Source organism: Tribolium castaneum, chromosome 11, assembly GCF_031307605.1.
Source record: "Tribolium castaneum strain GA2 chromosome 11, icTriCast1.1, whole genome shotgun sequence".
NCBI lineage: Eukaryota > Metazoa > Arthropoda > Insecta > Coleoptera > Tenebrionidae > Tribolium > Tribolium castaneum.
Window position 1 is genome coordinate 2,507,427 of NC_087404.1, and position 573,768 is coordinate 3,081,194.

Here is a 573,768-nt window from a genome sequence, read left to right on the forward strand (position 1 = left end):
ACCTCTGGAACCTCTGTATCTTTCAAACGAAGAACAAAAGACATATTTTTTGCATTTTTGTCATCTCCATTACTGTTAGCACTAGCACAATTCCGCTGGGGAGTGAGTTGTGGACTTTGCTGTGTTTTGTGAAATTTTGGCAATATTATTCCAAAATATATTTTACTTCTTGTAGTAATAATGTTTTCTTTATTAACATACATTATAAAAACACAATACAAATTTATATTAATTTTTAATTTGGGATAAATATAAATGGACTTCTGGCTATAATATTCCAAAACTCTAAATATGAAAAGAAGAAATACACCAGACTCTACTCAATCAGACGAGTGTGTGTGTGTGTTCCGAGGAGTCTTTAAAGAAACTGTGGGCGATTATGCGGGGAGAAGGGCAGCAAAGTTCTTTTTAATATTTAAAAGTATGATTCTACTTTGGTTTCGCGATTTGCGTGTCATCCAAGGGAGTGCTATAATAATGACTCTAAAAACCTGGTTAGTTTAGTTGGAGAGTGTTTCTCTTTTAAAACCTAACATTTATAATCTTATTTTTGAGAGCTTAAATTAGCGATTCTATAGAAAAAAAATGCGTTTGCTAAAGCAGCTGGAACATGTTTTGTTTAGTCTAGGATGAATAAGCCATTTTTTTTCTTGTAAAAAAAGTTGTCATTTAATATTTGTGTAAAAGTCTTAAACATTTAAAAATTTTATTAAACAAAGTACATCGATGTGAAAAAGTCCATTATTGTCCTTTAAATTGTAGCGGTTATCTACGTTCTAAATTTTCCGGCTGGAAATTCTGGAATTCCGGAGGTGTTTCGGAGTCACTAGTGTAGAGCGTGCAGGAAAGACTCTACATTGGTGATCCCGACTGCAGTGGCCACGAATCGACTACAGTGGTAACGACGCCCGACGACGCCAAGTCCTCGTCGGTCAGCAGGACCAGCAATGCCTAGAACATCAGCGGGTGGTGAAAATTGCTAGTGATTATTGCGGTGTTTTCGGACAATGCTTTCAGTGGGCGCCCTCAGGAAGTGCTTCTAAGAATACTTGTAGACTCAGCATTAACATGATTCATGAGTGGTGTCCGAAGTAGCTCTTCTCGATACCTGTTCAGCTTCAACTATGTCCACGGTGAAGAGCAAGCAGCTCACGGTTAATCTTAACATGGCAGCAACCACTACGACTGCATCAACCACCACGTCGAAAGGTATACAACAATTGTCTTTACCTCATGTTGTTAGAATAGCAATCAAAGTAGCACCCTTTTGCCATGATGATCCAGCTTTATTGTTCGCACATTTGGAATGCCAGCTAACCTTGGATGGTGTCACTAACGATGCAACAAAGTACAATTATGTTGTTACTAAGACTACAAGTAAGCACAAGTCCTCTGGGATATAATGGCAACTTTTCCTCCCGAAGATAATTTCCTCACCATCAAGAAGGAACTCATCCAACGACTCACCGATTTTGTGCATGTAGTGTTACGTGGTTTGGACTTTTGTTACGTGTACAAAGATGACATTCTTGTAGCTTCAAGAAACAAAGAAGGCCATGTAGTGCTTCTTAGAAAACTTTTTAACAGACTAAATGAGTTCGGTGTTTCAGTCATGTTTCAAAGTGTGTTTTTAGAAAACCAGAATTTCGTTTCCTTGGACATATTGTCTCTTTATCCACTTCTGAAAAGGTCGCAGCAACTAGAAACTTCAAACAACAAAGCCACTTCTTGTTCCACCTCAGTTCTTGGGATTAATAAACTTCTATCGAAGTTTCATTCCTAGAGCTGCCAGCATATAAGCTCTTCTGCACAATTGTCATGGAAAAGACGCCAAGCGTAATAGCCCAATCCACTGGACGTCAGACATAGAAAACTGCAAAAATAGTCTTTGCGAAGTAGCTCAAACAATATGCATCGGCTGCTGAACGCTAAACTTTCGCTTGTGACAGACGCATTCAACACTGCCATAGGTATTTGACTTCAATAGTTGGTCCACAATAGTTGTCAACCTCTGACATTTTTTCCCAAAAAACTGTCTTAATGAAACTCATTATAACGCGTACAAAAGAGAATTTTATAAGCTATTTAAGCCACTATCAGTCATTTTAGTCATATACTTGAGAGACGTCACTTTTTCATTTTGAATCATCATAAACCAATAACGCATGCATTTAACAAAAGCTGGAGAAATGTCCACTTCGTCAATTTTGGTATCTTGGTTTCTTCGGGCAATTTTGACCGATATTCGTTACACGTTGGGAAGTGCTGACGCTCGATGTCTATCTCTTCTGCTGTAAACTTTCAAGAATTACGTGTCCCCAGGAAAGTGACAACGAGCTTAAGTCATTTCTGGAGACATCCTTATCTTCAAGTTTACGTCTTCAAAAAGTTCCCGTTCCAGGAACTGACATATAGCTTTGCTGCGACACATCTCTTTTGACTCCAAGACCAATTGTCACCGAACCCTTCCGTCGGACGGTTTTTGATTTGCTTCTTGACTCAACATGCGGCATGATTGCAAGAAATGGACCTAAACTTGCGTCAAGTGTCATGTGGATATAGTGGGTCCGCAGCCTCCTTCAAATGGTTTCCGCTACTGCTTCGTTTGCGTTTTACTCGCTAGGCAAAAGCTTTTCTAATGAAAAGAATCGACACTAACACTGTCGTTCAAACAGTTTTCTCTTGATGGATTGCTAAATTTGGCACTCCCCAGAGAATAACAATTGACCGAGGGTGACAATTTAAATCGGATTTTTCCGACGCTTAAATTTATTTTGTGATACAATTCATCTTTACACCTCTGCATATCATTATTGCGCTAACGAGATGGTCGAACGCTTTCACTAGCAGTTAAAAGCAGCAATCACATGTCACGAAAAAACTTGAACCGAAGCACTGCCAATAGTTCTTCTTGGTTTTCGGGCAGGTGGAAGAGATGATCTCCAAGCCACTGCAGGAGAACTGGTGTACGGTGAAAATCTTTTTACCTGGACAATTTCTTACTCCAAATTTTTCAAGATCGGATGATTCACCTACAGCTAGCCAGCACGGTGCTAAACGTATTTTCACCATCAAAAAATTAGAAACGTGCAGTTACGTTTTTTTTCGAAATGACGTTGTTAGGTCACCACTGCAGCCAGTACACAACCAGAAAATGGTCCGTCTACTGATCAAGGGACGTGAAAAAAGTGAATAAAGTGTCCTAGTCGCAAGTTAATGAAAACCACAGTGTTGTGAGGTGTTCGTTCCCGTGAACAGTGTTCCGCGAATTACCCCAACCCTATATTGTCAGTTTACCAAGCTAGGATTTGAATAGTGAGGCTGCTCTTCGATGACAATATCATGTCCGTAAGTGAAGTGTTCCTGTGAAACCCTATTCCAATCTTGTCAGATGTTCCAAACCAGGATTCAGCTCTCCGCTGACAAGATCCTTTCCAAAAATTTTCACCACACCGAGTGAAAAGTGTGTTAAGTAGACAACGCGAAACAAACAAAATCCAATCGACCAAACGTGGCGTTTGTAACAACAGCGAGAGAATATCAACCTTTTAGATCGGGCAATTAAACAAATAATTGCCGAGATCGAAGAATCCCAACCAAGAAGCAGGTATGAGTTACTGCTATGGATGATGACCACCCAGTGGAGTTCAATGGAGTTCAATGTAAGAACTGCACGAAGAATTAATGGTCTACCAGTACGGCCCAGATTCGTATTTTACTGACCACGTTTTCTGGGTGGTAGAAGCCAAATACGAAAACGCCATAATGAATCTGGAAACCAAAATTTCAGAAACAGCTCTAGTGATACCAAACGAAAAATTTCAATTGAAACAGATCTACGAGGACTACGACATTTCGCAAACGAACACAACAGCTCCATTGACTACAGGTATTCCAGAATTTCATTTGCAACAATTGTGCGACAAATACGAACTTACACAAATAAACACAACATCAGTCCTGATCGACAATGAAATTTTCACCGCCTGGCAAAGTCAGATGCTAGATGATCCGACAGTTGATCAACCAGGGCCGATAGACTTAATTTTGGAAGCAGAAGAAGTGGGACACATTCTTCAATCGAGTCTTCAAAAAATTGAAAACATGCCGGTCGAGGAATGAACTTTGGTCAGATTGTGTCAGTTCACCAACCCTCAGTAAAATCTCCAAAAAACATTAGTTTAATAAATCCATACGAAGAGGATTTATCAAAACTTCCCAAATTGGCTATCCAAGAAATTACATCGTCCAGTCTTCGACTAATGACTCAAACAGTTGACATAGGTCGAAAACTACGTCATGTAAACAGTGAAGAATCAAATTTCATAACAATGGAAATAGTAATGTTGACTCAGCTCGACACACTAACCGAGAAAATAGCCGCGGTCAACGACAAAAGAGAACACGATCCAAGTTTAGGCAGAAACAAACTACAGCCAGATCGGAAATTGAAGATTTCGACAATAACCAAATTACTACTTGCAATTTGGTTTCCCAGCTTTTCCCCAGGACATTTCGCCGCGGCAACATATATGAACTAATCCCATATGCTCATGTAACCAAATTTCCTGCAGAGGCCAGAGGCACACCACAAAACGTAAAACCTGCAGGAAAATACTCCACCAAACCCTGATCACGAGTGTGATCATAACACCAGTTCTTAGGTACCAAACCAATTCACTCTTCGCTCGAGTTTCGCCAGAATGTTTAATCTCAATTAAACATTTTTTTTTTTCAAATTCAAATTGACCATATGAGGCAATATTTAGGTCAGCAATTTTGCCAATACTGCAAGTTGTGGTCGACGACTTCTAGCGGGATTACAAACCTCATTTCCTGACGTGGAAATTTCTGTGTCCAAAATTGGGCAATTGATGCAATTTGCAGTCGTTGACGCTCCGAGCAACGACTATCAAAGTGCTGAGTTGCTGACTAAATTCCAAATGTATATATTGAAATAAGTGAAATTCGACCATTATTATATGAAACTTCGTCAAAGAAAATAATAACGTGTAGTATCTCCATCCCTTGCTAGATCTACAGCATTTTAAAGCTGAGAAAAATAAAATATCCCTAAATCCTCACTTCTTTCTCTGCGCCTGCTTCGTGCTTAATCTCATTCAGCTTGAAGATAGCCCGTACTTGAGTACGGAGTACGCGTTTCAGAATCACGTCACTCACAGATAATTAACATATCAAACAAACTTATCCTAAGTGAAATTCGACCATTATTATATGAAACTTCGTCGAAGAAAATAATAACGTGTAGTATCTCCATCCCTTGCATTTTAAAGCTTAGAAAAATAAAATATCCCTAAATCCTCACTTCTTTCTCTGCGCCTGCTTCGTGCTTAATCTCATTCAGCTTGAAGATAGCTCGAATTTGTTGCTATTGATAAAGGGGATATTTGGATAAACTGAGAGAGGAAAAGAACCCAAAAAAGGGCATTTTTGGTCGGGATTATTTTCTTTAAAGGGGCTTCATATAATTAGGATCGAATTAGGTGTACACTATAACATTACAAGTTAGGCGATTAGTAGTGTGGAGCTGACCTTGTACTTGATACATGTAATTATCTTTTTCTTTTAAAACTATTTTACTATCATCTTGAAAATCTATTTCTAAGTATTTAATCAATTTTTGTTCTATGGCAGTTTTAATATTTGTGTTTCTTGCGCTAAATGGACATTTAATTTCAACAATAGCATTTGAACCCACTAACCCATCTGGTGTTGCACCTAAAAATTTTTTTTCTTTATCAACAAAAAAACCGCATGAATCTACCTTTATACCTGTGATCTGTTCACACTTCAAACTTCTCCTTTGCCTTCTTTTCATTATCAATTCCCCACTGTAGTGGTTCGGGTAATTTTTTAAATTTAGATAATCCCACACGATACAAGATATCTTTTACAGCATTCGCTGTATTAGTCGTACATTTCATATTAATAATTCTTCCGAAATTACTAGCCGTTAATCTATTATTTCTTTCTTCATCCCACTGCTCATTATTACGTTGACCAATTGTTAACAAAGGAATTTTTAAAATATCGCAAGCAGCCAAATCATTCAAGAACTCATTTTTTATTTTGTCATATGTTTCTGTTGGCATGTCTATTATGTCATTAGTCGCACCATAATCCGAATCTGCACTTTGAATACGAATTTTTCTTTTAATTAATTTTGTAGCTTGAAGTTCTTTGGTTTTTAATAAGCGATTTGAAAATTTTGTGGTGTAAATGCCACTATTCCCTGATATTTTCTCTATAATTTTAAATACAAATTTGTTTTTGTTATTTACATTTACGACTGCCGCAAAGCATCTTCCATGATAAGAACCGCGTTCTGAAAAATTTATTCTTTTACCCTCAACAAGTTTGTTAACTACTCAATTAAATGACTCAACAGAATTATTATCGACATCATACAATAGACTTAAAGATAAATTTGCAACTCGTTTTAATGCCTGCATGAACAACTCAAACAAGGAACTATTTTTAAAGTCAGAATATGCAACTGCATTTGTTATTTGACCAACTGTTTTACAAAAATACGTAGCGCACTTTGAATGATTACCAAAAATATGTGCAGGTTCATTTAAAATATCATTTTTCAGGTTTTCTGCTTTTTGATCGAAAGTACAGTTTTCGTTTTTTTTGTATTTTATCGCTGAAACAATTGCGATTCTAAATTTCAAATAATTGTTGCGCAAAAAAGTTTTTATATTTATGTCAGAACGAGGAGTTTTAGCGATTTCTCTAATTTTAGTACAAAAATTTCGTAGTATATGATTTCGGCATTCAATTTTTTTAATAAAATAATTAGGCCCGTATGGTCTTGCATTACGAATTTTTTTGTAGACGCTACTATCACCATCTCCTATGAGGTTTTTAAATCTTACGTTATGCATGTCTACTGATTTTTTAAATCCATCCAAAATAATTGCTGCTTCCATTGAAGTTGAAGTGTTTTTCCAATTTTTAAAACATTTATGAGGGGGCGTCGTTTGGTTTTTTTTCTTATAATACATACATTTTTTACAATTTTTATTTTTAACTCCCACGTATAAAATTTTTTTAGTCCTTGCACCGACTATTGTTGCAACACCAGAAGATGCGTTGTAATTTGGTTTGTAGGAACGTTTAGACCACGCACCATCTACTACAACTGTAATGTAAGGTACTCCATCTTTATCAATCTCACCGGCTTTGCAGCTACATCTTCGCAAGCTAGTTATAGAAAAATTGTATAAATTTAATAAAAAAACGAGAAATAATTCCTAAATTCTAAAATAATACATAATTATAAAAGTATCATTTATTTTACTAGGCGTAACGTAAACAAATTATATCCCTAAGACTGGATCTGACAATCTCTCGATACGTTATTTGTACTATAATTATTACTGGGTATAGTTATAAATTTTTACAACAATGTATTTTTCAGAATTTATTACCTGGATAAAATTATCAGACGAAAAAGCGGGTTTAAAGAAGTTTTCATCATTTTAATGAGATATTCCTAGTAACTTTTTTAAAGTTAAATTGTTTTCTGAAAGAACAATAATGTTTCACCAATTAATTTTTTTATTTTATATTTTTTCAATGCAAGTGATCCAATTAGAAATGCACATGACACATAATATAGCGAACAGAATTCGGTTAATTAAAACATAAAACCCAATAAATAAATGGTGTATTGGTGTATTATTTTTTACAAAACTATGCTAGTATTTTATTATTCTTTAGTATCAAATTTTTTTAAGAAAATAAAAAACGTATTGTTCACTGTATGTTGCTTGAATCTCTGAAATAAGAGAAACAATCGTGGGCGATAGTGGAATTCAGTTTGTTTACATTATTTGCATTTTATGAGAAGGGGCAAGACACCCCGAGGCGAAGGTCGGATGCCTATCCGATGATTGACACCTGTCACTGAAAACAGGTCTAAAAAAAGTATGCAACTTGTAGTACACCAATTCTCAACAATCGCTTCGGTACCCTGAAGCCTTAAGGTAAGTTCGTTTGATCTATTAATTATATTTCAGCCTTGTCTCGAAAATAATAACATATCGATATTTAAAACATCAGCAAAAAATTTATTATACACATTTTTTCTAAGACACGAACAATAAGTGCAAATGGGGGAAAAGCATCAAAATGTAAAGTTTCTCAATTCAATGTAAATGTATCTACGGCATAAACATCTGGGTCTCAAAGCTACGAGACAAAGGTTTTGCATTTAGCGTTATTTCTTGACGTAAAAAGGTCGATTTCTATTTTGGAAAAAAAAGGACAAAATTTTCTCGAATGCGGAATCATTCAATTCTGATTCTGCCTCGGGAGCAACGTGTCAAGACTCGCGATCAGCTTCTTTATTTTTTAAGGAACTAATCTAGGAGGCAAAAATGAATATTTTTCGAGCCTCAAACCATATTTCGCGGGTGAGTGCATTTAGGTCTGGAAACTGTATGCTTCCTATTCGATTTATGTAGGCTATAGCAGTGGTGTTGTCAATACGGCAAAGAATATTGCAATTTAGATTTTGTGTGGCAGAATATTTAACTCCAAAAAAAGCAGCAAGAAGTTTGAGATAGTTAATGTACCTTTGTTTGTCTTCCGAATTTTAAAAACCATGAGTTTTCGGTTCGCCACATCACACTCCACAACCTGTCGTAGAAGCGTCCAAAAATATATCTAACTTAAATACCCGCGGTCTTACAGAATTTGAAGCAGAGATATTCGTAAGCCACCATTTGAACTCTATAGACAATGATTTTGGATTAAGCATTATTGTATCATAATAATAATTTGGTATAAAGCCAACCATATTGAATGGCAGGACATGTGTCAGTTAAAATATTTATCAATGTAGCAAAAGCACGAATTTTGTTTTTTTTTATTCCGTTGAACCTGTTCAAAAACATAGAGATTTTTTCTTGCTTCTCTCCCGGAAGAGAAATAGTCATTAACCGAATTGTACATACACCCCAAATATTTACCAAGATTCGATTTTTCCCATTTGATTATGAAACCCAGCTGAGAAAGCAGCTGAAAAGTTCTATGGACATTTCTAAGTGTTACCCACAAGCAAAAAATTATCTAAATATATTAATGAGAAAAAACCTTCTTCTCTAAGATGAGCTACAACAGGTTTTATTAATTTTGTAAACACATAAGGAGTGCAACTAGCTCCAATAGGCATACAATTGAATTGGTACAGAACATTGCTAATTCTAAAACGTAAAAATTTTCTTTCGGATTTGTTGATAGAATTTAGAATATAGACATCTTTCAAATCGATTGTAGCAAAAAAACAACCCTGCTTAATAAGGTTATAAGCCTGATAACTGTTCTATAATCTTCAAGCTTAAAATGTCTTGTACTCAAAAAGCTATTGACGGATTGTAAATTTAAAATCATACGTTTTGAACCATTCGGTTTCGGAACTAGAAAAACGTTTGAGATAAATTGGTCTTTATGATAAGCAACCTTGCTAATAGCTTTCATGGAAAGTAATTTTGAGACAGATTCTTGTAATTTGCTTAACTCAAACGATGATCAGTGTGGCGTTCTTGGAAAAACACGTTGAAATGTCCTTCTAATAAAATTAAATTTATAACATATTATCCATGCTAAATTCTGTTTATCAGATGTTATGAGGCGCCACATATGACCATAGCAACTTAACCTACCTACTGGGTTATCGTTTTCACGTGATATGGTTTCTGTTGGATCTCTCTCCTCTGAGGATGAGTTTGAGATTGACGCGATGATCTCGTATTGTTCCGGATTTGCTTAAAGGTCCGTCCGAACTTGTTGGCTGCGTCCATCCAGTCTGGTCTCTTGGGTTCCTTGAAGGGATGGACGTTGGAAGTTTTCCTGCTTGGGTGTCGTGAAGCTTATTTTCTTTGAATTAGCAACTGGCTTTGGTTTTAGTTCTTTTCCTGACATTTCAATCGATTTTGTGGCTTGGGCACGTGCTCTTAAGTCTTTTCCAACGAGCCAGCCATCGTCGAGTAGAGTAGATTTTAGCTCTTTATTATTTTAGTTTCAGAATGGTACTTTTGAGGAACACTGATAAACCATTTAAACATCTGTCAAATCAGTTGTCATTTAAGTTTAGGTTTAATTGAATATAGGCTATAACGTTTTTGTAATAAAACGCTAATTATCTTCACTAATAAAGCTAAAAAGCCAATTAGTAAAATTTCGAACGATAACATTTCATTAAAATAATTTGTTTTCTCAGTTTGAACTTGTTTATCAGTTACAAAAACTTCCAAAAAGACATTATGTCAAATTAGTAATTTTAAAAATTGACAACAAAGTAAAATTTTTAAATAAGTATTCGTAGTTCTCATAGCAATTAAACTCAAACAAAAATGCAATTATTGGAAACACAAACTGTAATATTACAGAATAGTACTTTTGGGTAACACTGATAAACCATTAAAACATTTGTGAAAACAGTTGTAAAAAGGAAAATAAATTTAAAAAATCCAATTCAGAGAAACACGTACAGTGCAATTGGTTTTTTATATTTATCAATGTAGTTAAAACATAATGTTTAGTTGCTAACATTACATTTACATAAGGCTAAAGTAACTCCAATTTTTTAAAACCAAAAAAGATATGATCAAAGAAAAATTCATTTTCAAGTGTTATTTATTTTCGTAGGGATATTTATTCTCATATTACCACCACTATATCTACTCGTCGATCTTTTTTCTACAAATATATTCATCATGAGCTCTATTTTCCTTAAATTAAGCATTCATATTATATTCATCTTTTTAGTCGTCATAATTGTTTTTTTTTTTATAAATTTTCTATTTCTGCATTCTGTTTTACTGTTACAGTTTAATACTGACAATTAAGGCGACACAATTGGATTTTTTATTATTTTTATCTTTTCTTAATATGTTCTGTTTTGTGTCCTACATTAGCATCTGTTATCTAAAAAAAATACCTAAAACTAAATGTAAGTTGATAGACGACAAGGAAATGCAGAAAAATGGTGTTTCATCTTTCAGATCAAACGTGATAGAACGCCACTCTCAGATAACACCTTGATGTTCTGATAAGGATATAGTCCAGCCAAGACAAATCTTCTTGCTTAAATTCCATTTTGATATTTTAACAAAATTAAGAAATAAATGTTTTTGTTTATTATAAACATTTGGAAAAAATACAAGTCTTTTTATTTAGATCTCATTATGCACTTATTCAGTAATTTTTTTCTCCTAGTTCCTTAAAATTCTACTTTTTGTGGAATTGTTGAAATACTTGTTATTATACTTTTGTGCAATAAAGTAAAATATTCTGTTTTTAATTAGAAATATACTTATTCAGAGTTTTAAATAGTAGTTGGTTGTGGAATAACTTTTATGTTTTAATGAACTGCAATAAAGATGACCCTATAATTTTGCTTATATTTTTACCATAGATGGGAGTTGTGTGTTTGATTACGCTTTTTTATTAAATTAAAATTCATAGACTGGGAACATAAAATAAATTTATTCCTAATTTATGAAGGAGAGAACCAAACTCGAAGTCGCTCCCCAAGAAATTTATTGTTTGAGAAATTGTCAGAAATTGTGACAATTGTGACAATTGTTTCGGGGTAACTACCCCATCATCAGCCAACTACAAGATACAAACCGAAAATTATCGGGGAAGGGACAAGACCATGACTTACCTAACACAGATATTTTCAATAAACAAATAAAAGAACTTTATTTGTCCATGGATTACATGGATTTGTTAATAACGTTACAAGCGTGCTGTCATGGCGGCGAAAATGAAGCAAATGGCGGACAGGTGACAGAATTTACAGTGGACCAAACAAAATTCACAGCGGACCAGACCAAAGTGACGAAACTCACAGTGGACCAAATAAAACAAGAAAACAAAACCAAACAAACAATTTTATTTAATTATTTTTGGAGCACCGGCTGGAGGTTGTCCTGTCAGTCAAGACGAACCTCCAGCTAGGCTTACAATTAAGAGCCAGACCCAAAAAAGGACGGTGTACCCGCGGGTACCAAAAATAACTGTGAGTCTGACTGAATTTAAACTTACGAATACTAATATTTTAATTAGGATGAATTTAAACTTAGAAAAGCTACAAAATTTTTTTTTTTTAAATTTGCAAAAACTACTAATAAAATGGACCCTTACCCTGAGCTTTAATTACCATTACAGACGGAAGTTAAGACCGGTACAGTTCAAAATCTCCAAGACCTCTAGGAAGTTTAGTTTTGAGCTCTTGTTACACCTGTGAAGGATCTTAAACAGGGCCGGATTGAGCGAGTGCTTGTTCTCTAGGATATGATTGGCAAAAGTTGAGGGGGTGGTCACGATGTCCGTATCCGAATATTTATCAATATACTTAACGTGTTCCCTGAGTCGAGCCGAGAACTCTCTACCTGTCTGTCTGACGTAGGCAGCGTTGCATGAACCACACCTTATCTTGTATACACCCGAGGATGACATTGGGGGTAATCTGTCTTTGGTAAGAGACATGCAGGACAAGAGCCCCCCACTGCACTTGAAGGAAACGTCTAGCCCCTCGCTCTTTAGGATCTTGGCTATGCTCAGCGAGACTTTGCCTACATATTTGACGACGAATCTACGAATCCCGAGTTGCGGAGGACAGTCTGAGGGGGTAAGGGGGAGGGAGTGGACTGACGGGATGGAAATCGGTTCTCGCGTAACAGATGCACTCAGGTGCAACCTGTTGAAAAATTTCATGAAGATTCTCTTTATCAGTGGGAGTCGAAACCTGTTGTTTACCGCTATCTGTTTGATTATGTTCCACTCTCTATCAAAGGACTCAGGGCTGAGGGGAATCCTAAACAATCTGTATATCAGTGAATTGAATGCGGCAATCTTGGATTTCGGGGGGTGGTTCGACTCAAATGGAATAACCGAGTCCGTGCAAGTGGGTTTCCTATAGATCTCGAACGATAACTTGTCAGACCTGATCACTAGCAGATCTAGGAAGGGTAGACTGTTGTTCTTCTCGACCTCGAGTGTGAATTTAATGTTGGGGTGGAGGCCATTGATGAAATTCAAGAAAACATCCAGATCAGCCCTAGAGCCCTTGAAGAGAGCCAGAACGTCGTCGACGTATCGGTACCAGAATATGATCTTGTCACTCTCCTGGCGTGCAAATATCTGTTTCTCTAATTTAGTCATAAAGATCTCTGCTAGGAGGGGCGAGAGGGAGGAACCCATGGCCAGACCCGAATCCTGAGCGTAGAAATCGGAGTCGAAGAGGAAGAAGTTCTGATCTAGTACTAATTCGGTTAGAGAGAACAGGTTTAGCGCATGGGAAACTGGGATACCCGAGTCAAAGAGCAGATCTTTTACGATTGAAAGGCACTCCTTGGACGGTATCGATGGAAACAGGTTGGTGACATCGAAAGAGACCAGAAAGGAATCCGGGGGTGGTTCGAGATTCCTCAGTTTGTCCGTCAGGTCTCCTGAATTGATAATGGAGTAGGAATTGTCGAAGGGGACGATGTTCCTCAGTGTGGTGTTCAACCAGTGTGCCAGTCTGTAGACGGGAGAATTTATAAAAGAAACGACCCGTCTGATGGGACATTCGGGCTTGTGGATCTTAGGTAGGCCGTACAAACGGGGAATCCTAGGGTTCATCGGAATCAAATTGAAGGTGGAGCAATTGAAATATTTGAGGGTCTCAAGGCAATCGTTGACTGTTGATTTTGCCAATTTCATAAAAGATTTCATGCAGTTTCTAGGTAGTTTAGAAAAAGAGCCTGTGTCCAGGAACTCGTGCACTTTGTGCTTGTAATTTGCCCGGTCCAGGACGACCACGGCGTTACCTTTATCAGCCTTGGAGATGATGAGATTGTTCTGAGCGCTTATCATCTTTGAGATCTTTCTTAAAATGCGAGAGTCCTCAGAAGGAGGGCTCTGGGTGGAGGCAACACCATCATCAATCTTGTTAAGTGCGGAAATGAGCTGAGGTGTTAACTTATCCACACTCTCTTTTGGTAGTCTGTTTAAGATGACTTGACAGTCTACTGCTAATTCTTGGATATCTCTATAGGAGGTATTAGAGAAAGGAATGTATTTAAGGCCTTTCTCTAGAAATTGTAATTCATTCCTTGTGAAATTGTGTGAGGATAAATTAACAACTCTGTCGTGAAATTTGTGGTCAGAGAACTTCTTACAGTAAATCTTATCTCTTTGCGGAATCTGTCTAGACTCTAAACTCGCCAACTTACTTCCTAATCTAATAAAATCTACTTGTCCTATCCTTGATATGTTGTCTCGAAGTGTTTGGTCCAGGATGTCAAACTCCAGTGGATGTAGGGTAGAGTTTAATTTGAAGAAGCAGTACCTCAGCTGCCAGTTGATGGAGTTGAGAGAGGTGTAGTGGGGTCTCACCTCTTCCTTGAGCCACGTTGAGCAGGCGGTCTTTAGGGCTGTCGTGGCCGAGCGTGAGTGGGAGGAAATCTTGATCTGGACAAACCTGGAACCAATTGGCGATGGAGACACTGTTGGATGAACCAAATTTTCAGCAGGGTCTTCTTTCGGCGTATCAAGAGATCTTCATAGTCACCCCCCAAGAAATTTATTTATAAAACAGGGACAATTGTTTCGGGGTAACTACCCCATCATCAGCCAACTACAAGATACAAACCGAAAATTATCGGGGAAGGGACAAGACCATGACTTACCTAACACAGATATTTTCTATAAACAAATAGAAGAACTTTATTTGTCCATGGATTACATTATGTCCATGGATTAAATTTATTCCTGTTTAAAAGTATAAGTTTGTATCTTTTGCGAATCCTTGCTGTGTTGCCAAGTTTCGGAGCCAATAAAGTACTATAGATGCAATGACGTTAGAATTGTATAGATGAAGCGTTGCGAGATCAAGTGGGTTTGGTCAATTTCTCATTGCGTTGCATTGGCATTACGTACAAAATTGAAAAAAAAAAACGCTTTATACACAACGAATGATTTATTAATTCATGTATTATTGGTAGATGTTAATAGTACAAATAGAACTAAGCACTTCTAGCTTTAAAAAAATATTTAAATAAAACAAAAACGTGAATTCTAATTTAAAATTTTATTATTGCGGCATAAACAGTTTAAAGATTACAACAAGGAGAAAAAAAGCAAAGTAAACGGCTTTCATTGATTTCTTTGGTTTCATTGATGACATATTTTTGTGGTGCAACCGAATCGTAAAAAAAGTTTTTAAAATTAAATTTACAAGTTGCAGCAAATGATTGTTCAGAGGATCTTGATCCAAAATGTGGTCATTCAGTTTAAAAAATAATTCACAAAATTTTAGTTGTTTTTTTTGTTAAAAAATAACGTTTGTTAAAATAACGTTTCCTGATGAGATCATCTCATAATTTCTGAATACATTTTCGGCAGCTCTGCAGATTAAAAAAACATCTGCAGAGGGTTTACTCAAACCCTCCTTATTTCTCCTGTTCAAAAATTTATAACAGATCTAATTGCCTTCCAATGCAGAGCAGCATATTTGACAATTAATCTTCTTTTTCAATTTGCGAACAATAAACCCAGATATGTATCCAATAATGTCCGAAATGTACAATGATTGGTCGACCACATTAATAATGTCGTCACATGCATCATCAATGTAATCGTGAACTTCATGTAAGTTATCAATAACAGACGTTATTTGTCTTTGTTTATTTGACGAAATGTTCAAAATATAAGTTTCGTCTTGTTGCAAACAATTTGCCGTTGCTTTTGATGATATTTCGGTCTGGATCAAAAGCCTTTTATAAGCTACTTGATGGAGATATGTTAAACACGGGAGCGTGTTTTTATCTAGTGATGGGTAACACCATTTGAGTAAAAATAAAATTATTTTTAGTGTCACATAAAATTTAAAAAAAGACCTGATTTGTTTCAACCGTCCCCATCCCAGGAATGGTTGGAACAGTGATCGGGGTCAGTTGAAACACATGTGAATAATACAAAAAATAATATTATAACATTAGTTATTTATTATTTATTTTAATTTTAGGAATAATTATGGCGCCTTTTAAAGATCCAATATTTAAAGGTATAAATAACTAACAGTATTTCAAACATTAAGAAAAAATTGCACTTCGACTAGAAAAATTATACTTAGTTTGAAATTCTAATTTTGGAATCACTCAGAGTCACAATTGTAGCAAACATAGCTAAAACTACCTTCTCTGCACTTTTCGTGAGCCCACAGTTATCAATTTATGCACTGTATTCATTTTTCTCCAAGTCAGCTCTCTGAATATTGCGACATACAAACAAGGCAGTACTACTCCTCCTCTTCTGATGATGATTCCTGTTTTTTATTAGTTTCGTTCAAATAATGTTTTTTAACTTGCTTAGGATTGATCCGTTTCAATTTGTTTTAATGTTCTTTTCTTATCTCTTCCTTCCCTGGTGTATCAGTGTTTATTATAGATCTCTTGGTTTTCTGCTTTCTGTTGCTTTTTCTCGAGGGACCTTTCGGTAATGGTTGTATTGTTTCTGGTGAAAATATAAGTGGAGCATTAGAGGAGGCTATATATATTCAGATCGAGTTGTCAGCGGAATACTTTGTTGAGCACTTGTAGAGAGAGGGTTTTGATGAAATTTGCTGAATACTAATACTGCTGTGACGTTTGAGTGTTGTAGTCAAAGTCTTCAGAACTACAGAAACATTTTCTTGATCAATTTGTGGAACTGGTGAACTCTGTCGAATATTCATAGCCTGTTGTTGAATGACAAAAGCTTCATGTACATTAGAGGGCTCCTCTGACTCTATTGGTGGTTTGATTATTAATGGCGTTTCTTCATCGGGTGTGACAATGTTACAAACCGGAACAAATTCTGCTTTTGTTGTATTTTCGGGGTTTGGCCTATCTGTCAAATCGATCTCAATAAACAAATTTCTATTATAAGGGTAAATGCCAGATTTACGAAAACCAGCTTCAATGTTTGTTTGTGTAAGAGCAAGCGGCGTAGCAGATGCTACAATCTCTAGAATGTCATAAATTGACATTGTCTTTCCTGGATGGTTCTTCATTCATGCATTACAGATTGAATTTACAGCTTTTTTCAAAAGGCCGAATGCAGATCGATTAAGTGGTTGGGAGTCTGTGAAAACAGTGGGGAGGAAAAGAGAGTAAAATGCTGCCGTTTTTTTTGCAAAAGTCCAGTGCATTAGTATGATTGTGTGAAGAATGGTTGTCGACTACAAGTAACACTTTAAGTGAAGGAGACACATTTGCATGTTTTTTGATGTGTTCCAAGAAACGAATATATAAATCATCTTGCACCCATCCAAACGGTTTTGCAGTTCCATCAGATCCTGCTGATCCGTCACTGATAAAATGATCTTGAATGATCTTGGTAACGTACTCGCGGGAAGACGAAGAATGGATGAATTACAATCCCGATTGCATTAACCGCAAATGCTACTGTGACTAAAGTACCCCTTTCTCCTGAAGTTACTGAACTTACTTGACGAGTACCCCGCCTAGCTACCACTCTGTCTGGTTTCTGTACTGTAGTTATGCCTTTTTCATCAGTATTTCAGATGCTCAAACTTATGACGGTCCATGACTGTAGTCAAATTGTCATAGAAGGCATCAACGTTGCTTTTGTTGAAGCTAGTCGCCCTTGACAGACTTGTAACTTGCGCTGCGCATATAGAAAGTTTACGGTTTCTTCTCGTAAACATCCGAAACCATTCTGCACCCGCCATCCTGTTGTCATCCCAAGTTCGAGGTCGTGATAAGTTATACTTGATAGTTCGTAAGCTAATTTTCTTACATTCTTGCTAGATAAACCGAAATATATATCAGCACATCGAATCAAATATTTTGAAAGTTCTTTCTCTTGCTCTTCAATAAAGACTCGGTTGTGTGCTTTGTACCCCATGTCAGGATTTTCTTCGGTGCCTGATGCATTTCGCTTTCGTATATATCTTAATAGCGAACAATGATTTACGCCGTACTTCTCAACCCATTTTCGCAAAGAATTTCTTGGTTTTACTTCCTTATACGCGTCTTTGTACCTCTATAAGTTAACCTACCTCCTTGAAGTCTTTCTTGCACCTACCCCCGGCATCTAGAAAACAAGAAAATTAAATAAATGTATTGTACCAACTGCACCCAGAAAAAATGTTTCAAACGCCCCCAGTCCCCCCACAGGTACAAATCAGTCTATAGTAACTGACAACAACAATTTCGTATTAAAAGTAATTATGCTGCTCTATTCTTCAGGCTTCATTTCAAACCCAAAGTGGCAGAATTAAAAATTGCAGCATTTATAGCAGAACACTCTTCAAGTAATACAATTGATCATCTTGGCAGCTTAATAAAACAACAAACTTAAAGCTCCGTATTATTAAAGGACATAAAACTACATCATACAAAGTGTAATGCTTTGATAAAAGATCTTTTGTCACCTTGTTTTTTTAAAGATTTGCTAGATGATGTCGGCAATAGCCCATATTCTGTCATTATTGATAAAAGCACATCCGTTGATATGAAAAAGTTATTATTATGTTACCACATTTTACAAATCATTAGAAATTAAAGTTGGTGATTCTATAACCATGGCTACTGAATTTAAAAATCACTTGGAGTTAGGTCGTCATAATTCTTTTAGTGCAATATTGAATACCACAGTTAAAAAACTGGTTGTGGTAAAATGCATTTGTCTATGACAAATTCAAAAATAAATTATTAGGTACAAGATGGCTGGCAAGATATGAAGCGATCGTGAAGATTTTGGATCAATGGGATGCTCTGAAATTGCATATTTTTTCAGCAAGAACAAACGAACGCTGCTACATTGCTAAGCAACTATATGGATTGTTGAGTTCTACATCCAATCAGTTATATATATATTTTTAAGTTATATTTGAAGCCTCTCATCAGTTTAAACCAACTGTTATTCTCTTTTTTATTTGTATCTTTAACTATTGATTGTCCCTAGACAATTGGCTAAAGTTGCTTAGAACAATTTATCAACGTTCAAATTTTACGAATACGTTATGGGTGCAAATACCATCAACTTTAGATATTATTTTACAGAAAATTCCAGATTTGTGACTGCAAATAAACTTACAACAATTAAGGACCGATATCGCAATTTTTTTATCGTTTTATGTGAAGAACTCCAAAAGAGAATTCTAGAAAATATAAATGTGCTACAGAAAATGAGTTTATGTCTTCACAACAAGCTACATCACAAATAAGACCTGACATTACGGAACTATGTGTAGCATTTAAACACATTTGTGAAAATATTGATTCAACTATTAATGAATGGAACTGTTTGCCGCAAAAAGTGTGGTCCAAACTAGACTCATCTGAGGAATTTTGGGTAGAGGTTTCCAAAGATAAAAATTCAGCAGGAGAACAACGGTTCCCCATATTTGAAAATTAGCTCTATCACTATTAAGTATGCCTTTTTCCAACGCAACAGTGGAAAGATATTTTTCTGTTGTCAATATTATTAAAAAATAATAAGTTGCGAAACAGAATACATGTAAGAACAGCAGTGTTATCATGAGAATTCGATTTAGTTTGAAAAGTGATGGTTGTGTCAATTTTGTTCCTACAAAATATATGTTACTAAAGTTTAGTTCAGAAATATACGATAATAAAGATTCAGAAGATAATAAAGCTTTGGAAGCATTTTTAGATGAGTTTTGTTTTTTATAATTTTAGATTTTTATGTTATAAATACAAGTTGAAAAGTTTATTTTGTTTTTTATAACATATATTTTCTTGTCACTGAATGTGGTTAAGTATTTTTGTGTTTTGCTATTTTTATTTTTATATTGCAAGGTTAATAAAAACTATTAAAATTATTGGGGATTTTTTAAAAAAGCCTGTGTTTTGGAGATATCTTAGAATTAGCACGGGGAAATATTGCCGGAAACATCTAGCAAACCTGAATCACACTGCCTTTTTTATTTTATTACTTCTCACCAGTTTGTACTACGAGGTAGTTGTTAGAACAGCTAGAAAAACAATCAAGTGGTGTACGTGATTATCTGTTTTTCAAAAACAGGTCGGGAACATCCACGTCCATGGAAAGCGATATTATCCTAGTATGGCAGTTTTGAGTTTTACAATTTGTATTTATTTTTTAATTTGAGTTTCAAAATGGTCTGAGCAGTTTTCCCACACCAAAACGAATAAATTTATTTGGGATGCAGTCATTTAAAAAAATTTTAAGTTTTAAAATAAAAGAATTTAATTAACTAAAAATAATAGAGATATATAAATAATATATAAATAATTGATATAAATGCCAATCATGAAAACTACATTTGGTGCTTAACTGAGTTATTTAACAATTTGATTTATTAAGGTGACACACAGGGATTTGAAGCATCTTACAGAATAACTGAATTTAAAGTTAAACAATAATTACAGCTTCAGTTGATTAGAGAAATTTACAAGGTACAGGTAAAAATCTGAACAAAAGTTACAAGTTGATTATTGGATTGATTTTGCTTGTATTAACAGCGTTACAAAGTCAAGACGTTTATTTAACAATTAAAATGAAATAATTAATTAAAGTTTTTTTGGAGGAAAGTGTTATCAATAGTGATATGACATCGGTAATCTTTTGAAAATAGCCAAAGGTTAAAAACAGGTTAGAAGGGACACAAACCATAACTCCAATTACTCAAATAGGCGGCTTGAGTTCACGTAATTTAGATAAGATGTTCGACAAACGTGTTAATCTTTATACAAACTGTTTTCTTATAAAGTTTAAGTTCATCTCGGTCAATTAACTAATAAATCTTACAACTAATAATGGATTACTGATCTTCCGTAGAAATTGTAAGTTAACAACTGAAATAACATGTCATTAATCATTTTGTTGGGACAAACGGATTTAAGAAAAATAACACTTACAGATCATTTTCCAAAAGGGAACTGGTAGCTTCCAATATCACAAGTCCTAACACCTAAACAGTAAAACTTCACAAATTGTGAAGTGATTTTATTCACTTGACATTAACGACTTCACATTTAGAAGTAATAATTCGGAATCATTTCTTACTGTTTTTCGCTCAGCATTTATAATTTTGATCCTCTTTGATATCAATTTATTATTAATTTGTGACTCTGTTTTCCGGATCTAGCGTAATTCCATGAATTAGCCATAACCTTTTGCGTTATTTTGGTAAAATTATCTATCTTTATATTTCATAATTTAACGTGTCAAGACATGGTTTGGATTTACTTAGTGTTAGCTGTTTGTTTTTAGCAACAATATTTGTCATTGGAATAGCCAAAGTTTCAGTTCTTTCATCTAAATGCCTGGCAACCTCTTTTCTATGTTTTAAATGCAGAAACCATAGTGGTAGAGTGTCCCAGAAACTTGCAAGTAGTTTTAATGACCATCCATGGGTGCGATGTATAGTAATTGCATTGATGACAACTTAAAGTAATTACCTGAATACTTTCCAGATCATATTTTTTCACTTTATTTGTAAGGTGGTGTCGGCCAGTTTTTTAATTTCCTTGGCGGTGATAACACTGAAACTCCTTGTGATTCAACAGGTTGACCCAACGCTTTACGTTAAAATATTGAAAAATGGCTATCCTTTCAAAGCCAAATAGCAAAGCTTGCTGAGCTTCACAGATTTCTTGAGGTTTATAAAGGCCTCCGGTTTCCAAGATTTGTATAGAATTGAAAGAAAAATGTCCTTCTGTGTCCACGGTTAGAGTTACAGGTGAAATTTTAACGCCAATGTGGGGACTGAAGCTTGTCCAATGATTAGTAATGTTGTACAATGGCGGTACAAGAATGTGCTACATTCGATTTGTTCTGCATAACGTTGAAGAATTCTTGTCACTGGTGACATGAAAAGGTCTCGTTATCCACCTTAACAGGCACCCTAGGTTTGCAAAATGTATAAGACTTCCCCTGCGACCTTCCCAATGAATCCAAGTTGTCCTTTTACCAACGTGCTGGAGATAAAGGTGCCAACACTAATCGATTCTTCAAGATTTCTCGTCTAAGAAGACATCTTCGATGGATGGTGTAGGCATAGGCACGATTAATTGAAGTCTTCAGAGGTTGTTCCATGTAGAGGAATTTCGAATTGATATAAACTGATAAATCGATGTTCTCAGTGGTAACTTGTTGTTTCCAATTTCGTGAAATGAGTTCCGGTTCGGTTTCTGTTACTAACTTTTTAGGATGTTCAGTTTGCCAAACGCGCATTCCACACACCGCATCGGGTTTCATTAGTAATAATGCAAATACCTTGTCACTTCCACCACTAAATAGCTTGTTGCTTGAGGATCGTTCACTTGACGAATTATATGTCTTTTTCCGCAAAATATCACTGAATATTTATCACAGTCCGGTTAAGCTACTGGATTCCAGACAATTTCTCCAACTACAGCGTCGATACGGTATCTTGTTAGGAATGAACAAGTAACTCCTCCCCTCAGACTTATTTCATCTTGATCCAGCTTCAAGTTAGCTTCATAGTCTTGAACTGTTACTTTTACCGAAGCTGTAACAACCACGTCGTCCCAAGTTATTCCATTGTCAGTGTAACTAGTTCCAGTACATTTTTCATTCATGCTAACACTTCCGGCTATTGTTCCACCGTTGGTGCTATTGAGTGCTAATCCTAAGAAGATATGTCCGTAGAATCTTCGATTTCTTGATGTTCATGAACGCTAAGGCATCCACCTCGACCTATCTTATGGAGGTATGTGTATAAGGCTCGAGAAACCATGCTGGAATGACTAAACATTCCACAGTGCATGATTTAACGGGTTACTTCCATTAGACAAATTTTTACGTGAATCTTCTCAAATTGGTTTTTCTGGATTACTTGTATGTCCTTGGGTTCAGAATTGTAATTAAGGGTAGGATCTGGACATGGAAATACGTCGTTCAGTGACACAACAGTAATGTTAGTAGACGGAGTTTGTTCTTCCCATAATACAGCGCACCAAGACGAGTATGAGCGGTAAGTCTGCAATAGAAATTCTTCAATTACCTTCTGAGAGGGTTTGAGTTCTGTCTTATCTAGATTCTAATCGATATTTAAGTTACGTAGACTAATTTCAAGATTTCAATTGTTGTATGTTAAATGGCACTTCGCAGAACCCAAGGGTATTCTGTAACATCTCCCCTACTTCAGGTGTGGTGAGGGTTTTGTTAATCTTCAAGGTCCTCTGCATAGTCCCTTGCATCCTCATACTCGTCCTCAGAAGTTAATTCATCTTGGTGCCCAAAATCATACTCTCCATCCCATTCGAGGTCTGTTATGGAAGATGTTTCTGTTTGTTGACTTGAAGACATGATTCTGCTTCTGAATAGTCTGCAGCTTGGAGTAGCCTTTTTTATTCGTGCCATGAGTTCTTCGGGATAATGACTGTTAAGATTGTATCGTACATTAAAAAGAAAGGTGATTCATTTGTCGCATCATGTATTCTAATTCGATAGGCCATTAGAACGTAATGTAACATCTCATCTCAATTACTTTCTTCTTCTGTGACGTAATGAGAAAGCATTGTTTTCAAGACGTGATGCATCCTTTCGGTAAGGACTTGTTTGAATCTTTTCTATTTGAAGCTTTAGACAAACCTCAGTGAATAAGTCGGATTCAAATTGTGTCCCACAATCTGTTGGAAGAATTCTAGGTGTTCCATGTCGTAAAATCACGTTTTTGACGGAAGCCGACGGTTTCTGCTTTCATGTCTTTAACTGGAATACATTCGGGATATTTGGTTAGATAATCCATGCAGGTTAAAATGTATTTGTTTCCATTGCTGATCACATTGAGTGGTTCCACGATGTCCATTGAGGTAAGTCCAATGTACAAGTTGGTACAGGCATTTCCACCGCAGGTATCGGGTGATTTTTCCTGATGTTGCATGAATCATAACCTTCACAATATTTCCTCACAGCTTCTGCATACCCTTCCACAAGAATTCACGCTTGAGTAATTCAGTTGCTTTGGTGCGCCCACTATGGGCCATAAAAGGAGAATTATGGTACCCTTGAAGGATTATGCTTTGCATTGTTTTGGGCACCAGTAATTTATCATGTCGCTCTCTATCCAATCGCTCTTTGTTGCATAATCCATTAGGAGATTGGTAGTATCATTTCTCTTGCAACAAGGATTGAATGTCCTTATCTTCGCTTTGAGCCTTCTTGATATCCTCCAGAAAATAGATAATGGTAGTACAATCCTGTTGTATGGCTTGAATCGACATTTTCTCTTTCGGGTATTCTATGCGGGTAAAAGCATCCACATGATGTTTTCCAGGACGGTATTGAACTTCAAAGTCAAACTCGGTTAAGGACATGGCCCATTTTGCTAAGCGTGAGCTAGGTTCTTTTATGGTCAAAAGGTATTTTAAAGGTCGATGATTCGTAATTATAATAAATCGACTACCTGTCAAATAACAACGTAAGTATTTGGCAGCCCAGACAATAGCCAATGTCTCCCGTTCAATCGTGCTGTACCTGGTTTCCGCGTCCATCAAACTTTTGCTAGCACAACTGATTGGATGTTCGATTTTGTATTTCTGATAGCAATTCCCGATGCATCTGTTGCTAAAATAAAAGGCTGTCAAAAATCAGGATACTTGAGTACCGGTAGCGTGATTAGGGCTTGCTTAAGATTATTAAAAGCTTCATCATGTTTTTGATTCTCTAATATTTAGTGTCCTACTTGACTAATTCTGTTAAAGGTTTGGCTTTAGTCGCAAAATTATGGATGAATCTTCTGTAAAAACCACAAAGGCATAAGAAAGCACGAACTTCCTTTTAATTCTTAGGAATTGGGCATTGTTCAACAGCTTTTATTTTCTCTAGGTCTGTTTATCTCCTTTCTGCAGAAATTATGTGGCCCAAGTGTTTGGCTTCTTTTAGCATGAAATTGCATTTAGTCGGCTTAAACTTTAGATTGGTTTTTCGCATTCTATCGAATACATTCCTTGATCTTCCAAGATGTTCCGTATAATCTCATGAGCCGAATACTATATCGTCATCTAGGTAAACCAGACGTTCCAGACCGACCATCCTCGAGAATGTCGAGTACATGAGCCTCTGCCATGTACTGGTGGCATTTTGTAGCCCCATTGCCATCCTTTTAAATTTGTAATATCCTGTGGGGGTGCTAAATGCACTGCTTTCTCTATCATTGGGGTGAAGTTCAACTTGAAAATAACCACTTGCCATGTCCATGTTGGAAAATAGACATGAGTCGGTTAATTGACAAAAATATGTTGTAAGAGGAAAAAGTCCGGTTTTGTAACTTTGTTCAGTTCCTTATAGTCGATACAAAGTCTGAATTCGGAGTCCTCTCCTGGGTGTCGTTTTTTCTCAATTAAAATTACCGGAGCCGACCAAGGTGACGTGCTTTTTGATTAATATCATTGTCCAGCAAATTTTGGATTTCCTTATACAAAATGTCCTTTCTTTGATAAGGTACTCTGTAAGGTCTTATCGCAATTGGGGGTACATTTTCTATAATAATTCTGTTTTACTTCCGGGGTACTGGTTAATCGTTGATCTGGTACACGAAATATATCCGCTATTAAATCTTCAAATTTTTGTTGCCACAAGTTTATGTCGTGATGAGGGTAGTTTTACGTTTTCAGAAGTTCTTCCATTTTTGCAGAATGAACGGTGAGTTTCCTCGTGGTGACTTCTTTCTTTTCTTCACACAGGACCTCTTCCACGGTGTATGCTAATTCAATTACTTCACCTTTTTGTATTTTAATGGAAGCATGATAAGGATTCAATAGTTGGACATTTTTTTTAATTTCTTGTAAGAGCGCGAGCTGTTAATATTTCATGTCGTTGTTTCTCGTAAGGTTCAATAATGATTAAATCTGATACTAAAGGTTCGTCTATGTATAGGTTTAACACATAGCGCGCGACATCGTGCCGGAACTAATATTTCGGTTATTGATCGTATTCTGGTCGTATTGTCAAATGCATGGTTTGAGTTCATTTATACTTTACTTTTTAGGGAATGCAGTTCATCTTTTATCACATTTAGATCCAGGGTGGTAAAAGATAGATTTTTTCCTGCGGATGTATGTTCATTATCTTCATCTAAACTTCTATTGATACCAATTTCATTTTATTGCAACACTCAAATTCAAATCAAATTCTATCCGGATAGCTTCTTCATTACTTCTCTCTTCACTTGTACCAACAAGATTATCCTCCGGTCCGTTATGCTGCTCCTTGCGGTTTACAGTGGTCCGGGGGTCCTTTGGTACATTTAAATAAATCGAATCGTATTTCTTCATTTGTGTCAGCGAGATTATCCTTCAGATCGTTAAGCTGTTCCTTAAGGTTCACAGTGTTCCGAGGGACATCAAAATCGGTGACCTCTTCACGGTCCATCAAATTCTTATTTACTTCACGGTTCATCAAATTCTTATTTACTTCACGAAAGTTAGTCATCTCATCCGAGTGCTCCAAGCCGGCAAATTCATCCTTTCGTTTATCTGCGGGATTATCTAAATCAATCGTACGTATTTGATCTTAAGTTTCTAAAGGTATTCTGTACCCCAGAATTTCGACCATCTTTTCTGATCATCAAATGTTTACTTTGAATTTATGTAAAAAGTCCCGTCCTATTAAAATTGAACTTTTGAATCGTATTGCATTTTCTACCACGATGAATTTGTGTCTAATCACAACAGTGGCGCACTCAGATTTTTTTTTGGGGGGGGGGAAATTTTATGTTTTAAAAATATAATGATAAAAATATATGTATTTCAAATTAAAACAACTACATTGTTACATATAAAAAACACAAATTCATATAAAAATAAAAAACATACATTAAAAAAATATATTCACAGAATGATGTTTACTCGTCTTTCGTAAACTCAAAATATCTTACACTTCATCACAGGTTACTTCAATATCACGATGGATGTATAACGAAGCTAAGCCATTTAATCTATTTTGTCCTGTATTGTTGCGTAAATAAGATTTTAAATACTTAAGGGAAGAAACAGATTTTTTAGCAGTACTCGTTGTAACAGGAAGCGTCGCAATTATTTGTAAAAGTTTTTTAACATTAGGAAACAATACTGCATTATATTCATTATATAAATCCATAACTGAAGATGGTAAAGGTATGGTGGTGTTTTCAAATTTCCTATTCCATAATTCAAATTCTGCCTTCAAAATTGTTTCAAAAACGAATGGAGCGCGAAAAATTCTTGAAAATGTTGTTGAATTTTTTCCGAAGATGGAATTAAACTTTGAAAATCCTGTAGTTTTTCCTTGTGTTTTGTAAATCTTTCTTCTAAGTTTGAAATTACTGAATCTAAAAGAGGGATGAAAATTGAAATTCTTTAAAAAATTCTGGCGAATAAAATGGTACATTGGTTCGATGTGTTTGTCTTGAAACTAATCTGGGTACCACAATTGGTATGTTGAAAATTTCGTGTAAATGATATTGGACTATTTTAAAAAAAAATTCAAAATGAGTTTCTGCGTCTTTTCGTAATAATTTTAAAGAATTAATGGTTTGTTCAACAAAGTCAATAGCTGATCGAAGATCCAAACTGGAAGTTTGCAGTAACTTACTTAAAGGAAGAGTATACGAAAATATAGTTTTAAGGCAGTGAAGAGAAATTAAGAATTGTAGAGTTTTATTACTGTTACGCTTTTTCGAAGTTAATTTATGTTTTGCAAACTCAAAATTTTACTAAGTTTCGCTGTAATTTTAATTGTTTTCGCGATCCACGAATTTTATGTTATTGTGTCCGTTTGGTTACGGCACCTAAAAAGGAACGGACGCATTAGATTGTCTTATCTTAATTACCATGATAGATACGTTACGAGTTTAGCTGTAAAATTCCATATTTTTCTGTCACGGGCTAAATAGCCCTTGTCTTTTTGTGACGTAATTATTTTTCAAAATCCAATGTAAAGAGGCTAAATTATACGCATTCTCACGGTTAAAATCGGGAAAATTCCATTTCAATTAATATTGCGTACGAATTAGTGCAGAAAAATGCTGAAATAGATCACCATTTAGTGCAAAACCTTGTTAAGCTAATTGCTTAAAGACGTATTATAAACCTTCTCACCCCTCTCGAAGGATGACCATGACACGTGTATGAGCACGTCAAACAGAAGATAAGTCAGATTTGCATAATGTGATCATGTCACATGGCTGTGCTAATAAATAGGCGAAGCCGCGAATCTCCATATTGACTTGATCAGTTAATTTGTTCGCAATCAGTCGCATCATTTTGAGATTAGTCAAGTTGTCAGTGGAGATAACTCTTAGCTACCTCTTAGTGTCCAGAAATTGTCAAAAGTTGATCCGTTCATGGAAAATCATCCGTTGTGAGAATCAATCTCTGGGTACAATCACGCTGGACAATTTATTTTGATAAACTGTTTCATTGTTAATTCAAGACCTCATTGCATTGATTAGTATGATTTTGCTGGTTAAAATTCAGGAATGTTAATTAAACTCCGTAAGTTTATTAAGTTTTGTAAATCATATAATCAATAAATTTCTCATATGTATTTTGTTAACCATTTAGTTTCCATTAATATATTCATTTTCAAGTTATTTGAGTATTCATTGTGGACTGCACGTCTCTCCTATAATTGGGTGATCTCACAAGTTAAGGCTGAGGATCTTATAAATAAATGTAATAAAAGATAAGGGCAATCACGTGATACTGCCCCCCTTCCCCTACTGTCTTTGCGTTCTTAAAAGTGTCTTCATTTTTAATTTTAGTTCAGTTCCACCAGTTGATTTGAAAAGAACAAATAATAGGTAAGTACCATCTTATTTTGACTGACAGTGGAGGTGATAGTTTTTGCCTTTTGTTGCATGATATGTTAATATTTCTTTTTGTTTTCGTTTTTTAGCGGCTTTTGAGAAAATCATCACTGATTTATCATTAATTAACTATTTTGTCTCTTTTAGTAATTTGATTTATTTATTTTATGAATTTTTGACCAAAACTTCATTAACTGCCAATAACCAAAATGTCTATTTTGTGTTAATGTTTCTTTCTATTAATGTTGTTTCAAACCTATATCCCATTGGAATTCATAGTAGAATTTCCCAACAGCGCATTTGCATTTTTTTTTAATGAAATGGAGCACAAATTGAGAGTTTCTGATGGGTTTTCTTAGCTCAAAGGGTTTCGCTGGCATTTAGTTTAATACAGAATTCACGAATTTCAAGTTACACCTACCAACTTTCTGTTAACATTGAGAAATATTTTCCAGTTAGCTATATTAGCCATATGCAGGTGTCCCGCAACGTAATGCATTGCAAATACTGAGCATTCAAATTAAATAAACCCATCATAAGTATATTTAATTTTTTTTTTTTTTTAAATTCTTGTGGAATTATTAACCCCCAAAGTTGCCCCAAAAATACAGTTTATAATTTTTATCTCTAATAATATTTATCCAATTTTTATAAAATTTGACATACAGGTTGTCCGAAAAGTCGCGCACCTTATTGAAGGGGAGTAATTGGGTAATCCCCCAGAGTACCGAAAAAATGTTTAAAAAAATTCCACATGCTTTGTTTTTACATGAGAGCCTAAACAAATTATGAAAAAAGGCAACATTGCTCAAAGGTACACGTAAAAACTGAAATTAAAAATTATAATTAAAGTGTTGGATACCATTAAAAGGTGTTAATCACATTTAATTTCTGGGGTTTAAAAACATGGTTACGCCGTTGTAGTATTGTTGTTAGTCGGATTAGTTCGCCCATCATCGTAATTTTTATTTTTGTTCTTGAGAGAGAGTGCGGAGAACAGCTTTATTTATTGTAAGATATTTTAATCAATTAAAACTACGAATAAACAATGCATTAAAAATTATAACAAATGCTCAGGCATGCACCGTTTGTAATGTTTCTGGAGTGATCGTAGCACTAGCGGCGTGAATTCGGTTCACCAACTCCTCACGAGTTCTTCTTCTAAACTGTTTCTGTTGCAATTACTGTTTTCGTACTTCTTGGTTGACCAAGTTCTTTTGGTAAAAGATCAACCAGTTGATCGCATTCTTTGGTCCAGTCAATGAAAAGAGTTTTCGTCTGGATGACTTCGGTTTGGGTATCGTCATACTGTCGAACGGCTTCACTTGCATTTCCTGCGTATTCACCAAACAACAAATACAAGTCACAATATTCATTGTAGGAAAACGTTTTAATCCTTCACTGACACTTTTTGAAACTGAAAAACCACCACCGCTGACAAACGAATCAAAAATTTTAATGACATTATAAGCAATCAGCGTTACCATGGTTTCAGCTGAACAACAATGGTCTGTGCCAAGTGTTGCCAGATTTATCTTCATTATTGACTCAAAAATTTTGTTAACATTTCTAAAGGAATTTAGAAAGGTTTCTTCAGTTTTTATGTTACTTATTCCTTTTATGCTATATCATTTATACGACAAATGAATTTGGATCCGAAATAATAGTGCAAACACCTTCATTCTTGGCAAAGAATTTTTACTTTTTGCTTCATTATTCTTCAACAACAAAATACTTAGATACTTAAATAAAAATTCTTGAAGAAAGTATACACTTTTTGAGAAAATGAGATAAGAGTATTTAACTCGTCTGATCATAATTCATAACACACTCATGTACAAATTAGCAATTTCCTAACACCCTGTGTATTAATATATATTGCACCGCTGCTATAACAATCGTAATTGTAACTTGTATATGTGCTTGTATATAATTTATTTTATTTTCACGGAATGTACTATTCCAAATCTTGAAGAGAACTTGTCGTTTATTGATTAGTCCCACTAACTGGCAATTCCGACTTAGTATCTGGCAATTCTGACTTATTAACTGGCAATTCCGACTTAGTATCTCGCAATTCCGACTTAGTATCTCGCAATTCCGACTTAGTATCTGGCAATTCTGACTTACTAACTGGCAATTCCGACTTAGTATCTCGCAATTCCGACTTACTAACTGGCAATTCCGACTTAGTATCTCGCAATTCCGACTTACTAACTGGCAATTTAGTCTAAAAAATTTTTTTTGTGTGACCCTTCAGCGCTTTCGTACGCTTCACAACCCGTGATGTCATGATGACTTAATATTAATATTTATTAGGCATTCTTCCAAATTTTTGGGCATAGGTATAAAATAAACAAAATAAAATTAACAAAATTTCGGGACGAGTCCATTGAGATGAACCGCAATTATTACCTAGCACTGCAGCAAACGTTTCTTTTATTGGAATATACATTTATTTTTACTAGAATCTTGTTGACATTTGGTTTAGATTATAACCAAAAATTTGCATATTTTTCCAAAGGATAGCCACTGTGAAAGATAGATAATACACTGCTTGCTCTAAAAAATCATTAATTTATTAGAGATAACTTTTAACTATTTGTCTAAAATTAATTTTTTTTTGGATTTCCGAAAACAAACTGTTGTAATCTTTAGTTTAAAAAAATAAAAAACCTTATTAACAAATATTTTTTTGATTTATGGGCCTATAGGTGACTCTAAAAGCGTAGATGCTTTCATGTCCTGAAAACCCCATTCATTAATTTTGAAGCGTTTGTGAGTTATCTTTTATAAACTCAACTAATTTTTAGTTGGAAATGATGGTTGGAACCTGTACTACACATGAGCGACCTCCCAATGCCAGGTGATTGCATCCAAAAACTCATATCTTGCATCCACTTTCCGCGTTCGCAAAAATGTACGTACAGACCTTCGACCATATATCGTATAGACTCGCCATACAGCGAGTTTGTAGGCAGGTTGTTTGAAGCCAACATCTAAAGGCGAGATGAGTGAGGGACAAGAGGAAGCTTACTCCATGTTCAATGGCAGCTCGTAGTGAAGAAGCAAACAATTGAAAAAACATTAAAAGATTCAGAAACAATTTATGTATTCGAGTTTAAAAAATGCCTCACTTAAAATACTTTTAATTCTATCTTATGACATGTCCTCATAGTTATACTATTCAAAAATATTCAGTATCAAAACGGAAAATTAGAATGCCACAGGTGGGTTTCCATATTTAGGTTAACACGGGTAGTTTCTTACTTTCAGATGACATTACCGATGAATAAGCCCTTGTGGATAATCTTCTCTTGTATATTTCGACGCAAGAACCAAATTGTACCCATTCACAGGCAAATCTAAGTCCAAAATTTACAATTTCTCCTTTTAATCACAATCGTAAAGCACGAAGTTTGACGAATATTAACGAAACACTTGGAAATATTTTGAATGAAGCCATCAGAGAAGGGGTACCTAAGGGTCAAATTCGCGTACCAACTCTCATTTTCCCTAGCCCCACCTGCACTTGCTGGCTTCAAAACAAATCTCTCCTTGCTCAGCCTGTATAATATATGGTCGAAAATCTACCCTTCGTTTTCGGCGAAAGCGCTACCTAACCTTAAGAGAACGAACTAACTCGACAATAGCGGAAAATTTAAACAAGACATTTTATTTATTTTCCACATTTAAAAGATTATATAAGTTAAATGTTTCTGTACCCATGCACACTGTTACGTGACATTTTAATAAAAAAATCATCTATAACAATTGCAATAGCACAAAAACATCGCTTAATAAAATGAAACACAATCCTTCCAATAAAAATTTATTTAGAAAAAAATAATAACATCATCTATAACAATTGCAATAGCACAAAAACATCGCTTAATAAAATGAAACACAATCCTTCCAATAAAAATTTATTTAGAAAAAAATAATAACGTGCTGGAATGCATAGGCAAAGTTAATTCAACTCGAATTGTCTTTTATAAACATACTCAAATGTAGTAATGTATGTAAATACATTGAACAAATATTCACACTGATCCAGAAAAACTGAGCATGTTGGCGTCGGATTGAATTATTGAACTGTTAAATGGAAGCGTACTCCATAGATATCCTTCAAAAATTAAATTTAGATTGCTAACAGACACAATATTTCTGGATCAGTCTGTATAAATACATCACTATTGTTGGTTTAATTACTTTTATACACACTCTTCAGAAAAGCAAAACAAATACTAAAATTTTGTTGGTAACGTTTGACATCAATTTTATTTTTGAATTCCTAATGTTAAATTTTACAATTTACAGATGAACAAACTCGCGGATAAGTTAGTTGCGTTGTTGTTCAACAACTTACTTTTCGAAATTTATTCACGGTTATAAAGATATCGAACGATTGCAAAAGCGGCTAACATATTTAATGGTTTGATGTTAAAGTTCTTGATAAGTTTTGAAAAAAATCAAATTTATTGGGTCCAACACTTTATTAGAGAAAACATAGAAGTCACTGAAGTCTTCAGAGTAGTCTTTAGATGCTGCATTTTCGTCTTCTTCTCAAACATTGAAAACTAAATTACATTTTTGTTCAATAACATATTAATATATATTTAATTTAATATACATATTTTGAATTAATTTTTTAATAAACTGTATGCATTGAGTTCAAATGTTCATCCTATCATATCTTTTGAGTCATCTTCAAATGCTGAATTGTGGTCTTCAATTGGAAAGCTCGAGGAAAAAATATGTTTTTCTTTCTTATATTGCCCACTTTGTTTAGTTGGGAGATGCTTTACACACACTGTTTCCATATAAATATTTATGGTATACTAATGTTTAATTATGTAGTGTCATGTAGACACTATATTTTAAAAGCTAGTAACTCGCCAACGATTAGGCGAGCTCGAGGAAGAGGGAAAAACTTAATGCAGTCTTTTTTGGGTTTTTTGCTTATATCTACAAATCTGCTACTTCTATCAATGTTTATTTTTTTACCAAAATTAGAGCCCATAAAATTTTCTACAAAGTAGTTATTTGCATTTTTCTTGTAAGACTAACCACAAGCGAGGTATAGGTTTGAAAACAATTAATCATTTAAAAAATTGTTTGATCAAAGAAACAATAAATAAAGTAAATTTATTGGATCCAACGCTTTATTAGAGAAGAAAGGAGGAGACATAGAAGTAACTGATGTTTTTAGAGTCGTCTTTAGATGCTGCATTTTCGTTTTCGTCTCAAACATTTACAACTGAATTACATTTTTGTTCAGTAACATATTAATATATAATTAATTTAAGATACATATTTTGAATAAATCTTTTAATAAACTGTATGCATTGAGTCCAAAAGTTTATCCTATCATATCTTCTGAGTCATCTTCAGATGTTGGATTGTGGTCCTTAAATGGAAAGCCCGAGAAAAGAAAGTATTTTTATTCTTATTTTGCCCACTTTATTTAGTTGGGATATGCTTTACACAGACTGTTGCCATATAAATATTTAAGGTATACTAATGTTTAATTATGTTGTGTCATGTAAACACTAAACTTCAAAAGCTAGTAACTCACTTACGGTTAGGCGAGCTTGTGAAAGAGGGAAGAAGATAAAGCAGTCTTTTTTGGTTCTTTGCTTATATCTCGAAAAATGTTACTTCTCTCAATTTTTATCTTTTTACTAAAATTAAAGCTCATAAAATTTTCTACAAAATAGTTATTTGCGTTTTTCTTGTAGGACTAACCATAAGCGAGATATGTTTGAAAATAATTAATAACTTAAAAAAATTTGCGTCAAAAGAAAATGTCTTGTGATTTAAAAAACTGACAATACACAAAATTTATTGGATCCAAGACTTTATTAGAGGAGAAAGGAGGAGACATAGAAGTCACTGAAGTCTTCAAAGTCGTCTATAGATGCTGCATTTTCGTCTTCGTCTCAAACATTAAAAACTGAATTACATTTTTGTTCAGTAACATATTTATATATAATTAATTTAATATACATATTTTGAATAAATCTTTTAATAAACTGAATCCATTGAGTCCAACAGTTCATCCTATCATATCTTCTGAGTCATTTTCAGATGTTGAATTGTGGTCTTCAACTGGAAAGCCCGAGGGAAAAAAGTATTTTTCTTTCTTATTTCGCCCACTTTGTTTAGTAGGGAGATGCTTTACACACACTGTTGCCATATAAATATTTATGGTATACTAATGTTTAATTATATACTGTCATGTAGACACTAAACTTCAAAAGCTAGTAACTCGCTTACGGTTAGGCGAGCTTGAGGAAGAAGGAAGAAGTTTAAGCTGTCTCTTTTTGCTTTTTTGCTTGTATCTCGAAAACTGTTTTTTCTATCAATTTTTATCTTTTTACCAAAATTAAAACTCAAAAAAGTCGATATTTGCACTTTTTTTCTTGCAATAACCATCAGCGAGTTTTAGGATTGAAAATAATTAATCATTTAAAAAAGATGTGTCATAAAAAAACATCTTGTGGTTTGAAAAACTGACAATAAACTAAATTTATTGGGTCTAACACTTTATTAGAGAAGAAAGGAGGAGACATGGAAGTCACTGAAGTCTTCAGAGTCGTCTTTAGATGCTGCATTTTCATCTTCGTCTTAAACATTGAAAACTGAATTACATTTTGTTCAGTAAAATATTAATATACAATTGATTTGTTACGTGAAACAGACACCGCATACCTGTTCCAAAATAACAGTTCCAGTATTTCCGTACCATCTCTAGTTACAACTAGCACCTCTTCGGTGGTGAGAGTTCTGATACACCCTGTATGTTACATCTCCGCATAAATGGGCTTGACATAACTTAAAAATTGATTAATTAGAATCAAAAGGGCAAAATCAATCATTTCATGTAAACACCGATTTCAGTGAAGAACTACTGAAGACACTCTATGATCCAAAATCTTGGCCCAAGAACATCATTATCAAACAATTCCGATTTTTGCGACAAAAAACTGTAGTCTTCAAAAAATATAACCCTTAACCACCGCACGTGTCCTAAAAAAAATCAACCCTGTAGAAGCAGATTTAAAAGTTTTTTATACGAGCATCCAATCATTAAATTTAGGCAAGGCCGATAAAATTTTAATAGGTGCATCTACAACTAACTATAATTTTATTTGTTTAACTGAAATTTGATCCCGGTCGGATGCACTTTGTTTAATAAATTTTCTTAATTATAATCTGGTGAGTAGCTTTTATCGTAGTGAACCAAATGGTGGTGGTACTGCAATATGGTGTAACTCTTATATGGATTGTAACTGTTTTGTTTAACAGTGTTTAATTGTGCGTCAATTTTGCTTGTATGTGAACTGTTCATCCAAACAGAGAGATTTAGCGTTAGCACCCCAAGTCAAACCGACCAACTTTAATAAAATGTTGTTTCTTGTTTTCAGTTTTTGTCTTAATTTTTCAAGATGAAACTTGTAGGTGGGCGAACAGTCAAGAGAGACACCAAGGTAGACTGGATGAAAGTTATGTTTAAGTGGTATTCCATTTAATGAGACGTTCAATTTCCTTTCTTTTTGAGAGTTTGATAAATGGAAGCAGGAAACTTTTGATTTTGATGACTTTACACATAGACGCCACTGTTTAAAGTAATCACACAAAACAGAAGCATCTTGGGAAAGTTGTTCCTCTAATCGATGAAATTCTTTTTGTTGAAAAGTCAGTGCGATATCATCAGCATAAACAAACTTTCTTGAAAAGGTTTCAGGGAGGTCACTCGTATATACATTGAAGAGTAATGGAGATAATACGGCTCCCTGAGGAAGACCATTGTTGAGAGTTTTGATTTTGCTTGATTTTTCACCAACAAAAACTCTAAACTTTCTGTTTGTTAACATGCTCTCAATAAGACTGACAATCCGGTTGCAAGGCACAACTTTATAAAGTTTATGTATTGAACCATCCTTCCAAACTGTATCATATGCAGCATTGAGATCCAAATGAACAACACCAGTTTTCAAGCATTTCTCGAAACCAGATTCAATGTGGGTCGTTAAAGCTAAGACTTAGTCACAGCAACTTCTTTGTGGTCGAAACCCAGCTTGTTTAGAGGGAAGAATATCTTCAATAAGAGGAGAGATGCGCTGATAAATCATCTTCTCCAAAATTTTGTAACATACATTCAGCAAAGAAATGAGCCGATAACTGGATGCTTCTTGTGGAGGATTTCCCTTTTATAAAATGGCGATCACCTTAGTCTTTTTAAACTCTAAGGACAAACGGGGTGAAAAAAAATCATTAAAAAGAAAGGTAAGCCATTTCAGAGCAAAACTTCCGAGATTTTTGATGAATTCTGGGTAGATTCCATTAAAACCAGCCGACTTCTTGCTTTTAGTCGATGATATGACTGCTTTCAATTCATCTATGTTGAAACATCTCGACAGTTCTTTTGAAACTTTTATTTTTTTTCAAAGAGACTTTGAGGTTTGCGGAGTTAGTTGGGTAACTTCTGCCCAAACCAACCTGATAATGTTAACATGTTATAGATCATCTAATGGAAATTTAAAATCGTTTTTTTTCAACTAGCAATAGTTTTAGAATTTATTTACAAACCTAAAAGTTCTCTTCTAATATAAATATAAATAAATGAATTATTAAATTTATTGTCGTCATTTGGCTTAAGGTAATTGGTTACGATACCCACAAAAGTCTCCTCTACTACAAGCTCTTTAATTGATCATTTTTACACTAATATTGACTTTACAAAAACTACTGTCGTAGAAGGCAATGTCATTTCAGATCATAGATCTATGAATATATCAATCACAGTTAGGGGAAATTCTTCAAAATTTAAACATTATCAGAACAAAATTATTAATTTGGAAAATCAGTTGAAAACTACCCTAGTAAGTCATAAATTCGTTCAATAACAAGAGTAAAAGTAACAATAATAAAATAACTCTAAAAGTAGAAAATACTTGAAAACTTATGGAAGCTGCTCAAATAATGCAGGATTAGATTCCCAATACTCAGTATAAAAATAATAATGTTTCGTTGTCAAAAACTCTGATTCTGTTCTCATATAACAAAAACGAAGTACTTTTGTTATTTAACAAATTAAAGTATAAAAAAACTTCAAGATCTGACCATATACCCGTGTTTTTACTGAAAAATGTTGCTCATGCCATAGTATCTCCAATAATACATTTAATTCACCACTCATTTGTAAAAGGTATTTCTCCCAGTATATTAAAATCTACTCGAGTAATTACTGCACTTAAAAAAGTCCAATAACTATAGCCCAATAACTATTACTTCAGCTTTTTCAAAAATCTTTGGATATGCTATGTTAAATAGATTAGAGTCATTTATTACAAAGTTCCAGGGCAGACAGGTAGAAAATCATGACCAGGGTCCTAGAACATAAAGGATACATGATGAAAGAAATTCGAGAAAAAACGAACCCACCCTTTAAAACAAAATCTGAATTTTCGGAGCATCTATTAAATAATCAACATTTTTACAATTTTAACAACTTTGAAGTGTTACACATATGCAACAAAAGCCGCAAACCCAACAATCTAGAAATATTGGAAATTTACAAACATCTTTCCCTTCACAACTCCACTTGCGTGAATGAACAAACCAATTTTAACAAACCCTTATTAAATAATTTCTTCAATATGTCATAACTCGACAATTTACTTTTCAACATGTTCCAAATCTCGTTATAATTATTCTAGTTTTGCAAAATTGTTTTTTCCAAATTTTGATATTTTACAGATCCCTCTTTTAACTTTTTACTTTCTTCGTTAGAGAGCGGAGTTTCATTGAACAATTTTTAAGTCATTCATTTTGTAGTTTCTTTTACATTTTACTTTTCAACTCGGCAAGATTTAACCTTCTTTCTTTTTGGAAAAAAAAAATAATAATTTGTAACATTTTTATTGTTTTGTTCCTAAAAAACACGTAAATGTAAATTCTTACGTAGTTTTATCCTGTGTTTTTAAAATGTTTTGGTGAGTACTCTTATCAACCACAATATTAGTTACACAACAACCCTCTTTTTTCATGTATAGACTGCTGATGATGGTATAAATAAATACCGAAACTAGTCCAATTCCTTCTTTTTATTTCCACTTTGGTTAGGCTTCGACTTTAAGTTATCCATTTATTCATTTTGAAAAAAAGATTTACATATTGATTATAAAGAAACATAAGAAGAAAAGTATAGAAGAAATTCATCAATTGAACCACATAACTTTTAAAAATTGAGGCAAGAAAATTTATTGACAACTGAGTTTTTGGCCTCCCTGCTAGTTTGTTTATGAGGAGTCATTTCACCTGACTGCAATGAGAGCGATCGCCGTCGAAAACGAATGATAATTAAGTACAAAAACTGACCGGTTATCCGAAATAACATGAAGCCTGTCCATTCTGGGTAACTGAAAGTTCTGATAATACGGGGGTTAATTATTGTATTTCTTAATTCACCATATTGAAGTACCCAAATTAACAATTAATTACAAATTGTTACAAACTCTTATTAGCAATTTATAGTATGTACGTATTTAAGTAACGCATTAAGACAAATTGCATTTGTCTCAACACTCTCTATTCCTGGCCGCAATATCTCTCTACCTTTTCATAAGTAAAACATCACTTGTAGTTGCATTGGGCTCTTTATTCCCTACTTTCCATTCATCGATTCAAACCCTCGCGAAAAGTTTACATGAAGAGACCCCACACATTTTTATACATAATGTTATTTCTTATATAAGAAACACATGTGTTTTTAATATATAAGTTATTTTTTCCCAAAAATGTAGTCAATTCTTATTAGGCATCGCTCTAGAGAGCTCGTGCATTAATTGAATATAAATTAATTAACAAAAGTTTGTGTCCTTCAAACTTAATTGGCGGTGCGTACAGGATACCCAAGCGAAGATTTCATCTGAGAAGATCGGCTTCTTTCAAGAGTTTATTTATTGGGTACAAAAACACCTGAAAGTGATATACTATAAGTCCACTGACCATCCGATCCACTTCGCGGAAGACATCCACCCGAGGCCATCCAAATGTTGCGGTTCTCCTTAAGTCCTTTCATATTTTATAATATAGTTGAAAAACAGTTAATTAATTTATTAAAGAAGAAGAAAAAGTCTTAACTGCGGAAAAAGCAGATTCTACTACTAAAGTAAATTTAATAATTTCGATCGATTTACGAAAAAACGAAGTCAAAATTTCAAATCCAATTTTAAATAAGGAAGCTACTGTAAACGTAAACATGACAATTAGTCAAACCGAAATGGCAGTGGCAAAAGATGTTGCCAAATTATCCGGAGGATCAAAACATATTGACCATTTTATAAAACTAGTAGAAAGTTATTTGGCTTACTTAAAGAGACTAGAGGAAGGCTGCTTCCTAACCGGAAATGGTATACAGTGTAATATTACAACCTAAAGGCGCGCATGTGTAAAACGAGATGAGCATAAAATTATACGCCGTTAAAAATATGTGGACTAAAATAGTGAATAAGTAAAAACGGAATCGACTAAAATGGTTCATTTATAAAAAACTTATAAACTAAACGTTGCATTGTTAAAAACGAAAATCTCTGAAAACGAAAAAAATCGAAATTTCGGTTAAGTCGATAACCTGCTTTATCTTCATGCTTTATCTCTGTTTTATTTAGTTCAACTACAACCTTACAGATGTAGCCATTGTGCTGTCGAAATAGTAAAAAACAACTCTTCGAACGTATATCATATAGACTGGGCAAGGTGAGATGCGTTTTGAAGCCAACATGTGCAGGTGGGGCAAGGGGAAATGAGGTTTGGAACGCGAATTTCACCCTTAGGTACCCCATCTCTGATTGGTTCATTCAAAATATTTTCAAGTGTTTCGTTAATACTCGTCAAACTTCGGGGTTCACCATTGAGATTAAAGGAAAAAATTTAAAATTTTGGGTTTAAATTTACTTGTTAACGTAACAGTTAACCTAAATATGGAAACACACCAGTGGCTTCGTAACGTATTCTGATTTTCCGCTTTGATACTGAATATTTTTGAATATTTAAATTCTGAGCGCATGTCATAAGGTGGAATTAGAAGTATTTTAACCAAGGCATTTTTTTAAACTTGTATACATAAATTATTTTTGAAACTTGGAATGTTTTTTCAATTGTTTACATGTTGGCTTTAAACAACCTACATAGAAACTCGCTTAACGGCGAGTCTATACGATATATGGTCGAAGAAACAACTCAAATTGACAGCTATCATATAATCAAAATTGTGACCATACTGAGGCTATATCTCTGCGGTCGCTTTACCTACTGCTTTGAGTTATATGTAGAAATATTATATTGAGACTAACTGTAGTAATTTATACTTTCAATGAGAGGTCTAATAATTAATAACTACTTTACAATTTAATCAATTTTAATTTAAAAAATAATTCGGTCAAATGCGACATTGGCCTTTTTACACAGGCTGTTCGCGAAGTTAAGGCGTTTATTTTAAGTGGTGCTAGTATGGATTGATCTTAAGGATTTTAGCCCAAAACACCTTAGTAAAATGTTGATGATAAAAAAGATACAACTTCTTTAATTTTCGAAACCGTCCCTGTTCGGATCAAAAAAATTAAAGGGACGAGTCGAATTGGTTCCTCTCTAATTATAGTCGACTTGGTGAATTGGTTCCCGTCGGTCAGGTAGGTCAGATAAACGGATTAAAGTATTATAACTCTAGAGCCAAAACTATTATTCTAACTATTATTATATCTAAGTTAGCTCAAACTTTTTCCCAGAGCACTTAGAATCCAATCTGTGAGAATTAATCTTTAATGCCCAATGTAATTGAGAAAAAGGAAATGCAATGACAAACGTAAATTAGTGGGTAAACTGAGGACAGTCAGAGCAAAATGAACTTATTTGCAGAACAATTTACAAAATTTTCAGAGAGCTTTGAGTTTAAATAACATTCTCCTATTCTTATAACCAGTTAGCCACAAATAAATAAAATTTGTTGTTGGATATCCAACAAAGAAAATTATTATTTGATCATTTTTACCAGCTTTAAATCTAAAATATAAACATATTTGTGACTTAAACCTTTCTACCTACCTTCTCATGCGGTAGACAATTTGATCATCACCTTTTACAGAATTATAATTACAAAGATTAACGTGAACCAATTCGACCACGACCAAAGAAAATTTTTAAAATTTGCTGTTAATTTCACATTTATCTAGAATAAAGCTGTACTGATTTTTGTTTAAAATGTTTTTTTAACGATTGAAACTCTCTGAAATACTTATACAGGCTGTCCCAACGATGCGAAAAAGCTCCATAACTTGTTTATTATTAAAGATATTGACTTTTTTAGATTACAGCTGTGTTTTCCTTGCATGTTTTTAAAATATAGTCATGTAGCTAAGATATGGGTCATGTGTGGGTATATTTTGCGAGAATACTGTAGAAGATTAGCAGCATAGCTTTGGTGAGACAAAAGTGGCTTAAAACGTTACTTGTCGGGGTGCATGGGGACTTGAGACCTTCACACCGACGAGCGGAAATTTGCAAAGTAAATCTCCCATAGCGCCCGCCGACAGAGGTAAACCGGCATAAGCCAAAACAGCTACTCCTTGGGCAAATATCCCGCCAGGCGCTGAATTACAAAACTGCCCAAGTATCGATGTATAAAAGAAGCACAACAACATCCCATCGGAAAGCTGCAGTTCGGTGACAGCTGTAGACCGGTTTGCAGCTGCAACCACTGGTTTATTAACCCAACTTTGGCATAATGTGGCGCTAACTTTTTTTTGGAAATCAAGCGCCAATATGCGCAATGTATTTTTTGACTAGGTGTCTACGTAATTGTTCCTTGTGTTCACAGTTTTTGTGCGTTAATTTGTTTCAACATGACTTGGTAATGTGATGACTCGGTTTTTTAAACTTTCAAATTCAAATCTCGCGGGAAACGTCAACACGAATGTCAAGTAAGTGTAAGTGGAGTGTGCGCAGAAGAATCGCAAGCTCCGATGAGCTATGACAGAACGAGAAGAACGTAGATTATAGATATTTATAGTGGCTATAGATTGGCGACTCTGCCGTCCCCACCACAAATTGTACATTCTAGTTACTGGTAATGTCACGTAAGCGCTAGTTGTATCGCTTGGAGAGAGATTCAAACCCACCCAGTATTAGACAATTCTAATATCAAATATATTTGATGGACAAAAACACAGTTTCACACACAACACACGGAACTTGGAGTTTTACATATCGCATTTTAACCTGAGGAATTCCACAAGGCGATCAGCCTCAGTTTGAAAAGGATCTTGTAAAATTCGAAATTTGGTGTGTCGGTTGTAAAAAGTTGCTTTTGTTCATCCACGTGCATGACGCATGTGTTCAACAGGCACAAGTTCTGCGACTGAAGATACAACGAAGTATCGAAGGGTGCGACAAATTTAGTAGTTTCAATGATTCTGTGTCCCATCACAACCAGAGACACACCATTTTGACAGTACTCAAGTGTGAACCGTTGGAGACACATGCGCAAACAACAAATTTTTTAAATGATTGAGACAATAAGATATTTTATCTTTCATGATTGCTTGACAGCGCTTCGGTAATGTTACCACTAACTAACATCTCTACTCCCGGCTATTTTTAAAGAGTGAACACCCCCTGGACAAGAAGATGACAATGGCTGCTCGACACCAGCGGTCGTTTTTAGTTAGTGTTTAAAATTATGTCTTGTAAAGTTATTTCACTTGTAAAATAGATCCTTATCCTAAAATAATGATCTTCAAATAGTTAGACGAATTTATTCTACAAAAAGCTACTGTAGAAAGTTAGAATTAAGTAACCAGATTCGGGATTCGCCCATGCTTTGTCCTGTTGTTCAATTGAGATGTAATTCGTGAGTCCAAGAAATCAACTGTTGAGAGTTAGTAGAATGGCAAAGTAATTAGTTGAGCTTTTACTTGCCTGAATTTTGATTGGAAATTGTTACCGTTAGCTCATGTTTAGAGAAAATTGTAACTGTAACTTTATGGGGGTTGTTCAGTCTGAAGGGCGCCCTGTAGCAGGGTAGATTAGAAAATAGATGTAGGGGTTTTGGTGCATGTTAAATTTGTAAAAGGGTTCTATGATTATTTTGTGAATCTTTGAAGATGACGATATTATTTCCGTTATCAGCGGAAACAGAAGGACGTATAATGTAAATGCTATTTTTTATTATTTTTATTATTAGTATTCTTTTTTCTTTTAGATTTTGTTCATAAGTTAAGTTATTCATCTCTTCATCCTTTACTGATGTTTAAGTGTGATCAATGTTGTAAAGAATTTACAAGCAAATCCAGTTTAAATTGTCATTTAGGACGTTCTTGTAGTCTTCTTTGTACAGCTAAATTATCCGCCCAGGGAAAAAATATTTAAAAAGGACATACTCATATTAAAGAACCACAAAAAGATTCTACTCTTTTGAAACCTCCAAACGAAGCGAAAGTTAAAATTTTAATTAGCATAATTCGATAAGTTTCAAAACAATGAACAGTTTACCGAAATCAAATGACTTAAATTCTGCTGTAAAAAGGTTACAATAACTGTTAGAAGACATCATTTTCGATATTAGTCACTCCCAAGTTTCTGATGCTAATGAATTGAATCTCCAGCATCGTTTTGAGACGGCAATTACCATTTGTAAACGCTTACTCTCAAACAGTGTTGAAATCAACATGTTATGTTAGTTACTGCAAGAATGTGGAATGGATGGATTTATCGATGAACTAGTACCATACCTACCGCAAGAATTGGAACTGTTGTCGATATTTGAAATTTTGATTTTAGGGCTTTATAGCTCTGATTGCGCGCATGAGCGAGATGATATACGCTTTTACGTTAACTGCTAGCACGCCTTGTATTTAGTATAACATCTTAATAAATATTAAAAATCCAGGGAAATTTATTATAATTTCCCACAACTTCAGAAGTGGGATAGAAAAGTGGATTCGGTGATGTTAGTAGTGAAGCAGAAAAGTGAATGCTAGATTTTGAATAACCACGAGGTGCTACGATGGTTTTGCTCGTCGTCTATTGTTAATTGTGAAGTAAAAACTAAAAAACACCTGAAAAATGAACGGACAAGTTACCGTAGCAGTTACCGTAAGAGCTATGCAAAATTAGCGAGACTATAGCGTCAGACAAAATGATATTATTAACCTTATACCCGAGTTTGCAAGAACCGAAGGATAAGATGTGTTGTTGTGGCTAAATCGTATTCGTGCTGTTCGGAGGAATTATGGTCCGAATCATAATGAGTTATTGTTGGCTGCGATTAGCAAACTCTCAGGATTTGCAAAGAAATGGTTCGATTCGAGGCCAGAACATTTGGATTTAACTCTTAAAGAATTGATGGACAAAATGATTTCAACTTTTGGAAACAGGGAAGACAGATTGAGTTGTATGAAGAGATTTGAAGCGACAAAGTGGAGAAGAACGAGAAATTTTTGGAATATTACCAAGACAAACTTCTGTTGGGTAATCAGTTGCAGTTGAGCGAGCAAGAAATTTTGAAGTACATGATTGATGGTCTGGATAATTGCATACTCCAAACGCAGGCAAAGATGGCAAGATTTACTTCTTTGTCCGAGTTCAGGAAATGATGAATGAAATTTCGGGTAGTGAGAGACAGGCAGGTGCAAATTTGGGTGGTAGCTCTGGTTCCTCAAGAACATCTGGAAGGCAATTCACAACTCAAACGAAAGCGTCATCAGCAGTAGGCGTCAGTGGTGGCAGTCATAGGATGATGTTGGGGGCACATGTGCGTTGTTTCAATTGCAATATTACAGGGCACAAAGCTAGTGAATGCCACAGACCAAGAAGAGAGCCTGGAACATGTTTCGAATGTGAACGAGGAGATCATAGTGAACGAGACTGTCCAGTTGCAGCAAATAGGAAGCGTACCACCGTACAGGCGCAAGCAGATTCCACCACCAACGTCATTGACTCATTATCGATAGCGCCCTATACTATCTTGATCCACGTTACAACCAAAGACGAGTATGATACAATTTGTAATTACCATTTAAATTGTCTTGTTGACACGGGAAGCCCTATTAGTTTAACGGATCCAAATTGACTATCCTTGGCATATTTAATACTGTAATTATTGTAAATTGCGTTCCTATAAAATTTTACGTAGTGCCTGACAATACCATGACTTTTAGCGTCATGCTTGGTAGAGAATTTCTTTCTTTTGAGAATTTAAAAATTTCATTCGCTAAAACAGTTCAAATTACCGTAAGAGCTATGCAAAATTAGCGAGACTATAGCGTCAGACAAAATGATATTATTAACCTTATACCCGAGTTTGCAAGAACCGAAGGATAAGATGTGTTGTTGTGGCTAAATCGTATTCGTGCTGTTCGGAGGAATTATGGTCCGAATCATAATGAGTTATTGTTGGCTGCGATTAGCAAACTCTCAGGATTTGCAAAGAAATGGTTCGATTCGAGGCCAGAACATTTGGATTTAACTCTTAAAGAATTGATGGACAAAATGATTTCAACTTTTGGAAACAGGGAAGACAGATTGAGTTGTATGAAGAGATTTGAAGCGACAAAGTGGAGAAGAACGAGAAATTTTTGGAATATTACCAAGACAAACTTCTGTTGGGTAATCAGTTGCAGTTGAGCGAGCAAGAAATTTTGAAGTACATGATTGATGGTCTGGATAATTGCATACTCCAAACGCAGGCAAAGATGGCAAGATTTACTTCTTTGTCCGAGTTCAGGAAATGATGAATGAAATTTCGGGTAGTGAGAGACAGGCAGGTGCAAATTTGGGTGGTAGCTCTGGTTCCTCAAGAACATCTGGAAGGCAATTCACAACTCAAACGAAAGCGTCATCAGCAGTAGGCGTCAGTGGTGGCAGTCATAGGATGATGTTGGGGGCACATGTGCGTTGTTTCAATTGCAATATTACAGGGCACAAAGCTAGTGAATGCCACAGACCAAGAAGAGAGCCTGGAACATGTTTCGAATGTGAACGAGGAGATCATAGTGAACGAGACTGTCCAGTTGCAGCAAATAGGAAGCGTACCACCGTACAGGCGCAAGCAGATTCCACCACCAACGTCATTGACTCATTATCGATAGCGCCCTATACTATCTTGATCCACGTTACAACCAAAGACGAGTATGATACAATTTGTAATTACCATTTAAATTGTCTTGTTGACACGGGAAGCCCTATTAGTTTAACGGATCCAAATTGACTATCCTTGGCATATTTAATACTGTAATTATTGTAAATTGCGTTCCTATAAAATTTTACGTAGTGCCTGACAATACCATGACTTTTAGCGTCATGCTTGGTAGAGAATTTCTTTCTTTTGAGAATTTAAAAATTTCATTCGCTAAAACAGTTCAAATTGATTGTGTTGAGAATCGTGAGCAATCTTCTGAATAAACAACTTTTCATAAAATACTCCATATCTTTATTGACAATGACTCAAAAGAGCCTAAATTTGATTTGAATGTCAATTCATGCTTACCCTTACATATTAAATTGAAACTCAATGAAGCCTGTATCAGATTTTGAAATGAATATCATACTCAAAAATGACCAACCTATTGCGTTTTGACCTCAACGATTATCTTTTTTTAAAAAGAAAAAGCTTTGCGTCATTTTGAACGACCTTGAGAGAGACGGTGTAATTCGCCCTAGTAAATCACCTTATTATAGCCCGATAGGTCTAGTACGTAAAAAGAATGGAGAAATTAGGCTTTGCATGGATTATCGAGAACTCAATAAAATAACTGTGCGCAACAACTATCCTACTCCTCTGATTGATGATCATTTGGATATGTTGAAAAATAAAAGTATATTAGTTGCCTTGATGTAAAAAATGGTTTCCATCATGTCCGCATGGCTCCATCCTCTATAAAGTATACATCTTTTGTTACGCCCTTGAGCCAGTACGAGTTTTTGAAGATGCCATTCGGTCTTACTAATGCCCACACGTTTTTCAAAGATATATTCATAAGGTTTTTTCGGATTTGATTAATAGTCATAAGGTTCTTGTATATCTTGACGACATAATAATAGCAACCGAGGATTTGGACGAATATCTTTTGATTCTGCGTGAGGTTTTTGATCTTGCTGCTACACATAAATTGGAATTTCGGTTAGATAAATGCATATTCTTGAACAACGAAACTATTTACTTAGGATATTTAATAAACGAAAAGGGTATCCGACCAAACCCAGAAAACGTTAAAGCGATGGTTGAATATCCAATACCTCGAAATCTTAAAGAATTACATAGGTTTGTCGGACTTGCAAGTTATTTTCGGCGTTTTATTTCCCAGTTTTCTACTATAGCTAAAGCTCTGTATGACTTACTCCGGAAAAATGCTGTCTTTCAATTTGATGCAGACGCTTTAAACGCTTTAGAAACTTTGAAATCCAAATTAATTTCGGCTCCCGTATTAGCTATCTATTCTCCTTCAGCCGAAACAGAATTACATTGTGATGCGTGTGCTCATGGGTTTAAAGCAGTACTCACCCAACATCAGGGTTCAGGAAAGTTTCATACAATTTTCTATTTTAGTCAGCGGACAACTGATACCGAATCGCGTTACCATAGCTTTGAGTTAGAATTCTTAGCCGCAGTTTATGCTATTCGTTGATTTCATCTTTATCTTTTTGGTATTCCCTTTAAACTTATAACTGACTGTAACAGTTTTTCGATTAACTTTAAGTAAAAAGGATGTAAACCCCCGAATTTCGCGTTGGGTATTGTTTTTAGAGAATTATAATTACCAAGTTGTTCATCGATCCGCAGATAAAATGGCTCATGTGGATGCCTTAAGTCGTTGAAAAAGTATACTTATCCTGGATGAGAACTTGTTCGAACAAAACCTTTCGATCGCGCAAAATCTTGATGAGAACATTGCTAAACTCAAGTCAGAATTAGAAACACGTGAAGACCCTAAGTTTGAATTACGCAACGGTTTGGTATATAGGAAGCATAAAGATAAGGTGCTGTTCTATGTGCCGAAACTAATGGAAAACTAAGTCATATTTAATTGTCATGACCAGTTGGGCCATGTAGGTGTTGACAAAACGTATAAGTACTTTTCTCGAGTATATTGGTTTCCGTCTGCTAAAGAAAAGATCACTATTTATATTAAGAACTGTATAAAGTGTATTACTTATTCTCCGAAGTTTGGAAAAGTCAAAGGTATTTTGCACAATATACCTAAAGGTGACAACCCGTTCGTAACGATTCATATAGATTACTACGGTCCTTTAGAAAAGACTTTATCTGGCAAGAAATATATCTTCGAAGTGGTAGATGGCTTTACTAAATTCGTTAAGTTATACGCTGTTAAATCTACGAATGCGAGTGAATCAATAAAATGTTTAAAAAACTATTTCCAATTTTATTGTCAACCCCTTCGCATTGTTTCAGACAGAGGTTCTGTTTTACGTCTAAAGATTTTCAGAGTTTTGTAAACAAGTATGATATTGTACACGTAAAGGTAGCTCGATTTTGACCTCAATCTTATAGTCAAATTGAAGGGAAAAATCGTGATATAACGCCTATTTTAGCTAAGTTAAATTTACTAAAAAATAAATGGGACACATTTCATCCTCAAGTCGAGTTTACTTTGAATAATACGTTCAGTCGTTCGGTAGGAGACACTCCTTCTGTTTTATTTTTGGTGTTAATCAAACTGACTTTTATGGTCCTCTTCAGTCTTATTTTGAATCACAGAATGAGTTAGACAGAACCATTGAAGGCATTAGAGCTGATGCGATACTTTAAAATAGTAACGTTCAAGAATCCAGTAAGATTGCTTATGATCGGAAACACATACCCCCAAAGAAATATACCATTGGTGATTTCGTTGTTATCAAAATTATTGATGTTACTCCTGGAACGAATAAGAAACTTTTGCCAAAATTCCGAAATCCTTATCAAGTAAAGAAAGTTTTGGGTAATGACAGGTATCTAGTTACTGATGTTGAAGATTTTCAATTACCTCAAATTCCTTTTGAAGGCATTTGTAGTCCTGAGCATACGAGACCTTGGCTTAGAGACTATAATTAGTCATAACATTAATTATTGATGTTATTTGAGAATTTTTGTTCCTTTTTTTGTTGTTTGTTTTCAGATTAATGTGTTTAAAATGTTTTTTAGTTCGTTAGCGAGTTTACTTATTAGCGTGATATTGACATTGCCTATGTTTGCCATGTTTATGGAAGGTTTTATAAATAGTTATGCTTTTATGTCATCATTTATGAATTATGTCCGATTATGTTCTTGTTATGTCTTATGTCGGGATTGATTTACTCTTGAATTTCTTTTTGATTATTGTTTTATGATCAGTTATGTTATTATGTGAACTCTTATGGTTATTATGTGTACCATTTAAGTTATGAGCTTATTATGTTAACTGATGCGATGATCGAGGACGATCATCCCGTCAGGACGGCCGAGTTGTTGTCGATATTTGAAATTTTGATTTTCGCGCTTTATTGCTCTGATTGCGCGCATGAGCGAGATGATATCCGCTTTTACGTTAACTGCTCGCACGCCTTGTATTTCGTATTTCATCTTAATAAATATTGAAAATCCAGGGAGATTTATTAAAATTTCCCACAAAACAAAAATTAGTTCTTATGGATACACAAGATGATTCAAATGTATTTTAAATTATAACTTTTAAATAAATAATATTTGTTCTTGAACTGTTTTATTTAAGTATTGTTATTGTTGGTTGCCTACTCAAAAACCGCAAGGGGCGGCACCATCTAGATGTCATTGTTTTTTCTGAAAAAAAAATTATCACACCTTATTTCTATTTTTCTAATAAAACCATTTAGCGTAGCAAAAGGTACTTAGATAAACACTAGAACGTTTTTGTTTTATTTTCTATTCTCTTAATAATCCATTTATAATTGCATAACTCACTACATCATGTACTTAGAACTGTACACTTCATGTATTCAGAACTGTAAACTTTAAAAAACATTTATTCGAAATTGCATATATAATCCACATTATTCAAAAACATATGATCTTACAAAACCAATAGATTATCTTTTTTATTTCGATGCTAACAATTTATATGGTTGAGCTTTAAGTCAAAAGTTACCTATTGGAAATTTTCATTGGCTATCAACAAATGAAATCAATGAAATTTTCACTGAACCTCAAAAATTAAATACTGATGATAACAAAGGATTTATTTTAGAAGTTGACTTATATTACGATAAAAATATATGTGATGAACATGATGATTTTCCTTTTTGTCCTAAACAACGAATTTCAAATTTAATGTGTACGTTATATAATAAACAAAATTACGTTATACATTTTAAAAATTTGTTTCAGTGTATAAAATATGGTTTACAAATTAAAAAAATTCATCGAATTTTAACATTTGACCAAGAAGCATGGTTAAAACCTTATGTTGAATTTAATACAAAATTGCGTATGGCTGCTAAAAATAAATTAGAGAAAGGATTTTTTAAACTTTTACTAAATTCTATCTTTAGAAAAACATTAGAATCAGACCGGAAAAAACGTAAAATTGTATTAGTAAAAAATTGGAAACAAGCCTAAAAATACATTCTAAAACCAGAATTTAAAAACGTTAAAATATTAAATAAAAATTTGGCATTAAATTAAATAAAACCGAAATCAAAATGAAAAGGTCAATCTACAAAAGATTTACTGTTTTAGAATTATCGAAAGATATTATGTACGATTTTCATTATGATTTCATTAATAAGCAAATAAAAAATGACTTTCAATCTTAATACTGATACTGATACTGATACTTATAGTTTTATTTATAAAATGATATGCGAAAAAGAAATTATTTGCTTTATGATTTATTACGAGATTTAGCAAATTCAATATTTGATACTGGTGATTGTGATAAAAATAATATTTGGAACATTTCTCTTGTAAATAAAAAATTAATAAAATATGAATTGAGTGGTAAAATTCTCACAGAGTTTATCACTCTAAGACCGAAAGTTTACGATTGTAAATAGCCTAAAATTAAAAGAATTAAAAAAAGTGCAGTCATTATAGAAAGTAACTAAAAAAAAATTAAACATCCAAAATTATGTCCAGTACTGATTTAGTAGATAATATTGATAATTTTAGTTATAGGATTACTAATACTAGAAAAATAGAATTTAAAGATATATATAAATGTATATTTATATATATAATAATACAGTATATTATGTTAATTTTAATAGTATAAGATCAATTAATCATAAACTATTTTCTGTAAATATAAATATGTTAGGATTAAATGCATTAGATAATTAGAGATATATTTTAGATGATCTAATTAGCACCCACGCTTGAAGCATTATTCAGTACCCTAACCACTTTTAAGTTTTTGTAACATTTAGTATTTTTTTCAAATACTAATAAAATATTTTTTGCTCTATTTTCTATTTTATTTTATTTCGAACGTAGTAGGTGTTTACTTAGATAAAGACTAACGTTCTCAACAACCCCCCCACTCGATCACTTTATGCATACCAAACAGTATAAAAGTCAACGTGCTTTTCTTGAACGGTATCATTTCTTTGTGTTAAAGGTATTCTTTAAAATTTAAAATTTAAAATGGAAAGAGTACGTAAACCTTCGATCTTCGATTTTCCAGGTATGTTTAATCATATTTTGTAGTTTAGTTAAAAATTATTTTTTGTGTTTTATAATTAAGAAGACATTGTTGTGTGTCCATACAACGCAAACCATAAAGTACTATGGTTTAGATCGAGCGGCACATATATAATTGCCATTAAGCTAAAAAAAAAAAAAGAAGAAAAAAGACCAAATCATCCCTCTCAACCCCCCACACAAAACCGTTCGGCTTGACAAAAAAACATTCTTAATAATATAAAATATTATTTTATAAATACATGATATGCTGCATGCTATGGATTTTTTCTGAAAAAAATACACCTTACTTCTGTTCTTCTATTAAAACCATTTAGCATAGTAGAAGGTACTTAGATATACACTAAAGCGTTTTTCAATTTTAAATAACAAGTTTTCAAAATTGTATATTTCAAAAATCAATCATGTATTCAAAATTTCATAACCCCAAAAAGCAAAATTTTACAATCTTGAGTAGTTGTATTTTTGATTGCATATTCAAAAATCTCGCGGAGCGCATGCGAAGTACTGCCATCTAAGAGGGGGTTGGAAGACTGCCGACGGCAGCGCTTTCAGGCGGGATTGGCTGATAGCTTGGGGAGACTACAGCGCCATCTAACATGTGGTAGAACTTTTAAAATTGTGACGTTACCGGCACTTATATAGCTTGCAATGATTCCCTTAGTACTTTAACTATAATACGCCGACGTTTAAATTTTTTTCTTGCTGGTTTGTGAAGTTCTTTTACTGTATCCATCTTAATGGATATTAGTAGTTAAATAGTGCTAATTGTGGTACACTAATGACAAATTATTAGAAATATTAAGCTAAATTTCAGTTTTTTAATGTTTACAACATTTACAAGGTCGTAATTAGAGCTAAGAAAATATTCGCTTAACACCACTAAAATACGCATGCAAACATGCACAAAAACTGTCAAAATATGCACTAAAAATATAATGTTATGCATCTTCATATGCATAAACGCATTTATCACATAACAATATAAACACTCTTTATATACCGGGTAAATCAAAAATACGTGTGTTAATTATATCACGTAATAATACTCATTAAATGCAATAACTTTTCGTAGTATGTACTAAAAGTTTACCGCTTGTTTCCAGAAAAAGCAAACAATGTTGGTATATGAAGAATATGTTTTTGGTTGTCTGAGGCAATAAAAATTCGTATTTTTCAAAAATTTCACAGAAATAAGATAATTAAATGCGCCAAATTCAAATTCCAGGACCAAAAGGATAAGATTGTGGATAAGAATTTTTTATGTTAGAAGATGCATAATTTTCGACTTAATTTAGTAATCATTAAACTTAAAATTTAAAATTTCGCGAAATAATACGTTTCTGATTGATAAAATCATAAATAATATATAGTTTTTTACCCAATGTAACGATTGCTTTTATATGTATAATTTTTGATGAAAGTATCTCTTTTTTGAAAAATCACTAAGAAAATTAAATTTTAGCTCAAATAGTTAGTTCATGCCCTTCCAAAAACTAATAGATTAAAACTAATTTATTGCTTCAAGGAAATATATAAAATAAAAATAAAAAAATATAAATATGCGTATGGTGGTAATGCCATCACCCAATTGCCAGAGTTTTCAGGTCGCATCTACAGCCTCTGACCTGACCTAACGAGTAATTACGAGTAATTACCTAACTAGTAATGACCGAAACCGACGGCTTAACGTCTCCTCCGAAAGACGAGTTAGTTACGATGTTTTGTCATTACATTATTCGGTTACCTATCCAAGGAATGACCTGGGTCAGTGCTGCTTAACTTCATAGATGAATTATAATCTATGAAATCAGCTAACCCATGCATCCAGTTAAACTATATAACTATATAAAATGTAAAAGTATTGTCACAACGGCGCCTCCACCATATGTCACAGGGTGGAATTAAAAGGCATGTGGGTGTTTTGTATAAAAGGTTTATTTACACAATGACTAGATTGGCAAAATGTACTTACATCTTAGGAGAGATAATTTTAAGGGCACAGGTCACACTTAGCAAACAAACACTCGACGACAAAATGACAAACCCGATTTCCGCGTATCACTCGACTCTACTCGACTCCATAATATTCCGCGTTTTTATTATGCTTCGAGAAGCTGACTCGACAGTATTGATGATATTTCCGTGTTACACTTATGAAACACATCGCAACCCAGATCTCTTTTCGAAACATAATTTTTGTTACGGAATATTAGGTAATGACAAAACTAACCCGATTTCCGCGTATGTGACATATGCCCGGCCCTACGAGTTTTTCGCCCCGACAAACACTTTATAATTCTAACTTACAAACTACCCTAACCAAATATTACATTCTAACAACCTTCCGCACCAACGCCTCACTGTCAAAATGTTCACGTCGTTACTGTCTTTGGATTTTCACACTTGTCCAGTTTTTTTCGACATCACTGTCACTAGTTTCACTCAGAGAAAGGTTTCAGAGCCTCATGAACTTTGTTGGCGATGCTTGCCACGACTGATCTGGATTGCTTAGGATCCCCTTGACTTTGTCTTGGATCCAGTTCCGAGACCACCTGGTCCAATTTTGTAAAATCTTCACACATTTCTGCAGCTTTCGTTCTGCCTGAAGACGAGAGACTTGTAGGGACCATTTCGTTCACACCTAGGTGAACAGGTTCATTGCTGACTTTGCCCCTCTCCCTTGGTTCCCCTCCTTGCTTTCTGGAAGAACTTGCTTCCCAACTTGACAAGAGCTTTACATGTGGCCACTTTTCAACCGATCGACTCCGAAATGCGCTCTCTCCACCTCCTCCAGACTACTCCTAGGACAGGACAAAGGTCTCCCTCTAGAGATAGATAGAGATTTGGCTCGTCTTCCAGTTGGACGTTCTCTTCTCGTGGGCGTTGGGCAAAAAAAAACACAACACAAAATTTAATTCCAAAAAAAACTTAAAATTTACACATAAATATTTTGAAATTTGAGCCGACTGGCTTTACATCACACTATTTACTACGTTGTGCTGACAAGAATGAATTTTCGCGACCTTCATTCTTGCAGCACCGACCTTGACTGGGATGTGGCTGTTTACATATTTTTGCTGACAGCCACATAACCAATAAACTTGACTCAACTAAACGAGATCCCGGCGCGATTTTCCAATTTTTTGTTTTTTACTCTAATATTTTCTCAAGATTTTACAAATAATTAAAATATACTTACGTGTTTTTTCTTTGTTTCCTTTTCCCTAACACATGGTTTCATCTCCTCTTTCTCTTTAACATCGAGCATATGTTTACTTTCACTTTTCTACTGAAAAATAATTAACTGACTTTAAATTTCACTATTTACGTTAACTCTCTTTAGAACTACAAAAATTTTTTCGCACTACGCCTGTCAACGTAGCACGGAATACCTCTTGCCCTTATTTCAGCACCTCCTGTGCTTTTTCATCGTGACTTCTCCGCCACGGACTCAAGTCGGCCACTTAGGCCCACACTTGTGGTCTCCTTTCCACAAGTTTTCCCTCTAGACACCCCATGTGCCTTTTTCTTTCTTCTCTCTTCAGCACCTCCTGTGCTCTTCGTGGTCCTCTCGCCACGGCTTACTCCTCAGCCACTTAGGCCCTCTTTTAGCAGCACCTCCTGCGCCACTCTTCGTGGTCTCTTTACCACGGAATCCTCCTCGGCCACTTAGGCCCTCAGCAGCACACTTTGTGCCACTCTTCGTGGTCTCCCTACCACGGAATTCTCCTCTAGGCAACGTATACCAACACCTGCGGCCTCCTCACCACAAGTCCCTATTTGGACACCTCCTGTGTCCTAATTCACGGGCAACTTCAATTTTCGTAGTTCTTCCGCCTGATCTCTTCCTATCTTCGAATTCAACCATGCTCTTCACAATTTTTAATTTCCTAAAGTTGTAATCTAAAAGCTTATAATTTTAAAAACACGTAAACACATTTTTTCCCCATAAAAACCTTATCTAACTGATTCCTAATTCTTAGCCTATTTCTCATGTTATACCCTATTACATCCTAACCTAATTACTTATACCTCCTTCTCTACCTCCCAAAAATTTTCTAGGGTCGGAGTCCTCATTACCTTAAGGGCTTCTTCTAAGGTTCTCTTTATCATTGTCTTTTTTCTTACTTTCTTACCACGAACATCTGTTTGATTTGCCGACTCATCAGTTTCGCTACTTTGACTCGATTACAAATGCTATGATTGAACTACTCTCGTCAGCAGTTTTATCGTTAAATTGCCCTAGTTTTTTATTGTTACATTCCCCAAAATTTTTACTAAACTACCCTTTTCGCTGTTCCTTTCCGACCCCGACCCGAACTTTTGAATTTACACCCACATACTTCTAATCTCAACCCCTTCACCCGTTTTACTGGCTTGCATCACTAAGAAATCCATCAGGGACAAATATGAAGATTTGTCCCTACAAGAACTTAAGGGCGCCTCCACCATATGTCACAACGGCGCCTCCACCATATGTCACAACGGCGCCTCCACCATATGTCACAGGGTGGGATTAAAAGGCATGTGGGTGTTTTGTATAAAAGGTTTATTTACACAATGACTAGATTGGCAAAATGTACTTACATCTTAGGAGCGATAATTTTAAGGGCACAGGTCACACTTAGCAAACAAACACTCGACGACAAAATGACAAACCCGATTTCCGCGTATCACTCGACTCTACTTGACTCCCTAATATTCCGCGTTTTTATTATGCTTCGAGAAGCTGACTCGACAGTATTGATGATATTTCCGTGTTACACTTATGAAACACATCGCAACCCAGACCTCTTTTCGAAACATAATTTTTGTTACGGAATATTAGATAATGACAAAACTAACCCGATTTCCGCGTATGTGACATTATTTTACATTTACATCATCCTTGTAGAGTATGTAGAAATAAGAAACACATCACTAATGAAAGACACTTTATTCACTACAATTCAGGAACTATAAGTTCTATAACCAGTGGCGGCTCGTGCCGTGATTCGCAAAGTAGGCGGTATTGATAAAGTCACTAATTAGGTATTTACTAATATGATATCAACTACCAAATTTCCACACCACCCCGAGTTGGGGTATTGCCGAGGCTCGTTATCATTTTTTTAGTGAGTGATTCGCCAGTGGCCGTATACTCACTTAATAGATTCCAATAATATACTCAAGAAAACAAAAATTAACTTTAATTATACAATGACAAATTCTTTCTATTTACGATCATAAGACAATAATACAATAATACAATAATACAAAATCAACATAGAAAACAGTAAAACACAAAAATCTTCCAAAATTAGTAGAAAACGGAGAAGACACGAAATTGATTTTTGTATATTAAATTAATTTGTCTGTTCTTGTTTCCACAAAAAATTGTTATGATTTCATCATAAAAAATCTCTTTTTTGTAATAGTCGCAAAGCAATTCTTTTTTTATGGAAGCAAGGCAAGTGAGTTCTTGCTTCGCTAATGTAACTGTTTCATCGATCAAGTATGAGAGCAGACTTCTATTTTTCCTAACATCCTCATTACACAGTTTGACAGAAAATGCACCATGGGCTTCTAACGCATCTTCAATTGTTAGAAATTTTTTTGCAAGACGTTTCAAACTTAAACTGTTTTGCAAATGATCTTTGGAAGCCTCATGTTTTTGACAATATTTTTTAAATCAGAGTATCCTTTGCAAAACCATGTATTGTGCTGAAAATTTGTTAAAAGTAAACAATACCAACAGAATAACTTATTTTTGAAAATACTACCGTACAACCATTTATAATTTTCGGACCAAGTGCATTTCAATGATCGTGAAAACGATTGTCCACGTGTTTTGTCACTTAACGAAATTGGAAGTATAAGTAAAGGGCGTCCCATAACGTTCCTCATTTCGGCGCTGAGAAAAAGACATTTCTAGGAAACCACAAAATAAATCATATGGCAAAATATTATAAATCCAAATAAAAAAAATTTTACATAGCAGCTTCGACTACCTGCTTCCCTAAAAACAGGAAAACAGGAAAAGAGTGCGAAATGCATTAATTTAAGAAAATCAAATTATTGGGGTGTGAGATTCTCCGACGACAATAGCAGGCGGCCGCCTATATAAGTCTATGGTATCCATATGCGATAGGCATCTTGCCTACCCGGAGGAGCCGCCACTGTCTATAACTGAACTGTCTACAAATGAGTTCTAAAACAAACTATCTGACAATTTTACAATACGACTATTTATTTATAATTACAATTACGATGATAAGATACCCGAACATTTTTTTAACTGTGTGGTGGTTCTTTAGTTTTACGAGAGATGCCACTGCAGATTTCTACTTACAATTATAGCATTTCTATTTGTAAATAAATAGTCGTATTGTAAAGTATTGTAAAGTTGTCAGATAGTTAATAAAACTCGTATGTAGACAGTTCCGTTTTAGAACTTATAGTTCCTGAATTGTAGTGTGGTGAATAAAGTGTACTTCATTAATAAAGTGTTTCATATTCCTACACACTCTACATTGGTGACCCCGACTGCAGTGGCCACGCACCGATGGCAGCAGCGACGACGACTTCGACGCTTCGACGACGCGATCTGCGCACCAAAGACTTCGACGTTCAGTAGCATCAGCAGTTTCAACAACGCCGCTTTAGCAGCAACGATGCCTAGAAGAAAAATGGTGAGTGGAAAAGTGCTTGTGATCAGTGCCTCGCCTCCGGAGAAGTGGATAGTGCTCCTCGTAAGCGCCCACAGAAAGTAATTCAATGCTCGTGGACTCAGCACCCCTGTTGATGGCATCCCAAGGAGTTCTCGCACGCAGACCATTGGTGCTTCTTCAACCTCACCGGATTCTACGATGAACGGTATCTCAAGATGCTCTTATCCTTGATACCTCTTCACCTGCGCTGAACGGTATCCCAAAGAGCTCTTTGCACTCGGATTCTTGATACCACTTCAACATAGCCACCTCATAGTACTTCTCAACGCATCACTGCATGGCAACCTTTACACTCACGAGTAACCATCACTACCATCATGTCTAGCGTTGCAAGTAGTATGCAACAATCATTTTCACCTGACGTTAACATTCTGTCACTAATGCCATGATGCTGTCACTATCGGTACTGCAAAATTATGTCGTCGCTAACTTGGATAAGCACTCACAAATCGTCTGAGACTAAATGCAACTTTTTCTACAAATTCAAAGCAAGGACCACCGGATCTGTTTAGTCATTAACCAGACTAGTTATCTCCGGTAGTCATCTTCAGAATTTCCAAAACCAACAATTCAAAAACTAATCATGCTCTAATTGTACCGTCTCTGCTCGCTTCACCGTACCTGTGCTCACTTCACCGTTCTTGCTCGCTTCAACGGTACTGGAAGGGAGGTGATGTGGCAGAGCATTTCTATTTGTAAATAAATAGTCGTAGTGTAAAGTTGCCAGATAGTCAGATAGACAGTTCAGTTATAAAACTTATTGTTCCTGAATTGTAGTGTGGTTAATAAAATGTGCTTCATTAGTGAAGTGTTTCCTAATCCTACACACTCTACTGCATTTTTGGAAACTTTTTAAAAACTTATGTTACCCTTTGTGATAACCCAAAAGGCCCCCACCTTCTTTTCATCAGCCTTGTCTAGAGAGGGGTAAAATTACACAAGAATTCAAATAAAAAAATACCAAATACAAAATGGTCGACGGTTGTGATCGTCATCAAAAGAAGGAACCTACGTTGTGTTTTACAAAAAAGGCGGACCGGATCGTTGTAATAGGCTTGTGTAGGGATTTGACTTGAGAGAGTACAATAAAACACCTGTGGGGAGGAAAACATTGTTTAATTCATGCAGTTGATCAAAATATTCAAAAATCAAAATAAAATATAAATGATTCAAACAATTAAATTAAACACACAAACAAAAAACTATTGACCAACTGAACACAAACAAATTAAACAACTAAGCAATAATGTGCTAGTAGCCCGCATAATTGGCATAACAGCAAGCCGTCGAAAAATAAAAAAACAATAAGCAAGTAGCACGCGCAATGGCATTACTATCGCTGATAAATTAATAAAACAATAAAAATGTAAAATAAGATGATGTGATTCAACTGCAGAAAGAACCGGATAAAAGCTCTTTAAACCGTATACATACACAATAATAACTCTTTTCATAACTTCAATTACAATACAAATTGACAAAAGATAACATAAATACAATAAAAACAGTTGAAACATGAAACACATGGTTGTGGAATGAAGTCTGGATCCCCTCTCATTGACCCGTCATCTCCAAAGGTCACAAAATAACCATAGAACCCTTTGACAAATTTAACATGTACCAAAACATCTACTTCTACTTTCTAATCAACCCTCCTACAGGGCGACCACCAGACTGAACAATCCTCATCAATTTACAGTTACAATTTACTCTATTTACTCTGAGTTAACGGTAACAATTTCTAAGCAAAATTCAGGCAAGCAAAAGCTCAACTAATTATTTTATAATTCTACTAACTCACAACAGTAGATTGCTTGGACTCACAAATTACAACAGGAGAAAGCATGAGCGTTCAGCAATGGCGTCCTGCACGAACAAAGGCCGAAGCTGATTACTTAACCCTAGCTCTCTACAACACCTTTTTCTGACGTAGACTTGTCTAATTATGTGAGGATCGTTATTTTACAGTTAGCGTGTATTTTAGAAGTGAAATAACTTTAGAAGACTTAATTTTAAACACTAACTAACTAAAAACGACCGCTGGTGTCGAGCAGCCATTGTCGTCTTCATGTTGTTCTGTCTACTAGCGGCTAGCCCCTGCCGGTCTACAAATGTTCGCTCAGTCGAAATGTTGCGAGCGAGGTCGGAACAGTACGAACGGAGACCATAACGGACTTCTCATTTCAGCTGGGCATATTGGAATAGTGGTTTTTATGGAAATATGTTGCGCGTGGCTGGGGCTTCGCCCCAGTTAACTAAAAGGAAACAAACCCCACGACCAATTAAACTCGAAAACGTGGAACTCGAAACGTGGAATAGTGTTTATGTTTATGAACTGTACGCCACCCTAGCTCCATAAAAAAACACTATTCCACGTTTCGAGTTCCACGTTTTCGAGTTTAATTGGTCGTGGGGTTTGTTTCCTTTTAGTTAACTGGGGCGAAGCCCCAGCCACGCGCAACATATTTCCATAAAAACCACTATTCCAATATGCCCAGCTGAAATGAGAAGTCCGTTATGGTCTCCGTTCGTACTGTTCCGACCTCGCTCGCAACATTTCGACTGAGCGAACATTTGTAGACCGGCAGGGGCTAGCCGCTAGTGTTCTGTCTTAGGCAATCGGAGCTTGCGATTATTCTGTGCACACTCCACTTACACACACATGACATTCATGTTGACATTTCCCGCGTGATTTGAATTTGAAAGTTTGAAAATCCGAGTCATCAAACCGTATTTTTTTTTAGGATTTTTAGTATTATGACCATAAAAAAGCAATTTTTATCGAGTGACGTAGTAGGTCAAGCTACTCCCATTTCAAAGCACGCATGCGCACTCACTGTAAACGCATACGACTATTTCGACAAATGTCGAACTTCCTCAACGATTGAATGATTAAAAAAGGCCTGGACGCTGGTTTTCATGATTTATATAAACTGATTGAGGTTAATTTTTGTATTTCGTATGTTTGCTTATTGTCATCGCATAATTGCTTGCACACACCACTAAAAACAAGCTAAATGGTATATGAACATGGACATAACCTAAGTTTTGATCTGCCCCTGTTTTTGCGCTTGGATAGTGTATACGCCAGGGTGGTGAAACCTAAATGCACCAAGCCAAGTATAGGCGCCAAATTCAAAATCGATTGTAGTTCGGCTTGCCATCGCAGATGTCGCACACACGTATAGTCAATTTTAGCGAAGCTACCTATAATATCGGCAGAAATTAACAGTGGACCTGTGACAGTTGCCATGTGGTTGCCATTGTGCAAATCGCCATTTTGTGCTTGGTTTGTTTGATGTTCGCCTTCGGCTTTGTTTTATGTGAAATTAGTACTGTTTTGTGGTTTTTTTCGTGTGTGTGCTTTTTTGAACTTTTTTATTGTGAGAATATAAATAATTTGATGGATCAATCATTAGTTTATAGTTATCGTATCGTGTATATTGACTAGCGATAATAAATTTTTATTACAAGTTTATTGTCTTTATTTATTCTCATATTTTATTTTTCGTATTCTTTGTAAATATTCAGCAACAATAGTTGTCTAACATCAGAAAGTGTTATTAGCAACTATTGTTGTGAATATTTACAAACAATACGAAAAATGCAATCAAACTTTAAAAGAAAAGTAACTACGGGCAATTCAAATCGCCCGCGATAACACTTAGTACGCGCTGGCAACAATAGATGTGCTAGTGACACTTTCGCTCTATCGGGACATGGACAGATGCGTTTCTGTAAAACCTATTATTCTGTGGTATACGCGTTATTAGGCGCGCGCACGTGACGTCACTAACCAAGGTTGGAGGAAAAACATTGGAACACGTGTTAACTGTGCTACTGTGTTGTACGGAGTTATACGCTGTGGTTATACGTGTTTTGTTCTAAAGTTTGAAGTATTATGGAGTTATCTGAATACGCACAAAGTTTAGAAACAATTGTTAGAAATCGATACATCGATAAGATTAATGTTATTGGGGTAGATCCATATTTAATTCATCCCCAAACTTGTTCTCAAGATGTGGAGAATTTTCCCAAAATAGAATTCCCTGACATCGTTATGTACTTAGTGGATTCAAAAAGGGCTTATACTAAGCAACAATTAAAAGGATACAAGGGATTGGATGCATATAAATATGCTACTTGTGGCTGGGTTAAACAGGTGGCTGTGAAGGTCTTTGGGTCTTATGTCGTAGTCTTGGGAAAGGTAAATCTGATCATTATTGTATATCGGTTATTTAAGCATTATTTGAATTTAGGTACTTCATTCCCAACGATTAAATGAACCTATGTTGCAACCATGGATTATTGCTGAAAAAGAGGGCAATATATGCTCTGCCCATTGCACGTGCATCGCAGGTTTGGGGGAGGTATGTACTCACGTTGGGGCCCTTCTTTTTACTGTGGAATTAAACGTCCGGGATTTGGAAGAGACTACAGTAACAGGAAAGAAGGCCTATTGGATGCCTCCTTCAGGAAAACCTGCTCAACCACAAAGAGTCTCAAATATAGATTTTTCGGTACCAAAAAAAAGATTGCCCCGGGACGAACCACTCACTGTTCGTGATAAAGGTCAAGAAAACATTCCATCATTATCCCGAACAGAGAGACAAGATCTTTTAAATTTATTTGCGTCCACTTCGCAAGGATCCGCAGCGCATTTAATTACTAATCCATTTGCCCAAAGTAAAAAAGAAGAGAGGGACCAAATAAAGAAGCATTAGATTACAACTTTATTCAGTGAAGATCACATTCATAAAAGCTTAAGTGAGCTGCAGGAATTAGGTAAGTTTAAATGGACTTTGTAATTCATTACATTGAGTATTTACGTGTTTCAGGTGCCTCTTTGGATTTTTCTATACCAGTTGCTGATTGTAAGGAGATTCACAATACGACTAAAGAACAAGCGAAGTGTAAAGATTGGTTTTGCTATAGAGCTGGAAGGATTACAGCGTCCAAATTCAAACGTTGCTGCCGAACAAATATCGCGAATCCCTCTTTATCTTTACTCAAGTCTGTGTGTTATCCAATGACATACAGTTTTAAAACAAGAGCAGTGGATTATGGATGCACCTACGAAAGACGTGCAATTCAAGATTTTATAAATGAAATGTCGAAAACCCATGAAAACGTTTGTTACGAAAAAATGGGATTTTTTATAAGCCCTAAGTGGCCGTGTTTTGGAGCATCGCCAGATGGTATTATTGAATGTAACTGTTGTGGGATTTTATTATTAGAAGTAAAGTACCCATACTGTGCTAAAGATAATGGTGAAAAATTAGAACAAAAAAGTTTTTTTACAGTTAAACGGTAATGAGTTGCATCTTAAAGACGATCACAGCTACTACTACCAAATTCAGATGCAGTTAGCTTTGACACAGGAACAGAAATGTTACTTGGTAGTATGGAGCCCCAAAAATATGATTTATACCTGTGTATATTTCAATGATAACTTCTGGACTCAAGAAAGTGCTAAAGCACAACAGTTTTTTTACAAGTGTGTATTACCTGAAGTCTTAGGTAAATATTTTACAAGAAGTAGGACTGAAGAGGAAGTCTCAACCCAAGTCTCAACAGCTGCAGAAACCGACTGGGATGTTTCAACTGAACCTTCAACAAGTAAAGCGACTTCCATTGATGCAGTTTTATATTGCATATGCCAAGAAAAAGATGACCAAAAAACGCCTATGATAGCATGCGAATCAGGTGTATGCTCAATTGAGTGGTACCACTTAGCTTGTGTTGGACTAGAGAGTGTACCAGATGAAGTGTGGATTTGTGACAGGTGTAAAAAATAAATTTTGTTATATTTTTAGTGTTTTATTCAACAAAAATTTAAAAAATTATCCAGATAAAAATGAACAAAAAAACAACAAATAAAAATAAATAAAGAAAATTCTAATCAAGAGGTACTATTGGAGGACACATATTAATAAAAGCAGAACACACAACTATCATATCTATTAAAGAACCTTGCTCACCCTCTTTTTTAAGTATAAATATAGGAAATGTACCATTGAAAATTGTGTACTTGCCTTTGAGTAAACCAATAATTTTTTCTACGTGTACACGTACGCTTGCTAGTTTCCGAGTTTTTTCAATATTTATTGGAGCAAGTTGTTTTTTCCCCCATACAAATGCTGGCATTTCTACTTGGGCGCAATAAAGATTTACATCATCCTGAATTTTATCAAATCCTTTATCAGCGAGTACTAAGTCTCCAGGAATAAGTTTGTCCAAAAAACCCGAATCGTCAGTAACAAACTTATCACTAGCACGTCCTCCATATGCATTTGAAATAAAAATTATGCAGCCTTGTGGCGCAACACCAATCAAAAAATTGATTGTGTGGTGGTGCTTGTACTGCGACCAGGTTTTTGCTGCAGTATCAGGACTTGATGACTGCTCAATAAATACTTCAAATGCATCAATAATTACAGTGGTTTTTAGACCAAATATATTTTTAAATGATGTGGGCATATTTAAGTGTAGTTCGTCCCTTGATGGGACTTTGAAACTTTTAAGTCGGCAATATAAAATGTTTATAGTTCTTTCAAACGTTCTTGACGCCGTTGTTCTGTGACATTGAAAAAGTTTTCCTAAAAAGGTGAACTGTAAATTGAAACGTAGTGCAAGCTCCAACTGTTCATAGGAAGGTTTAACATGCTCGATGTTTTCAATTTCTGGTACTACAGTTGGAGAACTAGTTGTAGCAGCAGCTTCCTCTTTCTACAAATCAAGATGGCACAGGTAAAATGTGTTTAGAAAAAAAAGAAGAAATCTGCGAATTCTAAATGGAAAAAAATCCAGATTCTGGAATACCTACTACACTACAAAAAAAGCAAAATAAAGCAAAAATAAAAATTAATTCTTGTCGGTTGCCACAAAGCAAAAAAAAAGAAATACCTGTACTTCTCTAGCTTTACAACGCTGATACCTTTCTAATTTTTTTTTGCCAGTAACGTTGTAACCCATGTTTTTCGATGGAACCCAGTCAGGATGAGTGGTATCCTTCAAAGCTGCTGGTTTTCCTAAAAAAGAATGTGACAATTCAAAATATAAATGCTAATTTAATACCAGAGTGGAAATGACGTGAACAAATACGTCCATATTTAATTTTCGTATCCGTTAGATCTTCTCTTCTTAAAGCTTTGATCCACATTTCTCTACGTCGTTGTGACAAGGCGCAGAGCTTTTTCCCTGGCGTAAATATAGAAGGTATCCTACAAATGTAATAAGTACATACTAACGTTAATACTTAATAATAATAATTAATACACAAAACACAGGAATAGTAAATCACCAAAACACTGACCAAAATATTTACCTGAAAAAACGTATATTAACATGTGTTTCCATATTTAGGTTAACACGTGTATTTGCTTACTTACGGATGATTACTGATGAATAAGCCCTTGTGGATAATCTTCTCTTGTATATTTCGACGCAAGAACCAAATTTTACCCATTCTTAGGTATATCTAAGTCCAAAATTTACAATTTCTCCCTTTAATCACAATCGTAAAGCACGAAGTTTGACATATATTAACGAAATTCTTCGAAATATTTTGAATGAAGCAATCAGAGAAGGGGTACCTAAGGGTCAAATTCGCGTACCAAGTCTCATTTTCCCTAGCCCCACCTGCACATGCTGGCTTCAAAACAAATCTCTCCTTGCCCAGTCTATATAATATATGGCCGAAAGTCTACCCCTCGTTTTCGGCGAAGGCGCTACCTAACCTTTAGAGAACGAACTAACTCGACAATAGCGGAAAATTCAAACAAGACATTTTATTAATTTTCCAAATTTAAAAGATTATAAGATTATATAAGTTAAATGTTTCTGTACCCATGCACGCTGTTACGAGACATTTTAATAAAAAATCATCTATAACAATTGCAATAGCACAAAAACATCGCTTAATAAAATGAAACAAAGTCCTTCCAATAAAAATTTATTTAGATAAAATAATAAAGTGCTGGAATGCATAGGCAAAGTTAATTCAACTCGAATTGTCTTTTATGAACATACTCAGATGTAGTAATGTATGTAAATACTGTCACAAAATGGGTCAACCTCCTAGTATTCCGTAATTAGTTGAGTTTCGACAGGTCGGTTTTGCTGGTGGTGAATTCCATAAAGAGTGGTGACCGCCGTTGTTTAGGCCCGTGACAATACATTGAACAAATATTCACACTGATCCAGAAAAACTGAGCATGTTGGCGTCGGATTGAATTATTGAACTCTTAAATGGAAGCGTATTCCATTGATATTCTTCAAAATTTAAATTCAGATCGCTAACAGACACAATATTTCTGGATCAGTCTGTATAAATACATCACTTTTGTTGGTTTTATTACTTTTCTACACACTCTTCAGAAAAGCAAAACAAATATTATAATTTTGTTGGTAACGTTTGACGTCAGTCCAATTTTTGAATTCCTAATGTTAAATTTTACAATTTACAGATGAACAAACTCGCGATAAGTTAGTTGAGTTGTTGTTCAACAACGTATTTTTCGAAATTTATTCACGGTTATAAAGATATCAAACGATTGCAAAAGCGGCTAACATGTATAATGGTTTGATGTTAAAGTTCTTGATAAGTTTTGAAATTTTTTAAAAGTAATCTTGATTGCATCATTGTTATTAGTAAATTACTCAAACACAAGAGAAATATAGTTTATCTTGCATGAAACATTACTTAACTTGTAGAATACATTTTTCCGCTGTTTCTATTATGCTGCGTTCAAGAATTACATTTTTTACCTTAAAGAGCTCTCTAATCTTTCTTTTAATTCCGAGCGGGCAAACAGATGTAAATCTCTATGCGTACTCGAAGCTAGCAAAGCATACTCGGGTCGCTCTATTTTGGTAAAGAGGGCTCTCAGAATTCAGATTTATCTCAGAATTCATCAGATTTGTTGCTTGTTTGGAGTCGTTGTGACGTGAGTGACTTGACATGACAACCCCCAAAAATGCAAATTACAAATTTGTTTCATTAGTGTGATAATTATTATTAATTTTTTAATATATTTAAAGCAATAATTAGCCCCAATGAGATAGTTTTCAGACTCTTTTATTTTTTATCTCGTTTTCTCGCTTTAAATAAAGAAGTCATCCGCTTTTATCCAAAATAGTGCATAAATTAGCAAGAAGCCGTCTAAAATCAACTGATTTCAAGACAGTGGTTGTTTGATTTAGTGGTTTCAGCCAGTCTAAAACTAATAAAAAAATTCTGCAGTAAGTTTTGTCATTGTAGTGCAAAAAATAGTCCAAAATTACACTGGAGAAAAAAAAGAGCTAGAAATTTTGATAAAATTGATATTTCAAAATTGATGCCAAATTCTTGTAGTTTCAAAAATTCAGCCATTTAGACAGCAATTTTGTTGAACTTAGAATAGTCGATTTTGATCGTATACAAAGTATTCAAGCTTTATCTACTTTAGAAGCTAAAAACTTTCTAATGTAGGCCTTAAAAGAAATACAAAGTATTTCATTATATATACATATATACATATAAACATCTGGCATGGCCAGTTCTAAGTCTGTTTAATTTCACTCAGACCCACCTTGGTTGATCCATTCCAGGTACCCTTTTTGATGGATCTTTTATTAAATCTTTATTGAACAGTTGGATATTAGACCATATACTCAGCCACTCATTAATGATGAAAAGGTTTTCGATGTTAAACGTTTCAATCCAAAAAAATTTTCTAGATTTTTATCGATTTTTGGGGGCAATCAGGTCAGACCATATTGGATACTGTTGGGGACGTCTTCTATATTTGTTCCACAGTTTCTTGACTGCAGGTGGAGCAATGTTAGACAATACTGGAAGCCATTCGTTGGGGGTTGATTTCAAAGTGCCAGTTAATGTGCGTCAATTTTGTTTGTATGTGAACTGTTCATCCAAACAGCACTACAATATACTGCCGTTGAAAATGCTAATGCAAGAGCCGTAACACGATGAGTTTTAGCATTAGCACCCCAAGTCTAACCCGCCAACTTTAATAAAATGTTATTTCTTATTTTCAGTTTTTGGTATTCCATTTAATGAGACATTCAATTTCCTTTCTTTTTGAGAGTTTGATAAATGGAAGCAGAAAACTTCTGTTTTTGATAAATTTACACATAGACGCCACTGTTTGAAGTAATCACATAAAACAGAAGCATCTTGGGAAAGTTGTTCCTCTAATCGATGGTATTCTTTATGTTGAAAAGTCAGTGCGATATCATCAGCATAAACAAACTTTCTTGAATAGGTTTGTTTGTAAGGCACAACTTTATAAAGTTTATGTATTAAACCATCCTTCTAAACTGTATCATATGCAGCAGTGAAATTTAAAAGAACAACACCAGTTTTCAAGTGTTTCTCGAAACTAGATTCAATGTGGGTCGCTAAAGCTAAGACTTGGTCACAGCAACTTCTTTGTGGTCGAAAACCAGCTTGTTCAAAGGAAGAATATCTTCAATAAGAGGAGAAATGTGCTGATAAATCATCTCCTCCAAAATCTTGTAACATACACTCAGCAAAGAAATGGGCCGATAACTGGATGCTTCTTGTAGAGGTTATTCCTTTTTAAAAATTGCGTTCACCTTATTCTTTTTAAACTCTAAGGGCAAACGGGCTGAAATAAAAATATCATTAAAAAGAAAGGTAAGCTATTTCAGTGCAAAACTTCCGAGATATTCGATGAATTCTGGGTAGAATCCATCAAAACCAGCCGACTTCTTGCTTTTAGTCGATGATATGGCTGCTTTCAATTCATCTACGTTGAAACATCTCGACAGTTCTTCTAAAACTTTTATTTTCTTTCTCTGTTTTTGAACCCTTGGTTTCATCTCCTTCTTTGCTTTTTTTTCTAGCTTAACGGAGTTTGACACGTTTACTAGTCGGCTAGCTACAGCATTCGGACTGATAGCAAAATCTATTTTAGGTTGTGTAATGTTCGAAGATCCAAGTTTTTGCAACAGCTTCCAACTACTGCGACTACTGTGTGTGAAATTTAAATCTTCCATTAAGTTGTTCCATTTTTCTTTACTCGCCTTATTAAACGAATTTAATACAGCATCGGCATTTTCTGGGTTAGGATTAGAAGCGTATGCATTGTAAAAGCTCTTTGTTTCATCACTCCAACAAGGAACATAGTTCCTTCTGAATCTACGAGAAATGAATTTTTTAGCAGCATTCTTGATGGCTCCATCAAATCTGTGGTAATTGATTGAAGTTGGTGGAATCCAACGAAGTTCACCATCCACTTGTTTAGCAAACTCATTCCATTTTGCTTTTTGAAAATTCCATTCAGGTTTTTGAAGAGAAAGAAATTGTTTTATCTCATTGCCAATCTTAACAATAACAGGACGATGTTGGCTATGAGGAAAACCAGATAGTACATCTCGTGATGCTTGTAATGGTACTTCATTGTTCATTGTAAACAATGTAATCGGGATTGTACTCCTTCTTCCATCAGGCAGAATAGAAATTTTTCCTAGTTTTGCCGTCAAAAACCAAATGAAGTTTATTTAGTTCCATCCATGAAACAAGAGCAAGGCCATTCCTGTCGTTCTCCGCATAACCCCAAAAATTGTGATGACCATTGAAATCGCCCATGTAAATAGCTGGATGATAATTTAGCACCAGATTTTCAGGCCATTGGTCATTAGGGGGTTTATAAATGTTAATAATAAAAATCTCAGCAATTTTCACAGTGAGAAGAAAGATGTTGTTTTCCTGTGTCGTGGCGATGGACTGATAGTCTTCGAAATTCGATTTAACAAAGGTTGCACAACCGTAAGAAGCACTGTTGATGGAATCCACCAAGGTGTAACCAGGAATTTGTACACGAGAAAAAAGTCCATTTCTGACGTATGGGATTCTTGAAGAACAATAACGTCTATTCGTTTCTTTAGAGCCATTTTCGACAAGAAATCACACTTATCCTTTAAAATTCCTTCTATATTCAATTGACAGACTGTCAAGTTTTGAGGAAGTTCCAAAATTTCGGAAGAACTTTGAAATCCAAGAGAACCAGACGATGACCGAGAGGAACTTGTAGATCTGGATCGGTCGTCCAAGTGTCGGTAATTTCTGGGTGGCGAAAAACCACCCATAACGGACCAAAATCAGAGAGTACTTGGTTACCGACGTCCGTCAATCAAAGCTTACTTTATCGTTTTTCGTTAGTGCCTAATATTCAAAGTACGGCATTCAATATTGAGGCTATTTTTAAGGTTAAAAAACAAAACAACTTACTAATCGATATCGCTTTAGTTGCTCAAAAATTTGAATATGCAGTTCAAGTTTGTTTGTTGAAAGCAAGCGGAAATTAAATATCGATAGGTATTTCAGTTTTTTTAATGTCATGTTTTAATTCCGTATTCTAATTCCGTGTATCAGTAGATAACGAATGGGGGGACAACACAACACAACCTTTACCTTGAATTTGACCCCGCCCATTTTCCCTCTCTTTCTTTCAAGGCCACTCGTTCTCTCGCTTACTTTTCAAGGCCAACCCCTCCCACTTCCCCCACCACTTCAAGGCCAAGGCATTATTGGACCTTGATGTTTTCAAGGTCAAGGTGATTCATGCTACTCCCCACTTTTGCAAGGCCAACAACTCCTCACTCATTCAAGATGAATCGCGCAATTGTCCTTACTCATTTTCCACCCCAAACTGTATAAAAGTTAATGTGTTGTGTTGTGTAACACAGTTCTTGTGTATATCTACTATAACAAGAAATTCTTTAAAAATGGAACCCATCAGAAAAAGTTCTATTTATAATACTCCTGGTAAGTTTAATATTTTTTTAGTAGTTTAGTTGGAAATAATTTTTTTTCAAAGGATATCATAGTTTGTCCATACGACAAAAACCACATTCTTCTTTGGTTTCGGCTCGAAAGGCACATATGGAAGTGCCATCGGGCCGATAAAAAAAAACAAAGGGCCTTACGTGAAGTGATGATGAAGGAAGAAGAGGAGAACTGGGATCATTTCAATGAGCCCAGCTACCTCGACTTCCTGAAATCTAAAAAAATTCATAATGTCAAAAAACAAAGATCCTCATGTGAAGTGATGATGAAGGAAGAAGAGGAGAACTGGGATCACTTCAATGAGCCCAGCTACCTCGACTTCTTAAAATCTAAAAGGAATCATAATGCCTTAAATTAAAGAAGTAAGTTTTATTGAATCTTTTTCAACAGTAATTTATTGTGAATTTTTTTTAGGGCCGGGGTTCTTTCGTAAAAATAGTGTAGAATAAGTTTAGCAAAGTAGTAGTAGTCGTAGTAAACTGAAAATATTATATTATTGTATAAAAAAAATAAAAGTTGTAAAAAAAAGCTACATGTTTTTATGTACACCTATTTCAACCTACTGATACAAGTAAGTGTGACCTGCAAGCAGAGAGTCGCTCACTGTTTCAAGACCACTCATTCCCTCTTTATCTTTGATGTTTTCATCTCACTTTTTCTCATTATCTCACTTTTTCAAGGCCACAATATTGATGCATTTTCATTCAAGGTTAAAAAGTGGGGGTATAGTTAATATATAGAATTTAGTACAAGTTTGATAGCAGTCAGTACTGATTTAATCCTCCGAGAAATAATAATATAAAAAAGTGCATATATCTGTGTTAATGTCTAAGAGTATTCGCTGCTGGGTCATGGATGTATTGAATCGAATCGCTCGATGCGGACAGAAGCCCATTTTAAAAGCTGGTGAGCTAGAGTTGAACACAAGATTCCGCATACATAATATTAGACGCACAAAGTCTCTGTTCGGAAATTCAGTGCTTGTTGAGTTGGACAATTATGCAGTGTTTCTGCCGAGAAGAATAAGTGATTATTTAACTGAGGAGAAAATTGATGAGTTATTACGAGATCCACGTCCACTATATTTAATATATTTGGGAAAAGAAGATGCTAGAAACCCGACATCTGCACATTGTTTTGAGTTTCAACGTGTTGATGATGAAATATTAGGTGAGTGAACATAATGTAAAATGGAGGATGAAAAGAAATTAAAGAAATGTATATTTCATTTACAGTTAACGAGAGTGCCGAAGAGTAGGATGAAATTATCGGAAAAAGACTTATGTGTGTGAAGTAGTGTGCGTTTTGTGCTAGTGATAGTTTCTTAAAATAAATGAATAAAAATCATGTGTCTAGACGATGGACAATATGAAAAATGTTTATACGAGTGTTTTGATAAAAGACTGTTATCATATAAGAACTGGGTACATTCATACCCATCTCCATGGAGTTTAGCAAAAGCGGGATTGTTTTATATTCAAATATCTGATTGTACCCAGTGTTTTGTTTGTGGAGTAATAATTTCACGATGGGAAAAAAGTGATGATGCGTTTATAGAGCATAAAAAACATTCTCCAAAATGTGGATATGTGAAATTGCTTTCCACAGACAAAACTACAATTCAAAAATTCAAATTAGTTACTAAAAATAGCATTGTTGTAGTTTTATTTTTTATAGTATTTGTATTCATGTATTATTTATGTGCGTCTTCTTATGCATAGGTAATGTGATGCAGACTTGTTAACCTTGATCAGTGTCGGGCGCGCGCCAAAGGCGAGGTAAACTAAAGGTTTCAAGAGACGTCTTGATTTAATTAGTTTATAATTAAATAAGTGGTAGAATAATATGGAGGATTTATAATAGATTTAAGGATATTTAATGTACTACCTATAATATTGATGAAATAAAGTGTTTTAATTGATTCCTTTTAGTTTATTTTATTAAAAAAAAAAAATTCATAATAATAATTATCTATGTAATATCCGATGAATTAATCCAAGAGTTATGAGTTTTATCCATTCCACTCCACTTGACGAATAAACGGTTACCTTTCTTTCGTAAAACTTTCTCAACGAGATATACATTCGGATATTTAACTTTTTGTAATTCTTCAGTGTAGAAACCTCCTCGTACTGTTTCTCCAGAAACATCTTGTAGCAAATAAGTTCTAGGATTAGTATTTTGAATCTTCGAAACTGTAAATACTTCATTACTCCAATTTGGGGTGTACCCTTTCTTAAAAAGATGTCGATGTTTACTAATTCGAACAAAATCACCAACTTGAAATTTGGGTTTATAAATGTCCATTGTTTTAAGATGACTATAAACTTGATCCAAAACTTTGCGTTCGTTTTTCTTATTTATTGAAATCGGTTTTAAACCAGTAGTCCCATGTCTGGTATTATTGTATTTTTTTATTATGTCAGGTAAAATGTTTATCCAGTTGTAGTGACCTTGCACCGAAAATTCTTTATACATCATTCCCTTGATTGTTCGATTCACGCGCTCGACAACACTACTTTTTAAATTCGAATAAGAACTGTAGTGATTAATTTTGTATTTATTCATTAATTGTTGAAAATGTTTATTGTAAAACTCCTTTCCCAGATCTGTTTGAATGTTTTTAGGAACGTTACGTCGAGTTTTTAAAATTTCACTCATTGCATTTACAACACTTAAAGCCGACTTATTCTTTAATGGAACAGCCCATACAAATTTAGAAAAAACATTGATAACCATTAAGATATACTTAAAGCCTTTATTGACGCGTGAATATGGTATCATTTCAACCAGATCGAGTTGCAATAAATCATTTAAACCTTTCACTATCACACGTCGTCTTTTAAAGTTCACTCTCGCCGGTGCATGTAGTTCATTAACAACTTGACGCTTAATATTTAAATCACTACGCTTCATGGTGGATTGGTACTTTTAAAACTATTTCTATATATATCGGTTTAGCTTCTAATGTTTTGGGTCCATATTTAAATGATAGTTTGTCACCTTCACGTAAAATTTGACCAATTAAATTCGTAGTTTGTTTCGAATTAATTAATGCAATCCACCCGCTCGATGGATTACCATTTACAGACGTAATCGTTGCTTCTTTTAATGGGAAAATATAATTCGTACCAATATTAAATAATACAAAAAGTTTTTTAGCTGGATCCAGTGTCCCAAAGAGTGAGATTGTGGTATATGAGAAAGATTTGACACGTTGTAAAGTTGTCCGAATTCTGTGTTCACTAATGTGTTCACCAAATTTATCTAATGTCATATTCTTGTCTATTGAATGAATAAAGTATGTAGAAATACTAACTACAAAATATAATGTGTTTGCAATATATACAAGTCGACTCTAAATTATTAACGAATTATTTTCGATTCACGCAATTCTGTTATGATGCGATTGATTTCATTCATATGATTATTATTACCAGCTACTGTCGATGATAATAAAAGACGTAGTCTATTTACGAGTGTGTTGGGATTTTTGTAGGGAACAAATTCTAAATTTTTATCTGTTAAAGCCAATGTGCGAAGAATACTACCACCCTTAACTCTTTTCGATATTGGTTGGATACTACTTGTCGGAGTTGATTGTTCTTGACCTTGAGCCTGCAATCGTTGTATTGCAGGTATGTTGCGAAGTCGCGGATACTGTTTACGTGCTGGTGGTACGAGAATTGAAAGACTACTACTGCGGCTTCGTTGCTGGACAGGAGTCGATTGACCTTGATCTGCATCAAGGCTTTCTTCAGTATCACTGTAAAATGGCGGCGACTGAGATGCACGGTGTTCCTGAAGCGGTTGTGGCTGTCTCGAGAAATGTCGAATAATTGTTTTATATTTGTTCCCTACATTACCCAGAATTTGTGCATTTGGTTTATAGTTTTTTCTGTCTGCATTGGTTCGAATGACAATATTTCGATAAGTTTCTAAATCTGATTGAGTATAATTAGTTGGATTTTTTTTAAATAATAATTCATACAATCCAGGTGTATCAGGATAAGCTACATTTTGAACGATTACATGATCGTCTTTGAAATCAATTTCAGAATTGCCAATAAAAAATTTATTTGCCTCGGTTCCATGTCTCACACCATATTGATGATCAAATTTGTTTTCTGTGTCAATAATCATATCTTCAATGTACTGTCGAGGTAAACCGGTCCATTGTTTAAGAAAATGGCGAAATGCATCGGTTTTTGACAAATTTATTAATGTTTCTTGCAACTTTCCAATGGTCACATTCCTGAGTGATTCTCCCTCCTCTCTGGGTGTGCTAGCAGCCGCATGTTGTCGCATTAAACTGAATCGTGGATCGAGCGATGTAGTACTACGGCTTGTAGTCGTTGACTCAAAAAGTCGCTTCGCCTCCGGTTGCTTGATCTCATGATGAATTGATATTTTTTCCTGTTTTGGGACAACTTCGCGTTCATGTTTAATTTCAGAAATTAAACTTTTTATTGGATCAGTTAGAGGTTGAATATGGGTTGCGAAACGTCTTTGCGAACTTGCAATGTGTAAAGATAATGATCGTACTTTTTGTTTAACGTGTCGTCTTGCCTTATCCAGCTCTAAAGCTAAACGTTTATCCATGTCGATCGTCGACTAATAAATAAATCTTTGACAAACATTTACATTTATATTTTAATGAACTGATCAAAACCGTTGCGATAACGCCCATTGTCTTGTTCAGCATCCTTATCAATAGTAACAAATCCATACGGTTTTTGCCAACACTGTGAACACATTTTCTGAAAGGTTTCAAATGACATATCTGTACCAACGTGATCATTAAAAATATGTTTTAAATTTAATACATCCTGAGGAAAGATAATTATGAAATTAGCATTATCACGAATTAATTGTTTCTGAATGGAAGAATACGTTTGGCTAATAAATATACAATCGATATTATAATGCCTACCAAAGCAAAAATAATCACGTATTATATTTTGGTTACAAGTGACTACATCATGAAATATTATTATGGAATAGGGTTTGATTTCTTTAGGAGGAGGAATTTCGGCACCATCTTCATATTCATAGTAACCGACTTTATCGAGAGGTGCCAGAACCGATTTTAAAAATTGATATTTTGGTTGTTGTAGGGTTTTTGAAAATAAGTAAATGTCTGTGAAGCGTAATCCATTTGGATGGAGCAAGAGACTTAATATCACATTTGTTTTTCCACATCCAGAACGTCCAACCACTAGTCCTCTTTTTACACTATTATTGAATAAAGTATTATGTTTAGGAAACTGTTGATAGGGTACACAAACTGAATAGTCGTGGTTAGAAATTTTTAATAAATCTTTTTGTTGCACAAGTTTCATTGTTGACTTACAGAATACAAATAAAAATACTTTACACATTACATCAATTATAAATACATAATAATAATAATAATAATAATAAATACGTAGTATAAATAAATGGTTACATATCGTTACATATCTACAATAAGGTAAAATTCAATCAGTGGGTTCCACATATTTTTGCAATTCTCTAATTAGAGAATCTAAATTTCGATCTCTATCAATATCGTAATGTCCCCAGGCTAATGTATCAATTGAATTACCTAAAATGTATCGTTTATCATCGAAATTAGACAGTGCTATTTTATTCCTTAATTCGGTATACATATTATGTAAATAAGATTTGAAAACGTTCATAACACAGAAAACTGATGAAGATGAAGGATTTGTTGCAATTGCCCGATATTGTAACAGTGTTAGAGATTTATCAATTACATGTTTACTTACACCTTTAGCCTTTTTAATTAAATTATTCACTGTTTGCACACAATATGCTTTGGCACCGGTGCCATAAAGAAGTACAATTGGTACACCAGCATACTCATCTTTCATTTTACCGATAATAGACACAGTTTTAGGAATATCATGAATATTATTCTCGGGATAATTTGAAGTATCAAACCGATCGATATTCTGTTTAATATCATTATATACGTTTTCCGTATAAATTTCTAAAATTAATGAATCCGTATCCGTATACAAAAGCTGTACATTATTTCCATATTTAACTTTAAGGAAATTATAAAAAAAGTCATACATTAAAGTTTTTGAAATTTCCAATATACTGAATCCTACATAAATAGGTTTATCATACGTTACTTGAACTTTATTCATTTCTATTGCAACTAAATTTTCAGTAAAAATAGAACAATTTTTAAATTGTGGTTTGGCTATCCATGTCTCTGCTCCATACTTGTGACCGTTTTTTTTCCAATGTGTAGCCAGTTTAATATCTACCCGATTATCGACATTTTCCATGGTTTTTCCATACACGCTATTATTCATGAGTTTAAATAAATCTTTTTCAAACTTATTTTTAGTCTGATTTCGTAATTTCGTATTTAAATCAATATATGGTTTGAGCCATGACGATTGATTGAATTTTAGTACTCTATGAATTTTTGTCAATTCTAGTCCATTTTGTAGAGCTTGTTTTAAATTTCGATAGTGTATTATGTAGTTTGTTTTAGCACATAGATTTGGAATGAGTTTCGCACATTTTCCGTTTGGTGGAATTAAATTTTCAGGTAGAAATGGCATATCATTATGAGAGTTGTGTAAATGATAAGGATAAGAGATATCTACTTCAAGGACATAACCTTCAGGTGTGGTATCAGTCAAATCCATAATACTAAGTAAATTAATTTCGTCTTGCGTTAACCAAGTAAATCCACCTAAAGGGAGTACTTCACTCATAGCCCAACCATAGAGATTTGTTGCATCGAGATATAAAATGTATGATGTCGGTTTCGAAGGGTCATAATTTGGAAGAAATTTATTATTTGCTTGAGCCGCTCGTTTAACACATGTACTAACTCCCCCACAAATCCCTTTTTTGAAAAAATGCAACATATCTATATCAGTCAATAATTCTAATTTTACATGGGTAAATTTAAGCATAGCATTCCAACTAAGAGATGGTGCTGTCACGTAATGTGCTGGATCAAGTTCATAATGCTTAAGGCACATGTTTCGAAAATTCTCAAAGACATCAGCTAATAGTAAAATATCACTTTTTAAATAGAGATCAGAATATTCGCCTAGAGTCTGACAATGGAATGTATTCCATACGGTATTAGCTCGTTGATAATCATCTTCAGAAATATGCTCATCGCGAAGTTTATCGTAAAAATCAATTTTTTGTGGTAATTCCATGAGATCTAATTTAGAAAAATCATCGATAAATGAATATGGAAAAACCACTTTCTGTCTAATTAACTGAAATTTTCTGTCAACGGGAAAGTATCGTTTTACTTCCATACATTGAGCATCATCCAAGGCTGCTGCCAGTTTTTCTAATGAACATGCCAAAAACTGAAAACTATCTATAAAACGCAAGTGTAAGTGCTCCTTGACTATTCGATTGTTTGAATTTAGATATTCGCCTACACAAATTTTTTTCGAAAATGTAATATATTTCTCTTTAGTTTTACCAAGGATATTAATTTCACTTTCTTCAAGGGCCAACTCTTTAATGAATAAGTGACTATCATAATTTGTTAAATTATGAAATACTATCGGAATAAAATTTGGAATTTGAAAATTCAAGTTACAATTACTGTGCGCGGCGGATCTATAACGACCCGTTAAATGACAGTGATCTTTTACTTTAATATCATTCTGTTGAAAAGGTTTTTGACAAATATGACAATCCGTTGCTGTAAGATAATCAAACTCTTCTTGAATAGTTAATGGAAGCATTGGTTGTACAATACTTAAATACTTTTTATAAATCTCTATCAAATCTATTTCTAATGCTGTAATAAAGTCAACCACAGATGACTGTCCTCGAAAACTTTGGAATTTAGATAATTGATCGTTATATGAACATTTAATGTAATATGCACATGAATATGGTTGATGGAGAAAAGTTTTTATCGAAAATGATTGATTTGGATTTGGTGCAACTGTACTCATAGGTTTCAATAAACATTCGAAATCAGCATAAACAATAAATGGGATAGTCATTTTATGATGATAATTTTGAAATTCTAATACATTAGCGGGAACATTATAACCAAATCTATTTGTTATTAATTCATTATTTGGGATTCTAGCATAAAGTTTTCCACAATCAGTCGAAGAATGTCTATCTAATAAAGCTTGGGTTGTGAAATATTGTAGACATCCATCACAGAAAAATTTTGAATGATGATGTTTTGAGAGTTGGGAAGATACTAAACGTGGCAAATTAGTTATTGTACAGTAATGTTGATTACCATCGTTATCACTCAACAATAATAAATTTATATGTACCGGTTTCTTAAAGTTTGTAAAATATAATGGTCCCACAATTTCAAATTTTACCTTATTGTTTACATAAAGTAATTCAAGTCCGTAAACATTAATAGAGACATTATTTTGACTTTCAAATTTTGCAATACTATCCAGTTTTACAGGAAATTCAATACCTTGGAAATTAAAAAGTGTCGACCAATGTGGATATGAACTGGGTAAATGTTCTGGTCCCATAGGTAGACACACTGCTGCTACGACACTCCAACCAAAACAATGAATATCCTGATTTTGAACATTAACTATTGCCCTCTTCATTTTCACGCTTGGCGGTAGTGGGATATACGATGAAGCTTTCAATGGATTGTAATAGTTTACATTTAATTCTAAATGTAAGATTTTCACAAGTGTCCAGCCTAAAATAAAGAAGCAAAAAAATAATTGTATTATAAAGATTTTTACAATATATAACTACCTGAATCTCGTTCCAAAAAATCCATCATTTTTTGACTAATAACTTCTTGAAAGTCATGCAACATATTCCTAATATTCGTGCCTAAAGTGACAATTCTGTTAGTAGTATTGAAAGATTTTACATCAAATATATTTTTTGACTCAATGGTATACAATCCAAATAATTCCAAATTAATTTTGATTGTACTAAATTTTTCAATTTGTGAAACAATAAGTCCAAGTAATTTATTGTGAATTTTATCCATAAATTCATTTAAATCGATATAATCGCCCTCATCACAAATCCTATATGAAGCGATGCGTGATTTAAATGCACTGCTGAGTGCAAACACCCCATCCTCCAAGGGAGTACTTTGACAATTATTTCTATGCTGTCTACTTCTCTCATGAGCCGTAATAAGCTTTGGAGCAATTTCTTGATTACATGTAACGCACATATAATTGTTGCTAGCTAGAAAAGAAAAATAATTGAAAATAGAGTACCTATTAGTTAAAACTTAACAGTTGAATGACATATTTTCTGTTTTTTGGCGGCCGGTCCTCCATTTTCCTGTTTTTTGACCACTTGACAATAGAGCTTTTCGTGGCGTAGTCGTGATTGACGGGTTGTAAATTGTTTATTACAGTTTTCACAGTGATGCATTTTCTTATGAAAATATGAAATAATAAATTAAACAGGTTACTAATAAAGTTTAATTATAAATTTGCTGCCTTCTGTTACTATCTTTGAAAGACTTTTATTTATACTATATAAATATATATTTTTTTTGTGTTCAAAGATAGGTATCCAGCAAGACCTCGAGGAGGAGCAGCATGCTTGCCATCGTGTTGTAGGTAGTATGATGTTAAAATTTGGAAAATCGCGTCCGAATTAAATGTACTTGATATGAGTGTAGGACGGAAATAGGATTTATTAATATTAATTATTAATATTAACATCATTAATATTAATATTATAATTATTAGTAATTAATATTAATGGGGACTTTCGCGCACGTCTACGAGGCTTTCTAGGGCGCCGACTCCTCCTTGATCGTGAGTGAGGGGGAGTGGGTGGAATGATGTTGTCGTCGTCGTCATTGTCTTCGTTTTCGACATCAACGTCTCCACCCTCCACCCTATTCTCAACTCTATTATTTATTTGCCCTAGAATGGGTGACAATTGAGAGGGTTGAATGATGTCATTTTCAACATCCATCTCTTCACCCTGCCTCCTCTCTTCAACCCACGGCTCTGCCAGTGCGTCAATGACATTTTGAGTAATAATACTCATCGGATCGAACGTTGCAGGAGGCTGAGGGAGTGGTGGTGTGATGATGTTAAGTTCCACATCAACCTCGGATCCAGATGGTTGTTGTATGTCATTGACACCCTGTGATAATATCATGGGTGACGGTGGTGGTGATGGTGACCGAATGATGTTATTTTCGGCCTCTACCACCACCAATCTCTCTGGCAGAACATCATTTTCCTCAATAATCGGTGAATTGGGTTGAAGGGGATGTTCAACGTTACCATTGATAACGTTTTCCACCTCAACCCAAGGCTCCGATAAAGCGTCAATGATGTCCTGCGATATTATCATAGGGGGTTGAGTTAATACCGCGGGTGCCGCTTCAGGAGATGTTGGTGTAACGGGGTGGGTAAACACTGGCTCAACGAAAGGGCTTTGTGGTGGTAGTGGTGGACTGGGAGAGATTGGGGGTTCTTCCACCACCACCATATCATTATCAAATACATTTAACTCATCGGTAACCGAATTATTGATGGGACAAGTTCCTTCATCCACAACCGGATTGGACGCCGCCTCGTCTTCGTTAATAAACTGGTCTATTAAGGTCAACGAGATGTCGTCCGAATAATCATTTTCAATACCATGTTGAGCCAGGTATTGCGTGAATGGTAAAGAAAACGATAATTCACTATCAGGTAGTGATGAAGGAGTAACCATAGAATCATCATCCTCATCAACGATTTGAACAATGTTAGCAACAGCGTGATTAGCTAATTGCTTCTCTTTCACACTTAACTGACTACATTCAATCACATCCTCTTCAAGACAATCTTCCCTCAAAGATTGACTTAAAGACGACTTGGCAAATTGTTCAAATTGTGTCTCATCATTTTTGATTAATTTTGAATTAGCAGGTCTAATAATTACATCAGAAACGATATTGATTCTAGGTTTATCCCTATTAAAACCACTACGGTTTTGATAGGGATTTGCAACTTTTCCCTTCAATACTTTAAATAATAACTTGGATGACTGGTTACTTACAGTTGTCCTAGTTGAGGGACCGGGACACTGAGAACACTCGTCACCATGAGAACACGGTTTAAAATGAGCAAAAAAATTTGAACACATTATTTCGTACACAGACTACCTGTACAACACAGAATGAATTTCTGCATGCACTCCTTGCAATTTTATAAATTGTTGAAAGCTCCCGTCAAGGTCAACTTCTTACTGCAACTACATTGGTGTATTCCATCAAGGTTAACATATAGACACAAAAAATGTAAAAAGAAGACCTATGTAGACAGGATGGAGTGTAACCGCCTGTTTCAAGGACATCGTTAACCTGTTTAATTTATTGAACAAATGAGAAAAACCACTCATATCCACTGCAATAATCAATTCTTTTTTATAAATGAAATGAATTTTTTCGGTGGTGTATAAGGATTATTGAAAGTGTAAGGGAGTGGTAAATATTATGAAAAAAATACAAATGTTTATAAATTTATAACATTTATTTATAAATACTACAATTAATTAATTCAATTAATATTCCATTTCATTACAAAAAATATTTTTTGAAGAGTTTGTATTTTCAAAGTTGCTTCTCGATGATTGTTGATAATCATTATTAGTATTATGGGATAAAGATGAATCAAAATAATTCCCATTTCCGCAATCAAAACTCCTCCAAGAATATTCACGATGTGGAAGACATCTTCGTAAATGTCGTCGAAGATGTTTTACTTTCAGGCGATGTCCTGGATTATTACGACACGTTATCCAACTCTCTTGATCCATGATTACTAATAGACTGATGAGTTGAGATTATTTACACAATGTTTTGTACACTTTTAACGAAATGTTTGTTTTAAAAAAAATACGTTATGTAGACTGCAATATGCGTTATCGTTTAGATGGTACATGCATTTAACTTTATCGGCGTGTAATGTTGGTTGTTGTGGAAATTCAATAACTTGTTTATGTGTATATTTTTTCAAAAATTCGGCTTTTTCTTTTCCTTTTACGTAAATTTTGTCAACATCCTTCAACACATTGTTTATAACTTGTACGTGCTTCCAATATGGAATATGTCCCATATTCCAGTCAATACAATGATAATTCTTCATTAACCATTTTACTTGTTTTTCATCTTGAGGATTCAAAAGTTGTGAAGGGAAAGGGGGTTGAAAAACATAGTGTGCGAGTTTGTCTCCTCTTAAAGCAGCCAGTTCTTTAACTATAAACTTTTTTCCAATTTTGTAACCTTGAACGTCTATAATCACTTCGTTCTCCATTACTATTAATATTAATTTAGACTTGTTTTACAGATTTTGTCAACGGTGTATATGTAAAGGCTCGGTCACTAATGACTAATGCATATGCAGTGGTTCCCTCACTTATACCGGTGTCTGTATCAAATTCAATTCTCAGTGCAATAGACTGTGTTTGTAAACCAGTTTTTTGCATCGAACAATCAATTATGATTAGTGGATAACTGTCGAATAACTGTGTAGGTGTAATGTGTGTTTCTTTTTTATCTGTATAATAGTATCGGGATCTAAAGTTTGTAAACATTTCATATAATATACCGAAATGGTGTTTTTTATATGAAATATTTAAATTTTCATACGGATATCGTTCATTATTTAGAAATACTCTCATATTGGTTATATCGCCTCTATCAAATTTACTCATATTTTTATCAAGTTGTCCTTCTCTATTGCTTTGAAGGCCAAAGAGAATATAACGAGGTGTTTCAAATTTTGTAGAGATTTTCACAGGCCAACTACACTTTGTAGTATTTGGAAAGAGTGGCAGCGAATGAAGTTCCCAGCTTCTGTACGGTACTGCAATTTCTTTATCTTTTTCAATGGTTTTTGTCAATTTAACCTCTTCCTTTAAACCGGGCACAATATGTGGAACTAGCCATGCAATTTTATCAATTACAACTCGTGCTTTCTCATTTGTTGCACAAATTAATGCATTGACATCACTATTACTACGAATTAATATTAACTCTTGCGGTATGTTTAGCATTATATTTTTATAATCTTCTGCAAATCCTAATAGTCGATTTAATGGGATACATGCTTGAAAATATCCATCTATAGGTTTAGTGGCTTCTTCATTTAGATCCCAACCAGACATTGTTAATTTCAGACTTTCACTTTGATTTAATGATGCCAGATTTTTCATAGTTGTTGTAATACCTGGCTTTGTGTTTGTATCTACAGTTACTCCACTTACTTCATACCGTATTTCACTAAACAAAAAAGCGACACCATTATTTACAAACTTGGTTTCTGTTGCTGGTACAGTTTTATTGGTTGTAGCGTCGGTTTTAACCAATTGTCCCTCAATTAAAATTAAACTATCACATGGTAGTGTACACAAATCTTCTTGTAAAGGAATTCGAATTTCATCCGTGTTTTCATATCTGGCTGTATATGCCTCATGACTTTGAAATTTGTAACCTACCACACCTTCATCCCACTCAATACCCTTCTCAATATCGAACATTTTTTATGTGTATAATTCAAATCCTAATGATTTTAGAAACAGTTTATTTTTATTACTTAATTGTTGCACGTTTCGTTTCGTACTAACTGTTTTTCTACACTTTTGTTGCTTTTTATATGAGTCAGTTCTAAAACTAATACCCATTTTCTTCTTTCTTCTGCAAATGTAATCCAACTGTTACAGTCTCTTGTTGAAAATTGACCAACTTTTCATCTTGATCTATTATTTTAAGTGTAATATTTCTGATAGTTTTAACACTAATGGGTAGATAAATCACATGATCTGGTGACTGTACTATTTTAAATCCAGGTGGAACGTTTGGAAAAAATTGATAAATTATGTGTACAGGTTCTCCATTTTTAAAACTTCCAATTGTAATATTACATTCAATCATAATCGAATTAAGTTTCATTATGTCTGCAATATTATCCAAATCTTTTCCAATATTTTTTGGAACTATTTGACTATTAAATCCCAACACTGGTCCGATAGTATTTGGTTTGGTAAAGTCAACATCTTTTGTTGCTTTGATATGTGTATGTAATGTATTATTGTTTGCAGTAATAGATAAGAGGTCATTACTGAATTGTTTTTCAATTACATGTTGTAAATAGTTGTTTATATCGGTTAATTGATAACAACCGGTCGGTATTTTAAATTCGACATCCCCGAAAAAGAATTTATTATTTTCTTCATCAATATTCGGTATACTGTTGTAGACTTCAAAATTTGTAACACCCAGTTCATAGACACCATCACTAACATCAATCGGTGGATTAAAGTCAGCACTTAGTATCGCTGATTTTCCTGTTAATACAAACAGCATCTTTGATTCGACTAAACTTATAATTTGCAAGTGTGTCTATATAAAAACTTTAAACATAATTGTCCACAATTATATGAACCCATTTTCTGATATCCATCATAATTGTATGTAATGTTATTACCATCATTATCACTTTTGAAATAATTTATAATCTCTGTTGGAGGTTTTAAATTGCCCATACTATCAAAGTATAATATATTATTTTTATTTTTTACATATGCTGTCCAATGAGTTCCACTATTTTTTTCTTCATCTAAATTTATAATTCCTGTTTCATTTTTATGTATAATTTTCGGTAATTTATTACGCATATATACACCTCTAAAATTTGGAATTTGTAATAGTCGAGCAAACTTTATTATTTCAATATTAGTGAGGGCGTGACGTGGTAATTTTACTGGGAGTTTTTTTTCTGATACCATTTATATGGACCAATGTAAAGACCTTTCCCTTTAGTTTTTCCTACACCTTTACCGCTACTCATTTCCATTGCTTTATTATGCCGCATAGTTTCCTCCAACATTTTTTTATCTACCGAAGCTTTATTTACAGCAGTCGCTATCCCTGCAGCTCCTCCTCCTAAAGCGCCTAGAGCACCTAATAGTGGTAATAGGAATGGTAAAAAACCACCATATTTAGGAGCAACTAGAACTCGTTGTTTTTTTGTCTTCTTTTTTTTACCCTTTTTACTTTTAGCTCCCATTCCGAATTTTACTTTGCCTTTCATTATACCAGCAATTGCTAATGCAGCTGCTTTTTTCCCAAACGATGCGTCTTTTGCTTTTAAACGTTCAACTGCTTTACTTAATAATAACTTATCTGCTTCGTGTCGTTTTTGCAAATTAGTTTCGTTGGCGTACGATATATCGTGTTCTTTACAAGCCTGATCTAATTTATTTCTACCACTATGTCCAAGTGCAATTCGTTCTTGTGATTTGGTTCCAGGACCACAAAACTGATAACCCGGTATATGTAATTCAATGGGTAATTTATTTATTAATTTATTTATTAGACCCCAACCTCTCTTTGTCAGAGTTGAATTAATACTATGTTGAGAATCACAAGTCTGTTTATTATATAACTTCATTTATTTACTTTTATCCATACAGCAAAAGAATAATCTAGATACTAATTTAATCTAAGGTTACAAGTTGTTTATATCTAATTTCTACTCTTATTAACTAACATTCTATACCACTATCACAGCTACTTGATGAGTCGTCAGAATCATAGTCATCAGAATCATAAAACATCATTTGTCGCTCTCTACTAAAATACCACATTTTAACAGTCATTCTGTTTATTAAATTATTTCCACACAACTGAGAATTCTGTCCTATTACTGTATTACACCAAAAACACTTGTAGTTTAACACTGAAGTCACATGTAGATGACAAATGTGAAATCTCACTGCCATAAGCTTCACACATCTCAAACAAAAGAATTTTCTGTTACCACAGTCCTTTGGAGATAGGCAAAAGAGCATGTAGCAGTAAGGATCTGAAAACATTTAAAACTTAATTTCTACAAGTACATACAATCTCATATTACATACCATTGTCAACTTCCATTATGCTGATTTAAGTTAGTGGTATATAGCTATAATTTTTTGGGCATTTTCCGGATCCACTTGGCTAGCTGTGTAACACGGAGTTTTACACTTATGACAAAGGAAACCATATTTTCTAAGTAACTCTTTAAATTCTTCTTCATTACACGTAATATCAATACTTAAAGAATTATTCCACCCATCTGGATTAATAATAGAAATGTCCTTAGTGCTGCACTGTTCACACACAACCACTCTATTAAAGAAACGTTCCCAACCACCTTCCAAAGATATGTGTCCTAACTGGTTGTGGAAACACGTTTCTTCCACTATTATGACACCTTCACAAGTAAAACGATACCACATTTTTTTTACTACTTTAATATTGAGAAATACTTATTAGATACTGTTTTTGAATTTGTATTGAATTCTATATATATTAGCTGCAGTGACCTTGAATGTTAAGTAAAGAGGGAAGTTGTTGGCCTTGCAAAAGTGGGGAGTAGCATGAATCACCTTGACCTTGAAAACATCAAGGTCCAATAATGCCTTGGCCTTGAAGTGGTGGGGAAAGTGGGAGGGGTTGGCCTTGAAAAGTAAGCAAGAGAACGAGTGGCCTTGAAAGAAAGAGAGGGAAAATGGGCGGGGTCAAATTCAAGGTCAAGGTTGTGTTGTGTTGTCCCCCCATTCGTTATCTACTTGTATCAAAAATATGGGAAAGTCCTTATACAGCGTTTTATTAGTGCTGCTTTTCTTTATTTGCTTAAATGAGGTGTCGATTAAAGTTTTTTATATCAAGTTATTAATATTGCTTTTTTTTCTAAAGTTAACCAGTTTACAAGTTTACAATAAATATGAAACTTTTTGGCATAAATCAGTTTGCTCAATCAGATCTGATTACACAGTTTGATTTAATAAAATATTAATTTTTTTGACATTACTCAATTAGCTTTGTCAGACCAGAATTTTTCAAAAATTACAATTTCTAAGACGAGGGTTGTGGTAAGCTTAAAGGGTGATTTTGCAAAAAAAATTGATTAGGTTGTTTGATTTAATAAAAAAATTTAAAAAAGTATGCATTAGTAAATTTGATTTGTCTGATCGGAATTTTTCAAAAAATGACAATTTTTAAGACGAGGGATTGGCTAGCTCAAAAAGTGATTTTACAAGAGACTCTAATTAGGCAATTAATTTAATAAAAAATAAAAATTTTTTTGGCCTAACTCAATTTGCTTTGTCAGATCGGAATTCCTTAAAAATTGGCTATTTTTAAGACCTGGGTTGTGGCTAGCTTAAAGAAAGATTTTGAAAAAGAATCTGATTAGGCAGTTTAATTTAATAACATATAAGAAACTTTTTGGCTCAGTTTGCTTTGTTAGGTCGGAATTTATCAAAAATAGTATATTTTTTTAGATTACTTAGAAGGTTGTTGTTATGAAAAGATTTGCCCCCAAGTATAATAGCTTTGTGCTTACAAGTTCTCTTCTTTGAAAATCACGAACTAGCCGAGTAATTGTTCGTAAATTTCTTGCATCATTAAATTTTCTTGCACAAATATTTCATATAAAATTTCCACTACGTAAGGAACCTGTAGCTGAGATATGTGACTGTTTTCGCGGATATAATTTTAAATACTCGTGATATCGACATTATCCGATATTTTGTGCAAAGAAAATCACTTACTATCTTTAAACTATTCTCCCTTTGATAACTCAAAATCAAATTAATTTTTGTCCTCTTTGGTGTAGGTGACATTTTTTGAAGCTGCGCTTTTTTTAGTTCTTCCCCTTAATAAATGTAATACAAAATATAAGTTTTAGTTTTTTTAATATCTAGTACCTTTTGAAATTTACATATTTTTTAACTGTTGACACATACTAATAAAAAATCTTTTTATAAAGTTTTTTAAAATTACATAATTAAACTAAATAACAATATTTGCATAGTTATTATGTTTGCCTTCGTGGATATCCTGCAAAGCACCATAAATCCATTGCATATATATTCCGACTTTTGTAAAAACGGTATAATGTTTGGGATCACAAAACGAAGTTCCAGAGCGCCGTGGGCTGACACTTACAATTCCTTGAATGGTATATTTATGTGAGTTGTTTTTTTTAGAAAAAACTAGACCTCCTCCGCTATCTCCGTTACAAACTCCAGTGCCTAAAATAATAAACAAATAAAAGAAAACAAACGCATAACAAATTAAACTTGTATTAGTTTTTACTTTTACTTATCTTATCGCAACACGCAGTCAGTGCAGTCTTAATTAAATCTTTTTACCCAAAGTAACAATTGATATTTACGAGTTAATATGACACGAAACTCAAAAACCACAAGCAGTAGTGATCAGTTAGTGAGTTTCGCCGAAATCAAGCGTGTGATAAGTGAGATTATCTAAGGTGAAACTACGGCCCTAAAAAATCGAATAGACGGCATTGACTACCATTAACAAGGAATTGACAGAAACAATTAAAAATTATCATAGTGGAAATGTTTGTTGGAAGATGTCGAAGATTTGGAATTGTCAGTTGATGAGCTGAACACCAAAGTAACAGAAAGTTTTCAGGAAAGAATTCATGACAAAAACCAACCTTGTCGCTGTAAAAGGTACTGTGATGATCGCGGTATTTAAAATTTTATTTTATTAACCAGCGCAAAATATTCCGTTTAGTTCTTTGGCAATATTAATTCAACTTCATCTCAAAAGTTTTCAATAAATTTTAATTTAACTTATTTATTCCTTTGTTAGCATTAAAATGTTTAGAAAATTATCGTTCCCACGAAACTTTTCAAGAACTGTTAAAAACGTTATAAATCGCCAAATTGGGTGGTCGAAAGGCCATGTGTTTTAACAAGTGGATATGCAAAGATATGGGGGTTGGCGACGGCCTGGCTCTGCACCACAGTCGCCCAGCTAATCCAATGATTTTCTCACAAAAGCGTAAGTAATTTACTTTTGTTTAAAATAGCCAAAATTTATTGATAAACCTAAAATTAAACCCAATATTTTGTTTAGAAATTAACTAGTCACATTTCAAAAAGAAAGGAATTTATGAGCCAATTTAAGACACGTTGATGATCAGTAAACAACTCGAGAAAGAATCAAAATTTCATCTTATTCAAAATTCCCGTAACGTTTCGTACCATAATGTTGAGTCTTTATGCAGTGTACTTCAGTCATCGAATAAAATTGAATAATTCATTTTATTCGGCGTAATTGTTAACAAATTATTGCAAAACTCCAAGAACGAATTGGTCGATTGAAATTCATGTCTGTTAACTAGATTAGTATAGCCAAAACGACGCTGGTCAAGTGCCTCTTGAATAGGGGGTGTTGACAAATTTGTGGCGGGTTTTTGGGTTTTTCAGTTTGTATTTATGTTTCTATTTTGAGTTCCAAAAGGCCTGAGCAGTTTTTCCACTACAGAGCGAATAAATTTATTTGAACGTAGGATTTACGGCTATGTTGCGAAAACAGTCATGTTTAGGAATAGGAATGCAGTCAATTGAAGACACTGTTAATTTCTAAATAAAAGAATATAATATATAAAAGAAAATATCTAAGGTTACAAGTGATCAAAATGACAATTTAGTTAATACCTTCAGTCGGTGACGAACAGAAGCATTTAAATACACTGATTTATAAGGGTCATACACAGGGATTATACAGGATAATTGCATAACTGCATGGATTAACATTTGTTGCAAAGTTATGGTAATTATTTAACAAATAAAAAGAAGCAATTAATTAAAGTTTCTCTGGAGGAGAGTGGTATCAGTAGTGTCACAATTTTTCGGTAATCTCTTGAGAATAGTCAAAGGTTAAAATAGGTCGAAAAGAGCACAAATCATAAATTCAATTAATTTTGAAGGCGGCCTGATATCACGTAATTTAGATAAGATGTTCGAAAAGCGTGTCAATCTTTACACAGTCTATTTACTTACAAAAATTTGAGTTCACCCCGGTCATTTGTCTAATAAATCTTAAAGTTATTAGTTGGAGATTGATCTTCGTTCACAATTGTATGTTAATAACCGAAATAATAGGTGATTAATCATTTTGTTGAAACAATCGGATTTAAGAAAAATAACACTTATAGCTCATTTTCCCGGAGGAACTGGTAGTACCAATTTCACAAGTCTCAACACCCAGAAGTAAAACTTCACGTATAGTGATTTTATTCACTTGAGATTAGCGACTATGCATTGAGAAGTAATAAGTCTGAATCATTGGTGACTTGTTTTGTTGGTCAGCTTTTATATCCGATTTGTGTCCAGCTTTTGTTATCAATTTATTAATTTATGACTCTGTTTTCCGGATTTAACAAAATTCCATGAACTAGCCCTAACCTCTTGTGATATTTTAGTGAAATTATCCACGATGACGAGCGACTTTCTTTGTTTTATGTAATAATTTTGGAATTTTTCTTAATGTGTTTAAATTTTATCAGTAATTTATAGTTTTGTTTTTTTTTTCTGGTAATTGCTCCCTTTTTTAATCTAATTGACGTAAATATGGAACAATTGCGACATTTGTATATTGCCTAATTTTGAAATAAACAAGGGCCTTTTGGCCCGTCACAACCACTCCCCCCTCAAAACAAAAACATGGGTTCTTAAATAACCCATGGCTTTTCCTTAACTTATTCTAAACATCCTTCTTTTCCTATTGGAACCGTTACTAATGTGATTGATTAACTCTGATATAAAAACAATTATTCTAGTCAAATAGCAAACTGTAGGATGGCTCGGGTTTACAAGGGTTGATACGTTCGGACAAACTATTCGCGTACGCGGTCACTTTTATACACACTCACTTCTTTGCACTCACCAATGTTTGCGTAGTGAACTTCTTCAACAATCTTGGGTAGTCTTTTTACACATCGGCAACGGTGGTGAAAGTGTTTTGGTGGAAGCTGTAGTTTGGCTAATATATCAATGGCTTCTATCGCTTTCTCTGGAGTGAAGTGGGGTAGCAGAGTGAACACGGCTTTTGGTGGAGAATGCGGTACCTCGTATGGTACGTCCACTCTGGTTGGAGTTGTTTCGTTTGGTGGGTCCTCTGGATCAGGTGCTATACTGGAGCAACGATGATACGTAGAACCCTGATTTTGGTTTTGGTCATTGTGTGTCTTCCCTTGTTGTGAGTTTTTAACCATATGGCCCAATAGAAGACAACACAGCAGGAATACTAATGCAGTAAACGTGAGAAGAACTGGAAGAATCCAAGGTACTGTATGAACAGGGTATTTCAAGAAGCTAGTGAATGAGGTGTCTGAAACCTCTGGACAGGGTTGATTATAGAGAATAGTTTGCGTATAATCCACTGTAATGGATTGAGGACTTCTTCTCACTGCCTGGATCTCGTATTCGTTTCCACATTTGAAAGCGAGTGGTATGGGGAAATCTTGCGTAACCACAATGCCCCATCTCTTAGATTCAGTTTCCCTCCAAGTAACATCCCATGAGCCTGGCAAAGGGTGTGGCTCTTGTGTGGCAATGGTTAAGTTGATTAACCAAGGGTGGTCCGCAATAGGTTGGATCACTGGATACCAATTCTCATGTTGGTTTTGGTAACCCTTTGAGTGTGGTGTCCCATGGGTTCTAATTCCATGACGCTTCCCTTGATATAAGTGATTATTTAACTTAAACCCGATTTATGTTTCAACCAACTCTATTATTTTCTAATTAATTATGACTACGACCCACTACATGAAATTCAGAAAAAAATATATATATCCCATATTAATTATGATTGTTATCAATACTTTCCAACTTAATATTTAAGAGTAATATTTTCCATTATTTGACTAAAAATCAAATTTGATTATTATTATTAGTAATTTTTATTATCAGTTAATATTGTTATTATCTTTATATTTATGTATTTTTTTTTTTTTAATGATATCACTACTACTATTATAAGAACGTGATTAATTTGCTTTCAAACCTACGTTTTCTTCGGTGGTTCCGAAGGATTATCCTTAAAACTTACGTTCCGGGATGAACTCGCATTTAATTCAGGATAAATATTTCGCGAATGTAACGCGTCGAGGCATGGTTCGGATTTACTTAAAGTTGGTGGTTCATTCTCAGCAACAATATTTGTTAATGGAATAGTCGAAGTTTCAATTCTTTCATCTAAATGCCTGGCAACCTCCTTTCTATGCTTCAAGTGAAGAAACCATAGTGTTAGACTGTCCCAGAAACTTGCGAGTAGTTTAAATGACCATCCATGTGTTCGATGTATAGCAATAGCCTTGATGACTACTTCAAGTAACCACTTGAATATTCTCCAGATCATATAAAGTCCAATCATTCCGCTAGTGATGTTCCCTATCCAACTAAACCATCCCCACATTTTTTGTAAGGTGGTTTCGGCCAGTTTTTCAATTTCATCGGCTGTGAACATTGATAACACTGAGACTCCTTGTGATTCGATGGGTTGACCTAAGGCCTTGCGTGCTAAAATATTTGAAATCGCTGTTCGTTCAAAGCCAAATAGCATAGCTTGTTGAGCTTCACGAATCTCTTGAGGTGTATACAGGCCTCCAGTCCCCAAGCTTTGAATGGAGTTGAAAGGAAGATGTCCTTCTGTATCCACGGTTAGAGTTACAGGTGAAATTCCAACGCCAGGGTGGGGACTGAAGCTTGTCCAACGATTATTAATGTTGTACAATGGTGGTACTAGAGTGCTACATTCGATTTGTTCTGCATAACGTTGACGAATTCTTGTCACTGGTGACATAAAATAGGTCTCGTTATCCACCTTAACAGGCAGTTCCATGTAACAACCCTTTTCTCTTCGGATTTCTACCACCCTAGGTACACATTGCAAAATGTATAAGACTTCCCCCGCGACCTTTTCAATAAATCCAAGTTGTCCTTTCACCAACGTGGTGACTACATTTGGAGATAAAGGTGCCAACACCAATCGATTTTTTAAGATTTCTCGTCTAAGAAGGCATCTTCGATGGATGGTGTAGGCATAGGCACGGTCAATTGAAGTCTTCAGTGATTGTTCCATGTAGAGGAATTTCGAATTGATATAAGCTGTTAAATCGATGTTTTCGGTGGTCACTTGTTGTTTCCAATTTCGTGAAATGAGTTCCGGTTCGGTTTCTGTTAATCATAATTTAGGATGTTCAGTTTGCCAAACGCGCATTCCACACACCGCATCGGGTTTCATGAGTGATAATGCAAATACTTTATCGCCCTGTTCCACCACTAAGTAGCTTGTGGCTTGAGGGTCGTTCACCTGACAAATTATGTGTCCCCTTCCGCAAAATATCACTGAATATTTATCACAGTCTGGTAACGCTACTGGATTCCAGACAGTTTCTCCAATGACAGCGTCGATACAGTATCCCGTCAGGAATGAACAAGTAACTCCTCCTCGCAAACTTATTTTGTCCTGATCCAGCTTCAAGTTGGCCTCATAGTCTTGAACAGTTATTTTTACCGAAGCCGTAACGACCACGTCGTCCCAAGTTATTCCATTGTCGGTGTAACTAGTTCCAGTACATTTTCCATTCATGCTAACACCTCCGGCTATTGTAATTGTTCCTCCACTGGTACTATTAGGTGTTAACCCTGAGAAGACATGTCCATAGAATCCGCGATATTCTTGATGTTTATGGATGCCAAGACAGCCATCTAGTCCTGTCTTATGGAGATAGGTGTATAAGCCGCGTGAAACCATGCTGGAGTGACTAAACATTCCACAGTGCATGATTAGACGAGTTACTTCCATTAGACAAGTTTTCACGTGTATTTTTTCAAATTGATTTTTCAGGATTACTTGTATGGACTTGGGTTTAGAATTGTAACTAAGGGTGGGATCTGGGCACGGAGATACGTCGTTTAGTGACACAACAGTGATGTTAGTAGATGCATTTTGACAATCATATGCGATGAGGGAGTTCGTTTTTCCCATAATACAGCCCACCAAGACGAGAATGAGCGGTAAATCTGCAATAGAAATTCTTCCGTTATCTTCTGAGAGGGTTTGAGTTCTATCTTATCTAGATTCTAATCGAAATCTAAGTTGCGTAGGCTAATTTTAAATATTTTTATTGCTCAATATATTATATGGCTCTTCGCAAAACCCAAGAGTGTTCTGGAACATTTCCTCTACTTCTGGTGTGGTGAGGGTTTTCATGATTTACAAAGTTCCCTGGATAGTCTATTGCATCTTTATACTCATCCTCAGAGGTTAATTCATCCTGGTGTCCGTAGTCGAACTGTCCATCCCATTCAAGATCAGTTATGGTAGAAGTTCCTGTAACCTGGCTTGAAGAGGTGGTTGGGTTATCCCCGTCTTCCTCTCTGAAAGGATACCACGTTCCTAGATGGTAGTGGTTAGGTACTTCTGGGGGGTCGGGCTGATCTTCATTATCGCTTGATTCGGGTTTTGTATCTTGAATTGGTGTTTCTTCCTGTTGATTCCTCTGAAGTTCCTGTTGATTTGTCTTCCATGGTTTTATACGATCAGCGTGTACTAGAAGTTCTTTTCCTCCTCCTACTTCCTTGATCTTATAATTAACTGCGCCTGTTTGAGCGATGATTCTAAATGGTCCCGTCCACTTGGGGTAGAATTTCGAAGCTAATTTCTTGCCTTTTACTGCAGGTGTGTATAGGTAGACTCGATCACCAATTTGGAAATCTCGGAGTTTATGGTTTCTGTTTAAACGATCCCGTCGTTTGAAATTTATTGCTTCTGAATAATCTGCAGCTTGGAGTAGAGCCTTTTTTATTCGTGCCATGAGTTCTTCGGGATAGTGACTGTCAAGATTGTATCTAACGCGATCGGGTTTAATGAGAGTGTAGAATGGGAGTTCCATATCCCTACCGAACATTAGAAAGAAAGGTGATTCATTTGTTGCATCATGTATTCTATTTCGATAGGCCATAAGAACGTAAGGTAACATCTCGTCCCAATCACTTTCTTCTTCTGTGACGTAATGAGAAAGCATTGTTTTTAAAACGTGATGCATCCTTTCGATCACACCGTTAGTTGAAGGACGGTAAGGACTTGTTTGAATTTTCTCTATTTGAAGTTTCAGACAAACCTCAGTGAATAAGTCGGATACAAATTGTGTCCCACAATCTGTTAGAAGAATTCTAGGTTTTCCATGCCGTAAAATCACGTTATTGATGAAAGCTCTATCGAGGTTTCTGCTTTCATGTCCTTTATTGGCATGCATTCGGGATACCTGGTTAGGTAATCCATGCAAGTTAAAATGTATTTGTTTCCACTACTGGTCACATTAAGTGGTCCCACGATATCCATTGAGACAAGTCCAAATGTACAAGTGGGTACAGGCATTGTTTGCATTTCCGCTGCTGGTATCGGGTGATTTTTCCTGATGTTACATAAATCACAACCTTCACAATATTTTCTCACGGCTTCTGTCATACCCTTCCAATAGAACTCTCGCTTGAGTAATTCAGTTGTTTTGGTGCGTCCACCATGGGCCATAAAAGGCGAATCATGGTACAATTGAAGGATTCTTCTTTGCATTGTTTTGGGCACCAATAATTTATCATGTCGCTCTCCATCCAGTCGTTCCTTGTAGCATAATCCATTAGGAGATTGGTAGTATCCCTCTTGTAGTAACAAGGATTGAATGTCCTTATCCTCGCTTTGGGCTTTCTTGATCTCTTCCAGGTTATAGATAATTGGAGTACAATCCTGTTGTATGGCTTGAATCGATATTTCCTCTTGCGGGTATTCTATGCGGGTAAAAGCATCAACATGATGTTGTTTTCCTGGACGGTATTGAACTTCAAAGTCGAACTCGGTTAAGGACATAGCCCATTTAGCTAAGCGTGAACTAGGTTCTTTTATTGTTAAAAGGTATTTTAAAGGTCGATGGTCCGTAATTATAGTAAATCGAGCACCTGTCAAATAACAACGGAAGTATTTGACAGCCCAAACAATGGCCAATGCCTCCCGTTAAATCGTGCTGTACCTGGTTTCCGCGTCCTTCAAGCTTCTGCTTGCATAACAAATTGGATGTTCGATTTCGTATTTTTGCGATAAAATTGCACTGATAGCAATTCCCGACGCATCTGTTGCTAAAATGAAAGGCCGTCGAAAATCAGGATACTTGAGTACTGGTGGCGTGAGTAAGGCTTGCTTAAGGCTATTAAACGCTTCATCCTGTTCTTGCTTCCACTGATATTTAGTGTCCTTCTTGACTAATTCTGTTAAAGGTTTGGCTTTAGCTGCAAAATTATGGATGAATTTTCTGTAAAAACCAGTCCTAAGAAGGCACGAACTTTCTTTTGATTCTTAGGAATTGGGTATTGTTCGACAGCTTTTGTTTTCTCTGGGTCTCTTTTTACTCCTTCGGCAGAAATTATGTGGCCCAAGTATTTGGCTTCTTTAAGCATGAAATTACATTTAGTCGGCTTAAACTTTAAATTGGTTTTTCTTTCAAATACATTCCTTAATCGTTTAAGATGTTCCGTACAATCCCATGAGCTAAATACTATAACGTCATCCAGGTAAACCAGACATTCCAGACCGACCATTCCCGAGAATGTCGTGTACATGAGCCTCTGCCATGTACTGGGCGCATTTCGTAGCCCCATCGCCATTCTTTTAAATTCGTAATGTCCTGTGGGAGTGCTGAATGCACTGATTTCTCTGTCATCGGGGTGAAGTTCACCTTGAAAATAACCACTTGCCATGTCCATTATGGAAAATAGACACGAGTCGGTTAATTGATCAATAGTATGTTGCAATAGTGGTAGAGGGAAAAAATCAGGTTTTGTAACTTTATTTAGTTCCCTATAGTCGATGCAAAGTCTGAATTCTGATTCCTCTCCTGGGTGACGTTTTTTCTCCACTAAAATTACCGGAGCTGACCAAGGCGACGTGCTTTCTTGAATAATATCATTGTCCAGCAAGTTTTGGATTTCCTTATCCAAAATGTCCTTTCTATGATAAGGTACTCTCTAAGGTCTTTTCGCAATTGGAGGTACATCTTCTGTAATAATTCCATGTTTTACTTCCGTGGTACTGGTAAATCGTTGATCTGGTACACGAAATATATCATAATATTCCGCTATTAATTCTTCAAATTTTTGTCGCCACAAGTTTGTGTCGTGACGAGGGTAGTTTAACGTCTTCAAAAGTTCTTCCACTTCTGCAGAATCAACGGTGAGTTTCCTGGTGATGACTTCTTCCTTTTCTTCATCAGGGTTTTTTCCACGGTATATGCCAATCCAATTACCTCACCTTTTTGCATTATAATGGGAACATGGTTGAACATTTATTTCTTTTCGATTTCTGATGAGAGCGCGAGCTGTTAATATTTTGTGTGTTTGCTTCGCGTGGGGTTCAATGATGATTACGTCTGATTCCAAGGGTTTGTCAAGTAAGCCTACACATAGTGCGCGACTTCGAGCCGGCACTAATATTTTGGTCAATAATCGAACTCTGGTCGTATTGTCAAGTGCATGGTCTGAATTTATTTCTTTTCTACTTTTTACGGATTTTAGTTCATCTTTTATCACGTTTGGGCCCAGGGTGGTAAAAGATAGACTTTTTCCTGCGGATGTATGTTCATTATCTTCATCTATAACCGTCTTTATACTCAATTCATCTTGTTCCAACTTCCTATCAAATTCTATCCGGATAGCTTCGTCATTACTTTTCACGTCACTTGTACCAACAAGATTATCCTCCGGTCCGTTAAGCTGCTCCTTGCGGTTTACAGTGGTCCGAGGGTCTTTTGGTGCATTAAAATCAAATAGAATTTCTTCATCTGTGTCAGCGAGATTATCCTCCAGATCGTTATGCTGCTCCTTGCGGTTTACAGTGTTCTGAGGGTCTCCTGAGACATCATAATCGGTGACCTCTTCATGGTCCACCCAATCCTTATTTACTTCAAGGTTCATTGAATTCTTACTTACATCTCGAAAATTATTCATATTGGCGCCAACGTTAGTCATCACATCCGCGTGCTCCAAGCCGGCAAATTTTTCTTTTCGTTTATCTGCGTGATTATCTAAATCAATCATGCGTATTTGATCTTCCGTTTCTAAAGGTATCCTGTACCCTAGAATTTCGACCATCTTTTCTGACCAGCAAATGTTTACTTTAAATTCATGTAAAAAGTCCAACCCTATTAAAATTGAACCCTTGAATCGTATTGCATTTTCTACCACGATGAATTTGTGTCTAATCACAACATCATAATCTATGTGTATGTCTAAGTCAATTTGTCCTTTATTTGTTATAATCGCTCCCTGTACGTCCTTAAGTATGAAATTATTTCCGGTAATTGTTTTAAGTTGATCCGGGGTCAAAACAGAATATTTGACCAGCGAGATATCTGACCCAGTGTCGATAAGAGCTTTTGACTCGCGTTCATTAATGATAAGAGAGATGGAGTTGTGTTTGGAAATCTTGATGTTGCAAATACGGGGTTGAGAGGTATTACTATCGGGTTTTAATTCCTGGTGCGGGCCGCACCGTGCGATTGGGGCACGGCCCTGTTCCAGTTTAAAGGCGCGTTCCTATTTTCGTTGCGACCCTGCCCTCTTGCCGTATTTTGTTGGCGATTACGCGAAAAACAATCCCGACTGTAATGACCCGGTTTCCCACAGGTAAAACATACGCGACATTGCGATTTAAAGTGTCCCCTAGCTCCGCAACCGAAGCATGTGATTTGTCGATATTGTTGGGATTGATAAGAGCGCCTCTGAACCTGCTGTTGACCGTGACCGGATTCCGTTTTTTTTTCAGCAACTATCCCTCGTTGCATTGTTTTCTTTTTCAGCCGGTCTTCAATTTGCTCCTCGAGTAGGGCTTTTTCGACCGCCTCTTCGAAAGCGTCGGGGTTAGATGACATTACTCGTTGTTGTACTGGCATTGCCAATCCCTCCAAGAATTGCTGTAAACATTCGGCTTGCAGATAGGTACCTGGCCCATCGATCCCTTGCTTGATCTCCGGTGCGTTTAATTGTCCCTGCTCCCAACATCTGCAGACGTTCAGCGAATTTGGTAACAGTTTCGCCAACTCGCTGTTTGCATTTGCGAAATTGATGCAGTGCGTCCATGGCTGAGATTTTTGTCTCGAAGCGATGAATCAACGCAGCTTTTAATCGATTCCAAGTGCAATCGATGCCTCGTAGTTCTTCATTCCACTCGACCATGCGTCGAGCTGGTCCTTGCAATTTCAGACGAGCCACCTTGACCGTTTGCAATTCTGTCCACCCCACTAACTCTGCAGTATCCTCCACAAAACTGATAAAGGTTTTTACCGACCCTTCACCTGAATATGTGGGTATCAAATGAGATGCGGCCGCTGCTGACCCTAATAGTCCCCCAGCCCTACCGTCGCCTCCCTGACGATTGAATTCTGGTTGAGTATTTTCACCTTCACGATGATGGTCGTCATCATTGTGAATCGAAGGTTGTGAACCGGACATTTCGTCTTTGTGAATGAACGCAACTCTACCGGATTAATATATATATATATATATATATATATATATATATATATATATATATATATATATATATATATATATTTTTTAAGTTAATTTATATTTTGCAACTCAGAATTTTCTAAATTTCACAGTAATTTTATTTGTTTTCTCAATCCACGAATAAATTATTGTGTCCGTTTGGATACGGCACCTACAAAGGAACGGATATATTAGATTGTCTTATCTTAATTACAACGATGGATTCGTTACGAGTTCAGCTGTAAAATTCCATATTTTTCAGGCGTTTTTAATTTGATTTAAACCTGTGGACTATAGAATTATTGGGAATTTTCACAATTTTTATCCTCCAGACAATTATTTTAGTGTCTGATGTAGATATTTCAATAAAAGATATGGGACAATCACGTGACACTACCCTTCCTCCTTTCGACTCTGTGTTCTTAAAAAGCGTCTTCAGTTTTAATTTAGTTCAGTTCCACCAGTCGTTTTATAAAGAACTAATAATGGGTAAGTACCATCTTATTTTGACTGATAGTGCAGGTGATAGTTTGTGCCTTTTGTTGCATAATATATTAATATTTATTTTTATTTTTGATTTTAACTGCTTTTGAAAAAAATATTTACTGATTTTATCATTAATTAACTATTTTGTTTCTTTTAGTAGTTTGATTTAATTATTTTATGAATCTCCTGACCAAAACTTAATTGATTTCCAATAACCATAATGCCTGGATTTAATCGCAATACGGCCTATTTTGTGTTAATGTTTCTCCTTATTGTTCTAGCACAACCCGCAGGTTACTATGGTGATTATGACATGAATTTAGTTCATGACTATGCTGGGCTAGCCGATGACACGGTTGATGATATCCTAAGTAGAATCCCTGCGGGGACCTTTGACATCGTAACCCGGATACATATCCACTGGTGGCCGGCATCACTCCCACCGAGTCAGGCCTTCCTGGATTTTTTCGTTGAGGGAGATCTGGCCGTTGGTGTAGATTATGACCTTAGTGGCCTTATTACATTATTTGTATGGAATTGTCTTCCACAATAATTGTTCACATATATGTATATATATATATATATATATATATATATATATATATATATATATATTTATTTTAGTAAATAATTAGAACAATTTAATTGTGTATGATTTAGTAATCCATCCTGCAACTAATTAGTGTATTGTCAGTTTTTCAAATCACAAAAAATTTTCTTTTATAACGCATTTTTTTAAATTCTTCATTATTTTCAAACATATCGCGCTTTTGGTTAGTCCTACAAAAATGTAAATAACAATTTTATAGAAAATTTTATGATCTTTAATTTTGGTATAGAAATAATAGAAGTAATAATATTTGAGATATAAGCAAAAAACCATAAAAAAACTGCTTTAACCTCTTCCCCCTCTTTGAGCTCGCCCTCCATTCTCGAAAACTTTTGATATACGTCTACCCAAGTGAAAAGGAATGTTTAAAAAAACTCCAACTCTAGAAAATTTTTCCACCAATTTGTCTAATTTGACTGGAGTAATAATCATATTAATAACAATAACAATAATAATAATAATAATAATAATAATAATAATAATAATAATAATAATAATAATAATAATAATAATAATAATAATAATAATAATAATAATAATAATAATAATAATAATAATAATAATAATAGTAATAATAATAATCATAATAATAATAGTACTAAATTTGCTTATAAGCAGGCGCTTAATTTTTCTAAGCTACAATAGCTTCTTATGTGTTTTATGAGTGTTTTTTTATTTATAAGCAAAGGTTCGTGTGTGAACAGATATTCTCGGTAAACCGATTGAGAAAAGTCGGTAAATGAAAATAAACATTATTGATAAAATTATGTTTGAAGATTTAATTAAGGTTACTGATTGTTTTTTTGGTTTTTTGCTTATATCTCGAGAACTGTTACTCCTATCAATTTTTATCTTTTACAAAAATTAAAGCTGATAATTTTTTTACAAAATAGTAATTTGCATTTTTCTTGTAAGACTAACCATTAGCGAGTTATAGGGTTGGATATAAATAATCTTTAAAAAAAATGTGCTTCAAAAGAAAATGTTTGGAAAACTGAAAATAAACTAATTTCAACAACACATTATTAGAGAAGAAAGGAATCACTTAAAAATGACCCAGAAAATATGATAGGATGAACTGTTAAACTCAAGGCATACAGTTTATTAAAGATTTATTCAAATCATTGATAGAAGTAACAGTTTTAGAGATATAAGCAAAGAACCAAAAAAAGACTGCTTTAACATTTTTCCTCTTTCTCGAGCTCGCCTAACCGTAAGCGAGTTACTAGCTTTTGAAGTTTAGTGTCTATATGACACAACATAATTAAACATTAGTATACCATAAATATTTATATGGCAACAGTGTGTGTAAGGCATCTCCCAACTAAACAAAGTGGGCGAAATAAGAAAGAAAAATACTTTTTTCCCTCTTTCCAGTTGAAGACCACAATTCAACCTCTGAAAATGACTCAGAAGATATAATAGAATGAACTGTTGGACTCAATGGATACTGTTATACATGTGTATGTTGTATTGTACATAATAAAGTTTAGTCTTTAGCTGACTCTCGTGTAGCACAGACGTGCCTCGATCCTCACCCCACTCTCCAGCATAACATGGCGCAGTCAGAAACTCGTAACAGTTACAAATAGAGGAAAAAAAATCAAGAAATAATATAATCAAAAAATGGAGCCCAGCAAGTTATCACCGCTTCAATTAACCGGCAATCATTCTGAAAACTGGAAAAGGTGGATACAAAAATTTGAAATTTATTCCACAGCCACCGAATTGAAAAAAAAAGAAGAAAAAGTCCAATGTGCACAACTTCTTTATTCGTTGGGTGAAGAATGTATAGAAATATATAACTCATTTGAATTTACTGAAGAAGAAAGGGACAAATTCGCAATTTTAAAACAGAAGTTTGAAGATTACTTCGTTCCGAAGAAGAACTTAACGTATTGCAGATACAAATTCTTCTCAGCGAGGCAAGGCAATGAAACAATCGAACAATTTGTAACTGACTTGAAAAATAAAGCAAAGGAATGTGAACTAGGAAATTTACAAGATGACTTAATCAAGACAATGCTCATTACTGGAATAAGGGATGAATCAGTAAGGGAAAAATTACTGGAAAAGGACGGGACATCGTTAACGTTGGACAAAGCCGTCGAATGCTGCATACAAACCGAAGCTGCCAGGAAACAATTAAATGAAATGAAAGGTGAAGCAGGAGAAAATCGAAGTCAAAATTATCGGAATTTGGATTTAGAAGTCATCCAGTACCGCAATGGACGCAACGGTCAAAATGCTTCCACGAAATCAGCGTCGTGCTCATCGAAACAAGGTCATTCCAGGAACTATACAGGAAACGGTCGAGACGTGATATACAAACAAAAAACTGTGCAGTCGGGTAAGGTAATAAATAATTGTTCGCGTTGTGGTCGTAGTCACAATATTAATGCATGTCCAGCTTATGGAAAAATTTGCTCCTTTTGTAAAAATAAAAATCATTTTGCAAACATGTGTAAATTAAATAAGGACAGAAATAAAAAGAAAATTCAACAAATTAATAAATATGAAGAAGATGATGATACACAATACTTTTTTGTTGAAACAATAAATTGTAAAAACAATTGTTCCAATAATTCTAATGTAATCAACTTAAAAATTAACAACAAATTCATTAAATGTAAAATTGATAGTGGTGCAGAAGCAAATATTATTTCACTAAATACATTAAAACATCTTAATTTTAAGTTAAACAGGATTGAAAACACCAAGGATGTATTAGTAACTTATACCAAGGAAAAATTATCGATTTTGGGAAAATGTAAATTATGCTTGGAATTTCGCAAACAAAAATTTCAGGTTGACTTTTATGTAGAACAAACAAATAGTAATAAAACTATAATAGGTTTTAGCACAGCTATTGCAACTGGTATCTTACAACTTAATAAAGAAATTGATAATATCAATGTAAATCAACAAGATGAAAACAGTAAGTACAAAAACTTAGTCTCTAAATATGACACTGCTTTCAAAGGTATCGATAAAATAAATAAACCTTATCATTTTGATTTAATTGAAAATGCAAAACCTGTTATTTGTCCTATCAGAAATGTACCATTTGCTTTAAGAGATAAATTTAAAACATGTCTAGAAGAACTAGAGCAAGCTCAAATAATTAAAAAAGTTGAAGGTTCTTCTGAATGGGTAAACTCGTATGTATTAGTCAAAAAACAAGATGGTTCCTTAAGAGTGTGCTTAGATCCTCAAAATTTAAATAAAGTAATAAAAAATCATAAATATAAAATTCCAAATATTGACGAAATTACAAATAAATTAAATGGGTCAAAAATTTATTCCACTTTAGATGCTGCTAGTGGGTTTTGGAATATTCCGTTAGATGAAACGTCCAGTAAGTTATGTACGTTTGGAACGCCATATGGAAGATACAGATTTTTACGCATGCCTATGGGTATCAAAGTAGCGAGTGAGGTTTTTCAAGAATATTTTAGTGAAATATTCAATATTCCAGGTGTAGAGGTATATGTAGACGATATTTTAATTTATGCAAAAAATAAAACTGAACATGACAAAATTCTTGAACAAGTATTTCAGATTGCAAAAGAAAAAAATATTAAATTTAATTTAAGCAAATGCAGATTTGGTCTTAATGAAATAAAGTATTTAGGTCATAAATTTAGTGCTGCAGGTATTTCAGTTGATGAAGAAAAAATTGACGCAATAAAAAATATGCCTTCACCTACTTGCAAAAAAGACATTGAGCGATTTTTAGGCCTAGTTACATATGTAGGTAAATTTATAAATAACTTGTCAGAAAAAACTTATCATTTAAGAAAATTACTGAAACAAGACGTTTGTTTTGAATGGGAACAAGAACAACAAGAAGCATTTAATAATTTAAAATCAATTATAGTAAGTAAACCTTGTTTACAATTTTTTGATCCTAAAAAAGAAATCACTATCTCAGTGGATGCTTCTCAGAATGGCTTAGGAGCTGTTCTTTTGCAAGATAACAAACCTTGTGCGTTCGCTTCAAGAGCAATGACTGAAACGCAAAAAAGATATGCCCAAATTGAGAAAGAGCTTTTAGCTATTCACTTTGGAGTAAATAAGTTTTATCAATATATTTTCGGTAGAGAATTTAATGTTGAAACAGACCATAAACCACTAATATCTATATTTAAAAAATCCCTAAATGACTGTCCAGCAAGATTACAACAAATGAGATTGTCTCTTCAAAAATTTGACTTAAGCTTGAAATACAAACCGGGCAAAGACCTGATAGTAGCAGATACTTTGTCGAGGGCTACTTTACCTCAAAAATATGAAGATAATTTAAATTTAGAATTACAAATTTGTATTGTAGAACAAAATTTGGTCATAAATGATGAAAATTTAAACAGATTAATAATTGAAAGCAAACGAGACGAAGATTTCCAAAAAATTAGACACTATTTAAATAACGGTTGGCCTTTATCAATTAATAAAGTTCCTTCTGAAATTAAACCATACTACAAGGAAAGAGCAGAAATCACTCAAGGTAACAATGAATTGATTTATAAAGGACGAAAAGTAATCATACCCAAATCACTACGTCCTAAAATTTTAAACGACTTACATGTAGGACATTTAGGTATCAAAAAATGCATACAAAAAGCGAGATTTTGTATTTATTGGCCAGGAATAACAACTAATATTGAAAATTATATATCCAAATGCGAAATGTGCAATAAGTATTCAAATTCTAATAAAAATGAACCAATGTTACCTCATAAAATTATAAAACAACCATGGCAAAAATTAGGAATGGATTTATTTGAAATATATGGACAAACATATTTAATCGTGGTTGATTACTATTCCAAGTATCCTGAAGTTATTAACCTAAACAAAAATTTAACTTCTAAAAATATCATACATAAATTAAAATCAATATTTTCACGTCATGGAATACCCAAAATTGTAATGGCAGATAGTGGAACACAATTAATAAGTAATGAAATAAAAAAATTTGCTAAAGAATGGAATTTTACTTTAATAGCTGCTTCTCCTAAAAATCAAAGGTCGAATGGCCAGAGTGAACGAACTATACAAACTGTTAAAAACATAATTAAAAAAACAACTGAAATGGGAGAAGACATGTATTTAGCTCTTTTAGCTCTTCGCAATACACCTATTTACGACATTTATACTCCATCACAATTACTAATGTCTAGATATTTACGTGATCAACTACCCATCAGCAATCACAATTTAAAACCAAAAATTATTAACACTAAAATATTTCATAAAAAGATTGACAATAAACAAAAAATAAGTAAAATTAATTTTGATAAAAGGGGAGTAAAACAGTTTCCACAATTTTACAATAATGAAGTTGTAAGGTATCAGGAAGTACCAAAAAGCTGTTGGAAACTAGGTAGAATTGTAGAGCGACTTAGGGATCGTACTTATAGGATTCAAAAGGACAATGGAAGATGCATTATTAGAAATCGCAGGTACATTAAGAAAACTAGAGAAAACACAGACGATTTCATGCATTCTCTTGAGTCCAATAATGATTGTAAAAATACTCTTTCTTCGACTTTTGTTTATAATATAGATTTAGATGGAAGTGATAAAAGCAATAGTGAACCTTGTGAGGTTGACAACCAAGAAATAAACAGTGAAGTACCAAATCAAAGTGAATTAGTGCCTGTCGAGATTCAAAGTGAAAATAACAAAACCAGTGAACTCACACAAAGGGAGGAAAGTGCTAGTAATAAGAGTTTAGAAGATAAGTTAGCAGTAAGTAGCGTTAAAAACTTAGAAAGTAGTTTAGAGATTAGTAAGGAAAACAACAAAGACAATAAAATTAAAACTACAAAATCAGGACGGAAATCGAAACGTCCGAAAAGGTTAAAGGATTTTGTATCTAGTTAAAGGGAAGGATGTTATACATGTGTATGTTGTATTGTACATAATAAAGTTTAGTCTTTAGCTGACTCTCGTGTAGCACAGACGTGCCTCGATCCTCACCCCACTCTCCAGCATAACAGATACAGTTTATTAAAAGATTTATTCAAAATATGTATATTAAATTAATTATATATTAATATGTTACTGAACAAAAATGTAATTCAGTTTTCAATGTTTAAGACGACGACGAAAATGCAGCATCTAAGACGACTCTGAAGACTTTAGTGACTGACTTTCATGTCTCCCCCTTTCTTTTCTAATAAAGTGTTAGACCCAATAAATCTAGTTTATTGTCAGTTTTTAAACCACAAGACATTTTTTTTGCACATTCTATGCTCAACCGAGTTATCAACTTTCACGCTCGAACGGATACTGGTGTCGTCATATCGCGAGCCGTCAACTGTTACTTGTTCCCAGACTTCCAAAAATTGTTTTTGTTACTGTTACTCGACGTTCTCTGCGTATATTCGCATGGTCCTGGTTTCGATTTTGGGCTTGGGCTCGGGCTCGGTACTCTCCTTCAACTACGCATACTTAGATGTTTCATTATTTAGTATGGAATTACACTATTAATGTTTTGGAAATGCGGCTTCTTATTTTTATCGTAAATTATGGTTAAAGAAATTAAACAGGAATCAAAAATGAATACAAAACAAAATTAAACATAATGTAATTTTACAATGAAAAATAATAGAATAATAGTTTAACTTGGTAAATTAAATATAGGTAAGAAAATTCGAAAATTATTTTAAATGTTATTTTGATTGGCCTGATTATTTTTTTGTTTGCTTGTAAGTAGGTAGATTTAAGCGTATTAATTAATTATTTGTAAAATTAAAAAAATTCAATAAATTTAAACATCTAAAATCGGTTTCGTTCTCTCTAATCAAAAGATTAAAATTGTCATCTCACAAATTTTTAAACTCATTTATTTTTAATGAGTAATGTGTAAAGAAGTGCTCCTTTGATATAAATCAACTGCAATTTACCTATTCCATTTGTATTGTTGTGAGGAACAACATTCGACTTCAAGTCTTGTGATGCGTCATAATTTGAGTTCCTATGAGTTCCACCGTACGCTACAGAACCAAGCCAGACAGAGTAATTGTTATCGGTATCGGCACCAGTTTCATTTTACATTCAACGCGACTTGCATTGGAACAGGAACAGGTATTTGGAACAGATATCAGTCGGTAACAGGAACAGTTCGGAACTGTTCCGCAAAAACGTTGTTCCGTACCATCTTACCATCTCTAGTGGTAACAGCAATAGAGGTGGAAAAAATGCAAAAAAAGTGGGTCTTTTATTCTTAGTTTGGGAGATAAAGAGGTCTCAAAATGACCAATCCCAGAAGCTCTTTCCCAGGTGTACTGCATACAGTAGATGCGTTACTAAGAAATAAAAAATAATTTAAGAGTCCACTTTTATTGTCCGTTCTACCTATTTTTGTTTTCCTAGCAATGTGTTTTGGGTATTTTCAAACGATCTTATCTCCCAAACGCAGAGTTAGAATTTTTTTGTAAAGGTACTTTAGCTTCAAAATTGCCTAAATTATACGCACATTTCCGGTGGGGAGTGAGTTCTGATTCAAATTGTATAAAGCCATAATTTTCGTTGAGGTGCTCTTAGAGCTGATTCATTGTCCTCAGATTTCGAGTTTTTTTCATTAGTACTGTAGTGGGACCGTGATTGATGATGGTTAATCGATGTTTAAATGATTTACAACTTATTTAATTTATTTATTTAATTAATCTTGAATTTTACTTTTGAGTTTTTTTTTAAATGATTTGGCTCGTCTAGTTAATTGATCCGCTACACGATCATTTCACTTACCTACGTTGTGTTGTTTTGATGTACGAAGTCACTCTTATAGTGATATCGCAATTTGATCTTAATTCTTATCTGAGTTCAGGATTTATCCGTAACGCAAGTCCGGATTCAAAGTAGTGTCTAAACGCCTGGGAGAAGAGATTTAAACCACAAGTTTTCTCCAAAGTTATTTATTACAAGAAGAAGGAATATTCCGTTGTATGGATTACAATAATCAATGGTTATGAAAGTTTGATCAAATTTGGCCAATTGTTTATGGGTGTATGTGTTATACAGTCTTCAAAATATATTAGAATTGTAACCACAATTCGTTTTGTATTAAATTTAAAATAGTTTTGTAGTCGTTGAGTGATACGAAAAGTTTTTCTTGATAACTCTTTGATATTAACCTGAATTAACTTAATTCAGTAATATTCAGCAAATTTAACCTATGTTTCAGACGATATTGTTCGAACTTATATGATCCGGGCAACTGACAGCGCGTTTCTAAACTACTTGTACCAGAGTCGGATTATAACATGCTCGCGGAAAGTTTGATAAGTGCATCGCTTTTTACGCCCTAGTGCCGAAATACCGTCTCCGGTAAAAGTCAGGTGATCAACACCTAGGACAAATTCCGAACAAAACCCGGACACACAAGCTTTTACAAATCAATCTGAATAAATGTAGAAGTAATTTCTTTCTAAAGTTTTCCGTCCACGAGCTTTGACAAAGACTTGTGCAGAACTTTGCCATGTCGCGATATCAGTTTATTACAGATAATCACGGATGATTATGTCTGCTCGATCGTCCGTAGTAGCCTGCAAGTACGTGGAAGTACTGGCCGTTGGGACGGGAATTACAACGTCCATTCTAAGTACAACGGGCGGACACTACGACCTGCCACCGCATCTTAGACTTTGTTAAAGTTGGGGAAGAGCGTCCCCGAGGACTACGACTCTTCCCATGATGATGGCCAACTCACGAGCCTGTAATTTCTGATCTGGACGCAAAAGAAAAACCTTCTTTTGCTTTATCGCCTAACACGTCACGACAGAGAAATCGTTCTACTCTAACCCTATCTTTAACTAGCAACAACATTCTACTACGTAAGGTTTTGGCATATGAAATTTAAACTATTTGTATACAACAGTTTGAAAAGCATCGTGAGTTTTGGTTTTTAGTTTTTGGTTGTTGTTTAATATTTGTTGGATGCCGTTTCACTCAAATTTGTTGTTACAACATGATGACTAACTTCTAATATTGTAACTTAAATGAGTGATATTCAAAAGGGAACTAGAATTAGTTGTTGCGAGGTGGTTTTAAGTAAAATACCATTTTTCATAAATTTGAATAATTTATGTGTGAAGCACGAAATTTTGATAACGCGTTTATCGCCTAAATTTTGGAGAACAAATAATTTGTGGTCACTAGAATTTTATGAGATGAATGACAATGATCACTATAACGAAATGACTTTGAAGGAACTCAAAATAATATTATAAAATTAATTGAATAAAACTAATTAACCCTTTAGAGGCCTTACCTAGAAATTTTAATCCTCCTAACGCAGGATGTTAGCTGCTTCCCAGGTGTTGTAGTTCGCAGCACTACCTAATCGGACGAACACTAAACTTGTCTCGTTTTTAACTTACTCACCAATCACTAACGCTATCACTTAATTCAAGAATTTAAATTAATTTAATTTAAAATTACGATTAAATGCACTTAGTACAATTTAGACGCACTAAAAGGCAAACGAAGATGTTATTAAATTTATAAAAATTTAAAGGACAACACGACAATCGACTACCTCGAAAGACCGTCAAAAATTCAATCTCTCCCAAAGTCAAGGGCTCATCTTGCGTAAGCTACACTAACTCGCTTACCCCCTACCCTTGTTAAATAGTTTCCACATATGCGAAATTTTGCAAATTTGACTCTTATGATGTCTTGGCATTTGATCAAACCTTGTTTAACTTTCTAAAGATTATTATTAATTAACAGCTGGGGTGTTTTCCGATTAACAATTTCATTATAATTAAACATTAAATTTGGTAATTGTCGATCTGAACTGAATACAATACAAGAACGCTATGGAATTTCCCCAAATATCCTAAAAGAGAAATTAAACTCCAAAATTGGTTGTTGTCAGTTCTGAAGTTGTTTTTGGGAACACAATGAAATGAATTTTGTGTAACAACAAATTTTGTTTGTTTAAATAACACAGAAAATATAGGGAAGAACCCCGTGAGGAAACTGTAATTTTGGTCGTACTACCCCTTGTTAGATGTCGCCCCCAGTACTACACCGGTACTATTTTAACATTTCCGCGTTTTTCTCCAACTTCCTTAGGGATTTTCCTGTCTACTTTCCTCTTAGGATTATGTTAGTAACGGGCAGCAATCGTGTCATGCAATTTTTTTTGCTTACAATAATTTAATTAAATAGAATGATTTATACATCCGAATTTCGACGGCTGCGCCTTAAATATTAGGGTTAAATTTTACATCAAAATGTTCAGAAAAATTACACGTGTTTTTCTAAACTACTGGTTTCGTGATCTGATTTTGATTTAACAAAGAAATCGTTAATTACGCTGTAATTTCTTATAAGGAATGCACATGTGTGCTTGTAATTTGATATTCTTTTAAAAGCTCTGTTCTGTAACGAATTTGTGACGGGCCAAAAGGCCCTTGTTTATTTCAAAATTAGGCAATACACAAATGTCGCAATTGTTCCATATTTACGTCAATTAGATTAAAAAAGGGAGCAATTACCAGAAAAAAAAAACAAAACTATAAATTACTGATAAAATTTAAACACATTAAGAAAAATTCCAAAATTATTACATAAAACAAAGAAAGTCGCTCGTCATCGTGGATAATTTCACTAAAATATCACAAGAGGTTAGGGCTAGTTCATGGAATTTTGTTAAATCCGGAAAACAGAGTCATAAATTAATAAATTGATAACAAAAGCTGGACACAAATCGGATATAAAAGCTGACCAACAAAACAAGTCACCAATGATTCAGACTTATTACTTCTCAATGCATAGTCGCTAATCTCAAGTGAATAAAATCACTATACGTGAAGTTTTACTTCTGGGTGTTGAGACTTGTGAAATTGGTACTACCAGTTCCTCCGGGAAAATGAGCTATAAGTGTTATTTTTCTTAAATCCGATTGTTTCAACAAAATGATTAATCACCTATTATTTCGGTTATTAACATACAATTGTGAACGAAGATCAATCTCCAACTAATAACTTTAAGATTTATTAGACAAATGACCGGGGTGAACTCAAATTTTTGTAAGTAAATAGACCGTGTAAAGATTGACACGCTTTTCGAACATCTTATCTAAATTACGTGATATCAGGCCGCCTTCAAAATTAATTGAATTTATGATTTGTGCTCTTTTCGACCTATTTTAACCTTTGACTATTCTCAAGAGATTACCGAAAAATTGTGACACTACTGATACCACTCTCCTCCAGAAAAACTTTAATTAATTGCTTCTTTTTATTTGTTAAATAATTACCATAACTGCAACAAATGTTAATCCATGCAGTTATGCAATTATCCTGTATAATCCCTGTGTATGACCCTTATAAATCAGTGTATTTAAATGCTTCTGTTCGTCACCGACTGAAGGTATTAACTAAATTGTCATTTTGATCACTTGTAACCTTAGATATTTTCTTTTATACATTATATTCTTTTATTTAGAAATTAACAGTGTCTTCAATTGACTGCATTCCTATTCCTGAACATGACTGTTTCCGCAACATAGCCGGAAATCCTACGTTCAAATAAATTTATTCGCTCTGTAGTGGAAAAACTGCTCAGGCCTTTTGGAACTCAAAATAGAAACATAAATACAAACTGAAAAACCCAAAAACCCGCCACAGACGAATTGGCGCAGTCAGTAGGATTCACAGTTATGTTTGGGAGAATTTTTCAAAAATAAAGAAAATTCTTACATGAAAATTTTGTGGAAAAAGAAATAATTGAAAAACATGTTTGTCGTCAAAAATTTAAAAATGACCAAGGAGATCAGAGGTTGAGTCGAATCTCAGATAAGAGAGTGATGAGTAATTATCTCATTTGGCGCTTTGGAAACTCTGTATTAATGCGTTATCCTTATCACCATCGAAATATTTTTTCAAAGATTCTTTTATAAAATAATAATGACTTAATTGCGTCTTTATTTTGAAAAACGACTATTTATAAAGAGAAAAGAAAACTTGGGTGTGGGAAAATAAAGTGAATAATTCTTATTTTTTAAAGTTAACTTTTTAAAAGAAAGGTTTCATTTCAATTTCACGTACTTAATAATTTGGCAATTAATAATAGAATAAGTCAGGCTCAGATCATAAATTAAAACCTAGTCATGTAGACTCTGAATTTCTCCATTTAAAAAAAAATACTTTAGAGATAAGACAATTAGTTGCAGGATGGATTACTAAATCATACACAATTAAATTGTTCTAATTATTTACTAAAATAAATATATATTTATATTTATTATATATATATATATATATATTATTAATTGCCAAATTATTAAGTACGTGAAATTGAAATGAAACTCTTCTTTTAAAAAGTTAACTTTAAAAAATAAGAATTATTAATTTATTTTCCCACACCCAAGTTTTCTTTTCTCTTTATAAATAGTCGTTTTTCAAAATAAAGACGCAATTAAGTCATTATTATTTTATAAAAGAATCTTTGAAAAAAAATTTCGATGGTGATAAGGATAACGCATTAATACAAAGTTTCCAAAGCGCCAAATGAGATAATTACTCATCACTCTCTTATCTGAGATTCGACTCAACCTCTGATCTCCTTGGTCATTTTTAAATTTTTGACGACAAACATGTTTTTCAATTATTTCTTTTTCCACAAAATTTTCATGTAAGAATTTTCTTTATTTTTGAAAAATTCTCCCAAACATAACTGTGAATCCTACTGACTGCGCCAATTCGTCTGTGGCGGGTTTCTGGGTTTTTCAGTTTGTATTTATGTTTCTATTTTGAGTTCCAAAAGGCCTGAGCAGTTTTTCCACTACAGAGCGAATAAATTTATTTGAACGTAAGATTTCCGGCTATGTTGCGGAAACAGTCATGTTCAGGAATAGGAATGCAGTCAATTGAAGACACTGTTAATTTCTAAATAAAAGAATATAATGTATAAAAGAAAATATCTAAGGTTACAAGTGATCAAAATGACAATTTAGTTAATACCTCCAGTCGGTGACGAACAGAAGCATTTAAATACACTGATTTATAAGGGTCATACACAGGGATTATACAGGATAATTGCATAACTGCATGGATTAACATTTGTTGCAGTTATGGTAATTATTTAACAAATAAAAAGAAGCAATTAATTAAAGTTTTTCTGGAGGAGAGTGGTATCAGTAGTGTCACAATTTTTCGGTAATCTCTTGAGAATAGTCAAAGGTTAAAATAGGTCGAAAAGAGCACAAATCATAAATTCAATTAATTTTGAAGGCGGCCTGATATCACGTAATTTAGATAAGATGTTCGAAAAGCGTGTCAATCTTTACACGGTCTATTTACTTACAAAAATTTGAGTTCACCCCGGTCATTTGTCTAATAAATCTTAAAGTTATTAGTTGGAGATTGATCTTCGTTCACAATTGTATGTTAATAACCGAAATAATAGGTGATTAATCATTTTGTTGAAACAATCGGATTTAAGAAAAATAACACTTACAGCTCATTTTCCCGGAGGAACTGGTAGTACCAATTTCACAAGTCTCAACACCCAGAAGTAAAACTTCACGAATCGTCACGTATAGTGATTTTATTCACTTGAGATTAGCGACTATGCATTCAGAAGTAATAAGTCTGAATCATTGGTGACTTGTTTTGTTGGATTTGTGTCCAGCTTTTGTTATCAATTTATTAATTTATGACTCTGTTTTCCGGATTTAACAAAATTCCATGAACTAGCCCTAACCTCTTGTGATATTTTAGTGAAATTATCCACGATGACGAGCGACTTTCTTTGTTTTATGTAATAATTTTGGAATTTTTCTTAATGTGTTTAAATTTTATCAGTAATTTATAGTTTTGTTTTTTTTTCTGGTAATTGCTCCCTTTTTTAATCTAATTGACGTAAATATGGAAGAATTGCGACATTTGTGTATTGCCTAATTTTGAAATAAACAAGGGCCTTTTGGCCCGTCACAAATTCGTTACAGAACAGAGCTTTTAAAAGAATATCAAATTACAAGCACACATGTGCATTCCTTATAAGAAATTGCAGCGTAATTAACGATTTCTTTGTTAAATCAAAATCAGATCACGAAACCAGTAGTTTAGAAAAACACGTGTAATTTTTCTGAACATTTTGATGTAAAATTTAACCCTAATATTTAAGGCGCAGCCGTCGAAATTCAGATGTATAAATCATTCTATTTAATTAAATTATTGTAAGCAAAAAAAATTGCATGACACGATTGCTGCCCGTTACTAACATAATCCTAAGAGGAAAGTAGACAGGAAAATCCCTAAGGAAATTGGAGAAAAACGCGGAAATGTTAAAATAGTACCGGTGTAGTACTGGGGGCGACATCTAACAAGGGGTAGTACGACCAAAATTACAGTTTCCTCACGGGGTTCTTCCCTATATTTTCTGTGTTATTTAAACAAACAAAATTTGTTGTTACACAAAATTCATTTCATTGTGTTCCCAAAAACAACTTCAGAACTGACAACAACCAATTTTGGAGTTTAATTTCTCTTTTAGGATATTTGGGGAAATTCCATAGCGTTCTTGTATTGTATTCAGTTCAGATCGACAATTACCAAATTTAATGTTTAATTATAATGAAATTGTTAATCGGAAAACACCCCAGCTGTTAATTAATAATAATCTTTAGAAAGTTAAACAAGGTTTGATCAAATGCCAAGACATCATAAGAGTCAAATTTGCAAAATTTCGCATATGTGGAAACTATTTAACAAGGGTAGGGGGTAAGCGAGTTAGTGTAGCTTATGCAAGATGAGCCCTTGACTTTGGGAGAGATTGGATTTTTGACGGTCTTTCGAGGTAGTCGATTGTCGTGTTGTCCTTTAAATTTTTATAAATTTAATAACATCTTCGTTTGCCTTTTAGTGCGTCTAAATTGTACTAAGTGCATTTAATCGTAATTTTAAATTAAATTAATTTAAATTCTTGAATTAAGTGATAGCGTTAGTGATTGGTGAGTAAGTTAAAAACGAGACAAGTTTAGTGTTCGTCCGATTAGGTAGTGCTGCGAACTACAACACCTGGGAAGCAGCTAACATCCTGCGTTAGGAGGATTAAAATTTCTAGGTAAGCCCTCTAAAGGGTTAATTAGTTTTATTCAATTAATTTTATAATATTATTTTGAGTTCCTTCAAAGTCATTTCGTAATAGTGATCATTGTCATTCATCTCATAAAATTCTAGTGACCACAAATTATTTGTTCTCCAAAATTTAGGCGATAAACGCGTTATCAAAATTTCGTGCTTCACACGTAAATTATTCAAATTTATGAAAAATGGTATTTTACTTAAAACCACCTCGCAACAACTAATTCTAGTTCCCTTTTGAATATCACTCATTTAAGTTACAATATTAGAAGTTAGTCATCATGTTGTTACAACAAATTTGAGTGAAACGGCATCCAACAAATATTAAACAACAACCAAAAACTAAAAACCAAAACTCACGATGCTTTTCAAACTGTTGTATACAAATAGTTTAAATTTCATATGCCAAAACCTTACGAAGTAGAATGTTGTTGCTAGTTAAAGATAGGGTTAGAGTAGAACGATTTCTCTGTCGTGACGTGTTAGGCGATAAAGCAAAAGAAGGTTTTTCTTTTGCGTCCAGATCAGAAATTACAGGCTCGTGAGTTGGCCATCATCATGGGAAGAGTCGTAGTCCTCAGGGACGCTCTTCCCCAACTTTAACAAGGTCTAAGATGCGGTGGCAGGTCGTAGTGTCCGCCCGTTGTACTTAGAATGGACGTTGTAATTCCCGTCCCAACGGCCAGTACTTCCACGTACTTGCAGGCTACTACGGACGATCGAGCAGACATAATCATCCGTGATTATCTGTAATAAACTGATATCGCGACATGGCAAAGTTCTGCACAAGTCTTTGTCAAAGCTCGTGGACGGAAAACTTTAGAAAGAAATTACTTCTACATTTATTCAGATTGATTTGTAAAAGCTTGTGTGTCCGGGTTTTGTTCGGAATTTGTCCTAGGTGTTGATCACCTGACTTTTACCGGAGACGGTATTTCGGCACTAGGGCGTAAAAAGCGATGCACTTATCAAACTATCCGCGAGCATGTTATAATCCGACTCTGGTACAAGTAGTTTAGAAACGCGCTGTCAGTTGCCTGGATCATATAAGTTCGAACAATATCGTCTGAAACATAGGTTAAATTTGCTGAATATTACTGAATTAAGTTAATTCAGGTTAATATCAAAGAGTTATCAAGAAAAACTTTTCGTATCACTCAACGACTACAAAACTATTTTAAATTTAATACAAAACGAATTGTGGTTACAATTCTAATATATTTTGAAGACTGTATAACACATACACCCATAAACAATTGGCCAAATTTGATCAAACTTTCATAACCATTGATTATTGTAATCCATACAACGGAATATTCCTTCTTCTTGTAATAAATAACTTTGGAGAAAACTTGTGGTTTAAATCTCTTCTCCCAGGCGTTTTGACACTACTTTGAATCCGGACTTGCGTTACGGATAAATCCTGAACTCAGATAAGAATTAAGATCAAATTGCGATATCACTATAAGAGTGACTTCGTACATCAAAACAACACAACGTAGGTAAGTGAAATGATCGTGTAGCGGATCAATTAACTAGACGAGCCAAATTATTTAAAAAAAAACTCAAAAGTAAAATTCAAGATTAATTAAATAAATAAATTAAATAAGTTGTAAATCATTTAAACATCGATTAACCATCATCAATCACGGTCCCACTACAGTACTAATGAAAAAAACTCGAAATCTGAGGACAATGAATCAGCTCTAAAAGCACCTCAACGAAAATTATGGCTTTATACAATTTGAATCAGAACTCACTCCCCACCGGAAATGTGCGTATAATTTAGGCAATTTTGAAGCTAAAGTACCTTTACAAAAAAATTCTAACTCTGCGTTTGGGAGATAAGATCGTTTGAAAATACCCAAAACACATTGCTAGGAAAACAAAAATAGGTAGAACGGACAATAAAAGTGGACTCTTAAATTATTTTTTATTTCTTAGTAACGCATCTACTGTATGCAGTACACCTGGGAAAGAGCTTCTGGGATTGGTCATTTTGAGACCTCTTTATCTCCCAAACTAAGAATAAAAGACCCACTTTTTTTGCATTTTTTCCACCTCTATTGCTGTTACCACTAGAGATGGTAAGATGGTACGGAACAACGTTTTTGCGGAACAGTTCCGAACTGTTCCTGTTACCGACTGATATCTGTTCCAAATACCTGTTCCTGTTCCAATGCAAGTCGCGTTGAATGTAAAATGAAACTGGTGCCGATACCGATAACAATTACTCTGTCTGGCTTGGTTCTGTAGCGTACGGTGGAACTCATAGGAACTCAAATTATGACGCATCACAAGACTTGAAGTCGAATGTTGTTCCTCACAACAATACAAATGGAATAGGTAAATTGCAGTTGATTTATATCAAAGGAGCACTTCTTTACACATTACTCATTAAAAATAAATGAGTTTAAAAATTTGTGAGATGACAATTTTAATCTTTTGATTAGAGAGAACGAAACCGATTTTAGATGTTTAAATTTATTGAATTTTTTTAATTTTACAAATAATTAATTAATACGCTTAAATCTACCTACTTACAAGCAAACAAAAAAATAATCAGGCCAATCAAAATAACATTTAAAATAATTTTCGAATTTTCTTACCTATATTTAATTTACCAAGTTAAACTATTATTCTATTATTTTTCATTGTAAAATTACATTATGTTTAATTTTGTTTTGTATTCATTTTTGATTCCTGTTTAATTTCTTTAACCATAATTTACGATAAAAATAAGAAGCCGCATTTCCAAAACATTAATAGTGTAATTCCATACTAAATAATGAAACATCTAAGTATGCGTAGTTGAAGGAGAGTACCGAGCCCGAGCCCAAGCCCAAAATCGAAACCAGGACCATGCGAATATACGCAGAGAACGTCGAGTAACAGTAACAAAAACAATTTTTGGAAGTCTGGGAACAAGTAACAGTTGACGGCTCGCGATATGACGACACCAGTATCCGTTCCAGCGTGAAAGTTGATAACTCGGTTGAGCATAGAATGTGCAAAAAAAAATGTCTTGTGGTTTAAAAACTGACAATAAACTAGATTTATTGGGTCTAACACTTTATTAGAAAAGAAAGGGGGAGACATGAAAGTCAGTCACTAAAGTCTTCAGAGTCGTCTTAGATGCTGCATTTTCGTCGTCGTCTTAAACATTGAAAACTGAATTACATTTTTGTTCAGTAACATATTAATATATAATTAATTTAATATACATATTTTGAATAAATCTTTTAATAAACTGTATCCATTGAGTCCAACAGTTCATTCTATTATATCTTCTGAGTCATTTTCAGATGTTGAATTGTGGTCTTCAACTGGAAAGAGGGAAAAAAGTATTTTTCTTTCTTATTTCGCCCACTTTGTTTAGTTGGGAGATGCCTTACACACACTGTTGCCATATAAATATTTATGGTATACTAATGTTTAATTATGTTGTGTCATATAGACACTAAACTTCAAAAGCTAGTAACTCGCTTACGGTTAGGCGAGCTCGAGAAAGAGGAAAAATGTTAAAGCAGTCTTTTTTTGGTTCTTTGCTTATATCTCTAAAACTGTTACTTCTATCAATGATTTGAATAAATCTTTAATAAACTGTATGCCTTGAGTTTAACAGTTCATCCTATCATATTTTCTGGGTCATTTTTAAGTGATTCCTTTCTTCTCTAATAATGTGTTGTTGAAATTAGTTTATTTTCAGTTTTCCAAACATTTTCTTTTGAAGCACATTTTTTTTAAAGATTATTTATATCCAACCCTATAACTCGCTAATGGTTAGTCTTACAAGAAAAATGCAAATTACTATTTTGTAAAAAAATTATCAGCTTTAATTTTTGTAAAAGATAAAAATTGATAGGAGTAACAGTTCTCGAGATATAAGCAAAAAACCAAAAAAACAATCAGTAACCTTAATTAAATCTTCAAACATAATTTTATCAATAATGTTTATTTTCATTTACCGACTTTTCTCAATCGGTTTACCGAGAATATCTGTTCACAGACGAACCTTTGCTTATAAATAAAAAAACACACATAAAACACATAAGAAGCTATTGTAGCTTAGAAAAATTAAGCGCCTGCTTATAAGCAAATTTAGTACTATTATTATTATGATTATTATTACTACTATTATTATTATTATTATTATTATTATTATTATTATTATTATTATTGTTATTAATATGATTATTACTCCAGTCAAATTAGACAAATTGGTGGAAAAATTTTCTAGAGTTGGAGTTTTTTTAAACATTCCTTTTCACTTGGGTAGACGTATATCAAAAGTTTTCGAGAATGGAGGGCGAGCTCAAAGAGGGGGAAGAGGTTAAAGCAGTTTTTTATGGTTTTTTGCTTATATCTCAAATATTATTACTTCTATTATTTCTATACCAAAATTAAAGATCATAAAATTTTCTATAAAATTGTTATTTACATTTTTGTAGGACTAACCAAAAGCGAGATATGTTTGAAAATAATGAAGAATTTAAAAAAATGTGTTATAAAAGAAAATTTTTTGTGATTTGAAAAACTGACAATACACTAAGAGGGAATAAGTTAAAGCATTCTTTTTTTGGTTTTTCGCTTATATCTCGAAAACTGTTACTTCTATCAATTTCTATTTTTTTACCAAAATTAAAGCTCATAAAATTTTCTACAAAGTAGTTATTTGCATTTTTCTTGTAAGACTATAACCATAAGCGAGATATAGGTTTGAAAATAATTAATCATTTAAAAAAATTCTTGATAAAAGAAAATGTCTTGTGGTTTAAAAAACTGACAATAAAATAAATTTATTGTGTCCAACGCTTTATTAGAGAAAAAAGGAGGAGACATACAAGTCACTGATGTTTTTAGAGTCGTCTTTAGATGCTGTATTTTCGTCTTCGTCTCAAACATTTGCAACTGAATTACATTTTTGTTCTGTAACATATTAATATCGGGTGATTCAAAAATATGGCATAATTTTAACCACAAATACCCCTCTACAATTAAGAATAGATAGGATAGTATTTACTGACCCACCACAAAAAATTGGAAAATTACAATTTTTCAAAAATTAGTATGGAAAAATGGTTTTTTGAAAATATTTTTGTTACCGCTCATGCGATTATTATGAAATTTTGCATGTCAAGAGACACAAAGACGCTCTTTGATATGGTGTAAATGGAAATCTTGTAAAAGCTAAAGATTTCCGGTGACAAGGGGGCCCTTCCAGTTTTTAGGTGATAACTCAATTTTTCGGCCTATAAACACGTATTTTTGATATCAAAAATCAAAAGCCCAGTTATTTTTTAATAATAAAGGTACTCTTGCTTTATGTCGTCAAACTGTACCGTTCTCTAGTTATTTGGGATTAAACTAAACTCTACACTGCACTGCAGAATAGAAAAGTATAAATTTTGAGCGTACCATTACCTTGGAAACAGTTCACTACGAATGACACAGCTGTCAATGCTGTCACATTTGATGTCAATTTCATTTAATCCAAAGTAAATTTTGATTATTTCTTGATGATAATAGTAAAAGACATGATTATGTGTTGGAAAAAATAATGCTTGAGCTAGCAATAGCCATCCCGGCATCACAACTTGATCTGAGACTACACCACAAGGTTTTCACACTGTAAAACGATTTTCCCCCCAAATTGCTGATTTTATCAATACTTCACTACTTGCATTATAAAACTATAATCCAAATGAAGAATTAAAACGATCAGAGACCAAAACACAACCTCAACTGTAACAAATCACAAAATAAAATCTTATCAACTATTTGTAATGCCATTGTTGCAATTTTTCTTTAATAGGAAGTTAATTTGATCCACAAAAGAATAATGCACGGCTTAATGTTTATTTACATTTTTGAAAATTACAAGAGCTTCGACAACAATGTGCACAAAAGCAACAAATGCCGCCAGCGTGCTAATTGGCGCCAGTGCTATTTTTCATAAGCGCGAATATCAAAGAAAATATGAATGATGAAGTCAATGTTTTTTTATTAAATAACAATAATAACCTGGATCATTTTTTTAACTGACTTACCAGTATGGGGTGATCAGGGCATCATTTCCAAATACTAAAAGAATTTTTTTATTGTTATGACTTTATGATTTGTTTTTCGCGCTTACGAAAAATAGCACAGACGCCAGCTAGCGCGCTAGCGGCATTTGTTGCTTTCAAGCTTATTGTTGTTGAAGTTCTTGTAATTTTTAAAAATGTAAATCAACATTAAACCGTGCGTTATTCTTTACAGGTTTCAACAATCTGTGGATTAAATTAACTGAAAAGATTTTATTTTGTGATTTGTTACAGTTGAGGTTATGTTCTTGGTCTCTGATCGTTTTAATCCTTTATTTGGGTTCTAAATAGTTTTATAATGCAATTATTGAAATGTTGATAAAAACAGCGATTTGGAGGGATAATCGTTTTCTGGTGGCTGGCATCAGATCAAGTTGTGATGCCGGGACAGCTACCTCTAGCTCATGCATTATTTCTTCCAACACATAATCGTGCCTTTAACTATTATTATCAAGAAATAATCAAACTTTACTTTAGATTAAATTAAATTGACATCAAATGTGACAGCAATGACAGCTGTGTCATTCTTAGTCGACAGTTTCCAAGGTAATGGTACGCTCAAAATTTATACTTTTTTATTCTGCACTGCGGTGTAGAGTTTAGTTTAATCCCAAATAACTCGAGAACGGTACATTTTGGCGATATGAAGCAAGAGTTCCTTTTTTATTAAATAATAATTGAGCTTTTGATTTTTGGTATCAAAAATATGTGTTGATAGGCCGAAAAATTGAGTTATCACCTAAAAACTGGAAGGGCCCCCTTGTCACCGGAAATGTATAGCTTTTACAAGATTTCCATTTAGACCACATCAAAGAGCGTCTTTGTGTCTCTTGACATGCGGTAACAAAAATATTTTCAAAAAACCATTTTTCCATACTAATTTTTGAAAAATTGTAATTTTCCAATTTTTTGTGGTGGGTCAGTAAATACTATCCTATCTATTCTTAATTTTAGAGGGGTATTCGTGGTTAAAATTATGCCACATATTTTTGAATCACCCGATATATAATTAATTTAATATACATATTTTGAATAATTTTTTTAATAAACATGCATTGAGTCCAAAAGTTTATCCTATCATATCTTCTGAGTCATCTTCAGATGTTAAATAGTGGTCTTCAAATGGAATGCCCGAGGAAAGAAAGTATTTTTTTTCTTATTTCGCCCACTTTGTTTAGTTGGGAGATGCTTTACACACACTGTTGCCAAATAAATATTTATGGTATACTAATGTTTAATTATGTTGTCATTGGACACTAAACTTCAAAAGCTAGTAACTCACTTACGGTTAGGCGAGCTCGAGAAAGAGGGAAGAAGTTAAAGCAGTCTTTTTTTGGTTCTCTGCTTATATCTCGAAAACTGTTACTTCTATCAATTTTATCTTTTTACCAAAATTAAAGCTCATAAATTTTTCTACAGAATAGTTGTTGCATTTTTCTTGTGGGACTAACCCTAAGCGAGATATAAGTTTAAAAATAATTAATAATTTAAAAAAATGTGCTTCAAAAAAAAATGTCTTGTGATTTAAAAAACTGACAATACACAAAATTTATTGGATCCAACACTTAATTAGAGGAGAAGGGAGGAAACATAGAAGTCACTGAAGTTTTCAAAGTCGTCTTTAGATGCTGCATTTTCGTCTTCGTCTCAAACATTGAAAACTGAATTACATTTTTGTTCAGTAAAATATTAATATATAATTGATTTGTTACGTGGAACAGTCACCGCATACCCGTTCCAAAATAACAGTTCCAGTATTTCCGTACCATCTCTAGTTACCACTAGCACCTCTTCGGTGGAGAGTGAGTTCTTATGCACCCTGTATAGGGCGCTGTCGGGCATCCACAACTGAAGATCATGTCATGTTACGTCTTCGCAAAAATGAGCTTGACATAACTTAAGAGCTGATAAATTCGAATTAAAAGGGCAAAATCAATCATTCCGTGTAAACACCGATATCAGTGAAGAACTACTGAAGACACTCTATGACCCAAAATCTTGGCCCAAGAACATCATTACCAAACAATTCCGATTTTTGCGATAAAAAGCTAGAGTCTTCGAAAAAAATAACCCCTATACCACCGCACATGTCCTAAAAAAATCAACCCTGTAGAAGCAGATTTAAAAGTTTTTTATACTACTTCCTGTTGGATTTCCTTGGCGTGGAAACTAAATAAAACAAAGTTTAAAAAAAAAACGACACACCAAACCTTTATTTAAAAACACAACGCGTTTCAACCACAAAGTGGTCATCCTCAGGTGAGAATATAAACTTTTATATACTAACATACAATCATTAAATCAAGGCAAGACCGATAAAATTTTAATCGGTGCATCTACAACTAACTATAATTTTAATTGTTTAACTGAAATTTGATCCCGGTCGAATGCACTTTGTTTAATAAATTTTCTTAATTATAATCTGTGGAGTAGCTTTTATAGTAGTGAATCAAATGGTGGTGGTACTGCAATATGGTGTAACTTTTATATAGATTGTAACTGTTTTGTAGAGTGTGTAGGAATAATAAAATATTCACCAAACTACAATTCAGGAACAATAAGTTCTATAACTGAACTGTCTATGAGTTCTAAAACCGAACTATCTGACAGCTTTACAGCTTTACAGCTTTACGACTATTTATTTATAAATAGAAATGCTATAGTCGTAAGTAGAAAGCTGCAGTTCCTTAAAGAGACTTTGAGGATTGCGGAGTTAGTTGGGTAACTTCTGCGCAAACCAACCTGATAATGTTAACATATTGTAGATCATCAAATGGAAATTATAATCGTTTTTTTTTCCCAACGAGCAATGGTTTTGGAATTTATTTACAAACCTAAAAGTTCTCCTCTAATATAAATATAAATAAATGAATTATTAAATTTAATGTCGTCATTAGCTTAAGGTAATTGGTCACGATACCCACAAAAGTCTCCTCTACCACAAGCTCTTTAATTGATCATTTTTACACTAATATTAACTTTACAAAAACTACTGTCGTAAAAGACAATGTCATTTCAGATCATAGATCTATAATAAATCAATCAAAGTTAGGGAAACCACGTCTAGTAATGGTTATTCTTATAAGAGGTCCTTTAGCCAGAATAAGGTAGCTCTCTTCAAGGATGCTTCAGGGAATGAGAATTGGGATTCTTTTTGTAATGAATGTAATACAAATAAAAAGTTCGAAATTTCTATGGATCTTTTTCTCTATCACTTTAATTCATGTTTTTCACTGAAAAAAGTGACTACGCGTTCTAATAAAAAATCGTGTAAAATTAGCGAATCTTCATAGAAATTGAACGATTTATTTTTATTAACTCGGGCATATCCACAAGTTGTAGAAGCATACCAATTTAATAAAAAACAACACAAAAATTTAATAAATACTTCAAAATTGAAACATTATCAAAACAAAATTATTAATTTGTTAAAATCAGTTCAAAATTACTTAGCAAGTCATAAATTCGTTCAATAACAGGAGTAAAAGTAACAATAATAAAATAAGTCTAAAAGTAGAAAATACTTGTGTTGAAAACTTATGGAAGCTGCTCAAATAATACAGGATCAAATTTCCAATACTCAGTATAAAAATAATATTGTTTCGTTGTCAAATACTCTGATTCTGTTTCCATTTAATAAAAACGAAGTACTTTTGTTATTTAACAAATTAAAGTATAAAAAAACTGCAAGATCTGACCATATACCCATGTTTTTACTGAAAAATATTGCTCATGCCATAGTATCTCCAGTAACACATTTAATTCACCACTCATTTGTAAAAGGTATTTTTCCCAGTATATTAAAATCTACTCGAGCAATTACTGCACTTAAAAAAGTTGATCCCCAGGAAGTAAATAACTATAGTCCAATAACTATTACTTTATCTTTTTCAAAAATCTTTGGATATGCTATGTTACATAGATTAGAGTCATTTATTACAAAGTTCAACATATTGACAAATTGTCAACATGGTTTCAGACCCAAACATTTGACAATGAATGCAATTGAATCGTTTTACAATAAATTAATGGACTATATCAACAACGGTGAATATTCGTTGGTATATTCTGTAATCTGTCCATTTAATTGTGTAGACCACGATATTCTACCTAATAAGTTATATAACTATGGCATTAGAGAGAATGTAAGCAATTTCATCCTATTTAAGTGACAGATCTTAGTATGTTGTATTTTGCAATTCTAAAGATAGAATAAAATAATCTGTCCGTTCAGAATTATTGCCTATAAAAAGTGGAGTTCCACAAAAAACAATTTTAGGTATTATTTTGTGTGCCCTATATATTTATGATTTACCACGTACTTCAACAGAAGAAAAAGTGGTTATGTATGTTGACGATATTTCTTTACCGTTTTCTGTTAATATGCTAAACTTCCTTGAAAGTGCCCTAGGCACCATTATAAACAATTTAATCGATTTGTTTAGTTCAAAAAACTTACACCTAAACGAAAATAAAACAAATTTTTTACACTTCCAACTTAGGCAAAATAGATTACCTAATTCTACCAAACTCAATTCAAAAGAAATAGTATTTAACGATCAAACACTTTTCTTGGACCTCACCCTTCAGGATAAATTGGATTGGACACAATAATGTGAGTTAATAATTAACAAAGTTCATAAACTTTGTTATCTCGTCCGCCAACTAAGAATATTTTTAACTTCAGATCAATTAATTATGTTTTATTACGCTAATATTTATTCAATATTGTTTTACGGCATTTCCTTTTGAGGAGCGTCTCGTACGTCTGTAGCTGTCTGTAGTTTTTAAAAGTCAAAAGAAAATCATTCGCTGCATATTTGGGGGTTTTCTCTAAACATTCTTATAGGGGTCTATTTATGTAAAATGTAATTTTAATGCTCTCCTAAATTTATATTCTTAATGTTCTATACAAATCTAAAAGTTTATTTATGCAAAACAGTGATATACACCATTACCCCACCTGTAGTCGCTAGAATTTTCAGTTGCCCAAACCTAATACTAAAACTTTTAAAGAAAACCCATTATATATGGGTCAAAAAATCTTCAACATGCTTCCAGTTAGGATTAAACAAGCCAGAAGTTGTGGAGTTTTAGAAAAAATGGTTGTGGAACTGCTCCAGGACCATTGTGCTTATAATGTCAATGAATTTATGTCTTGTTTGTGATACTTATTGTTTATTTTATTTTCTCTTGTTATTTGTTTTGTACAATTTATTTGTATTTTTGGAACGAAATAAATTATTATTATTAAATAAAAAATAGAAAAATATAATTTTTAAACTAGACGAAAAATTTTGCCATACGTGGAAAAAATTGTTGTTTAGACAATTTACATATTGATTATAAAGTAACATAAGAAGAAAAGTATAGAAGAAATCCATGAATTGACCGACATAACTTTTAAAAATTAAGGCAAAAAAATTTACAACACTGAGTTTTTGGCCTTCCTGCTAGTTTGTTTATGGGGAGTCATTTCACCTGACTGCAATGAGAGCGATCGCCGTCGAAAACGAATGACAATTAAGTACAGTATCTGACCGGTTATCCGAAATAACATGAAGCCAGGACATTCTGGGTAACTGAAAGTTCTGATAATACGGGGGTTAATTATTGTATTTCTTAATTCACCATATTAAAGTACCCAAATTAACAATTAATTACTAATTATTACAAATTCTTATTAGCAATTTATTATATGTACGTATTTGAGAAACGCATTAAGACAAATTGCATTTGTCTCAACACTTTGACTCTATTCCTGGCCGCAATATCTCTCTACCTTTTAATAAGTAAAACATCACTTGCAGTTGCATTGGGCTGTTTATTCCCTATTCTCCATTCATCAATTCCAACCCCTGCGGGAAGTTTACATGAAGAAACCCCACACATTTTTATTCATAATGTTATTTATTGTATAAAAAAACACGTGTGGTATTATATCTAAGATAATTTTTCCCAAAAATGTAATCAGTTCTTATTAGGCATCGCTCTAGAGAGCTCGTGCATTAATTAAATAAAATTTTTAATAACAAAAGTTTGTGTTCTTCACACTTAATTGGCGATACGTACAGGATACCCAAGCGAAGATTTCATCTGAGGCCATCAAAGTGTCGCAGCTCTCCTTAAGTCCTTTCATATTTTATAATATATTTGAAAAAACAGTTAACTAATTTGTTGAAGAAAAAGAAAATGAGTTAATTGCGGAATAAGCAGATTCTATTACTAAAATTTAAAAACTTTGATCGATTTACGAAAAAACGAAGTCAAAATTTCAAATCCAATTTTAAATAACGAAACTAACCAGAAATGGTATACAGTGTAATATTGTAACCTAAAGGCGCGCACGTGTAAAACGTGAAGAGCCTCGTAAAATCATACGCCGTTAAAAACTTGTGGACTAAAATAATGAATAAGTAAAAATGAAATCGACTAAAATGGTTCATTTATAAAAAACATATAAACTAAACGTTGCAACGAAAATCTCTGAAAACGAACAAAATCGAAATGTCGGTAAAGTCGATAACCTGCTTTATCTTTATGCTTTATTTCTGCTTTATCTAGTTTAACTACTACCTTACAGATGTCGCCATAGATGCTGTCGAAATACTGAAAAACAATTCTTCGGCCATGTATCATATAGACTAGGCAAGATGAGATGTATTTTGAAGCCAACATGTGCAGGTGGGGCAAGGGGAAATGAGGTATGGTTCGCGAATTTCACCCTTAGGTACCCCATCTCTGATTGGTTCATTCTAAATATTTACAAGTGTTCCGTTAATACTCGTCAAACTTCGGGCTTCACGATTAAGATTAAAGGGAAAAATTGAAAATTTTGGGCTTAAATTTACTTGTGAATGGGTAAAATTTAGTTCTTGCGCCGAAATATACAGGAGAAAGTATCCACAAGGGCTTATTTATCGATACTGTCATCCGTAAGTAAGAAACTACTCGAGTTTACCTAAATATGGAAACACACCAGTGGCGTCGTAACGTATTCTGATTTTCCGCTTTGATACTGAATATTTTTGAATATTATAATTCTGAGCGCATGTCATAAGGTAGAATTAGAAGTATTTTAACTAAGGCATTTTTTAAACTCGTATACATAAATTATTTTTGAAACTTGTAATGTTTTTTCAATTGTTTGCCACTTGACTACGAGCTGCCATTGAACAAGGTGTAAGCTTTCTTCCTCTTGCCCCTCGCTCTTCTTGCCCTTACATGTTGGCTTTAAACAACCTGCCTACAAACTCGCTTAACGTCGAGTCTATACGATATATGGTCGAAGAAACTACTCAAATTGACAACTATCATATAATCAAAATTGTGACCATACTGAGGTTATATCCCTGCGGTCGGTCGCTTTACATACTGCTTTAAGTTAAATGTAGAAATATTCTATTAAGACTAGCTGTAGTAATTTATATTTTCAATGAGAGGTCTAATCATTAATAACTGCTTCACAATTTAGTCAATATTATTTTAAAAAAGAATTCGGTCAAATGCGATATTGGAGTTTTTACATAGGCTGTTCGCGAAGTTGAGGCGATTATTTTAAGAGGTGCTAGTATACATTGATCTTAAGGGTTTTAGCCTAAAACACCTTAGTAAAATGTTGTGATAAAGAAGATACAATAACTTTTTTTTAATTTTGGAAACCGGCCCTGTTCAGATCAAAAAAATCAAAGGAACGAGTCAAATTGGTTCCCAAAATCGGTAATACTCTCTAATTATAAACGAATTGGTTCCAGGGGATGGTCGAATTGGTTCCCATCGGTCAGGTAGGTCAAATAAACGGATTAAAGTATTATAAATCTAGAGCCAGAACTATTTTTTGTTTGATACTTGACACATATCTAAGTTTTCTCAAACTTTTTTCCCAGAGCACTTAGAATCCAATCTGTAAGAATTGAATCTCTAATGGCCAATGTAATTGAGAAAAAGGAAATGCAATGGCAAACGTTAATTAGTAGGTAAACTGAGGACGGTCAGAGCAAAATGAGGTTATTTGCAGAACATTTTACGAAATTTTCCGAGAGCTTTGGGTTTAAAAATTAACATTGTCCTTTTTTTATAACCAGTTGGCCACAAATAAATGAAATTTGTTGTTGGATATCCAACAAAGAAAATAATTATTTGATCATTTCTACCAGATCTAAAATATAAACATATCTGACTTAATCTTTTCTATCTACCTGCTCATGCGGGAGCCAATTCGATAATCAACTTTTACAGAATTATAATAACAAAGATTAACGGGAACCAATTCGAGCACGACCATAGAGAATTTTTAAAATTTGCTGTTCATTTCACATTTTTCTAGAATAAAGCTGTACTGTCTTTGTTGAAAATGTTTTTTAACGATTGAAACTCTTTGAAATACTTATACAGGCTGTCCCAACGATGCGAAAAAGCTCCATAACTTGCTTATTATTAAAGATATTGACCTTTTTAGATTATGGCTCTGTTTTTCTTGGATGTTTTTAAATTATAGTCATGTTGTTAAGATATGGGTCATGTGTGGGTATCTCTTGCGAGAATACTGTAAAAGATTAGCAGCATCAATATGGTGAGACAAAAGTGGCATAAAACGCCACCTGTCGGGGTGCATGGGGACTCGAGACCTTCGCACCGACGGACGGGAATTTACAAAGCAAATCTCCCATAGCGCCCGCCGAGAGAGGTAAACCAGCATAAGCCAAAACAGCTACACCTCGGGCAAATACCCCGCCAGGCGCTGAATTACAAAACTGCCCAAGTCTCGATGTAAAAAGGAAGCTCAACATCATCCCATCGGACAGCTGCAGACCGGTTTGCAGCTATAACCATTGGCTTATTCCTAACTTTGGCTTAATGTGGCGCTAACATTTGTTCTGGAAATTATGCGCCAACATGCGCAATGTATTTTTTGACTAGGTGCCTACGTGATTGTTCCTTGTGTTTACAGTTTTTTTGGGTTAATTTGTTTCAACATGACTTGGTACTGTGATGACTCGGTTTTTTAAACTTTCAAATTCAAATCTCGCGGGAAACGTCAACACGAATGTCAAGTAAGTGTAAGCGGAGTGTGCGCAGAAGAATCGCAAGCTCCGATGGGCTAAGACAGATCAACAAGAACATATATTATAGATAATTATAGTGGCTGGAGATTGGCGACTCTGCCGTCCCCACCACAAATTGTACATTCTAGTTACTGGTAAAGTCACGTAAGTGCTAGTTGTATCGCTTGGAGGGAGATTCAAACCCACCCAGTATTAGACAACTCTAATATCAAATATATTTGATGAACAAAAACACAGTTTTACACACAACACATGAAACTTTGAGTTTTACATGTCGCATTTTATCCTGAGAAATTCCACAAGGTGATCAGCCTCAGTTTGAAAAGTATCTTGTAAAATTCGAAGTTTGGTGTGTCCGTTGTAAAAAGGTGCTTTTGTTCATCCACGTGCGTGACGCATGTGTTCAATAGGCACAAATTCTGCGCCTGAAGATACAATGAAGAATCAAATGATGCGACAAATTTAGTAGTTTCAATGATTCTGTGTCCCATCACAACCAGAGACACACCATTTTGACAGTACTCAAGTGTGAACCGTTGGAGACACATGCGCAAACAACAAATTTTTTAAATGATTGAGACAATAAGATATTTTATCTTTCATGAGTACTTGTCAGCGCTGAGTGAACACACCCTGGACAAGAAGATGACAATGGCTGCTCGACACCAGCGGTCGTTCTTAGTTAGTGTTTAAAATTAAGTCTTGTAAAGTTATTTCATTTGTAAAATAGATCCTAATCCTAGAATAATGATCCTCAAGTAGTTAGACGAATTTATTCTTAAAAAAGCTACTGTAGAAAGCTAGAATTAAGAAACCAGACTCGGGTTTTTGTTCATGCTGGACGCCATTGCTGATCGCCCATGCTTTGTCCTGTTGTTCAATTGAGATGTAATTCGTGAGTCCAAGCAATCTACTGTTGTGAGTTAGTAGTTAAAGTAATTAGTTGAGCTTTTGTTTGCCTGAATTTTGATTAGAAATTGTTACCGTTAGCTCATGTTTAGAGAAAATTGTAAATGTAACTTCATGTAGGTTGTTCAGTCTGGAGAGCGCCCTATAGCAGAGTTGATTAAAAAGTAGAAGTAGGTGTTTTGGTACAGTAAACTGTTTACTGTTTTTATGTTATTGATTGATTGTAATTGATTTTATGAAAAGATTTATCATTATTTGTGGATACGTTTTAGGGGGGTTTTATCCGGTCCTTTCTGCAGTTGAGTCACATATCATTTTATTTAACATTTTTATTGTTTCATTTTTTTTTCATCAGCGGTTTTCATCTACGGTGCGTGCTACATTCTTATTGTTTTTTATTTCTCGTCGGCTTGTAGTTACGCCAATAATGCGGGCTACTTGCACATTATTGTTTTGTTGTTTAATTTATAATTGGCCGATTGTTTCTTGTTTGATTTAATTGTTTGAATTATTGATATTTCATTTTGATTTTTTGAACATTATTATCAACTGCAGGAATTAAACAATGCTTTCCTCTCCACGTGTGTTTTATTGTACTCTCCTAAGTCAAATCCCCTCACAAGCGTATTACAACGATCCGATCCGCCTTTTTTTTTGTAAAACAAAACGTAGGTTCCTCCATTTTGATGACGATCACGACCACCGGCCATGTTGTATTTTATATTTTTTATTTAATTTTTTGTGTAATTTTAGCCCTCTCTAGACATGGCGGACGAAAAGAAGGTGGGGACCCTTTGGGTCATCACAGTAACTTCTGATTTTTGTGTTGATTCTTTGACGTTCTGCATTTATTTAGGTCTCGGTTTAAGACATAAGTGATTACTTACACATCTGAACAATGTACAATCAAAATAAGTAATAACTAAGGTAAGTAGGTAATTTGTTTTGATTTGACCTTGGGTTGTTAGTAAAATAGCAGGACAGAAGCCATCTTTTCTGTTATTCTGTATAATTAATTAATTTAATTATGGAGATTGTTTGGTGAGTAAATTTCTAAATGATTTTCGAGATACATTTAATTAGTAGAAAAATATTTACTATTTACTAGGTATACTTAGCTAAAGTATTACTGGATGTCGAGGGTGATACTAAATATTTAAAAAACAATAATTTAAAATGTTGGCAACTACATACTTAACATTACAAACAAAATATTTTCTCAACGAGTCTGCCTTGCAAACTATTATAGAGAGTTTTTCAAGCATCAGTGAAATCCCAAACACATTGCAGAAAAAATATTTCGATTAGGTTTAAACGTGGCAACAGATTTTATTGCGGATAGTAATCTGTTTCAAATATTTCACAAAACTGGAACTGGGCAAATGAGAACTCCTTTTGATAGATTTTTTTTTAAGAAACATTTTTGTTTCAATGAGCCTCTTTGTATATATCTCGAACCTGAGCCTTAAGATTACAGAAGTCCAAAAATGTATTACGTACCCATTTTAGAAGCAATAAAAATGTTAATGAAAAATTCTCACGTCTATAAACAGTGGTACATGACTAACAATGACCAAAATGTAAATAAAAATGTATTTGAATATATTTCTGATGGACAAGTATTTCGAGAAAACATGTTTTTTAAGAAAAATAATACTGCATTTCGCGTTACTTTATACCAAGATGCGTTTAAAGTGTGCAATCCTCTTGGTTTCCTAAAGAAAATACATAAATTGGTTGGTATTTATATGATAATGGGCAACGCTTCTTCATTTAATCGTTCTCGGGTTGATCTCTAATTGAAAATCTTGTGATTTTAGAAAACGAAGGCATATAAATTAATAATCAAACACAGAGGGTTTTGTTTTGTTTGCACTAAGCTTGAAGTTGTAGAACATTGCGATATTGGTGTGTTTGTTGTAATAAAAAAATTAATGAAAAGGATGTCATATGTATAAAATTCTCAACAATAACTCCACATGAACCTTTACAACACTTCATTACACCAAATGGATCCATATTTTTTTGTTTTAAGTCTTCTCCTTTTAGTAAACTATAAGATATAATTAAGTATGTATAGGAACATTTTTTTGACTATTTTCACATTTTTTTAACATTTTCTCTAGACAGCCTGATAGTTATAAAATTTCCAATTTCTAAATATTTAAAATATGTGTACAAGGTTAGTTCGAGGAGTTACGTAGTCGGATTTGTTGGAAGACAAAACAATATCCCTTACTGAACAGATAGCCAGTCTTCATTTCAATCAAAAAGACGAGATCTTTCAGCCAAAATACAAAATGTAACGATGGGCTTTAAAATTTTGTACATTATTGGTTATTAATTTAATTAATTAATAAGTTAAAAAATAGTTAAATATTTCTATTATTGTTTTTATCTTATTTATGATCCTTTTTGAACCTTGGTTTTTTGATTTATATTTTTGTGAGTTTTTTCTTAACCCAATGGACATGTACCCTTTCTTTATCCTGTTTTTTTATTTTTTAATTAGGTACTCGATATTTACTTTGAACGTGCATAAATATATTTTTTGTTTTCTTTTTTCTATATTTTAAAAATAAGCGTAAACAGAATGAGACTTTTTTATTGTTACAAAGTATGTTAATTTTTTGTTCATCATAAATTTTTTGTTGTAAATTGTAGTACTTACGTATATGTGAATTTTTTTTATTTTGCAGTGTTTATATTATTTTTGTTTCCATCTTATTTTTATTTTTTATTTTATTTTTTTGACTCTATTGTCAGATGATTGACGGATGTCGGTAACCAAGTCTCTCTGATTTTGGTCCGTTATGGGTGGTTTTTGGCTACCCAGAAATTACCGACAATTGAACCCCCAATCCAGATCTACAAGATCGTCTCGGTCATCGTCTGGCTTTCTTGAATTGCGAAGTTCTTCCGAAATTTTGAGACTTATTCAAAATTTGACAGTTTGTCAATTGAATGAAGAAGGAATTTCAAAGGATGAATGTGATCTTTTGTCGAAAATGGCTTTAAGGGAACGAATAGATGTCATAATTCTTCAAGAAACCCATACTTCCTCAGTAATGGACCTTTTTTCCCATGGACATATTCCTGGTTACACCTTCGTGGATTTCATCAACAATGCTTCTTACGGTTGTGCAACATATGTTATATCGAATTTTGAAGCTATCAATCAGTCCATCGCCAAAACACAAGACAACAACATCTTTTTTCGCACTGTCAAAATTGCTGGGATTTTTATTATTAACGTTTATAAACCCCCTAATGACCAATGACCTGAAAATCTGGTGTTGTATTATCATCCAGCTATTTATATTGGTCATTTCAATGGTCATCACAATTTGTAGAGTTATGCGGAGAACGACAGGAATGGCCTTGCTCTTGTTTCATGGATGGAACTAAATAAACTTCATTTGGTTTTTGACGGCAAAACTTGGAAAAGTTTCTATTTAGCCAGATGGAAAAAGGAGTATAATCTCTATTTATGCTTTGTTAAAATGAACAATGAAGTACCATTACAAGCATCACGAGATGTACTATCTGGTTTCCCTCATAGCCAACATCGTTCTGTTATTGCTAAAATTGGCAATGAGATAAAACAATTTCCTTCTTTTCAAAAATCTAGATGGAATTTTCAAAAAGCAAAATGGAATGAGTTTGCTAAACAAGTGGATAGTGATCTTCGTTGGATTCCACCAACTTCAATGAATTACCACAGATTTGTTGTCATCAAAAATGCTGCTAAAAAATCCATTCCTCGAGGATTCAGAAAGAATTATGTTCCCTGTTAGAGTGACGGAGCAAAAGAGCTTTTACAATGCATACGTTTCTAATTCTAATTCAGAAAATGCCGGTGCTGGAGTAATTTCGTTTAATACGCAAGGAAAAAAATGGAACAACTTAATGGAAGATTTAAATTTCATACACTGTAGTCGCAGTTGTTAGAAGCTGTTGCAAAAACTTTGATCTTCAAATAACGCACAAACTAAAGCAGACTCTGCTGTCAGTGAAAATGCTGTAGCTAGCCGTCTAGTAAACGTGAAACTCCGTTAAGCTAGAAAAAAGGGCAAAGAAGGAGATGAAACGAAGAGTTCAAAAACAGAGAAAGAAAATGAAAGTTTCAGAAGAACTGTCGAGATGTTTCAACGTAGATGAATTGAAAGCAGCCATATCATCGACTAAAAGCAAGAAGTCGGCTGGTTTTGATGGAATCTACCCAGAATTTATCAAGAATCTCGGAAGTTTTGCTCTGAAATGGGTTACTGCTTTTTTTAATGAAATTTTTATTTCAGTAAGTTTGTCCTTAGAGTTTAAAAAGACTAAGGTGAACGCAATTTTAAAAAAGGAATAACTTCCACAGGAAGCATCCAGTTCTCGGCCCATTTCTTTGCTGAGTATATGTTACAAAATTTTGGAGATCATTTATCAGCGCATTTCTTCTCTTGCTGAAGATATTCTTCCCTCTGAAACAGCTAGATTTCGACCACAAAGAAGTTGCTGTGACCAAGTCTTAGCTTTAACGACCCACATTGAATCTGTTTCGAGAAACGCTTGAAAACTGGTGTTGTTCTTTTGGATCTCACTGCCGCATGTGATGAATTTCATCGATTAGAGAAACAACTTTCCTAAGATGCTTCTGTTTTGTGTGATTACTTCAAACAGTGGCGTCTATGTGTAAATCCATTAAAAACAGAAGTTTCTTCCTTCCATTTATCAAACTCTCAAAAAGAAAGAAAATTGAATATATCATTAAATGGAATACGACTTAAACATAACTTTCATCCAGCCTAATGTTCAATTTTCATCCAATCCAGTCTAATGTTCCAATATATGTATAATGTATATACATTATTCAGGGTTATTCATATTAATGAGTCAATAAATGAACCTCAAGAAGGACCTATGAAATGATGCCAATTGAGATTATAACTCGTGTCCTATCGAAACTGATAAGAATTTTACAGCCCTGGGAAGTAGGGGTATGGAAAGATGTTTCAGTACCATAACTTTGGAACCATTTGACCAAATATTACAAAACTTGGTAAACTTACTAAAGAGAATATGCCTTTTAATTTGCTAATTACGAAAACCGGATACATCCACCCAGTTTCCGGTTGGAACATTTCCGGGTCACATTTTTCTTAACACTACTTTTTTATTGATTAATTCGACAGATTAATCAATTGCAAATAAAAAAGGTATAGCCTTCTACACCGCTAAAATGCACCATTTAGTACTTATTTTAAATGAAACAGAGGCTTGCACTTGACCAAAATCAAAAAGTATAAATTTTTAGCTGACGATATCCGTAGCAACGAAAGTGCATCTGCACTCAAAGCGCTGTCAAGTCCTGTCAGACACTTGTCAAATTTATCTTTGGACAATTTGGGGCTCTAAATTGAAAATATTTAATAAAAGGGTTTAGTTCAGTCTCTTAATCTAACCTACAAAAATTTTAAACTAATCTGGTAGCATTTTTCATTGATTAATTCACCGAAAATTCACAAAAAAGTCATAGTCGGTACCTGACTATTTGTTCCATTCTGTACGTTTAATACATCAAGTTCCGAATAAAACTCTTAAAAGCCTGGGTGAATCTACTCGCTTGTCTTCCAGGCACTAAATGAACAACACTCAGTTCACTACTAATTTGCATTATTTTGTAATAAAAGCAGCGGTATTTTTGACACTGTTGGTTGTTGGACGATAAGGAGTTGTTTGAATGAAAGCATTGTTTTCAAAATGTGATGCATCCTTTCGATCACACCGTTAGTTGAAGGACGGTAAGGACTTGTTTGAATCTTCTCTATTTGAAGCTTTAGTCAAACCTCAGTGAATAAGTCAGATACAAATTGTGTCCCACAATCTGTTAGAAGAATTCTGGGCGTTCCATGTCGTAAATTCACTTATTGACGAAAGCTCTAGCGACGGTTTCTGCTTTCAGGTTTTTTATTGGAATGCATTCATGATACCTGGTTAGGTAATCCATGCAGGTTAAAATGTATTTGTTTCCACTACAGGTCACATTGAGTGGTCCCACGATGTCCATTGAGACAAGTCCAAATGTACAAGTGGAGAAGGCATTGATTGCATTTCTGCTGCTGGTATCGGGTGATTTTTCCTGATGTTGCATGAATCACAACCTTCACAAAATTTTCTCACAGTTTCTGTCATACCATTCCAATAGAATCCACGCTTGAGTGTTTCAGTTGTTTTGGTGCGCCCACCATGGGCCATAAAAGGAGAATCATGGTACAATTGAAGGATTCTTTTTTGCATTGTTTTGGGCACCAGTAATTTATCATGTCGCTCTCCATTCCATCGTTCTTTGTAGCATAATCCATTAGAAGATTGTTATTATCCTTCTTGTTGTAGCAAGGATTGAATGTCCTTATCTTCGCATTGGGCCTTCTTGATCTCCTCCAGATTATAGATAATGGGAGTACAATCCTGTTGTATGACTTAAATTGTCATTTCCTCTTGCGGGTATTCTATGCGGGTAAAAGCATCCACATGATGTTGTTTTCCTGGACGGTATTGAACTTCAAGGACAAACTCGGTTAAGGACATAGCCCATTTTGCTAAGCGTGAGCTAGGTTCTTTTATGGTCAAAAGGTATTTTAAAAGTCGATAATCCGTAATTATAGTAAATCGGGTACCTGTCAAATAACAACGAAAGTATTTGACAGCCCAGACAATAGCCAATGCCTCCGGTTCAATTGTGCTATACCTGGTTTCCGCGTTCTTCAAGCTTCTGCTTGCATAAGGCATTGGAAATTCGATTTTCAATTGCATTGATGGCAATTCCCGATGCATCTGTTGCTAAAAAAAAAGGCCGTCGAAAATCAGAATACTTGAGTACCGGTGGCGTGATTAAGGGTTGCTTAAGATTATTAAAAGCTTCATCCCGTTCTTAATTCCACTAATATTTAGTGTCCTTCTTGACTGATTCTGTTAAAGGTTTAGCTTTAGTTGCGAAATTATGGATGAATCTTCTGTAAAAACCACAAATTCCTAAGAAGACACGAAATTCCTTTTGATTCTTAGGAATTGGGTATTGTTCAACAGCTTTTGTTTTCACTGGGTCTGTTTTTACTCCTACGGCAGAAATTATGTGGTCCAAGTATTTGGCTTCTTTTAGCATGAAATTGCATTTAGTCGACTTAAACTTTAGATTAGTTTTTCGCATTCTGTCGAATACATTCCTTAATCTTCCAAGATGTTCCGTATAATCCCGTAAACTGAATACTATAACGTCATCTAGGTAAAACCAGACATTCCAGACCGACCATCCCCGAGAATGTCGAGTACATGAGCCTCTGCCATATGCTGGGTGCATTTCGTTGCCATCTTTATAAATTCGTAATGTCCTGTGAGTGCTAAGTGCACTGATTTCTCTATCATCAGGGTGGAATTCAACTTGAAAATAACCACTTGCCATGTCCATAATGGAAAATAGACATGAGACGGTTAATTGATCAATAGTATGTTGCAGTGTTGCAGTAATGGTAAAGGGAAAAAATCGGGTTTTGGAACTTTCTTTAGTTCCCTATTGTCGATATAAAATTTGAATTCTGATTCCTCTCCTGGGTGGCGTTTGTTCTCAATTAAAATCACCGGAGCTGACAAAGGTGGACGAGCTTTCTTGAATAATATCATTGTCCAGCAAGTTTTTAATTTCCTTATCGAAAATGTCCTTTCTATGATAAGGTATTCTGTAAGGTCTTTTCGCAAGTGGGGGTACATTTTCTGTAATTATTCTGTTTTACTTCCGTGGTACTGGTTAATCGTTGATCTGGTACACGAAATATATCATAATATTCCGCTATTACATCTTCAAATTTTTGTTGCCACAAGTTAGTGTCGTGACGAGGGTAGTTTAACGTTTCCAGAAGTTCTTCCACTTTTGCAGAATTAACGGTGAGTTTCCTGGTGGTGACTTCTTTCTTTTCTTCACTCGGGACCTCTTCCACGGTGTATACTAATCCAATTACTTCACCTTTTTGTATTCTAATGGGAGCATGATTAGGATACAATAGTTGAACATTTATTTCTTTTAGATTTTTGGTAAGCGCAAGAGCTGTTAGTATTTCGTGTCGTTGTTTCTCGTCGGGTGCAATTCTAAATTCTAAAGATTCTAAAGGTTCGTCAAGTAAGACTACACATAGCGCGCGACATCGAGCCGGTACTAATATTTAGGCTATTGATAGTATTCTGGTCGCACTGTAAAATGCATGGTCTGAATTTATTTCTCTTTTACTTTTTACGGAATTCAATTAATCTTTTATCACATTTGGATCCAGGGTGGTAAATGATAGACTTTTTCCTGCGGATGTATGTTCATTATCTTCATCTAAGCCTCTATTGATACCAATTTCATTTTTTTGCCGCACTATCAAATTCTATTCGGATAGCTTCTATTTTACTTCTCTCTTCACTTGTACCAACAACATTATCTTCCAGTCCGTTATACTGCTCCTTGCGGTTTACAGTGGTCCGAGAGTCCTTTGGTACATTTAAATCGAATCGTATTTCTTCATTTGTGTCAGTAAGATTATCCTCCAAATCTTTAAGCTGTTCCTTAAGATTCACCGTGTTTCGAGGGTCTCTTGGGACATCAAAATCGGTGACCTCTTCACGGTCCATCAAATTCTTATTTACTTCACGAAAATCATTCATATTGACGCCAAAGTTAGTCATCCCATCCACGTGTTCTAGTCCGGCAAATTCTTCCTTTCGTTTATCAGCGAGATTATCTAGATCAATCAAGCGTGTTTGACCTTCAGTTTCTAAAAATATTCAGTACCCCAGAATTTCGACCATCTTTTCTGACCAGAAAATTTTTACTTTGAATTTATGTAAAAAGTTCAATCCTAATAAAATTGAACCTTTGAATCGTATTGCGCTCTCTATCACGATGAATTTGTGTCTAATCACATCATAATCCAAGTATATGTCCAAGTCAATTTGTCCTTTATTTGTTATAACTGCACGTCCGTAATAATGAAATTATTTCCGGCAATTGTTTTAAGTTGGTCCGAGGTTAAAAGAGAGTATTTGGCCAGCGAGATATCTGACCCGGTGTCGATAACAGCTTTTGATGATAAGAGAGATATAATTGTGTTTGGAAATCTTGATGTTGCAAATACGGGGTTGAGAGGGATTATTGTCGAAATTTAATTCTGTTGTGGGCCGCACCGTGCGATTGGGACACAGCCTTGTTCCCGTTAATAGGTGCGTTCCTATATCCGTTGCGATCCTGCCTTCTTGCCGTATTTTGTTGCCTATTACGCGAAAAACAATCCCGACTGTAATGCCTCAGTTTTCCGCAGGTAAAACATTCGCAGCATTGCGATTTAAGGTGTCTGTGATTTGGTGATTGATAAGAACGCTGCTGAAACTGTTGTTGACCGTGACCTGATTCAGTTCGTTTTTCAGTATCTATCCCTCGTTGCATTGTTTTCTTCTTCAGCCGGTCGTCGATTTGCTCCTCGTGTAAGGCTTTTTCGACCGCCGCTTCGAAAGCATCAGGGCTAGATGACATTACACGTTGTTGTACCGGCATTGCTAATCCCTCCAAGAATTGCTGTAGACATTCGGTTTACAGATTGTGCATGGCAGGCATCTAGCATCTTCAGACGTTCTGCAAATTCGGTAACACTTTCGCCAACTCGCTGTTTGCATTTGCAAAATTGATGCAGCGCGTTCACGACTAAGACTTTTTTCTCGAGGCGGTGAGTCAACGCAGCTTTTAATCAATTCCAAGTGCAATCGATGCCTCCCAGTTCTTCATTCTACTCGACCATGCGTCGAGCTGGTCCTTGCATTTCAGACGAACTACCTTGATCGTTTGTGATTCAGTCCACCCTTCTAATTCTGTAGTATCTTCCACAAAACTGATAAAGGTTTTTACTTTTTTACCTTTTACCACATATTCACCTGAATGAGATGCGGCCGCCGCTGATCCTAGTGGTCTTCCAGCTCTACTGTCACCTCCCTGACGATTGATTTCAGGTCGAGAATTTCCACCTTCACAATGATGGTCGTCAATATCGTGAATCGAAGGAAGTGAACCGGATATTTTGTCTTTGAGAATGAACGCAACCCTACCTGATGGAGATTCTGGCGGCATCGGTGCCCAAAAAATAGAAGGATGGCTGCCGGTGTCGGCTGCCTACGCTTTAGACACCTCTAGATCTCTCAAATACATAACCTCACCGTACAAAAATGATAATTGAAATTGTCAACTAGCTATCATTTTAGATAATAGTTCTTTAAGAAAACATATTTTCTAATATTTTTTGAGAAATGTTATTACCAAAGAGCGATTTGCAAAAATTTTTTGGTGACACTGATGGCATTAAAGCTATTCGAAGTGGTGGTGGAAACACATTATTCAGAAAAAAAAACACTCCAGATAATGTTGAATTAAACAAAGGCTTTTATAAAACAAAGTAAAGTAACACGAATATTCCAAATTAGATTATTCATCATTAAATCGTTGTAAAGAAACTGAAAAGACCTTAGTTCAGTATTGTACGTATTATGATTTAAAGTATTTTGAACCAACACCGTCATGCTACTTGAAATCTTATTTTTTAAAAACATGATTATTTTTTTTGGACAGATAAACGTTTCAATTTTAAGCCAGAAAATTTAGAGTAACTACAATATACAGGATGTATGAAAAATACATGCTTTGATTTTAACAGGCAACAAATAAAACATCTTCTCTATTTGTAATTTTTCAATATCAAATACGAAAATTTTCTTAAAATTTGGAAAAGATAACATACTGAAACGTGTACCCGCCTATAGGTATAAAATAAAAGAGCTGAACTATATTCGTTGTGACCGAAACGTAAAATCTAAACAATTTAAAACAACAATGAAAATTCTTGCTATGAATACAAACTAAGTGTTAAACACTGACCAACTCGTTTGCACAAAAGAACATAGGAAAACCGTAAAAATTATAAATAAATATTTTGAAAACGTTATATAGAAAAGTTGTTGAATTTATTTTTAAAATAACACACGCTAATTTCTGATACACCCTGTATGTATGTTGTACGTACGTGCAGGGTTGCTTTAAAAATAAGAAAAAGAAGCAAAAACAATTTTACTTACATCAGAAGAACAGAATAGTAAATGCGCCTACTGCATCAGTTAAACTAGCAATAAGAATAACTCCTAATTTCTAAAATACAGGCTGACCCAACGATTTACTTACTTTTCATTTTCTAGATCTTAGCTGCGTTTCTGCTGCATGTTTCTAACATACTGCAATAAATATGCAGGTTGATCCAATATTAAAAAAACACTAAAATTATGCTTTTCAAAGCCTTTTCAATCAAAATTTTAATGCATTTTTGGACGTAGCTATTAATACTGATGATTTCACTCTTAACTCATATTGGTTAATTCTCTATAGTTTTTGAAATAATCTAAACTTTTTGACAAAAGCAGGTTTTATTTAAAACTTTATTACACAAAAACGGAGAATCGAAGAAAAGTAGGCTCTTTGTCACTTTAAAGGGAAAAGTTCAAATCTTAATCTGTTCCAGTTGTTGAGCACAATGCAATTAAAATAATACAAAATTTAAAAAATCTGTTAAAAGTTGAATAACTTGAAAAAGTAAAATGGAACACCTTATACATTCAACTTTTATTCTTGAAAAAACAATTAAATCACGGTACCAAAATATTAAAAAAAATGAATAAAAATTCAAAAGACCAAATTCATGAACCCGCAGTAAGTATACATAAAGAAACAAAAGATAAAAAAAGCCGACTCTTGATGCGAAGAAGCAAAAATATAACAAGCATTAGTAAAAACAAAATCAAAGGCAAAAAATCGAAATTCCCCGCCAATGCACATACTAGAAATATAAAAAAATTGAGAAGAATATTTTCGTTCCAGACTAATCCTTTTGTCAACCAGCTTGTCCCTTATTTTTATTTTAATACTTATATCTTGGAAGTTAAGCCTAAACGGGATTGTCTCTATTTATTGGAAACTTTAAAAGACACGTTCATGTAAATCGAGGTTGCACTTCAAAAATTCAATTATCGATACAAACGTTCTTTAATCGACGGTTTAGACTCTGCAATGCGCTTTATAATCGGAAATTTAGACCAAGTGGTTTTAAAAAATAATTTAAAAAGAATTGCAGATTATCATTAAAGGAAGATTACGTCTGCATAAATATTTGGTACAAGCTGAAACTAACTGTCACACGTTCTTTACTTTTTTTTGTTACCCGGTGCATCCGCTTCAGTTTTGGAAATCTAGTACTGGTGGGTAACATGTTGTATTTAAATCCAGTTTCATAGTTTCATCACAATTATATATTTGGTCTTCAACATACACATTTTCTTCAACAAGTCATTCAAATTCTCTTTGAAACTGTGTGAAGTTGACTTATCAATTTTTCGCCGCAAATTTTCAAATTTCTTTTACCCTGTCTTTTCTTTCATCTTCCCAGCCAGCCAGCTATCATTCCGTTGTACCTATTCACCAGATTTCATGCTTTTTCTTTTAACATTAAAATACGCTAAAACGCTATTCTACTGTTTCATTTTATCACAACTTTTCTGCCACTCTGGTACAGTGCTTATTCCTGCGCCATAATTTGCAGCAACTTTTTTTAATAAATCACCTTTATCGAGACGTTTAATTGCTTTCAGTTCTTGGGCAACTATAGCAATTTTTTGTTTACGTTTTTCTATTTTATTATTCATTTTTCAACGACGTACTTAAGACCATAGTATCAAGGAATCAAGTTGATACTGGCAAAATCTCGACTGTGTTCTAACACCTGCAATTTCAGATAATGCGGCGGCAAGTTAAGGTCTTTATCGGATAATACAGCGACGTCGATATTTAACTCCGTTTCGGATAATCCAAGTTTCGTATTACGCGATCCCGGTTAACAGTCTTTAATAGTTGGTTGGTATTATGAAGCGTATATTTCAGTTCAATATTCATGGATAGAATAGATTAGAATAGAATAGAATAATGGGTATTTTTTAGCATTCCCAAAAGTCTATGGCTGAGCAAGCTTACAAGCGAGACTAGAAATAGGGCGAGTCAGTAAACCCCAATCACCCCGAATTGCATATACTTCATGTCTGACTGCAAAAATTAATTTATATTTTATGTAACTAAAACAAAGTTTAAAAATCCGCCACACCAAACGTTTACTTGAAACACAACGCGCTTCAACAATAAAGTGGTCATCGCGAGGTGAGAATATAAACCACACTAATTCTTACAATGTTATGTCTGTGTTTCAAATAAAAGTTTGATATATCGTGTTTTTAAATGTTGTTTTAGTTAATTTCTACGCCGAGAAAATCCAACGATAAATATATTTTATGTAAATAACTTAATTCTGCATTTCGTGTGAAAACTTTGTTCGATGCAGGATGCAAGCTCCTAGTTCACAATGTACTAATCACAAATATTGCTGCCACCGTTAAAAAGCAGTGATAGGCGAAACCTGAGTTAGGTAGGGGTGGAATGAAAAATATGTTTCGATTAAGGAAACGCCTTGTTGTATGTGGTGTTGGATTAATATGGCGTTTTTTGAGGACCTTGAGGTGCGTTTCTAATGTTGGTAAGAACCAATCAGCGCTTTTTAGCACTTTCAGGCACGAGGCGAAGGCTAGAATGAAGGCAAGGCTTTAAACGTGTTTCGACCAATGAAAAGCCTTATGTGTAGTGGAAGATTAATATGAACTCGTTTGAGGTGTATTTTTGATTTTGGGGAACGGCGCTGTTTTATTTCTGTGTAAGCGCGAAATTATGTTAGTTCACTCTTGACCAATGAGATTTCGGGTAATTTCTTCTGCTAGGCTCAAAAGGAAGCGTCTTCCTCTGATCAATGACATTCCTCGAAATTATGATGGTGGAGAGAAAAAAGTGCACTTTACAATTCATTTAATTAGATGTAAAAATGTTTTAAGTTTAAAATAAACTCGCAAAGCGTTATTTCAGTTGCGCCCTGTCGGTTAAAAGTTTTTTTTAAACAAACAAAAATCATAAGATTCATAAAAACATAAAATTATAAATAACAAGTGTTCAATAATTGTTCTGGTCATACCGCCTATGTGTGGCAATTGTCACAAAAAACAATTATCATGACTTGCAATGTGATTTTTATCAAAAACTCCTAAATGCAAAATTAAGATAACATTTAGACAGTTGACAGCAAACCATATGAACTTATCACGCAACCTACGTTCATGCTAGAATGAGAAACCCAAAGCAAACCACGACCAAAACAATTATTGAACACTTGTTGGTTTCTTAAAGAAGACGATTACTAAACGAAACTGTTTAAAGCACGAACGAAAGATAGCGAGTGCCTTTAAGAGTTGATTTTGTTACAATATTTTTTCGTTGACCGTAAACAAATTTTTTTTTGTGGTAATAGTCACCACTGAAAAATATGAATAGCGAATTATAACAAAAAAGTTGCCATTGTGAAAACTGTTACTTTATTGAAAAAAAGTGCATTAATGATGTCTATTAATGCGGCTTTTTTAAGTAAAATAATTCATTAATAACGAAATTAATAAACGTTCAACAAATAAATTAAGTTTGTTAAGTAGAAGTTATTTTTAGAGCATAATTTTTTACCAAAAAAATCAACGTGGTAGGGTTCCATTTGAGAAAAAAATAACTCGAAAACCAAAAAGACTTCAGAAATCGTTATTTATTTAACGATTTTGAGTGCAAGTCGTACGTTTTGTTTCATGAGTGAAAACAAGTCGTTTATCATCCACGAGGTAAAATAAATGAACCGATCTACACGTAAACGAGTTGAATACAATATTTTATTCTTTCATATTGATAAATGTCAAACGTTGTCAAAACTTTCTTACACAAGAGAAAAACCATACACTTTGACCGTGTCGAAGAATAAAATTATTAAAATTAGCACATTGGTACTCTAATAGGTATTCAGATTAAAAGAATAGCACTTTTTTAGTGGTAAATTATTTCTTCTAATTTTTAAAGTACTACTTTTAAACTAGTTCACATAACTAGGGGTAAAAGTAATTAAAAAAAATTATACCGTAATTGTGACTTCATTTCAACAATAAAAACGTCTATTCCTTGGTCAAGGTTAGAATAAATAAGGTTCTTTTAAGTTCTGTAATGCCAAAGAAAATTACTTAAACTATCATTTGTAATATTGTTTTTAAATTTAATATCAGATTTAATTGTTGTTAAAATTGTTTACAGAATTTTAATAGGCTCACTTGAATGCTAATAGACCAATTGATATCTCATTCTTTTAGTTGAATATGCTTACTTTGTCAGTTTATTTTTTATAAGGTATTTTTTGTATCCCAATTTATTTAGAGTTTAATTATTGAAAACAATAAGCATAACACAAACAATTTTGTCTAAAAGAGAATGTTTACAGTTATCTCTATAGCATGTTTACAATACTTAGTAATTTTGTGTGTCTAGAATTAGAAACAGTATCTCTAGTACACCTTAGAAGTACCTTAGAAACTTAGTCCAGATTATTTGCTAAAATAGGAAGTCGATTACAATTTTCCAGAATTTTTCTAATTTTCTTTTGCAAATTCAGGCTGTTACATTGGTTCAATTGGTGGTGATAATAAAACGCTTTTTTTAAGTTATCTATGTAAAGAAATGTACTCAAAAGTGTATTTTAATTTCTTTTAGTTAAATACCTAATATAACAATAATAAACGATAAATTCAGTTCTAGAAATGACAATAAATAAAAAAATACTTTGCAAGTTGCTAAATCGTTTATTCATTTTTAACAATCATTAAATCAATTGGTATTGGGATTTTAAACCGCCTATTGCAACTATGGTACATGTAGACTTATCTATGAAATCAGCTTTCCTATGTACATAATTAAATTCAATTTTAAAGCATTTATGCACAATTCGAGGTCCACCTATATACTTTTTTAGATCCCCACAGTGTTACCATTTTCAGATCTGGTAACTACAAAAGATATACAACTAGGGGTAAATGCGGAAAATGAGATCCGACTAATATTCCGTCCCCTGCACCTCTAGACCCCTCTGATGCCGTAAAACTGGTTTGTTCGTTCCGAGATCCGCCCTCCGGATCTCAGGATCTCGGATTCCACATGCATGTACAAAAAGTGATCTCGAATTCCGCAAAAATACATATGTATTTCTATATATTGTGCAGTAAAAATGTAGTCAAGTAAGCACAGTTAAATATAATGTATTTTTTTTCAACATACAGTTAAAAATATATTTCTCAGTTTTCACAAAGCCCACTATATTTTACTTACTACTACTATATTTTACTATGAGAGGCCCGTTTGTATATATTGAGGAAGTTTTGCGCATTATACGAAGACCGACAGTGTTGTCCATATTTACTCACTAAGTTAAATTACCGCTTGGAGTTTTTTAGTCTCGGACATCCAAATAATAGTAGGAACAATAACTTAACTACCTATTACAGTCTAATTTTTAACATACTTGTATATTACATAGTAATAATGTCTTAGTTGACTTCTGTTTGTATTGTAAGAAATTTTTACCTAATGTAATAAAAACAGAAATGCAAAATATTCTAATTTTTATGAGAATAATAAAGTTTTGAAAGCAATCAATATTTCGACTTTATAAGTTTGCGACTCGTTATAAAAAATACAATTTTTTGGTACACGATGCCTATTATTTTAATTCCTAATTTTGATAAATTATAAAAACTTATTACAAAATGAGCCAAATGTACAAGTTGCTGCATGTTAGATGTTTGAATAGGGGATCTCCAAAATTAAGAGGTTTAGTAAATGACGAGTAATACATTCTCGGATTTGTTTTTTGAGGAAATAATTTTGGTCAAAATCGCATTCCGCTATTGTCTTTTGTTTTCGACTTATAAACAAAAGTTGACATTTTTGCGAAACTTAGGTAAATCATATTCTCCTTATTATAAAAGATACACAAACAATGTAAAAACACTTTTCTACGGAGAATTTAGTAATGTTATCATTTGTTTAGCTGTAATAAAATGGCTGTAAAAATAAAATAAATATGTATTTTTTTAAATAGAAATCATAGTTGGCTATGACATTTTTGAGAGGTTTATTTTTTTCTGATTTTATGTGTCTATTTGTGTAATACATTATTGTTAAATTATCAAAAAAAAACGTTTCGTTTTTTTATAGTTAGCCATGAAAAAACTTTTTTTAATTCAAACTATGAAAAATGTATTGCTCAACAAGTATTTATAAATTAATGACCTTTTAAACACTAATTAATTAAAAATCAGCATAATAAACAATTAATACATCAAATATATGCGATTAAAAAAATATTGGTTTTTAGATTTAAAATGGCAAGCATACATTATCATTCTATTTTCTAATTAAACATGATATGTTAAAAACCAGCAACAATTTATTAATTGTATGACTGCTTGAAAATGAAATTTTATTTAAAAAAAATATAAATCCAAACACAAAATCAAATCCAATCTGCGATTAAAAAATACTAAACATTGTCAACGTCACCTCCATTGTACTTTACTAAATCATAAAAAAGTGTCATCAAATAGTTAGTGACGCATCGATTTCAATTTTCTGCATATTTTTTATGTAATAAAATCGTATATTTGTTTAATTGAAAATACATTTAACAGCTTATTGTAATAATTTTACATTTTTTCCTTTAACAACGGTTTATAAAATGTCTAGATCATTCACACCTTATATGTGAAATAATTTTTCCATGGCCAACTACTTTCAGATATTTTAGATATGTTTTTTATCAAAAGTATATAAATACATCAAACTGTATTTATATTGTTTTCAGTTCAGAAATGAATTTATGATTCCTATTTAAAAAAATACAACTTCATGTTGTTACACTTAAACGAAATGTTAAAAAATTCGCTTAACATTACAAAATTCTCCGTAAAAAATGCCTCTGCAATGTCCTTGTTTCAAATGTATATTTTTTATTATAAGGAAGATAAATTTTTTGTAGAATTTGCTAAAATGACAACTTTTGTTTAAACGTCGAAAACAAAAGACGATGGCGAGATGACCAAGACTATTTTCTCAAAAAAACGCACACGAGAATGAGTTACTGGTTTTTCTCTAAAACTCTTAGTTTCGTAGATCCCCTATTTGGACTTCCAAAATGCAGCACCCTGAATAATATATGAGAGCTCTTTTTTACATCCTAAATGCATAAATAACAATTATTGAATTTGTTTATTTAGTAAACGTAAAAATTTAGATTTTGTATTTCGCCAAAAAAGTTACTTTTTCGTGTCTGCTTCATCTACATTCAAAATAAGTAGCACAGTTGTAAAAGCTAATTTATAAGCCGTTTATTTAGTACACGTGAAAATCTAGATTTTGCATTTCGCCAAAAAAGTTACTTTTCCGTATTTGCTTCATCTACTAGCACAGTTGTAACAGCCAATTTATAAGGCTTTTAATTTTAAAATTTAATTTTAAATTTTAAAAGAAAAATCGTATCGTTCCATTAAAAAAAAATTTTAATGACCTCATGGTGCCGCCATATTGACTGCCACGATTAATCCAATTAGGTCAAATTTAAGATCAATTAAAATGCAAAATCACTTATTTTTGCATTTTTTTTATTTTCGAAAAATAAAAGAAATATGAATATTATACTAAACGATTTACAAATTTTTGGCGTTACTTTGAACTAAGTCTGTCTATAGTCAGCTTAAAGTAACGCATAAAATTTATATGTTTGTTGTTGATCATTTTTCAAAAAAAATTTTGAAGAGATCAATTTCATTTATTTATTTATGACATCATTATTATTATTAAATAATAACCGACATTTTTGTTTACTCTTTTTTAAAGTACTCTCCATTAAGTCTCCGATAAGTATAAAAAGATTAAAAAGTACAATAATACAAGTAAATAATAAAAAAATTATTGAAACCCTTATTAATAATGATAACTAAACTCAAAAAAAATGTCTTTGTGCTTTGCCATGTTGTTTTTAATTAATTGATGCATTTTTTACCTAAAAAATTGCAACTTAAATGAGGCGTTTGGAATATCCCAGAAAACAAACAAAAAATTTGAAAATCTTATATAATGAATTATTTTGCCTAACAAAATTTCTTGTGAGAAAGCATTGCTTTATGGTTAGCAATATCTTGTTAGAAAATTGAGCTTTAACGTTAAATAATAAAGTTAAAAAATAACAGGTTTCTATAAAATGGCCATTTACTTTGACTTTACTTAAATAATACCTACATAGAAACAGAATTACATCAATAAACAACAAATGCAATTAAAAAAAAAACGAATAAAACATAAAAAAAATTATCGACACCTCACTTCAGCAAACAAAGTGATGCAGAATTATAAAGATATCATAGGAACATTAAATCAAATTTTCTAGGTTCAAAACTATATCATCCGTTTTTATACGAAGTTATTTAATTTTTATTGTCTTAAACTAATAAACATGAATTAAGACTAAACAGACGACATTTAGATACTCAAATTTTCTGAGCATCTAAAGCAATTCTAGTAATTAATATGTTATGGGGAAATTGTACTTTAGCATTACATAAGGAAATTATAAATAACTCAAAAAGTTACTGGTTTCAACCAATATAAGAGCCTGAATTTTAAACGCCGTACTTCGTAAATATTTTAGTATTAATTAGAGTTGGGCTTTATTTGGAAACATAGAAACATTATTTTTGTATAAACGTATCTACGAGTATTACATCATCTTAAAAAAATGCAAAAAAGGCACTAAAGGTGTTTTTTCCAATTCTAAAGACACGAAATTATTACAAATTGTAAACATATTGTTAAAAAAAACGTAAACGTCTTCTTATAGACGACACTGTTGCGATTGTTTTTAACAATTAAATAATATGACAAGAAAAATAGATCATTCAAAACAACTAATAGAGTAATCATATTTGTGTAATGGAATAAAATATTAGTTGCACTAGTAGAGTGCCAATGAGCCTAATAAAAAACTTTAAACTTTAAACAAATTTAAAAATATTTAAATTTTATATTAACGTCATTTCAACTTAAATCAAATTTTTAAAACAAATTTGAAATGTAATCATTTAAAATTTTTTTCATGTATACATTTAAAACCAACAAAAAATTGAATACTTTGAAACAGGTTAATGTTTATTTCAAGGACGTCAGATCTAACCTCCTTGGTTTATTTACAAGACAGTACTTTTGAAAATTTTAGCATAATCCCTCTTTGTAATAAAAACAACCTATTCACAATCTTGAATGACATCACCCCCTTTGTGACACTTTAAATGAAAATTATTTTGACCAGGTTTGGCTATATAGCGCACTAAGTGCCATCCATTATAAAGTGATTTTTTAAACAAGCCACTCTTAGAAAATAAACAAAAAATTAGAACTTCCGACGAGGTCATTTATTTTACAAAAAGACACTTTTTTGAGTACTTTTTAAAATTGTAGCACCAATTATTTTGTAATACAAACTAGCTCTTCAAAATGGTATTACTCCTTTTGTTATATATTAAATTAAAGCTCTTTTGACAGGAAATTCGGCTGTATGTTTTTTTAACTATTAGAAAAGTCACTTATGACTAAAATTCTAAATGTTGTTTTAAGTGATGGATTTGCCAAAATAATGCAAGAGCTTTGTAAACTTAAAAAAGACATAATTATAATTTAGGAAAACACGAAAATATAAAACACAAATTAAAGCACACTACGCTTGAAGCAACTTTTCCGAAAAATGCAAAAATTTGAGAAAATAACAATTAATTAACAATTAACAATTAATTATTGAATTTAAATTTAATAATCAACTTATTAGTGAATAACCTCTTCTATTATCAAGTAACTTTGCAGCATGTAACTTTATAAAAAAAACAAATTAAAAAAATTACTGTCAAATTTATGGTCAAGATAACTTACACTTAAGGTGTCGCAAAAAAAGGAATTTTATCTAAAAATTTGATTTAGTTGTGTGTATTACAAAGAGGGTTAGCGCTTCATCTTTTAAAAGTACAGTTAAAATTGTTCCTTCAAAAATAAAAATTAACCCGCATTGGTATTTTTTAATTTTTTGTTTATTTTCTGAGATATCCAGGTTGACCCATATTTGTAAAAAGCACCCTGTATTGGAAAAACTCTTAATGCATTGTGCTCTTTTGCTACATTGGTGGGCTTTGGATACTGAACTAAAGATCTTGGGGTAGTTAACATCGAGCATTTGCGAGTCTGGATGCATTTTGCTTATCCACCTATCCGTTCTAATACTTAAATTAATATCGTAAGGCATTTAGTAATGTGCTATGCGCGTTTTTCACGTTGACGGGCTTCGGATACTGCGTTAAACGTCTTGGAGTGGTTACCATTCGCAGAACATCTACAGTTAATATACATTAACGACCGTGCGCCCCCTATACGGCAAACCTTCGAACTAAACGTGTATGTTTTGAGGTATTAACCGACTTTACGAAGCCAAGTCGAAAATGCGCCACACGTGTCTGTGGATGATACTTATGCTGTTCTTTAATAAGTTGATTATTTATTTAAATTCAATAATGTTGTGCTTAGTCCATAGAACAACTGTAGTTTTTAAGTACTGCCATTTTTAGTCACATACTTTAATTGTTGTTGTTTTCTCAAATTTGTGTATTTTTTCGGAAAAGTTGCTTGAACAGTAGAGTCTGTTTTACTTTGTGTTTTATATTTTTGTATTTTGCTAAATTACAATTAAATATGTCGTTTTTAGATTTTAAGAATTTTTGCATTATTTTGATCAATCCATCACTTCTAGCAGCATTCACAATTTTTAGTCATAAGTGACTTTTATAATACCTTGTACAAGTTGACGTACATAAAAATATTCAATACTACAAAAAAAACACACAACCGAATTTCCTGTCAAAATAACTTTAATTTGAGATGTAACAAAAGGACTAATACTATCTTGAATAGATTGTTTGTATAACAAAAATTTTGTATTACAAAAAAGATTGTTGCTACAATTTTAAAAATTACTTATAAAAACTGCCCTTTTGTAAAATAATTGACTTTGTTGGAAGTTCTAATTTTTTGTTTATTTTCAAGATATCTAGAGAGGCATGTTTAAAACAACACTCCCTAATGGAAGACACTTAGTGCGCTATATAGCCAAACTTGGTCAAAATAATTTCATTCGAAGTATCACAAAAGGGGAGATGTCATTCAAAATTGTGAAGAGGTTATTTGTATTACAAAAAAGGTTTATGCTAAAATTTTCAAAAGTACACGGAAAAATGCTCCCTTGTAAATAAAAATTGACCTGCATAAAATTTTAAATTTTTTAATTGGTTTCATACATGAAAAATGTTTCTGTAATAACTTGAGTCTCAAGACGAATTGTTTATTCGAAGTTGTTCGTACATCAGCCAGTTGTAGACTGATCCTCGTCACTTGACGCGCCTGCGCTGTTCTCGTACTACACCCCCACACTTAGCGTATTACCCAATTGATAATAATATATAGTACTTGCCTAACAATAATTAATTGTTAAGAGCGTGTAATACAGGTTACAGTCGTTTATATAATTACTTACATGTTTTATTTGTCCTGTTTATAACTACTACTGACAAACTCCGCCAGCCACGCTGGTTTCTTTGCCTGTCTATTGGGTCTCGCCTTTTTCCGATTTGGCTTGAGGAGTGATGCGTCTAAACTAGTGGTCTCCGTCGTGTCGCCCCCAAGATGAGTTATCCTATTCTGAGGTGATACGTTCGCTAACTTACTGTTGAAGCTACAACTGTCCGTTCTTTCAGTGGTCTTACTGCTAAAATTTCCTTCCCTGTTGGAGGACCCTTGAGCGCGTTTAGTACAAGCGGTGGAGCTTGAAGGCAAAGGCAAATTTATAAAATGATTAAGTTCTTTGTGACGCGATTTATTCGAGTCTATTTCTTTGTTGTTACTCACGATTTTTACAGGCACCTCCTCTTCCGGCACTCCGACAGTCAGCCGCTTCTGCATCTGGTTCGCATGTGTTTTTACTATTTCCCTTCCGTCAATTAAACAATTGTAAACAGATCGTCCTATTCTCTCCTTCACTGTCGCTTTCATCTAATTTTTAAATTGGGATTCTGGTATTTTCTAACGTATACTTCCTCTCCTACTACAAATTCTCGTTTCCATCTTTCAAATTTTTCTTTCTGTCGATTTAAGTATTCTTGAACCCTTTGAATTACTTCATTGGAGTTAATTTTTGGGTTTCCTGCCATCTTGTCATTGGTTTCTCGAATTTGCGACAACCTTTTCCTCGGAGTTCGGTCAAACATTAATTCAAAGGGTGTTTTCTTTGTAACCATGTGCGGGGTCGTGAGATATGAAAATATAAATCTGGAGATCAACGTTAGAACTAATGTTTTAATGTTCTTGGGATCACTTAAACATGGTTTTCAACTTGGATTTGAAAGTTTTCACGGAGTTTTCTTCAGCACCATTACGCATGGCATGATAAGGTGGTATTGACACATGCCCTTGCCATTCTTTAAAAAAGTGTTTTTAAAGAATCACTCACCATTTGTGGGCCATTATCGCTGGCTAGAGTCCTTGGTAACCCAAACCTCGCGAAAACTTCTCTGGGTTCCTTTTCAATTTTGTCTAACGTCATGCTTCGCATATAAAAATCTTCTACCCACTTTGTGTAAAAATCTGTCAAAATAAAATACATATTTCCAATTACTGAGCCTAAGAGATCGATATGAATTCTGTCTCACGGTTTAGAAGCGATTGACCATGGCGTCAGCTCTGTCCTGGTGGATCCTGACTGTTTTCCTGGCATGCCTGGCATGACTTTACTAAAACTTCGATATCGTAATCAATATTTCGCCAATAGACCACAAATCGAGCAATTGACTTCATTCTCGAAGCACCAAAATGTGTTGTATGTAGCTCGCCCAAAACTCGCTTTTGTAGGGACTGTGGAATGCACACTCTGTGGCTCCATAAAATGACTCCCTGTTCTAGTGACAATTCGTGCGTTCTAATTGCAAATGGTTTGACTTCTTTGCCGGGATTTCGAGGCCAATTTTTGGTCTCTATGTAACGTTTTACTTCTTTCAAAATAGAGTCTTTGTCTGTTTTGTGACCAATTTCACTGCAATTAGCGGCCAAGTTTCTATTGTTTCCGTGAAATTGATATAACCTGCCAAGAAAGGGCTTTCATTTGTTTCCAATGGTTTCCGAGACAGAAAATCAGCTACAGGGTTGCTTACTCCTCTTACATATTCAATTATGTAACCAAACATTGATAAAAAGGTTGCCCATCTTTGGAGCCTGTTTGCCGCCATCTGTGGAATATTGTGGTGTTCTCCAAATATCGCAGTCAAGGGTTTATGGTCTGTCCGTGACGTGAATTTATGTCCACAAAGGTAATCATAAAATTTACTTACCGCATAGTAAATTGCTAATGCATCTAACTGTACGGTAGAGTAATTCAGCTCTGCCGGTTTGAGTGTGCGGGACACACAAGTTATTATTTTTCTTTGCCATTGATTTCCTGACTCAATACTCCGCTTATTCCATCCTTGCTGGCGTCTGTAGTGACGATCGTTCTCCTTTCTGGGTCAAAATGGGCAAGAGTGATATCCTATGCTATTCTTGACTTCACTTGACTTCACTTGACTCCGGCGTCTAGTCTAGTTAAACTTGCGCTCATCTTTCAACAGCTGGTACAAAGGGTGTAGTGTTTTCGATATATCTAATTTAGCGTAATAGTTCGCTAAACCTAGTAGGCATCTGAGTTCGGATACATTAGTGGGTCTAGTAGCCTTCGATATTGCTTGTACTTTCTGGTCCAATTTTCTGAGACCCTTCTTGCCTATGCGATGCCCTAGGTATTCAAATTCATTTTTAAAAGAATTTACATTTTTCTATTTTTAAAGTGAAACCGGCCTCTTGTAATCTCTCAAACACTGATCTTAGATTTTCATTATGTTCTTCCTTTGTTTTTCCACTTATTACGATGTCATCAAGAAAATTCACGACTCCACTAATTCCTTGTAGTGTCTGCTCCAATATTTCTTGGAAAATGCTTGTTGCTACCTTAATTCCAAAGAGCATTCTATTGAAGCGAAATAGTCCCTTGGTTATTGTAATCGTTAAAAGGTTAGACGACTCCTCGTCCAGCTCAATTTGGTTATAAGCTGATTTCAAATCGATTTTTGAAAAATATCGAGCTTTGCTTAGCTTCGAGAATACTTCTTCTACTCTTGGTAGGGGATATTGATACGGTTTCAGATACTTGTTTACCATGACTTTGTAATCTCCACCAATGCGAATTGACTGAGGCGCTTTCATTACCGTCACTATTGGGGAGGCCCAATTAGAGTGTGTCACAAGTAAGAGAACTTCTTCATCGACCATTTTTTGCAGTTTCCTGGAGACTGACTAGCGGAATGCCAAAGGAACCGATCTGGGTTTATAACAAACAGGATTGGCATCTTCCGTCAATTCCAAATAAACTTTTGTCTATTTATAGTTACCTATTGACTTATTAAATAATTTCGGGAATTTCGAAATGATTATTTTAATATCAGTACTATTGGAAATGTTATTAATGAATTTAAAATTTACCTGAAAGCTCCGCATCCAGTCTTTACTCACCAAATTGACTCCGCCTCCCCGAACAACAAAGAATTTAGCAGGTTTGGTCTTATTATTAAAAGTTACCGGAATTTGAATATATCCAACAGGTTTAAACACTTCTCCGTTGACCCTCTTAAGACAGTGGTGTCAGTTTGCAATTAGTAATTTGTAAAATGATTTGTATAGGTATGCTCATTCAAGGCTGACACGGAAGATCCGCTACCACACAAACAATTAATACGGACATTACCTAACATTACCGACACTTTAAAATTTTCGTCTACAACCTTATCAAAACCCGTTTAAAATAAATCAAATACATAATGATTGTCATCATTGCCCGAGCTGTCTAAAGGTATTTGTTCCTCGCGATTGTTATGGTCGTTACAATTTAAATTTAACTTCTCATCTGATGGGTATTTGTTTACAAAATTGACATTTTTGTTACGCTGACAATTTTTAGCCGTATGACCGATCCTGTTACATAGCTGACACTTGCTATTTTTGTAGAAGCATTCGCCGCGATATTTGGTTTTAGCTACGCCACAATGTGGACATCTCGGTCCGGTGTTGTTCCACTTGCTATTTGCTCCGTTTTGTAATTGTGAGCTGCTGCCACCGGCTGCTTCGTCCTCGTCGAAACTCCGAAATACTATACTATTCCGGTGATGCGACTGCGCACTTCGCTGACCTCGGTTTTCCTAGTCATCATTGGCTGATGATGAGTACGCTGACGTACTTGATTGATAACGTCTCTGGGCTTCGGCGCGAGATACGAAATGTATTTCGTTGACCATTGTTTATTTTGCGACTGCTATTACTAGTGATCATATTTTTTTATTGGGGCAATATCATTTTTTTTGTAAAATAAATATAAATATGCGTATGGTGGTAATGCTATCACCCAAGTGCCAGAGTTTTCAGGTCGCATCTACAGCCTCTGACCTGACCTAACGACCACTAATAGTGACCGGGACCGATGGCTTAACGTCTCCTCCGAAAGACGAGTTAGTTGCGATGTTTTGGCATTACATTATTCGGTCACCCATCCAAGGAATGACCGGGGTCAGAGCTGCTTAACTTCATAGATTAATTATAATCTATGAAATCAGCTGACCTATGCAACTAACTATTTTTTTTGTAATAGGCTTTTATAACTGGGCTACTTATTTTAAATGTAGACAAAAAAATATAGTGAAATTTATGATTTTGTTTCAAAATAGAATAAACAGGTAACTTAGTATTTCAAAGGAGAACAATTCTGATCCAACTAGATAAGTCATATCGTCTAATTGGTGGGAATTTCATATTTTACTTTAGAGCAATAAAAAAAAACGTATTTACTTCACTTACATTCAACATAAATAGCACAGTTGTAAAGGCCAATTTATAAGGCTTTCAGTTATAAAGAAAAATCATATAAGTCATATCATTGTATTAAAAAAAATTGTAATGACCTTTTTGGTAATTTTTCAAAAAAATCTATGAACAGATCACTTTCATTTATTTATTTATGACGTCATCATTATTATTATTAAATAGCAAATAACATTTTTGTTTATTGTTTTTAAAACTATTTTCCATTATCTTTCCGATAAGTATAAAAAAATTAAAAAGTGAAATAATAAAAAAATAAAAAATAATTAAACTCTTATTAATAATAATAATTACACACAAAAAGCTTTGTCTTTGTTCTATGTGCTTTGCCTTATTGTTTTTTTATTAATTAATGATGCTTTTCTTACCTTAACAAAATTGCAAATTAAATGAGGCTTTTGGAATATCTTAGAAAACAAACAAAGAATTTGAAAATCTTGAATTATGAAAATTATTTTGCCTAACAAAATTTCTTTTGAGAAAGCAATGCTTTATAGTCTGCAACTTATTGTTAGAAATTGAGCTTTAACGTTACATAATAAAGTTAAAACAATGATTTCAAAAATAACAAGTTTTTTGAAAAAAAGTAAAATAACCGTTGATTTTGATTTCTCTTGAATTATACCTACATAGAAACAGAACTACATCAATAAACAAATTTTTTATAGTGGAAATAAGTTAAAAAAATGCAAAAAAAAACGAAAAGAACATAAAAAATTACTGTCACCTCACTTCAGCAAACAAAATAAAGTATAATTATAAAGATGTTATAAGAATAGTAATTCAAATTTTCTAGGTACAAAACTATATCATCAAACTATATCATCCTTTTTTATACGAAATAACCCCGACAAAATAGCTCATCGACAAAAAAGCTTCCGGCAAAATAGCCCAGGACTAGTCTGGCGACAAAACAGCCTACCATTAATATTTAAAAAGGTGATAGTATAAACTGAAATAAAAAATAAGTCTAAATGTTTGCAAAGTATTTAGACAAACGATTAGACCTGGTAGTGTTTCTTGGTATAGTCACAAAAACATTTAAGTCAACATTCACGGCCGGCTGTGAATATTGTCAAATATGTATAAAATACAAAAAAGTGCTTATAGTCTCCCTTATAATTGTTTATCATTTGAATTTAACTTTAAATAATTAAGACATTTAACAAATGTTACTTATAAATTTATTTATAAACTTTTCAAACATTGTGATTAAAAACAATTTTTTAGGTGTCATTATTAAAATTGTAAATTTTAGTTCTTATTTGATTACGAAATAAAATTGAATTTTTATTTAACTAAATTTTATGTGGAATTTTGACTTACTTTTTGCTGTTTGAAAACTATGTAAACGCCAACGACACATTTTATCAAATTATTTTTTTAAATAAAATTAATAAAAGTGTAAAATAGTTAGTAATGATTACTAAAACTCATTAAAATTATAAATTAGGAAATTAGCTATTAATTTTTTATATGCAGAAGTAATTTATAACAACTAATTTTGAGAGAAACTGCGACGTTGGCGGTTAGATAGTTTGGAAACAACTAATAAGAACAACTACAGATTTTTGTCTTTTTTATTTTTAATGTATTTGCTTCCACCATTAAAAATTTAGAGCAATTTTTTTAGTCGGTTTATTGATCGTATAATTTTTTATGTGATAAACGTCCAACTGTGGTTCGAATAAGCCATTTTATTAATGGACTGTTTTGTCGCTAGGCTATTTTGTCGGGGGCTTTTTTGTCGGTGGGCTATTTTGTCGGTAACTCAAAAAGTTATTTTTTAGTTTTAATTATAGTTGGGCCTTATTTGGGAACACTGAAACATTATTTTTGAATAAGCGTATGTATTACATCATTTTAAAAAATGAAAAAAATGCAAAAATTTTAGAAAAATGTAATCGACAGCTCATGGCTTGTAATGAGCACTAAACATATTTTTTCCAGTTCTGGATACATGAGATTATCACAAATAGTAAACATGCCATTAAAAAAATCATAAACGTCTTCTTATAGACGAAGTTTTTACGGTTGTTTTCTCATTAAATAATGATACAAGAAAAAATACTTCATACAAAACAACTAATATAGTAATCATATTTAAGTAATGAAATAAAATATCAGTTGGACTACTAGTGTGCCAATGAGCCTAATAAAAAATTCTAAACTTTAAACAAATTTAACAATCATTACATTTTACATTAACATTATTTCAATTTAATAAAATTTTTAAAACAACTTTTATATGAAATTATTTTGATACTGTAGTACGGGAATGGCGCAGGTGCGCCAAGTAACGAGGACCAGTCTACAACTGGCTACGTACAACTTCGAATAAACGATTTGTCCTGAGACTCAAGTTATTACAGTGAAAAACTAAATGACTGAAAATCTGATAAACTGAAAGACTAAAAAATTAGTAAGTAAAAAACAAATAAATGGCAAAACTGATATTCTAAATAACGTAAATGCAACGTAATAACGTAACGGAAACAAATAATGCGGAACTGGAAATCTAAAATACTGTAAAACTCTAGAATTGATAAACTGCAAAATGAGACTACAAGAAACTGCGATACAGAAACAATGTAGAATTAAACGATTAAAAAGCTGACGAAATGAGGATAATGTTAGTGAAAAAGCGTTGCATTAGTCATTATATAACATGGTTAGGCAAGTGTCAAAGTTCTACGAGTTTCACCAAGATACGGAAGACTGGGAAATCTATTCCGAACGGTTAGAACGGCATTTCGTCGTTAATGCAATACCGGACGAAAATGTTAAAGTGGCTATGCTCCAAAGTTCTGTAAGTTCGAGCATTTACTCGTTATTAAAGAAACTTAGGGGCAGTTTTCAGCATTGTTAAAAACTCAGTTCGGAAGCGTAATAAATATGGCGCGAGCACATAAAGTTTTATCAGTTAACTCAAGGCAAACTTATAGTATCGGCTTGGTACGCCAAGATTCGGGAAGTAGCCGCTAAATGTAACTTCGGTGCGGATCTCACACAAGTGAGTTAGTATTTTAGTACAACTCATCCAGTTAGGTCAAATTTGAGTTGTACTAAAATACTAACTCACCTGTTTTGCATTTTTTTTATTTTTTGAAAAATAAAAGAATTACAAATTTTACGCATCATAGACATTATAACTTTAAAAACTTCTTTTGCGAAATGCAAAATCTAAATTTTTACGTGTACTAAATAAACAAATTCAATAGTAGTTTTTTTAAGCATTTATGGTTTTAATAGCTTTCATTTATTTATCCGTGAATTACGATGAAAAATGAACAATTATGTACATTTAGCTCATTTTGTAATAAATTTTATTGAACACCTTGTCTTGTTCTCATCGAATTTGCACGAATTAGAGTGAGAGGAGTGCTCTCGCAAATTTTTGCACGGGGTCGAAAACGACCCATATAGATATACAAACATACACCAAGATTCGGGGTTGGTTATAGAGATAGCGCTGCGGTCTTATACAAAGTGTGTATATAGGTCGAAAACACCTCAATGCACCTATAGTACTTTATTGGGCTCGAAACTTGACAACACAGCAAGGATTCGCAAACGATATAAACTTCTACTTTTAAACATAACACTGCAAAACCCTCCTTTAAATTTAATACCACTCATATGTTTCTTGTAATATCTATATTTGGTTTGGTTTGGCTAAAATAAGTACGAACATTAATGATTAGCTGTATTACACTAAATTTTTTTTTTTTATATTTAGCCATGAAGATTATTAATTAATTGTTGTGTGTTAGGTGAAATATTATTTTAAATCATCTGAGGTAGAATATTTGATCAATATTTAGTACTTAATATGACAAATAGATTTGAAACTCGCCTCAATTTATTTACTTAAATAGTCGTTACTAAACTTAATTTTATCAATTACATTATTAACTCCGGTATTTGTTTTTAATTATTCAAACTATAACATTTACCGACACTTTATGAAATAAAAAACTTTGTAAACTCAAAACTGCAAACACAATTATTTCCTTTACGCCAATTCAACTCACATTAAAACAAATCAGTGGCTCATTCTTAAACTTATAGAAAATTATTTTTTGCACAACGACATACAGTTATCTTTTTTGTTAATGATATTTTTGCAGAATGTTAAAAAAAAATTATAACTCACCTACCTTTTACTAGAAAAGGCACACCACAGTCATTTTTTTGACCTAGCTAATAATAATATTGAAATGACATAATTCATCAATATTTTCAACGTTTCACTTAGCATTACTTTTAGCAGCACATTAAATTTTAATTCAGTCCTCCACAAACCGGCCCATATATTGTCACTACCTGAATGAAATTAAAAAATAACATTTTATTTAAATGTCATTCCTTACTGGACACTTCTGAATAACGGACTCCTTTTCACAACGAACATTTGTGTTGGAACGTAACAAAACCTGTATTAAAATTTTCCACCTCGCATTAGGTGAGACCTCCTTACAGAGGACAATTAAAAATTCTCCATCGGTGCCTGTTGAACGGTTTTAATAATTACAATCATATGTCTGCTTTTTCTGCAAACAATATATCGCCTTCCGCTATTTTAAATTACAAATTTAACTCTTACAACTCAAAAAAGTCTTATTCGAGTAAATAATTTGATAACACCAAAAATCTGGTAAAACATTACCCATTCCTTAGAAGTGTTAAAAAAAATGCCGAGTCTATACACTGTTATTTAATAGAAAAGCGTAATCAAACACAAAATTACCATCTATGGCAAAAATATTAGCAAAATTATAAAGTCACCTTTATTGCAGTCCATTAAATCATAAAAGTTATTCCACCACCAACTACTATTTAAAACATTGAACAAGTAAATTTCAAATTTAAAAAAAAATATTTTTTATATTAGAAAAATAACAAGGCTCTTATCAATGTTACAACAACGTATATCTATTTTAAAAAGTAGAATTTTATGGAACTAGTAGAAAAAAATTACTGAGTAAGTGCATAATGAGATCTAAATGAAAAGACTTGTATTTTTTTAATGTGTGTAATAAACAAAAATCTTAATTTTTTAATATCGTTAAAATATCAAGATGAAATTTAAGTCAAGAAAATTTGTCTTGGCTTGACGATATCCTTATCAGAACATCAAGATGTTATCTGGGAGTTGCAAATTTCTCGTGCTCCTTTTTCTGTCACCTTTGCTCTGAAAGTTGAAATACTTTTTTTCTGCATTCTTTTGTCATCTACCAATTTACATTTAGTTTTAGGAGTTTTTTTATATAACAAAAACGCTAATGTAGGACACGAGAGAGGACATATTAAAAGAAGATAAAATTTTGAAAAATGAGAAATTCAGCTGTGTCGCCCTAATTGTCGGTATTAAACTTAAAAGTTAAACAGAATGCAGAAATAAAAAATTTATAAAAAAACAATTATGACAACTACTAAGATGAATATAATTTAAATGCTTTTTAGTAAAATAGAGCTCATGATAAATATATTTTTATAAAAGAAATTGACGGGTATATACCGGGTTCGTCAAGTTTTACACTCAGACACTTTACACCTCTTAGAAGAGAGAAAAAATGTATGAAATAAATATATTCCACTGCACTGATATCCAATCTCCCTTGGAAAAAAAAAATTTTTCTATTGATTCATTTGTCCAATAAAAATGAAAAAAACCATTTGACCAAAAAATCGCATTAGCTGTTTTTTACATCAATGGATCGGAAATATGAAGCAAAATTATTCTGCAAAAATTTAACTTGAAAAAAATCATTAGAATTGGATTAACAGCCATTTTGATATTATTCATCGGGAATTTCAGTCTAATTTATGAGGGACAAGATTGAATAGTTATAAATTTCCCTTACAAAAGGACCCACTACCTACCCCAATAACAGTAATGACTGCAGAAATTTTACAACTAGCGGCATGGTCCCATCGGGCGGTTTTAAAGCTAGGACCGGAATAAGCAAACGAACGTGTTAAAAATGTTTTTATTAAAAAATTACATCATATGTTCAAATTGATGTCTTTTGGTCTAATCACAATTGAATTCTTCGTTTATAATTCGCATGAACCCTTGCCGTAAGATTTAAAGATTAACATTCCATTTACAGTAAACAGATAAAATAAATGGTAATCAGGGCCTGAAAAAGTCTTACCAGCTACCTCAATCTTCAGACCCAACAACGCCAAATTTACGACAAATGCAATAAATTTTTAAAAACCACCACCCTGATGGAGACCTTTTGTGGAAGTGATTTACAATTTTACCAAAATTCATGGGAAAAAAGCTGCCCCAATATCAAAGCAGAAATTAAAAATCAACGACACATTTTCTCAAAAATTTAATTAGGCACTTCGATGCACTTCCTCAAATTACACCTATGAACCAAAGATCGTTGACATTAGACTATAGTAACTAAGCGAAAGTGAAAAAACACACCATACAAGTAATCATTTTAAAAATTGGTCAAATCGTTGTTCAATACAATAAAATCACATACGATTTTTTTTAGAATTCTGTATAGATTACAAAGAGGTGAAAAGTGCCTGAGTGTAAAACTAGGCTAACCCATGAGAGTAAATGTGCCGGCGAAACAAAGATAAACACTTAATAGATATTAGTTTATCTAATAATAACTAAAATACTAAATTCTATTCGCAAAATAAAAGTCAATTATGATTATAATTATTAAATTTAGTTTGTTGTCTTGACTTGAAATTATTAATTAACTTACTCTTGTCTTGAAATTTGACAACACCAAGACAAGAAAAAGTACGTTTTCATTGTAGCTGGCTTCTAAAATATATTTTATTTCAGGGTACAGAAATGAATGAATTCAAAAATAGAACTTCTGAAAAGTATTATGTTATTGAATTTTTCTCTAATCATATCTTTTTTAGTTTTAAAATATTGGAGTTAATTTTGTCTTATGTAAATGTAATGTAATATAATATAATATAATATAATATAATATAATATAATATAATATAATATAATATAATATAATATAATATAATATAATATAATATAATATAATATAATATAATATAATGTAATATAAAATAATATAATATAATATAATATAATATAATAAATCAATTAATTTATGGTACTGTACGTGTTTCTGAATTGCATTTTTTTAATTAGAAAACAGAATTCTATTCTGTTTCTAAATTACATTTTGTGCTTTCTACTAATTGCTTTTTTTGTATGAGTTTAATTTCTATAAGAAATGCCAGCATTTATTAAGAATTTTTAATTTACAGTCAGTTATTAAAATCACAATTTTTTAATGCAGACATATTTGTTTAACTACTAAACTAAAAAAATTCAAACTATCAATAACATTTTATTTTTCTGAAATAGTTGCTATTATTTGTTTATTTTTTATGAGAGCAACCAGTTCGTATTTACAATTTTTAATTTTTTGTCAATTTTGAGAGCGTTTTTGTAAGTACTTATTTGGTATTCAAATAAATGTACTTTTTTTTAAAGAAAAGCTATGTCTACTTTGATTTTAACAAATAGGTATTTATCAATCCTTTGCAATATTTATCCACCAAGAATTCGTTTTAAATGTTAACATTGAACACGTTCAAAATAATTAAATATAAATATTAATTGAAATTGGAAGAATATTAATATCTGATTTAATTGTTGGTAAATTTGTTTATAGTTGTTATTAGGCTAACGGAAACGCTAGTATTTTATTCCATTAGTTGAATATAATTACTTTTTGTTAGTTCATTTTTATATGCCATTCGTTGTGTCACTAATTTATTACTTAAAGTATAATTATTAAAAATAGGCGTAGAAGAAACAATTTAGTCTGACATGTTTATCATCTTTAATAATTTCGTGCGTCCAAAATTAGGAAATACATGTTTGGTGCGTCTTGTGAATCTTATCCAAGATTATTCGCTAAAATAAAACGTCGATTTCAATTCTGTTGAATTTTTCTACAATTTTTTTAAATATTAAGTTTTTTATGATTAAGGAGATTACAACAAATGTGTGTATCTAAAAATAATGTTTCAACGTGCCTTTCAAGTTCCTTTCATGTACCTCAGTACCCGTTTTGCGGAGAGCCAGTGAACTTGATCGTGTGCTCAGCTGAATTGGCTCAGCATGCTGACCGCGTAGGCGATACCCGGGCAAGGAACATAAGAGCACCCATGAGTTCGCGGTAAGGAAACATTGCCTCGTTAACACCGGAGCTCGCTTCGAGTTTTGTGCCGACGGAGAGTGGCGATTTGACGGCCTTGCAGTCGGACATCCCAAACTTGTCCAGGATTTCTCGGATGTATCCGCTCTGGCAGATGGAGACCTTGTTTTTCTCCTGTTTGACCTCGATGCCCAAGCAGTACTTGATGCGTCCGAGGTCCTTCACCTGATACTCTTCAGCCAAGTGATTTTTTATCTCGTTGACGCGTTCCAGGTTGTTCGAGACGATGATGATGCCATCTACGTATAGCAGGACGTAGGTGCATCTCCCAGAACGATGATCGACGTATATGCAAGGGTCGGATTCCATTGGTACCAGCCCCACGGTTGTAAAGGTGCAGTTGACATTTGCGTGCAATTGTCGACCAGCTTGACGTAGCCCGTAGAGGGCTTTAACCAATAGGCAAACTTTGTCTCCTGACTTCAGCGCTTTAAGCATTTGCTGAGCTTTTGTGACCAGAGTTTTGTCTCTTTCGGTAGCAACTATCCTCTCCAACAATTCCCTTAATAGAATCGGCGGCTCCATGTACATCTCGGTATCCATCTCACCGTTGAGATATGGCGTGGTGATCTCTAGCTGGGAGATCTGGAGGTTGAATTTGGCTGCCAAAGCCAGTAGGAAGCGTAGCGAGTCCAGTCGCGCCACAGGAATCTGGGAGCAACAACTCTGGCTTTAGGTCGATCTAAACTTCCATCAGGATTAAACTTGTTGCGTAAGACTGTACGGCACAAAATCACATTGCGATTGGCGGGTCTGTCCACCAGCTTCCAGGTGTCGTTCGCCACTAGACACTTGGCTTCCGAGTAGATTGCATCAAACCACTCGCTCTTGTCTTCTCCTTTCAAGGTGTTGTTGTGAGGAATCTCGATGGCCGTCATCGTCACGCACTGGTCGGTTTGATAGAAAGCGTTGTTATCCTCGATTTGGTCATTGTTGTCATCAAAGTTCTCGTCGGCGCTCTCGTCTTCTTCGATTTGATCCTGAGTGAAAGCTTGCTCTTCGGCGTCCGACTCTTCTGAGATGACCGCCTCGTGGTACTGCTTCGACGGTCGACCCCTCTTACTAGTCTTTATGATCCTGGGTCTGTCTGGTCCTCTTTTCGCTACTTGTTTTTCTCGTTGTGACCGCTGTTCTGCATCCTCTGCCTCGTCATTCTCAAAGCCCTAGAAGGGTTCCAAAACTTCCTCATCATCGATTTTGTCGACTGGCTCGTTGATTTAATCAACAATAACTCAAGGTGGATGATTTTGGAATTTCGTGACGCTGGCATCCAACACAAGGTTCAGGTAGGTGCGAATTGTTGGTTCGTCGCCGTCCTTGGGCGACTTCTTGTGTTCTCGAGGAGCATCCTGCTTCCAGATTGGGCCCGGCTTGACTCGATCCGGGAGTTTTGTCTCGGACAAAAACTCTTTTGCCGAATGAGCGAAGGTGCAATAGGTTAGGTTTTTTCCTTGTCCACAATTCGATCGGCGAAACTCCATCTGGCAGCGCTTTCGTTGGACACCGGTTTCTCACGTAGTTCGCGGTCGCAATCGCTAAGGCCCAAAGCGACGGGGGCAAGTTCGCATCGATTTGCATGCATCGCGCGACTTCTACCAACGTGCGATTCTTTCGTTCGGCCACGCCGTTTTGTTGTGGCATGTGTGGCGTTGTCGTGCGAAGAATGATGCCTGGCTCCTTCAGCAGTTTCTCCATCTCCTTGTTTTCGTATTCGCCGTCGGATTGGACTGCCTTGATCTTTCGCTTGAGTTGGTTTTCGACGAAATTTTTGTAGTCTCGGAACTTCTGCACGGCGTCACTCTTCTTCTGGAGGAAGTAAACCATGCAGACTCGGGAATTGTCGTCGATGAGCGTCATGAAATAGCGTGCGCCTCTCATCGACTGTGTTTGCGTTGGTCCACAGAGATCGGTGTGAACCAGCTCGAGGAGTTCCGAGGAATGTGTCTCTCTGACTCCAAACGGGGCGCGCGATATCTTGGCGGAAAAGCAGGTGTCGCACTTGATCTCACTGACGATCGATTTAGTTTTCAGTCCTTTCACGTTCCCGCCTTTTGCCAGCAGTGACAGGTCGCGCAAGTTCAGGTGACCTAATCGGGTATGCCTCTCCTCGACGTCAGATTTTGACTAGTTCGCTTCAGAGACGGTCATCGCGCGTTGTTCACTTTAGCGAAGAAAGAACAAGTTTCCCATGCGTTCGGCGACTAGTTATACATCACCGAAACTGTTTAGAACGATCGCGCACGACTTCTTGAACGTGACCTCGTGACCATGGTCCACGATCTTTGAGATCGAAAGGAGGTGGGACCTTAAATTCGGAACGTACAGAGTGTCTTTCAACATCACAACATTGTCCGGGTTGTCTGCTGTTGCGATCCGCACATCACCTTTCCCGCACACTCGCGTCATCGAGTTGTCTGCAAGCTTTAACTGCCCGAGATCATCGCGCACATTGACAAAAAAGTCCTCGTCCTTGCACAAGTGTGACTTGCATCCGGAGTCCAAGCACCAGAGGTTGTTTGCACTTTTTGAATCGAGCACTTTGTCGATGAGAAAACTACAATGAACTTCATCTGGTTAACTTTTGGACGCTTGCTTTTGGCAGCAATCAGTCTCTTTGTGCCCGGTTTTGTGACAGAATCCGCACCTATTTCGGCGTTTCTCGTCCCTTTTCCCCTTTTTGGTGCCGCTACCATCACCTGTGCTGCCACCACCATTTCCACCGTTCGCGCCACTTTTGTTTCCTCGCTGGAACTTATTCTTGCTTGAGGAAGCTTGGCCTTTTACGAACATGGCGGCGCCACTTTTGTTCGTCTTTTCCCGGGCGTAATACTCCTCGTCTCGATGATTTTTATCATCAGAGCTTCAGCGTCGGGTAATTTCTCTCCGTTGATGTCGATCTCCATGGACTTGAGTTTGCCCATGTCGTCGAAAAACTCGGTGAGATGCTTGGAGACGTCGTCGCCATCTTGCATCTTTTGTTGTACGAGGCGTTTAGCAGCGTCGTTTTCCGAGCTGGTCCTTTCGAGTCGTAGATGATGTCCAGCTTGACCCAAACGTCCCGCGAGGTGATGCATACTCGGATTTGGTTCAGCTCCGAGGGATTGATCGCCAAGATGAAATCGGCCCTTGCCTTGCGGTCGTTGGTCCACCAGATTTTGGCTGCGGCTTGCGCTGCTACCAGCGCTTCGCCTTCGCATTCGACCACCGGTTGTTTATCTTCGCCGGAAACGTAGCCCCAGTGATAAAATAACTTTAATTTGATATATAACCAAAGGAGTAATACCATTTTGAAGAGATACTTTGTATTACAAAATAATTGGTGCTACAATTTTACTCAACAAAGGTTCTTTTGTAAAATAAATGACCTTGTCGGAAGTTCTAATTTTTTGCTTATTTTCTAAGATATCTAGAGTGGCTTGTTTAAAAAAAACACTCTCTAACGAACGGCACTTAGTGCGCTTTATGGCCAAACCTGGTCAAAATAATATTCATTTAAAGTATCATATGGGGGTAATGACATTCAAGATTGTGAAGAGGTAGTTTGAATTACGAAAAGGGTTTATGCTAAAATTTCCAAAAGTATACAAAAAAGTGCTTCCGGTTTGACCTTGTTTGACCTGTTTGACATTAACCTATTTCAAAATTTTCAATTTTTTTATTAGTTTTAAATTTATACATGAAAATTTTTTTAAATGATTACATATGAAATTAGTTTTGAAAATTTGATTTAAATTAAAATTATGTTAATATAAAACTTAAATTTTGTTAACTTTGTTTAAAGTTTAAAGTTTTTTATTAGGCTCATAGGCACACTACAAGTCCAACTGATATTTTATTGCATTACATGAATATGTTTACTATATTAGTTGTTTTGTATGATATATTTTTCTCATTAATTATTTGTTAAAAACAATCGTAACGATGTTGTCTATAAGAAGACGTTCACATTTTTTTTCGTGTGTCTAGAATTGGGAAAAATATCTTTAGTGCTCATTACAAACCATGAGATGTCGATTACAATTTTCTAAAATTTTTGCATTTTTTCTAAGATGATGTAATACTCGTAGATATGTTTATACAAAAATAATGTTTCTATGATTCCAAATAAAGCCCAACTGTAATTAAAACTAAAATATTTACGAAGTACGGCGTTTAAAATTCAGGCTGTTATATTGGTTGAAACCAGTAACTTTTTGAGTTACTTTCAATTTTCTTATCTAATGTTAAAGTACAATTTACCCATAACAGATTAATTGCCAGTATTGCTTTAGGTGCTCAGAAAATTTGAAAATCTAAATTTCAACTGTTTAGTCTTAATTCATGTTTAATTGTTGAAGACAAGGAAAATTAAACAATTTCGTATAAAAAAGGATAATTTAGTTTTGTACCCAGAAAACTTGAATTGATATTTCTATGATATCTTGATAATTCGGCTTCACTTTGTTTGCTAAAGTGAGGTGTCGATAATTTTTTTTGTTTTATTCGTTTGTTTTAATTGTATTTTTTAAAATTAATTATATTATAATAAATTTGTTTATTGATGAAATTCTGTTTCTGTGTAGGTATTATTTAAATAAAGTTAAGCTTTAAAGTTTAAACTTTAAACTGCTTTCTCACAAGAAATTTTGTTAGGAAAAATAATTCATAATATGAGATTTTCAAATTTTTTTTTTGTTTTCTGAGATTTTCCAAACGCCTTATTACAGTAGCAATTTTTTTAGGTAGGAAATGAATCATCAATAAATAAAAAACAATTGTGCATAGCACAATGACAATATTTTTGGGTGTAGTTATCATTATTAATAAGTGTTTCAATAACTTTTTTAATTTTTTCTTGTATTATTGTACTTTTTAATCTTTTTATACTTATCGGAAAGGTAATGGAGAGTACTTTAAAAAACAGTAAACAAAAATGTCGGTTGCTATTTAATAATAATGATATCATAAATAAATAAATGAAATTGATCTGTTCAAATTTTTTTTTGGAAAATGACCAACAAAATGACCCAAAAAATGCAAAAACAAGTGATTTAGCATTTTAATTGATCTTAAATTTGACCTAATTGGATTAGTCGTGGCAGTCAATATGGCGGCGCCATGACGTCATTACAATTTTTTTAAATGGAACGATATGATTTTTCTTTTAAAATTAAAAGTTTTATTAATTGGCCTTTAAAAATGTGCTACTTATTTTGAATGTAGATGAAGCAAATACGGAAAAATAACTTTTTTGGCAAATGCAAAATCTAAATTTTCACGTGTACTAAATACACAAATTCAATAATAGTTATTTATGCATTTAGGATGTAAATAAGAGCTCTCATATATTATTCCGTGATTTGCGATAAAGAATAAATCATTATGTACAGGGTGCTGCATTTTGAATGTCCGAATAGGGAATCTGAGAAATTAAGAGGTTTAGAGAAAAACCAGTGACTCATTTTTGGGTGCGTTTTTTGAGAAAATATTCTTGGTAAAAACCGTATCTTGGTCATCTCGCTATCGTCTTTTGTTTTCGACTTATAAACAAAAGGTGACATTTTAGCAAATTCTACAAAAATTCATATCTCCCTTATTATAAAAAATATATATTTGAAACAGACATTACAGAGGCACTTTTTACGGAGAATTTTGTAATGTTATTAGCGATTTTTTTAACTTTTAGTTGGGGTGTAATAACATAAAGTTGTATTTTTTTAAATGGAATCATAGTTGGCTGTGACATTTTAGAAAAATGTATTATTTTCTGAACTGAAAACAATATAAATACAGTTTAATGTTTTTGTATACCTCTGATAAAAAATATATTTAAAATATTTGAAAGTAGTTGGCCATGGAAAAATTATTTCTCATAAAAATAATTTAATTACAATTTATGTACATAAAGAATGTGCAGAAAATTTTAAACGATGTGTCACTGACTATTTGATGCCACTTTTTTATGATTTAGCAAAGTGCAATGGAGGTGACGTTGATAATGTTAAATATTATTTTATCGCAGATTGGATTTGATTTTGGTGTTTGGATTTATATTTTTTTGTAAAATAAAATTTTATTTACAAGCAGTCATACATTTAATAAATTTTTGTTATTTTAACATCTCATGTTTAATTAGAAAATAGGATGATAATGTAAGCTTGCCATTTTAAATCTAAAAACCAACATTCTTTTAAACGCAAAAATTTTATCTAATAATTATTTATTATGCTGTTTTTGAATTAATTAGTGTTTAAAAAAACATTAAATTATAAATGTTGAGTAATACATTTTTCATAATTTGAATTAAATTTCCAAAGTTTTTTCAGGGCCTACTATAAGAAAGCGGAATTTTTTTTTGATAATTTAAACTCTGATTACTATTTAAAAAAATACCAATTTATGTTATTACAGCTAAACAAATGATTAGAAAAACTCGGTAATAACATTGCTAAATTCTCCGTAGAAATGCCTTTATATTGTTTGTGTATCTTTTTTAATAAAGACAATATGATTTGTTTAAGATTTCGCAAAAATGCCAACTTCTGTTTATAAGTCGAAAACAAAAGACGATAGCGAAATGCGGTTTTGACCAAAATTATTTTCTCAAAAAACGAACCCAAGAATGTATCATTCGTCATTTCCTAAACCTCTGAGTTTTGGAGATCTCCTATTCAGACATTTAAAATACAGCACCTTGTACATTTGGCTACTTTTGTAAAAACATTTTATAATTTATCAAAATTAAGAATTAAAATAATAGGCATCGTGTACAAAAAAATTGTATTTTTAGAACGAGTCGCAAACTTACAAAGTCGTAATACTGATTACATTCAAAACTTTATTATTCTCATCAAACTTATAAAATTTTGCAATTCTATTTTTATTACATTAGGTAAAAATTTCTTACAATACAAACAGAAGTCAAATAAGACATTATTACCACGTAATATACAATTATGTTAAAAATTAGACTGTAATAGTTATTTAAGTTATTGTTCCTACTATTATTTGGATGTCCGAGACTAAAAAACTCCAAGCGATAATTTAACTTAGTGAGTAAATTTGGGCAACACTGTCGCGCTTCGTATAATGCGCAAAACCTCCTCAATTTTTACAGACGGGACTCTCATAGTAAGTAAAACATAGTGGGCTTTGTGAAAACTGAGAAATATATTTTTAACTGTTTGTTAAAAAAACTTACCCCTCTGAGGTTGCGCGAAATTGTTTCTAATTTTAGAATGTGTTTGTGCAGAATATACAGCTCTGGGTCCACAGGAAAGCCCGGGCTTCCTGGTGCCTATAGAACATACCGGGCTTGATAAAGATAGATGAGTATGTATATACAGCGTGCTCAAAAACTGGCGCACAAACTCAATGGTGTGTGTTAGAGAAGTGGTTACATATAATGGTAAAAATACTAAAAAAATTCTTTGTATTAAAGTTATTGATAAATAACTAATTTTAGGTAAATGATATGTGCCAACGTTGTCTAACAGTTATGATCGCAACAGAATTTGAGCAACAATAAAAATATCGACCTGCCTCAAAATTTTCTATTTTCTTATTGGTTTAAAATGTAAACATAAATAAAATAATATTAATATTAAATTTAATGGCTGTTACATTTGTTTAAAGTTTAAAGTTTATTAGGCACACTAGTAGTGCAACTGATATTTTAATCCATTACATGAAGATGATAACTACATTAGTTGTTTTGTAAGAAGTATTTCTTTTGTCTTATTATTTATTTGCTGAAAACTACCGTAACAATTTCGTCTACAAGAAGATGATTGTTTACGTCTTTTTTTAAATGGCATATTTACAGTTTGTGATAATTTTGTGTGCCCAGAATTAAGCAAAACATCTCTAATGCTCATTACAAACAATAAGATTTGCATTTTTTGCATTTTTTAAAGATTATATAAAAAACACTTTTACAGTACAATTTATGCATAACAAATTAATTGCCAGTATTGCTTTAGGTACTCAGAAAAATATCTAAACCCCATTTGTTTAGTCTTAATTCAAGTTTATTTGTTGAAAACAAGTAAAAATTCAATAATTTTATCTAAAAAAAATGATATAGCTTTGTATCTAAAAAATATGATATAATATTCCTATAACATTTTTATAATTCTGCTTCATTCTGTTTGCTAAAGTAAGGTGTCGATAATTTTTTTGTTCTTTTCGTTTTTTTTTAAATACATTTTTTGAACTTAATTCCTTTATAATAAATTTGTTTATTTGTGTAATTTTGTTTCTATGTAGTGTTACCGGGAAGACGAAGAAAGAAAAAGTAAAAAAAAATTCGTAAAAAAATGACTTTTCACTTTCCAAAAGAAATTCAGTTGTCAAGTACTTAACAAAATAGGCTACTCGCATCTTGTGAACCATGTAACAGTAGGTATTATGCAAGAAAAGTTTAAATTAACGGCCATTTTACTTTTATGTAGAAACTTGTTATTTTCTAAATCATTTTTTTAATTTGACTTTTTAACGTCAAAGCTCAATTTTATAACAATAACTTGCTAGTTATAAAGCATTGCTTCATCACAGGAAATTTTGTTAGGCAAAATACTCTTCATAATTTAAGATGGTCCAATTTTTTCTTATTTTTCGAAGGTATTCCAAACGCCTCATTTAAGTTGCAATTTTTTAGGTAAGAAAAGCATCATCAATAAATAAAAAACATTAAGGCAAAGCACAAAGACTAAGCTTTTTGTGTGTAGTAATCATTATTAAGTGTTTTAATCGTTTTTTATTTTTTTTTGTATTATTATACTTTTTAATCTTTTTATACTTATCGGAAAGGTAATGGAGAATACTTTTAAAACAGTAAACAAAAATGTCGGTTGCTATTTGATAATAATAATAACAATAATGTCGTAAATAAATAAATGAAATTGATCTGCAAAATATTTTTTTGAAATATGACCAACAACATAAATATAAATTTTATGCGTTACTTTAAGCTCACTCTCGACAGAGTAAGTTTAAAGTAACGCTAAAAATTTGTAAATCCTTTAGTATAAAATTCATATTTCTTTTATTTTTCAAAAATAAAAAGAATTCAAAAAAGATTTAGCATATTGATTGGTCCCAAATTTGACCTAAATATGGTGGTCAATATGGCGGTGCCATAACGTCATTAATATGTATACAAAGCTATGTCATCCTTTTTTATACGAAATTATTTAATTTTCACTTGTTTTCACAAATAAACATGAGTTAAGACTAAACAGATGAAGTTTGGATATTAAAATTGGCGCACCGATAAAACAACCCGCGACAAAATAGCCCACGACTAAATAGCCTGGCGATAAAACAGCCCACCACTAATAGTCAAAAAGGTAATAGTATAGACTAAAATAAAAAAATAAGTATAAATGTTTGCAAAGAATTTAGATAAACGATTAGGCCTAGTAGTGTTTCTTGGTATGTTCACTAAAACATTTAAGCCAACATTCACAGCCGGCTGTGAATATTGTCAAATATGTACAAAATACAAAAAAAGTGCTTACATTCTGCCCTATAATTGTTTATCATTTGAATTTTTAACTTTTAATAATTAAGACATTTTACAAATGTTATTTATGAATTTATTTATAAATGTTTCAAACTTTTCAAACGTTGTGATTAAGAACAATTTTTATAAAAATTGTAAATTTTAGTTTTTATTTTATTACATAATAGAAATGAATTTTCATTCAACTAATTTTTTATCTGTTTATAATTTTGACTTACTTTTTGCTATTTGAAAACTATGTAAACGACAACGACTCATTTTACCAAATTATTTTTTTTAATAAAAGATTAATAAAAATGTAAGATAGTTAGTAATGATTATTAATACTCATTAAAACCATAAATTAGGTAATTAGCTGTTAATTTTTTGAAGTGCATAAATAATTTATAACAACTAATATTAAGAGAAACTGCGACGTTGGCGGTTACATAGTTTAGAAACAACTAATAAGAGCACGTACAAATTTTTGTCTTTTTTATTTTTAATTTATTTGCTGCCACCATCTAAAATTTAGAACAATTTTTTAGTCGGTTTATTGATCGTATAATTTTTTATGCGATGAACGTCCAACTGTGATTGGAATAAGCTATTTTATTAATGGACTGTTTTGTCGCTAGGCTAATTTGTCGTGAGCTATTTTGGCAGTGGCTTTTGTCAGTGGTCTATTTTGTCAGTGAGCTATTTTGTCAGTGGGCCATTTTGTCGGTGGGCTATTTTGTCGGAGCCATTTTGTCGGGGCAATTTTGTCGCGGGTTCTTTTGTCGGGTCACGATTCAAATTTTCTGAACACCTAAAGGAATACTGGTAATTAATCTGTTATGAGTAAATTGTATTTTAACGAGAGATAAGATGATTTCCTCCTCACAATTTTGAATGAGATCACCCACTTTGTGATACTTCAAATAAAAATTATTTTGACCAGGTTTAGCTATAAAGAGCACTAAGTCTTCCATTAGAGAGTGTTTTTTTAAACAAGCCATTCTACATATTTTAAAAAATAAGCAAAAAATTATAAATTCCGACGAAGTCATTTACTTTACAAAAGGACACTTTTTGAGTACTTTTTAAAATTGTAGCACAAATTATTTTGTAATACCCACCACCTCTTCAAAATGGTATTACTCCTTTTGCTATATCTCAAATTAAAGTTATTCTGTTTCTCCAAAAACAAAAATTAACCTGCCTTTAAATTTTTTAACTTTTTGTTTATTTCCTGAGATATCCAGGTTGACTTATTTTTGAAAAAAGCATTCTGTATCGGAAAGCATTTAATGCGTTGTGTTTTTTTGCTACATTGGAGGGTTTCGAATACTGAACAAAATATCTTAGAATAGTTAATATCGAGCATTTGCGAGTCTGGAAGCAATTTGCTTATCCATCCACGCGTTCTAATGCTTAAATTATTATCGGATGGCATTTATTAATGCGCTATGCGCGATTGCCACGTTGACGGGCTTCGGATACTGCACAAAACGTCTTGGGGTGGTTACTGTCCGGAGAACATCTACAGTACATCAGCGACCGTACGCCCCCTCTACCGCAAACCCTCGAACTAAACGTGTATGTTTTGAGGTATAAACCGACTTTACGAAGCCAGGTCGAAAATGATGGTGTTAATGCTGGGGGAACGATTTATACACGTTGTACTTATACAGCCGATCGCTAAGTCGACGAATCGTCTCCGACTCCGATTTTACGTGTTCGCCTCCGATTTCGGAAGCGAGAACATCTTGCCTTGTTCTCATCGAATTTGGTGGGAGGAATGCTCTCGTAAATTTTTGCCCAGAGTCGAAAACGACCCATATACATATACAAACATACACCAAGGTTCGGGGTTGGTTATAGAGATGGAGCAGCGGTCTTATACAAAATGTGTTTATAGGTCGTAATCACCTCCATGCACCTATAGTAATTTATTGGCTCCGAAACTTGGCAACACAGCAAGGAGTCGCAAACGGCACATTTACTTGAACACTTACTTGCGCGCAATTTGAACACTGCTAAAGCTAAACCAAACCGTCCTTTAAATTGAATACCACTCATATGACTGTTTCTTGAAATATCTGTATTTGGTTTGGCAAAATTGGTACAAACATTAATAATTGACTGTACTACACTAAAAATTTTTTTTTTTTAATATTTAGCCATAAGTATTATTAACTAGTTGTGTGCTAAGTAAAAAAAAATTTTAATCTTCTAAAAAAGAATATTTGATCTTTGTTTTTTCAGTATTTTAGTACTTAACATAACAAATAATTTAACATCAACTCAATTTATTTACCTAATTAGTCGTTAATAAACTTAATTTTATCAATTACATTAACTCCGGTATTTGTTTTTTAATTATTCAAAAATTATCATTGATCGACACTTTATTAAATAAAAAACTCTGTAAACTTAAAGCTGCCAACAAAATTTTAATTTTCTTTACGCCAATTCAACTCACATTAAAAGAAATCAATGGCTCATTCTTAAACACATGGACAATTATTTTTGGTAAAATCGCATATCGTTATCGCTATTTATTATTGATATTTTTGCAAAACCTTACGAAAAATATAACCTACCTTTTACTCTAAAAGGCACACCAAAATCACTGTTTGACCTATGTAATAGTTATATCGAATTAAGTTAACATATTAACATAATTATATTATTAGCACAATTGAGATAATTCAGCAATATTTTCATCTTTGTACGTAGCATTACTTTAAACAGCCCATTAAATTTTAATTTATTTTTCCACAAACCGGCCCTAATTTTTTAACTACGTGGATCAAATTGAAATGTTACCTGTTAATGTTATGTTATTGAATTTTTCTTTGATTATATCACTTTTGGTTTTAAAAAACTGGAGTTACTTTTGCCTTTGTTACGTTGGCAACTAAACATGGATAAATAATATAATATAATAAAATATAACATAATATATTATAATGATGATCTAATAAATCAATTGATTTATTGTACTGTGCCTTTCTGAATTGAATTTTTTTAAAATTTTCGTCACAATTCAATTCAATTCTGAATTGAATTTTTTTAAAATTTTCGTCACAATTGTTTCCACAAATGTTTTTGTGGTTTAGCGGTGTTACCCAAAGGTATCATTCTGTTTGTGCTTTCTAATAATTTCATTTTTGTTTGAGTTTAAGTGCTATGAGAACTACAAACATTTATTTAAAATTCTTAATTTGTTGTTGATTTTTAAAATTACTAATTTGACGTACTGTCTTTTTAGGAGTTTTTGTAATCGATAAACCAGTTCAAACTAAAAAAAATTGTTTTATTTAATAAAATGTTATCGTTCGAAATTTTACTAATTGGTTCTTCAGCTTGATTACTGATGATATATTTATTACAAAAACATTATAACCTATTTCAATTATATCTAAATTTAAATGATACATAATACTTGTTTGAATTTTGAACTTCTATCAAAACCATTTTTGACAAATGTTTAAATGATTTGTCGGTGTTATTCAAAAGTACTATTCTGTATCCAAATTATATTTTGTGCTTTCTACTAATTGCTTTTTTTTGTATGAGTTTAATTTCTATGAGAACTACCAGTTTTTATTAAGAATTTTTAATTTGTACTCTATTATTAAAATCACAAATTTTGCATGCAGCCATATCTGTATAACTACTAAACTTAATAATTTTAGTTTAATTTTTATGAGAGCAACCAGTTCCTATTTGCAATTTTTAATTTGTTGTCAATTTTTACAGTTTTTGGATTCACTTATTTGATATTCAGATATATTTTTCCAATTTTTAAACAAAAATTTTTTAAATGATTTATGAAGGAGAGAACCAAACTCGAAGTCGCCCCCCAAGAAATTTATTTATAAAACAGGACAGGGACAATTGTTTCGGGGTCACTACCCCATCATCAGCCAACTAACACAGATATTTTCCATAAACAAATAGAAGAACTTTATTTGTCCATGGATTACTTGGATTTTTAAGAAAAAAATTTTTAAATGTCTAAAAATGTCTAAAAATGTCTAAAAATTGTACCTTTTTCGTGAAAAGATATGTCTTTTTTGATTTTAACAAATAGGTATTTATCAATCCTGTGACGTGGATGCAATAAATACTAAATATTTTTTTTGTTTTTTTATCTATTTGCAGTATTGATTTACCAAGAATTGGTTTTAAATGAACCTGAAACAAGTTTAAAATCATTAAATTTAAAACATGATTGAAATTAAAAGAATATTCACATCCGATTTAATTGTTGATAAATAGGCTCACTGAAACGCTAGTAGTACAATTTATATTTCATTCTATTAGTTGAATATGATTACTCTTTTATTTATTTAAAGTATAATTATTAAAAATTGGCGTAGAAGAAACAACTTAACCGATAAGAGAATGTATCTCTGGTGCATCTTTTGAATCTTACACCAGATGATTCGCTAAAATAGGACGTCGATTACAATTTTCCTGAATTTTTCTTAATTTTTCAAAAATATCTTCAAATATTAATTTTTTATAATTAATGAGATTACAACGAATATATGTATGTACTCAGTCTTGTACCTCATAAATTATATTGAAATTTCCAATGAATAATGTCAAAATGGCTTTTAATCCCACTCTGACGATTTTTTTTTTAAGTCAAATTTTTGCAGAATAATTTTACTTCGTATTTCCGATCCATTGATGTAAAAAAACAGCTAATGTGATTTTTTGGTCAAATGATTTTTTTCTTTTTTATTGGACAAATGAATCAATATAATTTTTTTTTCCTAGCAAGATTGGATATCAGTGCAGTGAAATATATTTATTTCATATTTTTTTCCTCTCTTGTAAGAAATGTAAAGTGTCTGAGTGTAAAACAAGACGAACCCGGTATATAGGTTTTAGTGTAGGGTTTGACTCACAATCACACAATGTGCTTTATTTCATGCTGGATCCGTATTTGACTTGAACACAATCTTTGCTTCGAGGTTTTAAATTTAAATTAAATTAACTAAATTCATTAAATTAAAGTAACTATAATTTAAAGTTAAATGTAAAAAAAATATTTTTTTTTGCTTTTAAATTATTTTTGTGGTTAAATTAAATTCTAAAAATACATTTTTCTTTGTATCATCCACGTCAAAGAATTGACCTATTTACCTATTTACCTATTTGGTAAAATTAAAGTAGACATATCTTTTCTTTAAAAAAATTCCAATTTCTTATACAAATCTATTTAATTTTTACTTATTTTTAACAAGTAAACTAAAACTATCTGCTCACTACGTAAATGACAATTTGATATATTAATTTTGGGTAAATTGTACTTTAGCTTTAGATAAGTAAATTTTAAACAATAACTTTAAAAGTTATACGTTTCAGCCAATATAACAACGTGAATATTGAACGCTGTACTTCGTTAATATTATTAGTCTTAATTATTTTTTGGTCTTATTTCAGCACGTAGAAACATTATTTTTAGATACACATATACGCTGTACCCTCCTTAATCATAAAAAAATAATATTTAAAGAAATTGCAGAAAAATTAAGCAAAATTCAGAAAAGTTGTAAGCGACGTCCTATTTTAGCAAGTAATCTGGAGTAAGATTCATAAAATGACCTAGAGGTATATTTCCTAATTCTGGACACACGAAATTATTAAAGATCGTAAAAATGCCATTGAAACATCCCGTTTTAGACGAAATTGTTTATTATACGCGTATTATTTTCAATAATTATACTTAAAATATCAATTGTACTACTAGCAATGAGCATAATAAAAAACTGTAAACAAATTTCACAACAATTAAATGGGATATTAATATTTTTCTAATATCAATCAAATTTTAAATCTAATTATTTTGAACATGTTCCATGTAAATTTAAGACCAATTCTTGGTGAATAAATATTGCAAATAGATAAATAAACATAAAAATACATTTATTACTATTTGCATCCACGTCAAAGTCTTTATAAATACCTATTTGATAAAATCAAAATAAACATTTTTTTCCATAGATTTTTTTACATTTTAAAACTTTTTAGTTAAAAAATATACCTGTATATAAAATAAATAATTTCAAAAACGCTGTTAAAATTGACAACAAATTAAAAATTGCAAATAGGTTTGCAAATAGAGTTTAGTAGTTTAACAATATGCCTGCATGCCAAATTTGTGATTTTAATAATTAACTACAAATTAAAAATTTTAAATAAATCTGGTAGTTCTCATAGAAATTAAACTCATACAAAAAAAGCAATTAGTAGATAGCACAAAATATAATTCAGATACAGAATGGTACTTTTGAGCAACACCGATAAACCATTTAAAAATTTGTCAAAACAGTTGAATTGCATTTAAATTTAGGTATAATTAAAATAGGCTATAATGTTTTGGTAATAAAACGCTAATTTTCATCATTAATCAAGCTGAAAAACTAATTAGTAAAATTTCGAACGATAACATTTTATTAAATTTTTTTTCTCAGTTTAAACTTGTTTATCGATTAAAAAAACTTTAAATTGTAAATACGTATATATATATACACTATCGGACAAAAAGTAAGGCAACATGTTATTATATGTTATTATTATATATTATAATTAATTATATATATATTATATATTATATATACATATATATATATATATATATATATATATATATATATATATATATATATATATATATATATATATATATACATATATATATATATACTATCGGACAAAAGTAAGGCAACATGTTGAAAAATATACAACTATTGGTATTTTAAATTTTAAGAGTTGGTATTTACCTTCAATTTAATTTTATAATAAATGTTTAAAGATATTCTTATTCGTGTTGAAAATGGATAGCCTATAGGTAATTATTATGACATACTACTAGCTTGAAATATAAAAAAGCCAGATATTAATGCGACAAAAGTAAGGCAACATTGTCAGAAAATATTTTCAACTCAAATTTTATTTGATTCAACATTTACATAACACTACCCAACACTAAAGTTTAAATAAATAGAACGAAAAATTCAATAATTTATGGAATAGCCGTTATTAAGTATATTTTTTTGGCACCGTCTGGGCATTGAAGAAATTAATTTTTGAATAACATTTTCATCCAGATTTGACCACACTTCCTTGATTTTATCTATCAAAGATTGCTTGTTGGGAAATCTTTGTATCCGGATTCGTCGCTCTACCTCTTCCTATAAGTTTTCAATTGGGTTGAGGTCTGGTGATTGAGCAGGCCATTGCAAAACATGAATATTATTATTTTGGAACCACTCACTGACCAATGCAGAAGTGTGTTTGGGGTCGTTATCTTGCTGAAAGATAAAACGAAGAGGCATTTCCCATTCTGCATACATCTTGGAGTATGTCCCTATAGATGAACCGATCCATATTACCCTCAATAAAGCTCAACGGACCCACACTATTCCACGAAAAACACCCCCACAAAAAAACGCTACCATGACCATGTTTAACAGTAGGTGTAACATACTTGGGGTTGAATGGTGTATTGATTGGCAGTCTCACACGTTTCATTCCATCCGAATTAAATAATTTGTATCGAGTTTCGTCATTAAACAGAATTTTCCTCCAATCTTACGGTGTCCAATTCAAATGTTCTCTTGCAAATTGAAGTCTGGCGCGTCTATTTCTTTCGGAAATCAAAGGTTTTTTAGCAGGACGTCTACTAAAAAGCTTTGCTGCAACCAGTCTTCTTTGAATTGTTCGTGTACTAACTCCTACTTCCGGTATTTCCGCTATAATTTTAGATGCAGATTTCCATGGATCGTTTTCCGAAATTCTTTTAATGCGTCTGTCCATGTTTATAGTGGTTTTTTGTGGTCTTCCCGATTTTGGATTATTGTTTAAATGTCCTCTTTCGTTGTAGCGAATTATTATTTTAGACACGCTGTATCTAGGCAGTTGAAATCTTCTTGCAATATCCGCTTGTTTTTCATTGTTTAAGAAAGCATCTATCACTGTTTCTTTCAACTCTTTACCAATTGGTGTACCCGTTTGCATGGCTCTTGTTGCACAAGACGAACTGTTAATATTGGCCTAACAAATTTTTTTGAAAAAAATCTAAATGTTGCCTTACTTTTGTCGTCTTAAAATAATCCTAATATATATATCGATGTAGTCAAAATTAATCTTTAGTTGCCAACATTACATTTACATAAGGCAAAAGTAACGCCAATTTTTTAAAACAAAAAAGATAATCAAAGGAAAAATTAATAATATAATATTTTTTTAATCTTTTGCTAACACAATTTTTAATTTTGAATACATTTTGTGCCCTAAAATTAAATACGTTTTAGAAGCCAGCTACAGTGAAATATACTTTTTCTTGTCTTGGTGTTGACAAACCTCAAGACAAGAGTAAGTTAATTAACAATTTCAAGTCAAAACAACAAGCTAAATTAAATAATTATAATCACAATTAACTTTTATTTTGCAAATCAGATATAGTTTTTCACATATTATTAATTGATCTAATATCTATTAAATGTTTATCTTTGTTTTCGCCGGCACATTTACTCTCATAGTACTACCACTATATCAACCCGTCAATTTTTTTACAAATATACTCATCATAAGCTTTCCTTAAACAAAGCATTTATATTATATTTTTCTTTTTAGTCGTTATAATTGTTTTTTTTTGTAAATTTTTTACATTTTTGCATTCTGTTTAACTGTTAGTTTAATAACGACAAATACGATCAAGATTAAAATTTTATCTTCTTTTAATATCTCCTGTTTTGTGTCCTACATTAGCGTTTGTGTTATCTAAAAAAATACCTAAAACTAAAGGTAAATTAGTAGACGACAAGGGAAAAAAGAAAAGAAAAAATTTGTTTTATCTTTCAGATCAAACGTGATAGAAAAAAGAGCACCAGAAATTTGCAACTTTCAGATAAAATTTTGATGTCCTGATAAGGGTATAGTCAAACTAAGACAAAACATCTTGACTTAATTTTATCTTAATATTTTAACAAAACTAAGAAATTAAGATTTTTGTTTATTATAATCATTTAGAAATAATACAAGTCTCCTAATTTAGATCTCATTATGCACTTACTCAGTAACTTTTTTCCACTAGTTCCATAAAATTATATTTTTGAATATAGCTGAACGTCGTTGTGGCATTGGTGTAATGCTTGTTATTTTACTTATGTAAAAAATATCTACTTTTTTTAATTAGAAATATACTTATTTAGTTTTAAATAGTAGTTGGTCGTGGAGCAACTTTTATGTTTTAATGGACTGCAGTAAGGTGACGTTATAATTTTGCTAATACTATAGATAAGAGTTTTGTGTTTGATTACGCTTTTTTATTAAATAAAAATTTATAGACTGAGAACATAAAATAAATTTATTCTTCTCAACACTTCGTGTTCTGTCTAGTACCTACTATTGGAAATCTAGTATTATAAATTTTTAGTATATCAAGTTATTTACTTGAATAAGACTTTTTTGAATTGTGAGAGTACAATAAGAGTTAAATTTATGATTTGAAAAAGACAGGAAGCGCTCTACTGTTTGCAGAAAATGAAATCATATTTTTGTAATTAGTAAAAGCTTTCAACAGGCACTGATGAGAACAGGTGTCCACTAATGGAAGATGAAATATTTTGATATATGTTTTGTTACGTTCCAATAAAAATTTTCGTTGTGAAGAGGTGTCCGTTATTCGGAAGTGTCCCTTAATTTACGTATCAAACAAAAACGTAAAGAATGAAATGTAACATTTCAATTTTTTCCAGAAAGTCAAAAAATTAAGAGCCGGTTTGTGGAAGACTGAATTAAAATTTAATGGGCTGTTAAAAGTAATGCTAAGTAAAACGTGAAAAATATTCCTGAATTATGTCAATTTTGTAAATAATATAATTATGTTAATATGTCAAGTCAGTTCAATATAACTATTACCAAGGTGAAAAAATAATTTTGGTGTGCCTTTTAAAGTAATAGGTAAGTTATTTTTTTTAAATTCTGTAAAAACATCAATAACAAAAAACGATAAAGGTATGCGGTTTTACAAAAAATAATTTTTTATAAGTTTAAGAATCAGCCATTGATTTCTTTTAATGAGAGTTGAATTGGCGTAAAGAATTTATTAAAAAACCAATACCTGAGTTAATAATGTAATTATAATTAATGTAATTATAATTATTATTATTATTATAATGTAATAATAATTAAAATTAAGTTTATTAACCACTAATTCAGAAATATATGTCATATATAGTACTAAAGTGCTGATAAATATTGATCTTCAGATTAAAAAAATTTTTTTACCTAACATACAACAATTTATTAATAATATTCATGGCTAAATATTAAAAAAATAATTTTAGTGTAATACAGTTAATTATTAATGTTCGTACTCATTTGAGCCAAATGATATGAGTAGTAATAAATTTAAAGGAGGGTTTTGCAGTGTTATGTTCTTCAAATTGCGCACTGGGTGTATATCTGTTTAAAAGTAGAAGTTTATATCGTTTGCGACTCCTTGCTGTGTTGCCAAGTTTCGGAGCCAATAAACTACTATAGATGTATGGAGGAGATTACGACCTATACACCACTTTTTGTATAAGACCGCAGCGCCATCTCTATAACCATTTTTGAACCTTGGTGTATGTTTGAATATGTATATGGGTCGTTTTTGACTCCGGGCAAAAATTTGCGAAAGCACTGCCCCTTTACTTACTATGAGAGTCCCGTTTGAAGTATGTTTGTTAGGATGCCCGACAGTGTTGCCCATATTTACTTACTAAGTTAAATTACCGCTTGGAGTTTTTTAGCTTCGGACATCCAAATAATAGTTGGAACAATAACTTACATACCTACTACAGTCTAATTTTTAATATACTTGTAACTTACGTGGTAATTATGTCTTGTATTGTATTGTATTGTAAAGAATTTTTACCTAATTTAATAAAAATAAAACTGCAAAATTTTATAAGATTTATGAGAATAATAAAATTTTGAATGCAAGTAGTATTAGTACTTTAAAAGTTTGCGACTCGTTATAAAAAAATACAATTTTTTGAGACATGATAACTATCATTTTTATTCTCATTTTTAATAAATCATAAAAATTTATTACAAAATGTTCCAAATATAAATAATTATTTATTTAAAATGTCTATAACGCGTAAAATTTGGAATTCCTTAATTTTTTGTACTTAGTATTTTAATGGAGCTCAAAATTTGACCGAACTGGATCAGTCGTCATACTTTTTTAATGGAGCAATATCAATTTTCTGGTATAATTAGAAAATCTTCTAATAGGCCTTTATAACTGTGCTACTTATTTGAAATGTAGATAAAACGGAAGCGAAAAAAAATTATAGTAAAATTTCTATTTTGTTATTTTTTAAAATAAAATAAAATTGTACAAACAGGTAACTTAGTATTTCAAGAGGTCAATTCTGATCTAACTAGATCAGTCATATCGGCTAATTTCCGGAAATTTTATTTATTTTTCCCTACTTGCTTTATCTACATTCTAAACAAATAGCACAAGTGCAAAAGGCCAATTTATAAGGCTTTTAATTGGTCGTGGTCGAATTGGTTCCCAATAATCTGTATAATTCTGTAAAAGGTGATGGTCGAATTGGTTCCCGGGTGATAGTCGAATTGGCTCCCGCATGAGCAGGTAGGTAAAAAGAATTAAGCCAAATATATGTTAATATTTCAGATTTAAAGCTGGTAGAAATGTTCAAATAATTATTTTCTTGGCACAAAATCCAACAACAAATTTCATTTATTCATGGCTAACTGGTTATTTAAAAGAAAGGAGAATGTAATTTTTAAGCCCAATGCTCTCCTGTAAATTTCGTAAAATGTTTCGTCAAGTAATGACTATTAAGACATCTCACATGATGACGTTGCGTTCGTTAATGTCTATTAATACTATTAAAGCATCAAAATGGAGACAAATTACAAATATAATTTTAAAATTTTTCGACATAGTACCCATTAAGTTCTATGCGCCTTCTCCATCGTTTTGGAAGCACTTGAATACTCGAAGAAATATTTATCCACAGCCTTTAAATTGTTAAAATATGTTTTGTTTTTGAACGTTTTGGAACTTGTAAATTTGTTCATACACTTACAAACGCCATTTCTGTTATCATAATACTTTAATCTGTTTACCTGACCTACCTGACTGACGGGAACCAATTCGACCATCCCCGGGAACCAATTCGACTATAATTAAAGAGGATTACAGAATTTGGGAACCAATTCAACTCGTCCCTTTTAATTATAAAAGAAAAATCATTTCGTTTCATTAAAAAAAAAATTATGACGTTAAGGCGCCTCCATATTGAGTGATTCAATTAGGTCAAATTTGGGACCAATTAAAATGCAAAATCTTTTTTGCATTTCTTTTGTTTCTGAAAAGTAAAAAAATTAATTTTATACTAAAGGATTAACAAATTTTTAGCGTTACTTTAAACTTACTCTGTCTAGAGTGAGCTTAAAGTAACACATAAAATTTTTTCGAAAAATGCACAAATTTGAAAAAATAATAATCAAAGGACGTGACTGAAAACTACAGTTGTCCTATAGACTAAACAAAACATTTTTAAATTTAAATTAAATAATCAACGTATTAATGAACAATCTCTTCTATTATCAAGTAATTTTGCAACATGTAACGTTATAAAAAATAACCAAATTAAAAAGATTTACCCTCAAATTTATAGTAAAAATAACTTATACATAATTTGAGTTAGTTGTTTGTAAAACAAAAAGGCTTAATGCTTCAACTTTTAAAAGTACAGGTAAAGGTGTTCCTCTAAAATTAAAAATTAACCTGCTTTGGTATTTTTAATTTTTTTTAATTTGTTTATTTTCTGAGATATCTAGGATGGACTTATTTTTAGAAAAAACACCCTGTATTGAGAAGCTTCTAATGTGCTGTGCTGCTCCCTGGTTATTTTGCTGGATTATAGATAGTGAACTAAACATCTTGGGGTCGCTAACATCGAGCATTTGCAAGTCTGGAGGCATTTTGCTTATCCACCCACCCGTTCTAATGCTTAAGTTATTATCGGATGGCATTTAATAATGCACCATCGTTGCCACGTTGACGGGCCTCAGATACTGCGCTAAACGTCTTGGGATGGTTACCATCCGGAGAACATCTACAGCACGGGTATGAAACTGGCGTTGCATAAGTGGAAACACGAAAGTATGTGGGCCACCTCCTCGGGTCGGGGAAAGAGGGGTCAAACAGCGGGTGTACAGCGCGTGCTCCAAGCTTCTTTTCCCAAACAGCCAATAAGATTTGTTTGCGCAAGAGCAATTGTGAAAAGTTGAGAAAAATTAACGGTCGTTTTGATTTTTCTAAAGATTGTGTTTCAATTGTTTCTCTCTGTTTTTTCGTAAATAAGGGTCAGAAAAGGAGTTCCAGGGGATGTAAGTAAAAATAAAACTGATTTGTAACTGTATTAATTCAGTTTTGATGTTTTTTTAGAGACGAATAACTTTCTCATGGGGTGAAGTGACGAGCAGGACTTAAATTAAATTAACAAAGTTAAGTAGGTAAGTACAGATACTACACTCCACTTAAATATCTGCTTTTAGGTAATTTGATTGGTGTTCCTCGGGTTGGTTTTTTGTCTTTGCCGTCAGCATATCGTTAGTCATGGATGTTGTTCCTCGAAAGAAGTACTGCTGCAAGTATCCAGGCTGCAACAACTGGTACTACCTCAACACTCCAGAGGGATTTGTCAACAAGCACTTTTTTGTGTTTCCAAAAGACCTTACGCAGCATCAACAATGGAGGAATATTTGCAAGATAAGTTCCAAAAATTCAGATTTTTTTAGAATTTGTGAGGATCATTTTGACGAATCTGCTTTTGTGAATGAGAGGAAAGATCGTCTAAATTTCAGAGCAGTACCACTCGTTCCCACTGAACCATCTGACATTCATTTACTCGAGGATCTGCCACATCCAGATCAACAAAGCAAAATAGATGAAGATCCTTCTTCATCTGCTTTGTCTGAGGAAAATGTAAATGATGTTGGTTCTTTGTCAGTTGAATCACCTTCAACGTCATCTTTTGTAAATTTGGCTCATGATGAATTATGCAGTTCCTCTCATTCGCAAAGTAGTGAAGTAATAAACAATTCAGATTCCACCATTTCGAACAGCAGCTGTTTAGAGAATCATAATGAAACCTCATTTAATGTAAACAAATTCGTGTTTCTGGATAATCAAGGTAGAGACGGTATTCTAACTAAAATTGGCTGTTCTTCCAAAGATATGACACCAGCGAAATGAGCTGATGTACAAAGCTCATCGGAACATTCAGTCGAGGCGCAGATGGACAGACGAGGATAAAGCTTTTGCTTTATCTTTGTACAAGAGAAGTCCGAGATTGTATAAGAATTTGCAAGTCTATTTTCAATTACCCTCTTCCCGCACACTGAAAGCCATTTTAGCTAAGATTCAGTTCGATACTGGTATTAATCCAGGTATTTTGGAACACCTGAAAAATCAGGTCTCAAAAATGAAACGTGCAGATCGTTACTGTTCGTTATTGTTTGATGAGATGTCGGTTTGTCAAGGATTTCATTATGAACGAGCTAAACAGTACATCAGTGGTTACAAGGACATCGGCTCCATGGGTCGCACTAACAAAGCAGCCAACCATGCTCTTGTTTTTATGATCCGAGTATTGAAACTCCAATGGAAACAAGTAATTGCTTATTACTTTACGGCAAATACAGTTAGCGTGAACAATCTAAAGTTTCTTATTGAAGAAATAATTTCACAACTTCAGAACATCGGTATAACGGTAGTCGCTACTGTTTGTGATCAGGGCACTCAAATGTTTCCGCGTTGAATCAGCTTTGTGCCAAACAACATCCCAGGCAAGATTCATATTATTTCTTCATTAATAATCAGCCGATTGTTACAATTTTCGACGTGCCCCATCTTTAAAAAAACACGCAAAATGCATTATTGAAATGCAAAATTCAATTTGCTCCTCACAAATATGCTAAATTCGAACACATTGAATCTGTTTTCAATTTTGACCAACAAAAAACTTTTAAATCGTTGCCCAAATTAAAGAAGGAGTATTTTAATTTCAAAGACTCTTACATGAAAATGACGGTGAAGGTAGCCGCTGCACAGCTTAGCAGCTCTGTGGCTTCGCCTCTTTTGCACCTATTCTGCCGTCTGAAGCCATTCACACGGCTGAATTTGTGCAGAAGGTCGACAACATGTTTGACTCTTTGAACGGGTCAAATTTTGCAATGTCTGGAAATAAGCCATTTCGATGTGCTTTGTCACAAAATTCTCCTCATTTGGAGCTTTGGTCGAAATTGTTGACAGAGTTGGATCAATGGAAACTGATTGACTTACAAAATGGAGCCGATCTAACAAATCGGTATTCATTCGTCAAAGGTTGGCAAACGACGATTAGGTCAGTCCGTTTCCTTTGGAACAATCTGAAAGATGTGGACGGATTTAGTTATTTGAATTTACGGGGACTGAATCAGGACCCTTTGGAAAATCTTTTTTCATCAATTCGTCAGCATGGTTCTGCGAACACCAATCCGACGTGTCATCAGTTCACTGCCGCATTGAAAACGGTCGTAATCAACAAGTTGGTTACACCATCAAATGTCGACAAGAACTGTGAAAACGACACATGTCAACCGTTGGATGACTTGCTAAGTTTGATGAAATTTGCAGATGATTCCTCTGTTTCTCGGAAAGAAGAAGATCTACAAATGGCACAGCATGAACAAGCAATATATTTTAACCCCTCAGAACTTAGTGATCTTCCAGAAGAAGACACAAAAGCTCTAGCCTATGTTGCAGGTTGGGTGTTAAAAAGTATTGATGTTCCTGATTGTGAGCATTGTAGGAGTACGTTGTACTTTGGGGAGATTACCAATCGCCACATTCTTACTTTTTTCCGAGAAAGGGACGACGTCCAACAATTAACATATGCTAGCTATGCCGTAATGTCTTTGGTCCAAAACTTGCGTGACTATTTAAATGAATTTTTAACATCAAGTGGTTTTCAGAGAAATCTGGAAGACACATTTAAAATTTCATTTAAACAACATCTTGATTTTGCAGGAAGTCATTGCACAGAGCATCCTTGCTATGATTTAATTTTAGAAAAAGCCATACCTTTTCTAATTTTTAAATTTTGCAAGGACAGGCAAAGACAGAAAACCATCTCTGACGGACATCGCACCAAGATGAAGAGGCTAAGTTAATTAATTTTGTTGTGATAATTATTTATTAGGTTGTTGTGTTTATTTTGTTTTATAGTTATAGTATTTTCAAAGTGTTTTATTTTTAAAGAATTTATTATTTTGTTGTTTTTTTAGAATATATACTTTTTATTTTCAGGGGTAAATTTTTAGTTTTATTTTATTAATAAATTATTTTATTTATTAGCGGCAAACTGATTTTTATTTTTGTTATATTTTTAAAAATATATTGCATTATTTATTATATAAAATGTTTTTTATTGTAATGTGTGTAGAAATGTCCTTAACAGAATCAAACAGGAATAAGATTTGGTTTTTACAAATTAGATAAATGAATGATTTATTTGATTTGTAAAACCGAATTTCATTCCTGTTTGACTCTAAGTAAATTTAAACATCAATAGAAATTTTTTAAAAGACGCGCCTGTTTTTTCATTTAAATCACCCGCCATTGCTTTAGTTTGCCATTTTTCTGCTTGGAGCCCTAAAAATTTGTTTTCAACCAATAACTAGGGACTTTGCATTTCTTACCTTCCCTATTCTCTGATCTACAGTGTATATACATCAGCGACCGTACGCAAACCCTTGAACTAAACGTGTATGTTTTGAGGTATAAACGACTTTACAAAGCCAAGTCGAAAATGCTACACGTGTCTATGGATGGTACTAATGCTGGAGGAACGATTTATATATGTAAAAATTACGACTTCGGGCATAAGTGTAAGTGGGTGTCGGGCATGATATGCGAGAGATGGGAAGCCAAGCTTCAATCTCTCACCACCGAGGACAACTCCGTCTGGAGAATGTCGAGGGTGCTGAGATCCGACCGAAAACCGCTTCCACCAATCCACAGTGAGAACGGGATCGTCTTCACCGACGAGGAGAATGCAGAAGCGTTCGCGTTGAGCATGAGCAGACAAAGTTTCCCCAGAACCACAGGCCAATCAGCTTGCTGTCGGCTGTGGGAAAGGTCGCAGAACGTCTCATCCGCTCCCGCCTCCTCCAGCTCACCCAGGAGCGGCACATCGTCCCCGATGAACAATTCGGCTTTCGGTCGAATCATTCAACAACTGATCAGCTACTACGAGTCGTAGAGCACGCTTCCATTAGTATCGAGCGCAAGCAAGTTACTGGTGCAGTGTTTCTCGACGTGGCAAAAGCATTCGATGCGGTTTGGCATGATGGGCTTATTTATAAGCTTCATCAGACTGGCATTCCGCTCGCAATGGTTCAAATGATCAGATCGTTTCTCGATGGACGCCGTTTCCAGGTGAGAATCAATAACTCTGTTTCAGATCCCCAGGAGTTGGAAGCCGGAGTCCCTCAGGGCTCCGTTCTTTCACCCCTTCTTTACTCCATTTTCACCCACGACATCCCAAAAACTGACCGTACGACACTGGCAATATACGCAGATGACACAGCGATTCTCACCAGATCGAAGCAACCCTACATGGCAACCCGCTACTTGCAGGAGTCTGTGGAACGCATCGAAAACTGGTGTCGCAGGTGGCTCATAAACGTCAACCCCGACAAAAGCCGAGCGCTTTTGTTGGCACGACGTAAAGTCAGCCCTGATGGGTTTGTTCGAATGTTCAACGCGGATATTCCCTGGTCTGACCAGGTCAAATATCTCGGGGTCATTCTGGACAAAAAAACTCTCCTTCGGCCCACATCTTGACTACGCACTCGCGAAGGGCAAGATGGCCACGGGAATGCTGAGATCTCTCGTATGTCGGCAGAGCGCGTTATCAATTGACAACAAGCTCTTGTTGTACAAATCAGTGATCCGACCTACCATGACTTATGTCTCTGTGGCTTAGGCGTTCGCGCCCTGTAAGACTCGGATGCATAAGTTACAAACTTTCCAAAACAAATTTCTCCGTCAAGCATTCAACGCCCCGTGGTTTGTTCGCAACAACCAATTGCACCGAGAGGCGAAGATGCCGACGATGGAGGAATTCTTCCGTGAGACCGCGGAGCGAGCCTTTTCGAAGGCGGAAGCCCACCCGAACCCCCTGGTCCAAGAGGCCGTTGACTACGACGAAAACGGTCCATCCAGATGCAAGAGGCCAAGGATGGCTCTCTTGTGATCGAAGATGCCTTCTCACTCAGATCTTCCGAATCTGGTAAGCATCAAATGTCATTGCCACATTTATCTGTGGCAGCTCTTTTCAGATCCCATCAAATGGATCTCTTCGGGGGAATCCCCGGAGCGCCCTCTTCTTTTCTTCTGGTGCCATGCAAACCGGCATGGCTGCCCAGCGTGCGTTCAGGGATGAAGGACCAATGGTTCAGATCCCTAAGGTGACGCGAGGGGTTTTAGTGGGTATTGTCAGCTTGCAAATTTACCGACCGAGTCCCACATAACTAGACCTAGTCTGGTATGCGTAAAAGCATTTCCCCTCTCCAAAAAAAAAGCATGATATGCACCGGAGAATATGTCTTTTTGGACTTGATAAAAGCGGTTAATACGTATTAACGTATACAGGGTGTATCAGAAATACGCGTGTTAATTTTAACACGTATAAAACTCATCAAATACAACAACTTTTCTATATAACATTTTGCAAAATTCGTATTTATAATTTTCACTGTTTTTCTCTTTTCTTTTGTGCAAACGAGCCGGACAGTGTTTAATAATTAATTTGTATTCATAGCAACAATTTTCATTGTTATTTTAAATTGTTTAAATTGTCCGTTTCTATAACAACGAAAATAGTTCTGCTCTCTTATTTTTGTACCCGTAGGCGGGTACACGTTTCAGAATGTTATCTTTTTCCCAATATTACGTAAATTGGCAATTTTTTTATTAAAAATTACAAATAAAAAAATGTTTTATTTGTTGAGCTCTATTAGCTATATTAGCACAAAGCTCTTTGTAAATTTCGTAAAATATTCTGGAATTAAGCTCACTTTGCTCTGACCGTTCTTAGTTTATTAATTTGCGTTTGCAATTGCATTTCCTTTTTCTCGATTACGATTAAAGGTTAAAGATTGAATTAAAGATTGAATTCTCACAGATAGGGTTCTATGTGCTCCAAGAAAAAAGTTTGGGAGAACTTAAATATATGTCAAGTATCAAACAAAAAATGTGGTTTTGGCTCAAAAGTTTCAGTTCTTATTCTGTTTTACATAATTTGCTCTAAATTATCCGTCAATTGTAAATTCTGTGCACCATTATACTATTAATCCATCAAAATGGAGACAGATTACAAAAACAAATTTACCATCTTTCAACTTAGCTAGAAGATTCAGCTATGGATTTTACCTCAATATTCCGTTTTTGAACTTTTAAATTTATTTATACACTTAAAATACCATTCCTGTTATTATAATCTTTAATCCGTTTATCTGACCTACCTGACCGACGGAAACCAATTCGACCATCCTCGGGAACCAATTCGACTATATTTAGAGAGGATTACCGAATTTGGGAACCAATTCGACTCGTCCCGAATTAAATCGAGTGAGGACAAAACACCTCACTAGAAACCAAGAAATATTTGGGACTGTAATCCCAGGTTTTGAAAAGAATCAAACCAGCAGTGTACGAAACATTTCCAAACTCGTGCACGATAAAGTGTCTAGAATTTTTCAGTTGTTGTTCAGTCTCTCAGTCCTTTTTGAAAGAATTAAAGCATCCAATACTACAAGTAAGTCAAAAATATTGTTTTTTAACTTTGTAAGGGAGAGAGATAAATGTGAAATGTCTCTTGCGTGACACTTACGTTTGTGTGAGTTGGAGTAACCAAAATTCATTGGTAGTGCGCATCTGTTTTATATGGACTAACGCTTTTGCATCTGTATCCACATTTTGTTTGTATTGCAAAACAGATGTCTTTCACGAACGAGTTTTTTCTTACAGCATTTTTTATTGACGATAAATTTTTTAATGCAAATCTTAAAAAGCTTAACGTTTTTAAAAGGCATTTAAAAATACTTTATTAAGACTTGAGTTGTTGCATTAATTGGATTTTAATCTTTACCTTCTACAATATCTGCATTTTAAACTTCATAAAAATATCTTATATTTGTCAACAAATCAGGCTCGAAAGACGTAGGTGAGGCACCCTATATGATTTTCATAAAGTGTTTTCTGGAAATGGAAAACGATGACAGTGCAAACGCGGGTATAAAGCTTACATTCAAACTATTTTATCTAGTTGAAAATTTCACTCTATATTACTGTCGAAATGTACAAGAATGTTAGGACAGCTTTCTTAAAAAGTTCTAAATAAAATGACGAGTTACAACGTTTCGTTTGTGTACTAAATTTCATCAGGCTCTTAACTCGTTCAAATTCTTGGAAGCGATATTGACATAGCCAACTGGTGTCAAGACGCGGTGGTGTGTGTATGTGTTGTTATTAATGTCAATTCCATCTTTCAATGTCGAGTTAAAAGAGTTAAATCCGGATAAAGTTTATTGTAAACGAAACGTTGCAACTCGTTGTTTTGTTTAGAATCTTTTAAGAAAGCTGTCCTAACGAAGTTAAATTTTATCCCAATCAATTACTCAAGGACGCCAAAAACTTTCACTTTAACATAGAATGATTTTTTTATGCTTTCCTTGTTCCTCAAGTAAGCAGAACTAGTAGGTACATACATGATTAAGAGGGTATTTTGACCGCGGGAGCGAACTAGCGAGCACCGTAAAACTCTTATTACTTTAAATAGTTACACTTACGAGTAAGATGTCAATTAGCATTTTTTTATTTTATACTGCCGCATATTTATTAATATATATATCTGATACCTTAAATACTGATGTTACAAGTGTAATTGAAAATATCACTTTTTGGCAAGAATCCGTTACGTTTGTGTTTCTTGGGTGGTTTGGAAATAAGTCTTCAAAATCTAGTTATCTAGTGCAAACACAAAAAGGGCAAAAAGACGGCAAATTACAAAATAATTGTTCCACAAGACCTTAAGGTACTTATTCTTAAAAATATCAGTAATTCATTTTTAAACGTGAATTCACGCAAGACTGGTTTTATGTAAATAGTTTTTTATTATATTATTCGTTTATTGATATTATTAAAAAAAACTATATGGCCGCAATAGTATACCATAACACGAACTTAATCAGACGGACATTAATGAATTACATACCATTTTGCCATCCTGCACAAAATGAAGTGAAGGTGATATATTTCTTGAAGTCTCTTTTCTGTTTTTTAATACACTCAGTGCTATTTATAATAGGTAGATAAGTACCTCTAAGTTCATTGCTAAATGTATAATTTTCTGTAACGCCCATACCTACAATCTTTATAACTTCATAAAAAGTTTGAAACAAAAAAACGATACTTACCAATCCTTGACGATTTTCTACCAGATGTTCTGTAATATCGTTTAAGTTCCAGTCTATGCATACAGATCTTATGAAGGGAGAAAACTGCACAGGAACGCTTAACACCAAAATAGCAATATCTGACCCGTAATTTCCTAATAGGTCTTGATATGCTGGCTGTATCAAAATTTTAGAAATATTTCGAATTTGTGCGTATGGTTCGTTTTTATAGTATTCACTGTATTGCTTGCCGAAGCCAATTTGTAAAATTTGTTTACTAACCTTCCAAACACAGTGTGCCGCTGAAAATACAAGTAGATGAAATATTTAATCTGGTAAATTGCAAAATATTTATAAAATATGTAAAATAGAAAGCATTGAACCAAGCAATATTTGTTTAAACTTTTGTCCTAAGGAGCTAATTTATGAACACAAAAATATTATAAAAGATTTTTCAAAAATATGCAGTGTTTGCTAAAGTTGAGGCGTTTTTCTTAAGCTGCTATGCATTTTTCTCAAGAAGTTCAGGCTAAATTGTCTTAGTAATATTTAATTCCGTATTAAACGCTTAAACAGACCCAGGGCTATAAAAAGACGTTTATTTCTTTTTAATCATTCGTAGTCAAATATTCTCTTAGTTACAGAAACGGTAAAGGTAGTCATAATTTCGTTGAAGGAGTTATAGGCGGGAGGCATAAATCCTTCATAGCCTACAACCCAGTTTTTAAATCATTCAACCGAGTGAGTTTTTTAAAAAAGAGTCACCCTAAACATTTCAGAAAATAAACAAAAAATTAGGGACACGTTTTAGTATATATTGTAAAAGTTGTAACACCAACCCTTATTGTAATACAATCAGCCCGTTTAAATCTGACCTTTTTATGATTCCTCAAATAAAAGATTTTCTGACAAGAAATCCCCCAGTGTGATTGTTTTTGAGTTTCAATAATTTTTTATAAAGTCACATAGTGCTCAATTTTTTGATAATCCACTATTCAAAAATAGTTCTTTATCACAAAGTCGAGAATTTCTGAGAAATACCATCACTTTCAAATTTTTTAGAAGTTGTTTTTTCCTTTTTATGCATTTTTTGCATATTGTTTTAACTATAGGATTTTTCTAGAACTCTGTTTACATTCACGTGCTTACTTGACTCACAGATCACAGGTTGTCTTAATTGTCTTAATCTGCGCTTGAGTAGTCTAAACTGTCGTTTTTGCGTGCATGCTTCACAATTTTTTTTCTACATAAGCTATTAATTTGATTGTTTTTTAAACGCTAGTTCTTACAATAAGGCACATTGTAAAAATATTTTAATTTGTATATAGGCTATTCCAAAATAAAATAAGTTCTGTTTTTTAAATAACACCATATTTTTGTTACATTTTTGAAATTGTAACTAAATTATCGATATAATGCACTCAGTTTTATATGCTTATCTGTCATAGTTTTTTGACTAACGTCAATTTATTTATGAGAATAGTATCATGCAAAGACCTACAGAGAAATATATAACTTCAGAACCATTTAAAATAATTTAACTATGTTTTTTTCGATCAGTCTTTTAAGCATTAGCGAATCTTTTTCAATGAAGACGAACTCGGAGTCGATATTCCATCGCCTACGCAGTAAAAAAATTTCTGGTATTATTTACACTTAAATAACACTAAGAGTGGTTCCTAGAGAACCACCAGCTAGAGTAATATTTTCTAGTGTAAATGAATTTTTTTGTATATGTACTTTTAACACCTAAGTAAGGTAAACATCTAGTGTAGTAATCATATTATATAAATGTTTTACACACTTAACTGAATGTTTAATGTATTTCCTGAGTGTACAAAGCATTAAATTCTAGTGTGGTTACAGGGTGAAAATGATTTAACATAAAGGCATGTATTGTGGTGACCCAAAAGGCACCTACCTTTTTTTTGTCCGCTTTATCTAAAGAGCGGTAAAATTACATAAAAAATCAAATAAAAATATACAAAATACAAAATGGCGGAAAATGTCATCAAAATGGAGGAGCCTACGTGGTGTAAGGAAAAATATTGGTTCATGTAACTTATACATACAAATTATACGATTTTGAGAATACTTCACAATCTATTGCGTGTTAGGTATATTATATCGAGTGATTAAAAAATACGTGGCATAGTTTTTACCACAGTAAGCCGGAGGATCCTGGCGCCTATTGTTTACCGTTTTCTTCGTGATTTTGTTTTCGGGTCAGTACTAATTTGTTGTAGCCCACCCCAAGACTGAGCTACCGACGAAAAGTGCCATCTGCCGATCGATCAAAAATCGTTTTAAAAATTTTCGTAGCAAAATTAAGGCTTCCGTGTTATTTTCTCCAGATTGCTCAGTATGGAGAATGCAAGCAAGTGGTGTGGCTCCAACTTTGATGCAGAAAACAAAAATGCAATACAGATACTTGTTTGATAGCGTGATCCAGTAGAATCTATATACAAATTCATGTGTAGACTATACGATCAAACGAACTTACCTAAGTGAAGTTTGATCATAATTATACGAATCACAATGATACGAAAAAAAAGTGAGCTTTAATTGATTGGTCCGTTATGGGTGATTTTTCACCACCCAGAAATTACCGACACATGGACGACCGATCCAGATCTACAAGATCCTCTCGGTCATCGTCTGGTTTTCTTAGATTGCGAAGTTCTTCCGAAATTTTGGAACTTCCTCAAAATTTGACAGTTTGTCATTTGAATATAGAAGGAATTTTAAAGAATAAGTGTGATTTCTTGTCGAAAATGAGTCTAAGGGAACAATTAGATGTTATTGTTCTTCAAGAAACCCATACTTCGTTAGAAATGGACCTTTTTTCTCGTGAACAAATTCCTGGCTACACCTTGGTGAATTTCATCATCAGTGTTTCTTACGGTTGTGCAACCTATGTTGAATCGAATTTCGAAGACTACCAGTCCATCGCCAAGACACAGGAAAACAACATCTTTCTTCTCACTGTGAAAATTGCTGTGATTTTTTTATTAACGTTTATTAACTCACTAATGACCAATGGCCTTAAAATCCGGTGCTGAATTATCATCCAGCTATTTACATTGGCGATTTCAATGGTCATCACAATTTGTGGGGTTAAGCGGAAAACGACAGGAATGGCCTTGCTCTTGTTTCACGGATGGAACTACAGAGCGCCCATTTTATCTGTTCCTGCCTGAACATTTTTGAGTAGACAACACAATAAACATGTCGCAGTTAACTTCGTTTTAAGTTTCATTCTTTTTAATTTAACAACAAAGTGGGTAAGAGTAACAGCATAAATGTCATTGTTCATGCATGATGTGTCATCGGTATCATCGTACACATGTTTGAAATTAGTCAAAATCAGTATTAGTATGTTTTCGACATTTCAACCTCCAACACTGAATAATGTTTTTTATCATTGTGTAGCTGGTATCTTATAAATGCATAAAATTACAAACGGCGGAAAAAATCTGTTTCAAGTAAAAGCTGAACGTGATAGGGACGAAATCCGTTTGCCTTTAAAATGTTAAAACGGACCTTTTGCTCAGTTCTCGTTGTCTCGTTGTTCCAATGAACAATGACGTACTATTACAAATAAAACAAAGTTTAAAAATCCCAACACACCAAACCTTTATTTAAAAACACTATGCGTTTCAACCACAAAAGTGGTCATCCTCAGGTGAGAATATAAACTGTTTATATTTATAGTTTATTATTATATTTATAGTTTATATCACCTGAGGATGACCACTTTGTGGTTGAAACGCGTAGTGTTTTTAAATAAGGGTTTGGTGTGGCGGGATTTTTAAACTTTGTTTTATTTATTTTCCACGCCAAGGAAATCCAACAAGAAGTAGTACCATTACAAGCATCACAAGATGAGCTGTTGCAAAAACTTAGATCTTAGAACATTGCACAACCTAAAACAGATTCTGTTATCAGTCCGAATGCTGTAGCTAGCAGTCTAGTAATCGTGTCAAACTCCGTTAAGCTAGAAAAAAGGGCAAAGAAGGAGATGAAACAAAAGGTTCAAAAACAGAGAAAGAAGATGAAAGTCTCAGAAGAACTGTCGAGATGTTTCAACGTAGATGAATTGAAAGCAACCATATCATCGACAAAAAGCAAGAAATCGGCATATTTTGATGGAATCTACCCAGATTTCATCAAAAATCTCGGAAGTTTTGCTTTGAAATGGCTTACTTCTCTTTTTAATAATAGATTTATTTCAGCCCGTTTACCCTTAGAATTTAAAAAGACTAAAGCAATCGCCATTTTGAAAAATGGAAAACGTCCACAAGAAGCATCCAGTTATCGGCCCATTTCTTTGCAGAGTGTATGTTACAAAATTTGGGAGATGATTTATCTGCGCATTTCTCCTCTTATTGAAGATATTCTTCCATCTGAACAATCTAGATTTCGACCACAAAGAAGTTGCTGCGACCAAATCTTAGCTTTTACGTCCAACATTGAATCTGGTTTCGAGAAACGCTTGAAAAGTGATGTTGTTCTTTTGGATCTCACTGCCGCATATGATACAGTTTAGAAGGATTGTTTAATATACAAACTTTATAAAGTTGTGCCTTGGATTGTCAGTCTTATCGAAAGCATGTTAACAAACAAAAAGTTTAAAGTTTTAGTTGGTGAAAAGTCAAGCAAAATCAAAACTCTCAACAATGTTCTTCCTCAGGATGCAGTATTATCTCCATTACTCTTCAACACACACGAGTGACCTCCCTGAAACCTGAAAGTTTGTTAATGCTGATCATATCGCACTGACTTTTTAACATAAAGAATTTCATCGATTAGAGGAACAACTTTCCCAAGATGCTTCTATTTTGTGTGATTACTTCAAACAGGGGAGTCTAGGTGTAAATCCATCAAAAACAGAAGTTTCCTGCTTCCATTTATCAAACTCTCAAAAAGAAAGGAAACTGAACGTCTCATTAAATGGAATACAACTTAAACATAACTTTCATCCAGTCTACCTTGGTGTCTCTCTTGACTGTTCGCTCATACTATAAGTTTAACCTTTAAAAATTAAGACAAAAACAGAAAACAAGAAACAACATTTTATTAAAGTTGGCCGGTTCGACTTGGGGTGCTAATGCTAAAACTCTTCGTGTTACGGTTCTTGCATTAGTTTTTTCAACAGCAGAATATTGCAGTACTGTTTGGATGAACAATACATACAAGCAAAATTGACAATTAAACACTGCTATGCGAGTCATAACTGACACTTTAAAAACAACCCCCACCGAATGTCTAACATTGCTCCACCTGCCCTCAGAAGAAAACTTTCAGTCAAGAAACTGTGGAACAAATATAGAAGACATCCCCAAGAGTATCCAAGATGGTCTAGATCTAGAAAATCTAGAAATCTAGAAAACCTTTTTGGGTTGAAACGTTTAACATCGAAAACTTTTTTATTATTAATTAGTGACGCAATATGTGGTCTAATATCCAAACTTTTCAATAAAAATTTAATAGACAATCCATCAAAATGGGTACCTGGAATAGGTCAACCACGGTGGATCTGGATGAAATTAAACGACTAAGAACTGGCCATTCCAGATGTAAGTCAATGTTGTTTAAATGGAAGGCTACAGAAAATCTGTATTACCAATGTGACCAAGTGGCAGAAACTATTCAACATCTTGTTGAAGATTGCCAAATTACAAGTTTTCAAGGAGGCTTCAATAAAATCCATCAACTGTCGCCAGAAACTAAAACCATGTATATATGTACATATAAAATGAACCTACATATGAAATAAGTAAGCAGTTATAAACGCCTATTAGAAGATCTTCCAATTATACAAAAAAAAAATATTGCTCCATTAAAAAAAATATGTTGACTGATCCAGTTAGGTCAAATTTGAGCTTTATTAAAATACTCAGTCACATGTTTTTGTGTTTTTCTTATTGTTTGAAAAATAAAAGAATTACGAATTTTACGCGTTATAGACATTTTAAATTTGGAAACTTTTTGGCGAAATGCAAAATCTAAATTTTCAGGTGAACTAAATAAACAAATTCAAATATAGTTATTTATGCATTTAAGATGTTAAAAGTTTTCATATACAAGGTTATTCGTATTTATGAGACAATAAATGAACCTCAAAAAGAACCTATAGTGTGATGCCAATTGAGATTATAACTCGTGTCCTATCGAAACTGATAAGAATTTTACAGCTCTGGGAAGCAGGGGTAAGGAAAGACGTTTTTGTACCATAACTTTGGAACCATTTGACCAAATATTATGAAACTTGGTAGAATTACTAAATAGAATAAGCCTTTTAATCTGGTAATTACGAAAACCGGATATATCTACACAGTTTCCGGTTGCAGCATTTCCGGGTCACATTTTGTGTGTTTTTTTAATTTTTTTGCCCTGTTAACACTACTTTTTTATTACTTAAATCGATAGAGTAATCAATTGCGAATAAAAAAGGTGTAACCTTCTACACCGCTAAAATTTACCATTTAATAGTTATTTTAATTTAAACAGAGGCATGCACATGACCAAAATCAAAAAAGTATAAATTTTGAGCAGCAACGAAAGTTCATCTGCACTCAAAGCGCTGTCAAGTCCTGTCAGGCACTTGTCAACTTTAACTTTGAATAATTTGGGGCTCTAAATTGAAAATATTTAACAAATTGGTTTATTTCAGTCTCTTAACCTAACCTACAATAAATTTAAACTATTTTGGTAGCATTTTTAATAGATTAATTAATCGAAAATTCAGAAAAAAGTCATTAGTCGTTACCTGATTATTTGTTCTATTCGGTACGTTTATTACACCAAATTCCGAATAAGGACATTAAGATTCTTAAAAGTACACCCGTACTACGTGGGTGCATCTATTCGCTTGTCTTCCAGACACTACAATGTCGGTAAATGAACCACTCAGTTTACATCATTATTTATAAACATTTGTATTTTTTTATAATATTTACCATTCCCTTACACTTTCAATAATCCTTATACACCACCCAAAAAAATTTATTTCATTTATAAAAAAGAGTTTATTGAAGTGGATATGAGTAACTTTTTTCATTTTCCTTGAAACAGGCGGTTACACTCCATCCTGTTTACATAAGGCTTCTTTTTACATTTTTTGTATCTATATGTTAACCTTGATGGAATACACCAATGTAGTTGCAGTAAGTGCATACAAAGAAGTTGACCTTGACGGGAGCTTTCAACAATTTATAAAATTGCAGGGAGTGCATGCAGAAATTCATTCTGTGTTGTACAGGTAGTCTGTGTACGAAATAATGTGTTCAAATTATTTTGCTAATTTTAAAACGTGTACCCATGGTGATGAGTGTTCTCAGTGTCCCGGTTTCTCAACTAGGACAACTATAAGTAACCAGTCATCAAAGTTATTATTTAAAGTATTGAAGGGAAAAGTTGCAAATCCCTATCAAAAACCGTAGTGGTTTTAATAGGGATAAACCTAGAATCAATATCGTTTCTGATGTAATTATTAGACCTGCTAATTCAAAATTAATCAAAAATGATGAGACACAATTTGAACAATTTACCAAGTCGTCTTTAAGTTAATCTTTGAGGGAAGATTTTCTTGAAGAGGATGTGATTGAATGTAGTCAGTTAAGTGTGAAAGGGAAGCAATTAGCTAATCACGCTGTTGCTAATATTGTTCAAATCGTTGATGAGGATGATGATGATTCTATGGTTATTCCTTCATCACAAAATGATAGTGAATTATCGTTTTCTTTACCATTCACGCAATACCTGGCTCAACATGGTATTGAAAATGATTATTCGGACGATATCTCGTTGACCTTAATAGACCAGTTAATTAACGAAGACGAGGCGGCGTCCAATCCGGTTGTAGATGAAGGAACTTGTCCCATCAATAATTCGGTTACCGACAAGTTAAATGTATTTGATAATGATATGGTGGTGATGGAAGAACCTCCAATCTCTCCCAGTCCAACACCACCACCACAAAGCCACTTCGTTGAGCCAGTGTTTACCCGCCCCGTTACACCAACATCTCCTGAAGCGGCACCCGCGGTAATAACTCAACACCCTTGATGATATCGCAGGACATCATTGACGCTTTATCGGAGCCTTGGGTTGAGGTAGAAAACATCAATGGTAACGTTGAACATCCCCCTCAACCCAATTCACCGATTATTGAGGAAAATGATGTTCTGCCAGAGAGATTGGCGGTTGTAGAGGCCGAAAATAACATCATTCGGTCACCACAACCATCACCACCACCGTCACCTATGATATTATCACAGGCCGTCAATGACATGCAACAACCATCTGGATCCGAGGTTGATGTGGAACTTAACATCATCACACCACCACTCCCTCAGCCTCCTGCAACGTTCGATCCGATGAGTTTTATTACTCAAAATGTCATTGACGCACTGGCAGAGCCGTGGGTTGAAGAGAGGAGGCAGGGTGAAGAGATGTATGTTGAAAATGACATCATTCAACCCTCTCTCAGTTGTCACCCATTCTAGGGCAAATAAATAATAGGGTTCAGAATAGGGTGGAGGGTGGAGACGTTGATGTCGAAAACGAAGACGATGACGACGACGACGACATCATTCCACCCACTCCCCCTCACTCACGATCAAGGAGGCGTCGGCGCCCAAGAAAGCCTCGTAGACGTTCGCGAAAGTCTCCATTAATATTAATTATTATTAATAATAACATTAATATTAATTATTATTAATAATAATATTAATATTAATATTAATAATGTTAATGTTAATAATTAATATTAATAAATCCTATTTCTATCCTACACTCATATCCAGTACATTTAATTCGGACGCGATTTTCCAAATTTTAAGGCAGCAAATTTATAATTAAACTTTATTAGTAACCTGTTTAATTTATTGATTCATATATTCATAAGAAAATGCATCACTGTGAAAACTGTAATAAACAATTTACAACCCGTCAATCACGACTACGCCACAAAAAGCTTTATTGTCAAGTGGTCAAAAAACAGGAAAATGGAGAACCGGCCGCCAAAAAACAGAAAATATGTCATTCAACTGGTAAGTTTTAACTAACAGGTACTCTATTTTCAATTATTTTTCTTTTCTAGCTAGCAACAATTATATGTGCGTTACATGTAATCAAGAAATTGCTCCAAAGCTTATTACGGCCCATAAAAAAAGTAGACAACATAGAAATGATTGGCAAAGTACTCCCTTGGAGGATGGAGTGTTTGCACTCAGCAGTGCATTTATATCACGCATCGCTTCATATAGGATTTGTGATGAGGGCGATTGTATCGATTTAAATGAATTTATGGATAAAATTCACAATAAATTACTTAGAATTATTGTTTCACAAATTGAAAAATTTTGTACAATCAAAATTAATTTGGAATTATTTGGATTGTACACCATTGAGCCAAAACATATATTTGATGTAAAATCTTTCAATACTACTAACAGAATTGTCACTTTAGGCACGACTATTAGGAATATGTTGCATGACTTTCAAGAAGTTATTAGTCAAAAAATGATGAATTTTTTGGAACGAGATTCAGGTAGTTATATATTGTAAAAAATTTTATAATACAATTATTTTTTTGCTTCTTTGTTTTAGGCTGGACACTTCTGAAAATCTTAGATTTAGAATAAAATGTAAACTATTACAATCCATTGAAAGCTTCATCGTATATCCCACTACCACCAAGCGTGAAAATGAAGAGGGCAAAAGTTAATGTTCAAAATCAGGATATTCATTGTTTTGGTTGGAGTGTCGTAGCAGCAGTGTGTCTACCTATGGAACCAGAACATTTACCCAGTTCATATCCACATTGGTCGACACTTTTTAATTTCCAATGTATTGAATTTACTGTAAAATTGGATAGTATTGCAAAATTTGAAAGACAAAATAATGTTTGTATTAATGTTTACGGACTTGAATTACTTTATGTAAACAATAAGGTAAAATTTGAAATTGTGGGACCATTATATTTTACAAACTTTAAGAAACCGGTACACATAAATTTATTATTGTTGAGTGATAACGATGGTAATCAACATTACTATACAATAACTAATTTGCCACGTTTAGTATCTTCCCAACTCTGAAAAAATCATCATTCAAAATTTTTCTGTGATGGATGTCTACAATATTTCCCAACCCAAGCTTTATTAGATAGACATTCTTCGACTGATTGTGGAAAACTTTATGCTAGAATCCCAAATAATGAATTAATAGCAAATCGATTTGGTTATAATGTTCCAGATAATGTATTAGAATTTCAAAATTATCATCATAAAATGACTATCCCATTTATTGTTTATGCTGATTTCGAATGTTTATTGAAACCTATGAGTACAGTTGCACCAAATCCAAATCAATCATTTTCGATAAAAACTTTCCTCCATCAACCATATTAATGTGCATATTACATTAAATGTTTATATAACGATCAATTATCTAAATTCCAAAGTTTTCGAGGACAGTCACCTGTGGTTGACTTTATTACAGCATTAGAAATAGATTTGATAAAGATTTATACAAAGTATTTAAGTATTGTACAACCAATGCTTCCATTAACTATTCAAGAAGAGTTTGATTATCTTACAGCAACGGAATGTCATATTTGTCAAAAATCTTTTTAACAGAATGATATTAAAGTAAAAGATCACTGTCATTTAACGGGTTGTTATAGGTCCGCCGTGCACAGTAATTGTAACTTGAATTTTCAAATTCCAAATTTTATTCCGATAGTATTTCATAATTTAACAAATTATGATAGTCACTTATTCATTAAAGAGTTGGCCCTTGAAGAAAGTGAAATTAATAACCATTTGGTAAAACTAAAGAAAAATTTCGAAAAAAAATTGTGTAGGCGAATATCTAAATTCAAACAATCGAATAGTCAAGGAGCACTTACACTTGCGTTTTATAGATAGTTTTCAGTTTTTGGCATGTTCATTAGAAAAACTGGCAGCAGCCTTGGATGATGCTCAATGTATGGAAGTAAAACGATACTTTCCCTTTGACAGAGAATTTCAGTTAATAAGACAGAAAAGGGTTTTTCCATATTCATTTATCGATGATTTTTTTAAATTAGATCTCAAGGAATTACCACAAAAAATTGATTTTTGCGATAAACTTCGCGATGAGCATATTTCTGAAGATGATTATCAACGAGCTAATACCGTATGGGATACATTCCACTGTCAGACTTTAGGCGAATATTCTGATCTCTATTTAAAAAGTGATATTTTACTATTAGCTGATGTCTTTGAGAATTTTCGAAACATGTGCCTTAAGCATTATGAACTTGATCCAGCACATTACGTGACAGCACCATCTCTTAGTTGGAATGCTATGATTAAATTTATCCATGTAAAATTAGAATTATTGACTGATATAGATATGTTGCATTTTTTCAAAAAAGGGATTCGTAGGGGAGTTAGTACATGTGTTAAACTAGCGGCTCAAGCAAGTAATAAATTTCTTTCAAATTATGACCCTTCGAAACCGACATCATACATTTTATATCTCGATGCAATAAATCTCTATGGTTGGGCTATGAGTGAAGTACTCCCTTTAGGTGGATTTACTTGGTTAACGCAAGACGAAATTAATTCACTTAGTATTATGGATTTGACTGATACCACACCTAAAGGTTATGTCCTTGAAGTAGATTTCTCTTATCCTCATCATTTACACAATTCTCATAATGATATGCCATTTCCACCTGAAAATTTAATTCCACCAAACGGAAAATGTGCTAAACTCATTCCAAATCTATGTGCTAAAATAAACTACATAATACACTATCGAAATTTAATACAAGCCCTACAAAATTGTCTGGAATTGACAAAAATTCATAGAGTACCAAAATTCAATCAATCGTCATGGCTCAAACCATATATTGATTTAAATACGAAATTACGAAATCAGACTAAAAATAAGTTTGAAAAAGAATTATTTAAACTCATGGATAATGAGTATTTTTCCATGGAAAAACCATGGAAAATGTCGATAATCGGGTAGATATTAAACTGGCTACACATTGGAAAAAAAACGGTCACAAGTATGGAGCAGAGACATGGATAGCCAAACCACAATTTAAAAATTGTTCTATTTTTACTGAAAATTTAGTTCCAATCGAAATGAATAAAGTTCAAGTAACATATGATAAACCTATTTATGTAGGATTCAGTATATTGGAAATTTCAGAAAACTTTAATGTATGACTTTTTTTATAATTTCCTTAAAGTTAAGTATGGAAATAATGTACAGCTTTTGTATACAGATACGGATTCATTAATTTTAGATATTTATACGAAAAACGTATATAATGATATTAAACAAAAGATCGATTGGTTTGATATTTCAAATTATCCCGAGTTTGTGTCTGTTATGGGTAAAATGAAAGATGAGTATGCTGGTGTACCAATTGTACTACTTTATGGCACCGGTGCCAAAGCATATTGTGTGCAAACAGTGAATGATGTAATTAAAAAGGCTAAAGGTATAAGTAAACATGTAATTGATAAATCTCTAACACTGTTACAATATCGGGCAATTGCAACAAATCCTTCATCTTCATCAGTTTGTTATGAACGTTTTCAAATCTTATTTACATAATATGTATACCAAACTAAGGAATAAAATGCCACTGTCTAATTTCGATGATAAACGATACATTTTAGGTAATTGATACATTAGTCTGGGGACATTACGATATTGATAGAGATCGAAATTTAGATTCTCTAATTAGGGAATTGCAAAAATATATGGAACCCACTGATTGAATTTTACCTTATTGTAGATATGTAACGATATGTAACCATTTATTTATACCACATATTTATTATTATTATGTATTTATAATTGATGTAATGTGTAAAGTATTTTTATTTGTATTCTTTAAGTCAACAATGAAACTTGTGCAACAAAAAAATTTATTAAAAATTTCTAATCACGACTATTCAGTTTGTGTACCCTATCAACACTTTCTTAAACATGATACTTTATTCAATAATAGTGTAAAAAGAGGACTAGTGGTTGGACGTTCTGGATGTGGAAAAACAAATGTGATATTAAGTCTCTTGCTGCATCCAAATGGATTACGCTTCACAGACATTTACTTATTTTCAAAAACCCTACTGTTGAAACCTCAGGCGATTGCTCAGGTGTAGATGCTTCCTGTTTGCAACCTGCCCTTATTTCTTTGAAAATTGGAAGCTGGTTCAATTGTAGGTTAAAATAAAACAACGACTTCGTCATACTGATCTTAGCGTTCTGACCTAAGACGGCTTTATTTTTTAATTTCGGTTCCACTCGGGAATAACCGAGAATACCCGACACCTACAACAACCAAAATATCAATTTTTAAAATCGGTTCTGGCACCTCTCGATAAAGTTAGTTACTATGAATATGAAGAAATTTCCTAAAGAAATCAAACCCTTTTCCATAATAATATTTGATGATGTAGTAACTTGTAACCAAAATATATTACGTAATTATTTTTGCTTTGGTAGGCATTATAATATCGATTGTATATTTATTAGCCAAACGTATTCTTCTATTCAGAAACAATTAATTCGTTATAATGCTAATTTCATAATTATCTTTCCTCAGGATGTATTAAATTTAAAACATATTTTTAATAATCACGTTGGTACAGATATGTCATTTGAAACCTTTCAGAAAATGTGTTCACAGTGTTAGCAAAAACCGTATGGATTTGTTACTATTGATAAGGATGCTGAACAAGACAATGGGCGTTATCGTAACGGTTTTGATCAGTTCATTAAAATATAAATGTAAATGTTTGTCAAAGATTTATTTATTAGTCGACGATCGACATGGATAAACGTTTAGCTTTAGAGCTGGATAAGGCAAGACGACACGTTAAACAAAAAGTACGATCATTATCTTCACACATTGCAAGTTCGCAAACATTCAACCTCTAACTGATCCAATAAAAAGTTTAATTTCTGAAATTAAACATGAACGCGAAGTTGTCCCAAAACAGGAAAAAATATCAATTCATTATGAGGTCAAGCAACCGGAGGCGAAGCGACTTTTTGAGTCGACTACAAGCCGTAGTACCACATCGCTCAATCCACGATTCAGTTTAATGCGACAACATGCGGCTGCTAGCACACCCAGAGAGGAGGGAGAGTCACTCAGGAACGTGACCATTGGAAAGTTGCAAAAAACATTAATAAATTTGTCAAAGACCGATGCATTTCGCCATTTTCTTAAACAATGGACCGGTTTACCTCGACAGTACATTGAAGATATGATTACTGACACAGAAAACAAATTTGATCATCAAAATGATGTGAGACATGGAACCGAGGTAAATAAATTTTTTATTGGCAATTCTGAAATTGATTTCAAAGACGATCATGCAATCGTTCAAAATGTAGCTTATCCTGATACACCTGGATTGTATGAATTATTATTTAAAAAAAATCCAACTAATTATACTCAATCAAATTTAGAAACTTAACGAAATATTGTCATTCGAACCAATGCAGACAGAAAAAACTATAAACCAAATGCACAAATTCTGGGTAATGTAGGAAACAAATATAATAATAATAATAATAATAATAATAATAATAATAATAAAAATAATATGTAATTGTCTCTCAAGTCGTCAGTCATGAAGCATGCCATGCACCGTCTTATCGGACTCGTCAATATATGAAATTCTACAATTTTGTAGGGAATTTGGAATAATTGAGGTATTCCTCAATACTATAGAAAGCTTTGTCTTGTAGGAAGAATGACAGGCGACTGCGAAATATATTAAAAGACTTAGATTCCTTAATTTTTTGTTCCAAGTTGTTGTACAATTTGATTCCAGCATATGTAGGATCATGTTGACCAATAGCCAACCTAGAATGTGGCAGCTCAATGTGGTTTCTTGTCCTTGTATCGTACGCGTGAATATCGCTTCATATATTAAGAGTGCTTACATGTTGTCGAATAATCAAAAGTAAGTGAAATATATATAAAGATGGGAGGGTCATAATACCAAGTTTTCGAAAGATAGGACGACAGTGAGCTACTGCCTCCGAACTATCCATACATCTTAGAATACGTTTTTGTACTACAAATAGATTATTCAAAAAGCTGCTGGACCCCCAAAAAATAATTCCATAAGTCAATACAGACTGGACAAGCCCAAAATATAACATTTTGAGAATGTCACCAGACACAATGGGCTTTAAATTTCTTATTAAAAAACAAATCCCACTTAACTTATTACACAATTTATTTATATGACTTTCCCATGTTAATTTAGAGTCCAACGTTATCCCAAAAAATCTGCATCTGCATAAATAATTAATTTATTAGATTTTGGATTTGTAATTTGTAAGGTGGTAAATCATTCATAAAAATTAAAAAAAAGAATGGGACCCAAAACCGATCCCTGCGGCACACCCAATTCAACATGCCCTGGTTCGGACATATGATCATTCAGAGCAACAACTTGTCTTCTTTTATGTAAATAAGTTTTAATCCAATTATTTGAAATTCCACGAATACCACAATGGTGCAGCTTTTCTAACAAAATACCGTGATTTACAGAGTCAAAAGCTTTCATCAGATCATAAAAAAGCCCAACTGTTTGTTGCTTATTATTTAATGAATCATATAACGCTGAAACTGTTTCATTTATAGCAGTTATTGTAGATTTACCTTTTCTAAAACCATGCCGACTAGAAAAGATCAAATTTGTACATTCCAAAAACCTTACCAAGCGATCAGAGAATATTCTCTCAAAGATTTTATGAAATTGATTTTGGACTGCAATTGGTCTATAGCATGAGACGTCACTTTTGGAACCTTTATTTTTATATATTGGGACAACTTTTGAAGTTTTTAAAGCTTCAGGAAAAACACCTTTTGAAAGGGACTCATTGATTAAATGGGATAATGGGGAAGATATTAGATCTCTGACAGCAATTAGTAAGGTCCCAGGTATTTCATCATTGCCAGGTGTTTTTTTGTTACATGTTTTATTTATGATTGTAATCACTTCCTCCAGTGATGAAGGTGCCAAATAGAAACTTTTTACAACAGTTGAAGTAGATTTGGAGTAATTTTGTAATAAAACTGACTCACTTCTTTGGGTATATTGGACACCATCAGCAAAATAATCTTTAAAGAAGTTACAGACATCCAACAGTTCACTGATCACTTTATTGTTTTTATCGACTAATTCAATGTTGTTGATTTTAAAATTTTTTCGATGGCTGTTAATTATATTCCAGCTTTCACGCACAAGGTTATCTGAATTAGCCAGTCGGTTGTCATTATATGTGTACTTTCTACACTTTAAAGGCTTAAAATAAATTTGCCAAAGTTCTAAAAATTTTTTATGGTACGCCGGATTGTTAATACTTTTACTTAATTTTGACATGTCACAAAGTTGGTCATGTAATGTTTTGAGAGAATGGGTGTACCATGTTGGTTTGCCTTTTATTTTGCTTTTAATCTTTATCGACTTAATTGGGAAACATTTATCAAAATAATGCAAAAATGTATTGTAACAGTTATTAAACCCTAAGTTAAAGTCTGAAGCGGCAAATGTATCCTGCCAATCTTCGGTCTGAAGACATTCTTTAAAATGAGAAATACTTACATCGCTAAAACACGTTTCTTAATCATATATGGACAATTGTCGTCACAATTGCCTAAGCCTAGTTTAATACTGTCAAAAACAACTAATTGATATGTATGATCTGAATAGAAAATGTCTCCCACATAAGAAGTTATTGCTGAAAGATTTGAAATTATAAAAATAATATAAAACAATTATTCGACATTTCTCGAGACAGCCACTACCGCTTCGGGAACACAGTGGATCTCAGTCGCCGCCATTTTACAGTGATACTGAAGAAAGCCTTGATGCCGATCAAGGTCAATCGACTCCTGTCCAGCAACGAAGCCGCAGTAGTAGTCTTTCAATTCTCGTACCACCAGCACGTAAACAGTATCCGCGACTTCGCAACATACCTGCAATACAACGATTGAAGGCTCAAGGTCATGAACAATCAACTCCGACAAGTAGTATCCAACCAATATCAAAAAGAGTTAAGGGTGGTAGTATTCTTTGCACATTGACTTTAACAGATAAAAATTCAGTGTTTGTTCCCTACAAAAATCCCAACACACTCGTAAATAGTCTACGTCTTTTATTATCATCGACAGTAGCTGGTAATAACTAATAATAATCATATGAATGAAATCAATCGCATCATAACAGAATTGCGTGAATCGAAAATAATTTGTTAATAATTTAGAGACGACTTGTATATATTGCAAACACATTATATTTTATAGTTAGTATTTCTACATACTTTATTCATTCAATAGACAAGAATATGACATTAGATAAATTTGGTGAACACATTAGTGACCACAGAATTCGGACAACTTTACAACGTGTCAAATCTTTCTCATATACCACAATTTCACTCTTTGGGACAGCTAAAAAACTTTTTGTATTATTTAATATTCGTACGAATTATATTTTCCCATTAAAAGAAGCAACGATTATGTCTGTAAATGGTAGTCCATCGAGCGGGTGGATTGCATTAATTAATTCGAAACAAACTACGAATTTAATTGATCAAATTTTACGTGAAGGTGACAAACTATCATTTAATTATGGACCCAAAACATCAGAAGCTAAACCGATGTATACACTATCGGACAAAAGTAAGGCAACATGTTGAAAAATATACAAATATTGGTATTTTAAATTTTAAGAGTTGGTATTTACCTTCAATTTAATTTTATAATAAATGTTTAAAGATATTCTTATTCGTGTTGAAAATGGATAGCCTATGGGTAATTATTATAACATACTACTAGCTTGAAATATAAAAAAGCCAGATATTAATGCGACAAAAGTAATGCAACATTGTCAGAAAATATTTTCAACTCAAATTTTATTTAATTCAACATTTAGATAACACTACCCAACACTAAAGTTTAAATAAATAGAACGAAAAATTCAATAATTTATGGCATAGCCGTTATTAAGTATATTTTTTTGGCACTGTCTGGGCATTGAAGAAATTAATTTTTGAATAACATTTTCATCCAGATTTGACCACACTTCCTTGATTTTATCTATCAAAGATTGCTTGTTGGGAAATCTTTGTATCCGGATTCGTCGCTCTACCTCTTCCTATAAGTTCTCAATTGGGTTGAGGTCTAGTGATTGAGCAGGCCATTGCAAAACATGAATATTATTATTTTGGAACCACTCACTGACCAATGCAGAAGTGTGTTTGGGGTCGTTATCTTGCTGAAAGATAAAACGAAGAGGCATTTCCCATTCTGCATACATCTTGGAGTATGTCCCTATAGATGAACCGATCCATATTACCCTCAATAAAGCTCAACGGACCCACACTATTCCACGAAAAACACCCCCACAGAAAAACGCTACCATGACCATGTTTAACAGTAGGTGTAACATACTTGGGGTTGAATGGTGTATTGATTGGCCGTCTCACACGTTTCATTCCATCCGAATTAAATAATTTGTATCGAGTTTCGTCATTAAACAGAACTTTCCTCCAATCTTGCGCTGTCCAATTCAAATGTTCTCTTACAAATTGAAGTCTGGCGCGTCTATTTCTTTCGGAAATCAAAGGTTTTTTAGCAGGACGTCTACTAAAAAGCTTTGCTGCAACCAGTCTTCTTTGAATTGTTCGTGTACTAACTCCTACTTCCGGTATTTCCGCTATAATTTTAGATGCAGATTGCCATGGATCGTTTTCCGAAATTCTTTTAATGCGTCTGTCCATGTTTATAGTGGTTTTTTGTGGTCTTCCCGATTTTGGATTATTGTTTAAATGTCCTCTTTCGTTGTAGCGAATTATTATTTTAGACACGCTGTATCTAGGCAGTTGAAATCTTCTTGCAATATCCGCTTGTTTTTCATTGTTTAAGAAAGCATCTATCACTGTTTCTTTCAACTCTTTACCAATTGGTGTACCCGTTTGCATGGCTCTTGTTGCACAAGATGAACTGTTAATATTGGCCTAACAAATTTTTTTGAAAAAAATTTAAATGTTGCCTTACTTTTATCGTCTTAAAATAATCCTTTTTTACACTACAAGTCAACAAAGCGGTTTTTTTTAACCTTAATAAATAATTACTTGACATTTATGACAGTAGCTTCCTTTGATTCTTTTAATAATACCATAGTTTGCCCGATCATAATTTATTTACATTAGATAGACATTAATTTCTATATTTTTCAAAATGTTGCCTTACTTTTGTCCGATAGTGTATATTAAAATAGTTTTAAAAGTACCAATCCACCATGAAGCGTTGTGATTTAAATATTAAGCGTCAAGTTGTTAATGAACTACATGCACCGGCGAGAGTGAACTTTAAAAGACGACGTGTGATAGTGAAAGGTTTAAATGATTTATTGCAACTCGATCTGGTTGAAATGATACCATATTCACGCGTCAATAAAGGCTTTAAGTATATCTTAATGGTTATCAATGTTTTTCCTAAATTTGTATGGGCTGTTCCATTAAAGAATAAGTCGGCTATAAGTGTTGTAAATGCAATGAGTGAAATTTTAAAAACTCGACGTAACGTTCCTAAAAACATTCAAACAGATCTGGAAAAGAAGTTTTACAATAAATATTTTCAACAATTAATGATAAATACAAAATTAATCACTAGAGTCCTTATTCGAATTTAAAAAGTAGTGTCGTCGAACGCGTGAATCGAACATTCAAGGGAATGATGTATAAAGAATTTTCGGTGCAAGATCACTACAACTGGATAAACATTTTACCTGACATAATAAAAAAATACAATAATACCGGACATAGGACTACTGGTTTAAGACCGATTTCAATAAATAAGAAAAACGAACGCAAAGTTTTGGATCAAGTTTATAGTCATCTTAAAACAATGGACATTTATAATCCCAAATTTAAAGTTGGTGATTTTGTTCGAATTAGTAAACATCGACATCTTTTCAAGAAAGGGTACACCCCAAATTGGAGTAATGAAGTATTTACAGTTTTGAAGATTCAAAATACTAATCCTAGAACTTATTTGCTACAAGATGTTTCTGGAGAAACAATACGAGGAGGTTTCTACACTGAAGAATTACAAAAAGTTAAATATCCGAATGTATATCTCGTTGAGAAAGTTTTACGAAAGAAAGGTAACCGTTATTCGTCAAGTGGAGTGGAATGGATAAAACTCATAACTCTTGGATTAATTCATCGGATATTACATAGATAATTATTATTATTATTATGAATTGTTTTTTTAATAAAATAAACTATAAGGAATCGATTAAAACACTTTATTTCATCAATATTATAGGTAGTACATTAAATATCCTTAAATCTATTATAAATCCTCCATATTATTCTACCACTTATTTAATTATCAACTAATTAAATCAAGACGCCTCTTGAAACCTTTAGTTTACCTCTCCTTTGGCGCGCGCCCGACACTGACCAAGATTAACAAGTCTACATCACATTTCCTACGCATAAAAAGACGCACATAAATAATTATTGAATACAAATACTATAAAAAATAAAACGACAACAATGCTATTTTTAGTAACTAATTTGAATTTTTGAATTGTAGTTTTGTCTGTGGAAAGCAATTTCACATATCCACATTTTGGAGAATGTTTTTTATGCTCCATAAACGCATCATCACTTTTTTCCCATCGTGAAATTATTACTCCACAAACAAAACACTAGGTACAATCTGATATTTGAATATAAAACAATCCCGCTTTTGCTAAATTCGATGGAGATGGGTATGAATGTACCCACTTCTTATATGATATCAGTCTTTTATCAAAACACTCGTATAAACTTTTTTCATATTGTCCATCGTCTAGACACATGATTTTTATTCATTTATTTTAAGAAACTATCACTAGCACAAAATGCACACTATTTCACACACATAAGTCTTTTTCCGATAATTTCATCCTACTCTTCGGCACTCTCGTTAACTATAAATGAAATATACATTTCTTTAATTTCTTTTCATCCTCCATTTTACATTATGTTCACTCACCTAATATTTCATCATCAACACGTTGAAACTCAAAACAATGTGCAGATGTCGGGTTTCTAGCATCTTCTTTTCCCAAACATATTAAAGATAGTGGACGTGGATCTCGTAATAACTCATCAATTTTCTCCTCAGTCAAATAATCACTAATTCTTCTCGGTAGAAACACTGCATAATTGTCCAACTCAACAAGCACTGAATTTCCGAACAGAGACTTTGTACGTCTAATATTATGTATGCGGAATCTTGTGTTCAACTCTAGCTCACCAGCTTTTAAAATGGGCTTCTGTCCGCATCGAGCGATTCGATTCAATACATCCATGACCCAGCAACGAATACTCTTAGACATTAACATAGATGTATGCACTTTTTTTATATTCTTATTTCTCGGAGGATTAAATCAGAGGAACAGCTAAATATCTTTATGCGCGCATGCGCATTAATTTTGTTTTGCTTGCTGTCGTACGAACTGTCAATTGGCTGTCAACAGTGTCAGCACACTACCAAAATGTTAGTTGCATAGGTCAGCTGATTTCATAGATTATAATTAATCTATGAAGTTAAACAGTTTTGACCTCGGTCATTCCTTGGATGGGTGACCGGATAATGTAATGCCAAAACATCGCAACTAACTCGTCTTTCGGAGGAGACGTTAAGCCGTCGGTCCCGGTCACTACTAGTGGTCGTTAGGTCAGGTCAGAGGCTGTAGATGCGACCTGAAAACTCTGGCACTTGGGTGATGGCATTACCACCATACGCATATTTATTTTTTACCAAAATGTTGTCATGGAACTTGTTTGTTTTTGTTGTTTTTAACGTGTTAACCGTCCATAAAACAAGTCTACTTAATTTTAATTGAAATAACTTCTAAATGGTAATGAGTTTTATTGAAAACAACGAAAGAAGACAGCGATGAAGACAGAAAGAAGAGATTTCAGGGCGACGGAGGAAGAATCAACTACTAGGTATGTTTTGATTTTGTCGTCGGGAAATACGTTTGGGGTGCAATTTTCTTTTTTCTTTGAGAAGAAGGCTCAGGTAAGTGCGCTCCCTGTTTTTTCTTTAAAATCTCCCTTTCCTCTGACAGTTTACCAATTATCTTGTAGTCATTTTCGCAAGTGCAATCCTCAAGCACTGATTCAAAAAGATTTTGACATTCTGCACGCCACAATTCTTTGACTTTAGTTCCGCTACTCCTGTTTTTTTCAGATTGATGAGCAATGCAGATGGCCATTTCCTCATTCAGATCATCAACCTGCTGATCGGCACCGGAATCTAAACACTTGAATTGTGGAATGAATCTTTCCTCGGCAGAATTTGAAGCAGCATTTTGAAGCCTCTTATTTTTGAGAAAGATGGCTACAAGATGAATGTGCTTGCAAAAATGATTGTTGGTGGTGGCGTCTCGACAAGTAGAGGTAAATTTATGGATGCAAGTTTCACACACCACACAGCGAAGAGTTCGACAATTGCACCCTGAATTTACTAGCACTACCTCATAGAAATTAATTTCTCTTTCGGAATGTACTAAAAATTTAGAGTCACTTTCTTGAGCGACGTCATCTAAGCTCATTTGAGTGGCTTTTCGGTGGTTTTTATTTACTAAGAGGTCCTGATAAGTGGCTGTGGGTCTTAACACTGATGCCAATCTGGACCAAGATTTATCAATGATAAGCCTGTCTAAAGCGTCCAAACATGTTTCCAATCGTTGGACCGTTTTCCCACAGAAATTGTATTTCTGTGTATTGTATTTCAATGTTTTGTGCATGGATTCTAAATGCATGTTGGTGTTTATACCAACATGCTTTCGGAAACAGTGAGCCCACGATTTAATCCTTTCTTCACTTTGGAAGTAATATGTTTCCAAATAATTTAAAAACGTCATTTCATTGTTAGTTTTTAAATATTGCACTAATGCTTCCTTAAGCCTCTTAAATTCGCAGACTTCAGTTTCTTTTAACAGGACATTCAAGTCATGTTCAACTTGCTTCCTTATGATTTTATCAAGAATTTTTGTTCTCGTGTGTTGTAGCCAATTTTTTTGACGTGCCACGTGCAAAGTAAACGGTGTGGCAAAGGACCCATAATTTTGTTCCACGCGTTGTAGTACACATACGTGTCGTCCGTCATCATATAATTTGGAACAAGCACTCCAATGATTTTTTTTAATTCCTTTAAAAACACTTCTTGTACAAGGGTATCTTTTCTGTTTGAAATTAAGAAGACTCCTGGGTAACCATTATTCTTATCTAGGATTAATATAGTCGTTAACTCAAAGTTGTACGGATTGGTTCCGTGGGTGCCGTCCATACAGATGATATTTTTTCCATACACTGTCAGCATATGTTGCATTTCATCGTTCATGCATGCAAGCACAAAATCATCTTTTTTAAGGATCTCGTGGTCATCTCCTATCTTTTTATAAAAAAAAACATTTTTCTTTCCCTCCAAGTTCCACTCCGCCACTTTAAGGTCGACTGCCACCAAGTCAGACTTATGTCTTTTTCCGCTAAGACCATTCTTATCTGCTAAGTAGCGAATGTCTTTAACAGTTAAAAGATTAAGTCTGGAACAATCCTGCCCCTCTTCAATAGTTCTTGCTCTATTAATAATAGTATCATAACATACACCCATCCGAATTTGGTTAACTATATATTATTTTTTCAGATAATGGTTGACATCGAAGTTCTGCGTCGTGCCCAACATACGTAGAAGTAAATTTTGCAGTCACTGTTCCAGTGGCGCTGCAAATTTCTGCCTTAATGCGAGAAGGACACACACCATCCACTCTTATGGAGCCAGAAATTTTAGGTGCTCGTACTTTACAAGTACTTTTAAAATCAAAGAAATTGCTCCTGTGGCACTCGAAGTACAATGTTTTGCCAGATGTACTGTTAGTTGACGTCTTCAGATAATAGAAAGATTTTGTCTCTTTCCGTCTTTTCTTTCCAGAAATTAAACGCTTCTCTGTCGGAAAAAGCCAACTGCTTTACATCACATTTTACGGAATGAACGTGGTTTAAGTGCTCCATATAAAACTCAAAGGAGGGAAAAGGACGCAAGAAATGCGGTGTTCCCTTTTATTGAAATTGTCAGACAACTTTTGATATCAAGACAGTCTAAAAAAAATAGTTATGTAAAATTTACCTAGACATTTTCCCAAAAACTGCGCTTGATAAATTACTAAGAAGAAGTTTTTTCTTATGACACTTGACAAAGTTGATTACGTGGGCAAGGGTGGCGGGAAATTCCTGGTGAAAATCAGGGAAGAGGCGGAAATTGGTAGAAGCGCGTACTTTAAATTTGTATCATTTTAATTTCGATTTGTAAAAGTTAAACGAAATGTAAAATAATTTATAACTCAAAATAAAAATTTTCACTTTAGTTATAAAATATAATTATGGTATATGTTAAGTATACGCAGGTATGTATATGAGTACCTATGTGCACGTTAATAACGTGTTATATCTTGTAAAAAATTAGCCCTGATCTAGTTTTTGGCGCTGAGGTCGATTTTATTACAGGTTAACAAATATAAAATTGCTCGTGGAATTGTTACAACTTCTAAACTAATACTAAATGACTTTGCTTTTCTTTTTTTATTTTATGATTTATGAAAGGATATTTGTCTTTAATTATATCATTTCTTATTGTTACATAAATACCGTGAGTTTTTATTTCGCTGAACATAGGCCAACAGTTACTAGCAAGCAAGCAAGCTTTGCGAGTTTATTTGGTTGCCTATATTACAATTACCACAACACGTTGATGCGGTTTTCCACAAATTGAACATAGGGCTATAAATAAATATAAATTTAATTGCGTCAACATAAAACGACATAGATTTATGCCGTTTCAATGAGTTAGAAAAAGATACAAACGTTGCAATGGAAATTATTATCACGAATAAATTTTTATTATACAAGGAAAGCACACGGCTCATTATTTTAAATGAAAAGTACATTATGAGAACAGATTTAAAATTTTAACAAGAAAGTAATTTGAACATTTGAACTAGCCCGCCTAGGAGTAGCATTTGGCAGCATTTTTGACGTGTAATTTGACAGCAAGCAAAACAAAAGCAATGCGCATGCGCGCATAAAGATATTTAGCTGTTCCTTTAAATCAGTACTGACTGCTATCAAACTTGTACTAAATTCTATATATTAACTATACCCCCACTTTTTTAACCTTGAATGAAAATGCACCAAATGTCCTTGAAAAAGTGAGATAATGAGTAAAAGTGAGATGAAAACATCAAAGATAAAGAGGGAATGAGTGGTCTTGAAACAGTGAGCGACTCTCTGCTTGCAGGTCACACTTAATTGTATCAGTAGGTTGAAATAGGTATACATAAAAACATGTAGCTTTTTTTTTACAACTTTTATTTTTTATACATTAATATAATATTTACATTTTACTACGACTACTACTACTTAGCTGAACTAAAATTCACAATAAATTACTGTTAAAAAAGATTCAATAAAACTTACTTCTTTAATTTAAGGCATTATGATTCTTTTTAGTTTTTAGGAAGTCGAAGTAGCTGGGCTCATTGAAATGATCCCAGTTCTCCTCTTCTTTTTTCACCATCACTTCACACGAGGCTTTTTGTTTTTCTTTATCGGCCCGATGACACTTCCAAATGTGCCTTTCGAGCCGAAACCAGAGCAGTACGTGTGTCATATGGACATATTATCACATCCTCTGAAAAAAAATTATTTCCAACTAAACTACTAAAAAATATTAAACTTACCAGGAGTATTATAAATCGAACACTTTCTTGTAACTTCCATTTTTCGAACAATTTCTTGTTATTGTATTACACAAGAACTATGTTACACAACACAACACATTAACTTTTATACAGTTTGGTGTGGAAAATGAGTAAGGACAATTACGCGATTCATCTTGAATGAGTGAGGGATTGTTGGCCTTGCAAAAGTGGGGAGTAGCATGAATGACCTTGACCTTGAAAACGTGGCCACTGTCATCATGCAATTTGCAATTTGCTACCGACAATTTTTGGGAAAGACAAGACGTACTCCTTCACAGGTAATACGGTAATGTTTTCCACCTTTAACACTACAGGGTGCTCAAAAAATGGCGCACCAACTCAATGGAGTGTGGTAAAGAATTGCTTACATATAAAGGTAAAAATAGTAAAAAAATTCTTTGCATTAAAGTTATTGATAAACAACGAATTTTAAATAAATGATATGTGGCAACATTGTCTAACAGTCGTGATCGCAATAAAATTTGATCAACAATAAAAATAAATTATTTTTGAAACGGTTTCCTAGGAAATAACTCCCAGCGTTGGAACATCTACAAACTGTAATTTTTTTCATGAATTTTAATTTTTTAAATTAAAAAAACTGCTAAAGTCTTATGGGAAATTTAAAAATAGTTATTCATCGTTGTGTTAGGGAACGATTACTTAGTGTGAAACATAGAAACATTAAAAAATAATGAAAACTGAAGAAGTTAACAAAATAAGTTTGTAGCTCCAGATTTTTTTAAATATGACTTTAGGAATTTTTTCAAGATTTTTCCCGTGATCTATACATGCTTCTCAACAACGTACCACTGAGTTGGTGCGCCATTTTTTGAGCACCCTGTATAAGAGATAAATGTATCATTGTGATTGTGCTGTCACCTGTCAAGATGATGGCCGACGTTTTGGCTATGAATTTATTACGATTTTGCATTGAAAAAATCCAGTCCTCATCACTGATCAGGTTAACATTGACACCACTAGGAACTGGGCTGCGACTAGTGGCGTCAACAACTGTCATTTGAGAGCCTGGTTTATGAATCACCGAGAAGTCAAATTCTTGAAGACCAACGATCCACCGAGCTATACGTGGACTGAAATCCTTTTTCTGTAGCGCAAGCTTTAAAGAGTTACAGTCTGTTATTAGCGTAAAGGGAGTTCCTAAAAGATATTGACGAAAGCTTAACAGGCTTTTCTTTGTTATCACAGATCTGAACCAAGACTGCAGCTAATCCATGCATTGGGGCACCCATATGGAGTACGGTGCGACTATGCAGATTGAAGGTGGCTAGTAGTGGTTTGGATGTTAAAGTGTTTTTAAGGTTGTTCACAATGTCATCGTGTTCAGGGTTCCATTGAAAATTATGGCGAAATAGTTGTGTATGAGGTTTGGTTTTAAGGGCGTATTTAAGAATAAATTTGCAAACATGAGAAGCAAGACTTAAAAATTAACAAAGTGGAGAGATATTGGAGGGAGTCGGATTATTTTTGACAGCTTCAATTTTGGTGACCGGAAATATGTGCCCAGGAAATAAGCGCACAGAAAAAAGCGCACAAGGAAAAAAGCGCACAAAGAAAAAAGCGCACAAGGAATAAAGCGCACAAAGAAAAAGCGCATAAGGAATAAAGCGTACAATGAAAAAACCGCACAAAGAAAAAAGCGCTCAAAAAAATCACACGGAAAAGTACACACATTAAAAATGCTATCGCCGAATTAACGGTTCAGTTACACTGAAACATCTTATTTTAAAATGCTTGATAATAAAAACTCAAGGTTCTAAACAGCTTTAAGTTTTTCTCGTGTTTTATTTTCTTTATTTATAACGCACTTGTACCATACTTACTAATAGAGGATACGAATTAAGGTCGTCCTTCAATAAAAACTGTGTAAAATTTGTTTGTTACATAATCAGAAAATTTGATAGACGACAGTAATATTGTTAACATTGGTAACGTAAATTATATCGATACTTTGATATGATTTTTTTCAGAGTGAACATAGAGCTATGTTCAGAGTTAAACTAAACTAACTAATAGAAATATGGTTAAAAAAATTAAATAAAGAAGATATTGAGTCGCGAACACCAACCCGGCATACTATACAGGTTGCTCCACATAATTTTAAGAGGCCTACGCCTGTTAAGCGCATTCAACAATAAATAGTCCAATACGAACTCGATTGCAAATTTCGAAAAATTTTATAGTATTCTCTAGTTTGCTCACCCTCTCAAAAAATTGTAAAGTTTATATAATTATAATATATATAATATTATAATATATAATTATAATTATTATTATAATTATAAATGAAACAATGATTAGTTTCACAATTACTATTTATTGATCTCCAAAAATTAGATAAGTAATTAAATATTTATTTTTATGTAGCGTTTTGTGACTTTGGTATCTTTGCTATTTAAGACTTTTTATACATTATAGTAGGTACTTTTACCCGGTACACAGGTGCGCTTTTTTCTACGAGTCTTTTGCGTTTACAATTATAGCAAATAATTTTGCTAATAATAGTTCTAGAAGAAGGCGATGTGGAAGGGGTGCATTTTGGGCGTATTCCCTGCGAACTAGAAGGACTGTCAAACATTTTCAAGTAACTCGGTAGCTGCCCAAGGTTTGTTATATTTGCCGCCTTGACGGCAAATTTAACCTGGAGGATCATGTGTGCCACCCATAATACGGTTAATAATGTCAATACCATTGAAGTTCAGCTGCATATGGGCTATCATGGCTAATTTTTGAAAGATACACTCATGTGATTGCGTAGCAATAACAAATCTCCCGTCAGAATTTTTAGATGCTACTGATTTTGCTGTTCTAACAGATTGTGTTGTATTATTAAAACCAATTGAAACAATAACGGTTGAATTGTCCAGTAGAAAATACTCAACAATGTCAATAATAATTCCACTAATTAGGGGATTACAGTATAGTATAGTAAATATTACACTGAAAACGAAAATCGAAATAACGCTTAAAAACAAAACAGCTTAGTGCACTTGAAACTAATAATGTTTCAGCCAAAGCAACCTTTTCGAATCCACGTTTTAAAATAATTGCATTTGGTACAGAAGATAATGCCAGAACGCCGAAAACTGGGTATGAGAAGAACTGACGGAGTTATTGGCGTTAAATACGGATAATCCAGAAAAGTTAACACTACCAGAAACAAAGTATTAGTTTTAGAATCAGAACAAAATGAAGAAAACAATTGCTCACGTTGGTCTAATTTTGATAAGAAATTATCTGCTATACAAAGCACAATCTCAACAAGAAGTAGTGCGACTTTAATGATCGGACAGAAATGCCTTACTTGCCGAGAAATCACAATCCCTTAGAGTTTTGGGAGAAATATTTTTTACCGAAATTGAACAAATTATATTTAAAATATCTTTGCATACCAGCCACATCATTTCCTCCTACTGAAAGGGTTTTTTCTAAAACAGGACAATTTACAAATATTTGCCGAAACCATTTATTGCTAAAGCATGTGAATAAAATAATATTTTTAAACGGCTACCTTGCTACTTTCTAGGTGCTTGCCTTCCCGTATTTTATTCACATTTGTTAGTTATACTTTTTTAATGATAATATTTTTTGAGTTTAAGCTTGAATATGAATCATGTGATATGATTTTACGGTTTTTTATAATTCTTTCTTTATTTTCGTATTTCGTAAAAAAAATTAATTTGCGAGTAAGACTCTTACCCATGTTTAGTAGACACATGGTAGCGCCGTAACTTTTAGATAATCAGCAGACGTCACGGGGATTACACTTTTGAATTTCATACGTATTTATACGTATGCTTGTGTGACTTGGAGAGGATTATAATTACGGGACAATAAAAATTGGAAAGACATGGTGCCACACTTTAGGGGGGTTCTTGTGTGAGAAAATGTTATTCGAAAATATGCTGTTACTCCTCTGGAGCCAGTTTGGTCCAAATACGTATTAGCTACATAATAGCTTGTAGAGTTTTTGAGTTAGGGGTAATTTTATTTTTGATTGTATTTGTTCGTAATTAAAGTATTAAAGGCAAACCCCACCGCCACCAAAGGCAAAAGAGGCGCCAAAAAGACCGCTCAACAGCGTCAAACGGTGACCTTTGAATTGCAGAGGAACCAGATTGCCACGGCCGTGGCAATGGCAAAGAGCCCGGAAGAGTTGGCTGAAAAACTCTCAGCCTTCGTCGCTCTTCTTTTGAATCGTTGATGGGTGCAAATCAACTGATCCAAAATTCTTTTCAGGTGGCGTTCTGGAACGCCAATGGCCTTCGAGCGGCCCGGGACGAGCTCGAAGAATTCGTCGACAGGCTGCAACTTGACATCGTACTTGTGTGCGAAACAAAGTTGCAACCTCAAACGACGGACCCAAAAATTCGGAGTTTTACTCTCCACAGGGCAGACAGAGGGATCGGCCCAGGAGGAGGAACGTCAATTTTTGTAAGTAACAGAATTAAACATTCTGTTCTAGCAACACCCGATCTTCGCAACATGGAAGCCGTGGGCATCAACGTAGTCACTGCAAATGGGCCCCTGCGCCTGTTTGCATGCTACAACCGACCACAAATTTCAATTCTCGAAGAGGATCTGCAAACACTTTTCGACGGCAACACACCAACGATCGCTGCTTGTGATTTCAACGCCAAGCACATCAACTGGGAAAGCCGCCGTTCGGACAGGAACGGAAAGATTTTCAACGGCTTCACGGATCAACACCTGAACATCTCCGTCTTGACTCCGGTAGAACCCACGTTCTACCGAAACTCGGACGGTGCTGCAGACATCCTTGACGTTGCAATCGTCAAAAACGTCACGCACCAGGTCCGGCTGACGGCAATAAACGACCTTTCTTCGGATCATAACCCCGTCCTGATGCAAATCGGGAATGAGGCAAACGATCCGATTGTATGTCGTTATTCCTCAGTGGATTGGAGGAAGTTCACCAAGCACCTGGTGAACAACTTCGGAACAATCCCACCGAGCAGATCCACAGAAGAAATCGACGAGGCGGTCCAAACCTACGAGACGAAGATCCGGGACGCCATCGCCTCCGCCACCACTGAACGGAGAACTCCGGCCCCAAGACTGGAGATTTCATGGGAAATCAGGGACCTTATTAGGGCAAAAAGGAGAGCCAGACGGATTGCACAACGTACCGGTTTTCCGGTGGACCGTGCAGAAGCCAACCGGCTGAGATGGGAGGTGAGAAAAGCACTTTCTGATTTCAGAAACGAGAGATGGGAAGCCAAGCTTCAATCTCTCACCACCGAGGACAACTCCGTCTGGAGAATGTCGAGAGTGCTGAGATCCGACCGAAAACCGCTTCCACCAATCCACAGTGAGAACGGGATCGTCTTCACCGACGAGGAGAAAGCAGAAGCGTTCGCGTTGAGCATGAGCAGACAATGCTCACTCAACCCCACGAATGCGGACCTGGACCACGTCGAAGAGATCGAGAATCACGTAGAATCTATCGCCACCGAGGAACCAGATAAACTCCTGACCCCGACAACCCCCGAAGAATTTTCCGGAGTGATTCGGAAACTGAAGAAACGGAAGGCATCCGTTTTAAATGCAATGTTCAGTTTCAGATATTTTCCACAGCGTTGGAAAATGGCAACGGTCATTTTCATCCCGAAACCGGGGAAGGACCCAAAGTTTCGCCAGAACCACAGGCCAATCAGCTTGCTGTCGGTTGTGGGAAAGGTCGCAAAACGTCTCATCCGCTTCCGCCTCCTCCAGCTCACCCAGAAGCGGCACATCGTCCCCGATAATCAATTCGGCTTTCGGTCGAATCATTCAACAACTGATCAGCTACTACGAGTCGTAGAGCACGCTTCCATCAGTATCGAGCGCAAGCAAGTTACTGGTGCAGTGTTTCTCGACGTGGCAAAAGCATTTGATGCGGTTTGGCATGATGGGCTTATTTATAAGCTCGCAATGGTTCAAATAATCAGATCGTTTTTCGATGGATGCCGTTTCCAGGTGAGAATCAATAACTCTGTTTCAGATCCCCAGGACCTGGAAGCCGGAGCCCCTCAGGGCTCCGTTCTTTCACCCCTTGTTTACTCCATTTTCACCCACGACATCCAAAAAACTGACCGTACGACACTGGCAATATACGCAGATGACACAGCGATTCTCACCAGATCGAAGCAACCCTACATGGCTACCCGCTACTTGCAGGAGTCTGTGGAACGCATCGAAAACTGGTATCGCAGGTGGCTCATAAACGTCAACCCCGACAAAAGACGAGCGCTTTTGTTGGCACGACGTAGAGTCAGCCCTGATGGGTTTGTTTGAATGTTCAACGCGGATATTCCCTGGTCTGACCAGGTCAAATATCTCGGGATCATTCTGGACAAAAAACTCTTCTTCGGCCCACATCTTGACTACGCACTCGCGAAGGGCAAAGTGGCCACGGGAATGCTGAGATCTCTCGTATGTCGGCGGAGCGCGTTGTCAATTGACAACAAGCTCTTGTTGTACAAATCAGTGATACGACCTACCATGACTTATGCTTCTGTGGCTTGGGCGTTCGCGCCCTGTAAGACTCGGATGCATAAGTTACAAACTTTCCAAAACAAATTTCTCCGTCAAGAGAGGTGAAGATGCCGACGATGGAGGAATTCTTCCGTGAGACCGCCGAGCGAGTCTTTTCGAAGGCGGAAGTCCACCCGAACCCCCTGGTCCGAGAGGCCGTTGACTACGACGAAAACGGTCCATCCAGATGTAAGAAGCCAAGGATGGCTCTCTTGTGATCGAAGATGCCTTCTCACTCAGATTTCCCGAATCTGGTAAGCATCAAATGTCATTGCCACATTTATCTGTCGCAGCTCTTTTCAGATCCCATGAAATGGATCACTTTGGGGGAATCCCCGGAGCGCCCTCTTCTTTTCTTCTGGCGCCATGCAAACCGGCATGACTGCCCAGAGTGCGTTCAGGGATGAAGGACCAATAGTTCCGATCCCTAAGGTGACGCAAGGGGTTTTAGTGGGTATTGTCGGCTTGCACATTTACCGACCGAGTCCCACATAACCAGACCTAGTCTGGTATGCGTAAAAGCATTTCCCCTCTCCAGAAAAAAATCTGGGAACCAATTCGACTCGTTCCCGTGAAACACTTTTATGAATTCGTCGTACGATAATTGAAAAAAAGAAGAATCAATTAACTGTAAATGAAACTGTGATTCATGAAAATTCATACAGTCATTGTTTATCTAATAAGCTCAAAAAATGGTCAGAATTACTAAAACTATTTAACTGTGTATGTTCAGATATTTTCGATTCAGACGATGTAAACAAAACAATAAAAAGGAAAGAAGAACACGAGAAACGTATGCAAGAGGAAAAAGAAAGGCAAGAGAAATTCATTACTTCGGTACAAAATTTACAAACTGGTCAAGAAGATTTTAGAAAAGACGTTAAAAAATTTGTGGTCAGTAAAGTAAGCAAAATGAAGAACGAAGTTCAAGACCTTAGGAAGAAAATAAAAAATAAAATGACAGAATTGAGAGAAATATTAAGAAAAACCACTCCTCCACGCTCTGGAACGTAATCCAACGTACAGAAAATGAAACCCTCAACATTCAATGGCCATACATTGTTGTCGATGTACAGACGACAGTTTGAAACAGCTGCAGAATTCAATAAGGGGTGTGAGGATAAAAAAGCTACTACTTTAGTACTGGCTTTACGAGGACAGGCTCTCCAGTGATTGCAGACTATACCAGAATCAGAACAGAATAAACATTTGGCTATAGTAAAGGTGATAGAAATGCGCTATGGCGATTCTCATATGAAACTAGTCTACCAGTTACAACTGAAGTCAAGACAACATTTTAGTGGAGAAAGTTTGCAAGAATTACATTGAGAGGTTGGTTTATCTAGCTTATCCAACTGCTCCGTCAGAGTTTTGAGATCAATTAGGAACCAGTAGTTTCATCAATGGCATTCGAGATGGAGAACTGCAGCATATTTTACGACTAGGTAGACATCAAACCTGTAGTAGTGCCTTTGTAAACGCCTTTAATATGAGGCAGCTAAAAATGTGTCGCATGTTTCCAATCAACGAGTTCGAGTTGAATCAATAAACGAATTCTCAGTATATAAGAAATTAGAAAAATAATGGAAGAGATATTGAATCAACAAATGTCACAAAGAGAAAGAGGCAGGCGCTATAATTGTGGGCGAATTGGTTACCTAAGGAGGGACTGCTACCAAGGAAAACCTGGAGAAGTTAGAAGAGTCAGAGGATTGGGGAAAACTCCCACCATCGCCGCCTTTGACGCGAAGCTCATTAAGTCAGGTCAAAACGACGCAAATTCGGCTAAACCTACGAAAATGTGAGTCTAGGCAAGTGACGATAGATAGTACCTCGAGTAATGGAGTTTGGAAACTAACAGATACCATCGAATTAAAAAAAAAGTTAAATAAACAAAACGTTGAAAAAAATGATTTTGCAAGAGCAGTTGACCAAGTCAGTCAAGGAAGGAAAAAGTTTTGAGGAAGAAATTACCAGGTTAAAAAAAGTTCAAGCGGAGGCAGTGATCCAAGAGAAGGAATTTGAGGAAATGGCGGTGGCTTTCAAACGAACCGAACGGGAACTAAGTCAAAGAAATTCTCAAACTAAGCTCAATTTGAAAAAGGAGCAGCGAAGTTTCCAAAACAAATTGAACGAAGTTGAGGATTTAGTCGCGAGTTACGAAAATAAATCTGCAAATTTAAGTCGTGAACTCCAGACGAAGCAACGCATCCTTGACCCACATGACCAACATGACGACTTGTATGCTGATAATGAGGTGTTGGGTCAAAATAAAATTTGTGTTGTGAAACGAGTATGTGGTAACTTGGGGTTTATAAATTACAGTATTCAGAATAATTCAGAAATAATGAAGCAAGAAAGTCAAGCTAAGATGGGGCTTTTAGAAGAGTGAGTCAAGAAAGAGAAGAAAAATACGTCTTCTGGCTCACCCGCCAAATCGAAAATTGACGAGTGCTTTAGTCAATTCACCTTATTAAAAACAATGGTTAAACGATTAGATTTGCTGGCTACTTTGGAGTAAAATCTGAAACGGATTAACGATCAAGTTTATAGAATTCAGCGTTATCCAAAATCCAGAATGAAAATGGTAGATCGCCATGGAAGTTTATTTAAGAAGTATATAGAGCGCCCATTTTACCTGTTCCCGCCTTGAATTTTGAAAACAGGCAACCCATTAAACAATTCAAAGTAAATTTTGATTTTTAGAATTATGGTTTTTAGAATTAACGCATAGTTAACAGTGAACAACTACTGTCATTATAATGTTGACTTTCGTTAACTTGTTGCCGTTTAAAAATGTGTTCGAATTTCGTAAAAAGCGACATGATAATGGCATTGAGAGCATTCAATTGAAACTATGAAGCAACAGTTTAATTAATATGTTTACAAAACTCAAAATTAATTTACATAAAACGAAAGACTTTAAGAAGAAAAAATTAAACGTCGTACAGCACTACTTCATAATGAATGATTGATACGCTAACTGATTATCCCCATATCAGCCAGAGACAAATCAAAAGACAAGTAGACAACTAGAATTGAGCAAAGTGTCCGTTTTTAACATTTTAAAGGCAAACGGATTTCATCCCTATCACGTTCAGCTTTTACTTGAAACATATTTTTCTCGCCTATTGCAATTTTGTGCATTTATAAAGTACCAGCTACATAATGATAAAAAACATTATTCAGTGTTGTTTTTACTGATAAAGAAAGACAAAAGACACAGGTTGAACACTTACTACAGACCACAGTTGTTTTGTTATTGCAGATTCTTATTGTATGTTCAAAACATAATGCGTACTTTTGTTAAATTAACCCTTACTTCATTTGATTTTGACTATTTTCAAACATGTGAACGATGACACTGATGACACATCATGCATGAATAATGATATTTATGCTGATACTGTCATCCACTTTGTTGCTAAATTAAAAAGAATGAAACTTAAAGTTAACTTAAAGTTAACTCCAAAATGTTTATTGTGTTGTCTACTAGAAAATTTTCAGGAGGGAACAGGTAAAATGGGTGCTTTGTAATTAGTGTTGTTCGGAACAAACAATTTGTTTCACTGGGGGGCAGTGCAATGTAGTGAACTTAGAAACTAACATGGAATCAAGTTAGTTAATAAATAAGATTGTCAATAAATAGATTTTGAAAATAAACTTGTAACAAATTACAGGAAATCCTTGAGCCCGTACGTTACAATATAAAAGTAATTATAATACAGTAATTAATACGAAGAACTAAAGATACCGGATCGGGATGAATTTGAAACCTAAAAACACGCGTTATAAAAATCTCTCGCAGCGCGATAAAGCAGTAATATCAAGTTTATTTGGTCTCTAGCTCCACATCCACGAACTCCTGCGAATGTTTTTGATTTTGCTTTACTTATTTTGATGTTTTAAATAATTTACTTATCGTGTTAACTAGTGTGTTATAGTAACCAAACTGTGTCGAAGCTTGATTAAATTTTGTAAATTTACTTGACTAAATGTATTTGGGATTATTGCACAAAATAACGAATTATGTTCAAATTGATTCTTGTTATAAGTTTTACGAACACTGCTATGTAAAAGCAGCTGAAATGTATCGTTTTTACGCACAAACAAATTTAATCTATCTAGAGGTCCACCGCTCAACCAAAGAAAACTTAAATCTAATCAATTTATAATTTAACACAAAAAACTCAAAAAGGGAAACGACGTAATTTGGAAAAAAGTTAATCTAAATATAAACGGTTAACGGAAAATTTTTGTAATTGGAATATTTTGGAAAAGGATTGAACGGGTAAAATTAAATAAATGGGGTGATCTCAAAAAGAATGTCACAGATGTGAGCGAGTGCAAAGGCGCTGTGCTAAATAAAAAACTTTCGTGTATATAAATACGAATAGTCGGCCGCCGAACCGATAAGCTTGACCACAGAAAGTAATGCGAGACGCGTGATTTATAATGTTGGGGTAAATGAAATTAATCTGGAGTGCAAGAAATAATTTTTGGGACTGACACCTTGGTAAAGACTGTTGTGGATTGTTTCAAACGGAAAAGAAAAATGGTTAGGTATATTAAAAAAATAAATATAAATATGCGTATGGTGGTTACGCCATCACCCAAGTGCCAGAGTTTTCAGGTCGCATCTACAGCCTCTGACCTGACCTAACGACCACTAGTAGTGACCGGGACCGACGGCTTAACGTCTCCTCCGAAAGACGAGTTAGTTGCGATGTTTTGGCATTACAATATCCGGTCACCCATACAAGGAATGATCAGGGTCAGAGCTGCTTAACTTCATAGATTAATTAAAATCTATGAAATCAGCTAACCTATGCAACTAAAAAAAAAGGTATATTAATCCCTGAATAATAATGATTAATGTGAAACCTTGCGTACCCCAGGAAATTATTTAGTCGTAGTGTGAAAAAGACAGCTAAATAAATTGTTAGAAAATTTGTGTAAATTCGTAGATAATGGACGAGGAACTATTCTCTGATAGTTAAACTTAAACTAAATTCAACCATTAAAATTCTTGGCAATGAGATAAGCGCTAATTGTCATCAAAGAAAAACACAGCGATGTTGTGAAAAAGCCTCATGTACAGAGTGATGCTAAATAAATTGAAAAAGCCTTGAAATTTATTAAAATTAACTAAAAATCGGTGCCGCAGTCATAAAAGCAAAAGGGAGGTTATTGATTGATAAACGATTTTGGTGGAAGTATGGACCCACAAAAAATTTTCGAATATTATGCCTATACCAAAAAAAATAAAAGGTAGTTTTGTAGGTAGGATATTATAGCATTTCTGATGACAAATATTTGTTAGAAATTAAAATTGTGAGAACTAATTTTAAAATTTTGTTCTAGTAACTTCTACTGTTTTGCGATTTATTAGTATAAATAACTTTAATAAATAACTTATATTTCATAATAGAAACAACAAGGATAAATTTCGTTTTAATGAACGTTTGAAAATATCAAATATATATAATATATATAAAAATATATATTATATATAAAAAATAAAAATATATATAAAAATATCACGATCACTTAGGAGATTTTTAGCATGAAATATTGCTGATTTTCGGGAGAAGAACGGAGAAACAAACAAACGCATTATCTTTGGAATTCATGTACGGGTTTTGTTAGAATTTTTGCTTATTGTGTAAAAGGACCAGCCATACGGTAAAAGCTAAAATGCTGAACGGGGATGGTGTTCCACCAGAAAATAATCAAGATCAAAATCGTGCTAAGCAGTCCCAATTGCTGTTGGGAACTGTCACTGTTGCATTGCAATTGATTCCAACATTTGAGGCGGAAGATTCCATCAAAACGTTTTTGGGTTACGTTGAAGATGTTGCCCTTTTGGAACATCTAGGTGATATGCAAAAGGCTAAAATCACGCGCATAAAGCCCCAGGGGGTGGCTCGCCGAATGGTTGAGTGGAATGAGGATTTGCATGATCCTCAATGCACCTGGCAGAAATTGAAGACGGCCCTACTTAATCGCTTCGAGAAAAAGTTGCCGCTGGTCGAGGTTTTATATCAATTTCGCGGATAGAGACAGCGTGTCGGCGAAAGCATCACGCTGAGCGGTTGCAAATACATGGAGCGGCTACATTGAAAAGGTCTACCGATGAACAACATAATGAGTGGACTCGTGAAAAATTGAGGGCTGAATGCCTTGGTCAATTTATGGAGGGATTGTTAAAGCCCATTAAACAGAGGGTTTTGTCAGCCAAACCGGTTGAGTGTGAGGAAGCGGTTAATGCTGCGATAAGAGAGGAACAGATCGAGGCGCGTATAAAGAAACAAACACTGCAGCAAGCGATAACAAATAAGGATAACGATGATAAGAGTATAGAAATGAAACAGGAACTGCCTCGGTTCAAGAAAAATTATAGGTCCAATGTGACAAATGATGCTCAACAACAAAGAGGAGAAGTGAAATGCTACCGATGCAGACGTTAGGAGCATGTGGAAAGTCAATGCAGGGCATGTTTTAAGTGCGGACGTTTGGGAAATTTTAAACGCAATTGCTATGGACGAACCCAAAACAAGCGGGGTAACAATCAGAGCAAGCGTAACGCGGGAGATCCGACCCTCCGCCAGGAAGGCCGTGCCCCAGTCCAATCGGGTGTCGGCCCCAAATTGGAACTAAATAAAAATATTTTCGATTATCAGCTCGAGTGTGTAAAATTAATTTAGGCTCTAAATTAAATTCAGTAATATTAAAGATTGCAGAATTTAATGCAAAAGCGCTAATAGATACGGGATCAGATGTTTCATTAATTAAATGCTCATGTTTAAAATAAGTCAACTTCAATTAAAGGCGCTCCTATCGGTAATGTGGGACAGATATAGCTTGACAAAGCCACGAGGCAGTGGCGGCACGTGGATTTTTTGATAAGCGAGGCTAGCTATAATTCGTGATACCTAGTAAGTAACTTACACCTCCACGCATATTTCCACACCACCTTGATTTTGTTGAGGCACTGCAATGGCGCGTTAGTTTTTATTTAAGTGGATTGTTTGTTAGTAGCCATATCATTTCACGTTTTAACAAAACCAATCAAAAAATATAACAAAAATAAAATTTTTTTAGAAAGTTAATATTAGACTTCCTGTCTGTTTTATTAAAACTTTTGTATCATAATTAAAAACTGTTAAAACCTCTTTTTAGCAAATAATCTTGTGCCACTGCATGTAACACAATCGTTCTCATCGATAGTGGTACTAATGATCCACAGATTATAGATATTTATAATGGCTGTAGATTGGCGACTCTGCCGTCCCCATCACAAATAGTACATTCTAGTTACTGGTAACGTCACTTAAGCGCTAGTTGCATCGCTTGGAGAGAAATTCAAACCCATCCGGTATTAGGCAATTTTGATATAAATATATTTAATGAACGAAAGCACAGTTTTACACCCAACACACGAATCTTTCAGCTTTACATGTCGCATTTCAACCTGAGGATTTCCACATGGTAATCAGCCTCAGTTTGAAAAGGATCTTGTAAAAACTCGAAGTGTGGTGTGTGGGTTGTAAAAATGTGCTTTTGTTCATCCACGAGCGAGACGCATGTATTCAACAGACACAAATTCTGCGCCTGAAGATACAATGAAATATCGAAGGGTTGCGACAAATTTAATAGGTTCATTGATTCTATGTCCCATTGCAACCAGAGACACACCATTTTGACAGTACACAAATGTGAACCGTTGGAGACGCATGCGCAAACAGATTTTCTAAATGATTGAGACAGTAATATATTTTATCTTTCTTGATTGCTTTTCAGCGCTTCGGTGATGTTACCACTAACTAACATCCCTACTCCCGGCTTTTTTTGAAGAGTGAACACCTCCTGGACCTTCGACCATACATCATATAGGCTGGGCAAGGTGATATTAGATTTGAAGCTAACATGTGCAGGAAGGGTAAGTGAAAATGAGGCTTGGTACGCGAATTTGACCCTTAGGTACCCCTTCTCTGATTGGTTCATTCAAAATGTTTCTAAGTGTTTCGTTAATATTCGTCAAACTTCGTGCTTCACGATTGTAATTAAAGGGAAAAATTAAAAATTTTGGGCTAAAATTACTTGTGAATGGGTAAAATTTGGTTCTTGCATCGAAATACACAGGAGAAAGTATTCATCGGTAATGTCATCCGTAAGTAAAAAACTACTCGTGTTAACCTAAATATGGAAACACATCAGTAGCGTCGTAACGTATTCTGATTTTCCGCTTTGATACTGAATATTTTTAAATATAATATCTCTGAGCCCATGTCATAAGGTAGAATTAGAACTATTTTAACTAAGGCATTTTTTTTAACTCGTATACATAAATTATTTCTGAAACTTGTAATTGTTTGCCCCTTCACTACGAGCTGTCATTGAACAAGGAGTAATCTTCCTCTTACCCCTCACTCCTCTCGCCCTTAGATGTTGTCTTCAAACAACCTGCCTACAAACTCGCTTTACGGCGAGTCATATAATAAGGGAGAGGGAGAGGCGAATCTCTCTGTCTACCCCTCGTTTTTACCGAAAGCGTTATCTAGCGGGTAGCAAACGAACTAACTCAACAATAGCGGGAATATCAAACATGACATTTTATTTATTTTCCATATTATTTATTGAGGTTATTAATGTTAAATGTTTTTGTATCTATACACTGTTACGAAACATTTTAATAAAAAAATATCTGCAACAGTTGCAATAGCAGAAAAACATTTAACATCACTTAACAAAATGAAACAAAGTCCTTCCCATCAAAAATTTATTAAAACAAAAATAACGGCCTGGATTGTATAGGCAAAGTTAATTCAACTCGTATTGTTCTTCATGAACATACTTATATGTAGTAATGTAAATTCAATGATCAAATAAATATAAATCCATTATTTGTTCACAGGTTTCATTTCTTTTCTTCACACTATTCAGAAAAGCAAAACAGTTATCAGAATTTTGATAGTCACGTTACGAAATAAACGTTGAAACCACATTACACTCCGAAAATTGAGAATTGGGAGATCTAACGGTCTAGCTAATACAGAATGTTTATAGAAGAATGTGGGGCCCCAGGTGGTTCTGTAATTTGAATTTGCCGCATTAAATTATTTTATTTCTATGAAATTTCTGAAAAGTACTGTGATGATCGCGGTATTTAAAATTTTAAATTATTAACCAGCGCAAAATATTCGGAGTTAGTTTAAACGTTTAGTTTTTTGGCAATATTAATTCAACTTCAATTCAAAAGTTTTCAACAAATTTTAATTTAACTTATTTATTTTTTTGTTAGCATTAAAATGTTTAGAAAATTATCGTTCCCACGAAACTTTCCAAGAACTGTTAAAAACGTTATAAATCGCCAAATTGGGTGGTCGAAAGGCCATGTGTTTTAACAAGTGGATATGCAAAGATATGGGGGTTGGCGACGGCCTGGCTCTGCACCACAGTCGCCCAGCTAATCCAATGATTTTCTCACAAAAGCATAATTAATTTACTTTTGTTTAAAATAGCCAAAATTTATTGATAAACCTAAAATTAAATCCAATATTTTGTTTAGAAATTAACTAGTCACGTTTCAAAAAGAAAGGAATTTATGAGCCAATTTAAGACACGTTGATGATCAGTAAACAACTCGAGAAAGAATCAAAATTTCATCTTATTCAAAATTCCCGTAACATTTCGTACCAAAAAGTTGAGTCTTTATGCAGTGTACTTCAGACACCAAATAAAATTAAATAATTCATTTTATTCGGCGTAATTGTTAACAAATTGTTGCAAAACTCCAAGAACGAATTGGTCGATTGAAATCCACGTCTGTTAACTAGATTAGTATAGCCAAAACGACGCTGGTCAAGTGCCGCTTAAAAAGGGGGTGTTGACAAATTCGTTACAGAACAGAGCTTTTAAAAGAATATCAAATTACAAGCACACATGTGCATTCCTTATAAGAAATTACAGCGTAATTAACGATTTCTTTGTTAAATCAAAATCAGATCACGAAACCAGTAGTTTAGAAAAACACGCGTAATTTTTCTGAACATTTTGATGTAAAATTTAACCCTAATATTTAAGGCGCAGCCGTCGAAATTCGGATGTATAAATCATTCTATTTAATTAAATTATTGTAAGCAAAAAATTTGCATGACACGATTGCTGCCCGTTACTAACATAATCCTAAGAGGAAAGTAGACAGGAAAATCCCTAAGGAAATTGGAGAAAAACGCGGAAATGTTAAAATAGTACCGGTGTAGTACTGAGAGGGATATCTAACAAGGGGTAGTACGACCAAAATTACTGTTTCCTCACGGGGTTCTTCCCTATATTTTCTGTGTTATTTGAACAAACAAAATTTGTTGTTACAAAAAATTCATTTCATTGTGTTCCCAAAAACAACTTCAGACCTGACAACAACCAATTTTGGAGTTTAATTTCTCTTTCAGGATATTTGGGGAAATGCCATAGCGTTCTTGTATTGTATTCAGTTCAGATCGACGATTACCAAATTTAATGTTTAATTATAATGAAATTGTTAATCGGAAAACTGTTAATTAAAAATAATAAAAATAATAATAATAAATAATATTTAGAAAGTTAAACAAGGTTTGATCAAATGCCAAGACATCATAAGAGTCAAATTTGCAAAATTTCGCATATGTGGAAACTACTTAACAAGGGTAGTGGGGTAAGCGAGTTAGTGTAGCTTACGCAAGATGAGCCCTTGACTTTGGAAGGGATTGGATTTTTGACGGTCTTTCAAAGTAGTCGATTGTCGTGTTGTCCTTTAAATTTTTATAAATTTAAAAACATCTTCGTTTGCCTTTTAGTGCGTCTAAATTGTACTAAGTGCATTTAATCGTAATTTTAAATTAAATTAATTTAAATTCTTGAATTAAGTGATAGCGTTAGTGATTAGTGAGTAAGTTAAAAAAATTTAAGTTACAATATTAGAAGTTAGTCATCACGTTGTTACAACAAATTTGAGTGAAACGGCATCCAACAAATATTAAACAACAACCAAAAAACTAAAACCAAAACTCACGATGCTTTTCAAACTGTTGTATACAAATAGTTTAAATTTTATATGCCAAAACCTTACGAAGTAGAATGTTGTTGCAAGTTAAAGATAGGGTTAGAGTAGAACGATTTCTCTGTCGTGACGTGTTAGGCGATAAAGCAAAAGAGAGTTTTTCTTTTGCGTCCAGATCAGAAATTACAGGCTCGTGAGTTGGCCATCTTCATGGGAAGAGTCGTAGTCCCCGGGGACGCTCTTCCCCAACTTTAACAAGGTCTAAGACGCGGTGGCAGGTCGTAGTTTCCGCCCGTTGTACTTAGAATGGACGTTGTAATTCCCGTCCCAACGGCCAGTACTTCCACGTACTTGCAGGCTTGCAGGTCCGTGCAGGCACGGACGATCGAGCAGACATAATCATCCGTGATTATCTGTAATAAACTGATATCGCGGCATGGCAAAGTTCTGCACAAGTCTTTGTCAAAGCTCGTGGACGGAAAACTTTAGAGAGAAATTACTTCTACATTTATTCAGATTGATTTGTAAAAGCTTGTGTGTCCGGATTTTGTTCGGAATTTGTCCTAGGTGTTGATCACCTGACTTTTACCGGAGACGGTACTTCGGCACTAGGGCGTAAAAGCGATGCACTTATCAAACATTCCGCGAGCATGTTATAATCCGACTCTGGTACAAGTAGTTTAGAAACGCGCTGTCAGTTGCCTGGATCATATAAGTTCGAACAATATCCTCTGAAATATAGGTTAAATTTGCTGAATATTACTGAATTATGTTAATTTCAAGTTAATATCAAAGAGTTATCAAGAAAAACTTTTCGTATCACTCAACGACTTCAAAACTATTTTAAATTTAATACAAAACGAATTGTGGTTACAATTCTGATATATTTTGACGACTGTATAACACATACACCCATAAAAAATTGGCCAAATTTGTTCAAACTTTCATAACCATTGATTATTGTAATCCATACAACGGAATAGTCTTTCTTCTTGTAATAAATAACTTTGGAGAAAACTTGTGGTTTAAATCCCTTCCCCCAGGCGTTTTGACACTACTTTGAATCCGGACTTGCGTTACGGATAAATCCTGAACCCTTTCTGATAAGAATTAAGATCAAATTGCGATATCACTATAAGAGTGACTTCGTACATCAAAACAACACAACGTAAGTAAGTGAAATGAAAGTCATAAAGTGTCATTTCCGAGGGGAAAATTGCCGTAAATAAGATACTGCTGTGTTATTAAAATTTCTAGGACTCCAATTTATTTGATCGTTCGATACCCGAGATTGAAGGTTGTCGACATGGAAAACAACAGGAACACCGGAAACGCCGGGGCCCCACCGCAAGAAATGCCGACGTGGTTCGTTCGTTGGTTAAACTCCCAACAACTAAGGAATGTGCCAAACTTCGCGGCGCCATCGACGTCGACAGCGGTTCAAAGACCGCAAGCCGTCCTTCAGGTACGTCCAAATACCAGTGCCGCCGCTGATGTCGATGGCTGGCAAGTCACTCCACTGCCTAGCGACGGGACGACTTTGCCAGAACCCGACCCGGAAATTCCGGTAGCTCCGGAACCAGCCCCTCTTGCGAGCCCTCTTGTGCAAGAGCCGGGAAGTTCGACCACATCAGCGACTTCGGGAGCAGTGATGGCCTCACCACCTATGCCAATCACAACAGACAATGTGGCCGCAATTTCCGGAGTACTCCGGAGCTTGCTGGATCGCCCACTTCCAGCTCCTGAACGATCATCTTTCGTAGGCCTGAAAAGGCAAAATCCGGTGAAATTCTTACGAGCCATTGAAGAATATGGACGTTCTTTCGGACTCGACTCGCAGCGTCTTTTGGGAGTAGCCATGGATTGCTTGAAAGGCAATGCCAAACATTGGACGGGAATATTCCAGAAGAAGTGGCGTGGTTACGAGGACTTTCGACGGGACTTTCTCCGGACCTACTGGTCGGCTAAGCGTCAACGGGACATCAGATTTCAAATCGCTACAGGCCGCTACGACGAAACCAGGGGCACGATGCTGTCGCATTTTGCTTATTACGTCGATATGGCGAACATGTTAACAACACCTTTACCGGAGGAAGTGTTGCTGGATGAATTGCTTCGTCACTTCCCCGAAAGAATACAGTCGTTGTGGGTATTAGAGAAAATCTGTATCACCACGGATGCCGCCGAATTCCTGGCAGCTCAAGAAATTCCGGGACAAAATCCGGGAGAGAAAACCAACAGCGCTCCCAGGGAACGACCCCGCGCAACAGACCACCAGCTGCGTAGCGAGCCAAAGCGCTCGCGGCCAAACATTGACCGCCACGAAGTAACTCGTCCTGCGGTTCCTGCAAATCGTGGAAATGGTTTCCAAAAACGCTCAAGTGACAAACAACAATGGCGCAACAACCAATCCAGCACCAGCAACAACCGTTGGCACAATAACAACGGAAACAGCAGCAACAATCACTGGCGCAAAAACAACCCCAACGACAACCGCAACAACACAAGTTAGAGAGCGGAGGGTGAAACATCACGAAACTCCAAGGATTCGGGAAACGGGGACGGAGTACAGAACGGGCCCTAAGGTACTCCGGTCAGCAACACGGACCACAAAGCGACAGCAGGAACCAACAATTGAGGACGGGAGAGAAACGTAAACGTCCAACTTCGTCATAGTCAACAGAAGGGGAAAACGATGTTCGACCGCGAGCATCCCAGGTTAAGTTAAATGTTTTTTCTATAAATCTGCTGTCGCAGGTAACAACAACAAACAGAGGGTCGTGCCGGAGATTAAGATCCAAATCTCCCAATAACAATCAGTCACCGCGCTTTTGAACACCGGAAGTGAAGTCAGCTGTATTTCCGAAGAAGTTTGGTCCAAGTTGATCGAGACCGGAAACAAACCGCCCACGTTACCGGTTACCTCAATCCATCTTCGTGGAGCCATCGGCCAGCGAAGTTGCCAGGTTGTTATTCAGTGTTACCTGGAACTCAAAATCGACGAACATCTCTACCCCGTCGTGGCGCTTGTCGTCAAAAAGTTTATCAAGCCAACCATTTTGGGAGCAGACTGGCTAAATGAGCAACCCGCGGTCATCGATTGCAATAACAACAAAATCCTATTGAGAAACGGGGAGAAGCACCACAGTTTTCCGTTAAGAAAAACCACGGAGATACCACCGGAACCGGAGGATTATGTGGAAGATCTTGTTGGTCACATCGAAGTCAATCATTCGGCGCCGATCACGACTTGTAACAAAAAGCAACACTTAGAGTCACCCAGTGCCCTACAAGCCAAGGTGGACCCATTAAAAATTCCTGAGGCCGAGAAACGGAAATTAATACACCTGCTGCAAGAGTATAGATGTATCTTTAGCTCGCGTCCAGGGCTAACACACAAATACACTCACGAAATAAAACTACACGACAAGACTCCCTTCTTGAAACGACCGTATCCAGTACCTTTTGCTCTACGTCCTGCCGTCGACGTCACAATTCAGGAAATGTTAGACTTGGGGGTGATAAAACGCGAGGCGTCACCTTACGCAAGCCCAATGACGGTAGTGAAAAAGAAAGATGGAACGGTGAGAATTTGCCTCGACGCTCGAATGATCAATTCCAAAATGATCGCCGATTGTGAGTCACCACCCGCTGCTGACGAATTATTACGTCGATTTCACGGAATTCGCTACATGTCCACCATTGATTTGAGATCGTCGTACTGGCAGATCCCACTTTCGCCAGAAAGCAGACAGTGCACCGCCTTTCTGTACAACGGTCGCAGTTACACATACCAAGTCCTACCTTTTGGGTTAAAAACTGCTGTGGGTTCATTCAGTCGTGCAATGGACGTAGTTTTAGGAACAGAAGTTCGCGAATTCGTCGTGAATTATATCGACGATTTGTTAGTGGTTTCCGAAACGCTAAACGAACATTTGGAACACCTCCGACAAGTTTTCGAAAAATTGAAGCAAGCTAGAATGACGATAAATCTCGAAAAATCCAATTTCATACAAAAGGAAGTGAAATTTCTGGGGCACATTCTCACAATCAACGGTATCAAAGCCGACCCGGAAAAAATCAGCGCCATCCGAAATTTTCCGGTTCCCAGAAAACTAAACACGTTCGAGCCTTCCTGGGACTTTGTAATTTTTATCGAAAATTTTGTGCTCGATACAGTGCAGCCACACAAGACTTAAACAAACTACTTCGAAAGGGTGAAAAATGGAGATGGGGACGAAATAAACAAAAAGCTTTCGATCGTGTGAAAGATCTGTTCCTCGAAGCTGTGTTGTTACATTACCCCGACCTGAATAAAATATTCTACGTCCAAACTGACAGTTCTGGTTACGGATTGGGGGCGGAAATGTATCAAATTCAGGAAGACGGTTCGCGAGGTGTGATCGCTTTTGCAAGTCGCTCTTTGAAAGGACCCGAACTCAACTACACGACTACAGAAAAGGAATTACTCGGCGTCATTTTTGCCTTACACAAATTTCGGATCTACATCCAAGTCACAAAAATCATCATCCGAACCGACCACCAAGCTTTGAAATTTCTGAGCCGTTGTCGTTTGCTCAGTGAACGCCTAACTCGATGGACTTTGATACTAGGACAGTACGACTACGAAATTGAGTAGGTAAAAGGAAAGGATAATGTAGTTGCCGACATCCTGTCACGATACCCGTCCGACGGTGAAGCCAGTTATGAATATCCACGTGAACAACCAATAGTTTCAATGTTTGAAGTCAACAACACACCTGAAATTCTCCAACTAATGTCCGATCTCAAACAACACCAATCAGATGATCCTGTTTTGAGTCAAATAATTACCAACAAACAATCCGGTGCAGCTGCTACAGATGCGAGAACTCAACGGGTTCCAACCGTCCACATCAGGGTCCATTAACGCCAATCCTTTACGACCACATAGGAGACCTAGTTTGCGTCGATTTCTATGGGCCTTTACCAACAGGACGATTGGGGGCATCCTATGTATTTGTGGTCATTGACGTCTTCAGCAAGTTTCTCAAACTTTACCCACTGAGAAAAGCCACTGCCAAAATCGCTGCCAATCGTCTCATAGAGGATTTCTCTGGGTACATCAAACTCAAATGTGTGTTAAGCGACCACGGGACACAATTTATTTCGAACACTTGGCAGAATAGTTTGAGAGCTGCCGACATTCAACCAACGCTCTCGTCGATCCTTCACCCAGAATCGAACCCTAGCGAGCGCGTAATGCGGGAGCTGGGGAGAATTTTCCGAGCGTATTGTAGAGAAAACCACGCCAGTTGGGCCAACCATTTGAGCAACATCGAAGATTGTTTGAATTACGTGCCACTCATTAGAACCAAATTTTCTCCATATGAAATCCTGTACGGCAGAACACCACCAAACCCACTAGATGCAGTCACATCGGGTTTACTGCCTGTACGTCCGCCACTCTCGAGAGAAGAAATTCATGAAAAGGCTCGCGAAAACTTGAGACATCACGCGAACTTACGGCAGAAAAACCAAAAGGGTGAAGTTACCGTACTGAAAATTGAAGATTGGGTCCTACTGAAAAACAAAGTAACTTCCGATACCAGAACCCACCAATTCGCCAAGTTCATGCCTTTGTACAGTGGTCCGTACAAAATAATCGCCAAGCCTTATCCAAACACATACCAAATCGCCGACCCAGTGACGAACGAAATTAAAGGTGTATACAACATGACAAATCTGAAATTCTACCACCGACGAGACGACTAAAATAAAACCTCAAAAAGCTTCATGAGGGCCAATCTCGAGGCGTATCTACCAATTCGAGCGTTTCTGACATTATGTGCGCATCCACCATCTGGTGATTCCACCATTCCGACCACCAACAAGAGGACAGCAAACCTACACGCGGTGTCTTACGCTGCATCTACGAAGCAATGCAAGACAGGGGGCGAATGTGATGATCGCGGTATTTAAAATTTTAAATTATTAACCAGCGCAAAATATTCGGAGTCAGTTTAAACGTTTAGTTCTTTGGCAATATTAATTCAACTTCAATTCAAAAGTTTTCAACAAATTTTAATTTAACTTATTTATTCCTTTGTTAGCATTAAAATGTTTAGAAAATTATCGTTCCTACGAAACTTTCCAAGAACTGTTAAAAACGTTATAAATCGCCAAATTGGGTGGTCGAAAGGCCATGTGCTTTAACAAGTGGATATGCAAAGATATGGGGGTTGGCGACGGTCTGGCTCTGCACCACAGTCGCCCAGCTAATCCAATGATTTTCTCACAAAAGCATAATTAATTTACTTTTGTTTAAAATAGCCAAAATTTATTGATAAACCTAAAATTAAATTCAATATTTTGTTTAGAAATTAACTAGTCACGTTTCAAAAAGAAAGGAATTTATGAGCCAATTTAAGACACGTTGATGATCAGTAAACAACTCGAGAAAGAATCAAAATTTCATCTTATTCAAAATTCCCGTAACGTTTCGTACCAAAAAGTTGAGTTTTTATGCAGTGTACTTCAGTCATCGAATAAAATTGAATAATTTATTTTATTCGGCGTAATTGTTAACAAATTGTTGCAAAACTTCAAGAACGAATTGGTCGATTGAAATTCATGTCTGTTAACTAGATTAGCATAGCCAAAACGACGCTGGTCAAGTGACGCTTGAATAGGGGGTGTTGACAAATTCGTTACAGAACAGAGCTTTTAAAAGAATATCAAATTACAAGCACACATGTGCATTCCTTATAAGAAATTGCAGCGTAATTAACGATTTCTTTGTTAAATCAAAATCAGATCACGAAACCAGTAGTTTAGAAAAACACGCGTAATTTTTCTGAACATTTTGATGTAAAATTTAACCCTAATATTTAAGGCGCAGCCGTCGAAATTCGGATGTATAAATCATTCTATTTAATGAAATTATTGTAAGCAAAAAAATTGCATGACACGATTGCTGCCCGTTACTAACATAATCCTAAGAGGAAAGTAGACAGGAAAATCCCTAAGGAAATTGGAGAAAAACGCGGAAATGTTAAAATGGTACCGGTGTAGTACTTGACCCGGTACTTTCTTAAAATCGTCGCCAGAATCACTTTCATGGACAACATTGCGTACTTATAACCTGAAACAAGCAATTAATTTTGCTCCGTTTGGTCAGGTCGTACCTAAACAATTCCTAGTACCGTAACTGAACGGTATGTAAGTACCAGACGGCCGTTCTTCAAGGACCCGGTCCGGGTCAAATTTTAACGGTTCCGGCCAAAAATCTTCCCTTCTGTGTACCATCATTATGGGTACTATTACGCGCGAACCGGCCGGGAAAGTACGACCAAAATTACAGTTTCCTCACGGGGTTCTTCCCTATATTTTCTGTGTTATTTAAACAAACAAAATTTGTTGTTACACAAAATTCATTTCATTGTGTTCCCAAAAACAACTTCAGACCTGACAACAACCAATTTTGGAGTTTAATTTCTCTTTCAGGATATTTGGGGAAATTCCATAGCGTTCTTGTATTGTATTCAGTTCAGATCGACGATTACCAAATTTAATGTTTAATTATAATGAAATTGTTAATCGGAAAACACCACAGCTGTTAATTAAAAATAATATTTAGAAAGTTAAACAAGGTTTGATCAAATGCCAAGACATCATAAGAGTCAAATTTGCAAAATTTCGCATATGTGGAAACTACTTAACAAGGGTAGTGGGGTAAGCGAGTTAGTGTAGCTTACGCAAGATGAGCCCTTGACTTTGGAAGGGATTGGATTTTTGACGGTCTTTCGAGGTAGTCGATTGTCGTGTTGTCCTTTAAATTTTTATAAATTTAAAAACATCTTCGTTTGCCTTTTAGTGCGTCTAAATTGTACAAAGTGCATTTAATCGTAATTTTAAATTAAATTAATTTAAATTCTTGAATTAAGTGATAGCGTTAGTGATTAGTGAGTAAGTTAAAAACGATACAAAGTTTAGTGTTCGTTCGATTAGGTAGTGCTGCGAACTACAACCCCTGGGAAGCAGCTAACATCCTGCGTTAGGAGGATTAAAATTTCTAGGTAAGCCCTCTAAAGGGTTAACTAGTTTTATTCAATTAATTTTATAATATTATTTTGAGTTCCTTCAAAGTCATTTCGTAATAGTGATCATTGTCATTTATCTCATAAAATTCTAGTAACCACAAATTATTTGTTCTCCAAAATTTCGGCGATAAACGCGTTATCAAAATTTCGTGCTTCACACATAAATTATTCAAATTTATGAAAAATGGTATTTTACTTAAACAACTAATTCTAGTTCCCTTTTTGAATATCACTCATTTAAGTTACAATATTAGAAGTTAGTCATCACGTTGTTACAACAAATTTGAGTGAAACGGCATCCAACAAATATTAAACAACAACCAAAAAACTAAAACCAAAACTCACGATGCTTTTCAAACTGTTGTATACAAATAGTTTAAATTTCATATGCCAAAACTTACGAAGTAGAATGTTGTTGCAAGTTAAAGATAGGGTTAGAGTAGAACGATTTCTCTGTCGTGACGTGTTAGGCGATAAAGCAAAAGAGGGTTTTTCTTTTGCGTCCAGATTAGAAATTACAGGCTCGTGAGTTGGCCATCTTCATGGGAAGAGTCGAAGTCCCCGGGAACGCTCTTCCCCAACTTTAACAAGGTCTAAGACGCGGTGGCAGGTCGTAGTTTCCGCCCGTTGTACTTAGAATGGACGTAATTCCCGTCCCAACGGCCAGTACTTCCACGTACTTGCAGGCTACTACGGACGATCGAGCAGACATAATCATCCGTGATTATCTGTAATAAACTGATATCGCGGCATGGCAAAGTTCTGCACAAGTCTTTGTCAAAGCTCGTGGACGGAAAACTTTAGAGAGAAATTACTTCTACATTTATTCAGATTGATTTGTAAAAGCTTGTGTGTCCGGATTTTGTTCGGAATTTGTCCTAGGTGTTGATCACCTGACTTTTACCGGAGACGGTACTTCGGCACTAGGGCGTAAAAAGCGATGCACTTATCAAACATTCCGCGAGCATGTTATAATCCGACTCTGATACAAGTAGTTTAGAAACGCGCTGTCAGTTGCCTGGATCATATAAGTTCGATCAATATCGTCTGAAATATAGGTTAAATTTGCTGAATATTACTGAATTAAGTTAATTTCAAGTTAATATCAAAGAGTTATCAAGAAAAACTTTTCGTATCACTCAACGACTACAAAACTATTTTAAATTTAATACAAAACGAATTGTGGTTACAATTCTGATATATTTTGACGACTGTATAACACATACATCCATAAAAAATTAGCCAAATTTGATCAAACTTTCATAACCATTGATTATTGTAATCCATACAACGGAATAGTCTTTCATCTTGTAATAAATAACTTTGGAGAAAACTTGTGGTTTAAATCCCTTCCCCCAGGCGTTTTGACACTACTTTGAATCCGGACTTGCATTACGGATAAATCCTGAGCCCTTTCTGATAAGAATTAAGATCAAATTGCGATATCACTATAAGAGTGACTTCGTACATCAAAACAACACAACGTAGGTAAGTGAAATGATCATGTAGCGGATCAATTAACTAGACGAGCCAAATCATTTAAAAAAAAACAAAAGTAAAATTTAAGATTAATTAAATAAATAAATTAAATGAGTTGTAAATCATTTAAACATCGATCAACCATCCTCAATCACGTTCTCACTACAGTACCAATTTTACCTACTACGATCCTACATTGATTTATAGACAGATTATGTAATTTCTAGTTTCAGTGGAAGATCTAATCATTAATAACTATTTTACTATTTTGTCAGTCTTATTTAAATAAATAATTTGTTACAATGCGACTTTGGCGTTTTTATAGTGTTGAAACGGCTAATAAAAGTAACAGTTATTTGATAAACAACCATTTTTCAACAGATTGTATAACCAAAATTTAACAGATCACAACTACCATGTAATCATTTGAATTTATAATTAGAGTAGGCTTTAATATTGTTTGCCTTGTGTGTAAAGTTTGATTATTGAAAATTTGGAACAGTAATATTTAATTAACACATTTTTTGATTTTAATTTCTGTCTTTCTTTAGAAAACAAAAAGTTTTGTGAATTTTCTCTGTCGAAAATACTCGTATTTTTTATAGTCCTATCTAGCTGTTCGTAAGGGCCTGTCCGCGACTTTTGACGCACCCGATATATTATCCTTTGCAACCACAACTTCTAATCTTGTAAAATTGTTTACACAACCAAAACCAACCATTCCTGATTCAATTCACTTTATTTGAAATCTGATTTATAATAAAACCATTTTTTAATCATCATTTTCAAAGAAACTAGCTTTGTAATTTGACTGCTGACAATATGAAAAATTCTACAGACTGATCCAGAAAAGGCAAGGATTTGTTAGCAACAGATTTAAAAGTATTTTTGCTCGTAATTTCCAACACTGCACCTGAATTCGACTTTTCGTGACGTACAACCCCACAGATTGTTGGGTTATTGTTTACTGCTAACTGACAGCGTATCTACTCGTATACTTTAAAATTTAGATTCAGTATTGCAACGAATACAGTATTTCTGGATCAGTCGTAAAAGACTACTCGAACCTTCGGTTATCAAGTGCAAAAAAATATTTACTTATCGCAAAATGTTCAAGAGGTGTGGTGTTTTGAATGAACATCTGTAAATAACAAATTTGACAAAAAAATTAATATGATAAATATTATCAATAAAGATATACAATTTATTCAGTTTGAAGAAGCGAATTTGAAAATGCATCAAAATAGATGCTAACCATTTATAATTTCAAATGTGGCGCCAATTTTTGGTAGTTCCGGATGTTTAAAAATTTGGAAATAATTTAGTTGAATCAGGAATAGTCGATTTGGGTTGTATACAACATTGCAACAAGTCTACCTGCATTACAAGTTGTGTTTATAGAGGATAATACATAATTATCAACAAAATTGTAAGGCAAGGTTAAAAAATGTGATAATCTTAGATGAGAAATAAAGTTAATTTAAACCGAATCCAGTATTTTACCAAAAAAAAATCAATAAAATGTTGTGGCAATAGACGCAAAAACACTGAACAGCGCAATATGTACATATTGTACTTTCCATAGGGGGCGAGAGGAGAGGTTAAGGGATGCAAAAGGACTACCGCTGCTTTCGGAAATATCGGTTTTCTCATTGTTGAGGTTTCAGGAATAAAAATCCAAAGTCAGATCTCGGTCCTCACATTTTGCATACTCAACTCCTTACAGCGCCTGCACTAAGAAGATTTATTAAAATTTTCGAGACATCAAACCATATCAGACTGACAACACGAAATAATAATATAACGTAAAACATCCCTTTTTATATGACATTATTTTATTTTTACGTGTTTTTAATAAATAAACTAGAATTGGATAAACACTATGCAAATAACATTTTTATATTCAAATTTTCTGAGTAACTGAAGCGATATCGACTAGGTAAAGTTAAACGTTAACGTTAGTTATTAAAGAAACTATAAACGATAACTCAAAAAGGTGCCTGTTTCAACAATTACAACAGCCTGAATGTTGAACGCCGTTCTTCCTTAATATTTTTAGTTTTAATTATTTTTTGGTCTTATTTGTGCACGAAAGAACATTATTTTTAAAAATACATATTCGTTGTAACCTCCTTAATCATAAATATGATATTTAAAGGAATTACAATAAAAAAATTAAAATTTGGCAAAATTGTAATCGACATCTCAATTTTGCAAATAATGTGGAGTAAGATTCATAAGATTTATTTGGCACTTTTCCTAATTCTGGACACACGAAGTTACCAAAAATTGTAAATATGCCATTGAAATAACTGTAAACATCACGTTTTAGACGAAATTGTTTATTCTACGCTAATGGTTTTCAATAATTAAATGTTAATTAAATAATGACTCAACAAATGCTTCATAAAAAACGAACAGTAATTATGTTATGTTATGTTAAACTAATAAAATGAAATATCAATTGGACTACTAGCGTATCAGTAAGGCTATAAACAAATTTAACAATAATTAAATCGGATTTTAATATTCTTTCAATTTTAATCAAATTTTAAATCTAATCAGTTTAAAACTTCTTCTAATAATTTTAAATTAATTTTGACTTTTAAGAATAAAATTCATTTCTAATTGTCTTTTTAAATTTTGAATTTTATCCCGAATGTGTTGTAAGTGATTAAAATTTTTAAATCTGCAAAATTTCCTTCTTGTGATGAATTTAGAGCCCAAATTACAACAAAATATTTACTTTCATTTAATTTTTCAATACCCTCCCTAATTGAATGGGAGTCCTACAGACTGCGCCTAAGCGTCTGTGGTAGGTTTTTCAAGTTTTTTCCGAAAAAGAAAATCATTGATTTTTCAAATTTTTTTGGTCAAGCGGGTTCCACCAACATAGCGATTAAATTTAGTCTGTATCTAAATTCCCGGCACTGTATCCAGTGCAATCCCGGCAGCGTCATGAACATTCAAAGTGACGTCACCAACGACCGGTGCACAAAACTATTTTTTTATGTAAATAATTAATTTTCACTAAAACTTTTGCTGTGAAATCGTTTGCTAAAGTGGCTTCTGTAACTAGTGTTGTTTCATTTTCAAATTTTTTATACTGAATTTAGCCGCCAATAAATCTTGACCTAAATTTATAGGTGAGGCCGATATTATTGTTTGGCCTGTTACATGATGTTGTTGATGACATCACTTTCAATTCAGACTTACACTACGTTTCCAGAACTTCGTAATAATTCAGGGTCTCTCCGAATAATTATGAAACTTTTGTCCAATTTTGAATAGGTATGTCCGACATAATGTAACAGGCCAAGCGATAATCTCGTTCTGAACTTGGATCACGATCCAAGATATATTTACGTTCTAAATTCAATATAAGAATTTGAAATTAAAACAACTTTAGTCACAGCTCCTACTTTAGCAAATGCACGATTTCACAGCAGAATTTTCAGTAAAAATAAATTATTTACATAAAAAAATAGTTTTTCGCTCCGGGTGATAGTGTCGTTCGTCGCTCCCAATGTGCAGAAAACCGAGATTGGAGACAAATCCCGGTCGACGTCGACGTTACGTCCAATGTTTATGACACTGCCAAGATTGGAATGGTGCCTGGATGAATTTAGCGTAAATTTACTTGAATTTATTTAGCGTAAGATACTCAGCCTTAACTTGTGAGATCACCCAATTATAGGAGAGACGTGAAGTCCAAAATAATACTCAAATAACTTTAAAACTAATATATTAAAAAAAGTAAATGGTTAATAGATAACAAATGAGAAATTGACGTTTGTTCACAAATGTTAATTGTTCTTAAATCAACAATATTTCTAAATTACAACGTAACAAGTTTTGAATTAACTGGAAAATAAATACTTGTTCTCATTTACAAAGCAATAATTATGAATTAAGGAAAAATGCATTTGATATTATTTAACCGAATCAGCTGAAATTCATATGACATTATTTTACTAAAGTAACAGAATTCTTTTGACATGATTCAACTGAAATAACAGAATTTATTCTGACATGATTTAACATAGTAACAAAATTTAACTAATTTCCGAAATAATCTGTCCACCGTGATTGTACCAAGAAATTAATCTCTACAATCAACAATGTACAGATTTTATTCTTATTGTGATAAATGATCCACTTTCGGCAATTTCCACTTAACAATATTAATTACGATGTGACGGGCCAAAAGGCCCTTGTTTATTTCAAAATTAGGCAATACCCAAATGTCGCAATTGTTCCATATTTGCGTCAATTAGATTAAAATAGGAGCAATTACCAGAAAAAAACAAAACTACAAATTACTGATAACAATTTAAACACATTAAGAAAATTTACAAAATTATTACATAAAACAAAGATAGTCGCTCGTCATCGTGGATAATTTCACCAAAATATCGCAATAGGTTAGGGCTAGTTCATGGAATTTTGTTAGATCCGGAAAACTGAGTCATAAATTAGCAAATTGATAACAAAAGCTGGTCAAAATTTGGATAGTAAAGCTGACCGACAAAACAAGTCGCCAATAATTCAGACTTATTACTTCTGAATGCATAGTCGCTAATCTCAAGTGAATAAAATCACTATACGTGACGGTTTGTGAAGTGTTACTTCTGGGTGTTGAGACTTGTGAAATTGGTGCTACCAGTTCCTCTTGGAAAATGAGCTGTAAGTGTTATTTTTCTTAAATCCGATTGTTTCAACAAAATGTTTAATTATCTATTATTTCGGTTATTAACATACAATTATGAAAGAAGATCAATCACCAACTAATGACTTTAAGATTTATTAGACAAATGACCGGGATGAACTCAAACTTTGTAAGAAGATAAACCGTGTAAAGATTGACACGCTTTTCAAACATCTTATTTAAATTACGTGATTTCAAGCCGCCTTTAGGATTAATTGAAATTATGGTTTGTGCTCTTTTTAACCTATTTTTACCTTTGTCTATTCTCAAGAGATTACCGAAAATTGTGACACTACTGATACCACTCTCCTCCAGTAAAACTTTAATTAATTGTTTCATTTTTTTTGTTAAATAATTACCATAACAAATGTTAATCCATGCAGAATCAACATAAAGATTAACTCAAAACTTTTGTTCAGATTTCTCTACCTGTATCTTGTAAAGTTTTTCTAATCATTTAAAGCTGTAATTATTGTTTAACCTTAAATTTAATTATTCTGTATAATACTTCAAATCCCTGTGTAAGACCTTTTTGAATCAGTTTATTTAAATGCTTCTGTTCATCACCTATTGAAAGTATTAACTAATTGTCACTTTGTTCACTTGTAACCCTAGATATTTTCTCTTATACATTATACTCTTTTATTTAAAAATTAACAATGTCTTCAATTGACTGCAATCCTATTCTTGAACATAACTGATTTCGCAACATAGCCGGAAATCCTACGTTCAAATAAATTTATTCGCTCTGTAATGGGAAAACTGCTCAGGTCTTTTACAAACTGAAAAACTCAAAAACCCGCCACAACGATTTGTTTATACGAATTGAACAAAATTATAAAATGAATAGAATTAAAACTAATTAGGGGTTCGCAAGTTAGACGCAAAGACCAACCCATGATGACATTTTCTTTATCTCGCGGTTTGCTTAAATCCATCAACACTCTTAATTCAAACACATCCCGGAGCCAAACTTAAGTGATTCAATCTATTCATATTTTAAATGACTAATTTGAGTTGCAATTTAAACCGAACAAAAACCATTTCACAACGCAATAAACGAAACAAAGTATGGCGCGGCATGGTAATTTAGAGCAGCAATGCGGAAACAAAACGGGACGAGTCGAATGAGTTCCCAAATTTGGTAATCCTTTCTAATTATAGTCGAGTTGGTTTCCGGGGATGGTCGAATTGGTTCCCGGTGATGGTCGAATTGGTTCCCGTCGGTCAGGTAGGTTAGATAAACGGTATTATGATAACAGGAATGGCATTTTGAATGTATGAATAAATTCACAGGTTCAAAAACGGAATTTGAGGTAAAATCCATAACCGAATCTCCTCGTTAAATTGAAAAATGTTAAAATTGTTTTTGTAATTTGTCTCCATTTTGATGCTTTAATAGTATAAGAGTGCACAGAATTTAAAATTGATGGGTAATTTAGTGAAAATGATGTAAAACCGAACAGGAACAAGAGCCAAAATGGAATCGAGAAAAAGGAATTGCAATGGCAAATGCAAATTAGTAAACTGAGAACGGTCAGAGCAAAATAGGCTCATTTGCAGAATATTTTACAAAATTTAAAGAAAGCTTTGGGCTTGAAAAGTAACATTCTCCTTTTTTTAAATAACCAGTTTACCAGGAATAAATGAAATTTGTTGTTTGACATCATGGCAGGAAAATAATTATTTGAACATTTCTATTAGCTTTAAATCTAAATTATAAACATATCTTTGACTTAATCCGTTCTATCTACCTGCTCATGCGGGAGCTAATGGGACCTTCACCTCGGAACTAATTCAACCATCGCCTTTTAGAGAATTATACTTACAAAGATTAACGGGAACCAATTCGACCACGACTAACAAAACAGATCAAAACTTACTCATTGTTATGAGTTATTTAAGTATCAATAATGAGTACCACTACCGATGAGAACGATATTGTTACATGCAATGGCATTGTCAAATATTTGCTAAAAAGAGGTGTTAACAGTTTGAATTACGATACAAAAAATAAAAAAAAACAGTCAGGAAGACTGTTCTTATAAAATTAATATAATTAATTCTTACAAGAATTATTTATTGTTGTTATATTTTTTAATTAGTTTTGTTAAAACTTGGGATAATATGGCAACTGGCGAGCGACCCACTTTAATAAAAAATAACGAGCCATTGCAATGCCTCAACAAAACAAGGTGGTGTGGAAATATGCGTGTAAGTGTAAGTTACTAGGTATGATGATTTATAGCTAGCCTCCCTCCCATATCAAAATTCACGAGCCGCCACTGGAGGCAGTAAAAGTGCATCCAACGAAACCTTCGACCATATATCTAATAGACCGGGCAAGGTGAGATTTGTTTTGAAGCCAACATGTGCAAGTGGGGCAAGGGGAAATGAGGCTTCGTACGCAAATTTAACCCTTAGGTATCCCTTTTCTGATTGGTTCATCCAAAATATTTCCAAGTGTTTTGTTAATTTTCGTCAAACTTCGTGCTTCACCATTGTGATTAAAGGGAAAAATTGAGAATTTTGGGCTTAAATTACTTGTGAATGGGTAAAATTTGGTTCTTGCGTCGAAATATACAGGAGAAAATATCCGCAAGGGCTTATTCATCGGTAATGTCATCCGTAAGTAAAAAACTACTCGTGTTAACCTAAATATAGAAACACACCAGTAGCATCGTAACGTATTCTGATTTTCCGCTTTGATACTGAATATTTTTAAATATTATATCTCTGAGCTCATGTCGTAAGGTAGAATTAGAAGTATTTTAATTAAGGCATTTTTTTAAACTCGTATACATAAATTATTTCTGAAACTTGCAATGTTTTTTCAATTGTTTGCTCCTTGACTACGAGCTACGAGCCTTGAACAAGGAGTAAGCTTCCTCTTGCCATTCACTCCTCTCGCCCTTACATGTTGGCTTCAAACAACCTGCCTACAAACTCGCTTTGCGGCGAGTCTATACGTTATATGGTCGAAGAAGGGGTCAAAGAAGACATTGGCTTATTGGTGACAGTGGCTACCCCCTGCAACCGTGGCTTTTGACGCCTATAACCAGGACAGTTAAAGAGACTCCAGAACGACAATATGATGATGCTCTGAAACTAACAAGAACTGCTGTCGAACACTGTATAGTTGTTGTGTGAATGGTTTTGTAAAGGCTTAAGATTGACTAATGATTTTACAGGTACTCTGAAAACGAGATGGAAATGCTTTTTTATAGGTATAATCCATACAAAGTTGGCCCTATTGTAAATGCATGCTGTGTGTTGCATAACATATGTGTGTGTGGAAATATAACACTGGATGACGAGCTAGAACCTCTTGAAGATTAGGAAGATGACCCTGTGCCTCATCACTATTTATTTCCACAAAATGTACTTGTTGAAGGACGAAGACAGCGGCAGGCTATAATAAATTTATATTTTACATAAAATATACTACATATAACAAATATAATTTCTTAAAATTCATTTGTTAGTTTGTTCACAAGTACTGCAACAGTCAGATAAAAAAAATATTTCAAAGGTACAATAAAAAACAAGGCTGTGTAAAAACATACACTTCGGTTTACCTTTTTATTTTTTTTATTGAATAAAATTAGTAAGTTGTAACAATAAGAATGGTGTATTACAACGAAACAAAAGTGATTGTAGGTTAAACGAATTTACACTGATGAAAGTTTTCTGGTCAAATTTAAACAAGAGAAAATGTGAACACCATTTTATATATCTGTAACGAAATGTACAACAACATACCTCATCAATCAATCGAAACAACGAATGTTTGCAGGTTTATACAAACGAAACCATACCCATTAAAATTAATATTTTTTGTGTTCTTGCAATAACAAAAAGTGTACACTGTTTAAACTGTAATTTTATTTTCATTATGCAATTTTGCCATACTAACAATTTTTTTATCAGAGTAATCCTTCGTTTAGTATTCAGTATGTTCGTTGTTTCACAACTGCGTTTTTTACTGTTGATGTTAGTATTCAAAGGAATAAGCTCGGCAGATTCTCAGTCGAAGTAGAAGGTAACGTTTGCATATTCACTTATTCACTAGAAACTCCTCTTCAATATTTGTAAGTGGTTGTGTTTTTGCCTCTCCACCTCCTGTTATAATACATTCAACCCTCAAAGTAGCAGCTTTGGCTTTGACTTTTGACTGCCAACGCGTAAGGGTCACTTCAGCACATTTCTGGCCATAAGCTAGACTATTTGTATTTTGCGAAAGCAGGGAGTTTAGGACTTGCTATGGTTCAAGGTTTTCAAACTCGCCATGTCCCTCTGTCTATATCTTTTATGCTGTTTTACACAATTTTATAACGCCTATGCCTGTTAAAAAACAAGGTTTTTCTTTCTTGTGATTGATAAATTTAGAAACTAAGCGAAAAAATGTATTCTACAAGTTTCATACAAGTTAAACAATATTAAAGCCTACTATTATTATACATTTAAATGATTATATGGTAGTTTTAATCTGTAACTTTCAGTTATAGTTATGTATATCAGATTTGTCGCTTTTTATTTAAAATAATTTTAGCATACCTGTAATTTTCTTGTGTTTGTGTAATTTACTAATTACAATGTTACAATCGAGATTATTTTTAAAAAAAAATTAAAACTTATCAAGAAATTTATCAAATTGTTATAGTACGTGTTAGGGCTGCTTTTACAAATGTCCGTAAGCTTTATAACTGCAAATAAATTTCGAAAAACATGTTGTTGAACAAAAACACTTAAAACATATCTTCATCTTCATCTGAGAATTGTAAAATTTAGCCTTAGGAACCTAAAAATTAGACGATTGTCAAAGGTTACAATCACAATTTTGATATTTTTTTGCTTTTCTGAACAGTCTGTAGACAAGTTATCGAACCAAGAAAACTGATGTATTTATACAGACTGATCCCGAAATACTGTGTCTGTTAACAATCTGAATTTAAAATTTAGTGTACACTTCCAGTTAACAATTCAATAAACATTGTGTATATTTGGACAATGTATTTACATAGATTACTACATCTGAGTATGTTTATAAAGAACAATTTGAGTTAAATTAATTTTGCCTATACATACCATCACGTTATTATTTTTCTTAATACATTTTTATTGGAAAGACTTTGTTTCATTTTATTAAGCGGTGTTAAATGTTTTTGTGCTATTACAAGAGTTGCAGATGCTTTTTTATTAAAATGTCTCGTAACAGTGCATGAGTACAGAAACATTTAACATTTATAATTCTTTAAATTTGAAAAAAAATAAAACGTCCCGTTTGAATTTCCCGCTGTTATCGAGTTAGTTCGTTCTCTCAGGGTTAGGTAACGCTTTCGCGAAAAACGAGGGGTAGACAGAGAGATTCGCTTCTCCCTCTCTCATATTCTATGGTAATAGCGTCAGAGCAAAGCGAGGAAGTTCATCCACGGGAGTGTCGCTTGCATAGAGAAAGAGGAAACATGATTTAAATTTCGCGCTATGTGCTAACCCTGGACTGTCATCAATGTCAACCCGTATAAGGCGTAAAGCACAATTAGCATGCGCAGTTTTGTAAAACGGTTGACAACATTGACGGTTTATTTAAAATAATGTTCTTGTGTGTCATGTGTGGTCGTGAGACTGGCTTTAGTCACAGATCAGCATGTTGTCGTTTAAGTTGGTTCTTGTGTGAAAATCGCGTTTGCCTCATCACGGAACGCAATTATTCCAGAATGGAAAGAAGTCAGAGTGTATATGCCTTCAAATTCCCCCTGTACCTTCGTAAAGTGCACTTTGAATGTTATGTGAGACTGGAAGTGTTTTATAAAACGGAAAAGTAAAGTGCTAGTTTTGTGGACTGTTAAAATTAAGTTGTGCATGAGAAAATTACACAATATGTTTTACTTTAGAATGTATTTTGCACTACTATAATTAATAAAACCGTTTTTTTTAAATAGTGTAAATTTGTTAGTCCCATGTTTAGTGATAATAATTTTACAGGTTGTATATACAAACTTTGGATATATTTATTCAATTTTTGTATAAAACCAGTAATGCAAACTAATAAGGGTACATACATAAAATATGCAATGTTCAAATTGCGCGCCGTTTTTCAATTTCCAATATGGTGGATTTAGTTTCTCACCCGACCCCACGTAGCGCTATCAGCATTAATTTGTTTCCTCAAAATATCACGGCGCTGTCACTTCTTAACCTTTATGTTCTTTGAGTTCATCTCTATCGGGTTATGGAGTTCAGCTGCAGGTGTTTTCGCTGCACTAAACTAATAATACGTTGCTAAATTGCAAAAATAAAAATATTTCTTGCAACAAATTCAACGGTAGCCACGTAACTAGTTTATGTGATCCCGGATACAAAGAACAAGAGGCAGAACGACCGTTTGAAAAATCTGTTCATTTGATGACTCATGATCGAATGAACAATGTGTATTTATAAAACGCAAAGGCTTTTATTCCAGCCGATAACAAATCCACCGAAGCTTTTATTCGTTTGGTCTTTGATGGCGGCAGTAAGCTGACTTATATCAAAGAAAACGTTTCTCGGAAACTTGATCGAAAATTCTTGGTACACATAAATTATTGGTGATACCATTTATGAGCAATAAACGTACAATGCCCAAGTTGTGTAATAAGATATTGTAATTTGTGTAATTTGATTTCGCAATACAAACACCATCTGATAACAATTACGGTTATGGAGGTATCAGAAATTTGTTATGATTCGTTATCTGAACCAGTTGTAAACGATCCATTGATAAATAATTTGGATTAAGCAGACGACTGTCTTTGCTTATAGGAGCAGACCATTACTGTGAAATTGTCACCGGTGAACACATTCGACGTTCCGAAAATTTGACTGCAATTAAGTCTTCGTTGGGATCGACCTTGCAAGGTCCGAATTTAGGTGACAACACCGTTAATTTAAATGAAGTGTCGTCTTTGCACATTACGTTCAAAGAAACCGATATCAAGAAATTGTGGAAATTAGAAACAATAGGCACCCCGGCTGATAGCGATGATTCAAAGAAATTCACAGAAAAAATATCGAAGGCAAAATAATTTTAAAAGAAGATAGCTGCGAAGTCTGTTTACCCTGGAAAGTAACAAATTGAAATGGACAATAATTACAATAGTGCGTTACCACGTATGAAAAACTTAACGACACGGTTAATACAAAATTCGCGTTTACAGGAATATGACGTCGCGGTTCGCAAATACATAGACAATGACGTCGCTGAAATAGTGCCATATTATAGATTATAGATATTTATAGTAGCTGTAGATTGGCGACTCTGCCGTCCCCACCACAAATTGTACATTCAAGTTACTGGTAATGTCACGTAAGCGCTAGTTGTATCGCTTGGAGGGAAATTCAAACCCATCCGGTATTAGACAATTCTAATCAAATATATTTGATAAACAAAAACACAGTTTTACACCCGACACACGAAACTTTGAGTTTTACATGTCGCATTTCAACCTGAGGATTTCCACAAGGTGATCAGCCTCAGTTTGAAAAGGATCTTGTAAAACTCGAAGTTTGGTTCAACAGACACAAATTCTGCGCCTAAAGATACAATGTAGTATTAAAAGGTTGCGACAAATTTAATGGTTTCATTGATTTTGTGTCCCATCACAATCAGAGACACACCATTTTGACAGTACTCAAGTGTGAACCGTTGGAGACACATGCGCAAACAACAAAATTTTTAAATGATTGAGACAGTAATATTTAACAGTAATAGTTAATATTTTTAACTTTCTTGATTGCTTGTCGGCACTTCGGTGATGTTACCACTAACTAACAGCCCTGCTCCCGTTTTTTTTAAAGAGTGAACACCCCTGAATAGTGCTAACCGTGGATCAAAACGAACAGGCATATTATATATGCCCCATCGACCTGTTTATCAAAAAGATACAACGACCTCAAAAGAGCGTGTAGTTATTAATGCGTCATCACATGCAACTGATTATCCTTCGCTAAATATCTTACTGGAAGCTGGTCCAAATTTAGTACCAGACTTGCTCAAAATTTTATTAAACTTTCGTATCGGTAGTTTTGCTGTAACAGCGGATATAGAAAAAGCATTTCTTTAGATTGAATCATCTAAACCTGATCGTAATTATCACAGATTTCTGTGGTATAAATATCCCCATAATCAACTGGAATAGTTTACCACCAATTCAAGACTATAGAATGAAAAAAGTTAGATTTGGTGTAACTATCAGTTAATTTTTTTTGGTAGCTACTGTTAAAAAACATCTTATAACTGTAGCATAATTGCCTTTTTTAACAATTAAATATTTTTAACAAGTAATTTGTGTTATTTATTTCGAACTTATTCTTTCGATAAAATGAACTTTCGGTCGTACCGACGGGGGTGCGCAACCAAGGATTGTATAGACACTAGGATAGCTTATCCCCTATACTGCAACGTTAGCGTACCCCCACCTACATATTTGTAAACGCTGACGTCACTCTTAGACCTAGCCGCTCTCGAACTTGCGCTAACTGTTTTAAAAGACCGTCAATTTTTATAAATTTAATTTCTTTACGTCTACAGAGTCCATGTGCTATTTAATAGATGTAAGTAATCAAATACCCATATTATTTTAAAATAAAAACCTAAAATAATATTAAGTTTCTTTTATTATTTACCTACAAAAATTTCACAGTGAACAATTATGCCGGGAACAAGGTGCATCGTTTTTGGTTGTAATAACAGTTTAGTTATTACCAAAGCAATAGAAAAGGGCGTAATTTACCACAACTTTCCTAAAGAAAAAGATTTAGTTTCAAAAACAATTTTCCAAGAATGGGTACGAAGGTGTAGGAGGGGTGACAAATGGAATCCGAAGACAAGCCAAATTTGTTCGGAACATTTTAGCGTAAATGATTATGAGAGAGATTTACAACATAAGCTATTAGGTAATGTACATTATAAAAATAATTTAAATTTTAAATTAAAAGATCTACCAAAATGGTTAAAAAATTAGGGGTTTCTATTAAAAAAACCTAAAAAAAATTAAATATAGTTGGGAATTAAGTATTGTGTCCAAGTATTTCAAAACAAAATATCTGCATTTTTGATAATATTATTCTATAATTTCGCCATCCACTGTATTAAAACAAGAGTCATATAAATTTATTCTATCCAGGCTTACCACTAAGGAGAAAATTAAAGAAGACAGCCGTTCCGACGATTAATTTACCATCATGTGAAAATCAAAGCAAGGGCGATAAGATACAATCAGAACGCGATGAGAGAATTGAAAAACGACATAGAAGACAAGAAGTTGCACATATTATAAGTACTTGTACAAATGATGACGATGATATTTTCTCAGATATTTCTGCCATTTCTTCATCATCACAAGAGGATTTTGAAGAGCCTGATAGAGAGTCAATACAACAAAAGTATGACCAATTATTGGAAAAGTATAACCGACTTCAAAGTCAGTATCAATCAATGAACAAAAACTAGAGGTGGAAAATAAAGTCAACAAATGACCAATTATCCTATTATAAAAAAAAGTGTTGCGGATTAAGTAAGGTAAAAGTACCAGATGAAATCAACGTGTTAAAACAGTTTTTGACTGAAAATCAAATAGCATTATTATTACGTAAAAAAAGGAAAGTGAACTGGAAGGACGACGAAATAGCTATAGCTTTCACAATTAGGTACTACAGCAAACAGTGCTACTTATATTTGAGGGATAAGCTACACTATCCTTTACCAGCATTATCGTCTTTAAGAAGGTGGGCGTCAAAGATAAACTTATCCCAAGGAATTTTGAAAGATATTTTAATTTTACTCAAACTTGCTGGTGAAAAGATAAGTGCTTTGGAGAAGACTGTAGTTATTGCATTTGATGAAGTTAAAGTAAAAAGCTTATTAGAATACGATGTGGCTGCGGATTAGGTTGTGGGTCCATATAATCAAATGCAAGTGGTAATGGCAAGAAGTTTATTTGGAAAGTGGAAACAACCTATTTACATTGGTTTTGACACAAAGATGACTCCTTCAATATTATTAATCAGCGAATTACACAAAATTTCTTTCTATGTTGTAGCATGCGTTAGCGATTGCGGTGGGGGAAACGTAGGTTTGTGGAAGAATTTAGAAATAGACGAAAATAAAACATTCTTTATTAATCCACAAACCAACAATAATATTTATATGCTGATGCGCCTCACCTTCTTAAATTAAGAAGGAGCCTTTAAACAAGTTGTTCGTACTAACAGATAGTGAAATAAATGTCTCTTACAAAATTTCAGAAAAACATTTAATAGTTGATCCTCAAAAACGGCAAAACGTCAGATTGGCGGCTCAGCTATTATCACATACAGTTGGAAATGCTCTTTTAAGATACAAGCCTGGGCCGGATGTAAAAACCTTTAAAAATACAGGCAATTTTATTTGTGACATTAACAAATGGTTCGACATCTTCAACAGCTACACCAAACTAGGAAGTATTCCTACCAAATGCTCTTATGGTGTACACCTGGCAGAACAAAACAAGCATTTGGATAAAATGCTTCGCACGTTTGAAACAATGCGCCCAATTGGTAAAAGAAAAAACATCTTGCAGAGATTTCAGAAAGGGCTTATTATGTCAATCAGGTCCTTACAACTGTTATTTAATGATATGAAATCACATTTACAAGCGCAATTTATTTGCACCCACAAGTTAAATCAAGACTGCCATGAAAATTTTTTTCTCAAATCAGAAGTAGAGGCCCTAATGAACACCCAAGCCCACTGACTGCTATAGCCAGAATAAGAATGATCACTCTTGGAAAAAATCCCGGAGTCCTTGGAGCACAAACTAACACGGTTGACGCAAATACTGAGGAGCCTGTGGCTGCTTCTGTCATGGAGACAGCAAACATCAAACTGAATTTTTCCGAGAAAAAAGACGAAAACATCCAACCTAGTACTTCTGGTAGTTTTTTTTCTTTCTCAAATGACTCAAAATATTGCAGGCTACTTAGCTAAAAAATATAAGAAACAAATCCTTCTCTAGGCGACTATACGGTTAATACTCAGCCATCAGACCATAGTTATAACTTACCTACTTGGTTTGAACAATTATTTTACGGCGGTCTTGTAAAACCAAAACAAGCTTGGGTTGAAAATATTACGAAGTGGAACAAATTTCTTGAACGTTTCCATAGGAAATTTTTCAAAAAAGGCGGGGGTGTTGTAAAAAAATTAACATTAAAAATTGCAAAAAAAGACAAAATGCCGGTGGAGATTATTAAATCTTTTTTAAAACTAAGAACAATAATTAGGAAAAACTATAACAACATTAAATCGCAGAAAACTAATTTAAAAAGGAAACAATCCTCTGACCCCGGCAAATCTGATTGTCAAAGATCAAAAATGCGAAAACTTATTAAAATTGTTACTTAGCTCATCTATCGTACAGTCGCGGCTCTTGAAAACTAAGACACTTACTTTTGTTTTACATTTTTGGGGTTTAAGAACATTAGTTAAAAATAATAATAAAATTTTTCTTACGCCAAAGTGTCTTAGTTTTCAATGGCCGCAACCGTACTTACGATTATAATAATTGTTTAGTTAGTTTACTTAGTTTGAGTGTAAATCGAGAAAATTTTGGAATATCAACTGTATTTCAGAAAATATAAAATTAATTTCAAAATACAGGGTGCTAAAAAACTGGCGCACCAACTCAGTGGTACGTTGTTGAGAAGCATGTATAGATCACGGGCAAAATCTTGAAAAAATTCCTAAAATCATATTTCAAAAAATCTGGAGCTACAAACTTATTTTGTTAACTTCTTTAGTTTTTATTACTTTTAATGTTTTTATGTTTCGCATTAAGTAATCGTTCCCTAACTAAACGATAAATAATGATTTTTAAATTTCCTATCAGACTTTAATAGTTTTTTTAATTAAAAAAAAATAAAATTTATTAAAAAAATCACAGTTTGTAGATGTGCCAATACTAAGAATTATTTCCTAAGAAACCGCTTCAAAAATAATTAACTTTTACTGTTGATTAAATTATTTGCGATCACGACTGTTAGACAACGTTGCCACATATAATTTATTTAAAATTCGTTATTTATCAATAACTTTATTACGAAGAGTTTTTTACTATTTTTACTTGTATATGTAAACAATTCTCTGCCACACTCCATTGATTTGGTGCGCCGGTTTTTGAGCACCCGGTAGTTATAGTGTAAAATTAGTTTACTTAGTTTGAGTGTAAATCAAGAAAATTTTGGAATATCAACTGTATTTCAGAAAATATAAAATTAATTTTAAAATAGTGTAAATCAGACGCATTGCTTTAGGATTGCTTTATTCTTCGACACTGTCAGAGTTTACGATTTTTCTCCTGTGTAAGGAAGTTTTGACAACTGTCAATATGAAACGTCAGATTATTTTTAAGAGATTTATAGCAATTTTAAGCCTTATTGAGTCTAATTCGAAGAATAAAATGTTGTATCCAACTCGCTTTCATATAAATCGGTTCATTTATTTCACCTCGTGGATGTTAAACGTCTCGTTGGTTGGCATTTGACGTTTAAAAATCCACTCGTGAAATAAAGCGTCCGATTTACACTCAAACTCGTCGAATAAATAACTATTACATCTTTTTATTAGAGAAAATAACTAGAGCTGGTTTGCGGTTTGGTGTTCCGGCAGGTTTAAAGCCTACGTCACGCGTCACGTGATGCTCGCTGACAAGGTCGCGCGTTTGGGCAATCCTACAGTTATATGATCCTTGGTGCGCAACCCTCACTTGTGTTCTGTCAATTGTCGAAACTGGAGAACAAAGGAATCGTGTGTGGTAGCGTGAGGACGCAGAAAAAATTAGGTGAGTTGATCTCACAGAGTATTTATCGTTAATAATTAATCTTAAGGACTATTGATCAGTGCTAGACTTTCTAATTACGTGATAATATGGGTTATAACGCTTTTCAATGTCTCGGTCTTGCCACGTGGTTGTGATGAGAGTGAGGTTAGGCTGGGCTGGCCCTCCGCCCTTCCTATAAACCTCGACTCTGTAAATAGAATTGATGTGACTGGTTGGCTCTCCACCAGGTCTTAGTGATATTTGGCCTTCCAGCCGATTTCTCCGTGGTACTCCGGGAGTAATCATATGGCTTGGCGCAGCACCTCTTGGCTCTCCAGAATGCTGGGGATTGAGCATTGAAAGCGCTTCAGATTAACACTTTTGGTCTATCAATCGCTGATTGGTTAATTAATTAAGTAAATCAAAGTAGTAAAATCAATTTTTGCAAAGCCCGTCTTACACTATTAAATTCTTTATCTAAGTGCTGTTTACTAGTAAATAAAGCTCTCGAATAATAAGTAAATAGTAAAGACAACTTCCTCAACTTTTAAGGTAACATTAATTTAAAAAATCATACAGTAGTTTGTAATATTTTAAACAATTATCGACTATTTATATATTTGAATCTGATGGTTTTTAATATGAAGCAAATGAGAGAAGAATAGTAGGTAAAATGGAAAAAGAAGTATAAAACGGAGAAACTCTTGCGTATTCAACATGTGTTTGTCAATGTTATGTTATCATAGTTATTAATTTTATTATAATTATAATTTATTATAAAGTTTATTCTATTAAAAACAATTTGTTAGTGAAATTAATAAGTTAGAGTTACGCCCTATGATGGCAATTTTTATAGAATTTTATATTAAGGGTGGATTTTACAATCGTCGGATAATTTTATCCTGGGGATAAATTTTGAAAAATACATTGTTGCAACAATTGTAACTATACGAATAAGGAATAACTTATCCGGAGTTTATCTGACAATTGTAAAATCCACCCTAGATTAAAATTGTTTATACATGCCTCATTCGGTATTAAACCTGGTTTTAATGTGATGAAATGAGATTCGTTTACAATATACCCAAATATTATGGCACCGCCTTAGAGTGCTTAGAATTAACACTGGTAATATTAGGACCCCATGATTCATCCCAAATTTGTCTACCTACCGATTTTGCATTAGTTTTTTATTCCAATAAATATTCATCCCTTTGAGGAAATTTTAAAATGAAACACGTATTTCAGGAGTAAATAAAGTAAATTAAGTAAACAGTACTCTAATTTTTATGATAATTTTTATATAGTTTAAAAAATTATACAGTAGTTTGCCATACTTTAAACAATTAACAACTATGTGCATATTTGAATTTGACGGTTTTTAATATGAAGCAAATAAGAGAAGAATAGTAGGTAAAATAGATAGTCCCTTATGGATTCCCCAAATGATTGCTACCTCCCGAAGTGGTCATAAACTATCAAATTTGGCTTATATTTGCAAAGAAAATTCATCCCTTTTGGGAACGACAATAACCAGTACTTTCGAGATATTTCTTAATCATTTCGTGACTAATTTCAAGATCAACTTGACATTTGTCAATGAATTTTAAATGGCAACTTAATGTGAAATTAGTTTAATTCTAGATTAAACTTTAATTTCGCTTTCTGTAAACCGACCGTTAATATTAAAACGAATAATAATTTCATTATGTAAACTTTTACAATTAATTTTATTATTTATTATTACATTGTTTTTATAATAAACGATAAACGATGTTCTTATCAAATACACCCTCGACTTGTTAGTTTTTTACTCAAAATACCTTGCTTTGTAATGTGCAAGAGCCTTTCCATTTTATATTTATCCTCTTTTATTTGTTTGAGATTAAAGCGATGACTTACTCTCAAAATCCGGTTTAATCGCAATAAATTTTTAATTTACGATTAATTTAATTTTGAATAACCAGAACTCATTTTTTGAAAAAAGTTGACATCTTAACTTATACGTCTATTAATAAATAAATTAATAAACGTTGTATTTTGTAAACTGTTAATTTTGAACAAAAACCCAGAATTAAGCAAAACTTTTGTTTTTAATGTTTTTAACTGTATATTCTATAAGACTTTTCAACTAAAAAATTAATTATTTCATTCCTCTTGCTAAACAATTCAAGTGCGATAGCAAAAATTTTTTATATTTTGAACGAAATGTTTATCAATTTTCACAACCCTCCAGCTTTCACCCATCCACTCCCAGTGCCGGAAAACCGACAACTGCCGACAATTGACTCTGCTCTCAATACTATCGGGTCGACCCGACTCTCGCCCGCTTGGCTCTCAAGTTTGTGCCATTACTTCTCGTGCAAGCTGTACAGACAATGAAAAAACCTTCAAGAGAACGTCAATTCAAGTGGACAAATTATTTAAAATTTTGTCTGATAGAAAACTTAAAATTTTTATGCAAACTCATCGCATCCAATAGAAATACATCATTGAACGAGCTTCCTGGTGGGGCGGTTGGTGTGAAGGATGGTCTTAAATTTGCTTTGGGGAAAGCAGTTTTTAAACTCGATGAACTAGAAACAGTGTTAGTAGAAATTGAAGCAACCATAAACGCTAGACCGTTGACCTATATTGATGAAGATCCTGGAAATGTGTCTATTTTGACACCTTTCACACCCTTTCCGGTGAAAATGAAAGAGGGTTATTTTGCTGGCTAGGCTACAGTGGGAAGAGGGTAGGTTTAACTAAGGGAAACAATTAGGCACACACACTCAATTTTTTTATTTATATTTTTAACACAAGAATTTAAATTTAGTAACTCAGCGAAAGGGAAAGGCGCGTTTTCGGATAAAATAGAAAAGCGATTAAAACTAAAACCGGCAATAATAGCTATAATTTTTCATTTACAATATATTCAATAGCGATTTACAAAAGAATGATGTGAGATTGAGGTACTCCGAATTAACTAATTGTAATTAAAATTTGATTTTAAAAACGAATGAATTTAACCGAAGTGAGGGGAAATGTGTCCTTATCTGAATTTTCGATATGGGAGGAATGTTGGTCCAAACAGGTACGTGGTCAGCTTCAAAAAGGTTTTTCAAGCAAAGGGAAACAATTGGCACAGGAACACCTGTGAAATGATGATCACGACGGTTGTGACAATTGGCCCGTCGCGTTGGGCCATTGTAGCACAATGAAACGACGTTTGGTTTGTCTGGCACAACTGTGACACGATAAAACGATAACGACGATTTGGCCGGAGACACCCTTATCAAAAGAGAACGATTCAAATTCCAAAAAGTTGAGTTAGCACACACGTGGTAATCTCAAGTTGTGGTTATAATCCCAAAAATACGATTACACGACGATTGCTCCGAGGTGAGCGATGAAAAACTACAACTCGGAATAGAACTTTATCTCCTGATGACCTTCAAGACGACCTAAACACGAGTAAGCACAATTTGAACAGAAAATAATTGCTAGCGATCAACTATGGTTAGTTGAGGCATGGTTGCGCCGTAACTCTGTGGAGGAGTGGCAGAACCGCCAAGTTGTACGTCACAAGATTACAAACGTGTTGTTTACATCGTGTTTTCTGGTTTTTAATAAAACATAAGGATTTTAACCCAGTGGTGATGACTTTTTTAGTTAATAGAGTTGTTTAGCTTGATAACAGTGCAATGAAAAAAAAAACAAGAACACCACTAGGAGGGGAATTTAATTTTGCAGAACCAATAATAATTTACAGAACAGGGCTTTAAAATAATCCCACCCACTTGAAATTCAACACACATAAACAACTTAATAATAGCTTTCACTTGAGATTACTTTCAATCCTTTTGATTCAACCCTTAGAAACATCCCCCAATTCAATCTTGCAGACCAAAGCTTTAAATCCGACCGACCGACTTGAAATTCAACACACATAAACAACTTAATAATGGCTATCATATGGTAATACTTTTAACCTTTATGATTCAACCCTTAAAAACATCCCCCAACTCTTTACACGCTAGTCACCTCTATTTTAAAATTTTAAATGACATTCTTAATTTTTGGAAAAGAAAGAAAAAGCTTGTCTAAAAAATTGTTGATTTGTTTTTGGATTGGGGGTGGATTTTGAATTTTTTTGTCATTGGGAGCATTTGATTTTAAGCCCATTTGATTTTGACCAAACATTACTTCAATTCATCCCTTAGTTGCTTAGTTTTAGCCACTCCTTTAACATTTTAAATAGCACCTCCTACATTTTGAATTATTATTAAAAAGAAAAAAATATTTTCGATTAAGGGTTGGTATACAAACGTTTTCTCACACAAGAACCTCCCTAAAGAAACCATATCTTTGGAATAGCCTTGTATATTACACTTTTCGTTGTCCCGTAAAGTCACACAAACATACATATAAATACAAAAGTGTAAGCTCGTGACGTATTCGCGCGCCGTCTGCTAATTGGCTAAAAGTTACGGTGCAACCATGTCTCTAACAACCATGACGATCAACAACACCCAGGGAAATGGAAATAAAATGCGCACTCTCGCGGAGACGAGTTGAGCGCCTGCGTGACCTCCCATGACAGGTGACATTTGTCTGATAACCTCTAATTTCAAAAGATAAATGACCAGAAATTGAGCGATGATGCAAGCAATCAAGGCTCCGTAATGTGAATTTAGCTTCGACCATATATCGTGCAGGTTATTTGAAGCCAACATGTAAGGGCGAGAAGAGTGAAGGGCAAGAGGAAGCTTACTCCTTGTTCAATGGCAGCTCGTAGTGAAGGGGTAAAAAAAAATTAAAATACTTCTAATTCTACCTTATGACATGTGGTCAGGGTTATAATATTCAAAAATATTCATTATCAAATCAGAAAATCAGAATACGTTACGACGCCACTGGTGTGTTTTCATATTTAGGTTATGACGAGTATTTTCTTACTTACGGATGACATTACCGGTGAATAAGTCCTTGTGGGGGGTTTTACCCATTCAAAGTTAAATTTAAGCCCAAAATTCAGAAGTTTTTCCTTTAATCACAATCGTGAAGCACGAAGTTTGACGAATATTAAGGAAACACTTGGAAATATTTTGAATGAACCAATCGGAGAAGGGGTACCTAAGGGTCAAATTCGCGTACCAAGCCTCATTTCCCCTTGCCCCACTAGCACATGTTGGCTTCAAAACAAATCTCAATTTGCCTAGTCTATACGATATATGGCCGAAGGTATTTGGAAGTGAAGTCCGCGAGACCTCACATTCTAATGTACATAAACATTCATGTTGCCATATCGGTTATGTTTATTTGTTGGTATGTTACTGCATAGAGAGCTGAAGCGGTAAGGGTGTTCATGGATTTCTGGAATCCGGATATGTGATGCACTAAGTAATAATCCGACAACGCTGCATTTCTAATATCGACAATGAAGGATAATGGCGACCGTCAGCTGGTTTTTATTTTGAAAGTGAAATTAACGAATTATTTCTGCTGAAAGTGACTTTATTTAGATTTGTGAGTACACTCCAGGTGGAATAGAACAATACCACATCTGTCTGTTGCGTGTAAAAAGTTAAATTACTTAAATGTTTATCTAACATTCCACCTGTGAGTCAGTGGCGTGATAATTTGTTTTAGATATCCAATTAGACAAACGAGTCTTTTTATGCAAAAGTGTAACCTACAGTTCGTTAGGTAATTGTTAATTTTGTTTTTGCTATTGTCGATCTCTTTTAAAGGCCGTCTTTACAATATTTTCCATTAAAACAGCCTTTGAACCACTGGCTGCTACTTAAATATGTACGCCAGTACAAAGCCCCCTGCCTATCGTTAATCGGCTTCACAACACGCTGCAGTACAATTGCTGCGATGCTGTCTCCTCTTTATCATACCTCTATGCAATGAAATGAAAGAGTATGAGAAACTGCAAGAAAAGAAGTTACGAAGATGGAGAAATTCACGCTCCGATTCTTCACGCTACTGAAAAATCGTTCAAACTCCTCTTGAACCGCCTTGAAGCCCAAGACGAAAAAAAGAGACGAAGATGATATGCAACATCTCAGTCGAAATATAAATCTAAACCATTGCACACACTCCAGGTTTTTATTGGGTTTTGATGTGAAACCTCTTTACTTGATATTAATTTGGTAAGTAACAGTCCAGTGTCAGCTTTTACCGTGATTCGTAAGATAGGTGATTTCGATGAACAAATTAGCTATTTACAAATATGATATCAGCAAATTTTCACACTACCCTGAGTTGGGTATTGTTGGGGCTCGTTATCATTTTTTTAGTGAATGATTCAGTAGCCCTCTTCTCGTTTTATAATCGAAACAAAAACTTCACCGCAAAATAAATTCAAATAGTAGAAAACAAAAATAAAAAGCTCCCATTTGAAAATAACAAATTTTTTATTCTTACGTTAATGAAACAATAATACATAATATAATAATCAACATTGAAATTAGTAAAATAAAAAAAATCCAAAATTTCTAGAAAGCTGAAAAGACACGAAATTAATTTTTGTATATTACATTAATTCGTCTGTCATTGTTTCCAGAAAAAATTGTTATGATTTCATCATAAAAATTCTCTTTTTTATAATAGCCGCAAAGCAATTCTATTTCGATGCAAGTGAGGACAGTCTATTTTGAGCCATTCCGGCTGAAACTTTTATCCTTTTCAGGCAAGAAAAGTTGCTTTCCACACTCGCTGTAGTGGCCGGAATTGTGACAATTAAAATAAACAATTTACAAACTTCTGAAAATATTTCACTTAATTCATTTTCAGCAAATATATGTAGTATTTCTGGATCTTTTAAATTTTTAAACTGATTGTTATTTTAAGTTACACTTAACTCGTTAATAAATTTTTGTTTATCTAAAATTGAGGAATATTTTATTAACAAAATATCTATTAAATTATGAGGAAAATTTTTAGAAAAACTTTTGAATTTGGAACTGTCCGCCAAAGAAAAATATTTTAAATTCACTAAATCTTTAAATCTAATCTCTAATTGCACTGTAATATAGTGCATTCTTATCTCTATTGGTACGGGATAATTTTGTTTTTTTTTGGTAGGTTTGGTTTTTCAGATGATTACCTAGAATGTGCATTTGTCAAGAAAAATGTAAAATTTTTATGATTTTTCATTTTTTTATTATTAGTGAAGCATTATCGATTTTTTTTGACAACAACTTATATCTACACGCACAAATTATTATATATTTTACTTTCATTAGATTAATTATTCTTAATTTGGCCTCTTATAATTGCCGAAAAATTTGTAGAACTAGTGAAGTCCATGTGGGTCACTTCTTGACCTAAATTTGCCAGTGTAGCCAAAAAATTGTCATGACTTATTGCCATTGCTATACATCTGGTGTGTCAAAAGTCGCGGATAGGTTCTTAAATGCAGCTAGAAAGAGCTATACAAAACACTATTTACATAAAATTGTATTTTCACAAAACCTTTTATTTGGTTGAAATTAAAAACAAAAAGTTAACATTACTATAAATGTTACCAGAAGCCGGTGTAAATTTCGCCACTGCTTACTACGGCACAACTTGATGTTGCGTTGTACCGTAGCAAACAATACTTTTACGATACTCGGACCAAGGTACTATTCGTCCGCACAAATGTACTTAGGAATAACACTAAGTTATGTTCGTTCACAAAAATATGCGGAGGATTAACCGCGGACTTAAAAAAGAACTGCATCAGCAATACTTTATTTGTCCTCCCTTCTTTAAACATCAGTCTATTTATAATCATTAAATTTTGAAATGATTTGTTAATTGTCTTAGCTTTAGATACTGAATTGGGTTCCTGGTAAGGTTCCAAACGTCTTCTACATCGAGTTAAACATGCGCCCCTAATAATCAACCAGTACCCGCTAATAAAATTTACCTGTTAAGACTATCTTTTCAGAAATAAGAGTTCCTCCACAGATAAAGGACCATTTTCCTTTTTCTAAAATAAATAAAACTGCATGCCAAGGGAACGCGATTGAGTTTGCCATCCATCCTTTAACAATGAGGGGAGAAATATCAAGTTCGGCAACACCACAATCTGCAAGAGAAAGTAGTTTTGAATTCAAAAAAGAAACCTGTTAGTTAAAGAAGCATAAGTATTAGGCAGTGCATCCGCTGCCGGCAACGGTGCCCAAAAAATAGAGGAATGGTTGCCGGCGTCGGTTGCCTGCGCAGCAGTGACGCTTTAGATCCGTCAAATGCATAATCTTACAGTAAAAAAATGATAATTGGAATTTGCAACAATGTATCATATTAGGTAATATTTCGATAAAAAATGATGTTCACTAATATTTTTGAGAAATTTTACAAATTAGACAAAAATGTTTAGAGAGTTGGATTTTTTTAAAACGCTTTCTTTAGACGTGCGTAAACAAACGAAGAAGAGGCAGAGGATTGAAGATGAAATTTTTTTGGTTTTTTGCTTGTATCTTGAAAACGATCACTCCTATCAGTTTATGGGGTCCAACACTTCATTAGAGAAGAAAGGGGGAGACATGAAGTTCACTAAAATCATCAGAGTCGTCTTTAGATGCTGCATTGTTGTCTTCATCTTAAACAATAAAAACAGAATAACAGTCTTATTCAGTACAGTATTAATAGATAGATGATTAAATACAGATGTTTTGAATAAAATTTATTATAAATTGAAAGCGTTTAATCCAACATTTCCTGCTATCAAACCTTTTGGTTTGGTATTTTCCTCCCTTGGCTTATTTATTTCCATATAAATACTTATGATATACTAATGTTTAATAAATGCATTGTAATGTAGACATCAAACTTCAGAAGCTAGTAGCTCGCCTACGGTTACTTCTATGAAAAAAATGCATTTGACCATTGTGTAGGAAATTTTATTTGCTTTAATTTTGGTAAAATGAAAATAATTGATAGAAGTGATTGTTTCCGAAATACAGGGTGGACCACGAGTAATAATGAACCTGAAACAAATTTTGAAGCAACCATCAATACATTTCATAGATAACGTGGATAGTAAATCACTTTGTTTAATACTTTAAGCATAGTAAGCACACAGCACTTCAACATTAATTTAAAAAGTCAAACCTAGTATCAGACCTTGCTGAATTTGTAAATGAATTTAGCGAAACTTTTGTGCTAAAATGTTTAACAATAGTTCTCATTAATGGAGAATGTTTGAAAAATGCTTCGTAACTTGCACATTTATACACGTATAATATCAAAATAAATGGACTCTGAGTTTTCAAACACGTTGAAAATAAACTGCGGGAAAAATAGCCTCCAACTAAAAGAAAAAAAAAGAAGAGTAGCAACATCAGCGGAAATGAAGCTACAATTGTTGCAGCTATTGATGAAAATAGATGGATAGGAAGGAGTTCTGTGTATTTTTACGCCTTTTGATTATTTCGTATGGGGAGTGCTTAAGAAAAGGTTTTATAGTATTGTATGTATATAGCGTGTTCGATAATTGGACTGCCATCACTTAAGGAGTGGTAAAGGTAACCACCAAGATTCAAAAGCAAGTGTTAAATTTTTTTGCATCTCGCTTCTTCTTCTTCGAACAATAGTCTTTCAAATTTGTCCAATCAGACCTGAAGCAGGAATTGTGGTTGAAATCAGTAATCCGAGTGATAGTTGCTGTCAATGTGACAAGTTTTATTAATTGACATCAGTGGTGTTCGTTTGTTGGGTTTATTTTAGACAATATAGTTGGGAAAATAGGAAGAATTTACATTTTCAAAAAGCTAGAACTGCAGCAAGATTTCCAGATCGCTATATTCCTTGTTGCTGTGTATTCGCTAATGCTAATCTTGTTCGTTGCATCCGAAAATTTGAAAATTTTAAATTTTTACCAATGACTGTAAACAGAGGTAGATTTGAAGCAGTTAATGCTATTGTCTGGGACAAGCACATTGGAGTGATAGTTGTTGGTCTCACTCTTTGCCGGTGAAATGCGAAAATGTTAGAACGTCATTGCTAAGACGAGTCCGTTTGTGAATATACAGCAAGGTAAGTCACCTTATTAAGCAATTGAGCATTTCTTATAAAAAAATTAAATATAAATTTAAAATTGAAGTAGCTTGTACTTGAAGTTTATTTAATAAGAAATTCGTTTTCATACCGAGATTATTGTATATTTGTACGTCACTGCATATTAACTGAAAGTTGTTGTCAGATTTGACACTTTTTCTTTTTTCGCAAATGGACTACTTGATTATACATCAAAAAGAGTGATAATAAAACATGTTCTCTCATTGGCCGTTTTTAAACTTTCTCTAGTTTTTCACAGCATGATAAAAAGAAAAATGCTCCTGTAAGTTGGCAGTGAAGCGATGGCGATTCATTTACCGAACCGAACACGCTGTATATTATAATGCAGTAATTAATTCGAAGAACTAAAGATACCCGATCGGGATGAAATACGCAATAATGTCATGTTTATTTGGTCTCTAGCTACGTACAGGTAGAGTAGCTTTACAAAATGATACAAAGAAGCAAAAATAATTTAACTTTCATCAAAAGACTGCTTTAGGTGTACCACCTATATAGTTGAACTAACAATAAGAATAATAACACCTAATTTCTCAAATAAATAAGTATTTTAGAGAGTCGTTTAAAAAGTATTTTAAGCTAATAGAATATTTCTTTTGTTCAGAAAAAAGTGAAATTACCAAACACTTCTAAAAATTCACTGCCAGTAGCTATTACGCACACAGGTGCCGTCATCTGGAATGGACTCCGTTGCCGGCAGCTGAGGCACTGCCTAAGTATTAAAGTCTGTTCAACGATTTTTGGAGCATAAACCCATAATCGGTATATAGTAGTAATATATTAATCTCTTACGACGGCCTGACAATAGGACGCTGTAAAGCTTGCTTACCTGCTCGACCAATAAAATTTGTCAAGTTTAGCTAAACTCAACATAAAATGTTTAATAAAAGTAACTAATTAAATATTTTTTATACGGAACACTTATAAACTGTTTATACAAAATTACTTTTAAAATATTGAGTACGGACCATTTCGGAAGAAATCTTGCGGCCGGGGTGCTATAAAGTGTTGTAACTAATATAGTACTATATATATACTATATTATGGAATATTATTATGGAAAATAAAATATATAGTATAAAGTACTATATATAGTAGATATATAGTACTTTATACTATATATTTTATTTTCCAAGATTATACAACCACCATAAACCTCATTACACGTAGTTATGACCATCCATTGTGCAGGTATTAAAACCCACGCACCCTTGCAATAAATCTCTTTTCGAAGAGAGGTTGCTTTCACTGGCCAGATCCGGCTCCGAAACGGCAAATAATTTTCCTATTTCTGAATGTTTTAAAAATTCACTATCAACATAGGTAAATATTAGGTAAAATTTAGGTTAATATGATTATTGAATTTGCAAGCATTTAATATACCAGGGGCCTAAATTAAATTCTTGGTTAATTTAAATTAAATTTATTTTTTGCGGGCTTAAATTATTTCTAATTCCGTCCTGGAACCTATGAGAAGGGTGGCAGGTCAAAATTTGGTTGAATAATTTACGGCTAGGGTTTCATATAGACTAATTTTATGATCACAATATAATCTTACAGGATAAGGACTACTATACTTAATGCAATAGAGCCATATCCTCCAAATATCGTTACATATACCTAAATATGGAATTGGTCGTGACGGTTAATATTTGTAAATAATAAGTAAGTGCACTTAGGACCGAAACTAAACGATTTATTAAGTATTATTTTGCCATCTCCTAAATTTCGCCTTATGAAGAATTTACTTAAGTATCAATATTTGATATTCCCAGTAATGCTAGATCTATTAGGGTCGATCTACAGAAAGCATAAGTAAAATTTAATTCCGAATTAAGCTAATTTAATAATAAAAAATTGCTTTTTAAAATGCATTTTCAAAATAAATGTCAAGTTTATCTCGAATTAAAATTTTATTGCAATTAAACCTGCCCTTGGTTAGTTTTTCAAATGTTTTTTATTCACATTTTGAATTTCTAGCGCCAATGTAATTTAAATCCGTCATACCTGGTTCCATCCATGATTTTTCACCACCGAACAGTAAACAAGAAAACGAAAAAAGGGCAGAAGTTTTTTGAGCATCCACATAACCAGTTATGTATGTTAATTTCCAGGTACATTGTCGATTTTTGAATTACACTTTTCTAAAAGTATTTACGCCAGGCACTGGTCTTCCGTGTTGTTTAAATGCAAGTTTTTCTACAAAAATAGTGTAGCAAAAATATCTGTTTTCTTAAAATTCAACTTAATTCATGTTGATTCAAATTAAATAAAATTCGCGGGATGGTGTACCACTACTTTAACTATCAAAAATTCAAAAAACATCTTTTTACCTAGTTAGTTACGAATAAAAACATTCACAACAGAAGCACTAATTTTTCATTATAGCGCAGACGTAAATGACTCTTACGTTCATTCTTCAGAAATAGTAAGATTGCAAAGCGCTGACGCCGCAAAAGGTTCGCTTACTGAAAGCGCACCAAATTTGCCTTAGCAGACCAATCAGGATGCTAGTATTAAGGGCTTAATTTTAGTTATTACTGAATTGTGGTGCACTTTTGTGAAATGCACTACAAGCTTTGTTTGAATACGTGAAAGATTGAAAATTAGTGTTCGATCTGGATTTACCAAATGTTTTACCTTGACAAAAAGGTATTGCTGGTGTTCTTAGTATAATAATAGTTAATAATAATAATAATCATTTTTACGTAATTGGGACAGCGATGAACAATTTGGGTCGAAGAAACAATCAGTTTATGAAACTGTGGAAGAGTTTATACGGCGGAAGCAGGCATTAGGTACATGGATACTTCCGGAAATCTCCAAATATTGTGTATTTGGGAGAGTTGATTTTAGGATGTGTGGGTTTAGAAAACAGTATATTACTGTTAAAAGAAAAACGTTCGGGAAACGGAAAAGGGATCTTGACCGTTCAAGCTTAGATGATCGAGAACGGCCCTTTTTATCGTCAAGAGTAAACATAGAAACCACCATAACTGACCTCTACTGGGAGAAGGGTTAGCAACAAAGTTCCCAGTGGCGCCCGGGAAAATTATTTTGATCAACAAACATCAAAATTATTATTTCTTCCACACGTTGCTTTTCAATCAGAAACGGATCAACTTTTTAGGTTTGTATAAAAATTAATAACAGACCATTGCTAGCTTTGGTTGCGGCTGGTTTAAACCGTTCCACCATCATGGTCACCCAAACCGTTACTTTTTCGGTGGGTGATTAATTAGGAAAAGAGCAATTTTTTGTAGTCCAGGATCTTCATGAAGAAATAATCATTGTCGATAAGTTTTTAAAGAAAATATTTAGCAGTTATTGATTATTTTCGCGGCGCGTTACACTTTGGTTCTGCAACGCGACACACAGTGTTCTGGCGATAGGGAAATGCATCGAAAGTGAACAGTAAAATAAAGGCCTTAAAACCGGAGGAAGTTACACCTTCGACTATATATCATATAGACTGGGCAAGGTGAGATTTGTTTTGAAGCCAACATGTGCAGGTGGGGCAAGGGGAAATGAGGCTTGGTACGCGAATTTGACCCTTACGTTACCCCTTCTCTAATTGGTTCATTCAAAATATTTCCAAGTATTTCATTAATATTTGTCAAACTTCGTGCTTCACGATTGTGATTAAAGGGAAAAATTGTGAATTTTGGGCTTAAATTTACTTGTGAATAAGTATATAATTTGGTTCTTGTGTCGAAATATACTGGAGAAAGTATCCACAAGGACTTATTCATCGGTAATGTCATCCGTAAGTAAGAAACTACTCGTGTTAACTTAAATATGGAAACACACCAGTGGCGAAGTCTGGAGTATTCTGATTTTCTGCTTTGATACTGAATATTTTTGAATATCATAATTCTGATAGCATGCCATAAGGTAGAATTAGAAGTTTTTTAACTAAGGCATTTTTTTAAACTCGTATACATAAATTATTCCTGAAACATGTAATGTTTTTTCAATTGTTTGCCCCTGGACTACGAGCTGCCATTGAACAAGGAGTAAGCTTCCTCTTGCTCCTCACTCCTCTTGTCCATACATGTTGGCTTCAAACAACCTGCCTACAAACTCGCTTTACGGCGAGTCTATATGGTATATGGTCGAAGAGTTACACACGGTTTTCCGCAACACAAAATTGTGGAACTAAGTCAGCTTCTCTGTGATTTCGCTCCAATATTTAATAAAGATACACCACCTCAACTACGAAACACCATATACGATTGAGAGATAGCACTCCTTTTCGAATTAGACTGTATCATTACTCGGATGAGAAAAAGAAAATTATTCAGGAACGATTGAAACAGATGTTATCAGATGGAATACTTGTCTTTGATTATCATAGTCAAGAAGAAAGATGGCAAACCACAATTTTGTGACGATTATAGAAAATTGAACGCTGCCACCATAGATGAGGCAGCTCCACTTCCGGTGATTTCAGAAACGCTAAGAGATCTTGATCAGGCACGAATGCTTTTCGGATATTGGCAGCTTCCTATGGCTGACGAGTCAAAGCGTTACACTGCATTTTCGTCACAAGACAAGACTTTGTATCAATTTAGGGTGATGGCGTTCAGTCTCAAAAACGCCCCAGCAACATTTCAATTTGATAGCTCAAGAGGTTCTGGCTGATTATCTCCGAAAGTCTGTGTTAGCATGCCTTGACGTTGTAATTACCCACTCCGCAAATTCCCAAGAACACATGACCCATCTTCGATTGGTTTTCGAGCGACTTCTAGCGAATGGTTTACGATGTGCCTCTAAAAAGTGTCAACTTGGGTGTGAAGAAATCGAGGACCTTGGTCACATTGTATCTGCACATGGAAATAGTTCACAAAACGCCATTTGATACGGATTCAAGAAACAAAGTCTCCAAAGAACAAAAAAGTGCTTCGATTATTTTTGGGGCTGTGTAACTGGGTACGAGATTACATTCCGAACTTTGATACTAGAGCTGCGTTTCTTACAGACCTTTTGGCCAATTCCAAGCATTGGTACTGGAGAGAGATTGAAGAGAATGCTTTCAATGATTTGAAGAATTTACTCTCAAACCCAGAGCCATTTCATAGGCCCGACCCCAAACTTCGTTTCATTCTACAAACAGACGTTGGTGGAATTGGAATGGGGCCAGTTGCAAATGCAACAGAATGGCGTATTGTTTTCATTCCGTTGATGTTCTTTTTGATTAGAATCTTTTTTAAACCCTGAGCAATTACTCTAGTTAACATGCTGTTTTCAATGCATCCTTGAAAGTTGTGGAATTTGATGACAACACTTGTCGTTGAAGGGTTCTCTCGAGGGTTTTTTTGCAGCTTGAGGTTTGAGAAAGCATCCTTTTCCTCATCGTCAGGTTGTTGTTTTAGTAGATAATGAATGGGGAGGTAACACAACACAACCTTGACCTTGAGCTTGGTCCCGCCCATTTTCCCTCTCTTGCTTTCAAGACCACACATTCTCTTTCTCTTACACTTTTCAAGGCCAGTTCCTCTCACTTTTCCCCACCACTTCAAGGCCAAGGCATTATTGGACTTCGATGTTTTCAGGCCAAGGCCATTTATGTTAATATCCACTTTTGGAAGGCCAACAACTCCCCTCTTTACTTATCATTCAAGGTCACTGCTAATATATATTTATACATAGAATTCAATAATACAAATTCAAAAACAGTATCTAATAAGAACTCCTCAATATTAAAGCAGTAAAAAAATGTGGTATCGTTTTACTTGTAAAGATGTTATAATAGTAGAAGAAACGTGTTTCCACAATCAGTTAGGACACATATCTTTAGAGGGTCTTCGGGAACGTTTCTTTAATAGAGTAGTTGTGTGTGAACAGTCTTTCTCTTTTTAATAAAAACATATAAAATTCTTTTCCTAAATTCTATAGTTCTAGGAACCCTTATCTCGATAGGTGACTTTTATAATAGTGTGTTATAATAATCTGCGGGATCTTGTACTGGTTGACGTAGATAAAAATATTCAAAGCTAAAAAAACGCACAGCCGAATTTCCTGTCAAAATAACTTTAATGTGAGATATAATAAAAGGAGTAATACCATTTTGAAGAGGTGGTGTGTATTACAAAATAATTGGTGCTACAATTTTAGAAAGTACTCAAAACCTGGTCAAAATACTTTTCTTTTGAAGTATCACAAAGGGGGTGGTGTCATTCAAAATTATTATCATAAAAAAATTATCATTTTTTTGTATAATTGGAAGACCTTCTAATACGCTTTTATAACCGTGCTACTTATTTTAAATGTAGGCAAAAAATATATAGTAAAATTTATATTTTTGTTATTGTTTCAAAATACAATAAAAATGCACAAACAGGTAACTTGGTATTTCAAAGGGGCACAATTCTGATCCAACTAGGTAAGTCATATCGCCTAATTGGTGGGAATTTTATACCTTACTTTAGAGCAATATGAAATTTTTTCCGTATTCACTTCACCTACATTCAACATAAATAGCACATCTGTAAAGGCCAATTTATAAGGTTTTCAATTATAAAAGTAAAATCATATAAATCATATTGTTGTATTAAAAAAAATGTAATGACGTTATGGCACCGCCATATTGACCGCCACGACTGATCCTGTTAGGTCAAATTTGAGATCACTTAAAATGCTAAATCACTTGTTTTTGCATTTTTTTATTTTTGAAAAATAAAAAACATAAATTTTGTACTAAAGGAATTACAAATTTTTGGCGTTACTTTAACCTTACTCTGTTTAAGTGAGCTTAAATTAACGCATAATATTTATATTTTTGTTTTTAGTCATTTTTTAAAAAAATCTGAAAAGATCATTCTCATTTATTTATTTATGAAGTCATCATTATTATTATTAAATAGCAACTAACATTTTTGTTTGTTGTTTTTAAAACTATTTTCCAGTATCTTTCCGATGAGCATAAAAATATTAAAAAGTAAAATAACAAAAAAATAAAAAAACAATTAAACATTTATTAATAATAACAATTACACACATAAAGCTTTGTCTTTGTTCTTTGCGCTTTGCCTTATTGTTTTTTATTAACTGATGATAATTTTCTTACCTAAACAAAATTGCAAATTAAATGAGGCCTTTGGAATATCTTAGAAAACAAACAAAAAATTTGAAAATCTTAAATTATGAAAATTATTTTGCCTAACAAAATTTCTTTTGAGAAAGCAATGCTTTATAGTTTGCAACTTATTGTTAGAAATTGAACTCTAACGTTACATAATAAAGTTAAATTGATATTTTTGTTATTTTTTCAAAATACAATAAAAATTCACAAACAGGTAACTTAGTATTTCAAAGGGGCACAATTCTGACCCAACTAGGTAAGTCATATCGTCTGATTGGTGGGAATTTTATACCGTACTTTAGAGCAATAAAAAAAATTTCCGTATTCACTTCATCTACATTCAACATAAATAGCACAGTTGTAAAAGCCAAGTTAAGGGCTTTCAATTATAAAAGTAAAATCATGTAAATCATATCGTTGTATTAAAAAAAATTGTAATGACGTTATGGCATCACCATATTGACCGCCACGACTGATCCAGTTAGGTCAAATTTGAGATCACTTAAAATGCTAAATCACTTGTTTTTGCATTTTTTTATTTTTGAAAAATAAAAACCATATAAATTTTGTACTAAAGGAATTATAAATTTTTGGCGTTACTTTAACCTTACTTTGCTTAGAGTGAGCTTAAATTAACCCATAAAATTTATATTTTTGTTTGTTGTTTTTAAACCTATTTTCCATTATCTTTCCGATAAGTATAAAAAAATTAAAAAGTAAAATAATAAAAAAATAAAAAAACAATGAAACACTTATTAATAATAACAATTACACACAAAAAGCTTTGTCTTTGTTCTTTGTGCTTTGCCTTATTGTTTTTTTATTAACTGATGATAATTTTCTCACCTAAACAAAATTGCAAATTAAATGTGGCCGTTGGAATATCTTAGAAAACAAACAAAAAATTTGAAAATCTTAAATTATGAAAATTAGTTTGCCTAACAAAATTTCTTTTGAGAAAGCAATGCTTTATAGTTTGCAACTTATTGTTAGAAATTGAGCTTTAACGTTACATAATAAAGTTAAAACAATGAATTCAAAAATAACAAGTTTGTAGAAGAAAGTAAAATAACCGTTGATTTTGATTTTTCTTGAATTATACATACATAGAAACAGAATTACATCAATAAACAAATTTATTATAATGGAAATAATTAAAAAAAATGCAATAAAAAAACGAAAAGAACAAAAAATTATTGACACCTCACTTCAGCAAACAAAATGAAGTAGAATTATAAAGATGTTATAAGAATATTAATTCAAATTTTCTAGGTACAAAACTATATCATCCTTTTTAATACGAAATAGCCTCGACGAAACAGCCTGCTACTAATATTTAAAAAGCTAATAGTATATACTGAAACAAAAAATAAGTATAAATGTTTGCAAAGTATTTAGACAAACGATTAGGCCTGGTAGTGTTACTTGGTGTGTTCACAAAAACATTTAAGTCAACATTCACAGCCGGCTGTAAATATTGTCAAATATGTATAAAATACAAAAAAGTGCTTATAGTCTGCCCTATAAATTGTTTATCATTTGAATGTAACTTTAAATAATTAAGACATTTAACAAATGTTATTTATGTATTTATTTATAAATGTTTCAAACTTTTCAGTCATTGTGATTAAGAACAATTTTTATAAACGTCATTATTAAAATTAAAACGACGCATTTTATGAAATTATTTTTTAAATAGTTAGTAATGATTATTAAAACTCATTAAAACTATAAATTAGGTAATTACCTATTAAATTTTAGAAGTGCATTAATAATTTATAATAACTAATTTTGAGAGAAACTGCGACGTTGGCGGTTACATAGTTTGGAAACAGCTAATAAGAGCAACTACAAATTTTTGTCTTTTTTTATTTTTAATTTATTTGCTGCCACCATTTACAATTTAGAACAATTTTTTTTAGTTGGTTTATTAATCATATAATTTTTTATGCGATGAACGTCCAACTGTGGTTGGAATAAGTTATTTCGTTAGTGGACTGTTTTGTCGTTAGGCTATTTTGTCGTGAGCTATTTTGTCGGTGTTTCGTTGTGTTGTAAAACACAGGACAATTAGCAATTGTGTATTAGAGCTGTAGCTAAAATGTCTCGTGCGAGGGCCAGGTACGTACTGGCTCGTGTCCTGTAAAGGTGGGGAGGCTGTGACACCATGACATATCACAACAGTCGGAGGCTTTTGTCGGTGGGCCATTTTATGATGGTGAGCACTAAAGATATTTTTCCCAATCGTGGACAGACGAAATTATCACAAATTGTAAACATGCCATTAACAACATCATAAACGTCTTCTTATAAACAAAATTTTTACGGTTGTTTTTAACAATTAAATAATGAGACAAGAAAAAATACTTCATACAAAACAACTAATATAGTAATCATATTTAAATAATGACATAAAATATCAGTTGGCATACTTGTGTGCCAATCAGCCTAATAACAAGCTTTAAACTTATTTAAACTTTAACAAATTTAACAATAATTTAATTTTGTATTAAATTTATTTCAATTAAATCAAATTTTTAAAACAACTTTCATATGTAATTACTTTGAAACCTTTTTTTATGTATACATTTAAAACAAATAAAAAAATTGAAAATATTAGGCAGGTCAATTTTTATTTACAAGGGAGCATTTTTTCGTGTACTTTTAAAAATTTTAGCACAAACCCTTTTTGTATACAAACAATCTCTTCACAATTTTAAATAACATCACCCCTTTTGTAATACTTCAAATGAAATTAATTTAACGAGGTTTGGCTTATAGCGCACTAAATGTCTTCCATAAGAGAGTGTTTTTTTAAACAAGCCACTAGATATCTATATTTTATATATCTATATCTATATTAAAATAAACAAAAAATTGGAACTTCCATCAAGGTCAATTACTTTACAAAAGGACAGTTTTTAAAAGTAATTATTAAAATTGTAGCACCAATCCTTTTTGTATACAACAATCTATTCAAGATGGTATTACTCTTATTGTTATATTTCAAATTAAAGTTATTTTGACAGAAAGTTCGCTTGTTTTTTTTTGTAGTTTTGAACATTTTTATGTACGTCAACCAGTGTAAGGTCCAGTAGATTATTATAACAAACTATTATAAAACTCACTTATGACTAAAATTGTGAATGCTATTATAAATTTTGGATTCGCCAAAATAATCAAAAAATTTTTTAAACCTAAAAACTACATACTTAATTGTAATTTAGGAAAATATAAAACACAAATTAAAACAAACTCTGCACTTGAAGCAATTTTTCCGAAAAAATACACAAATTTGAGAAAACAACAACAATTAAAGAATGTGATTGAGAATGGCAGTACTTAAAAACAGTTGGTTTATGGACTAAGCACGACATTATTTAATTTATATAAATAATCAACTTATTAATGAACAACCACTGCTATTATCAAGTAATTTTGGAGGATGTAACATTATAAAAAATAACCCAAATTAAAAATAATTACTGTCAAATTTATGGTCAAAATAACTTACACTTAAGGTGTCACAAAAAATGTGATTGTATTTAAATTTTGAATTAGTTGTTTGTATTATAAGGAGGGTTACTGCTTCATCTTTCAAAAGTACAGGTAAAGGTGTTCCTGTGAAAATAAAAATTAAAGTGCCTTAGTAATTTTAAATTTTATGTTTATTTTCTGAGATATGCGTTGTGCTCTTTTGCTACATTGGTAGGCTTTGGATACTGAACTAAACATCTTGGGGTAGTTAACATCGAGCATTTGCAAATTTGGACGCATTTTGCTTATCCATCCCTCGTTTTAATACTTGAATTCATATCGGATGACATTTAGTAATGCGCTATGAGCGTTTGCCACGTTGACGGGCTTCAGATACTGCGCTAAACGTCTCGGGCTGGTTACCATCCGGAGAACATTCACAGTGTATATACATCAGCGACCATACACCCACTATACGGCAAACCCTCGAAGTAAACGTGTATATTTTGAGGTATAAACCGACTTAACGAAGCCTAGTCGAAAATGCGCCACACGTGTCTGTGGGGTGGTACTAATGATGGGGGAACGATTTATACACGTAAAAATTACGAAGCCCGAAGTCGGGCTTTGTAAGTAGGTGTCGGGCTTGGTATCCACCGGAGAAAATGTCTTTTATATAAGTAAATTAATATATAATTGTTTTAAGTTGGTCCGAGGTTCAAACACAGTATTTAACCAGCGAGATACCTGACGCGATGCCGATAAGAGCTTTTGATTCGCTTTTATTTATTATAAGAGAGATGGAATTGTGTTTGGAAATCTTGATGTTGCAAATACGGGGTTGAGAGAAATTATTGTCGGATTTTAATTTCTGTTGCGGGCCGCACCGTGCGATTGGGGCACGGCCCTGTTCCCGTTTAAAGGCGCATTCCTATTTTCGTAGCAACCTTGCCCTCTTGCCGTATTTTGTTGCTGATTACGCGAAAAACAATCCCAATTGTAATTACCCGGTTTTCCGTAGCTAAAACATACGCGGCATTGCGATTTAAGGTGTTCTCTGGCTTCGCAACCGAAGCACGTCATTTGACGATATTTTTGGGATTGATAAGAGCGCCGTTGAACCTACTGTTGACCGTGACTTGATTCAGTTCTCTCTTCAGCATCTATCTCTCGTTGCATTGTTTTCTTCTTTAGCCGGTCTTCGATTTGCTCCTCGAGTAAGGCTTTTTCGACCGTCTCTTCGAAAGCATCAGGGCTAAATGACATTACACGTTGTTGTACTGGCATTGCTAATCCCTCCATAAATTGCTGTAAACATTCGGTTTGCAGATTGGCTTTGACCCATCTATCTCGCGATTGATCTCCGGTGCGTTTAATTGCCGCTGCTCCTAGCATCTGCAGACGTTCAGAAAATTCGGTAACAGTTTCGCCAACTCGCTGTTTCCATTTGCGAAATTGATCAAATGTCAGCGCGTCCACGGCTGACATTTTTTTCTCGAAGCGGTGAATCAACGCAGCTTTTAATCGATTCCAAGTGCAACCGATGCCTCGCAGTTTTTCATTCCACTCGACCATGCGTCGAGCTGGTCCTTGCAATTTCAAACGAGCTACCTTGACCGTTCGTAATTCAGTCCACCCTCCTAATTCTACAGTATCTTCCACAAAATTGATATAGGTTTTTATCGACCCTTCACCTGAATATGTAGTTATTAAATGAGATGCGGCCGCCGTTGATCTTAGTGGTCCTCCAGCCCTAACGTCATCTCCCTGACAATTGAGTTGATCTTAGTGGTCCTCCAGCCCTAACGTCATCTCCCTGACAATTGAGTTGGTCAAGGATTTCTGCCTTCACGAAGATGGTCGTCATCATCGTGAATCGAAGGTTGTGAACTGGACATTTTGTCTTTGAAAGTGTTTAACCATGGGTTTAAACAGGGTTTTTCTTTAAATTTAAGAATTTTCCAATAGTACTATAAGGTCTCTCTCCGGCAAGTTTTCCAATGTAGGCGTGAGGTAGCGTCCAAGTGTGGTGAAAATTCAAGAAGAAGACGGAAGGTCAGAAAAAAAAAGAAAAATTTTCGCCAGTAACTGAAGGGAAAAACATGGGAGAAGAGATAGATAGGTCAATGAAGAAACAAGATAAATCGTCATCAATGGAAATAGAGAGCTATTTCAAGTACCGGTTGGCTCTGGAAGAAAACGAATGGGACGAAATGGCATTAGGGGAAGCGAGTTATTCACGACTCACAATTCAAGAAATAGTGAAACGCAACAACGAATACAAGGTCAGTGTTGAAAATTTTAGGCAAACACTGAAGGAAATTAAAGAAGTATTATCAGAGCTAGAATTTTTTATTGTATTTGCATTGCCATTTGAAAATCTAGCGTATAAACTAATAGAACATTGATGCAGTCGACAAAGCACGTAGCAAGATTTGTGATTTTGGAATGGCCCCTTGGTGTGAATATCAGAAAATGCTCCAGGAATACAATGAAGCATTCACGCAATTGTTAGAGAAAATAGATCACATAGAAACTCAAATGAAATTAATGATCACAGGAAGTCGTCAAGACGTTCAGTGTGTACCCAAACAGGCCAGTATCCTGAAGAGTGATGAAGACGTATCAATGAAGATAGAAAACGATGATACCGAGGACTTTAGGGGTATCGCTCACATTCAAGAAGTAGAGTAATCAAAAACGGATAAGATTGACACGAAGAAAAGAAAACGAAGCAATAAAAAGGAAAATCGAGAAGGAAGAAAAAGTGATGCCGATCCAGAAAATGAAGCTGAGACTCAAGAAACGAAGAAAGAAGACTGCTCTATTTCATACCAGGTGATGAATAGAGAAGCTGTTGAGCAAGTGCAAGAAGTACCAAAGAGGGCGACGAGAGCACTCTCAAATTTGGTGGTGGTAAATTTGACTACGTCAAAGAGTTTCCAGCCCCTTCCGAGACGCTCAGGTCGAGAAAGGTTAAAGATGAAAAGAAACGGGAGAATTTCAAGAATTCAAGGACATACTCCCAATAACAACTTTTACAGGGTCATGGCTCTTCCAAAGGATTTCCTCTCGTCTACTGTTAGATTAAAACCACGACTAAGGCGAATCATACAAGCAAGTGTCCCCGGTATTCCAGATCAACGTTATCAGTCCCGTAAAATCAAAGAAGTCGACGTCAGGTTCTTGGCACCCTAGTCCATATCGAAGCAAACAACGTCAAGTTCCTCAGTCAAACCGATTACGCTACGTCCCCGCCCCCCCAAGATGTTTAACCATGGGGTTAAACAGGGTTTTTCTTTAAATTTAAGAATTTTCCTTAAAAGTTGTCGCAACGGTTAAGTAACCCATGCGAGCATTTCCGCGGCATCAGCGAATGTCAGCAAAATGACTTAAGTGGGTCACTTGACCAGCGACAACTAAACAATAACAATAATATATTAAAAATTTAAATGGACAAATTACTATTAGAATTAACATTGTTTTAGATACACTGTTTTAGTTTGTAAGTAAATTTTGTATATATTCGAATTATTTTTGTAATAAAATCAGTATGAACTTAATCCCGAGTTCTACTCATTCAGCGAGTGAGCGCAACCCTACTTGATTATTACGCTTTTTCGAAGTTAATTTATGTTTTGCAAACTCAAAATTTTTCTAAATTTCGCAGTAAATTTATTTGTTTTTGCGATAAACGAATTTTATGTTATTGTGTCCGATTGGATACGGCACCTACAAAGGAACGGATGCATTAGATTGTCTTATCTTAGTTACCATGATGGATACGGTTCAGCTGTAAAATTCCATATTGATGATGTAAATATTTCAGTAACAGATGAGGACAATCACGTGATACCAACCTTCCTCCATCCGACTCTGCTTTCTTAAAAAGTGTCTTCATTTTTCATTTTAATTCAGTTCCACCAGTTGATTTGAAAAGAACAAGTAATGGGTAAGTACCATCTTATTTTGCCTGACAGTGCAGATGATAGTTTGTGCTTTTGTTGCATGATATGTTAATATTTATGATTATTTTTGTTTTTAACTGCTTTTGTGAAAATTATCACTGATTTATCATTAATAAACTATTTTGTCTGTTTTAGTAATTTGATTTAATTGTTTTATGAATTTTTGACCAAAACTTAATTCATTTCCAATAACCAAAATGTTTGGAATTAATCGCAATACAGCCTATTTTGTGTTAATGTTTCTTCCTACTGTTTTAGCACAACCCACCGGTTATTTTGGTACAACATGAATTTAGTCCATAATTATGCTGGGCTGGCCGATGACATGGTTGATCGTATCCTGGATTGAATCCCTGCGGGGACTTTTGACCCGCGGGTTATTTCGGAGACTACAACATGGGCTTAGTTAATTAATTAGTTAATTAACTATGCTGAGCTGTCCGATGAAGTGTTAGATCGTATCCTGGATAGAATCTCTGCAGTTCGACTCCGTTAATTGTATTGATATTCACTGGTAATTTCACCTTACTAGACCCACTTTGATTCTTTTATTGTAGGGAACCTGGCCGTTGGGGTGGTTTATACCTTTGGTAGCAACGTTACGATTTTTGTGTGGAATTATTTTACTCTTCCGCAAATGTATATATGTATATATACATATATATTATGCACAAACACATTCTATAATTAGAAATAATTACGTGCAACCGCAGAGGGGAAAGTTTTTTTAACATACAGGTAAAAATATATTTCTCAGTTGTCTCAAAGCCCATTACGTTTTACTTACTGTAAGAGCCCCGTTTGTATATTTTGAGGAGGTTTTGCGCTTTATACAAAGCCCGACAATGTTGCCCATATTTACTCACTAAATTAAATTACTGCTTGGAGTTTTTTAGCATCGGACATCCAAATAATAGTAGAAACAATAATTTACATACCTATTACAGTCTAACTTTTAACATACTTGTATATTACGAGGTAATAATATCTTATTTGACTTCTGTTTGTATTGTAAGAAATTTTTACCTAATGTAATAGAAATAGAATTGCAAAATTTTATAAGTTTCATGAAAATAATAAAGTTTTGAATGCAATCAGTATTACGACTTTGTAAGTTTGCGACCCGCTATAAAAATACAATTTTTTGGTACACGATGCCTATTATTTTGATTCTTAATTTTGATAAATTATAAAAATTTAGTACAAACTGGGCCAAATGTACAAGGTGCTGCATTTTAAATGTCTCAATAGGGGATCTCCGAAACTAAGAGGTTTAGAAAATGACGAGTGTTACACTCTCCAATTCGTTTTATGAGAAAATAATTTTGGTCAAAACCTCATCCCTCTATCGTCTTTTGTTTTCGACTTATAAACAAAAGTTGACATTTTTGCGAAATCTTAAACAATTCATATTGTCCTTTTTATAAAAGATACACAAACAATATAACGGCACTTTTCTAGGAAGAATTTAGAAATGTTATCACCGATTTTTTCTAATTATTTGTTTAGCTGTAATAACTTAATTTGTATTTTTTTAAATAGAAATCATCGTTAGCTATGACATTTTTGAAAAGTTTTTTTTTTAATTTTATGTGTTTATTTGTGTAATACATTATTTTTAAATTATCAAAAAAAACATTTTGCTTTTTTATAGTAGGCCTTTAACAAGCCCAAAAATGCATATTCTTCGGTAGATACCAAGCCCGAAACCTACTTACGAAGTCCGACTTCGGGCCTCGCAATTTTTTCGTGTATAAATCGTTCCCCCAGCATTAGCATCATCCACAGACACGTGTGGCGCATTTTAGACTAGGCTTCGTAAAGTCGGTTTATACCTCAAAAGTTCAAAACACGTTGTGTTCGAGGGTTTGCCGTACAGGGGGCGTACGATTGCTACACTGTAGATGTCCTCCGGATGGTAACCACCCCGAGACGTTTAGCGCAGTATCCGAAGCCCACCAGTGTAGCAAAAAGGCACAACGCATATCTCACAAAATAAACAAAAATTTAAAAATACCAGGACAGGTTCATTTTTATTTTTACAGGAAAGTTGGAGCACTAACCCTCTTTAAAATACAAACAACTAATTCAAAATTCAAATAAAATTACGTTTTTTTGCGACACCTTAAGATTAAGTTATTTTGACCACAAATTTGACAGTAATTATTTGATAATAGCAGTGGTTGTTCATTAACAAATTGATTATTTATTTAAATTCAATAATGTCGTGCGTAGTCCATAGACCAACTGTAGTTTTCAAGTACTGCCATTTTCAGTCACATTCTTTAACTGTTGTTTTCTCATTTGACCTCGTTGAAAGTTTCAATTTTTTGTTTATTTTCCAAGATATCTAGTGGCTTGTTTAAAAAAACACTCTCTAATGGAAGACACTTAGTGCGCTATATAGCCAAACCTGGTCAAATTAATTTCATTTGAAGTATCACAATAGGAGTGATGTTATTTAAAATTGTGAAGAGATTGTTTGTATAAAAAAAGAGTTTATGCTAAAATTTTCAAAAGCACACGACAAAATGTTTTTGGTTTTAAATGTATACATAAAAAAAGGTTTCAAAATAATTACGTATGAAAGTTGTTTTAAAAATTTGATTTAATTGAAATAATATTAATATAAAATTTAATTATTGTTAAATTTGTTTAAAGTTTAAAGCTTTTTATTAGGCTTCTTGACACACTAGTAGTCCAACTGATATTTTATTTCATTACTTAAATATGATTATTATATTAGTTGTTTTGTATGAAATATTTTTTCTTGTCTCATTATTTAATTGTTGAAAAGAACCGTACAAATATCGTCAAAAAGAAGACATTTATGATTTTTTAATGGCATGTTTACAATTTGTGATAATTTCGTGTGTCCAGAATTGAGAAAAATATATTTAGTGCTCACCACATAAATTGGCCCACCGACAAAACAGTCCACCGACAAAAGCCTCCGACTGTTGTGATATGTCATGGTATCACAGCCTCCCCACCTTTACAGGACACAAGCCAGTACGTACCTGGCCCTCGCACGACACATTTTAGCTACAGCTCTAATACACAATTGCTAATTGTCCTGTTTTTTATTACACAACGAAACACCGACAAAATAGCTCACGACAAAATAGCCTAACGACACAACAGTCCACAACGAAATAACTTATTCCAACCACAGTTGGACGTTCATCGCATAAAAAATTATATGATTAGTAAACCGACTAAAAAAATTGTTCTAAATTTTAAATGGTGGCAGCAAATAAATTAAAAATGAAAAAAGTCAAAAATTTGTAGTTGTTCTTATTAGCTGTTTCCAAACTATGTAACCGCCAACGTCGCAGTTTCTCTCAAAATTAGTGGTTATAAATTACTTAATTATTATTATTATTATAAATTATATAAATTATTATTATTATAAATTATTTAATTATTTATTTACAGCCGGCTGTGAATGTTGACTTAAATGTTTTTGTCAACATATCAAGAAACACTACCAGGCCTAATCGTTTGTCTAAATACTTTGCAAACATTTTGACTTATTTTTTTATTTCAGTCTATACTATTAGCTTTTTAAATATTAGTGGTAGGCTGTTTTACCACCAGGCTACTTAGTCGTGGGCTGTTTTGTCGGAGCTATTTCGTATAAAAAAGAATGGTATAGTTTTGTACCTAGAAAATTTGAATTAATATTCTTATAACATTTTTATAATTCTGCTTCATTTTGTTTGCTGAAGTGAGGTGTCAATAATTTTTTATGTTCTTTTGGTTTTTTTATTGCATTTTTTTAATTATTTCCATTATAATAAATTTGTTTATTGATGTAATTCTGTTTCTATGCAGGTATAATTCAAGAAAAATCAAAATCAACGGTTATTTTACTTTCTTCTACAAACTTGTAATTTTTGAAATCATTGTTTTACCTTTATTACGTAACGTTAAAGCTCAATTTCTAATAATAAGTTGCAAACTATAAAGCATTGCTTTCTCAAAAGAAATTTTGTTAGGCAAAATAATTTTTATAATTTAAGATTTTCAAATTTTTTTGTTTGATTTCTAAGATATTCCAAAGGACTTATTTAATTTGCAATTTTGTTTAGGTAAGAAAGTCATCATTAATTAATAAAAAACAATAAGGCCAAGCACAAAGAACAAAGACAAAGCTTTTTGTGAGTAATTGTTATTATTAATAAGTGTTTAATTATTTTTTTATTTTTTTTATTATTTTACTTTTCAATTTTTTTATACTTATCGGAAAGATAATGGAAAAAAGTCTTAAAAACAACAAACAAAAATGTTAGTTGCTATTTAATAATAATAATGATGACGTCCTAAATAAATAAATGAGAGTGATCTCTTTTTGTTATTTTTTGAAAAATAACCAAAAACAAAAATATAAATTTTATGCGTTAATTTAAGTTCACTCTATACAGAGTAAGGTTAAAGTAACGCCAAAAATTTGTAATTCCTTTAGTATAAAATTTATGTTTTTTATTTTTCAAAAATAAAAAAATGCCAAAACAAGTATTTTAAGCATTTTAAGTGATCTCAAATTTGACCTAACGAGATCAGTCGTAAAATTCCCACCAATCAGACGATATGACTTACCTAGTTGGGTCAGAATTGTGCCCCTTTGAAATACTGAATTTTTATCGTATTATGAAAAAATAACAAAAATATCAATTTTACTATATTTTTTGCCTACATTTCAAATAAGTAGCACAGTTAAAAAAGCCTATTAGAAGGTCTGCTCAAATAAAAAATATGATGTCTTATCGAGTTAGGTCAAATTTGAGTTCCATTAAAATACTAGGTCCCCTGTTTTTGCATTTTTTTATTTTTTGAAAAATAAAAGAATTACAAACTGTAGACATTATAACTTTAAAAACTTCTTTGGCGAAATGCAAAATCTAATTTTTTACGTGTACTAAATAAACAAATTCAATAATAGTTTTTTTGTGCATTTGAGGTTTTAAAAGCTTTCATTTATTTATCTGTGAATTACGATGAAGAATGAATAATCATGTACGTTTGGCTCATTTTGTAATAAATTTTTATGATTCATCAAAAGTGAGAAGAAAAATAATTGGCATCGTGAAACAAATTGTATTTTTTTATAACTTACAAAGCCGTAATAGTGATTGCAGTCAAAATTTTATTATTCTTATTAAACTTATAAATTTTTGTAATTTAATTTTTATTACATTGGGTAAAATTTTTTTACAATACAAACAGAAGTCAAATAAGACATTATTACCAAGTAATATACAAGTATGTTAAAAATTAGACTGAAATAGGCATGTAAGTTATTGTTCCTACTATTATTTGGATGTCCGAGGCTAAAAAACTCTAAGCGGTATATTAACTTAGTAAATATGGGCCACACTGTCGGGCTCCGTTTAATGCGCAAAATCTACTCATTATAACGGGACTCTTATAATAAGAAAAACATAGTAGGCTTTGTGAAAACTGAAAAATATATTTTCAACTGTATGTTGACAAAACTTACCCTTTCTGCGGTTTGTGCTTAATATACAGCTCTATGTCCACAGGAAAGCCCGGGCTTCCTGGTGTTCCTGGTATGTATATATGAATTTGAAGTAAATAATTAGAACTAATTGTCTCATCTCAAAAGTGTATCTTTTAAAATGGAGAAATTCAGAATCTACATGGGTAGGTTTTAATTTATGATCGGAGCCTGACTTGTTCTATTATTAATTTCCAAATTATTCAGTACGTGAAATTGAAATGAAACCCTTCTTTTAAAAAGTTAAATTAAAAAAATAAGAAATTTTCGTTTTAATTTCATTTTAATTTTTTATTTTTTTAATGAGATAACTACTCATCGCCCTCTTATCTGAAATTCGACAAGACCTTTGACCTTCCTAGTCATTTTGAAACTTTTGACGTCAAACACATGCTGTGACCTAATTTTGAAATTATTTCCTTTCCACAAGATTTTTACGAAAAAACTTTCCGTTATTTTTTTGAAAACTCTCCCAAACATAACTGGACCTGATCAGTTTTCCCACTACAGAACGAATAAATTTATTTGAGCGTAAGTTTTCCGGCTATGTTGCGGAAACAGTTATCTTCAGAAGAAGGAACGTAGTCAATTAAAGACATTGTTAATTTTAAAATAAAACAATTTAATGAATAAAAGAATTTAATAGATAAAAAAAATATCTAAGGTGTGATGAACAAAAGTGTACAAAAACACAATTACATTCAAAAAGGTTACACACAAGGATTTGAATCATTATACAGAATAATGGAATCTTAAACCGTACCAGAATCACAGCTTCATTTGACAAGCAAAATTTACGAGATACAATTATACATCTGAACAAAAACTACAAGGTAATTTTTGTGTTGATTCTGCTTGCTTTAACGGCGTTACAAAATTATGGTTATTGTTTAACAAATAAAATGAAATAATTAATTAAAGTTTGTCTGGAGTAGAGTGGTATCAATAATGACATATTATTGGTAATCTCTTAAAAATTGCCAAAGGTTAAAAACAGGTTAAAAAGAGCACAAACCATGACTTCAATTAATCATATAGGCGGCTTGACTTCACGTAATTTAGATAAGATGTTCGAAAGACGTGTCAATTTTACACGGTTTGTTTTCTTACAAAGTTTGAGTTCATCCCGGTCATTTGACTAATCTATCTTAATTTTAATTAGTTGATGATTGATCTTTCATAATTGTATGTTAACAACCGAAATAGTAGGTAATTAATCATTTTGTTGAAACAATCGGATTTGAGAAAAATAACACTTACAACTCATATTCTCAGAGGGAACTGGTAACTTCAATTTCCAAAGCCTTAACACCCAGAAGTAAAACTTCACGAACCTTCACGTACAGTGATTTTATTCACTTGAAATTAGGTAGTCTCAATTATTGGCTACTTGTTTTCTCGGTCAGCTTTTATAACCAATTTTGACCATCTTTTGTTATCAATTTACTAATTTATAACTTTGTTTTTCGGATCTAGCAAATTTCCATGAACTAGCCATAACCTATTGCAATATTTTGGTGAAATTATCCACCATGACTAGCAATTCTCTTTGTTTTATGTAATAATTTTGGAATTTTCTTAATGTGTTTAAACTTTTATCAGTAATTTAGATTTTGTTTTTTTCTGGTAATTGCTCCCTTTTTAATATAGTTGACGCAAAATATGGAATAATTGCGACATCTGGGTATTGCCTAATTGTGAAATAAACAAGGATCTTTTGGCCCGTTACACAACTTTGAAAATATAAACTCTTCAAAAAATATTTTTTGTAATGAAACGGAGTATTAATTGAATTATTTAATTAATTAATTATATGTAGTATTTACAAACAAATGTTATAAATTTATAAGCATATGTATTTATAATATTTTTATAATTTTATATATTTTTTATAGTTTAATTTTTATAATTTTTATAATATTTACCACCTCCCTCCCCCTTCAATAGTCCTTATTCATCATCCAAAAATTCATTTTGATTAGAATTGGTTAGTGTAGTGGATAGGACTGATTTTTCCCTATTTTATCTCATTTTTTCATAAATTAAACAGGTTAACGGTGTCTTTGAAACAGGCGGTTGCACTTTATCCTGTCTTTATATGGCTTTCTTTTTATCCTTTTTTTGTGTTTGTATGTTGTCCTCAATGGAATACATCAATGTAGTTGCAGCAAGTGCATTCAAAGAAGTTGACCTTGACGGAAGTTTCCAACAGGTTATAAAATTGCAGTCAGTGCATGCAGAAATTCATTCTGTATTGGTAACCTGTGTTCGCAATAATGTGTTCCAATTATTTTGCCAATTTCAAACCGTTTAAACGAGAGGTTCAAACAAATAAAAATTTATTGCAAATAAACTTTTTGTATTATTTAATATCGGTACGAATTATATTTTTCGATTAAGAAGCAACGATTACTTCTGTGAATGGTAGTTCATCGAGTGGGTGGATTGCATTAATTAATTCGAAACAAACTACGAATTTAATTGGTCAGATTTTACGTGAAGGTGACAAACTATCATTTAAGTATGGACCAAAAACATCAGAAGCTAAATTGTTTTAAAAGTACCAATCTACCATGAAGTGATTTAAATATTAAGCGTCAAGTTGTTAATGAACTACGTGCATCGGCGAGAGTGAACTTTAAAAGAAGGCGTGTGATAGTGAAAAGTTTTTTAAACTTTTTGGACATTCATAAACCCAAATCTAAAGTTGGTGATTTTGTTCGAATTGTATTATAGATATTTTTATTTGGAGCGTTAATTACATTGTCAATAATAATTCAAATCACAAGTCAGGAAGTTCTTTCGTCAGACCGTTCCAGAGGATAGACCAACCAGCTCAGACTTCATTCTGTAATGAAGTAAAAAGGGTTGTTGAGTATTTATGTCAACAACTACAAGATTTAACATTAAATATAAATTAACATTAACTTGAGAATAACTCTTAGTAACCATGTATAACAAGATCTCTCACACTGAACTGTACAAATCGTGCAATTGTCAGCCCGCTAAACTCCACTTGGTTAGCCTCCACGCCGACCTGATCTTGCAGCTCCTTCAATACTCAATCGTGCAATAGGGTGGAATCCACCATCCCTTGATTAGTATTGGATAACCTCTACCAGATTGTGCAATAGGTCAACTTTACAGTCTCCCTAATCTTGGTCTTCGGATGGCAGTCACTACTCTGACTCCATCCGGGACACACCTCATAACATTACAACCAGATCGTGCAATAGATTGGAATCCACCAATCTGACCCTGACCTAATGATAACTTAAGTCTACCAGATTGTGCAATAGGTTGGACGTAACCATCCCTAATCCTAGTTTATGACAACTCGTGATCGGAGTTATGATACATGGTATATCACAGGTTCTAGTTTTACTACATTTCTAATATCGACTACAAATATTCAGTGAGAACCACACTTACCAAATTTACGCCTTCGTTATGCTTTTATTGTAAGGATTGAAGTTCGTATAATTTGCTAATTATATTTTTTATATAGTTACGCACAAACTAATGTGATTCACAAACACAAACACATCATGGGTTAATAAATTTAGTACATGAAATCATGAATCTTAATTTACCAAATTATTTTTATTACAGAATTAATAAACATCAACATCTTTTTAAGAAAGGGTACACCCTTTCTTAGTATTTACAATATTTACTAAGTATTTACAGTTTCGAAGATTCAAAATACTAATCCTAGTACTTATTTACTGCAAGATGATTCTGGAGAAACATTACGAGGCGGTTTCTTCACTAAAGAATTACAAAAAGTTAAATATCCGAATGTGTATTTCGTTGAGAAAGTTTTTCGAAAGAAAGGCGACCGTTTATTCGTCAAGTGGAGTGGAATGGATAAAAGTCATAACTCTTAATATCATCGGATATTCATCGGATATTATATTGACAATTAGTATTATTATTATGTATTGTTTTTTTTTTAATAAAATAAACTAAATGGAATTACTTTAAAAAAATTATTTTATCAATATTATAGGTACTACGTTAAATATCCTTAAATCTATTAATATATTGTGATCTATTATAAATCTCCATTATTATTTTACCTCTACCACTTGTTTAATTCTAAACTAATTAAATCTGTACGTCTCTTGAAACCTTTAGAAATCATTACCTCTTTGGTGCGTGCCCGACACTGATCACGGTTTACAAGTCTGCATCACATTACGTTTACACAAGAAGACGCACATAAATAATACATGAATACAAATACTGTAATCAATAAAACTAGAACAATACTATTTTAGTTACAAATTTAAATTCTTGAGTTGTCGTTTTGTCTGTGGAAAGCAATTTAACATATCCATACTTTGGAGAATGTTTTTTATGCTCCATAAACACATCACCACTTTTTTCCCATCGTGAAATTATTACAAACAAAACACTGAGTACAATCAGATATTTGAATATAAAGCAATCCCGCTTTTGCTAAACTCCTTAGAGATGGGAATTGATGTACCCAGTTTTTACATGATAAAAGTCTTTTATCGAAACACTTGTATAAACTTTACTCACATTGTCCATCGTCTAGACACATGTTTTTTTATTTATTTTAAGAAACTATTACTATCACAAAAATGCAAACAAAAGTTTTTTTCTGATAATTTCATCCTACTTTTCGGCACCTTTATTAACGGTAAATGAAATATACGTTTCTTTCATTTCTTTTCATCTTCCATTTTACGTTATGTTTACTTACTTTATATTTCATCATCAACTCGTTGAAATTCAAAACAGTGTGCAAATGTCGGTTTTACAGCATTTTCTTTTCCCAAATGTATTGAGTATAGTGGAAGTGGATCTTGTAATAATTCATCAATTTTCTCCTCGGTTAAATAATGACTTATTCTTCTCGGTAGATACACTGCATAATTGTCGAACTCAACAAGCACTGAATTTCCGAACAAATACTTTGTCCGTCTAATATTATGTATGCGGAATTTTGTGTTCAACTCTAGCTCACCAAGTTTTAAGATGGGCTCCTGTCTGCATCGAGCGATTCGATTCAATACAACCATGGCCCAACAGTAAAAACTCTTAGCCAATAATACAGATATATGCACTTTTTTATATTCTTATTTCTCGGAGGATTAAATCAGAACTGACTGCTATCAAACTTGTACTAAATTCTATATATTAACTCTACCCCCACTCTTTATCTTTGAATGAAAATGCACCAATATTATGGCCTTGAAAAAGTGAGACAATGAGAAAAAGTGAGATGAAAGCATCAAAGACAAAGAGGGAATGAGTGGTCTTGAAACAGTGAGCGACTCTATCTGCTTGCAGGTTACACTTATACAGTAGGTTGAGACAGGTATACATTAAAACATGAAGCTTTTTTACAACTTTTGAATTGAAATTCAATTGAAAAAGGTCACAATTACGGTCGAGGTTACTGCTTGAAAAGTCATATTGCCGTAGGTGTTGTATGACCGGCGTTGAAGACATTGCTTGTTGCTATTGTAAGAAAAAAACAACACAAATTGCAAACTTTTCAGTCCAACGTAACGCTGCTTTGATTACAAAATAATGCAAATTAGTAATGAACTGAGTGTGGTTCATTTTTGTGTACACAGTAGATCTGAAAGATAAGAGGGTGGATGCTGTGTACACTTTTGATACACTTTTGAGCATCTTAAAATCCAAGCTATCGAATGGAACAATTAACCAGGTAACGATTTATGACTTTTTTTTTAATTTTCGATTAATTAATTAATTGTAAATTTTACCAAATTTATTGTAGGTTATGTAAAGAGGCTGAAGTAAACTCTTTTATTAAATATTATTAATTTAGAGCTCTAAATTGTCCACAAAGTTAAAAGTGACAAGTGCCTGACAATACTTCACAGCGATTCGAGTGCAGATGCAGTTTCGTTGTTACGGATACCGTCTGCTCAATTTAATAACTTTTGTAGTTTGGTCAGGTGCAAGCCTCTGTTTAAATTAAAATAACTATTAAACGGTGCGAAGAAAGTTATTCATTTTTTATTCGTAATTAATTGCTTTAAGTAAAAAAAAACTAATGTTAAGAGGGCAAAAAATTAGAAAATTACAAAAAAATGTGACCCGGAAAAGCTGAAACTATAAAATGTAGTAGGTTTTTGTGAAATGTAGATAGGTACTAAATAAGGCATCTGTTTGTATTAGGTATCGTTGGAGAAGGTTATGATCATAATTCATAAATTATGTTTGAAATTTGGGTCTAATTATTTGCGCTAACTAAAAAATAAATCTTCTGTTACTCACTCGATTTTCTATTGTAAATAAGACTACCTCTGTGGATGTGTTACTTATAAACATTATTGTATCGGACTTGAAATTATCGATTTAGACAGTAATAATTAATTTATTGGTCGCTTTAAAGATTTGAAAAAACCTCTTAAAATGCGTTTTCTAAAAATCCTCACTTTTAGTCAAACTTCCTCTACCTTTATTACAATTTGTAGGTACCCCATCGCAATTCCAAAATGACCGATAAATACGAACAAAAATCTTTTTTACGTTGAACCAAGTTTATCAAAATATGTTCAGTAGTTTTTGAAGTACTGCGGTAGCCATTTACATTGGAACTCTCATAAGACATTTAGCTCCGGACGTCTCTTATAACTGAGAAGACTGAGACCAAGTCTCGATAGCTTTTGATAACAAAAGTAGTGTCGCTTGTAAAGTTTTTCGGTACCTATACAACTTTGTATTTGAAGAAGTTATTTATTTTTTTGTTTTTTTTTTAGCAGGTTGTTCTAAAAAAGCAGTAATATCAAACCAAGGACGTTACAATATAAAGACAGAGCGAACCTATACAGCTTATGCTTCAGATGCTTCAGTCGGCTGCTTTTCAGTACCACATTATGACCCTTTTCAAACTACCCGCCGCATTGGTAACACTACTCATCCTTTTTCAGTGGCGTAGCCAACGCTTAGTAAGTTTGTCATTTCTTCTATATATCTCGAATTTAATTGTGAGTGGTTTCGATTTTTATTGCTGGTATGGTTTTGTGTTATTGTTACATTACGTTTTAATACATACAACATCCAATAAATCATCATCTTTAAAGAAACCTAGGCTAGAGAAACAAAAATCGAAATAATTTTAATTCGCGACTGAAAACGCACATGTTGCACATGTCCTTGGTACCACTTTGTAGTGCATCTTTATTTTTACCTATACGTCTTTTTAGAATAGTGTTTTTGTACAGTCCATTACATTGACAGTGGATGTGTGCATAGAAACAATAAATACAGTGAGTTTTTTGGGGAGGATAGCGTACTTGTTTTTTAGGCAACAAGCTAAATACTGTTTCTATTGGTGTTTTTGAACTGAACGAAAGGCACACTGCAAATTATTTGCTCAATTGCATTAAGAAAGACTGCGATGAGTGGAATATCTCTGAAGAGAAAATTACAGCCGTAGTTAGTGATAATGGAAAAAACATTGTTAAGGATCTAGAATACTTTCTGTGAAAAAGTAAGCCTTGCTTTGATCACACTTTGGATTTAGTTGCATCATTTAGTTGTAAATGATGATGCTGAAATAAATCAATTTATATATGAAGCTAAAGCAATTGTAAGATTTTGCAAACAAAATGTCATTGTTTCTGGTGAATTACGGAAGGCACAAGTGGCTGCTTCATGTAAAACCTACAAGTTGATCCAGTCTGTACCTATCAGATGGAATTCAACATATTATATGTTGGAAAGGTTATTCTGTTTCATTGCTCCCATTCTAATTAAGCACATCAATTCGTCGCCAGTGACCAATGGTATGAAGTTACAAATCATAAAAAAAAATAGAAATTTTGAAACCCTAGTAGCGGTTTCAAAAGAAATTTTAGGAAATAAGTATTTAACAAGTAGTAAAAATTTCTATTGTTAACTGCTTAACGTTCCAATTAAAAAAGTCAAAACCTAGATCAAAACAAGCACTGACATTAAAATAAAATAATCTTAAGGAAATTACCAAGCGATTTGGTGTAGTTGAAAAGGTAAATTTGCTGGCTACATCTATAATTTTAGATTCCAGATTTAAGAAAGTTTATTTAAGTAACGCTATGGTTTGTGCAAATGCCATAAATTTAATTAAAGGCTTGTAAAGATAATTTAGCAATACACCGCCAAAAAAAAAGAAAAATGAGAATACTTCATTATCCTCTGATCATGAGGCTTCTTCTTCGAATAGCCTCTGGACTTTTCATCACAAATTAATTAAACAAGAATAAACGAATTTCCAAGAAAGTTATGGCGATTTCTTCAGAGATTTAAAAGTGTATTTGAATAAAACTACATTTCCCTTAACAAATGACCCATTTTATTTTGGGATCAATCACAACACTTTAACATTTTAAAAAAAGCTACTGTGAATCATTTATCTGTTGTTGGGACATCTTTTCCATGTGAACGTTTATTTTTTAGAGCAGGCAATATCTGCACCACCAAACGCATCATATCTACTAAGTGGAAAAAGCTCTCAAAACCATTATTTTTAAAGTCGTTGTTATTGTCAGATTATAACCATGTAAGCCGTTGTTCGTAAAAAAATATTAAACATGTTAAAATGCATTAAATTTTATTTTATACGTAAAATTGCGAATAAACAGATGTAGCGTGTGTAGGAATAAGAAACACTTCACTAACGAAGGACACTACAATTTTGGAAATATAAGTTCAATAACTGAACTTTCTAAAAAGCTGATCGAACATAGAACTACTGATATAACCTGGGACACACTTAGTCGTAAATAAAAAGATGCACTGCCATCTATCGAGAAAACCTCAAACATAGCTAACCGCTACACAGGTTTTTTTTTCTAAAAGATTATTTTTATTCCAGTACAGTTGTAGCAATCAGGAAAACGAACGGTACGACCATAACGTGTCTGTCTCAGAACTTCTGTTTGAATTTATGTAGATGCCGAACTTGAATATAAGGTAACCAAGTCTTCATTTAGTAAGAAGGCAGGTTTAACTCGATCAGCCGAAAGTGTAACCGGACGTCCTTTGATAAGTAGACGGAATGTTTTCTGGTTTCTCTCCACTACTTGATAAGGACCATTATATACTGGCTGAAGTGGTGGCTTACTAGCGTCATTTCGAAGGAAACATGATTGCACGTTTCAAATTCTTTAAAGGTGAAAATATGTTTAGTACCGTGCCGGCTTGCTGCAGGAGGTTTCAGATTTTCCACCTGATGACGAATCTGATGAATACATTCTGGATCATCCGGTTTTGAAGAGCTTGGAGTAAGAAATTCTAGGTAAACGAAGATTTTCATCGTAGAGCAGTTCTGCGACTGTGGCTTGAAGGTCTTCTCTCCAAACTGTGCAAAAACCAAGAGGAACTATTGCTTCGGTCCAAGTTTCTTGGTGGCATGTGATTACTGCTTTTAATTGCCGGTGTAAACGTTCGACCATCCCATTAGCGCAAGGATGACATTATCACGCCTTGCGTGATTAGGGGTCTGCTCAGGTGGTACAAAAGGCGAATTTACGAAAATAGTTTATTTATACAAAATTAAAGGAGAAATACTTACATTTTTAAAATTAAACACAGTGCAACCACTAACTCTAAAGGGCTCGTTCATACGTCAAAAGGATTCCAAAAGGATGACGATACGCAAGGGTCGCTTAAGCCCCGCACCCAAAGACTGCCTGTCCCGATTACGGGAATAATAATAATTGCAATTTTGTCCTTCTTTTGAGTGTGTCGTAATTTGAATCCAATTGCCGAACCTCTAAACAGCTAACTTGGAAGTTCCAACAATTGCATTACAAAATACTCCTGCTTACTGGTTGTACCACAGATGGAATTTAAACTTCGGAAAAGATCCGATTCAAACTGTATGCTTTGGTCAATTGTTATTCTCTGGGGAGTGCCGAATCTAGCAATCCATCCAGAGAAAAACGTTTGAGCGACAGTATTAGCGTCGATTCTTTCCATTGGAAAAGCTTTTGGCCAGCAAGTCAAACAACCTACACAAGTTAGAGAGTAGCGGAAACCATTTTAAGGGGGCAGTGGACCCACTATACCCACATGAGGTGGGGGACGAATTTCAGATAAAAATACAATATGTCTAAGGAAACGTACTTCTGGTTTTCCAAAAATAAAACATTGATTAAAACACCAAAGTCATTTAAGTCATTTAGTCTGTTAAAAAGCTTTTTGAGATGCGCTAAATGCTCCTCTTCATTGCTTGAAGCAACAAGAATGTCATCTATGTACACGTAACAAAAGTCCAAACCACGTAACACTACTTGCATGAATCGTTGAAACGTTTGTGCTGCGTTACGTAAACCCAAAGACATGTACACGCACGCACTAGATCAATTCTCGAAAACACCGAGCAACCGGCGAGACACTGCGCGAAGTCTTTAATATGCGGTACCGAATATTGATCAGGAACTGTACATGCGTTTAATGCTCGTTAGTCACCACACGGACGCCACGAAGAGTTTTCCTTTGACACCAAATGTAAGAGTGAAGACCAAAAGCTTTTAAAAAGCCAAATCATTCCTTCTTGCAGCATCGCTTGAAATTCCGTTTTAGCAATTTTGAGCTTATCGGGAGCTAGGCGTCGAATGTGATGAACTATTGGATGCTGAGGACGGCTTGAATAAAGTGCACTACGAGGTTGCGTAAGCTTAGGAAATTACGACAGCAATTTGTAGAAAATATTTTTCTCACTCGAGAATACCTTAATAGAACAAGATGGGGAGTTTAAAATTCAGACTTTTGTGTTTGTTAGTTGCATAGGTTAGCTGATTTCATAGATTATAATTAGTCTCGATCGAGCAGTCAAAGTGTGCGGACCTGTCCAAACTTTTACCTGCTCAGATTAGCGACAACCCTTTGCGACTTGCATCCGTTCTGGTTGTACGTTCCACCTTGCGTGAAAAATCGTTTTTCTCAAAACGAACATTTTCAAAGTGAGAAACAGATCGAATCTCACTTACAAAACTGTGCCCACAAAGCACACTCTTGATTCCATCGGAGATCGGATGAAAATCCGAAAACCGAAGAGAGTACCGACCATTCGAATTCCGCTTCCGGGGGAATTTCCAAAGCCTACAGCAACGACGCCCATGCCAACTGAATTGGAACAGCAATTTGTAGAAAATATTTTTCTCACTCGAAATTACCTTGATAGAGCAAAATGGGGAGTTTGGGGCCGCCATTTCTTGAGGCGTAAGGAAAGTGACGTGATCAATAAGCCGTTTGTTTCGAGAATCATCAAACAAGTAAAAGGCTGAGAAACATCTGCTATATTGAAGTATCAAGTAAACTTTCTTCGAAGACGAAAGTCGAGGTCAAAAGTTCTCAAGTCGTAGGAATGAATGGATGAATTATTAGCTGCAAACAGTTTATAGTCCGTCGTAGGTCTCAGTTCATGTACACGCGAGCGCGGATACACGGAGATTGCAGAATTAAAAAAAGAATCCGCTGATCTTCGAAAACAATTATGAAGAAGAGATCGTAGCAAGTCTCCACGACGTAGAAAAATTCAGCAAACGGACATTTGCTTTTATCATGATCGCTTTGGCACAAGAGCTTTGAAGTGTATCCCACCTTGCAAGTTAAAGTCGGAAAACTGAAAAACGGGTCAGCAGCGCCGCTTTTTCCATTGAATTTTGGTCAATCCTACTCTCAGAAACGTAACTGCCACGCAAGGGATATTTCACAATTATCTCTCACCCATACAAAGTTAAAAAACAATATTTTTGACTTACTTTTGGTACTGGATGCTTTAATTCTTTCAAAAAAGACTAAAAGACTGAACAACAACTGAAAAATTTTAGACACTTGAACATTCAAGACTTTGAAAATGTTTCGTACACTGCTGATTCGATTCTCTTCAGAAACTTGAATTACAGCCCCAACTATTGCTTCGTTTCCAGTGACGTGTTTTGTCCTCACTAGATTTAGTTCAGGTCAGGTCAGAAAAAACGGGTCAGTAGGCGGCAACAGGCCCATTTAATTAGCAGCGCCGCCTTTTCGTCGTTGATCGCATAACTAAAGAATCTTTTCTAATAAATACCGGTGCAAAAATGTCATGTTCAAAACAAATGTGCAAGAACTTGAATTACATCCCCAACTATGGCTTCGTTTCCAGTGACGTGTTTTGTCCTCACCCGATTTTGTTCAGGTACGCTTCCTTTGTCTTCAAATTATTGACGATTTTTTGAACTTTAAATTTCATAAATAACATTTCACAAAAAGTCGAACGACACTTTCCATTGGCCAATATCGATTTCTTTTTAACAACACAGAAATTTCAGCCTTTGTTGTTGGTTTTTAAAGTAATTTCACCAAACTGAAACAATTTTACTTTTCTGACAGCACGCACACTTTTGACAGTTTTTTTCAGTGGTACACAAAATGCCGCCTAGAAATGCTTCATCAATTGTTTCAAAAGGTGACTGCCCAAATTGCTATCAAAATTTGGATTAAGTTTTAACAACAAAATTTAATTTTTTTCTTGGACCAGCCTAGCGATTTGGTTAATTTTTTGTGTGGCCATTTATTTTTCGCGGTTTAATGATGCAACGGTGATTTGGCCTAGTTTTAAATAAAAGAAATGTGTTTTAAAATTTCATTTTTTAACTTGAGATCATTTTATGCCCCTAATTGAAAGATCACCTCCTAAAATATGTGCATTCTGAATTTCATAACCATCCGTTGACAAATAACTGAAATATAAAGCTCAAAATTCTTAGCTGAGACACCCAGTATAACCTAGGACACACTTTAGTCGTAAATAAAAACTTGCACTACCATCTATCGGGAAAACTTCAAACGTAGCTAACCGCTACATAGGTTTTTTTCTAAAAGATTATTTTTTTTGGAGTAGTACATTTTAAACAACATTGTAAATATCGATACTTTAGTAACAATACAATACTGATATTGATACATTTACATTTCATCCGGATCAATACTGGATATCGATCTTTTTAAAGTATAGCCCAACACTAAATGCATAGTTTATAGATATTTATAATGGCTGTAGATTGGTGACTCTGCCGTCCCCACCACAAATTGTAAGTTCTAGTTACTGGTAATGTCACGTAAGCGCTAGTTGTGTCGCTTGGAGGGAAATTCAAACCTATCCGGTATTAGACAATTCTAAAATCAAATATAATTGATGAACAAAAACACAGTTTTACGCGCGACACACGAAACTTTGAGTTTTACATGTCGCATTTCAGTCTAAGGATTTCCACAAGGTGACCAGCCTCAGTTTGAAAAGGATCTTGTAAAACTAGAAGTTTGGTGTGTCGGTTGTAAAAATATGCTTTTGTTCATCCAAGTGCGTGACGCATGTATTCAACAGACACAAATTCTGCGCCTGAAGATACAATGAAGTATCGAAAGTTTGCGACAAATTTAGTAGTTTCATTGTCTATTGATCCTGTGTCCCATCACAACCATAGACCTTCGACCATATATCATATAGACTCGCCGTAAAACGAGTTTGTAGGCAGGTTGTTTGAAGCCAACATGTATGGGAGCGAGGAGTGAGGGGCAAACAATTGAAAAAACATTACAACTTTCAGAAATAATTTAAGTTTTCGAGTTTCAAAAAAAAATGCCTTAGTTAAAATACTTCTAATTCTATCTTACGACTTGTCGTCAGAGTATTAATATTCAAAAATATTCAGTATCAAAGCGGAAAATCAGAATACGTTACGACGCCACTGGTGTGTTTCTACATTTAGGTTAACACGTGTATTTTCTTACTTACGGATGACATTACCGAATAAGAAGCCTTTGTGGATACTTTCTCCTGTATATTTCGACGCAAGAACCAGATTTTACCCATTCACAAGTAAATTTAAGCCCAAAATTTACAATTTTTTCCTTTAATCACAATCGTGAAGCACGAAGTTTGACGAATATTAACGAAACACTTGGAAATATTTTGAATGAATCAATCAGAGAAGGGGTACCTAAGGGTCAAATTCGCGTACCAAGCCTCATTTCCCCTTGCCCCACCTGCACAAGTTGGCTTCAAAACAAATCACACCTTGCCCAGTCTATGTGATATATGGTCGAAGCCAGAGACACACCATTTTGACAGTACTCAAGTGTGAACCGTTGGAGACACATGCGCAAACAACAAATTTTTTAAATGATTGAGAGTAATATATTTTATTTTTCTTGATTGCTTGTCAGCGCTTCGGTGATATTACTACTAACTAACATCCCTACTCCCGGCTTTTTTTTGAAGAGTGAACACTCTCGACTAGATGCAAGGTTATGCATTACAGACCCTGCGACCATATGATGGATAGACTGGGCCACTGGGCGTAGTGAGATAATAACACTGAGATTTGTTGTGAAGCCAACATGTACAAGTAGGACAAGGGGAAGTAAAGGCATAGCATATAGGGACGTACTTCTATGTGTATTATTTTTGAAAAATAAAATATATAATTTTACATTAATTTTTTTATATTTATATTTATTTTATAGTTGATGTTTCGCGCAAAGTGAATTAATAGTGCTTATGGGTTTTCTCCAACAATAAATAAATCGCGTAAACGAAAAAGGACAAGAGATGACAACCAACTAAAACTTAATTGCTGAATTTCGTTCAGTTAGTTGTGATTTCTGATGCACAGTGATACCAATTAAAACAATACATGTATTTAAAAATATTTAATTTAAATATGACAACTACTTAAATTCATAATAACATAATGTGCTTACTAGTACTGTACTGTTATAATTCATAAATATCTTTAACTTTTTTTTATTAGTGGATATTCAAGATTAATTAATGATGCACATGCTTGATAAATTTTGCTGGACATGCTGTCTCAGATGTGTGGGAATTAAAGATAAAATGTTATATTTTTTAATTTTTTCTATGGCCTTTTCAACATGTATTCTTGTTTGGGTTATACGTGTCGTCTGTGCAATTTCGGTTTCAGTGAATTGTCTGTGTTAAGAATGATGACAAATTAACATTAACGCCTGATGGCAAAATATCTGAAATTAAAAACCCCTTATCAGCTAATATCATATCCCCTTCAGGATGCTGAAAGCTGATGGCAAACAATTACAATTCTTGTTTCTACTTGGCATCTGCTTTTTAACAATTTTTTTAAACAATGCAATATGTAATATATTTATTCATATATAAAAATTATTAGCTGTAGTTGTATCTGACGTATTAAATCTAACTGCTCTTTTGCTCTCTTTTTTGGCAATTTTTGTGCGTCCCAACCAAAATAATAACATCGAATTTTAATTTTGTCTAAATAGTTAAAGAGAGCATTAAAAACATCACTATTTGTTAATCTCGTGTACATATTATTTTTTGAATCTTTGGATTCAATAAGATCAAAATTAAACGATAACTTTTCTTTAATTTTAGGCATAATTTTTCCACAACCAATAATTATTTGCATACGAGGGCTTAAATAATAGCTTGCTATTAGTATTACTTTCAAACTCTTGATCTGTTTTTGGGTTGGGGGTCGATTTTGAAATTTTTAATCATTGTGAGCCTTTGATTTAAGCCCATTTGATGTAAATAAACTATACTTCAATTTAACTTGCAAAGGTAGAGATCAAAATCAACATTACATATGTTTATGTTTAGGCTTCATCCCCTAGTCGCTAACCACTCCTTTACTATTTTAAATAACGCCTCCTACATTTTGAATCATTATTAGAAAGAAAAAAAATATTAGGAAGAAAGGAAAAACTAATCTAATTGTAGAGAAAACACATAATTATAGACTTGTTTTTGAGTTAGGGGTGGATTTAAAAAGTGGGGGGTACAATGTAAAATTCTAATTAAAGGGGTGATGTAACCTAAAACGAAAATTATGCTAGTTTTAATCTCAGGCCATCCTTCCAAGGCGTATCTATATGTTATTTATTTAGATTAAATTGACTTAAAATCAAAGGCTACTAGGTACTACGAGTAAAAATAAAATTACCTCTATCTCAAAACTCTCTATAAGCCATATTTTAGCTAATAAATCTCGAAGTCTTTTAATATGAACTAAATAGCAATACGTATTTAAACCAAACTGTCTCCAGGGGAGAAACGGCATATTTTTGACTAAGGGTTGTTATACAAACGTTTTCTCAGGCAAAACTTCCCTTAAGTGTTGCACCATATCTTTGGAAAAGCCTCGTATATTACAATTTTCATTGTCCCGTAATTACGGGATTATAATTATAATCTTACCCAAGTCTCACAAAAATGCATATAAATACGTATGAAATTCAAAAGTGTAATCTCATGATGTATTCGCACGCCGTCTGCTGATTGGCTAAAAGTTTGTCTCTAGCTTCTTGTTCGAACAATAGTCTTTCAAATTTACCCAACCAGACCTGAGGCAAGGATTGTGGCTGAAATCAGGAATCCAAGTGCTCTGAGAAACAAAAATGATAGCTACTGTCAATGTGACAAATTTGATTAATTGAAATCAGTGGTGTTCGTTTTTTGGGATTATTTTAGACTTTAGAATTGTAAATTGTAGAAAGAATTTACATTTTCAACAAGCTAGAGTTGCAGTTCGTTTCTACGAAGCAAAATTTCCAGATCGTTACATCAGTTGTCGTTGTCGTTACTTTGTATTCGCTAATCTTGTCCGTCGCATCCGAAAATTTGAAAATTCTGGAATTTAGACCAACGACTGTGGACAGAGATAGATTTACAGCAGTTAATGCTTTCGTCAGAGACAAGCACATTGGAAGTGATAGCTATAGATTCAACTTTTGGCGGATGAAATACGAAATAATTCCTGTTCGAAAATGTTAGAACATCATTGCTAAGGCGAGTCGATTTGTGAATACACAGCAAGATGGACCTGTTTGAGCAATTGAACATTTCTTCCTATACATTAATTCCCACAAATTAAAATAGGTAAAAAAAAATAATATATGTATATGCGTATGATGGTAATGCCATCACCCAAGTGCCAGAGTTTTCAGGTCGCATCTACAGCCTCTGACCTGACCTAACGACCACTAGTAGTGACCGTCCCGGAGGTCTCCGAAAGACGAATTGTTGCGCCCAATCCAAGGAATGACCGGGGTGAGAGCTGCTTAACTTCATAGATTAATTATAATCTATGAAATCACCTGACTTATGCAACTAAGTAAAGTAGGTATTACTTCAAGTTTATTTAACAATAAATTCCTTTTGACATTAAAATTATTGTATAGTTGTACGGCATTGAATTTTAATTAAAAGTTGTTGTCAGATGTGTCTGAACGAATCTGTGAGAAGTTTTTTGTCTCTCTGGTTAACCTTGGCATTCCTACAGGGGCATGAACTCTGTACAAACTTTGGGTTTGGAATGCTTGTGACTGGATTTGGTTGGACACTTGTGCTCTTATTAGTGACAAAAACAATGAAGGTTCAATTTGACCTTTCACAACAAGGTCTGTTTTCCTATGAAGTTTAAGTTCATCCCGGTCATTTAATTAATAAATTTTAAAACTAATAATTGATGATTAATCTTTCGTCAAAATTGTAAGTTAACGATCGAAATAATATGTAATCAAATATTTTGTTGAAACACTTGGATTTAAGAACGGTAACATTTATAGTTCATTAAAAAAAAAGGGTCTCGTAGCTTCAAGTCCACAAGACGTAAAACAAGAAACTGTCACGACTGTGATTAGGTTTCACTTGATATTAGCGTCTTTACATTTAAAAGTAATAAGTCTGAATTATTGGCAGCTAGTTTTCTCGGTCAGCTTTTATAATCAATTTTGACTCTCTTTTGTTATCAAATGGCCGCGTGTTAATAGTTAAATTATAGTTCTGTTTACAGGATCTAGACTATTTCCAAGAACTAGTCAACCTATTGCGATATTTTGGTGAAATCATCCCCGAAAGGAACTATCTTTGTTTTAAGTAATAACTTTGGAAGTAGTTTGGAAGTTTGGAGTAGAAAATGACCAAGGACAATTGTATGGTTCAATTTGACTAACTGGGGATTTGTTGGCCTTGCAAAAGTGAGTGGCGTTGATCTTGAAAACATCAATGTTCATTAATGGCTTGGCCTTGAAGTGGTAGGGGGAGTGGGAGGAGTTGACCTTGAAAAAGTAAGAGCGAGAGAAAGGGAGATAGAGAATGAGTGGCCTTGAAAAAAGATAAGGGAAATGGGCAGGAACAAGCTCAAAATCAAGGTTGTGTTGTGTTACCCTCTTCATTCGTTATTTACTTAAGTCTAAAACAAAAACGATAGCGGAATGCGATTTTGACCAAAATTATTTTCACAAAAGAACTATTGGAGAGTGTGTCACTCCTTAGTTTCGGAGATCTATTATTCAGCCATCCAAAATGTAACACCACAGTCAGATGTATAAAATACAACGAATTTTTATATAATTAGAAATCGCAATTGTCTTTGACACGCGAAAAACGTTGCCAGATCAGGTATGTAAGCATTTTCCACCCTATACTACAGAATTATAATTTATAAAAATAATTGTGTCACGGTACGGTGATGCTACAATGGAAATGTATAATCTTGTCACCGAAATAAACAGGCAAATTTCCAGCTTGATCTCCCGTAAACCAAGCGCACTAAATTGTAGAAAAAATTAAATAACTTCAGTGAGGTTAAAGCAAGTTGCAAAAAGTAAAGCTATTTGTTCAAATCTAAAAACAATGTTGGGCAAACAAATAGAGCCAAGCGATTTGTGCCTAAATAGTGTACTTTACCAAAAAAAAATAATGTGTAGTAAGGATCTCTACTCTCACTCTTTAGAGAGTTTATTATTGTACTATAATGTACAAACCGAAATCTGCACACAAATGACCAGGCTAATCTCAAAAATAAAAACTATTGCATCTTCCTCTCATGCAGGCGTACTAAAAATTACCCAAAATTTTGAATGAAATAGTATAATAGCTTACCAGGTATGCATCGCAACATCTCACGATTCCAAGTACCGTCTGGTTGACAAACCATTTGTTGATTTTGTTTACGTACATTATTTGCTGGGACATAATATGGTTTACACTCGTAATTAACAACGGTACCTGGAGGTAAGGGTACGTCACAGGATATAACGCCTTTATTTGGACCAAAAGGTATTTCACAAATCGCATTAATCCTATCAGTTAAAATCGACGAGCAGAAAACGTTGTCGAATGAATCTGAAAATAAATAGTTATTTATGTTACAAGTGTAGAGGGCGTTTACAAGGGAATCATAACAGTATATACAGAATGTATCAGAGATATTTGTCTTAATTCTAACAGGTAACAGAGCTCGACAAATGAAACATCTTTTCTATTTGTATCTTTTTTATTTAAATTTATTTCAAATTACAAAAATACAAAAGTATAAAAGTAAAAACATAAAAGAATCGAACTATTTTCGGTACGGTAGAAACGGATAATATAACAATTTAAAGCAACAATAAAAATTGTCTTTATGGATGCAAACTAATTATTAAACACTGACCGGCTCGTTTGCATAAAAAAGGAGAAAAACAGTGATAATTATGAATAAGAGTTTTGCAAAATGTTATATTGAAAAGTTGGTGTAGGTATTTCATACATTTTATTCCATGTTAAAAATAACACACATATTTCTGATACACCCTGTATTTGCCATATTGTCGAGATTTATTGGTAAGTTTGGGTTACTCAAAATTACGTAATCCATGAGAAATCTGCATGTGCTATTTTTTGGTATATTAAAATTTGCTACGTTAGCAGTGTTGCCAACCTTGAGTAATGATTTTTCCCGCTTTGCACCTAAGAAATTTCCTTTTTTAGACAAAAATTTCCTCCGAATCAAGAACATTTTTATTACATGGTTTAAACAATTTATAACTAATAGCGTAAATACATAAACATAAAACAACAAACGATAAACAAATAAAAAATTACAAATTACCTACAATTATTTAAAAGGATACATATTTTTTGAGTGCAAGTTTAAATGCTCCTTTTTCACAGAAAAATTTGTGCAATTTAACCCTGCGTGTTGGAGGCTGTTTCGTATTATACTCATGTAACTTAGAGTTTCACTTCCACTTCCAGTTCCGTTTCTTGGTTTTACTATCCGAAACGATAGAAAAAGTTCTTTTGGCAGCGGCATTCGAATGTGGGGGCGTTAAAGTTAAAAGAACCAATTTTCCTAGATTCGGAAAAAGATACTTTTCAATAAAAGCTTTCAAGCTTTCATTCAAGTCATTGAGTGATAACCTGTCCTGCATTTTGTAGGTTGCAGTTATGTAAAAGTTTAAGCAATTCCTTAAAAATGCATTCCTTTCTTCAGGATTTATTTCATTTTTTACGATATTTTTACACTCCAGGCCTACATTAATTTTGTCGAGTGGCAAATGATGGCTCTCTATTAGCAAGTAACAAGTTACGGTTAGAAAGAAGTAAGTTCCTTAGTCATTTTAAATCACCAAAAATGAGCAGTAAATAACTCGAAAAAGAGAGAGAGGAAAAGTAATTTCATTTTATTTAAAATAGAATTTTAATAACATTGTTTATCAAATATTGAGATTTTGTGCAGTGTTCTTCAGTCAGCAAATAAAACTTTGAAATTCATGACATTTTAATAATTATTAACAAATGGTCTTAAAACTTCAAGAATTAATTGATCGGTTGGAATGCATGTTTGTTAAATAGATTAGAAAAGCTAAAACGACGCTGGTCAAGTGTTGCTTTTATCGGGGATGTTGACGAATTCGTTACAGAACAGAGCTTTTAGAAGAATATCAAATTACATGCACACATGTGCATTCCTTTAAAAGAAAGTACAGAGTAATTAATGATATCTTTGCCATATCAAAATCATATTACAAAACCAGTAGTTTAGAAAGACAAGGGAAATTTTTTCTGAACATTTTGATGTAAAATTTAATCCTATATTTACTTCGCAGCGGTCGTAATTCGGATGTATAAATCATTTTATTTAACTAAATTATTGTAAGCAAATATTGCATGACACGATTGCTGCTCCATTACTAATATAATTCTAATAGGAAAGTAGACAAGAAAATCCTTAAGGAAATTCGGAAAAAACGCAAAAATGTTAAAATAGTACCAGTGAAGTACTGGGAGCGACATCTAACGAAGGGTAGTACGACCAAAATTGCATTTTCCTCACGGGGTTCTTCCATATATTTTCTGTATTATTTAAACAAACAAAATTTACTCCATTGAGTTCCGAAAACAACTTCAGACCTAACAACAACCAATTTTGGAGTTTAATTTCTCTTTCAGGATATTTGGGGTAATTCCGTACCGTTATTGTATTGTATTTAGTTTAGATCAACGATTACCGAATTAATGTTTAATAATAATGAAATTGCCAATCGGAAAACACCCCAAATGTTAAACTAACAATAATATTAAGAAAGTTAAACGCGTTTTGACAAAATGCCAAGAGATTATAAGAGTCAAATTTTCATAATTCCGCACATGTGGAAACTACTTAACAAGGGTAGAGGCGTACGCGAGTTACCGTAGCTTACGCAAGAATAGCCCTTGGTTTTGAAGGGGATTTGATTTTTGACTTCCTCCGGAGTGAGTCGATTTCGAGCTGCTTTTAAATTTTTATAAATTTAAGCCTAGTCTTCTAAGTGTCTAAGTGAATTTAATCTTAATTTTTAAATAAATAAATTTAAGTTTTTTTAATTAAGTGCTAGAGTTAAGTGATTAGTGGGATAAGTTTAAACACAAATCTTATTAGTGTTAGTGCGATTAACTCGTGCTGCAAACCGTAACTCCTGAGGAACACCTAACGACGCCTAAGTTGGAGGATTAAATTTTTTTTAGGTAGGCTCTCAAAAGGGTTAATTAATTTTTATTAATTTATTTTTATAATATTAAATCATTTAAGTCATTTCGAAATAGTGATCCTTATCATTCACTTCATAAATTTTCTCGTAACCACAAAGTTATTGATCATCGAAAATTCCGAAATGACCAGTAATTATTTAAATTCCTGTGCTTCGTACTACGTCAGCTATATAAATTTTAAATAAATCGTTTCCAACTTAAAATAACTCGCAACAAACAATTCCATTTTTTTTAATTCAACCATCACACCTTTAAATTACAATATTAAAAGTTCTTTATCTTCTTTGCTTCAAACTTATAAATCTGTTACGACAAATTTGAGTGAAACGGCATCAAACAAATATTCAACCACAAGCAAAATCTAAATCCAAAACCCACGGTGCTATTCAAACTGTTGTACACAGATAATTTAAGGTTGCATACACCCAAATCTTACGAAATAGAAGGATTTGTTGCTACTTAAGTATAGGTTTAGAGTAAAACGATTTCTCTTCCGCAACGCGTTAGCAAAAGAGTGTTTCTCTTTTGTGCAAAGATCTGAAGTTATAGGCTCGTGAGTTGGCCAGCTTCATGGGAAGAGTCGTAGTCCCCGGGGACGCTCTTCCCCAACTTTAACAAGGTCTAAGACACGGTGGCAGGTCGTAGTTTCCACCCGTTCTACTTAGAATGGACGTTGTAATTCCCGTTCCAACGGCAAGTACTTCCACGTACTTGCAGGCTACAGGTTATCTGTAATAAACTGATATCGTGAAATGACAAAGTTCTGAACAAGTCTTTGTCAAAGCTCGTGTACGTGAAACCCATAGAGAGAAATTACTTCTACATTTATTCAGATTGATTTGTAAAAGCTTGTGTGTCTGGGTTGTGTTCGGAATTCCTTCTAGGTGTTGATCACCTGACTTTTACCGGAGACGGAATTTCGGCACTAGGGCGCAAAATTCAATGCGATGCACGTATCAAAGAATCCGCGAGCATGTTATAATCCGTCTTTGTTACAAGTAATTTAGAAACGCGTTGTCAATTGCCTGGATCATATGAGTTCGAACAATATCGTCTGAAACGTAGGTTAATTTGTTTGGCATTATCGAATTAAATTAATTCATGTTAAATATCAAAGTCACAGCATTAAAACTCTTTCGTATCACTCAGCCACTTTGAAACTATTTACTTGGTTAATTCCAAACGAATTGTGGTTACGACACTGAGGTATGTTTTGACGACATTACCATACAAAGACAAATAACAATTGGCCAAATTTGATCAAACTTTCATAACCATTGATATTGTAATGCATTCAACGGAATATTTATTGTTCTTGTAGTAAATAACTTTAGAGGAAACTTGTGGTTTAAATTTCTTCTCCCATGCGTTTTGGCACTACTTTGAATCCGGACTTGTGTTACGGAAAAATTCTGAACCCTTTCGGATAGGAATTAAAATCAAAATCTCTATTAACACTATAGGAGTAAAAGAAACCTTTTGGAAATTAATTATCTAGACGAGCTAAATAATTTCGAGAACCAAAAGAAAAAATTCAAGATTAATTAAAGAAATAAGTTGTAAATAATTTAAATATCAAACAACCATCATTCACGGTCTCACTACAGGACTCTGTAAGGTCTTTTTGCAATTGAAGGTACATTTTCTGTAATTATTCTATACTTCAGTGGTACTGGTTAATCGTTGATCTGGTACACGAAATATATCATAATATTCCGCCATTAAGTCTTCAAATTTCTGTCGCCACAAGTTTGTGTCGTGACGAAGGTAGTTTAACGTTTTCAATAGTTCTTCCACTTCTGCAAAATCAACGGTGAGTTTCCTGGTGGTGACTTCTTTCTTTTCTTCACTCAGGAGCTCTTCCACGGTGTATGCCACTCCAATTACTTCACCTTTCTGTATTTTAATGGGAGCATGATTAGGATTCAATAGTTGAACATTTATCTCTTTTTGATTTCTAGTAAGCGCGTGAGCTGTTAATATTTCATGTCGTTGTCTGTCATGGGGATCAATGATGATTACATCTGATCCTAAAGGTTCGTCAAGTAACCCTACACATAGTGCGCGACATCGAGCCGGTACTGATATTTCGGTCATTGATCGTATTTTAGTCGTATTGTCAAATGGATGGTCTGGATTTATTTCTCTTTTACTTTTTACGGAATTCAGTTCATTTTTTATCACATTTGGATCCAGGGTGGTAAAAGATAGACTTTTTCCTGCGGATGGATATTCATTATCTACCTCTAAACTTCTATTAATACCAATTTCATAACTTCGAAGTTAAAAACAAGTTGGAGATGTTTTGTAATGAAATTCGTAACACATTTGGAGTAAACAAAGAAATTAGTTACGGACGGCGGGAAAGAATTCGATAAACATAAAGATGAAGGGTATTACAAATCGTTTGGGTATTAGACATATTTTGACTCCTCCATATACTCCAAAACGTGATGGTGTATCAGACCGCAAAAATAGGACTTGTAAGGAAGTGGCAAAGTCAGTGTTATAATTGAAAACTAATTTACCAACTTTGTCATGGGTTGAAGCAGTAAAAAGCAGTTGTGTTAAGTAGGACACGACCAACACGAGCTTCGGTGAGTTTGCAAAAAAACTCATGGTGTTAACAATTTTTGAATTGTTGGAACTGAATTTTATGTAGATGTACTTAAAGAAGTGAGACATAAACTCGATAAAAAATCGGTGAAATGCACCACGAAGGTGCAGATGGGTACAGTGTTTATGTACCAGTAAAGAATGATGTTATTATAAGTAGTGACGTGATTTTCAAAAGTGATCCGTTACAAAATTCAGTCGGTGAATGTGAAGTTATTTTAAGTGAGCAAACTGAAAATACTAAACCCGATACAAATCTCATTGTAACAAAAGTGGAAACACTAAAATCAAGTGAAAACATTTATTCGCAATCAAATGATGACTCGTCGGTGTTGTGTTCTTACTTATGGGTTTTACACGTTCATTGCACCTTGTTGCATCCACAACATCAGTAATTAGGCTACCCTCAAAAGTTATCTGTAGACTTTACGTACATAGTGCCGGCCCGAGACAAGTTTTGGGTTAGAGCGCCCCTCTTGCTTGTTCCTAATGTATACCAATTTTGCGGGCAGTAGGCCAATTCCGATAAAATGTTGATTTTCTTCAAGGTTTTTTATAACTATATATAACAAAAATAATTAAAATCAATTAATGAAAAGTCAATGAAACTGATATGGCATTTTTTCCACTGACACCATATAAGATCAAAATCGTATCTTGCGCACTTTTGCACTTGCAAATTTTTTTTTTTAATCTCCTTATATGATAGTGACTGAGCTATATCCTGCTCGAGAGACAACAACGCTAGATCTGAAAGCTTGTCTTTTCCAAGAGAGGACCTAAGGTACGTTTTAATTAGCTTAAGCTTGCTAAAACTTCGTTGGCCATTGGCTACTGTAACCGGAATTGTTACAAAAATCCGGAGAGTAGTCCAAATAGTAGGGAACATATCTTGGCAATTATTTGTTGCCAACATTTGGAGGACAACTTTTGGTTGACCTTTATCAGTATCTAAAAACTTTTTCATACACATGATTTCTCTCAAAAACTCCAAGTGCATAATATGCAAAGTGCGATTGGATAATAAAGCTCATCTTAGAGAAGAAGACGTGCTGCAGTACTTAATCAATGGAATCAAGGACATTTGAATTTAAAGATATTTTAACCATTATGAAAGACATGAAAAATGAATACGGAAAAAATAAATCGATGAATTTCTCAGAAAAGTCACAAGAACCAAAAAACGCACACGTTGCTATGACTGTAACGCCGAGGGACATATCGCAATTAAATGCACTCAGGCAAAGAAACCTCCAGGTTCATGTTTCTGCTGTGGCTCGTCTGACCATTAACTAAAGAGTGGCTCAAAAAACATAAGCCTCAAGTCAGTGTGGTAAAAGCTAAGGTACCTTCTGACTGTACAGTGCAGGTACATTTAAATGTTTTCAAAATTGTTTTTAGTTTCTGCCGATCAAGGTTTAGAGTTTCGGTAAGATAAGTGCTATTTCCTACAAAATCAAATTTGTTATCTTGGTTATTCAGCTAGTTCTGAGGATATTTTTCCAAATCTCGAAAACGCTGAGTGTGTTAAAAAAATTTCCCGTTTGCACAAGTGCGAAGAATCTGCAGAGATTTTTGAGACTAGCCAGCTAGCTTAGTCGTTTTTTTTCATCGTTTTCTTCAAAGCTTTGTACGATTTGATTAGAAAGAATGCTGCTTTTGAATTTGGTAACGATGAGCTAATGGCTTTTAAAACTTTGAAAGATTTTCTTGTGAAGATACCTCTTCTTGCTATTTTCTATTTCTTTTGCTGGAAATAAAACTTAATTGCGATGCCAATTTGAAAGGTTTTAAAGCAATTCTCTTACAGAAACAAGATGATGGCAAGATTAGACCTGTTCCTTAAGTAAACCCATTACCGAAACTGTATCCAAACTTTACAGCTATGAGTTAGAATTGCACGGATCGAGATTTAAGGTTGTTACCGATAGTGACGCGGTCAAAATGGTCCTGAATAAAAAAGACATTAACTCTCGTACTAGTTGGACTACCAAATGGGCTCTAGTTCTTGAAAACTATGATTACACGGTTGAACATCGCGCTGGTAAACAAATGCAGCATGATGACGCACTAAGTGGTTGCACTTCCATAATGATAATTGATAAAAATACATTTGAGCATAACTTTGCTATAGCACAAGATTTTGATCCAGTTTTAAAAGACTTGAAGTCAGAATTGGAAGTAGAAGAGAGTAATGGCCAGAAATGGTTTAATATATCGAAAAGTTGATGAAATTTGTTTTTTTATGTTCCAAGTTCATGGAACAGAATATTTTAACTCAATTATTAATTAACTCATAAATCGAGCATATTGGTTCTCGGATGCTAGAAAAAAAAATTCGTGCTCATATAAAAAATGGTTTAAAGTGACCATGAAAACGGAAAGTTTTCTTTATGATAATCCAAAAGGCGATAAACCGTTTATGACTATACATGTTGACCACTGCGCTCCGTCAGAATAAACTGCTACCGGTAAAAGATTTGTTTTCGAAATTATTGATTGTTTCACCAGGTTTGTTACTCTGTTTGAGGTAAAGTCATCTAAAACTTGTGAAGTGATTTTATCGTTAAAAACATATTTCAGGTTTTACAGTGCATCACTCCGCTTAATGTCAGATAGAGGTTCCTATTTTACGTCTTATGAATTTCAAAAATTTGTAGAATAATATGGTCACCATGGGCATCCATGGGTCTCCCTGAAAGTTAACACAAAATTTTTTCTCAAATAAGTTACATTTCGTTAGCGACAAACATATATTGATTTTTCCAGATTATATTAAGTTTCCTTGATAAAAACCTGAAAACAATGCGATAGTGCGAGACTGACCACTCCAAGCCAATGAGCATTGGTGCCTCAAATCATATTTTCTTGACTTTAGTTAGCGGAAACGCTAGCTCTTACAACATCAAACAAATATCTGTTGAAAAAATCAACAATTAATGTTTAATGATGTACAAAACAATTAAGAAAAATTGACAATATATTAAATTTAAAATCTGACTTCATTTTTATGCTTAACTGAACGTCTTTTATCACCACACAAGAGTTTGTCAGACACTTTTCAATTGCCCTGTATATGAAATGAAAATATTTAATGATATTTTATATTTTGAAAAATGTGTTTTTATGTTTTGATCTTCAAATGTTACATTTATAGTATTATATTCTTCGACACTGTTTTTGTATAAATCGGTTCAGTTATTTCACCTCGTGGATGATAAACCACTCGTCTTGACTCGTGGTTTAATATTCCACTCGTGCAATAAAGCGTCCTATTTACACTCAAACTTGGTAAAAAATAGTATATTAAAAAACAAGTTTCATTGGATCGTTATTAAAGAATGAATTTAGTTTCAAAAACAAGTGGCGTTAGCCACGAGTTTTTTGAAAGAATGATGTCTTATGCTTATGAAACGAGTTTTTTATACTACGTTTTGTAAAATGTGCCTTTTTATGCCATTTTTAAACAAAAATAATTACTTTACATTTTCGGCTTTTTGTAAAGGTTAGTAATGTCTGAGTTTTGTAAATGAAAAATTAATTTAAATTTTTTGTTTTATCCAAATTTTGGATAAAAATTTGTATGGATGATAATGGAGATAATCTTGCATGAACACCTCCTGAAATTTGTGAAACCATCAAGAATGCGGTCCTGAATTTATTTCTAGCGGACCTAAAATTTTCGTAAAATCTTCCATCAAATAAAAACTATTATGACATAGCAGTTGGTGCCGCTGTGTGCTTTGCGTATTGAATTTCAATTCGGTCGGATTATTTTAAAGCTCTGATCTGCAAATTATTATTGGTTCTGCAAAATTGAATTTCTCCTTCTAGTGGTGCTCCTGTTTTGTTTCACTGCACTGTTGTCCAGCTAAACAACACTATTAACTAAAAATTACCAATGGGTTACAATCGATTTTTTTTTATTAAAACATAACAAACTGTGTTGTAATGTTGCTGACGTATTAACGTGGCGGTTCTCCCACTCCACGGAATTATCAAGATTACAAATTATGTGTTCACTGGGAGAGGTTCTTCCGCGCACTTAAAAATAATCGACGTGCGCACAATTTTCTTTTTGATGTTTTGATCTATAAACAGTCGATTATTTTGAGGTCGTTGCGGTTGTTGGCGACATTTTGTTTTAATGTGTTTTAAAGACTTTAGAAAACGATTTAACGTGATTTCTTGGGTGTTTTTGTGATCAAACATCTTAACTTTTATATGGAGCTTTTATTTGAATCTAGTATATAGTGTGAATTGACAGTGTTTCATTTAATGAAGGATGAATCAACAGTAAACGTTACTGAAAGGTGTCTATACAGCAATTGATTGCGATTTCTAGATATTAATATAATCATATTACGCCAAGAAGGATCGCACAAACTTTTCTAATAAGGGATTTTCCGCATGTTTTGGAGATGAAGACCGTCCTTGGAGGTGATAACGGTTCTTAGGATGTAATTGAAAATCCCATGAAGAGGAGTTAAATGTAATGTGCAGTAATTAATATATCATAAAAATAAATAAATTATTTATAGTTGCGAAGCCAGTATTTTGTGAAAACAGGGAGTTTAGGACTTGCTATGGTTCAAGGTTTTCAAATTGGCCATGTCCCTTTATGTCTATATCTTTGATGCTGTTTCACACAATTTTATAACGCCTATTCCTGTTAAAATAATTTTAGCACACTTGTAATTCTCCTGTGTTTGAGTAATTTACAAATAACTATGATGCAATCGTGATTATTTTTTGTTCGGCGGAGGAGGGTGTAGGCGGAGTAAAAAAATTCTCAAGTCGCGCATGTACTCGGTATAAAAAAATCGTTTATCATAAAAATTATTTTGTTATATACAAATTGAAACTACAAACTAAAACAGTAAATATAAAACTATGGTTATCCTAATGTGAAATTTGTAATAAAAAGTTCAAAGTAATTATGAAGTAGTTTGTTTGTCGCTGGCATCCTGAACCAATTCAAGGCATTTTGCTGATTGTGCTGACCGTGCGGAAGTGTTTGCCTGGGTCGGTGGACGATTGCGACAACTGTGCTAGAAAATTTGTAATTTTGTAGAAAAATAGGAAAATTGTTCGTTTGAACACTTTTAAATAATTTCATAACTTATCAAGAACTGTAGCATCAAACTGTTATGTACGTGTTAGGGCCGCTTTTACAAACGTCCGTGTACTTTATAACTGCGAATAACTTTCGAAAAATACGTTGTTGAACAAAACACTTAAAACTTATCGATAGTCTGTTCATCTGAGAATTGTAAATTTAGCCTTAGGGACTTAAAAATTGGACTATTGCCAAAGGTTACAATCAAAATTTTGATATTTTTTGCTTATCTGAACAGTCTGTAGACAAGTAATCGCACCAACAAAACTGATGTATTTATAAAGACTGATCCCGAAATACTGTGTCTGTTAGCAATCTGAGACGATTCGAATTGGTTCCCAAATTCTGTAATCCTCTCTAATTATAGTCAAATTGGTTCCCGGGGATGGTCGAATTGGTTCCCGTCGGTCAGGTAGGTCAGATAAACAGATTGTGATAACAGGAATGACATTTGTAAGTGTATGAATAAATTCACAAGTTCCAAAACTGTAAAAAACAAATCGTATTTTAACAATTTAAAGGCTGTGAATAAATATTTCTTCGAGTGTTCAAGTACTTCCAAAACGATGGAGAAGGCGCATAGAACTTAATGGGTACTATGTCGAAAAATGTTAAAATTATATTTGTAATTAGTCTCCATTTTGATGCTTCAATAGTATTAATACACATATTAACAAACGCAACGTCATCATGTGAAATGTCTTAATAGTCATTACTTGACGAAACATTTTACGAAATTTACAGGAGAGCATTGGGTTTAAAAAATTACATTCTCCTTTTTTTAAATAACCAGTTAAGCATGAATAAATGAAATTTGTTGTTGGATTTTGTGCCAAAAAAAATATTTGAACATTTCTACCAGCTTTAAATCCAAGATATTAACATTTATGGCTTATTCCTTTTTACCTACCTGCTCATGCGGGAGCCAATTGGATCATCACCCGGGAACCAAGTCGACCATCACCATTTACAGAATTCTACTTATGGAGATTGGGAACCAATTCGACCACGACCCACTCAGCATTACTTTTAGCAGCCCATTCAATTTTAATTCAGTGTTCCACAAACTGGCTCTTATTTTTTCACTATCTGAGCAAAATTAAAAAATCACATTTTATTTATTAGATGTCATTCCTTAATAGATACTTTCGAATAACGGACACCTTTTCACAACGAACATTTTTGTTGGAACGAAACAAAGCCTGTATTAAAATTTTCCACCTCCCATTAGGGGAGACCTCTTCACAGCGGACAATTAAAAATTCTCCATCGGTGCCTGTTGTTGAACGGTTTTAATAATTACAAACATATGTCTGCTTTTTCTGCAAACAATGTAGCGCCTTCCGTTTTTTTAAATTACAAATTTAACTCTTATGACTCAAAAAAGTCTTACTCAAGTAAATAATTTAATAATACCAAAAATAAGGGATTTATTTCTCAGTGGTAAAACTAATCATAAACCTGTTAGCTACTCAATACGAGTACCTATATAAACGAGATTTTCAATAGTAGGAACTAGACAGAACACGAAGTGTTAAAAAAAATACACTGACTCTATAAATTTTTATTTAATAGAAAAGCGTAATCAAACACACAACCAACTACAATCTATGGCAAAAATATTAGCAAAATTACAGTCACCGTTATTGCAGTTCATTAAAATATAAAAATTATTCCACGACCAACTACTATTTAAAGCGTTGAATAAGTATATTTCAAATTAAAAAAAATATATTTTTTATATAAGAAAAATAGCAAGGTTTTTAACAATGTTACAACGACGTATATCTACTTTTAAAAGTAGAATTAAAATCTTAATTTTTAAATTTTATTAAAATATCATGATGAAATTTGAGCCAAGACAATTTGTCTTTGCATGACTATGTACTGTGATGATCGCGGTATTTAAAATTTTATTTTATTAACCAGCGCAAAATATTCGGAGTCAGTTTAAACGTTTAGTTCTTTGGCAATATTAATTCAACTTTAATTCAAAAGTTTCAACAAATTTTAATTTAACTTATTTATTCCTTTGTTAACATTAAAATGTTTAGAAAATTATCGTTCCCACGAAACTTTCCAAGAACTGTTAAAAACGTTATAAATCGCCAAATTGGGTGGTCGAAAGGCCATGTGTTTTAACAAGTGGACATGCAAAGATATGGGGGTTGGCGACGGCCTGGCTCTGCACCACAGTCGCCCAGCTAATCCAATGATTTTCTCACAAAAGCATAATTAATTTACTTTTGTTTAAAATAGCCAAAATTTATTGACAAACTTAAAATTAAATCCAATATTTTGTTTAGAAATTAACTAGTCACGTTTCAAAAAGAAAGGAATTTATGAGCCAATTTAAGACACGTTGATGATCAGTAAACAACTCGAGAAAGAATCAAAATTTCATTTAATTCAAAATTCCCGTAACGTTTCGTCTCAAAAAGTTGAGTCTTTATGCAGTGTACTTCAGTCATCGAATAAAATTGAATAATTCATTTTATTCGGCGTAATTGTTAACAAATTGTTGCAAAACTTCAAGAACGAATTGGTCGATTGAAATTCATGTTTGTTAACTAGATTAGCATAGCCAAAACGACGCTGGTCAAGTGCCGCTTGAATAGGGGGTGTTGACAAATTCGTTACAGAACAGAGCTTTTAAAAGAATATCAAATTACAAGCACACATGTGCATTCCTTATAAGAAATTGCAGCGTAATTAACGATTTCTTTGTTAAATCAATATCATATCACGAAACCAGTAGTTTAGAAAAACACGCGTAATTTTTCTGAACATTTTGATCTAAAATTTAACCCTAATATTTAAGGCGCAGCCGTCGAAATTCGGATGTATAAATCATTCTATTTAATGAAATTATTGTAAGCAAAAAAATTGCATGACACGATTGCTGCCCGTTACTAACATAATCCTAAGAGGAAAGTAGACAGGAAAATCCCTAAGGAAATTGGAGAAAAACGCGGAAATGTTAAAATAGTACCGGTGTAGTACTGGGGGCGACATCTAACAAGGGGTAGTACGACCAAAATTACAGTTTCCTCACGGGGTTCTTTCCTATATTTTCTGTGTTATTTAAACAAACAAAATTTGTTGTTACACAAAATTCATTTCATTGTGTTCCAAAAACAACTTCAGACCTGACAACAACCAATTTTGGAGTTTAATTTCTTTTTCAGGATATTTGGGGAAATTCCATAGCGTTCTTGTATTGTATACAGTTCAGATCGACGATTACCAAATTTAATGTTAAATTATAATGAAATTGTTAATCGGAAAACACCCCAGCTGTTAATTAATAATAATACTTAGAAAGTTAAACAAGATTTGATCAAATGCCAAGACATCATAAGAGTCAAATTTGCAAAATTTCGCATATGTGGAAACTACTTAACAAGGGTAGTGGGGTAAGCGAGTTAGTGTAGCTTACGCAAGATTAGCCCTTGACTTTGGGAGGGATTGGATTTTTGACGGTCTTTCGAGGTAGTCGATTGTCGTGTTGTCCTTTAAATTTTTATAAATTTAAAAACATCTCCGTTTGCCTTTTAGTGCGTCTAAATTGTACTAATTGCATTTAATTGTAATTTTAAATGAAATTAATTTAAATTCTTGAATTAAGTGATAGCGTTAGTGATTAGTGAGTAAGTTAAAAACGAGACAAGTTTAGTGTTCGTTCGATTAGGTAGTGCTGCGAACTACAACACCTTGGGAAGCAGCTAACATCCTGCGTTAGGAGGATTAAAATTTCTAGGTAAGCCCTCTAAAGGGTTAATTAGTTTTATTCAATTAATTTTATAATATTATTTTGAGTTTCTTCCAAGTCATTTCGTAATAGTGATCATTGTCATTCATCTCATAAAATTCTAGTGACCACAAATTATTTGTTCTCCAAAATCTAGGCGATAAACGCGTTATCAAAATTTCGTGCTTCACACATAAATTATTCAAATTTATGAAAAATGGTATTTTACTTAAAACCACCTCTCAACAACAAATTCTAGTTCTCTTTTGGATATCACTCATTTAAGTTACAATATTAGAAGTTAGTCATCACGTTGTTACAACAAATTTGAGTGAAAAGGCATCCAACAAATATTAAACAACAACCAAAAACTAAAACCAAAACTCACGATGCTTTTCAAACTGTTGTATACAAATAGTTTAAATTTCATATGCCGAAACCTTACGAAGTAGAATGTTGTTGCTAGTTAAAGATAGGGTTAGAGTAGAACGATTTCTGTATCGTGACGTGTTAGGCGATAAAGCAAAAGAAGATTTTTCTTTTGCGTCCGGATCAGAAATTACAGGCTCGTGAGTTGGCCATCTTCATGGGAAGGGTCGTAGTCCCCGGGGACGCTCTTCCCCAACTTTAACAAGGTCTAAGACGCGGTGGCAGGTCGTAGTTTCCGCCCGTTGTACTTAGAATGGACGTTGTAATTCCCGTCCCAACGGCAAGTACTTCCACGTACTTGCAGGCTACTTCGGACGATCGAGCAGACATAATCATCCGTGATTATCTGTAATAAACTGATATCGCGACATGGCAAAGTTCTGCACAAGTCTTTGTCAAAGCTCGTGGACGGAAAACTTTAGAGAGAAATTACTTCTACATTTATTCAGATTGATTTGTAAAAGCTTGTGTGTCCGGGTTTTGTTCGGAATTTGTCCTAGGTGTTGATCACCTGACTTTTACCGGAGACGGTACTTTGGCACTAGGGCGTAAAGAGCGATGCACGTATCAAACATTCCGCGAGCATGTTATAATCCGACTCTGGTACAAGTAATTTAGAAACGCGCTGTCAGTTGCCTGGATCATATAAGTTCGAACAATATCGTCTGAAACATAGGTTAAATTTGCTGAATATTACTGAATTAAATTAATTCAGGTTAATATCAAAGAGTTATCAAGAAAAACTTTTCGTATTACTCAACGATTACAAAACTATTTTAAATTTAATACAAAACGAATTGTGGTTACGATTCTGATATATTTTGACGACTTTATAACACATACACCCATAAACCATTGGCCAAATTTGATCAAACTTTCATAACCATTGATTATTGTAATCCATACAACGGAATATCTTTTCTTCTTGTAATAAATAACTTTGGAGGAAACTTGTGGTTTAAATCCCTTCTCCCATGCGTTTTGACACTACTTTGAATCCGGACTTGCGTTAAGGATAAATCCTGAACCCTTTTTGATAAAAATCAAATTGCGATATCACTATAAGAGTGACTTCGTACATCAAACCAACACAACGTAGGTAAGTGAAATAATCATGTAGCGGATCAATTAACTAGACGAGCCAAATCATTTAAAAAAAAAACAAAAGTAAAATTCAAGATTAATTAAATAAATAAATTAAATAAGTTGTAAATCATTTAAACATCAATCAACCATCATCAATCACGGTCTCACTACAGTACTTATCAGAACATCAAGATGTTATCTGAGAGTTGCAAATTTCTGGTGCTCCTTGTTCTATCACGTTTGCTCTGAAAGATTAAACTTTTTTTTTCTGCATTCCCTTGTCTACCAACTTACATTTAGTTTTATGTGTTTTTTTAGATAACACAAATGCTATTGTAGGACACAAGACAGGACATATTAAGAAAAGATAAAATTATGAAACATTATGAAAAATTCAACTGTGTCGCCTTAATTGTCGGTATTAAATTTAAAAGTTAAACAGAATGCAGAAATTGAAAATTTACAAAAAAAAAATTATAGACGACTAAGAAGGTGAATAAAATTTAAATGCTTTGTTTAAGTAAAATAAAGCTCATGATGAATATATTTGTATAAAAGAAATTGACTGGTAGATATAGTGGTGGTACTATGAGAGTAAATGTCCCGGCGAAAACAAAGATAAACACTTAATAGATATTAGTTTATCTAATTATATCTAAAATACTAAATTTTATTCGCAAAATAAAAGTCAATTCTGATCATAATTATTAAATTTAGTTTGTTGTCTTGACTTGAACTTATTATTAATTGACTCATTCTTGTCTTGAAATTTGACAATATCAAGACAAGAAAAAGTAGGTTTTCATTGTAGCTGGCTTCTAAAAGATATTTTATTTTAGGATACTTAAATGAATGTTTTCAAAAATAGAACTTCTGAAAAGTATTAATTATTATGTTATTGAATATTTCTTTGATCAAATCTTTTTTGGTTTTAAAAAATTGAGGTTAATTTTGCCTTATGTAAATGCCATGTTGGCAACTAAACATTAATAAATAATATAATATAATACAATATAATATAATGTAATATAATACAATATAATATAATATAATATAATATAATATAATGATAAAATACAAAAACAGTATAGCATATTTTAATTTAAATGATACATAATACTTGTTTAAATTTTGAACTTCTATCAAAACTGTTTTGACAAATGTTTAAATTGTTTATCGGTGTCGCTCAAGACTACTATTTTGTTTCTAAATTACATTTTGTGCTTTCTACTAATTGCTTTTTTTGTATGAGCTTAATTTCTATGAGAAATGCCAGCATTTATTAAGAATTTTTAATTTCTAGTCAGTTATTAAAAGTACAAATTTTGAATGTAGACATATTTGTTTAACTACTAAACTAAAAAAATTAAAACTATCAATAAAATTTTATTTTTCTGAAATAGTTGCCATTTTTTGTTTAATTTTTACGAGAGCAACAGTTCCTATTTGCAAGTTTTAGTTTTTTTGTCAATTTTTACGTCGTTTTTGGAATTACTTATTTGGTATTCAAATAAATGTACCTTTTTTTAAGGAAAAGATATGTAGACTTTGATTTAAACAAATAGGTATTTATCAATCCTTTGACGTGAATGCAATAAGTAATAAATGTATTGTTTTGTTTTTTATCTATTTGCAATATTTATTCACCAAGAATTGGTTTTAAATGTCAACATTGAACACGTTCAAAATAATTAAATATAAAATTTAAATAAAATTTAAAGAATATTAATATCCGATCTAATTGTTGTTAAATTTGTTTATAGTTTTTTATTAGGCTCACGGAAACGCTAGTAGTACAATTGATATTTTATTCTATTAGTTGAATTTGATTACTTTTGTTAGCTCATTTTTATATGGCATTTGTTTTGTCACTAATTTATTACTTAAAGTATAATTATTAAAAACGGCGTAGAAAAAAAAGTTAGTCTGGCATGTTTATCATCTCTAATAATTTCGTGTGTCCAGAATTGGGAAGTACATCTTTGGTGCATCCTGCGAATTTTATCCCAGACTATTCGCTAAAATAGAACGTCGACTACAATTCTCTTGAATTTTTGTGCAATTTCTTTAATTAAATATGAAGTTTTTGTGATTAAGGGGATTACAACAAATATGTGTTTCTAAAAATTATGTTTCTACGTGCTCAATTAAGACCAAAAGATAAATAAGATTAAAAACATTTACGATGTACGGCGTCCAACATTTAGGGTGTTATAGTGGTTGAAACAAATAACTTTCCGAGTTATTGTTTACAATTTACTTATCAAAGGCTAAAATACAATTTACCCATAACAAATTACTAATCGATATCGCTTCAGTGACTCAGAAAATTTAAGTATCAAATTGTCATATGCGTAGTGAGCATTTGCGTTTTAAAAACAAGTGAAAATCAAATAATTTCGTATAAAAAAATTAATTTTTTTTAAAAAAAGATATGTCTAATTTTAATAAATAGATATTTATCAATTCTTGGCGTGGATGCAATAATTAATAATGTATTTTCAGAATTTAATTTAACTACAAAAATAGTTTAAAATTTATTTAGTCCGACTGCACATTTTAAAATCTCAAGGCAAAGATTGTGTTCAAGTCAAATACGAATCCGGCATAAAATAAAGCAAATTGTGTGAAAAAAACAATGGCAACGTCGCCGGAGTTGAGCCCTCCCCTAAAACCTATATATTTTACTCAAAAAAAGTGCGAAAAAGTGCTATGGGTGTAAGGAGTCCAAAGAGTAGCAAATTTATATACGTTTTTTGTATAATTTTAAATTGAAATATCTTTTCCCCTCTAAGTGTGCGCCTGGTAAACGAGTTGCAACTAAGCTATATACACGATTAGTTTCTGTCTCAATCTACGATTTCTGGTTGAGCTGTGGAAGTCTCTATTATAATATATATCAGAAAAAAAAGGCAATAATTTTAATATACATAATACATATATATAATATATGTATATTAAAATTCATCTCCTCGCCCGTTTGTGGACACTTCGTTGGGTATAATAGACCATTAGAGCCAATTCAAGAAACGTGTGTCGGTTAGTAAAATAATTTTCTAATTACTTTTAATTATAACTAAAAACTTTCACTTTTAACTGTACCTTATTATGTCCTCAGTAAATTTTGGACCGAGCACTAGTGGAGGTACGCAACAATATACAGAGTCGTCCACAACTCGACCGCCACTGGAAAAGTGCATATAGTTTACGGTATTCTGAAGAAGAAGTTCTAACTAAGTTCTAGCGTTTATGCGTTTGCACAAAAGGCCTTATTCCGGAGGATTACAAGAACAAAACGGCGAAAATAAACCTTTAACAGGCCGACAAAGTTGTAAAACAATCTTAGGTATAAAACAGTATTAATTTTCATATAATTATACTTATAGCAACCGAAATGGTGTCCCTTCTGGCCATGTGTTTAACGAGACTGAATTGCGACTGTTTAAAGAAACACAGAAATTACAGAAAAAGGTACCGCGACTTTCGAAAGATTTACTAATTATTAGAAACAGTTTGCGGGCTTGAAAGAAGTTGGGACATAATGTGGCGCTTGTTGAAACATATGATTGATCACTTAAATAAATTTTTTGCATTGACAATGCATTGATTAGATTTTTTTTAATTGAACATAGGATTAATAGTGCAATGTGTGTTATGCTATGTTCAGTAAAATTAAAACCTCAGTGTATATTTTTATGTATTAAAGCTCTGTTTGTAACCTGCTATTTTAATTAGTATCTAGAAATATGTAGTACATATTATCAAGTAATTATCATTTTTTTCTAGATATTTGTATTATTTCTTTGCACATTTTTAAATTAATTTGTAATGATTATGGTATGACTTAACAATGAGAAAAAGCATACTTAGACATAAGCATACAAGTGCAACAATTATCAGTTCATAGTAGAATTCAGCAACTGCGCATTTGAATTTGTTTGAAGCACAAATTTAGGGTTTCTGGCAGGTTTTCTAAGCTCAAAGTGAGTCGCTGAGATTTAATTTAATTTGTACTTTATTTTTCACTCCAAAAATACAACTGCGCTGTTGCAATTCTACTATGAACTGAAATGGAATATGCAACATGTGATCGAAGATATACTCAATTAGAGCAAGCCTTGAAAGTAGTGTAACTTTAGCCACATCATATGCTGTGTAAAACCAACATAAGGCAACATGACTTCAAGAGTGCGGCTGTAAATAAACGGCTAGAATCTGTAAATAAATAACGGTTAAAATATGGCTGTAAGTTCTGTAGGCACAACTTCCTCTAACTGAGTATATTTTCGACCTCATGTTATTTGCTGCAAGAACTTTACAACAAGTTTCTATAAATAAATTACATCGTAGTTTGTCTAGGCAAGGCTAATTAAATTAATTAATAAATTACACCTACGCTGAGTGAAGTCAGACACATCAAGATGTAAATTAGTTTTAGTCGTTTCTTAGTGTGTTATTATTATTTATGAATAAGTAGTGCAGGTGTTGTTTATTCCTTTGGATAGTTTGTATTTTTCGTAGGCAATAAATGGACAATAGGAAAGAAAAAATTGGTTTTATATTGATAGTTGTTTTTTTGATAATATTTTGTCTTTTATTATTTATTTGAAAAAACTGACACAATTTAAAGCATGCTTTAAAGACGTATTTGAATGTCCCGCCAATGATTTTAGTTCCACCCCATTTTGTTACGTGGCGCTGCAGTTTGGAACTGCTCTCGGTAAGGGTCGAATCTATTTTATAAATCTCTTATTCTATGAAAAAGTGTGTATTCTATGACATGAGTATCGCCGTCTACGAATCGACGGCGTTTGGCCGTCCCGCGTATTTCCTATTGAATGGATTGTCTGAATATGATTAATCACGCCATTAGTCCGACCCAGTCAAACCAAACATGCTACGACTTCGCCTCCCCCAAGATGTTTAACCATGGGATTACACAGAAGTTTGGAGAAAATTCTAAATTAGATCATAAAAGTTGTCGCAACGGTTGAGTAACACATGCATGCATATCCTCGACATCAGCAATGTGTCTTAACTAGGTCACTTGACCCTTGATAACTAAACAATAACAAAAATGTTCTAAAATTTAAATGGCAAAATTATCGTTGCAATAACATTTGTTTTAGAGTAACTAAGTTGTTTTAGAGTTTTAGTTTGTAAGTAAATTTTGTTAATACATATGCATATTATTTTGTAATCAAATCAGTATTGAACTTAACCCCAAGTTGTTACTCATTCAGATATTTACAAAAAATGTTTAAATTCCTGAAATAGTTATTAAGAAATTTGGAAATAGATATTATAAGCTAAAAACAAAGAACAATTCAATTTTGTAAGAAATAGAAAATTCAAAAACCAGTAAAAAATTCAGTTTTCACTTCAAACTAATGTTAATTACATGAAAAATGTACAAAAAAGATTCCCTTGTAAAGTATTTCATCGAAACAGACGATAATAACGATAGCGACAGAATGAACGAGGGAAGGGAAGAAGATATAACAGAAGACAGTTTATGTGCTAGTGATGATAGTCATACTGATAGTGCTGAAACAAAGTGAGGGTGAAAGCGAATACGAAACAACATCGGAAACAGAAAATATAAAAATGTTATTTCGTCTTGTAGTCGGCAAATCAAGCTACCCCGTATAGTATAATATATACGAGTAATTGTTAAAAAAGTTGGATGTACGGTCATGTTGGTCTAATTACATTTAATAAAGTCCAGTCTCACATTCGTTCTCGTGTGTTATACATCGCCCTAAACCAGTCCTCCCTAGCGTTATATAGGCAGCTTTGGTGCATTAAAGATTCAACTTAACAGAATTTTCAGTTCCAGAAACAGTGATAAATCAAGTATTACAAAAAAATTAAGTAATTACTGTTTTTTGTGCAATCGCTAGTTTGACACTTTAAAAATTTGCAAAGAGTCTCTGATTCATCAGATCCATCGATGCAATCTTTGTGTCCATCGCATCTTTGGTTTTGGTAGATACAGCCGCCTACTTTACATCGGTGAGTAGAAAGTGGACAAGCATTTATTTTCTGACATACGCTTGCTTCGTCTGAATTTTCGTTACAATCTGAGATTCCATCACATAGTTTTTCCAGTGAAATGCATTCTCCTGATGAACATTGATATTCACTATCTCTGAAAATAAATATGAATTAAATTTAAATTTTATAGATTAACATAAAACTTTACTCGCAACTTGAAATTTGTGTATGCCTCCCACATTGACTTTCATCAGATTTATCAATACAGTCAATTACACCATCGCATACTACATTTTTTGAAACACAAGCTCCATAATGACATCGAACGGCATTAAGCGGACATCTAAAACAATTGTGTACAGTACTCCAAGGGAAATAGTGAAGACTGACTAAACCAATATTTCATTGCAACAATACACTTGGGAACAGAAAATGATTAGTGTGCAATAAAATGCAAATTAGGCTTTGTTCTGGTAAAGATGTCTATTGCTCACTTCGTCTCACTTTTCAAAACAGATGTTGCTATGAGCAGATATAGGGCCTTAGCAAGTAAAGAGTATAATAAGTACGAAGTCTGAAATCCATTATTAATTCACCAAAATTTACTTAACTTTCTAAAATTACCAACACTGGTTCTTCTTAAAAATACTAGTTATTAACAAGTTTTGGTACGGGAGAGTTGTTATAGTTTGCAAAATGAGGAGACCTTGGAACAATGACGAGCCGATTGACTTTAATATAGATAACAATGTGATGGATCAAGAAATGGTACCTACTGACGACGAACAACCTCAATTACGAAATTATGGTAAGCAAGTATTTTTTTTACAACTGAACTTGTGTTTTGATCATTTTTTTTAATTACTATTTTTAAGATTCGGCCAATTCAAAACAAATAAAAAGGAGGCATTTGTCCGACGATGCAAAAAGTTTGGTTAAAACTTTATATAAAAATTTATTAGAACGAAAATTTAAAATCCCTCTGAAACTAACGGCCGATCTACTTGAATTACCGTGGGGGGTAATTAAACTATCATTAACTTCATTAACTTCATTGTACGGTTGAATGAACTATTTGAGGCGTTGGGCCAAGTAGACAACGCCTTGCCAAATCGTACAAATTTTACTTCCTATAAGTGGAAGAAAATTTGGGAACCAACTGTGGCCAAAAATTTCAATATCCCGTTAAATGTAAATCGGTTCCAAGAGGCATACTTCAAAGAGAAAAATTTATAGTTGCAGAAAACGCTTACTTCGACGCTTACTTCGAAGCTTTAATCAAGCTAAGTGATGAAATTGAAGGTTCATCACGTAATAAGGTAAAAATTCCAACTCTTAGTGGAAATTACGAAAAGTGGGCGGAGCTTGAAGACACTTTTGGAAAGCTGGTCCATGAAAACAAAATGTTATCGGAAGTGGAAAAAATGCAGTATCTGAAGACACATGTATCAAGTGAAACTGCACTAGTGATTTAGCACTTCCAGATTACAAGTGAGAATTATAAAGCTGCTTGGAAAATTTTAGAGAAAAGGTTCAATAATCGGAGGTTAACAGTGACAAAATTGGTGGACAATATAAGATCTTGGACTTGACACAATTATACCAAGATTCGTCCGAGAAGATCAAGGAGCTGCACGTCACAAACCGTGAGCGCCAGATATCAATCAGTGGGAAAACAAAATCGTGACCGGTCTTGGGAGCAAGTGAATTCGTTCAAATCGTGCTTAGCGGGTTAAAAAAAGGAAACGATGTTTTAATCGCCCAAAACACGGAATGTGGATGGATTACCTCAGGTACGTGCTCTCGAAAATCTCAGGAAAGCATTAGAGCGGTGAGCATGACACTCCGGGAAGATGAAGACCGACAAATAAAGTTTTGGGAGTTAGAAGAAGTAACAAGTAAAAAAAAGTTTGTGAAGAAATCTTCGATAAAACGGTCCAGAGAAGTGGAGAAGGTACACAGTGCAGATTCTATTCAACAGTAACAAAGAGAAGCTAGAAAAGTCGCGTCCTCGTGCGGCAGCAAGGCTGATACAATTAGAGAAACGTCTCTTAAAAGATAAGGATCTTGGCAACAATTACTAGAAATTTATGCAAGAATATCTCGACATGGGACACATGGTAAGGGTACCAGAGTCGCAAGAATTTCAAGGGAAGTACTACATCCCGCATCAAGCGGTTATTCGGGAAGAAAGTACGACTACGAAATTAAGAGTTGTTTTCGACGCATCATGCAAAATATCAAGCGGAGTAAGTTTAAATGACACCATGTATACAGGTTCAAGATTACAGGAAGAACTTTTCGACATCTTATTAAGATGTAGAAGCTCTTCCTTTATCAAGATAAAATTTTGAGAGTTGGCGGAAGATTACAACATTCTCATCTGTCTTACGTAGAAAAACATCCCATAATTCTGCCGTACGATAATCACTTATCGAAGCTCGTAGTTCAAAACGCTCATCAAATCACATTACATGGTGGGAATCAACAGACCTTGGCCCTTGTGAGAAGGAAATTTTGGATAATCAACGGAAGAAAACGGTAATTTTTTTATTAACAAATGTTCCAAATGCGTAAGATATAAGAAACAAACGGCGCAACAATTAATGGGACAACTTCCTGCAGCAAGAGTAACACCGGCATCACCATTCGAACACACAGGCATTGATTACGCCAGTTCAATCCAAGTAAGGGCGTCAAAAGGAAGAGGTTACAAGTCATACAAAGAGTACATTGCTGTTTTCGTTTGTCTAGCCCCAAAATCAGTTCATTTAGAAGAGGACAATGTGCGCACGTCTACAGTGATAACGGTACAACATTTGTAGTAACCAAAAATATTTTGGAAAGTGAAGTGCAAGAGAGATACAAACATCCAAAGTTCAAGATGAAGTTGCAACAATTGGAACACAGTGGTACTTTATTCCGCCGGCTGCACCACACCTTGGGAGAATTTGGGAAGCTGGGGTCAAATTTATGAAATTCCATTTGAAAACAATTATTGGAAATTCGACGCTAATCTACGAGTAATTGACTACCCATTGTATCCATTGTGTCCATTGTATCCATCAACTGACGAAATCGCAGCATTAACTTCGGGATACTTTTTAATTGATAAAGAGTTGGTTTCGCCTACAAGTCAAATCAGCATTGATTACGACGACTACTTATCCGAACGATGGAAACTGGTTCAAAAAATAAAGAGAGATTTTTGGAAAGTTTGGTCATCAAACTATTTGAACAGTCTTCAGCAGCGATACAAATGAAAGACAGATGAGAAGAATTTCAATGTCGGAGAACTGGTTCTAATAAAAGAAGACAACATCAATCCAAGTAAGTGGCCCCTTGCAAAGATCAAAGAAGTTCATCCAGGTGGAGATGGTGTGGTACGAGTTGTCACATTAGAACGTCTAGAGAAAACAACAGACAAAAGAAGTATTCATTGCTTAATTCCTCTTCCACGAGAAAATGAAGAACTAGAACAAAATCAGAAGCCATCAAAAAAATGTGGCAACACCGTTGCGCTCAAAAATAAAGCAAAATTTACATGGAGGGTGTCGATCATAGCTCTGCTGTTCATCACAACACTCACCGATGCAGCAAAACCGCTATTCAAGGTGCAGTACCCAAAACCTGGAATATACATTGAACATCTGGGCGAAGCCAAGATAAACAGAGGAACTTTGAATTGAAGTAAAATTTGAAAAAAATCGCCTTGAAGAAGATGCAAACACCATTCGAAAAGCCGTGCAAGAAACGAATGGATTCTGCAAGAACGGAAACACGTTTGTAGTGCTCTGGTAACACATCATCAAGAAAAAGAAAAGAAGATGGAATGATTGAAAAAAGGACTGGTCAAAACTATCAAAGGTCGTCAGACGAAAGAACTACTGGGTGAATTACTGACATCAGTATTTGGTGTAAACGAAGAAGTTTACAAAAATATTGAAGATCTAGATAAGATCCAACACGAGTTAATAAAAGCTTCTAATCATCAGACCAAGTTCATGCTCCAGGCGTTGTCAAGGTTCAACGAAACCAAGAACAGGGTTACCCAGAAATTAGATCGCTTCAGGAAACAGTTGAACGAGGGATTTAAGGCACTTAAAGAAATGTAGAGGTGGTACCGTAGGATTGACGAAAAGAAGATCAGTATCCAATTGCTAAGTGCATACCGGTTAGCTGAACAATGCATAGACGAATCCATGGACACTGTTGGAAATACATGTCAATAATGGTCAGTTCTACGAGTTCCTCAGTCAGCCCAAGTTGAAAACATTATTAAAGAATTCTACTGAAAGTTGAAGAAAAATCGTACTGGATCTTAGACATTATAAGTGAAATTCTTCTCCATTGACTACAGTATTTTCAAATGACTGAAAAAGAAGTCAAGGACAGCATCAAGTTAGACGCCCATAGCTATGTATGTTCACCGTCCATCATTTATAACATCGACTTAAACCCAAACTGTGTGATCGATGAAATATACAAGAGGTTTGGAGAATGAAACATGTCCAGTTTAAGAAAAAAAGTTGCAGCCGACCATTTGGAAGCAAATGTACACCCCCAACACATGGGCTGTTCATTACCGTAAGAGTGTTGAAGATTACGGTGGTATGTAACGGATAACAAGAAGACATTCCACTCAGTAGAACGGAAATAATCACTATCGCTCAAAGCTGTGACATTTTAACAAAGTAAAATATGCTCACTGCGAGAAGATCAGTCTCGCCAGTTTCTCGCAGCTGGTGGTGGCAAATTTGACCAAGTCAAGAGTGTTAAAAACATATCATTATCTAGAAGATGTCGAATTAGTTCCCGGGGTTGGAAAAAAAAGCACAGAGTTTAGAGAAATAAAAATTAGAAATTGTGAGATTTTTATACATATTTTATTACTAATATCAATATACTATAATTGACAAGTATTTATGGTGAAAGTGAAAAATCGACAAATAATACTAAAACGAAGCCACAAATTATTATTAGTAAATACAAGGTCAGTTATATAATAATAATAATAATAAAAATAATTATAACTATTATTATTATTATTAATTATTATTAAAAGTTAGTAAACCTTGTTGTATTCATATCTACTCTTTCTCATTATTAGATATTGTAAGTATTGTATTCCTGTCTTTTTTTTTTCGTAAGTCATTCCAGAAGTTAAAGTCCCACCCACTTCAAATCGGAGTTTTAACAAAACCAGGGTCTAGCCTTAATTGAAAAGAAAAAATACGGAATTTTCTTTAGTGACAGTGTTATTAATAGTGTTGTAAATGTTTGGAGTTGACATTGGAGAGGGCTATCAACAAATTCGAAGGGCACTAAGAGTCCATGTCTTGGAGGTCGTCACCAACGACGTGATTGAGGTACTGCCGTTTTGAGAGTTGGAAAGTTGAGGCCGAGGCATCGCAAGAGACCGACAATACATTTACAAGAAATGAAGGCTTCTTTGTGGCTTGGTCTCGATTACAATAAATTGGAGCGAGCAACCAGGAATGAGGTAAAGTAATGTCACAAATATTGGCTATTGAGAGCCAAGATAAAGGTAAAAAAGAAAAAGTAAGATCTATAAACTTTAGATTATTTGAAAAACAAAAAAGTATTTGCCGATTTTGACAATGTTAAGGACGATATCATGGAATAGTTGCATTCTGTTGATGAGTTATTAATATTTTTTTAAGCGAAATGTGTAATTTCGTACTTGCTTTTAATATTTAGTAAGTTAAAAGAAAGATTTTCTGAAATCTGATACTGGTTGTGTCTATACAATTATTCATTTAGGACCGTTCTTATGACATGAAATGTTGATTCCCACAGATTTTTGTGTTAATAGACAACGTTTTCAAACGAACAAAATGAATCATAAATTCCGGCTGATTAATCTAGTATTGAGCAGTTCAAAGTTAAGATAAACGGAATAGGTCAAAATTTGTTTAAATAATTCACCATTGGCTTTTCTTTTCAAAAGGATATCAGTTAAAAATGTTACACAGCAGATTAATTTTACGATCACCTTTCAATATTGAAAAATAACACCTACTATGAAATAATTACTATCTTTTCATACCATTTACACCGTAATTTTGATAAAACTTCTGAGAAAATATTCACAGTTTGACTAATCTATTACAAAATTTTAGTTAATCGATAAAATAGATGGATTAGACTTATATTCATCTTGTCTCTTGATGAAATACGTGCATTAATCGTTCGAGGGAAAAAAAGAATAAGTTTTTTAGGTCATGAAAAACAACAAGAAATCTATAGCGGAAAATTTATGACAAGATTGAGGAAGAAACATGCACCATGATAATTTGCTGGAGCTGATCCTCTGATAATGATTGGGAATTTGGACATTGTATGAAATTCTTTAAACTTAAGAATATTTTTGTCCGTTGGTCACTAAGCAGTTGGAATGAGAGAAACATATGGTGGTCACCAATGATCTGTACGCATTATTTGATGTCTTAACAAATAACAGTTTAATTAAAAGGTAAAAGAAAAATACAAAGACGCTTAAACCAGAGGTTTTCATGGTAATGATTATTTTGTCGGGAAATGAGGATGTGTATCAAGAGGACGCAAAACAAATAATAATGAACAACAAAGTCAACCTGTTAAGTCATGCTGGATCCTGGATCGTTTTGTAAAACATAAGTTTGCAAATTTATTGGTGAAATTTTGAGATGTCTTGGTGACTAGAATCTAGAACTTATTAAGTTACTATTTCGATGAGTTTCCAAATTTGAAGCAGTTGATTATTGTTTGGGAGTTCTACAGGACAGTAATTTCTATTCTACTAAATAAGTACCTACATGTGGGTAATTTAAATCTTTGAGTGTTGCGTTCAACAAATTTTTTTTATTTCTTAGAAAGATAAAAAAACAGGTTTAAAAAAAATAGAGATTTAAAATTGGCTATTATGTAAAAATTTTTTGAAGAAAATGATGGAAATTTTCTATAAGGTTGCTTTAAATGTACAATTGCGTCAAAAACCATCTGCAATTGTTGGCCATCGTATGGCTGGAGTGTTTTGACTGATAAAGAATTGTTTCGCAGAATATGTTTGAATCTGATGATTTTTGAAAATGGTTCTACTGTGCCAGAGAGGGTTGGTCTAGGCCTAAGTGCTGACGACTGCTAGCTGCAAGTAGATAGAGATAGCCGGTTCAAAAACCACCTCCACCTCCCTCTACTGCGCATGTGTAAAAATTGAGTCAGACGCAGACGCAAGCGCGTAATCGCAGCTCGCTGGCCTGCGACCAGCTGGTTAGCCGGCCTGCGGCCGACTGACACCATTTGTAATGATGCAAATATATTTATGTAGTATAATAATAATAATAATAATAATAATAATAATAATAATAATAATAATAATAATCGTCGCCATCTTAGAAGTTTGAAAGTCGGCGGCGGTCATTTTTGTTTAATGGTAAATTGGCGTCAAATTTAAATTATTTCAAAATTAATATTTGAAATTAGTCGGCCATGTTTGTTTGTTAAAAAAAAATGGCGCCAAAATTTTAATTTATTTAAAAATTAATGTTGGGGTGTAATGTTGGTTGTCTAACCGTGGTGTAGCTAGCGGTTATGTGACAGATTTTAATTTGTGGTTTTGTTTGAAAAGTCAAATAATGCGTGTTTGTAATGTTGTTTGCCTAACTTGTCTGTTGCGCACCAAGTTTATTTTATTATTTGTTTAAAATATAATGCAAAAAAAAATTGTTGTTGTTCCTTCCATGGGGAGTCGAACCTCAGGTAGATAGAGTAATAGTGCTGTCTATTTTGGAAACCTGAAACAAATTCACATAAGCTATTTGGTTAATGGATAATAATAAAAACAATAAATTATTTCAATTGTTTATTACATTTAAATATAAGTACATACATATTATAATACATAAACATTATAATACAATAACTAAAATACAAATTAAATATTATTCCTGAGTTTGAGGAGGAATATTTTTATGACCCCAAGATAATGTTCTACCTTCAGAATTGTTTAAGATGTAACGTTTTTCATCTTTGAAAGATAAAGCAATTTTTTTCTTTAATTCTGTGTAAATGTTATGAAGCTTCGAACGAAAGATATTTATTTCTTTAATAATTTCAGTGTTTGGAACAGCAACTGCGTTTTGGTAGTCAATTTTATGTAATTCTCTATATTACGCTCTATATTAAATTTAATATCATCATAAATATTTTCACAAAAAATTTCAATTACTAAACTATCAGTATCGGTATACAAAAGCGTTGCTTTGTTACCGTATTTAAGTTTTATGAAATTATAATAAAAATCATAAATAATAGTTTTACTGATATCTAGAATAGTAAAACCTACATACAGAGGTTTATTGTAGAAAATTTTTCGTTCTCTAATTGAATAGCTACAAAATTTGGTGTAAAGATAGATGAATTTTGAAAATTTGGTCGTGCAATTAAACTTTCAGCACCTGGTTTTCTACCTATATTATTCCATGATGTTACCAATTTCACGTTTACTCTTTTATCAATTGATTCCATGGTTTTACCAAAAACTGAATTATTCATTAATTTAAATACATCTTTTTCTAACGCGTTTTTTGATTTGTTACGCATTTCTGTATTTAAATCAATATATGTTTTCAACCATGGTGATTGATTAAAACCTAAAACACGTTGAATATTCATTAATTTTAAACCACCTTGTATAGCTTGTCTTAAATTTCGATAATGTAAAACATAGTGTACTTTATTGTTCAAGGTTGCGCAAAGTTTCTCAGTTTTACTAGAGGGAGGAATAACTTTTTCTGGACAAAATAGTAAATCGTTGTGAAGATTATGTAATTCAGAAGGATATTCTAAATCAACTTCGAATATATAACCTACATCAGCGTTATCTGTCAAATTGAGAATTAGGTTTTCATTGAATTCATTAGGATCATCCGATCGAAAACCGCTATAAGGTAAATATTCAGACATTGCTGCTCCATACAAGTTGGTTGCATCAAGGTACTGTGATGATCGCGGTATTTAAAATTTTATTTTATTAACCAGCGCAAAATATTCGGAGTCAGTTTAAACGTTTAGTTCTTTGGCAATATTAATTCAACTTCAATTCAAAAGTTTCAACAAATTTTAATTAAACTTATTTATTCCTTTGTTAGCATTAAAATGTTTAGAAAATTATCGTTTCCACGAAACTTTCCAAGAACTGTTAAAAACGTTATAAATCTCCAAATTGGGTGGTCGAAAGGCCATGTGTTTTAACAAGTGGATATGCAAAGATATGGGGGTTGGCGACGGCCTGGCTCTGCACCACAGTCGCCCAGCTAATCCAATGATTTTCTCACAAAAGCATAATTAATTTACTTTTGTTTAAAATAGTCAAAATTTATTGATAAACCTAAAATTAAATCCAATATTTTGTTCAGAAATTAACTAGTCACGTTTCAAAAAGAACGGAATTTATGAGCCAATTTAAGACACGTTGATGATCAGTAAACAACTCGAGAAAGAATCAAAATTTCATCTTATTCAAAATTCCCGTAACGTTTCGTACCAAAAAGTTGAGTCTTTATGCAGTGTACTTCAGTCATCGAATAAAATTGAATAATTCATTTTATTCGGCGTAATTGTTAACAAATTGTTGCAAAACTTCAAGAACGAATTGGTCGATTGAAATTCATGTCTGTTAACTAGATTAGTATAGCCAAAACGACGCTGGTCAAGTGCCGCTTGAATAGGGGGTGTTGACAAATTCGTTACAGAACAGAGCTTTTAAAAGAATATCAAATTACAAGCACACATGTGCATTCCTTATTAGAAATTGCAGCGTAATTAACGATTTCTTTGTTAAATCAATATCATATCACGAAACCAGTAGTTTAGAAAAACACGCGTAATTTTTCTGAACATTTTGATGTAAAATTTAACCCTAATATTTAAGGCGCAGCCGTCGAAATTCGGATGTATAAACCATTCTATTGAATTAAATTATTGTCAGCAAAAAATTTGCATGACACGATTGCTGCCCGTTACTAACATAATCCTAAGAGGAAAGTAGACAGGAAAATCCTTAAGGAAACTGGAGAAAAACGCGGAAACGTTAAAATAGTACCGTTGTAGTACTGGGGGCGACATCTAACAAGGGGTAGTACGACCAAAATTACAGTTTCCTCACGGGGTTCTTCCCTATATTTTCTGTGTTATTTAAACAAACAAAATTTGTTGTTACACAAAATTCATTTCATTGTGTTCCCAAAAACAACTTCAGACCTGACAACAACCAATTTTGAAGTTTAACTTCTCTTTCAGGATATTTGGGGAAATTCCATAGCGTTCTTGTATTGTATTCAGTTCAGATCGACGATTACCAAATTTAATGTTTAATTATAATGAAATTGTTAATTGGAAAACACCCCAGCTGTTAATTAATAATAATATTTAGAAAGTTAAACAAGGTTTGATCAAATGCCAAGACATCATAAGAGTCAAATTTGCAAAATTTCGCATATGTGGAAACTACTTTACAAGGGTAGTGGGGTAAGCGAGTTAGTAAAGCTTACGCAAGATGAGCTCTTGACTTTGAGGGGGATTGGATTTTGACGGTCTTTCGAGGTAGTCGATTGTCGTGTTGTCCTGTAAATTTTTATAAATTTAAAAACATCTTCGTTTGCCTTTTAGTGCGTCTAAATTGTACTAAGTGCATTTAATCGTAATTTTAAATTAAATTAATTTAAATTCTTGAATTAAGTGATAGCGTTAGTGATTAGTGAGTAAGTTAAAAACGAGACAAGTTTAGTGTTCATTCGATTAGGTAGTGTTGCGAACTACAACACCCGGGAAGCAGCTAACCCCCTGCCTTAGGAGGATTAAAATTTCTAGGTAGGCCCTCAAAAGGATTAAATTAATTTTTATTCATTTAATATTATAATATTAAATCATTTAAGTCATTTCGAAATAGTGATCATTATCATTCATTTCATAAATTCTCTCGTAACCACCAAGTTATTAAGCATCGGAAATGCCGAAAAGACCAGTAATTATTTAAATTCTTGTGCTTCGTACTACGTCAGCTATATAAATTTTAAATAAATCGTTTTCAACTTAAAATAACTTGCAACAAACAATTTCATATTTTTTCAATTCAACCATCACACCTTTAAATTACAATATTAAAAGTTCTTTATATTCTTTGCTTCTAACTTATAAATCTGTTACGACAAATTTGTGTGAAACGGCATCAAACAAATATTCAACTACAACAAAAGTCTAAATCCAAAACCCACGGTGCTATTCAAACTGTTGTACACAGATAATTTAAGGTTGCATACACCAAAATATTACGAAATAGAAGGATTTGTTGCTAGTTAAGGATAGGTTTAGAGTAGAACGATTTCTCTTCCGCAACGCGTTAGGTGATAAAGCAAAAGAGTGTTTTTCTTTTGCGCCCAGATCAGAAATTACAGGCTCGTGAGTTGGCCATCTTCATGGGAAGAGTCGTAGTCCTCGGGGACGCTCTTCCCCAACTTTAACAAGGTCTAAGACGCGGTGGCAGGTCGTAGTTTCCGCCCGTTGTACTTAGAATGGACGTTGTAATTCCCGTCCCAACGGCAAGTACTTCCACGTACTTGCAGGCTACTACGGACGATCGAGCAGACATAATCATCCGTGGTTATCTGTAATAAACTGATATCGCGAAATGGCAAAGTTCTGGACAAGTCTTTGCCAAAGCTCGTGTACGTGAAACCCGTAAAGAGAAATTACTTCTACATTTATTCAGATTGATTTGTAAAAGCTTGTATGTCCGGGTTTGTTTGGAATTTGTCCTAGGTGTTGATTACCTGACTTTTACCGGAGACGGAGTTTCGGCACTAGGGCGCAAAATTCAATGCGATGCACGTATCAAAGATTCCGCGAGCATGTTATAATCCGCCTTTGGTACAAGTAATTTAGAAACGCGTTGTCAATTGCCTGGATCCTATGAGTTCGAACAATATCATCTGAAACGTAGGTTAATTTATTTGGACAATATCGAATTAAATTAATTCATGTTAAATATTAACGTCATATCATATAAATAAAACTTTTTCGTATCACTCAGCAACTTCGAAACTATTTACTTGGAATTTCAAACGAATTGTGGTTACGACTCTGAGGTATGTTTTGACGACATTACTATACAAACACAAATAACAATTGGCCAAATTTGATCAAACTTTCATAACCATTGATTATTGTAATCCATCCAACGGAATATTCATTCTTCTTGTAATAAATAACTTTGGAGGAAACTTGTGGTTTAAATTTCTTCTTCCATGCGTTTTAACACTACTTTGAATCCGGCCTTGCGTTACGGATAAATCCTGAACCCTTTCTGATAAGAATTAAGATCAAATTGCGATATCACTATAAGAGTGACTTCGTACATTAAAACCACACAACATAGGTTTAACGGATCAATTAACTAGACGAGCCAAATCATTTAAAAAAAAAACAAAAGTAAAATTCAAGATTAATTAAATAAATAAATTAAATAAGTTGTAAATCATTTAAACATCGATCAACCATCATCAATCACGGTCTCACTACAGTACATTATAAAAGAAGTTGGTTTAGAAGGATCATGATTTGATAAAAACTTATTATTTGCTACTGCTTTACGTTTTGAACAATGACAAAGTTCTCCTTTAATAGATTTTCAAACGAAATGTACCATGTCTATATCAGTTAATAATTCGAATTTAATTCCAGTCATTTTTAACATAGCATCCCAGTCTAATGAAGGTGCTGTTAAATAATGAGCTGGATCTAGTTTATAAATTTTGAGACAAACCTTTTGAAATTTTAAAAAATGTTTGTTAGTAGCAAAAAATCAGATTTTAAATAAATGTCGGAATAATCACCTAACGTTTTACAATCAAATAGATTCCAGACTTTCTGTGCTCGCTCATAATCATGTTCACTGATATCAGTTTTATTAAGATTATCATAAAATTGTTGAATCAATGGTAAACTGGTATCATCTAACTTATTAAAACAATCCAAATATGAATATAGAAAAACACCTTTTTGTCTTATCAAATTAAATTGGTTATCGTCCGGAAAGTGTTTCCAAATGGTTAGACATTCATCAGAAGTTAAAGTCTGAGATAATTTATCTAATGAAAAAGAAAGGAAACGAAACAAATGTACGAATCTAAGCGTTATAAAAATATTGTCAACTATATTTGTAGTCGTGTTCATGACCTTATCAACTAATTTTTTTTTTGAAAATGTAATATATTTTTATTTAGTTTGAGTAATGCATTTAATGATGGTTTTTTGTGTGGCTAAAGCTTTAATAAATAAATGACTATCATAATTAGTTAAATTATGACAAAAAACAGGGATATATTTTGGAATCTTATAATTTAAATTACAAATAGAATGTGCAGATCCTAAAAATTCACCTGTTAAGTAACAATGATTACGAACTCTATTACAATTTAGACTTCCGTTATCTGTTTTGAAAGGTTCTTTACATAAATGACAATGGGTAGATATTTGAAAAACCAATTCATCTAATGGGGTCATTTCAAGTGGTACGATGTGTTTGAGGTGATCGTGATAAAGTCTATTTACATCATCTTGCAACCACTTCACAAAAATTTCAGGAGCATCTTTTCCTCGATAAGTCCGATAAAATGATAAATTATCATTATATGCACATTTTATGTAATAACCGAAACTATATGGTTCATGTAAATGTGTAACAATTGTACGGATATTATCGGCTGAATTATCATTGCGTAAAGGTTTTAAAATAGATTCAAAATCGAAATAAAATACAAAAGGAACTTTAAGAGATTTATCAAAATTTTGAAATGTTTATTCATTACCAAGCACTTCTTTACCAAATTTATTTATAATCAGATCAGAAGTTGGTAATGTAGCGACAACTTCATTACAAGCATACTTACGATGTTTAACTAATTTTTGTTCACTCAAAAAAAATAATAGACAATCGTTACATATAAATTTAGCATGATTATGTTTGGAAAGTTGTGAACTTATTAATCGAGAAATGTTGCTTATCAGACAGTAATGTTTGATCATTCTGTTATCGTCTACGATAAGTAATAAATTTACATGAATGTCTCGTTCCTTAGAAGTTAAATACAAGGGACCTATAATATCTGATACCCATTTACCTTTTTCATGATCAAAACGCTGCCCTGTTCCATAGACATTTACACTAATATTATTAAGTGCTTCAAATTTAAAAATATCAGTTAATTTAACCGGAAATGAAATATCTGTAAAATCTAATTCCTCTTCAAACTCACGATAAGCATCAACTCGATGTCGATTAACATCTACTTCAGTTGAATGAAGGTGTGCCAAAACAGACCATTTGAAACATTCATTATCATCATTATGAATATTGATAACCGCTCTCCGCTTCGCTATGTCCTTCGGTAATGGTATATATGTAGATGCACGTAGTGGATTGAATTTGTTAATATTAAGTTCCAAAAACAAAATTTCCATTAAAATCCAACCTAAAATATTTTATACAATAAGATGTTTATAAATAAAATTGGTATTACTTACCACTATCTTTTTCCAAGAATTCACTCATTTTGTTTTTTATGACGCCACATATTTCTTCCAGTTCTACCTTAATATTTGTCGATATTGAAATGATGATATTTTTAGTGTTGAATGATTTGATTTCGATAATGTCTTTAGAAGGTAAAATATATTTAGCAAAAAGTTCTAAATTAATTTTAAGTTGGTTAAATTCTCTCAGTTTTCTAGTTATTAAAGTTATAAGTTTATCTTGATTTTTTTTAAAAAAATTGCACACTTCCAAGTCACCTAGTTGTGAATTTTTCAATCGGTATGAGGTATTTCTTGAATTGAAGGCTACTTGATATTCTTCAACGAAATTATCATCATCATTAATTTTGGCGGAGATGACACTTTTTTATGTTTTATAGAACGTAAATGGTTTAATCTGGATCCTCTGTAGTGACTATTGCATATTTCACAAAACTGATGAAATGAACATGATGGAGCGTTAGTAGTAACTTCTAAAAACAAAAACAAGTTATTATAATAATATAAACAATATTTACAAAAATACCTTGTATAGGTGTTCTAGTTGTCAGGCGGGCTTTTTTAGGAGTCATATCATCCGAATCCATTAAACACAATGATGAATTTGTAATATGACGCTTATAGTTATCAAATCTCGTAAATGACGTTTTACATCCGGGGCAAGTGAGTTTAGATAATTTATCACCTTAAAAATGCCCTTAATTGAAACAATTTCTATAACGTAAAATGTATTTACTTACTATGTTTTTTTACATGACGTGTTAAAGCATCTTTGCGAGTGAACTTGCTATCGCATTGAGAGCACTTAAACATGATTGTTTGATTACTTTCATACACGTACAATAGAAGTAGAAATGAATCAATCGTTGATGCGATATGATTTTATATTCCATCAACTTTGCAACCGGATATTGTGGTTCCTTACATAAAAATTCAAAAAATTCAAAATATAACTGATAAAAATTTAACGTTTTTAAGGAAAAAAAAAACGTTAGACAGGAAATATGATAACAAAAATAATCAGAATGAATATTATTTTTTATTATACATAAAACAAACTACATACTTAAACTAACAAAGTCATACACCTAAATAAATTTTTAATTGCAGTTTTTAAGCCAAACCTAACGCTATGAACATCATAAAAACGATCCAACATGTACTAACAATTCCAAACGTTGCTAAAAAGGTAGGAACATGATTAAAACAATTTTTTATTGAAACTACATCATGATCATTAAGTATAAGTCTCTTCCAATCAGTATCAATATAATTACTATTGGTAAAAAATAGTCTTAATTTAAAATATATTACAGAGTTTGCTGTAGAAACATTTTCATATTTAAATGTTTCTATTGCAGTATTGCTCAAATAACCCAGATTCATCTTCTTCCATTGGTAATCAACATCGTTGAAAAATAAACTTTTCCAGAGAGGAGACCATTTTGTGTTGTTAGGACTTTCACTAGTGAAGACGATGTACATATCTACAACATCTAACGGTTTTTGCACATACAACACATTTTGTATAAGAGTAACAAACAAGATGAGTGATGAGTTCAAAGGAGGCATTACACTTGAAACGCAGTGGGTTGTTGTTGTTGGCTTCCTGTATCATCTAAAATACACGAAACACAATTATTTATTGATGAAGGAGGACCATCAAACTGATCTTCGTCAAAACTGTTATAATAATGTTGTAAACATGGTAGATTCAGCTTTATGTCATGATCTTGTTGATATGTTTCCGGTAATTTATGAAATATATCCATCAACTGGCACGGTCCTAATTTCAGTAGTTCCAGTTTCATTAATAATCGAATATCGCTTATGGTTTTTTCAAAATGCAGCACTTTTTTTATAACAGATTCTACACTCGTTGCCATCTTAAATGGAACTAAATTAGACGTTAAATAATTATATCGTATATATATTTCTTATTTATTACGTAATATCTTTCATTTCAATCCAACTATTCTGATTATCTGGTAAAGCTAACCATTTCACAAATAATTTAGTTCCTTTACGTCGAATCACCTTCTCAACTAAGTAAACGTCAGGATATTGAGTTTTTGATAATTTCCAAATATAAAAAGCTCCTTTGATTGGTTGACCTTCTTTATCTTCTAGTAGAAATGTTACAGGATTGGTTAGATTAATCTTACTGATTTTAAAAAATTTCCGTTGACCAATTGGGTGTGTATCCTTTTTCAAATAACATCTTTTCTTTGCTAATTCTTACGAAATCTCCGACTTTAAATTTTTTTCTGTTTTTATCAACAATCTTTAGATGATCATATGCTGTTATGTCTCCTTGATTCGAAGCGTTTATCTCTGTGGGTTTCCTTCCTGTTGTTTGATGTATTGTAGTATTATAATTTTTGGTTATCTCTTGCAATTTATTTATCCATTTATGTGTCGCAAATAACGTAAAATATCGATAAATTTTTGATTTTAAAGTACGTATAACTCGTTCAGCAATTGCTGCTTTTTTAACGCTGTACGTACTATAGTGATTAATATTATAACGTCTCATCAAATCCTGAAAAGTAATTCCTTTCCTTGATCTGACTGTAAATTCTTTGGTATTCGTTTTTTTTCATTCTTTAGTATTGATTCCATAGCTCTGCTAACCTCATTAGCTGATTTCGATTTCAGTGGTCTGGTCCATAAAAATTTAGAAAAACAGTCAATTACGACTAAAATATATTTAAATCCTTTATTATGATAAGATAAATTTTGCATTTCTGCTAAATCTATTTGCCATAAATCATCCAATCCTTTAATTATAGTACGTCTTCGTTTAAAATTCTTGCGTGCAGGTTTAAATATCTCGTTTACCAATTTTTGCTTTACATCACTAACTTGCTTTTGTCGAACCATTGCTTATTTACAATCTCTACAATCTATCTCTACAATTTCCATGACGATCTGACATTTCACTTGGAGGACACTTGTTTTTATTATGTGGCATGGGTTCTATCTTTGGACCTTCTTCTTCACTATTTTCATATGAATCTGTTACTTTCTTTTTCTTTGATATAGGTACATTCTCAAGTTGACCTGTATCACCTGCTTTAGAACGTTTGGAAATGGTTTCTGGTTTTATCTTAATACTATCCATTCCTTCAAAGCGTTCTTCATGTTTTTTTATTCGTCTGGTTATCTCATTTAAATTATTCATAAATTTTTTCCACTTGTTATCGATTTCATAATTTATACTTAAATATTTGTAATGCAATTCTGATTCAATCGTGTGAGAAATTGTAGCAATTATATTATCAATTTTTCCATCAAGTATTTTGTTCTTAACATTCATGGTTATGTTTAACTGATTAAATTTATCCATCCATATAGCATCTGCTTTATGAACATTATTATTTAAATCCGTTAAAGCAGCTATTACTCCTTCCATCTTTTGGTATATTTGTTTACTTACTAAATCAATATATACCTTATTCGCACAATCTTTGTCTTCTGTTGGATCATTAATGTTACAGATTCTATGATGTTTTAAATCAAGGTCACCATCAGCAGTGAAAACAAAAGGTGATGGTGTAGATTTAAAAAATGCACTTGATGCTGATAACACTTTACGTCCGAATTAACCAGAAAACAACTTAAACCTAATATATTACACCAAATTCCATTAATTCTTCTTCTATTGATAAAATTTCATTCAGATGGGAATTGTTACCCGCTTTTGTCGCTGCATGTAATAATGCTAGACGTGACACTAATTCATTTATGTCATCCCAGTAAACATATTCTACACGTTTATTAGTGAATAATCCTTCACCAGTAAACGGAGATTTAGAAAATGAAGTAAACATTGGTTGCACAATTTGAGTATATTTTACACCTCTATGACCTTTTAGTTGTTTTGTGGGATCATTATTTTTTCTATGTGTATTAGAAATTTCAAGTATTTTTTTGTATGCTGACCGATCCTTTTTTGTAATTTGAGTATATTTATCTTCAGGGTTTTTAAAAAATACTAGTCTTTATAAACCAGGAGTACCAGGAAATGATTCATTATCTAAAATTAAATTACCATTTTGACTGTTTATTAATTCATGTTTACCCATAAATAGTTTATTCTCTTTTGAATTATACGTGGGACCAAATGTCTGATCACTGGTTTTCTCTAAAACTGCTTCTATTGCATTTCTCGCAACTGGAGGATATTGTTCTAAAAATTCATCTAAAATATGTCTGCTATTAATTAAATCATCCACAGTGTCAGATTTGGTTTCTTCATCTTCTTCTTCTTTTATTTCTGGTATTGACTCATATATTTCTTCTGGTTGCCGTAGTGATGTACTAGGTTCATATGTTTCTTCAACTGGTAGTTCAAGTTCTTGTTCTTTTATTTTTTTGGTAGTTGAAGAAATTGTTTCCTTTGCTTTTGAATATGATGTTTTGGTCTTTTGTGTTGTTTTTGTTGTTGTTGCTGTGGTGGTGGAGATTGCTTCTCCAATTTTATTGAAATTTCTTCTAAAGGATTTATAGCAGGCTGAAAAAGTTTTTTAATTGACTCATCCGCTTCACTGCTGTTTAACTTTATGGCTTTATACTTCTTTCGAATTGAATAAGCTGCTTTTAATATATGTCTTTTAAGGTTTTGATCTGGTTTGGTACCCATCATTACCGCTTAATGTTATAAACTAACCGAACAAATGAGATTTATTGTTTATATAACTTCTTATTCTACTGCAATTATAACGGGTCTCAAACTGATATTAACCGATCTCAAACCGATCAGGAACTGCTTTTTAACAGACATTAACCGGTCTGAAACCGATATTAACTGGTCTCTAACCGATACTAACCGCTCTGGAACCGGTATTAACCGATATCGCACCGACACTAACCGCTGTGAAACCGATATTAACCGGTCTGGAAACGTTCTCAAATAGATATCAATCTACACTTGAATAAAATGATCAAACCCTTTTCTATATCGACCCTTATTTAATTCATTATCTTTACATATAACCAAAAAACCATATTGGTTTTTCCAACATTCCTGGCATATTTCACAGAATTGTTCGAATTTCATATCAGCCCCAACATGATCTTCATATACATGTTTTAAATTTAACAGATCTTGTTTTAATATTACCAATAAATTTGCATTATCTCGAATTAAATGTTTCGGTATTTTTGTATATGTTTGACAGAGATAGAAACTATCAATATCTTTATGCCGGCCCATGCAAAAGTAATCCCTTATCTTAGCTTGATTACACATTATGACATCATCAAATTTAAAAATAGAGTTATTTTTTGCATCTTTTGGATCTAGCACGTCTTCATTATGTTCATACTGGTTATATTCCATTCCTTTAATTTTTTGTAGCACATCACTAAGCAGTTTATATTTCGGTTGATATAATGATTTACAATAAATATATATGTTTTCAAATTTCAATCCGTTGGGATCAAACAATAAAGACAATAATATGTTAGTTTTTCCTCCACCAGAATGTCCACAAATTATACAACGATTGATTCGGGTAAAAGTGTACCATTTTATGAGACATTTTATGTTTATTATCAACATTATTATAATCGTGATTTATGGTAGGTAATTGTAATTTTTGCTTTAACACTTTCATTTTCATACTAAATTAAAAACATTTATAAGAGGGTTTATATAGGGAAAAAGTTCAGTTAAATGTTGTCTTTCAAAGGGGAAGGACTATTAAATACTGCAATCAATAAATTACCTTTTGAATTACATTTACCAGGATATCAATATTGCGGACCTGGTACAAAACTTAAGAAACGGTTAGAACGAGGTGATTCTGGAATAAACAAGCATGACAGCTTTTGTAAATCGCACGATATAGCTTACGCTAATTCCAACGATTTAAAAGATAGACATCAAGCGGATCGAATTTTAGAAGATAGTGCATGGTCACGTGTTAAGTCTAAAGACGCTTCATTTGGTGAAAAAGCAAGTGCCTGGTTTGTAACTAACGCAATGAAAGTCAAAAGGAAATTAGGTATGGGAATACAGAGGAAAAAATCGAAAAGGAAGACAAAGAAATCTAGAAAGAAGACACAGAAAAAACAACAACCTTTTCATAAAGCTCTTTTATCAAATTTAGAAAATAAGGGATATGATAATATAAAATCTGCATTATCAGCTGCTCGTATAGCAGTTAGAAAATCTGGAGGTCGTAAGCGTATAAAAATTCCTCGTATTATACCTATAAAAACAGGAAGATTTTTACCATTGTTACCATTAATTTTTGGAGGACTTAGTGCCTTAGGGGCTATGGGCGGAGGTGCTGCTGCTATAACTAAAGCTGTAAATGATGCTAAAGCAGCGAAACAGAAATTAGATGAGAATAAACGTCATAATAAAGTACTGGAAGATATCGCTATCGGTAAGCAGGGAAGTGGTTTATATCTTCGAAAGCAACCACGAGGTTATGGATTGTATTTACGTAAATTTTCAAAAAACTACCAATAAAACTGCCTAATAGGGCACTAACTGATAATGATTTAAGAAGATATGCTAAATTATTAAAACTACCCAAATCTAAAGGCGTTTTTATGAGAGATGAATTAATTCATATGAAACCTGATAAGACAGAATGTGCTATCATTAATTTGGACTCTAAAAAAGGATCCGGAACTCATTGGGTTTGTTATAGAAAAACAAATAAACAGGTTGATTATTTTGATAGTTATGGAAATTTAAAGCCATTTCTAGAATTAGTACGATCTTAGGAAATTGTAATATTTACTTTTTTATCCATATAATTGCGGACATTTATGTTTGATGTTTTTACATAATAAAAGATGAGATAATCATGTATTTTATTCAGTCATGTATAAGACATTCTCCCTAACAGGTGTTGAAAGTACACTGTCTGAACACTATGAGCCACCCATTGACCTTGAAGAAAATTCGAATTATTCTATAGCTTTAATCGGTTCTTATACTAACAATAATATACCAAATACAGAAGAGGGTACAAATAAATTTTATTATTTAGCTCCGAGCACTACTGAAGAAAAAGTGATAACATTTCCGAAAAGTGCTTATGAAATAGCTGCTATAGAAAAATATATACAAATAATTCTTAGTGGACGATCTGCAACTGATGCTCAAAAACAGAATACATTTTCATTGAAGGCTAATGAAAACACATTAAAGTGTGAGATATTTAGTATTTACGACATTAATTTCGCTCACGAAGATAGTATTGGTAAATTGTTAGGTTTTTCTCAAAGGAAACTTAAAGCAAGGCAATTACATGAAAGTGATTTACCTGTTAACATAATTAAAGTTAATACAATACGCATCGAGTGTAATATTGTAAGAGGTTCTTTCTACAAAAACAAAGAATCTCATACTCTTTATGAAACTGCTTTAAGTGTTAGATTTTTGTGGAACTATTAAATCCTATTTATTTACCTATCATTAATAGATCCAATATACCAAACCTAACTATTGATATTGTTGATCTAGACCATCGTCCTATAGATTTTAAACATAAACAATCAATATTCGTCTTGCTCTGAAAAAAGAAGCATAAACAGGGGTTTAGTGTTTCAAAATCAATATAGAAAATCATACAATCCATCAAATTATCAGTCAGTATCTTGTCATCAGTCGACATTATCACATCAGAGCGTGCAGATTCTTAAATCGTTAGGATATAATGTCCGCCAGCAAACTTCAGGTTTACAGTTCACCGGAAATAGACGACAGCATAAGTAAAGAGGAAGAACATACATATAGTCCCCAAGTAAGATCTTTCGATAATGATGAAATCGAAATTATAATTAATCAGAGAGATATTTGGATTTCTCTCTTTGAATCATTTATACAAGTGGACGGTAAGTTCATACCAGATCCTGTACCGGAAACTGGCGGTGGAAATGTAACTTTGACTAATAATGCATCGGCATATTTATTTGAGAATGTAAGCTATGAATTGAATAATGTTGAGTTAGATAGTGTACGTGAAGTCGGAACAGTATCTACAATCAAAACTTTTCTATGGTATGGCAAAGATGAAGTAAGAGCATTAACTCTCGCTGGATGGAATGATCAAGAAAGTCAACAACTGAAGACATTTAATGAAACTGATAATACGTTTTCATTTAGAATCCCTTTGTTAATCTGTTAAATTTACCATTTGATTATCATCGGATAGTTAGCGGTCATCAAAAACTTCGATTAATACGAAGTCGTAACGATGCTAATTGTTTCATTTCTACCGGAACGAGAAAAGCGACACTTAAGATTAACAATATTGAATTAAAAGCAAAACATGTTTATCCAAATAATGAAATTTAACTACATTAGAAGGGATCAACAAAGATCGTGTTATATCGTTACCGTTCATGGTATTCATGAACTTCTATCAGTTCGACAAACTAATAACGACAACTGGAGAGTTAAAACATCTACTCAATTAGAAAAACTAAGATTTATTATCGTTTGCTTTCAAACAAACCGAAAAAATAATCCAAAGTCTGATGTTACTCTATTTGATCATTGTGATGTAAGAAGCGTACGTTTATGGTTGAATTCAAGTGTTTATCCATATGAAACATGAAAACTACAATTTGCTAAAAATAAATATTTAGAAGCATATCAAGCTTACGTTGATTTTTATAAGGAATTTAATGGAAGAGATCGTGCTGAACCTATATTAAGTTATACAGATTATAAAAAAAGACCGATATTTGTATTAGATTGTTCCAAGCAAAACGAAGCAATTCGAAGTTCCACCGTTGATATCAGCTTAGAATTTGAAAGCGATAATAATTTTCCAGCCGATACAAGAGCTTATTGTATTATCATTCATGATAGAATAATGCAGTTCTATCCGTTAACAGGAATAATTAGACAGCAGATATAAGGATGAAAAAAAGTGTTACTATAAGTGATAGTGCTCCGGAAGTACATAATCTAATAGTTTGGTCATATGCTTATCAAGATGCTAGAAAAGGAAACTATTGGATTCAATGCGCTGCAGACAGAGAAAGATTTAAGTTTAGAATTAATCAAATGAAAAATATTTTAAAGAAGATCTTAAATTCTGCTAATCGTGAACAAATTTTTCAGTCTAGATTAAAGTGTTCAACATAAAGGTAGTAGTGATTGATGTTCAAAGATTTTATATACCTGAATTCATCGTTAAAGAATTAACAATATTTGATCGACATCGAACTGGTCACTATTTGTTTAAATCACCGGTGCCGTTTCGTGAACTAAGTGCTGATGTAAAAAAACAAGTGAAATATTTAGAATTAAATCATCATCTATTATGTTACAACAGTGGAATTATCGACTATGAAAATGTTTATAACATACTAGAAGAAAATATTATCGATGATGTTATCGATATTATTTACGTAAAAGGAAGCGTTAAAGAGGATTTTTTAAGACAATTTTTCAATTCAAAGGACTTTTACCCTAGGATCATCAATTTGGAGGAAGCAAACTCTTGTCCAAAAATGCAACTACAATCCGTTATGTATGCATCATTACTTAAAAACTAAAATATGTATCTGTAGTCTTAATAATGTACGGTTTATTTATAATTATGTAATTCAGAATTTACCGAAATAAACGTTTAAAGTTTTAATCTCGTTTCCTTCTCCTACTTCATTAACCTGCCCTCTCCACTCTAGTTAAGATTATAAAAAGTATAAAAGGATCACTTTTGGTGTGTGAAATAATTTTTATTGAAATATCAACTGTCAACACAACCATCATGTCTAGTAAGTAGAAATAATTTTTACATTATTTTATTTTAAATTTTTTCCGAATCAATTGTTTGAAATTTAATTACAACACTTCATCATCAGTCTTAATAAATAAATGTAATCTATTTATTAAATTTCTCTTTCTTTTGTTACAGAACTTCCCGCAGGTTACTATGGGGACTATAACCCAGAATTGGTTGTTAACCACGCTGGGTTAACCGAAGAGGAGGTGGACCACCTCCTCACCAAAATTCCCGCCGGCACCTTCGAGTGGGTTTCCCTTATTAACATCTATCTTCCCCCATCCCTTGGAGGTTATTTTGATATTTTTACCGTGGGGCGCTTGGCCTCCGCGGTAGACACCGATGAGGAGCGAAGCATAATTTACATTTGGGTGTGGGTACATTAAAAACCTCATACATGTTGGATCGTTTTTTATGATGTTCATAGCGTTAGGTTTGGCTTAAAAACTCCAATCAAAAATTTATTTTAGTTTAAGTATGTAGTTTGTTTTATGTATAATAAAAAATAATATTTATTCTGATTATTTTTGTTATCATATTTCCTGTCTAACGTTTTTTTCTTGTAAATTTATGAACTAAAAATTTTATAAATATCCAGTTACATTTGATTATCAATTTATCGTTACAATTATTTTTCCCAAAAAATTTATATCCAATAGTTTAGAAACAATAGATAAATTTCTAATAGTTAAAACACATTTATACATCTTTTATAAAAAAGTGGATTTGTTTAATTGAAATAGGTAAAAATTCATATCCAAAACCTTTTTTAATTACTGGGCGGTTAACATTTTTACCAAAAGATTTTGAAGAATTTACAGTAATTTATCCTAAACCCTCAACAGATGATATAGTAATTATTGTAAAAGCTGAAATTTATATTTTTTTCATTATCTACTTTTAGACTTAAAACTAATTACCCGAAATCTATAAGCGAAGAATATAAAATATCGAGTCCAATTTCGGCAGCGATAACAACTTGCTCAGGAGGTGGTATTTATCTTTTTCTCAGAGATAATACATATATTACATTATCTAGTTGCATCTCTGGATATAATGTTCCAGGTTTAACAAACGAATTATTTGAAGGTGTTTCTAATAAAATAACAGGGACATTTAGATATTTAAACGGAAAACTGTACTTTTTTAATGAAAATGATTACTTTGAATATGATGAGTTTACTAAAAGTGTCATACAAACGGGACCTAAAACTTTATCTATATTTAACATTAATTGTCCGCGAGAACCCATCTTAATTCAATTGAAAAATATGGTAAGTAAGCTGATCTCAATTAATAAATGTAATAGTTAAGGTTTTTAAATTTTTTTATTATTTTTTTAACGACCTTTTTATTAATCTATTTCATATCACCTAATAAAAACCGCTGCTTTTCCTCATTTCAAATTTCCTTTCAGATTTATGTAAGAGGGTTACAGCTTAATTTGCGGTAATTTCATATCCGTTTTATAATAATAACATTGAACTCAATTTTTAACTTGTTTATTTGAATGTGAAGCGTGAATTCTTGCAGTTCCATCTGATTCATGAGTATTAATCTGATAATGACTTTTCGTCTTTATCAACCTAGTTCTTTGTTTTCGTTATGATGTAATACGTTTATTTCTTGCTTAACTGTGTCTCCAAATTTTGTAACAAATTTATTTACGATTTTACCAAACACAATTGCTAATGAAATTTTAACAAATAATTTTTTTTTGCTTAGCCGGTGGCGTAAAATTCGAAGTGAAATAGATAATTTTTGTGACGAGGACGACATGATAACTTACTATAAAAAACTTGAAAAATTTAGTTGGGCTGAATGTTACAATTTTACATGAGGAGGGTTTTATGATAGCGATTTTTTTATCCATTTACTTTGGAATAATAATTGGGGACAATATTACAATAGTACCCGTTTATGTTTAAAATTTAAATGTTATAAAGTTCAAAATTTTAATTCTGTTTTTATCTGTAAAACTTGTTACAACAATTATATAGCTTATTATTATTATAACTCTGATGACTTAAGTAAATTATCTTTTAAAAAGATTATTACACACAATGCAGTCCTGGTTAAAAATTTAACAGATTATACTCGTGAAGAAGATAGTTGGTGTAGTTGGTGTATTCATCAGTGTTTGTTTACAGTAAGTTTATATTACAACTTAATAAAACGTTCTTTCAAAACATCTAATTTAAACATCTAATTTCAGCTTCAGACCTACAAAAGTTGTGCGAAAAAGACGCATCGTAAGTTTACCGAAAATATTGACTTCGGCACAAGTTCTTCATCCACAAATTCTTCCGATTCAGACTACTGAATTCATCTCTAAAACCAACATAAATAATCTTTTTTTTGGGTAAATTTTTTAATTTTTAAATTGGTTTACCACATTTGATTGCTAAAAATGTGTTTAATTTTTTTAGAAAAATTTTTTATCAAACAAAAAGTCCGTTACAAAATTTCTACGATAAGGTAAACCACAAAATTGGTATTACATCATATTTTATTTCATTTTTATTTTTTAGGAAAGCGTGTTATCTGTTAACCGCAAAAATTGGTTATAAAAGTTTCGTTTTTTACACATTTCACCAGTTTTATTAAAACTATCTTTGTGAGAAGTTGTGTGTGCTCCACTGTGTATTTTTGCATTTAAATTTCAAAAGATTCTATAATGGCTGATCAACTATTAAATCTGAATAAAATTGCTGCCTGTGAATATACTAGTATACATATATCAGTGCCAACGAATTGGAAGTGAACAAGAAATATAAAATCATCAATTTAACCAAGGCAAACACACAACATGGGGTTATGATGGTAGCATATCTGGACAACGTCGGTAAAGTTTTTTTACCTAAACGACTAACATCAGTTATGAATGATACCATAATTACGACATTAATGGAAGGACTCGGATCTTATTTGATTTACATGGGACGTAAGCAAGCTAATGGAAATCAGGAACATGATGCCCACATTTTTAATTTCGTATTATTCACGAAGATTAATGTAAAATTTTTGATAAGTGTCATGTTCACCTCTATTTAAAAAACTAATTTATGATTTTTTTCTTTTCAGATTAATTCTACACAGCAACGCCCCGGATGCAAGAACTAGCAAGAACTCACGCTTCATATTTTTAGATGTATTTTATGATAGTTTGTAGAATAGGTATTATAAGTTGTATTGGAATTAAATAAAATATAAATCAATCAATCAAATTATTGTTTATTATTTAGAGTGTATAGAACCCCCATTCTCATAAAACACATAACAAGGAAAAACTTAAGTAATAGCAGTGCAAACGCTTTTTATTATATTTTAAACAAATACTAAAATAAACTTGGTGCGCAACAGACAAGTTAGGCAAACAACATTACAAACACGCATTATTTGACTTTTCAAACAAAACCACAAATTAAAATCTGTCACATAACCGCTAGCTACACCACGGTTAGACAACCAACATTACACCCCAATATTAATTTTTAAATAAATTAAAATTTTGGCGCCATTTTTTTTAACAAACAAACATGGCCGACTAATTTCAAATATTAATTTTGAAATAATTTAAATTTGGCGCCAAGAAAAATGACCGCCGCCGACTCTCAAACTTCTAAGATGGCGACGATTATTATTATTTTTATTATTATTATTATTATTATTTTTTGTTATTATTATTATTATTATTATTATTATACTACATAAATATATTTGCATCATTACAAATGGCGTCAGTCGGCCGCAGGCCGGCTGACCAGCTGGTCGCAGGTCAGCGAGCTGCGATTACGCGCTTGCGTCTGCGTCTGACTCAATTCTTACACATGCGCAGTAGGGGGTGGAGGTGGTTTTTGAACCGGCTATCTCTATCTACTGCTGCAGAATGGTTGTATTGACAAAATAAAGATGGTCGCGACCTGCAGGAGTTTGGTGCCCCTTTTAACTGCGGGAACGATTGAAAGCGACCAGCTATTCTCAGAGAGAATAGAGAGAGAAAGAGGATCCAGAGTTAGAACTGCTGAGATTCAGGTTCAGATCTAAGTCGATTACGCTGTGCTGGTGGATGCAAAGTATTCCCCATTGTGACGAATCAGGAATTATGAGTGGCGCAGTAGATTAGCAGCTGGTGGTAAAAAAAGTAAGTTGTCAGGTAATCAGTGTGTTTGAAGGCAGTGCTGGAAATGTTATGCACAATTTGGCCAAATGTGTTTTAATGTTTTGTGTCCTATTATTTGTTGTTTGTTTTTAGGAAACAGGAATTTCAGCAAATCTGTTGTAAGGGAATGAGAGGGAATAGCATTTAAGTTGCAGAATTCGTTAATGAGAATTGTTCGAATCTGTTGTAGAAATGAGCAGGAATAGCATTTGCGTTGCAGATTTCGTTAATGAGAAGTGTTATGCGAATCTGTTGTAAGGGGCGGGAATAGCATTTACTTTGCAGATTTCGTTAATGAGAGTGATTCGGATCTGTTGTAAGAAAATGAGCAGGAATGGCATTTCTGTTGCAGATTTGAATTAGTAGAGATGCATGTCAAATGTAGTATTAGTAGTGTAGAGTTGTATAGCCTTAGTTTTGCACATCTTTCTGATCACAGAAGTAGTTTGACGTAGTATAAATGCTAATTAAATACTGACTGGTCTAACCGTTATGGACTATTAATGCTTGCCTTACTTGTGTTGGTAAAATTTGCTTATTAAAGAGTTGTAAAAAAAATATTTTATGTATATCTTAACTGACCAAGTGACGGGTCTGGGTTTGAGAAAAAGCGGTGGGATGCTTTTTGGTACCAGATTGAGGTCCAGGTGCAAAAGTTTTTTTTATGTGTCCTAGAATTTGGAATTTTCATTTACCAACAAGGACAACCGACAGCCCTCGCACCACAGGATCTTCGCCGAATCAGGATGGCCGAGTGTTAGCGACACCCGCCAACCCAGACAAGGAAGTAGACGGGACCTGAGGGGTTGAGAAATATTTGGGGGCGGTTGTACCGTTTTGGAAAAAAAACATAAAGTTCAATCGGGATGTTACATTTGACGAAACAAGCTGCTTATCATTATTCCGAATAAACTGATATTTAAGGTCTTTGGCTTTTATCTTACTGATTCTTAGGACGACTCCGAGTACGGGATGACAGACAGTCTTCTAGGAACGGAGTCACAAAGCCGAACTTTTACCGAAGATAGGACCAGTTAGCGCATGGTGCGGCCACGAGAGATAAAATGACAAAAGAGACCTACTGTACTATACTGTAAGTGCCCTGGAGTCGAAACAGTTATGAGTGATAAGTCGTACTTGTACTTACTGTATGATATTTTGCGGAATAAAAGCGATTTTTTAAATTTTTGACTAAATTGCTAGTCGACACGATTGCAATCAACAGATATTCGTATATTAGAAAATAAGTTTCGACGCTTTCCGATAAATAAAAATTCCATTGAATCAGACGCCACGCACTCCCCCGAAAGTAAACCATATCGAATTGCATAGTTGAAGGACCATCATGTCGCGTCGGGGTGGTACTGTGAACCGATTGCGGAGCGTCGAACGACGCGAGGACTCGGACGTTTATCGAGTTTATCTGGAACAATCCAGGTGAAGGTTCGAAGACACTGTCCATACTTTGAATGATGTTTACTCGCGGTTTAAAGATGTTGTCGTGAAACTGTTCCTCAGCCGGTGGACGGTTCGTTGTCGTCAGATATCTTTATCAATTGCTTTTTTTTACTTATCAAAATATTTATTAAGCCTTTAATTAAGCCTTATTAATTCCATTTTTTAGCTCGCATCTTTTCAATGCTTTAATCAGTATTATTTAATTTTATAAATTTTCGCATTTTAGGAACCAATATTGTGCTGCAAGTAAATCGTATATTTGATTCATAGTCGCAAATGACCTAATCGTCATCATCTTTTGAAACCGCATGAATTGATAAGTATAAATAATCGCAGACCGTCATACGTTACTTGATAAATATTTTTGCATAACCGTGTTAATCCTCCCTTCTCAGAGGCCTATTTCAAAACAAGCATTTGCTAAATTACTTAAAAAAATTAAGCCTGCTACGATAAAAAGAATATTTTTTTAAGCATAACACCAAATTTTGAAAAAAACGGTCTATATATAACTTATAAGATATAATATATTATATATTATATATAATATATATATTATATATAATATATATATTATATATTATTATTAAATATATATTAAATATATTTAAAGTTATATAATTACTTTAAAAAATGGAAAATAATTTTAGATTATAACGGACGGATTTATGATTTTGCCTGGGTTGGCAGGAGAAGACGGAGCATCAATTCAAATACATGAAAAGCGCGCCACTGTTGGTACTGTAGTGAGACCGTGATTGATGATGGTTGATCGATGTTTAAATGATTTACAACTTATTTAATTTATTTATTTAACTAATCTTGAATTTTACTTGTGTTTTTTTTTGAAATGATTTGGCTCGTCTAATTAATTGATCCGCTACATGATTATTTTACTTACCTACGTTGTGTTGGTTTGATGTACGAAGTCACTCTTATAGTGATATCGCAATTTGATCTTAACTCTTATCAGAAAGGGTTCAGGATTTATCCGTAACGCAAGTCCGGATTCAAAGTAGTGTCAAAACGCATGGGAGAAGGGATTTAAACCACAAGTTACCTCCAAAGTTATTTATTACAAGAAGAAAGAATATTCCGTTGGATGGATTACAATAATCAATGGTTATGAAAGGTTGATCAAATTTGGCCAATTGTTTATGGGTGTACGTGTTATAAAGTCGTCAAAATATATCAGAATCGTAACCACAATCCGTTTTGTATTAAATTTAAAATAGTTTTGTAGTCGTTGAGTGATACGAAAAGTTTTTCTTGATAACTCTTTGATATTAACCTGAATTAATTTAATTCAGTAATATTCAGCAAATTTGACCTATATTTCAGACGATATTGTTCGAACTTATATGATCCAGGCAACTGACAGCGCGTTTCTAGACTACCTGTACCAGAGTCGGATTATAACATGCTCGCGGAATGTTTGATATGTGCATCGCATTTAAATTTTTTTACGCCCTAGTGCCGAAGTACCGTCTCCGGTAAAAGTCAGGTGATCAACACCTAGGACAAATTCCGAACAAAACCCTGACACACGAGCTTTTACAAATCAATCTGAATAAATGTAGAAGTAATTTGTCTCTAAAGTTTGCCGTCCACGAGCTTTGACAAAGACTTGTCCAGAACTTTGCCATTTCGCGATATCAGTTTATTACAGATAATCACGGATGATTATGTCTGCTCGATCGTCCGTAGTAGCCTGCAAGTACGTGGAAGTACTGGCCGTTGGGACGGGAATTACAACGTCCATAGTACAACGGGCGGAAACTACGACCTGCCACCGCGTCTTAGACCTTGTTAAAGTTGGGGAAGAGCGTCTCCGGGGACTACGACTCTTCCCATGAAGATGGCCAACTCACGAGCCTGTAATTTCTGATCTGGACGCAAAAGAGAAACCTTCTTTTGCTTTATCGCCTAACACGTCACGACAGAGAAATCGTTCTACTCTAAACCTATCCTTAACTAGCAACAAATCCTTCTATTTCGTAATATTTTGGTGTATGCGACCTTAAATTATCTGTGTACAACAGTTTGAATAGCACCGTGGGTTTTGGATTTAGACTTTTGTTGTAGTTGAATATTTGTTTGATGCCGTTTCACTCAAATTTGTCGTAACAGATTTATAAGTTAGAAGCAAAGAATATAAAGAACTTTTAATATTGTAATTTAAAGGTGTGATGGTTGAATTGAAAAAATATGAAATTGTTTGTTGCAAGTTATTTTAAGTTGAAAACGATTTATTTAAAATTTATATAGCTGAGGTAGTACGAAGCACAATAATTTAAATAATTACTGGTCTTTTCGGCATTTCCGATGATTAATAACTTGGTGGTTACGAGAGAATTTATGAAATGAATGATAATGATCACTATTTCGAAATGACTTAAATGATTTAATATTATAATATTAAATGAATAAAAATTAATTAATCCTTTTGAGAGCCTACCTAGAAATTTTAATCCTCCTAACGCAGGGGGTTAGCTGCTTCCCAGGTGTTGTAGTTCGCAGCACTACCTAATCGAACGAACACTAAACTTGTCTCGTTTTTAACTTACTCACTAATCACTAACGCTATCACTTAATTCAAGAATTTAAATTAATTTAATTTAAAATTACGATTAAATGCACTTAGTACAATTTAGACACACTAAAAGGCAAACGAAGATGTTTTTAAATTTATAAAAATTTAAAGGACAACACGACAATCGACTACCTCGAAAGACCGTCAAAAATCCAATCCCCCTAAAAGTCAAGGGCTCATCTTGCGTAAGCTTCACTAACTCGCTTACCCCACTACTCTTGTTAAGTAGTTTCCACATATGCGAAATTTTGCAAATTTGACACTTATGATGTCTTGGCATTTGATCAAACCTTGTTTAATTTTCTAAATATTATTATTAATTAACAGCTGGGGTGTTTTCCGATTAACAATTTCATTATAATTAAACAAAAAATTTGGTAATCGTCGATCTGAATTGAATACAATACAAGAACGCTATGGAATTTCCCCAAATATCCTGAAAGAGAAGTTAAACTCCAAAATTGGTTGTTGTCAGGTCTGAAGTTGTTTTTGGGAACACAATGAAATGAATTTTGTGTAACAACAAATTTTGTTTGTTTAAATAACACAGAAAGTATAGGGAAGAACCCCGTGAGGAAACTGTAATTTTGGTCGTACTACCCCTTGTTAGATGTCGCCCCCAGTACTACACCGGTACTATTTTAACATTTCCGCGTTTTTCTCCAATTTCCTTAGGGATTTTCCTGTCTACTTTCCTCTTAGGATTATGTTAGTAACGGGCAGCAATCGAGTCATGCAAATTTTTTACAATAATTAAATTAAATAGGATGATTTATACATCCGAATTTCGACGGCTGCGCCTTAAATATTAGGGTTAAATTTTACATCAAAATGTTCAGAAAAATTACGCGTGTTTTTCTAAACTACTAGTTTAGTGATCGGATTTTGATTTAACAAAGAAATCGTTAATTACGCTGCAATTTCTTATAAGGAATGCACATGTGTGCTTGTAATTTGATATTCTTTTAAAAGCTCTGTTCTGTAACGAATTTGTCAACACCCCCTATTCAAGCGGCACTTGACCAGCGTCGTTTTGGCTAAGCTAATCTAGTTAACAGACATGAATTTCAATCGACCAATTCGTTCTTGAAGTTTTGCAACAATTTGTTAACAATTAAGCCGAATAAAATGAATTATTCAATTTTATTCGATGACTGAAGTACACTGCATAAAGACTCAACTTTTTGGTACGAAACGTTACGGAAATTTTGAATAAGATGAAATTTTGATTCTTTCTCGAGTTGTTTACTGATCATCATCGTGTCTTAAATTGGCTCATAAATTCCTTTCCTTTTGAAACGTGACTAGTTAATTTCTAAACAAAATATTGGATTTAATTTTAGGTTTATCAATAAATTTTGGCTATTTTAAACAAAAGTAAATTAATTATGTTTTCGTGAGAAAATCATTGGATTAGCTGGGCTACTGTGGTGCAGAGCCAGGCCGTCGCCAACCTCCATATCTTTGCATATCCACTTATTAAAACACATGGCCTTTCGACCACCCAATTTGGCGATTTATAACGATTTTAACAGTTCTTGGAAAGTTTCGTGGGAACGATAATTTTCTAAACATTTTAATGCTAACAAAGGAATAAATAAGTTAAATTAAAATTTGTTGAAAACTTTTGAATTGAAGTTGAATTAATATTACCAAAGAACTAAACTAACTCCGAATATTTTGCGCTGGTTAATAAAATAAAATTTTAAATACCGCGATCATCACATTACCCTAAAAAAGGTTACTAAAATACGGCGTTCTGCGCATGATTCAGTTTAGGCAACCAGTGGCGTACCTACCAGAATATTTAAGGAAGGGGTTGAAATAATAAATCCGTTAAAAACTGTATTTATTGACCCTTAAAATGCACAATTTTTTTATAATTATGCCTAATATACACATCGCTTGTAGATAAGGTTTTACAAGGATGTTTTATACGTATATTGAGGAAAGAATCAACTATGGCTTTAATTAAAAAATCAGTATGTGTGTCACATGTTAATTTAAAAAAAAATTTCTATGAATTTTTCTAATACTTCAATAATTATTTTTTCTTTGTTTACATTAATTTGATTATTTTTGTGGTAAGACCTATAAACAGATTCACTTTTTTTACATATTGTAATTACCTCATCACTGGGGTAACTTAACCCCCCTCTGTTTTTAAAATCCAAAAAACTTCCTACTAAATTTTCTTTTACTCCAAAAAGTGCAGAAATGCAGTCCTCACATTTTAAATTTTTTCCTAATTTGAAAGCCACAAAATCCGCTATATAAACTAAGATTTCATTAACAAAATTAGAAAAGTTAATTCCTTTTATAAAATAATTAGCTTTTGTTATTAGGTTACTTTCCAATTCATTTTCATTTTCTAAATAAAAAGAATTGCTGTCATAAACTAAATTGTCACAATTAATTATTTCAACAGGAGTTTTTTTAGTTGATGAAGAATTTAAAATTGATATTTGTTCCAAAGGAACACAATTTCCTATACCCTTATCCTTCACCTTAGCGTAAACTAACAACTTTTTATACGCCGTTTTAAATTGTCTACAGGTTGGATTATCGTTGCATCCACCTAGTGCACGTACGACACAGCTAAAAAACATTTCCAAGTGATCTTAGCTGCAAAAACTTTAATAGAAGAGCTATTTGAAAAAGTTTTTTATACAGGGTGCTCAAAAACTGGCGCACCAACTCAAAGGTACGTTGTTGAGAAGCAGGTGTAGATCATGGGAAAAATTTTGAAAAAATTCCTAATGTTATATTTTAAAGAATCTGGAACTACAAACTTATTTTGTGAACTTCCTCAATTTTTATTATTTTTTAATGTTTTCATGTTTTGTACCAAGCAATCGTTCCTTAACAAAACGATGAATAATTATTTGAATTTACTATCAGATCTTTGGAGTTTTTTTAATTAAAAAAAATTAAATTCATCAAAAAAATCACAGTTTGTAGATGTGCCAACACTGGGAACTATTTCCTAGGAAACCGTTTTAAAAATAATTTATTATTGTTGATCAAATTCTACTGCGATCACGACTGTTAGGCAACGTTGCCACATATCATTTATTTAAAATTCGTTATTTATCAATAACTTCAATACAAAGAATTTTTTTACTATTTTTACCATTATGTGTAAGCAATTCTCTACCACACTCCATTGAGTTGGTGCGCCGATTTTTGAGCACCCGGTATATTAATTACTGAATCTAATCCCATTTTGAAACCTAAAAAGCCAATTTTTTATTTTGATTTCAGTACAAATTTGTTGTAAATTTTTAATCCCTTACGGGAACACTGGAGCTGTTATTTAGGAACAGGTATGCGGTGACTGTTCCACGGAACTGTTTCGTTATTCTGTAAGTAACAGTTACTGCAATACTTGGAGCGACGCCCGTTCTATGCTTACATGAGTTATCAACTTTCACATTGAACTGTTCCAGAAATTGTTTTTGTTACTGTTACTCGGCGTTCTCTGCGAATATCAGCATGGTCTCAGTCTCAGTTTCGGGCTCGGGCTCGGGCTCGGTACTCTCCCTCAACGATGCATACTTAGAAGTTTTATTATTTAGTATCGAATTACACTGTTAATGTTTTGCAAATGCGGCGTCTTATTTTTATCGTAAATTGTGGTTAAAGAAATTAAATTGAAATCAAAAATGGATATAAAATAAAATTAAATATAATGTAATTTTAGTATAAAAAATAATTGAATAATAACTTGAAGAGAGATCTGTGATCCATTCTCAAAGAGGGGTGGTTCAATGATTTATGAAGGAGAGAACCAAACTCGAAGTCGCCCCCCAAGAAATTTATTTATAAAACAGGGACAATTGTTTCGGGGTAACTACCCCATCATCAGCCAACTAACACAGATATTTTCCATAAACAAATAAAGTTCGTCTATTTGTTTATGGAAAATTTCTGTGTTAGTTGGCTGATGATGGGGTAGTTACCCCGAAACAATTGTTGTTTATGGAAAATAAAGTTCTTCTATTTGTTTATGGAAAATTTCTGTGTTAGTTGGCTGATGATGGGGTACTTACCCCGAAACAATTGTCCCTGTTTTATAAATAAATTTCTTGGGGGGCGACTTCGAGTTTGGTTCTCTCCTTCATAAATTGAATAATAGGTTAATTTGATAAATTAAGTATAGGTAAGAAAATTCGAAAATTGTTTGAAATTTTATTTTGATTGGCTTGATTATTTCATTGTTTGCTTGTAGATAGGTTGATTTAATCGTATTAATTAATTATTTGTAAAATTAAAAAAATACAATAAATTTTAACATCTAAAATCGGTTTCATTCTCTCTAATGGAAAAACTAAAATTGTCATCTCACAAATTTTCAAACTAATTTATTTTTGCCTAATGTGTAAAGAAGTGCTCTCTTGTTATAAATCAATTGCAATTCACTTATTTCATTTGTATTGTTATGAAGAACAACATTCGACCTCAAGTCTTGTGATGCGTCATAATTTGAGTTCCTACGAGTTTCACCGTACGCTACAGAACCAAGCCAGACAAAGTAGTTGTTACCGGTATCGGTAACAATTTCATTTTACATTCAACGTGACTTGCTTTGGAACAGGAACAAGTATTTGGAACAGATATCAGTTCGTAACAGGAACAGTTCGGAACTGTTCCGCAAAAACGTTGTTCCGTAGCATCTCTAGTTTAAATATACACTGACAAATTGTCGTTTAAATGGTTAAATATCAATTGAGTTTTAGGCATGAATTGATTATAAGTTCAGAGAGAGTGAGGACACTCTGGATGTCAGGAAAAGCGTGTTGGAAACGGTGTTTGTGGTCTTGTGTGGATCTGTTCGACCTTGTGATACGGTACTTGAATTTATGGGAAATGTCTAGACCAAAAGGAGCAGGGAGCGGCTCGTGGAGTGATATGAAGTACTAAGGGGGTAGTGGGATGCTATCTTGGGGAGGTGAGAGGAAGACAGCTCCAAAGACAGAGAGAATTAGGCAGTGAAACAGTACTGCCGTGTTAATTACCAAATTGTATAAATCTTGATTTGAGTGTTGTAATTTTATTTAAACTCATCATAATAAAGTTTCTAACAAACAATTTACTTTTGTCAATAAATATTAATTTCTTATATGTTATCTCTTAACTATTTATTCTTTTTTAATTTATTAATCTCAAAGTTATTTAAGTATTATTTCGAATTGCATAGGTTAGCTAATTTCATAAATTATAATTAATCCATGAAGTTAAGCAGCTCTGACCCCGGTCATTCCTTGGATGGGTGACCGCATAATGTAATGCCAAAACATCGCAACTAACTCGTCATTTGGAGGAGACGTTAACCCGTCGGTCCCGGTCACTACTAGTGGTCGTTATGTCAGGTCAGAGGCTGTAGATGCGACCTGAAAACTCTGGCACTTGGGTGATGGCATTACCACCATACGCATATTTATATTTAAACCAGTAATTGGGTGATCTCACAAGTTAAGGCTGAGGATCTTACACTAAATACATTTAATCGCTGATGGTAGAACCCACTCTACCAAAAGGTCATGAAAAGTCAATGATTATATTTTTCGGGAAAACTTAAAATCCCGCCAGACGTAGATATTTATATAGAAGGTAATCTACTTAAAGAAGAGGTCACTGATGTCACAATATACTATAACATAAACAATTCAAATATTATTACATATTTTAAAGTGGACATTCCAAAATTTGTCTCAAATGCAAATACGATGACTATGTTGAATTAATTGAAACCAAATATTTTAATATCCACGTTATCTTGGAAATGCAATGGTGAGTGCTTCAAAAAATTTTCAGGCTCTTTATTACTCGTGGACCGTGTGTATGTTATGAATTTTATTTCAGTAAAAAAACACTCTATAAATACTAGAAAACTAATTAGGGTCCGTAGTTTCTAAAAAATACTTATATTATTTGTTTAGATAAAGTCATTGTCTCATCGGATCCAGTCGGATAATTTTTTTCACTATTACATATTTCATCAATTTTATCATTTGACCATCATTGTAAATAAAATTTATTTTATCTTGACCTGCCGGGCACAAAAAGTGAAGTAAACATATAAAGATTTCACATGAAGTGATCATAATGAGTTAAAAATTTTCATAATAGTAACTGATTTTAAATATACTCATTGTAAAATAAAGCGTTTTGTTTTACGCACGGATTATACCAAAAGGTACATGTCCAGCAAAATAATTATGAATAATGTTTTATACGGGTTTGGGCAAAAGTATGCAACCAAAACGTTTTGTATCCAAACTATGTACCTGTACTTTACAAAAAAAACTAATTAGTACGTCACCAAATACTTTAAAAATGTTTTAAATGTTTCATTTTACAAGAATATTTCTTTTAGTTTTCAACTTGTTTAAAAGAGTTTTTTGTAAATGAGTACCAACTCGGAGATTATTTTGATAAAACATCATAACATCTGATCTGCAGATAATTAGTACATTAGATAAAAAAGTATGTAAGATCGCCTACTTTCCAATCGAAAGCATTTCAAAAACCAAAAACCTTTGATATAGGTGTTAATTACGATTAAAAGAAAATATATCCGAGAAACTGCTTATAATACAGGTAAGAAAACCTTTAATTGTTTTATAGATTCTTTCCTTAATATTTTTATTTGTATTTAGTAACCCATAAAAGCATGAATTCATAATTATCAACACAATAGGTATACACAGAGTGGAATTCTTAACTGAAATAAAATTCACAACTTGAATATAGGCGATTTTTGTAGAAATTGCCTAAACAAGCCATATTCCGTTTTTTCTTGTGCGCCATTTGGTGCATATTGTGATGACCTAAAGGACCCCCACCTTCTTTTTGTCCGCCTTGTCAGGAAAGAGGTAAAATTACACAAAACATTCAAATAAAAAAATGGCTGTAAGTCGTGATCATCATCAAAATGGAGGAACCTACGTTGTGTTTTACAAAAAAGAGGACCGGATCTTTCTAATACGCTTGTATGAGTATTTAACTTAAAAGTGTAATTAAAATAATTTGGTAAATTAAGATTCATGATTTCATGTAATAAATTTATTAATCAATGATGTGTTTGTGTTTGTGAATCACATTAGTTTGTGCGTAACTATATAAAAATTATAATAAACAAATTATACGAACTTCAATCCTGACAATAAAAGAAGAACGAAGGCGTAAATTTGGTGAGTGTGGTTCTCATAGAGTATTTGTAGTCAATATTAGTAATGTAGTAAAACTAGAACGTGTACTATGCCATGTATCATGAACTCCGATCACGTGTTGTCATGAACCAGGATTAGGGATGGTTACGTCCAACCCCTATTGCACAATCTGGTAGAGTTAAGTTATCATTAGGCCAGGATCAAATTGGTGGATTTCAATCTATTGCACGATCTGGTTGTAATGTTATGAGATGTGTCTCGGATGGAGTCAGAGTAGTGACTGCCATCCGAAGACCAGGATTAATCTATTGCACAATCTGGTAGAGGTTATCCAATACTAATCAAGGAATCAAGAAAAACAATAAGCAAGTAGCATGCTCATTGGCATTATTAATTTACTACCGCTGATGAAAAATAAATGAAACAAGAAAAATGTTAAATAAAATCAAATGTTAGCCTATGCAGAAAGGACCGGATAAAACCTTCCACAAACAAATGGTCGTATTCGAATTGGTTCCCAATAATCTCTATAAGTATAATTCTGTAAAAGGTGATGGTCGAATTGGTTCCCGGGTGATGGTCCAATTAGCTCCTGCATAAGGATGTCGACTAATAAGTATGTACCATTTTTTTTTCTACTTATTAAACATTGAGATAAACTCCCGTCGTTAATTATACGTCCCGACCACCTGAGCTACCTCCGACTCACGCTGGGCGTGACATGAGGTGGAGGCGCCGTTGTGAAATTAGTAAATAATTTGTTGTACTGAGACGGGTGGTTATGTCGTTGTGAAACAAGAGGGTAAATAAATCAGGTTTTCGCGAAAACGGGCACAACGGGGTTTATTTAGGGCGAGAGATAAATGTCGAACAGGCCTGTTACTAGGGCGCGGTTGAAGGAAATAGCTAAGAACAAAAATCTCCGTATTGCGATTAGTAGAGACGATTTTTCGCAACTTCATAATAGTACCGAGTTTGAAATTAACGGGCAAAACGACGGTAATCAAGATCGGTCAGTATGTTTTGAGCCTTCGACTTCGAGAATTGATCCGTTACTGGGTATTGCGCATTTAACAAGAGAAGAGGACAAAACAAAAAATCAAAAGGAAGAGCCGGAGAGCGACATCGATCAGGAGGATATGCACAAGTACATCGGACGCTAGCTTTCAAAGTTCGCCTGAAATTGAAAGAATCATGAAAACGACAATTGCAGAGGCAACAACAACGGGAAAAACTGTTGTTGTTTCAAAATTTTTGTCACCCCCTGTATTTAACCCGTGTGGAAGCAACCCCACACAGTACGTAAGAACGTACGAACGGACGGCCGCCGCAAACGGTTGGAGCAATGCTCATAAAATCGTGTATTTCGCTAGTTTCATGGAAGGTGCCGCGACTATTTGAGTAAACCAAAATACGGAAAAGGAGGACAATCGTGCGAAGACCTGGAACGACCTGAAAACCGATTTTCTCAAAGAATTCGGCGGGGAAAACCATGAGCGGGCGATAAAGTTAAAATTTGACGCTCGGGGTCAAGGAGCGGGAGTAGATGTTAAACATTATTACTTCGATCTCATGGCGCTATCAAATGAAGTCAATCCCGATATGCCATTTGAAATGTTTCGAGAGGACGGAATGCATGCTAGTTACTTATTACGTGCTTGGGTGCAGCATCAGAAATATGACAGGGCTGAAAGACGTAGTCCTTAAGGTAAGTAATATTTGGACCAAAAGTCATATTGGAAATGCTGAGGAAGATGTGTCGATCTTCACTCTGAATTCGAAGAACGAGGAAAAAGAAGACGACAATGCGCGCAATGATGAAGCTATAAGAAGACCAAAGTTCGAAAATGCGTATCGAGGCAATAATCGTAATGATGGTAATGCGTCAGGGTCCCGACCTAATTATTACAAATCGGAGAATTATCGGAAATGGGACAATACTAGAACAAGAGACAACAGACCCAGGTGGTACAATTGTAATAAAACAGGGCACTACGCCAGAGCATGCTGGTCAAACCCGCGTAATAACTATCACAAAGGCAAGAAGGAAAACACACGAGAAGATACAACGAAAAATTTCCCAAACTAGGAAAGGCGACCGAACCGGAAATAGACTCCCGAGTCGCCCTCCACAACGAAAATCAGGAAGGAAATTGCAACACAAACATTTTAACGGTTAAGGGCGTAGCCAATCATAGATACGTAGATATAGTACTAGATACAGGGTCGGCAAATAATTTAGTTAGTAAGGAAATAATTGGGAATAATTGTACAAATAGTCGCAACCAGACAGTTATTTTAACGGTAGAAGGGCACTCAGCCCCAACATTAGGGAGTGCATGCGTCAAAGTAGAAATTGGTCATTTTGCTTTGAATTTGCTGGTACAGAAATTACCAGAGTCCAATCTCGCTAATCAAATGTAAATGCATAGTTCATTGCAGTTTGTGCAAAATTTTTACTAATTTTTTGCAGTCATTGCCGAAAACGTCCCAAAATTGCAGCACAAAGTAATGACACCGTGTATAGCAACGTTTTCAACAATATTAACAATTCTGAATTAATAAATTGTTTAGAAGTTATTTTGCCAGAAAGAGAATGTTGTCAACGTGTTTATCAACAATTGTGTGGGGATCCTAAAGAAATTGTTGCTAAGACGTGTAATAACCGTTCATTATGGATGAAGGAAAGGCAATTTCGAGTTACTGGTTCACGGTGTTATCAAATTTTTACGTATAGATGTGATGATTGGAAAAAGAAATCATCGTCTTACTTTTGGCCAAAATCATTTTCTAATAAATAACGTTCTATGTGATCTCCAGCTTTAGCAATTTGGGCATTTAATATAGCTTCTTTTTTGGTAAATTGAGATTTATTACGTAAATAAGGTGGTCGAATTAATTTGATAAAATTTTGTGATGTTATGTCTTCAATAAAATAACCTTTGTCTACCATTATGGCATCTCTACCGCTTTCAAGTAAATTAATTAACTTACTTTGTTCAAAAATTAATTTGTCTGAAGCTCGACCACCATATCCTTTACTCACAAATATTATTAATCCAGAAGTACTTATTCCAGTCATAAGTTTAACTGTATTTTTACCATAATAATTGGAGTACGACATTACTCTACAACATAGACACTTTGGCTGTTGCAGGGGAATTTCCGTGCAGTCCAAGATGACTCTGACATTACCAAACATATCGAAACACTTTGCTACATTACTTTCCGAATTTTCAATACTTGGCCAATATATCGCTGGTTTAAGGACCACTGCTAGTTTTGTAATCATGTCACAAATAATATTCTTACATGATTTACTAGTTATCCTAAAAAAACAAGCCAAAACTACATAGTTTTAATTTCATAAAAGTTAAAATTATTTTTTCTTTTACAGTTAGCCTAGAAGTTCTCGCTGGGGGAAAATATTTGTTTATAAGTTCTACAAGTGAGTAGATAGAGATAGCCGGTTCAAAAACCACCTCCACCTCCCTCTACTGCGCATGTGTGAAAATTGTGTCAGTCAGCCGCAGACGCAAGCGCGTAATCGCAGCTCGCTGGCCTGCGACCAGCTGGTCAGCCGGCCTGCGGCCGACTGACGCCATTTGTGATGATGCAAATATATTTATGTAGTATAATAATAATAATAATAATAATAATCGTCGCCATCTTGGAAGTTTGAAAGTCGGCGGCGGTCATTTTTGTTTAATGGTAAATTGGCGCCAAATTTAAATTATTTCAAAATTAATATTTGAAATTAGTCGGCCATGTTTGTTTGTTAAAAAAAATGGCGCCAAAATTTTAATTTATTTAAAAATTAATATTGGGTGTAATGTTGGTAGCGCCGATGTCGTCACAAATTCCGCCTAAATTCTCACGTTAGATGGCGCCACGGTCTGCAAACTTTTCGCTAGATGGCGCTGCCGTCAGCGCAGCCGTCAATCAAAGATGGCGCTGGCCTCCATTTTTTTTTTTTAAACACACCCCCCGCCCGTTTGCGAATATGCAACCAAGAAAACAAGTAGTAGTAGTAGTAGTAGTAGCTTTTTGGGGTTGTGAAATTTTTGGTTTTTGGGGTTGTGAAATTTTGAATATATGATTTTTGAAATGTGCAATTGTGAATACATGAAGTATATATACAATACATGCTGTATTGAGTTAAGCAAAATATCAGAAAATCATCGCGCTTGTCACTAATAACTAATAAAGGAAAGTCATTATTTTATCGATAAGGAAAAAAAACCTAGTATATGTAGTTTTTTATTTTTGTAATGTTGTTTGCCTAACTTGTCTGTTGCGCACCAAGTTTATTTTGTTATTTGTTTAAAATATAATGCAAAAAAAGTTGTTGTTGTTGTTGTTCCTTCCATGGGGAGTCGAACCTCAGGTAGGTAGAGTGGATAGTGCTGTCTATTTTGGAAACCTGAAACAAATTCACATAAGCTATTTGGTTAATGGATAATAATAAAAACAATAAATTACTTTAATTGTTTATTACATCTAAATATAAGTACATACATACATACATATTATAATACATAAACATTATAATACAATAACTACAATACAAATTAAATATTATTCCTGAGTTTGAGGAAGAATATTTTTATGACCCCAAGATAATGTTCTACCTTCAGAATTGTTTAAGATGTAACGTTTATCATCTTTGAAAGATAAAGCAATTTTTTTCTTTAATTCTGTGTAAATGTTATGAAGCTTCGAACGAAAGATATTCATTTCTTTAATAATTTCAGTGTTTGGAACAGTAACTGCGTTTTGGTAGTCAATTTTATGTAATTCACTTGTAATTACATTGTGTTTAATACCCTTAGCTTTTTTAGATAATTCACCTTCAACATCCACACAATATGCTTTAGCACCTGTTCCTAAAAATTCTGATATTACACGTCCTTTATATTCATCTTTCATCTTCCCGATGACAGAAGACGATACAGGTATTCCATGAATATTTTCTGCTTTATAATTTGAAGTATCAAAACGCTCTATATTAGATTTAATATCATCATAAATATTTTCACAAAAAATTTCAATTACTAAACTATCAGTATCGGTATACAAAAGCGTTGCATTGTTACCGTATTTAAGTTTTATGAAATTATAATAAAAATCATACATAATAGTTTTACTGATATCTAGAATAGTAAAACCTACATACAGAGGTTTATTGTAGAAAACTTTTTCGTTCTCTAATTGAATAGCTACAAAATTTGGTGTAAAGATAGATGAATTTTTAAAATTTGGTCGTGCAATTAAACTTTCAGCACCTGGTTTTCTACCTATATTATTCCATGATGTTACCAATTTCACGTTTACTCTTTTATCAATTGATTCCATGGTTTTACCAAAAACTGAATTATTCATTAATTTAAATACATCTTTTTCTAACGCGTTTTTTGATTTGTTACGCATTTCTGTATTTAAATCAATATATGTTTTCAACCATGGTGATTGATTAAAACTTAAAACACGGTGAATATTAATTAATTTTAAACCACCTTGTATAGCTTGTCTTAAATTTCGATAATGTAAAACATAGTGTACTTTATTGTTCAAGGTTGCGCAAAGTTTCTCAGTTTTACTAGAGGGAGGAATAAATTTTTCAGGACAAAATGGTAAATCGTTGTGAAGATTATGTAATTCAGAAGGATATTCTAAATCAACTTCGAATATATAACCTACATCAGCGTTATCTGTCAAATTGAGAATTAGGTTATCATTGAATTCATTAGGATCTTCCCATCGAAAACCGCTATAAGGTAAATATTCAGACATTGCTGCTCCATACAAGTTGGTTGCATCAAGGTACATTATAAAAGAAGTTGGTTTAGAAGGATCATGATTTGATAAAAACTTATTATTTGCTACTGCTTTACGTTTTGAACATTGACAAAGTCCTCCTCTAATAGATTTTCGAAAGAAATGTACCATGTCTATATCAGTTAACAATTCGAATTTAATTCCAGTCATTTTTAACATAGCATCCCAGCCTAATGAAGGTGCTGTTAAGTAATGAGCTGGATCTAGTTCATAAATTTTGAGACAAACCTTTCTGAAATTTTCAAAAATGTCTGTTAGTAACAAAACATCAGACTTTAAATAAATGTCGGAATAATCACCTAACGTTTTGCAATCAAATAGATTCCAGACTTCCTGTGCTCGCTCATAATCATGTTCACTGATATCAGTTTTATTAAGATTATCATAAAATTGTTGAATCAATGGTAAACTGGTATCATCTAACTTATTAAAACAATCCAAATATGAATATGGAAAAACACCTTTTTGTCTTATCAAATTAAATTGGTTATCGTCCGGAAAGTGTTTCCGAATGGTTAGACATTCATTAGAAGTTAAAGTCTGAGATAATTTATCTAATGAAAAAGAAAGGAAACGGAACGAATCTACGAATCTAAGCGTTATAAAAATATTGTCAACTGTATTTGTAGTCGTGTTCATGACCTTATCAACTAAAATTTTTTTTGAAAATGTAATATACTTTTCTTTAGTTTGAGCAATGCAATTAATGATGGTCTTTTCTGTTGCTAAAGCTTTAATAAATAAATGACTATCATAATTAGTTAAATTATGACAAAAAACAGGGATATATTTTGGAATCTTATAATTTAAATTACAAATAGAATGTGCAGGTCCTAAAAATTCACCTGTTAAGTGACAATGATTACGAACTCTATCACAATTTAGACTTCCGTAATCTGTTTTGAAAGGTTCTTTACATAAATGACAATGGGTAGATATTTGAAAAACCAATTCATCTAACGGAGTCATTTCAAGTGGTACGATATGTTTGAGGTGATCGTGATAAAGTCTATTTACATCATCTTGCAACCATTTCACAAAAATTTTAGGAGCATCTTTTCCTCGATAAGTCCGATAAATTGATAAATTATCATTATATGCACATTTTATGTAATATCCGAAACTATATGGTTCATGTAAATGTGTAACAATTGTACGGATATTATCGGCTGAATTATCATTGCGTAAAGGTTTTAAAATAGATTCAAAATCGAAATAAAATACAAAAGGAACTTTAAGAGATTTATCAAAATTTTGAAATGTTAATTCATTACCAGGCACTTCTTTACCAAATTTATTTATAATCAGATCAGAAGTTGGTAATGTAGTGACAACTTCATTACAAGCATACTTACGATGTTTAACTAATTTTTGTTCACTCGAAAAAAATAATAGACAACCGTTACATATAAATTTAGCATGATTATGTTTGGAAAGTTGTGAACTTATTAATCGAGAAATGTTGCTTATCAGACAGTAATGTTTGATCATTCTTTCATCGTCTACGATAAGTAATAAATTTACATGAATGTCTCGTTTCTTAGAAGTTAAATAAAAGGGACCTATAATATCTGATACCCATTTACCTTTTTCATGATCAAAACGCTGCTCTGTTCCATAGACATTTACACTAATATTATTAAGTGCTTCAAATTTAAAAATATCAGTTAATTTAACCGGAAATGAAATATCTGTAAAATCTAATTCCTCTTCAAACTCACGATAAGCATCAACTCGATGTCGATTAACATTTACTTCAGTTGAATGAAGGTGTGCCAAAACAGACCATTTGAAACATTCATTATCATCATTATGAATATTGATAACCGCTCTCCGCTTCGCTATGTCCTTCGGTAATGGTATATATGTTGATGCACGTAGTGGATTGAATTTGTTGATATTAAGTTCCAAAAACAAAATTTCCATTAAAATCCAACCTAAAAAATTTAATACAATAATATGTTTATAAATAAAATTGATATTACTTACCACTATCTTTTTCCAAGAATTCACTCATTTTGTTTTTTATGACGCCACATATTTCTTCCAGTTCTACCTTAATATTTGTCGATATTGAAATGATGATATTTTTAGTGTTGAATGATTTGATTTCGATAATGTCTTTAGAAGGTAAAATATATTTAGCAAAAAGTTCGAAATTAATTTTAAGTTGGTTAAATTCTCTCAGTTTTCTAGTTATTAAAGTGATAAGTTTATCTTGATTTCTTTCAAAAAAATTGCACACTTCCAAGTCATCTAGTTGTGAATTTTTCAATCGGTATGAGGTAATTCTTGATTTGAAGGCAACTTGATATTCTTCAACGAAATCATCATCATCATTAATTTTGGCGGAGATGACACTTTTATGTTTTAAAGAACGTAAATGGTTTAATCTGGATCCTCTGTAGTGACTATTGCATATTTCACAAAATTGATGAAATGAACATGATGGAGCGTTAGTAGTAACTTCTAAAAACAAAAACAAGTTATAATAATAATAATATAAAGAATATTTACAAAAATACCTTGTAAAGGTGTTCTAGTTGTCAGGCGGGCTTTTTTAGGAGTCATATCATCCGAATCCATTGAACACAATGATGAATTTGTAATATGACGCCTATAGTTATCAAATCTCGTAAATGACGTTTTACATCCGGTGCAAGTGAGTTTAGATAATTTATCACCTTAAAAATGCTCTTAATTAAAACAATTTCTATAACGTAAAATGTATTTACTTACTATGTTTTTTTACATGACGTGTTAAAGCATCTTTGCGAGTAAACTTGTTATCGCATTGAGAGCACTTGAACATGATTACTTTCATACACGGACAGTCGAAGTAGAAATGAATTAATCATTGATGCGATATGATTTTATATTCCATAAACTTTGCAACCGGATATTGTGGTTCCTTACGTAAAAATTCAAAAAATTCAAAATATAACTGATAAAAATTTAACGTTTTTAAGGAAAAAAACGTTAGACAGGAAATATGATAACAAAAATAATCAGAATGAATATTATTTTTTATTAGACATAAAACAAACTACATACTTAAACTAACAAAGTCATACACCTAAATAAATTTTTAATTGCAGTTTTTAAGCCAAACCTAACGCTATGAACATCATAAAAACGATCCAACATGTACAAACAATTCCAAACATTGCTAAAAAGGTAGGAACATGATTAAAACAATTTTTTATTGAAACTACATCATGATCATTAAGTATAAGTCTCTTCCAGTCAGTATCAATATAATTACTATTGGTAAAAACTAGTCTTAATTTAAAATATATTACAGAGTTTGCTATAGAAACATTTTCATATTTAAATATTTCTATTGCAGTATTGCTCAAATAACCCAGATTCATCTTCTTCCATTGGTAATCAACATCGTTGAAAAATAAACTTTTCCAGAGAGGAGACCATCTTGTGTTGTTAGGACTTTCACTAGTGAAGACGATGTACATATCTACAACATCTAACGGTTTTTGCACGTACAACACATTTTGTATAAGAGTAACAAACAAGATGAGTGATGAGTTCAAAAGAGGCATTACACTTGAAACGCAGTGGGTTGTTGTTGTTGTTGTTGTTGTTGTTGTTGTTGTTGTTGTTGTTGTTGTTGGCTTCCTGTATCATCTAAAATACACGAAACACAATTATTTATTGATGAAGGAGGACCATCAAACTGATCTTCGTCAAAACTGTTATAATAATGTTGTAAACATGGTAGATTCAGCTTTATATCATGATCTTGTTGATATGTTTCCGGTAATTTATGAAATATATCCATCAACTGGCACGGTCCTAATTTCAGTAGTTCCAGTTTCATTAGTAATCGAATATCGCTTATGGTTTTTTCAAAATGCAGCACTTTTTTTATAACAGGTTCTACACTCGTTGCCATCTTAAATGGAACTAAATTAGACGTTAAATAATTATATCGTATATATATTTCTTATTTATTAGGTAATATCTTTCATTTCAATCCAACTATTCTGATTATCTGGTAAACCTAACCATTTCACAAATAATTTAGTTCCTTTACGTCGAATCACTTTCTCAACTAAATAGACGTCAGGATATTGAGTTTTTGATAATTCCCAAATATAAAAAGCTCCTTTGATTGGTTGACCTTCTTTATCTTCTAGCAGAAATGTTACAGGATTGGTTAGATTAATCTTACTGATTTTAAAAATTTCCGTTGACCAATTGGGTGTATATCCTTTTTCAAATAACATCTTTTCTTTGCTAATTCTTACGAAATCTCCGACTTTAAATTTTTTTCTGTTTTTATCAACAATCTTTAGATGATCATATGCTGTTATGTCTCCTTGATTCGAAGCGTTTATCTCTGTGGGTTTCCTTCCTGTTGTTCGATGTATTGTAGTATTATAATTTTTGGTTATCTCTTGCAATTTATTTATCCATTTATGTGTCGCAAATAACGTAAAATATCGATAAATTTTGGATTTTAAAGTACGTATAACTCGTTCAGCAATTGCTGCTTTTTTAACGCTGTACGTACTATAGTGATTAATATTATAACGTCTCATCAAATCCTGAAAAGTGGTATTATAAAATTCCTTTCCTTGATCTGACTGTAAATTCTTTGGTATTCGTTCTTTTTCATTCTTCAGTATTGATTCCATAGCTCTGCTAACCTCATTAGCTGATTTCGATTTCAGTGGTCTGGTCCATAAAAATTTAGAAAAACAGTCGATTACGACTAAAATATATTTAAATCCATTATTATGATAAGATAAATTTTGCATTTCTGCTAAATCTACTTGCCATAAATCATCCAATCCTTTAATTATAGTACGTCTTCGTTTAAAATTCCTGCGTGCAGGTTTAAATATCTCGTTTACCAATTTTTGCTTTACATCACTAACTTGCTTTAGTCGAACCATTGCTTATTTACGGTACACTTCTCTACAATTTCCATGACGATCTGACATTTGACCTGGAGGACACTTGTTTTTATTATGAGGCATGGGTTCTATCTTTCACTATTTTCATATGAATCTGTTACTTTCCTTTTCTTTGATATAGGTACATTTTCAAGTTGATCTGTATCACCTGCTTTAGAACGTTTGGAAATGGTTTCTGGTTTTATCTTAATACTATCGATTCCTTCAAAGCGTTCTTCAAGTTTTTTTATTCGTCTGGTTATCTCATTTGAATTATTCATAAATTTTTTCCACTTGTTATCGATTTCATAATTTATACTTAAATGTTTGTTATGCAATTCTGATTCAATCGTGTGAGGAATTGTAGCAATTATATTATCAATTTTTTCATCAAGTATTTTGTACTTAACATTCATGGTTAAGTTTAACTGATTAAATTTATCCATCCATATAGCATCTGCTTTATGAACATTATTATTTAAATCCGTTAAAGCAGCTATTACTCCTTCCATCTTTTGGTATATTTGTTTACTTACTAAATCAATATATACCTTATTCGCACAATCTTTGTCTTCTGTTGGATCATTAATGTTACAGATTCTATGATGTTTTAAATCAAGGTCACCATCAGCAGTGAAAACAAAAGGTGATGGTGTAGATTTAAAAAATGCACTTGATGCTGATAACACTTTACGTCCGAATAGATCAATGGGCATTTCAACACTGAGGATTAACCAGAAAAAAACTTAAGCCTAATATATTACACCACATTCCTTTAATTCTTCTTCTATTGATAAAATTTCATTCAGATGGGAATTGTTACCCGCTTTTGTCGCTGCATGTAATAATGCTAGACGTGACACTAATTCATTTATGTCATCCCAGTAAACATATTCTACACGTTTATTAGTGAATAATCCTTCACCAATAAACGGAGATTTAGGAAATGAAGTAAACATTGGTTGCACAATTTGAGTATATTTTACACCTCTATGACCTTTTAGTTGTTTTGTGGGATCATTATTTTTTCTATGTGTATTAGAAATTTCAAGTATTTTTTTGTATGCTGACCGATCCTCTTTTGTAATTTGAGTGTATTTATCTTCAGGGTTTTTAAAAAATATTAGTCTGTATAAACCAGGAGTACCAGGAAATGATTCATTATCTAAAATTAAATCACCATTTTGACTGATTATTAATTCATGTTTACCCATAAATAGTTTATTCTCTTTTGAATTATATCTAGGACCAAATGTCTGATCACTGGTTTTCTCTAAAGCTGCTTCTATTGCATTTCTCGCAACTGGAGGATATTGTTCTAAAAATTCATCTAAAATATGTCTGCTATTAATTAAATCATCCATAGTGTCAGATTTGGTTTCTTCATCTTCTTCTTTTATTTCTGGTAATGACTCATATATTTCTTCTGGTTGTCGCAGTGATGTACTAGGTTCATATGTTTCTTCAACTGGTAGTTCAAGTTCTTGTTTAATCTTTTCTTTTTTTGGTAGTTTAAGAAATTGTTTCCTTTGCTTTTGAATATGATGTTTTGGTCTTTTGTGTTGTTTTTGTTGTTGTTGCTGTGGTGGTGGAGATTGCTTCTCCAATTTTATTGAAATTTCTTCTAAAGGATTTATAACAGGCTGAAAAAGCTTTTTAATTGACTCATCCGCTTCACTGCTGTTTAACTTTATGGCTTTATACTTCTTTCGAATTGAATCAGCTGCTTTTAATATATGTCTTTTAAGGTTTTGATCTGGTTTGGTACCCATCATTACCGCTTAATGTTATAAACTAACCGAACAAATCAGAATTATTGTTTATATAACTTCTTATTCGACTGCTATTATAACGGGTCTCAAACTGATATTAACCGATCTCAAACCGATCAGGAACTGCTTTTTAACAGACATTAACCGGTCTGAAACCGATATTAACCGGTCTCTATCCGATAATAACCGCTCTGGAACCGGTATTAACCAATATCACACCGATACTAACCGGTCTGAGACCGATATTAACCGGTCTCTAACCGGTATCTAACCGATACTAACCGCTTTGGAACCGGTATTAACCGATATCGCACCGATACTAACCGCTGTGAAACTGATATTAACCGGTCTGGAAACGTTCTCAAATAGATATCACTCTACACTTGAATAAAATGATCAAACCCTTTTCTATATCGACCCTTATTTAATTCATTATCTTTACATATAACCAAAAAACCATATTGGTTTTTCCAACATTCCTGACATATTTCACAGAATTGTTCGAATTTCATATCAGCACCAACATGATCTTCATATACATGTTTTAAATTTAACAGATCTTGTTTTAATATTACCAATAAATTTGCATTATCTCGAATTAAATGTTTCGGTATTTTTGTATATGTTTGACAGAGATAGAAACTATCAATATTTTTATGCCGGCCCATGCAAAAGTAATCCCTTATCTTAGCTTGATTACACATTATGACATCATCAAATATAAAAATAGAGTTATTTTTTGCATCTTTTGGATCTAGCACGTCTTCATTATGTTCATACTGGTTATATTCCATTCCTTTAATTTTTTGTAGCACATCACTAAGCAGTTTATACTTCGGTTGATATAATGATTTACAATAAATATATATGTTTTCAAATTTCAATCCGTTGGGATCAAACAATAAAGACAATAATATGTTAGTTTTTCCTCCACCAGAAGGTCCACAAATTATACAACGTATTGATTCGGGTAAAAGTGTACCATGTCGATGAGACATTTTATGTTTATTATCAACATTATTATAATCATGATTTATGATAGGTAATTGTAATTTTTGCTTTAACACTTTCATTTTCATACTAAATTAAAAACATTTATAAGAAGGTTTATATAGGGAAAAAAGTTCAGTTAAATGTTGTCTTTCAAAGGGGAAGGACTATTAAATACTGCAATCAATAAATTACCTTTTGAATTACATTTACCAGGATATCAATATTGCGGACCTGGTACAAAACTTAAGAAACGGTTAGAACGAGGTGATCCTGGAATAAACAAGCTTGACAGCTTTTGTAAAACGCACGATATAGCTTACGCTAATTCCAACGATTTAAAAGATAGACATCAAGCGGATCGAATTTTAGAAGATAGTGCATGGTCACGTGTTAAGTCTAAAGACGCTTCATTTGGTGAAAAAGCAAGTGCCTGGTTTGTAACTAACGCAATGAAAGTCAAAAGGAAATTAGGTATGGGAATCCAAAGGAAAAAATCGAAAAGGAAGACAAAGAAATCTAGAAAGAGGACACAGAAAAAACAACAACCTTTTCATAAAGCTCTTTTATCAAATTTAGAAAATAAGGGATATGATAATATAAAATCTGCATTATCAGCTGCTCGTATAGCAGTTAGAAAATCTGGAGGTCGTAAGCGTATAAAAATTCCTCGTATTATACCTATAAAAACAGGAGGATTTTTACCATTGTTACCATTAATTTTTGGAGGACTTAGTGCCTTAGGGGCTATGGGCGGAGGTGCTGCTGCTATAACTAAAGCTGTAAATGATGCTAAAGCAGCGAAACAGAAATTAGATGAGAATAAACGTCATAATAAAGTACTGGAAGATATCGCTATCGGGAAGGCGGGAAGTGGTTTATATCTTCGAAAGCAACCACGAGGTTATGGATTGTATTTACGTAAATTTCCAAAAAACTACCAATAAAACTGCCTAATAGGGCACTAACTGATAATGATTTAAGAAGATATGCTAAATTATTAAAACTACCCAAATTTAAAGGCGTTTTTATGAGAGATGAATTAATTCATATGAAACCTGATAAGACAGAATGTGCTATCATTAATTTGGACTCTAAAAAAGGATCCGGAACTCATTGGGTTTGTTATAGAAAAACAAATAAACAGGTTGATTATTTTGATAGTTATGGAAATCTAAAGCCACCTCTAGAATTAGTACGATACTTAGGAAATTGTAATATTTACTTTAATCATGATCGTTATCAATTTTTATCATATAATTGCGGACATTTATGTTTGATGTTTTTACATAATAAAAGATGAGATAATCATGTATTTTATTCAGTCATGTATAAGACATTCTCCCTAACAGGTGTTGAAAGTACGCTGTCTGAACACTATGAGCCACCCATTGACCTTGAAGAAAATTCGAATTATTCTATAGCTTTAATCGGTTTTTATACTAACAATAATATACCAAATATAGAAGAGGGTACAAATAAATTTTATTATTTTGCTCCGAACACTACTGAAGAAAAAGTGATAACATTTCCGAAAGGTGCTTATGAAATAGCTGCTATAGAAAAATATATACAAATTATTCTTAGTGGACGATCTGCAACTGATGCTCAAAAACAGAATACATTTTCATTGAAGGCTAACGAAAACACATTAAAGTGTGAGATATTTAGTATTTACGACATTAATTTCGCTCACGAAGATAGTATTGGTAAATTGTTAGGTTTTTCTAAAAGGAAACTTAAAGCAAGACAATTACATGAAAGTGATTTACCTGTTAACATAATTAAGGTTAATACAATACGTATCGAGTGTAATATTGTAAGAGGTTCTTTCTACAAAAACAAAGAATCTCATACTCTTTATGAAACTGCTTTAAGTGTTAGTCCAGCCGAACAGATTTTTGTGGAACCATTAAATCCTATTTATTTACCTATCATTAATAGATCCAATATACCTAACCTAACTATTGATATTGTTGATCAAGACCATTGTCCTATAGATTTTAACGGTCAAACAATCAATATTCGTCTTGCTCTGAAAAAAGAAGCATAAACATGGGTTTAGTGTTTCAAAATCAATATAAAAAATCATACAATCCATCAAATTATCAGTCAGTATCTTGTCATCAGTCGACATTATCACATCAGAGCGTGCAGATTCTTAAATCGTTAGGATATAATGTCCGCCAGCAAACTTCAGGTTTACAGTTCACCGGAAATAGACGACAGCATAAGTAAAGAGGAAGAACATACATATAGTCCGCAAGTAAGATCTTTCGATAACAATGATGAAATCGAAATTATAATTAATCAGAGAGATATTTGGATTTCTCTCTTTGAATCATTTATACAAGTGGACGGTGAGTTCATACCAGATCCGGTACCGGAAACTGGCGGTGGAAATGTAACCTTGACTAATAATGCAGCAGCATATTTATTTGAGAATGTAAGCTATGAATTGAATAATGTTGAGTTAGATAGTGTACGTGAAGTCGGAACAGTATCTACAATCAAAACTTTTCTATGTTATGGCAAAGATGAAGTAAGAGCATTAACTCTCGCTGGATGGAATGATCAAGAAAGTCAACAACTGAAGACATTTAATGAAACTGATAATACGTTTTCATTTAGAATCCCTTTATCTTATCTGTTAAATTTACCATTTGATTATCATCGGATAGTTAGCGGTCATCAAAAACTTCGATTAATACGAAGTCGTAACGATGCTAATTGTTTCATTTCTACCGGAACGAGAAAAGCGACACTTAAGATTAACAATATTGAATTAAAAGCAAAACATGTTTACCCAAATGATGAAATTAAATTAACTATATTAGAAGGGATCAACAAAGATCGTGTTATATCGTTACCGTTCAGAAAATGGGAAATTCATGAACTTCCATCAGTTCGACAAACTAATAACGACATCTGGAGAGTTAAAACATCTACTCAATTAGAAAGACCAAGATTTATTATCGTTTGCTTTCAAACAAACCGAAAAAATAATCCAAAGTCTGATGTTACTCTATTTGATCATTGTGATGTAAGAAGCGTACGTTTATGGTTGAATTCAAATGTTTATCCATATGAAACATGGAAACTACAATTTGCTAAAAATAAATATTTAGAAGCATATCAAGCTTACGTTGATTTTTATAAGGAATTTAATGGAAAAGATCGTGCTGAACCTATATTAAGCTATACAGATTATACAAAAAGACCGATATTTGTATTAGACTGTTCCAAGCAAAACGAAGCAATTCGAAGTTCCACCATTGATATCAGCTTAGAATTTGAAAGCGATAATAATTTCCCAGCCGATACAAGAGCTTATTGTATTATCATTCATGATAGAATAATGCAGTACTATCCGTTAACAGGAATAATTAGACAACTGATATAAGGATGAAAAAAAGTGTTACTATAAGTGATAGTGCTCCGGAAGTACATAATCTAATAGTTTGGTCATATGCTTATCAAGATGCTAGAAAAGGAAACTATTGGATACAATGCGCTGCAGACAGAGAAAGGTTTAAGTTTAGAATTAATCAAATGAAAAATATTTTAAAGGAGATCTTAAATTCTGCTCATCGTGAACAAATTTTTCAGTCTAGATTTAAGTGTTCAACATGAAGGTAGTAGTGATTGATGTTCAAGGATTTTATATACCTGAATTCATCGTTAAAGAATTAACAATATTTGATGGACATCGAACTGGTCACTATTTGTTTAAATCACCGGTGCCGTTTCGTCAACTAAGTGCAGATGTAAAAAAACAAGTGAAATATTTAGAATTAAATCATCATCTATTACGTTACAACAGTGGAAATATCGACTATGAAAATATTTATAACATACTAGAAGAAAATATTATCGATGATGTTATCGATATTATTTACGTAAAAGGAAGCGTTAAAGAGGATTTTTTAAGACAATTTTTCGATTCAAAGGACTTTTACCCTAGGATCATCAATTTGGAGGAAGCAAACTCTTGTCCAAAATTGCAACCACAACTTCCGTTATGTATGCATCATTACTTAAAAACTAAAATATGTATCTGTAGTCTTAATAATGTACGGTTTATTTATAATTATGTAATTCAGAATTTACCGAAATAAACGTTTAAAGTTTTAATCTCGTTTCCTTCTCCTACTTCATTAACCTGCCCTCTCCACTCTAGTTAAGATTACAAAAAGTATAAAGGGATCAACTTTTAGTGTGTGAAATAATTTTTATTGAAATATCAACAGTCAACACAACCATCATGTCTAGTAAGTAGAAATAATTTTTACATTATTTTATTTTAAATTTTTTCCGAATCAATTGTTTGAAATTTAATTACAACACTTCATCATCAGTCTTAATAAATTAATGTAATCTATTTATTAAATTTCTCTTTCTTTTGTTACAGAACATCCCGCAGGTTACTATGGGGACTATAACCCAGATTTGGTTGTTAACCACGCTGGGTTAACCGAAGAGGAGGTGGACCACCTCCTCACCCAAATTCCCGCGGGCACCTTCGAGTGGGTTTCCCTTATTAACATCTATCTGCGACTGGAACCGCCCCCATCCCTTGGAGGTTATTTTGATATTTTTACCGTGGGGCGCTTGACCGCCGCGATAGACACCGATGAGGAGCGGGGTATAATTGACATTTGGGTATGGGTACATTAAACCTCATACATGTTGGATCGTTTTATGATGTTCATAGCGTTTTTTATGATGTTCATAGCGTTAGGTTTGGCTTAAAAACTGCAATTAAAAATTTATTTAGGTGTATGACTTTTTTAGTTTAAGTATGTAGTTTGTTTTATGTATAATAAAAAATAATATTCATTCTGATTATTTTTGTGATCTTATTTCCTGTCTAACGTTTTTTTCTTGTAAATTTATGAATCAAAAATTTTATAAATATCCAGTTGTATTTGATTATTAATTTATCGTTACAATCATTTTCCCCAAAAAATTTATATCCAATAGTTTACAAACAATATATACATTTCTAATAGTTAAAACACATTTATACATCTTTTATAAAAAAAGTGGATTTGTTTAATTGAAATAGGTAAAAATTCATATCCAAAACCTTAATTAATTACTGGGCGGTTAACATTTTTTACCAAAAGATTTTGAAGAATTTACAACAATTTATCATAAACCCTCAACAGATGATATAGTAATTATTGTAAAAGCTGAAGTTTATATTTTTTTCATTATCTACTTTTAGATTTAAAACTAATTATCCGAAATCTATAAGCGAAGAATTTAAAATATCAAGTCCAATTTCGGCAGCGATAACAACTTACTCAGGTGGTATTTATCTTTTTCTCAGAGATAATACATATATTACATTATCTAGTTGCATCTCTGGATATAATGTTCCTGGTTTAACAAACGAATTATTTGAAGGTGTTCCTAATAAAATAACAAGGACATTTAGATATTTAAACGGAAAGCTGTACTTTTTTAATGAAAATAATTACTTTGAATATGATGAGTTTACTAAGAGTGTCATACAAGCGGGACCTAAAACTTTATCTATATTTAACATTAATTGTCCGCGAGAACCCATCTTAATTCAATTGAAAAAATTATCTTTTAAAAAGATTATTACACACAATGCAGTCCTGGTTGAAAATTTAACAGATTATACTCGTGAAGAAGATAGTTGGTGTAGTTGGTGTATTCATCAGTGTTTGTTTACAGTAAGTTTATATTACAACTTAATAAAACGTTCTTTCTAAACATCTAATTTAAACATCTAATTTCAGCTTCAGACCTACAAAAGTTGTGCCAAAAAGACGCATCGTAAGTTTATCGAAAATATTGACTTCGGCACAAGTTCTTCATCCACAAATTCTTCCGATTCAGACTACTGAATTCTTCTCTAAAACCAACATAAATAATCTTTTTTTGGTAAATTCTTTAATTTTTTAAATTTGTTTACCACATTTGATTGCTAAAAATGTGTTTAATTTTTTAGGAAAATTTTTATCAAATTTTTATCAAACAAAAAGTGCGTCACAAAATTCCTACGATAAGGTAAACCACAAAATTAGTATTAAATCATATTTTATTTCATTTTTATTTTTTAGGAAAGCGTGTTATCTGTTAACCGCAAAAATTGATTATAAAAGTTCCGTTTTTTACACATTTCACCAGTTTTATTAAAACTATCTTTGTGAGAAGTTGTATGTGCTCCGCTGTGTATTTTTGCATTTAAATTTCAAAGGATTCTGTAATGGCTGATCAACTATTAAATCTGAATAAAATTGCTGCCTGTGAATATACTGATACATATGTCAGTGCCAACGATTTGGAAGTGAACAAGAAATATAAAATCATCAATTTAACCAAGGCAAACACACAACATGGGGTTATGATGGTAGCATATCTGGACAACGTCGGTAAAGTTTTTTTACCTAAACGACTAACAGCAGTTATGAATGATACCATAATTACGACACTAATGGAAGGACTCGGATCTTATTTGATTTATATGGGACGTAAGCAAGCTAATGGAAATCAGGAACATGATGCCCACATTTTTAATTTCGAACGTATTGTTCACGAAGATTAATGTAAAATTTTTTGGTAAGTGTCATGTTCACCTCTATTTAAAAAACTAATTTATGATTTTTTTCAGGTTTCCAAAATAGACAGCACTATCCACTCTACCTACCTGAGGTTCGACTCCCCATGGAAGGAACAACAACAACAACAACTTTTTTTGCATTATATTTTAAACAAATAACAAAATAAACTTGGTGCGCAACAGACAAGTTAGGCAAACAACATTACAAAAATAAAAAACTACATATACTAGGTTTTTTTTCCTTATCGATAAAATAATGACTTTCCTTTATTAGTTATTAGTGACAAGCGCGATGATTTTCTGATATTTTGCTTAACTCAATACAGCATGTATTGTATATATACTTCATGTATTCACAATTGCACATTTCAAAAATCATATATTCAAAATTTCACAACCCCAAAAACCAAAAATTTCACAACCCCAAAAAGCTACTACTACTACTACTACTACTTGTTTTCTTGGTTGCATATTCGCAAACGGGCGGGGGGTGTGTTTAAAAAAAAAAAATGGAGGCCAGCGCCATCTTTGATTGACGGCTGCGCTGACGGCAGCGCCATCTAGCGAAAAGTTTGCAGACCGTGGCGCCATCTAACGTGAGAATTTAGGCGGAATTTGTGACGACATCGGCGCTACCAACATTACACCCAATATTAATTTTTAAATAAATTAAAATTTTGGCGCCATTTTTTTTAACAAACAAACATGGCCGACTAATTTCAAATATTAATTTTGAAATAATTTAAATTTGGCGCCAATTTACCATTAAACAAAAATGACCGCCGCCGACTTTCAAACTTCCAAGATGGCGACGATTATTATTATTATTATTATTATTATACTACATAAATATATTTGCATCATCACAAATGGCGTCAGTCGGCCGCAGGCCGGCTGACCAGCTGGTCGCAGGCCAGCGAGCTGCGATTACGCGCTTGCGTCTGCGGCTGACTGACACAATTTTCACACATGCGCAGTAGAGGGAGGTGGAGGTGGTTTTTGAACCGGCTATCTCTATCTACTCAAGTGCTTCTAACACAATTAAATTAACAATTCAAATTTATTTAAACCAGTTAAAGAATTCAATTTTCTTTCATTGTCGATTGCGGAAATAAAAGGAGTAATAATATCACCACTCTTCACTTGTGTACTTTGATCTTGCTTTACAAGAAGTATATGAAAATGAGTGAGTTCTATCAAACCCTCTAAAGCTAACTTTTCTTCAGCAGTTAACAATTCTAAACATAGATTTAAAGAACATTCTACTGCAAAATCTGTACTTTCGTGACAATAATTTTCAAAATTCTTGACTGCCTCATAATTCTGATTTTCAACATTTTTATTCGTTCTTTGTTCCAATCTCTCTAATCTGGCGGCATTCTGACACTTATTAGTCTTCATATCTTCACAACTAGTCTTTGGTAAATTCATATCGGGTGGTTCAAAAATATGTGGCATAATTTTAACCCCTCTACAATTAAGAATAGATAGGATAGTATTTACTGACCCACCACAAAAAATTAGAAAATTACGATTTTTCAAAAATTAGTATGGAAAAATGGTTTTTTGAAAATATTTTTGTTACCGTTAATGCGATTATTATGAAATTTTGCATGTCAAGTGACACAAAGACGCTCTTTGATATGGTGTAAATGGAAATCTTGTAAAAGCTATACATTTCCGGTGACAAGGGGGCCCTTCCAGTTTTTAGGTGTTAACTCAATTTTTCGGCCTATAAACACGTATTTTTGATACTAAAAATCAAAAGCCTCTGATCGTTTTAATTCTTCATTTGGATTATAGTTTTATAATGCAAGTAGTGAAGTATTGATAAAACCAGCAATTTGGAGGGAAAATCGTTTTACAGTGTGAAAACCTTGTGGTGTAGTCTCAGATCAAGTTGTGATGCCGGGATGGCTATTGCTAGCTCATGCATTATTTTTTCCAACACATAATCATGTCTTTTACTATTATCATCAAGAAATAATCAAAATTTACTTTGGATTAAATGAAATTGACATCAAATGTGACAGCAATGACAGCTGTGTCATTCGTAGTGAACTGTTTCCAAGGTAATGGACCGCTCAAAATTTATACTTTTCTATTCTGCAGTGCAGTGTAGAGTTTAGTTTAATCCCAAATAACTAGAGAACGGTACAGTTTGACGACATGAAGCAAGAGTACCTTTTTTATTAAAAAATAATTGGGCTTTTGATTTTTGATATCAAAAATATGTGTTTATAGGCCGAAAAATTGAGTTATCACCTAAAAACTGGAAGGGCCTCCTTGTCACCGGAAATGTATTGCTTTTACAAGATTTCCATTTACACCATATCACAGATATATGCTTTTGTCTTAGAAGCATATGCTGAGTTGTGGTTAGTTTTGTGATTTTCATGAATTTGATGGGATAAAACCGATTTCGTGGCCTGAACACCGTTATTAGTGCCGGAATAGTGCAGGGAAAAAAGGAAGGGGCAGATATAGGGCCCTGAAAGTGTATACAAATTATGTGTTCACTGGGAGGGGTGGGGCAAAGGGGGGAAACGGCTAAAATAGTTCGTGTGCTCCAGCTTAGAGGTCGCGTCAGTTTGCAAAGAAATCTGTAAATTTAAAGAAATCTGTCACACATTTTGCTAAAAGTAAAGAAGGTTCACTTAAAAATAATCGACGTGCGCACACTTCTCTTTTTAATTCTTTGATTTATCAACAGCCGATTATTTTGCTGTCGTTGCGGTTTTTGACGACATTTTGTTTTAATGTGTTTTAAAAACTTCAGAAAACGATTTAACGTGATTTTTGTAATCAAACATCTCTACTTTTATATGGATCTTTTATTTGAATCTAGTGTATAGTGTGAATGACAGTGTTTTATTGAAGGATGAATCAACTTAAGGCAAATTAAGGTAAACGTTATTGAAAGGTGTCTATACAACAATTAATTGCGATTTCTAGATATTAATATAATCATTTTACACTAAGAAGGATCACACAAACTTCTCTAATAAGGGAATTTCTTGATGTTTAGGAGATGAAAACCGTCCTTGGAGATGACAACGGTTCTTGGGATGTAATTGAAAATCCCATGAAGACGAGTTAAATATAATGTGCAGTAATTAATATTGTAGTTGCGAAGCTAGTATTTTGTGAAAGCTGTGATTGCTTAATTTAGAAACTAAGCGAAAAAACGTATTCTACAAGTATCATACAAGTTAATCAATATTAAAGCCTACTATTATTATAAATTTAAATGATTACATGGTAGTTTTAATCAGTTAACTTCCAGTTATAGTTATGTATATCAGATATGTGGCTTTTTATTGAAAATAATTTTAGCACACTTGTAATTCTCTTGTGTTTGAGTAATTTACTAATAACTATGATGCAATCAAGATTACTTTTAAAAAATTTCAAAACTTATCAAGAACTTTGACATCAAACTGTTAAAGTAGGTGTTAGGGCCGCTTTTACAAACGTCCGTAAACCTTATAACCGCGAATAAATTTCGAAAAATAGTTGTTTAAATTTAGCCTTAAGGGACTTAAAAATTGGACTATTGTCAAAGATTACAAGCAAAATTTTGATATTTTTTTGCTTTTCTGAACAGTCTGTAGACAAGTAATCAAACCAACAAAACTGATGTATTTATACAGACTGATCCCGAAATACTGTGTCTGTTAGCAATCTGAATTTAAATTTTAAAGGATACCAATAGTGTACACTTTCAGGTATCAATTCAATAATTTAATCTGATGCCAACATACTCAGTTTCTCTGGATCATTGTGTATATTTAGACAATGTATTTACATATATTATTACATCTGAGTATGTTTATGAAGAACAATTCGAGTTAAATTAATTTTGCCTATACATTCCAGCACGTTATTATTTTTTTAATAAATTTTTATTGGAAAGACTTTGTTTCATTTTATTAAGCGATGTTAAATGTTTTTGTGCTATTGTAACTGTTACAGATGCTTTTTTATTAAAATGTCTCGTAACAGTGCATGAGTACAGAATCATTTAACATTTATAATTCTTTAAATTTGGAAAATAAATAAAACGTCCTGTTTGAATTTCTCGCTATTATTGAATTAGTTCGTTCTCTCAGGGTTAGGTGGCGCTTTCGCGAAAAAACGAGGGGTAGACAGAGAGATTCGCTTCTTCCTCTCTCTTATTCTATGCAGATATACCTCGGCCGGAGTTGCACATATCAGTCACCAGGTGGCGTGTTGGTTAAAGTAAATTGCCAATCGTTGTCGAAAAGCTACCCAAGCAACTTATTCTTGGTACAGAATTTCTTCATCAATCTAGGGCACGGATCAATTTAGTCGATCACAGCATATTGTTACAAAACAACGGTCAAGTTATGAAGTGTAATTTCAATATTAAAAAACCTAGGATCAGCAAATCCTTCGTAACGCAAGAATTCGATTTCATCTTCGTATGCAACGAAAAGGGACTTACATCAAAACACATCGTCTGCATCACAGGAAGGCACATCGAAGGACAACCGAACAACCTCAGAATTAATTTGGTGTCAAAAACAAGACGGCCTATCAGATTATTTAAGGGCATGACAATGGGAGTGTTGAAATTGGTGTCACCGATTACAGTGAATACGACCATCGTACTATTTGCTGACGAAGCCGAAGTTGATACGACATCAACAAATCATGACCTAGACCACGTTCATGACCTAGACCAAGGAAAAGAAACGGAACAGCTATTAAAGAGATACGACAACATTTTTACCAAGTCAATGGATGAAATAGGAAGAACCGATATTTTACAAAGAAATCAAGTTGTCCTCTACCAAACATACATGACATCTTATATATTTAGGGGATGCTCAATATTTCTCAACTCTGGACATGTTTAGTGGATACTGGCAAGTAAATATTAGAGAGTGTGATAAGGAATATACAGCGTTTACGACACCAGGACAGGGATTATACGAGTTCAACGTGTTACCGTTTGGCCTTTGCAATGCACCGGCTACTTTCCAAAATTTAGCTGACGTGGTATTTCAGGGGATGAATTGGGTAGATGTTTCAATTTACCTTGATAATATTATTTTATTCTCTCATTCTTACGAGGAACATTTAGTAAAACTCGAGAAGGTTTTTGAACGCATCATGGAGGCAAATCTTAAACTTAAACCATCGAAATGTTCATTCCTTAAGAAGGAAGTGAAAATGTTAGGACACGTGATCAACAACACAGGCATCGCTCCGGACCAAGAAAAGCTTTTAGCCGTAAAGAATTTTCCGCAACCAACAAATGTTAAAGATGTTCAAAGCTTTTTAGGGCTTTGTAATTATTACCGAAAATTTATTGAGAAATTCGCACAAATTGCAAGACCTTTGCATGAATCAACAAAAAAGGGACAAGATTTTGTGTAGGACACACAAAAGCAAACTGCTTTCGATACATTAAAGGGGAGATTAATTACTGCTCCAGTTTTACAACACTTTAACCCCAACAAACTACAGGAAGGAAAGGATAAAGAAATACAAACTATTTCGTACGTAAGCAGAAGTTTAACGAATGCAGAACTTGAGGGTCTCACTGCTATATGGTGTCTGAGCCATTTACGTCAACCATCGTCACGGACCACCACGCCTTGTGTTGGTTAAAAAGTTTAAAAAACCCGAATGGCCGATTAGCACGTTGGGCACTTAAATTATCGGAGTTTGATCATGAGATTGTTCACAAAAACGGGATTAAACATAAAGACGCTGACTGTCTTTCACGTCACCCAGTCTCTGAGGCTAAGGAATCTGACACAATTGAAGCAGAAGAAATTTTGACATTGATTTTGGAACCAGAAGACGTCCGGAAACACCAAGAAAGCGACCCTGAACTTTAAGAAATGATAAATGTTCTCGAGAATAAATTTGTTAACGCGGTAGCAATCGGCACAGATAAACGAGCAAAAAATTTTCGCTTGATCAACGATGTATTATACGAGATTAACGCAGATGTACAAGGGAACCCATATGTATTGGCAATACCAAGGGTTCTAGTAAAGGAAATTTTGTTCAGGATGCACGGCGAACCCTTGGGAGGCCATTTAGGAACAGCAAAAACCTTGGATTAAACGAAAAAACGCTTTAATTGGACAGGCATGCAGAAAGACTTAGAACGGTTTGTAAAAGGATGCCCGGATTGTCAAGTAAGGAAGTGAGTGCCAGCAAAACCGAAAGCCTGTAGATCTGTTGCAGCCAATACCAGTAGGACTGCCCTTTGAGAAGATTGGAATCGACATATTAGGACCTTTCAGACGGAGTAAAAGCGGAAAAACAGTTATCCCAGTAGCCACTGATTACGCAACAAGGTGAGCCGAAACTCAAGCACTGATCAACGCGAAAGCCGAACATGTTGCGCAATTTATACTTGAACGAATCATTACCAAACATGGGACCCCCAGAGAAATTTTAAGCGACAGGGGAACAAACTTTCGGTCAGAACTTATTAGGGAGTTACTGAGTACAAAGAGGATCGCCAGCAAGTTTACGACAGCCTAACGGAAAGATTAAATAAAACATTAGCAAACATTAGCTATTTTCACCAACACAAACCAGACAGATTGGGATGAATTTCTCCTACATGTGACCTTTGCTTACAATTGTATGCAACAAGACACAACAAAATTCAGCCCCTTTATGTTGGTTTATGGAAGGGAACCTGTTCTCCCTGTAGAGGCTTCACTGGTCCATCCAACAGCGAGCCCCCACGTTACTTCAATCAGGGAAAAAGCCCTAGCAGCCCGCAACCTGGCGGTTACCAACATTGAGAAGAAACAAAAATTCTATAAAGAAAGGTACGGAAAACACAGGCATGTAGAGTACAAACAAGGAGACCAGGTCAAGGTCTTTACCCCGGTAAGGAAATTGGGACGAAGCGAAAAACTGTTATCGAAGTGGTTTGGATCTTATTATATTCAAGAGAAAGTATAGGATGTTGACTATAGAATCAAAAAAAGGACTGGTAAAACTGCGAAAGAGGAGGTAGTGCATGTAAGTAGAATACTACCTTATTATGATCCATGGTCACCCGAGGTAGCACCGACTTCCGACTAGTTTACGGGATTTAATTTAACTTTTATATAATTATTTTTAGCAAAGACATGTTAATATATTCTTTTTAAGGATTGAATTAATTTTTTTTTGAAAAAAATTCTATTGACTAATAGTAGATATTAATTAAGTCTTATTTTAGGTTCATTATTTCGCTTTATTCGGTAATGATGACATGCCAAATGATGAAATGCCAGGCCAGTCAATCGGTAGAGGTGACAGCTGGATCATTCTGGAAACCACTACCAGTTGCTATAACATATGAAGCTAGCCCCCCTTTAACGTATAAGACGGAGTGGTACCACGTCGAGGCCCTGCAAGTCTTACCCATGAGGCATTTAATGCAACCCAAAGTTTGCTCGAGGCGTTCGACGAAGAGTTTAACATTATGGAACAGAAGTGGGCACAAAGGGGAGAGGTATCGAGAAGAAGGCGTGCTCTAGATTTCGTGAGAGAGGGGTTATCATGGTGTTGTGGGGTAGCGACACACCACAAGTTGGACGCTTTGGTGATGGACGAGGCCAAACTCAAAAACCAGCTACGTGCGATGACCAGGGGGTTATCGGACACTCTCGTAAACGTGTCCAAAATGTCACAAGCCTTCGCTACTTATCAAGAAGTAGTGAATGCTGCGTTTGAAAACACGGAAACGAAAATAAAGGAGGTTGAAGATAGCACCAACAAAATAAGAAAGAGAGGATATCGCCACGATTTAATATTAGCAACTCTGTTGCAGTTGGAAACCGAAAGCATGAAGCGAATGGTTCTGATTAATAGAGTGATGAAACAGCATCAAGTTCCTAGTGAAGTTATACCGGTAGAAACATTAACGAGAGACTTGACGAAATTGGAAGAGGAAATAAGATCAACAAGTGAAGGTCTCGCAATTCCAGTGTCCGACGCTTGTCGGTACTACCAATTACCGATTTGCGACTTCTTTTTCTAGGGTATGGCTATTGTGGTGACTGTACGGGTCCCAATCTCGCAACTGAACACCATCTGGAAGTTGCATGAACTCATCACGACGCCGTTTGCCTGGTACAATAACACGTGTAAAATAGAACACGACACTCTATATATTGCTGTGTCTAATACGAATTGATCATTGCGGTAGTTCATATCTTGGCTAGAGACGCAAGATTTATGCTTGTAGCAACTACACCTAATTCGGCTTATGCCTATACAGCTGATACACCAGTATACCAACATATTACATTTGCTGTATTCTGCACGATTCTCATTTTGTTGTTGGTATATCTACTGTACAGGGTGTATTTAATTAAGAAACAACACGGGAAGGGAAGCTGAGTTTTGGATCAAAATCTTGAAAGGGATATTGAGATGGACATCTTAGGTTCACACGAAATTCATCAAGAGGAAATAACTTTAAGAACGGGGCAAAGCGTGAACATAAATGTTACGGCTAGCGAGTAGTTGGACGTCCACAACAATTATTGGGGTGTTATGTGTAGCAGCAATTGGTCACAAAAAATTGTCTGTTATGCAAAATGTCCTAATAAACAATAGTAACCGTAAACACAGAAACAGCGCGTAAACATAGCTCAGTGTGATACGAATGAATGACTCGGAAATTAATTTATTCTTGTCAGCAACGTAGGTTAAGGAACAAACAATGTAGAATTAAGGTCATGATAATATTATTTAAGTTAGATAAATTATTATAATATTATTTAAGTTATTATAATATTATTTAAGTTATTAAATTGTCGTTTTTTTTTTACACGTCCAACACCCACGAGAAGAGCCTCGAAAACCAGGATGGGAAAAAGAACAAAACACGCGCACTGTCGAGAACTAAGAATCAAGCGTATGACCAGGGAATTCTGACGGGGAGACGGGACCATCATAGGATTCCAGCCATGATAGAATCCACGGACTGTCCGAAAACGGTACCCAAGACTGTAATCAGTCACTTGAGGGCGTAATAGTAACCAACTGGTATCTACAAATCGTCACAACCAGCGCCGAAGACCGAGACGTTTCTACCTACCATCTCTCAGGGCAAAGAACGAGAAGCGAGCATTTATAATCCAGAAATGCCAATCTGAAAGTCATTTCCCTGGTCTACCTTGAGGACGGACAGTTTTTCCCTGAACATAGTGATGTGCGTGAGCCGTAACAACAGACCGTATGTGGGATGTTAGGACGGTTGTAGAATTGTAAATGATAGGGTAGTTTTAAGTTTAGATAGTAAAAAATTGTCGGGGCGACAATTTAGAAGGGCCGGGCACATGTCACGCAGCAGTATTTGGCAATAAATAAAATCAAAGGTTAGTCTACTGCAGAAAGGACTGGATAAAACCTTCCACAAACAAATGAATTGGTTCCCAATAATCTCTATAAGTATAATTCTGTAAAAGGTGATGGTCAAATTGGTTCCCGGGTGATGGTCCAATTAGCTCCTGCATGAGCAGGTAGGTAATAAGGATTAAGCCAAATATATTATCACGCGGCAGTATTTGGCAATACGGTTGCTACAATTGAGGAACTGCAGGGTTGGCAGTTTGAGCAACGGTGTTGCAAGTACCACAAAAAACTAGAACACTCTCAGAGGGGAGGAATTGACGAGGGAACCCTGAATTAAAATTACGAGTTAGTCGCGACTCAATTGCAGGCAAAAGTCAACTTACTTTTGCGGGTTCCTCTTCCCTTGAGTAGTGGTGACGTGTGGCCGTGCTGTGTCCGACAAAATCCTGATTCCAATTGTACTTACCAATAAGGATGTCGACTAATAAGTAAGTACCATTTTTTTGTACTTATTAAACATTGAGATAAACCCCCGTCGTTTATTATACGTCCCGACCACCTGAGCTACCCCCGACTCACGCAGGGCGTGACAATATGTTAATATTTTGGACTTAAAGCTGGTAGAAATGTTCAAATAATTATTTTCTTGGCACAAAATCCAACAACAAATTTCCTTTATTCATGGCAAACTGGTTATTTAAAAAAAAGAGAATGTAATTTTTAAACTCAATGCTCTCCTGTAAATTTCGTAAAATGTTTCGTCAAGTAATGACTATTAAGACATCTCACATGATGACGTTGCGTTCGTTAATATGTGTATTAATACTATTGAAGCATCAAAATGGAGACAAATTACAAATATAATTTTAACATTTTTCGTTCGACATAGTACCCATTAAGTTCTATGCGCCTTCTCCATCGTTTTGGAAGTACTTGAATACTCGAAGAAATATTTATCCACAGCCTATAAATTGTTAAAATACGATTTGTTTTTGAACGTTTTGGAACTTGTGAATTTATTCATACACTTACAAATGTCATTCCTGTTATCATAATCTGTTTATCTGACCTACCTGACCGATGGGAACCAATTCGACTCGTCCCAAACAAATATTAACCTATTCATAAAATCAATTACAATAGAAATTGACAAAACATAACAGTTTAAACCTCAAACACATGGTGTTGTGATAATGAAGTTCGGGTCCCCTCAAATTAGTTCTTTATAAGTATAATTCTGTAAAAGGTGATGGTCGAATTGGTTCCGGGGTGAGGCTCCCGTATGAGCAGGTAGATAGAAAGGATTAAGTCAAAGATATGTTTATAATTTCAATTTAATCCTGGTAGAAAAGTTCAAATAATTATTTTCCTGGCACGATATCCAACAACAAATTTCATTTATTCGTGGTTAACTGGTTATATAAAAAAAGAGAATGTTCCCCAAAGCTCTCTTTAAATTTCGTAAAATGTTCTGCAAATAAGCTCATTTTGCTTTGACCTTTCTCAGTTTACTAATTTGCGTTTGCCATTGCATTTCCTTTTTTTCGATTACATTGGGCATTAAAGATTGAATTCTTACAGATAGGGTTCTATGTGCTCCGCGAAAAAGTTTGTGAGAACTTAGATATGTGTCGAATATCAAACAAAAAATTGTGGTTCTGGCTCTAGAGTTCCAGTTCTTATTCGGTTTTACATCATTTGCTCTAAATTATACGTCTATTTTAAATTCTGTGCACTCCTATGCTATTAAACCATCAAAATGGAGACAAATTACAAAAACAATTTTAACATTTTTCAACTTAGTGAGGAGATTTGGCTATGGATTTTACCACAATACTCCGTTTTTGAACTTGTGAATTTATTATACACTTAAAATGCCATTTCTGTTATCAAAATACTTTAATGCGTTTATCTGACCTACCTGACCAACGGGAACCAATTCGACCATCTCCGAGAACCAATTCGACTATAATTAGAGAATCATTACAAATTTCACATTAGGATAACCATTATTTTATATTTACTGTTTTAGTTTGTAGTTTCAATTTGTATATAACAAAATTATTTTTATAATAAACGAGTTTTTTTATATCGAGTACATCCGCGACTTGAGGATTTTTTTTAATCCGCCTACACCCTGCTTCGCCGAACATGGTTCTGCGAGTATCTTAAGGTCTTCTGAGACTTTGAATCGTCGCCATGGAAGTAAAATGTAGTGTTATTAAAAGTAAAAATAATAATAATAATTTACCTCACCGCGCGCGATAAAAAAATTCACCGTGAGTGATCCTGTAGTGTCTGTGTTCAACAGCAGCAATTTAAAAAAAATGGTTCAACTAAAAGTGGTTGACCAGGTTTATCTTTCCAAGAACATGTATCGCACCTCCAGCGAGACATTTCCGCGCTTCCTCAAAAATCAGCGACTGCTAATCAAGGAGCAGAAAATAAGAATGGCTGATTTATTAAAATACCTTTATATAATCGGCATAGAAATGGAAGAAATGTCGATAGTAGTTAAATAGTGCTGGGGGTTTATCTCAATGTTTAATAAATACGACTTAAATACAAAAAAAAGGTAGTACTTACTTATTAGTCGACATCCTTGTTGGTAAGTACAATTGCAATCAGAATTTTGTCTGACACAGCACGGCCACACGTCACCATTACTCAAGGAAAGAGGAACCCGCAAAAGTAAATTGACTTTTTCTGCCAGCCTACCAATCCAGCAATTGCAGCAACCGTATTGCCAAATACTGCTGCGTGACACCTTTATTAAAAATTTGTCGATGTTTACTTATGCATACGTGATCTCCAACAGAAAATTTGTTGTGTGTATTTGCAAGTTTAATATGAGTATAAACCGTCCTTAATCGCGACTTTTCATTGCTTGTTTTAACATTTGCTGGCATAGTATTAATTGTTCTGTGATATTTGTGGTTATATTTGTTGATGAATTTATCTAGAATATTGATCCATTTATAATATTCTTAAAAATTAAATTGTTCCCACATTAATTGCTTCAGCGTTCGGTTGACTCGTTCAACTATAGATGCTTTCATAGAACTAAACGTACTATAACGAATAATCTTAAATTTTTTCATTAAATTCTGAAACATTTTATTGTAAAACGCTTTACCATTGTCAGCCTGTAAGTTTTTTAATAAAAAAATTTTTTGCTACGCACATATTTTTAGCATTTTATGTTTTTTGTTGAACCATCCAAACGTATTTAGAAAAGGTATCAATTACACTAAGATGTGTTTAAATTATTGGTTTCTTTTGGCATATGGAATCATGGTTTATGTAGTTCTTTCACAATATCTATCTTAATGGATGTAGGTGTATAATTATTAATTTTTAATTTATAAACCATTTTTATTAATGTTGTGTAATCGCTTTTTCATTATTGACTATCTGATTTTCAAATGTGATTGGACATTTAATAAATATTTGTGCAAATAAACATTTATGAATACTGTTTTTAGTTTTCGGTACATTTTGCTTTACAGCAAATGATATGTTGGCTCCAAAACGCAATTGATAATATAAAGCTTGTTCTTTTGTAAATAATTTATCATCTATACTTATAAAAACTTCATCGTTGAATGATAATCAACTCTGACAAAACCTATAACAGATTTGTTATTAAAAATGGCATTAGCTTCAAATTTTAATATTATGCTGTAAAATATATATGAGGATGAGAGAATTTCTTTATCACTAAACCTTGAAAGAACGAATTGTGGATTTTTAACTATGTGCGTCATTATTCAATAATACCCTTCGACCATATATCATATAGACTGGGCAAGGTGAGATTTGTTTTGAAGCCAACATGTGCAGGTGGGGCAAGGGGAAATAAGGCTTGGTACGCGAATTTGAGTCTTAGGTACCCCTTCTCTGATTGGTCCATTCAAAATATTTCCAAGTGTTTCGTTAATATTCGTCAAACTTCGTGCTTCACGATTGTGATTAAAGGGAAAAATTGTGAATTTTGGGCTTAAATTTACTTGTGAATGGGTAAAATCTGGTTCTTGCGTCGAAATATACAGGAGAAAGTATTCACAAGGGGTATTCATCGGTAATGTCATCCGTAGGTAAGAAAATACAGGTGTTAACCTAAATCTGGAAACACACCAGTGGCGTCGTAACGTATTCTGATTTTCCGCTTTGATACTGAATATTTTTGAATATTACAACTCTGACGACATGTCATAAGATAGAATTAGAAGTATTTTAACTAAGGCATTTTTTTTGAAACTCGAAAACTTAAATTATTTCTGAAACTTGTAATGTTTTTTCAATTGTTTGCCCCTTGACTACGAGCTGCCATTGAACAAGGAGTGAGCTTCCTCTTGCCCCTCACTCCTCGCACCCATACATGTTGGCTTCAAACAACCTGCCTACAAACTCGCTTTACGGCGAGTCTATATGATATATGGTCGAAGATAATACCAGATTAGGGTGAGACAAACGTGGCGCAGGAAACGCCACCTGTCGGGGTGCATGGGGACTCGAGACCGTCACACCGACGGGCAGGAATTTGCAAAGCAAAGAAACACAACATCATTTATACATCGAGACTTGGGCAGTTTTGTCCAATGATGTGGGGGCGCCGGTATTGGTCATGTAATTCGGCGCCTGGCGGGGTATTTGCCCGAGGAGTAGCTGTTTTGGCTTATGCTGGTTTACCTCTCTCGGCGGGCGCTATGGGAGATTTGCTTTGCAAATTCCCGCCCGTCGGTGTGAAGGTCTCGAGTCCCATGCACCCCGACAGGTGGCGTTTCCTGCCACGTTTGTCTCACCATCGTCGTACGCTAGTCGCTTAAAGACTCTCGAAGCCACATCATCTCATAGTACTGCGCTGCACTGATGAGCCCCAAAAGGGCAAACTGGTCTGCAGCTGTCCAATGGAATGATGTTGTGCTTCTTTTATACAATACCAGATTCACGTAATTCTTCTACAATTGACACTATTTTGTTATTGTGACCCGAATGTCCTGATGTCTGCGAAGCCACTATTAACCAAAGTCTTTCGACTAATTCATTTGGATCATCCCAGTAAACATAATACATAGAATAGGTATTTAATTTTTTTATCATTCCTTTAGCTATAGTAGTTTTTGATCTTTTGGAAGTTTCACCATAAGGTGGATCTGAATGGTATAAGGGGCCGATAATTGTTTTATAGTTATCAGCTCTTGTACCTTGGATTGGAGCTGAAGGTTTAAACTAAACACGAATAGCTTGACTTATATCCAAAATTTCTTTATATGTAATTAAGTCACTTTCTGTATAATTTCTAGGGTTGCTTTTAAATAACAGTTTATAGAGTCCTGGTGTTATTTTAAAAAACTTTTTGTCTACTGTAATGTCTTTGCCTATAAACTCTACATGAGATAAACCAATCCAAAATTTCTCTGCAATGCTGTCGTGTCTTATGCCAGTCCTGTGATCGAATTTTCGTTTCTTATAATAAATCATTCTATTTATGTAATGTCGAGGTACCTCATCAAAAGTTTCCAAATATTCATTACACAAATCTGTTTCAAGCAAACTTGAAATACTTCTTTTACTTTCTTTAACAGAATTTTCAATTAAATCATTTAGTTCCATATCTTCAAAGTTTTCAGGTTCTGCAGTAAAGACTTCTTTATCTTTTTTTTTTCTAAAGTGTTATGTGGTGTATTTTGCATTATTTTATCCATTTCATTAAAATCTAATTTATCATTTTTTAATTACTCTATTCTTGTTTTAAGATTAGAGATTTTACTTGAAAGATCACTTTTATTTTCTGTAGGAAATGTTTGATCAAAAATTTCTCGCTTCTTTTGTTTAGGTTTAAAGTCATGAACAATATTCTTTTCTTGTAACTGATTGGATATTGTTTCAAGTCTTTTTGGTAATTGGAGAAAATGTATTTTCATAAGCAGACTCATCTTGTTTTAACAATGTCATTTTTCGCTTTACTTCTTCTCCATTTTTTATGAATTCCATTAGATTTTCTGTTTTTGTATCATCTAATCTTTTTTTAAGTTCATAATTAATACAATTATTTCTTGATTTAACGAAAACAAAAACTCTAAAACCATCTGTCAACCGTTTGCAAACCGTAAAATAGCGTTTATAAACCGAATTTAAACCGTAATATAACTGCAAAGCTCTTAAGTAAACCGTCTGAAAACCGGTCATAAAGCGTAAAAGCGTTAATAAACCGCTACAAAAACTATGCGATTTGATACTTCGTTTTGTTAATATAGTTTTTCTTACTAAAATTCAGGTTGTATAAAGCAATCAAATCCTTTTCTATAACCTCCATTATTAAAATTGGTTTCTTTATCAATTACTAACAAATTGTATCTATCTTGCCAACATAAATGGCATTTTTTTTTTAAATCTTCAAAAGTCAGATGTAAAACTAACATTGTCTTTATAAATATGAAGTAAATTTAAGTCATTTTGCTTAAATACTATTAAGAAATTTGTATTGTCTTTAATTAGTTGTTTCAGAATTTTGGTACAAGTCTGACAAATAGAATGAGTCAATATTCTTATGTCTGCCCATACTAAAATATTCTCTCATAACATTTTGTTTATCACAAGCTACATTATCAAATATTATTATAGAATTGGGTTTAACTTTTGATAAAGAGGGAATATTATTTTTTAGATCACTAAATGCAAAATAGCTCATTCCTTTTAGAGGTTTTAATAACGCTTCCAAATACTCATATTTTGGTTGAAATAACGATTTTGAAAAATATATATATATATATATATATATACATTTTCAAATCGCAAACCATTAGGTTGTTCAATTAAACTTATCATTGTATTGGTTTTACCACAATAAGACAACGTATAGTTGACGAAAAAAGTGCTCCATGTCGTTTTTTGTTAATAGTTTTAAAATCATTGTTAGGCACTTGTAGCGTTATTGGTTGTTAAACAATTCGCATTTTGTATGAAATTAATAAAGAAAACTTTTTAGAACTATAAATATTATAATCACAACTAGTTATTTTAGTTAAGTTTTATTTGTTAAAACCTAAGTTTTATAGGAGTTTATATATATAGTGCAGTAAAAATGCAAAACCTTAGTCAAGTAAGCACAGTTAAAAAGAGATATAGTGGCTGAGGTGTTCTAAATTCAGTGGTAAACAAGCTACCTATTAAACTACATATTCCTGGATATAATTATTGTGGTCCAGGAACAAATCTTGCGACTTTCAAGACGAGGTAAAGGAGTTAATGCTTTAGATGAAGCTTGCGAAGAGCACGACATCGCTTACAATAAGAATTTAAATTTACATAGTCGACATAGAGCTGACCGTTTTTTGTTAGAGAAAACTAAGCGTAGATTACATTCTTCCAATTTATCTTTGGGAGAAAAAACTGCAGCTTTGGGTGTTGCATCTGCAATGAAAACTAAGTTAACACTTGGAATGGGATAGACAATCAGTAAAAAAATATCAGCGCCCTAAAACGAAATTTAAAAAAAGTAGGAAAGGATTAGGATTTAATGAATTAAGGAAAATTGCCAAAACTACAATTAAAGGAAAAAAGTTTAAAAATAACATTGATGTCATAAAAGCCGCTATAAAATCTGTAAAACTTTCACAGCATTTTGTAGAACCTAATTCAAATTCGTCAAAATCAAGCAATGAAATGACCTAAATTATGAAATTATGTAATTAGGTTGTTGAAGAATAATTGTTTTTGTTAAGTATATTTCTAATTACATTTTGAAACAAGAATAGTTGGGTGTAAAAAGTAAAGAATTTTCTGGCAGGCTTAAAAAGTTTATTAATGTGTTTTTAATTTTAATTTGCGATTAATTTAAGTTTTGCAATGTAAATCCCAACTAAATTTAATTTAAGAGTAAGAGTTAACTAATTACTAATTTGAATTAATAAGTTGCATTCCATTTACAATTACAACATTTCAAATTAATTGAGAATTAATTAATTACTACTAAGTCGCTGCAGACATTATTATTTCTTACGTAATTTTTAATGTTGCTTTGTGCAAAAAATATCAATAAGCAAAAAGTACTCTTAATTAATTAAGCAATAATTAAAAATTCAAATAAACGTATTTTTAGAACTATATCATAAAAAATATTTTTCACACAGTTTTATTAAAACTTTAGAACTTGAAGTCACTTAAGAAATCATAAAACTTCGATTAATTATCATTTTCATATTTTTAATTAGAAGAAAGTCTACAAAAATTCTCAAACAAATCACCTACATGTTAAAATAGTGTAATGAACAGCAAAAATCGATTTCTGAGCAACTATTAATTTCTGAGCTATAGTGAAAAATACTTTTGCTCTATTTACAAAAGGACTTTGTTAAAAAAATTTGCTATAGTATAAACACAAAAAACAAATTGGTAATAATAAAACAATCACAAAATTTTGGGAAAAACTCCAATTAAACATATACGCATAATTCCTATACCCAAAACTGAAAGATTTTTGCCACTTATTCCAATTTTTGCGGCATTGGGTGCTTTAGGATCATTAAGTGGTGGTGCCGCTGCAATAGCGAAAGCAGTAAGTGTTGCTAAAGAAGCTAAAGAACAACTTAAAGAATCCCAAAGACATAATCAAAGTATGGAAGCAATTTCATTAAATAAGTCGGGAAAAGGTTTATTTCTAAAATCCTATAAAAAAGGATACGGTCTTTTTTTAGGACCAAGAAAATCACCGAAAACATTTCTATAGAATTTCCAAAACGCGCTCTAACTAAAGTTAATTTAAAAAAATTTGCACAACTCAATAAAGTTAAAAATTTTAGAGGAGTATTTATGAAAGATTCATTGCATAAGTCAGGTGCAAATGTTAACGAAACGGGTATTATAAACTTAGACGATGAAAAAGGCGAAGGGACTCATTGGACTGCTTACAAAAAAAAGTAATAACAAAGCCCTTTATTTTGATAGCTTTGGTAACACACCACCACCGATAGAATTCGTTAAATATTTAAACAGAAGGATTTAATGTGAAATAGTTTACAATCATGAAAGATTACAACAGTTTAATACAATAATTTGTGGACACTTATGTTTAAAATTTTTGTAAAACTATATTAATTAGAGACATATGCGGATTGTTTTTAGTTTATCATAATTTTTTATATGTGTTTGTATCATGTCTGTTACATTTACTTTAACAGGAACTAGTTCAATACTTTCAAGTAAATGTTATCCACCATTGATATTAGGTGACAGTGAATATGCATTAGATTTAATCAATCTAGAAAAATTTTATTCTATAGCTAACGTTACCAATTCAAATAACAAATTTTATTTTACTTTACAAAATCAAACAAAAGGTTTTACTACAATTCCTGAAGGCTCATATGAAATCGATGAGCTTAATGCTTTTTTAAATTAGGATTTCATAACATATATTAAAGAAAAATCATTAAATACAAATTACTTTATGCAAAAACCTATTTCAATTATAGAAGGAAATAACAATACTTTAAACTGTGAAATTAAATGTAGTCTTTATATTAACTTTTCAAAAAAGGACTCTATTGGCAGTTTGTTAGGTTTTAACAGTAATATACTAAAAGCTAACAAAAAACATATATCGGATAATTCTTGTAAAATATTCAAAGTAAATGCATTATGTGTTGAATGTAATATTGTATGTGGTGCATTTTGTTGTGGTCAAGAAGTACATGTTATTCATGAATTTTTTCCTTGTGTACCTCTTGGCTACAAAATAACAGAAACACCTAATGTGATTTATCTTCCACTCAACACTAAGCAAATCGATGAGATAACAATTAAAATAACTGATCAAGATGGAAATATTGTCAATTTTAGAGAAGAAGTGCTAACAGTAAGGTTGCATTTGCGTAAAATAATTAGCGAATTAGTGCAGCATATATTAATAATAATAATATAAATAAGTCAAAGACCAATAAAATTTGTAGTCAAGTAAACAACGAAAAAGAGTTAACTACAGCAAACCGTTTGTTTAACAGAATAAATTTTCAAATTCTTAATGTTCAAGAGCCACCATTATTTGATACAGCAATTGCCTGAAGAACGTACTCATCCACCTTATGCATCCAGTTCTTTTAACAATATTGATGAAATTAGAATTCCAATACAACAACAGGATATATACACTCTACCATGGTACAGTACATTACATGTTCAAGGAAAAATAAAAGTGTATGGTAAAGATAAAGATGCTCTACCATACTCAAGCGTTGAGTTTGTTAACATGAGAATTTTATTTTTATTTGATGAAATTTAGTATGAAATGTCAAGAGATCCAATAGATACTGTTAGAAATCCAAGAATTGTGTCTGTTTTAAAAGGCTATGCAACATTCAACGAATCACAAAGCAAGGCTCTTCAAAACAGTGGTAGATTTCCCAAAGAAAAGTCTACAATTATTGATGATACTACTAGCAGTTTTGATGTTATAATTCTTCATATGGTTTTGGGTTTGTGTGAAGACTTTAAAAAAGTTTTAGTAAACGCTCGACAAGAGTTAGTACTACGACGCAGTAGTACCGATAATAATGCATTTTTTCTCCAAAATGACATTGACAAGACAATAAATTTGTCTTTAGAATATATATATTATATATCTATGCGTATGGTGGTAATGCCATCACATAAGTGCCAGAGTTTTCAGGTTGCATCTACAGCCTCTGACCTGACCTAACGACCACTAGTAGTAACCAGGACCAACGGCTTAACGTCTCCTCCGAAAGACGAGTTAGTTGCGATGTTTTGGCATTACGTTATCCGATCACCCATCCAAGAATCACCGGGGTCAGGACTGCTTAACTTCATAGATTAATTATAATCTATAAAATCAGCTAATCTATGCAACTAACTATAGCAATAAAGGAACAATTAAGATTATTAGATGTTGTTAAAAGTGCATAAGAATTGTACATTCCTTTACATGAATTACATGAATATCCCGCTTTAACCCAAACACATAAACATGCTTGGGCTATTAAGTCTTCTATAGAAAAACCTCAATATATAATGTGCGCTTTTTAAACAGACAAAAAAAATCAATTAACAAAAAATTGTAGTCCTTTTGATCATTGTCATTTAAGAAATATAAAAGTTTTCCTTAATGATACCCATTATCCATATGACAATTTAAATATAAATTTCAGTAACAACCAGTATGCTCTGTTATAAGAAATGTTTACTAATTTTCAAAATTCATATCTTTTCAAAGAAAGTGAACCTTTTCTTACTCCAAAGGAGTTTAAAGATATTGCACCAATTGTTGTAGTTGATTGCTCCAAACAAAACGAAGAATTAAAAAGAAGTGCTGTAGATATTAGAATTGAATTTGAAACAGATATAAATATACCTGATAAAACAACTGCATATTGTTTAATTTTGGATGGTAGAATAGCTAAATATATACCAATTAAAAGCATAATAAGTTTAGTAAGATAGATTATGAGCATTTTTTATTTGTTTATATTATTATATTGTATATTATATTTTAGTTTGTTATTTAGTTTAGTATAGTTTTTTTTATTTTTTAGTTTTTATTTATTTAGTTTAGTTTTGTTATAATATTAGTACTAAGCAAAGTGTTTGTAGTATCCTAAGACTCTATGTATGGAAAGTAATAAATAAAACAAAAATAAAATTCTTAAAGTGTTTTATTGAATAGGCAATAATAGTGTTAACAGACTTAAAGCTTCTTAATAATCCTGAAGCTGAAGCTTGTTGATGGCCATTTGGTTGAATCTGGACCACAGGTCCAACCAAGCTGAGCTTCTGGATTGTTGTATCCTTTGGATATGTTTGGTTTTACCTATTGCAAAATTTCGAAGTGTTTAGCATTTTCTTCAGGCTTCGAATTATTTTTGTAATAAAATCAGTATGAACTTAACCCCGAGTTCTGCTCATTCATGCTCCTTCGAGCACTTGTGTGAATCAAGTTCTATCTCCAAGCCATAATTTTGGGACAGTGAGGCTGATGTCCAATAGTACTTCATCATCTCTTCATCTCTTCGAAACTACCAAAAGCAGAAAAATGGGAGAAAAAATGGATTCTCTGGCTAAAAATCAACAAGAAATTGGAGAAAAGATGTTGCGACTTCATGAAAACGCAAAAAAGGACTCGTCGTCAAGGAAAGTTGGAGATTATTATCTCAACAAAATGTCGAAACTTAAGGCTTCAGGGTACCGAAGCGATTGTTGAGAATTGGTGTACTACAAGTTGCATACTTTTTTAGACCTGTTTTCAGCGTGAGTTCTTGCTAGTTCTTGCGTCTGCGGTGTTGCCAGTGTAGAATTAATCTGAAAAGAAAAAAATTATAAATTAGTTTTTTTAAATAGAGGTGAACATGACACTTACCAAAAATTTTACATTACTCTTCGTGAATAATACGTTCGAAATTAAAAATATGGGCATCATGTTCCTGATTTCTATTAGCTTGCTTACGTCCCATGTAAATCAAATAAGATCTGAGTCCTTCCATTAATGTCGTAATTATGGTATCATTCATAACTGCTGTTAGTCGTTTAGGTAAAAAAACTTTACCGACGTTGTCCAGATATGCTACCATCATAACCCCATGTTGTGCGTTTGCCTTGGTTAAATTGATGATTTTATATTTCTTGTTCACTTCCAAATCGTTGGCACTGATATATGTATCAGTATATTCACAGGCAGCAATTTTATTCAGATTTCATAGTTGATCAGCCATTATAGAATCCTTTGAAATTTAAATGCAAAAATACACAACGGAGCACACACAACTTCTCACAAAGATAGTTTTAATAAAACTGGTGAAATGTGTAAAAAACGGAACTTTTATAATCAATTTTTGCGGTTAACAGATAACACGCTTTCCTAAAAAATAAAAATGAAATAAAATATGATTTATTAACAATTTTTGTAGTTTACCTTATCGTAGGAATTTTGTAACGGACTTTTGTTTAATAAAAAATGTTTCTAAAAAATTAAACACATTTTTAGCAATCAAATGTGGTAAACAAATTTAAAAATTAAAGAATTTACCAAAAAAGATTATTTATGTTGGTTTTAGAGAAGAATTCAGTAGTCTGAATCGGAAGAATTTGTGGATGAAGAACTTGTGCCGAAGTCAATATTTTCGATAAACTTACAATGCGTTTTTTTGGCACAACTTTTGTAGGTCTGAAGTTGAAATTAGATGTTTAAATTAGATGTTTAGAAAGAACGTTTTATTAAGTTGTAATATAAACTTACTGTAAACAAACACTGATGAATACACCAACTACACCAACTATCTTCTTCACGAGTATAATCTGTTAAATTTTCAACCAGGACTGCATTGTGTGTAATAATCTTTTTAAAAGATAATTTACTTAAGTCATCAGAGTTATGATAATAATAAGCTATATAATTGTTGTAACAAGTTTTACAGATAAAAATAGAATTGAAATTTTGAACTTTATAACATTTAAATTTTAAACATCAACGGGTACTATATAATATTGTTCCCAATTATTATTCCAAAGTAAATGGATAAAAAAATCGCTATCATAAAACCCTCCCCATGTAAAATTGTAACATTCAGCCCAACTAAATTTATCAAGTTTTTTATAGTAAGTTATCATGTCGTCCTCGTCACAAAAATTATCTATTTCACTTCGAATTTTACGCCACCGGCTAAGCAAAAAAAATTTTTTTGTTAAAATTTCATTAGCAATTGGGTTTGGTAAAATCGTAAATAAATTTGTTACAAAATTTGGAGACACAGTTAAGCAAGAAATAAACGTATTACATGATAACGAAAACAAAGAACTAGGTTGATAAAGACGAGAAGTCATTAATACTCATGAATCAGATGGAACTGCAAGAACTCACGCTTCACATTCAAATAAAAAATGTAAAAAATTGAGTTCAATATTATTATTATAAAACGGATATGGAATTACCGCAAATTAAGCTGTAACCCTCTATGATAAGTCTGAAAGGAAACCTGAGATGAGAAAAAGCAGCGGTTTTTATTAAGTGATATGAAATAGATTAATAAAGAGTTCGTTAAAAAGTAAACTAGGAAAAACGCGGTTTCATGGGTGATAAAAAAATTCCATACCTTAATTATTAGATTCATTAATTGAGATCAGCTTACTTATCATATTTTTCAATTGAATTAAGATGTGTTCTCGCGGACAATTAATGTTAAATATAGATAAAGTTTTAGGTCCCGCTTGTGTGACACTGTTAGTAAACTCATCATATTCAAAGTAATTATTTTCATTAAAAAAGTACAGTTTTCCGTTTAAATCTAAATATCCGTGTTATTTTATTAGGAACACCTTCAAATAATTCGTTTGTTAAACCAGGTAATTTTCTTTATATCTGATAGAATTGTTTGAATTGATGTCGTTGTTGTTTAGAGGTTTCAAATACCCAAATTTAGATAAAAAGTTAACAACATCTTGTTCATCACTTGCACTATTATTCATGTTATCAGCAGTAACAATCGATGTTGAAATCAATAGATATAAAATAAGTACACACATGTTGTTTGATTGAAAACTCACATGCTACTGAATTATCTTACCTTATATTGTTCATATGTAATTAAAAAATGAAAAAGACAAATAAAAAAAACATGTTGATGATTCATTATTATTTATTTAGTAGTAGAACCACACACTCAACAGATTATTTTTGAATTTATATCCTATTGTATATGAGCCATATGTTCTTTTTTCATAATCTGAAGGTAAGTTAGGTGGTCCTCTGCTGAGCTGTGTTATGGTTGGGACGTGCCGCAGGTTTTCTGGGAGGACACGTCGAAGGATGTTTATGATTCGTTGTTCGCCTAAATGTATAAAAAAGTTTCAGAAAAAGCTCTTATAAAGAAAAAAAGATTAAAAGCAAGTTTGAGTAAAAACTAAAAAACTCTTATGAAGAAAAAATGTTTAAAAGCAAGTTTGACAAAAAAAATTAAAAAACACTTATAAAGAAAAAATGTTTTAAAAGCAAGATTGAGAAAAAAATTACTTACTTATTTCCATGGTTTGTAGTAAACTAAAGTAACACTGTAACCGGAAACAGTACTTCTTATAATGTTAACTAGAGTGGAGAGGGCAGGTTAATGAAGTAGGAGAAGGAAACGAGATTAAAACTTTAAACGTTTATTTCGGTAAATTCTGAATTACATAATTATAAATAAACCGTACATTATTAAGACTACAGATACATATTTTAGTTTTTAAGTAATGACGCATACATAACGGAAGTTGTGGTTGCAATTTTGGACAAGAGTTTGCTTCCTCGAAATTGATGATCCTAGGGTAAAAGTCCTTTGAATCGAAAAATTGTCTTAAAAAATCCTTTTTAACGTTTCCTTTTACCTAAATAATATCGATAACATTATCGATAATATTTTCTTCTAGTATATTATAAATATTTTCGTAGTCGATAATTCCACTGTTGTAACGTAATAGATGATGATTTGTTTCTAAATATTTCACTTGTTTTTTTACATCAGCACTTAGTTGGCGAAACGGCACCGGTGATTTAAACAAATAGTAACCAGTTCGATGTCCATCAAATATTGTTAATTCTTTAACGATGAATTCAGGTATTTAAAATCCTTGAACATCAATCACTACTACCTTCATGTTGAACACTTAATCTAGACTGAAAAATTTGTTCACGATGAGCAGAATTTAAGATCTTCTTTAAAATATTTTTCATTTGATTAATTCTAAACTTAAACCTTTCTCTGTCTGCGGCACATTGTATCCAATAGTTTCCTTTTCTAGCATCTTGATAAGCATATGACCAAACTATTAGATTATGTACTTCCGGAGCACTATCACTTATAGTAACACTTTTTTTCATCCTTATAACAGTTGTCTAATTATTCCTGTTAACGGATAGTACTGCATTATTCTATCATGAATGATAATACAATAAGCTCTTGTATCGGCTAGGAAATTATTATCGCTTTCAAATTCTAAGCTGATATCAATGGTGGAACTTCGAATTGCTTCGTTTTGCTTGGAACAATCTAATACAAATATCGGTCTTTTTTATAATCTGTGTAGCTTAATATAGGTTCAGCACGATCTTTTTCATTAAATTCCTTATAAAAATCAACGTAAGCTTGATATGCTTCTAAATATTTATTTTTAACAAATTGTAGTTTCCATGTTTCATATGGATAAACATTTGAATTCAACCATAAACGTACGCTTCTTACATCACAATGATCAAATAGAGTAACATCAGACTTTGGATTATTTTTTCGGTTTGTTTGAAAGCAAACGATAATAAATCTTGGTTTTTCTAATTGAGTAGATGTTTTAACTCTCCAGATGTCGTTATTAGTTTGTCGAACTGATGGAAGTTCATGAATTTTCCATTTTCTGAACGGTAACGATATTACACGATCTTTGTTGATCCCTTCTAATATAGTTAATTTAATTTCATCATTTGAATGAACAAGTTTTGCTTTTAATTCAATATTGTTAATCTTAAGTGTCGCTTTTCTCGTTCTGGTAAAAATGAAACAATTAGCATCGTTACGACTTCGTATTAGTCGAAGTTTTTGATGACCGCTAACTATCCGATGATAATCAAATGGTAAATTTAACAAATAAGATAAAGGGATTCTAAATGAAAACGTATTATCAGTTTCATTAAATGTCTTCAGTTGCTGACTTTCTTGATCATTCCATCCAGCGAGAGTTAATGCTCTTACTTCATTTTTGCCATAACATAGAAAAGTTTTGATTGTAGATACTGTTCCGACTTCAGTTGTTGACTTTCTTGATCATTCCATCCAGCGAGAGTTAATGCTCTTACTTCATCTTTGCCATAACATAGAAAAGTTTTGATTGTAGATACTGTTCCGACTTCACGTACACTATCCAACTCAACATTATTCAATTCATAGCTTACATTCTCAAATAAATATGCCGCTGCATTATTAGTCAAGATTACATTTCTACCGCCAGTTTCCGGTACCGGATCTAGTATGAACTCACCGTCCACTTGTATAAATGATTCAAAGAGAGAAATCCAAATATCTCTCTGATTAATTATAATTTCGATTTCATCATTGTTATCGAAAGATCTTACTTGCGGACTATATGTATGTTCTTCCTCTTTACTTATACTGTCGTCTATTTCCGGTGAACTGTAAACCTGAAATTTGCTGGCGGACATTATATCCTAACGATTTAAGAATCTGCACGCTCTGATGTGATAATGTCGACTGATGACAAGATACTGACTGATAATTTGATGGATTGTATGATTTTTTATATTGATTTTGAAACACTAAACCCATGTTTATGCTTCTTTTTTCAGAGCAAGACGAATATTGATTGTTTACCGTTAAAATCTATAGGACCGTTAAAATCTATAGGACGATGGTCTTGATCAACAATATCAATAGTTAGGTTAGGTATATTGGATCTATTAATGATAGGTAAATAAATAGGATTTAATGGTTCCACAAAAATCTGTTCGGCTGGACTAACACTTAAAGCAGTTTCATAAAGAGTATGAGATTCTTTGTTTTTGTAGAAAGAACCTCTTACAATATTACACTCGATGCGTATTGTATTAACTTTAATTATGTTAACAAGTAAATCACTTTCATGTAATTGCCTTGCTTTAAGTTTCCTTTGAGAAAAACCTAACAATTTACCAATACTATCTTCGTGAGCGAAATTAATGTCGTAAATACTAAATATCTCACACTTTAATGTGTTTTCATTAGCCTTCAATGAAAATGTATTCTGTTATTGAGCATCAGTTGCAGATCGTCCACTAAGAATTATTTGTATATATTTTTCAATAGCAGCTATTTCATAAGCACTTTTCGGAAATGTTATCACTTTTTCTTCAGTAGTGCTCGGAGCTAAATAATAAAATTTATTTGTACCCTCTTCTATATTTGGTATATTATTGTTAGTATAAGAACCGATTATAGCTATAGAATAATTCGAATTTTCTTCAAGGTCAATGGGTGGCTCATAGTGTTCAGACAGTGTACTTTCAACACCTGTTAGGGAGAATGTCTTATACATGACTGAATAAAATACATGATTATCTCATCTTTTATTATGTAAAAACATCAAACATAAATGTCCGCAATTATATGGATAAAAATTGATAACAATCATGATTAAAGTAAATATTACAATTTCCTAAGATCGTACTAATTCTAGAGGTGGCTTTAAATTTCCATAACTATCAAAATAATCAACCTGTTTATTTGTTTTTCTATAACAAACCCAATGAGTTCCGGATCCTTTTTTAGAGTCCAAATTAATGATAGCACATTCTGTCTTATCAGGTTTCATATGAATTAATTCATCTCTCATAAAAACGCCTTTAGATTTGGGTAGTTTTAATAATTTAGCATATCTTCTTAAATCATTATCAGTTAGTGCCCTATTAGGCAGTTTTATTGGTAGTTTTTTGAAAATTTACGTAAATACAATCCATAACCTCGTGGTTGCTTTCGAAGATATAAACCACTTCCCTGCTTACCGATAGCGATATCTTCCAGTACTTTATTATGACGTTTATTCTCATCTAATTTCTGTTTCGCTGCTTTAGCATCATTTACAGTTTTAGTTATAGCAGCAGCACCTCCGCCCATAGTCCCTAAGGCACTAAGTCCTCCAAAAATTAATGGTAACAATGGTAAAAATCTTCCTGTTTTTATAGGTATAATACGAGGAATTTTTATACGCTTACGACCTCCAGATTTTCTAACTGCTATACGAGCAGCTGATAATGCAGATTTTATATTATCATATCCCTTATTTTCTAAATTTGATAAAAGAGCTTTATGAAAAGGTTGTTGTTTTTTCTGTGTCTTCTTTCTAGATTTCTTTGTCTTCCTTTTCGATTTTTTCCTCTGTATTCCCATACCTAATTTCCTTTTGACTTTCATTGCGTTAGTTACAAACCAGGCACTTGCTTTTTCACCAAATGAAGCGTCTTTAGACTTAACACGTGACCATGCACTATCTTCTAAAATTCGATCCGCTTGATGTCTATCTTTTAAATCGTTGGAATTAGCGTAAGCTATATCGTGCGATTTACAAAAGCTGTCATGCTTGTTTATTCCAGAATCACCTCGTTCTAACCGTTTCTTAAGTTTTGTACCAGGTCCGCAATATTGATATCCTGGTAAATGTAATTCAAAAGGTAATTTATTGATTGCAGTATTTAATAGTCCTTCCCCTTTGAAAGACAACATTTAACTGAACTTTTTCCCTATATAAACCCTCTTATAAATGTTTTTAATTTAGTATGAAAATGAAAGTGTTAAAGCAAAAATTACAATTACCTACCATAAATCACGATTATAATAATGTTGATAATAAACATAAAATGTCTCATAAAATGGTACACTTTTACCCGAATCAATCGTTGTATAATTTGTGGACATTCTGGTGGAGGAAAAACTAACATATTATTGTCTTTATTGTTTGATCCCAACGGATTGAAATTTGAAAACATATATATTTATTGTAAATCATTATATCAACCGAAATATAAACTGCTTAGTGATGTGCTACAAAAAATTAAAGGAATGGAATATAACCAGTATGAACATAATGAAGACGTGCTAGATCCAAAAGATGTAAAAAATAACTCTATTTTTAAATTTGATGATGTCATAATGTGTAATCAAGCTAAGATAAGGGATTACTTTTGCATGGGCCGGCATAAAGATATTGATAGTTTCTATCTCTGTCAAACATATACAAAAATACCGAAACATTTAATTCGAGATAATGCAAATTTATTGGTAATATTAAAACAAGATCTGTTAAATTTAAAACATGTATATGAAGATCATGTTGGGGCTGATATGAAATTCGAACAATTCTGTGAAATATGCCAGGAATGTTGGAAAAACCAATATGGTTTTTTGGTTATATGTAAAGATAATGAATTAAATAAGGGTCGATATAGAAAAGGGTTTGATCATTTTATTCAAGTGTAGATTGATATCTATTTGAGAACGTTTCCAGACCGGTTAATATCGGTTTCACAGCGGTTAGTGTCGGTGCGATATCGGTTAATACCGGTTCCAGAGCGGTTAGTATCGGTTAGAGACCAGTTAATATCGGTTTCAGACCGGTTAATGTCTGTTAAAAAGCAGTTCCTGATCGGTTTGAGATCGGTTAATATCAGTTTGAGACCCGTTATAATTGCAGTAGAATAAGAAGTTATATAAACAATAAATCTCATTTGTTCGGTTAGTTTATAACATTAAGCGGTAATGATGGGTATCAAACCAGATCAAAACCTTAAAAGACATATATTAAAAGCAGCTTATTCAATTCGAAAGAGGTATAAAGCCATAAAGTTAAACAGCAGTGAAGCGGATGAGTCAATTAAAAAACTTTTTCAGCCTGCTATAAATCCTTTAGAAGAAATTTCAATAAAATTGGAGAAGCAATCTCCACCACCACAGCAACAACAACAAAAACAACACAAAAGACCAAAACATCATATTCAAAAGCAAAGGAAACAATTTCTTCAACTACCAAAAAAAGAAAAGAACAAGAACTTGAACTACCAGTTGAAGAAACATATGAACCTAGTACATCACTACGGCAACCAGAAGAAATATATGAGTCAATACCAGAAATAAAAGAAGAAGAAGATGAAGAAACCAAATCTGACACTGTGGATGATTTAATTAATAGCAGACATATTTTAGATGAATTTTTAGAACAATATCCTCCAGTTGCGAGAAATGCAATAGAAGCAGTTTTAGAGAAAACCAGTGATCAGACATTTGGTCCCACGTATAATTCAAAAGAGAATAAACTATTTATGGGTAAACATGAATTAATAAACAGTCAAAATGGTAATTTAATTTTAGATAATGAATCATTTCCTGGTACTCCTGGTTTATACAGACTAGTATTTTTTAAAAACCCTGAAGATAAATATACTCAAATTACAAAAAAGGATCGGTCAGCATACAAAAAAATACTTGAAATTTCTAATACACATAGAAAAAATAATGATCCCACAAAACAACTAAAAGGTCATAGAGGTGTAAAATATACTCAAATTGTGCAACCAATGTTTACTTCATTTTCTAAATCTCCGTTTACTGGTGAAGGATTATTCACTAATAAACGTGTAGAATATGTTTACTGGGATGACATAAATGAATTAGTGTCACGTCTAGCATTATTACATGCAGCGACAAAAGCGGGTAACAATTCCCATCTGAATGAAATTTTATCAATAGAAGAAGAATTAATGGAATTTGGTGTAATATATTAGGTTTAAGTTTTTTTCTGGTTAATTCGGACGTAAAGTGTTATCAGCATCAAGTGCATTTTTTAAATCTACACCATCACCTTTTGTTTTCACTGCTGATGGTGACCTTGATTTAAAACATCATAGAATCTGTAACATTAATGATCCAACAGAAGACAAAGATTGTGCGAATAAGGTATATATTGATTTAGTAAGTAAACAAATATACCAAAAGATGGAAGGAGTAATAGCTGCTTTAACGGATTTAAATAATAATGTTCATAAAGCAGATGCTATATGGATGGATAAATTTAATCAGTTAAACATAACCATGAATGTTAAGAACAAAATACTTGATGGAAAAATTGATAATATAATTGCTACAATTTCTCACACGATTGAATCAGAATTGCATTACAAATATTTAAGTATAAATTATGAAATCGATAACAAGTGGAAAAAATTTATGAATAATTTAAATGAGATAACCAGACGAATAAAAAAACATGAAGAACGCTTTGAAGGAATGGATAGTATTAAGATAAAACCAGAAACCATTTCCAAACGTTCTAAAGCAGGTGATACAGGTCAACTTGAGAATGTACCTATATCAAAGAAAAAGAAAGTAACAGATTCATATGAAAATAGTGAAGAAGAAGGTCCAAAGATAGAACCCATGCCACATAATAAAAACAAGTGTCCTCCAAGTGAAATGTCAGATCGTCATGGAAATTGTAGAGATAGATTGTAGAGATTGTAAATAAGCAATGGTTCGACAAAAGCAAGTTAGTGATGTAAAGCAAAAATTGGTAAACGAGATATTTAAACCTGCACGCAAGAATTTTAAACGAAGACGTACTATAATTAAAGGATTGGATGATTTATGGCAAATAGATTTAGCAGAAATGCAAAATTTATCTTATCATAATAAAGGATTTAAATATATTTTAGTCGTAATTGACTGTTTTTCTAAATTTTTATGGACCAGACCACTGAAATCGAAATCAGCTAATGAGGTTAGCAGAGCTATGGAATCAATACTAAAGAATGAAAAAAAACGAATACCAAAGAATTTACAGTCAGATCAAGGAAAGGAATTTTATAATACCACTTTTCAGGATTTGATGAGACGTTATAATATTAATCACTATAGTACGTACAGCGTTAAAAAAGCAGCAATTGCTGAACGAGTTATACGTACTTTAAAATCAAAAATTTATCGATATTTTACGTTATTTGCGACACATAAATGGATAAATAAATTGCAAGAGATAACCAAAAATTATAATACTACAATACATTAAACAACAGGAAGGAAACCCACAGAGATAAATGCTTCGAATCAAGGAGACATAACAGCATATGATCATCTAAAGATTGTTGATAAAAACAGAAAAAAATTTAAAGTCGGAGATTTCGTAAGAATTAGCAAAAAAAAGATGTTATTTGAAAAAGGATACACACCCAATTGGTCAACGGAAATATTTTAAAATCAGTAAGATTAATCTAACCAATCCTGTAACATTTCTACTAGAAGATAAAGAAGGTCAACCAATCAAAAGAGCTTTTTATATTTGGAAATTATCAAAAACTCAATATCCTGACGTTTACTTAGTTGAGAAGGTGATTCGACGTAAAGGAACTAAATTATTTGTGAAATGGTTAGGTTTACCAGATAATCAGAATAGTTGGATTGAAATGAAAGATATTACCTAATAAATAAGAAATATATATATATATACGATATAATTATTTAACGTCTAATTTAGTTCCATTTAAGATGGCAACGAGTGTAGAACCTGTTATAAAAAAAGTGCTGCATTTTGAAAAAACCATAAGCGATATTTGATTACTAATGAAACTGGAACTACTGAAATTAGGACCGTGCCAGTTGATGGATATATTTCATAAATTACCGGAAACATATCAACAAGATCATGACATAAAGCTGAATCTACCATGTTTACAACATTATTATAACAGTTTTGACGAAGATCAGTTTGATGGTCTTCCTTCATCAATAAATAATTGTGTTTCGTGTATTTTAGATGATACAGGAAGCCAACAACAACAACAACAACAACAACAACAACCCACTGCGTTTCAAGTGTAATGCCTCTTTTGAACTCATCACTCATCTTGTTTGTTACTCTTATACAAAATGTGTTGTATGTGCAAAAACCGTTAGATGTTGTAGATATGTACATCGTCTTCACTAGTGAAAGTCCTAACAACAAAAGATGGTCTCCTCTCTGGAAAAGTTTATTTTTCAACGATGTTGATTACCAATGGAAGAAGATGAATCTGGGTTATTTGAGCAATACTGCAATAGAAATATTTATATATGAAAATGTTTCTACAGCAAACTCTGTAATATATTTTAAATTAAGACTAGTTTTTACTAATAGTAATTATATTGATACTGATTGGAAGAGACTTATACTTAATGATCATGATGTAGTTTCAACAAAAAATTGTTTTAATCATGTTCCTACCTTTTTAGCAATGTTTGGAATTGTTTGTACATGTTGGATCGTTTTTATGATGTTCATAGCGTTAGGCTTGGATTAAAAACTGCAATTAAAAATTTATTTAGGTGTATGACTTTGTTAGTTTAAGTATGTAGTTTGTTTTATGTATAATAAAAAATAATATTTATTCTGATTATTTTTGTTATCATATTTCCTGTCTAACGTTTTTTTCCTTAAAAACGTTAAATTTTTATCAGTTATATTTTGACTTTTTTGAATTTTTACGTAAAGAACCACAATATCCGGTTGCAAAGTTTATGGAATATAAAATCATATCGCATCAATGATTAATTCATTTCTACTTTTACTGTACGTGTATGAAAGTAATCAACCAATCATGTTCAAGTGCTCTCAATGCGATAACAAGTTTACTCGCAAAGATGATTTAACACGTCATGTAAAAAAACATAGTAAGTAAATACATTTTACGTAATAGAAATTGTTTTAATTAAGAGCATTTTTAAGGTGATAAATTATCTAAACTCACTTGCACCAGACGTAAAACGTCATTTACGAGATTTGATAACTATAAGCGTCATATTACAAATTCATCATTGTGTTCAATGGATTCGGATGATATGACTCCTAAAAAAGCCCGCCTGACAACTAGAACACCTTTACAAGGTATTTTTGTAAATATTGTTTATATTATTATTATAACTTGTTTTTGTTTTTAGAAGTTACTACTAACGCTCCATCATGTTCATTTCATCAGTTTTGTGAAATATGCAATAGTCACTACAGAGGATCCAGATTAAATCATTTACGTTCTTTAAAACATAAAAGTGTCATCTCCGCCAAAATTAATGATGATGATGATTTCGTTGAAGAATATCAAGTTGCCTTCAAATCAAGAATTACCTCATACCGATTGAAAAATTCACAACTAGATGACTTGGAAGTGTGCAATTTTTTTGAAAGAAATCAAGATAAACTTATCACTTTAATAACTAGAAAACTGAGAGAATTTAACCAACTTAAAATTAATTTAGAACTTTTTGCTAAATATATTTTACCTTGTAAAGACATAATCGAAATCAAATCATTCAACACTAAAAATATCATCATTTCAATATCGACAAATATTAAGGTAGAACTGGAAGAAATATGTGGCGTCAAAAAAAACAAAATGAGTAAATTCTTGGAAAAAGATAGTGGTAAGTAATACCAATTTTATATATAAACATATTATTGTATTAAATTTTTTAGGTTGGATTTTAATGGAAATTTTGTTTTTGGAACTTAATATCAACAAATTCAATCCACTACGTGCATCTACAATCAAAAAATCCATCAACTGTCGCCACAAGCTAAAACTTGGTTATCTACTATAAAAGTTTTGTGATTTCTTCTACATACAATGTACTATTGTCCTTTTTTTTGTCATACGAATATATATATATATATATATATATATATATATATATATATATATATATATATATATATATATATATATATATATATATTACAAATATACCATTACCGAAGGACATAGTGAAGCGGAGAGCGGTTATCAATATTCATAATGATGATAATGAATGTTTCAAATGGTCTGTTTTGGCACACCTTCATTCAACTGAAGTAGATGTTAATCGACATCGAGTTGATGGTTATCGTGAGTTTGAAGAGGAATTAAATTTTACAGATATTTCATTTCCGGTTAAATTAACTGATATTGTTAAATTTGAAGCACTTAATAATATTAGTGTAAATGTCTATGGAACAGAGCAGCGTTTTGATCTTGAAAAAGGTAAATGGGTATCAGATATTATAGGTCCCTTTTATTTAACTTCTAAGGAACGAGACATTCATGTAAATTTATTACTTATCGTAGACGATGAAAGAATGATCTAACTAATTATGATAGTCATTTATTTATTAAAGCTTTAGCCACAGAAAAGACCATCATTAATTGCATTGCTCAAACTAAAGAAAAATATATTACATTTTCAAAAAAAATTTAGTTGATAAGGTCATGAACACGACTACAAATACAGTTGACAATATTTTTATAACGCTTAGATTCGTAGATTCGTTCCGTTTCCTTTCTTTTTCATTAGATAAATTATCTCAGACTTTAACTTCTGATGAATGTCTAACTATTTGGAAACACTTTCCGGACGATAACCAATTTAATTTGATAAGACAAAAAGGTGTTTTTCCATATTCATATTTGGATTGTTTTAATAAGTTAGATGATACCAGTTTACCATTGATTCAACAATTTTATGATAATCTTAATAAAACTGATATCAGTGAACATGATTATGAGCGAGCACAGGAAGTCTAGAATCTATTTGATTGCAAAACGTTAGGTGATTCCGACATTTATTTAAAGTCTGATGTTTTGCTACTAACAGACATTTTTGAAAATTTCAGAAAGGTTTGTCTCAAAATTTATGAACTAGATCCAGCTCATTACTTAACAGCACCTTCATTAGGCTGGGATGCTATGTTAAAAATGACTGGAATTAAATTCGAATTGTTAACTGATATAGACATGGTACATTTCTTTCGAAAATCTATTAGAGGAAGACTTTGTCAATGTTCAAAACGTAAAGCAGTAGCAAATAATAAGTTTTTATCAAATCATGATCCTTCTAAACCAACTTCTTCTATAATGTACCTTGATGCAACCAACTTGTATGGAGCAGCAATGTCTGAATATTTACCTTATAGCGGTTTTCGATGGGAAGATCCTAATGAATTCAATGAAAACCTAATTCTCAATTTGACAGATAACGCTGATGTAGGTTATATATTTAAAGTTGATTTAGAATATCCTTCTGAATTACATAATCTTCACAACGATTTACCATTTTGTCCTGAAAAAGGTATTCCTACCTCTAATAAAACTGAGAAACTTTGCGCAACCTTGAACAATAAAGTACACTATGTTTTACATTATCGAAATTTAAGATAAGCTATACAAGGTGGTTTAAAATTAATGAATATTCACCGTGTTTTAAGTTTTAATCAATCACCATGGTTGAAAACATATATTGATTTAAATACAGAAATGCGTAACAAATCAAAAAACTCATTAGAAAAAGATGTATTTAAATTAATGAATAATTCAGTTTTTGGTAAAACCATGGAATCAATTGATAAAAGTGTAAACGTGAAATTGGTAACATCATGGAATAATATAGGTAGAAAACCAGGTGCTGAAAGTTTAATTTCACGACCAAATTTTAAAAATTCATCTATCTTTACACCAAATTTTGTAGCTATTCTATTAGAGAACGAAAAAGTTTTCTACAATAAACCTCTGTATGTAGGTTTTTCTATTCTAGATATCAGTAAAACTATTATGTATGATTTTTATTATAATTTCATAAAACTTAAATAGGGTAACAATGCAACGCTTTTGTATACCGATACTGATAGTATAAAAATTGAAATTTTTTGTGAAAATATTTATGATGATAATAAATCTAATATAGAGCGTTTTGATACTTCAAATTATAAAGCAGAAAATATTCATGGAATACCTGTATCGTCTTCTATCATCGGGAAGATGAAAGATGAATATAAAGGGCGTGTAATATCAGAATTTTTAGGAACAATATGCTAAAGCATATTGTAGGGATGTTGAAGGTGAATTATCTAAAAAAGCTAAGGGTATTAAACACAATATAATTACAAGTGAATTACATAAAATTGACTACCAAAACGCAGTTACTATTCCAAACACTGAAATTATTAAAGAAATGAATATCTTTTGTTCGAAGCTTTATAACATTTACACAGAATTAAAGAAAAAAATTGCTTTATCTTTCAAAGATGAAAAACGTTACATCTTAAACAATTCTGAAGGTAGAACATTATCTTGGGGTCATAAAAATATTCCTCCTCAAACTCAGGAATAATATTTAATTTGTATTTTAGTTATTGTATTATAATGTTTATGTATTATAATATGTATGTACTTATATTTAAATGTAATAAACAATTGAAATAATTTATTGTTTTTATTATTATCCATTAACCAAATAGCTTATGTGAATTTGTTTCAGGTTTCCAAAATAGACAGCACTATCACTCTATCTACCTGAGGTTCGACTCCCCATGGAAGGAACAACAACAATTTTTTTTTGCATTATATTTTAAACAAATAATAAAATAAACTTGGTGCGCAACAGACAAGTTAGGCAAACAACATTACAAACACGCATTATTTGACTTTTCAAACAAAACCACAAATTAAAATCTGTCACATAACCGCTGGCTACACCACGGTTAGAAAACCAACATTACATCCAATATTAATTTTTAAATAAATTAAAATTTTGGCGCCATTTTTTTTAAACAAACAAACATGGCCGACTAATTTCAAATATTAATTTTGAAATTATTTAAATTTGGCGCCAATTTACCATTAAACAAAAATGACCGCCGCCGACTTTCAAACTTCCAAGATGGCGACGATTATTATTATTATTATTATCACTTCATAAATATATTTGTATCATTACAAATGGCGTCAGTCGGCCGCAGGCCGGCTGACCAGCCGGTCGCAGGCCAGCGAGCTGCGATTACGCGGTTGCGTCTGGACACAATTTTCACACATGCGCAGTAGAGGGAGGTGGAGGTGGTTTTTGAACCGGCTATCTCTATCTACTCAGAGTGCTGGTCACTTTCTTGCCCCACAGTGTTTTGTAATAAGTGGTAATTTTTAAACAGTGGTATTTGTAGTTTTTAATTTGTTACTTTGCAGAATATCAATTTTATCTATTTCTTTTTATTTAATTATTTGTTGCGACTGCTGGTTGGTAAGTGTATTTCCTAATTTCTTATTATATCACTTGTAAATAGTTGAAATCTTTGTATATTTAAAATTATGGGTAATAATAGTAAACTAAGTTTTACAAAAAAAAGAAAAAGTCGAAAACAAATAATGCGTAATTTTTGGAAAAAACAACGAAAGGGTTCTAAAACGGAATTTCCAAGTAAATCAAGTCTCGCGGAGTGTAGCTTTTAGTCAATTGAATCAAGTTCCGATGATGATGAAGTATTTGTTATTGAGAAAGATACTAGTCAATAACAAATTTATATTCCAAGCGGTAGAAGGATTGTTGACATAGGTCATTTATTTTCGGAGTTAAAAAACTTAACACATGACATTTATTCTTGCAGTTTTTTCAACGTTGACATAGTACTTGAAGCGCATTTTGGTTTTAAAAGTGTTTTTAAATATAAATGTAGTATGTGTGGAGTAACAGGGACTTTTAGTACGGAAAAAGCAGATAATAACATAAATGAAGCAGCTGTCTGTGGCACAGTAGCAATAGGTGCTGGTTATTCTCAACTAACAGAATTTTGCGCAGCTTTGAACATTCCACAACTTAATAAAAAAACATATATTAAAACCGAAGGAAAAATTTTACATATCGCGGAAAACGTTGCTCTAGACGAAATGTTAGCAGCCGGTCAAAAAGAGCGTGCGTTGGCAATCGAAGCCGGTGAGATTGATAAAGATGGAGTATCTTACATTACAGTTGTAGTAGATGGTGCGTGGTCTAAACGTTCCTACAAATCAAATTACAACGCATCTTCTGGTGTTGCAACAATAGTCGGTGCAAGGACTAAAAAAATTTTATACGTTGGAGTTAAAAATAAAAATTGAAAAAAATGTATGTATTATAAGAAAAAAAACCAAACGACGCCCCCTCATAAATGTTTTAAAAATTGGAAAAACACTTCAACTTCAATGGAAGCAGCAATTATTTTGGATGGATTTAAAAAATCAGTAGACATGCATAACGTAAGATTTAAAAACCTCATAGGAGATGGTGATAGTAGCGTCTACAAAAAAAGACCATACGGGCCTAATTATTTTATTAAAAAAATTGAATGCCGAAATCATATACTACGAAATTTTTGTACTAAAATTAGAGAAATCGCTAAAACTCCTCGTTCTGACATAAATATAAAAACTTTTTTGAAATTTAGAACCGCAATTGTTTCAGCGATAAAATACAGAAAAAACAAAAACTGTACTTTCGATCAAAAAGCAGAAAACCTGAAAAATGATATTTTAAATGGACCTGCACATATTTTTGGTAATCATTCAAAGTGCGCTACGTATTTTTGTAAAACAGTTGGTCAAATAACAAATGCAGTTGCATATTCTGACTTTAAAAATAGTTCCTTGTTTGAGTTGTTCATGCAGGCATTAAAACGAGTTGCAAATTTATCTTCAAGTCTATTGTATGATGTCGATAATAATTCTGTTGAGTCATTTAATTCAGTAGTTAACAAACTTGTTGGGGGTAAAAGAACAAATTTTTCAGAACGCGGTTCTTATCATGGAAGATGCTTTGCGGCAGTCGTAAATGTAAATAACAAAAACAAATTTGTATTTAAAATTATGGAGATAATATCAGGGAATAGTGGCATTTACACCACAAAATTTTCAAATCGCTTATTAAAAACCAAAGAAATTCAAGCTACAAAATTAAATAAAAGAAAAATTCGTATTCAAAGTGCAGATTCGGATTATGGTGCGACTAATGACATAATAGACATGCCAACAGAAACATATGACAAAATAAAAAATGAGTTCTTGAATGATTTGGCTGCTTGCGATATTTTAAAAATTCCTTTGTTAACAATTGGTCAACGTAATAATGAGCAGTGGGATAAAGAAAGAAATAATAGATTAACGGCTAGTAATTTCGAAAGAATTATTAATATGAAATGTACGACCAATACAGCGAATGCTGTAAAAGATATCTTGCATCGTGTGGGATTATCTAAATTTAAAAAATTACCCGAACCACTACAGTGGGGAATTGATAATGATGAGAAAGCAAAGGAGAAGTTTGAACAGATCACAGGTGTAAAAGTAGATTCATGCGGCTTTTTTGTTGATAAAGAAAAAAATTTTTTAGGTGCAACACCAGATGGGTTAGTGGGTTCAAATGCTATTGTTGAAATTAAATGTCTATTTAGCGCAAGAAACACAAATATTAAAACTGCCATAGAACAAAAATTGATTAAATACTTAGAAATAGATTCACAAGATGATAGTAAAATAGTTTTAAAAGAAAAAGATAATTACATGTATCAAGTACAAGGTCAGCTCCACATTACTAATCGCCAAACTTGTTATTTTATAGTGTACACCTCTACAGATTTAAAATATTGTATTATTGAGAAAGACGATAGTAAATATTGGAACGGAAGAATGATAGATTGTCTTGAAAATTTTTATATGAATGCCATGTTACCAGAAATAATTGATTCAAGACATAGTCGCAATTTACCATTACGCACCATAATAAAAAAGGATTTGTAAATAATATTTCAAGTTTAGTTTTAGAGATTAGAGACAATAAAATTATTGTCTTGTGGGTCACCCCAATGGTGGTTACCTCCAGCGGTGCGTCCTAAACCCGTCATAAATCTTCTTCCAGCTGGCTACGCATTCGAAGAAGGATGCATTAAAAGTTGCCTACTTACAATTTAATTTTTGCTTTATATTTAACAATTAAGAACAGTTAACAAAAATCTAAAATATTTCAAGTCTGTATTTTTAAATTTCCTATAAAATGATTTTTTAAATTCTCAATACAATGCACCGTTATCAAAAATTCGTATCAACTTCATTAACAGACATTTTATTTAATAAAAAAATATCTAGGCAATTATTTCAATCAAAAATGACTCTTCGACCTACATTTACATATAAAGAAACACTGCAAATGTCAAGAAACTCTTCAAGTCTAAATTTGCGGCTAAAAACAGTGAAAACAGTTTACACGTAAAACGTATGCGCCAGCTCCCAGAGGGTCTAGAGCCTTAAAGAATATTGGGATCTGGCCATGAAGACGGACGACGCGATTAAAAAACTGGGTGAGATAAACCAGTCTTATTTTAGCCAGAAATATTTTGAATCCATGAGAGGCATGTACGAAGGGGCTAAGGAGTATTTTGAAGAATCTCAGAAGAGGGTTCAGCGGTCAGACAAGGGCGTGCCCGTCGACTCTGAACAAGAAGCCCGAATAGTCGAACAAGAGGCGCGATGAATGAACTATTTGAGGCGTTGGGTCATGTAGGCAACGCTCTAGCAGAGGGCAAATCGTACAAATTTTACGAGTTGCTTCAAGAAAAGTTAAAGAAAATTTGAGATCTAATTGTGGCCAAAAATTTCAATATCCAGTTAAATGAAAAGCGGTTTCAAGAGGCGTACTTCAAAGAGAAAAAATTTGTAGTAGCGGAAAACGCATACTTCAAAGCTTTAATCAAGCTAAGTGATGAATTTGAAGGTTCATCACGTATTAAGGGGGAGAAACGGACCAACATCACGCTTCCGCAGGTAAAAATTCCAACTTTTAGTAGAAATTACGAAAAGTGGGCGGAGTTTGAAGACACTTTTGGGAAGCTGGTCCATGAAAACAAAATGTTATCGGAAGTGGAGAAAATGCAGTATCTGAAGACACATATATCAGGTGAAGTTGCACGAGTGATTCAGCACTTCCATATTACAAGTGACAATTATGAAGCTGCTTGGGAAATTTTGGACAAAAAGTTCAATAATCGGAAGTTAACAGTTTCAAAATTGGTGGACAAGATCTTTGACTTGCCACAATTATACCAAGAATCCTTCGTAAAGATAAAGGAGCTCCACGACACAACAAGTAAGTGTTTAAAAGCAATTAACAATATGGGTATCTCGATAGAGTGGGGTCCACTGCTAACTGGGATATTAATACGAAAATGGGAACCAGAAACGAGGAAACAGTACGAGATGTCTATAAAGAACCCAATGGATGTTCAGGAGTTGGAGAACATTATGGAATTTATGAGGTAGAGATTTTAGTCACTTGAAGCTGTATCTCAAATGAAAAAATCATCGGAGAAAACAACACCAAAAAAAGATTTAAAATCATGCAACTAATGCAAGGGCAATCACAGCATTAACACGTGTCCGAAGGTTAACGGGATGTCTGTCGACGAGCGGAGAAAATTTGCGAAAGAAAAACAATTGTGTTACAATTGTCTCGGTCACAACTTTACAAAAAAATGTTTTAATCCGTCACGCTGTGGAATCTGCAACAAGGCACATTTGACTCTGATGCACAAAGATGTAAGGAAGAAGAAAGTATCTTCGAATAAAATGTTGGGGTTTAAAAATCCTCAGTTCTTCTGGCTACAGCAATGATAAAAGTGAAATCAGCGAGAGAAACTTTCGAATATTTAAGAACATTGGTGGATTCCGGATCTCAAGTCTCATTGATTACCGAAGAAGCTGCAGATTTGTTGTCGTTGCCTCGTGAAAAAGTTCGGTCTGAAATCAATGGATTAGGGGCACGTCAGTCAAATTTATCTAAACAAAAAATTACGGCTCAGTGTGCACCGCAGTTTTCAAGCAAGTTTGTGTTAAACACCGAATTTTTAATACTGCCCAAGCTGACAGATCATGTCAGGTACGTGCTCACGAAAATCTCATGAAAGCATCAGAGTGGTGAGCATGACGCTCCGGGAAGATGAAGACCGACAATTAAACAAGTTTTGGGAGTTAGAAGAAGTGACAAGTGAAAAAAGTGAGAAAAAAATTACGCAAGACGAAGAAGTTTGTGAAAAAACGGTCCAGAAATGTGGAGATGGAAGGTACACAGTGCAGATTCCATTTAACAGTAACAAAGAGAAGCTAGAAAAATGGCGTCCTCGTGCGGCAGCAAGGCTGATACAATCAGAGAAACGTCTCTCAAAAAATGAAGATCTTTGCAACAATTACAAGAAATTTATGCAAGAATATCTCGACATGGAACACATGGTGAGGGTACCAGAGTCGCAAGAATTTCAACGAAAGTACTACATCCCTCATCAAGCGGTTATTCGAGAAGAAAGTACGACTACGAAATTAAGAGTTGTATTCGACGTGTCATGCAAAACATCAAGCGGAGTAAGTTTAAATGACACCATGTACACAAGTCCAAGATTACAGGAAGAACTTTTCGACATCTTATTAAGATGGAGAAGCCATTGAATTGCATTCACGGCCGGTATTGAGAAAATGTATCGACAAATCAAATTGTGTAACGAGGATCAAGAATTTCATCAAATATTGTGGAGATTCAAGGTTTCAGATCCAATTCAAGAATATAAGGTGATAACAGTGACGTACGGGACTGCAGCAGCTCCATACCTAGCGATAAAAACTCTTCAGCAACTGGAGAAAAATAAAGAAAAACAGTTTCCCGCAGCATCTTCAGTGGCCAAAGATGATTTCTACGTTGATGATTTGTTGTCAGGTAGTGATACAGAAGAAGAAACAACCAAGCTACAAGATGAACTCATTCATATGATGAAAAATAGAGAATTTACCCTGAGAAAATGGTACAGTACGCTCATCAAATCACATTACGAAGGGAATCAACAGACCTTGGCTTTTGTGAGAAGGAAATTTTGGATAATCAACCGCAAGAAAGCGGTAAAATTTTTGATTAACAAATGTACTAGATGCATAAGATACAAGGAAAAAACGGCGCAACAATTAATGGGACAACTTCCTGCAGCAAAAGTAACACCGGCATCACCATTCGAACACACAGGCATGGATTACGCCGGCCCAATCCAAGAAATGGCGACAAAAGGAAGAGGTCACAAGTTATACAAAAGGTATATTGCTGTTTTCGTTCATCTAACCACAGAAGCAGTTCATTTAGAAGTAGTCAGCGACATGTCTTCGGAAGCATTCCTTGCAGCATACAGAAACTTCATAGCTAGAAGAGGGCAATGTGCGCACATCTACTGTGATAACGGTACAACATTTGTAGGAACCAAAAATATTTTGGAAAGTGAAGTACAAGAGATGATACAAACATCCAATTTCCAAGATGAAGTTGCAACAATTGGAACACAGTGGCACTTTATTTCGCCTGCTGCGCCACACTGAAGAAATTTGGGAAGCTGTGGTCAAATCTATGAAATACCATTTGAAAAGAATTATTGGAAATTCGACGCTAACCTAGAAATTGACTACTCTGACATCTCAAATCGAAGCTTGCCTGAACTCCCGTCCATTGTATCCATTAACTGACAAAATCGCAGCATTAACTCCGGACATTTTTTAATTGGTAAAGAGTTGGTTTTGTCTACACGTCCAATCAGCACTGATTACAACGACTACTTATCCGAACGATGGAAACTGGTTCAAAAAATGAAGAGAGATTTTTGGAAACTTTGGTCATCAGACTACTTGAACACTCTTCAGCAGCGATACAATTAGAAGACAGATGAAAAGAATCTAAATGTAGGAGAACTGGTTCTAATTAAAGAAGACAACATCAATCCAAGTAAGTGGCCCCTGGCGAAGATCAAAGAAGTTCATCCAGATGAAGATGGTGTGGTACGAGTTGTCACATTAGAACGTTCAAAAAAAATTACAGTCAATGAAGTATTCATCGTTGCTTCCTCTTTCACGAGAAGACGAAGAACTAGAACAGAATCAGAAGACGTCAAAAAAATGTAGCAACACTGTCGCGCTCAAGACTAAAGCAAGATTTACATGGAGGGTGTTGATCATAGCTCTGCTGTTCATCACAAGACTCACCGATGCAGCAAGACCGCTATACAAGGTGCAGTACCCAAAACCTGGAATGTACAACGAACATCTGGGCGAAGCAAAGATAAACAGAGAAACTTTCCGAATTGAAGTAAAATTTGAAAAAAGTCGCCTTGAAGAACATGCAAACACTATTCGAAAAGCGTGCAAGAAATGAATGGATTCTGCAAGAACGCAACAGAGATATCAACAGAAACACGTTGTAGTGCCCTGGTAACACATCTTCAAGAAAAAGAAAAGAAGATGGAATGGTTGAAAAAAGGACTGGTCAAAGCTATCAAAGATGGTCAGAAGTGAAGACAACTGGGTGAATTACTGACATCAGTATTCGGTGTCAACGACGAAGTCTACAAAGATATTGAAGATTTAGATAAGAACCAACACGAGCTAATAAAAGCTTCTAATCATCAGACCAAGTTCATGATCCAAGCGTTTTAAGGTTCAACGAAACCGAGAACAGGGTTACCCAGAAATTAAATCGCTTCAGGGAACAGATGAACGAGGGATTTAAGGCACTTGAGGAAATGCAGAGGTGGTACCGTGGAATTGACGAAAACAAGATCAGTATTGTAATAAAAATAATTTGTTAAATTAAGATTCATGATTTCATGTACTAAATTTATTAACCAATGATGTGTTTGTGTTTGTGAATCACATTAGTTTGTGCGTAACTATATAAAAATTATAATAAACAAATTATATAAACTTCAATTTTGACAAAAGCAGAACGAAGGCGTAAATTTGGTGAGTGTGGTTCTCACAGAGTATTTGTAGTCAATATTAGTAATGTAGTAAAACTACAACGAGTGCTATGCCATGTATCATGATCTCCGATCACGTGTTGTTATAAACCAGGATTAGGGATGGTTACGTCCAACCCCTATTGCGCAATCTGGTAGAGTTGAGTTATCATTAGGCCAGGGTCAGATTGGTGGATTCCAGTCTATTGCACGATCTGGTTGTAATGTTATGAGGTGTGTCCCGGATGGAGTCAGGGTAGTGACTGCCATCCGAAGACCAGGATTAGGTAGACTGTAAAGTTGACCTATTCCACAATCTGGTGGAGGTTATCCAATACTAATTAAGGGATGGTGGATTCCACCCTATTGCACGATTGAGTACTGAAGGAGCTGCAAGATCGGGTCGACGTGGAGGCTAACCAGGTGGGGTTTAGCGGGCTGACCATTGCACGATTTGTAGAGTTCAGTGGGAGAGATCTGGTTATCCATGGTTCCTAAGAGTTATTCTCAAGTTAATGTTAATTTACCATTAATGTTAGGTCTTGTAGTTGTTGACATAAATACTCAACAACCCTTTTTACTTCATTACAGAATGAAGTTTGAGCTGGTTGGTCTATCCGCTGGACCGGCCTGACGAAAGAACTTTCTGACTTGTGATTTCAATTATTATTGAAATGGAATTAACGCCCCAAATAAAAATATCTATATTACAAATTATCAGAAGTGGGATAGACCAACACCAGACACCAGATAAATAGTTGAAGTTCGTATTAGTAGAGATTTCCGTTCTGTTATTATTCTCGTTTAATAATTTTAAAGTGAATTTAAAATTTGAAAAATTAATATTGACAGCGTCATTAAATTATATTTGAGTGATGGACTAAATTTGTTATAAGTGAGATGGAAAGAGTTGGTTCAAAAACAGGTTCAAGTGTATTACATCGGAAAGAGGTGTTTCAAAGCAAAGGTTCAAAGTTTATTGAAAACTATGTTCATTATTATTATCAGAAATTATCAATGTTGAATGAATTAGAAATCTTTGGAAAACGAGATGTTTCGTGTATTATCGGGGGAGTTACAGATGTATTAGTGAGAACTAGTGCTAAAGCAGGCCAGTATGAAAGTCCGGAAATGCTCTTATGTTATCTTAGCAGTTTGATGGAAACGCAAATTTTGGATACAGGATTTCAGCGCAAGTCACAGGAGACAGTTATTTGTTACAATTGTAATAAACCAGGGCATAAATTTAGATACTGTAAAATGCGAAATGAAAATGTTGCATATTAGTTCGTTGTTATTATTGAACGGTGTCAGTCATATTTCGAAAAAAAAAACACACTGATAACACTTTAAATAGAAAATTTTATCAAAATATTTTTGGATGAAGAAATAAAAGACGTCTCGGGACGAGCCGAATTTCAGGATGGCCGAATGTAATAAAAATAATTTGTTAAATTAAGATTCATGATTTCATGTACTAAATTTATTAACCAATGATGTGTTTGTGTTTGTGAATCACATAAGTTTGTAAGTAACTATATAAAAATTATAATAAACAAATTATATGAACTTCAATTCTGACAAAAGCAGAACGAAGGCGTAAATTTGGTGAGTGTGGTTCTCACAGAGTATTTGTAGTCAATATTAGTAATATTGTATTGTATAATATTACTACTAATAATGTATAATATTAGTAGTAAAACTAGAACGAGTACTATGCCATGTATCATGAACTCCGATCACGTGTTGTTATAAACCAGGATTAGGGATGGTTACGTCCAACCCCTATTGCACAATCTGGTAGAATTGAGTTATCATTAGACCAGGGTCAGATTGGTGGATTCCAATCTATTGCACGATCTGGTTGTAATGTTATGAGGTGTGTCCCGGATGGAGTCAGGGTAGTGACTGCCATCCGAAGACCAGGATTAGGGAGACTGTAAAGTTGACCTATTGCACAATCTGGTGGAGGTTATCCAATACTAATCAAGGGATGGTGGATTCCACCCTATTGCACGATTGAGTATTGAAGGAGCTGCAAGATCGGGTCGGCGTGGAGGCCAACCAGGTGGGGTTTAGCGGGCTGACCATTGCACGATTTGTACAGTTCAGTGTGAGAGATCTGGTTATACATGGTTCCTAAGAGTTATTCTCAAGTTAATGTTAATTTACCATTAATGTTAAGTCTTGTAGTTGTTGACATAAATACTCAACAACCCTTTTTACTTCATTACAGACTGAAGTCTGAGCTGGTTGGTCTATCCGCTGGAACGGCCTGACGAAAGAACTTCCTGACTTGTGATTTCAATTATTATTGAAATGTAATTAACGCCCCAAATGAAAATATTTATATTACAGTATCCAGTTGCTAAGTGCATACCGGTTAGCTGAGCAATACATAGACGAATCCATGGACAATTATAAGAAACTGTTGGAAATACACTACGAGTTCCTCACTCCAGCCCAAGTTGAAGACATCATTAAAGAAACATCAGATAAGCTTCCGTCCTACTTGAACATGTTAGCCATAGAGTTAAACAGAATTTTTTGGTAAAATTCTAAATTAGGGCATGAATTTTCCATGAAAGTTGTCGCAACGGTTAAGTAACCCATGCGAGCATTTCCGCGGCATCAGCAATTGTCAACAAAATGACTTAAGTGGGTCATTTGACCAGCGACAACTAAACAATAACAATAATATTTTTAAAATTTAAATGGGCAAATGATTACGTAAACTAACATTGTTTTGTATTCACTGTTTTAGTTTGTAAGTAAATTTTGTATATATTCGAATTATTTTTGTAATAAAATCAGTATGAACTAAACCCCGAGTTCTACTCATTCACATTGTTAGCATGATAATCATAGGTATCAAAAAGGTGAAAATCATTTTTGATGTACTGATATGTGTCATCGACTTTAATTAAATTCATGAATTAAACTGTCAGTATCGGAGTAAAGTAATTTTGCAGAAGTTTGAAATGTTTTAATAATATAGATGTAATGAAAATGATAAAAATTTTTTTTGAAATATCTAAAATACTAAAACCAACATATATAGGTTTATTCAAATAAACTTCTAATTTATTCATTTTAACATTAACAATATTTTCATCAAAAATAATCGAGCTATGAATTTAGGTTTAGAAATTAATGCGCGCAATCCCCAACGTCCACCATCCTATTTCGTTACCAATCGAATATCTCTATGTTTCCTAACGTTCTTCATACATTTACCATAAATAGCATTAATCATTAATTTATCAAAATCTTTTTCAAAATTATTTTTAGACTGTTGTCTAAGTTTTGTATTCAAATCAATACATTGTTTAAGCCGTGGTGATTGTTTAAATTTTTAAATCTTTGTGAACCTTAGTCAATTGCATTCTCAGTTCTAAGTACATTTTTAAATTTCTATAATGAATAATATAGTTCCCCTTTGGAAACCATGTTAAAAGCAGTTTTTTTATTTTAGATGTAGAATTTGGTGGCACCGTATGTTCAGGTGCCAGTGGTAAATCGCTATGCAGATCATGTAGTTAAATAGGATAATCTAAATCACATTCAATTATGTAACCATCTGAAGTATTAGCTGTATTTAATATTTGTTGAATGCTAAAAGTTTCTAAAAACTCAAATTTACCATAGGGCAAATATTCTGAATTATTCAAATTATTTACATCAAAATATATTAAGTACTTGCTGTCTAAATTTTTATTGAAATTTTTTTTCATATATTTATTATTAGCTTTTGCATATCTGTTTGAACACTGTGATACACCATCTCTTATTCCTTTTTTTATAAATAATATTTGATCAATCTATCAATATCCATCATAAATCAATGTAATTATATGGAAGTATACCTTCTTTCGTTAACAACAAGAATTCTTCTTCGGTACTACAAAATAATTTAGTTATAGATTTTTAATTGTTTTGTAAGTTTAATGAAAGTTTTCGTAGAGCTTGAGACATAAAACGAAAGGAATCAACAAATCGTAAAGAAACGTTTGTGCCAGTAACATATTTGTTAAAAGAAATATATTTTTCTTTATTAATAGGAAGTAATTTGAATGTACCTTGAAACTGTGTTGATAGTTCCTTAATTATAAAGTGAACATCATATCCACTTAAGTTATGAAAAACAACAGGAATGTAATGAGCATCCTTGTAATTCAAGTTATAAGTCTGATGTGCAAATCCACGAAACTCTCTAGTTTGATGACTATGATCTCGTACTTTAATTTGATTTGAGTGGAACGTTTGCTTGCAGACGTGACACTTATCATTTGTTGTTGTTGTTGTTGTTGTTGTCATAGGTAAAATTATTTCAAACTGTTCATTACAAAATAGTGAAATTTCATGCAACTCTTTAACAAACCACTGTATGCAATCTTTACCACAATAAATATTAAATTTAGAGAATGAATTGTTAAAAAAGCATTTTAGATAATATGTTATGCTAAATGCAACATGGTTTTGATATATCACCGAATTAGATTTTGTAGAACAATTATTACTGCCCGATGCAGATGGTTTTTCTAAAATACTTTCTAAATCTGCCTATATAACAAATAGAACTTTTTCTTTGTAAGAATGATTTTCGAACTTAAACATTTTTTTGTTTCATCAGGTACTTTGACACAACATTGGTTTGACTTTAGACAATAACGTAAATGGCTGTGAAGTAGATTGTTAATGATGAAAGAATTTAAACATCTTTCACAAACAAAACATTTCTTATTATGATTTCATAATTGTTTAGACAACAAACGCGATAAATTTTTAATCCACACAAAATGATAAAGTAGAGACGCTTTAGAAGAAGAAAATAACAAATTTGGTTTAGTAATAATTGGCAACATTAATAAATTAATAACTTTAGTATCATCATTTTTATAATTTTGTGAACTTAATGAACAAAGCAAAATCTTAGAACCTTCAAAACAATATTGCAAGATTGCAAGTTAATTGCAAGATTGTTAAGTTTTTCAAACTTTTTAATATTTTTAATTGTAATTGGAAATTGTATAATTTTATCATTCATATTTTCATTAATACATTTTTAAAATGAGGATAGGAAGAAATTCTATTAGAGTTTTTTTTGAATGATACAAAGCAGACACAACTGAGCACAAAAAGCAAAAATTATCATTATTTTCAACATTAATTACTGCATGTTTATGTTTAATAAAATTTGGTACAGTAACAAATGTTGAAACACCTACTTTCAATGGATTGAACCTGTTAATGTTTACTTTAAGTCCAATAATTTCATGAAGAGCACATCCAGAATCCTTTTCTGCAAACTCTTCTAATTTATTCATTAATTTATCGGTAACATTTTCTTTGTACCACCGTTTTACGTTGGTTGAAGAGGTTTTTAGTGCAAAAGCTTTTTATATCAATTTCGCCAGTTTTAGGTTTTATAAAATAAGCACAGAAAATGACATTTACTTTTATCATCGATTTTTTTAAGGTTTGACTAATTTTAATTAAAAAACATTTAAAAGCTTTATTGAAAAAAAAAGGATCTTTTATATTTAAAGTTGAAATAAAACCGTTACGAATTCTTCCACTGAAAGCTAATTCAACATCCTCCCAATTTACATTAGAATAATTTCGTTTAAAATTAGTAGTTAAAAGTTTTCCATCTTTTTTCGGAATTAAAGTCTGTTTAAGTCTTTTTAGTTCTAAACGAAAATACTTTAAATATGATAAAGTAGATTCTAAAGAATGAAGTGACTCCTGAATATTTTCCTAATGCAATTTGTTTTTTATTGCTTTATGAACAATTTTGATTGTATTATTTATATGAATTTGAAATGTATTTAACTCATCTATAGTTTTTAATTTTGAATAATATTCTTTTAATACATTTATTTAATACACTTTTAATACCCGTTTGCATAAACTGGTGACGGTTTCCATTGAAGTTTAACAAAAAAGTGAAACGTAGCACATACACAATGATGATATCTAAACAGCGTTTTTATTTATAAAGCGATAAAAAGAGTAAAAAACATCAAAAACAATTGCTTTCCTAATGTAAAAATTAAACGATATATATTTTTCCGAAGCTAACCGGAGTTAATCGAAAACCTTCTTCTTAAAAACTGGTGGGAGTCAAAAAGAAGGCATGTTTGATGAGTCGGCACATTGAAATAAATATAGCAACAAATGCTTTAAGTAAGTATTGTATTTGAATTGGTTTTAAATTCAAATAATCATTACAAATACCATTATGAGCTTCAATTCTAACTCTGTTAATTATTATGGTGAGTAAGATGGTACGTAATAATTTTTGTGTAAAATGTACTTTGTTATAGTTTTTCTTTTTCTTTTTTAGAAATTGTACAGTGCCCGTACAATCCTATCCATAAATGCTTGGTCCATAGGCTTTCAAACCATCTATTCAAGACCCATCATGCAGAATGAATGAAGGATTTAGATCGCCGATGGGAAGAAAGTGCTGTAGGAAGAGAAGAAGAATACAAAAAATCTCTTAACAAACCAAAACTTGTGTTCGCAGATGTTAAAAAACAAGATGACGACGGAAACTGGGATGATGAAGATTATCGTCATACACCAAAATATAGTTGTGTTAATAATAATAGTTTTAAAAAATAAAAATGTTTATTAATATTTTGTCTTTTTTTAAGTTTCTTTAATTAGTGAGCAAAATTACATTGGGGATGAAACTACCTTTAACTCCTTTTAACACATTAAAATACGTTCTAAAAACTCCAAATATACGAAAAAACTCAAGTCAAGTCAAATCAATAAAAACTCATAATAATAATAATAATAATTTAATGTATTTACTTTAATTTACTTTAATGTGACATTGCACACACATTAGCATCCCCTTATTAAAAAAATGAGTCCTGACTTTTCAACCCAGCTATGAGATATACCCTATAAGAACCTACACCTATATGAAATTTTAACCCCCGTTTTTGGTCGGGCGGAAATACATTAATTTTATACTTATTAATACTGAAAATATTTTTATTTCATATTTGGTTTATAACGGCCACATTTAAAATCGCAGTTTTTAATTTTTTTCTTAACAGTACATCTTTTAATATTTTAAAAAAACATTTAAAAACAAAAATTTTTTTTAATAACAGTTACTTATTCATAATAAAAAATGCTGTTTGGTTAAAAGATCAAATTTTTATCTCAAAATTTAGGTTAGGGGTAGTTTTTTTAATGTAATCGAAACCCTATTGAGTTACATATCAAACTTCATCGCATTAACTCACAAATTTAATTATTAACTCAAATTCAAAAAAATTAAACGCTATCCAAAATTCAAAATGAATAATTCCAAATTTTTTTTTTAAACAAATCGATTTTTAATTTTTTGTGCATGTTTTTTTACATAAAACATTTTTTGATAAAACTAATAGTTTTATCTAAATTTTACAATTTTATCATTTAATTGTAATTTGAGATTGTATATATGATTTTGTCAACTTTTAGTTTTTGCCGTTCGATTTATGAGTGTTTTTTGCAACTTTTTTCTTCTATCATTTTAAGCTATTGTGTACCGTTTCAAGATTTGATTTTTCAAAATTTTTCTTATTAATGTAATTTGAGCTGATATTTATGATCATATCATTTTCTAGTTTTTTTCACATGATTTCAATCTATTATACGCAACTTTTTTTTCTATTATTTTCGTTTTTGAGCTAACCTTTTAAATATATTAGGTACTATTTTTCGGTGTGTAAAATAGTACAATAATTTCTTTCAATAATTTTTATTAATAACATTTATAAATAATACATTACTAGAGCTTAATGAAAAATAAAAGTTTTTTCTGTTGAGTAAAAGACAACATGCACCAGACCTTTTTTATTTTTAAATACCTTTGAAATGCCCGTACAGAAATAGTTATTTCAAAAATTATTAAAAGCCAACACAATCAGTTGTCGCCTTTTGACAAGTCTGTTGCATATTTAATATAAAATGTCCACTTTGCTATAGATAATCCAAATCTTGTCAAAACGCCATACCTTAATGCAATTGTGCACCAAAAACACATCTCTAATAAAAACCCAATAAAGTTAAAGATATAACCAATAAAAAAAAGCAATGATAAATAGAAAGTCCGTGTCCAATACACTGAAGTCAATATCTTCATTTAATCCTTTTTCGATGCTGAAAATTCCTTGTTGTTTATTGCCGATTGAAATATTTTTCTCTCTCGGAACCTTTTCATATGTGGGTAATTTCATAATTTGTTTGGTTATAATTTTTGGAAAATAACTACCAATCACCATTTCATAAACTTATATCTGAAAAAACTCAACGTGGGGAGCGATTATATTCATTTGGTTGGTTACTACATATATGAGACTAATCCACGATTTCAGTTGCCTCCCACCTGCACTCATGATTTATTTCTCAAGACGTCTCATCCGTTATGCTTTTAGCTCCACCCACTAGAAGGAGAACTACGAAGAAACTTTTGCTCAAACATTGTGTTAGGGTTTTTTGTAAAGCTTGCACTATTTTTTTTATATAAGTCCAGTTTTTTATCTTTTAATTCATTCATTAGATTTACTTAGTAAATAACCACAAAATAATATAAAAAAATTAAAAATAAGATTATCAAGAAAAATTTACATTCTCTCGAACAAAGTGATCAAGGTATGCAATTTAATTGTTTCTAATAAAAATATTAATAAAATATAATAACAACCTGCTGATCCGATCTTAGAAATACATGATGAAGGAAGTCTGGTAATTGATTAGTGATGTATGTATTTATTTATTTTTATTGTAAAATACCAATTATTATTGTTATTGTTGTCATTTTACTAATAATAAATTTAATTACTTTCAGATTGACTTTAGTGAAATTGAGAAGCAATTTAAGGTGCATGTGGACGAAGACTCATCCGATGCCTTTACCAACCAGCCGCAGTCAAACAGGGAAAAGGGTCAGGGAAAGGGAAAAGGAAAAGGAAAAGGAAAAGGAAAAGGAAAAGGAAAAGGAAAAGGAAAAGGAAAAGGAAAAGGAAAAGGAAAAGGAAAAGGAAAAGGCAAACAACTGTACGAAAAGTGCCCTTCGATGTGTCGTGCCGTGCCGTCATCGCCCTCATCAACATTTTCCCTTATTGATGAGGATGAAACGATGGAGATGACAAAGGACGTGGATAGGATGACCACTGAAGTTCAGTCAAAAATTAGTGAAAAGTATAAAACTGTTATAAAGCACAATATGCTGATTGAAATAAAAATTAGAAAGATTGAAAAGCATATTGCCTTTAAAAATAAATTAGTAGAGTCTAGGAAAAAAAATTTGATGAAATAGAAAAATTATTAAGCATATCTAAAAATTTAAATTTTAAGTTAGAATAAATAAAGTTGTAAAAAAAATTTTATTAATTTTTATTTTATTTTAAAAATATTGTTGATTTAAACAAAAAAATTAAAAGAGAAAAATTGTTTGATTTAATAAAAGGTAAATAAGTATAGATTCAGCACAACCGGATGATAGGTTTTCGATTTCACAAAGTTCACAAATCTTATTGCTGGCATGATAATACTTACTCAGTTTGTCTAATACAACTGGATGCTGTGTCTCCTATGCACCATAGACTCTTGTTGGCAACCTGCTTTATTTTGATTACGTTTCAAAACTATACAAAGTTAATGTTTACTTACTTTTTGTCTTAAAAGTCACTAATTTATTTATAAAATCTTAATCTGCCTTTGATACAGATTTCTCAGTCTGATTTTCGTAATTCGTTATATTTATCTAAATAATTTTAAATAATGGTTGGCTTACCAAAGCAAACACTTTTTATGTTAATTGATTTAGAAAATATTTAATTAAACAACTTTTGCAAAAAATATTGTTAATTTTTCTTAAAATTTACATGAGATAAAACATTCAGATTATGCATAATTAATACTTCCTGAACCTCCAATTAATTCACACCCCCACTCATTCACAAACAAAGCACTTGTGTTTTTGTAATAAAAGGAAATGACATATTAATTTCAATAAAAATTTATTTATTTAATATTCATATTTTAACACTTTGAATTTTTTTATTTAATTCATACATTGCAATTTTATTGACTGTATATGTGACAACAACAATTTTTTTTCTTGTTTGCTACTTTAAGATTTTTAACACATTTCTGTTGATTCTTCATTGTTTCACTTTTATTATTCCACAAAAGCGATATTTGTTGTTTTTCCAACCAATCCTCCACTAACCATAAAAGTCACTTTGCGTTTCTTTAATTCTTTGTTGAGCGTTGCAATAACCTCTTCAGTAAATTTTGTTGTAAATCGTTGTGGTAACGATGTCTTGAATTCGCCTCAATCAACCACAACTTGCTTGCCAAATTGTGAATCTTCTTTACAAAACCGAATTATTGAATATTTTTTATTTACTTCCAGTTGGTTTCGTTTTACAAACGGCACGAAAAAGGTTTCTTCATTAATTGATTGCAAAAAAGAACTCATTTTAAAAATGATATTTTTGTTATTGTTGTTCGTAAAACATTTAAACCACCATAATTAATACCCTCTATACCCTCTTGTTTTATCAAAACACGCCCACTATTGCATAAGTAATATGCAACCAACAAACAAAACAACACTAAGAAATTTTACTATTTTGCAAAGAATGCAAGATTTTTATCTACTACTTAATTTAAACAACTACATAAAATTTATTTTTATGATTTATTTTTTTATTTATAAACTGAACATCTTTTAAAAACATTATTTAATTAAAACACACACAAAATTAAAATTTTAATTTGTTTATTATTTATTTGAATCAAAAACAACAACTTAAATAAAACAATGCATTTTAATAAATAAATTATATTTTTGATGAATCTAGGAAAACACATTAAAAATTAATGTTTATTGAAATAAACTTGAAAACCATTTTAGCTCACACAAATCACATGAATCAAAACGTTGAATCCTGAGTGAACCAGAACCAGCACTATTTATCATTCAAGGTTACGCAAAACACATGAATCAAAACGTTGAATCCTGAGTGAGCCAGAGCCAGCGCTGTTTAACTACTGTCGATTGCAATAGCCAGGTCATCTCGAAGACGTCAGGAAAAGATTCGAGGTGGTCAGCAACATAGATGTACAACTTGAAGTCCATGAAACTCTATTCACGGACCCTTACTTCCAAAAGAACATGTTTCAACATGTTTCATTCCATGAATCAAAAGTATGCTATAATTCAGCATCAGTTAATTGAGAAAAGTAGTAAAACCACAATTTCTACAAATCCCGGTGTCAAGTTTCCAACCGAAACACATTTAAAAGACGAGGCAAAAAGGGTGATTCAACATCTTCCAATTAGTGAGGGCAATTAAAAATCAACATAGGTCGAACTTTTCAATCTCAACATCACGAAACTGATGTCACTCTCCGCGATATTAGATCTGCCAAGATTTCAACATTCTGTGGAAGATTTGAAAAATATCTACAACACCACAAAGGAATGTTTAGAAGCGCTAAACATCTTGGCCATGGACACCCAATCATGGGAACCCATCATTGTCCGCATTATAATTAAAAAAATGGATTTAAGAATGACCAAGCTCCTCAATTCCGCCATCAGCGACCTAAGTCAACGGCAAAACTTGGATATTATGCTTTCATTCATCATGAAGAGAATCCGTACTCTCGCAGAAATGTCGGAATTATCATCAAAATCGACTCGATCTGCCGGTTAAAATTTCATACAACGCGGAAACAATGAAGCCGGCCAAATTGAGGAAAGTACCTCAATTCAAGAGGGAAAATAAATCAACTAGCCCAACGGACATCTTAAGCTTACAAAACCCTTGAATGTTCAAGATAGAAGATTGCTCTCTGTCATACCAAGCGATGAGAAAAGAAACAGTCAAACGAAATAGTTCAAAAATGCAACAGGACCAAAAAACAAAGTTCCTGTGCGTGATGGTGGCAAATTTGACTATGTCAAAAGCCATTACAGCCATCCAACCACCCCAAACAGAGTTGCAGGAAACTTGAAGGTTCAAAATCACCAAGAAAGTCGCTAAACTAAAAATAAAAGCAAAACATCCGCTCCCCAATGGACCACAACTTGGCATCTACAGTGTACCTACTCGTAAGGGTTATAGGTTTCTGGTCACTCCAGCGCGATTTAGGAATCAAAATACAACCGCTTAAAGATCATCAAGACGACGTCGAGTCGTACAAGTCAATGTACCTGAACCACCGAGTTCAGTGCTACCCCAGGGTGCGAACCACATCGACAATTAGTGTGTGGGTGCGCGTGTTCGCAATGATCAAACTATCGGATGTAACGTAGTTATTATCGGGATTAGTGATTTAGTTTTAATTCTTTCATTATTTACATTTAGACAATTTTTTTGCATTGTTTACTGTTTCGATATTTATTGTGGCTCCATAACCTAGGACAACGTGTATGGTATTCGCTTACGATAGGAAAACTACTGTTACCTAGCTTAAGCTTAATAATAATTTTTCTTAGTTCTTGTGGTCGGCAAGATGTTCAGCCGAACATTTTTCTTTTGTAATTCTTTGTATTGTAAAATTCATTACAATTCTCTCGGCCGTTTGTAGTCGCCAAGATGTTCAAACAAACATTTTTCTTGTTTATAAATAACCTGCCTCGCTTTACGGCGAGTCTATACGATATATGGTCGAAGATTCTGATTGGTAGTTATTGTTTGGTTTCAATAGGTAAGATTCGCACCTGCGTGTTTGTTATGACCATAACATATCTGTACTCTGATTCGTTGATTGACGAAAATGGGGGTGCGTAGTTGCATTTCCCTTCATGTAATTCACCATCACCACTCCATCACTATTGTACTTGCTAGTGGTAAACAAGTTATTTTTGAGAGTGCTACGTTTTCGAGTTTAATTTAACATTCGAGGTGTGTTTCCTCTTAGTTAGCTGGGGCGCGACCCCAGCCTTCGGCTACGAACTGTACAGCGCTCTAGCTCCATAAAAACAACTATTCCGTGTTTCGACTTCCGCGTTTTCGAGTTTAATTAGACGTGGGCTATGTTTCCCTATAGTTAACTGCCAGGCGCAACATAGTTTCATAAAAGTCAATATTCCACGTTTCGAGTTCCATGGTTTCGAGTTTAGTTTTTGTGGTGTATGTTTCCTTGAAGCCCGCTGAGGCGAAGCCCCAGCCTACTGGCCAGCAAGGGTAAAGTAAAGTAAAGTGATTTGCTTATATTTGTAAAGTAAAATGCAATAAAAAAAAATTAAAAAAATTAAGTCAAGAACATTCAAGGTCATATTTTTAGAAAAAGAGGCACTTGCACAAACTTTCAAGGTCATATCTGCAAGGCTTTTTAAATCAATATGCAAAAAAAATAAAAAATTCCAGAAATAGCTAAAGTAAACATTTACTAAATGTTTTTATACCTGTGAATGGGTGGTAAAGTTTGTTTCGTACGTCGAAATATACAGGAGAAAATTTCCACAAGGGCTTATTCATCGGTAATGTCATCCGTAAGTAAGAAAATACACATGTTAACCTAATTATGGAAACACACCAGTGACGTCGACAACCTGCCTACAAACTCGATGTAAGACGTGTATCCAATATTTTCGACCATATACCATTTCAGATGGTTTCAGATGATCGTTACATTATCCAAAAAATATTTTTTTTAGATTAGGTGTGATTTATTGTTTTGGTTTTCCAAATACAGTGGTGTCCGGTTATAATAAAGGCAGAAAAATTATTAAAATAAGTTCGTTATTATATCTGTGGTTCGCTATAAAAGGTAAATCAAAAAAGTATCTTTTTAGCAATTATTTTTACTTTACATATGAAATAATACGAAATAAAAAGGCGTGAATATGAATTTTTTGTGTGAATTTTGTAGTTGTGCACATATTTTAGCGAGTGATAGTAGAGTTCAAAAGATGTGATATTAACTCATTATCCGAATGTTTATAGTTTATAGTGTTTATAGTTATAGACATGCCATACAGCGAGTTTGTAGGCAGGCTGTTTGAAGCTTCGACCATATATCATATAGACTGGGCAAGGTGAGATTTGTTTTGAAGCCAACATGTGCAGGTGGGGCAAGGGGAAATGAGGCTTGATACGCGAATTTAACCCCTTCTCTGATTGGTTCATTCAAAATATTTCCAAGTGTTTCGTTAATATTCGTCAAACTTCGTGCTTCACGATTGCGATTAAAGGGAAAAATGGTGAATTTTGGGCTTAAATTTACTTGTGAATGGGTAAAATTCGGTTCTTGCGTCGAAATATATAGGAGAAAGTATCCACAGGGGCTTATTCATTGGTTATGTCATCCGGAAGGAAGAAAATACATGTGTTAACCTAAATATGTGAACACACCAGTGGCGTCGTGACGTATTCTGATTTTCCGCTTTGATACTGAATATTTTTGAATATCACAACTCTGACGACATGTCATAAGATAGAATTAGAAGTACTTTAACTAAGGCATTTTTTTGAATCTCGAAAACTTAAATTATTTCTGAGATTTGTAATGTTTTTTCAATTGTTTGCCCCTTGACTACGAGCTGTCAATGAACAAGGAGTAAGCTTCCTCTTGCCCCTCACTCCTCTCACCATTACATGTTGGCTTCAAACAACCTGCCTACAAACTCGCTTTACGGCGAGTCTATATGATGTATGGTCCAAGGTTTGAAGCCAACATCTAAGGGCGAGAGGAGTGAGTTTGTTCATTGGCAGCTCGTAGTCAAGGAGCAAACAATTGAAAAAAACATTACAAGTTTCAGAAACAATTTATGAATTCGAGATTACACAAAAATTGCCTTAGTTAAAATACTTCTAATTCTATCTTATGACATGTTGTCAAAGCTATAATATTTAAAAATATTCAGTAGTAGATAACGAATGGGGGGACAACACAACACAACTTTGACCTTGAGTTTGACCCCGCCCATTTTCCCTCTCTTTCTTTCAAGGCCACTCGTTCTCTCTCTTACTTTTCAAGGCCAACCCCTCCCACTTCCCCCACCACTTCAAGGCCAAGGCATTATTGGACCTTGATGTTTTCAAGGTCAAGGCCATTCATGCTACTCCCCACTTTTGCAAGGCCAACAACTTCTCTCTTTACTTATCATTCAAGGTCACTGCAGCTAATATATATAAAATTCAATACAAATTCAAAAACAGTATCTAATAAGTATTTCTCAATATTAAAGTAGTAAAAAATGTGGTATCGTTTTACTTGTGAAGGTGTCATAATAGTGGAAGAAACGTGTTTCCACAACCAGTTAGGACACATATCTTTGGAAGGTGGTTGGGAACGTTTCTTTAATAGAGTGGTTGTGTGTGAACAGTGCAGCACTAAGGACATTTCTATTATTAATCCAGATGGGTGGAATTATTCTTTAAGTATTGACATTCCGTGTAATGAAGAAGAATTTAAAGAGTTACTTAGAAAATATGGTTTCCTTTGTCATAAGTGTAAAACTCCGTGTTACACAGCTAGCCAAGTGGATCCGGAAAATGCCCAAAAAATTATAGCTATATACCACTAACTTAAATCAGCATAATGGAAGTTGACAATGGTATGTAATAGGAGATTGTATGTACTTGTAGAAATTAAGTTTTAAATGTTTTCAGATCCTTACTGTTACATGCTCTTTTGCCTATCTCCAAAGGACTGTGGTAACAGAAAATTCTTTTGTTTGAGATGTGTGAAGCTTATGGCAGTGAGATTTCACATTTGTCATCCACATGTGACTTCAGTGTTAAACTACAAGTGTTTTTGGTGTAATACAGTAATAGGACAGAATTCTCAGTTGTGTGGAAATAATTTAATAAACAGAATGACTGTTAAAATGTGGTATTTTAGTAGAGAGCGACAAATGATGTTTTATGATTCTGATGACTATGATTCTGACGACTCATCAAGTAGCTGTGATAGTGGTATAGAATGTTAGTTAATAAGAGTAGAAATTAGATATAAACAACTTGTAACCTTAGATTAAATTAGTATCTAGATTGTTCTTTTGCTGTATGGATAAAAGTAAATAAATGAAGTTATATAATAAACAGACTTGTGATTCTCAACATAGTATTGATTCAACTTTGACAAAAAGAGGTTGGGGTCTAATAAATAAATTAATAAATAAATTACCCATTGAATTACATATACCGGGTTATCAGTTTTGTGGTCCTGGAACCAAATTACAAGAACGAATTGCACTTGGACATAGTGGTAGAAATAAATTAGATCAGGCTTGTAAAGAACACGATATATCGTACGCCAAAGAAACTAATTTGCAAAAACGACACGAAGCAGATAAGTTATTATTAAGTAAAGCCGTTGAACGTTTAAAAGCAAAAGACGCATCGTTTGGAGAAAAAGCAGCTGCATTAGCAATTGCTGGTGTAATGAAAGGCAAAGTAAAATTCGGAATGGGAGCTAAAAGTAAAAAGGTTAAAAAAAAGAAGACAAAAAAACAACGAGTTCTAGTTGCTCCTAAATATGGTGGTTTTTTACCATTCCTATTACCACTATTAGGTGCTCTAGGCGCTTTAGGAGGAGGAGCTGCAGGGATAGCGACTGCTGTAAATAAAGCTTCGGTAGATAAAAAAATGTTAGAGGAAACTATGCGACATAATAAAGCAATGGAAATGAGTAGCGGTAAAGGTGTAGGAAAAACTAAAGGAAAAGGTCTTTACATTGGTCCATATAAATGGTATCAGAAAAAAAACTCCCAGTAAAATTACCACGTCACGCCCTCACTAATATTGAAATAATAAAGTTTGCTCGACTATTACAAATTCCAAATTTTAGAGGTGTATATATGCGTAATAAATTACCGAAAATTATACATAAAAATGAAACAGGAATTATAAATTTAGATGAAGAAAAAAATAGTGGAACTCATTGGACAGCATATGTAAAAAATAAAAATAATATATTATACTTTGATAGTATGGGCAATTTAAAACCTCCAACAGAGATTATCAATTATTTCAAAAGTGATAATGATGGTAATAACATTACATACAATTATGATGGATATCAGAAAATGGGTTCATATAATTGTGGACAATTATGTTTAAAGTTTTTATATAGACACACATGCAAATTATAAGTTTAGTCGAATCAAAGATGCTGTTTGTATTAACAGGAAAATCAGCGATACTAAGTGCTGACTTTAGTCCACCGATTGATGTTAGTGATGGTGTCTATGAACTGGGTGTTACAAATTTTGAAGTCTACAACAGTATACCGAATATTGATGAAGAAAATAATAAATTCTTTTTCGGGGATGTCGAATTTAAAATACCGACCGGTTGTTATCAATTAACCGATATAAACAACTATTTACAACATGTAATTGAAAAACAATTCAGTAATGACCTCTTATCTATTACTGCAAACAATAATACATTACATACACATATCAAAGCAACAAAAGATGTTGACTTTACCAAACCAAATACTATCGGACCAGTGTTGGGATTTAATAGTCAAATAGTTCCAAAAAATATTGGAAAAGATTAGGATAATATTGCAGACATAATGAAACTTAATTTGATTATGATTGAATGTAATATTACAATTGGAAGTTTTAAAAATAGAGAACCTGTACACATAATTTATCAATTTTTTCCAAACGTTCCACCTGGATTTAAAATAGTACAGTCACCAGATCATGTGATTTACCTACCCATTAGTGTTAAAACTATCAGAAATATTACACTTAAAATAATAGATCAAGATGAAAAGTTGGTCAATTTTCAACAAGAGACTGTAACAGTTGGATTACATTTGCAGAAGAAAGAAGAAAATGGGTATTAGTTTTAGAACTGACTCATATAAAAAGCAACAAAAGTGTAGAAAAACAGTTAGTACGAAACGAAACGTGCAACAATTAAGTAATAAAAATAAACTGTTTCTAAAATCATTAGGATTTGAATTATACACATAAAAAATGTTCGATATTGAGATGGGTATTGAGTGGGATAAAGGTGTGGTAGGTTACAAATTTCAAAGTCATGAGGCATATACAGCCAGATATGAAAACACGGATGAAATTCGAATTCCTTTACAAGAAGATTTGTGTACACTACCATGTGATAGTTTAATTTTAATTGAGGGACAATTGGTTAAAACCGACGCTACAACCAATAAAACTGTACCAGCAACAGAAACCAAGTTTGTAAATAATGGTGTCGCTTTTTGTTTAGTGAAATACGGTATGAAGTAAGTGGAGTAACTGTAGATACAAACACAAAGCCAGGTATTACAACAACTATGAAAAATCTGGCATCATTAAATCAAAGTGAAAGTCTGAAATTAACAATGTCTGGTTGGGATCTAAATGAAGAAGCCACTAAACCTATAGATGGATATTTTCAAGCATGTATCCCATTAAATCGACTATTAGGATTTGCAGAAGATTATAAAAATATAATGCTAAACATACCGCAAGAGTTAATATTAATTCGTAGTAATAGTGATGTCAATGCATTAATTTGTGCAACAAATGAGAAAGCACGAGTTGTAATTGATAAAATTGCATGGCTAGTTCCACATATTGTGCCCGGTTTAAAGGAAGAGGTTAAATTGGCAAAAACCATTGAAAAAGATAAAGAAATTGCAGTGCCGTACAGAAGCTGGGAACTTCATTCGCTGCCACTCTTTCCAAATACTACAAAGTGTAGTTGGCCTGTGAAAATCTCTACAAAATTTGAAACACCTCGTTATATTATCTTTGGCCTTCAAAGCAATAGAGAAGGACAACTTGATAAAAATATGAGTAAATTTGATAGAGGCGATATAACCAATATGAGAGTATTTCTAAATAATGAACGATATCCTTATGAAAATTTAAATATTTCATATAAAAAACACCATTTCGGTATATTATATGAAATGTTTACAAACTTTAGATCCCGATACTATTATACAGATAAAAAAGAAACACACATTACACCTACACAGTTTTTCGACAGTTATCCACTAATCATAATTGATTGTTCGATGCAAAAAACTGGTTTACAAACACAGTCCATTGCACTGAGAATTGAATTTGATACAGACACCGGTATAAGTAAGGGAACCACCGCATATGCATTAGTCATTAGTGACCGAGCCTTTACATATACACCGTTGACAAAATCTGTAAAACAAGTCTAAATTAATATTAATAGTAATGGAGAACGAAGTGATTATAGACGTTCAAGGTTACAAAATTGGAAAAAAGTTTATAGTTAAAGAACTGGCTGCTTTAAGAGGAGACAAACTCGCACACTATGTTTTTCAACCCCCTTTCCCTTCACAACTTTTGAATCCTCAAGATGAAAAACAAGTAAAATGGTTAATGAAGAATTATCATTGTATTGACTGGAATATGGGACATATTCCATATTGGAAACACGTACAAGTTATAAACAATGTGTTGAAGGATGTTGACAAAATTTACGTAAAAGGAAGAGAAAAAGCCGAATTTTTGAAAAAATATACACATAAACAAGTTATTGAATTTCCACAACAACCAACATTACACGCCGATAAAGTGAAATGCATGTACCATCTGAACGATAACGCATATTGCAGTCTACATAATGTATTTTTTTTAAAACAAACATTTCGTTAAAAGTGTACAAAACATTGTGTTAATAATCTCAACTCATCAGTCTATTGGTAATCATGGATCAAGAGAGTTGGATAACGTGTCGTAATAATCCAGGACATCGCCTGAAAGTAAAACATCTTCGACGACATTTACGAAGATGTCTTCCACAACGTGAATATTCTTGGAGGAGTTTTGATTGCGGAAATGGGAATTATTTTGATTCATCTTTATCCCATAATACTAATAATGATTATCAACAATCATCGAGAAGCAACTTTGAAAATACAAACTCTTCAAAAAATATTTTTTGTAATGAAATGGAATATTAATTGAATTAATAATTAATTGTAGTATTTATAAATAAATGTTATAAATTTATAAACATTTGTATTTTTTTCATAATATTTACCACTCCCTTACACATTCAATAATCCTTATACACCACCCAAAAAAAATTTATTTCATTTATAAAAAAGAGTTGATTATTGCAGTGGATATAAGTGATTTTTGTCATTTTTCAATAAATTAAACAGGTTAACGATGTCCTTGAAACAGGCGGTTACACTCCATCCTGTCTACATAGGGCTTCTTTTACATTTTTTTGTATCAATATGTTAACCTTGATGGAATACACCAATGTAGTTGCATTAAGTGCATACAAAGAAGTTGACCTTGACGGGAGCTTTCAACAATTTATAAAATTGCAAGGAGTGCATGCAGAAATTCATTCTGTGTTGTACAGGTAGTCTGTGTACGAAATAATGTGTTCAAATTATTTTGCTCATTTTAAACCGTGTTCTCATGGTGACGAGTGTTCTCAGTGTCCCGGTCCCTCAACTAGGACAACTGTAAGTAACCAGTCATCAAAGTTATTATTTAAAGTATTGAAGGGAAAAGTTGCAAATCCCTATCAAAACCGTAGTGGTTTTAATAGGGATAAACCTAGAATCAATATCGTTTCTGATGTAATTATTAGACCTGCTTATTCAAAATTAATCAAAAATGATGAGATACAATTTGAACAATTTGCCAAGTCGTCTTTAAGTCAATCTTTGAGGGAAGATTGTCTTGAAGAGGATGTGATTGAATGTAGTCAGTTAAGTGTGAAAGAGAAGCAATTAGCTAATCACGCTGTTGCTAACATTGTTCAAATCGTTGATGAGGATGATGATTCTATGGTTATTCCTTCATCACAACCTGATAGTGAATTATTGTTTTCTTTACCATTCACGCAATACCTGGCTCAACATGGTATTGAAAATTATTATTCGGACGACATCTCGTTGACCTTAATAGACCAGTTTATTAACGAAGACGAGGCGGCGTCCAATCCGGTTGTAGATGAAGGAACTTGTCCCATCAATAATTCGGTTACCGATGAGTTAAATGTATTTGATAATGATATGGTGGTGGTGGAAGAACCCCCAATCTCTCCCAGTCCACCACTACCACTACAAAGCCCCTTCGTTGAGCCAGTGTTTACCCGCCCCGTTACACCAACATCTCCTGAAGCGGCACCCGCGGTATTAACTCAACCCCCTATGATAATATCGCAGGACATCATTGAAGCTTTATCGGAGCCTTGGGTTGAGGTGGAAAACGTTATCAATGGTAACGTTGAACATCCCCCTCAACCCAATTCACCGATTATTGAGGAAAATGATGTTCTACCAGAGAGATTGGTGGTGGTAGAGGCCGAAAATATTATCATTCGGTCACCACAATCATCACCACCACCGTCACCCATGATATTATCACAGGGCGTCAATGACATACAACAACCATCTGGATCCGAGGTTGATGTGGAACTTAACATCATCACACCACCACTCCCTCAGCCTCCTGCAACGTTCGATCCGATAAGTATTATTACTCAAAATGTCATTGACGCACTGGCAGAGCCGTGGGTTGAAGAGAGGAGGCAGGGTGAAGAGATGGATGTTGAAAATGACATCATTCAATCCTCTCAATTGTCACCCATTCTAGGGCAAATAAATAATAGGGTTCAGAATAGGGTGGAGGGTGGAGACGTTGATTTCGAAAACGAAGACAATGACGACGACGACGGCGACGACATCATTCCACCCACTCCCCCTCACTCACGATCAAGGAGGCGTCGGCGCCCTAGAAAGCCTCGAAGACGTGCGCGAAAGTCCCCATTAATATTAATTATTAATAATTATAATATTAATATTAATATTAATGATGTTAATATTAATAATTAATATTAATAAATCCCATTTCCATCCTACACTCATATCAAGTACATTTAATTCGGACGCGATTTTCCAAATTTTAACATCATACTACCTACAACACGATGGCAAGCATGCTGCTCCTCCTCGAGGTCTTGCTGGATACCTATCTTTAAACACAAAAAATATATATTTATATAGTATAAATAAAAGTCTTTCAAAAATAGTAACATAAGGCAGCAAATTTATAATTAAACTTTATTAGTAACCTGTTTAATTTATTGATTCATATTTTCATAAGAAAATGCATCACTGTGAAAACTGTAATAAACAATTTACAACCCGTCAATCACGACTACGCCACGAAAAGCTCTATTGTCAAGTGGCCAAAAAACAGGAAAATGGAGGACCGGCCGCCAAAAAACAGAAAATATGTCATTCAACTGGTAAGTTTTAACTAATAGGTACTCTATTTTCAATTATTTTTCTTTTCTAGCTAGCAACAATTATATGTGCGTTACATTTAATCAAGAAATTGCTCCAAAGCTTATTACGGCTCATGAGAGAAGTAGACAGCATAGATATAATTGTCAAAGTACTCCCTTGGAGGATGGGGTATTTGCACTCAGCAGTGCATTTAAATCACGCATCGCTTCATATAGGATTTGTGATGAGGGCGATTATATCGATTTAAATGAATTTATGAATAAAATTCACAATAAATTACTTGGACTTATTGTTTCACAAATTGAAAAATTTAGTACAATCAAAATTAATTTGGAATTATTTGGATTGTATACCATTGAGTCAAAAAATATATTTGATGTAAAATCTTTCAATACTACTAACAGAATTGTCATTTTAGGCACGAATATTAGGAATATGTTGCATGACTTTCAAGAAGTTATTAGTCAAAAAATGATGGATTTTTTGGAACGAGATTCAGGTAGTTATATATTGTAAAAATCTTTATAATACAATTATTTTTTTGCTTCTTTATTTTAGGCTGGACACTTGTGAAAATCTTACATTTAGAATTAAATGTAAACTATTACAATCCATTGAAAGCTTCATCGTATATCCCACTACCGCCAAGCGTGAAAATGAAGAGGGCAATAGTTAATGTTCAAAATCAGGATATTCATTGTTTTGGTTGGAGTGTCGTAGCAGCAGTGTGTTTACCTATGGGACCAGAACATTTACCCAGTTCATATCCACATTGGTCGACACTTTTTAATTTCCAAGGTATTGAATTTCCTGTAAAACTGGATAGTATTGCAAAATTTGGAAGTCAAAATAATGTCTCTCTTAATGTTTACGGACTTGAATTACTTTATGTAAACAATAAGGTAAAATTTGAAATTGTGGGACCATTATATTTTACAAACTTTAAGAAACCGGTACACATAAATTTATTATTGTTGAGTGATAACGATGGTAATCAACATTACTGTACAATAACTAATTTGCCACGTTTAGTATCTTCCCAACTCTCAAAACATCATCATTCAAAATTTTTCTGTGATGGATGTCTACAATATTTCACAACCCAAGCTTTATTAGATAGACATTCTTCGACTGATTGTGGAAAACTTTATGCTAGAATCCCAAATAATGAATTAATAACAAATAGATTTGGTTATAATGTTCCCGCTAATGTATTAGAATTTCAAAATTATCATCATAAAATGACTATCCCATTTATTGTTTATGCTGATTTCGAATGTTTATTGAAACCTATGAGTACAGTTGCACCAAATCCAAATCAATCATTTTCGATAAAAACTTTTCTCCATCAACCATATTCATGTGCATATTACATTAAATGTTCATATAACGATCAATTATCTAAATTCCAAAGTTTTCGAGGACAGTCATCTGTGGTTGACTTTATTACAGCATTAGAAATAGATTTGATAGAGATTTATAAAAAGTATTTAAGTATTGTACAACCAATGCTTCCATTAACTATTCAAGAAGAGTTTGATTATCTTACAGCAACGGAATGTCATATTTGTCAAAAACCTTTTCAACAGAATGATATTAAAGTAAAAGATCACTGTCATTTAACGGGTCGTTATAGGTCCGCCGCGCACAGTTATTGTAACTTGAATTTTTAAATTCCAAATTTTATTCCGATAGTATTTCATAATTTAACAAATTATGATAGTCACTTATTCATTAAAGAGTTGGCCCTTGAAGAAAGTGAAATTAATATCCTTGGTAAAACTAAAGAGAAATATATTACATTTTCGAAAAAAATTTGTGTAGGCGAATATCTAAATTCAAACAATCGAATAGTCAAGGAGCACTTACACTTGCGTTTTATAGATAGTTTTCAGTTTTTGGCATGTTCATTAGAAAAAATGGCAGCAACCTTGGATGATGCTCAATGTATGGAAGTAAAACGATACTTTCCCGTTGACAGATAATTTCAGTTAATTAGACAGAAAGGGGTTTTTCCATATTCATTTATCGATGATTTTTCTAAATTAGATCTCACGGAATTACCACAAAAAATTGATTTTTGCGATAAACTTCGCGATGAGCATATTTCTGAAGATGATTATCAACGAGCTAATACCGTATGGGATACATTCCATTGTCAGACTCTAGGCGAATATTCTGATCTCTATTTAAAAAGTGATATTTTACTATTAGCTGATGTCTTTGAGAATTTTCGAAACATGTGCCTTAAGCATTATGAACTTGATCCAGCACATTACGTGAGAGCACCATCTCTTAGTTGGAATGCTATGCTTAAATTTACCCATGTAAAATTAGAATTATTGACTGATATAGATATGTTGCATTTTTTCAAAAAAGGGATTCGTGGGGGAGTTAGTACATGTGTTAAACGAGCGGCTCAAGCAAATAATAAATTTCTTCCAAATTATGACCCTTCGAAACCGACATCATACATTTTATATCTCGATGCAACAAATCTCTATGGTTGGGCTATGAGTGAAGTACTCCCTTTAGGTGGATTTACTTGGTTAACGCAAGACGAAATTAATTCACTTAGTATTATGGATTTGACTGATACCACACCTGAAGGTTATGTCCTTGAAGTAGATATCTCTTATCCTTATCATTTACACAACTCTCATAATGATATGCCATTTCTACCTGAAAATTTAATTCCACCAAACGGAAAATGTGCTAAACTCATTCCAAATCTATGTGCTAAAACAAACTACATAATACACTATCGAAATTTAAAACAAGCCCTACAAAATGGACTGGAATTGACAAAAATTCATAGAGTACTAAAATTCAATCAATCGTCATGGCTCAAACCATATATTGATTTAAATACGAAATTACGAAATCAGACTAAAAATAAGTTTGAAAAAGATTTATTTAAACTCATGAATAATAGTGTGTATGGAAAAACCATGGAGAATGTCGATAATCGGGTAGATATTAAACTGGCTACACATTGGAAAAAAAACGGTCACAAGTATGGAGCAGAGACATGGATAGCCAAACCACAATTTAAAAATTGTTCTATTTTTACTGAAAATTTAGTTGCAATAAAAATGAATAAAGTTCAAGTAACATATGATAAACCTATTTATGTAGGATTCAGTATATTGGAAATTTCAAAAACTTTAATGTATGACTTTTTTTATAATTTTCTTAAAGTTAAGTATGGAAATAATGTACAGCTTTTGTATACGGATACGGATTCATTAATTTTAGAAATTTATACGGAAAACATATATAATGATATTAAACAGAATATCGATCGGTTTGATACTTCAAATTATCCCGAGAATAATATTCATGATATTCCTAAAACTGTGTCTGTTATCGGTAAAATGAAAGATGAGTATGCTGGTGTACCAATTGTACTACTTTATGGCACCGGTGCCAAAGCATATTGTGTGCAAACATTGAATGATGTAATTAAAAAGGCTAAAGGTGTATGTAAACATGTAATTGATAAATCTCTAACACTGTTACAATATCGGGCAATTGCAACAAATCCTTCATCTTCATCAGTTTTCTGTGTTATGAACGTTTTCAAATCTTATTTACATAATATGTATACCGAATTAAGGAATAAAATAGCACTGTCTAATTTCGATGATAAACGAAACATTTTAGGTAATTCAATTGATACATTAGCCTGGGGACATTACGATATTGATAGAGATCGAAATTTAGATTCTCTAATTAGAGAATTGCAAAAATATGTGGAACCCACTGATTGAATTTTACCTTATTGTAGATATGTAACGATATGTAACCATTTATTTATACTACGTATTTATTATTATTATTATTATGTATTTATAATTGATGTAATGTGTAAAGTATTTTTATTTGTATTCTGTAAGTCAACAATGAAACTTGTGCAACAAAAAGATTTATAAAAAATTTCTAACCACGACTATTCAGTTTGTGTACCCTATCAACAGTTTCCTAAACATAATACTTTATTCAATAATAGTGTAAAAAGAGGACTAGTGGTTGGACGTTCTGGATGTGGAAAAACAAATGTGATATTAAGTCTCTTGCTGCATCCAAATGGATTACGCTTCACAGACATTTACTTATTTTCAAAAACCCTACAACAACCAAAATATCAATTTTTAAAATCGGTTCTGGCACCTCTCGATAAAGTCGGTTACTATGAATATGAAGATGGTGCCGAAATTCCTCCTTCTAAAGAAATCAAACCCTATTCCATAATAATATTTGATGATGTAGTCACTTGTAACCAAAATATAATACGTGATTATTTTTGCTTTGGTAGGCATTATAATATCGATTGTATATTTATTAGCCAAACGTATTCTTCCATTCAGAAACAATTAATTCGTGATAATGCTAATTTCATAATTATCTTTCCTCAGGATGTATTAAATTTAAAACATATTTTTAATGATCACGTTGGTACAGATATGTCATTTGAAACCTTTCAGAAAATGTGTTCACAGTGTTGGCAAAAACCGTATGGATTTGTTACTATTGATAAGGATGCTGAACAAGACAATGGGCGTTATCGTAACGGTTTTGATCAGTTCATTAAAATATAAATGTAAATGTTTGTCAAAGATTTATTTATTAGTCGACGGTCGACATGGATAAACGTTTAGCTTTAGAGCTGGATAAGGCAAGACGACACGTTAAACAAAAAGTACGATCATTAACTTCACACATTGCAAGCTCGCAAAGACGTTTCGCAACCCATATTCAACCTCTAACTGATCCAATAAAAAGTTTAATTTCTGAAATTAAACATGAACGCGAAGTTGTCCTAAAACAGGAAAAAATATCAATTCATCATAAGATCAAGCAACCTGAGGCGAAGCGACTTTTTGAGTCAACGACTACAAGCCGTAGTACTACATCGCTCAATCCACGATTCAGTTTAATGCGACAACATGCGGCTGCTAGCACACCCAGAGAGGAGGGAGAATCACTCAGGAACGTGACCATTGGAAAGTTGCAAGAAACATTAATAAATTTGTCAAAAACCGATGCATTTCGCCATTTTCTTAAACAATGGACCGGTTTACCTCGACAGTACATTGAAGATATGATTATTGACACAGAAAACAAATTTGATCATCAATATGGTGTGAGACATGAAACCGAGGCAAATAAATTTTTTATTGGCAATTCTGAAATTGATTTCAAAGACGATCATGTAATCGTTCAAAATGTAGCTTATCCTGATACACCTGGATTGTATGAATTATGAATGCAGACAGAAAAAACTATAAACCAAATGCACAAATTCTGGGGAATGTAGGGAACAAATATAAAACAATTATTCGACATTTCTCGAGACTGCCACTACCGTTTCAGGAACACCGTGCATCTCAGTCGCCGCCATTTTACAGTGATACTGAAGAAAGCCTTGATGCCGATCAAGGTCAATCGACTCCTGTCCAGCAACGAAGCCGCAGTAGTAGTCTTTCAATTCTCGTACCACCAGCACGTAAACAGTATCCGCGACTTCGCAACATACCTGCAATACAACGATTGCAGGCTCAAGGTCATGAACAATCAACTCCGACAAGTAGTATCCAACCAATATCAAAAAGAGTTAAGGGTGGTGGTATTCTTCGCACATTGGCTTTAACAGATAAAAATTTAGAATTTGTTCCCTACAAAAATCCCAACACACTCGTAAATAGACTACGTCTTTTATTATCATCGACAGTAGCTGGTAATAATAATCATATGAATGAAATCAATCGCATCATAACAGAATTGCGTGAATCGAAAATAATTCGTTAATAATTTAGAGACGACTTGTATATATTGCAAACACATTATATTTTATAGTTAGTATTTCTACATACTTTATTCATTCAATAGACAAGAATATGACATTAGATAAATTTGGTGAACACATTAGTGAACACAGAATTCGGACAACTTTACAACGTGTCAAATCTTTCTCATATACCACAATCTCACTCTTTGGGACACTGGATCCAGCTAAAAAACTTTTTGTATTATTTAATATTGGTACGAATTATATTTTCCCATTAAAAGAAGCAACGATTACGTCTGTAAATGGTAGTCCATCGAGCGGGTGGATTGCATTAATTAATTCAAAACAAACTACGAATTTAATTGGTCAAATTTTACGTGAAGGTGACAAACTATCATTTAAATATGGACCCAAAACATCAGAAGCTAAACCGATATATATATATAGAAATAGTTTTAAAAGTACCAATCCACCATGAAGCGTAGTGATTTAAATATTAAGCGTCAAGTTGTTAATGAACTACATGCACCGGCGAGAGTGAACTTTAAAAGACGACGTGTGATAGTGAAAGGTTTAAATGATTTATTGCAACTCGATCTGGTTGAAATGATACTATATTCACGCGTCAATAAAGGCTTTAAGTATATCTTAATGGTTATCAATGTTTTTTCTTAATTTGTATGGGCTGTTCCATTAAAGAATAAGTCGGCTTTATGTGTTGTAAATGCAATGAGTGAAATTTTAAAAACTCGACGTAACGTTCCTAAAAACATTCAAACAGATCTGGGAAAGGAGTTTTACAATAAACATTTTCAACAATTAATGAATAAATACAAAATTAATCACTACAGTTCTTATTCGAATTTAAAAAGTAGTGTCGTCGAGCGCGTGAATCGAACAATCAAGGGAATGATGTATAAAGAATTTTCGGTGCAAGGTCACTACAACTGGATAAACATTTTACCTGACATAATAAAAAAATACAATAATACCAGACATTGGACTACTGGTTTAAAACCGATTTCAATAAATAAGAAAAACGAACGCAAAGTTTTGGATCAAGTTTATAGTCATCTTAAAACAATGGACATTTATAAACCCAAATTTAAAGTTGGTGATTTTGTTCGAATTAGTAAACATCGACATCTTTTTAAGAAAGGGTACACCCCAAATTGGAGTAATGAAGTATTTACAGTTTTGAAGATTCAAAATACTAATCCTAGAACTTATTTGCTACAAGATGTTTCTGGAGAAACAATACGAGGAGGTTTCTACACTGAAGAATTACAAAAAGTTAAATATCCGAATGTATATCTCGTTGAGAAAGTTTTACGAAAGAAAGGTAACCGTTTATTCGTCAAGTGGAGTGGAATGGATAAAACTCATAACTCTTGGATTAATTCATCGGATATTACATAGATAATTATTATTATTATTATTATGAATTGTTTTTTTAATAAAATAAACTAAAAGGAACCAATTAAAACACTTTATTTCATCAATATTATAGGTAGTACATTAAATATCCTTAAATCTATTATAAATCCTCCATATTGTTCTACCACTTATTTAATTATAAACTAATTAAATCAAGACGCCTCTTGAAACCTTTAGTTTACCTTGCCTTTGGCGCGCGCCCGACACTGATCAAGGTTAACAAGTCTGCATCACATTACCTATGCATAAGAAGACGCACATAAATAATACATGAATACAAATACTATAAAAAATAAAACTACAACAATGCTATTTTTAGTAACTAATTTGAATTTTTGAATTGTAGTTTTGTCTGTGGAAAGCAATTTCACATATCCACATTTTGGAGAATGTTTTTTATGCTCCATAAACGCATCATCACTTTTTTCCCATCGTGAAATTATTACTCCACAAACAAAACACTGGGTACAATCAGATATTTGAATATAAAACAATCCCGCTTTTGCTAAACTCCATGGAGATGGGTATGAATGTACCCAGTTCTTATATGATAACAGTCTTTTATCAAAACACTCGTATAAACATTTTTCATATTGTCCATCGTCTAGACACATGATTTTTTTATTCATTTATTTTAAGAAACTATCACTAGCACAAAACGCACACTACTTCACACACATAAGTCTTTTTCCGATAATTTCATCCTACTCTTCGGCACTCTCGTTAACTGTAAATGAAATATACATTTCTTTAATTTCTTTTCATCCTCCATTTTACATTATGTTCACTCACCTAATATTTCATCATCAACACGTTGAAACTCAAAACAATGTGCAGATGTCGGGTTTCTAGCATCTTCTTTTCCCAAATATATTAAATATAGTGGACGTGGATCTCGTAATAACTCATCAATTTTCTCCTCAGTTAAATAATCACTTATTCTTCTCGGCAGAAACACTGCATAATTGTCCAACTCAACAAGCACTGAATTTCCGAACAGAGACTTTGTGCGTCTAATATTATGTATGCGGAATCTTGTGTTCAACTCTAGCTCACCAGCTTTTAAAATGGGCTTCTGTCCGCATCGAGCGATTCGATTCAATACATCCATGACCCAGCAGCGAATACTCTTAGACATTAACACAGATATATGCACTTTTTTTATATTCTTATTTCTCGGAGGATTAAATCAGTACTGACTGCTATCAAACTTGTACTTAATTCTATATATTAACTATACCCCCACTTTTTAACCTTGAATGAAAATGCATCAATATTGTGGCCTTGAAAAAGTAAGATAATGAGAAAAAGTGAGATGAAAACATCAAAGATAAAGAGGGAATGAGTGGTCTTGAAACAGTGAGCGACTCTCTGCTTGCAGGTCACACTTACTTGTATCAGTAGGTTGAAATAGGTGTACATAAAAACATGTAGCTTTTTTTTACAACTTTTATTTTTTTTATACAATAATATAATATTTACAGTTTACTACGACTACTACTACTTTGCTAAACTTATTCTACACTATTTTTACGAAAGAACCCCGGCCCTAAAAAAACTCACAATAAATTACTGTTGAAAAAGATTCAATAAAACTTACTTTTTTAATTTAAGGCATTATGATTCCTTTTAGATTTTAAGAAGTCGAGGTAACTGGGCTCATTGAAATGATCCCAGTTCTCCTCTTCTTCCTTCATCATCACTTCACATACGGCTCTTTCTTTTTCTTTATCGACCCGATGGCACTTCCAAATGTGCCTTTCGAGCCGAAACCAAAGAAGAACGTGGTTTTTGTCGTATGGACAAACTATGATATCCTCTGAAAAAAAATTATTTCCAACTAAACTACTAAAAAAATATTAAACTTACCAGGAGTATTATAATTAGAACTTTTTCTGATGGGTTCCATTCTTAAAGAATTTCTTGTTATAGTAGATATACACAAGAACTGTGTTACACTACACAACACATTAACTTTTATACAGTTTGGGGTGGAAAATGTGTAAGGACAATTGCGCGATTCATCTTGAATGAGTGAGGAGTTGTTAGCCTTGCAAAAGTGGGGAGTAACATGAATGACCTTGACCTTGAAAACATCAAGGTCCAATAATGCCTTGGCCTTGAAGTGGTGGTGGAAGTGGGAGGGGTTGGCCTTGAAAAGTAAGAGAGAGAACGAGTGGCCTTGAAAGAAAGAGAGGGAAAATGGGCGGGGTCAAACTCAAGGTCAAGGTTGTGTTGTGTTGTCCCCCCATTCGTTATCTACTTTCAGTATCAAAACAGAAAATCAGATTTCTTTACGACGCCACTGGTATGTTTCCATAATTAGGTTAACACGTGTATTTTCTTACTTACGGATGACATTACCGATAAATAAGCTCTTGTGGATACTCTTTCCTGTATATTTCGATGCAAGAACCAATTTTTACCCATTCACAGGTAAATTTATGCCCAAAATTCACAATTTTTCCCTTTAATCACAATCGTGAAGCATGAAGTTTGACGAATATTAAGGAAAAACTTGGAAAAAATTTGAATGAACCAATCAGAGAAGAGGTATCTAAGGGTCAAATTCGCGTACCATCCATCATTTCCTACTTGCACATGTTGACTTCACAACAAATCTCAAATCTCAAATCTTCCATCGAAATTTGAATTTGAAAGTTTGAAAAACCGAATTATCACAATATGGTTTTTGTTTATCGGCTGTCATAAATGGACAGCCACCTTTAACATTTTTTTTATTCAGGAATGCAGACGCATGTAACATTGTAACCTTAATGATGAAACAAAAGTGGCATAATGCGCCACCTGTCGGGGTACATGGGGACTTGAGACCATCACACCCACGCGCGGGAATTTGCAAAGCAAATCTCCCATAGCGCCAGCCGAAAGAAGTAATCTAGCATTAGCCAAAACAGCTACTCCTCGGGCAAATACCCCGCTAGGCGCTGAATTACTTGACCAATGCCGGCAATAATGTGCAAGAAAAAACAAAAATCTCCTGTTACAGGATTTTTTAAAAAATCGCTTAAATCCAAGCTGTGTAATTTATTGCATCAAGGACTACACAAAGAGCTAAAAATTAAAAAAAGACTTACATTATTTGTCTACATAAGGTCATTGTCTCATCGGATCCATCTGCACAATTTTTTTTACCATTACATATTTGATCAATATTTATCATTTGTCCATCATTGCAAATAAAATTTATTTTATTCTGACCTGCCGCGCACAAAAAGTGAAGTAAGCATACTAAGGTTGCACACGAAGTGTTCATAATGAGCTAAAAGTTTTCATAATAGTAGCTGGTCTTAAATATACTCATCGTGAAATAAAACGTTTTGTTTTACGCACGGATTATACAAAAAGGTACATGTCCAGAAAAATAATTATGAATAATGTATTATACGGAGCTGGGAAAAGTATGGAACCAAGCGTTTTGTATCCAAACTATGTAACAAGTGTTCAATAATTGTTCTGATCGTGATTTGCTGCGGCGTTTTCGTTCTCGCATGAACCTAGGTTGTGTGATAAGTTCTTATGGTTTGCTGTCAACTGTCTAAATGTTGTTTTATTTTTGCATTTAGGAGATTTTCATAAAAATCACATTGCACATTTTTGTGACAATCGCCACACATAGGCGATCTAACTAGAACAATTATTAAATTCTTGTTACCAGTACTTTACGGAAAAACGAATTAGTACGTCACCAAATACTAAAAATGTTATAAATGTTTCATTTTACAAGAATATTTCTTTTAGTTTTCAACTTGTTCAAAATTGTTTTTTTTTTAAATGAGACCCTACTCAGAGATTTTTTTTGGTAAAACATTATGCGCTACAAATGACCTCTAATTCAATAATATTGTTTGTTCGATACCTCCTTAGAAAGCGACTAGTTTCTATTGCAACTCGTGGTTGCAGATTCCACTTTTGTTATGTAAAGCGACTTTCGCATAATACCATAACAAATAATCTGCAGATAATTAGTGAATTATATATAAACATTTGTAAGATCGCCTACTTTCCAAACGAAATCATTTCAAAAACCAAAAACGGCAGGACGGGCTTTGAAATAAGTGTGAATACTATTAAAAGAAAATATATCCAAGAAGCTGCTTGTTATACAGGTAAGAAAACTTTTAATAGTTTTATAAATTCATTCCTTAATAATTTTATTTGTATTTAGTAACCCACAAAAGCATGTCATAATTAGCAACTCAATAGGTATGTACAGAGTGGAATTTTTAACTGGAATAAAATTCATAACTTGAATGTAGGCGATTTTTGAGTAAATTGCCGAAACAGGCCAGTTTCTGTTTTTTCTTGTGCTGCATTTGGTCCATATGGTTTTTGTTTATCGGCTGTCAGAAATGCACACCACTCTTAACTTTTTTTAATATTAACTGCTAAACTAATAACTAATGGATATTCAAGAATGCAGACATACTTAATGTTGGTAGAGTATTTATTATCTATGTTCCGCCATCTACTTGGGGCTTCTTCACGACAGCAAAATGGTTCTACGTCACGCCCTTGGTCACGCTTCAAGAATGGAATATTTACTGTCCTGAAGAAGCATTAAAAAGGTTAGAAAACGTAGACAATAAATAAAATACCAAAAGTAAATGTGTATCCTTTCCAGTATATCCAATTAGTTATTAACCATAAAACAGACGATGAGAAACTTATGTAACTGTTACATTTCGACTAAACATCTTTTTTTTAAATTCAAATTGACCACATAAGGCAAAATTCAAGTCAAGAATATTGCCAACATGGCAATTTGTGATCGACGACATCTGGCGGTATAACCCATTTCATTTCCAGATGTGGAAATTTTTGTATTCAAAAATGTGTAATTATACAGGGTTATTCATATTTGTGAGACAAAAAGTGAACCTCAAAAAGGACCTATAAAATGATGCTAATTGAGATTATAAGTCGTGTCCTCTCGAAACTGATAAGAATTTTACAGCCCTGGGAACTAGGGGTATGGAAAGGCGTTTTTGCATCATAACTTTGGAATCACTTGACCAAATATTACGAAACTTGGTAGACTTACTAAAGGAAACATGCCTTTTAATCTGGTAATTATGAAAACCGGATACATCCACTCAGTTTCCGGTTGTAGCATTTCCGGATCACATTTTTTGTGTTTTTTTATGTTTTTGCTCTCTTAACACTACTTTTTTATTGCTTAAATCGATAAAGTAATCAATTTCGAATAAAAAAGTTATAAACTTCTACACCGTTAAAATGGACCGTTTAATAGTTATTTTAATTTCAATAGAGGCTTGCACCTGACCAAAATAAAAAAGTATGAATTTTGAGCAAATAATATCTGTAGCAACGAAAGTGCATCTACACTCAAAGCGCTGTCAAGTACTGTTACACACTTGTCAACTTTAACTTTGGATAAATTGGGGCTCTAAATTAAAAATATTTAAAAAACAAAAACCCCATTCATTAAATGAGGTGCAAGTAAAAACAAAAATCACCTGTTACATAATTTTTTATAAAAATCGCTTACATCCAAGTTGTGTAATTTATCGCATCAAGGACATCAAGTTGTCACATTTTATAAACAAAAAAAGTTAATGGTGGCTGTGCATTTTTGGCAGCTGATACACAAAAATCATATCCACCAAATGATGGACAAGAAAAAATAAAAATCAACTTGTTTCGGAAATTTTCACAAAGATCGTCTACAGCTGATTCACGAGTAATAAGCCTAAAAAATGCAACCAACATATTACACTTCGTAGATAATATGAATATTAAAATACTCTTGGTTTTATTAAATTAAATAGTGTCCACACAGCACTTTCACTTTAATTTAAAAAATCTAACTTATTATCAATCCATGTTGTGATTATAATTGAATTTAGTAAAATTTATGAACTAAAATGTTTAGCAATGACTAAGAGGTCCTGGGGTAGGTGTGATTTAACGACGGAAGAAGGTCCCGTTGACTGTATCCATTGAAAAGGTCCTAAAAATGATGTCCTTTAGAAGATGTCCTGATGTCCTAAAGCTGTTCCATCAAGAGAGGTTTTCCGAAGAGCTCCGGAAGGAGACGCAAATGAATCTGTCTGAGTGGCGGCTTGGGCTTATTTATATACTCTTTTGAAGTCATCATTTTCATAACAACGAAACACTTTGTTCATATTTTTATCGATTTATCTCCGCTTATCTCTCATTGATTTATTTTTGGCGGTCCTTTTAAATAAAACACAAACACAAAATAACGTTTATTCAAGGAATTTTTACACCTTTTAAATAACTTATTGTTTAGAAAATACGCTACCCACACGTCTAATACCAAAAAAATATTGAATCTAAAATTTTTGTTACATGCTCCCCTTACTTTTAAAAGAAGAATTTCCCAAGAATTTTTTCAATTTATTAACAAAATAAAACTAAAACTAACAGAAAAAAACAAAACATATAACTAACTAAATGGGTTGAATTTTTGGATGGCTAGTAACTTGATCCATGGAGTCTATTTTCTTTGAATACCAACATTGGTATTCGCTTAATTACTCCAGAGGGACGTAGTGCCTGAAGCTCTCGTATGTCCGTTTCTGGCGTCACCACTGGAATTGGTTTTCTGTTTCTAAGTCTAGTTATAAATTCTAGTTTTCTCTTCTGGAGAGGCTGAGTTAGATGATTATCAAAAATTCTTTTGTTTTCTTTTTGTTGTTGTACGACAACGTTTCTGGGGCAAAATTTCGGTATCGACGGTGCTTGGGTCAGGGGCTCTTGTCTGGGACGCTTCGGATTTGGTACTTGAAGGGATAGTGGTTTTTTCTTTCCATTACACGGGTGCAAGGGACGGGTTGGTTTTATAATGGTGCCGGTGATGGGTGTAGAGGGGAAATCGGGAAGGGATTGGGCTGAAGAATATGTCGCGGACGTCCGCAAACAATTCTACCTCGGTGTTTATTATCTGAATTTTTTCGTTATTGCTAATAACAAATGGTAAATCTTTCTGAAAATGGGTCTGAATAGTTTCAATCGTTATCTCAGGAAATTTCTTCATCCAATCAATTCCTGAAATTAGCTCTCCTTGAAGATTGGGTAAATGAAAGAACTCAAATTCCTACATTTTGTTGTTTACACGATGTGGAATCTTGTATTTATCTATTACTACAACAGTTTTTCCGTTCGCTAGATTAACACTTTTTTCGGTTACGTGTCTCGCTTGAAAATTCTTTTTTGTTTTTTATGATTTGGTTTTCAACAAAAGAAAGTGTAGCCCCGGTGTCTCATATTGCTTGGTGAGCTTCATTTTCTGTTACTACTGGGATTGAGGGACACTTTTCTGTTGTCAATTCATTGATTGTTTTGTCAATCTGAGGTGCCTCTGTTAAATAGCAGAGGTAAATACCTGTTATTGTTTTGTTCAGCGAGTTACGAGAGATGTGTTGATCAAGACAGTTTTTCGCTATGTGAACCGGGTTTTTGACATTTAAGGCAAATGAATGATGTTGGTTCAATTGATAATTTCTTTATTTGCTCTTCAGATGTCTTTTCGTAAGCTCTTTTTGGCGTAAAGGTTTTTTTGTCGTTTTTCATTCATGACTCCGACTTATATTCTTTTATAATCCTCTAGTGCTTTTATTAATTCATTTACGGTTTCGAAATCTCTTTGTTTTATGTTTTGCCTTATCTCGGGAGTAGATAGAGATAGCGGGTTCTGGATCCACCTCTACCTCTCCCTACTGCGCATGTATAAAAAATGTAAGTAGTAGAGTCAGACGCAGGCGCAAGCGGGTAATCGCAGCTCGCTGGCCTGCGAGACCAGTCATTTCAGGAGGTGTTCACTCTTTAAAAAAAGCAGGGAGTAGGGATGTTAGTTAGTGGTATCATCATCGAAGCGCTGACAAACAAACAAGAAAAATAAAATATATTACTGTCTTAATCATTTAAAGAATTTGTTGTTTGCTCTTGTGTCTCCAACGGTACACACTTGAGTACTGTCAAAATGGTGTGTCTCTGGTTGTGATGGGACACAGAATCAATGTACAATAAAACTATTAAATTTGTCGCAAACCTACGATACTTCATTGTATCTTCAGGCGCATAATTGGTGTCTGTTGAACATACGCGGAAATCGGGTTTTTTTTTTTATTACCTAATATTCCGTAACAAAAATTATCTTTCGAAAAGAGGTGTGGGTTGCGATGTGTTTCATAAGTGTAACACGGAAATATTATCAATACTGTCGAGTCAGCTTCTCGAAGCATAATAAAAACGCGGAATATTAGGGAGTCGAGGGGAGTCGAGTGAAGTCCTGTTTAATCGGGTTTGTCATTTTTTGGTCGAGTGTTTGTTTGCTAAGTGTGACCTGTGCCCTCAAATGATCGTCCCTAAGATGTAAGTACATTTCTGCCAATCTAGTCATTGTGTAAATAAACCTTTTATATAAAACACCCACATGCCTTTTAATCCCACCCTGTGACATATGGTGGAGGCGCCCTTAAGTTTTCGGAGGGACAAATCTTCATATTTGTCCCTGATGGATTTCTTAGTGATGCAAGGGATTAAAACGTGTGAAGGGGTTGAGGTTAGAAGTATGTGGGTGTAAATTCAAAAGTTCGGGTCGGGGTCGGAAAGGAACAGCGAAAATGGTAGTTTAGTAAAAATTTTGGGGAATGTAACAATAAAAAACTAGGACAATTTAACGATAAAACTGCTGACGAGAGTAGTTCAGTCATGGCATTTGTAATCGAGTCAAAGTAGCGAAACTGATGAATCGGCAAGTCAGACAGATGTTCGTGGTAAGAAAGTAAGAAAAAAGACAATGATAAAGAGAACCTTAGAAGAAACCCTTAAAGTAATGAAGACTCCGACCCTAGAAAATTTTTGGGAGGTAGAGAAGGAGGTATAAGTAATTAGGTTAGGATGTAATAGGGTATAACATGAGAAATAGACTAAGAATTAGGGATCAGTTAGATAAGGTTTTTATGGGGAAAAAATGTGTTTACGTGTTTTTAAAATTATAAGCTTTTAGATTGCAACTTTAGGAAAATAAAAATTGGGAAGAGCATGCTTGAATTCGAAAATAGGAAGAGATCAGAGAAAATTTTAGGCGGAAGAACTATGAAAATTGGAGTTGCCCGTGAGTTAGGACACAGGAGGTGTCCAAATAGGTACTTGTGGTGAGGAGGCCGCAGGTGTTGGTATACGTTGCCTGGAGGAGAATTCCGTGGTAGGGAAACCACGAAGAGTGGCACAAAGTGTGCTGCTGAGGGCCTAAGTAGTCGAGGAGGATTCCGTGGTAAAGAGACCACGAAGAGTGGCGCAGGAGGTGCTGCTGAGGGAGGGCCTAAGTGGCTGAGGAGTAAGCCGTGGCAAGAGGACCACGAAGAGCACAGGAGGTGCTGAAGGGAGAAGAAAGAAAAGGACACATGGGGTGTTCAGAGGGAAAACTTGTGGAAAGGAGACCACAAGTGTGGGCCTAAGTGGCCGACTTGAGTCCGTGGCAGAAAAGTCACGATAAAAAAGCACAGGAGGTGCTGAAATAAGGGCAAGAGGTATTCCGTGCTACGTCGACAGGCGTGGTGCGAAAAATTTTTGTGGTTCTAAAGAGAGAAAACGTAAGTAGTGAAATTTAAAGTCAGTTAATTATTTTTCAGTAGCGAAGTGAAAAGTAAACGTTTGCTCGGTGTTAAGGAGAAGGAGGATATCAAACCATGTGTTAGGGAGAAGAAGACAAAGAAAAAACACGTAAGTATATTTTTTATTTTTAAAATCTTGAGAAAATATTAGAATAAAAAAAATTGGAAAATCGCGTCGGGATCTCGTTTAGTTGAGTCAAGTTCATTGGTTATGTGGCTGTCAGCAAAAATATGTAAACAGCCACAAACCAGTCAAGGCCGGTGCTGCAAGAATGAAGGTCGAGAAAATTCATTCTTGTCAGCACAACGTAGTAAATAGTATATTGTAAAGCCAGTCGGCTCAAATTTTAAAATATTTTTGTGTAGATTTTAAGTTTTTTTTTTGGATTTTAATTTAATTTTGTGTTGTGTTTTTTTTGCCCAACGTCCACGAGAAGAGAACGTCCAACCAGAAGACGAGCCAAATCTATATCAGAGGGAGACCTTTGTCCTGTCCTAGGAGTAGTCTGGAGGGGGTGGAGAGAGCACATTTCGAGTCAATCGGTTAAAAAGTGGCCACATGTAAAGCTCTTGCCAAGTTGGGAAGCAAGTTCTTCCAGAAAGCAAGGAGCGGGACTAAGGGAGAGGGTCAAAATCGGCAATAAGGCTGTTTACCTAGGTGTGAACGAAATGGTCCTTACAAGTCTCTCGTCTTCAGGCAGAACGGAAGCTGAAGAAATGTTTAAAGATTTTACAGAATTGGACCAGGTGGTCTCGGAAATGGATCCAAGACAAAGTCAAGGGGATCCTAAGCAACAGATCAGTCGTGGCAAGCATCGCCAACAAAGTTCATGAGGCTCTGAAATCTTTCTCTGGGTGAAACTAGTGACAGTGATGTCGAAAAAACTGGACAAGTGTGGAAATCCAAAGACGGTAACGACGTGAACATTTTGACAGTGAGGCGTTGGTGCGGAAGGTTGTTTAGAATGTAATATTTGGTTAGGGTAGTTTGTAAGTTAGAATTATAAAGTGTTTGTCGGGGCGACAAACTCGTAGGGCCGGGCATATGTCACATACGCGGAAATCGGGTTAGTTTTGTTAGTACCTAATATTCCGTAACAAAAATTATGTTTCGAAAAGAGGTGTGGGTTGCGATGTGTTTCATAAGTGTAGCACGGAAATATTATCAATACTGTCGAGTCAGCTTCTCGATGCATAATAAAAACGCGGAATATTAGGGAGTCGAGTGAAGTCCTGTTTAATCGGGTTTGTCATTTTTTGGTCGAGTGTTTGTTTGCTAAGTGTGACCTGTGCCCTCAAATGATCGTCCCTAAGATGTAAGTACATTTCTGCCAATCTAGTCATTGTGTAAATAAACCTTTTATATAAAACACCCACATGCCTTTTAATCCCACCCTGGGGCAATATGCGTCACGCACTTGGATGAACAAAAGCACATTTTAACAACCGACACACCAAACTTCCAGTTTTACAAGATTCTTTTCAAACTGAGGCTGATCACCTTGTGGAAATCCTCGTGTTGAAATGCGACATGTAAAACTCAAAGTTTCGTGTGTCGAGTGTAAAACTGTGTTTTTGTTCATCAAATATATTTGATATTAGAATTAATAATTACGTGACATTACCAGTAACTAGAATGTACAATTTGTGGTGGGGACGGCAGAGTCGCCAATCTACAGCCACTCTTAATATCCATAATCTATGCGCCATTTGTAATGATGCAAATATATTTATGCATTATAATAATAATGGTTGCCGTCTTAAAAGTTTGAAAGTCGGCGGCCATTTTTGTTTAATGAAATTAGCACCAAATTTAAATTATTGAAAAATTAATATTTGAAATTTGTCGGCCATTTGTGTTTTAAAAAATGGGCGAAATTTAATTTATTTAAAAAATAATATTGGATGTAGTGTTGGTTGTCTAACCGTGTAGCGGTTACGTCACAGATTTTAATTTGTGGTTTTGTTTCAATATTTAAATAATGCGTGTTTGTTGTGTTGTTTGCCTAAGTTGCGCACCAACTTTATTTATTATTTGTTTGAAATATAATAAAAAGCTTTTACACTGATATTACTTAAGTTTTTCCTTGTTAATTGTTTTATAAGACTGGGTTGTATACATTCCAAATAATAAACAATGATTCGATTGGTGTTTTTTTATTTAATTCCCATACAACTTATAATACCGATTCTACAAATTACCATAATGTATCTAAAAAATGAAGCGTGAGTTCTTGCACTTCTTGCCTGAGCAATTGCGTCCGGGGTGTTGCAGTGCAGGATTAATCTAAAAAAGAAAAAATCATAAATTAGTTACAGTTTTTAAAAAAGAGCTGAACTTGATACTTACCAAAAATATTACATTAATTTTTGGGAATAATACGTTCGAAATTAAAAATATGGGCATATTATTTCTGATTTCCATTAGCGTGTTTACGTCTCTTGTAAATCAAATAAGATCCAAGTCCTTCCATTAAAGTCGTAATTTAGAAAAATTTTAACGACGTTGTCTAGATATGCTACCATCATAACCCCATGTAGTGTGTTTGCCTTGGTTAAATTAATGATTTTATATTTCTTGTCCACTTCCAAATCGTTGACACTATAAATGTATCAGTATATTCACAGGCAGCAATTTTATTCAGAGTTAACAATTGATCAGACATTATAGAGCACTTAAAATTCAAATGCAAAAATACTCAGCGGAGCACACACAACTTCTCACAAAGATACACTGCTCACAATAATAATCGCAACACGGGTGATTTTCTTTAGTAATTTAGAAACAAAGAAATATTTTATTGCTTTTTAGAGTACAATAAGAGTTGAAATAAAACTCAAAAAACGTTTGCAAAAAAATTGTTTTTCTGCACCTTAACATTAATACAATATATTATCACCTCTAGTCCGAATGACAGCTTCCAATGTTCTAGGAATGCTTGTTATGAGGTGAACAACGTAATTTTGAACCAGTTTTTCCCATCTTTGCGGAAGGGCATTTTACAGTTCTCGTAGAGACCAAAATTCATTTCGCTGAGAGCGATTCTAAATATAATCGATAAGATTAAGATCAGGACTTTTATCAGACTACTACAATGTTCTTAAATTGAGCTCTTTCAGGTACTGTCGCACAAGTCTAGCTATGTAGGGTCAGGTACTCTTTGGCTTTTTCGAGAATAATCAAGAAATTATTCTCGGCAAAAAGGCCATAGGGTATCACGTGAGGTTCTAAGATATCCTTAATATATCGGGCATCTGTTAGACAAGCACCACGTGGAGACACCAAATCTGTACATTCTCAGACAGACACTCCCTCAAAATCATAACTTTTTACCTCCACCGAAAAGAGCGTGATGGCAAAAGTTATAATAAAAATAATGTTCCCCGGAGCGTCTGTAGACTCTGGTAATCGTTTGTCAGATGTATGTAAGCAAAATTGAAACTTATTTGAAAATATAACGTTACTCCAATAATTCAAATTCCAATGAATTTGATGACGAAAAAATTCATGTGTTGCGATAATTTTTGTGCGCAGTGTAGTTTTAATAAAACTGGTGAAATGTGTAAAAAACGGAACTTTTAAAATCAATTTTTGCGGTTAACAGATAACACGCTTTCATAAAAAATAAAAATAAAATAAATTATGATTCAATACTAATTTTTTGTGGTTTACCTTATCGTAGGAATTTTGTAACGGACTTTTGGTTGATAAGAAATTTTCCTAAAGAAATTAAACATAATTTTTTACTTATTTATTTAGTAATTTTGATAAAAATTAATTTTTGTTCTTAAAAACAATTTTTTTGCAAATTTTTTTTTAATTTTATTGGTAAGTATCATGTTCAGCTTTTTTTTTAAAACTGTAACTAATTTATGATTTCTTCTTTTTCAGATTAATCCTGCACTGCAACACCCCGGACGCAAGAACTCAGGCAAGAAGTGCAAAAACTCACGCTTCATATTTTTAGATACATTATGGTAGTTTGTAGAATAGGTATTATAAGTTGTATTGGAATTAAATAAAAAAAAAACCAATCGAATTATTGTTTATTATTTGGAGTGTATACAACCCAGTCTCATGAAACAAATAACAAGGAAAAACTTATGTAATAGCAGTGTAAACGCTTTTTATTATATTTCATACAAATAATAAATAAAGTTGATGCGCAACTAAGGCAAACAACATTACAAACACGCATTATTTGACTTTTCAAACAAAACCACAAATTAAAACGTAACCGCTACACGGTTAGACAACCAACATTACAACCAATATTAATTTTTAAATAAATTAAATTTGGCGCCATTTTTAAAACAAAATGGCCGACAAATTTCAAATATTAATTTTCAATAATTTAAATGTGGTGCCAATTTCATTAAACAAAAATGGCCGCCGACTTTCAAACTTTTAAGACGGCGACGATAATTATTATAATACATAAATATATTTGCATCATTACAAATGGCGCATAGATATAGATATTAAAAGTGGCTGTAGATTGGCGACTCTGCCGTCCCCACCACAAATTGTACATTCTAGTTACTGGTAATGTCACGTAATTATTAATTCTAATATCAAATATATTTGATGAACAAAAACACCGTTTTACATTCGACACACGAAACTTTAAGTTTTACATGTCGCATTTCAACCTGAGAATTTTCACAAGATGATAAGTCTTTTGACAGTACTCAAGTGTGAACCGTTGGAGACTCATACGCAAACAACAAATTTTTTAAATGATTGAGACAATAATATATTTTATTTTCCTTGATTGCTTGTCAGCGCTTCGGTGATGATAACATTAACTAACATCCCTACTCCCGGCTTTTTTTAAAGAGTGAACACCCCCTGAAATGGCAGGTCTCGCAGGCCAGCGAGCTGCGATTACCCGCTTGCGTCTGCGTCTGACTCTACTACTTACATTTTTTATACATGCGCAGTATGGAAAGGTGGAGGTGGTTCTAGAGCCTGCTATCTCTATCTACTCCCGAGATAAGGCAAAACATAAAACAAAGTGATTTCGAAACCGTAAATGAATTAACAAAATCACTAGAGGATTATGAAAGAATATAACTCGGAATCATGAATGAAAAACGACAAAAAACCTTTACGCCAAAAAGAGCGTACAAAAAGACATCAAATAGAAAAGTTATCAATTGAACCAAAATCATTCATTTGCTTTAAATGTAAAAAACCCGGTTCACATAGGGAAAAACTGACATGATCAACACATCTCTCGTAAACTCGCTGAACAAAACAATAACAGGTATTTACCTCTGCTATTTAGCAGAGGCACCTCAGATTGACAAAACAATCAATGAATTGACCACAGAAAAGTGTCCTTCAATCCCTGTCGTAATAGAAAATAAAGCCCACCAAGCAATATTAGACACCGTGGCTACACTTTCTTTTGTTGAAAACCAAATCATACAAAACAAAAAAGAATTTTGAAGTGAGACATGTAAGCGAAAAAAGTGTTAATCTAGCGAACGGAAAAACTGTTGCAGTAAAAGGTAAATACAAGATTCCACATCGTGTAAACAACAAAATGTAGAAATTTGAGTTCTTTCATTTACCCAATCTTCAAGGAAAGCTTCTCTCAAGATTTGATTGGATAAATAAATTTCCTAAGATAACGATTGAAACTATTCAGAATCATCTCCAGAAAGAATTAGCACTTGATATTAACAATAACGAAAAATTTCAGATGATGAATTCCGAGGTAGAATTGTTTGTGGACGTCCTCGACATATTTTTCAGCCCAATTACTCCCCGATTTCCCCTCTACCTCCATCACCGGATCCCACCATTAAAAAACCAACCCATCACCAAAGAACTCGTCAAGCGAGACTTCTTTTGAAAAGAAATGACCCAAGCAATACAAAAATATTGTAAAGAATGCTACTCATGTAACATTCGGAAAATTCACCCTCAAAATCCATCAGAACTTCAAACTATGCAAGTACCATCACGCATTTTTGAACTAGCTTCTATGGACATCGTAGGACCACTTAACTTGACAAGTAGCGGTCACAAATACATCCTAATGTGCATGGATTTTCTGACGAGATATCCTGAATGCGTAGCTCTCTCAGATATCAGGGCAGAGACTTTAAGAGAAGCTTTTGTCAATAATGTCATCCTTTGCCATAGAGCCCCAAGATTTCTCTTGACAGATTGTGGAGCGCAATTTGTGTCAGAGTTATTTGAGGAGATTTGCAAAAGATTCAATATTGAGAAAATTCAAACAAGTCCTTATCGCCCAATTACCAACGAGGTGATAGAAAGAATGCATCATGTCTTGGACACAATGCTCTCTCACTACGTTTCGGACGAAAATGATGTTTGGGATGAGATGTTGCCTTTTGTTATGATGGCGTACAGGAATAGGATTCACGAAGCTTCTAAGGAGTCTCCGTTTTTCCTAATGTATGGAAGAGATGTGGAGTTGCCATTTCTTTCAATCATTAAGCCAGATAGATTCCGTTTCAATGTTGATGAGTACTATCACAAAAAAATTATAGCACGATTTCGAAAAGCTTTATAAAAAGCGTCCTATAACTTATAATCATCCAACCAAAAAAGGGGAGACCGGCTAATTAAAAGGAGAAAAATCCAAGATTTCAAGGTAAAAAACCGATTACATTTATAAAATTTTATATTTATAAAATAAAAACCAAAACCTATTATATTTATACACCCCGGCGCACCACAAGGGAAGAAACTACCCTCCAAATTCTACCCTAAATGGAAAGGACCTTTTCGAATAACGGCAAAACAGTGCCTGTGAATTACCGTATTAAAGAAATTAGAGTAAACAAAGAAATGCTGGTCCATGCTGATCGTCTTAAACTTTGGAAAAGGAATACGGAAAATGAAATGGATAACCAAAGTGTTACAACTGAAAGACCATTGGATCGAGACGAGGTTGATAACATAGAACCACCTGAAGTACCAGAGCACTATAACTTAAACCTCTGGTATCTATTTAGAGATCAGGTGAACGACCATGTGGAAGAGACTTCAGAAACTTCCTCCTTGTCAGGATTGGAATGGGACGGCCTTATGGAGCATCCAATTGAGATAGTTAGCAAAGAAGAAGAATCATTAGAAGGGTCATTACAAGAACCAGACCAAGAGGACCCACCACATCCCTATCGTACTAGAAGTCAAGGACCTACACTAGATCATCCATGGGTGCTACCAAAACGTATATAGTATTACCAAGGCGCATGGGTTGTATCAAAACACATATAGTGCTATCAAAACAACTACAACCTTAATAGGAATATTCCTTAACTTAAGATTATTCATTTACTATACGAACCATAAGGACTACAGATAAAGCATGATTTTTTAAGGAGATATTTCCTCTTTACAGGTGGACGATTAATATTTGGACTACTACTACTATGTGGAACCGTGATCCGCGGCATGGCATGACTAATTGCCTACAATTGTCAAAACGCGTCGACCAACATAACGGTGGTACCTCTTAATGATTTATCACCATGTCCGATCCGCCTCATCTTTAGATGTGGAATGTTCAGTCACACCAGTCTAGAGCCCTATAGACATACTAGTACAAAGATGGTCGAGATGGCTGTCTTGAAATACATGAACACCAAGAGTATAGAGGTTTCCATGGACACGTTTTTCCGGGACTAACACCAAATAGCACCAGAGGAGGATTAGTAACAATCGCGAGATCAGTGGATGCTGATGGGGCTTGTAAGGGTACGAGTTTCACCAGAAAGTGGAAACACCTGAGATAATGTAGTAGTATTCATGTAATGTAGTAGGTAATTCATGATTACCTAACTACGCTTAACATGGACTATGATGAGGTTAGTTTACGGAGAGGAGTTGTTGTCATTTCTAGGAGGATATTGCATGGATACCATTGTCGGAGAGACAGTATGGAATCCTGTGGCAATGTGTGATTGTAATCTTTTTTCAGTATTATATGAAGGAAAAGGAAACATCGTTCATCAAATTACATCTTTAAACCCAACTCAATATTTAGTTGTGAAACAGGAAGATAAGGTTTTTACTCTCGTCAGCAGCGTGTGGAAACCGAGTTTGAAAAACAGAACATCCACGATTATTGATCATCACACCAGATCCAGGTTTAAAGACAAATAATAGGAAACAAGGAGTTTCAGCTAAACACGTAGTAGTGATGTTAAAATACGGTTTTTTATTTTTTGCCGTTTAAAACGCTTGTACAATACCGTTAAAAACCGTATTTTATTTCAAATATTGGCACCAAACTTTTTTATTTGTGAAAAGATTATTTAATCAAATTTAATAACTATAAAATAATACTTTATTAAAGAATCAAAAGTAAATAAACAATATGAAACAGAATAACTGAAAATAAATTCTTGAAAAATGCAAAAATCTTGAATTAACAGTAGTAGTTATTTAAGCATCAGTAAAGGAGTCGGTAACTTCTAATATAACAACTTCCTTATCCTCTTCATCCATTTCTTCATCGTCATATTCCATAGGTTCTGTGCTAGCAGCATAATCATTGGGATCCATAAAACTTCCTTCATGATTGTGGGCACTTATTTTTTGAAAATTATGCTTGAAATAAGTAAGTTTGACTGCTCTTTCACCAGTTAGCCGATTTCGCTTCAAAGTGTGAACTGAACCTGAAGTAGAAAAAACCGTTCACTAGCTGCAGTGGTAGGAGGACATTGCAAAATTGCTACAGCAACTTTGGACAAAGACGTTGTGCCACAAATGCCTTTCCACCAAATTATAGGGCACAACTTCTTTCCGTTGGATTGTGATTTCAAACTGTTCCAAACAAATTCCTTATGGAATAAACCCGTTGATGTACGATATAAGGCGGGTTTCGAGACCATATTTTGGCACTCGTCAGCAGGAAGAATAGCAGAAGCTAATTCACTGATAAATCTCATCGCATCTAGGCTTTCTTCTACTGTTAATAAATTTCCTTTGGACCTCGGATTAAGAAAGTGGGCAGCTTTATGAATATCTTTAATCGTGTATTCCTTCCTAGATTCCAATAAATCTAAAATATTTTTTTTGAAATTTGAACTCTGAGGATGTTTAAATTTAGAATCAATTATTTCCTTTATTTCCATGAATGCTTCTATCACAAAAAATATTCTGCATTCATCTGCTTCTAATAATGTAATCCATGTTAACACATAACTAAGGACATCAAGCAAAATTCTTAAAATTTCCCAAAATCCATTGTTATCTAAAATGATTTCAATCAATTCTCCACTTAGATCAGCTTCAGATGAAACAGCTAGCATGTGTATTGATCTTTTATTTTCCTGGAGGTATTTAAAACAATATGTACTTGAAGCCCAGCGAGTCTTTACTGGAATTTTTAATGACTGCCTCTTATCTTCTTTTTGTAACTGGGCAAATTTTGCGATGTTAACATGAACATATTATATTTTTTTTACCACCAATTTGGTTTTATCTTCTATTTTCATAAAAAGTTTTATTTGTAAAATATAAAAATACAAGTAAATTAAGAACGTAAGCTACACATCCATAAAATGATATTGGACGTTCAGGACATGAATTAGAAATTAATTCTTGAGCCATCATCATATTTCTTGCGTTATCAGAAAGAGTACGAGATTCCTTGGTTTTGTAGAAAGAACCTCTTACAATATTACACTCGATGTGTATTGTATTAACTTTATTATTAACTATTAACTGTTATGTTAACAGGTAAATCACTTTCATGCAACTGCCTTGCTTTAAGTTTCCTTTTAGAAAAACCAACATTTTGACACCATTTTTCCTTTTTTCTTTTTCATTTAACGCGCCATGCATTCAATATTTAAATTATTTTCTTCGTCAAAAATATCACAACGTTTTAAATACAAGCTGAGAAGCTTCGTTGCGTCACTTTTCGACCCACGAAGAGACGATTTTACCCAGCCACCGGATGTGAAACAAAAGAGCAGGTAGCGATGGCCTGAAAAACACCACATTTCTCAAATTCCAAGGGGAGAAAGCTGATTCCAGATGGCGGACTTTTCAATTGTTTTACCCTTATTAAATCGCTAATTCCCTGTATTGCCAGCCAGGAAAAACTGAATCTAAATCAAATTCACAAGAGGAAGCCCTAAGCTCGAAATCGCCGATCTTCGATACCGCTCGAGGTAAATATCAATTCATCCCCATTTTATATCAAACATAATCGTCACGGATTGAATCTAACCTGAAAACTTCATACAACATACAACCCCAAACCTCATTCAGCATAAAATAGAGAGAATTATTAAGAATTAAGCAGAATAAACTCGAAGAAAGCTTCATTATTCCACGTACAAACGCTTTTATTAATTAATTGGCGATTGAGGAACAAAGACGTCGATTCTATCACATCTCGACATCATCCAGAGACTTTTGCAAACTTCCTGTCCATCCTTCGAAGATATTGTCGCATTGTTTATCAACTTTACACAATATTTCTTGTTAGTCACGTAGGCCACAGATCCAGTGACGTCACGCAACCCCTATAAATAGTTGCCGCTTGGAAGAGGAAAACCAGACAGTGTTTGTACGTCTTTTCGAAGACAACGCTTGCACTCGTCTCACTGCTGTAGTTGAGCTTCTTTGTCTTCGACGGGTTGAGCCAACTAGCTTTGCGTTCCAAATTCATTTTTTCTACCGACGGGTCGGAAAGACTGTTTGGAGTAACTCCTGTTGCTGGATGTAAATCCTTGGCAGCTTCTTTGTCTCCGGCGGGTTGAGCGCCAACTTCAAATAAAGGATTGATTCAGTTAGCAACTTAATTCAGGTGCAGCTTCTTTGTCTTCGACGGGTTGAGCGCACCAGCCGCGAGTTTTGTTGAGCTTCTTTGTCTGCGACGGGTTGAGACAACTAACTCGCGAAGCCGATCAATCTTTCCCGCCAACGGGTTGGAAAGATTGTTTGAGAAATAGTCTCCTGGAGTTGAACGAAAATCTTAGGTAGCTTCTTTGTCTCCGACGGGTTGAGCGCCTCTTCAAAAGATGAGATTGGTTCAACTTTCAGTTGGGGTTTTCACCATGGCAGCTTCTTTGTCTGCGACGGGTTGAGGGCCAAACGGTGAAATGTACCTCGAGAGATACCTCCAGGTCTCAAAACGACAAACTCTTCATCACACCACCAGGATCACCATCTTCAACAGTTGGAAGTCTTAGGGGAGGATCTTTATCTAACTCTTTTCTTTTTTCAGGGCGATAATTATTCTTTTCTTTTACAGAGCGTTAATTATTCTTTTTTCCACAAGGCGCGAACTTAACCCTTTCATGCCATTTATTTTATTTTACCAGACTTTCGTTTACTGTAAAAATACTTAAGTTTAGCTAGGAGCACCTGATATGTACGTGTTGAATTTGACGAGAGCTCTTTTGCTTAATCAAAACAAACTGTTGATTACGAAGGCTTAATTTGGTTGCATGTTTGAGTAGTAACTATCTTTCTGTCTCTCTTTAGAACTTGCCATCACACTAGGGAAAAAGACATCGGCAGTCCCAGTGAGTGCAATGGCCCAACTACAAAACATGCCAATTTAAAAGAGAGCCTAGCTTTTTCCCCGGAGCTTGGGGAGAGATGTATACCCAAGGTTATGGAATAGAGAGCACGCGGTGGTGGGAACCACTGGGAGTCTCTCTTGCAACCGTCTTTCTAGAATCACCAGGTTGGGTCCGAGTAATCAACTTTGCATTCAAATTTCCCGCTCAGTTCTCCGAGATTCAATACTCGTTTAGCTGGTTGCCTAGGTATAGCGTTTAACTTGTTGTCTATACTCACTTCTGAATTGTATAACGTGTTGCATACTATCACCAATGACTGTAAATTTAGTGAATAAACATTTTGGGTCGAACTCTTTGCGTTTTCTTTTCCCAGACACACAGTGCTTGAAATAACAAATCTCCAAATTTACACGACAACGTAGCGGTCCTCCAAACAATCTCTAGACGATCACCTCAAACTTAAACATTTTGACAAGGCCAGACCCCCGAACGCTTACATTACCAATACTATCTCCGTGAGCGAAATTAACGTCGTAAATGCTATCAGGCATTAATAAAAAAACTCGCAGCATGCGTTGAATTTTTTACGTATTTCTTAGCTAGTGCCTGTGGTACAAATTTGGCATTGTATTGTTGGTTGCCTATTTAACCAGAACCTGACATTTTTTCGTTCCCGCCAGTTTCCACCAAAACGAGCTTGGTTTTTGTGTGATTTTCTGTGGTTGTTGTTTCTGTTTACCAAACATAAAAAAACAGTATTTTTCATACTAAATTTCGTGTTTTCGTGATTTGAAATCATAGTGTATACCAGTGAACAAAAAGCCCTTTTGTTGGAAAGTTATTTCCGAAATGGAGAGAAAGTGAACGATGTTTGGAAATATTCAATTCAACCGTGCCTGGAGGAGTTTCGAGAAGCTTTTCCTGAGGTTATCGTCTATGAAGAATTTAAAAACCTCTTCACTGAAATGTGAGCTTGTCTCGTGGAACTGCGTCCACCTCGCGTAAAGAAGGTAGTGGAAGACCAACTGAGCGAACAGAAGAAGTTATTTATGCTACACAGGAAATTTTGGAGCAAGACCCAACAACATCGATTAGACGTCTGTCTCAACAAGTTGAACTTTCTGTTGGTACTTGCCATAAACTTGTACGAAAAGATTTACATATGTACCCGTATCGTGTGCAATCTGTTCAAGAGTTACAACTTGTGGATTTCTCTAGGAGATTACAATATTGTCAGTGGTTTTTGAATAACATTGCAAATAACAATGAAGTTTTGGAAAAAATTTTCTTTACGGACGAAGCATGGTTTCACCTGTCTGGCTACACGAATTCACAAAACATGAGAAATTGTGCAACAGAACATTTTCATGAAGCTCTGGAAGAACCTCTTCATCTAGAAAAATACGTGTTTGGGCAGCTATGAGCAAAAGAAGAATTGTCGGTCCAATTTTCTTTCAAGGTTAAGTGTTTTTTCGTAATGTTAAAATTAAAAATTCAATTTTTGTTACACCAATTCCAACTATTGATGAATTAAGACGACGCATTCAACAGACAATTGATGAAATTAACGAAAATCCACTTGAACTGAGTAATGTGTTAAACAGTGTTCGAGGGCGTTGTGTTATGTGTGTTAAGCAACAAGGAACACATTTCCAAAAGTTTCTATAGTTAATAAATAAACATTTTTACGAAAATGTGCTATTTTTTAATTGTCAAAAAGTAAGGTTATGAAATCTTTCAATTTGACAAGTAATTGCACGAATTAATCACAGACATACAAAATAATTGTTTTTTAATTTCAAAGCACTCTTGAGTTTTTTTTTAATAAACGCTTATTAATTATCTCACACTTTAAAGTGTTTTCGTTAGCCTTCAATGAAAATGTATTCTGTTTTTGGGCATCAGTAGCAGATCGTCCACTAAGAATTATTTCTATATATTCTTCTATAGCAGCTATTTCATAAGCATCTTTCGGAAATGTTATCACTTTTTCTTCAGAAATGTTCGGAGATAAGTAATAAAATTTATTTGTACCCCCTTTTATATTTGGTATATTATTGTTGGTATAAAAACCGATTAAAGCTATAGAATAATTTGAATTTTCTTCAAGGTCAATGGGTGGCTCAGCGTGTTCAGAGAGCGTACTTTCAACACCTGTTAGGGCGAATATCTTATACATGACTGAACAATATACATGATTGTCTCATCTTTTATTATGTAAAAACATCAAACATAAATGTCCGCAGTTATATGATAAAAATTTATAACGATTATGATTAAAGTAATTATAATTTCCTAAATATCGTACTAATTCTAGAGGTGGCTTTTGATTTCCATAACTATCAAAATAATCAACCTGTTTATTTGTTTTTCTATAACAGACCCAAGTTTTGGTTTATATTCTCACCTGAGGATGACCACTTTGTGGTTGAAACGCGTAGTGTTTTTAAATAAAGGTTTCGTGTGTCGGGATTTTTAAACTTTGTTTTATTTATTTTTCACGCCAAGGAAATCCAACAAGAAGTAGACCCAATGAGTTCCGGATACTTTTCTAGAGTCCAAATTAATGATAGCACATTCTTTGTTGTAAGGTTTCATATGAATTAATTCATCTCTCATATAAACACCTTTAAATTTGGGTAGATTTAATAATTTAGCATATCTTCTTAAATCATTATCAGTTAATGCCCCTATTAGGAAGTTTGTAGGTAGTTTTTTGGAAATTTACGTAAATACAATCCATAATCTCGTAGTTGCTTTCGAAGATATAAACCACTTCCCGCCTTCCCTATAGCGATATCTTCCAGTACTTTATTGTGACGTTTATTCTCATCTAATTTCTGTTTCGTTGCTTTAGCATCACTTACTGCTTTACTTATAGCAGTTGCACCTCCGCCTATAGCCCTTAAAGCACTAAGTCCTCCAAAAGTTAATGGTAACAAAGGTAAAAATCCTCCTGGTTTTATAGGTACAATACAAGGAATTTTTTGCGCTTACGACCTCCAAATTTTCTAACTGATATACGAGCAACTGATAATGCCTATTTTATATTGTCATATTCCTTAGTTTCTAAATTTGATAAAACAGTTTTATGAAAATGTTGTTGTTTTTTCTATATCCTCATTCTAGATTTCTGTGTCTTCTTTTTCGATTTTTTCCTTTGGATTCCCATACCTAATTTTCTTTTAACTTTCATTGCGTTAGTTACAAACCAAGCACTTGCATTTTCACCAAATGAAGCGTCTTTAGATTTAACACGTGACCATGCACTATCTTCTAAAATTCGATCTGATTGATGTCTACCTTTAAATCGTTGGAATTAGCGTAAGTTATGTCGTGCGTATAAACAAACTATCAAGTTTGTTTATTCCAGGATCACCTTGTTCTAATCGTTTCTTAAGTTTTACCAGGACCGCAATATTGATATACAGATAAATGTAATTCAATTTGAAAGACAACATTTAACTGAGCTTTTTCTCTATTTAAACCCTGTTATAAATGATTTTAATTTAGATGACACTAAATGTGTTAAAGCAAAAATTACAAATTCCTATCATAAATCATGATTATAGTAATGTATGAATGTATAGCAATGTATAGTAAGTAATGTATAGTAACCAGTATGAACATAATGAAGAGGTGCTAGATCCAAAAGATGCAAAAAATAACTCTATTTTTATATTTGATGATGTCTTAATGTGTAATCAAGCTAAGATAAGGGATTACTTTTGAATGGGTCGGCATAAAAATATTGATAGTTTCTATCTCTGTCAAACATGTACAAAAATACCGAAATATTCAATTCGAGAACATGTAAATTTATTGGTAATATTAAAACAAGATCTGTTAAATTTGAAACACGTATATGAAGACCATGTTGGTGCTGATATGAAATTTGAACAATATTGTGAAATGTGTTGGGAATGCTGGAAAAATAATTATGGTTTTTTGGTTATATGCAAAGATAATGAATTAAATAAGAGTCGATAGAGAAAAGGGTTAGATCATTTTATTCAAGTGCAAATTGATATCTGTTTAAGAACATTTCCAAACCGGTTAATGTCGGCTTCACAGCGGCTAATCGGTTGGGTATCGGTAAATACCGGTTCCAGAGCGGTTAGTATTGGTTAGAGACCGGTTAATATCTGTTTAAAAGCAGTTCCTGATCGGTTTGAGATCGGTTAATATCAGTTTGAGATTTGTTATAATAGCAATAGAATGAGAAATTATATAAACAATAATACTGATTTGTTCTGTTAGTTTATAACATTAAGCGATAATGATGGATTGGAGAATTGGAGAAGAAGAATATGTTTACTGGGATGACATAAATGAATTAATGTTACGTCTAGCATCATTACATGCTGCGAAAAAAGCGGGTAACAATTCCCATCTGAATGAAATTTTATCAATAGAAGAAGAATTAAAGGAATGTGATGTAATATATTGGGTGTAATTTTTTCTGGTTAATCCTCAGTGTTAAAATGCCCATTGATCTATTCGGAGGTAAAGTGTTATCAGCATCAAGTGCATTTTTTAAATCTACACCATCACCTTTTGTTTTTACGGCTGACGGTGACCTTGATTTAAAACATCATATAATTTGTAACATTAAAGATCCAACAGAAGACAAAGATTGTGTGAATAAGGTTATATTGATTTAGTAAGTAAACAAACATACCAAAAGATGGAATGAGTAATAGCTACTTTAACGGATTTAAATAATAATGTTTGTGAAGCAGATGCTATATGGATGAATAAATTTAATCAGTTAAACATAACTATGAATGCTAAGTACAAAATACTTGATGGAAAAGCTGATAATATAATTGCTACAATTCCTCACACGATTGAATCAGAATTACATAAAAGACATTTAAATATGAATTTTGATATCGATAACAAGTGGAAAAAAATTATGAATAATTTAAATGAGAAAAACAAACGAATAAAAAAACTTGAAGAACGCTTTGAAGGGATCGATAGTATTAAGATAAAACTAGAAATCATTTCTAAACGTTTTGAAGCAGGTAATACAGGTATTACAACTTGGGAATGTACCTATATCAAAGAAAAAGAAAGTAACATTCGTATGAAAACAATGAAAAAGAAGGTCCAAAGATAGAACCCATGACTCCTAATAAAAACAAGTGTCCTCCACGTAAAATAGCAGATCGTCATGGAAATGTAGAGAAGTGTACCGTAAATAAGCAATGGTTCGACAAAAGTAAGTTATCATTAGTGATGTAAAGCAAAAATTGGTAAACAAGATATTTAAACCTGCACGCAAGAATTTTATACGAAGACGTACTACAATTAAAGGATTGGATGATTTATGGCCAATAGATTTAGCAGAAATGCAAATTTTATCCTATCATAATAAAGGATTTAAATATTTTAGTTGTAATCGACTGTTTTTCTAAATTTCTATGGACCAGACCACTGAAATCGAAATCAGCTAATGAAGTTAGCAGAGCTATGGAATCAATATTAAAGAATAAAAAAGAACGAATACCAAAAAATTTACAGTCAGATCAAGGAAAGGAATTTTATAATACCACTTTTAAGAAACTCTGAAATTAATGAAACAATCACGTTGTGAACTACCTGATGCTGTTTTATCAGATTATACATTACATCCAAAGAAGTGGTCTCATTTTAATATAACGTGGCGTGCACATGTGATAATCATATTAAAACTTTAAAACGAAAAGCTTTTTCAATTTGGGAAAAATTTACAAACCTCAAATTTACTGAAACGCTTCGTAGCAGATATCCTAATATCTTTATAGCTTTTACAGCAAGAAAACAAATATTTTATTCATGGACGTGAATGTTCATCTGATTCCGATAGACCTGGGAAAGTTCTTGCTCATGCAGATAATGCAGAAAGTTGTTTTTTTTCAACAAATGCAGATGCATCATATTTGAATACACCTAGTTTATTAAATGTTATAATTATAATGTTTATAACGTTTAATTATAATGTTATAATTGTTGGTTGCGTAGGTCAGCTGATTTATAATTATAAATCATTTATAATTATAATTAATCTATGAAGTTAAGCAGCTCTGACCCCGGTCATTCCTTGGATGGGTGACCGGATAATGTAATGCCAAAACATCGCAACTAACTCGTCTTTCGGAGGAGACGTTAAGCCGTCGGTCCCGGTCACTACTAGTGGTCGTTAGGTCAGGTCAGAGGCTGTAGATGCGACCTGAAAACTCTGGCACTTGGGTGATGGCATTACCATCATACGCATATTTATATTTATATTTTATTTTATTTATGAATTACGACATACTTTAGGATGAGAACACTCCTCAGTTAATACATGAATAATGTATTCATTTTATTCTGATTCAAGGACTAAATTAGATCAAGATGATATTTTGACAATTCAGAACTAGTATGGTATTAAACCAAAACAAAAACCCACTTTTAAGATTTTCACAACATCAAAAACAAAACAACATCTCCACTGACTACATAAACCCCTAAAAATGTAACTGTTCTTCCAAAAAATTTTAAAAACAACTGGGCATACCTAGCAAATGCATTTTTTTAACGGCCCGAAAAATGTGACGTTTAAGGGTTGCAATTTATGCGACGTGTGTGGTGGAAGACTTACCATTATTATAAAATTTTCCTTACAATACTTATATATTTCGACAGAAATGAGGCTGCAGTGATTATCTAGAAATAGCAACACTGGATTTGCAGCTGTTGCTCTAACGTGTTTCTGAAAATGTTGCAACCATTGTAAGAAAATTTCCTCGTTACTCCATCCATTATTAGAACAGCAATAGCTGCACCAATTGGTCTATTTTTTTCGAGCAAAGGAGTCATCCTTGCCCTAGGGTAAACAAACAACGGCGGAATATATCCAGTAGCACTCATAGCGCATATCACTGTTATTCTTTTGCCACGTTCTCCTGAAGAAATGACACCAAATTGTTTGATTCCTTTAGGCCCTAAACGTTTTGCCGTTTCTTTTTGCACTGTAGAAATGCCGCTTTCGTCAACATTATAGATTCTATCGAAGGAAAAGTTGTACTTTTCCATTACCTTTTCCAAATTACTAAAATAATGATCCACTTCAGTCTTGTTAAAAGCGGTTATTCGGTTAACACTTGTGGCTTCAGGTTTTCGCAAACTAATTTCCGGATTTCTTGTTTAAAAGCGTCGATACCAGACTTCTCCAGCTTTTTGTTTTATTTTATTAAAATAAAATACCAGTTGGTAGAGTTCGCTTTTGGTTAGTCCAATGTACTTTCAATTAGTCATAAACGGTGTCTAAGTATTTGGTTTGAAAAAAACATCTTAAATAAACAGCATACCTTGATTTAAACTGAGCATGAAACAGACAGAAAACACAGTTTCGGTTCTACTAACCAACTAACACTTTCCACTCGATCCGGCACTACAGGCTGCCAACTTTTAGAAGTGTTACAAGGCGGCAAATTCATATTACTGTGATATTTTTGAACCATTGGCAATTTGAGGCAATGCGTCATCCTTCCAGCCGCGTCATCTTACCCGACTCTCCCCTACACATAATGCAGTCCTGGTTGAAAATTTAACAGATTATATTCGTGAAGAAGACAGTTGGTGTTGTTGGTGTATTGATCAGTGTTTGTTTACAGTAAGTTTATTTTACAACTTAATAAGTCGTTCTTTTTAAACATCTAATTTTAGCTTCAGACCAACAAAAGTTGTGCCAAAAAGACATCGTAAGTTTATCGAAAATATTGACTTTGGCACAAGTTCTTCATCCACAAATTCTTCCGATTCAGACTACTAAATTCCTCTCTAAAACCAACACAAATCATCTTTTTTTTGATAAATTCTAGAGTATGGTATGGACTATGGTTAGTAGAGACTTGGTTGCGCCGTAACTCTGTAGAGGAGTGGGAGAACCGCCACGTTGATACGTCACGAGATTACAAACGTGTTGTTTACATCGTAATAAAAAATAACGATTGTAACCCAGAGGTGATGACTTTTTTTGTTAATAGTCTTGTTTAGTTTGATAACAGTGCAGCGACAAAAAACAGGAACACCACTAGGAGGGGAATTTCAATTTTCAGAACCAATAAAAATTTGCAGACCAGGCTTTAAAATAGTCTGTCGGACTTGAAATTTAACACACATAAACAACTTAACAAGAACCTTAATTTGGTATTACTTTCAACCCCTTTGATTCAACCCTTAAAAACATCCCCGAATTCAACTATGCAGACCAGGGCTTTAAAATAATCCTACCGACTTGAAATTCAACACACATAAACAACTTAATAATGGCTATCATTTGGTATAACTTTTAACCTCTTTGAATTAACCCTTAAAAACGTCCCCCAATTCCCAAGACGCTAGTCACCCCTATTTTAAAATTTTAAATGACACTTTCAATTTTTGGAAGAGAAAGAAAAAACTTGTCTAACCGTAAAAAATTGATGATTTGTTTTTGGGTTGAGGGTAGATTTTAACATTTTTAGCTATTGGGAGCCTTTGATGTTAAGCCCATTTGATTTAAACAAACAATACTTTAATTTGGCTGGCAAAGATAGAGGTCAAAACCAACAATACATGTGTTTATGTTTAGGTTTCATCCCCTAGTCGCTAGCCACTCCTTTAACATTTTTAATAGCGCCTTCCACATTTTACATCATTATTAGAAAGAAAAGAATATTAGAAGTAACGGAAAAAGTAATCTAATTGTAGGAAAAACACATAATTGTAGATTTGTTTTTGAGTTAGGGGTGATTTTAAAAAGTGGGGGGTACAATTTAAAGTTGTAATTAAATCATGTAACTTAAATAATTGTTGTTGTTGTAATTAAATAATTAGATCATGTAACCTAAAACGAAGATTATGCTAGTTTTAAACTCTCGCCTTCCAAGACGAATCTATTTGTTCTTTATTTACATTAAATTGGCTTAAAATCAAAGGCTACTAGGAACTACGACCAAAAACAAAATTACCCTTAACTCAAAAACTCTCTATAAGCTATAATATCAAAGCTAATAAATATCAAAGTCTTTTAACATAACCAAAAATAGCAATACGTATTTGGACCAATTTAAAGTTGGTGAAGAAATTTTTGAAATTAAACTTACGGTAACTATAATCCTACCTAGCAAACCTCTAAATCATCACATTTACCACATGTTTTTTAAAACATATTTATTGTGGCAAAATTCAACACATTAAATGTTTTACATACACCACAACAAGCAAATGCCGCTAGCGTTACTTCCTTTAGAATTTCTAATCTTAAAGCTTCGTCGTAAAAAATGTTCTATAAGGTCGTTTCCAATACCCAGCTCTGTGGGACTCACTTCTTCACATCTATGATGTGATTATTCCCCAAGTCTTCACTTCTTTCTAATAAGTAACTTTATCATAACCGTCAGGTACATAAAGGTCCTTTTTTTTCTCAAAGTCTCTGTGAGGTTTTACAAGTTTACTTAATCGAAGGGCATTTTTACATCAAAGGTGAACAGTGCGAACCACCTCTTACTTCTTGTGTCTCCAGAGTTAGCTCATCTTGCCAGGGCCATAACTCTGTCTACGCCACGGGTCCAATTATAGTACAAAACGCTGTTAATTCGCTCACTTCTTTTGCATGTCACTAAACCGATCTTTATCTTGCCCTTATTCAGAATGGCATTTGCATTTTTCGGTGGTCCTTTAATTGTAGGTATCTTACTATCTCTATCCATGGCTGCTACTACGCCTGTGACTATTTCAGCCTCTGATGCAAGGGCATTTAGGCTTTTCACATGTATCTTCATGTCCTCTTTTGTGATATCATCTCACAGCACCATCTTACCAGTTGTCATCTTGGAGCTTAGCAACTTCTCGATTTTCTTGGCCTACTCTCCTTCTTTGCCAGCTCGTAAAGACAGTTTGGCTTTTTTAGTGTTTCTGACCACTCGAATTTCAAAGTCTGTTTCAGCTAAGTTTTAACGTTGCTCTTTAAGTACAGCTTTATATGTTTCGATTTTGCGGTCTTTTACAATTACTGCATCCGTTTTCCTCACTACATTTGGCAGTAGGGCTATTGCAGACTGCACATTGCTTTGGTCTCTTTACACCTTTATTTTTGCAATAAGTACACACATTATAACCTCCACATTTTTCCCTCTAAAGATGTCTTCCATCATCTTTCTGAGATCTTCTTTTCTGCCTGCCAGGTCGCTTCAATTGCGACTTTTGCAATTTGAGTTTCTTTAAGTACTTGTTTAAAATCTTCTAAGGCATCATAGCTTTTTTTGAGGGGACTATTGGTCTTATTTTTCTCGACACCGGCAACTCTAAACAGTTCTTCAATGCCTTTTTTGGTCCAGCAAAGTGTGCTACTTCTCACAATTGGAGTTACTTTGCTTTTTATGAGGTCACCCACTTAAAGCATCGTCTTTCTGTACTGTGGACATCATTGATACGGTACAACATTCTTAACAATGCCCCTTTCTCGTTTTTGTCCCTGAATCTAGTCCTAATCTCTCGGTGATTTTTTTTTATTTTTAAAGAGGATCCACCACGCCTCTTGACGTGAAACAAGACCTTAAGACTGGATTGGTTTTCCCGTTTCTTCTACCAAATTTGTTCTAAAATCTAGTGGGTCTTTGAGATAAAATTGTGATAGGCATCGTTCATTAATCATCAAAAAAATATTGGACAACAGATTTAAATTTTTTGTATTTTTCTTCAAACGGTTATATTCATAGTAAATAGTACCTGAATTTATAATAAAACCACTGGAAGGGGGTATAATCGGACTTTTAGCGAGTAAAGCTTAAACCTGACTTTGTAGATGGTGAAAGGTTTGAGATTGAACTGACGGCAACTGTAATTATACTCAGCAAACCTCTAATCATTACTTGTAGTACCACCACTGCAAAATTAACCAAAATCATGTTTTTTAACTACATTTATTGCAGCAAACTTCTACATTTTAAATGTTCTACATATGTCTACTACAACCAGCATTTGCCAGTAGCGTAACTTCCTTTGGAATTTCTAGTCTTAGAGCTCCGTTGTACAAAATGATTTATAAGATCGTTTCCAATACCGAACCCTGTGGGACTCACTTCGTCCAGCTCAAAAGTTTTCGCACGCAGACCTTTGATGCCTCTTTAACCTCACCAGAGTCTACGATAGATGGTATTTCAAGGAGTTTTCGTGCTCTTATTCTTGGTACCTCTTTACCGACGCTAAACGGTATACCAAGGAGCTCTCCGCTAGAAGACTACAAGTATGCACAAGTTGTTCAGGATTTAATAGCAACTCCTCCTCCTGTGGACAAATTCCTCACCATCAAGAAGAAACTCATCCTATGATTATGGACGTCACCAGAAAAGCGATTGCAATCTCTTCTTCAGTTGGAAGAAATCTAACGTCAGTTAAAGATCGCAAGTTACCAGAGTTCCTCCGACACATCAAGTCTCTGGCTCCGGAAACTTGCAAGTCAACTTTCTCAGTAAACTCAAGCCATCTTAGTTACTCAAGAGGACAGCTCTATTGGCTTAATATGTCGACAAACTTCATGTGATGTTTTCTTCGTCATTTGTTGCTGCCTGTTTCTTCGAGCTCAGAAGACTCGGTTATTGCAGAATTAAAAAAAGAAGCCGCTTGTTGCAAGTCTCCACAACGTAGAAAGACTCAACAAACGCACATTTGCTGGCACCATGATCGCTTCGGTACAAAAGGTCTCTAGTGTATTTTAAGTTGGAAAACTAAAAAACGGGTGAGAATTGGCGGCAACGAGCCTGTTCAATCAGCAGTGTCGCCTCTTCGTCGTTGGTCTAATAGACACCGGTGCTGAAGTGTCCGTGTATCCGCGCTCACATGTACGTGAACCGAGACCTACGATGCAAACTGTTTGCAGCTAATAATTCACCCATTTGTTCCTATGGCTTTAGAACTTTCGACCTCGACTTTGGTCTTTGAAGAAAGTTTACTTGGAACGTCATTATAGCATATGTTTCTCAGGTATTGACTTTCTAAGCGCATTTAACTTGTTGGTCTATTTTCGAAACAAACGGCTTATCGGTTACGTCACTTTCCTTACATTTTAAAGAATGAGGGCCCATTCCTAGAAAAATATTTTCTACAAATTGCTGTCAGAATTTCCAAAGCTTACGCAACCTTAAAGTGCATTTTTTTAAGCCGTCCTCAACATTCATTACATTCTAACTACATCGGGATTCCTGTGGCCTGTAGATCTTGACGTCCAGCTCCCGATAAGCACAAAATTGCTAAAAAGGAATTTCTTCGATGTCTTTCTCTCTGTTGCAGAGGCAGTCGGAGTTGTCGCACTGGCGGCTGTCGTCGTGGATGTCGTAACCTTCCTGGTTTCTCGTCGATTTTTCTGGGCTCGTTTCCAAAACGGGCTTCACCGGGCGACTTTCTTCGCCTCCTTCTGCGCTTATTCGCGGCTTTATTTCGTCGCCTTCTCATTTCACCCAACGAGAGGAAGGAATTTGAGTCGTTACTAAAAACTCGGTGTCTGTGCTTTTGACTCACTGACTTCTCGAAGCGCGGCTGAGCACTGGGAGTGATTGAGTGTTTACGGAGTCTTTGTCGTCGACGTCTCTTCCTCTGGGCTCGGAGCCGTTTTCTTCCGCGGCATTCCATGCAGTCTTTATTGGGTTTTAAAATCTCCGTGTTGACTCTGTTTTTTTTTTGTATATTTCATTAAACGGTTATATAAATAGTAAAGAATACCGGAAATTTTAATAAGACCACTCGGAATAATCGAAATTTTAGCAAGGGAAGCTTAAATATGACTTTGAAAATAGTGAAAGTTTTGAGATTGAACGTACGGCAACTTTAATTCCACCTAGCAAACCTGTAATCCCCACATATAAGACGACCGCCACAGCAAAATTAGCCAATATCATGTTTTCTAAACCTTATTTATTGTTGCGAGATTCGACACTTTAGATGTTCTACATATGTGTACTACAACCAGCTTATGCCACTAGTGTTACCTTCTTTGTGTATCGGTTTTGCGGCTTTGCACAATTACTGCATCTGTTTTTCTCACACCTTTTGGCTGTACGGCTATGGCAGACTGGACTTTGCCTTAGTTTCTTTACACCTTTACTTTTGCAGTAGGTACTGTGATGACCCAAAGGGCCTCCACCTTCATTTCGTCCGCCTTGTCTAGAGAGGGGTAAAATTACACAAAAATTCAAATAAAAAAATACAAAATATAAAATGGCCGATGGTCGTGATCGTTATCAAAATGTAGAACCAACGTTGTGTTTTACAAAATGGCGGACCGTATCGTTGTAATACGTTTGTGTGGGGATTTGAGTTGGAAGAGTACAATAAAACACCTGTGGGGAGGAAAAGATCGTTTAATTCTTGCAGTTGATAATAAGGTTCAAAATCAAACTAAAATAGAAATGATTCAAACAATTGAACAAACAAAATGAAACAATTGGTCAATTGAACACAAACAAATTAAACAACAAAACAACAAAAACAATAATGTGCAAGTAGCTCGCATAATTTGCGTAACTACAAGCCGACGAGAAATAAAAAACAACAAGCAAGTAGCACGCGCCATGGCATTGCTACCGCTGATGAAATAATAGAAATGTTAAATAAAATGATGTGACTCAACTGCAAAAAGGACTGGATAAAATCTACCTAAACCGTATTCGCAAACAATGATAAATCTTTTCATAAGATCAATTACAATACAAATTGACAAAACATAACATGTATACAATAAAAACCGTTTAAACATGTAATACATGGTTGTGACAATGAAGTTCGGGTCCCCTCTCACAGACCCGTCATCTCTAAAGATCACAAAATAACCATAAAACCCTTCGAGAAACTTAACATGTAACAAAACTCCTATTTCTACTTTCTAATCAACTCTGCTACAGGGCGCCCCCCAGACTGAACAACCCCCATCATGTCACAGTTACAATTTACTCCAAACATGAGTTAACGGTAACAATTTCTAATCAAAATTCAGGCAAGCAAAAGCTCAACTAATTACTTTGTAATTCTACTAACTCACAACAGTGGATTGCTTGGGCTCACGAAATACATCTCAATTGAAAACAGGAAAAAGTGTGATCGTCCAGCAATGGCGTCGAGCACAAACAAAGACCCGAATCTAATTAATTAATTCTAGCTGTCTACAGTACCTTTTTGGGATGTAGATTCGCCTAACTATTTGAGGATCATTATTTTACATTTAGAATGGATCATTACAAGTGAAATAACTTTACAAGACTTACTTTTAAACACTAAAAATGTCTTCCATCATCTTTCTAAGGTGTTCTTTTCTGCCTCTTAGGTCGCTTCCAATTGCGACTTATGCAATCTAAGTTTCTTTAATTACCTGTTTAAAATCTTCTTAGGCTTTATAGGTCTTTTTGATCTATTGGACTTATTTTTCTCATCACCGACAACTATAAGCATATAGTTTTTCAATGCCTTTTTTGGTCCAGCAACGTGTGCAGCCACGACACTTCTCACAATTGAAGTTACTTTGTTTTTATTAGATCATCTTCTTCCAGCACCGATTTTCTGTACTGTGGACATCATTGAAACGGTACAACATTCTTTTCAACAAGGCCCCTCCCTCTTTTTTGTTCCTGAACCTGGTCCTAATTTGTCGCTGATCTTTTTTTAATTTTTAAAGAGGCTCCACTCCGCCCCTTGACGTGCAACCCGACCTTAAGGCTGGGTTGGTTTCTCCGCATACTCGTAGTATGCTCTGCTTTTTTCTGCACACTTAAAAGTCTTTGCTTATATTGCTTCTTCTCTAACACTCTACTTTTCGAGACCAAAGCAGCCTATAGTAGTATAGAATGTTACCTCTAGGAATCCGAGTCGTTGCTAAAATTTCGGTATCTGTGCTTTCGTCTCCTCGAAGAGCGGATGAGTACTGGGAATGACTGAGTGTTTCCGGAGCCTTCGTCGTCGGCGTCTCCTTCTCGGGGCTTGCAGCCGTTTTCTTCGGCGGCATTCAGTGCAGTATTTATTGGTGTTTAAATTTAGGTATTTAGTTTATTGGGGATTGATCGGAGAATGGCATAGGCAAAGAGGAAGTATCATTCTGGTTGAATGATGGTTGGACGGTTACCAGGGTTACCAGGGGGTTAGCGGGGGTGAAGTTATCTGGATCTCTTTGTATGTAAGAGTCTAGACGAGACAGATTGATTAAGATTATTAATATAATTAGATATCCTGCAATGTCTTTAAAGGAAAAATAAGGCTGAAATGGAATTTTGTCAATGTTTCTATTTAGACCTAGTGGATTATTTGATCATGTTTGATGGAAAAATAAGAGGTGAATTACTACTTTGGCTGAAACAATAAATGGAAGATGGAAATAGAATGAGAAACATCGAGTTAGGGTGGCATTGTCAACTGCAAATCCCCCTCAAATTCTTTGAATGATTGAAGTTCCTAAATAAGGAATTGCTGATTATAAATTAGTAATTACAGTTGCCCCCCAGAATTATATTTGCCCTCAGGGTAAAACGTAGCCAAGGAAGGCTGTTGCTATTACTAGAAATAGAATTGTTACACCAACTATTCATGTGTGAATTAGGTTATAAGATCTATAATATATTCCTCGACCAATATGGGCGTAAATGCGTATGAAAAAAAAAGGATGCTCCATTTGCATGGAGTGTTCGAATTAGTCATCCGTTGTTTACATCTCGACAAATATGGGCTACTCTATTAAAGGCCATTTCTACGTTAGGACAATAATGTAATGCGAGGAAGATTCCTGTAATAATTTGAATTATTAAGCATAGTCCTAAGAGAGATCCAAAGTTTCATAGTGAGTTATTAATAATTTTAATTAAGGGAGAGTTCGTATTGGAGTTTTCATTAGTTTATTTGACGAATAGGACCTTGGTTGAATTCAGTAATTTTAGCTGTAGTAATAAGTAATTAGAAGAGTAATTAGAAGATAAAAGATTATTGAAATAACATTAATTATTACAGGATAGTTGGCGTATTTAATTAATGAGAACTAAATAATAGAGTCTTCTTTAAATAGAATGATTTCGTTGTTGTAAATAAATCATTCAGTTTTGTGTTACTTAAGGTGAACGAGGATAATTGTTAGTATGAGCGGAAAAAGGATTATTATTTTAGGTTGGAATTTTTGTTAGAGGCAAATCTAGTTATATATATAATTAGAATAAGTATTCCTCCAATTGTCCAGCGCAGCCTCATCCTCAAGATAACTTACAGGTAGTTTCACTTGTATCTAGGAATGACCACAAATTTTAAAGAACTCTGTGTTACCGACTCTTACTGGGCTCTATCCAATCCTCTGCTGCTAATGTCATTCGTTTCCTTGTGCTTGGAAATTGACCACGCGTTGCTAATTTTCGTTCGGTTTCCCCTTATAAAAGGTAAAATATCGTTCAATTTCTTACTCTCCTAATTGCTTTAGGTCTATTTTTACAGTCCTAGACATTTAGGTTGCAGTAAGTACTCGGTTTATAGATATCGGTACTGAAAAAATTTGGAGGTTAGATCACGTTATGCACTCATATTGTGAAAATGGGAAAATCGCACAGATCTTCCTCTCGATCTAGTTCTGTCTCCAGCACGGACGCTCATAGACGAAGCCATCGAGACAAATCCGACCTCGAAAGGCGTTTACGCCATTTGGAACGGAAAGTCCGCAAATCTCGTCACGCCCGGAAACATCACACCAGGCGTAGTCGTTCCACATCTCTTTCTCCACGTCATACACATGAACGTGGGGAAAGAACAAGTCCTCTTCACAGCAGCAAAGAGTCAGAAGGGTTTGATCGCGGCACATTTTCTCGATGCCCGACCTCTATTTCTCTGCCAACCAACGGTGGCGAGCCTGAGACCGCTGATGTACTTGTTTGCTTGGAACCCGACCTCGAAAAAGATGTTTTAGCCTTGTTAGGGGATGACCCATCAGAAAAATCTGAGGAGATTCACCTTCATGAAGCACTAACTGTGCGTTGGAACTATAACCTCACACGAGGTTTGGATGCTCAGGTAAAAACAGCATTATTGGGGAAATACCAAACACCAATCAATTGCGAATTACTCAAAGCACCAGAAATTCTACCTGCATTAGCCGATATACAAATCAAGAAGGATAAGTATCAACGTTTAGGTCAATCTCAATTGGGCGTGGGTCTCACCTCATTAGGTGAAGCTTTGACCCTTCTTCTGGAGGAGAGTGGTTCCCGAAATGAGGAATTATTGAAATTATTAACAGATTCCGGAAAAATTTTGACAGATCTTTTCTTTAATATGTCCCGATCTAGAAGAGCCAACATTGCTCAAAATCTTAATAAGTCTATGAAGGACATAACCCAGAAAGATACACCAGGTCACTTTCTGTTTGGAGAGGACTTAAGTGAACGCATTAAATCTGCAAAGACTTTACAAAAGTCAAGTCAGGATCTCAAAGCGGTACCAGATAAATTAAGAGTAAAAACCCCTAAAATCAGTCAAAAAAGAGAAGGGGGGAGGAACAGCTAATTATCCATCCACCTCTAGGTCTTTAAACTCGAGGAGCTCGTTTCGGTCAACGAGGGACCTGAAACAAAAAGGGCGAGATCCTCGACCGTATCAGAGTTACAAAAATTACCGGAGTCGCAGTCCCTCACTCTCCAACAAACGTTAGAGGTAATAGCAGGTAGATTGTCATACTTCAGGACTGAATGGCGAAAAATCACTAATAATCACAAAGTGCTTGAATGGGTTAAATCTTTTAAAATCCATTTTGTAGTCGAGCCAATTCAGAATCGACCACCATCTCCTGCGAAATTAAACAAGGAGGAAATGGATGCAATGTCGGTTTCCATAAATGCACTTTTAGGTGAAGGAGTGATTCGTAAGTGTCACCCTTGCACTGACCAATTTATATCAAATTATTTCTTGGACAAAAAATCGAATGGCAAGAACCGCTTTATCTTGAATTTAAAAAATTTAAATAAACACCTGGATCCTCTCCATTTTAAGATGGAGGATATGCGAACAGTTACCAAACTCATAAAAAAGAACTGGGTTATGACATCCATTGATTTGAAAAATGCTTATTTTCTTATTTCTATTGACGAAAACTCTAGGAAATATCTTAGGTTTGAATTTAGAAATCACCTATTTCTAAAAGTAATAACTCATTTTAAAACTGGTATAAAAACATTTACTATACAAAAGTTAATACTAATAATAATAATAATAATAATAATAATTATAATAATAATAATAACACTTATAATAATGAATTTCTTTCTAAATTAAAGCTTAGTTTTTCCAAGCAAAAATGAAGCTTATTTTGTGTTCAAGAAATTGAATAAAATTAATAACTCATTTTAAAACTGGTATAAAAACATTTACTATACAAAAGTTAATAATAATAATAATAATAATAATAATAATAATAATAATAATAGTAATAAAAGAAACAATAATAATAATAATAATAATAATAATAATAATAATAATAATAATAATGATAATAATACTTATAATAATAAATTTCTTTCTAAATTAAAGCTTAGTTTTTCTAAGCAAAAATGATGCTTATTTTGTGTTATCTGAGCGCTTTCTCATTTCTATGCAAGAGATCATCTGTGATCTGTGTTTTTAGGAAAGAAATTGTCTAAAAGTAATAACTCATTTTAAAACTGGTATAAAAACATTTACTATACAAAAGTTATAATCGGTTTTTAATAATAATAATAATAATAATAATAATAATAATAATAATAATAATAATAATAATAATAATAATAATAATAATAATAATAATAATAATAATAATAATCATAATAATAATAATAATAATAACAATAATAATAATAATAATAGTAATAAAAGTAAGCTTAGTTTTCTAAGCAAAAATGAAGCTTATTTTGTGTGTTAAATGAGTGTTTTCTTATTTCTATGCAAGAAATCATCTGTGATCTGTGTTTTTAGGCAAGAAATTGTCTCAAATAAATCACTCATTTTAAAACTGGTATATAAACATTTACTATACAAAAGTTATAATCGGTTTTTAATAATAATAATAATAATAATAATAATAATAATAATAATAATAATAATAATAATAATAATAATAATAATAATAAAAATAATAATAATAGTAATAAAAGTAAGCTTAGCTTTCTAAGCAAAAGTGAAGCTTATTTTGTGTTATATAAGCGTTTTTTCATTTTTATGCATGAGATCATCTGTGATCTGTGTTTTTAGTGTTTAGGCAAGAAATTGAATAAAATTAATAACTCATTTTAAAACTAGTAGAAAAACATTTACTTAACAAAAGTTAATAATAATAATAATAATAATAATAATAATAATAATAATAATAATAATAATAATAATAGTCTTAAAAGTAATAATAATAATAATAATAGTAATACTTATAATAATGAATTTCTTTCTAAATTAAAGCTTATTTTTTCTAAGCAAAAATGAAGCTTATTTTGTGTTATCTGAGCGTTTTCTCATTTCTATGCAAGAGATCATCTGTGATCTGTGTTTTTAGGCAAAAAATTGTCTAAAATTAATAACTCAATTTAAAACTGGTATAAAAACATTTACTATACAAAAGTTATAATTGGTTTTTAATAATAATAGTATTAATAATAATATTAATAATAATAATAGTAATAATAATAATAAAAATAATAGTAATAATAATAACAATAATAATAAAAATAAAAATAATAATAGTAGTAATAGTAATAAAAGTTATAATAATAATAATAATAATACTTATAATAATAAATTTCTTTCTAAATTAACGCTTAGTTGATAAAAGCTGATAAAATTTCCTACAAAATAGTTATTTGCATTTTTCATGTAGGACTAACAATAAGCGAGATATAAGTTTGAAAATAATTAATATTTTAAAAAAAGTGCTTTAACAGGAAATGTCTTGTAATTTAAAATACACTTAATTTATTGGGTCCAATACTTTATTAGAAGAAAAGGGAGGTGACATAAAAGTCACTGAAGTCTTCAAAGTCGTTTTGAAATGCTGCATTTTCGTCTTCGTCTCAAATATTGAAAACTGAATTACATTTTTGTTCAGTAACTGTAACAGTTTTCACTTTGGTTTTTTGCTTATATCTCGAAAACAGTTACTCTTATCAATTTTTATCTTTCTTTCAAAATTAAAGCTGATAAAATTTCCCACAAATGGTTAAATGCATTTCTTTTGTAGGACCAACTATAAGCGAGTTATAGAGTTGGATATAAATAATCTTTAACAAAAATTTGCTTTAAAATAAAATGTTTGAAAAACCGAAATTAAACTAAATTAATTGGGTCTAACACTTTAGTAGTGGAAAAAGAAGAAGACACAAAAGTCACCAAAGTCTTCAGAGTCGTTTTTAGTCGTCATATTAATGACAATAACATTAATAATAACAATACTAGTAGTGCTTAATTTGCTTATATGCAAGCGCTTAATTAAGGTAATAGTTTTTTGGTTTCTTGCTTATATCTCGAAAACAGTTACTCCTATCAATTTTTATCTTTTTACTAAAATTAAAGCTGATAAAATTTTCTACAAAATAGTTATTTGCAATTTTCATGTAGGACAAACCATAAGCGAGATATAAGTTTGAAAATAATTATTATTTAAAAAAAATTGATTTGACAGAAAATGTCTTGTGATTTAAAATACACTTAATTTATTGGGTCCAATACTTTATTAGAAAAAAAAGGAGGTGACGTAAAAGTCACTGAAGTCTTCAGAGTCGTTTTTAAATTTTGCATTTTCGTCTTCGTCTCAAACATTGAAAACTAATTTACATTTTTGTTCAGTAACAGTTACAGTTTTCTTATTAGTTTTTTGCTTATATCTCGAAAACAGTTACTCCTATCAATTTTTATCTTTTTTTCAAAATTAAATTTGATAAAATTTCCTACAAAATAGTTATTTGCATTTCTTTTGGAAGACCAATCATAAGCGAGTTATAGATTTGGATATAAATAATCTTTAACAAAAATTTGCTTTAAAATAAAATGTTTGAAAAACCGAAATTAAACTAAATTAATTGGGTCTAACACTTTAGTAGAGGAAAAAGGAAAAGACATAAAAGTCACCAAAGTCTTCTGAGTCGTTTTTGTCGTCATATTAATAACAATAACATTAATAATAATAATACTAATAGTACTAAATTTGCTTATATGCAAGCGCTTAATTAAGGTAACAGTTTTTTGGTTTCTTGCTTATATCTCGAAAACAGTTACTTCTATCAATTTTTATCTTTTTACTAAAATTAAAGCTGACAAAATTTTCTACAAAATACTTATTTGCATTTTTCATGTAGGACTAACCATAAACGACATATAAGTTTAAAAATAATTAATATTTAAAAAAAAAGTGCTTTAACAGAAAATGCCTTGTGATTTAAAATACACTTAATTTATTGGGTCCAATACTTTATTAGTAGAAAAAAGAGGTGACATAAAAGTCACTGAAGTCTTCAGAGTCGTTTTTAAATGCTGCATTTTCGTCTTCGTCTCAAAAGCTGAATTACATTTTTGTTCAGTAACAGTTACAGTTTTCTTATTGGTTTTTTGCTTATATCTCGAAAACAGTTATTCTTATCAATTTTTATCTTTCTTTCAAAATTAAAGCTGATAAAATTTCCTACAAAGCAGTTATTTGCATTTTTCTTGTAGGACCAACCATAAGCGAGTTATAGAGTTGGATATAATTAATATTTAACAAAAACTTGCTTTAAAATAAAATGTTTGAAAAACTAAAATTAAACTAAATTAATTGTGTCTAACACTTTAGTAGAGGCAAAAGGAGAAGACATAAGAGTAACTAAAGGTTTCAGGGTCGTCTTTAGTCGTCATATTAATAACAATAACATTAATAATAATAATACTAATAGTACTAAATTTGCTTACATGTAAATGCTTAATTAAGGTAACAGTTTTTTGGTTTCTTGCTTATATCTCGAAAACAGTTACTCCTATCAATTTTTATCTTTTTACTATAATTAAAGCTGATAAAATTTCCTACAAAATAGTTATGTGCATTTTTTATGTAGGACTAACCATAAGCGATATAAGTTTGAAAATAATTACTATTTAAAAAAAAGTGTTTTAACAGAAAATGTCTTGTGATTTAAAATACACTTAATTTATTGGGTCCAATACTTTATTAGAAGAAAAAGGAGGTGACAAAAGTCACTGAAGTCTTCAGAGTCGTTTTTAAATGCTGCATTTTTGTCTTCGTCTCAAACATTGAAAACTGAATTACATTTTTGTTTAGTAACAGTTACAGTTTTCTTATTGGTTTTTTGTTTATATCTCGAATACAGTTACTCCTATCAAATTTTATCTTTCTTTCAAAATTAAAGCTGATAAAATTTCCTACAAAATAGTTATTTGCATTTTTCATGTAGGACTAACCATAAGCGAGATATAAGTTTGACAAAAATTAAAATTTAAAAAAAATGCTTTAACAGAAAATGTCTTGTGATTTAAAATACACTTAATTTATTAGGTCCAATACTTTATTAGAAGAAAAAGGAGGTGACATAAAAGTCACTGAAGTCTTCAGAGTCGATTTTAAATGCTGCATTTTCGTCTTCGTCTCAAAAATTGAAAACTGAATTACAAATTTGTTCAGTAACAGTTACAGTTTTCTTATTGGTTATTTGCTTATATTTCGAAAACAGTTATTCTTATCAATTTTTATCTTTTTTTCAAAATTAAAGCTGATAAAATTTCCTACAAAGCAGTTATTTGCATTTTTCTTGTAGGACCAACCATAAGCGAGTTATAGAGTTGGATAAAAATAATCTTTAACAAAAATTTGCTTTAAAATAAAATGTTTGAAAAACCGAAATTAAACTAAATTAATTAAGACTAACACTTTAGTAGAGAAAAAAAGAGAAGACATAAAAGTCACCAAAGTCTTGAAAGTCGTTTTTAGTCGTCATATTAATAACAATAGCATTAATAATAATACTAATAGTACTAAATTTGCTTATATGCAAGCGCTTAATTAAGGTAACAGTTTTTTGGTTTCTTGCTTATATCTCGAAAACAGTTACTCCTATCAATTTTTATTTTTTTTTTCTAAAATTAGAGCTGATAAAATTTCCTACAAAATAGTTATTTGCATTTTTTATGTAGGACTAACCATAAGCGAGATATAAGTTTGACAAAAATTAAAATTAAAAAAAAATGCTTTAACAGAAAATGTCTTGTGATTTAAAATACACTTATTAGGTCCAATACTTTATTAGAAGAAAAAGGAGGTGACATAAAAGTCACTGAAGTCTTCAGAGTCGATTTTAAATGCTGCATTTTCGTCTTCGTCTCAAAAATTGAAAACTGAATTACATTTTTGTTCAGTAACAGTTACAGTTTTCTTATTGGTTTTTTGCTTATATCTCGAAAACAGTTATTCTTATCAATTTTTATCTTTCTTTCAAAATTAAAGCTGATAAAATTTCCTACAAAGCAGTTATTTGCATTTTTCTTGTAGGACCAACCATAAGCGAGTTATAGAGTTGGATATAATTAATATTTAACAAAAACTTGCTTTAAAATAAAATGTTTGAAAAACTAAAATTAAACTAAATTAATTGTGTCTAACACTTTAGTAGAGGCAAAAGGAGAAGACATAAAAGTCACTAAAGGTTTCAGGGTCGTCTTTAGTCGTCATATTAATAACAATAACATTAATAATAATAATACTAATAGTACTAAATTTGCTTACATGTAAATGCTTAATTAAGGTAACAGTTTTTTGGTTTCTTGCTTATATCTCGAAAACAGTTACTCCTATCAATTTTTATATTTTTACTATAATTAAAGCTGATAAAATTTCCTACAAAATAGTTATGTGCATTTTTTATGTAGGACTAACCATAAGCGATATAAGTTTGAAAATAATTAATATTTAAAAAAAAGTGTTTTAACAGAAAATGTCTTGTGATTTAAAATACACTTAATTTATTGGGTCCAATACTTTATTAGAAGAAAAAGGAGGTGACAAAAGTCACTGAAGTCTTCAGAGTCGTTTTTAAATGCTGCATTTTTGTCTTCGTCTCAAACATTGAAAAGTGAATTACATTTTTGTTTAGTAACAGTTACAGTTTTCTTATTGGTTTTTTGTTTATATCTCGAATACAGTTACTCCTATCAAATTTTATCTTTTTTTCAATATTAAAGCTGATAAAATTTCCTACAAAATAGTTATTTGCATTTTTCATGTAGGACTAACCATAAGCGAGATATAAGTTTGACAATAATTAAAATCTAAAAAAAATGCTTTAACAGAAAATGTCTTGTGATTTAAAATACACTTAATTTATTAGGTCCAATACTTTATTAGATGAAAAAGGAGGTGACATAAAAGTCACTGAAGTCTTCAGAGTCGATTTTAAATGCTGCATTTTCGTCTTCGTCTCAAAAATTGAAAACTGAATTACATTTTTGTTCAGTAACAGTTACAGTTTTCTTATTGGTTTTTTGCTTATATCTCGAAAACAGTTATTCTTATCAATTTTTATCTTTCTTTCAAAATTAAAGCTGATAAAATTTCCTACAAAGCAGTTATTTGCATTTTTCTTGTAGGACCAACCATAAGCGAGTTATAGAGTTAGATATAAATAATATTTAACAAAAATTTGCTTTAAAATAAAATGTTTGAAAAACTGAAATTAAACTAAATTAATTGTGTCTAACACTTTAGTAGAGGAAAAAGGAGAAGACATAAAAGTCACTAAAGGTTTCAGAGTCGTCTTTAGTCGTCATATTAATAACAATAACATTAATAATAATAATACTAATAGTACTAAATTTGCTTATATGCAAGCGCTTAATTAAGGTAACAGTTTTTTGGTTTCTTGCTTATAACTCGAAAACAGTTACTTCTATCAATTTTAATCTTTTTACTAAAATTAAAGCAGATAAAATTTCCTACAAAATAGTTATTTGCAATTTTCATGTAGGACTAACCATAAGCGAGATATAAGTTTGAAAATAATTATTATTTAAAAAAAATTGATTTGACAGAAAATGTCTTGTGATATAAAATACACTTAATTTATTGGGTCCAATACTTTATTAGAAAAAAAAGGAGGTGACGTAAAAGTCACTGAAGTCTTCAGAGTCGTTTTTAAATTTTGCATTTTCGTCTTCGTCTCAAACATTGAAAACTAATTTACATTTTTGTTCAGTAACAGTTACAGTTTTCTTATTAGTTTTTTGCTTATATCTCGAAAACAGTTACTCCTATCAATTTTTATCTTTTTTTCAAAATTAAATTTGATAAAATTTCCTACAAAATAGTTATTTGCATTTCTTTTGGAAGACCAATCATAAGCGAGTTATAGATTTGGATATAAATAATCTTTAACAAAAATTTGCTTTAAAATAAAATGTTTGAAAAACCGAAATTAAACTAAATTAATTGGGTCTAACACTTTAGTAGAGGAAAAAGGAAAAGACATAAAAGTCACCAAAGTCTTCTGAGTCGTTTTTGTCGTCATATTAATAACAATAACATTAATAATAATAATACTAATAGTACTAAATTTGCTTATATGCAAGCGCTTAATTAAGGTAACAGTTTTTTGGTTTCTTGCTTATATCTCGAAAACAGTTACTTCTATCAATTTTTATCTTTTTACTAAAATTAAAGCTGACAAAATTTTCTACAAAATACTTATTTGCATTTTTCATGTAGGACTAACCATAAACGACATATAAGTTTAAAAATAATTAATATTTAAAAAAAAAGTGCTTTAACAGAAAATGCCTTGTGATTTAAAATACACTTAATTTATTGGGTCCAATACTTTATTAGTAGAAAAAAGAGGTGACATAAAAGTCACTGAAGTCTTCAGAGTCGTTTTTAAATGCTGCATTTTCGTCTTCGTCTCAAAAGCTGAATTACATTTTTGTTCAGTAACAGTTACAGTTTTCTTATTGGTTTTTTGCTTATATCTCGAAAACAGTTATTCTTATCAATTTTTATCTTTCTTTCAAAATTAAAGCTGATAAAATTTCCTACAAAGCAGTTATTTGCATTTTTCTTGTAGGACCAACCATAAGCGAGTTATAGAGTTGGATATAATTAATATTTAACAAAAACTTGCTTTAAAATAAAATGTTTGAAAAACTAAAATTAAACTAAATTAATTGTGTCTAACACTTTAGTAGAGGCAAAAGGAGAAGACATAAGAGTAACTAAAGGTTTCAGGGTCGTCTTTAGTCGTCATATTAATAACAATAACATTAATAATAATAATACTAATAGTACTAAATTTGCTTACATGTAAATGCTTAATTAAGGTAACAGTTTTTTGGTTTCTTGCTTATATCTCGAAAACAGTTACTCCTATCAATTTTTATCTTTTTACTATAATTAAAGCTGATAAAATTTCCTACAAAATAGTTATGTGCATTTTTTATGTAGGACTAACCATAAGCGATATAAGTTTGAAAATAATTACTATTTAAAAAAAAGTGTTTTAACAGAAAATGTCTTGTGATTTAAAATACACTTAATTTATTGGGTCCAATACTTTATTAGAAGAAAAAGGAGGTGACAAAAGTCACTGAAGTCTTCAGAGTCGTTTTTAAATGCTGCATTTTTGTCTTCGTCTCAAACATTGAAAACTGAATTACATTTTTGTTTAGTAACAGTTACAGTTTTCTTATTGGTTTTTTGTTTATATCTCGAATACAGTTACTCCTATCAAATTTTATCTTTCTTTCAAAATTAAAGCTGATAAAATTTCCTACAAAATAGTTATTTGCATTTTTCATGTAGGACTAACCATAAGCGAGATATAAGTTTGACAAAAATTAAAATTTAAAAAAAATGCTTTAACAGAAAATGTCTTGTGATTTAAAATACACTTAATTTATTAGGTCCAATACTTTATTAGAAGAAAAAGGAGGTGACATAAAAGTCACTGAAGTCTTCAGAGTCGATTTTAAATGCTGCATTTTCGTCTTCGTCTCAAAAATTGAAAACTGAATTACAAATTTGTTCAGTAACAGTTACAGTTTTCTTATTGGTTATTTGCTTATATTTCGAAAACAGTTATTCTTATCAATTTTTATCTTTTTTTCAAAATTAAAGCTGATAAAATTTCCTACAAAGCAGTTATTTGCATTTTTCTTGTAGGACCAACCATAAGCGAGTTATAGAGTTGGATAAAAATAATCTTTAACAAAAATTTGCTTTAAAATAAAATGTTTGAAAAACCGAAATTAAACTAAATTAATTAAGACTAACACTTTAGTAGAGAAAAAAAGAGAAGACATAAAAGTCACCAAAGTCTTGAAAGTCGTTTTTAGTCGTCATATTAATAACAATAGCATTAATAATAATACTAATAGTACTAAATTTGCTTATATGCAAGCGCTTAATTAAGGTAACAGTTTTTTGGTTTCTTGCTTATATCTCGAAAACAGTTACTCCTATCAATTTTTATTTTTTTTTTCTAAAATTAGAGCTGATAAAATTTCCTACAAAATAGTTATTTGCATTTTTTATGTAGGACTAACCATAAGCGAGATATAAGTTTGACAAAAATTAAAATTAAAAAAAAATGCTTTAACAGAAAATGTCTTGTGATTTAAAATACACTTATTAGGTCCAATACTTTATTAGAAGAAAAAGGAGGTGACATAAAAGTCACTGAAGTCTTCAGAGTCGATTTTAAATGCTGCATTTTCGTCTTCGTCTCAAAAATTGAAAACTGAATTACATTTTTGTTCAGTAACAGTTACAGTTTTCTTATTGGTTTTTTGCTTATATCTCGAAAACAGTTATTCTTATCAATTTTTATCTTTCTTTCAAAATTAAAGCTGATAAAATTTCCTACAAAGCAGTTATTTGCATTTTTCTTGTAGGACCAACCATAAGCGAGTTATAGAGTTGGATATAATTAATATTTAACAAAAACTTGCTTTAAAATAAAATGTTTGAAAAACTAAAATTAAACTAAATTAATTGTGTCTAACACTTTAGTAGAGGCAAAAGGAGAAGACATAAAAGTCACTAAAGGTTTCAGGGTCGTCTTTAGTCGTCATATTAATAACAATAACATTAATAATAATAATACTAATAGTACTAAATTTGCTTACATGTAAATGCTTAATTAAGGTAACAGTTTTTTGGTTTCTTGCTTATATCTCGAAAACAGTTACTCCTATCAATTTTTATATTTTTACTATAATTAAAGCTGATAAAATTTCCTACAAAATAGTTATGTGCATTTTTTATGTAGGACTAACCATAAGCGATATAAGTTTGAAAATAATTAATATTTAAAAAAAAGTGTTTTAACAGAAAATGTCTTGTGATTTAAAATACACTTAATTTATTGGGTCCAATACTTTATTAGAAGAAAAAGGAGGTGACAAAAGTCACTGAAGTCTTCAGAGTCGTTTTTAAATGCTGCATTTTTGTCTTCGTCTCAAACATTGAAAAGTGAATTACATTTTTGTTTAGTAACAGTTACAGTTTTCTTATTGGTTTTTTGTTTATATCTCGAATACAGTTACTCCTATCAAATTTTATCTTTTTTTCAATATTAAAGCTGATAAAATTTCCTACAAAATAGTTATTTGCATTTTTCATGTAGGACTAACCATAAGCGAGATATAAGTTTGACAATAATTAAAATCTAAAAAAAATGCTTTAACAGAAAATGTCTTGTGATTTAAAATACACTTAATTTATTAGGTCCAATACTTTATTAGATGAAAAAGGAGGTGACATAAAAGTCACTGAAGTCTTCAGAGTCGATTTTAAATGCTGCATTTTCGTCTTCGTCTCAAAAATTGAAAACTGAATTACATTTTTGTTCAGTAACAGTTACAGTTTTCTTATTGGTTTTTTGCTTATATCTCGAAAACAGTTATTCTTATCAATTTTTATCTTTCTTTCAAAATTAAAGCTGATAAAATTTCCTACAAAGCAGTTATTTGCATTTTTCTTGTAGGACCAACCATAAGCGAGTTATAGAGTTAGATATAAATAATATTTAACAAAAATTTGCTTTAAAATAAAATGTTTGAAAAACTGAAATTAAACTAAATTAATTGTGTCTAACACTTTAGTAGAGGAAAAAGGAGAAGACATAAAAGTCACTAAAGGTTTCAGAGTCGTCTTTAGTCGTCATATTAATAACAATAACATTAATAATAATAATACTAATAGTACTAAATTTGCTTATATGCAAGCGCTTAATTAAGGTAACAGTTTTTTGGTTTCTTGCTTATAACTCGAAAACAGTTACTTCTATCAATTTTAATCTTTTTACTAAAATTAAAGCAGATAAAATTTCCTACAAAATAGTTATTTGCAATTTTCATGTAGGACTAACCAGCGAGATATAAGTTTAAAAATAATTAATATTTAAAAAAATTGCTTTAACAGAAAATGCCTTGTGATTTAAAATACACTTAATTTATCGGGTCCAATACTTTATTAGAAAAAAAAGAGGTGATATAAAAGTCACTGAAGTCTTCAGAGTCGTTTTTAAATACTGCATTTTCGTCTTCGTCTCAAACATTGAAAACTGAATTACATTTTTGTTCAGTAACAGTTACAGTTTTCTTATTGGTTTTTTGCTTATATCTCGAAAACAGTTACTCCTATCAATTTTTATCTTTTTTTCAAAATTAAATCTGATAAAATTTCCTACAAAATAGTTATTAGCATTTTTGTTGTAGGACCAACCATAAGCGAGTTATAGAGTTGGATATAAATAATCTTTAACAAAAATTTGCTTCAAAATAATATGTTTGAAAAACCGAAATTTAACTAAATTAAGTAAGACTAACACTTCAGTAGAGAAAAAAAGAGAAGACATAAAAGTCACCAAAGTCTTGAGAGTCGTTTTTAGTCGTCATATTAATAACAATAACATTAATAATAATACTAATAGTACTAAATTTGCTTGTATGCAAGCGCTTAATTAAGGTAACAGTTTTTTGGTTTCTTGCTTATATCTCGAAAACAGTTACTCCTGTCAATTTTTATCTTTTTTCTAAAATTAAAGCTGGTAAAATTTCCTACAAAATAGTTATTTGCATTTTTCATGTAGGACTAACCATAAGCGAGATATAAGTTTGAAAATAATTAATATTTAAAAAAAAATGCTTTAACAGAAAATGTCTTGTGATTTAAAATACACTTAATTTATTAGGTCCAATACTTTATTAGAAGAAAAAGTAGGTGACATAAAAGTCACTGAAGTCCTCAGAGTCGATTTTAAATGCTGCATTTTCGTCTTCGTCTCAAACATTGAAAACTGAATTACATTTTTGTTCAGTAACAGTTACAGTTTTCATATTGGTTTTTTGCTTATATCTCGAAAACTGTTATTCTTATCAATTTTTATCTTTTTTTCATAATTAAAGCCAATAAAATTTCCTACAAAACAGTTATTTGCATTTTTCTTGTAGGACCAACCATAAGCGAGTTATAGAGTTGGATATAAATAATATTTAACAAAAACTTGCTTTAAAGTAAAATTTTGAAAAACTAAAATTAAACTAAATTAATTGTGTCTAACACTTTAGTAGAGAAAAAAGGAGAAGACATAAAAGTCACTAAAGGTTTCAGTGTCGTCTTTAGTCGTCATATTAATAACAATAACATTAATAATAATAATACTAATAGTACTATATTTGCTTATATGCTAACTCTTAATTAAGGTAACAGTTTTTTGGTTTCTTGCTTACATCTCGAAAACAGTTACTCCTATCAATTTTTTTCTTTTTACTAAAATTAAATCTAATAAAATTTCCTACAAAATAGTTATTTGCATTTTTCTTGTAGGACTAACCATAAGCGAGATATAAGTTTGAAAATAATTAATATTAAAAAAGAAGTGCTTTAACAAAAAATGTCTTGTGATTTAAAATACACTTAATTTATTGGGTCCAATACTTTATTAGAAGAAAAAGGAGGTGACATAAAAGTCATTGAAGTCTTTAGAGTCGATTTTAAATGCTGCATTTTCGTCTTCGTTTCAAACATTGAAAATTGATTTACATTTTTGTTCAGTAACAGTTACAGTTTTCTTATTGGTTTTTTGCTTATATCTTGAAAATAGTTACTCCTATCAATTTTTATTTTTTTTTCAAAATTAAAGCTGATAAAGTTTCCTACAAAATAGTTATTTGCATTTCTTTTAGAAGACCAACCATAAGCGAGTTATAGAGTTGGATATAGATAATCTTTAACAAAAGTTTGCTTTAAAATAAAATGTTTGAAAAACCGAAATTAAACTAAATTAATTAAGACTAACACTTTAGTAGAGAAAAAAAGAAAAGACATAAAAGTCACCAAAGTCTTGAGAGTCGTTTTTGGTTGTCATATTAACAACAATAACATTAATAATAATACTAATAATACTAAATTTGCTTATATGCAAGCGCTTAATTAAGGTAACTGTTTTTTGGTTTCTTGCTTATATCTCGAAAACAGTTACTCCTATCAATTTTTATCTTTTTTCTAAAATTAAATCTGATAAAATTTCCTACAAAATAGTTATTTGCATTTTTCATGTAGGACTAACCATAAGCGAGATATAAGTTTGAAAATAATTATATTTAAAAAAAAAATGCTTTAACAGAAAATGTCTTGTGATTTAAAATACACTTAATTTATTGGGTTCAATACTTTATTAGAAGAAAAAGGAGGTGACATAAAAGTCACTGAAGTCTTCAGAGTCGTTTTTAAATGCTTCATTTTCGTCTTCGTCTCAAACATTGAAAACTGAATTACATTTTTGTTCAGTAACAGTTACAGTTTTCTTATTGGTTTTTTGCTTATATCTCGAAAACAGTTATTCTTATCAATTTTTATCTTTCTTTCAAAATTAAAGCTGATAAAATTTCCTACAAAACAGTTATTTGCATTTTTCTTTTAGGACCAACCATAAGCGAGTTATAGAGTTGGATATAAATAATATTTAACAAAAACTTGCTTTAAATAAAATATTGGACCCAATAAATAAAGTGTATTTTAAATCACAAGACATTTTCTGATAAAGCGCTTTTTTTAAATATTAATTATTTTCAAACTTATATCTCGCTTATGGTTAGTCCTACATACTGTTTTCGAGATATAAGCAACAAACCAATAAGAAAACTGTAACTGTTACTGAACAAAAATGTAATTCAGTTTTCAATGTTTGAGACGAAGACGAAAATGCAGCATTTAAAAACGACTCTGAAGACTTCAGTGACTTTTATGTCACCTCCTTTTTCTTCTAATAAAGTATTGAACCCAATAAATTAAGTGTATTTTAAATCACAAGACATTTTCTGTTAAAGCACTTTTTTTTAAATATTAATTATTTTCAAACTTATATCTCGCTTATGGTTAGTCCTACATGAAAAATGCAAAAATAACGATTTTGTAAGAAATTTTATCATCTTTAATTTTAGTGAAAAGATAAAAATTGATAGGAGTAACTGTTTTCGAGATATAAGCAAGAAACCAAAAAACTGTTACCTTAATTAAGCGTTTGCATATAAGCAAATTTATTACTATTAGTATTATTATTATTAATTTTATTGTTATTAATATGACGACTAAAAACGACTCTGAAGACTTTGGTAATTTTTACGTCTCTTTTTTTTCCTCTACTAAAGTGTAAGACCCAATTAATAAAATTTAATTTCGGATTTTCAAACATTTTATTTAAAGCGAATTTTTGTTAAAGATTATTTATATCCAACTCTATAACTCGCTTATGGTTGTCCCTACAAAAAAAAATGCAAAAAACTATTTTGTAGGAAATTTTATCTGCTTTAATTTTGAAGGAAAGATAAAAATTAAGAGGAGTAACTGTTTTCGAGATATAAGCAAGAAACCAAAAAACTGTTACCTTAATTAAACGTTTGCATATAAGCAAATTTAGTACTATTAGTATTATTATTATTAATGTTATTGTTATTAATATGACGACTAAAAACGACTCTGAAGGCTTTGGTGACTTTTACGTCTCCTTTTTTTTCCTCTATTAAAGTGTTAGATCCAATTAATTTAGTTTAATTTCGGTTTTTCAAACATTTTATTTTAAAGCAAATTTTTGTTAAAGATTATCTATATCCAACTTTATAACTCGCTTATGGTTGGTCCTACAGAAAAAATGCAACTAACTATTTTGTAGGAAATTTTATCAGCTTTAATTTTGAAAAAAAGATAAAAATTGATAGGAGTAACAGTTTTCGACATATAAGCAAAATACCATAGTGAAAACTGTTACAGTTACTGAACAAAAATGTAATTCAGTTTTCAATGTTTGAGACGAAGACGAAAATGCAGCATTTGAAAACGACTCTGAAGACTTTATGTCACCTCCTTTTTCTTCTAATAAAGTATTAGACGAAATAAATTAAGTATATTTTAAATCACAAGACATTTTCTGTTAAAGCACTTTTTTTTAAATATCAATTATTTTCAAACTTATATCTCGCTTATGGTTAGTCCTACATGAAAAATGCAAATAACAATTTTGTAGGAAATTTTATCAGATTTAATTTTAGTAAAAAGATAAAAATTGATAGGAGTATCTGTTTTCGAGATATAAGCAAGAAACCAAAAAACTGTTACCATAATTAAGCGCTTGCATATAAGCAAATTTAGTACTATTAGTATTATTATTATTAATGATATTGTCATTAATATGACGACTAAAGTCGACTCTGAAGACTTTAGTGACTTTTATGTCCCCTCCTTTTTCCTCTACTAAAGTGTTAGACACAATTAATTTAGTTTAATTTCAGTTTTTCAAACATTTTATTTTAAAGCAAATTTTTGTTAAATATTATTTATATCTAACTCTATAACTCGCTTATGGTTGGTCCCACAAGAAAAATACAAATAACTAATTTGTAGGAAATTTTATCAGATTTAATTTAAAAAAAAAGATAAAAATTGATAGGAGTAACAGTTTTCGAGATATAAGCAAAATACCATAGTGAAAACTGTTACAGTTACTGAACAAAAATGTAATTCAGTTTTCAATGTTTGAGACGAAGACGAAAATGCAGCATTTGAAAACGACTCTGAAGACTTCAGTGACTTTTATGTCACCTCCTTTTTCTTCTAATAACGTAGTGGACCCAATAAATTAAGTGTATTTTAAATCACAAGTCATTTTCTGTTAAAGCACTTTTTTTTTAAATATTAATTATTTTTAAACTTATATCTCGCTTATGGTTAGTCCTACATGAAAAATGCAAATAACTATTTTGTAGGAAATGTTGTCAGCTTTAGTTTTAGTAAAAAGATAAAAATTGATAGAAGTAACTCTTTTCGAGATATAAGCAAAAAGCCAAAAAACAGTTACCTTAATTAAGCGCTTGCATATAAGCAAATTTAGGACTATTAGTATTATTATTATTAATGTTATTGTTATTAATATGACGACTAAAAACGACTCTGAAGACTTTGGTGATTTTTATGTCTTTTCCTTTTTCCTCTACTAAAGTGTTAGACCCAATTAATTTAGTTTAATTTCGGTTTTTCAAACATTTTATTTTAAAGCAAATTTTTGTTAAATATTATTTATATCTAACTCTATAACTCGCTTATGGTTGGTCCTACAAAAGAAATGCATTTAACTATTTTGTAGGAAATTTTATCAGCTTTAATTTTGAAAAAAAGATAAAAATTGATAGGAGTAACTGTTTTCGAGATGTAAGCAAAAAACCAAAGTAAAAACTGTAACAGTTACTGAACAAAAATGTAATTCAGTTTTCAATGTTTGAGACGAAAACGAAAATGCAGCATTTACTGTCACCTCCTTTTTCTTCTAATTAAGTATTGGACCCAATAAATTAAGTGTATTTTAAATCACAAGACATTTTCTGTTAAAGCACATTTTTTTTAATTATTAATTATTTTCAAACTTATATCTCGCTTATGGTTAGTCCTACATGAAAAATGCAAGTAACTATTTTGTAGGAAATTTTATCAGCTTTTATCAACTAAGCGTTAATTTAGAAAGAAATTCATTATTATAAGTATTATTATTATTATTATTATAAACTTTTATTACTATTATTATTATTATTACTTTTGTTTCTATTACTATTATCATTATTATTATTATTATTGTTAATATTATTATTATTATTATTATTAACTTTTGTTTAGTAAATGTTTTTATACCAGGTTTAAAATGAGTTATTAATTTTAGACAATTTCTTGCCTAAAAACACAGATCACAGATGATTTCTTGCATAGAAATGAGAAAACGCTCACATAACACAAAATAAGCTTCATTTTTGCTTAGAAAAACTAAGCTTTAACGATTATTAATTATTTTCAAACTTATATCTCGCTTATGGTTAGTGCTACATGAAAAATGCAAAAAACTATTTTTTAGGAAATTTTATCAGCTTTAATTTTGAAAGAAAGATAAAAATTGATAGGAGTAACTGTTTTCGAGATATAAGCAAAAAACCAATAAGAAAACTGTAACTGTAACTGAACAAAAATGTAATTCAGTTTTCAATGTTTGAGACGAAGACGAAAATGCAGCATTTAAAATCGACTCTGAAGACTTCAGTGACTTTTATGTCATATTCTTTTTCTTCTAATAAAGTATTGGACCCAATAAATTAAGTGTATTTTAAATCACAAGACATTTTCTGTTAAACCACTTTTTTTTAAAATATTAATTATTTTTAAACTTATATCTCGCTTATGGTTAGTCCTACATGAAAAATGCAAATAACTATTTTGTTGGAAATTTTATCAGGTTTAATTTTGGAGGAAAGATAAAATTTGATAAGTGTAACTGTTTTCGAGATATAAGCAAAAAACCAATAAGAAAACTGTAACTGTTACTGAACAAAAATGTAATTCAGTTTTCAATGTTTGAGACGAATACAAAAATGCAGCATTTAAAAACGACTCTGAAGATTTCAGTGACTTTTATGTCACCTCTTTTTTCTTCTAATAAAGTACTGGGCCCAATAAATTAAGTGTATTTTAAATCACAAAGCATTTTCTGTTAAAGCACTTTTTTTTTTATTAATTATTTTCAAACTTATATCTCGCTTATGGTAAGTCCTACATGAAAAATGCAAATAACTATTTTGTAGGAAATTTTGTCAGCTTTAGTTTTAGTAAAAACATAAAAATTGATAGGAGTAACTGTTTTCGAGATATAAGCAAGAAACCAAAAAACTGTTACCTTAATAAATCGCTTGCATATATGCAAATATAGTACTATTAGTACTCGTATTATTATTATTAATGTTACTGTTATTAATATGACGACTAAAAACGACTCTGAAACCTTTAGTGACATTTATGTCTTCTCCATTTTCCTCTACTAAAGTGTTAGACACAATTAATTTAGTTTAATTTTAGTTTTTCAAACATTTTATTTAAAAGCAAATTTTTGTTAAATATTATTTATATCTATCTCTATAACTCGCTTATGGTTGGTCCTACAAGAAAAATGCCAATCACTATTATGTAGGAAATTTTATCAGCTTTAATTTTGAAAAAAAAATAAAAATTGATAGGTGTAACTATTTTCGAGATATAAGCAAAAAACCAAAAAGAAAACTGTAACTGTTACTGAACAAAAATGTAATTCAGTTTTCAATGTTTGAGACGAAGACAAAAATGCAGCATTTAAAATTCACTCTGAAGACTTCAGTGACTTTTATGTCACCTCCATTTTCTTCTAATAAAGTATTGGACCCAATAAATTAAGTGTATTTTAAATCACAAGACATTTTCTGTTAAAGCACATTTTTTTTAATTATTAATTATTTTTAAACTTATATTTCGCTTATGGTTGGTTCTACATAAAAAATGCAAATAACTATTTTGTAGGAAATTTTATTAGCTTTAATTTTGAAAGAAAGATAAAAATTGATAGGAGTAACTGTTTTCGAGATATAAGCAAAAAACTAATACGTAAACTGTAACTGTTACTGAACAAAAATATAATTCAGTTTTCAATGTTTGAGACGAAGACGAAAATGCATCATTTTTTGCCTAAAAACACAGATTACAGATGATCTCTTGCATAGAAATGAGAAAACGCTCAGATAACACAAAATAAGCTTTATTTTTGCTTAGAAAAAATAAGCTTTAATTTAAAAAGAAATTCATTATTATAAGTATTATTATTATTACTTTTATTACTATTATTATTATTATTATTTATTATATTATTATTTATACTAATGACACCATTCTGGATAGCACACATAAAGCCTTCTGTTTCTCCATATAGACTTCCAGAGGTGAGCCAGCTTGTTGATTCTGTTTGATGGCCTGAGTCCAATGCCTTTGGGTATTTGCCATGTAGTGCTTTTCCTTACCATTCTTCTCTCTTTTCTCTTATTGTTGGGGCTTGGGTTGGTTCATCATTGTTCTTCAGTTTTAGTGGTGAGTAGGAATCTATTTCGCAGATGACTTTGAGTAGTGGAGTTTGATTTTTCTTGAAATATTTCCGCAGGTTGATGATTTGTTTTTTCCAAAGGTGTTCCAAGTTCAAGAGTCCTCTCCCTCCGGATCGTCGTGGTAGGTAGAGTCTGATGACTGACGCATTTGTGTGATGGATTCGGTTTGCTGTCATATCGGTTCTGATTTTTCTATCGATTCTCTCTAGATCTGTTTGCGACCACTGTATTACCCCAAATGTGTAGGTTATTGTTGGTATTGCCCAGGTGTTTACGGCTTTCACTTTGTTTTTTCCATTCAGACTTGTGTTTAGGATCTTGTTTATTCTTGTATGTAGTTCCTTCTCTGTTTTATCTTTCAGTTCTTTTGTGTCTCGTATTAGATGTTGGTCCAGTCCTAAGTATTTGTACTTTTCAGTGTGGTCCAATTCCTTGATGTTGAGGTGTTCAATGTTCTGGCTGGTCGTTTTCTTCCTTTTCTTGTAGATGATCTTGGCACACTTGTCATATCCAAATTTCATACGGATGTTCTCACTGAATGTTTTTGTGATGGTGAGTAGTTTTCCTAGATCTTGTTCATTTTCTGCATATAACTTGGCATCGTCGACGTACAAGAGGTGGCTGAGTCGTTGTGTTGATGAGCCTTTTAGTTTGTAGCCAAGGTTAGAGGATTGAAGCAGTCTTGAGAGTGGATTTATTATTATTATTATTATTATTATTATTATTATTATTGTTATTATTATTATTATTATTATTATTATTATTATTATTAACTTTTGTATAGTAAATGTTTTTCTACTAGTTTTAAAATGAGTTATTAATTTTATTCAATTGCTTGCCTAAAAACACAGATCACAGATGATCTCTTGCATAAAAATGAAAAAACGCTCATATAACACAAAATAAGCTTTATTTTTGCTTAGAAAACAAAGCTTACTTTTATTACTATTATTATTATTTTTATTGCTTTTATTATTATTGTTATTATTATTATTATTAATATTTCTGTTATTATTATTATTATTATTAAAAACCGATTATAACTTTTGTATAGTAAATGTTTTTATACCAGATTTAAAATGAGTGATTTATTTTAGACAATTTCTTGCCTAAAAACACAGATCACAGATGATTTCTTGCATAGAAATAAGAAAACACTCATTTAACACACAAAATAAGCTTCATTTTTGCTTAGAAAACTAAGCTTACTTTTATTACTATTATTATTATTATTATTATTATTGTTATTATTATGATTATTATTATTATTATTATTATTATTATTATTATTATTATTATTATTATTATTATTATTATTATTATTATTATTATTATTATTATTATTAACTTTTGTATAGTAAATATTTTTATACCAGTTTTAAAATGAGTTATTAATTTTAGACAATTTCTTGCCTAAAACACAAATCACAGATGATCTTTTGCATAGAAATGAGAAAACGCTCATATAACACACCAAATAAGCTTCATTTTTGCTTAGAAAACTAAGCTTACTTTTATTACTATTATTATTATTTTTATTATTATTATTATTATTATTATTATTATTATTATTATTATTATTATTATTATTATTATTATTATTATTATTATTATTATTATTATTATTATTATTATTATTATTATTATTATTATTATTATTATTATTAACTTTTGTATAGTAAATATTTTTATACCAGTTTTAAAATGAGTTATTAATTTTAGACAATTTCTTGCCTAAAACACAAATCACAGACGATCTTTTGCATAGAAATGAGAAAACGCTCATATAACACACCAAATAAGCTTCATTTTTGCTTAGAAAACTAAGCTTACTTTTATTACTATTATTATTATTTTTATTATTATTATTATTATTATTATTATTATTATTATTATTATTATTATTATTATTATTATTATTATTATTATTATTATTATTATTATTATTATTATTATTATTATTATTATTATTATTGATATTATTATTAATATTATTATTATTATTATTAAAAACTTATATTAAACAGACAGAAAACGTCGTTTTGTCACAAAAGAGCTAATTATGTATCACTTTAAATAGAAGCAGTTTATCCTGTTTGTTCCTTTACTTACATAAGAGTAAATTTTTATAAAGCGTAACTAAAACCACATATTCTGACACAAAAACACGAAATACGTTATAGACTTGACGAGAACGGCGTATCTCGGACTCTTATAAGACTCTTATAGGAACAAAAGTATCAATTTAGATTAAAACAAATTATTTTTGTTGACTCTCAGTCCGAATTGTTCATCAGTTCAAACAAAAACGGCTTATTTTAGACGATCTTTTGCTTTGAACAAGAAAACTTACATCGAACAGACTAAAAACGTATAAATCTGGCATAAAAGAGCAATTTATGTATCACTTTGGATAAAGGCAGCTAATCCTATTCGTTTCATTGCTTAAAATAGACTAAATTGTTAATAAATCTAACCGAAACGCTGTATTCTCGCACAAAATACTAATTACATTATAGTTTCGACGAGAATAGCTTATTTGGAATGATTCTAAAGAATCTGAAAACTTTGTATTTGGACCAAACCACCGAATTTTGTATCAGTTTAAACAAAAACGGTTGATTTTCGACAATATTTTGCTTTGAACAAAAAAACTTATATCAAACAGACAAAAAACGTCTTATTTTAGCACAAAACAAAAGATTTGCGTTATAGTCTTAACGAGAGCTGTTAATTTCAAACGATTCTATGCTTTGAAACGAGTAAACTTTCACTGAACAGAGGAAAAACATTTTATTTCGCCTTTTAAAAACGATTCATGCCACAGTTTGGATAAAAACCAATTATTTTCGTTAATTCATTATTACAAACAAGAAACCTTACATCAAAGAAACTGAAAACCCCTTATTCAGGCATCGAAATTCGAATTACGTTTCAGTATGGACAAAAACTGCTTATTTTAGACGATCCTTTGTTTTGAATACGAAAACTTACATTAAAAAGTTTAAAAACCTTTTATTCTGGCTGAAAACTGCAAATTATATATTACTCTGGATAGAAAGCAATTTATCCTAATTACTCCTTTACTTAGAATAGAGTAAACTTTTATAAAACTTAATGAAAACTTTAAATTTCGTCTCAAAGAAATAATTTACGTTATAGTTTTGACCAGCACTGTTTATTTCAAACGATTTTATGATACGAAACGAATGAACTTTTATGGGGCAGATGCAAAACCACATATTACCATGTAAAGCGTTGTTTTAAAGCAAAGTATTACCTTTTGCAACAAGAAATTTTACGTCAAAGAAACTGAAAACTTCGTATCCATGCACAAATATCGAATTACGTATCAGTTTAGGCAAATACAGCTTATTTTAAACGATTCCTTGCTATAAACAAGAAAAATTTTATCAAACATATTGAAAACGTCTTATTCTCCAAAATAAAAGCAAATTATGTATCAGTTTTAACAAAAGCGGATTACTCCGTTTGATTCTATGCTTAGAGTAGAGTAAACTACTATAAAACGTTATGAAAACTCTATATTCAAGCTCAAAAGAACAAATTACGTTATAGTTTTGACAAAAAAAAAAATATTTCGGACGATTACATACTTCGAAGTAAGCAAATTTTAATTGAACAAGTGCAAAAGCTAATAATTTGCTTTAAAATAAGATTTATGTGGAAATATGGTGTTTTGCATCTGTTCTATAAAAGTTTACGCGTTTCGCTCCATTGAATCAGTCGAAATAAATTATTTTGACACATCAACAACGAAAATAATTTGTTTTTGTTTAAACCGTAACATAAGTCGTTTTTATAAAACGAACTAAGACATTTGGCATCTGTTTAGTGAAACTTTTCTCGTTTGGGGGCATAAAATCGTTCGAAATTAACAGTTCTGGTCAAAACTATAACGTAAATTATTTCTTTGAGACAAAATTTAAAGTTTTTATTAAGTTTTATACAAGTTTGCTCTATTCTAAGCAAAGGAGTAATCAGGATAAACTGCTTTTATCCAAAGTAATACATAATTTGCAGTTTTGAGCCAGAATAAGGCGTTTTTAATCTTTTTAATGTAAGTTTTCGTGTTCAAAAGAAAGGATCGTCTAAAATAAGCAGTTTGTGTCCAGACTGAATCGTAATTTGATTTTCTGGGCTTGAATAAGAGGTTTTCAGTTTCTTTGATGTAAGGTTTCTTGTTTGTAACAATGAATAAACGAAAATCATTGGTTTTAATCCAAACTGTGACATAAATCGTTTTTCAAAGCCGAAATCAGACGTTTTGCCTCTGTTCAGTGAAAGAATCGTTTAAAATTAACAGTTCTCGTCAAGACTATAAACCAAATCTTTAAAGTGATAAAAAGAAATAATTTACGTTATAGTTTTGATCAAAACTGTTAATTTCAAACGATTCTTTGCCCCCAAACGAGAAAACTTTTACTAAACAGATGCCAAACGTCTTAGTTCGTTTTATAAAAACGACTTACGTAACAGTTTAAACAAAAACAAATTATTTTCGTTGTTGTTGTGTCAAAATAATTTATTTCGAATGATTCAATGGAGCGAAACGAGTAAACTTTTATAGGACAGATGCAAAACACCATATTACCACATATATCGTTATTTTAAAGCAAAGTATTAGCTTTTGCACTTGTTCAATTAAAGTTTGCTTACTTCGAAGTATGTAATCGTCCGAAATAATTTTTTTTTGTCAAAACTATAACGCAATTTGTTCTTTTGAGCTTGAATATAGAGTTTTCATTACGTTTTGTAGTAGTTTACTCTACTCTAAGCATAGAATCAAACAGAGTAATCCGCTTTTGTTAAAACTGATACATAATTTGCTCTTATTTTCGAGAATAAGACGTTTTCAATATGTTTGATAAAATTTTTCTTGTTTATAGCAAGGAATCGTTTAAAATAAGCTGTATTTGCCTAAACTGATACGTAATTCGACATTTGTGCATGGATACGAAGTTTTCAGTTTCTTTGACGTGAAATTTCTTGTTGCAAAAGGTAATACTTTGCTTTAAAACAACGCTTTATATGGTAATATGTGGTTTTGCATCTTCCCCATAAAAGTTCATTCGTTTCGAATCATAAAATCGTTTGAAATAAACAGTGCTGGTCAAAACTATAACGTAAATTATTTCTTTGAGACGAAATTTAAAGTTTTCATTAAATTTTATACAAGTTTACTCTATTCTAAGTAAAGGAGTAATCAGGATAAATTGCTTTTATCTAGAGTAATATATTGTCACCAACGGGAAGTTGAGCTTCCCCTTAGATCGAACACCCTAGCGAGGTTGCAAGCTATTGCTGATATCGGAATTTGCGAATACCGACGAGCAATAGCTAAGTCAGCCTTCCGGTGGTTCGAACTTCGGGGTCGCCGTAGAGAAACGTAGAATTCATTCGTTCGTTGATAGTCAGTGGAAAGTGACAAAGGGTGACATATGGTCGGTGCCATGAAGAGCTTTATAGCGACTAGAATGTAAGTAAATCTTTACATCACATTAGTGTTAGTTTGGTAGTTAAATATAGACTCTTACGAAAGAAAACTTTCGTTTTGATTATTGTCTCGCGTAAAAGTTAAGGGTCAGCGAAAATAGGAGTCAATGCCCAAGGGCGAAAAAAGGGAACCGCCACTGACAAGAAGACGGGCAAAGGAGCACGAGTACGCGCAATTTAAACCGCCATTTTGCAGTACCGAAATTTTTGGACAGCAATCGGTACCCCCAGCCGGAAGCGTAGGGATAGTGGTGCAAGCGGGAGGTTCATGGAAAACAGTAAGGGAATTGGAGACGATTCTAGAGAGAAGGAAGGACAGAGAGCACGACGAGTCGTCAGGAGAAGAGGACGAAAACGAGGAAAGCGTTAAGGGCACCGAGGAAACAAAAGAGAAACAAGAGACGAAGAACGAAGAAAACGAAGTAATGGCCGACACGACCATCCGCTAGGCTCTGGCTACGGCCAAAACCCCGGCAACGCCAAAATTTTTGTCGCCACCTTCCTTCAATCCAGCTACGGTAGATCCAAATACCTTCATACAAACATACAATAGGGTAGCACTGGCAAACGCTTGGGACGACAACTTGAAAATTGCGTACCTTCCGATTTTCCTAGAAAAAGCGGCGTCGGTCTGGTACAATGAGTACACAGGAGAAGCACAAAACGCTACAAAAACGTGGAGGCAATTAGTGGCAGACTTCCTAGAGGAATTCGGACGAGGAAATTCCACGAAAAACGCAAGAATGAGGTTTGAAAGCCGCAAACAGGGAGTGAATGAAGATATAAAATCCTATTATTTTGAGTTATTGTAGCTTCAACAGGAATATGACCCTCAAATGTCGGATGCAACATTCAGGATGTTTTTGGAAGAGGGTTTGCTGCCACAGTTAGCGGAAACATTTTTAATGTTTAGCGACCCAGAGATGAGTAAGAGAGACATCAAAAATCTTGTCTTTAAAATTAGCGAAGTGAAGAAAAAGTCGCTGATCAACAACATTTCAACGGACAGTGCGTTCGTAACAATGAACAACAGAACGCACCGTCAGCAAACGGAAGCGAACAGATCACGGACCAGCCACGAGGAAAACCGGAAATGGGAAAATCGGCGACAACAATTCCCAAATACTAGGACCAAGGACGGGAGACTCATCTGTTTTTCTTGTGATAAACCGGGACATTACGCATCGGTTTGCAGAAATCAAGAAAGAAAGAACTTAGAGAGGAACCCGGCTCCCTAGACGAAAAAATGCTTCGTTTGCGAAAAACCTGAACATTTTGCGGCCGTCTGCCGGAACAGGAAGAAGAACGAAGGTAGGAGCAACGGGAAAAATTATGCGGGAAAAGAGTAAGGACGGCGTCCGACGTGCGTCCGGATGTCGTCCAAGTCGACAGCATTTTCACAACCGGGACGCCGACAAATATATTATTAATAACGGGGTATCATAGAGGTAAGAACGTAGACGTCATAATAGACACGGGGTGTAGTAATAATCTTGTAAGTAGAGAGTTAGTAGAGAATAAGTTATCAGATAAGAATAGATTATTTTTAAGGGCGGTAGGGAACCACAAAATTCCCACCTTAGGTAAGATAAATTTTGAACTGCATTTAGGTAATAGGAAATTCGAATTCGAGGCAATCGTAGTTGATAAATTGCCAAGTTCGGTAATTTTAGGAGATGCATTTTTAAAGCGCGAAGAGGTCATGATAAACTACGGGGAAAAAACGATCCATTTCCCGAGAGCAGGAGTGAAGATAAGAACGAAGTCTGAAAATAGGTCAAAGAGCGATGACACAAACACTACCGTACTACAAACAGAGACGAAAAACGCTGACGACATCAAGAAAATCAAAGTGATGACACAGACAGATGTTGTTCTCACACCTGGACGGCCGGTAAGAATTAAATTAGGGACAAGTGCCAAACAGGAAGACGGAAAAGATGGCGAATTCATAAAAAATGAACGATTTTTGGTACCTAGGGGACAGCTGATTGGTTTATTAGAAAAAACCAATAACAATCAACTTGAAACAGTACTCACTTCAAGAGCAAACAACTGCATTCGTGTTTATAAGGGAACAACACTGGGATGGTTACAGGAGGAGGCGGGCGATCTACTTGGCGAAAAATTTTTCTTGTACACGTCGATAAAGAAACACAGCGCGAAACCTGATGACCACAACATAAACAGCTGTTTACCGGAGTCAGATAAAAAGAAAATAAACAAACTATTACAGGAATTCTCGGACATTTTTGCAAACTCAACGTCAGAATTGGGTAAAACAAATTTAGTAGAACACGAAATTGATGTACAAGGAGCCAAACCCATTAAGTGTAAGCCATACAGGGTATCACACACAGAACGCGAAATTATTAGCGACCAAATTAACGAAATGTTGGAAAACAAAATAATCGAACCGAGCACGAGTCCGTGGGGATTTCCAGTGGTACTGACGAAAAAATAAGACAGAAAAATGAGGTTTTGCGTCGACTATCGGAAGTTAAATAAAGTGACGAAGAAATGCAACTATCCCATTCCCAACATAGACGACGTAATAACCTACATCGGGCACGACAGTCAATACTACTCAACCCTGGACTTAACAAGCGGATATTGGCAGGTAGCCGTCAAAGAAGAGTGTAAAGAGTACACAGCATTTATCGCTCAGGGTCGAGGTCAGTATCAATTTGACGTCATGCCATTCGGTCTTTGTTGCGCACCAAGAACTTTCCAAGCTCTTATGGACAAACTTTTTTCGGATATGAAGTGGAAGGACATCCTAATCTATTTAGATGACATCATCATTTTTTCGAAGACCGTTGAGGAACACATCGAAAAATTAAAAAGGGTATTTCAGAGGCTTCGAGAAGCAGGACTGACGTTAAAACCAAGTAAATGCCATTATCTGAAAAAGGAAATTGAAATACTAGGGTTTAAAGTAAACGCTGAGGGCATCAGCGTGGACCAGAATAAAATAAACGGCACTGTCAATATGCCGACGCCAAAATCAGTCAAGGAGGTCCAACGATTTTTAGGAATGTGCAACTACTACCGCAAATTTATTAAGAATTTCTCAGCCATTGCTCGCCCACTACATGAAGTAACAAAAAGAAAACTGAAATTCGAGTGGAGTAAGGAACAGGAACAGGCGTTCAACATGCTAAAGGAGAAAATGACGACAACACCAGTTCTTCGAAGATATGACCCGAACAAGGATTGCGAATTAAGAGTGGACGCCAGTCTGCAGGGGCTCGGAGCAGGGGGAATAGATTTTATAAGGGTACCTAGCTAGTATTATGGGGTTACAAAAAAAATAATAAAGAGGGAAGAAAATTTTGGGAAAAAAAAGCGAGAAATAGTTCATGGTCGGACTGTTGATAATAATATCTGGGTCACAGTCACGGCTAAGGATGAAAGAAGATACCTGACAAGGTCGAACTAACTCGACTTAGTTCGGATTTGTCAGCAAAATAGTAATAGTATGTAGTATCTAGGTCAAGAATCATGTAATGTAGTAGAGTCAGTGACTCTGATAAATGTAAATAGGTTAAGGATTGTTTGAAATTGTTGTTTTCTTTCTGCCCAACGCCCACGAGAAGAGCCTCACAAACCAAAGACAGAGCGGTCGGACAGGGAGAGCTGAAGAAGAGGCAGGTAGCCGTAGAACCGGGAGGATAGGAGAAAACGTCAGTCAAAAACTCGAAATAACATGAAGTGGAGGACTTCCTAAACCAAGCTACAAGCTGGAAGTCCCGACTCTGTGACGTATTGCCGTCGTACCCATTGGGAACAAACAAAGGCGTAGAAACAGTTACTGACTGTAACCTGAAAGGGTCGACACCGTAGAGGACGAGCTCCAAGTCATCATCAGGTCGTTCGAGAAGTACGCCCCAAAGAGATGGACCACCCACCACACATGAGGAACCCTGGTTCACCTACGCTGATCTGAAAGCCTTCCTGGTCCATTCTGGAAAGAAAGAAGACCCCTTCCAAAACATCAGGTGGCATAAGGGATGTTTCTTGAGAAGTGAGGATAACGTGGTTGTGGGTTGTTGGCAGAACTTAAGAATTGTAACTGTTAGGTTAGAATAGAAAATAAATTGTCGAGACGACAATCTTAAAGGCCCGGGCATATGTCACCAACGGGAAGTTGAGCTTCCTCTTAGGTCGAACACCCTAGCGAGGTTGCAAGCTATTGCTGATATCGGAATTTGCGAATACCGACGAGCAATAGCTAAGTCAGCCTTCCGGTGGTTCGAACTACGGGGTCGCCGCAGAGAAACGTAGAATTCATTCGTTCGTTGATAGTCAGTGGAAAGTGACAAAGGGTGACATATGGTCGGTGCCATGAAGAGCTTTATAGCGACTAGAATGTAAGTAAATCTTTACATCACATTAGTGTTAGTTTGGTAGTTAAATATAGACTCTTACGAAAGAAAACTTCCGTTTTGATTATTGTCCCCTGTCCACCTGTCACACACGTGACACACGTGTAAGGTTTCTTGTTTGTAACAATTTTAAAACTGGTATAAAAACATTTACTATACAAAAGTTATAATCGGTTTTTAATAATAATAATAATAATAATAATAATAAAAATAATAATAAAGCAATAAAATTAATAATAATAGTAATAAGTAAGCTTAGCTTTCCAAGCAAAAATGAAGCTTATTTTGTGTTATATGAGCGTTTTTTCATTTTTATGCAAGAGATCATCTGTGATCTGTGTTTTTAGGCAACAAATTGAATAAAATTAATAACCCATTTTAAAACTAGTAGAAAAACATTTACTATACAAAAGTAAATAATAATAATAATAATAATAATAATAATAATAATAATAATAATAATAATAATAATAATAATAATAATAATAATAATAATAATAATAATAATAATAATAATAATAATAATAATAATAATAATAATAATAATAATAATATTAATAATTATGATATTCTTTCTAAATTAAAGCTTATTTTTTCTAAGCAAAAATGAAGCTTATTTTGTGTTATCTGAGCGTGTTCTCATTTCTATGCAAGAGATCATCTGTGATCTGTGTTTTTAGGCAAAAAATTGTCTAAAATTAATAACTCAATTTAAAACTAGTATAAAAACATTTACTATACAAAAGTTATAATAATAGTATTAATAATAACATTAATAATAATAATAGTAATAATAATAATAAAAATAATAGTTATAATAATAATAATAATAAAAATAAAGTAGTAAAGTAGTAATAGTAATAAAAGTTATAATAATAATAATAATAATACTTATAATAATGAATTTCTTTCTAAATTAACGCTTAGTTGATAAAAGCTGATAAAATTTCTTACAAAATAGTTATTTGCATTTTTCATGTAGGACTAACCATAAGCGAGATATAAGTTTAAAAATAATTAATATTTAAAAAAAAAGTGATTTAACAGAAAATGTCTTGTGATTTAAAATACACTTAATTTATTTGGTCCAATACTTTATTAGAAAAAAAAGGAGGTGTCATAAAAGTCACTGAAGTCTTCAGAGTCGTTTTTAAATGATGCATTTTAGTCTTCGTCTCAAACATTGAAAACTGAATTACATTTTTGTTCAGAAACAGTTACAGTTTTCTTATTGGTTTTTTGCTTATATCTCGTAAACAGTTACTCCTATCAAATTTTACCTTTCTTCCAAAATTAAAGCTGATCAAATTTCCAATAAAATAATTATTTACAATTTTCTTCTAGGACCAAGCATAAACGAGGTATAGAGTTGGATATAAATAATCCTTAACAAAAATTTGCTTTAAAATAAAATGTTTGAAAAACTGAAATTAAACTAAATTAATTGTGTCGAACACTTTAGTAGAGGAAAAAGGAGGAGACATAAAAGTCACTAAAGTCTTCAGAGTCGCCTTTAGTCGTCATATTAATATCAATAACATTAATAATAATCATACTAATAGTACTAAATTTGCTTATATGCAAGCGCTTAATAAAGGTAACAGTTTTTTGTTTTTTGCTTATATCTCGAAAACCGTTACTCCTATCAATTTTTACCTTTTTACCAAAATTAAAGCTGATAAAATTTCCTACAAAATAGTTTTTTGCATTTTTTTTGTAGGACCTACCATAAGCGAGATATAAGTTTGAAAATAATTAATATTTAAAAAAAAATGCTTTAACAGAAAATGTCTTGTGTTTTAAAATACACTTAATTTATTGGGTTTAATACTTTATTAGAAGAAAAAGGAGGTGACATAAAAGTCACTGAAGTCTTCAGAGTCGTTTTTAAAGGCTGCATTTTCGTCTTCGTCTCAAACATTGAAAACTGAATTACATTTTTGTTCAGTAACAGTTACATTTTTTTTATTGGTTTTTTTGCTTATATCTCGAAAACCGTTACACCAATCAAATTTTATTTTTTTTCAAAATTAAAGCTGATAAAATTTCCAACAAAATATTTAGTTGCATTTTTCTTGTAGGACCAAGCATAAGCGAGTTATAGAGATGGATATAAATAATATTTAACAAAAATTTGCTTTAAAATAAAATGTTTGAAAAACTGAAATTAAACTAAATTAATTGTGTCTAACACTTTAGTAGAGGAAAAAGGAGAAGACATAAAAGTCACTAAAGATTTAGAGTCGTCTTTAGTCATCATATTAATAACAATAACATTAATAATAATAATACTAATAGTACTAAATTTGCTTATATGCAAGCGCTTAATTAAGGTAACAGTTTTTTGGTTTCTTGCTTATATCTCGAAAACAGTTACTTCTATCAATTTTTATCTTTTTACTAAAATTAAAGCAGATAAAATTTCCTACAAAATAGTTATTTGCAATTTTCATGTAGGACTAACTAACCATAAGCGAGATATAAGTTTAAAAATAATTAAAATTTAAGAAAATTGCTTTAACAGAAAATGCCTTGTGATTTAAAATACACTTAATTTATTGGGTCCAATACTTTATTAGAAAAAAAAGAGGTGACATAAAAGTCACTGAAGTCTTCAGAGTCGTTTTTAAATGCTGCATTTTCGTCTTCGTCTCAAACATTGAAAACTGGATTACATTTTTTTCAGTAACAGTTAAAGTTTTCTTATTGGTTTTTTGCTTATTTCTCGAAAACAGTTACTCCTATCCATTTTTTTCTTTTTTTCAAAATTAAAGCTGACAAAATTTCCTAAAAAATAGTTTTTTGCATTTTTCTTCTAGGACCAAGCATAAACGAGTTATAGAGTTGGATATAAATAATCTTTAACAAAAATTTGCTTTAAAATAAATTGTTTGAAAAACCGAAATTAAACTAAATTAATTGGGTCTAACACTTTAGTAGAGAAAAAAGAAGAAGACACAAAAGTCACCAAAGTCTTCAGAGTCGTTTTTAATCGTCATATTAATAACAATAACATTAATAATAATACTAATAGTAACTCCTATCAATTTTTATTTTTTTACTAAAAGTAAAGCTGATAAAATTTCCTACAAAATAGTTATTTGCATTTTTCATGTAGGACTAACCATAAGCGAGATATAAGTTTGAAAATAATTAATATTTAAAAAAAAATGCTTTAACAGAAAATGTCTTGTGATTTAAAATACACTTAATTTATTGGGTTTAATACTTTATTAGAAGAAAAAGGAGGTGACATAAAAGTCACTGAAGTTTTTAGAGTCGTTTTTAAATGCTGCATTTTCGTCTTCGTCTCAAACATTGAAAACTGAATTACATTTTTGTTCAGTAACAGTTACATTTTTTTTATTGGCTTTTTGCTTATATCTCGAAAACCGTTACACCAATCAAATTTTATCTTTTTTTCAAAATTAAAGCTGATAAAATTTCCAACAAAATATTTAGTTGCATTTTTCTTGTAGGACCAAGCATAAGCGAGTTATAGAGATGGATATAAATAACATTTAACAAAAATTTGCTTTAAAATAAAATGTTAGAAAAACTGAAATTAAACTAAATGAATTGTGTCTAACACTTTAGTAGAGGAAAAAGGAGAAGACATAAAAGTCACTAAAGGTTTCAGAGTCGTCTTTAGTCGTCATATTAATAACAATAACATTAATAATAATAATACTAATAGTACTAAATTTGCTTATATGCAAGCGCTTAATTAAGGTAACAGTTTTTTGGTTTTTTGTTTATATCTCGAAAACAGTTACTTCTATCAATTTTTATCTTTTTACTAAAATTAAAGCAGATAAAATTTCCTACAAAATAGTTATTTGCAATTTTCATGTAGGACTAACCATAAGCGAAATATAAGTTTAAAAATAATTAATATTTAAGAAAATTGCTTTAACAGAAAATGCCTTGTGATTTAAAATACACTTAATTTATTGGGTCCAATACTTTATTAGAAAAAAACAGAGTTGACATAAAAGTCACTGAAGTCTTCAGAGTCGTTTTTAAATGCTGCATTTTCGTCTTCGTCTCAAACATTAAAAACTGAATTGCAATTTTGTTCAGAAACAGAAACAGTTTTCTTATTGGTTTTTGGCTTATATCTCGAAAAGAGTTACTCCTATTAAATTTTATCTTTTTTTCAAAATTAAAGCTGATAAAATTTCCAACAAAATAGTTATTTGCATTTTTCTTGTAGGACCAACCATAAGCGAGTTATAGAGTTGGATATAAATAATCTTTAACAAAAATTTGCATTAAAATAAAATGTTTGAAAAACCGAAATTAAACTAAATTAATTGGGTCTAACACTTTAGTAGAGGAAAAAGAAGGAGACATAAAAGTCACTAAAGTCTTCAGAGTCGTCTTTAGTCGTCATATTAATGACAATATCATTAATAATAATAATATTAATAGTACTAAATTTGCTTATATGCTAACGCTTAATTAAGGTAACAGTATTTTGGTTTCTTGCTTATATCTCGAAAACAGTTACTCCTATCAATTTTTATCTTTTTACTAAAATTAAAGCTGATAAAATTTTCTACAAAATAGTTATTTGCATTTTTCATGTAGGACTAACCATAAGCGAGATATAAGTTTGAAAATAATTAATATTTAAAAAAAAAGTGCTTTAACAGAATATGTTTTGTGATTTAAAATACACTTAATTTATTGGGTCCAATACTTTATTAGAAGAAAAGGGAGGTGACATTAAAGTCACTGAAGTTTTCAAAGTCGTTTTTAAATGTAGCATTTTCGTCTTCGTCTCAAACATTAAAAACTGAATTACATTTTTGTTCAGTAACTGTAACAGTTTTCACTTTGGTTTTTTACTTATATCTCGAAAACAGTTACTCCTATCAATTTTTATCTTTCTTTCAAAATTAAAGCTGATAAAATTTCCTACAAAATAGTTTAATGCATTTCTTTTTTAGGACCAACCATAAGCGAGCTATAGAGTTGGATATAAATAATTTTTAACAAAAATTTGCTTTAAAATAAAATGTTTGAAAATCCAAAATTAAACTAAATTAATTGTGTCTAACACTTTAGTAGAGGAAAAAGAAGAAGACACAAAAGTCACCAAAGTCTTCAGAGTCGTTTTTAATCGTCATATTAATAACAATAACATTAATAATAATAATACTAATAGTAACTCCTTATTTTAAAACTGGTATAAAAACATTACAAAAGTTATAATCGGTTTTTAATAATAATAATAATAATAATAATAATAATAATAATAATAATAATAATAATAATAATAATAATAAAATAATAATAATAGTAATAAAAGTAAGCTTAGTTTTCTAAGCAAAAATGAAGCTTATTTTTTGTGTTATATGAGCGTTTTCACATTTCTATGCAAGAAATCATCTGTGATCTGTGTTTTTAGGCAAGAAATTGTCTAAAATTAATAATTCATTTTAAAACTGCTATAAAAACATTTACTATACAAAAGTTAATAATAATAATAATAATAATAATAATAATAATAATAATAATAATAATAATAATAATACTTTTAATAAGGAAATATGGAGTTTATTTTGTGTGTTATATGAGCGTTTTCTCATTTCTATGCAAGAGATCATCTGTGATCTGTGTTTTTAGGCAAGAAATTGTCTAAAATTAATAACTCATTTTAAAACTGGTACAAAATCATTTACTATACAAAAGTTAATAATAATAAAAATATTAATAATAATAATAATAATAATAATAATAATAATAATAATAATAATAATAATAATAATAATAACAATAATAATAATAATAATAATAATAATACCAATAACAATAATAATACTTTTAGTAATGAATTTCCATTTAAATCAAGGCATAGTTTTTCTAAGCAAAAATGAAGCTTATTTTGTGTTATATTAGCGTTTTCTCATTTCTATGCAAGAGATCATCTGTGATAATAAAACACTGATATAACAATAAATAAGCTTTATTTTTGCTTTTGCTAGAAAAACTAAGCCTTGATTTTGAAGGAAATTATTATTAAAAATAAAAACTGTAAATGTTTTTGTTTTGGTTTTTGCTTATCTCTCGTAAACAGTTACTCCAATCAATTTTTATCTTTTTACCAAAATTAAGGCTGATAAAATTTCCTACAAATCGTTATTTGCATTTTTCATGTAGGACTAACCATAGCGAGATATAAGTTTGAAAATAATTAATTAAAAAAAATGTGCTTTAACAGAAAATGCCTTGTGATTTAAAATGCAATTAATTTATTGGGTCCAACACTTTATTAGAAGAAAAAGGAGGTGACATAAAAGTCATTGAAGCCTTTAGAGTCAATTTTAAATGCTGCATTTTCGTCTTCGTCTCAAACATTGAAAACTGAATTACATTTTTGTTCAGTAACAGTTACAGTTTTCTTATTGGTTTTTTGCTTATATCTCGAAAACTGTTACTCCTATCATTTTTTATCTTTCTTTCAATATTAAAGCTGATAAAATTTCCTACAAAATAGTTATTTGCATTTCTTTTGAAAGACCAACCATAAGCGAGTTATAGAGTTGGATATAAACAATCTTTACCAAAATTTGTTTTAAAATAAAATGTTTGAAAAACCGAAATTAAACTAAATTAATTGGATCTAACTCTTTAGTAAAGGAAAAAGTAAAAGACATAAAAGTCAACGAAATCTTGGGAGTCGTTTTTAGTCGTCATATTAATAACAATAACAATAATAATAATAATACTAATAGTACTAAATTTGCTTATATGCAAGCGCTTAATTAAGGTAACAGTTTTTGGTTTCTTGCTTATCTCAAAAACAGTTACACCTATCAATTTTTATCTTTTTACTAAAATTAAAGCTGATAAAGTTTCCTACAAAATAGTAATTTGCATTTTTCATGTAGGACTAACCATAAGCGAGATATAAGTTTGAAAAAAATTAATATTTAAAAAAAAAGTGCTTTAACAGAAAATGTCTTGTGATTTAAAATACACTTAATTTATTGAGTTCAATACTTTATTAGAAGAAAAAGGAGGTGACATAAAAGTTACTGAAGTCTTCAGAGTCGTTTTTAAATGCTGCATTTTCGTCTTTGTCTCAAACATTGAAAACTGAATTACATTTTTGTTCAGTAACAGTTACAGTTTTCTTATTGGTTTTTTGCTTATATCTCGAAAACAGTTACTCCTATCAATTTTTATCTTTTTTTCAAAATTAAAGCTGATAAAATTTCCTACAATATAGTTATTTGCATTTTTCATGTAGGACTAACCATAAGCGAGATATAAGTTTGAAAATAATTAATATTTAAAACAAAAGTGCTTTAACAGAAAATGCTTTGTGATTTAAAATACACTTAATTTATTGGGTCTAATACTTTATTAGAAAAAAAAGGAGGTGACATGAAAGTTACTGAAGTCTTCAGAGTCATTTTTAAATGCTGCATTTTCGTCATCGTCTCAAACATTGGAAAATTGAAATACATTTTTGTTCAGTAACAGTTACAGTTTTCTTATTGGTTTTTTACTTATATCTCGAAAACAGTTACTCCTATCAAATTTTATCTTTCTTTCAAAATTAAAGCTGATAAAATTCTTATCAAAATAGTTATTTGCATTTTTCTTGTAGGACCAACTAACCATAAGCGAGATATAAGTTTGAAATTAATTAATATTTAAAAAAAAATGCTTTAACAGAAAATGTCTTGTGATTTAAAATACACTTAATTTATTGGGTCTAATACTTTATTAGACAAAAATTTGCTTTAAAATAAAGGTTTCAGAGTAGTCTTTAATCGTCATATTAAATGCAAATATCTGTTTTGTAGAAAATGTTATCAGCTTCAATTTTGAAAGAAAGATAAAAATTGATAAGAATAATTGTTTTCGAGATATAAGCAAAAAACCAATAAGAAAACTGTAACTGTTACTGAACAAAAATGTAATTCAATTTTCAATGTTTAAGACGAAGACGAAAATGCAGCATTTAAAATCGACTCTGAAGAATTCAGTGACTTTTATGTCACCTCCTTTTTTTTCTAATAAAGTATTGGACCTAATAAATTAAGTGTATTTTAAATCACAAGACATTTTCTGTTAAAGCATTTTTTTTTAAATATTAATTAATTTCAAACTTATATCTCGCTTATAGTTAGTCCTACATGAAAAATGCAAATAACTATTTTGTAGGAAATTTTATCAGCTTTAATTTTAGTAAAAAGATAAAAATTGATAGAAGTAACTGTTTTCGAGATATAAGCAAGAAACCAAAAAACTGTTACCTTAATTAAACGCTTGCATATAAGCAAATTTAGTACTATTAGTAATATTATTATTAATGTTATTGTTATTAATATGACGACTAAAAACGACTCTGAAAACTTTGGTGACTTTTATGTCTTCTCCTTTTTCCTACACTAAAGTGTTAGACCCAATTAATTTAGATTAATTTCGGTTTTTCAAACATTTTATTTTAAAGCAAATTTTTGTTAAAGATTATTTATATCCAACTCTATAACTCGCTTATGGTTGGTCCTACAACAAAAATGCAAATAACTATTTTGTAGGAAATTTTATCAGATTTAATTTTGAAAAAAAGATAAAAATTGATAGAAGTAACTGTTTTCGAGATATAAGCAAAAAACCAATAAGAAAACTATAACTGTTACTGAACAAAAATGTAATTCAGTTTTCAATGTTTGAGACGAAAACGAAAATGCAGCATTTAAAATCGACTCTGAAAACTTCAGTAACTTTTATGTCACCTCCCTTTTCTTCTAATAAAGTATTGGACCCAATAAATTAAGTGTATTTTAAATCACAAGACATTTCCTGTTAAAGCACTTTTTTTTTAAATATTAATTATTTTCAAACTTATATCTCGCTTATGGTTAGTCCTACATGAAAAATCCAAATAACTATTTTGTAAGAAATTTTATCAGCTTTTATCAACTAAGCGTTAATTTAGAAAGAAATTTATTATTATAAGTATTATTATTATTATTATTATAACTTTTATTACTATTACTACTATTATTATTATTTTTTTTATTATTATTATTATTATTATTATTATTTTTATTATTATTATTACTATTACTATTATTAATATTATTATTAATACTATTATTATTAAAAACCGATTATAACTTTTGGTTAGTAAATGTTTTTATACCAGTTTTAAAATGAGTGATTTATTTTAGACAATTTCTTGCCTAAAAACACAGATCACAGATGATTTCTTGCATAGAAATAAGAAAACACTCATTTAACACACAAAATAAGCTTCATTTTTGCTTAGAAAACTAAGCTTAATTTTATTACTATTATTATTATTATTGTTATTATTATGATTATTATTATTATTATTATTATTATTATTATTATTTTTATTATTATTATTATTATTATTATTAAAAACCGATTATTACTTTTGTATAGTAAATGTTTTATACCAGTTTTAAAATGAGTTATTACTTTTAGACAATTTCTTGCCTAAAAACACAGATTAATTTCAAACGATTCTATGCCCCCAAACGAGAAAAGAAAAGGTTTCTTGTTTGTAACAATGAATTAACGAAAATAATTGGTTTTTATCCAAACTGTGGCATGAATCGTTTTCAAAAGGCAAAATAAGATGTTTTTCCTCTGTTCAGGGAAAGTGTACTCGTTTCAAAGCATAGAATCGTTTGAAATTAACAGCTCTCGTTAAGACTATATCGCAAATCTTTTGTTTTGTGCTAAAATAAGACGTTTTTAGTCTGTTTGATATAAGTTTTCTTGTTCAAAGCAAAATATTGTTGAAAATCAACCGTTTTTGTCTAAACTGATACAAAATTCGGTGGTTTGTGTCCGAATACAAAGTTTTCAGATTCTTTAATGTTAGGTTTGCTGCTTCTAACAAAGAATCAACGAAAATATTTTGTTTTAATACAAACTGCAATATAAAATGTCTTTATAGGACAAAACATGATGTTTGGCATCTGTTTAATAAAAATTTAGTCGTTTGGAAGCATAGAATCATTCCAAATAAGCTATTCTCGTCGAAACTATAATGTAATTAGTATTTTATGCTAGAATACAGCGTTTTTGTTAGATTTATTAACAATTTAGTCTATTTTAAGCAATGAAACGAAAAGGATTAGCTGCCTTTATCCAAAGTGATACATAAATTGCTCTTTTATGCCAGATTTATACGTTTTTAGTCTGTTCGATGTAAGTTTTCTTGTTCAAAGCAAAAGATCGTCTAAAATAAGCCGTTTTTGTTTGAACTGATGAACAATTCGGACTGAGAGTCAACAAAGATAATTTGTTTTAATCCAAACTGATACTTTTTGTTCCAATAAGAGTCCTATAAGAGTCCGAGATACGCCGTTCTCGTCAAGTCTATAACGTAATTCGTTTTTTTGTGCAGAATTTGTGGTTTTAGTTACGCTTTATAAAAGTTTGCTCTTATGTAAGCAAAGGAACAAACAGAATAAACTGCTTCTATTTAAAGTGATACATAATTAGCTCTTTTGTGACAGAATCCGACGTTTTCTGTCTGTTTAATATAAGTTTTTAATAATAATAATAATAATAATAATAATAATAATAATAATAATAATATTAATAGTAATAATAATAATAATAATAGTAATAAAAATAATAACAATAGTAATAAAAGTAAGCTTAGTTTTCTAAGCAAAAATGAAGCTTATTTTGTGTGTTATATGAGCGTTTACTCATTTCTATGCAAGAGATCATCTGTGATCTGTGTTTTTAGGCAGGAAATTGTCTAAAATTAATACTCATTTTAAAACTGGTATGAAAATTATTAATAATAATAATATTGATAATAATAATAATGTAATAATAATAATAATAATAATAATAATAATAAAAATAATAACAATAATAATAGTAATAACAATAATAATAATAATAATAATAATAATAATAATAATAATATAAATAATAATAATAGTAGTAATAAAAATAAGCTTAGTTTTCTAAGCAAAAATGAAGCTTATTTTGTGTGTTATATGAGCGTTTTCTCATTTCTATGCAAGAGATCATCTGTGATCTGTGTTTTTAGGCAAGAAATTGTCTAAAATTAATAACTCATTTTAAAACTGGTATAAAATCATTTACTATACAAAAGTTAATAATAATAAAAATATTAATAATAATAATAATAATAATAATAATAATAATAATAATAATAATAATAATAATAATAATAATAATAATAATAATAATAACAATAATAATAATAATAATAATAATAATACCAATAACAATAATAATACTTTTAGTAATGAATTTCCATTTAAATCAAGGCATAGTCTTTCTAAGCAAAAATGAAGCTTATTTTGTGTTATATTAGCGTTTTCTCATTTCTATGCAAGAGATCATCTGTGATAATAAAACACTGATATAACAATAAATAAGCTTTATTTTTGCTTTTGCTAGAAAAACTAAGCCTTGATTTTGAAGGAAATTATTATTAAAAATAAAAACTGTAAATGTTTTTGTTTTGGTTTTTGCTTATCTCTCGTAAACAGTTACTCCAATCAATTTTTATCTTTTTACCAAAATTAAGGCTGATAAAATTTCCTACAAATCGTTATTTGCATTTTTCATGTAGGACTAACCATAGCGAGATATAAGTTTGAAAATAATTAATTAAAAAAAATGTGCTTTAACAGAAAATGCCTTGTGATTTAAAATGCAATTAATTTATTGGGTCCAACACTTTATTAGAAGAAAAAGGAGGTGACATAAAAGTCATTGAAGCCTTTAGAGTCAATTTTAAATGCTGCATTTTCGTCTTCGTCTCAAACATTGAAAACTGAATTACATTTTTGTTCAGTAACAGTTACAGTTTTCTTATTGGTTTTTTGCTTATATCTCGAAAACCGTTACACCTATCATTTTTTATCTTTCTTTCAATATTAAAGCTGATAAAATTTCCTACAAAATAGTTATTTGCATTTCTTTTGAGAGACCAACCATAAGCGAGTTATAGAGTTGGATATAAACAATCTTTACCAAAAATTTGCTTTAAAATAAAATGTTTGAAAAACCGAAATTAAACTAAATTAATTGGATCTAACACTTTAGTAAAGGAAAAAGTAAAAGACATAAAAGTCAACGAAATCTTGGGAGTCGTTTTTAGTCGTCATATTAATAACAATAACATTAATAATAATAATACTAATAGTACTAAATTTGCTTATATGCAAGCGCTTAATTAAGGTAACAGTTTTTGGTTTCTTGCTTATCTCAAAAACAGTTACACCTATCAATTTTTATCTTTTTACTAAAATTAAAGCTGATAAAGTTTCCTACAAAATAGTAATTTGCATTTTTCATGTAGGACTAACCATAAGCGAGATATAAGTTTGAAAAAAATTAATATTTAAAAAAAAAGTGCTTTAACAGAAAATGTCTTGTGATTTAAAATACACTTAATTTATTGAGTTCAATACTTTATTAGAAGAAAAAGGAGGTGACATAAAAGTTACTGAAGTCTTCAGAGTCGTTTTTAAATGCTGCATTTTCGTCTTTGTCTCAAACATTGAAAACTGAATTACATTTTTGTTCAGTAACAGTTACAGTTTTCTTATTGGTTTTTTGCTTATATCTCGAAAACAGTTACTCCTATCAATTTTTATCTTTTTTTCAAAATTAAAGCTGATAAAATTTCCTACAATATAGTTATTTGCATTTTTCATGTAGGACTAACCATAAGCGAGATATAAGTTTGAAAATAATTAATATTTAAAACAAAAGTGCTTTAACAGAAAATGCTTTGTGATTTAAAATACACTTAATTTATTGGGTCTAATACTTTATTAAAAAAAAAAGGAGGTGACATGAAAGTTACTGAAGTCTTCAGAGTCATTTTTAAATGCTGCATTTTCGTCATCGTCTCAAACATTGGAAAATTTAAATACATTTTTGTTCAGTAACAGTTACAGTTTTCTTATTGGTTTTTTACTTATATCTCGAAAACAGTTACTCCTATCAAATTTTATCTTTCTTTCAAAATTAAAGCTGATAAAATTCTTAACAAAATAGTTATTTGCATTTTTCTTGTAGGACCAACTAACCATAAGCGAGATATAAGTTTGAAATTAATTAATATTTAAAAAAAAATGCTTTAACAGAAAATGTCTTGTGATTTAAAATACACTTAATTTATTGGGTCTAATACTTTATTAGAAGAAAAAGGAGGTGACATAAAAGTCACTGAAGTCTTCAGAGTCGTTTTTAAATGCTGCATTTTCGTCATCGTCTCAAACATTGAAAATTGAAATACATTTTTGTTCAGTAACAGTTACAGTTTTCTTATTGGTTTTTTACTTATATCTCGAAAACCGTTACACCTATCAAATTTTATCTTTCTTTCAAAATTAAAGCTGATAAAATTTTTATCAAAATAGTTATTTGCATTTTTCTTGTAGGACCAACTAACCATAAGCGAGATATAAGTTTGAAAATAATTAATATTTAAAACAAAAGTGCTTTAACAGAAAATGCTTTGTGATTTAAAATACACTTAATTTATTGGGTCTAATACTTTATTAGAAGAAAAAGGAGGTGACATAAAAGTCACTGAAGTCTTCAGAGTCGTTTTTAAATGCTGCATTTTCGTCTTCGTGTCAAACATTGAAAACTGAATTACATTTTTGTTCAGTAACAATTACATTTTTTTATTGGTTTTTTGCTTATATCTCGAAAACCGTTACACCTATCAAATTTTATCTTTTTTTCAAAATTAAAGCTGATAAAATTTCCAACACAATATTTAGTTGCATTTTTCTTGTAGGACCAAGCATAAGCGAGACATTTTAGTTTAAAGCAAATTTTTGTTAAAGATTATTTATACCCAACTCTATAACTCGCTTATGGTTGGTCATACAAGAAAACTGCAAATAACTATTTTGTTGGAAATTTTATCAGCTTTAATTTTGAAAAAAAGATAAAATTTTATAAGAGTAACTGTTTTCCAGATATAAGCAAAAAACCAATTAGAAAACTGTAACTGTTACTGAACAAAAATGTAATTCAGTTTTCAATGTTTGAGACGAAGTCGAAAATGCAGCATTTAAAAACGACTCTGAATACTTCAGTGACTTTTATGTCACCTCCTTTTTCTTTTAATAAAGTATTGGACCCAATAAATTAAGTGTATTTTAAATCACTAGACATTTTCTGTTAAAGCACTTTTTTTTAAATATTAATTATTTTAAAACTTATGTCTCGCTTATAGTTAGTCCTACATGAAAAATGCAATTAACTATTTTGTTGGAAATTTTATCAGCTTTAATTTTAGTGAAAGATAAAAATTGATAGGAGTAACTGTTTTCCAGATATAAGCAAAAAACCAATTAGAAAACTGTAACTGTTACTGAACAAAAATGTAATTCAGTTTTCAGTGTTTGAGGCGAAAACGAAAATGCAGAATTTAAAAACGATTCTGAAGACTTCAGTGACTTTTATGTCACCTCATTTTTCTTCTAATAAAGTATTGGACCCAATAAATTACGTGTATTTTAAATCACAAGACATTTTCTGTTAAAGCACTTTTTTTTAAAAATATTATTTATTTTTAAACTTATATCTCGCTTATTGTTAGTCCTACATGAAAAATGCAAATAACTATTTTGTAGGAAAATTTATCAGCTATTATTATAGTAAAAAGATAAATACTGATATGGAGTAACTGTTTTCGAGATATAAGCAAGAAACCAAAAAACTGTTACTTTAATTAAGCGTTTGCATATAAGCAAATTTCGTACTATTAGTATTATTATTATTCATGTTATTGTTATTAATATGACGACTAAAAACGACTCTGAAGACTTTGGTGACTTTTATGTCTCTTTCTTTTTCCTCTACTAAAGTGTTAGACCCAATTAATTTTGTTTAATTTCGGTTTTTCAAACATTTTATTTTAAAGCAAATTTTTGTTAAAGATTATTTACATCCAACTCTATAATTCGCCTATGGTTGATTCTACAGGAAAATTGCAAATAACCATTTTGTAGGAAATTTTATCAGCTGTAATTATGAAAAAATGATAAAAATTGATAAGAATAACTGTTTTCAAGATATAAGCAAAAAACCAAAATGAAAACTGTAACTTTTACTGAACAAAAATGTAATTCAGTTTTCAAATGTTTGAGACGAGGACGAAAATGCAACATTTAAAAACGACTCTAAAGACTTCAGTGACCTTTATGCCTCTTCCTTTTTCCTCTACTAAAATGTTAGACCCAATTAATTTAGTTTTATTTCAGTTTTTCAAACATTTTATTTTAAAGCAAATTTTTGTTAAAGATTATTTATATACAACTCTATAACTCGCCTATGGTTGATTCTACAGGAAAATTGCAATTAACTATTTTGTAGGAACATAAAGAATTTCATCGATTAGAGGAACAACTTTCCCAAGATGCTTCTGTATTGTCTGATTACTTCAAACAGTGGCGTCTATGTGTAAATCCAACAAAAACAGAAGTTTCCTGCTTCCATTTATCAAACTCTCAAAAAGAAAGGAAATTGAACGTCTCATTAAATGGAATACCACTTAAACATAACTTTCATCCAGTCTACCTTGGTGTCTCTCTTGACTGTTCGCTCACCTACAAGTTTCATCTTGAAAAATTAAGACAAAAACTGAAAACAAGAAACAACAATACTATTAAAGTTGGCCGGTTTGACTTGGGATGCTAATGCTAAAACTCTTCGTGTTACGGCTTTTGCATTAGTATTTTCAACGGCTGAATATTGTAGTGCTGTTTGGATGAACAGTTCACATACAAGCAAAATTGACGCACAATTAAACACTGCTATGCGAGTCATAACTGGCACTTTAAAATCAACCCCCACCGAATGGCTTCCAGTATTGTCTAACATTGCTCCACCTGCACTCAGAAGAAAACTTGCAGTCAAGAAACTGTGGAACAAATATAGAAGACATCCCCAAGAGTATCCAATTTGGTCTGACCTGATTGCTCCCGAAAAACGATTAAAATCTAGAAAACCTTTTTGGATGGAAACGTTTAACATAGAAAACTTTTTCATCATTAATGAGTGGCGCAATATATGGTCTAATATCCACCTGTTCAATAAAGATTTAATAAAAGATCCATCAAAAAGGTACCTGGAATGGATCAACCACGGTGGGTCTGGGTGAAATTAAACAGACTAAGAACTGGCCATGCCAGATGTAAGTCAATGATGTTTAAATGGAAGGCTACAGAAAATCCGTATTGACAATGTGGCCACGTGGAAGAAACAATTCAACATCTTGTTGAAGAATGCCAAATTACAAGTTTTCAAGGAGGCTTCAATGAAATCCTAAAGTAATTACTACTGCTCAAACGAACAGGGGTATTCGTTCGAAGGTTATTCCTTGGGGTCGTATGTTGATTACTGTAGTAATAAAATTAACTGCTCCTAAAATGGATGAGATTCCCGCTAAGTGCAGTCTGAAAATGGCAAGGTCAACAGAAGACCCTCCATGAGCAATGTTGGATGAAAGAGATGGATAAACAGGTCATCCTGTTCCTTCTTCTCTTTCAACAATTCTTCTTATGAGTAGAAGTGAAAGGAAGGGAGGAAGGATTCAGAATCTTATGTTATTTATTCGGGGGAATGCTATGTCAGGGGCTCCTTGTATTAAGGGAACTAATCAGTTTCCCAATCCCCCAATTACAAATGGTATTACTATGAAAAAAATTATAATAAATGCGTAGGCAGTAACGATTACATTATAAATTTGGTCGTCTCCAATAAGAGAACCGGGGTTTCCTAAGTCTACTCGAATTTGGAGTCTTAATGAGGTGCCTACTATTCCTGATCATGCTCCGAAAATGAAGTAAAGTGTACCAATATCTTTCTGGTTAGTTGAAAATAATTATTTATTCAGTTTAGTTGAAGTGGCTAAGATTAAGCGGTAAATTATAAATTTACAGACGAATGAGTATTCCTTTATCAGGGTTTAATAGTCAATTATGACATTGGATTGCAAATCAAAAGCCTTAGGCTTAAGAAATAATTCATTATTAACCCTAAGGCTTAGAAAAAATATTCTATTTACTTTGAAGGTTGTTAGTTTGATTTAACTTAAATCCTTAAATTAAGTTATATGAGAATAATTACTGAATTATTGGGCATTTTTGTATTTGTTATTATTTTTCTTTTTGTAATCGTAAGTGAAGATAAAATCAACTTGGTGGAGATGAATGCTATGATTAGAGTAAAAATAATTAGAACGAGGGCGATTATTGAGAGTTGATTAGATACTAATCAGTTGATTACTAGTCATTTGGGAAGGAATCCTATCCCCCTAGTGATAAGAAGTTTGTTATGAACGTGAATTTGATTAATTTATTTTTTGAGAGAATATTATTTATTTGGTTTACAAAAAAGGATTTGGTTGAGTTTAAAATAAATACAATGTTTATGTTGATAATTGAATAAATTGAGAAATAGGAAAGCCATGTCGAGAGTGAAATTATTAGGGTTGATAGTATTCAGACAATATGATTGATGGAAGAGTAGCCAAAAATTTTACGAATTCTTATTTGGTTTATTCCTCTAATTGTTCTAATTGTTAATAAATATACGATTATTATAATGATTAGCTTTCTGTTGATTGTTTATGAGTAGAATCATAGAGTCAATTTTTTGCCATGTTAGTAGGATAAACGAGTTAGTTCAATTTAATCTTTCGATTACTTCAGAAAATCGAAAGTGGAATGGGGCGGCTCCTAATTTTGTTAATAAAGCTGAGTCTATTATTACTTGAATTTATTAAGGAAAGAATAAATTCGTTTGTTAATAGTAATAATAAAATTGCTATTGGGAGGATAAGGGAGGCCATAGCTTGAATAATAAAATACTTTAAAGCCGATTCAGACGAGAAAATGTTTTTGTTATTCGAGAATAGAGGATAATCGATAACAAATTGATTTCTAGTCCTATTTGTATGCATGCCCTTTGCATTGTCGATTGCTCCCTATGTTTTCACAAAAATTATCAAACCAGTTGTAAACTGGTTACGTATGGAGGGAGTTTTTTGTGTGAACTATTTAGACAATTTTTTAATTTTTTTCAGAAAACTATAAAGTTGGTCTAAGAAATACTCACCTAGTATTATCTTTACTAAAATCTTTAGGATTCATTATTAATAAAGATAAAAGTTGTATAATTCCAAACACAAATTGCAAATTTCTAGGTTTTTTGTTTAACTTAAGTGAACTAACAGTAGAATTACCCCATGACAAGAAGCAAGCTATTTTACAGACAATTTTACAGATTAAAGTTTGTAAGAAATTAAAATTAGGAAAATTGCTCAACTTTTAGGTACTTTAACATCTGCTTGTCCGGCAGTGACGTATGGCTGGTTATACACCAAACATCTCGAACGGGATAAATTCCTTGCCTTAAGCAACTCTAAGGGCAACTATGAATCATATATGCAGCTTTCCATCTAGTCTTTGAAAGATCTCGATTGGTGGACTAACACGATTCCTTCATCTAAGAACAGAATAAGGAATGATGAATTTCATTTAGAAATATTTACGGATAGTTTTTTGACAGGATGGGGAGCACACTGTAAGGGCACATCTGCTAGTGACAACTGGCCAATGGACTTATAGCGGGAACATATTAAATTTTTAGAACTTTTAGCAATCTTTCATGGACTAAGATGTTTTGCGAGAAATTGTTCGAATCTGAATATTCTTATTTGTACTGATAACACTACAGCTTTGTCCTATATAAATAAAATGGGTAGTGTACAATATCCAAAATTAAGTTCTCTTGCTCGTGACATTTGGCAGTGATGCAAACATCGTAACTTATGGTTACACGCCTCGTACATTCGTTCAGAATGTAATGATATAGCAGACAAGGAATCTCGAAAGTTGCCTGTAGAAACAGAGTGGTCGCTATCACAAGTGGCATTTACCAAAGTGGTAAATAAATTTGGTCAACCTGAAATTGATCTATTTGCTTCTTTTTATAACACTAAATGTGACACATATGTGTCTTGGAAACACATTGCAACTGATTCGTTTACTATTTCTTGGAGTGATTATTACTTTTATGCTTTTCCGCCATTCAGTCTCATTTTAAAAGTTTTAAACAAAAATCATATGTGATAAAGCAGTGGGGATAGTTATTGTTCTCAAATGGTCATCGCAGCCGTGGTATCCCTTACTATCTAAATTGCTGGTTCAAGCCCCTTTAAATTTAGAAGCAAATCCTTATCTACTTTCTTCTCCTTATAGTTACGAACAACACCCTCTGAGGCTTACTCTGGTTGCCACACTTTTGTCGCGGAAGTTTTTTCTCAGAGGAAAAATACCCGAACAATGAATCCCCATAATGTTGCAGTCTTTGTCGACCGGGACTTTAAAGCAGTATGACTGCACATACAGCAGCTGGTGGCTTTTCTGTTCAAAGTTCAATCTATGTCCTTATACTGCTACTTCCAATGAGGTACTACAATTTTTGCAGGATATATTTACCTCAAAAAATTATAGTTATGGGACGTTTAATTCCCATCGCTCAGCTTTATCTTTAATCATTCCTGATATTGGAACTAATATTTACATAAAACGATTTTTGAAGGGGACAGCGCGACTTCGCCCGGTACGTCGCAAATACGACTTTACTTGGGATCCCAGCAAGGTCTTAGATTTTTTGAATAACTTGTTTCCTAAGACCAACCTTTCATTGCAAAAACTCACGTACAAATTTATCACGCTGTTAGCACTGATCACTGGACATCGTGTTCAAACACTATCCTTGATTAAATTATCAAATATTCTTAAGATGGATACCAAAATTCAGATCCGAATAACAGAAAACATTAAAACGTCTTTACTGACAAAAAACGAACCGTACCTTCAAATCCCTTTCTTTAACGAACAACCTGGAGTTTGTGCTGCTCTAACCTTATCGGACTATATCCAGAAGACTGCTCAGATTCGTAAAGATGTTGACTCTCTGTACCTGACAATAAAATCACCTCATAAAGCAGCTAATAAACAAACATTAAGTAAATGGATAAAAACCACATTATCTATGGCTGGAATTAATACTAGTATTTTCTCAGCTCATTCAACTAGACATGCGTCATCATCTGCAGCTTTACGCAAAGGCATTTCATTGGATGTAATCCATAAGACTGCAGGTTGGTCCGAAAAGTCACAAACTTTTGCCAAAACCTACAATCTGCCTCTAGCTGCAGAGACCGATTTTGCCAAGGCAATTATGCAATGAGTCATGTGCCTTTTTTCCTTTTCGTTATTAAAAGAATATATGTTTTGTTTATCTTTAATTTTACAATGTAGACGCTCAAATAAACTTTTGATGTTATTGGGCCCCTTTTCTACGTTGTCACAACCTTTCTCTTTAAACTTCTTCCTGTAAGTTATCTTGAGGATGAGGCTGCGCTGGACAATTAAACAGTCAAACGAGAACTTACCGAAGTTCGACTATAATTGTCCTAGCAGCCTCATCCGAAGATATAACTCCCACCCATCCCAAATTTGAAACCCCGTATATAGGTCGGTTGTGACTTGTTCTTCCAACTTAATGACATTAGCAGCAGAGGATTGGATAGAGCCCAGTAGGAGTCGGTAACACAGAGTTCTTTAAAATTTGTGGTCATTCCTAGATACAAGTGAAACTACCTGTAAGTTATCTCTTCGGATGAGGCTGCTAGGACAATTATAGTCGAACTTCGGTAAGTTCTCGTTTGACTGTGTAATTATAATTAGGAATAAAATGTATGAGAATCAGAACGATCTAATTAGGTTTTAAAATTAGTCTAATTAAAATTGTTTGAATTAATAGAATTAAACCAACTGAGAGGAGGTGATTTAAGAAGATAAAGATTATTGAAAGAATTATATTTAATGATATGATTAAAGCTAAGATTCCAAGAAGTACTTTAATTAAAATATTAATTTTGGAGATTAATGATAAGTTTATCTTTTCTTGATGTTTTTAAAGCAGTGCTTATTTTTAGTTTACAAGACTAATATTTTGATTAAATTATAAAAATTGATGATAATTTTAAAATTTATTTTAACATTTATGTTTCTCAGTGGGTTGATTATATTTAGTCTTAAACTTAAGCATTTACTGTTAATATTATTAAGATTAGAATATGTTGTTCTATTACTTTATTTAGAAATGTTTTTGTATTTGAGAATATTGGGGAATGAATTTTTTTTTTAATATTTTTTTTAACTTTTACTGTTTGTGAAGGGGTTTTGGGCCTTTCTATTCTGGTTTCCTTAATTTGCAGTCATGGAAATGACTATTTTCAGAGGTTTAGGATTTTATGATAAAGTTTCTGTTTGGTTTGTTATTTATGATTCCGTTAATTTTTTTAGGAAGTTTTTGACTAAATTAATTTGTTTGATTTGTTGCTTCTTTTTTATTTATTTATAGGTTTTCTTTTGGAGGACTACTTTCTAGAATTTCTAATGAATTTGGGGAAGATTGGCTTTCTTTTATAATGTTGTTTTTGAATTTCTGAATTTGTAGATTAATGTTATTAGCTAGAGAGAAGATTTATTTAAAGAATAGTTTGGCTGTTTTTTTATGTTTGTGGTTTTAGTAATGATGTTATCTTTATACTTAACTTTTAGTTCTTTGAATTTATTTATTTTTGATATTTTTTTGAGGTTAGTTTAATTCCAATTTTAATTTTAATTGTCGTTTGAGGATACCAACCGGAGCGTTTACAAGCTGGAATTTATTTATTATTTTATTCTTTGTTAGCTTCTTTACCGATAATGATTTTTTTGTTTTTTTATGGAAAGTTTTATTCTTTACATTATTTTTGCTTGTCTGGAATAGTAAACAGCTTATTTATTTATTTATTGGTTAATATAGTATTTTTTATTAAAATTCCAATATTTTTTGTTTATTTGTGACTTCCAAAAGCTCATGTTGAGGCTCCTGTTTCGCGATCAATGATTTTGGCAGGGATTATGTTGAAATTAGGGTGATATAGGATAATACGGTTAATGATTATATTTCAGGAAATTGGTATATTAATTAATGTTATTTTTATTGTATTAAGATTAGTTGGTGGATTTTATGTTTCGTTAATTTGTTTACATCAAAGTGATATGAAATTTTTAATTGCGTACTCTTCAGTAAGACATATAGGGTTGGTATTGGCAGGAGTAATAACAATTAATTTTTGGAGATTGGGAGGTTCACTAACAATGATGGTGGCTCACGGATTGTGCTCTTCTGGACTTTTTTGTTTAACAAATATTTCTTATGAACGTCTTCATAGACGTAGTCTTTATATTAATAAGAGTTTATTAATGTAATACCTAACTTGTCAATAATTTGATTTCTTTTATTATTGTTCTTATTAATAAATTAGTACGATTTAGTGAACTAAGAATATTTTTTTTAATATTAGTTTCTTTTTTTGAAGCCGTATATTCATTGTTTTTATACTCTTACAGTCAACATGGTTGTTTATATTCGGGATGTTATTCTCATTTTTGTTGTAGGGTTTGAGAATTTCTTTTATTAATATTACATTGATTACCCTTAAATTTACTAGTTTTGAGAGGAGATTTATTGGTTTTATGAATTTATTTAAATAGTTTAATCTAAAATTTTGGCTTGTGGAGTCAAGGATATTCTAGTAAAATTTTAAATAATTCATATTTGTTTAATTTTTTCTGGATTGTTTTTGTTTTGAAGAACAGTTTTTTTTTTAGAATTTATTTTATTGTTGGAGGATTAACTTGATTTTTGGAACTTAATTTGTTAATAATTAATTCTAGAAGATTTGTAATAACTTTTTTGTTTGATTAAATAACTTTCCTTTTTATAAAATTTGTATTATTTATTTCTAGTATAGTAATTTTTTATAGGCGTGAATATATAGCTGGAGACATCTATTAACCGATTTATTATATTAGTAGTTATATTTGTATTTTCTATAAAGTTTTTAATTGTGAGTCCTTATTTGATTAGAATTTTATTGGGGTGAGACGGATTAGGTATAGTTGGTTACTGTTTAGTAATTTATTATTAAATTATGTTAAATCTTTTAATGCGGGCATGCTTACTGCTTTAAGATATCGGATTGGTGATGTTGCTTTGTTAATAGCAATTGCATGAATAATTAATTATGGAAGTTGAAATTACGTTTTTTATCTTTTTCAATTAAAGGGTGATTTTTATACAAATGTTATTTTTTATTTAGTATTGTTAGCTGCATTAACAAAAAGAGCTCAAATTCCATTTTCTTCTTGATTACCTGCACCAATAGCTGCTCCTACACCAGTTTCTTTTTTGGTTCATTCTTCTACTTTAGTAACAGCAGGGGTATATTTATTAATTCGTTTTAATTTTTGCTTTAATGAGTGATTGATGTATTTGTTATTATTTATTTCTAGAATGACAATATTTATGTCTGGATTAGGGGCGAGATTTGAATTTGATTTGAAGATTATTGCTTTGTCAACTTTGAGACAGCTTGGTTTAATAATAATAATTTTGTCTTTAGGAAGTTATGAATTAGCCTTTTTTCATTTGTTGACTCATGCTTTATTCAAGGCTTTGTTATTTATATGTGCTGGAAATATTGTTTACAGAGTTGGAGATTTTCAAGATATTCGATATATAGGGGGTTTTATTAAGTTTTAACCTTTGACTTGTGTTTAATTTAGTATTAGAAATTTATCTTTGTGTGAATTACCATTTTTAAAAAGATTTTATTCAAAGGATTTGGTTGCCGAAATTATGAGAATAGGTTATTTAAGATTTTATATTTACTTAATTTTTTATGTTTCCATTGGGTTGATTGTCTGTTATAGATTTCGTTTAGTTTATGATTCATTTTTCGGAGGATTCAATTTTTTATTTTTAAATAGTGTTTATGAAGGAAGAATTACGGTGATTAAGGGAGTCGGCGGATTATTTTTTTTAGTTATTTTTATAGGAAGAGTATTAAGATGAATTATTTTTCCTTATCCTTATGTAATTATTCTCCCTTTATTTATAAAGGTTCTTACTTTATTAATAGTAATTTTAGGGGCTTGAATTGGTTATGAATTATCAAAGTTTTTCATTAGATATGACAGGTTATATTATATATGAAATATGCCTGTAATTTCTACTTTAGGAATTAATTATTATCCTCTTGTTGGGGGTTCGTTTTTATATAAGTCTTTGGACTAAGGTTGATCTGAGGTTCTAGGTAGTCAAGGTATTTACACTATGATTGTCAGAGGTTCTAAGTTTCTCAAATTTTTATAAATAATAGCATTAAGGTTTTTTTGTTTTAATGATTGTATGATTAATAATTATTTATATGATTTACTTAAATAGCTTATAACTAGAGCATGATATTGAAGATATTAGGGAGACTTTTTATTTTTAAGTATTTATAAATTAGGAAATTATTTTTACATTGAAAATGTAATGTTTTTTATAAACTATATAAATAGAAATATAAACATTGAATGCTATATTATTAAGTTATAAGCTTATTTTTTTAAATATTTCTTTAATTGGAAAATAATTCAATTTTGTCATTAACAGTGACATACCTTTATTTTGGTTTCAATTAAAAATAAGAATCATTGATGAAACTTCTAGGTCAAAACTACTTGCAATAATTTGCTTCTTATTTAAGATAAATTCGCTTGGCTAATCATTTTTAAATGCAAATTAAATGTTATTTGTTAACTATTATTCTAGCTTGTTCAATCAAGAGCTCCTTGGTTTCATTCATGAAAAAGTCTTATTAATAAAATCAATAAAAATATGATAAGAGTTGGTATATAGGATATTATTCTATTGAATTTGAGGGATACAATCAGGGGAAAATGAACAGTAATTTATACGTCGAAGATGAGGAAAATGATAGCAATTAGAAAAAAATGGAGGGAAAATGGCATTCGAGCTGAGGCTTTAGGGTCAAATCCACATTCAAATGGGGACATTTTTTCTCGGTCAAAAAATGATTTTTTTGAAGTTAAGTTTAGGACTATAATTAGAAGTGTTCTGATAGTAAGAATAATTACGGCTAGCAAACTTAAAATATGAATTACTTATACTATTAATGATCTTTTGATTGGAAGTCAAATATAATTTTTATACTATATAAGTAATTATCTACCTCATCAGTAGACTGAGATACAAAGAAATAATCATACTACATCAACAAAATGTCAATATCAGGCTGCGGCTTCAAAACCAAAATGGTAAATCTGAGAGAAGTGATTATTTAAATGGCGAATTAAACACACTAGTAAGAATGTGGTTCCAATAATTACATGAAGTCCGTGGAGTCCAGTTGCTATAAAAATGATGATCCGTATGCTGCGTCAGCAATTGAAAAAGAGGATTCATAGTACTCAAATCCTTGAAGAAGTGTAAAATAAAATCCTAAGATTACTGTAAGTAGTAATCCATGAGTGGCTGGTTTATAATTGTTTTCTATTAGTCTGTGGTGTGCTCATATTACTGTAAGTCTTGAGGTTAAAAGGATTAGAGTATTAAAAAGAGGAATTTGAATTGGGTTGAATGTTTCAATTTCCTTGGGTGGTCATGTTATTCCAATATCTACCGCAAGGACTAATCTATTGTGAAAGAATCTTCAAAAGAAGGAAATGAAAAGAAAACTTCTGATGTAATAAATAGAATTATTCCTCATCGAAGCCCTATTGTTACAATAAATGTATGATGTCCTTGAAAGGTTCTTTCACGAGAAATGTCTTGTCATCATTGAAATATGATTAATGTTATAGATGTTAGTCCAATAAGTAATAGAGTTCTATTAAATGAATGAAATCATTTTACGATTCCGGATATAAGTAATTAATGCTCTAATTGATTCTATAATGGGTCACGGTCTTACGTCTACTAAGTGAAAGAGATGGTTTTTGTTTGTCATTAGATGACTTCTCTTGAGGATAGGATTCTTAGAACAGCAAATACATAGGATTGAATGATTGCTACAGCTGACTCTAAGGTTAGAAGAAGGATTTGAACAATAATAAGGATGTTTACAAAATAAATTGATATTGCTGTTCCAGTGTTTCCTAAAAGGGTTATTAGTAAGTGGCCTGCAATTATATTTGCTGATAAACGAATAGCCAAAGTTTCCGGTCGAATTTGGTTTCTAATTGTTTCCATACAGACTATAAAAGGTAAGTTCCCTGGGGGACTAGATGGGCAAATATGTGAATGGAATTATTAATTCACCTAAATAATATAAAAGTGAATCATAAAGGTAATCCTAATAAAGTTATTACTATGTGACTAGTTCCAGTAAAAATGTAAGGAAAAAGTCCTAAGAAGTTATTAAACAGAATTAATCTGAATAATGAATAACTCTTAATAATAATAACTCTTGTTCAGTTTATTGAAGTATTTCAGTTTGTTGAGGGGTCGAAAAGTGAAAATAGATTAGCTGTCATTTTCAATTAATTGTTGTTTTATTTAATTCTGATTTCTTAAATTTTTGAACTGGGTAGATGAATAAGTAATAATTTGTTATGTTAAATATAATTATAATATTAATGAAAATAATCATAAGTACTAATCAATTTAATGGGGCTATTTGAGGGATTAAGAACTAAGAGAACTAAGAACTAAGAGAACTAAGAGTAGGTTTTACGTTGACTTTAGTTTGACAAAGTAATATTATTTCTTAACGAAGTTCTTGCCGGATTGGGCTGGTATTTTTGGGGGGGGGGGGTACCATTAGAAGTATTTGTTAATATACTATTATGTTGATCCAATGATCTAATGATTAAATTATTTTTGAAATTCATTTAATGAAATAGGATGGGGCAATTCTTTCTGCTACAATAGGTATGAAACTGTGGTTTGCTCCACAAATTTCTGAACATTGACCATATATTAGTCTTGATCGGGTTGAGATAATTCTAGTTTGATTGAGACGCCCGGGGGTTGCATCAATTTTTACCTCAAGGGATGGGACTGTTCATAAGTGAATTACATCAGCTGCTTACACTAGGATTCGGATTTGTGAGAGGAATGGAATTGTTATACGATTATCAACATCTGGTAGGCGAAAATTAAAGTGATTTATTTCACTTTGGGGAATTATGTACGAGCCGAATTAAATGTTTTTGAAGTCTGAATATTCATATGACCAGTATCATTGGTGTCTTATTGTTTTAATGGTAATTGTTGGATTGTTAGTTTCATCTAGAATATAAATTAGTTGTAGTGATGGAAGTGCAATAAAAATTAATGTGATGGCTGGTAAGACTGTTTAGATTAGTTCAATTATTTGACCTTCTAGAAGGAATCGGTGGGTTAATTTGTTAACAAATAATCCTGTTATTATTTGTCTTACTAAAATGGTAATAATTACTAGAATTACTAGAATAAAGTGTGATCGTGAAAAAAAGAAAGCTGCTCTATTAGTGGAGAGGCTTTGTCTTGGAGCATTAATAATTTTCAGGTTGCTATTTCTAAAAAAAGTATTTACTTAATAAATGGGGTTTAAGTCCATTACACTGATCTGCCATAATAGATTTACTTTGACGAAAGTATTGGGAGTTCAGAGTAGGAATGTTCAGCAGAAGGAAGTCTTTGTAATCATTCAATTGAGGATCTTATATTGAGAGGGATAATACTTTTCGTGATGAGGAGAATCCTTCTCAGAGAATAAAAATGAAAAATAGTACACCGATTAATGAAATGATTGATCCAATTGATGAAACAATATTTCATAGGGTGTATGCATCTGGGTAGTCTGAGTATAGCCGTGGTATTCCGCTTAGGCCTAAGAAATGTTGAGGAAAGAATATTAAGTTTATTCCTACGAAGATGGTGAGAAATTGTACCTTACATAATTTGGGATTTAGTGTTGAACCGGTAAATAGGGAGAATCAATGAACTAATCCATCTATAATGGCAAATACAGCTCCGATAAAAAGAACGTAGTGGAAGTTTGCTACTACCTAGTAAGTGTCGTGGAGTGTAATATCAATTGATGAATTTGCTAGAATTACTCCTGTTAGTCCTCCCACTGTAAGTAGGAATACAAATCCTAGTGCTCATATTATAGAAGGACTATAATTAATTTGAGTACCATGGAGAGTGGCAAGTCATCTAAAAATTTTAATTCCAGTTGGAACAGCAATAATTATTGTAGCTGAAGTGAAGCTGAAGCTCGGGTATCTACGTCTATACCTACAGTAAATATGTGATAAGCTCATACAACAAAGCCTAGAAGACCAATTGCTATTATTGCATAAATTATTCCTAGTGTACCAAATGCTTCCTTTTTTTCTCTTTCTTGTCTAATAATGTGGGAGATTATTCCAAATCCTGGGTGTCCAAAAAATCAGAATAGATGTTGATATATAATTGGATCACCCCCTCCGGCAGGGTCAAAGAATGATGTGTTCATTTTCGATCTGTGAGAAGCATAGTGATAGCTCCTGCTAGAACGGTGCATTTTCGTCTTCGTCTCAAACATTAAAAATTGAATTACATTTTTGTTCACTAACTGTAACAGTTTTTACATTGGTTTTTTGCTTATATCACGAAAACAGTTACTCCTATCATTTTTTATCTTTTTTTTAAAATTAAAGCTGATAAAATTTACTACAAAATAGTTATTTGCATTTCTTTTGGAAGACCAATCATAAGCGAGTTATAGAGTTGGACATAAACAATCTTTAACAAAAATTTGCTTTAAAATAAAATGTTTGAAAAACCGAAATTAAACTAAATTAATTGGGTCTAACACTTTAGTAAAGGAAAAAGGAGAAGACATAAAAGTCAACAAAATCTTGGGAGTCGTTTTTAGTCGTCATATTAATAACAATAACATTAATAATAATAATACTAATAG

General features: G+C 33.0%; 5 protein-coding genes, 7 long non-coding RNA genes and 1 other non-coding gene across 19 annotated transcripts in view; 5 read left to right on the forward strand and 8 right to left on the reverse strand.

Annotated features, from left to right (window-relative positions):
* Positions 1–12,201: 12,201 nt before the first annotated feature.
* On the reverse strand, positions 12,202–23,854 carry LOC103315148 (uncharacterized). Its single transcript, XM_064359618.1, has 3 exons — positions 23,716–23,854; positions 13,353–14,531; positions 12,202–13,298 (listed from the first exon to the last, which is right to left on the reverse strand). The coding sequence occupies exons 1-3, from the start codon at positions 23,852–23,854 to the stop codon at positions 12,202–12,204; spliced, it is 2,415 nt and encodes an 804-aa protein (XP_064215688.1).
* A 39,480-nt stretch (positions 23,855–63,334) lies between these two features.
* Positions 63,335–64,339, forward strand: LOC135267328 (uncharacterized). The gene is made up of 3 exons (XR_010335762.1): positions 63,335–63,470; positions 63,523–64,048; positions 64,102–64,339. It is a non-coding gene; the product is annotated as an uncharacterized LOC135267328 (long non-coding RNA).
* Positions 64,340–65,874: 1,535 nt separating this feature from the next.
* Positions 65,875–66,612, reverse strand: LOC103314168 (uncharacterized). Of its 3 annotated transcripts, XR_010335765.1 has the most exons (4): positions 66,591–66,612; positions 66,341–66,486; positions 66,170–66,294; positions 65,875–66,093 (listed from the first exon to the last, which is right to left on the reverse strand). It is a non-coding gene; the product is annotated as an uncharacterized LOC103314168 (transcript). The 3 variants fall into 3 exon arrangements; XR_010335763.1 differs by lacking the exon at positions 65,875–66,093 and having other exon boundaries at positions 66,100–66,294; XR_010335764.1 differs by lacking the exons at positions 65,875–66,093; positions 66,591–66,612 and adding an exon at positions 66,542–66,580 and having other exon boundaries at positions 66,100–66,294.
* A 5,972-nt stretch (positions 66,613–72,584) lies between these two features.
* Positions 72,585–73,998, forward strand: LOC135267337 (uncharacterized). The gene is made up of 2 exons (XR_010335776.1): positions 72,585–73,247; positions 73,313–73,998. It is a non-coding gene; the product is annotated as an uncharacterized LOC135267337 (long non-coding RNA).
* A 3,374-nt stretch (positions 73,999–77,372) lies between these two features.
* On the reverse strand, positions 77,373–83,181 carry LOC135267325 (uncharacterized). Of its 2 annotated transcripts, XR_010335759.1 has the most exons (3): positions 83,109–83,181; positions 80,832–81,476; positions 77,373–80,772 (listed from the first exon to the last, which is right to left on the reverse strand). It is a non-coding gene; the product is annotated as an uncharacterized LOC135267325 (long non-coding RNA). The 2 variants fall into 2 exon arrangements; XR_010335758.1 differs by lacking the exon at positions 83,109–83,181 and having other exon boundaries at positions 80,832–82,193.
* Positions 83,182–89,809: 6,628 nt separating this feature from the next.
* Positions 89,810–479,644, reverse strand: LOC107398808 (modular serine protease-like). The gene is made up of 8 exons (XM_064359597.1): positions 479,464–479,644; positions 341,748–341,882; positions 341,425–341,693; positions 319,629–319,871; positions 278,501–278,662; positions 200,042–200,322; positions 199,840–199,996; positions 89,810–90,131 (listed from the first exon to the last, which is right to left on the reverse strand). The coding sequence occupies exons 1-8, from the start codon at positions 479,640–479,642 to the stop codon at positions 89,890–89,892; spliced, it is 1,668 nt and encodes a 555-aa protein (XP_064215667.1). The 5' UTR covers positions 479,643–479,644; the 3' UTR covers positions 89,810–89,889.
* Positions 385,530–391,490, reverse strand: LOC135267312 (uncharacterized). 2 transcript variants are annotated; one of them, XR_010335733.1, is made up of 5 exons: positions 390,653–391,490; positions 389,861–390,596; positions 389,647–389,805; positions 389,111–389,590; positions 385,530–389,058 (listed from the first exon to the last, which is right to left on the reverse strand). It is a non-coding gene; the product is annotated as an uncharacterized LOC135267312 (long non-coding RNA). The 2 variants fall into 2 exon arrangements; XR_010335734.1 differs by lacking the exon at positions 390,653–391,490 and having other exon boundaries at positions 385,530–385,706; positions 388,843–389,058; positions 389,861–390,149.
* LOC135267322 (uncharacterized) lies at positions 399,059–401,630 on the forward strand. Of its 3 annotated transcripts, none has more exons than XR_010335750.1 (5): positions 399,059–399,073; positions 399,214–400,721; positions 400,789–400,847; positions 400,901–401,399; positions 401,452–401,630. It is a non-coding gene; the product is annotated as an uncharacterized LOC135267322 (long non-coding RNA). The 3 variants fall into 3 exon arrangements; XR_010335751.1 differs by having other exon boundaries at positions 399,214–400,510; positions 400,577–400,847; XR_010335749.1 differs by having other exon boundaries at positions 399,214–400,847.
* Positions 422,554–423,732, reverse strand: LOC135267320 (uncharacterized). The gene is made up of 3 exons (XR_010335747.1): positions 423,677–423,732; positions 423,125–423,622; positions 422,554–423,066 (listed from the first exon to the last, which is right to left on the reverse strand). It is a non-coding gene; the product is annotated as an uncharacterized LOC135267320 (long non-coding RNA).
* A 32,908-nt stretch (positions 479,645–512,552) lies between the features above and the next one.
* Positions 512,553–514,348, reverse strand: LOC107398807 (cytochrome b-like). Its single transcript, XM_064359619.1, is given in 4 exon segments — positions 512,553–512,606; positions 512,609–513,172; positions 513,174–513,341; positions 514,187–514,348. Coding segments are annotated over 4 exon segments (948 nt in total).
* Positions 514,349–564,889: 50,541 nt separating this feature from the next.
* Positions 564,890–565,256, forward strand: LOC135267329 (uncharacterized). The gene is made up of 2 exons (XR_010335766.1): positions 564,890–564,936; positions 564,994–565,256. It is a non-coding gene; the product is annotated as an uncharacterized LOC135267329 (long non-coding RNA).
* A 945-nt stretch (positions 565,257–566,201) lies between these two features.
* On the forward strand, positions 566,202–569,183 carry LOC135267353 (NADH-ubiquinone oxidoreductase chain 5-like). The gene is given in 9 exon segments (XM_064359620.1): positions 566,202–566,248; positions 566,340–566,475; positions 566,478–566,559; positions 566,562–567,224; positions 567,227–567,265; positions 567,268–567,497; positions 567,621–567,814; positions 567,816–567,954; positions 567,957–569,183. Coding segments are annotated over 9 exon segments (2,757 nt in total).
* A 470-nt stretch (positions 569,184–569,653) lies between these two features.
* The window catches only part of LOC135267354 (NADH-ubiquinone oxidoreductase chain 3-like), a gene marked incomplete at its 5' end in the record, with an annotated part of 5,775 nt that continues 1,660 nt past the window's right edge, over positions 569,654–573,768 (reverse strand). Inside the window, 2 exon segments of the mRNA XM_064359621.1 lie at positions 569,654–569,916; positions 569,954–569,963. Of these exon segments, the coding sequence (XP_064215691.1) occupies positions 569,654–569,916; positions 569,954–569,963 (273 nt within the window).

What these genes read in the sequence shown, in the direction of transcription:
- LOC103315148 (XM_064359618.1), bottom strand. Translation starts at nt 23,854, where the DNA reads ATGGACATCGTGGAACCACTCAATGTGATCAGCAATGGAAACAAATAC. An exon ending in CGTCGGCTTCCGTCAAAAAC is followed by an intron (nt 14,532 to 23,715) that starts GTGATTTTACGA and finishes TTCATCCAACAG; the next exon opens with TGTCTCCATCGCCAATTGGT. An exon ending in AGATCTGCTCTTTGACTCGG is followed by an intron (nt 13,299 to 13,352) that starts GTATCCCAGTTT and finishes AATTAGTACTAG; the next exon opens with ATCAGAACTTCTTCCTCTTC.
- LOC107398808 (XM_064359597.1), bottom strand. Translation starts at nt 479,642, where the DNA reads ATGAACACTTCGTGTGCAACCTTAGTATGCTTACTTCACTTTTTGTGC. An exon ending in ACCTTATGTAGACAAATAAT is followed by an intron (nt 341,883 to 479,463) that starts GTAAGTCTTTTT and finishes CAATTGTTTTAG; the next exon opens with ATGTCCGCTTAATGCCGTTC. An exon ending in GATGTTGCGATGCATACCTG is followed by an intron (nt 278,663 to 319,628) that starts GTAAGCTATTAT and finishes TTTCTCTTGCAG; the next exon opens with ATTGTGGTGTTGCCGAACTT.